The 576,716-nt window shown below is 36.7% G+C and overlaps 8 protein-coding genes and 1 non-coding gene across 9 annotated transcripts; 7 read left to right on the top strand and 2 right to left on the bottom strand.

Annotated features, from left to right (window-relative positions):
- Nucleotides 1–104,141: 104,141 nt before the first annotated feature.
- On the top strand, nucleotides 104,142–105,817 carry LOC145675479 (uncharacterized). Its single transcript, XM_081745916.1, has 2 exons — nucleotides 104,142–105,601; nucleotides 105,703–105,817. Exon 1 carries the CDS (start codon nucleotides 104,167–104,169, stop codon nucleotides 105,310–105,312), a length of 1,146 nt encoding a protein of 381 aa, XP_081602042.1. The 5' UTR covers nucleotides 104,142–104,166; the 3' UTR covers nucleotides 105,313–105,601; nucleotides 105,703–105,817.
- Nucleotides 105,818–125,364: 19,547 nt separating this feature from the next.
- Nucleotides 125,365–270,885, top strand: Rgk3 (Rad, Gem/Kir family member 3). Its single transcript, XM_081746750.1, has 5 exons — nucleotides 125,365–125,428; nucleotides 202,578–202,829; nucleotides 252,201–252,283; nucleotides 257,027–257,216; nucleotides 266,522–270,885. The coding sequence occupies exons 1-5, from the start codon at nucleotides 125,365–125,367 to the stop codon at nucleotides 266,788–266,790; spliced, it is 858 nt and encodes a 285-aa protein (XP_081602876.1). The 3' UTR covers nucleotides 266,791–270,885.
- A 14,809-nt stretch (nucleotides 270,886–285,694) lies between these two features.
- mRpL52 (mitochondrial ribosomal protein L52) lies at nucleotides 285,695–310,062 on the bottom strand. The gene is made up of 4 exons (XM_081747041.1): nucleotides 309,799–310,062; nucleotides 300,935–301,037; nucleotides 292,096–292,228; nucleotides 285,695–285,935 (listed from the first exon to the last, which is right to left on the bottom strand). Exons 1-4 carry the CDS (start codon nucleotides 309,848–309,850, stop codon nucleotides 285,777–285,779), a joined length of 447 nt encoding a protein of 148 aa, XP_081603167.1. The 5' UTR covers nucleotides 309,851–310,062; the 3' UTR covers nucleotides 285,695–285,776.
- Nucleotides 310,063–310,191: 129 nt separating this feature from the next.
- On the top strand, nucleotides 310,192–310,264 carry TRNAR-UCU (transfer RNA arginine (anticodon UCU)). Its single transcript has one exon. It is a non-coding gene; the product is annotated as a tRNA-Arg (tRNA).
- Nucleotides 310,265–323,062: 12,798 nt separating this feature from the next.
- LOC145675677 (GEL complex subunit OPTI) lies at nucleotides 323,063–380,371 on the bottom strand. The gene is made up of 4 exons (XM_081746266.1): nucleotides 380,239–380,371; nucleotides 364,195–364,298; nucleotides 357,758–357,887; nucleotides 323,063–337,743 (listed from the first exon to the last, which is right to left on the bottom strand). The coding sequence occupies exons 1-4, from the start codon at nucleotides 380,350–380,352 to the stop codon at nucleotides 337,702–337,704; spliced, it is 390 nt and encodes a 129-aa protein (XP_081602392.1). The 5' UTR covers nucleotides 380,353–380,371; the 3' UTR covers nucleotides 323,063–337,701.
- Nucleotides 380,372–380,464: 93 nt separating this feature from the next.
- On the top strand, nucleotides 380,465–415,966 carry LOC145675675 (uncharacterized). The gene is made up of 3 exons (XM_081746264.1): nucleotides 380,465–380,603; nucleotides 406,409–406,470; nucleotides 414,268–415,966. Exon 3 carries the CDS (start codon nucleotides 414,320–414,322, stop codon nucleotides 415,544–415,546), a length of 1,227 nt encoding a protein of 408 aa, XP_081602390.1. The 5' UTR covers nucleotides 380,465–380,603; nucleotides 406,409–406,470; nucleotides 414,268–414,319; the 3' UTR covers nucleotides 415,547–415,966.
- Taf12 (TATA-box binding protein associated factor 12) lies at nucleotides 380,782–382,395 on the top strand. Its single transcript, XM_081746265.1, has one exon. It carries the CDS (start codon nucleotides 381,176–381,178, stop codon nucleotides 382,001–382,003), a length of 828 nt encoding a protein of 275 aa, XP_081602391.1. The 5' UTR covers nucleotides 380,782–381,175; the 3' UTR covers nucleotides 382,004–382,395.
- Nucleotides 415,967–480,185: 64,219 nt separating the features above from the next.
- On the top strand, nucleotides 480,186–533,263 carry LOC145675847 (uncharacterized). Its single transcript, XM_081746585.1, has 9 exons — nucleotides 480,186–480,376; nucleotides 494,323–494,439; nucleotides 496,510–496,617; nucleotides 503,341–503,489; nucleotides 508,384–508,542; nucleotides 509,592–509,698; nucleotides 514,970–515,081; nucleotides 517,600–517,727; nucleotides 532,633–533,263. The coding sequence occupies exons 1-9, from the start codon at nucleotides 480,194–480,196 to the stop codon at nucleotides 532,866–532,868; spliced, it is 1,299 nt and encodes a 432-aa protein (XP_081602711.1). The 5' UTR covers nucleotides 480,186–480,193; the 3' UTR covers nucleotides 532,869–533,263.
- An 8,274-nt stretch (nucleotides 533,264–541,537) lies between these two features.
- Nucleotides 541,538–575,988, top strand: LOC145675929 (uncharacterized). Its single transcript, XM_081746734.1, has 9 exons — nucleotides 541,538–541,735; nucleotides 546,271–546,387; nucleotides 552,531–552,638; nucleotides 557,864–558,012; nucleotides 561,924–562,085; nucleotides 564,891–564,997; nucleotides 566,529–566,640; nucleotides 572,707–572,834; nucleotides 575,647–575,988. Exons 1-9 carry the CDS (start codon nucleotides 541,580–541,582, stop codon nucleotides 575,877–575,879), a joined length of 1,272 nt encoding a protein of 423 aa, XP_081602860.1. The 5' UTR covers nucleotides 541,538–541,579; the 3' UTR covers nucleotides 575,880–575,988.
- Nucleotides 575,989–576,716: the final 728 nt, after the last annotated feature.

Here is a 576,716-nt window from a genome sequence, read left to right as displayed (position 1 = left end):
AATTGCAACTCGAGCGATAAATTTGCAATCAGGAACAGGAGCTAGGCTACTAACCAACCTCGAAGGTCTTAGGTTTCCAGGGTAGCGGTGGCCTAGGCCAAGACTTAAGTGGCTAGAAATTGTTAGCATGTCAAAGACTTGATAGACACCGACCCAAGAAATATATTTTACTAGGCAGCAAATTAATGAGTCTATATTCGTTGCAGACTGACTGCGTTTATTGTCTGTAGAAGCAATATAGATTCTACGAGTCGGTTTACTGAAATGTGTGACTTATTCTTTAGTGTTTACAAGAAAATAGCAAATTCCTGAATGCAACAGCAGATATTCTATATTTCTATAGCACACTTATGTATTAAAATGTGAAAGAGGTCAGCGTGACTCAGTGGTAGAACGTTCACCTCTGGTGCGTGGGGTATCTGATTCGATCCCAGCTCGCACTAAATGCGTTCTGTGGTGAAGAAACACCGTGTGCGTTGGATTTCTCTGAGTTCTCTCATTTCCTCCCACTTTCTTTATTTCACCATTTTATTCATTTCTAATCATCACCGTCCCCTTTAGACTACACAGTATAACCGTGGGACGTAAAACTGACATATTTTACTTTATCTATTTAATGTGATCTCTAGTAACTGAGAGAACAAGAATCGGAACCAGATACTTACAAAAGGTACGATATTACCTGAAATCCTTTCATGGGTTATAATAAGTTACTGTTACCTTATACCATGCTTCAGGCCTTGATAGTATTATCTCGCACACTTTGTATTTTTATTGGGAACTAAATCCAACCGAAGTGCTATTACGTAGATCTGGTTTCAAGTGACTGGGACTTCTAGAACTTAAAGGAAGTAGGTACTATTTTGATACCCGTAGTTCGTGATTAAAAAAGAAAATTTTGTCATTTCTGTGAATCGATATTTATAAATACAGTTCATACACACAATATTAAGGTTATGATGTTGCTAGTCAAAGAAATAGCATGTAACGAAATCAGTGAAAGTAAATTTGTAAAATAGACGTAATTACGTAGATGTGCTGCCTCTGTTCTGAAAAAAAAAAGACTCATTTGTTAGAGGTAGTCATGGGTCGAAAATGATACAATCTTGACGTTTCATAGGATACCAATGATGTTCAGGCTCCGAGGGTTAAGAAAAAATTCTGGCGGCGTCAGCAAAATCCGATAACCAATCACTGGTGGATAATAGAGATTTTTCGAACGAATACAACCTTTTATTTGCTTATGTTTACAAATTCGAAAGCTCCATGACATTCGTAATATAATACGACATACTACAGAAATGAGTTCCTTTTTTTTTTTTACTATTGTTTATTTAAGTTGGATTGTAATTAGAATGCTGTGGTACACTCCCCAAACTCTCTCTCTCTCACTCTCACTCTCTATCTGTCTCTCGCTCGCTCGCTCGCTTTTGCTTTCATGTAAACATTCTTGACAGAGAGAGTAGAGAGCACATTGGCTTCGGTACAGTTTAATTTATACAGTCACTGAAATTACCTCTTCGCTAACATACCAACCAGCAGTGTATTTGATTTCTCGGTTGCCGTTATTTGAAACCGATTTCAATTGGATCTGGTCGAGTTTTTTTTTTTATTATTATTTCCTAAGTTGAAGTTGAGGGTAATCAATATTTGTCAAGGATCACGTTACATTTCTTTAATAACGTCATCAAAGTAATTCTTATGAAGTCATTTTGAGTATGTCGATTTTGAGTATGAATTACCACAAATTTTAAGTAAAAGTATGTGCATTTTTTCTCATTCTAACTGCTTATTCTAAGCCTTCAGCTCTCTGCACATTACAGATTAAAATCGTCTCTAATTAAAAGCTTAATTGTTTACTTCTAACAATTCTTTTGTGTATTTATTTATACAGGGTGTTCCGTCTAGGACACCCTAATTTGAAATGTCTGTAATACAACAAGTATTCGATACATACAGAAGATTTATACAGCAATGGATACACGAAGTTTTGAAGTTTTGTTTGAGCAATCACACTGTTTCTACATGAGCCCCACAAGTGACACGGAGGATGTGTAATTGATACCTGATTTCTTTGCAGATACCTTTTAGCATCTCCGGCGTAACTGTCTCAAGTGCAGCAGCTCTAATCCTCTCATAAATCTGTCCTAGACTTGTCGCTTTGCTAGAGTACACCCTGTCCTTAACACACTCCCACAGGAAGAAATCCAAGGGAGTAATGTCAGGCGACTGGTGTGGCCATGGAATTGAGACAGTTACGCCAGAGATGCTAAAAGGTACCTGGAAAGAAATCGGGTATCGATTAAACATCTTCCGTGACACTTATGAGACTCGTGTAGAAATAGTGTGATGGCACAAACGAAACTTCAAACCTTCGGGTATCCATTGCTGAATGAATCTTCTGTATGTATCGAATACATGTTGTATTACAGACATTTCAAATTAGGGTGTTTCATCTCGAGCACCCTGTATATTAGTTTGCTCACCAAGCACCCCGAACTTGACACTATATTTATGCAATTATACAAGGATTTGGTTATACTCAACAATAGTTAAACACTCGATAGTGCAGGTAGTGACATCTGTCAGTAATACTATTTATTACTAAAAATTAACGTTATGCACAAACTAACAGACTAAAACGCTTGGTTTTTGTTATTGGTATATACTTTTTACTTTAAAATGAACTTCTACACACATTCTAACTCAGCCCTCCAAGCTGGTCTAGTGACTAGTGCCTTTGTCTTTTGTGCACGTAGTCCTGGGTTCGATTTTTGGTGTGAGACTACAAAAATTAAATTTCAGAATCATTTGTTTTCATTAATTATCCATCTTTAGCATAAAGTACATAACGATAGGATGTTAAACTTCAAAAAATCATGTACAGTCCGTTGCAAAAAACCTGCAACATGAGCATGTAAGTTTATTGTGAAACGACGAAGTCTTTTGTTCCAAAATAAGTGTGCATGGAAGGACAGCGAAGTTTCTCCTGCTGTGATTCATGCCACTTAGACGTTATGTTGATTCCCTGCGCTGTTAGGCGTAGTTACACAATAAACTAACATGCTCATGTTGCAGGTTTTTTTTTTTTTTTTTTTGCTGCGAGCTGTACAAATGTTACTTTATCATTGGAATAAATATCACGTACTTATTTTTAAGACTAGTTTTTGCATTGAAACAGCGGGGGCTGTCATTGAAATTTTGACTGCGGAAGGTGGTGCGCACGGGAACATTCATCGCCGGCGACGAGTCATGGATACATCCAAAAACCCGTGGATACACCAAACGTAAGGATCACCTTAAGGACCAACGTTACAATTGTGAAGCGGAGGTGGAAACAGCAGTTGGGTAATGGTGTCGCCAGGAGCCACCACAATTATTCGCCGACGACATGAGAAGCGTTGTTTCAAGTTGGCACAAGTGTGTTGCCCGTAATGAGGACTGTGTTGAAAAATGATGCCACCATTTGTAGCTGACATTGCAAGCTTTCCACTGATACCTATATTGGTGCTACCTGTTACATACAAATAAAGGTATCACCTTAGAGGCATTACTTTTTGGTTCACCCTCGTATAGTATTATTGTAATGTATTTTGAAATTTGGTGTCTCTTTTATGACCATGTTATTGTAATGTATTTTGAAATTTGGTGTCTCTTTTATTACCATGTTATTGTAATGTATTTTGAAATTTTGTGTCTCTTTTATGACCATGTTATTGTAATATATTTTGAAATTTGGTGTCTCTTATATTACCATGTTATTGTAATGTATTTTGAAATTTGGTGTCTCTTTTATTACCATGTTATTGTAATGTATTTTGAAATTTGGTGTCTCTTTTATGACCATGTTATTGTATTTTGAAATTTTGTGTCTCTTTTTTACCATGTTATTGTAATGTATTTTGAAATTTTGTGTCTCTTTTTTTACCATGTTATTGTAATGTATTTTGAAATTTGGTGTCTCTTTTATGACCATGTTATTGTAATGTATTTTGAAATTTGGTGTCTCTTTTATTACCGCGGACATATGAAACGTGGAATCTAACTAAATATACTCCCACTGGGAATCGAACCCATATTCTCCACCGAAGGAAAGGACACTATCAATATATCTATTTTGACACACACATTCTCGTGTTCTTATTATTCACTCAACACTTATTTAATTGAAACCAATTGATGCTCGAAAAAAAATCTCTTGCAGTAATTAAAATAGCGGTAACCTTTTGCGAAAGTAGTAGCGCGAAGGTGTTTTCTTTCCCCACCACAAAGAATTTCGTTCCGTAGTAGATGGCATTTCCTGACGACGGGTCTTCAGCCAAGTTAAGAAAAGTTTAGCGACGCTGTAAATAACACTTATAGCAGATAGCGACATCTTGGGATCATTCCAAAATGCGTAAATAGTTATTTCTGTTTCTTTCGGCTGCTAGGGTGTAAACATCTTTTGCATCTCTCTTCCTTGATGTAAGATTGTTGTTAAAGATTCTTTTTGATTCATCATTATAACTGTAATATTTCATCTTATTTTGACAAACAAATCTCGAAATTTTTGCAATTTCCGTACCGTCTAACTTAAATCTCGGAAAAATTTGCGATGACAGTGATATGTACATTTTTTTTTTATTTACACTTCCAAATTATGCTGTGCATAAGGATATGATTCACCAAATGCCGACGTCGGTTCGGAACGGCTGTCCAAATGAAGCTGTGCATAAGGATATGATTCCCCTAATGCCCATGTTGGTTCAAAAGGGCTCTCGAAATCTTGCTGCAAATAAGGATATGTTTCGCCTAATATTCATGTCGGTTTGGAACGGCTGTCCAAATTGTGTTGTGCAAAAGGGTATGGTTCGCGTAATTCCCATGTCGATTTGGAACGGCTGTCCAAATTAAGTTGTGCATAAGGATATGATTCGCCTATTACCCATGATGGTTCGGAACGGTTGTTCGAATTAAAAAGTGCATAAGGATATGATTTGCCTAATGCTCATGTCGGTTTGGAAGGGCTGTCCAAATTGTGCTGTACATAAGGACATGGCTCACCTAATGCCCATATTGGTTCGGAACGGCCGTCCAAATTATCCTATACATAGGTATATAATTCGCTTAATTCCCATGTCGATTTGGAACGGCTGTCCAAATTATGCTGTGCATAGAGATATGCTTCACTTAATTCCTATGTCGGTTCGGAAATTAAATCTTTAAGTTTTACGCCCCATGGTTGTGCCGGCTAGGCTAAACGGGACGGTGATGATGAGAAATAAATGAAATGGTGGAATGAAGAAAGTGGGAGAAAACGGGAGCACTCCGAGGAAACCCACACACACGGTGTTTGTCCACCACAAAATTCCCTTGGCGAGAGCTGGGATCGAATCAAGGACCCCATACACCAGAGGTCAACGCTGTACCACTGAGTCACCGCGGCTATGTCAATTCGGGACTGCTGTCCAAATTACGTGGTTCATAAGGATATGGTTCGTCTAATCCCTATGACGGTTCGGAACGGCTGTCAAAATTATGCTATATGTAAGGTAATGATTTATCTAAGCCCAAATCAGTTTGGAACGGCTATCCAAATTGTGCTGTGCATAAGGATATGATTCGCCTAATGCCCATGTCGGTTCGGAACGGTTGTCCAGATTATACTGTGAATAAGAATATGATTCGCCTATTACCCATGACGGTTCGGAACGGCTGTCCGAATTACATTGTGCATAAGAACATGATTCTCCTAACGTTCATGTCGGTTTGGAAGGGCTGTCCAAATTATGCTGTGCATAAGAATATGATTTGCCTAACGCCCATGTCAGTTCTGAACGGCTGTGCACATTAAGCTGTACATAAGAATATGATTCGGCTAATGCTCATCGGTTCGGTACGGCTGTCCAAATTATGCTGTGCATAAGGATATGATTCACCTAATGTCCATGTCTGTACGGAACGCTTGTCCAAAGTATGATGTGCATAAGGAAATGGTTCGTCTAACGCCCATGTCGGTTCGAAACAGTTATCCAAATTATTCTGTTCAAAGGATATGGATCCCCTAATGTCCATGTCGGTTCGGAAGAGCTGGTTTGTCTGCCCGTCTTTTGACAGGTATCAGAACATAAACAGTTCAAGAGAGCCAGAAATGATTTTCTATATCGATACAGTGCCACAAGAATAGGTTCAATTTCCTCTCTTACTCTGTATTCAAACCGGAAAAGGTAGAAGCCAATCATTTCCGGTTTTGAGCATTGATTACTATATAACAAAACACGGTAATATACGGCAAGAATCGATTTCTGAAATTGGTTCAGCAACCTAAGACTAGGCTTCGCCTAAATCCTTATCCCTCTACCAAAACAGCAAGTGAGGGAAATCTGCTACCATTTCCAGTTTTAATTTTAATTTCCATAACAGAAGAAAGGTAAGCAATATCTAAAAATGGCTTTTTGATATGGATTAAGTGTCACAAGCACAGATTCATCCCTTCTCTAAACTCTCTATTCACACTGGAAGTGGTAATGAAATACCAATTCCGGTTTCAACATTGATCACAGTAGAAGAAAAGTGATAATAGATATGACTATATCTAGTGGCTATCTATATCCCATATCCCATTCATGTAAGTGGATATCTATATCCCATATCCCATCCATGTAAGTGACTGTCTATATCCCATATCCCATCCACGTAAGTGGCTATCTATATCCCATATCCCATCCATGTAAGTGGCTATCTATATGTCATATCCCATCCATGTAAGTGGCTATCTATATGCCATATCCCATTCATGTAAGTGGCTATCTATATGCCATATCCCATTCATGTAAGTGGTTATCTATATCCCATATCCCATCCATGTAAGTGACTGTCTGTATCCCATATCCCATCCATGTAAGTGGCTATCTATATCCCATATCCCATCCACGTAAGTGGCTATCTATATGTCATATCTCATCCATGTAAGTGGCTATCTATATCCCATATCCCATACATGTAAGTGGCTATCTATATCCCATATCCCATTCATATAAGTGTCTATCTCTATCCCATATCCCATTCATGTAAGTGGCTATCTATATCCCATCCATGTAAGTGGCTATCTATCAGTCTTGGGAAGTAACGTAACGCAAGTAACGCGTTACTTGTAACTTTTTAAGTAACGTTTCCTAGTAACGCGTTACATTTTTTCCAAAGTAACTGTAACGGTAACGCGTTACAAATTTTTAAGTAACGTACCTAGTTTGCGTTACTTTTTTTGCGTTACATTTCGGATGAGTAACTACAATATATGTATTTTTTTCGGAAACAAATGTTTATTTCCTGTAAGTGAATTTCTCAGAATGAAACAATCGAGCATGAACTACGTATGTCAGTGACCCACACTCACCAACACATAGAGAAACAGATAAGTTCATAGTGCCACTTGCTGTTTTTGGAAGATGAGGACAGCCTAAGAGAAATCACGTGTACTCATTCCAAGAACCTGGAGATTTTGTCCTAGATTTTAACAGTTTCAAATCAATACATTCAGTGAGTGAACTAGGAGTGCAATGATACCGGTAGTCTATTTTATTTTGATTGGTATTGTTTTTATAAAGATGGAAAACGAAAATATTTTGCCGTTCTAACATTTGCAAGAATACTTTCTTCTTAAGAGCTGAGGATGATGGTGGACAGAATTTAAAAGTAAAGTATCTGAAGTGCCCCGATGAAAAATATCAACAACTAGGGTGCCATAATTAACAATATACAGTAAGGGGTTAATGTGAATAAACTGTTCTGATGAGCAGGCCTACTTTATTACTAGAAAATAGTTTGCTAATGAGTTTGCTTATCCTAGAGTCCCATTGATTATAGAGTTTTAAAGTAGCTTTAAAAAGCATGTATCGATTTTAGAGTTACTGGCAAGTTTTGATTCACCCACAGTTCGTGTGTTCTCATATTGTAAATTAGTTTAGCAGAATAATAATAAGCAACAATTTTTTCTAACGCATAAGGTTGAGCACGAGTCAAGATAAAACTCGACAAGACTGGAATTCAAGTCGAGTTTCGAGTCAAGTCAAAGGTTTCCGAGTCGAGTTCCGAGCCGATTCAGTTTTTCGCGTCGAGTTTCGAGTCCAATCGAGTGTGATAAATGGCTCGTTCGTTTTAACTCGTCTTGAAATCATGGCCTGATTACACTGGAAAGCGAAAGTCATAAGAAATTTAAGCTAAGCAGTAATATGGGTTACTTTTAGTGTTGCTCACTAGAGTGGACACTGCTCGCATCTCGTCTAGTCTCGATAGCGAGACCACAAGAGATTTTTTATAACAAGCTCAGCTCCGCTCGGCTCAACTGAGAAGATGGCTCGAGCCGGCTCACTTGGGGTGTACCACCGACTCGAGCTGGCTTGGTTGGGATGAGCCATCTGTTCAGTACGGCTCAACTGAGCCGAGGGCTCTAGCCGAGTCGATGTCGAGCTGGCTTGGTTGGGATAAGCCATCTGCTCGGTACAGCTCAACTGAGCCGAGGGCTCTAGCCGAGTCGGTTGGGTGAGCTGTTGGCTCGGCTCACTTCTCGGTTCGGGTCGGTAGTGAATGAGCTGTGAGCCGAGCTGCTCGAGTCGTTGAAAATTTTAAACCCGGGCCGAGCAGTTTTGAAGATATTTGGCCAGTGTCCTATAACTTTTAACAGTGTTTGGCTCGATCCCGATTACTCAACTTAGACCCTCAGCCCAAATTCAAAATCTCGTGAACAATGTCCTTGACTCCTAGACTGCAGGACTACCGAAGTTGGCAATCAACTAGTTTTTTAGTATTCAAATACAAACCACCTATCTTTCATGTTTATAGTGTTATAATAATAATAATAATAATAATAATAATAATAATAATAATAATAATAATAATAATAATAATAATAATAATAATAATAATAATAAAATTTGTAGTAGTAGTAGTGTCACTGTTAATAATTATATTGTCTATGTAATATACTTGAAGAGAGTACTCGAAACTATACACCGGATTTGGCTCGACTCGACTCGAAACTCGACCCCAATTCGAATCCAGTTGAAGGAAATTTTTCGAGCCGAGTTCTCAGATCGAGTTCAAAGATGTATGTTTCTAGTCGAATCGTGTTTCAAAGAAAGCTCGCTCGAACTCGCTCGTGCCCATCCCTACGAGTAACGCAGTATGACATTTTATCAATGTTACATTATATGAAAATATTCATAAAGCGATTCAGAAGTGCAATAATAATAATAATAATAATAATAATAATAATAATAATAATAATAATAATAATAATAATAATAATAATAATATAATAGCGGTAGTAATAGTTGTACGGAAAATTGAAACAGTAATTTTTTCACATATTTAAAGTTTCGGACCTAAAAGTAACGCGTTAGTAACGCGTTACTTTCAAAGTAAAGTAACAGTTACTTTTTTGGGGCAAGTAACGCGTTACTAACGCGTTACATTTTAAGAGAAAGTAAAGTAACTTGTAACGCGTTACATTTTTAAAAGTAACTTACCCAACACTGCTATCTATATCCCATATCCCATCCATGTAAGTGGCTATCTATATGCCATATCCCATCCATGTAAGTGGCTATCTATATCCCATATTCCATTCATATAAGTGGCTATCTCTATCCCATATCCCATTCATGTAAGTGGCTATCTATATCCCATCCATGTAAGTGGCTATCTATATCCCATATTCCATCCATGTAAGTGGCTATCTATATGTCATATCCCATCCATGTAAGTGGCTATCTATATCCCATATTCCATCCATGTAAGTGGCTATCTATATGTCATATCCCATCCATGTAAGTGGCTATCTATATGCCACATCCCATTCATGTAAGTGGCTATCTATATCCCACTCATATAAGTGGCTATCTCTATCCCATATCCCATTCATGTAAGTTTCACGTTATCTCCTTTATTGTCTGTAACAGACTTTATTTCCCTAATGTACAAAAAACTTTACCTATGCTCACCAGAACATTTAAATTGAAATTGCCGTCGATTGGAGATCGTGTGGACACCTGTGTTTGCTGATATAAGCAGTAATTTTAATATATCGTGTGTGAACGTTAACTTGTATGTTGTTGATACTTTACATGCTAACACGTGATTGTGTTGTTACGAAAAGAGAAAACTAGTCACGTATCTTAAGCATCTTAATGACAGGAATTACAAAGAAAAAGAAAAGTTGAACAAGTATGTAGTTATCTTTCTCTAACAAGTAACACTTCACATCGTTGCTGCCGGTCTGACGCTAAACTATACATTTTCGGAAAGCACTAGTCCTAAATAGGATAACTACACAGTGCGACGGTCAGACGTTGCCGCGTTCAGGACTTATGGAGCGTCAAACATTAACATGGGGTTTATGAGAGTTACAGGAAACGAAGAAGAACACAAGGTTTGTGACGTTTGAATCGACGTTGTCTGATTGAGCACTTGTTTGCGTAAGTTAAAGGGTACAATCAATGTGCAAATCGTCGAACAGAGCATGAGAGATGCAAAGAGTGCGCTCACAGTGTGCACACTTGACGAACGGTAGTTCGCCGCACGTGAAGCACACGTCACCTTCGTCGAGGGAGTCAAAGCAGTACTCGTGCGGAGAGATCCACATTCCCGGCTCCTCGTCCAGATAGCCAGCCTTGTGGAAAGCGTACCGGATCAGGTTCTTGAATCGGGGTGCGCTGAACTGGTAGAGTGAAAACGACTGTAGTGCCAGGAATCGATCGCGATGCCAGATATCCATGACACTGTCCATGGCCAGTGTGTCGGTCACAAAGCGTACAAAGGACTTGTACTGACGGAAGAAATGCACATCTAAAGGCTGAATCTTTCCAGTGCAACCACCAGGAATCAGTCTCTTGTGCAACGCAACGTCGGCAGGCTTCAGTGCGTTCGATAGATTGTCGTCCTTGTTCAGAGTCCACGAGTCCAATAGCAAAACGATCTTCTTCCGATCATCAGGCATGCTTGGCCAGAACACTTGCTCGTAGAAGTCCTTAAGGTCGTCCCTGTTCATGTTGGACGTTTTGCCAGCAAATGATTTGATGTTCGGTGGATCTGCAGGCTTGTTTCCCGGAAACTTTCCACTTGGTTCCGACACCAGTACATACATCGGCCGCAGAATCTCTCCGGCCATGGTGATCACGGGCATGATCATGTAGCTGTGGGTTGTTGCGCTCATGGATCCCACAACCGCTCGCACGACTGTTGTTCCTTTGGTACGGAGAGTGCGAGTACTCTGCAACAACTTCTTGAAGCTACTCTGATCTGCATTGGCAACCTGCGTTGGTGGGATGCTTTCGCTTGCAATGAGCTCGCGAGTCGCTAATACGAAAGCATCAGCCTGCTGCTGCAAGTCCAACTCTTTCAGTTGCCAGGTCCTGCCGACCCTGTGGGTGATTGCACGGTCCACGATGTTGTTGCGCTTCTTGAATCTGTACACCCACGACGGTGATGCCTTGAACTTGAGACTCTTGTTAGGGTCCAGTTCATTAGCTGTTTGCCTAGCCCAAATTCGCAACGTTCGATCGTGAATGATAGCAGTGTGCTGTTTCTCCGCGAACATGCCCCGAACTGCCTCATTGATCTCTGCCATCAGCGTCTTCTTGTCATCTTTGCCTTGTGTTGCCCCAAAGTGACGTAGCACGCCAATGTTCCGAATATACCTGAACTGATTCTGCAGAGTCGAGTGGGTAGCACGACCGGTCTTTGTGTTCCAAGGCCTACCTGTTTTTGGATTTACCGTCCAGTAGGCATAGGCTTTTGCCTTGTACTCGCGCCACTGCTCTGGTGTCATTTTGGAGTCTTCTGGAGGCTGATCCTGGAACTTCGGCTTCTTCACAGGAGAGGGCAGGTATTCTGACGCTGATGAGCCAGATGCGGAAGACGTATGAGACTGCTGCGATGACGAAGGCATCTCTGCATCCTCCTGCTCTTGGTCTTCCTCGTCTCCAAAATCCATGTCTCCGTCCCCCTGGTCACCATCACTGTCACCGAAGCCGAGCGTACGAATCTCTTCAACGACTTCCATCCCGCTGGTCAAAAGAGACTTGATGTGTGCCACCATCCTTTGCTCTTCCAAATTTGGATTGCGCTCATTTGTCCCGATCTCGGCCACCAGAGCCCAAACGACCACTTTCGGATCCATCTTACAACGCATACCTAAAAAACACAAAAACAACACAAATGTTAGCACAGAGTACAAATGCAAGACGAATTAGCATGAAATAATACGACTGCTACAACACACATGTTAGCACAGAGTTCAAATGCAAGACGAATTAGCATGAAATAATACGACTGCTATGGTTACTCTCATAAACCCCATGTTAATGTTTGACGCTCCATAAGTCCTGAACGCGGCAACGTCTGACCGTCGCACTGTGTAGTTATCCTATTTAGGACTAGTGCTTTCCGAAAATGTATAGTTTAGCGTCAGACCGGCAGCAACGATGTGAAGTGTTACTTGTAAGAAAAAAAGGGGAAGCATAACCACCAATTATCACGTCAGGCAAAATTTAATTTATAGTTTTGCACGTAGTAATTTTGTCGGCCATTTTGTGCATGATAGAGCCGGTACAGTTAACGATGTAAAGATTGGTTGAGCTAAAATTTGGCTTCGTAACAGAAAGTATAGTATAGAATAAATAATAACATAATATTTTGTAATTCCTGTATTTTGTATTTCTGCTATATTATATCAAGTAATCCGCCATCATGATTTTCGTGTCATATTATAAAATATTTACATATACGAAAACAAGAACAAAGGTCAAATATATACAAATCAACAGACGTCAATTATGTGATTCATTACAAATTATCATGCGTAGTTTTCGAGAAAAACGATTTTTTCTTGTAAATTTAACAAGTAGTAGTGTTACGTGTACACCAGGTGGAGAAATTTGGTAACAAATATTGAAAGCAACTGAATGGTATGCAACGAACCGACGATTATGTAATTTGGATTGCATACTACCAAGGAACAAATGCGTCTATAATAAATTCTTTCTCTACAGTATTCATTCTACCAAATCTGGCGTACTAATTCTCTTGCATTTATCATCTTTTGTCCTTTTTATCTTGTTTCCGGTGTTAAGGACTGAATTTGAGAAAGTTGTTTGCAAGCTGAAGATTGGAAAAGCCACTGGCGTAAACAGTATATTAATGAGTTAAGCATATTAGGGAAAGGAAGTTATCCGAATTTGTAATGACAGTTATAGAACATAGGAGTGGCTATACTAGAGACAGTAATGGTTTCATTGGCTACGAACTCAACTGGAGAAAGATTTGATTGGTTCGTTGGAGTTTAGCGCCAATTTTCGTCGCCAAAACTATATAAAACGTTGTGCTACATTTTACGGTGGAATCCGAACCACTACACTACTAACATATATAAAAAAGATATATATATATATATATATATATATATATATATATATATATATATATATATATATATATATATATATATGTGTGTGTGTGTGTGTGTGTGTGTGTGTGTGTGTGTGTGTGTGTGTGTGTAAAATTAATTTATGTAACGGTGTAATAAGCAAAGTGTATTAGTATACCACAATAATGGAACGGGTAGTATAGTGGAATTAGAGTTATAGTGTATTGCTTGTATTGCTTGTTATATGGAGACTATTACCTAAATGATTTATGACATTTTATTTAGATGTGTCAGATAGTAGAATAAAAGAGATTTGAATAAAAATAATAAGAATGCATAATGTAATTAATTAATATTTAGAATAAAAGAAACAATTACATATAAGTTAAATACACAAATAAATTACGATATTAAAAGAAAGAAGCATATAATAACTATAAAAGCATGTAAATTGCTAATAGATAATTTTGACTTGTTATACTATCTTATACATTAGTTATACTTTTTTCTTAATGTTCTGACGACAGCTACTCAGAGACTTTATGTTGAAGCTTTGGTGGGAACGAAGTGAATCCGAAATGGTGGAAGCCGAATGAATGATCGTTGTGAAAGCCAAATAAATGATCGTTAAATCAATTCCAAAAAAATAAACTTGGTTTATAAAATTTGTTTTTTTATACTTGTAAATGTTTTTGTTTGTTACAACTAGTTGGCACCTATATTTTTAAATTTTAAAATGTTTAAATTATAGTTTTTTAATAAATATTATTGTAATGTATACAAATATAAAGTTTTTTTGTTTAGTTTTGGAAAATTCGTGTACTATTTGTCCACTAAAACATTACCAAATATTTTGTTTTAACTTTTTTTTTTTTTTTTTTTGCAAATAATAAAATTAAATTACAAATACACATATTGAGGTTAGCTAGATGTTATGTTATAGCTTGTTGTGGAAAAGTTAATTTTCCAGTTTACACAACCTTAACCTCAGGTTATTTTTATTTTTGAATGCTTTAACTATTTTTTCACCTTCCATGTACCAAATATTTGCACTAAAAAAAATATTATTTTAATTGTCCATTCTGTTCCATGTTAATAAAAAAACTTTATGCACTATTAATTAATAATTTACTTATTATATGATATAATACTACAATACATTTAAATCTTAATGTTCTTCCATTTGGAATCGAAACCAGGAAAATGGTAGGTTAAATCTCAGACTATAGAACCATTAGTTTCATGTCTGATGAAGCAAAAATTCTGTATCTAATATTAAAAGGTTATACACCCGAACGAATTAGCGAGTTGAGAAGAAACAATCTAAATGCTGAATTTACTCAAATATAAGGGTACCTATCTTTTTTTCTTTTTTCTTTTTTCTTTTTTCTTTTTCTTTTTCTTTTCTTTTTTTTTTTTTTGCAAAATTTGTGGCTTAAAAATTTTGAGGGCGCTTATAATCGCATAGTTGCTGTTTAATTATTTTCCTTTTTCTTAAAATTGCTTTATTTTTACGTTGCGTTTAGCTTTATTTTTACGATAAGTGTGGATAGTTTGTAATAAAAATAACTTTTCAACATGAGAAGTATACACAATAATTACGGATATGCAAGAACCACATACACTTATTGATACGAGGTATGATCGGAAAGTAAGGTTACAAAGCTTGCAGTGAAACGTGTATATATTATTTCATACAACCAATACAGCCAACAGACAGTACATATAGTAAATTATTTAAGTACGAGGAGTGATCAGAAAGTAAGGTTACAAAGCCTGCAGTGAAACGTGTATGTATTATTTCATACAACCAATACAGCCAACAGATAGTACATATAGTAAATTATTTAAGTACGAGGAGTAATCGGAAAGTAAGGTTACAAAGCCTGCAGTGAAACGTGTATATATTATTTCATACAACCAATACAGCCAACAGATAGTACATATAGTAAATTATTTAAGTACGAGGAGTGATCGGAAAGTAAGGTTACAAAGCCTGCAGTAAAACGTGTATATATTATTTCATACAACCAATATGGCCAACAGATACTACATACATTAGATTATTTTTCGACATAGTTTGCATATCGGTTGAGGCAGTTGTCACATCGTGGGATGAGTTTGAAGATTCTCTCCTGGTAAAAAATCTTGCCCTAACGTGTTCAGCTACGTTGCCACGAAATGATTCACTTCCTTATATGAAGCGTTGTGACGAACGCTTCCGAACGACATTTCCCAATCCTGTCATCAGATGCCGTAACGTGATCCTCCTGTTGTTGTAAATTAGCTCTTCCACGCGAGCTATGATCAAATCTGTTTGATTACGTGCTGGGTAAGCCGCTGTGCTCCTTGTCGTTGGCGTTTTCTGTACTAGGGATGGCCATATTTTCCGGAGAAACGGAAAAAGGAAATTTTTTTCTGGAAACCGGAAAATTGAAAACGGAAAATTTTCCGTTTTTCAGGAAAATCGGAAGACGAAAAATTTTCCGGAAAAACGGCAACGGAAAATTTTCCGGAAAATCAGAAGACGGAAAATTTTCCGGAAAAACGGAAGACGGAAAATTTTCCGAAAAAACGGAAAACGGAAAATGTGATTTCCGGAAACCGAAAAACTCTTTTTCCGAAAATGGCCATCCCTATTCTGTACCAGCCGCAAACTTTCGACACCATATTGCGTCACGCTCCGTAAACCTCTACTAGCTGCCAGTGAATTTCAGCCGCGGTTACCTGTTTCGCTTACAGAAATCGAATAACAGAACGGATATCTTCGCGAGACCACTTTTCGCCATTTGTGTTTACCTACATCTAGCGCCGTACGTGGCGGATACCTGAAACTCTGCATAGTTGCCAACTTTATGTATTAAAATTACCGACCAGTCTTCATTCCTCTATAACAGACGAAACTCCACAAATATCGGCGTTGTAAGAACCTTAGTTTCTGATCCTCCCTCGTACTTTTGTGGTATTCATTGACATGCTATAAACCGTATGCTGAACTATTATAAAAAAATAATCACTATATTCTAACCACCAACTACCAGTAATGTTTGAATTTAACCTGATGAATGAGATAGAGGTAATACCTAACTCTCTCTGAGGTCATGTAGGGGGTGCTTATATCCGTATATTAAATGGATTCTCAAAATAGACATTAAATTTTTAGGGGTGCGGTTATATTCTAGGGGTTCCTATATTCGAGTAAGTACGACATATCGCACACCTGGTGGAAGACTGTTACAAGTCAAAAATACACACTTGTGGGAACATGGCTTTTAAAGTTTGTTATTCCATTAAACTCACTCCCTAGAATACTGGTATTTCTGCCATCTAGGGGTTAATTTGTTTAGTTACGTTTCTGCTAAAATACCACCAGGTAGAGCTCGCTTCTCTCTCTATTCTATTTTGAGTGATGCTAACTCAAAATTTCCATTTTTTGAGTTGTTACATTCTTCCACCGGGTGTGTGATGATCCTGGAAACACTGAAAAGCAATTTATGTAGATATATTGACTTACGTTTGGTCTTTTTTTTTTTAAAAAAAAAAGGAGAAGAAAAGAAAGAAAGTGTCTCTAGTGTCGACATCTACACTTCGAAGACAGTCTGACGAATAACGCTTCGAGAAGACGAAAAAAAAATTCCATTTTATTTATAAACTGCCGGAAGTATAAGAACACTGCAAACAATCATGAAGTTGTGTTTATAGGAGAAAAAATGGGAAAAAGGAAAAAAAGAACTGGCGGTAGAAAGCAAACAAAGAAAGAACTGAATAGAAAGAGAGAGACAGAAAAATTTTGAAGAACATCAGAAGTGAATCTGGAGTCTCACTAAGCTTGGAGTGAACTAACTCGGTGAATGTGTATTAATATGGGCACACTGCCAGGCAAACTGGCTTTTCTTCAAACAAAAGGAAAAAAAAAGAGATTTCTTGTTTCACGGAATCGTATTCACTTTCAAGAATATCTTTATTTTTCCAATCTGTTTTTAGCTTCTTTTTTTTTTTAAATTTCAGGTTCACTGAAATCACTAATAAAGAAGGTGGTGGTAGAAGAACATTTGAATAAAACGTCTAAATGAGTTTCTCGAAAGTAGTCCTTCAAATGATTTTTCTTAAAGTCTATAGATATATAGCCAAAATTAATTTTCTTGATCGAAATTTGTTAGATTCACCTCATATCATGCAAATCATTGCTTGCCTAAATGAGCTTTTCTAGTCACCCTTCTACAGAGTGGTCACAAATTCCTGTTACTCCCCTATATATTATACGAGGTGTTAATGAATTGTTGTTTCTTATTGTCGCAGATGTTGATTGATTTACATCTAAATCATGGCTGATGAGTCCACGTACATCATTGAGAAACGGATCGTAATAAGCACGTGGATTCAGGAACGACCCCATACAGAAAAACAAAATTAATGAGAGATATTTAGCACAATTTCGCTGTAAGATTTCAAAAACCTTCCTCTTCAAGGCCAACAATTTTATTGTGGGAGAAAAAGCTCTTGGTAACTGTTTGCATAAAAGTTAATCCCCACTCAGGGCGACCACCAACACGACTGGAAACTAGGAATGTTCACAAAGTTCCGGTTCCGGAGGAACCGGTTCTCGAAGATCCGGTTTTCAGAACCGGTTTTGGAACGGGATCCGGACCGGGATCCGAAAACCCGGTTCCAGAACCGCATCTTAGGTTCCAGACCTGGATCCGAAGAACAGGTTCCAGACCTGGATCCGAAGAACCGGTTCCAGACCTGGATCCGAAAAAAACGGTTCCGGAACCGGATCTTCTAGAACCGGATCCGTTCAGACCCGAAAACCGGTTCCACCAGAAACCTGTTCTGGCCATCCCTACTGGAAACGTGTATGAAAGTTGCAGCGTCTGTCGAACGTTCGCAAAAAAAAAAAAAAAAAAAAAAAAATTCAATTCGTAAGCGGTCACAGGAATTGGGTGTTCCATACTCGACATTACAAAAAACATATGAAGAAGGTTGTGCAGTTAAAGGCATTTAAATCTTCGCTTGTAAATGAATTGAGTGATAGTCACATGCAAAAAAGTGAACAGGCTTGTGGACTTGGTGCCACACGTTACGAGACAGTTGACGAACTTGATGCTGTTCGACGCGCATTTACTGCCATCGCGCCAGCAAATGTTCAGGAGAATTTCACATCATACACGGATCATACTCTGTTATGGAAACGATGGTGTACACACAGACACTCTGGAATTAATAGTACAGAATAGTCACATTACCTCAAAGTTGCCCACTGCCATGATCCCATATTAATACAATGTGACTATTTATGAATATGTGGACACGCGATAAAGGGTAACATGACTTTGTGATTACTCTATAGAAAACAATTCCTCGTGGCCACGATCTAATATAGAACTAGAATAAGATTTAGTTTTACCTTAAGTGACTAATAGAAGTATAAGATATATCGTAGCAGCGTTGTTAGAAGAAATAACGAATCAAGAAAGAGTAGCAGACGATTTCATTGAAAACTAGACTTAATATCTACGGTTTTCTTGTATGGCATGCTTTTCAATTTTTTTAAAAAAAGCAAGAATCAATACTCTTGGGTAGCTCTATCTTTGGCAATCCCTTCGAGCGTTGTGGTGAAGTACTGTTGGTAGCATAAAACCTGATACATTGAAGGACCTCTCCTGTTTTCACTCAACCATTTCTCTTGAGAACATTATATGTAGAAGTGCAATACTGTGAAGAAAAAACACGGAAGAGGTCTGGCTGAGACCATAAATTCTAAATCTAGGTTTCGGTCGTGTTTTTCTCTTTCGTTAGGTCGAAAACACATGTGACTCCCTCACGAATAATCTAATTTTGGCTGCTATAACGCCCGTCACTTCAAAAAAAAAAGTTTCCTCTTTTAACTATGAACGAGACGTCGAAAACAAGAAGCAAAAATGTTTTTAATCGCTTTTCTTGCTTTCTTTTATTTATTTTTTCCTTTTTCTCTTTTTTATTATTTCGTTTCCTGCTCTTTAGAAAAAAACGAAATAATAAGACTAAGAAAGAAGCGTGTTGAGTGCTTGCAGATCTTGGTTATTTATTTCTTTAGCGTATTCTTCGTTTCTAACTTTATGGATCGTTTACCAACTTGATTTTATTGCACCATACACACATTACTCGGAGATTGACATAAGCACTGATTTTCGTCAGCTAATTAGGGAACCACAAATAAAATAAAATAAGAAATATCCATCCGCAACTACGAGCTTTCTGTGTACAGTTATACTACAACAAGGTTTCTGTTTCTGAACCGAAATAATCTTATCTTCTCAGAAACCATAAAAACCATGTTGAGTTAAAACTTGGGTGGTAGCAGTTTCTACAATTAACATAGAACAAGGAATGTCTAGTACAGTGGTTCTCAACCTAATTACTATCACGACTCCCATGTTATCACATCCTCTTGCCAGCGACCCTTTTTAGTTTCTGATTTGTAATAAGCTTGTGTGGGATTTTTAGTATACCTATTGCAGAGATCTCACGATATCCATCTATAACACCGCAGTAGCATCCATTTCTTGTGTATAGTGGATACAGTAACAGTAATACATTCCCTACGATAAAAGTGCTGGTACAAGATGGATACTAAACTCCTTCATTGAAGAGGCCATCAAAGTAGCTGATCTAAGCCCACAACTTCTTGACCAACTATAACAATAGAATTATCGTGCGACAAGTACTTACAACTGGTTTTCTGTAACGAAGACTCGGATAAGTCCTGACTGAAGAGGAGAGAAGACTATCCTGGTCTGGTATCTGCTGCTTTGAAAGTAATAATTCAATTTGCTATATCGTACCTGTGTGAAAGTTGTTTTTACATTAAAACAAAGACAAGAAATCGCTTATCAGTTGAAAATGACTTGATAATATGTGTCACGAAGATTGAACCGGACATTGCCGCACTAGTGAAATCACACCATGCTCAGGTATCTCATTAGCTTTCAATTTTAATTGTATTTCAGTATGCAGGTTTTGTTGCATTTGTAATTTTCTGGTATTTCAATATGCAGTTCTCATTAGTTTCATATCGTACCTCTTTCATTTAAATAGATTTTTTAACAGCTCTGCACCTGTTGAAAATGTTTAGTAGACCTATTTTTTGTTGTCCTTAACAGTATGTAGAAAAATAAAAATATGCCAATCAGAAAAAATTCAAAATAATATTTTAAAATATTTTCCATTATTAGATTTTCATTATTTATCTCTTCCGCTTATCTTCACGACCCCCATGAAACCTTCACGATCCCCAGGTTGAGAAGCTCTGGTCTAGTAAATGTGTATTGAGATATTTGTTCATGAGGTAAATACCTGAGAAATTTTATCAAAGAATTTTGCATAAACTCTTCTTCTGTCAAAATACAATAAATGGAATATTTACCAAATATTGTTGTTAACCTATTATCTGTTAAAATTACTCACAATGGGTTTTATTTATTTATTTAACAATCACCAGATATAGCTCAGAGACCCATTGGATATCTAACAACAACAATAACAATGGGAGTAGGTAGCATCCCGGCATTTACCTAGTAGGACTGAGGAAAATGCCAGTCAGGATGGTAGGCAGCGGGAGTCGAACCCATAACCTCCAGAATGCAAAGTCAACTCTCTACCACTTGAGATACTTTGCTCGGTAAATTGACTTATTGGCGCCGGATTTAGGGAGGGTGCACCGGAGCACATGCACCCCCGTTCATTGTAAATATACACTATCTAAAATGAAAACCTAGCAGTGAAAAAGCAACATTTTCCGAAACTTTCTGCTGCCATGTGTCCGTTTGAGGCTTAAAAGAAAGCTTAGTTTTGCAAAAGCAATAGTTTAAGTCGATTTTCTGAAGGTTGAAGGAAAAGGATTCCCTGAAAAAAGTAATATTCCTCATTCACACCACAGATGCCTAAAGGCATTTAAAAACTTAAAAATTTAAATCAAATGTAGTGGTAGTTATTGGTGTATCCCCCTTCAATAAATCCTGGATCCGGCCTTGATGAGTGCGATGACTCTACATTGAAACAGCAATTTTTAATATTTTCAGGGTTCTTTACAAAAACCCTTCCCATTTTTGGAACCTTGGCACACCCTGTTAAATAAGACACTATGTATATTATGTCAGTTGCAATCACATTATGCCAATGTCCCAAAAATAGGATGCTGGAGAGAAATATATTTAACAATTACCTAAGAAAAACATTACTGAAGATGTTATACTCCTGTAACGAGACTACACATATTGTGGTTCTTGGTTCGCTTCCAACGGACGAATTTCTTGGAATTTCATCATCTACAGCTATGATATGAAGATGCATTGGTCATGTAGTCTAAAACTTTCTGGAAACATTTATGTAAATCTTTCATTTATTAAAATTAGTGCAAAAGCAGATTCCATTTAACCACGACAATATTTCGTCAACCTTATGTGTTACTCTTTTTTCTTTTCCAACTTTCATTTTTTTTTTTTTTACTTGTGTCAGACAATGTTTCCTGGTTTCATGGTGTGGCCCCTGTAGCGTAGTCGCTAACGCTCTCGTCTTCGTTGCGAGTGGCCCCGAGTTTGATTCCCGGTGGGGTCAAAAATTGTAAAAAATTTTCAGCACAGTCACCTTGAATGAAGTTTTCGTGGGCTTTCCTCATTCATAACATTCAAATGCTGGGGTGGTACCTAACTAATAGGTCCCAGGCCGCTTCCTTCCCTTTTCCCGGATAGTATGCTCACCGAGGGACGTCATCCCTCAAACGTGACGTTCTAAATGACCGTAGATGCCTAAAGCCCAGAAATCTAAATCCTAAATTCTAAAAAAAAAAAAAAAAAAAAATCCTGGTTTCATGTTATCACTAAACTGATTTCAGGACATTGCACATATATTACGTAAGCTGTTTTGTAAAGCAATTTCCTGCTACCTTGAACTCCTCAAGTTTGGAACCGATATCATCTGATTTGTACGTTGTAGGTCTACGTCTCACATAGCCTCGCTGCTGAACTCGAATCAAATGAACGATATGAAATAATATTAACGTGAGTTCTTTTCTACAACCTCGGCTTGAATCTTTTGGAGTTGGTGGATGCACAGATCATCATGAAATATCGACCGTTCCCCACCACATTAAGTCGCCTAGGAGTACAACACCAATCCCACATTCTAGAACTAGAAACTGCGGAACATGATACAGAATTAAGGACTTCGTTTTATCTGAACTAGTTTTTTTTTTTTTTTTTTTTTTTTTTGTTCTCTCGACTTGGGGAAAACGAAAATGAAAAGAATAGAGGGGTCATTTAGGACATCGGACTCACAGAACAAGAAAACAAAATAAAAGTCAGAAGAGAAGAAGAGAACTCATCGTTATGAAGAGATGAATAAAGCATGGATTCTTCCCGCATTTTGCTTTTCTTCTTTTTATTCTAACACTCGTTATGATTCATGGCTTTCACTGTTACAGATAACAAAAAAAGCGTATGAGAAATGGTTGAAAGTACAGTCATTTGACGCTAGATGGACAAGATAAAAGCATTATTAATGTAATACAAAGACCAAGGGAAAAGTAGATTTTACCAGAAGCAAAAAAAAAAAAAAAAAAAAAGCATATCAACTTTTTTGCCATGCTGAATAAGACATCAGTATCTTTTGGAAACAAAAGTTTTTTTTTTCTGTTGGAAAAGCGGAAATAGTTATATAGAATCCAGCAAAAGAGTATAAAAGTACAAAATATATTAGCCTTTCTGATTAGCCTGTATAAGGGTCACTAGTAAATCATGCCGGAAATGTGCAATCAGTGATCCTTTCAAACATCTATTGATATGCATACATTGTTGGCGAAACAGAAGGCTTATTTGAGGGAACGAAATCCTTTATTAATAACAACCCTTTATTAATAATATCAAGTATATCCTCACAGCTTCCGTAACTTGACAAAAATGATTTCAATGTGTAAGCTTACGTACAGAAGAGCATTATATAAGTCAACAGTTGATTCAATTTCTTTGCAAAAAAGATATATAAAATGTGAGTGTTCATAATTAATGTTACTTGTTCACTTGAAGCCAATAGGCGCCTGCAACGAATGCAACCAACAACACTTCTGTGAGTTCGGGTTGTATAAACAACAGGCGCTAGGTGATTATTTCTTGGTAATTTACTTTATAGTAAAACTAGCTGAAATACAAATTCTTCGCATGGGGGCTGTATTTGGAAGTCAACGCCTGTGGGAGTATCTCCATTTATCTCAGTGACCGCGAAAGCTATGTTTTTGACACTAATATCCTTCATTTTGGATTATTTTTACATGTCTCGGTAACCTCCTCCGCAGGCGACCTCCGGCCTCCATACAATGGTAGCTAAATTTGCAAGTAATCACTAATATAAGTGTCACCATTGATCTCAGCGACCGCGAAAACTATTAATTCGACACTAATATCGATCATTTTCTACTACGTTTACATGTCCCGGTAAACGCCCCCTCCCCCTGAGACCTCCTGGTTCGAAATTAAAAAAAAAAAACGATTCGTCTTGGTCTGGGTCTTGGACCAAGGTACCCGTGACCCGAAATTGGTAACGCTCGGTCCACTCGTCTGGTATCCAGGCCGCACACAGACAAACAGACAAACAAACAAACTATTTTATTTTATTTATACTAGACGAGAAGTTGGAATAAACATTAATTGAAAATATTGTTTTGTCATCACGATTGCATACCTGTACAAAATTTCATAATTTAAGTTACAAGATTTGACTCTAACATATAGAAAAATATCATATACTCTTGTCGCTATATAAACCGTCCTCCAATTATGTAGCACTACCGTCTAAAGCAGAAGTCAAGGCGCTTGTCATTGGCTGTTGATGGCTTCATATTCTTGACAGGACTTCTCTGTTGCCAGGTCATGCCAATAATCAAAAACCATACCGTAACTGATTAGGGAAGATAAACGAGTGTACGCTAAATTGTAACACAGCGTCAACTGCCCGTGCTTCCAGATCAGCGAGGATTAAAAAAAAAAAAAAAAAAAAAAAAAAAAAAAAAAAAAAAAGTGGATTGGGCTAGGCCGGTAGTAACAGCAGCGAAAGTATAATTAAATTATTGATAAAAGAGAACGGGTGAGTCTATTGTAAAACCATGAATAGTCTTCCAAAGCTATTGCGGCTCAATATGGAGACCGGAAGTAATAGCTCCATTTCCGGTTTCAATAGAGGAATAGAAGCCGAGGTGAAATCTATTCTTATGATGAATCACACACAGAAAATCATTTCGCTGCATACTTCACAGTGTTTTTTTTTTTTTCTGTATGGAAATCTAATATTGAAAATACAAGTGATTACAACTACCACTTTTAGTTACAGAAGAAAGATACAAGCACAGATAAAATTGATTTCTGAGACATTTTGAATCGATATCAAAAAAAAAATTTCTTGGTATATGGTGCCGATTTAACAAAGGCTGACCAAAGCATGACGTCTATTAAAAGTAAAACTGAGATTAAGAAATATCCAGATCAACAGTTTAAGTATGATACAAGCAAAAAAGACAGGGCATACTATGGCTCATGAGCAGGAGTGCAATAACTTTGTAATATTTCTCGACTAAGGTGTCAAAATTAGGGATGGCCACATTTTCCGGAAAAACGGAAAACGGAAAATATTTTTTCCGGAAACCGGAAAATTGAAAACGGAAAACGGGAAATTTTCCGGAAAATCGGAAGACGGAAAATTTTCCGGAAAACGGAAGACGGAAAATTTTCCGGAAAAACGGAAAACGGAAAATTTTCCGGAAAAACGGGAAACGGAAAATGTGATTTCCGGAAACCGGAAAACTCTTTTTCCGGAAATGGCCATCCCTAGTCAAAATACCTAGACACCTTAGTCGAGTTACAGCGCCTCCTGATTAAATGATATTGATAACTTTTTGTTTAGGTAAAGGGCCTTTAATTAAACTAAAAATACCTTCTTGATCTAAATATAAGCTGATGTCATTTCGATTTTGATCAAGTTCGCGATGAAGCTTGCTAGAGGCTTTCTATTTGATCTGTGTCCCTTCTCGCGCTGCAGTCGATGTGTGCTTTCCAGTACCTCCCTCAGAAGAGGAGGCAGAAGTTGTAGCGGCCGAGATCTTTCAATTGTTAGATGCAGAAGCGTTGCCAAAATGAACTATTTTATGGACTTCGCTGTCCCTAATCTTGTTAGCTATTCTAAGTAGCCTACGATCTTCACTCGTCAAGACCAAACGACTGAATGACAAACTGGCAACACAGCGGAGGTCATTCACTTCTTTTCCCTAAGCAAAGGGAGAATTTTCTCCGTCAGAGGGTGGCGGGGGTGGGGCCAAAGTATAGTTCGCATACTATCCAAGGACATAAATGAAATAAACAGACTCTACCGTATATAGTAGCTAGCTTTGATGCTCTTACGTAGCTTGTTGTGATAATTGTTCGCCGTATTAATGTAGCAAACACAGCAAATTAAAAAAAAATCTCGATCCGCCGCCCACAAAATTTGCCATCCTAGGCGGCTGCCTAATTTCCCTGTATAGACAAGTCGGCCCTGTTAATGAGATATAATATCAAAAGTTAATTATTAACTCTTACTTTAATTTTAAATGTTTTTCAATCATTTTTATTTCAGAGTTTGGCGCATGTCTTATTAATAAATATCTTAGTGAACACCTAGCGATCAGAAACAAAAGGTGGTTTTCTACTGCTCTTTAACTTTAATTATATATAAATGTCATGCAGTATTTCAATTCTTTTTAAATACAAATTTCTCATGTATTTATTTTTCTTTATCTTTTAGGTAAGAAATGGTGCCCTGGCTTTAGTTGTAAGTACAGTGGATTTTTATTCTGTCACTTATTTAAACAATTTGTAATGATATGTAAGTCTACTTAACAACGAAACGTAATTAGTTCAAATCACCGACTGTGAAGTGGTCTGATACTCTACGATAACGATCACAAGATAGGTGCGTCGCGGGTTCTAGGCTAAAGGGAGACGGTGATGATGAAAAATGAATGAAATGGTGGAATGAAGAAAGTGGGAGGAAACGGGAGAACCCCGAGGAAACCCACGCACACAGTATTTTTCCAGCACAGTTCAGTTGGCGGGAGCAGGGTTTGAACCCGGGACCCCATGCACCAGAGGTGAAGGCACTGCCACTGAGCCACCGCGACCCCCTTGTCGTTTGTTCTAATCCTGCTCAGGACACAGGTGTTATGTATTGCCCTTACGTTCATCAGTCATTTTATTATCATCATTAATTTCTCATTAATTTTTTAGCCTAATCGGTAGATCCGTGGGAAGAAAAGTCATATACATATATACCGTATATATATATATATATATATATATATATATATATATATATATATATATATATATATATATATATATATATATATATATATATATATATATATATGTGTGTGTGTGTGTGTGTGTGTGTGTGTGTGTGTGTGTGTGTGCTCAAGCTAGAAACTTGAAACTTATATCTCACAGTCCATACAATTTGTAACATAAGGTACCTACCACTAAGAAAGAATTTTTGGAGATTCAACGAAGAAGGGGGGTGGCAATTTTATTATAGTAAAAATGTCCATATCTTTGAATTTCTGAAGGGTAGAGACGTGAAATTTGATATATGGATATCCCATTTTAAAATAATTAAAGACATATCCCATCGTTTCTTGATATTTCCTTTAGAAGGCAATAAAGAAAAACTGTGAGGCTACATTGGCTGTAACAGAATGATTATATATCAAAAATCCTTTAAGGTTAGAGACATGAAATTTGGAATTTAGACTTTTCATTTCAAATAATTAAAGATGTGTTTCAGCGATTTTCGATATTTCCCGCATAAGGGAAGAAAAAGATGTCATTGCAATTGTTAAAGTAAGATGACCTTATCTCAAAATCCCTTCATTCAAAATAATTAAAGGCATCTTGTAACGTTTTGTTTGATATTTCCTCTAGAAATGACGAAAAAAGATGCGAATAAAAAGGGGATTAGAATTACAATTGATATAATAAAATGGCTATATTTCGAAATCCCTTAGATACATGAAAATTTTTATTTTGACTTCTAATTAGTTTCCCTTAGAAGAAAAAAGGGATCAATTGTTTTAATTAAATAGCCATATCTCGAAATTCCTTAAGATTAGAGGCATGTACGGAATACGAAATTTGATATATAAACATATTTCAAATAAATAGAAATATGTTACAACGTTTCCGAAAGTTCCGCTTTCAATGACAGAATGGAGGGTCAATTTAATTTTTTTTTCTCAGTACATAAAATTGACTTCGAAGTGGTCAATCTCATCATCAGGGGAAATCCAGCGAACTATTTGAAATGACTTTTCTAACACAGCAATTAGGCCAACGTATGTTTTCATTATTTCACTTTGATGAAAATGCATATTCTAAGGGGAAAAGGAGATTTAATATTTTTTGTAAAGAATAATGCCATAAACGTTTTCTTGTTGCGTGAAATTAAGAGGAAACAATGTTTCACATAAATAGCAATCACGTAATTAAGAAATGTTTGATATTTATTATCATCCAAAAGTGAAACGCTTGAACTAATATTTCACATAAACAAGAATCAACATATTTCACACGAGTAGTATGAGGCGCGAAGCCGTAGGCCGAGTAAATGTAGTGGTCTAGAAGCGAAGTCTTCACCACCCGAAGATTGATAAATAAATAAATGAAACATTTTATCACCATCTAATTGGTATTTCACGAAACGTATTAGATTTTGAATTCATTTTTTTTTAATTAGTATTCGTGTTCGTCCTTGGCTTGTGTCATGTTTAGTATAAGAAAACAGCTTTCTGATTGGTAGGTAATATTTCAAGATTATCAATAACTAACACTGTTTTATATATGTATAGGAATAAATATTTTGTTTCATATGAAAATTCCTATTATGTATTTTTCTGTCATAGTTTGGCAACAATGATAAACGGAATTATGTTATTTTGAACAAAGCACTGCATTCGTTATGTCTTATTTTATTTACTAAAGAACAACTTCCTAATTTGTTTAGAAAAACATGTTTTTTTTAAGTTTAACGTTACAAGGTTGCATCTTTGGGGCTAAATAATAGACGAATAGACGAATAATTGATGAAAGTGAAGGATTATTAAATTGTTTGTGATCTTTCACAGGGAATCGAACCCGGGACCATATGCAATAAGAGCACATTCGCTTCTCAAACATAAATAAGATTGCATTTGAGAGAAATAAAAAAAAATACTTTGTTTCCGATGAACATTTCAATTCCGTATTTTTTTCCACTGTAGGTTAGCAACAATGACACTTCCCAGAAAGTATTTATTCCTTATGGACTCTTATCGAAACAATTAATGTCGTCGTAAATAAACAGGGGAAAAGATTTAGGATAATGGAAAAGTCTAAGGCGATAGCATATATTGTTTTGAGTAAACGATCTTTTTTTTTTTATCACATTTACTTGGCAAGAAACAGAAAACCTAATTCAAGAAAATTGGGATCATATGAGTTTTTAAAGAAGTGTTTGCTACTGGAAAGAAAGACTCGTTACACGTCACATCAAGTATGGTAAAGAAAAAAACTACCCGCTGTTTCGTCGCTATTCACTCTTCTGAACAAATGGTAAATCAGTTCTTCAAAATTGCGGGTATTTCATCCTAACATCTCTCGCACCGTGGTCTTTTGACATTTTATCTTCAATTTTAGGGTTTTTTCTTCCTCTTGGCTACTTTATTCTTTTCTCATAGGGAACAGGAGTTCAATAGAGTCATAATGTCCTATTGAAACACCAACACTGAATATCTCGCAATAAAATTGTTGAGATATCTTCTGAAGAATACGATGTAACGAAGATTTGTAGTTAACAATAATAAATTGCGATCAATGTCACTGTTAAAAGAACGGAATGAAATTTAGGACCTATATACAGTATATCCTTGCAATAAAGACTTTTGGAGGCAAAAATAAAGTCAAGGATACTCAATACTACACGCAATGTTTCATTTCTTACATAAATACCAATAACATAATTAGGAAACGTTTTTATTATCATCAAAATGGGAAAATTAGGAACTAATATTTCACAAAAACAAGAATCATACGAGTAGAGATGACCTTAATATTTAATAAAAATAGATATAAAAGAAACTAGTATTTCACATAAACAGACACCACATATATAGAAATCACATCAATATGAACTTGTATTTTAAACAAATTAATAGGAAACAATGTTTCACATAAATAACAATCACATAATATTAAGAAATGTTTTTATTATCATCCAAATGGGAAAATTAAGAACTAATATTTCACATGTACAAGAATCAATATATTTCACACGACTAGAAATGACCTAATATGAACCAGCATTTAATATTAGTATTTCACATAAACAGACATCGAATACATAGAAATCGCATTAATATGAACTTGTACTTTAAACAAATTAATAGCAAACAATGTTTCACATAAATAGCAATCACGTTATTATCCAAAATTATTATTTTGCGTAACAAGAATCTCAAAAATGAATTAAAACTTTATTTCACTTTGATTAGAATCATATAATACGAGGAGAGTCCAATAAGCTATCTACCTAGAAAGGAAATAATGCAGATAGGCTCACCTGGTCAATGCAGATAGGCTCACCTGGTCAATGCAGATAGGCTCACCTGGTGAATGCAGATAGGCTCACCTTGTCAATGCAGATAGGCCCCTCTGGTCAATGCAGATAGGCTCATCTGGTCAATGCAGATAGGCTCATCTGGTCAATGCAGATAGGCTCACCTGGTCAATGCAGATAGGCTCACCTGGTCAATGCAGATAGGCTCATCTGGTCAATGCAGATAGGCTCATCTGGTCAATGCAGATAGGCTCATCTGGTCATCACTGTTTTTCGATGTAGTCCCCATGAAGGTCTATGTACCGTAGTCACTTCGTGGGCAGTGAAGAAATCCCAGAGAAAAAATAATCTTTATCATGGCGTGCAAACCACTGGAAAACAGTCTGTTAGACCTCGTTGTCCGATAGGTTCGTCCCCTATCACCAGTTGAGCCAGGAATTTGTCCTGATCCTCCTCAGAGCAGTCCAACAAGCCTTACGACAGCTGTATCCAAGCAGTGCTCCAATGCCTGCAAATCTATTGTTCCTGGTGCACAGTTTTCGGAATGACAAGAAAATGCGGTGAAACTATTTGCGAGTGTATTGAAAGCGTGTTTTTGTCGATTTGGTATTTTCTTGAAGACACATCAGGCTATTTTCGATTGTTCTGCTGTAATGTGAATAATAATTTACCGTTAAGGTCAGTCTTGCGGGTTGCCTATGTAGGTGTCGAAAAAAGTCGACATTTTCAAACTCAGATTTACAAATACCATCTTGGGTCGTTATGAAAAAATAATAATTTAGAACTTGTGGTATGTTATTTTTATTAAAATTGCAGAGTAAAGATCTCCTTATAAACCAAGGAAACATGTTTTTGGACAGTAACGAAAAATTACATGTAAACATGAATAGCGAATTTAACCAAAAGTCAGTCCGTATAAGAAATAGTTACAGAAACGAAACTATCTCGCAACACGCATATTTGAAAACGAAACAGTGAGAGTTGTCCCATTAAGTACAATATAAATCACAAAATTCGATTGTGAAATTAATCACTTTCAAAAGCCTCTGGTGCCCATACCTAAGATTGGCGATAGTTAAAATTTGTAACATTTCGTTCGGCATATTGTTATGATTTGGGGCATACTGGGTCTGAACGATGAAATTATCGGGCTAGATGATGACAAAAAAAAAAAAAAATGTGTAGCAAGTTTAGGTCTAGAGTTTTTCCGGCACCATTTCTCGCGATACCTGCGGGAGTCTGTTTCGAAACTTCTGAGCTTCCTCACTTAACATCTCTATTGGAAGAGGAGCTACGGGTATACCAAATCCTCCAGCGATTTACCATGTGCGCGAAGACTTGTCTACGTGGCAAGATGACAGGACATAACGGGACTAGCAGTCAGTCTCTGTAAGTATTGAGAGTCCGCCCAGACTCATTGAAGCTCGTTTCGTTTGCCAGGCAGTAGGTAGTAGCAGCTAATTCTAACAAAAATCATTAATTGAAAGACCACAGAAAATATTAAAATGAAAATGAAACTTTGAACTTACTAGGAAAATTTTAAAAGTCTACAAATATATAGCAAAGCATTGATTTTGAATACAATATTGTAAAAATGCCGCCAGTGCGCATACGAAGTGCCTCAGAGGCCTGCTATTGACCTTAAAGGATTGCTATTGTTCTGATCAACAATACCAATATTTAGCATTTCATAATTATCAACATACTTAAGAACAACAGACCCGTTATACAATCACACACGAAAAGCATTTTTACAAGGACGGCCAATTATCCACTTTCGACAGGTATTTTCTCATGAACGAGTGACGCCAGAATGAAAAACCGATCTGTTCTATATAGAGTGGACATTCCCTTACTAAAAGACTATAGACGATCGTTCCAGTGATAGAGTTCATTTTTGGGGCTTTGCTCAAGTAATTTTTGCTATTTCGACCACTGTGCGGCGTCACACAAACATTCGGTTGCAGCGCAACACAAATACTCTGATCACGACCTCTGCGTTGCTCCGACTGACCTCAAATTGTGCGGCGGGGTTCCCTATAGTAGCCTTGGCATGCGTGGCAGGCGCCATATGCTCCACCCCTCCCTTTCTATGTATCTAGATAGATAACATATTGGACGCACCTCGTATACACTAACATTATTTCACAAGAACAGGACCTAGTGTCGTTAATGAAGAACTCATTAATTAAAAATGGATAAAGAAAAGCGTCTCATGACATAAGGCAAAGATAATTTATGAGTTTTAGTTTACGTTCTTATGCTATATGGCGTTTGTGAAACCTAGTACCTATTATTATGAATAGAATAGGAAAAACACTTCCCCGGTTTGTATGCGAGGTTTGTCTTCCAGCAGGATTTGAACCCGCAATTACGCGCAATGAAATCGAGTAGTTTTGTAGTCATGAGGCCAAGGGCGCCGATTTCTCTGTAAATTGGGGGGGGGGGGGCATTCAGATGAAGGAGGTATATATAAGAAGATTTTAAGACAAATTCACTCAAATTATGCCAAATATTGTATATTCACAAATACAATAGTGGGGTCCAAATGAGCTTTGGGGGGGCCCGGGCCCCCTCGGCTCCCCAGGATCGGCGCCCTTATATGGGGCTAGGATGATCCCAAAAAGAGTTTTGACTTTTATCTTTTTAGTGTGTACTTAATTGAAGAATTTTATTTTGTAGTAATAAAATATATATATACACGAAAGTATTTCCAAACGTTTCCGTCCTGACATTGAAATATCGCGCCACTGGTAATAAGTTGTTCAAGACATGCAGTGCCATCTGTGGAATAAATTATGTATCAGTTTCAACTGTCTTGCTGAGTCAGTTTGTTGGTGGCGGTCATTTGAATCAGTTGTTCTGCGTTGAGCACGCCTACTGCATGACAATGCTCCAATCCACACGATTGTTCTTCCCAAGGCTAGAGAGCTAAATCTGGGCTGTAGGGTGGATGCTGCTGAATCTCCTCGAAGACACAGCCTTTCAATGCAGTCTTGCTAACAACATCCGTATGGGCTGGAGCATTGTGATGCAATAAGTGAGTTCAACGCAGAACAACTGATTCAAATGACTGCCTCCAATGAAATTACGCAGCTATACAGTTCAAAGTGATACATTATTTTTTCCATAGATGGAACTATATACGAGAGACAGCTTGTTACCAATGGAGCGATATTTCAGTGTTAAGTTGGTAAGTTTTCGAAGTACCCTCGTATATATATATATTTTTTTCTTTACTACAAGAGGTCTGTGTTCAATTGGCCCTCACACCGTGAGTTGAATGCGAATGGAGATAAGGCGAAGCTCAGTTATTGGTATGGGTATTTCCAACAAACTGTCTGGTTGTGGCAGTTCAGTTACACCGTGAACTCGTGTAAGGACAAAGTGAACATGAAACCTCTACAAAGCGTCATAAGGGCGTGTATGCCTTACGAGTTCAAACTGGGGTCAAATATCGCTGCAACGGGACGGAAGACATGACAGACCTTTGGTGAAGATGTCCTGACTCTGCGGACAGTGCAGCGGTGGTTTAACAAGTTTAAGGACGGGGACGAAACAATAGAAGACGCACCGCGTGCCGGAAGACCAAGACATTGTACGAAATGAAGATCTTCAAGCAGCAATTGAGGTGAACAGTGGCCAGGCATGTGAGGAACTGGGACTACAATTCAGTGTGAGTGGAAAAACCATTCTGCATCATCTGCATCAACTTGGGATGCACTAGAAATTGGGTCGATGGGTCCGGCATGATTTGACTCCGGACCTGAAGGAAACGCGAGCAGATACCTATGTTTCTTTGCTGTCTCGTTTGACGAAGGACCCATTTCTGGACAGGGTGTTGACATGTGATGAGAAGTGGGTCCTGCACGAAACTTCACAGCGCCATAATCATTTGTTACTATCCCATGAACCGGTTCCAAAACAACCGAAACCAGCACTTCACCACATAACCTCCTGTGTATTTGGTTGACTGCTCGCGGCATTGTATATCGGGAACTGCTACCAGCTGGTCAGAGCATCAATGCAACTGTGTACTGTCAGCAGTTGAACTGTATTCAAGAAAAACTCGAAAGTCTGGAGCCAGCACTTCTGAATCGCAAAGGGGCCCTGTTACAGGACAACGCTAAACCTCACATGGCTATTATGACCCGGGACGCCATTGTACGCCTTGGATGGGAAACACTATTGCATCTGCTATACTTCCCGGACATTGCACCGTCGGATTATCACCTGTTCTATTCCTTGGACAATCTCCTTAGTGTACGCCAGTTCAAATCTCTAGTAGAGGTGCAAAATGCAATTGATACCTTCTTCGCTTCACTGCCCACCAAGTTCTACCGCGATGGAATCCATGGCCTTCCAGAACGTTGGCAGAAGGTCGTCGATGCTGATGGGGACTATTTTTAATCTTCCAGATACATCTTAGGTGACATATCGATGTAGATATCAGCTTTCACAATCTCCGTATAGTATCAGGACGTAAACAGTGGCGGATCTAATAGGTAAAAACTGGGGGCAGCCAGAATACACACTATGATAGGTATATCATGAGTTTACTATAAACTTTCAAAAATATATATGAAATACTTTAAATTGTTTTTGTCATTTAAAAAACTGGGGGCCTAGGGTCCCCGGCCCCGAGCTAGATCCACCACTGAACGTAAAATAAACTCATAAATCATCCTCGTAATTTAAATTAAGTTCTTAGTTGAACATCCCTTAGTTGTGCCCTGTAGGCCGCAGGGACTAAATTATGTTTATTACTGGTATCTTTCTCAATGCACGTTTGGAACAAATATTACTAACATGTACCATCACCTTGCATTTTTGTCCATAAGTTTTAAACAAGAATTTCCTGCCAATTTGAAGACTAGTATAGGAGACTGGCAACTGAATCTAATGAAATTATTTACACTTGAATGTTGATCGTTAAGAGTTCTCCCCGTCCCCCCTCCCTCAAGGTTCCCTTTAGATAACTTAATTTGTTACGCAGATGGGATGTCTTTGGCAATCGCTGTCGTATGACAAAATTGTTAAAAGAGTTTTTACCTCACTAATTAATTGCTTGTCGATGCTAGGCAAAGATAAAACTTTTCCTGCAATTTTCTTCTTCGTTGAAAACACGTCATATTCAGCAATCACTAGTAGTCAAGACAGCCAATTTTTGAACTTGTATGACACGAAGGTCCTTTTGAAAGGGTGGCCAGCTCTATTCGTTTTTTTCAATCATATCCGCCAAGCAATATTTTTGAATTGCCCGCCAGAGATGAACAGCAGTAAAGATTTCAATTGATTTTACCCTAATCTAATTGAGATTGAGGGAGCACGGTGGTTCAGTGGTAGACCGCTTAGCTCTGGAGCGTGGAGTCCTTGGTTCGATCCCCGACCTAGTAAGTTTTTGGTGGACAACATTATGTCCGTGGGTTTTCTCATGGGTATTCCTGTTTCCTCCCGCACTTTCATTCCACCAATTCTTCCATCATCATTCACTTGGCTTAACCGTTTGTCTCTCTTAGTCTAAAGAGCATAATCGTGGAACGTTAAACTAAAAAGTGTCATTTCATTTCATTTTCTATGGAGATTAATTGAAGCTGAAAGCAATGGTGGACTTCTACCCCTTTTGGTTTTCGTAGAGACTTAAGGGTGAAGTCGGAACTAATTCTTTGAGCGCTGAATAGATTAAAAGAACGGTTATCACTGTCTATGACCGTTTTTCCTCTATAAGTGATCAAGGCTGAAACCAAAAGTGATTTACAGGGTTTGTCCGGGAAGAAGTACGACTGATTTTTCCCGCCAAAACATGATGAAGGAGGGGCATGTTACTACACTGGTTAGATCAAGGATGTTATAAAATAGAGGATCTGCCCATAGAACAAAATCGTGAAGCCATACGTCACAGCTTCGCCACACCTACTCTGCCCACTCCGCGCCACTAAGATCGCAGTGTTTCGAGCCAACAATCATGGCGGAAACGAGAGTAGCCAATCAGATGTGCCGGCTTAGATGATGCTCGGTTGTTTTTTTGGCTTCATTGAGTTCATAGGATGAAGATACGTATGGGCAGATCCTCTATTTTATAACATCTTTGGGTTAGATTGCGGGGGGGGGGGTCTTAGCTACCAGCGCAACCATGCGCCAGTCGTCTCCAAGCCTTTACGGAGTGTAGATCGAGTTTAAGGTGAACCCCTTTCAAGGTACCTTATCATCTCCGCAATGAATCGTTTGTTAGACCAGCGTAGCGTCAAACTGATCAAAACTGCGAGTGAGACCCATGACATGATCAAGACTGCGTATGGGAGTGATCCCAAAAAAATTGAAAATGGAATTGATGTTGATAATCTTTTTTGGCTGCAAAGGAGTAGTTCACAGAGTGTTTGTACCGCCTGGTCAGACTTGGCTGCAAAGGAGTAGTTCACAGAGAGTTTGTACCGCCTGGTCAGACTTTGCTGCAAAGGAGTAGTTCACAGAGAGTTTGTACCGCCTGGTCAGACTTGGCTGCAAAGGAGTAGTTCACAGAGAGTTTGTACCGCCTGGTCAGATTTGGTTGCAAAGGAGTAGTTCACAGAGAGTTTGTACCGCCTGGTCAGATTTGGCTGCAAAGGAGTGGTTCACAGAGAGTTTGTACAGCCTGGTCAGATTTGGCTGCAAAGGAGTGGTTCACAAAGAGTTTGTACTTCTTGGTCAGACTGTGAATGGTACAGTCTACGTGGAAGTATCTGAAAGACTCAAAAAACGAGTCACCCGCGTCTATCGAACAATCGCTGGATCATGGAAGCTTCATCACGACAATGCGCAGAGCCGTGCCAGCTTTGCTGTCATGGACTTTCTGACCAAACATGGCATTACTCAGCTTCGTCAGCCACCTTACAGCCCAGATGTCGCTTCTGCAGACTTCTTCCTCTTCCCCGACTGAAAAGAGTCATGAAAAGATGGCACCATGGCCCGATCTAGGCAACTCAAGAAGGTGTAACGTGGGAGCTGAAGAGAATTCCAGTTTCTGCGTTCCAGAGAGCCTTCAGTGATCTGCAGAGTCGCTGGAAACGCTGTGTTGATGTAGAAGGGGCATATTTTGAAAACTATTCAGTCGATGTGTCAAAATTGTTAATAAGTTTTTAAAACCAATCCTACCATTTCCCGGACAAATCCTGTATTACTACCTGTATTCTATATTACTACCTGTATCATGTATTACTACCTGTATCCTGTAATCCTACTACTTTCCGGACAAATCCTGTATTACTACCTGTATCCTGTATTCCGGACAAATCCTGTATTACTACTTTCTTGACAAATCCTGTATTACTGGCGAATACCGGTAGCAATCCAATTTCAACAGGGAATTAAGACAGGAGATAGAAGATATTCTCTGGACACTAAACTTGTTCCAAAAAATCCGGTTCTCGCTATGTCTTATCGTTTTTGTTCTAATCAAGGTGTCCAGACGTCCCGTTTTAGCCGGGACAGTCCCTTTTTTCCAACCGTTGTCCCGTTTTTTTCTGATTCTCGAACGGGACGCCTAAATGTCCCGTTTTTAAGTAAAAATGACCTAGGTGTCCCGTAATTATTATTAAAAATATAAATCGTCAATGCAAATTCTACTCTCTTCCGTACCAACACTCGTTGCCAAGGTTCAGCAGTGTCTAGAACTTCTGAATTTTCAAATGGGAATTGAGTGTTCGTGGTTCAAGTGGGAATTGAGTGGGAATTCTGAGTGTTCAACTAGTTAAAAGAATTGTTGGGTAGAACTTGCAATCGGGAACCATTATTTGTTGTGGGTACACATAAAGTTAGAAACGGTGTGTTATCACTCTTACTTGCGTATTTTGTAAATTGAGAACACTGCTGAGTCCCAAAATGCAATCTGGAAGTCAGATATCCCCCCTTCCTCCGTAGCCGATTTGTATGCGTCCCGTTTTCGCAAGTGAAAATTCTGGTCACCTTGGTTCTAATGCCTATCAACAGTCAGACGGACGGACGGTCATAGCCGTTCAATAAGACTTCAGACACTTATTCATAATAGTTTGAATGTCTAAAGAAACGCATAAACTATCGCAGGCCAGGATGTTCTGACGCAAGCAGGAATTTAGCACCTTCTATGGTGCCACTCGTACTGTGGCACTGCGATAGAGTCCTCAAACCAGGACATGTAATCACCGTACTTTCGTAAAACAAAATTATCTACGTATTACCGTACATGTATTTTTAGATAACGAAGGAGGCGTTACTTTCTTGTACGATATATTTATTTCTAAAATAATTCGACTCAGTACTCTTTCTTTTACTTTTCACGTTATAACCTGACTCCAGAAAGAAACTTGGTTTACTTTTCTGTCTGCTTTTAAGAAATAAAGTAGGAAACGAAATATTCTGAGAACGAAATATTTATGAAAAGGAGGAAACCATATGCAATATGTCACTCAACTATGTTCGTTTATGCTTTCCTTCTTTCTTTTTTAAACTTTTTTGACACATTTTCTTCCTTTTACTACCCGTAAGTAGGAAGATAAGATTTATTCCTATGGCCTTGAATAATATAAATTCTATGAAGGCTGGTTTGCTTTGAAATGTAACGAAGAAAAGTAGAAATGTCTTCCTGAACTCGCTTCTAAGACAGAAATATAACCAGAAAATATTCTTTGAAATTTGATTTTGCGCTTACTCAAAAAACTATTCTTGTGAAGGTCAGTTTATATTTTAATAATTTGATAGCAGCTGGGGAACAGAATAATAATTGTATTTACTACTTGTTTAAAATTGTCTTTTGTAACACTTTGTTTCATACGAAGGCGTCAAGGGACTAATTTTGTGTTTACTTTGCAGCACGAATAATTCTTGACGTTGGGAGGATAAATACACACTTCTACCAAAAATTATAAAAACCTATATTACGTATATACAACGTATATTTTTTTCTGTACTGTGTCTCTCCTATGCAGGTACTATCTTCCATTTATTTCATATGGGAACCAGAGGAACGTTACTCCACTTTCGTAGGTTTACAGGAGAAAGGAATTTTTTGACAAATGTTTTAATAAGACGGTAAACACATTATTGCAGAGCAGACAAGTCATTGGCAAAGTCAACTTCAATAACACTCAAATAACACCAAGTGGGGCTTTGAGAATTATATTCATAATCCAAACAAACAAAAAATTCCATTCTTGGAGTTATGTTCCTTTGGTTCTCATACAAATACACCCTTTTACTCATTCCATATTATGCATACCTCCCTTTCTCCTCTTTTTTTCTATACAAATATACCCTTTCACCTATTCCACACTATACAAACTACCCTCTCTCCTCTTCTTTCTATACAAATACACTCTTTCATCTTTTCCACACTATACATAATTCCCTCTCTCTTCTTTCTATATAAATACACCTTTTCACCTTTTCCACACTATGCATATTTCCCTCCCTCTTCTTTCTATACAGGTACTCCCTTTCACCTATTCCACACTATGCATACTTCCCTCTCTTCTCTTATTTCTATACAGCTACTCCCTTTCACCTTTTCCATACTATACATACTTTCGTCTCTCCTCTTCTTTCTACAAATATATAAATACAACTTTTCACCTTTTCCACACTATGCATACTTCCCTCTCTTCTGTTCTTTCTATACAAATATATCCTTTCACCTTTTCAACACTACGCGAACTTACATGTCTCCTCTTCTTTCTATATAGGGTGTTTCAAAACAACAACAACAACGTTTGGGAGGTGATTCCTAACACCAAGATAAGACAAAAAGTATAGACCAACCTGCACAAATGCTTCCTTTCGGAGTTATAGGCTGCCGAAAACATGAAAAAATTAACTTTAAAAGTCCATAGCTCCAAAACTACGGGGCCTACCGTAGTCGGGTCAAGACTTCACTTAGGAATTAATATATGCCCTATCCAAAAATGCATATTTCAGAATCCCGAGATACTTCCACAACAATTTTTATAGAGGGAGTTTTTCTACGGGCATATAATTTCTACGGGCACCAACTACCTTTATAAAAATTGTAGCAGAAATACCGCAAGATTCTGAAACATGCATTTTTGGATAGGGCACACATTAGTTCCTAAGTGAAGTCTTGACCCGACTACGGTAGGTCCTGTAATTTTGAAGTTATGGACTTCTGAAGTTCATTTTTTCATGTTTTCGGCAGCCTATAACCCCGAAAGGAAGTATTTGTGCACCCAAGTTTGTCTATACTTTTTGTCTTATCTTGGTGTCAGGAATCACCTCCCAAACATTGTCGGTGTTGTTTTGAAATATACTGTATAAATACACCCTTTCAAGTATTCCACACTATACGTACTTCCCTCTCTCTTTTCCTTTCTATACAAGCATACCCTTTCACTTTTTTCACACTAAACATACTTCTCTCTCACCTCTTTTTTCTATGTAAATACACCCTTTCCCTTTTTCCACACTATGCATACTTTCCTCTCTTCTCTTCTTTCTGTATAAATACATTCTTTAACCTTTTCCAGATTATGTATTCTTCCCTCTCTCCTTTTCTTTCTACACAAGTACACCCTTTCCCCTTTTCCACACTATGCATACTTCCCTCTCTCCTCTTCTTTCTATTATATAAATACACCCTTTCACATTTTCCACACTATGTGTACTTCCCTATCTCCTTTTCTTTCTATCCAGGCACTCCCTTTCATCCATTCCATTGTATACATGCTTTCCTCTATCTATTCTTCCTACTGAGCTTCGTCGTCGCTATATGGTTAACGTATGCGTCTTTGGGGTCGCCGTGGCTCACTGTTTGAGCGTTCACCTCTGATGCATGGGGTTCTTAGTTCGATCCCAGTTGGTGTAAAGTGAGCTTAGTGGTGGACCGTGTGCGTGGGTTCTCTCGTTTCCTCCCACTTTCTTTATTTCAACATTTCACTAATTTTTCATCATCACTGTCTCCTTTAGCCCAGCCAGCGTAACCGTGGAACATAAAATTTAAAGATTTCATTTTTTCATACGCGTCTTTGGCGCGGTAGAGCTTGGATTGATTTCCAGTGGGAGCCCACGTGGTTCAGATTCCACGTTAAGTTAGTTCCAGGTCTCATATAGTCTCGCTGCTGAAAGGGATGCTAAACTCTAATGAACATACCAACTCTTTCACTTATTTCACATTACCAGTATGCATGATATGCATACTACTCTCTCTTTACACTTCCTTTTAGACAGGTACATCCTCAGAGCTATTCTATGGTATACGTAATTTTCTCTATCCTCTCTTCCTTCTATGGACATATACTCATGCATCTATTGCATACTATGCATACATACTCTTTCTTCTCTTCGTTCTTTACAAATACACCCGTTCGCTTATTCCATAATAGGCATACATCCCTCTCTCCTCTCTTCCTCCTCTACAGATACACGCTTTCATTTGTTTCGTTCTGTGCATAATTCTGTATCTTTATGCTTCCTTCAGTACAAATACACCCTTTTACCCATTCCATAATATACATACTTTCCTTTCTCTACTCGTTCTCTTATTCAAATACCATTGCATACTCCCTTCTATGAATAATATGAATATTCTCACTATCTATTCTCCTTCTCTACACATACACACTTTTACTTATTCCATGCTAGGTATACTTCTGTCTCTTGACTCATCCTTTTATACAAATACACCCTTTCACTTATTTCATAGTATGCATTCTTCCCTCTCTCTATTCTTTATTCTATACAGATACAACCTTACAGCTATTCCATGGCATATATAATTTCTTCTTTCTATTCTTCCCCCTTCCACTTTCCGCATTCTCCACATTCTTCCCCTTTCCGCTTTTTCTTCTATACAGATACAATGTTACTGCTAATCCATGGCATACATACTTTCTTCTCTCTAATCTTTCCTCTATCCGTATACTCACTTTCACTAATTGCATACTTTTCACTCTATATTCTTCCTTGTCTACAGATATAACTACATCCATCCCATACTTCACATTCTTCTCTCTTTTTACTCTTTCTTCTATACAGATATACCCTTTCACTATTTCATAGTATGCATTCTTCCCCCTCTCTATTCTTTCTTCTATACAGATACAACCTTATACCCATTCTATAGTATACATAATTCATTCTCTCTATATTTCTTTGTATCCAGGTAATCCCTTTCACAAATTACATACTTCTCACTGTCTATTATTCCTTCTCTACACATACAACTTTCCACCTATTCCATACTCTGCATACCTCCCTATCTTTACTCTTCCTTCTATACAATTGATAATGAAGAAAAGTTTACTGATCGATATATCAATATCTCGATAATTTTTGGTATTCGATATTTTCGATATGTGATATTTCATTTTTTAAAAATTTCGCAATATTCATTACTTTTCGACATTAGAATATATCGATCAAGTTTCGATATATTGTTGTTATCCATTTTCAATATGAAAATTCGAATTTTACTCACATGTTAGATCTGATTACATGTAACACCAACAGTTACAATAGAGTCTGTGTATCTCACAAGTTTTGAGAAGAAACAATATGTACATGGTGTCTCAAAAGTCCATTGACAAAAGGTAACGCTGTTATTATCAGAGTTGCAATAAAATGTAAGAGGGGAAACCGTCTCCAAAATGATGTTTTCAATCTAAAGTGAAGTTTTTTTTTTTAATCGGAAGAGCCGTTTGGGCTGTACACTCTTTATGCGCAAAATGTTAAATGAAAATGCAATTTTGCCATTTACCTGGACTCACAACCTAAGTGAATGACGTTACTGTTTAAAATGGGGGCTTGGCCGTCGACACGTTAGCGTAAAAGACAGTAACTTCATTTACTTATGTTGTGGGTCCATGTAAATGGCAAAGGTTGCATTTTCATTTAACATTGGGCGCATAAAGAGTGTACAGCCCAAACAGCTAATCCCTCTGTCAGGGGACTTTTGAAACACCCTGTATTTGTGGTTAGAGAGAGCAGAGGTTGATGAAATTTCACAAAGACTGCACTGTGAGTAGGACAGTATCCCTTTGAATAGAAAGTGGAAACATTCCCCGCGAGGTTACTATATAAAGTAGTTTCCCCTTCAGCGATTTAGCAAAGGACAACATTTGCTTCGATGAATTTTGTTCTCTTAAACACATTTCTTGAACTTTTTTACTTCTATGTATTTCTGCGTAAAGGAATTTCTAGTTTGGATACAGCGCAATGCCAAGCATAGCAATTATATATATATTTATATATATATATATATATATATATATATATATATATATATATATATATATATATATATATATATATATATATATATATATATATATATATATATATCGTGTTCTTCATATATAAAATTCCTTTGAAACCAAATCTCTTTCTACTAGTTTGCTGCGAAAAAAAATGTAAAAACAAGATTTGGCTCTTATTCAGAGAAATTTTAGTTTTCGTTAGTTCTTGAAATATGATTTGCTTTCCAATATTTTCTCTTTTTTCTTCTTTTTGTAACGAAAACGATTATAAAAACTAAGTGAAAAAAAACATGTTTGTGTGTTTGGCAAGTACGTAAAGAGAACTGTATACTAATATATATATATATATATATATAATCTGCTGGGGGTTGACCTTTAGTAGTTCGTTGCCCTTTTTATAGGGAATTAAATCGTCAGACACGCCCGGGGGATCTTTGAGACATTTTAGCAGCATAAAAATGTCTTCCAATTTTTTCCCCCAAAATTCCGTAATGTCAACTAATAATAACAAGGATATAAATACATAGTAGTAGTAATTATTGATTGGTTTATTTATTACAGTCTAACATTTCTTTTCAGCCCCAAGCTGATCGACTTGCGACCAACTATTGTTTAAAGTGATTGTAACTCGGGCTTGTACCTGAAGCAGTTATCATCGCGTGGAATAGAACTCGGGACCTCCTCACACACAGAAAGCACTGCTTGTGTTTGCTTCTTTGTTTTATTGAAGTTTAATGTCTTTTTTCAGCACCCAGGCTATATGAGACGTTGACCTACAGGAGAATCCGAACAATCGTAATGCGTTCAAATTTTCAATGCTCTCAGTAGTGATAACAGAATCCTGGATCACATGTAGTGTTGCCTACGAGGAGAGAAATTTCTCATCTCGTCTCAATTCTAATCTCGTCTCTTTTTAATGAGAGAATGAAAAGCTTCATGAAGTATACTTCAGTTAATAAGTGGCGTGTACTGAGAAAAGTCCGTTCTCCGGACAGCAGTATGCTTCATGTGCTTTCCTCTTGCTTAGTACCAGGGATAAAAGTGGATCTGAAAAGGTAGGAGTAGTGGCATGACACCGCGCCGTCCCACTGCCTGTCTTTGCTCATTGTAATTTTTTAGGAACTGGGGGACCACGTATATATTTTCTTGGGGTGGAAGGATCTCTAACAGCACAAGATTTACTAGACATGTGCCATTTAGGTGTCCCAGCTATTTTTTAGGTACCCGACACTTGGCACATATGATATTCATGTGCTAAGTATGTACTCAGCTACCTAGTTTTAGGTACTTGTTACACCTAATTGATATTTGCAACTATGTACCACAAATATAGCATTTACGTATATGTCTGGCTTAGTTTCGCACTTTTACAGTCATTTGTTTTTATGTTGTCACCTGGGACATATATCTGTCATGTTCTAGGTACTTCCTTTAGGTACATACTGTTTCAGATACCCTAACAGCACAAGATGTGCTAGGCGTGTGCCATTTAGGTGTTCTAAATTCATCTTTCATATTTGATGCATTTGTTGCTTCTTTTTCTAAGCGATCGTGTATAGAAGCAACAAACGCATCAACTTTATTAGATGGCAACTGTCGCCGATCATTTGAAAGTGAATATGGAAGAACCATGAAATAAAATAGACACTTGTCATTTTGTTATAAATTTACATGGCGGGTGCATTTTATCTGATCCCAAATGGTTATCGTCGAATATACGCGGTTAAAGGAGCACTCTGATTAGCCAAATTCAAAAGACCTCACAACAATTTATCCCTCTACAAGCGACGTTATCTTCATTACCTCCGTGGCCAAGTCGGAAGAGCACGTGGCTAGTAATCCAAAGGTTGGTGGTTTGCGCCCACCCTGAAATACGTTTTTTTTACTTGTTTAAAGTGTTTTTTACACTCGCTTTAATGTAAGCACATTACGCATATTAACGATTTAACATATTTTGGGGGAGTAATTTGTGGCTCATTGACGCTTACGGCATGGGGAACAAACCTAGAACATACTAGGCACGTTCCCCAGGTAAATGTCAGGCATGTGCCTAGGGGCGGACATAGACTGTGACTATCAGTTGTCATCCATGTGATTTCTCTCTCTCAGAGGTACATAAGGCACATACTGGACACATTCCCATGTACCTGAGGGAGCATGATAGGCATATGCCTGCTATGTGATTGTGCTGTTAGGGATGGCGCCCCCTCTCACTTTTACACCTGCTTAGTACAGAAATTAGTACGGTGCATAAGTTATCCATATGCTACATAGGAACAGCCCTTAGATGGTACATCATGCCGTTGCAGGATGTCTGATATCTAACAGTCTTCCTTGTATTACATACATATATGTATGTTACCATTTATTTGTATGTGAGATCCTGACCGCCTATATTGTTTCATACGGAAAGTACGTTCAGATGGAACAATTATACAGAAAGCACTATAATATAAAAGATGTGTTTTTAGTTATACGTCTGCTGAACGTTAAATCCGAAAACTACAGGAATTGCTCATGTAACATATCTTTTTAAGTACGACAGTTACATTTTTTTCCTCCGCGTGGTCACGGTATGCACCAATTGTTAAGGAATTTGACTTATCTAAACTCCTTTATGTTTATTTAGTCCGCCTGTGTATTCTTGCGTCCGTGAGTCCGGGAGAGAGACTTCAAGAACTACTTAATGGATCAGTAATAATTTTGGCAAAAAGAGTCAAAAGTTATTATTGAGTTCGCTGTTGGGGGAGGGATTTAAACCGGAATGGGTAGAAATCAACCATTTCCGGTATTTATGTTCATCACTACAGAGCGAAAACGTTAATAGATAACGAGAAACGGTTTCCTGTAGTCGACTAAGCGTCTCAAAAATACATTTTGTCTTCATCCTTAACTTTGTACTAAAGCTGGAGGTGGCGGAAATCATTCACTATCGCAATAGAGCAAAAATTGTAATAGAAAGCAAGAAGCGATTTTCTATAATTCATTAACCGCTCAAGCCGGTTCGACGTACACGTGTACGGTTCTCATAGTGCTTCCGGAGGCGGTTCGACGTACACGTATACGTCCCGTGTACTAGTGACGAAACGATACATATTCTGCGATCTCTTGTTTTCCCGCATGAACAAAAATACATGCCACTCAAGAATAGGTTGCAATGTGCTTACGAACTGTTGGTTTTCCTTCTATAACATTATGCGAAAATTTGCTGTTTTGCTGATTTTAAAATTATCGCCTCTCGCAGCAGCTGATGGGTATTTAACTCCCAGCTCGAGGGATAAACGTCCCAAAAATATATTCCCCATACTTCTGTACTAAAATTAGAAGTAGTAGGTATCTACTACGTACCATTTTGGATTTCAATATTAATTGAAAAAAAATATCCCGCCATACAGACCAAACTTCTTCACGTGGTTTACAAGTGATACTACTACTTGTTAGATTTACAAAAATTTTGTTTTTCTTCGTTTATCTCATAAACTACGCATGAAAATCCATTTCATTTTGTTTAGATTTATAGATAAATGTATGTCACATCTTTGGAATTTTGTTGTTGTTTTTGGACGCCAATAATATTGTGAAAACAAAATTGAAATGATTTTTTTTTCAGTTTAACGTCCCACGATTATATCCTTTAAGCTAAGGGAGATGAGTGATTAAGGCAAGTGAATGATGATGAAATAATTGGTGGAATGAGAATCTGGGAGGAAACGGAAGTACCTAGAGAAAACGCACAAAGATTATGTTGTCCAGCATAAACTTACTTGGCCGGGATGAAACCAGGGACCTCACCTACCAAAGGTTATCGCTCTGCTCCTAAGCCACTTTGGCCCCTAATAATATTGTGGTCATATGCATGAATACTCAGGGGTAAAAGTGCGGGGAAACGCGGAGATATGCCGTCCCCTCACACCAAAAAAATATGTACGACATCCCTCAGTTCCTAAAAAAAATACAATTTGCAAATATAGGCAGGGGCAAGGGCACCGATTTCTCTGTAAATTGGGGGGAGCATTCAGATGCAGAAGGTATATATATATGAGGGTTTTTTTTTTAAGATAAATTGCATTAAAATTATGCCAAATATTGTACATTCATAAATACAATAGGGGGACCCACATGAGCTTTGGAGGGGGGCAACCGCGGCCCCCCAGGATCGGCGCCCTTGGGCAGGGGGACTGCCTACCTACCGCTGCTACTTACCGCCCCCCATTTTTTCAGATCCACTTTTACCCCTGTGTATAGTAATACCCATCCTAGTCTATCTCTTTATGAAACAAAGCTCTGGAAGCTTATTACATACATTCTTGTCAGCCCTGATCCTTCACTCCTTACGTCAAAAAGTAGAATATTCCACACTTCCAGAACAGATGAGGACTCAAGAAAATTGGAACGGATTGTTAGCACTTTCCGCTTCTACTGTTCCCGACAGATCCTATTAGCACGTTGCGAACATCCTTTTGGCTGAAAGCTTCCAAATATTATGCTCGGCTTCCACGTCCGCGCCGCAGACTACTTATGTGGGTAAGAAGGATTTACGTAAATAGCTTCCAAACGCTTTCAGAAAATCTAGTTTTTCTCTCTTTCTAAGTGAAAGAATATTATTTCTTTTTAACTCTAAGAAATATGAGAAGTATTATTCAGGAATGTATTGTTGCTTTGTAGGAAAACTAAGGATGCTTTTAAGGCTAAAACAGACGGGATGATTAAAATACTTATTTAAAAAAAACTGGTGAAATGAGAAACAGGAAAACCTCGAAAAAACTCACGGATACGTATTTTCCGAATCTTTGTTCTATTATGCGTACCAGTATCCTTCTTGTTCTAAGCCAATTAGAATCTGATCTAAAAACATTTGAAAGTAACTACATAAAAATATCTTCTTTCCTAACAATTGGAGAATGGACTGCATAATGACAAAGTTAAAGAAAATATGTTTAAGTCAGGTGTGGCTTTAAAAGAAAAAAGAACAAATAACCCAGTTTTTTATTTCTATTCCGCTTGCTGGATAAAACATGCCTGCGGGCCTCCATTTGGCTATCATTAGTCTACGCAGTAAAGACATATTTTTGCTAACCTATGGTTTAGAGAATACATCTCCAGGTTAGATTTTGACACTTTATCTGACACAATAACTGTTAAAGAACTTATGAATATTTAATATTCAATATAGAATATAATTGGCCTTTATAATATGCACAAAAAAGCAAAACGAGTGATTGTCAATACCCTTTCGCATACATGGAAAATTTTGCAAACTTATTTCTCGCTAAGCCTTTTAAAGGAAGAAAAAAATGCCTTTTTCACATATATATATATGGTAATTTTGTAAAAGGTATATGGAAGGCTTTTGTGCTAAAGTAATAAAACTTTGTAACATAAGGGAGACATTAATATACATAGGTTTTCTGAGCAAATTCGATGCTTATGTGATCTTTCTTCCCGCGAAAGAAGTCAAAGGTATTCTGGCGGGTAGATGGTGCAATTCTTGTGGCTAGCGACGTAATGCGCCCCCTGTCGACCTCGTACGAAATTAACATCAGGAGGCGTACGTGGGAGGAACTAGACGTCCTGCGGAAAGCCATTTTTCTTGTATTTTTGCACGTGTTACGCAGCTCAAGAGCTTCGACAGGCGCCACGAAGAAAGTTTCTTTTTCGCTGATACAGAGAAAAGGAGTGAGAAAAAAAAAAGATGTTGCCAAATTGTCTATGAACTTAGAGCAGATTACCTACTTTCTTCGTGGTCTTAATGGGATTACAAAGATATTAATATGGATAAAGTTCATTATAAGACTTTTTGAATTTAGTTATAACAAAATTACTGCTGTAAATAAGAAAATAACAGTAATCATCATCATCTTCATCATCATTCTGCCATTATTAGCAGATCGCTTGCCACAAAGAGGCTTGCTTCTCAACCTCTCAACACTAAAGACAGAGAAAAAGTACCAAATGTGGAATACCATTTTCCTTTTTGGACTGTATCTTGTATATTATACACAAAGAAAGAACACAAAATGTTACTATAGACATTTGTGCATTATGAGAAACTAGGAAAGTTCACATTGAAGCAACCGTTTGTTAACAGGATTGATTTCTGTAAAAAACATGCAAAATTACGAGTCTCAAAAGTGTGTACCCAATGTGGGATAGTTTGAATATGTGTTTGATACATTAAATTTTTGAACTATTAATCACAAAAATCGCAAATGTTCACTCCTCTCCTTCTCGACACCTCAACTGTCAACGTGATTCCAACCGTTGTACAAAATACATTGTATCCATTGTTCTCCTAGAACATCTCCATGAAAAAGGCTACCACACAACAGAAACGAAGATCTTTGTCTTCACTTGGTTTCCTTTCGCACCCGGCCATAATTAAATTTTTCGTCCCTTTCACCATTAAACTAATATAATTGCAAAATTCGTAAAAATGAAAAGAAATCTTTCAGTTTTACGTCCCACAGTTATGCCGGTTAGGCTAAAGGAGATGGTGATGATGAGAAATAAATGAAATGAAGAAAGTGGGAGGAAACGGGAGAACCCAGAGAAAACCCACGAGCAAGGTGTTTGTCCAGCACAAAGTCCACACGGCGCGAGCTGGGATTGAACCAGGGACCCCTAGCACCGGAGGTCAACGCTCTACCACTGAGGCACCACTGGCATAAATATAGTCCACAGCATGTAACAATGTGTAGGTACACTGAGGGGAAAAATATGTGGCGTACGTACAATCGTATGATACATTTGTAAATCCTGTAGTTTTTGAACTTAACGTACAGCAAACGTATAACTGAAAACGTATGTTTTATAATACTTTCTGTATACGTGTTTCATCTATACGTAGTTTCTGTATGAAACAATATAGGCGGTGTGAATCTCACATACAAATGGGCGTATATAACATACAGCTGAGAAATGTAACATAAGTATATGCATGAGATATGCGTAAAACTGTTAGATGTCAGACATCCTGGAACGGTATGATGTAACATCTAAGGGCAATGCCTATGTATCATACGGATAACATATGCTCCGTACTAATTTCTGTAGTAAGCAAGAGGATTCCGTATATTTGTACAATATACCGCTGTCCAGAAAACGGATTTTTCTCAGTGTATATTTATTTGGTGTAGCCATTTCATACTTGGACTCCGTTAGAAGCGTCCATACTGTTAAGCAATATACTTTTCTGGGAAATTTCTCGAATTTTTCCAAGGGGACATGGTGGCCCAGTGGTTGAGCGCTTACCTCTGGTGTGTGGGGTCTGTGGTTCGATCCCCAGTCAAGTAAGTTTGTGGTGGACAACATCGTATCCGTGGGTTTTCTCATGGTACTCGCGTTTTCTCTCACTTTCTCATTCCACCAATTCTTCCATCATCATTCATTTGCTTTAATCATCGTCTCCCTTAGCCTAACGGACATAACCGTGGGACGTTAAATTGAAAGATTTCAATTCGTCGATTCTCTAACGTTTCCAGATTTCTCCAAATTTATGGATCGTAATCTATTATTGTGTGACATTCTTCAAAAGCACGTATTTCAAAGATAGTGATGTACTAACAATTAATGCAAAGTGAAAGTCTAAAATTTATTTTTTTTAAAAAATGTTATTTTCAGATTTTATTCTATGTATTACTGACATTATTTCTAAATTGGGGATGTAGAACCGAAACTAGGTTCAGATTTGTTTTCAGGGGGCTCAAAAATTATAAGAAAGACGTAGTTTTGTGCCAAAAAAATCGTTGGTGACCAGTATAGTTGCATAAAGAAACATAGTAGGCATATTTTCATAACTACTAAACTATATTTCACAATAAATTGGCAAATATATTACCTACAACATGTAGGATTTTTCAGAGTACCTTTCGTATCTTTTGTTTGGGCTGGTTGGTGATCTAACTCAAAATATAATAATAATAATAATAATAATAATAATAATAATAATAATAATAATAATAATAATAATAATAATAATAATAATAACGAAAGAAAAACTAAAAGCTTAAAATATCAACGAGAATTTTAGATCTTTTTCTCTCTTCCGAGAGATATTTTCCAAGAAAGCAAGAAAAGTGTTTTCTCGAAAGAAAAGGAAAATATAAAGTGTACCTCTGTGTCTCTTCCCAGAAAAAAAAGAAAGTCGAGGGATTTGCATGGAAATAGATTTTCCGCTGTCGTTGTCTTCTTGCTGGTGAGTTCAAAAAAAAAAAAAAAGGTTTGAGATATTGACACAGAGATTGCTTGAACAGATTCATGGAATAAGGACGGCTGTCGAAATAGAATCCATGTTACATTTACTTGTAACTTCACTCTACCTGTCTATTCCTTCACCTATCAGAATATAAAATGTCATAATAATAATAATAGTAGTTGTTGTGAAAATGGTGCCAAAACAATTTTAGTTTTCCCTTTATCAGCAGAAAGGTAAAATATTTTACTCTGAGAGACTTTTCAAATTGTTTTAAAGCTTCATAGGGAATTGTTAAAAAAAATCCATTATCATTCTTCTAGTAGAATATTCAGAAAACTAAAACTTCATACAATGCTTAGGACCAAGGGCGCCGATTTTTCTCTAAATTTGGGGGGCCCATTCAGATGCAGAAGGTGTGAAGATTTTAAGGCAAATTGCATTCAAATTATGTCAAAGATTGTATATTCACAAATACAATAGGAGGCCACATGAGCTTTGGGGGGCCCTGCCCTCCCCCCAGGATCGGCACCCTTGCTTAGGACTGCCTAATACTAGATAATCCTAGATAATCTTAGTCCGTTTTGGGTGATAAGCTACTTTTAATGACCAAATTTTCGGTTTTACTAATGCGATTGAAATAGTCCACATTCTCAGAAAATTTTCTTTCATATTTTTTATGAAGCGAAATGAAATGACATCTTTGAGCTTAACACAGGGGCGGATCCAGGGGGGCGATGGGGGATCGCTCCCCCCAGAAGAGGAAACTTTCTTATTTTACATATATAAATAAAACCCATCCCAAAGTTTGGAGCCCTTAAAAGTAGCAGTATGACAACCCACCGCCCCCCCCCCAGGAAGTCGGTCCTGGATCCGCCCCTGCTTTAACGTACCACGTTTATGCCCTTTACGCTAAGGGAGGTGAATGATTAAGGCAAGTGAATGATCATGGAAGAAGAATTGGTGGAATGAGAATGAGGAAGAATACGAGAGTACCCCGAGGAAACCCACGGAAATAATAACAAAATGTTGATTGTCAACCTAGGTACAATAAAAGAATGTGTATAAATGTGACCATTGTCGGATCCAGGATTTTCTGAGGGAGGGGTGCACCATGTAATTATCAAAATAACCAGTCTCATTGAAGCTCTTCAATGTGACATGTGACAATATTGTTTATATGTAACGATGCTGATACGTAGAACGGAGGAGGGAGGAGTATTTTAACTCTTATTCGGGCAAGCTATTTTTGTAACGTAGACGGTAACTGGGGCCCTACCAACTCTATTAACCTTACCAACTCGATATGTTCATGACTTTAACTTCGACTAAAGATAGAAGAATTCAGAATTTTATGGCATCGAAATATTTATCGTTATTAAGAAATTCGAAAAAAAAAAAAAGTTAAGCTATTGGGTCTGGGAGGCCCCGCTTGCCCGGATAAGGACTAAAGAGGTCGCAAGTGATATGCAGGAAAAATTGTTCTTCTCCCCTCCTGGCTTCTGTTTTACTTCCTACTTGACAAATATTATATTGCTTTGTTTGGTGAATCCTTTTCCTTGAACTTTCAGAAAATAGACTTAAACTATTGCAAAACTCGTTTCCGTTAAGCCTCAAACGAAAACATGACGGCTCAGAGTTTTGGAAAGGATTGCTATTTTAACTGCTAGCTCATTTTAGATAGTGCATATTTACAACGAAGGGGGTGCACGTGCACCGGTGCATCCCCCTAAATCCGGTCCTGAATATGACTATTCCTATCCGATACATTGAATCGCGTGATTAACTTTACTGTCTTGTTGGCAGAGTTCATTAAACGTTCTGTTTGTTTTTTGTTTTTAAATTGAGCAGTTCTATGTAATAAGGGCCCATAACGGGAACCCACGTTTTGAGAAAATTGCATTTAAACATTTCAAACATAGGTATATATTTTTTTATTTAACGTTTGTACAATCCGCAGCAAAAAACCTGCAACATTGTGAAACTACGTCTAACAGCGCAGGGAATCAACATAACGTCTAAGTGGCACGAATCATGCCAGGAGAAACCTCTGCGTCCTGCCCTGCACACTTATTTTGGAGCAAAAGACTGTCGTTTCACAATAAACTTACATGCTCATGTTACAGGTTTTTTGCTGCAGACTGTACATGTGCACCCTACAAGAAAATCATAGATTTATTCGTTTTCTTTTACAAAATACAAAGAAACTAACAGTTCGTTTCTCTATAACATAAATATGAATGTTTTTACCAAAGCTTACATAAGCCCATGTTAGGAAGAACGACTTTGTAGGATTCTCGTGTATATGTATTGCAGCAATCGTATGATACACTTTGTGAAAATGGATAAAGAAACGTAATTGCAAAGTAAGGAACACAGATAAAGGAAACAGAACAATATGTGTGTGTGTCAATAATGCATTAAAATAGTCCATGCATTATGTAGAAACTGGACATGTAACAGTCCTGAGCACTGCAGACAGTTTATGCATTATATACCGTTGGTAAAATCTACTTATGAAGATTATCCTCTGCTTCTCTAATGGATGGCTTGACAGAACGCTTTCTCGTACCAAGCAACAGCATTTGGATCCAGAAAACGGAACAAACTCGGTACGTGTCGTTCTTTAGCTGGATTCGGCTGCAGTGGTTGATTTCCTAACAAGGTATCTGCAAAATTCACGTCACAGTACTATCGAGTAAAGTACTTAATCGGCATGTACGCACCAGTATAAATGCATCAGCAGCTAGAATACCACCTGATGGTTTGAAACAGTCGTAGACAGGACTGAATCGTGAAAGGATATCGAGTTGCTGATGGTTTACTTTTCATTATAGCTGTGAATCCATTCTTCCATTGTTTGATGAAAGGTGCCTCATGTTTTACCATAAAAGAATCCGAGTGTTTTCGGCTTGCTTTCAGCACTTCCATGTACTTGTCAAGGGTATGTACATTTTTCCTCCTTGACCACTTTCAGGCGGCACAAACTAACATTCCTATCACAGGGGTTGAAAGAATGCTCTCTGACAAGAAATATATGTTTCACTGTAATACCAAATTTCATGGCAATCCAGGAGCAAAATGTTACCATGAGCATATTCGACTGTCTCTTCTGACTATAGCCAAACTTGTGTGAACTCGTGCTAGCACACTGCAACATGTTCGACGCTGTTCAAACAACTACATCACCAACATAACTGCAGCAGATACTCGCTTTCGTCTCACGACGACCTCTATTCCTTTACTGTAACAACATTAAGACAGGATATCAGAACGAAATTTTGCTGATATATATATATAATTAATACCAAAGGATTTAAAAATGCAATCTCCCTATAAAGGCCTATACCGGTATGGGTCCCTACTACATAGGACTCCTCAATTATGTTAGTTATAAATTAAGCAAACTTTTAAAAATAGTTTGGCCATCTTTTTAGCTATATTCTGTGGCTCATATTGACGACCCTGATATATATGAGCTGTCTTGAAACCAGACCGATCTAACTTTTCCTCGTGCTGTGGGAAATTGGCCCTTATGGAAACAGTGATTGTTTGACATGCACTTCTGTCCTTGGAGAATGGGCTTCACGTGACTGTAGGGTCAGTTCTTCCATTTAGTTTGTTGTGGTACAGTACAAAGACTCGCTGTGAAATTCGCGAAACGCAAATGGTTTCATGATCAAAGTCAGAAATTAGCGAAAATATAGTTAGTGAACTTTCGTTTCAGACAGCTTAGTTATAATAGCATCGATAACAGTAATTATTCTTATTATTATCTGTTTTCCCGTTTTCCGTGGATATGAAATAACAAAAGTAAACCATTTTTATACATAATACATATTTGTTTCTAACAGCAGTTCGTCAAGTTGCCACTGTTTCCATAAGGGTGAGTTTCCCTTAGCACGAAAATGTGGTTAGTTCGTCCTGGCTTAAAAACAGCTTATATAAACTCTATCAGGGGTAACAGTGAGGGGGGACGCGGGCGGACGTCGCGTCCCTCATTTCTATAAAATGTCTATGACGTCCCCCACTTCTCAAAAAATTTACAATGGGCAAAGATGGGCAAGGAGGAAGACGTGACGTCATACGTCCCGCTACCTTTTCAGATCCACTTTTAGCCCTGACCTCTATAGAAAATTGTATTAACAGTTTGTTACGAGAATTGAACTTAATCGTTGCATCAACTCAAAAATAAACTAGAATAACGTATGATTTAAAGGTAACACGAATAACATGCATCCATTTTCTTCTCGCATGCCATTTTGTGACGCCATGAGATCCAATCTTTAGTTGCGCATAGGTTTGTCTCTTTATGTATATGTAGCTTTTGGACGTCAACTTTGTCCCTGACATATTTTTCCTCCCTCTTTAGCAGAGATTAGTTAGATAAAAGACCGAGGTAACCACACGTCCCGTTTTAGCCGGGACAGTCCCTTTTTTTCAATCCCTGTCCCGTCTTTTTCTGATTCTCAAACGGGACGCCTAAATGTCCCGTTTTTAAGCCAAAATAACCCAGATGTACCGTAATTATTGTTCAAAATATAAATGGCCAATACAAATTCGACGCTCTTCCGTACCAACACTTGAAACCAGAAACATTGACTAAGTGGAACTCAAATAAAGTATCTCCTGACAAGTGCTGGGTAGAAGTATTTTCCCATTTCTGTTCTAATAAAGTACCGTATTCAAATCTTCTAAAAGTTGTGGAGTTCTTTCTCTGTTTAACCGGAACTAATGCTCCAACTGAATGTGTATTCTTGTACATGAGAAAACCCAACTGTCTATAGATATTTTGAAAGCTGTACTGATCAGTAAGATTAATTTTGATCAGTCTTATACCAATTTCTACAAACTGTTGAGTACAAACGAAGATCCATTAATCCCAAAAATACCAGTGACAGTTACGCTAGATGATATAGTAGAGAATAACGGAAATTCAATAATAACGAGATAAGTAGTTTATTAGTAGTTAAAAGTATTGGTGCGTAGTACTTAAGTTAGAAACGCTGTGTTATCGCTCATACTTGCGTATTTTGCAAATTGAAAACAGTGCCGAGTCCCAAAATGCAATCTGGAAGTCAGATATTTACACACACACGTCGCCGATTCGTATGCGTCCCGTTTTTGCAAGTACAAATTTTCTGGTTACCTTGTAAAAGACGTGAAGCAAAAACCGGAAGATAACAATTTATGACCCAATCCTTGGAAATGATAAGTTATATATATAAAAAGGAAGCATAACTTAAAAAAAAAACTAAAAAGATAAGAACCTATTTATTGTTTTAGAACCAATCATATTAAACTTGGTCCTTTCTCTCTTGCTCCTTTATCACTTTTTTTTTTTTTTTTATCTTGTTACAACATCAGTGAGTTGTCCCTTCCGGGCTGTAGCAAAAACAGTGTTAAAAAAGACGCTACTTGGCTTGTTAGACCCACTTAAAACGTAACCATATGGTTGTCTAAAAATAAAAACTACTTGGCGCTAGCTCTTGTAAACAGTTTACCAATCAGGTGGTCTGTATCTTCCAAGTTTGAAGCAAAAGCGAACAAAACATACGAGGTTTGTTCAAGAAATAGCTTCCGTGATTGTTTTTTATTTAGTAAGTTATGGTGTCACTGTTATTGCTTTCAGGTTTCACCCCAATTTTTTGTTAATACTATGAAAAAACAAGTCATTCTTTTTAGTATAACTTATTCGAAAATTACTAACTACAGTAGTATGGTATAATTTGAGTTACAACTCATCACTGCGTGGAAGTTAGTAGTCACATTTTCACGGACATTTTTTTATTTATAGTTTTGTATTTTATTCTATTATTATTATTATTATTATTATTATTATTATTATTATTATTATTATTATTATTATTATTATTATTATTATTATTATTTATTTATTTATTTATTTATTTATGAGGCCCATGTGCAATATAATCTGTATAAATTATTATTTAGTATCTATTGTTACATGAGATGCTTCATACTTTTAACTACGTACTACAGTATTATCTTGTTAGCCAGGGGCGGATTCAGGACGGACTTCTGGTGGGGGCGATGGGTTGTAATACTGCTACTTAGAGCTACTTTTAAGAGCTCCAAACTCTGGGATGGGTTTTATTCATATATAAAATAAGAAAGTTTCCTCTGCTGAGGGAAGGGGCGATTGCTCCGATCGCCCTTCCCCCTGGATTCGCCTCTGTTGCTAATCGGTTTTCCCGTTGACATTCCGAATAAAACTTTTCATGCTTTCGTAGCTGCGAGATTTTTCTTAAATATATCCTCAAAATCGAAAGCCGATTCTGTTTCATACTGAATGGAAACAACAGCCAGATGTGTCCGTCTTTCCTTGGTCATAGTGGAACGCAAGTACGAATTTATCAGCTTCATTTTACTGAAGAGCCGTTCACAAGATGCAACAGATACCGTATTTTTCCGATTATAAGACACACTTTAATTTTTAAGTAATTTTTACCAAAAAAAAAATTACCGTAATATTTTTTCAGTTCACAGAGTTTGCGGTCTGTATATTCCAGTCCCCGCAACTCATGTTCATCTCATCGGGGTGCGCTACTGCTGTCAGTTGAATCCAATGTTGCCAGATGGAGATGCTTCCCGCAGCATTGAATATATGGCCATTTTTAAGACTGGCGGGAACTTTAAATCAAACACTGGACATTTTTATATTAATTTCGAATATAAGACGTGCCTGAATTTTGAAGGCAATTTTTCGAAGAAAAAAGTGAGCCTTACAGTCCGTAAAATATGGTATAGGCAGTGTAATCAAAATTTGAAGCGCAGTTGCCAAACTCTTGTAGGCTTCAATCTCTAGGCTTCAATCTCTATTGAAGATACGTTGTGAGGAAAAGTTAATGTTTCTGCTAATTTTAGTGAACGAATGATGTCTTTATAATTCTGATAACATATACGTATAGTATAATTCCACACCGCCGAGGTCATTGATATACAATAATGCTAAATCAGAACAACTTGCTGTCAGCCTTTTTCATCTTCATTTGTTGAACAAAGTTGGCACCGCAACAGAGGAATTTAAATCTATCATTTAGGTTTCCCATCTGGGAAAAACGGTCAGACATTTGTTGTTTCATTTCAGCAAGAACTTCATTGATAGCAGTGGTGGATCCAGGGGGGGGGGCGATCGGGGCAATAGCCCCCCCTCCAGAAGAGGAAAGTTTTTTTTTAATTTTATATATAAATAAAATCCATACCAGAGTGTGGAGCTCTTAAAAGTAGCTCTAAGTAGCATTATTACAACCCCCCCCCCCAGAAGTCAGTCCTGGATCCGTCCCTGATTGATAGCGCTTGTGCAGCCCAATTTGTTTATTCTCGAGATATGCATATTTTCTTCTACAGCTTGCTTGCACTGTTACTTTCCATTTTCTGCACTTTTCTTCTCTTGTATGACTGCTCCGGCAGATGGAGTTTCCAAGCATCTGTTATACTCATTATGCATAACTCACTTAAGAGCGTGATGGGAAGTCATATCCATAGATCCTTAGATTGCAGACATTTTTGGATCCGATCAATATTGACATTGAATATTCTTCACTAAAAATTTTAAATGCAGATATCCCGCTGCATCCCCATCAATAATAATAATAATAATAATAATAATAATAATAATAATAATAATAATAATAATAATAATAATAATAATAATAATAATAATAATAATAACATAACGCCTCGCTCCAATTAAATCTTAATCTTATTCAGCATTCTATATTCATGAGAAAAGTCTATCAATCTTAAATTCTTACTTTCTATTTCTTCCGGGGCCGCGGTGGCTCAGTGGCAGAGCGTCCTGGAGCATGGGGTCTTTGGTTCGATTCTAGCACGCGCCAAGTGTGTTTTGTGCTGGACAAACACTATGTGCATGGGTTCTCTCGGGGTTCTCCCGTTTCCCCCCACTTTCTTCATTCCACATTTTCAGTCATTTCTTATAATCACAGTCTCCTTTAGCCAATACGGCATAAACTTGGGACGTAAAACTTAAAGATTTCACTTCATTTTTTCTTTCTTCCGTTTCTTAGGTTTTGTACTACTATTGCGATCACGTGAAGACATTTTATAAAGTCATAGACACACACAGCATAGACTTTCTAAATTTTCCAATAACAATGCAAAATTTTAACTAAAATTTTTGAAGTTAGGACTGCTTTACTCACGAACTGCAACACTAATTTTACTTTTACAAGTTATCTTTGGTGTGCACCGACTAACAATCTTCAGTGACACCGATTTCTGTAAAACTTTTACGTGTGTGGGTGGGGGGAGGTTTCTAGGTCTGTTTTGTTGTCTTTCTTTCTCTCTTTCGAAATAAAGTAATGAAGAATATACTTACATAACCTTTAAGGAGATTTCTACAGATATTACAAAATTTACACATATTTTTTACAACGTAAAATAAATTAATATAAATCAAAGACATGAAAGATAAATAACACTAGACTATACGTGAGTCGTTATTCAGCTTACCAAACGTGATTCTTCTTTTGTCCGAATTTTCAAAGTTTTCACAAGATCAACCCTTGTCCCAAATACGCCTTAAGAGTCTTCATCCCGGCGAAATTAAAATATCGCTAATACCTGTCGCACAATATCATGGTGTATCATTAAAAAATGTAAAACTATAATATAAACTCGGGTTTGTCTAATGGATTCTTTTAATTTGGTGATGGTTTTTCACACAATCTCTCCACTACTTCTTTGGCTGGCCTCGGGCTTGTTTCCCAAGTAGTTATATAGCATCCACTCAGTGAGATATCTATTCGAAGATCTTCTTACATACTCAAACCTCTAAGTGTAGCTACTTCCTTCCAGTTGTTCTACTAATGATCTCTGATCTCACCGTTACTGTTTCTCCAGTGACTTCAGTCTTAATTCTGTTTCTCTCTGTTCTTCGTCGTCCAACATTCCGCGCCGCATAATATAACATGTCTCTCACTACTTTTTTGACGACTTTTCCTTTAAGAGTCTTCATCCCAGCGAAATTAAAATACCGCTAATTTTACAGTAATTATGTGATATCTTCAAATAGATAAAAGATAATTGAAATATGGAACAAGAGCGCCCTAGACAATATTATTTTGCATGAGGTACCGTTATCATAAGTCACCTAGTGGCTTTCCGTTTTCAGCTGTTTAGAAACGCGAAAATAAATGCAGATTTTCAAAATGGCTCGAAATCGAAAGCAGATAAGTGAGTCGTGATAACGGTTTCTCATGTAAAATAATATTGTCTAGGGCGCTCTTGTTCCACATTTCGATTATCTTTTACCTATTTGAAGATATCACATAATTACTGTAAAATTAGCGGTATTTTAATTTCGCTGGGATGAAGACTCTTAAAGGAAAAGTCGTCAAAAAAGTAGTGAGAGACATGTTATATTATGCGGCGCGGAATGTTGGACGACGAAGAACAGAGAGAAACAGAATTAAGACTGAAGTCACTGGAGAAACAGTAACGGTGAGATCAGAGATCATTAGTAGAACAACTGGAAGGAAGTAGCTACACTTAGAGGTTTGAGTATGTAAGAAGATCTTCGAATAGATATCTCACTGAGTGGATGCTATATAACTACTTGGGAAACAAGCCCGAGGCCAGCCAAAGAAGTAGTGGAGAGATTGTGTGAAAAACCATCACCAAATTAAAAGAATCCATTAGACAAACCCGAGTTTATATTATAGTTTTACATTTTTTAATGATACACCATGATATTGTGCGACAGGTAAGGGGTGTAGATGCAAAAGTGTCAATCTCCACTCGTCCGAATTTTTCAGGACAAGCGATTAATTGATATCTCGTAAACCCCATAAGATTTTAACGTACAGATTTTTTGGCATAGTAGATCGTAGCAATATTAGAGGGTTGAACATAAATTTTCTCCAGAGAAAGTCCCTCATTTTTTGTAATTACTGTTTCAAAATTGGAGATTGCAAGTTTTGAAAATGAACGTGGACTAGTGAACTAGTACAGACTTGTTGACTCATTACAAACTAGTGAGGAAGTTTGGAACGATTCGAGGCAAGCGACACGGTCGCCATGGCAACGTCTGACGCCAGCGGGCCTCTGATTGGCTGAAGTGGAGATTGTCACTTTTGAACCGCACCAGGTAGTGGAGATTGCAAGTTTTGCAAAAATTGTGATATTCGCCTTCAGTTTTTACTGGGAAGATGTAGGTTTTAATCCAAACAGACTTTACCGCTCGGTCGGGGACACTTAAAACAATACAGTCCCACCTGTAACTCAATTTCTCAAAAAACTGGAGATTGCCACTTTTTGCATCTACACCCCTCAAGTAAACTATACTTAAATATTTTGTCTTCTTGAAATAGTCATAAACAGTATTTTTCTATCTTTTCACCATCATCTTCTGCTAATACAATAAAATGAAAGTAATTTTGGAAAAAAACTTAATTCACAATCTGTTACTGGACAAGATGAGTTTTTAACGTAGTAGTTCAATACGCGCGTTTCACATGTTCACACCCTCTGTTCTGTGTCGGTATAGTACGGAAGGTATAATGTCATTGCTTTCCCGCGAAAAGTTGTAGTGACGTTTATGGAGAATAGGGATGTCCACAAAGATCCGGTTCTCGAAGATCCGATTTTAAAAACCGGTTCTGAAAACGGTTCCGGACCTGGATCCGAAAACCCGGTTCCAGAACAGGATCTTAGGAATCGGTTCCAGATCTAGATCTGAAAACCCGGTTCCAGAATCGGATCTTAGGAATCGGTTCCAGATCTAGATCTGAAAACCCGGTTCCAGAACCGGATCTTAGGAATCGGTTCCAGATCTGGATCTGAAAACCCGGTTCCAGAACCGGATCTTAGGAACCGGTTCCAAACCTGGATCCGAAAGCCCCCAAAGACCCGTAAAGGAGGCAGAAAGTTCATCTTCAAAACACTGCAAAGAGGACCATGCGCTTGTGCCCTCCCCGCCCAGACCCGCTTGTGTGTCCAGAAAAAAAAAATTGGTCCAGCAGTGGGTGTTTAGCCAAATGATTTTTGCCTGTTTAGCCAATGAATTTGCCAGTTACCCAGTTTATTTAGCCAAATGAGACAAGCGGCCGCCGCCTGAGCGCCTGCCTGTCGCTTCCACCATTTCATCTAGCACACTGTTCACAGTCTGCCAGCAGCTCGGGTTTAGCGTAGGGATGGTCAGAAAGTTTCGGTTCCAGCGGAACCGGTTCTTGGAGATCCGGTTTTCGGAACCGGTTCCAGACCTGGATCCGAAAAACCGGTTCCGGAACCGGATCCGTTCAGGCCCGAAGACCGGTTCCACTAGGAACCGGTTCTGGCGATCCCTAATGGAGAATGGTCAGTTTGGTTACTGGTGGCTCGCTGAGTGCAGTAGACAGTTGGTGGTGATTGGCTACCCTCTTTACCACACCCCCCAGTGACGAGTAGGTTCAAGCGCGGGAAGCCAACGACGTTGTACCTTCTGGACTGTAAAACTAATCCAAAGAAAACAATAATTATCCAGAAGATGACTATACAATTGTTTATAATACCACAACATTGATCCACTAACTGTACTTGTCATTCTACATCGGTTATTGCCTTATTAAAACAATACCGCGTGTTTCTTTCTTGCTTTAATTATCCGTTTTGCAGACAGAATACGTAGTACTGTATTAAAAACTTAAAGCTGCAACAAGTAAGAAAATACTACATTGGTATGCAGGGCCGATTCGAAATGTATAGGACGTGTCTAACCTCACACGCGAACGTATTGCGGAAGGGCGAAAGAAAGGGAAAAGCCAAAAAGAAGAAGAAATAACGAAGTTAATTGTTTTAAATAATTTCGAAACTTAACCCACATATAAATATGTATATTAAATAGTATAAATGTTATAAATATTTTCGTATTCCTCAATCTATACCAGTTTGTAATACTGAAATTCATCCATGGCTACTAAAATCCGTAAATTAATTAAAATCCATATTAAAAGAATAATAAAATACAAGGTACGAACCACCTCACTTAGCTTTCTTGCTCCCATTCTAATAGGCACTAAGTTTTGGCATGTTTTAAAATTAGTGCGGGTATGGGTGGGGCCAGGTTCACAGACATTATGCTCCAGTTCTAACTACGACATTCGTTTATGAAATATGAGCAAAATTACAACAGTCGTGTACGGAAAACTTCGAAAAAAAAGTTTGGGTAGGCCCACTCCTTTGCTTATGGATACATACACGCATTTGATTGATTAATGACAGTAGGAAATTACTTTTACAGTAGTGGTTGATGTTATTTCTTAAATAATTATCTATCATTAATATCTATCGGTAGGAGGTAGAATGATTAGATGCATAAGATTTGCAGACGACATGGCGCTTCTTGCAGAATCTGAAAAGAAAATCAATAAAATGTTAGAAAAAATGAGAAAGGGCTTTGAAGAATACGGGATGAAAATAAATGTTAGAAAGACAAAAGCCATGGTGATTGGAACGAAGCGGTCTGTGTCAAATATAAAAGTAGGAGGGGAGAAAATAGAACAAGTGAATAGTTTTAGATACGTGGATAGTATTCTTAGTAATGACATGAAGTGCGAACGTGAAATAAAAGCAAGGATAGGAATGGCGAAAGAAGCCTTTAGTAGGAAGAAAAGTCTGTTTTGTGGGACCTTGAACAAAGAGTTGAGAAAAAGACTCATAAAATGCTTCGTGTGAAGTGTTGTACTGTATGGGGCGGAAAGGTGGACATTACGTAAAAGATATGAAAATCGTCTGGAAGCCTTCGAAATGTGGGTGTGGAGAAGAATGGAGAGAATTAGTTGATTCGAGCGGAAAACAAATGAAAGAGTGGTTAAAGAAACAACGGAGGAGAAAAAAACAATTTTATATATTATTAAAAAGATGAAAAGGAACTGGTTGGGACATTGCCTAAGAAGAGATTGTATCATGAGGGACGTCCTAGAAGGTACGGTGGCGGGAAAGAGAGTTAGGGGGCGAAGGAGACTACAATTAATGGATGATATAAAAGCAGGAAGATCATACGCGAAGACGAAGAAGCTAGCGGAGGACCGTGGAGCATGGAAGCTTCTCAGCTGCGGCAAGTGACATGCCAATAAAGGCAGAATACCTATGATGATGATGATCATTAATATAAATAGTGGAAAATATATTTACTCTTTGTTGTATCTTTTAGCGTTTATATACTTTTCGAAATTTTTGAAATTATATACATTTCAAAAAATATATTTTAGAAAATTGTCTTAAGAAACTCAACTCGGGAATAGACTAACCCCTTGTGAACTTTTTTCCTACAAAAATTAACTTAAGCCACATTATAAGGTTGTTTATGAAATATTTATTTATGAAATGAGAACAACATGGTCTGAGTTGTTTTTAATAAAACAGGCTGAAAAATCTGACTCCACTGTAAGAGTAGAGTGCCTCTTTTGGGATTTTCTGGAAGAAATAGTTCTAGGAGTATATTCTAGGGTTGTTCCTATTTGCTTTTATGAAATATGAACAAAATTGCCTGATAATTTTTTTGGAGAATTACTAAAAGTGTATAATAATGAAGTAATTTTCATTTTCGGTGAAATGTGATTCAAAATTCTGCCATTGAATCCTCACGCAGTGTTATTATCAGGCAGTTTTAGAACAGAGATCGCCTTAGCAAATCAGATATTCTCAGAGCATGATTTTAAACAGAATACTCTAAGCATATGTGTATCCAATTGTTCTTTCAGTATTTTTGCGTTTATTTTTAACAATACGTATATTTGTTGTAAACAGTGGCGTATTTACGATTTTGTTTCGGGGGGGGCGCTTTGCTAACTTTCAGGGGGAGGACTTTGCCTGAAAATGTGAAAACTCTGCAAGATATTTCATATACTTTACTATAGTAAGTAAGATTTCGGGAGTGGCTTAAGCCCGGAAGCCCCTCCCCTAAATACGCCACTGGTTATAAATATCATTACATTCTACATTTTAAATGTATATTATGTAACAATACTCTCCATAAAACAGGCAAAATAAATTGAATAAACTAAGAAAAAAATTACTAGAAGTATGTGCCACCATAAGCTTAGCTCATATACTACAGTACAATATAAAATAAACAATTTGATTAAACGAACTCTCAGACAATTGTTATACAACTATCAAGGATTTTATCGAGCCCCAGGGTTGCCAACCTCAGACAGCAAAATTATCGATTTTCATCTTTAGAATTATCGTATATTAAAAAAAAATATTGTATATTCGTTACTCACGTGATAATTGTAAAAATAAATATAATACTACTGTAGATATACCACATTGACTTGACACCTAGTCTTCCGTTCCAGGCGCTGCTATTGGCTGAAGGAATTGCACTCCCTTTCGCTAAGGTTCTCTCGCTTAGCAACAGCTGGACCCTTATTGGCTCAACGCGTGGGTGTGTCCAGGGTGTGAGCTTTAGTTCGCATTTTTGCCACGGCTCAAGACATTATAGCAGCACTATAATAGCAATAATATTAAGAAACTTATCTAGTAATCTACAGTTTCGAGCTCCAAATTGGCATCACTGTCCTAACCATTTAAAAAAAAACATTTCTAATACTACTCTGAACCAGGAGTAAAAGTGAGGGGGACCACGGGGAACGTCATCCACCCACTTCCAGAAAATATTCATGACGTCCCCTCTGTTTCCTACAAAATTACAATGAGCAAAGACAGGCAAGGGGCCGGTGTGACGTCATGCGTCCCCCTACCTTTTCATATCGATTTTTACCCCTGCTCTGAACAACAACATTTCCACCCCTTCGTAAACGTAATTGAATTCAAAAAATAAATGCAGGGTTGTCATTTGCCAATTCTGAAATTGTAATTGATTTTATTTTAGCGGGAATGACTATTAAACACTTCAGTGTGTGCGTGCGTTTTATAATTATTTAAACGCATATCAAAATTTATTTGCTGATTCAACAACCTGCAAAAATTATGCGTTCTAGAATTATCGTATATTATTCACCTATTATCGCAAGACCATTATAGCATTGACTTAAATTATCATATATCATGATAAATTCTTGTATAGTTGACAAGCCTGTCGTGTCCTTTCTTCTGTTAAGTACCAAATTAGATGACTTTGTACTAACAAAAAATATTTTTCTATCAAGGATCTTATAAAATAGAGGATCTGCCCTTACAACAAAAACTTGAAGCCATACGTCACAGTTTCACCACCCCTACTCTGTCCACTCCGTCCAATAAGATCGCAATGTTTTGAGCCAACAATCATGGCGGAGACGAAAGTAGCCAATCAGACGATGGCGAAAACGAGAGTAGCCAATCAGACTTGCCGATGCTCGTTTTTTTTTTTCATTAATTTAATACGATGAATATACCTATAGGCAGATCCTCTATTTTATAAGATCCTTGATCTCTATAGCGCGAGAACACCAAGAAAAAAAAAAAAACAGCTTGCATTTCTTATCTGTAACCAACTCTGTTTAGAATAATTATTTAACATTAACTGTGTAAAATTAAAAAAAAACTAACGAACAGTAGTGACTAAAATTATCAATTTTGTTCATTAAGTGTTATCTTTCTGTTTCAGCTACTCCCAGCGACATCTGTGTTTTACCTTAGTAATCAAGCAGTGGTTTTTCTGTCACCGAAATGGATTAAGCTCGAACCACAGACTTCCATCTTGTCTAACCACTTATAATCTATATATTTTTTTTTTTTACCTTACTGTAACGTTGGAGGTGATAGGGGAAAAATAACGTAGCGCTTGCCTTTTCTTCTCCCCTCCGTTCTGTCTCTAATCCTAAATCTTGGCAAAATGTCACGTTGTTGGTGTTTTCGCTCCGTTGTCGGGGAGTTTTAACGAGACGCGTTCCGCTAGTCCACAGCCTCGAAGACGCCATTCTGCCCACCTTTATCCTAAGGCTTCGTTATTTTTTTTTTTTATTTCGTTTAAATCTCTCCAACCCCCTTGACAGATAGCTCAGGCCTCAACGCAGTTTCTGTCGAGATATCAAATTCCTCTTAGGTCAGCTCGTGTGTTTTCCATTTATATTTTTTTTCAGAACCTCAAAATACCTGAAATAAGGATATAAAGTGTTATTATAGTGTCTCAACACTAGATCTATTTGAAATAACTAAAGCTGTCAGGCGCGTACACAGAAATTATTTTTGTTGGGAAAGATCCAACCTTTGGGCAGGGAATCCAATATTACAGATATTATTCTGCACCGAAGAGATGGTAAGTAATTGTAAAATACTTCCAGCTATATTTTTTTTTTAAAATGATAGGACTAGATTGTTATTATAAGAGAAAGAAAAATGAAATCCGTTTTACGTCTCACGGTTATGCCGGTTAGGCTAAAAGAGACAATGATGATGAGAAATGAATGAACTAGTGGAATGAAGAAAGGTGGAGAAAAAGGGAATAACCTCTAGAAAACCCACGCACACGGTGTTTGTCCACCACAAAGTTCACTTGGCGCGAGCTGGGATCCAACCAAGGACCCCATGCACTAGAGATGAACGCTCTACCACTGAGCCACCGCGGCCCCATGCATGAGACTAAACAATATGTGTTACCAGGAAGATTTTGTCAAAATAATCACAATGTTATGTACTAAGTAAAGGCTTTGTACTCAGGTACACCTTCCTGTGTTTCTTGAGTAATATCATTGGCAAAATTTCGTGCATTACTTTCTCAACTTTCACAATCGGCAATCTGCTTAGTTAAGTGTCTCAAACGCTGGCCGATGAAAGCAAGACAAAATCCAGTATGACTTCTGCGTGCTAGGTTTAGTTTGCTAGTTTAATTCATTAATTTCAGTTTAGCGTCCATTTCAGCAGCGAGGATATATGAGACGTAGGCCTAGAGTTAACGTGGGATCCGAACCACATGATCTACCACCGAAAATCAAATCCAGGTCTCCGTGCGGAAACGCATGCACGTTAACTTAATCACTAGGGAGCTCTATTTGCTAGGAATTGGTGTTTGTATGAAATGATCATCTACTATTGTCATAATCGTTTCTGATTTTACGATTTACCTTGCAAAACTGTTTCGTGGCTATATGGTCCACATTATGCTGTAGGTTTACGTCTAAAATAGTCTCGCTGCTGAGAGGGATGTAACACTTCAAACTAGTTAAGCAACCCATTTACCCTATAAACACGAAGTGTTAAGTATAGCAAAGAATTAACTAATCAAAATGATAGTAATTCCGAATAGACTAATTTTGTCAAATATTGGAAATTGTCAGCGATTTAAATCATATCATAATACAGTTAGACCACGATAATTCGGATTTTCTCACATTCTCCTGAACTTTCCATAACACCTCGGTAAGTCGAATGTTTAAAAATTACAACCGAGATAAGTCGAATTTTAAGGGTTTCATAATCATATTTAGAAAACCTCGGTATCTCGACCTCTGTCTATAAGTCGAAGTTTCCCTCTGTAAGTCGAACTTCTCCTGATATGACCTCGGTAGCTCGAAGCTATAGCTTTATGATTCCATGCAATTGTCATTGTTGCTGTTATACAGGGTGTAGCATAAATGCATGGCCAAAAGAGACGAGGTGATTGCGGACATCCAAATGTGTAAAAATGTTCCTATAAACATGGGTCCGATGCCGCTTCGTTTTCGAGATATAGGGTGTTTAAATGTGGAGTCCCCCCAATAGCTCACTATGAGAAATTGAATGGAAATGTTCAGTAGTACAGGAATAATACAATTAAGTGGAATTATGCCTGTGCAAATACATTTACACTAACATAGAAAATAAAACTAATCAACATTTGAGGTAATTGGGTTATCAGTGTTGCCAACCTGGTACAAAGTGCTATGGTTTCAAATAGCAATTGACGTCCACATGTTAGCATATGAGTGATGACAACAAAACATTCCTAAACAGGGGAATGTGTAACAGGGAAGTTATTCTCATGTGTACTCAGTTGTAACGACACAATAAAAGTATCATGCAAGAGTTGTGATCTATGAACTGTTGTTTCGTATTGTGCGCCATTAATTTACTTTACACTTCGACGCCTTGTCTTTTGAAAAAGAAGCGGAATCTACCTCATGTTTAGAACGTTTTGTTGTCAGTACTCATATGCTAACGTGTGAACGTCTGGTGCTATTTGAAAATATAACACTTTGTACCACGTTGGCAACACTGACAACCCAATAACCTCAAATGTTGGTTAGTTTCATTCTATATGTTAGTGTGAATGTATTTACACAGGCATAATTCCACTTTATTGTTTATTCCTGTAATATTAAACATTTCCATTCACTTTCCCATAGCGAGCCATTGAAGAAACTCGACATTTGAACACCTTGTATCTCGGAAACGAAGTGGCATCGGACCCATGTTTATAGGAATATTTTTTACTTATTTGGATGACCGCAATCACCTCGTCGCTTTTGGATATACATTTATGTTGCACCCTGTAAAGTCATTTTTAACGAGAACTGTGAAAGCTCGGTTTCTCGAACTTTTGTTGTGGCCACCTTGATTATTCGAAAACCCACTGTGTCATGAAAACAACTTAAATTTATCATATTGGACCATTGTCAGTTCACTACTAAAAGGAGACACTAGCGGACTCAGAAGTGTCGTTAAAAGAGGGGGCAGATTGCCTCCTGGGCGATTTATGTAAGCTTGAAATATGGAATTTTACATCAAATCAGACCAAAGTAGTACAATATTTTATATATAGGCCTATGAAAAGGTAACCTTTTGGGGAGGGGCAGTCGATATCAGGGGCGGGTCCGGGGGGGCGATCGGGGCGATCGCCCCCCCCAGAAGAGGAAACTTTCTTATTCTATATATATAAATAAAACTCATCCCAAAGTTGCCCTTAAAAATAGCAGTATGACAACCCACCATCCCCCCCAGAAGTCGGTCCTGGATCCGCCCCTAATTGATATCCCTGGATCCGCCAGTGGAGGGCTGTCTCTCGAACGCTTCTCCACAATCATGTATCTTTGACAATTCTTTTTCTACGTTACTCCAATGCTTATTGATTTCATCACACCACCTTGTATAAGGACGATTATTACTTCCCTCCTCGTCCCTTGATATCTAATCAAGAATTGTTTTTGTCCATCTAACATCATTTCTTCTTGCAATATGATCGACCCACTGTCATTGTAATGTCTTTTTATTTTCATGAGAATATCTGCCTCTCTCGTCATCTTTCTGATTCCTGCGATTATTTTCCTATTTTCGGCGCCCAGGGCACATCATCCCTTCAAGTTCCGTTCAGAAACTACAGATCGTGAACGTCTGATTTTGTTAGATTGTTGTTTCTTGCTTGTTTCTTGTAATTTAGCAGTGGTGCCCACCCCACCCCCTCAATTGTCTATCCGTAGGTGTTCTTCCATGAAAAAAACCTTTTCGATTAATTTTTACCCCCCCTCAAACATATTTATATAGATTTTTAACTCCCCCCAAATATTTCAATGACGCAGTTTGCGTCATAGTCCCCCCTTGTGGGCACCCCTGAATTTAGCATCTATTTTCAGCACCAAGGCTATATTTATTATTTATTTATTTATTTTCCAGAGTTCCAGATACAGCAAGGCAGCCATTTTACACTGAAACTATATAACATAAAATCTAAAATTAACAATAACAAGTATAAACAAAAAGCTATATAAAGGTCCATAAGTGTAGCAATAACAAATTGAAAGAAAACTAAGGTTCTATAAGTGTAGCAATAATTTCCCTTCGGAATACATTCTCAGATTTAAAAATATCCACGTCAGAAGCAATGGAGTTAAATTCAGAAGCCAGTCTATGGAACAAAGAACGCTGAATAATTCATAATCGAGGCGTGTTGCAATGAAGTAGTTCACTATTTCTAGTTCTTCTTGCAGGTACCCAAATATTAAATTTAGAGATTAGTTCTTCAGGTCTAAGTTTCCCATTTAGAATTCTATGAAGAAACATCATATCAAATAGCATGCGACGAGATGAAGGTGTACGGATGCCAAGAACAGTCAACAATTCAGGTTTACTTAAACAGCGTACAGAAGGTATTCTTTTCCTGATAATGGCAAGAAAGAAATTTAGAACTGAGTCAATGCGAGAGAGATTTCATACGCTAGCCATACTCCAAAAGGTGGAACAGTACTCTATTTTGGTTGAAATAAACGTTTTATAGAATATACTTAAGGCTGTAATATCCCTAATCTCTGTAAACCTGTACAGGAGACCTAATAATCGCATAGCACTCTTGGTCATGGCAGCAATATGATCAGTAAACAGAAGTCTTTCGTCGAACACAACCCCGAGATCCTTCTGAGATGAGACCTTAGCAATAGGATCATCTCCAATGAAGTAGATAGAAGAGATTTTATTTTTCTTTAATGAAAATGTAATAGTAGAAGATTTTGAGAGTGAACCTACAGTTTAAGGTTTAAAAAAAAATCCGAAAGATCGTAATACGAGGTGCATTCAAATTATAATGCCTCCAATTTCTTTCTCAGGACTGGTAACAGATATAAACGTGCTATTTGCTTTAAAATACGCGAGTACTCGTTGTCAATGTGTGACAGAATTGGCAACACCGTACGGCACACAGAACTCTAGCAACAGCGGTGGGAGTGATGATTGTATTTGATACTTACGATACTCGTAAAATGGCGACGTTTTCATTACAAGAACAGCGTGCAATCATTCGTTTTCTCCATTTGCGTGGTGTGACATCGCTTGACATTCATCACCAATTGAGTGAAACATATGATGATGGTTGGTGTCATGGATGTGTCTAATGTGCCTTCGTGAGTGCGATAGTTCAAATAATGCAGAACGTCGTGTCACAGCAAACCAAGACAGTCTCGGCCTAGCACAGATAGTGCGCACAGATCCCACGGGAATGCCATGTTTGGAGACTATGTGTTCCCCACTCATTTGGCGATCCTCCAAAACAACTTTCTCCAATCGTTTGGTCATGTCGTCACCACTATGGAGACAGGAGATGCCATTTAAAAGCTTAAGCTCATTTGGCATCTATCTAGGATGACGAGAGGCAATTTAAAAGGTTTCAGCTCATTTTTCACCAATCTAGGACGACGAGAGGCAATTTAAAAGGTTTCAGCTTATTTTTGCACCTATCTAAGACGACGAGAGGCAATTTAAAGGTTTTAGCTCATTTTTGCACCTATCTAGGACGACAAGAGGCAATTTAAAAGGTTCCAGCTCATTTTTCACCAATCTAGGACGACGAGAGGTAATTTAAAAGGTTTCAGCTCATTTTTGCACCTATCTAGGACGACAAAAGGCAATTTAAAAGGTTTCAGCTTATTTTTGCACCTATCTAGGACGACAAAAGGCAATTTAAAAGGTTTCAGCTCATTTTTGCACCTATCTACGACGACGAGAGGCAATTTAAAAGGTTTCAACTCATTTTCACCAATCTAGGACGACGAGAGGCAATTTAAAAGGTTTCAGCTCATTTTGCACCTATCTAGGACGACGAGAGGCAATTTAAAAGGTTTCAGTTCATTTTGCACCTATCTAGGACGACAAAAGGCAATTTAAAAGGTTTCAGCTCATTTTTGCACCTATCTAGGACGACGAGAGGCAATTTAAAAGATTTCAGCTCATTTTTGCACCTATCTAGGACGACAAGGGGCAATTTAAAAGCTTTAGCTCATTTTGCACCCATTTAAAAGGGTTTGTGCATGTGCCCTGTTGTTCCATTCAACTACGTACAAACAGAACAGTTACGGTAATCACTAAAAGTATCTTTTCTTCACCGCTATCTTCGTCGTTCCACCGACACTCGCAGCTTTGCTCAAATTGGTCGTTGTCCCATTGTTCTGGCGAATATTTCAACTTAGTACCTCACTGTAGGAAAAAAGAAACATGAATGATAATCACACATGGGTCACTACAGGTCATAGGCAAACTTTCCTTTCTTCTTCGTCTTTTTAACAATTTAAACTTTACATTTCATATTAAACACGTTCACCAGGTTTCATATATTCATTGATGTTGTGATTCAGATATTTTTCTTACACTATCTCGAATTACAGTTGACTTTTTTTCACACTACCTAGTAATCAATCATTTTCAACGGAGCAATAGTTGTTAATTTTAGCCCTGTCATAGCTCTCAAGTATATGGTGATTCCTACAGAGAGATAAAGATTAATTACAATTCTGAAGTGCTTCCTGCTGTAATTAAAAAGCCACTAATGATGTAATGCTTGACATTTTATCAATCTGTCATACTCTACAAGTGTGTGTTCAGCAAAAGTAAACATGTTTTACTGAAATAAGATAAATATATTGATACTACACGGAACTTATCAGCTAAAGCGGGGACCATAATCTCGTAGTTTGACACACTTTTCGATCTTTTTAGCTTTTCAAACAATATTTTGAGAAGTTGTGAAGAGTCTTATCACTAGTGGTCAAAATTTGTATAACTATCATCTTTGGTTCGCTTGTTTGGGGTGGACCGCGGTGGCTCAGTGGTAGAGCGTTCACCTCCGGTGCTTGGGGTTCCGGGTTCGATCCCAGACCCCGTCAAGTGGACTTTGTGGTGGACAAACACCGTGTGCGTGGGTTTCCTCGGGGTTCTCCCGTTTCCTCCCACTTTCTTCATTCCACCATTTCATTCATTACTCATCATCACCGTCTCCTTTAGCCTAACCGGCACAACCGTGGGACGTAAAACTCAAAGCTTGTTTGGGGCGTTATACACAATATGTGGGATGAAATTGACTTCAAACTCTTTCTTTATAGTTTGGGGACCCCCAGCACAACCATGTTCTAACTATGCCAGTTTACGAAAATAATTGTACAACCTTCTCTATAGAGTTAGAGACTGATACACATAAAACGAGTGTGGTCAACTCCAATGCATACAATATTTGGCATAATTTGTGTGCAATTTGTCTTAAAATTCTCATATATATATATATATATATATATATATATATATATATATATATATATATATATATATATATATATATATATATATATATATATATATATATATATACGGCATCTGAATGCCCCCCCCCCTCAAATTTACAGAGAAATCGGCGCCCTTGGCTCCATTTTAAACGTTTTTGTTCTTGTAGTATTATTACCAATGATCTAATGCTAGAATTTTTGGGAGGTATACGCTGGACCGTTTTGAAAATATAGCGTATTCCCACTCCGTATATACTCGTTCATTCGTATATTTGAGGTAAATGTATGCTGCACTATAAAAATATTAGGTGGGTAATGGGTATCAAGACTACAATGTAATTTAACACAGTAGCTGTGCTAATAACCGAATAGGTATAAGTTCGTAGTTTTCATTATGATCACTAGATGGCGAGTCAATCCTTTTTTCCAAGAAGTTCGTGAATTATTAAAACAAATGGCTGTGGTGATGATGTAGCTGAAAGAGGTATAGTCTCATCGAAAAGTATAATAAAGCTTTGACGAACAGAAGCAGTTCAGTCTTCGATTGGTTGAAATCCATCGTAAAAATGCTCCCGTTCCACTGAAGAAAGCGTTTTTATAACCTGAGAATAAAAAATACTGACATTTTGTTCTGAAAGGTTTGGGAACACTAAAAAAAAAAGTAATAAGAGCGACCTGTCAATATGACTTAATTGTACTGAAATTTCGTTAGTTATTTGTATACATCAGAATGAATAAAATAAGCCTTGTGGACCCCCGACCACTGATACTTTTCTTTTGTGGACCACTCATATATATATATATATATATTAATCACACGACCATCCTCGATCAAATTTTCAACATAGATGAGGTTCAGGCCTGGGATGGTTTTTATCATTTCAGTTTGACGGTGCAACCTAGGGGAGGGGAGGGTAGATATTTAAAAATGATCGAAAATGGCCCGTTATGTTAGTGTCGAACACTGACGCAAATCCCGGGGGGATTAGGGAGACATGTCCCTTCCAATCTTGGAACTGGGGGAACTGTCTCCCCCAATAATCAGATTTGAAATGTGTTTTTTGAAAAAAAAAAAATGTGATGATTTGTGTCCGATTGCCAAAAGGAAAGTGAAATGAAATTGATGCCCCCCAGAATAAGCACAAATCTGCCCACTTCATAACGTTGAAGACAACTCTGCTCCCTGATCCACCACAGGATTGTTTTCCAACTTCATAATCATTTTGAGCATCGCTTAACAAAAATAAAGAAAAAGAAAAAAGAAAGAAAAAGAAAAAAGAAAGAAAAAGAAAAAAGGAAATGGTCTACTTCTTCCCCCTTCCCAATGTTGAAGACAGATTTGCGGCGCTGGTATCGAATCCATAGTTTTCGAGATCGCTGAGATGAACCGATGCAGTTTAAATCCAAATTCATCCCCCGTTAGTAGTACTCCTAAGGGTGACTTATAAATATAACAGAAAATGATTTATATTAGTGTCGAATTCATAGTTTTTGGGGTCACAAAATTGATTCGTGACAGTTTTGGTGCTCTTTATGTCCAAAATGAAATGTATTCTCCTCGTACGAAAAATGGGTATTCTGCAAGTATATAATAAACTTTAGTATTCTTCAATTTCAAGCTCAAAATCAGTCTCACTGTCCGTGCCATTTTTTAAAATCCGTATTAAGACTACTCTGAACAACAATATTTCCATCCCTTGGTAAACGTAATTGAATTAAAAAATGGATGCAGGCAGGGCAGGATTTAGGGGGGTGCACCGGAGCACGTGCACCACCACCCCCTCCGTTGTGAATATACACGATCTAAAATGAGAAGCTAGGAGTGAAAATAGCAAAACTTTTCGAAAATGTCATATCATGTTTCCGTTTCGGGCTTAAACGAAAGTGGAGTTTTGCAAAAAAAAAAACTATAGTTTAAGTCAGTTTCCTGAAGGTTGAAGGGAAAGGATTTACCAACAACAGACACTTAGCATCTCCAGGAAAATTCCTCATACAAACCACTGACCATTTGAAAAAATTAAATTTAATTAAAATGTACTGACAGTTATTGGTGCACCCCCCCGTCAAAAAATGCTGGATCAGGCCCTGGATGTAGGATTGTCATTTGCCATTTCCCAAATCATTATAGATTTATTTTAGCGAGAATAACTGTTTCTTTTTTTTAAAAAAACTCTAGTGAGTGTGTTTGATAATTATTTAATGCACAGTTATAATTTATTTGCACATTTAAAATCCGCAAAACAAAACCGTATGGGTTCTAAATTTATCTTATATTCACCCATTATCGCAAGGGGGCATTATTCTGTATATAGCATTACGGATTAAATTATCGCATATTACTATAAATTATTGTATGGTTGGCAAGCCTGTTCTACAATAATTTCACAATATGAAAAACCAAACTCACTTGTTTCAAATGTTGTTTCATAATATTCGTATTAATAGGTATAGAGTATTTCGTCTAATTGTTTCTTTTTTCTTTCTCTTTTCAGGTAAGAAAATAAAGAAAGAAAGAAATATCTGGTTGGGATTGTAACATTTTAAAACATATTTCTTCACGGTAAGCTTGTTTCTGATTATACAGTTAGTCAACATTGACTTTTTATTTTATTTTTAGTATGTACAAATAGTCGAATTCTTCCCAAACATGACTCAGCATGTTGATATCAACAGTCGCAGAAAATGTTGTGTTAAGTGTTTGTAGGTTTCCTTAAGAAAAATTCCCTCAACTGACAAAACATTTTTCCTTATCAAATTTCCCCTTTTCTTATCAAATTTTCCCTTTTCTTATCAAATTTTTCCTTTTCTTATCAAATTTTCCCTCTTCTTATCAAATTTTCCCTTTTCTTATCAAATTTTTCCTTTTCTTATCAAATTTTCCATTTTCTTATCAATTTTTTCCTTTTCTTATCAAATTTATTCCTTTTCTTATCAAATTTATTCCTTTTCTTATCAAATTTTCCCTTTTCTTATCAAATTTTCCCTTTTCTTATCAAATTTTTACTTTTCTTATCAAATTTTTCCTTTTCTAATCAAATTTTTCCTTTTCTTACCAAATTCTCCCTAGTTTGTTGAGTATCTAATTCCTATGACAGAAGTTAAGTAATAAGATTAATTTAACTGTATTAAAGAAAGTGTCAACCATATTTGTTTTATTCTTTTTATTTTTGCTTCTATTTTGTTTTGTTTTTTCTTCAATTTTTTAAACAAAATATACAAATGCACTCATCCAACAATGGGTACAAATTATGCTACAGAAGAACCCCTCTAATCCGTCACCTTTGGGACTCGGGGTATAGTCGGAACGCAGAAAAGGTCGAATTATCAGAAAATAAAGTTTAAAAAAGGATTATACTAAAATAAACTATCTCTGAGCTCAAAAATGGCTATATTGTTCTCTACAGTAAAAACAAACAAACAGTAGGCACTAACAATTCCACAATACAGTACAGAAAACACGCACAACGTAAGCAGGACCGGACCCAGGATTTTCTGAGGGGGGTGCACCAATAACTATCAGTATATTTGAATCAAATTTATTTTTTTAAAAAAATGCCTTTAGGCATCTGTGATGTGTATGGGGAACTGACGTAAATTATTGTGTTTAGCAAAACCGCTTTCTTTTAAGCCCGAAACGGAAACATGACGTGAAATTTTAGGAAAGTATTGCTATTTCCACTGCCAGGTTCTCACTTTAGATAGTGTATATTCAGAACGGAGGGGGGTTGCACCGGAGCACGTGCAACCCCCGTAAATCCGGCCCTGCACGTAAGAAATGATACAAGAGATGACGAAGAACTAAAGCGAATATGCAGTAACAACAAGTAAACAACAATGCTACGTCGGCAGGAAACGACAATGAGCCTCGTGAATCACCGACGAGTTGAGACAAGTTCGGCTCGAGCACGGTCGGATCAAGCGGAGTGGCGGACCAGCCGAAGGCGGACGAGAGGGGGTTCTACTGTACTTTGAACAGACACATACAAACTATCGTTATTTATTGTTTTATTTCTGAAGAACAAAGGAAAATTTTAGCTTTTATGTTAATCAGTTAGTTAGCGCGAGAATTTCCCTGGATGTAAAACATCCTTTTTTCTCTTTTTGCTAAATTTATCCATGAAATTTCCCTAGATTAGGGAAATTTCCCTCAAACTACGAACATTGGTTGTATTGACCATGGTAGTATTCTCCACGAGATGAGAAGTTTGGTCAATGATGCCAATCCGTAGGAAAAATCCCATTTTGTGGGATTTTTGACATTAATGGGGCAGACTACTAAATATTTTTCAAAAGCTAACAATTTTTCTTTTGTCAGTTTTTCATAAATGAAAAGAGATAATGAAATGTAACTTACCTCAGTAATAGATAATGTTATTCTACACCCGAAAACACAAATCGGAAGAATTTTCAGTGTTGCCATCCATAGAAATTACAATGTGACCAGAATTTGAATTACTCAAAAATCTAGGTTAAGCTAGCGACTAGAAAAATGAACGCAACGGTAATTAATGTTGTCTTGGTTCCTTGTTAACTACTTTTTATATAATATTTGTATTTATTTTGTAATAAACAGAAACTGTAAATTTAATAACTTTCTTTTATTACAAAATAAATACAAATATTGTTTAAAAAGTGGTAAACAAGGAACCAAGACAACATGATAAGTCATCAATTACCGTTGAGTTCATTTTTCTAATTGCTGCTTTAACCTAGATTTTTAGGTAATTCAAATTTTGGTCACACTGTAATTTCTATGGATGGCAATAATAAAAATTCTTCCGATTTGTATTTTCGGGTGTAGAATAACATTATCTATCATTGTTGTAAGTTGCATTTCATTATCTCTTTTCACTTACGAAAAATGGTTAGCTTTTGAAAAATATTTAGTAGTCTGCCCCTTAATTATTCGAAATGAAAGAAAGGGAATTTTCGTCAAAATTATCAACATATACGTCTAACAGTATAATAGTCCATACGTAGTGTACATCGGTGACATGTTATCTCTCCCTTCATATAAGCAAATTTGATTGGAATAGGGTCAGATCCTTTGATGATGTTTGATCGCCAACAATTATCGGTTGATCGCCACGTGTGTTGACATACTTCGCTTTATTTTGTAGGGAGGGGGCAACAAGTTGACCAGTTAGCCCCCTTACAAAATTGTGCTATACGTCAATAAGCTTGGCTGTGAATCGAGGATTCTTGGTTTGATTAAATGCGATCAAACAACGATGAATCAATCTGACCCAATTCCGATCAAGTTTGCTTTCATGAGGGGGGGGGGTGACTAAGAGGTTAATCTTTTTCTCCCCTACAAAATTATTTGTAGTGAGTCAATACGAGTGACGATCAAGCGATAATTGTTGGCAATCAAACACAATCAAACGATGATCAAACCATCTGGCCCAACTCCAATAAAATTTGCTTACAAATGGAGCTAACAGGTCATCAGTTACTGTATTGTTTGTTGTCCTTGCCTTAGAAATGTATGATTTTGTTTTCTTCCGCTTACTGTAGATGATTGTGCCAATTCTTCAACAGGGAAATGTTTGATATTGAAGCTCCTTCTATTTGATTTAATGTCCTTTGTCCTTTTATAAGAATTCTCAAAAGACCAAGAAACATCTGAAAAATAAAAAATATTTTCTTTCACCACTTACTTTTTTTCTTACATTATTTTCCATAAAGAAACATTTTAGTTCTACGGTGGATCATTTGAGAAAACAAGAAAAAATTAGCATATTTTTTAAAATGAATTATTCATGAAAAATATATCTTTGGCAACAGACTCAACAATATAAAATTCGTGCTATATATGCATATATACGTATTACTTTGTTTTGTTAAAAATGTTTTCTTTCCTTCTGTTTGAAAAATTGTATTCAAAGTACCACTTTCATTTTCTAACAAGTCTCCTAGGAGCTGGATGAAATTGTCCAGAAAAATGTTACGAATTGCTGCTGAATAAAAAATTCATTTTGTTCTGTTCCTTATGAATGCAAGATGTTGAATCATAATATTGTTTCGTACGTGGTTTAGAAGTATATAAGTTCAGTGGAACAGCACTCATTTTTGGCTTGAAGTATCCCAGGATCAATCTCAGCCCATGTAAGCTTATGTTGGGCAATATGGTTTAGGATTAGTATTAGGATTTACATTTTTTGGGCTTTCGGCATCTAGGGCATGTTAGCCTGTCACTAGGATTAGGATTAGGTATTAGATTTCTGGGCTTCCGGCATCTATGGCCATGTTAGCCCGTCACTAGGATTAGGATTAGGAATTAGATTTCTGGGCTTTCGGCATCTAGGGTCATGTTAGCCTGTCACTAGGATTAGGATTAGGTATTAGATTTCTGGGCTTTTGGCATCTATGGTCATGTTACGCCGTCACTAGGATTAGAATTAGGTATTAGATTTCTGGGCTTTCGGCATCTATGGTCATGTTAGGCCATCACTAGGATTAGGATTAGGTATTAGATTTCTGGGCTTTCGGCATCTAGGGTCATGTTAGCCTGTCACTAGGATTAGGATTAGGTATTAGATTTCTAGGCTTTCGGCATCTATAGTCATGTTAGGCCGTCACTAGGATTAGGATTAGGTATTAGATTTCTGGGCTTTCGGCATCTATGGCCATGTTAGGCCATCACTAGGATTAGGATTAGGTATTAGATTTCTGGGCTTTCGGCATCTAGGGTCATGTTAGCCTGTCACTAGGATTAGGATTAGGTATTAGATTTCTGGGCTTTCGGCATGTATAGTCATGTTAGGCCATCACTAGGATTAGGATTAGGTATTAGATTTCTGGGCTCTCGGCATCTATGGTCATGTTAGGCCGTCACTAGGATTAGGATTAGATTTCTGAGCTTTCGGGCATCCATGGCCACGTTAACCCGTCACTAGGGTTAGGGTTAGGTATTAGATTTCTGGGCTCTCGGCATCTATGGTCGTGTTAGCCTGTCACACATATGAAGGATGACGTCCCTCGGTGATCAGGCTGCCTGGGGAATTAGAGAGAAGAAAGGAATTTGGAAGGAAGGAAGCGGACTGAGACTATTATATTAGATACCATCCCGACATTTGTACAGTCAGCGACAGTAGAAACTGGAGGTTGGATACATAAGAAATGATAGCTTTTTCCAGTAGCAGAATAGTTTCACTGTATGTCTGATAGTTGGACAACCAACATGACAGCAAATACATGCCTGAAAACATAACATGCCAGGATATTCCTCCATTTGGAGGAAAAAGTATTACTATCTGAGAGCATCACTTAGAGAAACAACCACGAGATAAATCTACAGAAATTCCATTTACTTTAAGATCAAAGAGATAGGAATTAATGCAAAGGAAACGAAAACAATAATACGCATCATGCAGAGAACGAAAAAGTATGGAAAACTAAACAAAATGAGAAAAGAAGGAAAGAGGGAAAGGAAAGAGCAAAAGACATGGGAATAAATTAAATTTTAACACTTAAGGATAAACAGTGTCCGTCTTTCCCCCTGACCCCATCGTGGGTTTTCTCCCTTCATAGGATAAATCTCTTTCAGTATCAAACGCGAACATCATTTATAGTGTTGAATAAAAATTAACTCAGTCTAGGCCGAGACTCGAACCCCACACCCTTAAAATGACAGTCTCACGCGGTATCCACTTACCTACACATGCTCTATCTATAAACCAGCTATTACCCGCGCTGTTATCAAACGTGTTGAATCAGCCATTGTCGGTGAGCCACCCCAGTTCCATTTGAAGTTTAAATTTTATTTACCTCACTTAGCCATCTATGGGTAGCAGTCCCCTTGCTTTCATAAAAAAACATTTGTTCTGTAGATTAAAATCAAGAATGAATTAATCTGTACTCTTGGGAGCTTACTGGTGCACCAACATATCTATCTATCTATATCTATATGTCTATCTATCTATCTATCTATCTATCTATCTATAGCTGCTCGAGGTCTATTTCGGTCCCAATAATAGATATTGCTTTTCTTTTCAGATATTCGACATTTAACTGTAATTTTGAGTCTATCATAAGATTATACTTATGATTAAAAGTAAAAATTAATAAAACAATATAATACTTTTCATATACGCTCTTTGTTAAAACATTTTGCTTCATGAAATATTTACAGAGTTTACGTATTTTCTGTAAAATGGCTCTTATTTCAAAGGGAGTGAGATTTGATTCCACCATTTTACATTAAAATAGTTATAAAAAGGTTTATCTACTATATTATCGATTCACAAATAAAGAATTTTGCGTTTTTTGAGCAATAAAGTCTCTTTGAATCAGTAAAACCCACCAAAGCTTCTTTCTGTGAAGTCAAAAAATCGAAGAACAAAAAAAGTTTTTGTTTTGGGTCAATTCCGGTTCAGAATAATAATATATTACAAGATGTATTATCATAGAGAATTTCGTTAATTTATTATTTAAAAATGTTATATCTATACCATATCTATCGTTTTGGAAGGTTTATTACGGTCCTCATTTCCAGATAATTTTCGAAAAATATTTAAGAATTGATAGGTTTTTGATCGAATTTAAGTAAAATTTTATCAATTTACGCTAACCGTTCATAGAAATGTTATTACAAAGTAACATAGTAAATAAACGAAAAATAAAGAATTAATACGCAATTAATTTTTTTGGTCATGAGGTCTAGTGTGAACTTTATCTAGTTATTTCATAGTATTACAACTCATTAAATTTCATACTTAAGAACTTAACCAAAGCAAATCGTACCACTACCATATGAAGGTTGTCTCCGCTTAAACATTTCTTAAATATTGTAGTTGGAACATTGAAGTTTGTCATGGCTACCAACATTATGGATAACATTTTGACATAAAGAGACAATAGACAAACCACACGCTTCTTGTTGTAATCTTTTCGTCGGATGAGCAGAGGAGAGGGGAGTATTTGTTGCCGTACGGAGAAGAGGGGGAGTATTAGTTTCTTTACGAACTGGCCAAACTGCCGCGTACCATTCATATCTCGGTTGAATGGTTGATTGACAGTTCAATACACAATGACAGAGAAAGTGGTTTAGTGCTGTGATGATGTGCGTGTATTAGTAAACAAAAGAACTGAGACTAGAATTTAAAACATCACCTCGTGGGCGGTACAACGAGGAGTTAACCTTATAAACGTATATTTTCTGCTACATTCTTTTTGTCGTAACTTCCTTAGTACCCAACCGAATTTCTTCAAATTTTCACCAAAGAAAGCTTACACTTTTTTTCTTTTTATTTGTTAGTACAAGTAAAGTCAGGAACATACATTAACATTATTTTTTAACCGAAAATATAATTTCACTTTTGGCACTTCGAGCAATTAAAATAAAAAAGAAAGGTAGAAAGAAATCTCTCGGGGAAAGTGTATCTGGTAAGAATTTTAGGAGTCGTTACAGCAGTTAGGTCTATATTAGCGTTTGTATATCCATGACACTCAAATTATATAAATATATTAAGCAAAATCCTTTTAAGATATTTAATAATCTCGTGAAAATCATATTGCTGTTATACCTACAGAGTAATCATTTCCTACTTGTCTATATACAATAGGAACAAGCTTTTACGATCAGAGCCAGGAGAGAGAGAATGAGAGCAAGTTTTTTTAAAAAAGTGAAATGAAATCTTTCAGTTTAATGTCCCACGATTATGCCCTTTAGGCTAAGGTAGACAATGACTAAGGCAAGTGAATGATGATGGAAGAATTGGTGAAATGAGATTTCGAAGGAAACGGGGGTATCCCGAGAAAACCCACAGACATGATGTTGTTCATCAAAATCTTACTTGGCCGGGGATCGAACCAAGGGCCCCTCGCACCAGAAGGAAGCGCTCTATTACTGGGCCACCATGTCCCCCTTAGAATAGGTTGAGAAGAGAAACGGAGGGAATGATGTGAATGAAATTGAATAGAAAAAAAACTGGCAGTATTCGATTAATCACCAATACACGAACAGTGCATCTGCAAAACTATCGACTTCGTCTTGTTTGACTGTATTTTATTAACAGTATGTTTGCTGCTTTCTTGCTTTCTACGTGTGATTTGCTGGGAACACGAGCAACAAACTGTGACGTCGCAGAGCATCCAGTTGAAAGTGATTGCTATAGAAGGATAAATTCTATCACAATCCGAAACTGTCTGTATGAAAAATTCTTAATTTATATTTGCATTGACACGAAATGCTCCACTCGGGACCATAGGAGTCAATACGTGGATGTTCCAGGACTCACCGCCCATTTGAGATTCTTAATGGGTACTTAGCACAAATTGGATTTCTGCGTTGAAATTAACATCGAATGTTTTTTTTATACCAATAAAATAATTAGGTAATATAAAATGAGCTTCAGCAGTGAGTATAATTCATCTAATTACAAGTTACAATTTTAAAAGTTAAGACAATGACCAATGCTGCTTACACATTTAATATGGGAAAATAAAATTTTAATGTTCAGTCCAAATTCAATAATAAAAAAAAAAAAAAAAAATAGGCAATGGTGGTATGAAAAAAAATTGACGACTTTGCAGTTTGAAACTAATTTCACAGTTCATTTGATTTCAGAGGCCAGTGTCCCTCCGTTGATAGTCTTTCATGCATCTCAAAGGGGAACCTTAGATTGATAACCACTAATCTATTGAATCTGTTGAAAAAATTAGAATGCAAAACGTTGTAACTTTTCTTCAAAAACCGCAGATGAGCACCCACTGAAAACAATATTGAGTGAGTTTCGTTTCATAATGCGAAAGTACGGTAGACTTCCAAACTCTAGGAATTCAGTACTCAAACTTGAAGTAGTACATCTCTAACTACCGGTCCTAATAGATTAATTAATACGATCACAGATAGAATATATTCCTTGGACACTGAATCCATATCAAAAAGTCATTACTCGTTGTACTTGGGGAATAGTTGAAACTGGAAATCGTTAATTTGAACCACTTTCGGATTGAGCAGCCGGTTATTGGAGAAGATAGAACATACTCTTAGGGAGCTGAATCTGTTGCAGAACTCTGCATCTAGATATATATCTCTTATCGTTTTTCCTCTACGGAAATCAGTATTGGAACGGGAAGTAGTAGTAAATTCCGGCTTTGGTAGAGTGTTGTGGGCTATGAAGATATGTTCTCTTGACGCCCTGAATCGTTTGCAGAAAACAGTTTGCCGCTACATAGACCTAGTACCACTTTTATTCTATGGCGATCAATGTTGAAACTAGAAGTGGTTAATTTGAATCACTTCCGGTTTGAATACATGGTTAATGATGGAGATAGGACCTATTCTTGGGATGATGAATCAATTGCAACAAAGAGCATCTTCATATCTCTTACAGTTTTTGTCCTATGAAAATCTGTACTCAAACCAGAAATAATAGTAAATTTGAACCACTTCCGGTTTTGGTAGTGTTGCGGGTTGCGAATATATGCTTTAGTGAGACACTGAATCTATTGCAGAGCACCATATACCGTTATCTATTACCACTTTTGTTGTATGACTAAATTTTAAAACCGGAAATGATGATTTGAACCACTTCCGATTTGAGTAGAGTTTTAATGAAGAAGGTGAGACCTATTCTTTGTACAATAAATCGATTCAGAAAACCACATCCCGATATCTTCTAACATTTTTTTCTCTATGGAAATCAGTATTGAAATCGAAGCAATAGTAACTTGGAACAACTTCTGGTTTGGGATAGTTATTGTATGTTGCCCGTTTTCGTTCTAAATAAACGTTGAAACATGGAATGCTTAATTTCAACCAGTTGAATAGATAGTTAATGGAGGAGATAGTACCTATTCTTGAGACACTGATTCGATTTCGAGAAAGCGCATCTCGATATTTCTTACTGTTCTTGACCTGATTCCTGTTGACAGAGGGTCAAACGGAGAAAGTCGTTCTATAAGTCTTCCGACACTTACGTTTAGCATAGTTTGGAAGTATAATAAAAATTGACGCTTATACTCAAGAAACAAACGTGATTATGAAAATCTTCACGTTAAATAAAAAAGTGTCAGTATCTCGAAATGTGTGGAAAAGAATTTTGAAATTAGAAGCACTTTTAACTTCCGAGGTTGGATTAAAGTTTAGCGTCTCATTTTAGCAACAAACGTGGATCCATAGCTTATTGTGGTATCCATACCACATGAGCTCTCACCATAAATCGAACCAGAACGTTCCGTGCCAAAAGCGTGTACGCTACCCATATGGCTAAAAAGGAAGAGCTCATGTGAAAGTAGTGTATTATTATTATTATTATTATTATTATTATTATTATTATTATTATTATTATTATTATTATCATTATTATTATTATTATTATTATTATTATTATTATTATTATTATTATTATTATTATTATTATTACCAGAATGTTATATTTGAACTAGAGAAAGTATAGAACGATATAGAGATTAACACTTGAGCCTTCTACATTTTTTATCCTAGATCAATCCAGGCGTGGCTGTTGCTACATTGTACTGACCACGAGAAGCGATTTGGGAGAGTCTTGAGACAAAGTGGTGTCCTTAAAATGTTTTTCGTCTCGAAAAATATACCTTTGTCTATTGGAAGACCTTTTTCTCGCCTAATATGCCATCAAGAACATCGTGTATCTCTCGTCTCATGGACAACACTACTCCTATATGTTAAATGATTGTGCAACCACTTATTTTTAACCATAAACATGCTTTGTGTAAATGATAAATATATGCTCTCGAGCACAAATTTGTTTCAAATATTAATATAAATAAAACTGAACAAGAAAGTACAGTTTACGTTTTTGGAAGATGAGTGCAGCAATTGCATGCTGTAATATTGAGTATACGGCAGAGAGTTTCAATTTCTTAACATGAATAAGCCCATTTATTTTTGTGGCTCTTCTACCTTCTCCCATTGTTTTCAAGTTGTTGCAGTCCACTTCACAATCCCAAGCAGTATACTTCCATAATACTGTAGTTACAAACAGTGAGGCGCATGCTTGCTCTTTATTTACATATTTCTATTTTTTCTAGGGGGGAGGGGTCAGTAAAACAAAGAAGTTTGGGGTATTAGTTACTTGTCTAAATACAAAAAAGGATATTGTATACTTCTAGACCTACATTACAAAACATATCTGGGAAATGAGCCGTAAAACAGGTGTAACAACGAGGGGCGTGGTGCACTCGCTCTTCTTAACCCCTTTGGTATTGTTAATGCTTACGAATATATCCATTTAAAAGTGTTTGACTCAAATATTTTTATCTCCGGCGAGTGACGGAAGAGTGAGAAGAAAGGGGAGAGTTACAAGCTGACAGAAACGTTTTACAAAAATACACAAGTATGAGCATGATGGTGGTGTATACAATAGTATTCGAGTTTTTTGCACGAGGACAAGGAGGATGCTGTTTAATATATGCGGAATTTGTTTCAATCAATACCATAAATTTATATCTTATTTTATTACTAGTATGCCAAGAGATTGTTCGACTGGTTTCCAGTCCTTAAATACGATGAAGCACACGTAACAATACATTTTATGCCTTGCAGTATATGATATATCTCATTCAACTTATGTATAATAAGGTCGAAGTAAAGCTTTTGTTTAGAAGCAACTTATGTTGAACAGTAATTCTTCAATATAATGCGTTCAGTGCACGAGGAAATCAAGTCTATTTCTAGTCATTTTGGACATACTTCGTATATGAGATATCTACTTGAAGCTACTTTCAGAGCTTAAAGGAATCTTTTCCAAATGTATATAGCTGTAATAATAATAATAATAATAATAATAATAATAATAATAATAATAATAATAATAATAATAATAATAATAATAATATTAATAATAATAATAATATTGACTTTTCCACGTACTTACATATAGGGCTGTAGGCGGTATACGCTATACACCTTCTGTTTAATCTTAGTCGTTAAAATATACCTTCTGCATCAAGGCGTATATAGCAGAACTTTTGTTTAGTTTAAACTTATTTATTTATTTACTTATTTAATTGAGTTGATTCCAGTAAAAAATGTCTCTTCACCTTCTTTTCTATCCTATTCTTAGTTGCTGTTGAAATATACGGATCAGGCAAGAATATCAGCACGAAATCTTCGCTTAACTTTGATATTCATATTTCCACTCTACAATTTCCTTAATTCTTTTTAGCACATTCGATTTTCTCTGTAAGATAAGTCTACCATGTGTTCAAAGCGCAAAATCGTTTCATGTTTCTGAAACTTAAACTTACCAACTGCATGATAGGAAATAAGGAAAGCATGTCAATTATTGGCAATTTAATTCAACATGAAACTTCAGTCACAATAACAAGACTTAAAATACAGTAGGCTGGACACACCGGTACGTCGTTCAAGCAAATTAGTGTCTTGTCGGATCTTCGGCCCTATGCAACACCTATCTCTTAGGAACATCTGGACGCTTCTTTAGTTTATTATTATTATTATTATTATTATTATTATTATTATTATTATTATTATTATTATTATTATTATTATTATTATTATTATTATTATTATTATTATTATTATTATATGTTTATATTTCAAACCGCTATTAATCTTCGACATTTACTCAGAAAACATACCGCTTAATCTACTGGGAAGAGCTTGTTTACACTTTTCATTCAACTCTGAGTAGGTTGGTTCATTTGCAGTTTAGCGTCCCGTCCAGCACCGAGGATATGTGGGACGTGGATATACAACGTGGGATCCCAAAAGGGTGTCTTCAACTTCCTATCTCCGACCGACTGTCTTATCAGTCCTTTCTTCGATCGAATTTCTTTACATTCAAATGGCACATCAACATAACTTATCTCTCTTTTCAAACCTGCCAGCTCGAAGTACAATTTCCAACCGAACAATATACTATGAAAAATTTACATGCCTCACTCTTTAACACTACACTCTTTAACAACAAAAGAAACATACAAACACATAGGATGTTAGTTCATTTTGCATCCCATATTGGGTTATTAGTATACAACTTCGACGTTTTTGTGAATTTTAGCTTAGTACTGAACTTTTAACAAAAGAAAAAAAGCAATATTTGGTTTGGTGGTACATTTTAAAAGGAAAATACTATTTTAAAGGTAAAACCACATAATTTGAATGTCACTGCAAAACTGAATAGTAAGTTGGGGAGATAAATATGCACATAAGTGTTGTTCGAAATTCATATGCAGTTATTTAAAAAAAAAAAAAAAAAAAAAAAAAAAAGCTAAAAAATATGTAAACATGTTGAAAATTCGCTGCAGTAACTTCATAATCACCACCTTAAAGTCAATCAAGAATAAGGGATTGAATTAATCCCCCTTCCGTTAGGGTCTATTGTTTAGAAAGAACTCCCGAGAAAGCTTCCGTAAATAATATTTGATTTTTACACAATACAGTATTTATGTACTTATTTTTTGATTGATCTCTAAATCAGTGAAAAAGAGATGAACTTATCGGTGTCTTCTTGTTATGCCTAAATCCTGTTCTGCCTATGACCCTCCAGCACTTTGTAAGGCATTTTTTATCTAATCTTTAGGTATAACAGGAGTTTCTGTTCTGCCTAACTAACGCAATAAGGGATATTTAGGTTTACGGGAAATTTAATACTAATTATTTTCCCTACAATTCCAGTTGCTTTCAGGACCTCTTGATTTTCTTATATCATTTCAGCTTCTCTGAAAGTAAATTAGCAATCATAGGCTACCATTATTTTACTACGAATATATCTACGTGATATCTTTTGTCCGCTAGGAGATCTTATCCTTCTGGTTGCGAGGATCGAAATGTGTTACATCGAAACGCCCTACACTGAAACAGCCGTGTCCCACTCCATATTATTGAGTATGATTGACATGATTACGTGATGGATGACATACTTTCTTCAGAGTATATTCCAGTATTAGAAATCTATTCAATGTTTATCTTGATAATCAGCCTTAGTGTATGGTTGAGTGTGATTTGCGCCCATGAAAAAAAAAAAAAAAAAAAACTGTTCAAGGGCTTCAGATGCGGCTATTGATAGTTGCGTCCAAAAGTTCTTTAGATAGACACGTTATTTGCGGCCGTGTGGAACTGTTAGGCTCGATTCGATTCCATTCGATTAATCCTGAGTTACACAAGTTGAATGTACTTTATTGTAATAAGGATGGTATTTTTGTGGAAGGTTATTTTTGAAGGAGTATTAAAATATCGAACTTGAAGAAATGCGTTTGTTTCGAAGAAAACCACTCGCTAAACTATTAGTTGTAACATTAGCTTCCAAGTAAAAGCAATCCTAAGGAGTCGTACACTATGATGCAATACTTATAATGGACTATACATATTTCCCTTACGTTACTAACACCAAGGACAGTAAATTATGTTTGAAATTCAGAGTAAATGGTGTACATGTCATAGTGGAAAGCCATTAGAGTTCTACGTAATTTATTGATCAGTTCTAATATAAAATGTGGAGGAATATCTGGCCTATTACATGCAAGAATTCGTTGACATTCAGTTTACTCGCCGGAGTAGCTCTAAACAGCAACAAATACTTGTTTCTGATTGGCCGAAACTAGATATCAACTCATCCTTGAAAGTAATTGGCCAATCATTTTTCCATATTGAAACCTACATTGTTTATTTGAAATAAGAGGCATTGTAGGCCTTAGTTTCAGTTGTACTAGCTGCCAAACGCTACAAAAATTGAATTATTTATATTATATGATTTAATCGGAGCTATTTTATAAATAATAGGCCATTACTTTTTAAATGGCTTTCCATAATAAAGTACATGCAAATTTAGTTGCATAGCAAATAGAATTTGCCTTTTTGTTGATAGTCATATATAAGAAAAAGGTTTGTTATGCTATAGTTTTCTACTTAATGGTCATAAAATGAATAAAATGAGAGACATAAGCCATGAGAAAAATCTTACTGAATATGAGTTGGCATACGACAATACAGTAGAATTTGAAATAAAGCAAAGTCTAGATTTATTATCTTACACTCATAGCACACTATAGGTACTGCACCATACTATACGACTCATTAAGATTGTTTTTACTGCAAAATTTATGTTCAATAAACAGTATTGAGGGTGTTCTTCCACGGGAGGTTTATGTTAAAGATAGAGCTTATGGGAAGTAAAGTTTCTGAACATGACTCCATCACTTGTTTTTTCGTAATGAATTACAGCATGTATATTCCCATTTCAGAAAATTTAATTTAAATTGTTCTGGAATGGCATTTGAAACTCCTTTAGGAGATCGAGCTGAATGTTAACTATGTTTACCATAATTGACCTAAAATTAGTATGGGTTCTTTCCGATCTTATTTCTCCTTAAAAAGAAAAGGTATTTGTTAATTTATATTTCTCTTGACTACTTCTGAATATTGACATAAAGAAGCAACTTACTTAGTGCAGGCTGAATTCTACATAAATTAGTTTTTAAAAATAAGTAAATTAAAATTTATAACAATATTATAAAAGACAACTAAGTGACTTCAGATCTATGCACACAGATCCAGATCTATGCAAACCAGAGATACATACCTAAAAGAGGGTTATGACGCAATTGAGTCAGAAATGAAGTGAAATCTTTCCGTTTAACGTAACACAATTATGACCTTTAGGCTAAGGGAGACTACGATTAAGGCAAGCGAATGACGATGAAAGAACTGGTAGAATGAAATTGTGTAAGGAAACGGGAGTACCTGCAGAAATACTACGGACACGATATTGTCCCCAGTGAATCTCGCTCACGAGATGTAAGCGTTCTACCACTGAGCCACCGTGCCCCCCCCCCCTGTGAGTCATTGGAATTTTATGCTAGAGGGAGGAGGAGAAAAATCATTGATACAAACTTTAAAAAAACAATATTAACCAACTTCAACAAAGCACTAAAAGAGATAATAATAATAATAATAATAATAATAATAATAATAATAATAATAATAATAATAATAATAATAATAATAATAATAATAATAATAAAGCACTTAACAGCAGAAAACAGTTATTTATCTTTATGTATTAAAAAATTAAGTCTGTTCTGTCCCAAAAAAAAGTAATACCTAATGAAAAATTTCCTATAATATAAATGCAAGAAGGATTAGAAAAAGAGATTAAACAAAGAAGACAAAAAGAAAAGAGAAACTTACGAAAGAAATTTTCAAGGAAAAAAGAAAACTCTCACATATATTAATTCATTACATCAACTACTTCTGAGTTGGTTAGACCGAAAATACTATATCTAAGGAAAAATGCCCCTGTTACATAAATTATTCATAGTAGCTTGTTTCGGTCCAAAATCGGACTTCGAACTGACACGTTTGAGAAGAGAGAGAGTTATCTTGAAGTGCCATCTGAAGTTCGAAAATTCGGTTGGTACTTACACTAATTTTCGGAAAGCATAAGTTCGCACCGGGAATCGAAACTGGGTCTCCTATGCCAAACTCGCATACTCAACTCTCAAAAGTAACCTATTGTTGTGGTAGGTATTCTTTGGATACAATATAATAAACTATGGTTTCCTTTTAATTTCCTTTAATTTTCTTTACCAGCAGCACAGAGTAGCCATCGTATTAAGGTATAACTGTTGGAATTAATATGCATATACTCGTCCCGGTTTCAGATTAAAAAGGCAGAAGTAGGATAAAAATAGAAGACTGTCACGACAAAATCGGGACATTTGGTAGCCTGAGGTTGGATTCTGGTATAAACTGCGTTATGTCAACGTCTTATGTGGCTTCAGTAGCGAAAACAGACGTTAGACCTGAGTATTGAAAAGTTCGGCAACTATGAGCAATCTCAAACCAAGAGATGTGACCGTATTATCAACCGGGCAGTAGGATTAACCAAGGATTATATCACATTACAAGTGCAAAACTCTAACGAAGTAAGCGAAAGATTATCTATTATTATTATTATTATTATTATTATTATTATTATTATTATTATTATTATTATTATTATTATTATTATTATTATTATTATTCACTTATAATCAGTTTGTGAACTGACGGAGGGATCTTAGGGACTTCCCCCTTCACAAAAATTTCATCCCCCTGGAGAATTAAATTTTAATCCTTGACAGGAATAACCTCCCCCTTTTCTAGATTTTTTTTTGAATGATCATAAATATAGAAACAGGGAACAACTTTTATTTTGTCTAGCCAAACTAAAAAAAAAAAAAAAAAAAAACACTTTTATTTTAGCAGTTTGTGAAACATCTCACTTCTCAACATTCTTGTAATCATTAGAATCATGCATTTTTATTTCTTGAAATATTTATCTCCTTATGAAGAAAATTCATTATTTTTACCATGAGCAAGCTAGAATGCCTCGAAGAAGATGGAAAGAAAAAAAAATAAATTGGAATATTTAAGTTTTACGTCCCACGATTATGATGAGTAACGAATGAAATGGTGGAATACCACAAAACTCACTTGACGCTAGCTGGAATCGAACCAAGGACCGCTTGCACCACAGGTGAACGCTCTATCACTGAGCCACCACATTCAGCAATTGTTTAAATATGCAAAATAATAATAATAATATGTAGACCCTATAGCTATTGTTTGTGTGTGTGATGGCTAGGTTTCTTTCTGGAGAGAATTATTACCTCATACACTGCTTATAATGGCTGACAACATGAAAATAAATTATCAAAAAAGGAAAAATGTTTAAATTAAGGAATGTAGGAAACGTTCTTACAGTCAACTATAAGAAAAGATTCGTAATTTTTAACCATAATAGATTTACGGATAATTAAAAAGGAATAGTAACATTCGCAACGAAGTGGCTTATATAATGCCCTCTAGCCAAGTGGTTAGCGTGCGTGCGCATGGTTCTGGATTCGATTCTTGATTATATCCTCAGATTTTTCGGTTCAACCCTAGCATCGTGAAACAATTGGATATGTCTATACAGGGTGTTTCAAAACAACACTAACAACGTTTGGGAGATGATTTCTGACCCCAAGATAAGCCAAAAAATAGACCAACCTGGGTGCACAAATGCTTCCTTTCGGAGTTATAGGCAGTCGAAAACATGAAAAATTGAACTTTAAAGGTTCAAAGCTCCAATACTATGGGACCTACCGTAGTCTAGTAAAGACTTCACTTAGGAACTAATATGTACCCTATCCAAATATCCATACTTCAGAATCCTGCGGAAGTTCCGCAACAAGTTTTATAGATGTAGTTGGTGAGTACTTCAACTCATACGCCCGTAACTAAACTCCCTCTGCAAAAATTGCTACGTGAGTACCTATGATTCTGAAACACGTATTTTTGGTTAGTGTACATATTAGTTCCTAAGTGAATGTCTGGACCCGACTACGGTAGGTCAAATAGTTTTGGAGCTATGAACCTTTAAAGTTCAATTTTTCATGTTTTCGGCAGCTTATAACTCCGACAAGAAGCATTTGTGCACCCAGTTTTGTCTATACTTTATGTCTTATCTTGGTGTCAGGAGTCATCTCTGGGGATGCGCACGAGACGAGTCGAGACAGAAATTTCCTGACAAAATTCGAGTCGAGACACAGCTCTTCCAATAGAGAAGAATACGTTTTTCGAGTCGAGACACTACTTTTACAGCACATTTTCGAGACGAGACAACCTCAAATCTTGTCTCGTGCGCATCCCTAGTCATCTCCCAAACGTTGTTGGTGTTGTTTTGAAACACCCTGTATATTGCTTCCACATATCTATGCCAATATGGATGTATATTTCATTTTCAACTGTTCATTGCTTTAGTAAATCATAGGTCGCGAAATTTCAATGCATTAATTGCTCCAATATTGTCATTCAAAAATACATTATTATTCACATTTCATTTTTGTTCAATTTTTCTTGTTTTACTTATTATTTACAGTCTTTCTTCAGAACTTGTTGCGTATACTAAAAATATTAATTGGGTGTATAGCAGAATACCTGCACAACGAAGCCTTAGGTACTGATTAACAGCATACGTGGTATCGCTTTTCTTAATCTAACCCTTTGGCTACGTGCTTATTCCCTCTTTGTGATTTTTTTTTTTTTTTTTTAAGAAGATTGTCGTCCTGGCATTCGCCCGAAGAGAAAAGGTTTTTCTCATTGATACAAAATCAACTATGAGTGAATGAAAATAGATATACTATCTAGCATGACATATCAGTCATTACTACACTACTGTTCCATATATAATGTACTGTAAATACAAGTCCCTACTTAGGCACTCCACAATTGTTTCAATAAAGAAGGATGAACAATAATATACAAAAATATCAATATTACCTCCTCGCTTGCCTAGTGGTTATCGCACTCGACTTTGATGAGCTTGGTTGTGGGTTCGATTTCCTGTGCCTGAACGTTGAAAGCATTACGGTGATTTGAATTTGACGGTAGAGCCATATTAAACTTTAGGTTCACATCATACGGTATCTGCACTGAAGAGGGACGCTTCTTTTTTCAATACTAAACTAAACTTTCTCTTAGTCTTTACTAAGACTTTAGGCAGTAAAGTTGCGCTCTCATTTCGTAACCTGGCAGAAGATAGTTTCATTTCATCCCCTGAATCTGTTTGAACACCTAGAGTATTTCATGCATTATCTTACCACTATCCGTCGCAGGCTATTAAATTCATTTTTAACCATGGTCACGCGTCATAGTGCACGTATTTATAATTAAATTGTAAATAGTTTTCTGGGGCTATATTTGATTTACTGTGAGCTTATAAGTCTACATGCATTGTGTTGTGTGCTTATCACGGTACGCTTTGATAAGTATTTTTTTTTTTTAAAAAAAGAAAATTGATTTATACTGTGTGCATAAATGATTCATATAAATCTACATCTATGAATTACCAGCTAATAGAAGGATGCAATTTACAATTAAATAATTTAGGCGATAGCTATTGGGACTGAATTCTAGGTTTCTGCCTCGATGGTAACTCGTAACTATGACTACAACAAACTTTTGAACATTGCAACAAACCCAATTATTTAAATAAAAATAGGCTTTATCGTATAAAAATAAATAAAAAATAAATAAATACGTATATACTTCTCCATACTATATGTTATACACTTAATATTAAACTATGCAATGTTATTTCATATCCTTTGTTTCTTTTTTGTCATTTTCATATAATAATTGACACTTCAACTTTGAAAGAAAAAAAAACTTTATACTATTTTATTATGTGAATAAAGATAGAGTTCAACTCAAAATATTGCTAGAAGCTAGATGAAAGTGCAAAGCTGAGTTAACTAATCCAGTTTAACATCCCCCTTAATTCTGAAGCTGTATGCAACACGAAAGCATAATTTAACATAGGATGCTAGCTATATATTATGTGTTTCGGATGAGAATGGAGTTAAGAAGAATCACTATCTTTTTCTTTTTAGTTTAACGTACCACGTGTATGCGCCGAAGGCAAAGGAGACGGTGATCATAAAATCAATAATGATGGAAATAGGAGGAAACAGGATACCTCGAGAAAACCCACTCGCATGGTATTTGTTCACTACAAGGCCCACTTAGCTGAGTGTAAGCTCGGATCAAAGCAGAGATCGCTCTACCAGTGAACCACCAGGGTCCTGAAAACCATTTCTGTTGGGGATTTACCTGAGTATAAGAAGAACCATAGTCTGATCACATTCTCATATATGAGCTCCCTCGTGGCTACATGGTAGTAGTAGTGGTCGACGTTCGCCCGAATGACTCATCCTCACTCTCTTTTATGACCAGGATTTTTGAAATTTGTTCCCTTTTACGGCTAAGATGAGTGCTTTGGTACCTCGATTCTGATTGGCTGAGAGAGGTCACGTGACGTTAGGCCCCGCCCACGCGTGAAACTCAAATTTCCAGGTCACGTGGTATGACGTCATGAGTCACCCTGTGGGGAAATCCCTCACTAATTTGTTCCCTTTTACGGGTAAGATGAGTGTTTATGATTGGTTGATAGCTGTCACGTGATTTTACACCCTACGATATTTGAAATTCGTTCCCTTTTACGGGTAAGATGAGTGTTTATGATTGGCTGACAGAGGTCACGTGATCTTAGACCCTGCGATATTTGAAATTCGTTCCCTTTTACGGGTAAGATGAATCCTTTTGGTACCCCAATGGTGATTGGTTGATAGAGGTCACGTGATCTTAAGCCCTGTGACTTTTGAAATTCGTTCCCTTTTTACGAGTAAGATGAGTGTTTTGGTACCTCGATTCTGATTGGCCGACAGAGGTCACATGATCTTAGACCCGCCACACACCCCATGAGTGAAATATAGAGCGATATGTCGGTGATCACCCTAGACCTGTATTTTAGAATTTTGTTCCCTTTTATGGTTATCCTTAAAGTTCCCATGGAGGGTTCAACTTCCTCCTTAAATAACCCTTTTTTGGTATCATGATATTGTACTGAAGTTTACATTAAATATTATCGTTCTCTTTGACAGATAAGATGATTACCAGCTTTCTTACCTTGATGGAGATCCTGTTCTTGAATTAGTAGCCTATGTCTCTGGAAGTAACAATGGTGAAAGAGGGGTGTCGCTTGTAGATTTCTTATAACACATTGTTGTGAGTTTAAGCGATTTATTGCTCAGTAAGCGCTTCATTAATGGAAACAGTGTTGCCAGATTTTTCTTACCTAAACTGCTCCGATTCTTTTCGAAACGGTTCCGCAGAGTACAAGAAATTTTAAACTAAAAATTTTTTCGAACTAAAAAAATTTCAAAACTAAAAAAAATTTTAAACAAAAATTTTCAAACAAAAAATTTTGAAACAAAAAAGTTTCAAACAAAAAATTTTCGAACCCCAAAAAAAATTTCGAACTAAAAAATTTTGAAACAAAAAAGTTTCAAACAAAAAATTTTCGAACCCAAAAAAATTTCGAACTAAAAAAAATTGAAACAAAATTTTGTCGAACTAAAACATTTTTAAAAACAAAAGTTTCGAACTAAAGATGTAAATCACATCTAAAAATTTTCAAATCAAACTTTTTATCGAACTAAACTTTTAAAATTTTCGAACTAGAAATTGAAACCAAGTTTTAGAAAAATCCTAAGAAATGTTTCTCCAGGAATCGAACTCAGGTCTTTCAAACCAAAGATGTGTATGCTAACCGCTTAAATGAATTCGGTTTTAATCGATCTTGGCGGGTTTCGAACCATGGTCCTTGAAAAGGATACACATATACTTTAAGAAAATAAATCTGACAGTGTAACACTTCTCAAATCAAACTTTTTATCGAACTAAACTTTTAAAATTTTCGAACTAGAAATTGAAACCAAGTTTTAGAAAAATCCTAAGAAATGTTTCTCCAGGAATCGAACTCAGGTCTTTCAAACCAAAGATGTGTATGCTAACCGCTTAAATGAATTCGGTTTTAATCGATCTTGGTGGGTTTCGAACCATGGTCCTTGAAAAGGATACACTTATACTTTAAGAAAATAAATCTGACAGTGTAACGCTTCCGTTCGTGGATTAAAATAAAATGCTGATAGACTTCTTTGTGTGACGACATAGAAGCACATATGATTGAAAAAATGCAAACGTCAGCGGATCGCATTACTTTAGTTTTACTACGAACGTGTCAGCATGATTCATGAAAAAAGCAAACATTGACATTCTCGTATGGAATATGAGGAAAATGAAATGTCGTCACAGTTACAACAAGTAGTGACATGATCCTGACAGAAAGCATTTGGGATCAGAACTGTGATACTAGATGTTGTAACTATTGAGAAACGTGAATGACGTCACGATCGATTGTTACACATCGTTTTGGTTCGTGATTCATGACAAAAGCAGCGAGCGTTTTGATTGGTTCGTTGTGATGTCATTTTATAAATTTCCTCGTTTCTGATTGGCTGACGGTGACATCGTTTTCACAACGACCTAAATAAAAATCTAAATTTCATTTTTCAAAGCCTACATCGCTCTCAACTGTGAAGTGAAGAAGATCTGCTTTTTAGAAGTGTCTTCATTTAAGCTTTACTGCACCGACTTTTTGTTCATTGAATTTGAGGTAAGTTCAGTGAGATTTTATTTGTCACCCAAGATTCGAAAATCATTTTTATTTTATATTTGTGGGGGTGGATCACTCATACACTGTTTTACTTTTAGTACGAAATATTTAGACTATGAAGAAATTAGTGGAATGGGAAAGTGGGAGTACGAATCAGGATCCCCACACATTAGAAGTAAGCACGATAAATGATATGTTTAGCGACCCTTCAGTGAACTCCCGTCGGGAATTGAACCATGGTCAAAGATGTGTGCGCTTAGTTTTGAAAAGAATACATTACAAAATTTCGAAAACTATGCCTGAGAATAATATGGTTCGATACCCTTTGAAACCATTAGCGTCCCTTCAGCTTAACGTGATATTCGAGCAACCGCCCGGGATTGAACCAAGGCCAGAGGTGTGTACGTCAATCATTTAGCTTAGTTTTGAAAAGAATGTATGATAATGCGTGAGAATATTAAATTTCAAAAAAAAAAAGGCTTGACAGCGATCCGATGTGGGAAAGCAAACCCCACCGAGGATTGAACCAGGACCTTCCACGTTAGAAGCATGTACGCTAACCGCTTAAATAAAAAAGAGTGCATGAATATTTGGTTAAAAGATTTACGCTATACAGATTTTGTTTCGACAATTACGTATGTGTAACGTTAATGGTTGGTGAATCTCTTCAACTTGCAAACGCATCATTTAAAGGTCGTTGTGAGTAGAAAAAAAAAATGCTTACGCGTACTTTGTCACATCTCAGTACTGTTGAAACATTCATTCATGCATTCTTTTTATCACTATAGAATGGTAGGTCAGTTACATGCTGATGTAATGGTTTCGAGTTTGACAGCAATAAAACACTCATTTCAGTAACATAATTATTTAAAAAAAAAACTTTGATTTCTAGTACATGTGCTTTCATAATGAGATTCTGAACGTCACCGCCAGGAATCAAACTCAGGACCTTTACATGAATTGCTTAGTTAATTATTTATCATGAATGTTATGATTTCCTGGGCTAAGCGGTTAGCATACGCGCCTTTGGCGTGGGAGACCAGGGTTTGATTCCCGGCGGGAGCTCATGTGGTTCGGATTCCACGTTAATCAGTAGGTCCACGTCTCATATAGCCTCGCTGCTGAAAGGGACGCTAAACTAAAAATCAAAAAATCAACTCAAATTCACGCTGCTCAATTCCTTTTTTTCCCATTACATATTTGTTTTACCGTACCTGTTTGTTGTTTTCATTTTTTAATCATGGTAGAATCGGGTTTTACTGTTCGCAATGAAATCACTCGTCATTATAGACGATTTATGTACGTTTATGTATTATGAGGTGTGCACGTCAACCATTTAGCTTAGTTTTGAAAAGAATGTATGATAACGTGTGAGAATATTAAATTACAGAAAAGGCTTGACATGCCCCCGACGTGGAAAAGCAAACTCACCGAGGATTGAACCAGGGCCTTCCACGTCCGAACCATGTACGCTAACCGCTTAGTCACAATAATAATAAAAAAAATACGCTATACAGATTTTGTTTCGACAATTACGTATGTGTATCGTTAATGTTTGATGAGTCTCTTCAACTTGCAAACGCATCATTTAAAGGTCGTTGTGAGTAGAAAAAATGCTTACGCGTGCTTTCTAACATCTCAGCACTGATGAAACATTCATTCATTTCATGCATTCTTTTTATCACTATAGAATGGTAGGTCAGTTACATGCTGATGTAATGCTCTCGAGTTTGACAGCAATAAAACACTCATTTCAGTAACATAATTATTTTAAAAAAAAAACTTTGATTTCTAGTACGTGTGCTTTCATAATGAGATTTTGAACGGCACCGCCAGGGAATCAAACTCAGGACCTTTACATGAATTGCTTAGTTAAGAATTTATCATGAATGTTATGATTTCCTGTTTATCAGGTGATTAAGATTTTTCTTTCTTCTTTTCTTTTGTAGTAAATTCACGCTGCTCAATTCCTTTTTTCCCCACATTACATATTTGTTTTACCGTACCTGTTTGTTTGTTTTCTCCTTTTATTAACATGGCCGAATCGGGTTTTACTGTTCGCAATGAAATCACTCGTCATTATAGACGATTTAACATTGAGGGCAGAATGCTCGAAGTTCAATTCAACGCACCGCCCGTAGGAACCGATATCATACAGTATGTACATAACAGTTTCCAAGCAATGCTGGACCATTTGTTAGTTAATGTCGACGATGAGGCGATGGTTGGTTTATCGGTAATATCACCACGCAACACGAATAAACCGTTTTGGGTGAGTTTTCGCCAAGCCCGAAACTTGACACTGGAAACGATGTGGGCCTCGTTCGAAAGAGTGTTACAAAGTAACAATGCATTTCTCCTGCACGAACCATTCACCGTTCATTTTCATCGTGTGGATATTCCACGTGGCTATGGCGGTTTGCGGCAAGGAGTACTGGAGAACGAAGAGTTATTACGTACCAAGCGAGGGATTGTACGTGTAAAAAATCAAGATTCAAGGTGCTTGGCGTACGCCCTTGTTATTGCTATTGGTCTGAAGGCATACAAGAATGTAGATGTGCAACGTTATAAGCAGTATCAACGCCAATCGAAATATGTTGTGGACCAAGAAGTCGATGCGCTATGTGCAAATGCAGGAGTCAATTTGGATCATGGTGCCAGTGTAAATGAAATTCGACAATTCCAGTCATACCTCAAAGAATATAAAATTACAGTGTATACCAGTTTCACAGGCCATGATATCATGTACGAGGGGCCCAACGACAAAAATCGCACTCCCATAAATTTGATTTGTTTGGCTGGCCATTTTGATATCATTCAATCTTTAACTGCTTGTTTTGCAACCAATTTCTACTGTGAAGCGTGCCATAAAAAATACAGTGAACGTAACAGACATGTGAAAAATTGTCCTGTAACGTGCTCCAAATGTTTACAGAGACCTCTATGCGACAAGAATCAAACGCTGGTGCTGTGCAACGACTGCAATCGTCAATTTTACGGCGAACAATGTTTTAACAATCATCGGAATGCAATATATCATCAAGGGGAACCTGTATGCAAAATGGTGCAGCAATGTACTAAATGCTACAGAGTATATTCTTTTGTGCATACAGGACAACGACTTCATGATTGTAATGAGATCTTTTGCAATGTTTGTAAGAAGATTGTTCCGGGATCGCATCAATGTTTTATGCTTCCTGATCGACAATGCTTGAAACCTGGTGTTCCTTCACTCATGCACGCAAAGAAAGCCTTGTTGATATTCTATGATATAGAATCTATGCAGGACACGAATATTGGCGATAATACGTATGTACACATTCCAAATTTATTGGTTGCACAACAAGTATGTTATGCATGTGTTGAAAACGCTAATATCGAACAGTCTTGCAACATGTGTGGTCAGCGCCAGCATATTTTCCAAGGAGAGGATCCAGTTTATGATTTTCTCCAGTACTTGCGGGAACGTCGTCCCAATATAAATAGGATTTTCTGTGTCGCGCACAACGCTAAGGGATACGATGGACATTTTATCCTAAAGACCATGGTAGAACAATGTCAATGGAGACCTGACGTCATATTAAATGGGACCAAGATACTGAGTTTAACGTTGAATAATCTGACGTTCATTGACTCGTTGAACTTCCTACCTATGGCATTAAGTAAATTGTCAAAAGCGTTCAATTTACCCGCAACCAAAGGCTACTTCCCGCATTTTTTCAACACCAAGGAGAATCAATCGTATATTGGACCACTTCCAGAAACAAAGTATTATGGTGCAGATGAAATGGCCGTCGAAGACAGAAACAAGTTCATGCAGTGGTACAACGATCATCGTAATGACACGTTTGATTTTCAGAAAGAAATTCTCAAGTATTGTATTCAAGATGTCAATGTACTGCGACAAGCATGCGTTTCGTTTATGACGTCATTTGAAACAGAAACCAAAGTGAATCCCTTCTTGGAGACGATCACGATTGCCAGTGCTTCCAATTTAGTATTCCGCCGGAATTTCCTTAAACCCAACACCATTGGAATTCTACCGGCACATGGCTATCGATGGAGAAGTACCCAATCGATCGCTGCAATGCAATGGCTGGCCTACATTGAAAAAACCGAAGAAAAACAAATCTTACATGCGGCCCGACAAAAGGAAGTGTTTATTGCGGGATTCCATGTTGATGGTTACTACCAAGATCCTGAGACGTTAGAGGAGCACGTCTACGAGCATGCCGGCTGCTTTTACCACGGGTGTAAAGTATGTTTTACTACAGGCCGTAATCAGCCCATCTACAGCAATCCAGAAGACACCATGGAATTCCGTTATGAACGAACGCAACGCAAAAATGCAAGACTGCGTGAATTGGGGTACATTGTACATGAAATGTGGGAGTGCGAATTTAATCAGTTCTTAAAACAAAATCCTGCAATGGCGACGTATCTGAAGAATCACCCGTACATGAACCGCAGACCATTAAATCCAAGAGATAGTTTTTTTGGAGGAAGGACCAATTGCGTGAAATTGTACCACCAAGTCGATGAAAAAGCGGGAGAAGTAATAAAATATTTCGATATTGTCTCGCTTTATCCTTACATCAATAAGTGTGCTAAATACCCTGTAGGCCATCCACGAATTTATCTACAGGGTGATGAAAATATACCACCAATAAATAAAGTCAATGGTCTAATCAAAATGTCGATATTACCAAGTCGCCATCTTTATCATGGTCTCCTGCCTTACCGATGTAACAAGATACTACTCTTTCCACTGTGTGCTGCGTGTGCCGAAGAAATGAACCCAGACCCTACAGCAACGTGTACACACAACGACCAGGAGCGGTGCCTCACTGGAACATGGGTATCATATGAAATCCAGAAAGCAGTAGAATTAGGATATCAACCAGTGGAAATTTTTGAAATTTGGGACTATGACATTGAACAATATGATCCCATCACGAAAACAGGTGGCTTGTTCACGGAATATATCAATACATTTTTAAAATCAAAAATGGAAGCGTCTGGCTGGCCCAGTTCCTGTGTCAGCGAAGAAGACAAATCAAAATTCATACAAACCGTCCTGGAGCGTGAAGGTATTGCATTGGATCCGTCCAAAATTGAAAATAATCCTGCACGAAGAAGTTTATCTAAGCTTTGTGTTAATGCTCTTTGGGGAAAACTTTCGCAAAGATCAAACTTTAGCCAGACCACAATTATTGATCGGCCGGAAGAATTTTATGAAAAACTCACTTCCCCCGACATTAAACTCCATCAAATTGTACCCATCAATGATACGATGTTGTATGCGTTCTGGGAGTACAATGAACATGTGCCTGTTCAAAACCGAAACACCAATGTCGTGTTAGGTGCATTTACAACATGTCAGGCACGTCTGGAACTGTACAAGTACCTGGAAATGTTGCAGGAACGTGTTTTATATTTCGACACGGATTCTGTAATATTTACGGAGAAGCCCGGGGAGCCAACCATTGAACCTTCAACGTACTTGGGATGCTTATCGAATGAGATGGTGTCTTACGGACCACGAGCATACATCAAGACATTTGTCAGTGGAGGACCAAAAAATTACAGCCTAGAAATATACAATCCGGATACCAACGTCACCAGTTACATATGCAAAATTAGAGGATTTACATTAAATTACAATGCAGGACAACAATTAAATTTCAATACGTTAAAAGAAATGATTACAAATCAATGCCGTGGACAAGTCACCATCACTATCCCCCATAAGATATGCAGGACCAAAGACCATACCATCGTCACACGCAAAGAAGAAAAAATGTACAGTATCCAGTACACAAAACGCCGATTTAAAGAATTCAATTCCTATGATACGGTTCCGTACGGGTATGTTAAAAAACAGAAGATGGAACTGGAAAAAGAAGATGAAGAAGAAAAAACTGTAAATACCCAATAAGGCCACCATTTCTTTTTTCCTCTTCCTTTTCTTCTTTCCCTTCCTTAATCACAAAGCAGCAACACCAAGAAGAAAATGAAGTACCCACAAGAGTTCATAAACCATCAACACAACCATCAGTGGAAGAAATGCAGTCATCTCGTATCCAAGGAGGAACCTTGACCATAAAGGAGCAACACCAAGAAAAATGCAGTACCCAGAAGAGTTCATAAACATCCATCGGTGAAAAAAATGCTGTGATCCTGTACCCGAGGAGGAAGATGAGCCTAAACAGATCCATCATTTTCGAGTAAGTTTTATTTCTCTCTTATCAATATTGACTCATTTTTATTGTTTCAGAAAAAAAAGAAATTCTTAAAGTAATCCGTCGTTTCTTCTTTTTCTTTACAGGATACGGCTACAAGATTCGAAGATGATGACGCGTCCAACATATTCATTAAACTAGATCCTGTATTTATTATGTTAATAAACTTGTATGAGAAGACCACATACTTTTCGTTAAAATACAACAAGTTGAAAAAAAATATGTTTTATTATTTCTTGAAACCCTGAACACTTGTTTTCAAATCACGGTAATCTTGAAAATTTAAGGTGGAAAATATATTCAAGATTTGGTTTACATGATTTTGTTCGAAAAAATAATTAAAGAATTTTTTTAGTGTCCAAAATTTGGTTTTTAATTTAGTTCGAAAAATTTTTAATTTGAAAATTTTCAAATGTGGTTTACATCTTTAGTTCGAAACTTGTTTTTAAAATTGGTTCGAATTTTTTTTAAAATTTTTAGTTCGAAAAATTTTGATTTGAAAATTTAGTTCGAAAGTTTTTAGTTTAAAATATTTTTCGAAAAATTTTTAATTTTTTTTTTAGTTCGAATTTTTTTTGGGTTCGAAAATTTTTTGTTCGAAAATTTTTTGATTTGAAAATTTAGTTCGAAAGTTTTTAGTTTAAATTTTTTAGTTCGATTTTTTTTTGAAATTTTTGTTTCAAATTTTTGTTCGAAAATTTTTTTCGTTTGAAAATTTTTGTTTAAAATTTTTTTTAGTTTTGAAATTTTTTTAGTTCGAAAAATTTTTTAGTTTAAAATTTCTTGTACTCTGCGGAACCGTTTCGAAAAGAATCGGAGCAGTTTAGGTAAAAAAAAAAATCTGGCAACACTGTTTCCATTAATGAAGCGCTTACTGAGCAATAAATCGCTTAAACTCACAACAATGTGTTATAAGAAATCTACAAGCGACACCCCTCTTTCACCATTGTTACTTCCAGAGACATAGGCTACTAATTCAAGAACAGGATCTCCATCAAGGTAAGAAAGCTGGTAATCATCTTATCTGTCAAAGAGAACGATAATATTTAATGTAAACTTCAGTACAATATCATGATACCAAAAAAGGGTTATTTAAGGAGGAAGTTGAACCCTCCATGGGAACTTTAAGGATAACCATAAAAGGGAACAAAATTCTAAAATACAGGTCTAGGGTGATCACCGACATATCGCTCTATATTTCACTCATGGGGTGTGTGGCGGGTCTAAGATCATGTGACCTCTGTCGGCCAATCAGAATCGAGGTACCAAAACACTCATCTTACTCGTAAAAAGGGAACGAATTTCAAAAGTCACAGGGCTTAAGATCACGTGACCTCTATCAACCAATCACCATTGGGGTACCAAAAGGATTCATCTTACCCGTAAAAGGGAACGAATTTCAAATATCGCAGGGTCTAAGATCACGTGACCTCTGTCAGCCAATCATAAACACTCATCTTACCCGTAAAAGGGAACGAATTTCAAATATCGTAGGGTGTAAAATCACGTGACAGCTATCAACCAATCATAAACACTCATCTTACCCGTAAAAGGGAACAAATTAGTGAGGGATTTCCCCACAGGGTGACTCATGACGTCATACCACGTGACCTGGAAATTTGAGTTTCACGCGTGGGCGGGGCCTAACGTCACGTGACCTCTCTCAGCCAATCAGAATCGAGGTACCAAAGCACTCATCTTAGCCGTAAAAGGGAACAAATTTCAAAAATCCTGGTCATAAAAGAGAGTGAGGATGAGTCATTCGGGCGAACGTCGACCACTACTACTATGGTAATTTAACGCAATGAAAAATTCCCCATGCATTTCTTATGGGAGTTTCGTAACTTATAATTGGCTATATCTACATTAATAGTGAAGCACTAACGAACTATTAGTATTTTCTAGAAGCACTAACGATGAGCTAACGAATGGCACTAATCTTTTCGTTAGCGCTCAAAGTGGGGGTCAAGTTCACGCTAGGCCCAAAGGGTTTTTTACTTGTAGTTCGTACACTAATGAAGCACTAACGTTAGTGTTGGTGCACTAAGAAGCACTAGCGATGCATTAACGATTGCACTAATAGAAATCATTAGTGCTTTTGAATTTGGCGGTAATTTGACGGAGTGAAAAATTCCCCATGTATTTCTTATGGAAGTTTCGTTACTTACAATTGGCTATATCTACTCTAATAGTGAAGCACTAACGAAACTATTAGTATTTTCTAGAAGCACTAACGATACACTAACGAACGACACTATTTCTTTCCTTATTGCTTGAAGTGGGAGAGGCAGCGTGTACCATTGTTTTGGCTCTAGAGCCTACACTAATGAAGCACTAACGTCAGGGGTTAGTGCACTAGGAAGCACTAACGATGCACTAATGAATGGCACTAGGTATTTCGTTAGTGCTTGAAGTGGGGGGCATCGTGAACTTGGCCTCCCAAAAGTTTTTACTTATAGCTCCTAGACTAATGAAGCACTAACATTAGGGATTGGTGCACTAAGAAGCACTAACGATGCACTAACGATTGACATTAATTTTATCGTTAGTGCGTCAAGTGGGGGGGGCAAGTTCACGCACCTAAATAACACACTAATTAGAATTTTATTGTGGTTAACTAAGAAGAAATCTTGTCTTCTGTGATAACTCATAAGATTCATATTTCACGTCAATATGTAGAACTCCGTATTATATAGTTTCCTACGGGATGTTAGGCTAGACCCTGGATGCAACTTCCCATTACATAACGATTGATAGCAAGATGGATACCAAAAGTTTATATTATAGCGCTGTGTTGTGTAAATACTGTTTTAATCTGAATAATTGAATTTGACAATTGTGATTTTACACAATCTGAAAAATGGAAACTATGAGAAAACCGTTTGTTAGATTTCTCTGATAAATTTATTTCTCCTTTCGTACGTTTATTGAGCATAGTATTCAACAGTCTCGCAAATACAGATGGTGATCAGAAAAATGGAAACACCTGTAGTTGGCAACACGTCAGATGTATGGATTGGCAGTGGTGTCGTGGCGCCCGCAGCGCCGGACCGCTGGTGGTGGTGTGTTAGGTCAGTCTCCATACTACGTCAGGCGCAGTGGAACAGTAGTGTTTAGTGGCTGCAGCAGACGGAGATAGTGTAAAATGGGAGACCTCTCAGATTTTCAAAGAGGGCAAGTTGTTGATGCGCGGTTATGTGGAGTGAGTGTGACGGCAGTGGCTACTGTGTTAGGTGTGTCGCGTGGGACAGTGTCGAAGGTGATGACGGCCTACACAACACACAGGAAAACCACATCGAGGAAGCGGAACAGTGGGCGGAAGAAAATTATGAGTGACAGGTCACGCCGGGTATTAAAGCGCATTGTCACGCAGAACCGTCGTGCCACTGCGGAGAAAGTGACGGAGGAACTCAATCAGCACCTCCCCCACCCTGTTTCGACAATCACAGTCCGCCGCGAATTACATGACATGAACTTACGGGATAATGTTGCACGGGCCAAACCGCTCATCAGGGACCATAACGCTTTCGCACGCCGCAAATGGTGCCACGACCATGCAACTTGGACAGTTGAGGACTGGAAACGTGTGATATGGTCAGATGAGTCATCCTCACTCTATTCCCAACCACGGGCCGTGTTTATGTGTGGATAACGCCCAAAGAAGCTTATGATCTGCAGTGTCTCCGCCCAACTGTGAAACATGGCGGCGGCTCGGTGATGCTGTGGGCCGCCATATCATGGTTTTCATTGGGTCCTATGGTCACACTTAGCGGACGAATCACTGCCAACGGTTATGTCGCAATTTTAGGAGACCACTTGCAACCTATGATCCGGATGTTGTTCCCGGACAATGACGCTATCTTCCTGGATGATAATGCACCCATTAACACAGCTGGCGTTGTTGCAGCGTGGTTTGAGGAACATCAGGATGAAGTTCAACACCTCCCCTGGCCCGCCCAATCCCCAGATCTCAACATAATTGAACATCTGTGGTCCGTCTTGGAAACACGACTCCGGCGACGATTTCCACCTCCATCCTCTCTCACAGAACTAGCCGATGCCCTGCACGAGGAATGGTGTAAAATTCGATTTGCTACCATTCACGACCTCTATGCCTCCATTCCACGTCGCATCAAGGCTGTTCTGAAGGCGAAAGGTGGCCCGACACCATATTAATCTGGTAAGTTGCAATTTCGTTCAGGTGTTTCCATTTTTCTGATCACCATCTGTATGTGTATAATTCTGAAGTTTCGGATGGGGATTCGGATGCACTGGCTCCCGTTTTTAGTGCTCGCCTCTGTTACGGAAGCACAAAATAGTGTCTTTCTTCAAAATTTTAAAATATTAATACCCCCCTTTTTTTTTAAAAAAAAAAAAGTTTCCAAAGGTAAAGTATCAATCGAAAAATCTAATGGAACTGGGCAAAATAGTATGCCTGAAGTAAAAAGCTCATATCTATTTTTTTTTTTTTTTGTAAAAGAAAGTTTGTAAACTTAAAAATTGATATAGGAGAAACATGATACTTATTGAGATGAATGTGATACTGAAATATACATTTATTAAACTCTTCATTACGACCTTAGCAAGATGACAGTATATAGTATGATTAATGAGATTTATATCCCAAAATTATTATTAACATGAACTTTAACATATATTTCTTTGTAATATTGTGTATTTCATATAAAATATATGAATCAATAGACTATATCGACCTAAATAAAATCACATGTCAAAGATAAGTTCTCATTCGTAGTTTTCAAGGTAAATGAAAAGAGGATTTACGACTCTAGAAATTGTGTCGTTTATTTCCAATAACAACTGATTTTTATTTTCTGACAGAAATTGTTATTGAATTACTTATTACATGAGTAGTAAAATGAACTCTTAACCCCTTCAGTGCGTAATTAGCTACTATAACTTGTCATTGTCGTATTTATGGTTATCATAATAATAATAATAATAATAATAATAATAATAATAATAATAATAATAATATGGTTAGGTTACACAAAATTTGGGAATGCCTCAACAGATCAAGCCCAATTTTTCTGTCTGGTCTCTTGGGGTTCCTAGGTGAGCGCAAACTCGCTAAATATTGTCGGGAATAACATTACTCATACTGTGCCCAAGTATATTCGCCATGCACAATACAAAATAGCCAAACCAAAATGAAAGCGTATATATACGCCATCCGCACAGCAGGTGCGTTTTGAAAACACGAGTTAACTCGCCACCCACACTGAAGGGGTTAATTAAGAAATTATAGATCTATTTATTAATGTTTGTCTTTTACAAACAGTAACACAGACACTCCTTTACGCATATATTACTTGCAACTCAACCTTACAATTCAACTGTGTCACATGTTCTTATTTTTTATTATAATTGTTCATTCTTCAGTATCCAGTTCCTGACAAGAATATTGTCTTTCCATAGTTTCTGATATTCTTCCGCGTTTGTTGATTTAAGCCAATCTGAGCCAATGGCAGCCATTTTTTAAATTTATTTCTGAGAAGGCCAAAGAACTGTCTTCTAATGCCAAGAGATAGCTGAATAACATCCTCAGTCAATAGGCGCGGTTGATCCGAGTTTGATTCCTGATGGTAATTCATGTAGTTCGGATATCACGTTAAGCTGTTGGTCCACGTCTCATATTGCCTTGCTGCTGAAAGGGTAGCTTAACTCAAATGAAATCAATAATTTACAAGGTTGTTCGAATAATCAGTATATTGAAAAGATTTACTACCCAAATAGGGACATTCGCAGCGAGTGGTTCCTGGAGTTCTGATTCCTCCGAAATCCCCACTTTTCGAAAATTTAGTCTAAATTTAGGAGTGACTTGATAACTTTTAATGTAATTTATAGTCATATTGAATTTGGACCCTTTCTGAAATAAGTTTATGCGTACATCCCTGTATTCAATGGTTTAAAATAAGTTCCCATTTATTTACTATATATAAAATTATAATATTCAAATATGTACTGTGCATTTCGTAATCCTACATGTTATTACAAACTGTGTATATATAACTGTGGATTTGGAAACCCTAGAATGCGTACTGTAAAGATAATTTCGGGATTTAGTAGACCATGATCAAGCGTAACCACTTTACGATGAATCATACAGTAAATATGTTAAACGTAAGGAGATGCAACGATTAGAAGTCGAAATTTGACGGGAAACGAAATGTAAAGATTCATTGTAAATGAGTTTGAAGACGACACTGATAATACATTCGGTTGGAAATCACACAGCTGATATATAATTCGTTCAAAATTGATGATCGTGCTAAAATCCAGATGTCTAGCAATCCTATAAAGAAGGGGATACACGTTTGTAAGCTAATTTTCAATTTTCTTCGACGTTAATTCTCTGTCATTATCAACATAAAGTAGAAATTGCTTATACGTAATAAATGAAAAGTCTATGTCCACTTGCGCCACACATACGTAGAACTCTCTCTCTCTCTCTCTCTCTCTCTCTTGTATCTCTGAATTATCTCGTAAGACAGGTAACTAAAGAGATATGATCATCATAAGTTTTATTTGGAGATCTATCTCTTATTTAATTTCTTTAGAAGACTGTTTACTTTGTAACGATACTACATACAAAGGGAGATTTTTCTTTTAAGAAAGAAAATAGAAACTATAGAAGAGTATTTCTCGAGTTAAATAAAAAGCAATGAATCTAGCATTTCATACATATGAAGCTTGAAACAAACTGCATAAGTTCTAACTATTTTCACAGCTACCTACACCAAAATAAAATTTTAAAAAAGAACTTAATTTAGTCTCACGTAATATGTAGTCTTAATTCTCTGATTGAAAAGGATCTATCAGTCACTGAAAACTGAATATGTAGAACTTGCCTATAAGTTCTTCTATAAATAAAGCCATTTACTAATGAAAGCATATTTTAAAGCCACTTTTATAATATGCATGTAATCTATATTGAAGTTTACGTCAATAAAACACTTACTTACTTGATCCATAGCAAATAATAATAATAATAACATTTGCTACTAATAATAGAATTGCGTCTTAATTTTTTTACAATCCGAATCCATGGAAAACTTTTTTATTTAATGTTTAGTGTAAGATATTTTGCAGATTGCATAAGTATTAAAATCAAATTATATTGTATTTTCAAATACTAAGTAAACAGTATTTCGGAAATCCATAATTCTACGAGGTCACTTCAATTATGACGCTCTTGCTCCTAATTTTATTTATTTATTTATTTATTTCGTATAAGGCTCTTGAACCTCTTAATCCATTTTTCTTCGTTTACTCAAAGGCAAGTTTTCACCAGATCTAATGAAAAACGATAGGACTATTTTCTAGATCAAATTTAAAAGGTAACACCAATCAATAATTGCTTGCTTTAGAGTATAGTACTGGGGATCCCAAGCTACGTATGTGTCACATCTTTCTCCGAGTAATCGTGTGTTTAAAAAAAAAAGAAAAGAAAAGAACTTCTCATATATGGTAAACTCCATTATGTAAAATTTGAATATTTCTTACATTTTTAGGAATACTTGAAAGGACTCCATGTGAGAATCGAACTGCATTTATCACGGATATATCTAACCAACTTTTTTTTTTTTTTTTTAGTATTATCCAGTTCTGTGTTATTTGTTCCTTTCTTATAATTTTATATTTATAGAAATCAGAAACGAGTAGTATTTTCTTTTTAAAATGAACCATTAAATCAAATACGTCATTTGTTTTCCTTTGCATACGTCTGCGTCGCATGGAGAAAGCAAGATGCGAAGGGTGACACTGTATTCCACATAACGGAATTTTCTCACATACAGTTATTAAAAATTGTACTATCTTTCACATTCAATATCTTACCTTGCAGGCCTGTGTACAGTACATAAAAACAAGTAGCACTGTCACGTGTACACAACGTGAAGGAATTTGGATATTATAGCGTGATTTTTTCAATTAATATTGAAACTCGAAGTGGTAGTAGATATGTACCACTTTCGGCTGAAACAGAGAAATTAAGAGTGGAAGTGAAATATATTATTAGGACGCTTAATTAAGGAAATTACTGGGAACTGCTTCTCGCCCTCTTTTACGTTTTTACTCCATAGCGATCAGCGTTAAAACCGGACGTGGTTGACTTCTGCCACTTCTTGTTAGAAAAGAGGGTTAAGACAGAAAACAGTACCTATTCTTAGAACACTAAATCTATTTCAGAAACCACTTCTCGCTATATCTTATCCGTTGCTCAATGTTTATCAATATTGAAACGGACATTGTCATATATGTATTTATATCATTTTTGGTTTTAGTAGAGACTTAAGGAGGGAGATAAAATGAATTCTTGAGACGCTTTATCGGTTGCAGGGAACTGTTTCTAGACATCTACTCCCTGTTTTTAGCCCTATAATGATCAATGTTAAAATCGAAACTGATTAATTTCTATCATTTTCGGTTTAAACATCACCTCAACGAACTCGATTGCTAATTTTAGAACCACTACATCCCGACCAAAGTTCCTGGTGATCCATCAAGTAGCAAATGAGTTTTTATTTTTTTTCTTATTTTTATTCATTCTTTTCGTCTTCCGTACGGATGAACGCACAAACGAACAGGGTAATATACGTATGAAGGAATGTTGGAAAACCAAATTTCTTAATAGAACAGTCTGTTCTAATTTTATAGACTCTTTTCATTAGAAAATATTGTGTTCACCAACTGCTCGGTAGTATGTATTCAACTTTGGATAATTCATTTGTTTCTTTCCTTGTTTGGTCTTCATTTGAATGAGAATACAGCCTATTAAAAAATAATATAGAGTATCTACGATATTGGAAAGTAAATACTATGAAGAACGTCTTTACTGAAGAGACAGTGTAACCGTCTCCAAAAGTTGAAGGGAAAATAAATGAAGAATCATCCAAAAAGTAGTTTTCATATGACGATTCATCAATTACGCAGAAGCAACAATGAAAAATAATAAATGTATGCGCTTTAAATAACATGGTAACTGGCGAGTAGTGCCAGGTCTATAATACTAATACCTGTATAATTATGATATCTAGCATTCTCAATCTCAATATTGCAAAATAAAGCCATAATAGCTATGTACTACCGAAATAAAGGGTTAGTTTGTGGAATCAAATATACTGCTATTTGAGTTGAGTTGAGTTGACTTTGAGTTAAACGTTCCTTTCAGCAGCGAAGCTATATGAGATGGGCCTTATGATTAACGTGGAATCCGAACCACATGGGCTACCGCAGGGAATCGAACCCGGGTCTTCCACGCCAAGGGCGCGTACGCTAACCGCTTAACCACGAAGGAGCTCTACTGCTGTTTGAGTCACTAATAATAATTCATTCTTGTATGTAGGGCCGCGGTGGCTCAGTGAAAGAGCCTTCACCTCTGGTGCTTGGGGTCCCGGGTTCGATCCCAGGCCCCGCCAAGTGGATTTTGTGGTGGACAAACACCGTTTGCGTGGGTTTCCTCGGGGTTGTCCCGTTTCCTCCCACTTTCTTCATTCCACCATTTCATTCATTACTCATTATCACCGTCTCCTTTAGCCTAACCGGCATAATCGTGGAACGTAAAACTCAAAGATTTCATTTCATTCTTGTATGTATGTGCACAATGTATCCTCGTCGCCAAAAGTGCCTTTACATCGCCGTGACGGGTATGTGACAGCGCAGTACTCCGAGGAAGGGATGGTTGCATAAGAAATTGTGATTAATTTTGAAGAGTTTTTATTTTGACTAGGGAAATAATGTAGGTATAAGGTGTAAGGGCATAGATTTAAAGCATCAGTGCACTGTCATCTCTGAAAAGATTTGTATTTTCTGTTTTTCAATTTATTGTCCTATATGTGAAGTTAATAACTGCTAACAACTGCTACTAGCGCTTTTCACTCTTCAGGAATTTACTGTGACATTTTCCCAGGACACTTTTCTAAGTCCTAAATGAGTTAGTGAATTACTTGATTCGCCTCACTGTTCTCATTAGAGAATGGAAACTGATTAAGTTGAACGTGAATATGTTTCGCTGTCGTCAAGCAAGGGCCGCAATAAATGTAAATAAGATTCTTATTATTAAATAAAACACAACAGTATTTATTCTATGTATAGCACAATATAATAAAGTAATTAAGCTACATGATAATCACTAACGCCTGCAGGATTTTTTCCAACGGGAAGGGGGAGGTAAAAGACCGATATAGAGTTTTTCGATTTATTGATCTATATATATTAAAAGTCATAAGATTTATCATTGATAGCGTATATCCTCTTACTTTTTAAAATCGCCACTGTAGCCTATTAGTCAGAACATTCATCTCCAGATATAATGTAGAGAGAAGGAAAGAGATATGAAAAGTGGCGTAAGTAATTTTACTGCGCCCTGGATCATCGATTTACTCTTACCCGCCCCTGTCCCACGCATTTAAGCTGCTGCGTTATATTATATATATATATATATATATATATATATATATATATATATATATATATATATATGATTCCATGCATTTCAGCTGTTCAATATTCTATGTCAGAAGAGCACGGACAAAAGAGCGAGGACCGAAATGCCCGAGTCAAAAGTGCCCCACGACAAAACTGCCCGAGTCAAAAACGGCCCCGCGTCTAAAGGGCTCGTGTCAAAAGGGCTCGGCGACCAAAGAACCTGAGTCAAAAGGGTCCAAATTAAAATGGTTCCTGGTCAAAAGAACCCGTACTCGGTGACAAGAAAGCCCACGTCAAAGAAGCCCTGGTCAAAAGGGCCAGAGTCAAAATGGGCGCGCGTCAATAGGGTTCGAGTCGAAAGTGCCCTACGTAAAATAGGTCCTAGTGAAAAAGTATCAGCGTCAAAAGGGACCAGACGAGTGGACCGAAACTTTTCAAAATTTGGTCACGGGTAGCTTGCTATGGGGCCCCAGATAAAGACGAAGAGTTTTTATTCTAATTTCGAACTAGGGGATCTCAGGGGGACGTTTAACGGGACCGGCCTGGGGACCAGAGAAGTTGACCGCCGAGAGTTACCAAATTTTGATCAGATACCTTGGTCCAGGTCCCACACCAAGGGAAATCGTTTTTGACAAAATTCGAACCAGGGGGTCTCAGGGGGCGTCTACCGGGACATGTAAAAGTACTAGAAAATGACCGATATCAGTGTCGATTTCATAGTTTTCGCGGTCGCTGAGATCAATGGTGAAACTCCGATCTCATTAACTTCGAAATTCTCCCTATTCAGCTGCGGGCCGTGGGTCAACGGGGGGGGGATACCGAAACGTACAAGTAATCCAAAATGACCGATATTAGTGTCAAATCCATAGTTTTCGCGGTTGCTGATATCAATGGTGACACTACCATTAGCGATGAGTCAAATTCATCCACCGTTGTATGCGGGCCTTGGGTCACCAGACGGGGGAATTCTGAGACATGTAAAATAATCGAAAATCACCGATATTAATGTCAAATCCATAGTTTTCTGGATCGCTGGGCTCAATGGTGAAACTTAAAACCGCGTTTACTTTCACATTTAGCCCCATCAGCTAAGGGACGGGGGCATTATAAAGGGGATCACGAGACAAGTAAAAATAATCCACAATGACAGATGTCAAATCCGTAGTTTTCGCGGTCGCTGAGATCAATGGTGATACTTTCATTAGCGATTTTTTTTTTCAAATTTAGCCACCATTGTATGCGGGCCGGGAGTCACCGGGGTGGGGATTGTGAGACGTAAAAATAATGGAAAATTACCGATATTAGTGTCAAATCCATAGTTTTCGCTGTCGCTGAGATGAATGGTGATACATTCACAGGCGTTGACTTCCAAATACAGCCCCCATCGGCTGCGGACCAGAGGCGTTGTTTTTTCAAAATTGGAACCAGATGATCATAGGGGCTTTTACCGGGATATGTAAAAGGTAGTAGAAAATGGCAGTTGTTAGTGTCACATTCATAGTTTTCGCGGTATTGGTTGGGGGCCAGAGGTTTTTTTCACAACTCGAACCAAGGGGGTCTGAGGGGGCGTTCACCGGGACATGTAAATGTAGCAGTAAATGACCAATATTTGTGTCGAATCCATATTTATCGGGGTTGCTCAGATGTATAGTGACACCGCCGATAGTGTTTACGTTCAAATTCAGCCCCCATCGGTCTTCCGAATGAAAACACATGTACGTTGTTGGATACACAAAATATGTCCAATTTTAGAATTGTTCTCCCGTTGTTCAGTTTGTTTACATTGATATTTTATCTGATCCGTACGAAGAACGGGCATAACAGCTAGTGCGAAATGGTAAAGTGTTTTTTATGAACCAAATTACAATGAATTCAATTATATAGATAATTATTATAATTATAATACATAATTATTTCCTTGTTGAATTATAGACACTTTTTAGTGGAAAAAAGAATAAAATTTGGAAGTCCCAAATCAACGTAAAGTAGACCAATGTAAAGGAAAAATGTATATTATTTTCCATATAATTAAGCTTACAAACTTAAAATTTCCATGTAATTAAGCTAAATTTCCATTTTTGTGTCGCTTTGTGCGCCTATTTCCTAGTTTTCTGCGTCACCGGAAATGGCTCAATGTTATCCTACAAATATGGCGGAACAAGTTAATGCTGTTCCGTCAGGAACGATTTCGAGGTCATTTCCTTCACATCGTCTTGTGCGTGTTTTCTACCGTTTTGTAAATCAATGGTAGTGTGTCAAAATGGGCATTCAATGTGAGAAGAAAAATGACCCACTCTCCCACCAAAATCGAATTTCGAGGTCGCTTTTTTCGCATTGTTTAGTGCATGTATTTACCGTTTCTGCGCATATTTTCACGTTTTGTGCGCCAACGAAAGTGAGTCAATGACGACCTACAAATATGGCAGGAAAAGACATTCATTCCACTTTCAAGGTCCATTTTGACCCACTTGCACTGATGCACAAAGCGACACAAATCATGCATAAAAATGTGAAGGAAACGACCTCGACATTCGATGGTGACAGAACAGCATTAAGTTATTCCGCTATACTTGTAGACCAATTTGACCCATTTTCGTTGTCTCACTAAAGTGGAAACAGGAGCACAAAACGGTACAAAGCAGGCACTATACGATGCGAAAGAAACGACCTCCAAATTCGATAGTGGCGGAACAATGGCTCTATTTCCTCACACCTTGATGGACCATTTTGACGCATTTCTGGTGATGCTCAAAACGTGGAAGTAGGCGAACAGGACGGTACAAAATAAACATTAAACGATGTGAAGGAAACGTCCTCCAAATTCGTTTGTAGCGGAACAACATTAACTTATTTCATTATATTCGTAGGTCCATTTTGACGTACTTCCGGCGACGCACAAAACGTACAAAAACAGGCACTAAAAGATGCGAAAGAACCAACCCCGAAATTCGATAGTGGCGGAACAATGAGCCATTTAACTCGCACTTTAAAGGCCCGTTTAACTCACTTCGGGTGATGCACAAGACGAGAAATAGGCGCAGAAAGCTTTCAAAAAAGGCACAAATGATGCGAAAGTAACGATCTAGAAATTCGATAGTGTCGGAACAGTGGGTCATTTTTGTCACACTTTGGAGGCCCATTTTGACACACTTCTGGTGACGCGCAAAACATGGAAATAAGGGCACAAAACGGCACGAAACATTCACTAGTCGATGTGAAAGGAAGGACCAGGAAATTCGGTAGTGGCGGAGCAGTGGGTCTTTTTATCCCACCTTCGAGGCCCATTTTGACCGTCTTCCAGTGACGCACAAAACGTCGAAATAGGCGCACAAAAGGGTACGCGATGTGAAATTAACGACCTCGAAATTCGACAATGGTGGAACTCTTTATCATTTTCGTCCCATCTTGGAAACCGATTTTGACCCACTTCCGGTGACGCACAAAACGTGGAAATAGGGGCACGAAAAGGCACGAAAATTCAGTAGTCGATGCGAAAGGAAGGACCTCGAAATTCGGTAGTGGCAGAGCAGTGGGTCATTTTCGTCCCACCTTTGAGGCAAATTTTGACCGTCTTTCAGTGACGTACAAAATGTCGAATTAGACGCATAAAAGGTTACGCGATGTAAAATTAACGACCTCGAATTTCAATAGTGGCGGAACTCTTAATCATTTTCGTCTCATCTTGGAAGCCCATTTTGACCCACTTCCGGTGACGCACAAAACGTGAAAATACGGGGACTCATTTTAACCCACTTCCCATGACGCACAAAACGGCACAAAACGATGTGAAAGAAACGAACTCGAAATTCGTTGGTGGAAGAACAGCAATAACTTGTTCCGCCATATTTATAGGCCCATTTTGACCCACTTCCGGTGATGCACAAAATGTGAGAATAAGCGCATAAAGCGACACAAAATTCGCACAAAAGATGCAAAACAAAGTACCTCGATATTCGTTGGTCGCGGAACAAGTTAATGACGCGGTGAGCACCAATATAGACCTAAGTATATACTGTAGTTCTTACTAGGGGGCGCGGTGGCTCAGCGTTCACCTCCGGTGCTTGAGATCCCTGGTTCGATCCCAGCTCGTGCCGTGTGGACTTTGTGGTGGACAAACACCGTGCTCGCGGGTTTTCTCGGGGTTCTCCCCTTTCCTACCACTTTCTTTATTATATTATTTCATTCATTTCCCATCATCACCGTCTCCTTTAGCCTAACTGGCATAACCGTGGGACGTAAAACTAAAGATTTCATTTAATTTTTTTGTAGTTCTTAGCATCAATGCTGAGAACTGAACGGTCCATTTTTTTTAGCCAAAGTAGAAGCCCAACCGGGATAGTGATGTCAACCGGCTCGGCTCGGTTCAACTGAGCGTACAGCTTGAGCTGGCTTGGTTGGGATGGCCCATCGACTGGGCTCAATTGAGCCAATGGCTTGAACCGGCTCGGTAGAAACGAGTCATCGACTCGGCTTGGTTGAAACGAGTCCATAGGCTGGGTTCGAGTCAGCTTAAATGAGCTGATGGTTCGAACCGGCTCGGTTGGGGTAAGCAATCAGCTCGGTTCGGTTCGGTTTGTGTGAGCCATCGGCTCGAGCTGGCTCGGTTGGATGATCTGTTGGCTCGGCTCACTTCTCGGTTCGGCTCGATAAGTGAATGAGCTGTGAGCGAGCCGCTTGAGTCGTTGACAACTCTAAACCCGGGTCGAGCAATTTTGAACATTCTTGACTGGAGTCCTATAACTTTTAACAATTTTAGGCTCAGTCCGAATAGTTGCTCATCCTGAACTCAAACCTAGAACCTCGTGACCGATGTCCTTGCCTCCTGAAGATTTCTTGACGACCGAGATCGACAGTCAACTAATTTTTAGTATTGAGATAAAAGCCGCCTATATTCCATGTTTATACAGGTACACGTTATTATAATAATGAGTTATAGTAGTACTAGTAGTATAATTGATAGTTATATTGTCTATGTAGGATACTTGAAGATAGTAGTACTTGGAACTACACAAAGGATTTAGCTCGAATTGGCTCGACTCGACTGGAAACTCGATCCGAATTCGAGTCGAGTTGGGGGAAATGTTTTTAGCCGAGTTCTCGAGTCAAGCTCAAAGATGTCTGCTTCGAGTCAAGTCGAGTTTTAAAGAAAACTCGCTCGAGCTCGCTCGTGCCCATTCCTATTGTATGCATGACGGGCATATAGAGTTCTTTCGAGGGGATAGAACCATAAACATAATATATTTTTAAAAAATCTTAGTTTCACGGCTTTCTTCCCAGGGGGCGAAGGGATGGTAGTTATCCAGCATTTCTTATAAGTACCTTATTTGAAATATGTAAAACAGGAACAAGTGGACAACACAATATACACACATCTTTCTTATCTTCAGTTTTAATTGCTGAGTTCAATTGCAATTAACAATTACAATTAACATAATAAGTTTCAATTACCAATTGCAATTAACAACTAAATGTTTCAATTGCACCCTTTGCAATTGACAATTAACAATTAAAACGTTTCAATCGCCTGGTGACCAATTAACAATTAACAATTGACGAAAATTTAATTGCAAATTTTATGATTGAATTCAATTGCAATTGAAAATAATTGTCAATTACAAATTGAAATCATTAGCAATTAAAATCAATTCAGAGCAATTACTTTAAATTGATTGATCAATTGCAATTGATTTCAATTGATTTTGCCCAACACTGGTCTGTGATTCCTTTCCCTGATTGGGGGCGCGGTGGCACAGTGGTAGAGCGTTCACCTCCGGTGCTTGGGATCCCTGGTTCGATCCCAGCTCGCGCCGTATGGACTTTGTGGTGGACAAACACCGTGCTCGTGGGTTTTCTCGGGGTTCTCCCGTTTCCTCCCACTTTCTTCACTCCACCACTTTCACTCATTATCACCGTCTCCATAACCGTGGGACGTAAAACTCAAAGATTTCATTTCATTTTTTAAAGATTTCATTTCCTTTTTTCCTTTTCCTGATCGCACCAAATATTAGGCGTCACTTGGCAACGTCGCATATAAGATACGTAGACTACAACTTTCGTGCCACAACATGTACTGTGGTTGTCCTTATTCATCCAAGTAAAGCCCGGCATGTAAGTCTTGCAGGCCGAGTATACCTTTTTAATGTTTTTATATACAGTCGTCTTTGGTTCCTTGCCAACGAAATATCTCAGTATCATACGGAAACACACAGTGCAATTGCTGTGGCATACTCACTCCCTAAGGGTGTCACGCGACAGTGTACTTATCAAAATGCGACGGTGGCCTTGGTCTTGAAAACATTCAACTTCAGAGCTGCTCGCTGTTCTACAGTACATAGCGTGTGCCAAACCAAGGCGCTTTAACTTATTAATTTAAAGCGCCCTGGCGAAACACTGCTCATAGTTGGAGTCCCTTTCCAGCACAGTAAAAGAGCGCAAGGACGAAAAAAATGAAGAGAAAAGAAAAAAGAAAGAAAGAATACGGAGAACTGTTCCTTATGCAAAGAGTGTTTGAAAACATTTCAAAAGGTACGCTATGACTATTATCAGTTAATTGTCAACAACCGATATCGAGGACAGATCCAGGAATTTTTGATGGGGAGGGGCGCAGGTCTGAAAAATAAATTTGAGACATTTTTCTATATGTGGTTCGCTAACCAAAAATGTGAGCTGGAGTGCTTTCTAATACGTATTTATCGCCCTTCTGGAGGCAGCATTGAGGAAAGCCATGTTGTTCAACACGAGAGAATCCAGGATTACCGTAAAAAAATAAAACTTTTTTATTACCATCTATTTATTATTGCATTATTTTATTTTATTATTATCATTATTTTTCTTAAATTAGATTATGTAGAGTAAACTATTTTTAATTTAATTTCCTATTAACATAATTCATATTAACTCTTCACTAATATCGTTATTTTTATACTGCATAAGTACTATCGTGGGGTTAGATTTAACCCCATTATTTGTTTTGAAATTAAACTATGTTAAAACGTATTACCATTAGCAGTTGATTGTGGACCTTTTACTAGTCCTATACTTTAATGGATTTAACTAGTTTTGGGGACAAAAATATTTTCAAAATATTTTTTGACTAATTGTCTTTTAGTAATAGATTATTACAAAGCGAAACAACATACTTAAATGAAATAAAGTTTTTTGTTATCCGAAAATAACAAAGTATGAAAATAAACCTATTTTCATATAAGGAAAGCATTCAATTATTAGTGCTGAAAAAATGTAACTTGTCATTTAAAAAACTGACAATTGATGCTTTTTTGTTTCATCAGTTGCTTGGCTATAGGCACGTACCCACATGGGGACTAGGGGGCCGGGCTCCTCTAAAGTTTTACTGTCCTCCTAAAATATTCACGGTAGGCTTGCAAATGAACTACTATAATATAGTGATGAACTATCATATGGTTGGATCACCCCCCTAACTTCTACCGCCCCCCTCATATTTTTGGGCTGGCTACGGTCCTGCTTGGCTACCTATCAATACACACAATGTTTAGTCTTAAGGGACCGTCCACATATTACATAACGCTATTTTTGACCAATTTTTACCCCCTCCCTTCCCCTTGTCACACTTCGTAACGCAAGGCTGAACCCCTCCCCCGTTCGTTACATAACACCTTTGTATTTTTGTTTTTCACCAATCTTGCTTATTTTGGGAGTTATTATAATAAAACACTATTTTTAATGGGAGAACTTTTATTACAAAATGCTTTTATTCTGAATATATTTGTAGTGTTTTTCGCCAATAAATCAAATACCGGTACGTATTAGAAAATGGTAGGATGGTAATCATATTTTAACCTCATAAGATTGCTTAATTAACAGTCCTAATTCTTCAAAACTGCATACTGTCGGTTTCCCAAGGAGATCACACCTATCCTTTTCGGTCAGATGATGACAATGAGGAAATACTGACAAGGAAGATGAAGGTGGAACAGGATCTAAAGAACTAACATTGACCTCTTTTTCAGGGATCCAGGATGCTTCGTGCATTTGAAGTTCGCCAGTGTCGACGATGCAAAGTTCTCTTCCTCGTCGACCACAGATTCGAAGTGGCTGTGAATGTGGAGGAAGAGGGACATCTCGTTTGTGAACAAGCTTTCGAGCATCTTTTTTGGACTTCGGACTTAAGTTTACCTCTTTTCATATTCTTCTTGTCCTAAATCAGTGCGAGAATGCGAATATACTCAATTTCTTCAGAAATATTCAAATTCAAAAATTAAAAAAAAAACTACGAATTAGGTTTTTAATATCTTATTTTGATCTACAAATCCTGGATCGTTCCATCGCGGAAAATATAATTTCACGAAAAAGAATTGCTTCGGTTTCCCATGCAAAATTCCTTAGAAGAATGAGTAATGATTCAAATCAAAGGTTTCAGATAACATTCTTAAAAATAGTAATACGAGTGGGAACATGAGGGCATTTTCAGGCGGTGGTTACGATCACTAACAACTAACTCCGAAAAAGCATGTTCCCTAAATCCAATGCTGCGATAGCCACAAAACGGAGTTTTATTGTATTGTAATACATGCAGGTTTCGCCACCATTTATGCTGGTGTCTAGTGCGTCTTCGAATCTCTTCTGTATGATTCCATGGTGTTTGGGGTCGCTGAGATGAACAGTAACACTTTCGATGCCGTTTAAATTAAAATTTAGCCATGCAACTTGGGGAACGGGAGATGTATATAAAAATGAGCGAAAATGACCGATATTTATGTCGAATCCATAGTTTGTGGAGTCCGTAAGTTGACGGTGGCAGTTTTGGTTCTACTCATATCCAAAATGAAACGTATTCTCCCCGTATGAAGACGAGTATTCTAGCTAATTTATAAAAAAAGAAAAGACTGAATAAAATTATTTGTTTAAAAGATTGCATATAAATCTGAGAATAAAAATAAAAATTACAGCAGAAAAAAGTGTAACGTAACAAAGACCTAAATCCCCTCCTCCCCCCTTGTCAGGCTTCGTAACGCAAGGCCGAACCCTCTCCCCCTTTGCCGCGTTACGTAATATGTGGACGACCCCTAAATGTGTCTTAATCACATATCCGTTAGATACAGAACAAATAAAGACATTTTAGTTGTTCTACTGACAGTCATTACATATAGTGTTTTTTCTTGAATGACCCTTGTGCACATTTCGGTTGCACACAGAACAAATCCAAGGACGTTTTTTTTTTTTGTCATCAATTAGAGGACAAATAGCACATCTCCTCCTTTTAGCTGGAGAATCTGTCTGCGGACGGTCTTCATTGATGTTCGCACCAGTTAGTCGTAACAATGACTGCCGAAGCCTACGAGAAAGTGTCTCGTATTCGCCCCTTAATTTTAGGTGATCTTGAATGTGAGTCATCCGAATACTCCTCATGAAGTCTCGCCTCTGAAGCCTTCTTGGTTCTTTGGAAAGATGGTAAAAAACAAGAATATTTAAGCATGCAACGTCCAATATTCTGTAGAAAATTGCAAGAAACCACCTTCTGCACGATCTGCTAGCTCGGAGTTCTGCACACACCTCCGTAACACTCCCCAAGAAAACCACAGAAAAAATGTAATGCAGAAAACAGATAGCGCAAGTACTATCCTGGAGAAAATTTCGACCCCAGAGGTCCGAAAACATCGAAACAACAAAGCGCATGGACACGAACACCTAGTCGCTACGAGATCTCAAGATCAACTGAAAATTGCCTCCGTTATGTTTTACGTCCCACGATTATGCCGGCTAGGATAAAGGAGACAGTGATTATGAGAAATAAATGAAATGGTGAAATGAAGAAAGTGGAAAGAAATGGGAGGACACCGAGTAATCCCAGGCACACGGTGCTTATCCAGGACAAGGTTCACTTTGCGTGGGCTCGGATCGAACCCAGGACCCCATGCACCAGAGGTGAACGCTCTACGACTGAGCCACCGCGGCCCCCTAGCAAGGTCAACTGAGAATAGACGACTGAAACCTCAGTGAAACAAAATATATATATTTTGTCCACAGCTAGAAATGTGCTAGGTCAAATTTGACCCCACGATAGTAGTTACGAGTTAAGTATGTAGTGATAACTTAGGAAAAAGATAAGTAAAAACTTAGATTTCTTAATAAAAATAACTTCGTATACTGTTTGTATATATATATATATATATATATATATATATATATATATATATATATATATATATAACGCAACAGCTGAATATAACGCAGTAGTATATATATCACGAGGGGACTGCGGTGGCTCAGTTAATAAAGTTTTCTCCTGTCGTCTCTTAAATTAAGTGTTGGATTCTCGTCTCGGTTTTATTCTCGAAGAATTATTTCTCTTCTCGTTTTATAAATTTATGCCTTGGCTTTCTTCTTAATTTTATCTAGAAATTAATTTTCCCCCGTTTCCTACCTTTCTTCATTCTAGCATTTCATTCATTTCTCATCATCATCGTCTCCTCTAGCCTAACCGGCATAAGCGTGGGACGTAAAACTGAAAGATTTCATTTTACTCTTCATTGTGTTCGTACAACCACTGTTATAAATTATGAACTTTTACTATGAATGATGTAATACTAAAACACTGGTGTCTAAGACTTCAGTGAATTTTTGCCCATGAGACTTGATAAATATCTTGTCTCAAAAATGAGACAAGAATTGTCGTTTCTCATCTCGTCTCTAACTTGGACATACACTTCTTGTCTTAACTCCTATATGAACATACACTTCTCGTCTCGTTTCCGAAACGACGCTAGAAATTTCTGTATCCTGCACATTACTTTTTTGCTTCTCCAAATACTAAATTTCTCAAATACCTTTCATGCCACTTGTTTGCATTTGCTTGATTCATCAAGTATTTAAAAGTTAAACTGAATTTAAATATTTCTCTTTGAAGTATAATCTCTTTCTAATCAGATATGTTTTATTTAAACGAAAAATTCTCTATGCGATCTAGCATGATGCAAAGATTTTACAAGAACCCGTAGTTATAAATCCTACTAACCTATTATTCTCTTGAAATTTTTGTCAGAAATATAATTTCTAAGAATTTGTTTTTTTATATAATACGTGTGTTTTGTATTACCATTATTCTGCGGACAATAACAATTTTAATGTGATAGGATTTAAGTTCTATATATATATATATATATATATATATATATATATATATATATATATATATATATATCTTCTTAGCACTTAGTGCGTATCATTCAAAATTACTATATATATGGTGTTTCAAAACAACACCGAGAACGTTCGGGAGCTGATTCCTGACACTAAGATAACACAAAAAGTATAGACCAACCTGTGTGCACAAATGCTTCCTTTGAGTTATAGACTGCCGAAAACGCGAAAAAATGAAATTTAAAGGTCCAAAACTATGGGACCTACCGTAATCGGGTCAAGACTTAAGTTAGGATCTAATATGTGCACTATCCAAATATCCATGTTTCAGAATCCTGCGGTACTTCCGCGACATTTTTTATAGAGGTTGTTGGTGAGTGTTTCAAATTATATGCCCGTAGCCAAATTCCTTCTATAAAATTTGTTGCGGAAGTACCGCACGATTCTGAAACATGTATTTTTGGATAGAGTACACGCTAGTTCCTAAGTGAAGTCTTGACCCGACTAGGTCCCATAGGTTTGGGGCTATGGACCATTAAAGTTCATTTTTTCATGTTTTCGACAGCCTATAACTCCGAAAGGAAGCATTTGTGCACCTAGGTTGGTCTATACTTTTTGTCTTATCTTGGTGTCAGGAATCACCTTCCAAACGTTGTTGGTGTTTTGAAACATCCTGTTTATATATCATGATTTACAAAAATGTCTGTAAAACGGCGTGTTTCTTTAAAAAAAAAAACTCTCGTGTCTCCACCCAGCACATTGTGCGCCTGCCTATCACTACTTTGTGTGACGTCACTCGCTACGGTGAAGGGTTTCTCTTGAGATTGTCTTGCCTTACCCCAATGAAAATCAAACAATATTTTCGCAAACAGCCACAGCTGGGGGACATAGAGTGGCACAGAGCGCACACAGCTCGCTGTATAGCTGCAAATACTTAGAACTATGAGACGTGAGACCCATGGACAACTATAGCTGCTCTCTTGTTACAAGGCGTTCAGTCAGGGAGACAACTTTGGTCTTGGTTGCCTCGCACCTACCAAGGTCAGTTTCTGCGACGGAAGGAAACAACAGCAACATAAAACTACTCCCTTCTGTTTACTTTTCACGAATATTTGTCACCTTCGTGGGTACGGGTCACGTACTGCGTAGATTTAAATTATATGTTTTTAAAGAATATATTCCCTATAAAGATATGAGTACTGAGAAGGAAAAAAAAACATGTAGCTATTTTTGTTCTCCGTTTTCTATTAGCCAGTGGAAGTGTGTATGGCTGTTTGAACACCCTTCTTGTAATTACTTAGAATTCACTTCGTCTTTTTAGTTAACCTTTGGGTATGAATAACACCGGGACAACTCGTGGTTATGATAGTGGCGTATTTTCGCGCCCGAAGGATTACGGAAATAATAAGTAATGTAGACTCCAATGCTTTTGAAACGGACAATGAAGGTAATTTGTAGGAAGATTCTAGCATCAATTTATGTGACACGCATCTACCTCTATCTATTTCGAAATACTGGGTGATATTAATAAAAATAAGTAACTACTCCTGAGAAGTCCTGCTCGTGAATCGGAGTAACTACAGCTGGAGTAATCTCCTCCCTCAATTTCGTATCAATAAAACCAGCCACTACTCAGGTCTAGACTGCTCCAGATTTATGAACGTTCACTTGCGTTTCTTCTACGCGTAGTAGTGAGTCGTATCAATAAAAGAAGTGATTACTCATTTCTTCCATCCGTCGCGCGGTAATTTCGTTGTTTTTAACCTATGGCGTAGTATCCTAAACGCCATGGAACGGGCAGGTAGCAAGAACAGTTTCAGTCAAAGTGCATTTGTATTATAAAAGAGTTTATAATGGTACTTTCAAAGTCACAGCTACCAGAAAGTAAACGAAGAAAAGCCGAAACTTTGAAGGTAATTACAGTGAAATGCAACGAAATACCAAATACATCTACAACTGAGATACAAATTCAAAAGAGAATCTTTAATATTCGAGCGAGAATAAAACAAAAATAAAAGAGAAGAAAAAACGGGATAGAAGAAAGTAACACTGAAACTACGGGAATGAACCTATTTGAGCTGATGGATGTTGATTCGAATCCAGCAATATCAAGATTAACACGACAAGCGCATATCACGTGTTGTCCAAGGTCTTTGTAGATTGTTTGGCTTTAAGAACGAAATCAGACACTTGACTCCTTTGTTTTCTTTTTAAAAAAGTCTAGCCACTCACGTCATAAAGCACGTCCATCTGATTGCGTTTTCCACACCATACCTGTCCCCTTTCGCCTTGACATAAACAAATACATTCTCATGTACACACCCTTTCTATCAACGTTGAGTTGAGTTGATTATTAGTTTAACGTCCTTTTCAGTAGCGTGCCTATATGAGACGGAACCCACTGATTAACGTGGAATCCGAACCACATGAGCTCCTGCCGGGAATCGAACGCGGGTCTCCTATGCCAAAGGCATGTACGCTAACCGCTTAGCCACGAAATAGCTCTTCCTATTAACGTATTACTCTCCAAAATACTAGGTTTCTTTAATGCTACTTGTGTATAGTCAAGTGCTCCGATAGCACCAGGAAATGTATATTGTTCTTGCCACTCTGCCTTTGCTGTTTGCATATTACGCACACTTCCGGAAACAATCCATTTTCAGGTAGTCATAGACACAGTACTTTGAGCCACACCAGAATCCCCTGACATTCCGACCTGGAATCCCGGATCACTCACGTAACGCAAGAAAACCAAGGGCACCGATTTCTCTGTAAATTTGGGGGGGGGGCATTCAGATGCAGAAGGTACATATATCAGGATTTTAAGACAAATTGCACTCTAATTATGCCAAATATTGTATATTCATAAATACAATAGGGGGCCCACATGAGCTTTGGGGGGCCCGGGCTCCCTGGCCCCCACAGGATCGGCGCCCTTGAAGAAAACCCGCATCTTTTCATCATTACGTAGTGCACCACCCCGAATTTCGGTTGATTCTCCTTAAAAAATGTGCTAACTACTCTACATTTTCTTTCATAAACTTATAATGGTTTTTGTAATCTCCATTTCTAACATTTCTATGCAGTTTATAAGTTTTTCTACGTAGTAAAACAATCATATTCTCTGCCATATTTCGCACGGAGTCACCTATTTAGCTTGCTCCACAAATTTGGAGAGGTTACTAGCATCACAGAGGAGTCTTGGATTTTTATTGATATCAAACGCGAAATAGTTACTCGGCTCGAGAATAGAGGTGTGTTTTCTTTAGAAGGGCGGGGCTTCTCCGAGGTCAGCCGAGACGAGTAGTGCTCAGTTCTCTTTTATTGATACCAATGCGAGTAACTACTACAAATTAGGGAATAACGAGTGACTTCTCCGTTTTATTGATATTACCCACTGTGTGGTATACAATATACGGAATTCAAGATGGCTGCCATGATGTACACTAAATCATTTAACGCTGTTTCTACACCAATGCCAAATTGTAACATTTTCGTTTACTCCGTTCATGCGTCTCTTTGTTACTGCCCTGTCACAATACATTTTTTCTATTAGATACATATGTCAAACATAGCATTCCCTGTCCCAAACAGATGATGTGTAAAAAATGAGTTCACATTCTCATTTGGGAGAATATTCAAGCCTAGGTTGAAGTGTAAAATCATAACCTTTCACATTTAAAACAATGTTGTGTGATATGCAATATGGCGGAATTCACGTACTGCGCAGATTTAAATGGTACGCTGTGTCAAGTATATATTCCCTATAAAGATATGAGTACTCAGAAGGAAACATCCACTCCAAATCAGTGCGTCTACGCATGTCGTTATTATTGTTCTGTCCCAATGACTTGTATACAGATCCACATATGTCTTCTCACAGCAACATTATACTAATCTTTTCCACAGAATATTTTTCATTCTATACTTTGATCCAGGGGTAGAAATGAAATTTTAGAACTAAGGGGAAAGTCAATAATAGATAGAGTTTGATTAGGCTATGTATCAAGAATACAAACTCAGAGAGTCGGAAGTGCAAACAAACTTTAATGGAGAACGACTTAAGCAATAGCGATTGTTGCAGAACAATCAACAGCCAAACAAAACTAATTTCACCATTCAAATTTCCTATTTGTTACTAATAACTACAGATATTTTTCCATCTTTTGCACAAACACTTCAACTTACTAAGGGGATACTTTCCCCTTGTGCATGCCTGATTTCCACTGTTGCTTTCATCTCAGGCTTTTTACACGTGGACCGTATTTACGGGCAATTTTGACGCTGGGCCCTTTTGACTCGTGTCTTTTTGTCGCGGGGTCCTTTCGCCCGGACCTTTTCCACGCGGGGCCGTTTTGACTCAGGCCCTTTTGACCCTGGCTCTTTTGACGCAGGGCCCTTTTAACTCGAGCCCTTTTGACCCGGGCAATTTTGACGCGGGGCCGTTTTTACTCAGGGCCTTTTGTCGCGAGGCCCTTTTACCCGAGCCCTTTTGACCTGCGCTCTTGTAACTCGGGGCCGTTTCTACTCGGGCCCGTTTGACGCAGGGCCCTTTTGACTCTTGTCTTTTTTCTCGCAGAACCCTATTCACCCGGGACCCTTTGACGCAGGGCCGGTTTGACTCGGACACTTTTGTTGCGGAGACTTTTGACCCGGACCTTTTGGCTAAGGCCTTCTTGTAGCGGGGCCCGTTTTGACATGGGCCATTTGACATAAGGCCCTTTTGAGTCGGGGTCCTTTTGACTCGGGATCTTTTGACGCAGGGCCCTTTTAACTAGAGTCGTTTTGACCCGGGCCCTTTTGATGGGGGCCGTTTAAACGGGGGCCCTTTTTTCGCGGAGACCCTTTCACCCGGGCCCTTTAGACTCGAGCCCTTTGGTCGTCGAGATCTTTTGACCCCGGGCCGTTTAGACTCAGGCACTTTTGTCGTGGAGTCCTTTTATCCGGGCCCTTTTGACCAGGGCTCTTTTCACGCAGAGCCGTTTTTACTCGGGCCCGTTTGACGCAGAGCCGTTTTGACTCGGGTCTTTTTGTCGCGGGACCTTCTGACCCGAGTCTTTTTGACTCGGGCCTTTTTGTAGCGTACCCCTTTTGGTACGGTCCATTTGACGTAGGGCCTTTTTGACTCTACCCCTCTTAACACGGGGTCCTTTTGAATCTGGTCATTTTGTCGCGGAGAACATTGGACCAAGGCCTTTTTCACGCTGGGCTGTTTTGAAACGGGACCTTTTGAGGCGGGGTCCATTTGACCCGGGCTCTTTTGACGCAGTGCCCTTTAAACTCGAGACCTTTTGAGCCGGATCATTTTGACCAGGGATTGTTTTGGCTCGTGCCTTTTGTCGCGGAAACATTTTGACCCAAGCCTTTTTGACGCGGAGCCGTTCTCACTCGGGCCCTTTTGAGCGGGCCCTCTTGACCGGGCCTCTTTTGACCCAGGGCCACTTTGTCGCGGGCCCTTTTGACCCGGCTCCCTTTGACGCGGGGCAGTTTGGACTCGGGCCCTTTTGGCACAGGGCCTTTTGTCGTGAAGATCTTATGACCCGGGGCTGTTTTTAGTCGGGGCCTTTTGTCGCGGGTGGCCATTTACCCGGGTTCTTTTGACAGGATACCTTTTGACCTGGGCTCTTTTCACGCGGGGCCGTTTTTACTCGAGAAAGTTTGACGCAGGACCCTTTTGACTCGGGTCTTTTTTGTCGCAGGACCCTTTTGAGCCGGATCCATTTGACGCGGGGCCGTTTTGACTCGTTCACTTTTGTTGAGGAGATCTTTCGACCAGGTCCCTTTTGACTCGGGCTCTTCTGTAGCGGGTCTCGTTTTGACACGGGTCTATTTGACGCAGGGCCCTTTTGACGTGGGCCCGTTTTGCCTTGAGCCCTTTCCTCGCCCTTTTGTCTGGCCCTTTTGACATAGAACCATATATATAACACAGCAGCTGAAATTCCTGGGGCAGGCGGCGGGTATGAGTAAATTGATTATTAATCGATCCCTGGCGCAGTAAAATTAGTTACGCTACTGGTCATATCTCTTTCTTTCTCTTCTCTCTACATCGTGTCTGGAGATGAATGTTCTGACTAATAGGCTACAGCGGCCATTTTTAAAAAGTAAGAAGATATATGCTACCAATTATAAATGTTATGAATTTAAACAATATATATAAGGCAATAAATCGAAAAACTCTATATGGGCCTTTTACCCCCCCCCCCTCCCGTTGGAAAAAATTCTGCTGGTGTTAGTGATTATCATGTTTCTTAGTTACTGTATTATATTGTGCTATACATACAATAAATACTTCTGTGTTTTATTTAATAATACGAACCTTATTTATGTTTATTACGGCCCTTGCTTGACGACAGCGAAACATATTCACGCTCAGTGTAATTAGATTCCATTCTCAAATAAGGTCAGTGAAGCGAATGAAATAATTCACGCACATATTTAGGACTTAGAAAAGTGTCTTGCGAACATGTCGTAGGAAATAAAGAGTAAAAAGCGCTAGTAGCAATTGTTAGCAGTTATTAATTTAACATATAAGACAATAAATTGAAAAACTGAGAATACGAATCTTTTCAGAGATGGCAGTGTACTGACGGTTCAAATCTGTGCCTTTACTCCCTATACCTACGTTATTTCCCTAGTCAAAATAAAAACTCTTCAAAATTAATCACAATTTCTTATGCAACCATCCCTTCCTTGGTGTACTGCGCCGTCACATACCCGTCACGGCGATGTAAAGGCACTTTTGGCGACGAGGATACATAGACGTAATATACGTAGTAATTTATATCTGATAAATAGAAAAGATCTGATAAAAAAGAAACTGAAATAAACAATTTTACTCCAACAACCTATTGTATAAATGAAGTTAAGTCTAATATCACTCAAACTTATAATATACTGCCTTCAAAGTTGAAGGTTACAAAATTGATTTTTAGGATATTTTTTTTGAAAATTGGGAAAAGTTATTTTTGCCTCCTTAGCACTCGAACATCTATCAAAACTGTTCCGTAATGTTTTTTTTTTTATTTCCTTTTTGAAATGGAACACAAATTTTATTTATTTCGTTTCCCACATGTTCGTAGATCCTGTCAATATCAGGACCTACCCAGAAAGATCCAAACGTCCATGTCCCTTCCTCAAAATATTATATAATTTAAAATTGTTTTATTCAATGTCCAAGAACACTCACTAACATAAATTAAAAACAAGTTTTAATTAACATAAATTAAGAGCAAGAAGTATGCCCTCGGCGTTGAGGAGTAAGTGATAATCTTTTCAGAGACAAACTCTCAGATGCGAGGGCACCATGATCATTTTTGATGTACATGAAGGTTTGCAGATGTTAGGCTTTACATTTGTCGCATTGCGGCCGCAGTGGCTTATTGGTAGAGCGCTCACCTTTGGTGCTTCTAGTCCGTGGTTTGATCCTAGCTCTTCCAAGTGGACTTTGTGGTATACAGACACCTCATGCGTGGTTCTTTAGGGTTTTCGTGTTTTTATTTACTTTCGTCATTCTATTATTTATTTATTTATTTATACATATTCCCCACATCACCGGTATCTAACGCCTTAAACCCATCACATGTGGGGATAACGTCCCTCGGCGATCACATTATCCGAAGAAATAAGGAAGGTAGGAAGGAAGAGGCCTGGGACTCGGAAGTTAGGTACTATCCCGGTTTGATGTGAATGAGGAAATACTTCACTCAGGACTCGTCTGAAAAAGCTCTTACACCTTTTCGATCGAGTGCACCCGCAAGGCATCGAACTCGGGACCTCTGGCGACAAAGCTGAGAGCGTTAGCAACTACGCTACGCGGGACAACTCCACCATTATTATCTATCTCATCATCACCGTCTCCCTTAGATTTGGTGCATAAAATTGTGACATTGAAAAAGAAAAATTGTATCCACATTTGCTCTAAAAACTTTATATCTTCTAATGAGGAAAATATATTCTAAAATTTGCTAACAACAGTATATTAATACGCTAGAGTAATTTCTATTTTCCATAAAACATTGAAAAGTCAGGAACAAAATGTCTATCCCGCTTTTGCCATATTCGCTCCTACTTACATTAGGTAAGTAAATTGAAGCCTGCATTTGGGTTTTTGGGTAGAATTTTCACGAAAGGCGAAATGTAGAATCTTAATAACTGTTGATAATCAAGCTCACTGTTAACAATTTGTACATTAATAGTAATAATATATGATAGATTCAGAAAAAATCTTATTTGTTATTATTTCGCTATATTTATCGGAATAGTTTATTTCATAAAATAACAATAGTAATAAACTTCAGTTAACATTTCTGCGATCATCTCTAAAAAAAAATTCGGACGATAATATTAATTATATTGGGATAGATATAAATTGTTTAGGTGAGTTTCGTTTCCCCCTTTCCTAACCTTGTTAGAAAAATATTGTCTACAAAAAAATTAAATTTAATTGCAAATCATCATTAGCGCAGAATATCATTTGACCAATCTTTATCATTTGACAAATTCACAAGTTGAAAAAAAAAGGAAAAAAAGAAAATAAATCCACGAAATGAAGAAAGAATCGAAGTCTTCCTTCCAGATAAAAAGTAGAGGCACAAAAAGAGGTACCGCTGATGAATAAAGCTCTGAAAACTATTAGAATTGGATGCGTGTAAACGGGTACACGTATTTCATCAGAAGCAACCTATCGGTCATAAGAAAATCGATGGTCTTGTAGGTACCGCCAAAGTGCATCAGAAGCTCAAACCTAAGAAGGAGGAGGAGAGAACGCGGTAGCTCAGTGGTAAAATGCTCACATCTGGTCCGAGAGGCCCTTCGATCCCAAATCGTATGAATTTCTGGTGGGCAACATCGTTTTCCCATGAGTTTTCTCAGAGCTTTCCCCGTTTCCTTCCAGCTTTCATAAAAATTCACTTTCAAATTATCGAATTTTAAACTGGAAATTTCATTTTATTCTATTTTTAAATATCTGTATTGTATCTATCTGTATAAAATTGATTGCTTTTAAAGTGTTAATTATTTTTATTACTATTGTGTACATAAAAATCTGAAAACTATGTAAAGCTAAACAAATTGAATTAGTGTAGAGACTGTAATTTTTGTAGTTACAGTACACTTATGTAAAATTAAGCCCAACTTACTTATTAGTGAGAAGCTAAAATAGAATAATTATAATTAAGTTGAAGGGTAAGGGGAAAAAACAAGGAATGTCCATGTATGTGCTTTTTCGGGTGCTTTGCCCTATCTGTTGGTGACTCTTGGTTCTATTTGACTGTATATGCCATGCATGCGTAGATGTAGAAATGTCCATATAAAATGGGCAAAAGATTTAACTAACCCTATTCTTCTTACGCGGTTTGCAATATTAAAACGCCGTTTTCTCGAAAATGCAATTTTGTGACATTCCTTCTTTTTCCCCCTTACCCTTCATTGTAATATTTTGTTGCCATGTTGAACCTGTATCCGCAAGATCTAGGATTCAAAACGATTATAGCAGGGTCACCTGTCTCTCTGTTAGGCCCATCATGCACCCCTGAATTCTCGTGTCATCCTACAAGAAAGAAAAAAAAACTAGCAATGACTTTCAATACCGATGAGATAGGAGGGAAACGAAGAGAATTTAGGGCTGTATCAAGAACCTAAGTGGGTGGTGAACGTGTCTACTCCAAATTATATTGAATACTGTAATAAGACTCATGAGTACATGTTCTACAAGCAAGAAAATATTACATCTCCTCTTCTTTCTAGGTAAGGCATAGCTTGAAATATTTGAAGGATCAGGGGGAAGAACGCTTTCAGTCCATTTAATGAAATTTTTCAGGAGAGGAAAAAAAGCAAGTTATTCATTAAATAACCATTGTAATTACATTGTTAGAAAAATAGTTTCAAGTTTATATCAAGGTAAATATTGTATATATGTAAAGAAAAACTTATTTTTACAGCAAATTAGAAAATTGGTGTTGGAGATATCGATTTTTTTTGGGACTGAAAGCGTTCTTCCCCCTGGCCCTTCATTTGACTTTTGTTTAATTTATGCATTTTTTAAATGTAAACTTCATCTATTCGTTTTTCTTAATCATCTATGTTTCAGTACTACCTCCTAACCTTTCATTGCGTCTAATCAAATTTCGACTGCTTATCGGTATTCAACCTCCGGGTTCCATAGGCAATAGAGTTAGTTAGTAGTTTTTTTTTTTTTTTTTTTTTTTTTTTAATCGTTGCGTCTCGTACCCTACGCACAATATATAGATGATTCATTTTGAAGTGGTTAAGCTTGCTCATGCTCCAGTGACTACAGAATTTCTCATCATAGTACCCTTTCTTAGAGTTGCCAATTATTCAAATTAACAGAATCATATTTAAAAAAAATACTTCGTAATAACATGTAAGTTTACGAAATGTATAGTGGTGCATATTTGAATATTATAATTTTATACATAGTACATAAAGGTAAAATCTAGGTTATTGAGTAATAAATCTTTAAAGATATGTTGATTATGCCTAACTTATTTACATAGTCTTATAAACTGTTGAAACCAAACTTCCGAAAACAAAGTGCTCCTACATGGTAACGTCTTTTCGGCTTTATTAAGAAAGTCACATAAGGATCCTTTTTCTTCCTGTTACTGTGTTTCTATAAAAATAAGAACCAACTAGAAAATAAGCCCTGGCATAACTTGTGAGATTGCTAGTAATATATGCCCTTCTCCAAGAATACGGCACACAGCAACGATAATATCGGTGGAAGCGCCGATAATGTCGGCGGTGAAATCGACTTCAATGTACTCAAATCGTAGGTTGCACACGCCACCGACATTATCGACCGATCCTCCGACACGTAGATGCTGTCGGCCAAGCCCCCGATTTTGTCGGGTGCAATGTTTTCTTATGATTGGATGCACATGCGGCCGATAATGTCGGCCGGCCACTGTGTTAGATGAAGAGAATGAGTGACAAGGCGCTGTGTATTCTTGTTTCGTTCTTATCTTTGGAATTTTGTTGTTTCCATTTTTTTCTATTACAATTGTATAATAATATTATTATTATCTTGTCCTATAAACAACTTCGGAACAGCTTTTTATATTTTACAGTCTCTGTTTTGGAGTAGCTAATTCCTTTTATTAAATAAGTATAAAATGTGGGAAGTCTGAAAAGTACTGGTTTCCCTCTAAATAGCTATTACCAAATAGAATATAGGAAATTTAGATAACCAATTTCTTGATTATTTTCCACTCTTTTTTTTCTCTCTCTCTCTCTCTCTTTCTCACACACACAACACTCTTTGATGGTATATTTTAAAATCTATTAATGCATTTAAATTTTAATACATTTTGGAAATTAATTTAAGCGTAATTTTCAAAGTTTGATACACTGTGAATCAGGCACGTAGCCAAGGGGGATCCGAAGGGTCCGGACCCCCCCCCCCTTCGAGACCGGAAATGAAAAAAATAAGGAAGGACGAAACAAAATGAAATGAGAAAAAGAAGGATCAGCGTTAAAAAAAACTACAGGAAGCTTTTGGTTACTCTTTCTTATTAGGAGATATGTATTACTTGCAATACATGGTGGCGAGGTAAGCGAGATATCCTGGAAGAGTCAGGGAATTTGAAATTTCAAGAAAAGTTACGGAATTCTCAGATTCTGCTACTAGTCAGGGAGATTTTAAGCTTCCAAAAGCATAGTGCCGTTGTGTAACAGTGTGGCCATTTTTTTAATCATAATTTTTCGTCATCGCATCCTTGCAGTATCAAACATGTTATTTCAAGAACAATTTTCTACTGCTCCTTTAATAACCTGTCATTTAGAACCGACAGTAGTTGACGGAATAATACAAACAAAAAATTATGTGGAAAGAAATCTCTGTTAGAATTTAATTCAACAGAGAAAGGAATGCAGCTATTGTAAAGTAGTTTATAAGACATTGTTGAATATGTACTTTTTATAATAGTTGAGGTCATAATGAAAGGAAAATTGTTATATTTGAATAAACAGAGGAAGGACGTATATATTGTAAAATCTTTTTCAGTACGTTTTTTATTATTATTTTACTCGAGATTTCTTCAGAGTTTTTTATTAAAATACTTACTAACATATCATCACTTTATTGTCCTAACAAACCAATACATGTTGATAATAAAGTAGTTTAGATTGATCAATCTCCTGGGCCTTCAGAATTTCATATCCTCCCCTCCCCTGTTACGAAATCCTGGCTAAAAGAACCAATATATGTTCCAGAAAATAGTTTAGAATGATCAAGCCCCTGGTGTGATGACCACAGTATTTCATGTCGCGGACCCCCCCCCCCTCTTCACGAAATCCTGGCTACGTGCCTGTGTGAACATAAGCATATGGAAAAAATCCTGATTATTATTACTTCCTTTTATTTTCATCAGAATTGTGTGCAAGATCACTTTTCCCGGTCCCACTCAATAAGCAATGATTGAATAGAATATTTGTTGACAAGTCAAAATAGGATTATTATTATTTTGTAACGAAACCAGCACAATCAAACACTCTTTGCAAAGCTTCAAGGACAAGTGACTCATTTGGCATTTTCTTGATTGCGATCTCAACAACAGGGATGTGACTTCATGCTTCACTTGTTGCAAATGTTTTTTCTCACTCCCAAAACTATCTCAAATTCCCCATTTTTAAAAAGAATTTGTGGAAGGGCAATTGAAAACAAAGACCAAAACTATGTATCCACTTCCCTTTGTACCGGGATCAACCCCCTCATAGAGTTCTGCAATTTAGCTACAGTGACTGGTAGAGATGGCAAGAATTTTTCCATTCCATATTTTAACCCACATTGAACTTGTGTAATGTAGACCTTGCATATGGGATAAGATAAGAGACTCTTTCAAGGACAGAATTGGAAAACAAAAACCATGGCGAGAAGTTTATGCAAGCCTTGCCCAGGATTTTGAGTTCATGGACAAAAAGAAACGAGGAACGACAGGTATGTATGCAACAGCGCAAATCTGTCTTCAACATTGGGGAGGGGGACGGGTAAGATCAGTCGAGAAACAATGCTGTGGAGGATCAGGGGAGCAGAGTTGTCTTTAACATTGGGAGGCGGGCACTTTCGAGGCTTATTCTGAGTGGACATTAATTTCATCTCACTTTCCTTTCTGGCGACCGGACACAAATAATCAAATTTCTCCCCCAAAAAACACATTTCAAATCGGATTATTGGGGGGGGGAAACCTCCCCAGTTCCAAGATTGGAGGGGACACGTTCCCTTCATCCCCCCGGGATTTGCGCCAGTGTATGTATGGAGCAATGTAAAACAAAATCACTAATTCGAATCTTATAATTTAATCTACTATGACATTAGTGTTAATTGCATGGAAAACAAAATAATATACATACATACAATATGTAACAGTGTTTCAACAAAAATTAAAAACGAATATAGTTTGCAATGTACCGCAGCATCAATTCTCATCGAAACAAAAATAGTATGTTTACGACTTATATTTAAAACGGCACTGTTAAATCTAAATATGTTTAGGCATAGGCCTATTTTTTCTAAGTTTTGTACCGTTCTCCACACCTCTTCAAAACAGTTTTTGTAATCCTTGTTTTAAAAAATAATTTTCCCGATTATTATTACTTTTATTTGTTTTCATATATGGAGAAGATTTATGGAAACAGTGCAGAATATATTGTGTGTGTCGCTTACTTCACTCATCACCGGCAACGATATTATCGGGGATTCCACCGATATTTTCGGCGACGTGTGCAAAGTACGCCGACACCGACACCGATATTATCGGGGCTTCCTCCTATTTTGTCGGTATCGTGTGCAATCACGCTAAGCCATACTCTGGCCCAGTAGTTGCAGACCTCAAAATTGGTGATATACTCATAATACATGTAGAAAGATGCTATATTTATATTTGTATAAATAGATAAAAACCCGAATTTATCTTTTGGATATATAAAAGCCTCGATATTTGTATAAATAGATAAAAACCGGAATGCGTCCTTTGGTTACCTAAAAATAGGTTCGATCTTATTTTAGAGGAAACGCGATACTGCTATTATCGATTTGGTTTGATTTGATTTGTGTTTAGCGTCTCTTTGAGTATCGAGGCTACATAAAACGTGAACTTATTGTGGGATCCAAACCACATGAACTTCCACCGGGGATCAAAAAGAATGAAATCTTTGAGTTTCACGTCCCACGGTTATGCCGGTTAGGCAAAAGGGGACGGTGATTGTGAGAAATGAATGAAATGGTGGAATGAAGAAAGTGGGAGGAAACGGGAGAACCCCGAGAAAACCCATGCACACGGTGTTTGTCCACCACAAAGTTCACTTAGCGGGAGCAGAATTTGAACCCGTGACCCCATGCACCAGAGGTGAACGCTCTACCACTGAGCCATCGCAGCCCCCCACCGAAGATCGAACTCGAATCTCCCACGCCTATTGATTAATTGGAGATGCCATTAATTTATTTTCTCTGTATGGGAGACAACTGTTTCGTCTTGTCTGGAATTTAAGAGATGCACGTCCTTGATTCAGATTGGCTAAAATCAACACATTAGAAAGAATATCAGAAACTAGTATCCCAGTATCGTTTTCGGGAACTGGATTATAATCTAAAGAATGAGTAAGTATAATAGAAAATAAAGGCATATGGCACACGGTAGTTGAATTGTAAGGTTAAGTTATAAGTAGTAATCCTATGTGTGTAAAGGAGCGTGTGTGTCACTTCGAAAAAGACAAAGATCTACAATTTGCTAGTTAACAGTGCATTAAACTACTCATACATTACGTAAGCCAATAACTATCTCTTTCAGTAAAATTAAACACTGTCTGTTATTATTGGTTAAAGAACCGCATAGTTTTCATTCCTTCAAAAGCATTTTTCTCGATTTTCTCGATACTACGCATAAGAATTTACCTTCAAATATGTGGTTTTGTTCAGCTCAATGCATTATATTTATTCATACATATAACTAGTTAGGTATATATCATTTTTGTACAATGGTATACTAAAACATGTTTTTAAATATTAATAATTATTTTGGTATATATTTTGGAAAGAGAGAAAGAGAGAGAGAGAGTAGAAGGGGGTATTGGGCGAAAAACTTTTTAAAAATTTATATAAATATTTTGCATTTCAGTATATTTCTATGGAATTTAATAACACACAAATTTTGGGTAGGTAGATGTTCATTAGAAAAAAAAAAAAACTTAGGTGAATTTTGAGAGGGTGTAATAATGACAAAAAACCAAAACCTGATTTGATTGAGAAATGACGTATTTGAAACCCAGTTTCAGGTGGTATGTGTTTTGGTTTGAGTTACAATAAATTGCTCATCTATTAATGTTTTGAGCCAGAATTTTTCATGCTGCTGAAAAACATCATAAGGATGGTGCCGTGAAGAGCAGCAATCTTGAATCCACACTGTGAGGCAGTTAAAATTTTGTTAAAATTTGTTCCTTCCAAATACCTCCACGGGGTAATTGGGCGCATGGTGCGGGGGTAAATGGGTGGAATGCCTTAAGTGAACATTTTTTTTTGCTTAGAATTCATTTAAATGCTGTGCTATCATTGTCTTTTATGGTGTACACTTTTGTTTCATAGTGCATTGTGTTTATTTGTTTATTAAGCTATTTTGTTCAACTTAAGTCCTCAGTGTCCTTATGCCAATAGTGTTGATGCTGTAAATAGGATCTGTTTATTTATCCAGAGTTCCAACACTTGTTCTATTGCAATAGTTTATAGTTATATAGTGTTAGTTTTATCACCTTCTCCTATGTTTGTTTGAATATCAGGGCCTGATCTCTTGGCTTTTCTACATATATTACATTTTCGGCTATTCGTATGTGATACACTTTGGATTAAATTCACAGGACAATCTGCTATGCTATAAACAATAACTGGAAGGCTTGAAAAGGCATTCAAATATCTTTGAGATTTAGAAATAAGTTACTTCTTATTTTGCGTAAACAAAGGTATATTTTTTTCTAAGCCACATAAAACTATTAGTTTTTAAGTGGAATACAAGTTATTTACACCAAAGGAAAGCTTTAGTTTTCTTTATTTACACCCAATCACTCCCATGGTATATATTTAGTGCTTACGGACCACCGTACTGAACTTTTTCGCTCTGATTTCTTAAACAAAAATATATTATACTACAGGTATTATTGAAACATTTGTGAAATATACATTTCTTTCTTTCCTTTTCTTTCTTTCTTTTTTTTATCGAAACTTTGTTCGAAGAAAACAGACTGAAATCAGACTACCGTATGTAGACTTTGTAATTACAAATGATTAGCAAATAGTAGAGTTATTTATGGAATTTTGTTAATGTAATGTCAGTAAAATCGCATGTGTCATATTTGACGATATAGTAAATATTAACAATAAATAGGAACCCTATTAAACATTTTCCTAACGAATGATTAGTACAACATTGTAGAGTTATAAATTACATATAAACAAAATCTTAGTCGTTTTACGATCACCATACTTTCTTTTCTCCTATCGACACTTGTAAGTAAAAATGGAGAAAAATCGAAGAAAAGGATAAGATCGCTCTCATATAGTTATGCGATAGTAAACTGTCTGCATCTAGTTAGGTAAAGGAGGGCAACAAAATTCATGAATAATCAGTATCAAAGACGTAGGCAGAGAGTTGGTTTGGCCCAAATCCACTCCCATTTAGTACAGTGATACTGAAATAGATTCTGCTTTCATGTAGTGTGTTTCATTTTTGACTCTTTTATTTAGAATTGTTAAGACTCTTTTATGCAGATAATTTGTCATGAGAAACAAGCTCTACATGAGATGTTTAAAGAAAAACTTACTTCTCATAAGCTATATTTTAAACCCTACATAAGATTTCAGTGTTATATATAACAGTCTTAATGTTTTAAAACAATGTTTCGTTACAATAGCCATCAAAATTTACCATCTGCAGATACGAGTAGATACCACTTAAAAAGAAGGTGGATGTTTATTTTTCTTTAAAAATAATATTATTATTTAGATCTAGTTTAACCTCATTGTTAGTGAACTAAGAGGTGGCGAACTGTGATCTAGAAAGGCACATATAATGGCGCCTGGGAACCGATGCACTGTCGCTCCTCATCCAGTTGAATGTGAGCCATGTAGCTAGTCATAGTCTTTCATGGCTGTAGCGTCAGGAAGATTAATTTATTATTTACCAAAGTTCATCAGTATTTCAATACTGTGTAACTACAGAAAACTGGAAACAATTTAACTTCTTTCTTATCTGTCTCACCTGAAGTTCGCCTCACCTCTATATGATGAAATACAATACTAAAATTCGTGTCACAAAAGCCCATGAAGCACTCTGGCTGACCATATGTCCCACATTTCAACCGAAAACGTCACATAATGTTTGTTGTATGTGTACGTGTACGTCTGTGTGTGTGTAAGCGTTTTTTTTCGTTACGCAATAATTAGTACTTTCTTTGGTATAGTATATTTATGGCTATGCCACTGATCAGTGTTGTACTAATTATTGAATTTAGGAAATTCATAATTGTTATGAGTTGACGTTGTTTAGATTTTTTTCTTCACATCAATATTATTAAATACAGTAGTATAAGTAATTCACTCATAAACCAAAGGAATACTTATAGGTAGAAACAAAATTTGGACAGGTGACTCCGCCACGAAAACAAGTCATAAGAAGGCATTTTTAAAATTATGTATATAAGGGGTTCAAATCTTTTTCAAAGAATGAAGTATCTGACATTAGGAAAACAAAACCTGGCATTTGAGCTCTCCATTAAAATTAACTGAAGTTGAATTTCCGTGCTTTCAGAAAATTCCGCTCTGAAATAGCGAAAGTAGGGTACGAACTTCGACTCTTTATTGTGAAACTGCTAAATGTGAGATAGAGGAGAGGGATTCGATATTTAAACTTTTAATCAAAAATAGGAGAATAGATGTTTTGAATGTTCAGGTTACATTGGGGAAAGGGAATAATTTCTATAATATTCAAACTTCAAATTTTTTACTAATAAAACTTTATGTGAGTGTTTGTTAAAGTTAGAGGTAAGAAGTCTGGTACATAAGCTTTTAATTGAAATTAATCAAAAACGTATTTCAGCCTTTCCAAAACTTCGGCAGTTTCTATAAGTGGGGCAGTGTCTATAACATTCAAATTTCCACTTTTATGTTCGTTTAAACCTTATTCTTCCCATGTGAAGAATGGGCACTTCTATTTGTTCTATTATAAGCATTCATTTGCTTTAATAAACATGTTGAAGTAAAGACCTAACAGTCGAACTTCATTTGGGGAACAGGAAGTAATGTGGGAAGTCGAGCCCCAATTTGTCTCCGTAGGTGTATCCCTGCCCTCAACTAAAGGTTTATGGGTAACCGAAAAATGTCAAATTTTAAGTCTCGTTCGTAAATAGATGTAGATAAATACCCATATGAGGTCTAGACGGGACGTTATAGGCCCGTTTAGACCTCTTTTCCAAGGCATTCAAATACCATAAGGTCTATAGGTGACTGGAGGTATTTTTTTACATTTATTATTTTTAAATAGCATAATTGGACTCAGCATCATGAAATTAAAAAAAATGAAATGAGTTTTACGTTCCACGGTTATGCCGGTTAGGTTAAAGGAGACGGTGATGATGAGCAATGAATTAAATGGTGGAATGAAGAAAGTGGGAGGAAACGGGAGAACCCCGAGAAAACCCACGCACACGGTGTTTGTCCACCACAAAGTTCACTGGGATCTAACCCGGGACCCCCTAGCACCAGAGGTGAACGCTCTACCACTGAGCCACCGCGGCCCCCATCATGAAATTAGTTTTAAAAAAAACATAATTAGAAAGTTTTCCAAACCTGGGTATTTTACACTATTGACATGATCGTTATTTCTTTAATGCCCACTTTCTGGGGTGAACCATATTTGTCAATTTTTAATTGAACGCTTTCGGTCCACATAATAAATGGATTGTTTTCCTACGTGTTTGAGAATGTACCTGCAGATATTACATTACCCTACTCGTAATACCATGAGTTCTACATATTTTTTGACTTCCTGGACCTGAAAGCGCTAGTTTGATACCAGATTGCGCAATTACGTATATGGTTACAGTATATGTTCGTAAACTTCCTTAAAAAAACTAACGTTTATTTACACTTTATAACTCACTTTTCTTTTCACTATCTTGTATAGCTTATAATTACTCGCATAACATCAGGAGGTAAAAGTTTCTCTCTCGCTTCATGTACACACACACACACACACACACACACACACACACACACACACATATATATATATATATATATATATATATATATATATATATATATATATATATATATATATATGAGAAAAAAAGTTCATATGGATCTATTGCGAAAAGTGCATTGTTTTAGATCTAGGGCTGTCCAAAATCTGGAAAAGCTAAATTCCAACAGGCCCTATTTCGAATTCCAAAAACTGTGGATAGTGATCCTTATCAGCGTAAAGGAAGTCACGCACACAGAATTCAAAAATACATATTACGTCAATTTTCAATGGGTTTGCAGGGTACTCTGTACAGGGTATAATTCTTAAATATGTTCTCAATAGAGTTTTCAGATATACTCTGATTTCAAGGAGGGTACAAAGTAGGCAGGAGATAAGCCTTGACAAGAATCGACATCCAGTACTTCGAAGGGAAGTCAAAAGTGTTAGGAACCGGCAGCTCCATGTTTTTTAGTGTCCGTAATAACGTGCAATGCGGTGCATTTCGTCACGGTACATTTCACGTCTTCTTCACTTATAAATATGAAAGAAAACATCACAGCGTGCTTTTTCTCGAGTACGAGAGTCCGTGTTGTTGACGATTCTTAACACTTCCGTATCGCGCCAAAGGATTTCGTGTTCACTGCTGTAAAGGCTGATCATTTGCCTACTTTGGACCAATCATAAATCAGATCATATTTGGTTGATATCATGTCTGGGAATTTCATCCTTTAGAGAATACTCTACACACCCATTGAACATTAATGAATTATGCATTTTGGATTGTGTATGCATGACTTCCTTTATGCTGATGAAGACCACCACTCCACGATTTCTCGAATTCGAAATAGGGCCTCTTCAAATTTGGCTTTTTCGCTATTCTGGACAGCTCTATCTCTGAAACTATGCGCTTTTCCCAGAGGTCCATAGGAACTTTTTGTCTTTTTTTTTTTTTTTTTTTTTAATCTGAGGAATCACCTCTTACAGTTTGTCGGTGTAGTTCATTAATACCCTGTATTCACATTGGGTGGTCCTTACTTTTCAACTTCCGAGGTTCTTTGAATCTCACCTCCTAAAATGGTTTAATATTATGTTATACCAAAGTAACCCATGAGGAAAATAAGCTCAATTGAATAATATTAAATGGTGCCCAAAATGACCGCAAGTTTTCAATGATTTACAATATACAATGCGAGGCAAAAGTACCTTGTAAGTTTCTAACGGTTAGAAGAAGTGATATCATATCTTGAATAAGGATAATTAAGGTAGAATCGCATTTATTACTGTATAGTACCATAATGGTTGCCATCCCGAAGTCCTTCATCTTAGGTTCAAGTGCAAAATTTTTAATTGAAAAGTGCCATATGATATGTTTTGGGGTGCGTTTAACTCTGATGTTATTTCCTTCTTATCTATAAACATTTAATACGTATTACTTTCATAATATGTGGTTGTTAACTTACATTAGTCTTTCCAAATTTATAAGGTAGGCTACTTTTGCCTCATATTGTGTGTTGTTAATACATTCGAAACTTGAGGTCGGTTTCAGAACCATGTAATATTATTTAACTGAACTAATTTTTCTCATGAGTTGTTTTGGTCTGATATGGAACCATCCGCGGTGAGATTTAAAAAAAAAAAAAAAAAAAAACAGAAGTCGAAAAATAAAGAGTACCCTAATACTTACAATCAGGGTGCAAATTACTGGAGAACGAGAGAGATATTCACCCTCAATCCCATTTGAATGATCTCCAAAGAAACTAACTGAAACATCCCTTGAGGGAATGTTTGCTTTCTTCCGGCCTCAAACCGTGTTTAGTGGTTTCAAGTTCGAAAATATTCCACTGGATTTGTTTGTTTTTTTTTTCATATAATTTTAATCTGATAGTTGTATTTCAGAACGGAATATGTAAACTTTTGACTTCTAATTTTAACTCAAAACTAACTACAATTTATTATATTTTCTATTTTTTTTTTAAAATCGTTGCCCACTTAAAGTATTGTATAGTCCCTATAGTTGTCACTTGTAACTGTGTTCTTAAATCCCTCAGTTTGTCATCCTAAGTGAATTTGTATGACGATGTTATATTAACTCTTTTAACGAAGTCGTTGATGGATTTGCAGATGTCTGACATTGTACATATCTTGTTAGACACATTCAATACTTTACTCGAACGTTCGGAAAGATTACTTGTAGGTATCTCACAAAATACGTCGTTAATTTAGTTGTTGTCAAAATTATTAATTTAAAAGTTTTATTTCCACGACTGTTACCACAGTGGGAGAGGTTAAGAAAACGATGTATCCTTTTGAATTATTGCATCTTTAGAAGTATGTGTCATGTTGATCGTTATTTTACTTACCCGCAATGTCGATAAACGAATTCAAGCATTGTATATAACCACGAACGAGCTTCCTTGTGGTATATAGTTAGCATACGAGTCTTTAGGACGGAAAAGCCCCGGCGGGAGCTCTTGAGGTTCAGAGTCTACGTTGAACGGTAGATCTCCGTCTTAAACAGGCTCGCTGTTGAATAGGATGTTCAACTTCAATCGCTGAGCAAAAATAGTGATGTTTCCTAAGTATAATTATGATATACGTCTTAAATTCCGCAGGATCTTTGAAGTTCTTTTCCTTCTTTCTGGCTTGAACGTCCCAGACGAGTCTAAAGGAGACAGTGGTGACGAGACTGAACAAACTTGTGAAATGAAGAAATTAGCAGAAAACGGAAGAACACCGAGAAAGCTCATACACAAAACTTTCCCTCCACAATTCCCACTTGGGTAAGAGCTAGGATCGAACTTGGAATCTCATATACCGAAAGTGAGCGATCTATCACCTACCATTGAGGGCCTCGTTACTAACTTTGGTTGAATATACAAAATTTTAGGTTTGTGCTGAAACACTCAATTATGTATGTGTTAACACCTTTTAACTTGTATCTTCATGCAACTAGGGTTACTCACGAGACGGGACGATACAGAGTATTCGTGACGTGATACGAGACGAGACAGCACTCCTCCAAATGGAAATATTACATTTTCCGAAACAAGACATCCTTTCCACAACACCTTCTAGAGACGAGACAGCTTTAACTCTTATCATGCAGTCAACTCTAAAATAAAAACAAGTTGCAGGGAAGGGTAAAAGGAAGATACATTATTTTTTAAAAAAAGAGACAAATGCACGACTGTACAAGAATAGATAATATATTCTCCAAGTGTTGATTTCATCTGTCTTTTCCTACATTTCATTTTGTTCTTGAAGCCTATGCTACATGAAAATACAAAAAAGTTTTTGCAGTTTGTATTAAATGTGTTTCTGACTTGTAACTTTTTTCTAACATCGATGTTTTGGAAAAACTGGATCGAATGCTGGTTTCAACCAATAATTGAAATGTTTATTTTTTTTACTTCGTAGAAAATGAAGTCGATGGAAAATTACGAATTGCCGTATCGTTTCATTAATGCGTTAAAACTATTAAATGAGGGGAATTCATGTTCAAAGTACAGTATCGTACGATATTATATCAAACATGTTTTATTTCTTAAAGCCGCTTTGGAAAATACTACGTTCAACCATATATTCTTTTTAATGGATATAAAGATCATAATGTAGTATAGAGCAATTTGATATCTGACATTGTTCCGGAGATGTGATAAACAATGGAGATAAGCTTGCAAAAATGCTAAAAATTATGTAATTCCGAAAATTTTCTGTAGTTCCTTTTCATCAATTCGTGTTAATAATAATAATAATAATAATAATAATAATAATAATAATAATAATAATAATAATAATAATAATAATAATAATAATAGTCGAAGCCTCATAGCCAAGTACACTTTATCACTAAGATTGTTATGATGTAATTGCTTATAATATAAGAGCAACATAAACTGTTAACAAAATTGCCTGGACATGGATCCGAATAGCTTGGTCTTAAGTTTAAAATAAGAAACCGTGGTAAATAAACGTTATCGATGACGCCAGATAAATTGAATTTTTTTTTTAAATAACATAAAGATCATACCAAAGTAAAAAAAAAAAATATCTAAAATTGAAATAGTTAGAAACTATAAAAATCTTTAAAAACTGTGAGTTTTTAAGCTCGTGTACTAATCTGGCGACCATCATCTTCTTCCTCAATTTGTTATAAATATAATTTTCAAAAACAATCGATATAATGTCATGGAAGCAAAGGAAACCAACAGTGTTTTAAAAGGTTCCTACAGATATTTCATTTTATGCACTACAACAATCTTTAACAACGTTTTTTCATATGTAAGTATGGATTGATTTATCAAATTGTTGTAAATGGCTTTATAATCTTTGTGTCTATTAAAAACTATTATGCGGTTTGTTGTTATAGTTAGTACCTTTTTCAAAATAAAGAATTTGATGTATCATTGTTTCCATTTCTTCGAAATAAGTCGTATTGTCATCGTAGTATTCGACACTAAGGTACTTCCAATATGCATTTTTCCTTGCAATTTACTTGCCATATTATTGTAGTAGAGACCTTTGAAATTTGAATGTTTTCGATACTGCAACGCCTTCGGTTTACATCATTAAACAATAAAGGCAGTAAGTTTTCGTTTAACATGCAAATTTGAAATATAGAAAAAAATTGCTTAGTGTTATTTGAAAAATCTTGTTATTGGGATGGCAACACTGTTAATTTTGTTGCACTAAATAATACATCAAAAAATATCTCCCTGTTAATATTTCCATGGTACGAAATTTCAGCGATTTTTGTTTGTTTAAAATGCAAAATAATTTAATATGTTGCATTTTACACAATATCTTTATTTTGATTCTTGAAGTTGTTTTAAAGTATGTTGGCAGCCCTGAAGTCACATTTAGACCTCAAAGGACCTACTTAGACCTCGCGAGGACCGGGTTAGACCTCACGAGGACCGAAATAGACCAGTGAAGTTCGGCATAGACCTCATAGGTATTTGAGTGCTTGGAAAAACCGGTCTTAGCAGGACTTTTTTGGCATGAATAAACCTCATGCATCTATCTATCTATCTATCTATCTATCTATCTATATATATATATATATATATATATATATATATATATATATATGTGTGTGTGTGTGTGTGTGTGTGTGAGAGTCTGTGTGTCTAATTGATTTTGGATTAAAAGAGCGACTTCGTAAATTTACGGAACGCGTGTTAACACGACAGTAAGGACATCTCGTAACATTGTTAGGTAACACACACGCAGTGTAATTAAAGTTTCAAAAGCAGAAGTCGGAAGATATGCCGTGGGTAAGTCGGTAAGACGTCTGCTTGCTGAGTGGAGAAATTCGGGTTCAAATCTTGGCTGTTACGTTTTTTTTTGTTCCGTTGAAAATACATTTCTATATTTTTGCGTTTGAAATTGCTTTCTTTCATTTTTTGTAGATTATCTTAAATTAGTGAAGGCCAAGTAAGGTCAGATTACATATATGTCTGCTTTATCTGTGTGTACACTCCAGAGATGGAGTGAGTCAATTGGGTCAAGATTTGTGAGTAGGTCAGTGGATCGTGGGTCAACAGGACGTGACTAACTGTGACACACCACCCCCCGTGACCTCTTTGACTCACACTGACCCTACGTTTTAAATTTTAAGGTCTCCCTCTTTATTCGGCCTCCCTCCTTATTATTAAATTCAATGTATAGATAATTATTGAGTTGAGTTGATTTTGAGTTTAGCGCCCTTTTCAGCAGCGAGACTATATGAGACGGGACCTACTGATTAACATAGAAACCGAAAAACATGAGCTCCCGTTGGGAATCAAACCAGGGTCTTCCACGCCACAGGTATATAATAGTGTCTTATATAGCAGTTAATATTCTTGCTATAAAGTATCAAATAACTAAACATTTGATGTAAATAAATGAGAAACCTAAAATATTGCAGATTACTGCAATTGCGATTTAATTCAATTTTAAGCATTATACATCCATATGATTGTTAAAGTTGCTTTATAAAGATGCAGATTATGAATTATAGTAATTTTTTCAATGAAATGAAATTAAATTAAGTTTGACGTCCCATGCTTATGTCGGCTAGGAGACGGTGATGATGAGAAATGAACGAAAATTGTGCAACGATGTAGGTAGGAGGAAACAGGAGAATCCTGAAGAAACGAACGCACAGGGTGTTTCTTTACCACAAATCTGACTTTGTGCAAGCTGGGATCGAACCAAGGACCCCATGCACCAGAGGTGAACGCTCTACCACTAAGCCACTTTGGCCCTATGAAAAATACAACCATATTTATTCTCTCTCTCTCTCTCTCCATTTTTATATAGGTATCAGAAGCATGAATAATTTTCATTTTGGGGGGTGCGGTGGCTCAGTGGTAGAGCGTTCACCTCCGGTGCTTCGGGTCCCTAATTCGATCCCAGCTCGCGCCGTTTGGACTTTGTGGTGGACAAACGCCGTGCTGGTGGGTTTTCTCGGGGTTCTCCCGTTTCCCCCCACTTTCTTCATTCCACCATTTCACTCCTTTCTCATTATCACCGTCTCCTTTAGCCTAACCGGCATAACCATGGGACGTTAAACATAAAGATTTCATTTTATTTCAATTTTTGTTTTGAACGTATGGTTTCAAGTTGGTATTAAACTCAGAACTCTGATCTTAATGAGTTGAGTTGATTTGGAGTTTAACGTCTCTTTCAACAGCAAGACCATATATGACGTGGATATATTGATTAACGTAAAACCCGAACCATGTAAACTCCCGCCGTGTGGTGGTGATTGTGATTTTGAGTTTAACTGCCCGGTCAGCAGCGTGGCTATAGGAGACGTGGACCTACTGATTAACATGGAATACGAAACACATGAGCTCCCACCGGGAATCGAACCCGGGTCTCCCACGATAAAGTCGTGCGTACGCTAACTCCCACCGGGAATTGAAATCTGTTCTCATTGTAAGAATGTTAACGTTCCTTATTTTACCGGTTTTTGTATAACTTCATGGACCAAATTTCACAGAAGTAAATCCCCACGGTAAGGAGGTTTGCATATCCAGACTCCTAAGTATGAAAACATTTACGCTCACTTCAACCTCAAACAATTCATGAATTGAAGAATAAAGGATAATATTCCCGATAAAGTATATGGTTTGAAAAAAATACCATATAGGAGAGGGACATATCAGTCCTTCCTGCTCATGGAGTTATTAAAACAGGATCATCGGGCAGTGGTCTTTACCATTGAAAGATATTGCTTCTTAAAATATTTCCAAGTAACTTCCAATTTTCTTGTTCTTGTTGTGGGGCTCAATGGTAAACCGCTTACTCTGGTGCGTGTGGTCTTTATTGTTTCGATCCCCGGCCAAGTAAGTTTGCGTTGGACAAGATCGTATCCGTAGGTTTTCTCAGGGTACTCCCGCTTTTTGCCACTTTTCATTCAACCAATTCTTCTATCATCATTCACTTGCTTTAAACATTGGAGATGCCTTGGTCCCTTGAGGATTGCGGTGATGTAAGAAATCAGATTCGATCCCAAGCATTTGGGTTGTGATGTAAACCTTTGCTGTGGTTCGGTCTCAGTATTTTATTACGCGAGGTAAAACCATCCATACAGCTATAAATGTTGTTCTATCTTACGCAACCAGGTATTGATATTGAGTCAATGCGGAACCTCATTTTTGGCGCTTTGAGGCCAGGAACTGACTTCGGACATTACGCTGTTTTCAAGCGACTAGGATCTTTCCAATGTTACCATCCGCGTCCAACAACCCCATGTTTAAAAGGGGAATAGAAAGAGCCCGTGTCTAAAACTTCCGGACCCAGTTTCTTGACGTTCAAGTTTAGGGATCGACTTCTGACATCACAATTGTGCTCAACGGATCAAAACCTTTCAAATGCCGCCAACGCCGTCCAACAACTTCATCTTTAATAGGTGAATAGAAGGGACCCGAATCCATAACGTCAGGACCCCATTCCTTGAGTTGCGTGGCCTGGGCCAGACTTCTGACATTACTACTGCACTCAGGGGACCCGGACCTTTCCAACGCTACCACTCGCGTCCAGCAACTCCATGTCTAACATGGTCGTCCTGACGTAGGAGAATCGACTCCATGCTTTTTTCATAATTATTCTCCAAATGGATTTGTATACAAGGTAATGTTAGTTTGGCAAGTTTAGCAGCAGGTCTAAAATAAGCCTCTTGAGAGTGGCTCTTATTTGTTAAAGAATACATAACGATCGCTTTTGGCTGTTGCAATGGTCTGTCTAAGCGGCTTGATAAAAAAGAAAAAACAGCGTAGCATAACAACAAAAAGGTGTTTCTCTTATATGTTAAAAATAAAAGCACAGAAAGAAAAAGTCAAAGTTTGGTAAGGTGAGTGTCGGGGGACGCCGAATTCTACTTCGCCCCGGGCAACGAAATTTCTAGCTACGGCTCTGAACTCCAACACTTATCGGTCATTCAGAGTCTCATCCCTTACCTACAACAGCGTAGTTTGATTAACCTGTTATACCAAAACGTTTGGAAAGAACCTTTGAGTGTGACTTATTGATAGCTGTGCAATATGTTGACAGAGTGCTAGTCTTCAGTTTAGCAACGAAGGTGCCCTTAGGCGAAATTTCACGTTGCTCTCTACTTTTGTCTGTGCCTTGTAAATCGTAACATTATGTTTAAAGGCAAGCAGAAACAACGTCAGTTGTTTAGTACTTCTTTGCAGAGCCACTGATAAGGCGTTTGTGTCTTTTACACAAATAATTTTTGCCTGATTGCTGTTTGAAGCCTTTTTGTATTATACACTATAAAACAACATATCCAGATTCAGAGAAATACACAGAAAGTTTAAAGAAGGGGGGTTAAAAATATCGTTATTATTCAGATGCTTTATTATTATTATTATTATTATTATTATTATTATTATTATTATTATTATTATTATTATTATTATTATTATTATTTTCTTGAGTACAGAGATACAAAGAACAAGAACTCCGTCACCATTAACATGGAAGCGAAAATGACTTCGAATTGGAAATAATAGATCAATGCATTTAATTTCGAGGAGAGGCTATAGGGCAGACACGGATCCAGGGAGCGATCGGGGCAATCGCCCCCCTCCCACGGAAGAGGAAGCTTTCTTATTTTATATATAAATAAAACCCTTCCCAAAATTTGGAGCTCTTAAAACTAGCTAAGTAGCAGTATTACAATCCACGCCCCCCCCCCAGAAGTCTGTTCTGGATCTGCCCCTGCTACAGGGGTACTTTAGAATTCACTGCTTTTCCTTGCAATCCACGCTCATTGCTGGATAAGTATTATATTTTATTATATTATTTGTCAAATTGAGCGAAATAGTTTTACCACAGCGGCAAATTCAACAATTAGGTTTAGGAAAAACAACTAATTGGTTCAAACACACACAGAAAGAGAGAGTCCATTTGTTTGGGATGTTTTTTGAGGTTCGCGGCGTCTCCCAAGAAGAAATCTTGCTAAAACATATGTTGTTTTTAACAAGGAACGTAAATGGGTATCAGGTATATCAGTACTTCAAATGGAAAGCAAAAAGAAAAGAGAGATAAAGATGAGTAATTTCCTATACTGTATTTTTGGCATTGAAGAATACCGTTACTGTTTTATTGATCTACTGTACGCACTTCTGCGTTTTACTAACCAACCCACAATCATGCTATATATACCATATATCGGCTAGGTCCAATCTGCTGCCAATGCGCCTTTTCTTCAAGGAACATTTTTTTTTTTTATTATTACACGCTCAGAAACAAGGATAATCACCCGAAACCTGAGAAGATCTGGAGAATGACCCAGTAACAATAAACTGACAAAGGGAAGGAAATACAAAAGTGGAAAACTATTGTAATCCAAAGTCGAGGCATTTTTTCTTGCAATAACCGACCCTTCAAGTCGGGGGAAGTTTCTTGAAATAATAGTAATATATTTTTAACTTGCTCCTTATTTTAGCTTATGTAGTAATTTAAGACACAAAGATGTATCGCAATTTGCAATACATTTTTCAATTTGCAGTGCAAACATGTAAATGCAATGTTGCATTTCCATGTTTGCGCTGCATTGCATTCCCATTTGCACTGCAAACTGCGATGCGATACTCCATTTAAAAAATGCAAGGAGATTCCTGACCAGTTGTTCTTTCAGAAAAAATGTTCAGGGTGAGGGGAGCACTGCTGGTACTATTCTATTTATTATTGTATTATAGACGTAATATTTTGGTCTCCTCCGGGGGGCACTCTCAGAGCTCCGGGAGGGGAGCAGTGCCCCAAAAACATATCTGGAAGAAATACTGTTCCTGACACCAAGATAAAACAAAAGGTAATAACAAACCTGGGCGCACAAATGCTTAATTTCGGAGTTATAGGCTGCCAAAAACATGAAGAAATGAACTTTAAAGGTCCATAGCTCCAAAACTAGGCGACCTACCGTAGTACGGTCAAGACCTTATTTAGGAACTAGTACGTGCGCTGTCCAAATATCCATGTTTCAGAATTCTAACATACTTCTGCAACAATTTTTATACAGGTATTTGGTGAGTACTTCAAATTATATGCACATAGCCAAAGTTCCTCTCTAAAAATTGTCGCATGTGTACTCTAGATTCTGAAACATTGTATTTTTGGATAGCGCACATATTAGTTTCTAAGTGAAGTCTTAACCCGACTACGATAGGTAGGGATGCGCACGAGACAAGATTTGAGGCTTTCTCGTCTCGAAAATGTGCTGTAAAAGTGATGTCTCGACTCGAAAAATGTATTCTTTTTTATTGCAAGAGCTGTGTCTCGACTCGAAATTTGTCAGGAAAATTCTGTCTCGACTCGTCTCGTGCGCATCCCTAACGATAGGTCCCATAGTTTTATAGCTATGAACCCTTAAAGCCCCGGATCCAGGATATGATCAAGGGAGCGACTAAATCACTGTTTGCCGCTTTATCCAGTGTAAAGCAGGATTGAAGCCTATTTTATCCAGTGTATACCTGAGTGTCAAGAGGGCTGTAGCTCCCCTTGGATCCGCACCTGTATAATATATATATATATATATATATATATATATATATATATATATATATATATATATATATATATATATAACTGTTTCTGAGTGATTAGTTTCTTAAAAACTATTTTTAAAAATATGTGAAGAGTTTTGAGACATTCGAGTCGAATCAAGATTTTTACGAGCAGTCTCGATTCGACTCGAATTTTACAAATTGTGTCTCGACTCGTGCACATCCGGTTCGGTTCTCGGTTCGGTTCGATATTGAATAAGCTGTGAGCCAAGCCGCACAAGTCGTTGACAACCGTAGACCCAGGCAGAACAGTTTTAAACATGTTTTCCTGGCACGCTATAACTTTTAACAAATTTTGGCCCAAGCACGAATACTTGATCCTCCGGAACACAAACCCAGAACCTCGTGAACGATGTCCTTGTGTCCTAGATTTCACGACTACCGAAATCGGCAGTTAACTAGTTTTTAGTATTCAGATGGAAACCGCCTATCTTTCAAGCTTAATTACAGAATTTAATAATAATAATAATAATAATAATAATAATAATAATAATAATAATAATAATAATAATAATAATAATAATAATAATAATAATAATAATAGTAATAATAATAATAATAATAATAATAATAATAATAATAATAATAATAATAATAATAATAATAATAATAAGCTGTAGTGGAAGTAGCAACATTGATAATAATTATATTGTTTATGCAGAATAAGTGAAAAGGGAACTTGAAACTACACCCAAGATTTGGCTCGATTTGGCTCGACACGACTCGAAACTCGATCCAAATTCGAGTCGAGTTTCGAGTCGAGTCAGAAGAAATTTTTCGAGTCGAGTTCCCGAGTCGAGCTAAAAGATGTCTGTTTCGAGTCGAATCAAGTTTAAAAAAAAAAACACTCGAACTCGCTCGTGCCCATCCCTAACCACTGCCCCTGAGTGCAGTAGTAATGTCAGAAATCAGGATCATACCACGAAGCTCAAGGAATGGGGTCCTAACGTTATGGGCTCAGGTCCCTTCTATTCACCTGTTAAAGATGAAGTTATTGGACGGCGTTGGCGACATTTCAAAGGTTTTGATCCGTTGAGCACAATGGTGATATCAGAAATCGATCCCTACTCTTGAACCTCAAGAAACTGGGTCCGGAAGTTTTAGACACGAGTCCTTTCTATTTCCCTTTTAAACATGGGGTTGTTGGACGCGGATGGTAACATTGAAAAGATCCTAGTAGTTTGAGGACAGCGTAATGTCCGAAATCGGTTTCTGGCCTCAAAGCGCCAAAAATGTGGTTCCGAATTGGCTCAAAATCAATATCTGCTTGCGCAAGATAGAACAACATTTATAGCTGTATGGATGGCTTTATCTCGCGTAATAAAATACTGACAAGTAAACCTTACGTTTGGGTGAATCGAGTTGCTGACTGAGACACACATGAAATAGTAGTACTAAATGTGATTAGTATTTCAGTGAAGTTTTAGGTGCGAAGCTCCAGGGGTTTAGGAGATACAGCTACCAGAACATCACATGGAAGTACAGAATAGTCTTCATACAGTTGGAGGTAAAAGCTCTGTAAGACCTCTTGTAACGACAAAAGGTGCATAACAAATATATGGGTACATATTAGGACTAGAGGGAAGTCATATAGTAAGGGTATACCTGACGGCGGCCATCTTGAAATCCGCCATTTTGAATTAAGGTTAAGTTTTTAAAATAGGCATAGGGTCATGTGATACATGATTTAAGACTCAAATTTAATCAGAAGAACAATGGTGACGTTAATTTTGATTTACGCGCAATTGATAAAAAGTTACAGGGAAATTAAATATTGTTGCAGCATATGTATTAGTCCTTTACCCCACCTTGTAAATTTTGTTTTAATGATAATAATTAAATAAAAAGCAGATGGATAAATATTAGGTCTATGGTAAGAGTTGCCTTGATGGCGGCCATGTTCAAATCCGCCATTTTGAATCAGACAAAAGTTTTAAGCAAAACGCATAACAGTGAGACCTTATTAATAGCAAATTTTACCATAACCATTTTTAAAAATTTTTGCTTTATTATTAACCAGCACAAAGTTAAATGGATCGCTTCTTACGACTACTGCTTTGACGGAATTGTTAACGACAAATGTGTCAAGTGTAACTCGATTGCCTGTGTCAGGTGTGCTCACTGTGAGCAGAGCATTTGTGCAAGTCATGCACTCTTTTCTGAACTACATATTGATTGTACTAATTGAGGACTTTTCTGGAAAACACCAAAGACCCAAGTTCAATTATGACTCAGTTCCACTTTGGTCATTTTTATTTAAATTAGCAACTTGTTTATGCGATAACAAATGCTGGTTAATGATAAAGCAAAAATGGTTATACCGTTGGATTTATGGTAAAATTTGCTATTAATAAGGTGTCACTGTTATGCGTTTTGTTTAAAACTTTTGTCTGATTCAAAATGGCGGATTTGAACATGGCCGCCATCAAGGCAACTCTTACCATAGACCTAATATTTATCCATCTGCTTTTTATTTAATTATTATCATTAAAACAAAATTTACAAGGTGGGGTAAAGGACTAATACATATGCTGCAACAATATTTAATTTCCCTGTAACTTTTTATCAATTGCGCGTAAATCAAAATTAACGTCACCATTGTTCTTCTGATTAAATTTGAGTCTTAAATCATGTATCACATGACCCTATGCCTATTTTAAAAACTTAACCTTAATTCAAAATGGCGGATTTCAAGATGGCCGCCGTCAGATATACCCTTACTATATGACTTCCCCCTAGTCCTAATATGTACCCATATATTTGTTATGCACCTTTTGTCGTTACAAGAGGTCTTACAGAGCTTTTACCTCCAACTGTATGAAGACTATTCTGTACTTCCATGTGATGTTCTGGTAGCTGTATCTCCTAAACCCCTGGAGCTTCGCACCTAAAACTTCACTGAAATACTGACCACATTTAGTACTACTTTCTCATATGTGTCTCAGTCAGCAACTCGATTCACCCAAACGTAAGGTTTACTTGTGAGACTGAACCACAGCAAAGGTTTACATCACAACCCAAATGCTTGGGATCGAATCTGATTTCTTACATCACCGCAATCCTCAAGGGACCAAGGCATCTCCAATGATTAAAGCAAGTCAATGATGATAGAAGAATTGGTTGAATGAAATGTGGGAGGAAGCGAGAGTACCTGGGAAGACCCACGAATACGACCTTGTCCACCACAAACTTACTAGGCCGGGAATCGAAACAATAAGGACCCCATGCACCAGAGATAGAACTCTACCACTGCGCTATCGCGCCCAACGATTAAAGCGTCAATGCTAATAGAGAATTTGGTGGAATGGAAAGTGTGAAGAAGCGGGAGTACCCTGAGAAAAACCACGAAGACGATCTTGTCAACAACAAACTTACTTGACTGGAGATCGAAACAATAAGGACCTCACGCACCAGAGGAAGCGCTCTACCACTGAGCCACCGCTCCCAATGATTAAAGCAAGTAAATGATAATACAGGAATTGGTGGAATGAAGAGTAGGAAGAATCGGGAGTACCCTGAGAAAATCCACGGATACGATCTCATCCACCTCAATGTTAATTGGTCCACCAGAGGAAGCGCTATACCACTGAGCCACCGCGCGCAATTATTAAAGCCAGTCAATAATAATAGAGGAATTTGTGGAATGAAAAGTGGGAAGAAGTAGGAGTACCCTGAGAAAAACCACGGATATGATATTGTCCACTACAAATTTCCTTGGGTGGTGATCAAAACAATTGGACCCCACGCAAAAGAGGAAGCGCTCTACCACTGAGCTGATGTGTCGAATGATTAAAGCAAGTCAATGATAATAGAAGAATTGATGGAGTGAAAAGTGGCAAGAAGCGGGAGTACCCTGAGAGAAGCTACGGATACGATCTTGTCCACCGCAAACTTATTTGGCCGGGGATCGAAACAATAAGGACCCCACGCGCCAAAGTAAGCGGTCTACCATTAGCCACCGCGCTCAACAAGAACAAGAAAATTGGAAGTTACTAGGTAACATTTTAAGAAGCAATATCTTTCAATGGTAAAGACCACTGCCCGATGATCGTCTTTTAATAACTCCATGAGGAGAAAGCATTGATAAGTCTCTCTCCTATATTGTCTTTTTCAAACCACATACTTTATCCGGATATTATCCTTTATTCGTCATCCGGATGTAATCAGTTATCCGAATGTTCTATTATCCAGATATTATCCGTTATCTTAATTTTATAAATTATCCGGATAAATCCATTATCCGGATATTATCCGACATCCGGATAACATCCGTTATTCGGATCTTATCCGTCATCCGTTATCCATCATGCGGATAGTATCCGTTACCTCTATATTATCCGTCATTCGCTATCCGGATATTATCAGTCATCCATTATCCTGATATTATCCGTTATCCGTCATCCGTTTTGTTGTCCGTCAACCGGATATTGCAAATCCGGATAAGTTTCTATCCGATATCAGTATAAAAATTATCCAGATGTTACAATCCTTAATCACCATCGCAGGAGCTAAATATCTTCAAAGTCTGCTACACAAGAGCGGTGGCGGATCCAGTGGGCGATCATGGCGATAGCCTCCCAGAAAGGGAATATTTGTGTTTTTATATAGAAATAAAACCCATTCCAGAGTTTGGAGCTCTTAAAAGTAGCTCTAAATAGGAGTATTACCAACCACCGAGCCCCCAGAAGTCCATCGTAGATCCACCTCTGGACAAGAGAATGGGAAACACTTATTATTCACATTCAGTTTGCGCATCTCAACAAATAAACAATATTTTCTTTCACTTCTGCATTCTACTACTGCATTCTAGTGAACTGTAATGCCTTTTATGTTTAAAAATAATTATTCATTTTTCAATAATTGTCAATGTTTATAAGTTCAGTAATTCACCATGAATAGAGTCAACTAGAAGTGTTTTTGTAACGAAGAAATAACAACATGAACTGTGAAATATCTTCTTACAAACTGTCGAGAGTTTAGAGTCGACAAACTTTGCTCTTTCGTTTACCGATTACCTCGAAACCGCGGTAGCCAGAATTAGCCCAGGATAGGGGACTTATATTAAGAAAATGAAAATCTTAGGAAAATGCAGAAGTCTTTTAGTCTGAGAGAAAAAAGGAATGAAATCTTTAAATTCTAGTTCTGTTAGTCTTGTAACTCTTAGTCCGTACCAAAGTACTGATAGAAATATGGCCAATGAATTATGACTATTTTGTAGAATATTCCACTTTAATATTACAGGAAATTCATCTTCCGGCTTGCTTGGTTGTGAAAAGTTATAGAGTGTATTGGTATTGGTATACTATGTAAAGTATGTGTACTGTCGCTGATTTGTGATAACAATCAGAAACAGAAGTAAAAGGTAAATTGCAGTAATAGTTTTCTGTTAATTTTTATATTCAAGGGGAGACGGAAAACCTACTTTTATCTTAACATTTGTTTTTCTTAAAATTTCTATTCGGGTTCACACTCTTCCCCCTCAACATTGAATACGGAAATGGAGAACTTATTTAGAATTTGATTGTTGATTCCAGTATATTTCAAGCATCACTTCTTGGACCTGGGCCTGTGATATGTCGATAAATCGCTATCGTCGATATATATATATATATATATATATATATATATATATATATATATATATATATATATATATATATATATATCAACATTCGATATCGCGAATATATGGACATGAATATATCATTCGAAATTTTCGATATCGATATTCGGGGGGCGGCGAGGTATAAGGGGCCCCTAAGACTGGCGATGGATGAAGAAATTAAACTTACTTATTACAATATTGTTTTCTAATCATAATATCTTTATTACCACAAATTGCAATGTAAATACATCCACTTGCAAATTTGCAATATTATATGGTATAATTTCTTAGGCGCCAGAACTTTTCTGTTCCCTGAAAAAAGAAACAAAAAATCACGTGCAAAAGCAAGTGCTTCGAACTTTGAACTAGAATTTACCAAAAAAACTTTTTTTATTTCTCTCTCTTGGAGATTGATTGATTGATTTTGAGTTTTACGTCCCGTTCAGCAGCGAGGCTATATGAGACGTGGACCTACTGATTAAGGTGGAATCCGAACCACATGAACTCCCTCCAGGAATCGAACCCGGGTCTCGTTACAAATCGGAGGATAATAATGGGAAAACATACTTTATATTTTGTTTTCAGCTATGAATTTTAGATTTGCAATTGATATATTGTTCCGTCTTAGCCGAATTTGAAACAAAAGAAGTTTCCAATGAGTTATTCAAAGAAATGTTTTCCGTCTCCAAATGAAAATAGGAAGACACTTAGAAAAACTTATTATCGGGTTTTAACACACAAACATATGATTGATAGAGTATCGACCTAAACCACTCGACCATTTTGCATGCTTTTGCAGGCTTTCTTTTAACCTTTGTGAAAGCAGTTTACTGTTCCATACTCGCTTTTGTTTATTGCGATACGACTATGAGTTCTCAGTGAATATTTAGACGTCACAGCTCTTGCAATGTCTAAAAGTGTTTGTAGAATAAATCACATTCAATTTTACGTCCTAATAACATATGTAAATCAGGTTGAATTCATGAAATGATTGAGGTTGGAGTGAGCGTAAATGTTTTCATACTTACTAGGAGTCTGGATATGTAAACCCGCTTAACGTAGGGATTTATTTCTGTGAAATTTGGGACATGGCGAATAAATACGAGTGAGCTTGGAAATGTGAAAGTTCATCTGAATTTGTTTTACAATCACTTCAAAATACAACTTTATATATACTTTTAAAAAGCCATCTCTATTTTGAAAAAAAAAAAAGCGCAGGTTTACACTTGGAATTTTAAATAGCCAGTTTCTGTCTTTTTCAGTAATTCCAACTGAAGATATTGACTGATTTCCCATATTGGAACTTTGCGTGAAGTGTGAATTGTATGCTCATTTCAAAAATGCACTATTTTCTGTTCTTTCAATTTTACGTATTTGTGAGTGTTCCTAAGACCTGTTGTGTGCAGCGATTTTCACACAGTTAAGCGTTTTACTAACCCCCGGAGGCATAATATGTTAAACGTAGGCAGCATTCTGTTGTTATCATAGTAGTCACTTGTAAAGGCACACCTAGTATTAGTTTTTCATTTTTGTTCTTGTGTTGACCTTGAAGGACCAACAAATGCCTTTCGTGAAGCTACAAGTTTTCTTTAACTTTATACTTTATAGCAAGAATATTAACTGCTATATAAAACACAATTATATACCTGTGGCGTGGGAGACCCTGGTTTGATTCCAACGGGAGCTCATGTGTTTCGGATTACATGTTAATCAGTAGGTCCCGTCTCATATAGCCTCGCTACTGAAAAGGGCGCTAAACTCAAAATCAACTCAACTTAATAATTATCTATACATTGAATTTAACAATAAGGAGGGAGACCTTGAAGGAGGGAGGCCGAATAAAGAGGGAGACCTTAAAATTTAAAACGTAGGGTCAGCGTGAGTCAGAGAGGTCACGGGGGGTGGTGTGTCACAGTGAGTCACGTCCTGTTGACCCACGATCCACTGACCTACTCACAAATCTTGACCCAATTGACTCACTCCATCTCTGGAGTGTACACACAGATAAAGCAGACATATATGTAATCTGACCTTACTTGGCCTTCACTAATTTAAGATAATCTACAAAAAATGAAAGAAAGCAATTTCAAACGCAAAAATATAGAAATGTATTTTCAACGGAACAAAAAAAAACGTAACAGCCAAGATTTGAACCCGAATTCCTCCACTCAGCAAGCAGACGTCTTACCGACTTACCCACGGCATATCTTCCGACTTCTGCTTTTGAAACTTTAATTACACTGCGTGTGTGTTACCTAACAACGTTACGAGATGTCCTTACTGTCGTGTTAACACGCGTTCCGTAAATTTACGAAGTCGCTCTTTTAATCCAAAATCAATTCGACACACACACACACACACACATATATATATATATATATATATATATATATATATATATATATATATATATATATATATATATATATATAGATAGATAGATAGATAGATAGATAGATAGATATGTTGGTGCACCAGTAAGCTCCCAAGAGTACAGATTAATTCATTCTTGATTTTAATCTACAGAACAAATGTTTTTTATGAAAGCAAAGGGGACTGCAACCCATAGATGGCTAAGTGAGGTAAATAAAATTTAAACTTCAAATGGAACTGGGGTGGCTCACCGACAATGTTTTTTATGAAAGCAAGGGGACTGCTACCCATAGATGGAAAATTGGAAGTTACTTGGAAATATTTTAGAAGCAATATCTTTCAATGGTAAAGACAACTGCCCGATGATCCTGTTTTAATAACTCCATGAGCAGAAAGGACTGATATGTCCCTCTCCTATAGGGTATTTTTCAAACCATATACTTTATCGGGAATATTATCCTTTATTCTTCAATTCATGAATTGTTTGAGGTTGAAGTGAGCGTAAATGTTTTCATACTTAGGAGTCTGGATATGCAAACCTCCTTACCGTGGGGATTTACTTCTGTGAAATTTGGTCCATGAAGTTATACAAAAACCGGTAAAATAAGGAACGTTAACATTCTTACAATGAGAACAGATTTCAATTCCCGGTGGGAGTTAGCGTACGCACGACTTTATCGTGGGAGACCCGGGTTCGATTCCCGGTGGGAGCTCATGTGTTTCATATTCCATGTTAATCAGTAGGTCCACGTCTCCTATAGCCACGCTGCTGACCGGGCAGTTAAACTCAAAATCACAATCACCACCACACGGCGGGAGTTTACATGGTTCGGGTTTTACGTTAATCAATATATCCACGTCATATATGGTCTTGCTGTTGAAAGAGACGTTAAACTCCAAATCAACTCAACTCATTAAGATCAGAGTTCTGAGTTTAATACCAACTTGAAACCATACGTTCAAAACAAAAATTGAAATAAAATGAAATCTTTATGTTTAACGTCCCATGGTTATGCCGGTTAGGCTAAAGGAGACGGTGATAATGAGAAAGGAGTGAAATGGTGGAATGAAGAAAGTGGGAGGAAACGGGAGAACCCCGAGAAAACCCACCAGCACGGCGTTTGTCCACCACAAAGTCCAAACGGCGCGAGCTGGGATCGAATTAGGGACCCGAAGCACCGGAGGTGAACGCTCTACCACTGAGCCACCGCACCCCCCAAAATGAAAATTATTCATGCTTCTGATACCTATATAAAAATGGAGAGAGAGAGAATAAATATGGTTGTATTTTTCATAGGGCCAAAGTGGCTTAGTGGTAGAGCGTTCACCTCTGGTGCATGGGGTCCTTGGTTCGATCCCAGCTTGCACAAAGTCAGATTTGTGGTGAAGAAACACCCTGTGCGTTCGTTTCTTCAGGATTCTCCTGTTTCCTCCTACCTACATCGTTGCACAATTTTCGTTCATTTCTCATCATCACCGTCTCCTTTACCTAGCCCACATAAGCATGGGACGTCAAACTTAATTTAATTTCATTTCATTGAAAAAATTACTATAATTCATAATCTGCCTCTTTATAAAGCAACTTTAACAATCATATGGATGTATAATGCTTAAAATTGAATTAAATCGCAATTGCAGTAATCTGCAATATTTTAGGTTTCTCATTTATTTACATCAAATGTTTAGTTATTTGATACTTTATAGCAAGAATATTAACTGCTATATAAGACACTATTATATACCTGTGGCGTGGAAGACCCTGGTTTGATTCCCAACGGGAGCTCATGTTTTTCGGTTTCTATGTTAATCAGTAGGTCCCGTCTCATATAGTCTCGCTGCTGAAAAGGGCGCTAAACTCAAAATCAACTCAACTCAATAATTATCTATACATTGAATTTAATAATAAGGAGGGAGGCCGAATAAAGAGGGAGACCTTAAAATTTAAAACGTAGGGTCAGTGTGAGTCAGAGAGGTCACGGGGGGTGGTGTGTCACAGTTAGTCACGTCCTGTTGACCCACGATCCACTGACCTACTCACAAATCTTGACCCAATTGACTCACTCCATCTCTGGAGTGTACACACAGATAAAGCAGACATATATGTAATCTGACCTTACTTGGCCTTCACTAATTTAAGATAATCTACAAAAAATGAAAGAAAGCAATTTCAAACGCAAAAATATAGAAATGTATTTTCAACGGAACAAAAAAAAAACGTAACAGCCAAGATTTGAACCCGAATTTCTCCACTGAGCAAGCAGACGTCTTACCGACTTACCCACGGCACATCTTCCGACTTCTGCTTTTGAAACTTTAATTACACTGCGTGTGTTACCTAACAACGTTACGAGATGTCCTTACTGTCGTGTTAACATGCGTTCCGTAAATTTACGAAGTCGCTCTTTTAATCCAAAATCAATTCGACACACACACACATACATACACACACACACACACACATATATATATATATATACATATATATATATATAGATATATATATATATATATATATATATATATAGATAGATAGATAGATAGATAGATAGATAGATAGATATAGATAGATAGATAGATAGATAGATAGATAGATAGATAGATAGATAGATAGATAGATAGATAGATAGATAGATAGATAGATACATACATACATACATACATAGATAGATAGATAGATAGATAGATATGTTGGTGCACCAGTAAGCTCCCAGGAGTACAGATTAATTCATTCTTAATGACTGCTACCCATAGATGGCTAAGTGAGGTAAATAAAATTTAAACTTCAAATGGAACAGGGGTGGCTCACCGACAATGGCTGATTTAACACGTTTGATAACAGCGCGGGTAATAGCTGGTTTATAGATAGAGCCTGTGTAGGTAAGTGGACACCGCGTGAGACTGTCATTCTAAGGGTGTGGGGTTCGAGTCTCGGCTTAGACTGAGTTAATTTTTATTCAACTCTATAAATGATGTTTGCGTTTGATACTGAAAGAGATTTATCCTATGAAGGGAGAAAACCCACGATGGGGTCAGGGGAAAAGACGGACACTGTTTATCCTTAAGTGTTAAAATTTAATTTATTCCCATGTCTTTTGCTCTTTCCTTTCCCTCTTTCCTTCTTTTCTCATTTTGTTTAGCTTTCCATACTTTTTCGTTCTCTGCATGATGCGTATTATTGTTTTCGTTTCCTTTGTATTAATTCCTATCTCTTTGATCTTAAAGTAAATGGATTTTCTGAAGATTTATCTCGTGGTTGTTTCTCTAAGTGATGCTCTGAGATAGTGATACTTTTTCCTCCAAATGGAGGAATATCCTGGCATGTTATGTTTTCGGGCACGTATTTGCTGTCATGTTGGTTGTCCAACTATCAGACATCGAGTGAAACTATTCTGCTACTGGAAAAAGCTATCATTTCTTATGTATCCAACCTCCAGTTTCTACTGTCGCTGACTGTACCAGATATACGAAATTCGTGATACGAATTGACAAATGTATTTTGCTAATAATATCCCTAACTATACTCGCAACTTGAAGCTATACGAACTTAAGAAGAATTATATTGATGTTATGTTATGCAACCCAACAATACACGTATGTATTGTTGGTTGCCTATCGAAAAAAAGTAATCCAAATTTCAACGCTTGCTTTCGATGTGGAAGACTCTTGTTCGACTCGCAGAAGGACCGTATGTGGTTCGATACCAACGTTAAGCTGTAGGTCTACGCCTCATATAGCCTCGCTGCCGAAAAGAACGCTAAATTCAAAATCCCCACAAAATTTGAATGCTAATCAAATGGGAGAACTTCTTAGGCATTATTCCTCAAGGACGTCAGTAATTAGCAATATCTATAGTCATAAATCTTAAGATAATGTCAGTATCGGTGTACAAAATGTTGACTTTGTCAATGGTATGATTCTCTAGTTAAAACTTGCTTCGCTTCGATTGGCTCTCATGTATTTTCTCCACATTTTCATACGAATGTATGCGAATATAAATTTTGACTGTCTCTTTACCTCTTTTATTTTCTGAGTATGAATAATGTTGTTCTGTGCAGTGAAATTTACGAAGATTTTTTTTTCCAAAAAAAAAGAGAGAAAGAGAGAGAGCGAAAGTAAAGTAAAGAAGAAAGATATGTAGAAACTCTAAGGTGGTTTATGTTTGGCGGACTCTGAGTGATTTGTACCAAATGGCAAGGAAGCCACCATTTGTTCTCTGTCCACGTCAGTGCGGAAGTAAAAGATAATAAATATATATCAAAAGTGATTAGACTGAAAGCATTTGGAATCAAGAACATTAAAGATAATTGAGGATTCTGTTCTCGCATATTTATTGATATCAGGTTGTTGAGGAAAATCAAACCAAGAATGAAGTATTCATGTGGTTCGGATCTCACGTTGAATTGTGGGTTTACGCCTCAGATAGGGACATTAAATTCTAATTAATCAATTATCATACTCTGAGACGTAACATAAAATCATTCTACAATATTTCCTTAACGAATAGAATAGTTCATTTGTTTCTTGTTATACATTTTGAACTCCAAATGTATGCTTGTGGAAATTAATGAAGATTAGGAATTAGATTTCTGGGCTTCCGGCATCTATGGCCATGTTAGGCCGTCACTAGGATTAGAATTAGGTATTAGATTTCTGGGCTTTCGGCATCTATGGCCATGTTAGCCCGTCACTAGGATTAGGATTATGAATTAGATTTCTGGGCTTTCAGCATCTATGACCATGTTAGCCCGTCACTAGGATTAGGATTAGGAATTAGATTTCTGGACTTTCGGCATCTATGGCCATGTTAGCCAGTCACTAGGATTAGGATTAGGAATTAAATTCCTGAGTTTTCAGCATATATGACCATGTTAGCCCGTCACTAGGATTAGGATTAGGAATTAGATTCCTGGGTTTTCAGCATATATGACCATGTTAGCCCGTCACTAGGATTAGGATTAGGAATTAGATTCCTGGGTTTTCAGCATCTATGGCCATGTTAGCCCGTCACTAGGATTAGGATTAGGAATTAGATTTCTGGACTTTCGGCATCTATGGCCATGTTAGCCCGTCACTAGAATTAGGATTAGGAATTAGATTTCTGGGCTTTCGGCATCTATTTCCATGTTAGCCCGTCACTAGGATTAGGAAATAGATTTCTGGCATCTATGGCCATATTAGGCCGTCACTAGAATTAGCATATAAAATTAGATTTCTGGGCTTTCGGCATCTATGGCCATGTTAGGCCATCACTAGGATTAGGATTAGGAATTAGATTTCTGGGTTTTCAGCATCTATGGCCATGTTAGCCCGTCACTAGGATTAGGATTAGGAATTAGATTTCTGGACTTTCGGCATCTATGGCCATGTTAGCCCGTCACTAGAATTAGGATTAGGAATTAGATTTCTGGGCTTTCGGCATCTATGGCCATGTTAGCCCGTCACTAGGATTAGAAAATAGATTTCTGGCATCTATGGCCATATTAGGCCGTCACTAGAATTAGCATATAAAATTAGATTTCTGGGCTTTCGGCATCTATGGCCATGTTAGGCCATCACTAGGATTAGGATTAGGAATTAGATTTCTGGGTTTTCAGTATCTATGGCCATGTTAGCCCGTCACTAGGATTAGGATTAGGAATTAGATTTCTGGACTTTCGGCATCTATGGCCATGTTAGTCCGTCACTAGGATTAGGATTAGGAATTAGATTCCTGAGTTTTCAGCATATATGACCATGTTAGCCAGTCGCTAGGATTAGGATTAGGAATTAGATTTCTGGGCTTTCGGCATCTATGGCCATGTTAGCCCGTCACGTTTGAAGGATGGCGTCCCTCAGCGACCACAATATCCGAGGAAAGAGAAGGAAGAAAGGATTGGGGAAGGAAGGAAGTGACCTGGGATCTGTGTTAAGTACCATCCCGGTATTTGCTTGGTGTGAATGAGGAAAACCCACGAAAACCTTACTCACGATGGCTGGCCTGAAAAGGCTTATACACTTTTTCGACCTAGTGTCCCCATCGGGAATCGAACCCGGGACCGCTCGTACCACAGACGGGAGCGTTGGCGACTACGCTACGCGGGGCTACGAAAATTAATGAAGAAACATTTACGTTTTTCTTATTATGTATAATTATCGCGTACAATACCGATTTTCTCGGGAGGAAGATTCTTAACTCGAATTAAAACTTAACTACTGTTTCGTATTCCACTTTAAAGTCCCGTCTTTTATTTAAAAAAATAGTGCTGGAAAGAGACATTAAATCTCAATTAATTTATTTATTTATCAACTTAATGAAATAACAAATACGGAACAGTACGTCGTAGAAATATAAGAGCAATATCGAATGTACGTAAGTTAGGTTTTACAAGTATAAGGTTTAAAATGTACTGAGCATTTGGAGATTAACATTCAGAATACCACAATGTCACAATCTCACAACCATCTGATAAGTTCGAACGGTCATATATCTTTCTTCAAATCTTACGAGTGAGCTCCTTCGTGGCTAAGCGGTTAGCATACGCGCCTTTGGCATGGAAGAACTGGGTTCGATTCCCTACGGGAGCTTATATGGTTCAGATTCCATGTTAATCAGTAGGTTCACGTCTCATACAGCCTCGCTGCTGAAAGGGACGCTAAACTAAAATCAACTGAACTCAAATCTCACGAGATTATTCCAGTGACTGATGACAATTTCTACGCGGTTCCAATTTTATTTGAATGTTCCCACACTTTTGGATCATCCTGATAACCTACTAATATAGTCAGTCACCTTATAATTTAGAAAATAGGATGATTCTGAAAGTGTAGAACTACTTGGAAAACTCGTAGAAAGCATATCGCCCATATATCTAAACCAATCTCCACATATCTAACATCATTCTCAACACAATTCTTCACATGTTCCATTGTTTCTGCTCATTTCTTTTATTGAAACTAAGACTAACAAGGGAATGTTTCAAACTGTAAAACAAATTTATTAAGTCTAAAACATGGACTTAGTAGGCCTATTGAAGGCATGACTTTTTCCAAAGTTGTAGCTGCTAACATGAGGATCTTACGAGTTGCGAAGGAGGTAAAGGCTAACCATCTTAGTTTCTCAAATAGTTCTTTATGTTTTGACTAGGATAGTGAAGAAAAAACTTACTTCTCAAAAGTTAACGAGAAAATTGATTTGAAAGTCTGACGCACTACCTAACAGGTGGAGACATCTAGGTAATCCAGTTAGTGTCACTGGTTTATTGTTAACTAATTAAGTATAATATGCGTCCAAAGTTTCATTACCGAGCGAAGTAGCTCAATTGGTAGAGCGTTCGCTTCGCATTCGGGAGGTCGTGGGTTCAGTTCCCGCTGCCGATCATCCTGACTGGTGTTTCCAGGGTTTTCCTCAGTTCTACCAGGCAAATGCCGGTATAGTACCTACTAAAACAGGCCCTGGCGGATACCTTCCCAAATCCTTTTCATTGTTATTACTGTTGTTGGATATCCAGTGTAAAATGGCCTCTGAGCTGTATCTGGTGATTGTTAAATAAATAAAATATTTTTTAAAAAAATACCACATCGCTCACTAATCTGAGAAAACGGAACTTCAAATTTAAACTTTCAATTACAAATGGTCGATTGCTTGCCTGTTTTTCATAAAATGCAGTAATGCTTCAGTAGCAACATATATTAGCTGCTAAATACAGCGCCATCTGATTTTTTTTTTTTTTTTAGTTCGGCTTGCTCAAGAATTATTGAGTGCTGTAGTAATGAATCTTTTGATGTGTGTTAGACTTATTTATTTAGTTAACCATAAAGCAGTGTTTCCAATTGGTCTGGATGCCTCCTTTCGTAAGATAGCATACCAGACTTTCAAATCAACTTACTCGTTGAACTTTGCTATGTTATGCAGGGCATAAATAGCTCTTTGGGAAACTAAGAAGCTAGGCCGTATCTCTTTTGGAATTCGTGAGATTCCCGAGTATATTAATACTATGGCGTAAGGAAGATTCGGTGTTTGTAAACCTAGACAACAATAAAGTGACAGAGAAATCAAAATATGTTCAAAACATTAAAAAAAGAAACTATAAGAAATTTTGGTAATAGAGTCAAACCGCACAGAACCTATTCTCTTTCCAGCCTTAGAAAAAATTAGATGTAAACAAACCCACCTGACTACAAGTGGGTCGATGCCCAGTGATTGGTTGTTGGTCTGAGTGCACTAGTATCCTGCCGCAATATAATCCCTACTGAAATAATAATTTCAAATAAAAAATATCTGAATTTATCTCACATTTTGTGATAATAAGCGCAATATATATAATATTTAACAACAGATGTGGCTTTATTTCACCCTCACCCGTATCTGAACATATAGTATTTACTGCGCATGCGTATGCGTTCACGGGCCTTCCTCACTCATTTAAAATTATTGTAGAATGCCAAGTTTCATGGCGACGATGTGTGGCAATAATCCATTTTCGTCTCGTGTTATAAAACACAAAAGAGGACAAGAGGAATAGAGGCAATCTCGTTTATATAAGGATTTAAGAAAATATATATCTCCAACATAGCAGTAGTCAGTGTCAGTCCGTTAATTATTTACCAACAAACTGTAGCCTTATAGTCTGGAAATTATGCGACCACAGTAAGTAAGCAGACGATCTTGCTGTTCACGTCTCTCGCTGCCGAAGCACGTGTGAGCCGCGGAGTAATACATTTCGCTTTGTTTACATCTACTTTGTTCTAAGGCTGGAAAGACTTTAGTTCTTGGTTCTGGAACCGGGTACCCTTTTTCTGTTCTGGATCCGAGTGCACGATTCGTAATTCTACAACCGGATACCCTTTTTGTGTTCTGGATCCGAGTACACGATTCGTAATTCTATAATCGGGTACCTGATTCTTGATCCGATAACCGATTCTCACTGGATCTGAAACCGGGCATTTTTGGAATCAGGTAGTGCGGATCCGAAATTTTCTGGCCATCTCTACTATACAGGCAATTCAAAAGTGTTATCAGTCACTAATGCCATAAGGAAGGCAGTGTTGTCAGCTTTATGGAAACTTGTTTATGTTTAAATGACATTGTGCTAAGTTAGTACACGTTTAGGATGCTTAAATGAGGTTAGTAGCGTTTCTAAGGTCACGCAGTGCCACTTGAATAAGGTAAATTTATACTGAGTTGGAAAACACTGCCTTACATTATGTACATGTAGAGAGTACATTGCAATATATAGGCTATATAATCGAAAATTTTTGTCATAATCGAATTTTTTTACGTGGTTTGTATTGGAAAATTGTATATTGCATGTACATGTGTAAACTTCCAATATGGAGTGGAGTTTACCCACCTTTATCCCTTTTACTTGATTAAATGCGACGCCAAACAAGAGTTACTTCTACAAGCGGAAGCAAATCAAATACCAAGTTTCATCAAAATCGGATAAGTATTACGATAGTTATCGTGAATCAGGGTAGACGAACAAATACATAAATAAAAATCGAGTCGAATAGTTAGAAGCTTCGCTGACTCTTGCTTCGATTAATTGTTTCATTGGACATTGTGCGTTTCATGAATGTCTAGCGGAATAACGTCATTTTGTTTAAAATGTGGAAATTATGTCACAACTAAATCCCCCTTCAATTAACAGCCGAAATAGGTTACTATAAAAGGTAACGAACTTAAAAAAACAGTCTGGGGACTACTGATTTCGTCTGAGGAATGATAAAAGTATTTTATGCTGCCAAGAATTGCTTAGATTCGCATGGGAACTAGAATTGAAAACTACCGAGACGAACAGAATGTTACAAAATATATATATATAGACACAAAAGAACTCATAAAACAAAATAATTGTTCTTTCTGACAACAACGGAAAGTACTAATTCTCATGGGGGAGCCGAGAAACAAAAGAAACGCAGTTCCGTGAATCAGAGTCTCTCATTAATCATTAGAAACGTAGTACGTTATTATTAGCTTAACCATAGGGAATTATTCATTATTCCTTTTGCATTTCTTTATGCAAAAAAGATTAATGGCTCTGTTTGCTGCCTTTGTTTCTAAAGAAAGAAAGTTGATTAAATTGAATCATGGCGCAAATTATTTGAAATTACACAGCATTATCATACGCTTCTAAATCTGAAGTGTTTCATGCTTCTTCTGAGTAGTCTGGTTCTCAAGAAAAGTTCTTGCATAGTCGCCAGCAAAAAATATACGATTTACTCTGGAATATATGACACACAAATATAAGGCGCACCACATATTATAGAAGAAAAATAAAACGAAATCTGCGAATAAAAGACACACACTACACTATAAAAGAAAATTTACAAATAACCCTTTTCGAAAATAAGGTACAGTCCAACTTTCAAAATACAGTAGAGCGTCGATTATCCGAAGTAAATGTGGGACATGGGTGTTCGGAAAACTGGTTTGTTCGGATAATCGAACTGTACATGTTTATTTGCCAAAAAGAAGTACTGTACAGTAAATTTATTCATAAAAACAGGCATCTCTTTAAGTATTACAAAGTAACGTACAAAGGCAACGCGTTATGAAGGACCCATTAGAAGCAATGTTCCGCCAGCGGTGGCTCAGTGCGGCGACTATTGTGGAAAATTTGGTTTGGGGGTGAGGGGGATGATGGACGGTAGGGTGGGAGAGTAACAGGTGCGAGCGAGTACACAGTTCGGTTAAGCGGTCGTTCGGTTGACCGACGTTCGGATAATCGACGCTCTACTGTAAAATGAAAAATAAGTCTTTGCTAATAAACTGCACACACCACATTTGAAAAGAAAATTTTAAAACAAACTATTGCAAATATAAGGTGAGTATGTTTGTGACGTAATAATTCTTGAACCACCCGACCGATCTCGTTTCAACGTCCAACATAGGTGAGGTTCGGGTCTGGGATGTTTTTTGTCATTTCATTTTGAAGGTGCAACTTAGGGAGGGGGAAGGGCTATATATGATTTAAAATGACCAATAATAGTGCCGAATCCATAGTTTTCGGAGTCGCTGAAATGAACAGTGACACTTCCGATGCCGTTTAAATCCAAATTGAGTCCCACAACTTGGGGCAGGGAAAGTGGAGAAATATATAGCCTATATATATTAGTCCAGGCTTGGTAATCGCATACCAAATTTATAAAACAAAAAATAAGCTATTGCGAATATGAGGTGGGTATCAAATTTAAAAGAACAAATTTTAAAACATATCTTTGTAAATATAAGGTGCACACAAGAATGAAAAATAAGCTTTTTCAAATGTAAGGTGCACCCCAAATTTATAAAACAATATCATAAGAGGCCGACGTTGTAATGTTTTGTTATCGTATCATATTTTACTACAAGGGATATAAATAGCGTCATTATATCTATGAACGGGGTAAATACTAAATTGATATTATTTTCGATGTCGTATGGGACCAACAATAGAAAAGACATATTTTACAGTTAGTTACAATTTGTGTTTATAAGTACCGGTAGTTGGAATTATGATTTAATTAGTGTAAGAATCAAGGGCGCCGATCCTGGAGGGACCGTGGGGCTCGGGATCCCAAAGCTCATGTGGGCCCCCTATTGTATTTATGAATATACAATATTAAACTTTCTGAAACACTTTAAAAACCTTGGGGTGTGGTATGGAAAATTGACCTATTAACCTTCTCCTCCTACAACATGGTAGTGAAACAGATATTTTCTCCGAAATCCGGTGTTGCCAAGAAATTCAAGCTAGCTGACAATTCTCGACCAGAGGAGTGCACATTCCTGTCTGTCACTTGAGAAAGGTTTTGGCGAAAAAGAAAAAAAGTAGCGTGGAAACTCCGATCCTTCTTCCTTTGGAGAGGAACAAAATTCGAACTGGACGGCAGCTCTCAGCAAAAATAGGGGGTGAGCAAAAGCTGATCTTCTCCGCCATATGAATATGGAATGGAATGTCTCAAATGTTTTGGCGAAGAAAAAAGTAGTCTGGAAACTCCGAGTGCTTGATGTTGCTTTGTTATTTGACACTTTCAATCTGCTTTCAACAGAATATTTCTTTTTCCATTGAGAAGGAATGATCTATATATGCAGGCAAATTGGTCAGTGTTTGTTTATTTCCCCCTTCTCTATATAGAAAGAAAGAACCCACATGTGTACGCCATTAATCACAGTGTAATGGGGACCAAAGCTATGGCAACGTCGTTGAACATAAGTTAAGTTACAATGTCACTAGTAAGAGGATATGATTGTTCGGACATTTCCGATTACCACCCACTAAGGTTTTCAAGATCCTGCTAGTTCTATAGGCATAATTTGAATGCAATTTGTCTTTAAATCCTCATATATATACCTTCTGCATCTGAATGCTCCCCCCCCCAAATTTACAGAGAAATCGGCGCCCTTGGTAAGAATAGGCGTGTTCCTGAAAAGAGCAAAAAATGATCTCTATTCAGATTCTTGCCGTGTTTTAAGTGACATTTCACGGGGGACTACAAAAGACATATGAAAGTAAGAGTATAATTCTTGCAGTGGCGTATTTACGATTTTGTTTCCGGAGGGGCTTTGCTAACTTTCGGGGGGGGCTTTGCCTGAAAATGTGAAAATTGTGCAAGATATTTCATATAATTTACTATAGTAAGTAAGATTTCGGAGGGGGGGCTTAAGCCCGGAGGCCCCCCCTAAATACGCCACTGAATTCTTGTAACAGTTAACTCAATCTTTCGTGTTCATGTGATAAGTTACTGTTTAATAATGTTGATGATATATAAAAGGTAACCAAGAAAGTTCTGTCGCTTTTTCACCCACCACTTTCGAACATCGATATGTCACCTCGACGTACCTGGAAGATCAAAAATAGTCTCCATCAGTATCGACGATCTTCTGCCAACGTTCTGGAGGGGCATGGATTCCATCGCGGTAGAAATTGGTGGGCCGTGAAACGAAGAAGGTATTAAGTGCATTTTGCACCTCTACTAGGGATTTGAACTGGCGTTCTCCAAGGTCATTGCCCAAGGAATGGAACAGGTGATAATCGGACGGTGTAATGTTGCGAGGGGACAATGGACCTTAGTTGCAAGGGGTCCATGCTTCGATCTCAGTCCATATCACTTTGTGGTGGACAACATTGTATCCTTGGATTTTCTCGAAGGTTCTCCTGTTTCCTTTCACATTTTCATTCCACAAATCATTCGTTTTCATCAATCGTTTGTCTCCTTTAGCCTACAGAACACAATCGTGGAACGTAAAACTAAAATATTTCGTTTCATTTAACATTTTTCGACAAAATAACTTGTAAATTTAGAAAATTTACAATCGCTTTCTATTTGTTTCTGAATTACTCGAGAGAAAGATTTTGTACTCTGATAATATATGGATTTGGAGTCAACGCTATCTTATTGACATATTGCTGAGATTAAGTGCTGCCGTGAGGGTAGACCTCAGAGATAGGAGACAAGATGGAAAAGAGAGCAATTTATAACAGAAGTCGATACGAAAAGAGGCAATCTTAACATTTATCATCCGTTTATCTTACGCGGAGATTAATTACAAGTGAACCGAAACAGAGCTTTCTCTTAGCTCAAACGGGGCCCTTGTATAGAACAGACACTTATTCTGTTCTATACATAGATGGTGGTGCCTTATGTCTTTTCTGTAAAACAAATAATGAAATTAGGAATTCAGTTGTGGATGCGTTAATTTCATATTGACGAAGTGTTAATTATTATTATTTTTTTTAGATTTACAGGGTGCGTCATGTAACTTGGAAAGGATAAGTATCCATGGTAAATATCGGTATCGGTATCTTATCTTACTGGTACTGCACGCAGGGTCATATTAAAAATTTTTGCTCCCACGGACTACTACTAAAATGTCTTTCGTTAATCTAATGTGGAAAATTGTGTTTCTCACTTAATAACTCTTGAACCACCCAACGAATCTCGATCAAATTTTCAACATAGATGAGGTTCGGCCCTGGGATTTTTTATTATTATTATTATTTCACTTTGACGATGCAACGCAAGGGAGGGGGTGGAGGAGATATTTTAAAATGATCGAAAATACCAATATTAGTGTCGAATCCATAGTTTTCGGTGTCGCTGAGGTGAAAGTGACACTTCTGATGTCGTTTAAATCCAAATTCATCCCCGCAACTTGGGGGAGGGTGATATATATATATATAGTGGCGGATCCAGGATATGATCAAGGGAGGGGCTAAACCATAGTTTGCAGCTTTATCCAGTGTAAAGCAGGATTGAAGCCCATTTTATCCAGTGTATACCTGAGCATCAAGGGGGGCTATAGCTCCTATAGCCCCTTTGATCCACGCCTACATATATATGGTGTCTAAAAAGTCCCCCTGTCCCCTGACACCCCTGACATAGGGTAACTCTGTTATTATCGGAGTTACAACAAAATGTAAGAGGAGAAACCGTCTCCAAATATGATGTTTTCTATCTAAAGTGGAGATTTTTTTTTGAATCGGACGAGCCGTTTGAGCTGTACATTCTTTGTACGCCCACTGTTAAATGAAAAGGTAACTTTGCCATTTACCTCGGCTCATAATATAAGTGAATGAAGTAACTGTTTGAAATGGGATTGGCCATCGACACGTTAACGTAGAAACGGTAGCTTCACTCACTTATGTTGTGGGTCCAGGTAAATGGCAACGTTGCATTTTCATTTAACATTGAGCTCATAAAGAGTGTACAGCCCAAACGGCTAGTCCGATTTTTTTTTTTAAATCCTTCACTTTAGATTAAAAATATCATATTTGGAGACGGTTTCCCCTCTTACATTTTGTTGTAACTTCAATAATAAGAGAATTACCCTGTCAAGGGGACTTTTGAGACGCCCTATATATATACAGAGAGAGAGAGAGATGTAAATGATCGAAAATGACTGATATTAGTGTCGAATTAACAGTTTTCGGGATCGCTGGGACGAACAGTGACACCTCCGATGCCGTTTAAATCTAAATTCAACCCTTTATGTCCAAAATGAAACGTATTCTTCCCATGCGAAGAATGAGTATTTTCTGCAAGTATATTCTATAAATAAAATAATATATAACTTTCAGTATCATCTTCCCGGGTTCGATTCCCGGCGGAAGCTCATGTGGTTCAGATTCCACGTTAATCAGTAGGTCCACGTCTCATATAGCCTCGTTGCTGAACGGGACGTTAAACTCAAAATCAACTCAACTCAACTTTCAGTTATCAGTTAATGAAATTGTGGTTGATGTGATTACAAATCCGTTAAACGGGTTTTGCTTCACGCTTTCTGTGAGGCGAAAGTGTCCATTACATCATTCTAATCTATGTTTTTTTTTCTTTCTAAATATGACTTTTGATACAAAGAAGATAAAGTTCTGTAAACTTTTCTGACATAGAAGAGAACAAAGGCATGTTTTGATTCATTGTAATGTTGAAAATGAACATTCTGCTAAACAGATACAATCGCAAGTTTTTATCTTCATACAGATATTAATTTTTTTCAAATCCTTCTGTTGAATCATGATAGTAACTTATTGAATATCTTTAGAAGGACAACCTGATAAACTCAGCAGTTGGCTGCGTAGATGAATATATTCTTGAACTAAATACAAATCAGAGGTAAGCGCTCTACCACTTGGCCACTGTGTCCCCCGACATAATTTCTATCCCAACAGTGCCCCCGGTTTCTGTTAGGATATAAAAAGTAAAATGTATTGTAATTCATTTATTTTAGTTTCTGTAATTTTACTTCATGTGTGTCCCTCGTATTATGGATTTGAACTCTTCTAACAACACGTTCAGGAAGAGGAATCAAAATCTTTTACTCCAGTCTCTGTGTAACACATTGTCTAGATCAGTACTATAGCACTCATAACTAAAATGTTAATTAGATCTTTCTAGCCAAACAGACTGTCCTTACTTGAATAATTACAAATGTAAACCAGTTAAGAATGCTCAAAGACAGCGTTTCCCAACCGGTGTGCCGCTAGTGTGCCGCGAGGAAATCGAAACAAAATTATTAATTCTATAGCAATCAAATTGCAAGACATAGGGAAAAATGTATATTTGTATTTAACATTAACATGAACCTCTACTATGAATCTACAATTTAGAGTTTCACACTGTTACTTTTCTGTACACTTTTAATGTTGAAAATAGTATTTGTTATCATTGTTATGGCCATTATTGCTTCTTTATTGTTGCAGACTATTTCGCAATTCCAAAATTTAAAATATCATTCAATCCTTTCGACAAATTACCTACATTTGTGTTTTAAAAGTAAAAGAGATTTGTTTGTTCATTCGTTATTTAGTGATCTTTCTTCTTAGTGAAAGGTTGGATACAGTTTTCAAGAAAAAGTGTATTTTTAAAAGCCTTGGTCCCATATCTCATTGCAGTCGTTTTCTATTTTTAAATTAGAATGAAAAAAATAAGCATAATGATTTACCACGGGGAGAAATCAGTGATCGAGCTTTCTTCTCTGTAAGGAGATCATTAATGAAAGAGAAAAGATACCACTATATTTTATATTTACAAATAATAATAATAATAATAATAATAATAATAATAATAATAATAATAATAATAATAATAATAATAATAATAATAATAATAATATGTATATGAGTGTGCGGCGAGAATTCAAGTTACACCTGTAGTGTGCCGCAAGTTGAAAAAGGTTGGGAAACGCTGCTCTAAGAAAATTGCCGGAACGAACTTAAAAGGATTATTTTTTTAATTAACTTCTGCAGTCTTTATACCAACTGTTCTATGTACTTTATTATTATGCTCATTACATAATTTTTGTAATGTATCTCTCCAGTTATAATTTCCTTGAGTACTAATTTTTTCACCACGTGTTTTGTTTGAGTTCTGTTAAAACGTTCTACGATATGCTGTTTTACGAAGATACATGCTCAAAATGGAGAGTTCAAAATTGAAAAATTCACAAAGTATTGTCTCTCTGTGACTTACAGTTTCAGAGATATGGCTCCTTAAATCTTCCAAAATCCGATTTTTTGGCCAATATTTGGGAAATGGTGGTCAGTTGGCCAGTGGACACCGGTTACTATTTCATACCAAAATGTTCACCATCCTCTTAGGTATTGATCAACATCAATATGATCTCTTTATGACTTAGAGTTCCCGAGATGTGGCTCCTTAAATCTTCGAAAATCGGAACTTTTTTGGGTCATATGTTGGGAACGGTATGAGTAACGCGAAAAATTCCACCACTTCTTTAGATAGTTTTTGATGCTCTATCGAATAGGGGGCTCAAAATTTTAAAAAAATCGCAAATAACATACACATACAGAGACAGACATAGAGAAATCAGTAACGATCTTCTTAAGTTCGTTGAAAATTTCGTGTCATATTCATATGCGCATGCAAAACAACTAGTCTTAGAAAATTTGCAGCCTCAGACTTTGGCTCATGTTGGTCTATGCGTGAGTATTATAGTAAAAGTGCACAATATCCATTAGTTGGTACCACTGCTGCTTTCTTTAAAAAAGAAAAAGAAGAAGAGTTGTGATAGTTTCCACGTGGAAATATGGTAGTCTGAAAACTTAGTTTCAGAAATATTTCAACTTCAAAAAAAGTAAAGAAGAAAGAAAGCTTGACATATAAGTTCATAAACTAGATATATAACTAGTTTCAACTTTGTGAAAGGGTGCATTATCTCAGCGTGCTAACATGCACCAAAGCCTCCTTGTTATTGGTTCAATATAAGAACGGTCCATCACTTCACACATCTCTCGTGTTGTTCTGCCATTCTCGTTTCATAGCCGCCTTGCCGTATATCTTCTTGTAGAAAACCCTTAATAAGATATTATCTCGATCGTTTGAACTGCTTGAGGCTGTTATTACCTTGGACCTTTAAGTAATTTCTTAGCACTGAGTTTCGTCGTTGACTAAACACAATAAAACTGTTCCTCATAAACCCATTCAAATTGTATATTTTACCGCTCTCCATTTGCTAATGACATTCCTTTTGTAAATACACGAAAACTTACAAGCGTCTAAAGAGACTTATTTCTTTCTCTTTAAATAAGTCATTACGCTTGATAATCTTCACTACCATCCCTATTTCTAAGCTCCCTCGCTTTTTCTTATTATGTTGTTGATAGCTAAATAGCCACAAACAAAATGACAGTTTAGAAAATTGAATCGTTTGATAAAAAAAAGAACTAAGATACTTGTACCGATTATGGCCCGGGTCTCTAATATGGCCCACCCACCATATCTCTGCAGATTTACGTTGGTGCTACTAGATGACAATATAAACTATGTCCTCTGAGTCGCGCAAATATGTATACGCTTTTCATGAGGACATAATTTATATTGCCATCTATTAGCACCAACGTAAATCTGCAGAGATATGGTGGGTGGGCCATATTAGGCAGCCGGGCCATAATCGGTACAAGTACCATACTAAATGTACTATATTTTATGTGTCAGCCGAATTGACGTTTGACCTTGACTCTTATGTCAACCAATCCGCGTACAGCAACCTTGCCAACGCTGTGATGTCAAAGCCCGATTTTATCGACATGCTACATGAGATTCTTAGTAAGACAAGATCCTTATCAGCGTGTCACAACATAGGAGGCGTGTACAAGAAGTAGGTGCCGATTTGAAAAAAGAGTTTTAAAACAGGTTTGTTCAAGCCAATTTTTTTAAAATATAAAAGAGCACGACTTAAGCTATTTTTCGATATATTTTCCACCAATATTCAAATAGCAGGTGATCAACTTGTCCAAACCTTCCTCAAAGAAATATCCCGCCAGTGAAGATAACCGTCCAGAGCGTCTTTTGCGTCGTTGTCACCTTCAAAGTGCTTACCGCCGAGTTCGCGCTTCAGGTGCAGGAGCAAGTGGTAGTCAGACGGCAACAAGTCGGGGCTATACGGAGGGTGGTCAAACTGCTCCCAGCCGGATTAACGTTTGGATGGCACCTGCATTATGGGGACGAGCATTGTCATGGAACAATACAACTCCTTTACTGAGCATTCCTCTTCTTTTATATTGGATTGCACGCCAAAGTGTTCTCAGAGTCTCACAGTATCGTTCCACGTATTTGTCGGACACTGGTGGGATGTTTCGTTGATGAAAGTTTGGACAAGTTGGTCACCGACTCTGACAAGTGTTTGAACATTGGTAGAAACTATGTCGAAAAATAGTTTAATGTATGCTCTTTCATGTAAAAATAAATTTAGCTTGAACAAAACGGTGCTTACTTACCGGACACGCTTCTTACAGGTCACCTACTGAATGCAATTTTCTCATCGCAAATTTGGCCAACAGCGTGTCGCAAGGTCACGCCAATTCCGCTGCCGAGTAGTTATCGTTTTTGTTTTCAAGATTTTTTGATAGTACAAAAACTTGAATTAGCAATAATTATGACGTTAGAGTTGTGCACTCTCAGTTTCTGACCATAAGAAAAAGAGTTGGAAACAGTCATTATGTTGACTTAGTAAGTATTTTATAGATAATTTATAGATATCTTCCTCACTCCCTGTTTCTTTTCCTTCTCTAATATCTTTATGTTATTCACTAAAATTGTAAAAGGTAGTGGTTTACGTAGAAAAGTTTCTTAACTTTCTTTAATCAGTTTAATTTCAGTAAAAGTAAAAATTGTGATCGGTTGACGAAATTAATCATTGATTGGATACCTAAAAATAAGAACAGACCTACGAAAGTTCTGATACTATGTTGTGCAACGAAATCAAGAAGCATTTCCGACTAACGTCGAAAAGAACTACCCATCATTTATATATATATCTAGTTGTATCCCCATCAGGATCCTGCCGCCTATAGTCGGACAATTTGTCCATGCCGACCAAATGCCGCGGTCGGATTGCTGGCGGAGGACACCGGCGTCTTTCCGCGCGATTTTCGACCGCGACGAATAGTTGCCCAGCCGAGCAGTCGGCAAACAGCCGGAAATGAGCATTAAATGCGCCGGCGCCGCTGCCGGAAAGTTGCCTTGCCGAGCAGTCGGCAAACAGCCGTAAAAGCGCAGTACAGTAAATGCGCCGGCGCAGCCGTCGAAATGAGGCCGGCATAAGGAGTCGGCAGAGGGTCGGAAAGAGACCTTTCCGACTGTTTTGCCGACTCTGACGGTCGGCAACAGTCGGCAAAGGGCATTTTATTTGATGATTTTCGACCGCAACTTTGAACAAGTAGATCGTCGTGCCGCCACGGACGGGTGCCGGCTGCCCCCGGCGGCCCACCACCTTCGACGGCGGCAATCCACCTTTCCGACCGCGACTTCCTGATGGGGATAGAAGAATTGGGGAGACCTTTATTTAATTCAACGCAGGTTTCTACAGATGGTTAAGATTTATCATACTGTAATGGTTTTCCATCATTTTTTGGATCAGTCCTAAAATTCTTGGCCAAGATCGCAATCTTTTGATCATTTCTAAAATTCTTGTTCCCCCCCCCCTTTCAACACAGACTTCCAGTGTGGATGAATAATAATTTTCTATTCAGCAAAAGTTTTCACAGATGAAAATTTGGGTGCCATAATATTTGTCGTTTCAGCAGAGGTTTCACCGAGGATGACAATTTATGGTTCCGTTAGATTTGTCCATTTAGCACATATCTCCAGTAAGGATGAAAATTTTGAAGCACTTTAATATCTTTCCGTTTAGCACAAGTTTCCATACAGAATGGAAATTTTTGGTAACATGTTATTTTTCCATTGGTCACTGGTTTATACTGAGGACAAAAATTTATGAATCATTACCTCGGAACATTTCCCCGTAAATTACATATTTCTATTTAGGGCAAGTTCCGTAACGGAGAAGTTCCACTGGTTGGGCAAAAAGGTAGTTTCTATCATTCTTGCTTCGTAATAGGGATGTTTCAGGTTCAAATCTTGCGATCAGTCATTCTATTGAAAGATTTCCTAAAGATATTCCTCAGTTCCATGAACAAATACTGGACCCTTTATCGTTTATGTTATTTCTTTATTACTTTATCGTAAAGTAGGCTTGTCAGCAGGACCGGCCCTACGCAATTTGTCGCCCCATGTAATGCCATCATTTGTCGCCTCCTTTCTCCAGAAAGAGTAAATCTTAAAAGCCACAATTTTAAATATGCTACCCAATCCAACAACGAAGGAGAGGGAAAGTGCACTCGCACTCAGAAAGGCCTAAACACTACAAATACAATCTCGTTGTGTCTTTTTTCTTTAAATAATAATCTATTATGTTAGTGAAAGATAAAGCAAACACACCTGCAGAGGAAATATGGTAATCCTTTTTATGGAATTCAATATCGAGCTTCAATCTCAATATATCAGTTTGCAATTCCAATGTAAGTAGCTCTTTTATCTTTATTTTTTTGATTTTCCTCCTACATACTTTATTTTTTAAAACTTATTTCCACCTCCAATGATAAAGAACTTGTTTGGGAGAAAGATAAGTCTAGTTTTCATATCAAAACTGTGATAACTAACTAAATGAAAGAGATGTCCGCTATTGTTGGGAGAATTGAAAGTGAAAATGAAATGAAATCTTTAAGTTTTACGTCCCACGATTATGCCGGTTAGGCTAAAGGAGACGGTGATGATGAGCGATGAATGAAATGGTGGAAGGATGAAAGGGAGAGGAAACGGGAGAACCCCGAGAAAACCCACGCACACGGTGTTTGTTCACCACAAAGTTCACTTGGCTGGGGCTGGGATCGAACCCGGGACCCCAAGCACCAGAGGTGAACGCTTTATCACTGAGCCGCCGCGGCCTCTGTTGGAGAATTGAGTTCTTATATCTGACAATAATAAGCAATTCATGCTGAGATTGGTTTGACCATGTGCTTTAGCACTGTCCATGTGACTTTAAACTAATGCAACCTAAGCATGATTTGCGAATGTAGTATTCAAATAGAAGCTCAACTTAGTAAATTTAACTACCATCACTATGAAGTATGTTTCCAACAAAAAAAAATATTTATTTTAAATAGTGTAGTTTTGACAGATTTCGACCCTGTTCGAAACTTGTCACCCCGTGCAAATGCACGTGTTGCACATATGGTAGAGCCGCCCCTGTTTGCAGGTTGTAACTGAAACTACGTTAAATAAATATAGAAAATCGCAGCGACTATTTATAACCAAAGTAATCATTAAAAAATTATCATTGTTACAAACTGTAATCTATTTACAATTTACCAGGTACCGAAATATCTACATTGTATTACTTGGTAGTTATAATAATGAACCGTTGACGTTATGACAGTCAAAATTTATTTATTGTATGTGTTTTTCTAGCTGCACGAAACAAAATGAACAGCTTAAATAACGTTAAGTTACGATCCGACTTTTAACAGCGAATTCTTGGCGACTGTCCAATGCATTAAATTAGCCCCCATTTACCTTAATAAAAAGGTATTGTGAACACGGAAGCAAAGAATGTGAAACATAAAAACACGAAAAGGGAAAGCAATAGAAACAAATTTGTTTTCGTTGTGATATAAAAGAAAGTTTGTGTGCTTGTATATAAAATTACTTTTTGTTTTCTCTCTCTCTCTCTCTCTCTCTCTCTCTCTCTTACGAGGAATTAGATTTTTCTCGTAAGTTGCTCTACTTTTTAACTTCTCTTTTGTGAAAATTGATACAAAATAAACCCATTTCAAAGTTATCTTGCGAGTTTCAATATTTGATTAGAATTAAAAGTAAATCACATAGCATGGATAGTTTTCCCAGCTCCATCTTCATTCCTCTAATTCGATTTCCGTAGACTAAAAGCGGTCATAAACAGGCCCGCAACTAGAGGGGGGCCACCCTTCAGACCTCAATACAAAATGCTATTATTAATACTAAAATCACAATTTAGATATTTGTAAGAGAATTTTTAATGACTTGAACCCCCCTATCTTATTCATGTCCCCCCAAAACTTCTGTGTCTAGTTGCGGGCCAGGTCATAGATGGCAAGAAATGGCTTTTGGTATACTCAAAGTCCCGAGAATCCGTTTCATCTCAGTTCTTATTCTTCTATTTTTTCGGACATTTTATAAGCACCAACCTAATATATGTCACATTTTTTAGAGTTCCAAGCTATGCAATGAGTAAGTACAGGGAAACTTATAGCACAGTTGTGTCTATTCGTTTCTCTGAGACAGCCCGAAGCGATTTTTAAAAAAAAAAAATCGATTCAGCATCCCAAGAATAGAATTAAATTTCATCTTTCTCCCTGCTAAAATCGGAAGTAGTATTAATTTACTACTGCTTATGGTTTCAACATTTATCTTTCTCTCTCTCTCTCCGGTTTTATACCTGTATTGCGGGGGCGCGGGGCTCAGTGGTAAAGCGTTCACCTCCGGTGCTTGGGGTCCCTGCTTCGGTCCCAGCTCGCGCCGTGTGGACTTTGTGGTGGGCAAACACTGTGCTCGCGGTTTTTTTGGGGTTCTCCCGTTTCCTCCCACTTTCTTCATTCCACTAATTCACTCATCTCTCATCATCACCGTCTCCTTTATCATCTCTCATCATCACCTAACCGGCATAAGTGAGGGACGTAAAACTTAAAGATTTTATTCCATTTTTCGTTTCTGTATTGCAATCAGGAATCCTGTACAAGTTTACTACCATTTTCAGTTTTAATATTGTTTCCTGCTCCTCACTCTATGGCCTATGAAACCCGGAGCTTCAATACCGCATTCACAAAACCTCTCCACTGACTTTTATCCTTAGCCAACTGGGTCCAGTTCCTACTTTGTATTCCTATTTCTGCGAGATCCATCTTAATATTGTCCTCCCACCTGCGTCTAGGTCTTCCTAATGGTCGTTTTCCGATTGGTCTTCTAGTTGAGACTTTGAAAGTGTTCCTCCTTTCTTCCATCCTGGCTATATGACCTGCCCACCTGAGCCTCCTGGATGTGATGACCCTAACAATGCTTGGTAAACGACATAAATAATGTAGTTTCTCGTTCTGAACTTTTCGCCATTCCCGTTCCTCTTAGGTTCAAATATTCGTCTCAGGATTTTATTCTTAAATACTTTCAGTCTGCGTTCTTCCTTCATAGTAAGCTATCATGTTTCGCAACCACACTACAATCGTTGTATATACTTTAAGCTTCAAATTTCTCGACAGAATTCACGACGACAAGAAAATTTGAACTGAATAATAACACGAATTTCCTGCTTTCAGTCGACATTTAATTTCTTCGTCGATATGGTTATAGTTTGTTAACATTGATCTTAGATTTTTGAAAATATTAAGTATTTTGACGCATCCATAATTTGCAGTATTGCACTCCCGACGAAGTTGCATGTATTTAGTTTTATGTGCATTTACTTCCAAACCCATGCCACTGCAAGCGTTTAATAAGACCTCTACATTGATCAATATTGTTCTCCTATCATCCGCTATTAGGCCTATATTTACATCATCAGCGTATGCCAAAACCTGGTGACTACCATTCATCTGTAGGTTCTGGTTGCTATCTTTGGTTTTTCTTATACCTAGGTAATGTACTCGAGATAGAAGTCAGCACGGGCCGGAATTTTTTAGCCCGAACCCGGCCCCGGCCCGTGAATTTACAATATGAGGCCCGACCCGAGTCCGAAATATGTTTTAGCATTTAGGCCCGAGCTCGGCCCGATCTTGTGTGATAAACAAATGAGCCCGAAACATGCCCGAATTACAGAAACTTAATAATTAACGCAAAATTGTATTTTTTATTTACAGCAATTTGAGGTTTAATTTTGCAGTTGTGCTTTAAAAGTTATCCAGAAAGAACAATCCAATATATACCGTTGTACAGTATATTTACAAAGTTAGGCCCGAAAAAGCCTGAGAAATATGGTATATTTAAAAATTTACGGCCCGAGCCCGAAGTTATATATGCTTTGTAGGCCCAAGCCCGTGCAGATCTCTAACTGGAGAATGAAGTTGAATGGTAATGGCGACAACCAGTGGCGTATTTACGATTTTGTTTCGCGGAGGGCTTTGCTAACTTTCGGGGGAGGTTTTGCTTGAAAATGTAAAAATTCTGCAAGATATTTCATATACTTTACTATAGTAAGTAAGATTTCGGGGGGGGGGGCTTAAGCCCGGAAGCCCCCCCCCCTAAATACGCCACTGGCGACAACTCATCTCCTTGTTTCAGGCCATTCTCGACGTGACTTGCCACTCGGATTTTACTTTGAGATTCATTTAAACACATCTTAACTAATCTAACTAGCAACTGATTCCTATATGGCAACAATTGTAAGAGATAGTAAGAAACTGTTTGTAATATAGATTCATGGTCCTAAAAACAGGTTCCGTCTCTTGTGAGTTTATCACGCTATTGCAACTGGAAGTTATAGATCTGCTCCTTCGAGTTTCAATGTTGAACTTTCATAGTCTGAGAGTATGAACGTACTCGTAGTTTCAAACGTGAAAATGAAAGTAATGTGTTGGAACAATGCTAACGATCGAAGTATAGCGGAAGTCTATGTATTTCACTGGCAAAAGTTGTTAAATATTCTTTACTTTTACTTCTATCACTAACTGTAGAAAGATCTCATTTACATTTCAAATGAACATCACAAATTCAACAAAAAACTTCTCTCTACTTCTCTTTATCCAAACTTACTGTAGACTTACTTTTTTTTTTTATTTCAAGTAGTAAAGTTCTGATTGCATTACATTGAATGTAGAACGTTATGCAAATAAATTCTCGAATTGGTCAATATGCACTTTCGCCTCAAACCTCACATGATATCATTCCGGCAAATTTTAAAAAGGTAATATCAATTGAGTCTATTATGAAACTTAGTTGTGTTCCCTTTTTGTCATGATTTTTTTTTAAATTCAATACAGTACAACTTTGATAGGTTCCCGCATTTAGCGAAAGATTAATTTGTTCCCGAAAAAGTCATATATGCATAATAAAAAGAAATCCGTATTTAAAGGAAAACCACACTAAATTTCATTCAACGAACCTTCTGATCCTGATGTAAACATTACAGAATGGTATTACTCCGCCAGTCATCAGATGATTGGCTATCGGTCAGCGCTTGTACCCTGTCGGCGTTTTACATATTCCTCGCACGCAGCCATACTGTAAACCGTGATTCGCGCGTAAGGTGGGTCAAAAGCCACTTTCTGCGCATGCGTATTCTCTTTTATTGCATTAATTCAATTTAGTTCTTAGACAGCGTGTTGTTTCTGTTATATAAACTGTAAGGAAATTGCATTTCTGGTAATGAGCCTTACAAGCAACAAAAACATTGAAAAACAGCTTATTTGACAAAGGACTATTTTCTTCTACCGCATGAATGTTCCAAGGCTCTTTAACCAATAAAGTGAAGCAATTACCACGTGTGTCTGTTTACATGAGGTACTGAACGTTCCTTGAATAAACTATAGTAAATTTCCCTCATTTATCGCAAAAAATGAGGAAGAAATATCATTAGTAATGTGCTGTACTACTAATTTGATGATTTGAATCTTGTAATATTCTGTCGGTAGAGTCAAATGACGTGCACAGGAATCATTTAACCCTTCGCCCTTTTATTATAAAATGTTTTATATAATTTTTGTACAAAGTTTTCATAAGTTTCTCTCTAAGTCTTTAATTACTCTAAAATGTTTTCAGGGTAAGTTATGAATCATTCCCATTTGGCATACGAAAAAAAAAAAAAGAAGTTTGTCAGCCCACAGATGCCTCAGACGAGATAGGTTACACTCCGTAGCTCATAGCAGCCTCCAGAGTAAATAGTAAAGGTTTACACTCCTTAGCCCACAGCAGCCTCGGGAGCAGCTATTAAAAATATATACTCCGAAACCCATGGTGGCCTTGGGAGTAAGTATTGAAAAATAAGTCTCTGTAGCCCATAGCAGCCTCGGGAGCAGCTATTAAAAATATATACTCCGTAACCCATGATGGCCTCCGGAGTAAGTATTGAAGGATAAGTCTCTGTAGCCCATAGCAGCCTCGGGAGCAGCTATTAAAGATATATACTCCGTAACCCATGGTGGCCTCGAGAGTAAGTATTGAAAAATAAGTCTCTGTAGCCCATAGCAGCCTCGGGAGCAGCTATTAAAAATATATACCCCGTAACCCATGGTGGCCTCGGGAGTAAGTATTAAAGGATAAGTATCTGTAGCCCATAGCAGCCTCGGGAGCAGCTATTAAAAATATATACTCCGTAACCCATGGTGGCTTCGGGAGTAAGTATTGAAGGATAAGTCTCTGTAGCCCATAGCAGCCTCGGGAGCAGCTATTAAAAATATATACTCCATAACCCATGGTGGCCTCGGGAGTAAGTATTAAAGGATAAGTCTCTGTAGCCCATAGCAGCCTCGGGAGCAGCTATTAAAGATTTATACTCCGCAGCCATGGTGGCCTCGGGAGTGGGTATTGTAGGTGAACGATCAACACTAGCACTGATATTGGTCCCGTCGTCCGCTTTTATGGGCGCCCTTTTGGAGGGATGACCTGTGGAGGGGTCGTCGGATTACTTCATGGTTCTCCGAGTCGTCTTCGTTTCTTCCTGAAAGAAGCAGCTTCCTTCTGTTATCTGTCACTATTTGTTTATAAGTCGTAAAAACACGTGTTTATAGTGAAAACATTATGCATATAGCACGTGTGGGTATACGGATCCTTGTAATATGTTCCTAGGATGAATTGTAATAATGTATTTAGTAAATAAGTTTTTCTCTACATGTAATAGCCTAGATGAGTTTGTCCTTATCTGTATTATTCTTCTGAGCTTAAAAATGTTAATGTTAGCATTTTTTCAGATTTCTTGGTAGTTTTTAGGGAGTTCGTTTCATTAAAGCTCCTCTATATATTTACCCCTGTCCGATAACTAACTCATTCATACTAGCTTTGCTGTATTGAATATCTTAACACTAAAAATACAAATCGCTGAGCAAAGTCACGTTTATTTATAAAACAATAAATATCTGTGTAATTGGCTTCATCAGACAAGGACAGTGTCTGATGAAGTCAGTATGTTCAGTTAGTTGGCGAAACTGTCACACATTTATTGTTTTACAAATAAATGTGCCTTTGCTCAGCGATTTGTATTTTTTAGTGTAAGTTACCCTGTCTAAATGTCCGTTCGTTGGTCTAATCTCATCTCAAGGATTAGATACTTGACGGATGTCCATCAATTTTGGTTAAGTTCATCGAGGTGATATTCAAGCCGGAAACGGTAGAAATCAACCCTTTTGTGGTTTTTACGTGATCACTATAGACAGGGGTAAAAGCGGATCTGAAAAGGTAGGGGTACGCATTGAGGTCACACCGTCTCCCATGCCTATCTTTGCCCATTGTATTTTTTTTTTTTTTTTTTTAAGGAAGCTGGATGACACCATATATATTTTTGGAAATGGGTGTACGACGTCATCTGTTCCTCCTCGCTTTTACCCCTGACTATAGAGGAAAATCAATAACAGATAGGAAGAAGCGGTTTCCTGGAATCGATTAAGCATCCCAATACAAATCATCTCCATCTCCTTAACTCTCTACTAAATCCACTATACGTTCCGGTCTCAATATTCATTTACATAGAGCAAAAAAACGGTAATAGATAGCGAAAAGCGTTTATGTGGAATCAATTAAAGCGTTCTAGGAATAGGTACTACCAAAATTCTATTTTAACTCCTTTATTCAAACCGGAAGTGGTAGAAACGAACTCCTTCCGGTTTTAATGTTGATTGCTATACAGTAAAAATCTTTCAATTTAACGTCCCACGATTATGCCCGTTAGGCTAAGGGAGATGATGATGATGATGATGATGGAAGAATTGGTGGGATAAGAAGGTGGGAGGAAACGGGAGAACCCCGAGAAAACTCACGGACACGATGTTGTCCACCACAAACTTACTTGGTCGGGGATCGAACCAGGGTTTTCCACACACCAGAGGTAAGCGCTCTACCACTGGGCCACTGTGTCCTCCGTCATAATTTATATCCAAACAGTGCCCTCGGCTTCTGTTAGGATATAAAATGTAAAAGGTATTGTAATTCATTTAATTTAGTTTCTGTAATTTTACTTCATGTGTGTCCCTCGTATTATGGATTTGAACTCTTCTAACAGCACGTTCAGGAAGAGGAATCAAAATCTTATACTCCAGCCTCTGTGTAACTCACTGGGGTGGTATGTTATGGTTCACGTGTTCCATAGAGAAGGTTCCGAAACGCTATAAAAAAAAAAAAAAAAAAAAAATCAGATGATATCTGACAGAAGAGTGCATGCAACTGCAAACAGTATCGACCTCTAGCGCCCATTCACCTACCTTTCAGGAAAAACAAACGAAAACTGGAAAGCGTTAAGGAGAAAAAACGAAGAGCAAAAAGAAAAATGAGAAATAAAGATCAGATGCGCGATTATCGACCTTACAGCCAAGACCTAAAGGCTAAAAAAGACAGACATCAGTGAGTGTGTGTGTAGTAATAGTAATAGCAAAACAAAGTAATAGTAGCAGTAAGTATTCTTATCACTTCCTGCGCCTACCTTCTGGCCCCCCCTTCCCTCCCAAGCGAGTACTAAAGTCAAACGCGAAAGATTGAATTTGGCACGTAACGTAGTGAAGGTATTTCCTGACCGTTCTTCGTCAACTGTACCAAAACTCAATGATACCAACCTGAAATATTCTTAAATCTCATCTCAAGAGAGAGAAAATCTTATCTTACTTTTGAATTTCCCACGTTATACCAATTACAATAATTATATTTTTTTTTTAATTGTAACTACTATATGATTTTTTCAATGTCTGAAAAAAATATCCGTAAATTACTATCTTCCACATTAATAAAATTGTTTTTCTTATTCGAAAACAAGTATATATCGTTGTCAGAAATGCAGTGTCTCCATCTCTTTTGTGCACTGAGAAAAATCCGTTATCCAGACAGTGGTATATTGTACAAATATACGGAATCCTTATGTTTAGTACTTAAATCAGTACAGAGCATACGTTACCCATATGCCACATACATACTGCCAGTTTTCACGCTTAGATATTACTTCATGCCACTGTAGGATGTATGACATCTAACAGTCTTCCTTATATTACATACGTCAGCTACATGTTTTGTACGTCCATCTATATGTGAGATTCTTATGGCCCCTGCACAGTTTTTTCTTTCATACGGAAAGTACTATAGATGGAATAATTATACGGAAATTACGTATAAAATATACTTTTTCAGTTATACGTTTCCTGTACGTTAAGTCCAAAAACTACAGGATTTACACATGTAACCTACATTTTTACGTACACCACATACATTTTTTTCAGTATGCTATCACCTCTTCTGAGTGTGAAAATACCAGTGGTTACGCATTGAGGGAGGTGTTATGGGAAAGTAAACATTTACTACTACGCGCATATAAAGATAAAATCACGCTTAACCTAAAAGGAAATTAAATTGAGTGCTTCAAGCCACCCCTGACAAAAATATGTGTACGCCACTGAAAAATATTGTAACTCTACAGCAATAACTTCATGCAGGTTATTCCGTGCCAGTTTTTGTAAAATTCTGTGTACATCAAGGCAACACAAAACATGTAAAATGTCATTAAAGCTACTATCCCAATCATGGAAAATTAAATCATTGACGCAAACTGTTACGGAATGTGTCCTTCTGTGCAAGGCGCTGAAATTAAGAAGTTATAAACTGTCATAACATTATTTTGACATCTATTGGCAATTATTGATTGAGAACAAAGCTTTTTCTTATATTGCTTTCCACATTTCACAATATGGTGGTTTGTTGTGACATATTTGGTTACAAGTACAAGTCATTCTTGTCGAGTTATATATTTTAAAAAATAATAATAATAATTTCCCATACATTTTGTGTGGAGCGCTCTGAAAGTTAATTGGTACTCGTTCATTTGTTTTATTTTCCTTTTCCTTGTCTTAACTATCGAAGCACAATTTATATTCCTTGGTTAAGCTCGAACAGAGGTGGATCTAAAAGGTAAAAACTGGGGGATCTGCCAGAACCCAATCTATGATAGGCATATCATGAGTTTACTATGAACTTCAAAAAAATACATAAATGATAGCTTAAATTACTTTGTCACTCATAAAACTGGCGGGCCTAGGCCCCTTCGGCCCTGGGGTAGATCCGCCACTGATCTTGAATTCTGAAAATAATACATGATTACACTCCACAGACTACTTCCGCACTAGCATGCACTTCCCCGATAACAAAGCAGATCATTAAGTTGGAGAGGCCAGAGGACGCTCAGCTAAGCCTAAGACTACCTTCAGCCTACCCTCAAGTTTTCAGTTATTTATCAGTATCCATATATGAAGGTAGGGTGAACTTGAGTTAGTGCCCCACCGAAAACAAAAAACAGAATTTTGTTTACGTTGATTATTAGCTATATTCTGTATATACACGAGTAAAAATCCATATATATTGCAAATATCGGAAAGAATTCTTTTATCCCTTTCCGTAAAATTAATTTCAAAGAAATCCATGAAATGAGTTTTTTCGCAGGAGTTGGCATCACTGACAGAACTTACTGACGGAATGAATAGAAATAAAAGAAAGCACGCGAAAGAAGTTTCTGGAGAGAAATGTTAAAAGTCTTTATCGAATATCTCGAAGAACAAGGGGGGGGGGAGAGTTTTTATTATGTGAGCATAGAACAAAAAAATCTCTGAAGAAATTATGAAAACAATAAAACAAATGCAACCAAGTCACATGAACGGAATGAAAAAGAAAATGTCCACCACAGACTATATAATTAACCCGTTTCGTCACCGTTAGATGGCTCTACTCTTTCCGTCAAATGTAAATGCTCTAGCAATGTCTCAACCACGTACTAGTCGTGGTAATAAAGGAAGTTTTAGCGACGTGTTCATTCTCAATAGACGGATGTCTAGACAAGGAAAAAAAATATTTAATAAAATCTTCGTAGAAGAAACTATTCTCTCATAAGAAGAAGAATATGCAATAAATGTTACGTAAAACGGAAGATAAAAGATTTTTCCTGGTACAAAATGAAATGAAATTAAATCTTTAGATTTAACGATACAGTGTTAAGCTTTTGAGGTTGAAGGAATGGTGATGGATGGAATCAAGGGCGCCGATCCTAGGGGGCCAGGGGGCCCGCCACCCCCACCCCAAAACTCAAGTGGGCTCCCTCACTGCATTTGTGAATCCACAATATTTTGCATAATTTGAATGCAGTTTGTCTTAAAATCCTCATATATATATGCCGTCTGCATCTGAATGCCCCCCCTTCATTTAGAGAAATCGGCGCCCTTGGATGGAATGAGGATGTTGGGTGCTAAAGAAAGCCTCAATAAAACTCACGGAAACGACATTGTCCTCTACAAACTTTACATGGGGGCCAGAATCGAAGCAAATAACTCTCCCACCAGAGTTAAGCATCTTGGTTGCCCGAAAGGGGGAGACCTGGACCCTCCTGGCTCACGGAAATGTATACGAATATAACAAAGCACGTGTATTAAATACCAGAAAATACCAGATACAATATAGTAACCATGGAGATGCCCTCCCCAGAAAATTTTCTTCGGGCGCCCCTGGTGAGCACTCTTCTCTCTTACTGAAGCACTATGCCTCCAACATCCTGGTATCAGCGAACGTTACCAAATTTTTAGAAAACAAAAAAAAAATCCCAAATGAAAACCATGACATTTCTCTGACAGAACAGAAAATAATGACTTTATTTCCTTGAAAGCACTCAACTGTTGCAACATCATGCTACTAAGCAACAGCCGTACAGCTAGGGAAGTTTAGAAGTATGCGATAAAATTGCAACACGTACTAATCCCAACGTCTACGGATACCTCCCTGACAGTTTAGTGACGATCAATTTCATGGAGAACCTCGTATTAATTAGTGGTGGGCACAAAACCGGTTTTTCGGTTTCCAGCTTTTAGGAAAACCGAAACCGGTTTTTGTATATTTTCAACAAAACTGTTTCCGCCGAAACCGGTTTCGATTTTCTCCTAAATCGGTTCGGTTTTTCACCAAATCCGTTTCGTGTTTCTTCAATAACGATCTCGGTTTTTTACTGAAACCTTTCGGTTTTCTTCAAAACCGATTCAGCTCATAAAAAGGAAGTGTAAACTGAAACCGATATGCTTAAAAGCCAATATGTTTAAAAACAAAACTGCCTCTGTTGTAAATGGATCTGGTTTCCGGAGAACTACGAAACTCTGCTAAAGCGAGAAACTAAAGTGAGAAACCGAACCGGGTTTTGGAGAGAACCGAACCGTTTTTTTAAAAAACAGAAACCCATTCCGGTGAAAACGGAACCCTTTTCGGAGAAAACCGAAATTGGTTCCGATGAATAACCGAACCAGTTTTTGGAGAAAACCAAAAAAAAATGGTTGAAAACCGAACTGGTTTTAGAGAAAACCGAAACCGGCTTCGGCGAAAAACCGAACCGGTTTTTGGAGAAAATCGAAACCGGTTTCAGTGAAAAACCGAACCGGTTTGGTAGAAAACCGAAGTGTCGGTTTTTCGGATTTCGGTTTTTCTAGAAATCGGTTTCCGGTTTTTATAAAAACCGGTTTGGCCCATCCCTAGTATTAACCTCACTTGCTGGTCTGTAACGGGTGGGTAATCGTTATGATTTCAGTCTGCTGATTCCTCCGAGCTTGAGTAAAACGCTTTAACTCATAATACAACCGTTGGATGCGGTAGCGCATCTTTGTGTATCCCTTCATGGCGTTTACATATGTTTTTATTGTGGAACAAGCGAGATTTTATACTAAAAGCCAGTTTAAAATTCATAATCATGCTCCAGACAACACTGGCTACTTAAAAAGTCACAGCACCACAACTACTTACTTTACTGACTGCTTTTAACACGGCACACGCAGACAATGGCTCTATTTAATGCTAATTTCCAGAAGACTTCTTTGAGCATGATCACGATTATACTCTTCTTCTGACAATTGAAATGAAATCTTTGTTTAACGTCCCACAATTATGCCCTGAATTCTAAGGGAGATGGATGATTACGGCAAGTGAATGATGATAGAATTGGTGGAATGAGAAAGGGGGAAGGAACGGGAGTACTATGAGAAAAAACACGGACACGGTGTTGTCTACCACAAACTTACTTGGCAGAAGATCGAACCAAAGACCCACGCACTAGAGGTAAGCACCCTACAACTTAGCTACCGTACCCTCTTATTCTTCGGACAATGTTGCCAGTAGAGATGTAAGGGTTGTTTCAAAAAAAAAAAAAAAAGCTTTTCTTTAAGTTTTTCCAAGGCTTTTTTGATTACAAAATTTTGGGTTTTTATTTTAAATATTTTATTTTAGTGGACAGATAACAGTACATTTCATCGTTGTTTTCCAATTATAACACCAACAAACATTTAATTACTGCATTGCCACGAGAAAATTCTGAAAAAAAGATCAAGAATCAAAGGACATATATTACTTAATAGGAAAGAGAAAAGTGCAAATTGATGGACGCAGTGAATTTTACAGTTTCAACGAATTGTTTATAGGGCTATTACACTAACACATAATGTTTCAGTAAAATGTTTAATAGTGTTATCAACAACTGTTCTGAAAGTGTAGTAGAATCCATGAAACAAAATTTATTGTTAAAATTTATGAAGAAACAAACTTTATTGTAATTATGCAACTATAAATAACATTTTTTGAAGCAACTAAAATTCGAGTGTGAGAAGCTTCAAACGCTATCCACATTTTTTTTTTAAATTTCGAAAACCTTGATACGACGTAACAGTAAAGAAGGAATTATGTAAACAATTATGTCAAACTAACATCATCCCCAAAATACCCATTTATGACTGGCTTTAAATTTGTAAACTGAAATCTCTGAAAGCTCATAAGGAAGGGACATGAACGTGTCATCCGGACATCCGAATCAAACCTAGTCCATTCGATAAACATAACAAAGATATGTTCATGCACAAAAAATTAGGTGCCGTGAACAACGGAGTAAGTTCTTCGGGCTCATTAACCCTGTTAGTATAAGAAAATCGTAGACTCACAGTGAAATAGTTATTGCGGAATAGATATGAGTGAAAAGCTTGTATACCAATACACACTTTCCCTTCAAATCTATTCTACCTAGCAATACAAAACATGTTACACGCATTTCTTATCCCCTATAGTATTTTTTGAGATACATGTGGATTGTTTGCTTTTACCCGGGGCACTCCAGAGGGGTCCAAAGTTGATGGGAGGGATATCTGGAGAAATTTTCATGACATTCTCTCACTTTTCTCTGTTCAAATATATCATGGGCTCCAATTCATAGCACCTCTAGAAAGCTTGTTTGATGCTGAAGAGAACGAACTATAAACCATGACTTTTCAATGAACAGTGTTGAAGCAATAGCTATTTCACTGCCAGTCTATAATTTTCTTTATATTAACAGGGTTAATGGGCCCCAAGAACTTACTCCGTTGTTCATGGCACCTAAGTTTTTGTGCATGAACATATCTTTTGTTATGTTTATCGAATGGATTAGGTTTTATTCGGAAGTCCGATTGACAGGTTTATGTCCGTTTCTTATCAGATGAAATGTTTCTCAAACGGGGGACAAGATATAAGCAACATTTGTTACCGAAACAAAAATGACGTTGTGTCTGTTTCTTGGTTTATGATACGTTTTTCTTGTCTTGCCAGATTGAATTTAGGCACTCAGTAAAACACATATATCAAGATGTATAACTTTCAGGTACTGGACAAAATGTTTAGGCAACCGAAACGATACTTGTGGTATGTGGATTATATAACTTATGCTTACAGGTAACAACTTCACTGCAAGTTTGAAAACCAATCAAGACAGTACCAATTCCGGATTGAACATAGAAACAAGTATATTGGATATTGTAAACGCACTTTCTTAATTTAGAATTATCTACAGGAAAATAAACATAGCGCTTGAACTAGAAAGTCAAGAAATAAAGAACGAAAATTTATGTTTTCTTCCTCCTAAAAAACGGCTTTTTATAAGAATAATCTCCATGCGAAAAGACTGACTCTTTTGTATTTTTAATTGTCACTGTTCTATCGTATAACTCACTTATAAACTCACATGTCTTGTCTCTTTTATAAGAATATTGTAGATGATAGCTTAGCGATATTTTTCTCATTTTATAAAGTAAAGATGAATTGAACCTTAATTATAATCTGTTACAGACCTAAAAACACTGAACATAATTTTCCCATACAAGAACTGCATTTTCCCCCCTTCTTCAATGGCTACAAATCTATCTGACACACTATTTATTAACTCTTGCGTTTCTGGGTATTAAGAGTCTTCATCCCGGCGAAATTAAAATACCGCTAATTTTACAGTAATTATGTGATATCTTCAAATAGATAAAAGATAATTGAAATATGGAACAAGAGCGCCCTAGACAATATTATTTTGCGTGAGGTACCATTATCACAAGTCACCTAGCGGCTTTCCGTTTTCAGCTGTTTAGAAACGCGAAAATAAATGCCGATTTTCAAAATGGCTCGAAATCGAAAGCAGATAAGTGAGTCGTGATAACGGTTTCTCATGTAAAATAATGTTGTCTAGGGCGCTCTTGTTCCATATTTCGATTATCTTTGATCTATTTGAAGATATCACATAATTACTGTAAAATTAGCGGTATTTTAATTTCGCCGGGATGAAGACTTTTAATTATATATCCAACTATGTTGGTAACCGCACGACTGGCGTAGCATCATTACATCAGTCACCAAGTCATGTATCTTCTCTTCTTACGTAACTGGGAACAGTCCTTGAGCTCACTGAGTTTTATTGTTTGTCATACCCAAGTGTAAAAGTGAATCTGAAAAGGTAGCGGGACGCATGACGTCTCGCCATTTCCTCTGCCTATCGTTGCCCATTGTAATTTTTTAGGAAGTGAAGGGACGCCATAGACATTTTTGGAAGTGGGAGAACGACGTACCTGGCGTTCCCCTTCACTTTTACCTTTGGTCATGCGCGAAGAATTGTGAATGATATGTTACACAGACACGTAACTGATGTGGGCTGATTTCCTACAAATATCTTTTTCAGCTGAATTCCAATGTGTTAATTGTTCTAAATAGTTAGGCCATGTTTTCCTCATTGACGAAGAGTATATAATTTAATTCACCTGTAAAACTATTATTTTACTTGTATAAAAAAAGCTAAAATCATAGGTATTAATTGTTTCTTCTTTGTTTTGTTCCAGGTGTCATCAACAGAGGTGACTCTTTCCGACGGAGACGTTCCCGGAGCAATAGTCTGGTTCCTCCACAACAGGAAGCAGAGGCGAAGAAAGCCATAACGCCCCCCGCCACGACGCCAGTTGCCCAAGAGCAGCCCTCTCCAGAAATCATTATGTACCGCGTAGCCATGATTGGAGCACAAGGTGTTGGGAAGACAGCGCTCATCAGTCAGTTCATGACTTCAGAATGCATAAACGCTTACGACAGACAAAGAGGTAAGGTATCTTAATGCTGCTCATTGTAACTTTGGAACTACGTATAATTTAAATTAATAATTATTATAAAACCTTTATCAAAAACAATCGAGGAGTTTCCGTTAAAAATCCCATAACGACGAAAATCACAATGTTGGAAAACTGAAAAGAAAATGCATCTCTTCATCCCATAAGTACCAAATTTTGTGATGTTGCGTCTAAATATTCTGTATCAGGAATTTATCGGAACGCATTGAATGATACCAAATGATATGTTCTGGTTGCGAGGATGGAAAGTACTTACAAGGAACGGATATGAACCTGTCATTCGGACATTCGAATCAAACCTAGTCCATTCGATTCACAAAAAAGATATATTCACGTAAAAATAAATAAATAAATAAATAATGTGCCATGAACAACGGAGTTTGTCCCTGGGGCCCATTAACCCTGTTACTGAAAAGACTCGCAATGAAATAGCTATTGCAGCAACACTGTTCATTGGAAAGTTATGGTTTATAGTTCCTTCTCTTCAGCATGAAACAAGCTTTTGAGGAGTGTCATGTATTTGGGCCAATAACGCACCTGAACAGGGAAAATTGGGAGAATGCCGGGAAAATTCCCTCCAAAAATCTCTCCCATCAATTTTGGACCTCTCTGGAGTGACCACGGGTAAAAGGAGACAATCCAAATATATCTGATAAAATACTATAGGGAATAAGAAATGTGTATACCAAACAAACTGAACAACTGAAAATGACGCCCCGGAGCGTGTATACCCGCCATTTTGAAATAGTTCCTTGGATCGTCACCAAACTATAAGGCAAATTTAGAATAGCTTGTGCTTCTTCCCACAAAATCCAAAGTATAGAAAATGGCTTCCTGTAGCTTAAATGCCCGTCACTGTGAAAAATGCCGCCATTTTGAAATATTCTGTCACATCGCTTTCAAAAAAGCTATACAGCTGTTGAGTGTCTCGTGCTTCTATTCTCAAAACACCCAGTTGAAAGAACGAAATTTCCGCCCTGTCGTATGGATGGCTGCCATTTTGAAATTTTACGTCGGATCGCCGCCAAATGCATACAACAAATTTAGAGTACCTTGTTTTTCCACTCCGAAAATTGGAAGTTAAAAGTTCGAAAATGCCATCCTGTTGCTTGAGTGTCCTCCACTTTGAAAACAAGTCGCCAACTTGTAATGTTTCTCGGATCGCCGTCAAAATTATACAGAAAAATTAGAGCATCTAGTGCTACTACCCTCAGAATTTCCAGTTCAAAGATTGAAAATTGCGCTCTATAGCGTGGATGACCGCCAGTTTGAAGCAGTTTGCCATTTAACATTGTATACCGAATTTCGGCCAAAAGCTATACAGCAAATTTTGAATGTCTTCTGCTTTCACCCTCAAAATTTCAAGTTAAAAGACTAACAATTGCGCTCTGTACAGACAGGCAGATAGAAAACAGAGAAACGAACAGAATGTAGATCGAGTCGTCCCAAAGAGCTTCGTGTTTAGCAGAGCGCTCTCGCGGCAGCTGTATGAAGCACCACTGACTAATGGTGTTCTTGCTAGAAACGTTCCAGACTTGTGGGGGTTTTGCCGAATCGCCGTATTTTTAGAAGCTTCTAGAGTACGGCCTTTGGTGTTTTTGATAAAATCGGTTATTTAATTCTGTGCGTAATGTTGCACACTACATGATGCCACCTCTAACTCTTTTTTAAATATATTTTTTTAAAGTTATGGGGTTTTTGCATGAAACCCCTCAATCTTAACTAAATTCAAACAAGCAACTCGTTTTTTTAAAATGTTGTTCCGAAACGTTGCAGTGCAACTCCTTTGCTCTTATGCAACCAGAAACACGCTAAAGATTGTATAGTTGCCTATAAGTATGTTACTTTCCCGTTATTAATCCAGCATCCATTGAGGTATATCATGGTCTAGGTCCAGACATTAGTAACAGATTCTAGAGAAATGTAACACCGGGAAGGTATACTGTTTCAAATAAACAATAATCAAAATTAGTGCCTGTGCCTATGTTGAAGTTACGTGTGAACATACCCAGAACATATACAGTATATACATGAGTTAAATCTACAAGTGCCTCTTTATTTTAAGTTGGTTAATAAAATCTGACCAAAACCAACCTTATTATTATTATTATTATTATTATTATTATTATTATTATTATTATTATTATTATTATTAATAATAATAATAATAATAATAATAATAATAATAATAATAATAATAATAATAATGTAAATTAGAATTTCAACAATATATCATTGTCTTCATCAGACACATTATATCTGTTTGATATATGTCTGTCTCTCTATAATGTGTCTGATGAACGCAAAGATATATTACCGAAACGCGCATACGCTGTCTGCATTTTCAGTGACGACTAGTAAGGGAAGTCAAATGAGTGAGGTAAAAATTAAACTTTTGTCGTTTCCAACTACGATAACAGTTTAATTCTTACCTATGAGACCCCTCAATAGCCACTATCGCTTTAAAAAAAAAAAAACCTCATTAAGTGTAACCTAAGAAAAGGTTATACTTTGTTTAAACTTATTAAGATCCAACCATTATACGGGTTAGGATGCGAGTTTCAGACTTATATTCGACTAGTATTTCAGAATAGTCAGAAATGTCTGTTTTAAGCAAAATAAATTTGATTTAAATCATAGATTTTGTAAAAAAAAAATCATTCGATTAAAATCGTTACTTAAATCACTTTGATTTCTATAAATCAACCCTGCTTCAAGAGTTATCTTGTGTAGTAACGGTCAGACGTTTTAACATTACAATCTTATAATGCCCACTAGCGTGATCCTAATAACATTACAATCTTATAATGCCCATTAGCGTGATCCTAATAACATTACAATCTTATAATGCCCACTAGCGTGATCCTAATAACATTACAATCTTATAATGCCCACTAGCGTGATCCTAATAACATTACAATCTTATAATGTCCACTAGCGTGATCCTAATAACATTACAATCTTATAATGCCCACTAGCGTGATCCTAATAACATTTCAATCTTATAATGCCCACTAGCGTGATTCTAATAACATTACAATCTTATAATGTCCACTAGCGTGATCCTAATAACATAACAATCTTATAATGCCCACTAGCGTGATCCTAATAACATTACAATCTTATAATGCCCACTAGCGTGATTCTAATAACATTACAATCTTATAATGTCCACTAGCGTGATCCTAATAACATTACAATCTTATAATGCCCACTAGCGTGATCCTAATAACATTACAATCTTATAATGTCCACTAGCGTGATTCTAATAACATTACAATCTTATAATGTCCACTAGCGTGATCCTAATAACATAACAATCTTATAATGCCCACTAGCGTGATTCTAATAACATTACAATCTTATAATGCCCACTAGCGTGATCCCAATAACATTACAATCTTATAGTGCCCACTAGCATGATCCTAATAACATTACAATCTTATAATGGTCACAAGCGTGATTCTAATAACATCACAATCTTATAATTCCACTAGGGCAACCCTAATAAGTAATCTATTCTAGTATAATGAAAAGAGTAATCTATTCCAGCAGTGCCATCAGACACTTGACATACTTTTTAACGCCAGAAAAATCGTGCTTTCTAGATTTTTCTCGAAAATTACGCATCAGAATTGCATGCCATTTTGTTCTGCTCAATAAAGCTCAATAAGGTCTATTGATTGATATGTGTCATATTTTTGGCATTTTTTTAAATCAAAAGATCCAATTTATTTTAATTTAAAAAAATCTTGTAAACCTTGTATCTGAAGAACTACATATAGTGTAGCCAAACCCAAACTATCACTTAACTCACGTCAGTATAATGTGCTTATTCCATAGAAAATACGAAAACTCTATTTAGGGGCTATCTCAAAAATTTTGTAGCCCCTGATCCAAGATCCAATATATTTCAATTAAAAATTTTCTTGTACCCCTTAAATCTGGAGTACTACTTATAGTGTAGCCGATCCCAAACTATCACTTAACTCAGTATGATGTGCTTATTGTTTATTCCATAGAAAATACGAAAACTCGATTTAGGGGTCATCCAAAAAAAAAAAATTGTGGCCCCTGATCCAAAAAAAAAATTATTGGCCAAGATCGCAATCTCTTTTGTTGGTTTTATCATTCCTAAAATACTTGTTCTTTTGTAAATGCGAATAATATAATTAGATTTGAATATGGACTCAGACAGCAAAATGAAGTTGATTACTGTTGCTTAAGAAGTCGTAAATTTGTTCTTCCCAGCTTTGCAAATTCTTTTTTTCTTTTTAAGGGTCTCTATCCTATAATCTAGTTTGGTCAGTTGAGTAATAGCATTCTCGATAAAGAGAACGTACCTACATGATTGAAGATAAAGAAGGTTTCTGGTCAGACACGCTCTTCAATCGTGTTTTCCACAAGAATAGCTCTCGAGGTCTTTGTCTTCCCTTCATGCACCCCGCATCTCTCGATTTTCTTCCCTTGGCGATTGATTTATGTTGTTGAAGCCCATTTCTTATCTCAAATTTAGAGGCTTTACCCAGTTCCTTTCTTTCAGAATCTCTCAAGGCATTCTCTTTTCGCAAAGCCTCTAAGCACACTTTATCCTTGAGCTTATTGCGCTCCACAAGCATGTCTTAGCATGTCTTACGCCTTCAGCTACTAGCCTAGCCTAAACCCCAGTCTTGGAATCCAAAATTTAAAAAATAAAGATGTAGAATAAAACAGAGGGAAGGGAAAAACGATATAAAATGTCTGAAGATACTCATACCGTGGTATCGATTCGTGTATAACAGTGTCTTTTTTCTCCACTTTACAAAGCATAGATATTTTGTCTTATCATTCGCTTGAATCTCTTACCTCTCCCCGAGTTCTGGTATAACTTGTTTCCCTTACCTTTTCCCTCTTCCAACTCAAATGCTTTCAGACTTTTTTTTCTTCTTTTTTGAAACGAACTTCATTCTTCCAGTGATATCCATCGAGACACATTTTCCCCGTGACGTCATCGATCGGTTCTGGTGACGTCGTTGAGTTGTATAGGTCAAGGGTCATCCGCATGTCGCCGTTTTTAGATTTCCTTCTTTTTTTATTGGTATTTTTAACATATTTTTTTATTGCTGTCGTCCTTTGCTTATTTTTATCACAGGTTTTGTAAGGACTAGTTCTTTGTTTCAAAATATTATATAGTGATTTTTTTTCGAAAGTTCTTTCCTTTTTGAAAAAAAGAAAAAACAAACAGGTTTTACTCGCTTTGCAATGTAATGAGAAATACTGATACCAATCTTCTATTTAGGTCAAACTTGAAAAGCTTGTTTTATTGGTGAAAAAAATTTAAAAAATAACGAACGTTGCAATAAATACAATATTCTAACTTCAGAAGTTCGTTATCACATTGAATATCTTCCTATATGAAAGAGACTATTCCGCCTGAGTTTAGAACGATTTGTATGGATAAAATTCATAAACGATTTTGTCTACTGAAATTCATGTACGCTGTTATAGTGGAACTACAAGCTAAACCAACTTTTCTTATCAGCAAAACTGCCAATATGACATTATCGGCTATGTGTGGGCTGCCCAATGAGTCTAATTTTGCTTCCATTACAAAGTTTTACCTGATTTTTAAATTATTATCAGAGAGACATGGGTCTCCACGTTTCCATTAAACCTCGACTTTCGAGAATAAAAAAGTTGGTTTTGTTTATGTGCACACTATTCACCCAGTCTAGCTAATGAATACTATCCAAAAATATCCATAAAATAATACTTTCCATTTCAGTGTAACAGATCCCCTATTACAAGTAGTAGGTGGATAAAGGAGTGTGTGTGTCACTGTTCGGAAAAAAAACAGACGCAATAGATACATTTATATATTTCACACAACTTTCCCGAAGATGTTTGTAATTTGACAAATACGACTTTTCATATTTCACTCTTTTTTATCTTATTAGAAGTGATATTTCAAAGGCATTTGACTGTCTTTTATCATCATTACGAGACCTATTCGAAAATCAACTTTCGCTAGGCTGGAACGGCCATGTTCTAGGACATATGATATCAGAGTAAATGGAAATTGTACGAGTAATGACAACACATTCTCCCCTCGAGAATGAATTGCCCAATGAAGAATGATGAAATAGACGATTAGCCAATCAATATGTCCGAAACAATTCCCAGAGACCCTCAAAATGGTTGCCATACTCGTAAAACTCCCATTTACACTGCATGAGATGGCTATTTTTGCAATGTGGACGCCACTCAAACTCGTGCGAGATTTGTCTCACGGTTCGCACTCACTAACCATTATCTCAATTGAATCAAGCAATTACAAGAAAGCGCTTTCCCATCTGAGGTGCCATTTTGAAAAAAATATAAATAGGGCGCTATATCGTGATCGTCAATAAAAACTAGACTGTTGCTGGTATATCCAGTCTTCCAAGTGAGTGCAAGAGAGTCAAAAACAGTGATGATTTCGGAAGATTTCCCACGGGTGGAATTTCATTATACGGGGGAAGAGTAAATCAACGAATAAGATTTCGGAAATAAAAAACCCTGAAATCTTTACTGGTCCTAAATATAGGTGGGAATTACATTGAAGATATGTAAACGTTTGTACTTTGCACAATGAAGGATTTGGAGTCTATGATTATGACGTCATTAATTTTCTTTCCAACCCTCGTAATATGTACTTTCTTCAACGTTGTTTTTAACTATATATTGAAAAAGAAATTTCCGAATGGCTTATAAATTTTAAATCCCTGAAACTTCTTATTCTTACTAAATGTTCCTAAAGATACTCTGTGGTGAACAAAGTATTTAGGTGTCATTAAAGTACTAACAGCGTAATGTAAAGCACTTAATGGAAGATTAAACAAAAGCCGCTCACCCCCCCCCCTAAAAAAGCATTTCATTGCTGGCAAATTCTAACCTAAAAAGAAAAAGAAGGTATATTCTGTAGTAGAAGCCAGCTTTAAAAATGCCATTTTATGTAAGTATGCATTCAGTTCTACAGAGCAAAGTTGACAAACGAGTGTCTCGAAGCGATTTTCATTTTTAATGTTTAAGGAAAGACGAACGTAAAAAATTCCATAATGACAACGAGTTATTGCGTTCTTGGAGCTCTTGGAAACAAAGGTTAATGGATGCTTTATTGACGTAAACAAAGAACTGCAACTTCGTGTTATTGTAAGGAGCGTCATAAAGTACTTGTATGAGTATTTATGTGTTGCAAGTCTTCGACTTCTTTTTTTTAAAAAAAAAAGTAATAAAAAACACATATACACTGCCGTGCATGGAAATTGCAGCACGGAGAAAGTGGAACTTCACTAAACTTTAATAATAATAAACATATAATATATATGTGTGTGTGTAATCAGATGTTTGCATCTGTCATCAAAAAAGAGTCACTTAGCCCAATCAAATTTTGTACACATATACACTTCACTAGGTCTAATCGTGTACGAAGCCATTTTTAAAGATGTTTTTGTCTCTGTTGGGATTGGCGGATTGACAAATGTATGCCATAGTGGTGTTCCAATCGATTTTTCGAAAAACTGAATATCAATTTTTGAAAATTGACATTTCAAAAAAATTGATTTTCGATTTCCAGTTTTCAAAGCCGGTTTTCGATTTCTCTTTTCAAAACTGACCGTCAGTTTTAGTTTTTAAAATCGATTTTCGGTTTCGGCTTTGGTTCTCAAAATCGATTTTCAAATTTGCTTTTCGGATTTCGGTTTTCAAAACCGATTATCGTTTTCGGTTTTCAAAACTGATTATTGGTTTCGGGTTTCAAAACCAAAATTTGATTTTTGATTTTCTTTCTTCACTGTCTTCTCTCTTTAAGGCGAATGTGAACGGAAACAACGAAACAAAATAGTAATAATAAATAGAAATAATATATTTACATATCTGAACTTGTTTAGTTTATGCTTCAAAGTAGGCATTAATGTTGTACAACACACGAAGAAGTTACATACGCATGCATAGTATGCACATTCCTTGCGTGAAAGGTGGCAATGAAGCTCACTAGAGCACGGTGACTGCAGATGCCAAACAGTATCTACACCACGATATGTGAAGTTGTACTTACATGAAAACACACTGTCAGATTGCCTAGTTGAAGTCATGTACTTACTCCTACTCCATAGCTAGAAAAGTCAGATACTTATTTTGGCATTTACCGTACACTGTTTCCATATTTTCACAGGTATCTACTTCCGAAAGAACGTCACAAAGGTTCATATGATATTTTTATTTTCTTTTTACCTCTAGCATCACCCCCGTTGAGCACTGGCGTGTTTTTTTTTTTTTTTTTTTTTTTTTTTTTAACGATGTAGATCTGCCTAGGTTAATAATGGAACTCCGTCACTTTATCTGGTAACCCAATGTTAAGTTAATGATGTATCAACTAAACCACGGCCGCTGAATATATAACTAGTGTGTGTGTGTGTTATTTTTCTTTATTTGGCAAAGCGTTTTAAACATGAACGACAACTTAAAATTTTAAAGCCTCTCTTATTGCCTTCTAAAAACAATCCTAGCTACACTAGTGCTTGTAAGATTGTTCTGTTCTATATGGAAAATATGGAAAAATTAATTTTTAAAAATGTCAGTTCGGATTATCCTATTTCATGTGTTTTCAACTTGGACTAGGTTACACGAGTATAAAAGAAATTAGAAGCAAGGTTCTAGAAAATATCTATGTAGTTATACACTCACGGATATACGTACGGATATTGTCACACAAAATTACAATTCGGTAAATTCGGTATTTTCGGAACACAATTGAACGGTTTTTCACATGTTATGCATAAACTTATTGGCACTATCTAAAACGCACACCACAGTCGAACTCCTCACAAGTGTGGTGGCTTGCGCGATCGTACCTTTGGTGTACACGGACATGCGTTCGATTCCCTGTGGCGATAATGTGCTTTGAGAAGAATAAGAAACTTACTCATTTTATATTGTCATTCCTTCTTTCTGTTATTCATTCTGAATATATCCGGAAGTTAATACTAACCCGTAGTAGGAATAAATATGTTCAGAGCTGTAATATTCGGTGGCGCAAGCGGTACAAGGCACTAAGACCCCCAGACGAAGGGGTCCTGGTTCACCCCACAACCACAGTTTGAAGCTCATATTACATACAACTGAATATCTAAATTACTCTGTTATTCATTTTGTGTAAGAATTGTACGTTTTAAAGTTTCATATTAGTAGCAAATTTGATTTAATTCTCTCCCTTATTGTAAACATAAAAGTAATGTTTTAAAAGTAAAAGCATTATAAATATTAAAATAATTAACACAGCTCCCATTATACAACACACAATATCTTGCAGGTAACTAGCTTTAACGTAGGCCTTGAATGCAGAATAGTAAAGGTGTCATTGAAACAACGTATATAGGATATATAATTAAAAAATAATAATTATTAGATGTGTAATACGTTCTTATTGGAATCAAAAGATCTATTAAGCCGATTTGTTTTGTTTCAATGGTCTCACCGATTTGTAGTTCTCAAATGGAGAGAGATAGGGGCCCTGAGGAAAGAAAGCCCGCAGAAGCAATCGGAGAACCACATATATAAATCAATTCAAAGGGGACCGTTGTCATGGCTTCTAAGAAGGATCAACTGTTCTTCTTCAAAACAACTCTATAATGGCTCAGTACAAATACTTTCCTCCATTGTGACCAACTCGCTAATTGGGGGAGCCCTGTGCCGGAACCCCAAAATAGATTTATTAAGGCTCTGAATATGTGACTTGCCAATTCTGGCAGAATACCTATGATGATGATGACTGTATATGTTATGCAATGCTCGAAATGGGTCAAATACTCCGTTATGATATATATAACACTTCTTCTTCCCATTTAATTTTCATATCGCTACCTTTCATAGTGATATTGTACGTGTAAGGTTTTTAATTCGACAGTACACTTGAACATTCATATGCAAAATATATGGGCTACCAGTGCTAGCATTTGACATTTCTCGTTTTGAGCATAGGTTATATAGAGAATGTTTCGAAACTTGGGGAATTGTGATCTTAAAGAAATGGAAAGAAAGGGCATACCTTTCCTCCTAATCAGGAGTAAAAATGGATCTGAAAAGGTGGGGGGACGGTAGTTAGATGCATGACGCCACGCCGTTCCGCTACCTATCTTTGCCCATTGTAATTTTTTTAGGAACTGGGGAGACGCCGTACATATTTTTCGAGGTTGGGGACGGCGTCCCCCTGCGTTCCTCCTCACTTTTACCCCCTGCTCTTAAATCGAGCACCCTTATTTGAGTAAAAGTACTTTTGTAATGAAGAAACGACGAAAATCGTCAGTGGTTGTTGTGTTTTGAAATCATTTTATAATTTCAAAACCGAAATTCAATTTCGGTTTTTATAACAGATGTTTCATTTCAAATACAGGAAATTCTGTTTCGGTTTATTAACAGATGTTTCATTTCAAATACAGGAAACTCTGTTTCGGTTTATTAACAGATGTTTCATTTCATATACAGGAAACTTTGTTTCGGTTTATTAACAGATGTTTCATTTCAAATACAGGAAACTTTGTTTCGGTTTATTAACAGATGTTTTATTACAAATACAGGAAACTCTGTTTCGGTTTATTAACAGATGTTTCATTTCATATACAGGAAACTCTGTTTCGGTTTATTAACAGATGTTTCATTTCATATACAGGAAACTTTGTTTCGGTTTATTAACAGATGTTTCATTTCAAATACAGGAAACTTTGTTTCGGTTTATTAACAGATGTTTTATTACAAATACAGGAAACTCTGTTTCGGTTTATTAACAGATGTTTCATTACAAATACAGGAAACTCTGTTTCGGTTTATTAACAGATGTTTCATTTCAAATACAGGAAACTCTGTTCCGGTTTATTAACAGATGTATAGGCACAACATTTGCAGACCAAAGGCTATATTCACGTATTGATCAAAGGCATGAAATTTGTGTTATTATGCATCTAGATAAAACAAATCTCTTGTCTTCGAAAATTTTGTCGAAGAATTTGAAGCTTAAAATATATAAAATGATAATTGAATCTGTTGTATTGTACGGTTATGAAACATGGTCGCATACTTTAAGTGAAGAATGCAAATTGAAAATATTTGAAAATAAAATCCTAAGGCAAATATTCGGATCCAAGACGAACGTGAGTGGAGAATTGCGGAAACTTCATAACGAGGAACTGCATAATTTATGCAGTTTATCTTCCTAATTGTTAGGGTAATTAAGTCTAGATGGCTCAGGTGAGCAGATCATGTAGCCAGAATGAAAGAAAGTGGAAATGCTTTCAAAATTTTAACTGGAAATCGAATCGGGAAAAGGCCATTAGGAAGACCTAGGCGCAGATGGGAAGACAATATTAAGATGGATCTCACAGAAACAGGAATACAAAGTAGAAACTGGATTCAGCTGGCAAAGGGTAGAAGAAAATGGAAAGCTTTTGCGAATGCGGTATTGAACCTTCGGGTTCCATATGCGAAAGAAATAGTTCTATCAGTTCAATTATTAGAAGTTTTATATATATATACAGGGTGTCCCAGGAGGAAGGGGCAATATTTTGGGAAATGGTAGTACGGGTGATTCTAAGCAAAAAAGTTCATATGAACATAGGTCCTAAACTCAACGGTTTGAGAGCTACAGGTTGTGAACCATTTTTTACATTATATTGCATATTGCTCACCCTGTAGTTATTCTACAGAGGTGCCACATAGCGAATTTGAAAGGTGATGGAATGACCTTTCCAACGATATGCAATATATGGCAGTGATGTCTTTGGAAGAGAAGTTATTGAGGGATATTTGGAATCAGTGTTGCCATCCAATTTCTTTAAATAACCTTAACTTTCTCAAATTTCCCTCAATAGCTTCCCCTCCAAAGACAATACTGCCATATATTGTATATCGTCGGAAAGGTTATTCCATCACCTTTCAAATCCGCTTTGTCTTACCTCTGTAAAAAACTTACAGGGTGAACAATACGCAACAAAGTCAAAAGTGGTTCACAACCTGTAGCTCTCAAACCGTTGAGATTTGGACCTATGCTCATATGAACTTTTTTACTTAGAATCACTCATACTACCATTTCCTAAAATATTGCCCCTTCCTCCTGCGACACCCTGTATATTATTGGAACTAAAGCTATTGGAAGTTTTATCAGTTTAATTAAAGGGGAATATTGAAAAACATTAGAAAGATAATGGAAAGTGGTGTCATAGATACACTTACCTGAAATCATCTCTACAGTCTTTCATGAAGCTAAAATCAAACTCATTGTGACGGAACTAACAAGACATGATGAAAATGTCAAATGATCTTGCCAATTGTCTAACAAAATTCTAGTAAAATCATTTAGAAAGGCGATAGAATTCTAGATGTTTGTATTTTCAATTATACAAAAATATGGTCAACCATTACATTGAAAATAAAAATGTAAATCTGAGATAACTATTGAAAGAGCCTAAGAGAGATAAAGGTGTTGGACACAAAATCCGGTCTGAAAACAAACTTTACCCTGCTTATCTTCGTGTGAAATGGGATTTTGGAAAGTGAGAGGGGGAGGGTTAGTGTTGGATTTTACGCGCGAAATCTTCCCTGAAGCTAAGCCGTTGCATTGCGGCGTGTTACTTGTGGTGTTTTAATAGGATCGAGAAGGATTTGAAGTTAATATTGTCCTCCTTCTCATCGTCGTCTTCTTCTTCTTCTTTATTGATGCAGTGCCGCTATGTTACACGCTTTACGCTGGGAAATGGGTTCCTGTCTCGTTTCGTTTTTTTTTTTTTTCTTTTTCTCCCACTATGTCAAGTTGTGGCTTTTGCTTGCTTTGCCAATGTAGCCAGAAACAGTGATGGTGTATTTTAAAGGGAAATTTCTACAATAAAGGGAATTTTAGTATAAAGGCTAATTATTAACCATCTGAGCCTTCGGCCTGCTATACGCTATAGACAGGGGTAAAAGTGAGGAGGAACGCGGGGGACGCCGTCCTCCCACCTCCAAAAATATGTACGGCGTCCCTCCTAGTTCCTAAAAAATATATATAATGGGCAAATTTAGGCAAAGGGGACGGCGTGATGGCGTGCCACTACCTACCGTTCCCTTACTTTTTCAGATCCACTTTGACCCTTGGCTTTAGGTTAAAACTGTGTAATTAAAAGCTCTAATCAATTACATTAAGATGTTTTTTAAAAAGTTTTTCCACAAACTAATACAGTGCTTACACAAATCTAAGTACGGTCATCGTCGTTGTCCAATTTTGAAATGATTAAACCGAAACTTTAAAAGACATTTTTAGTTGCAATTAAATCATCACAAAAGTGTTAAATCATCAACATTGAATCCGCGGGTTTTCTCGGAGTTTTTCCATTTGTTTGCACATTCCCATTCCACCAATTTATTTCATAACCATTCACTTTTGTCGATCATTTTTCTTCTTTAGTCTACCGGGCATAAGTGTGGGCCATAAAACTGAAAGATTTATTTGGTCTAGGAATTAATTCGTGCGGGTGGACAAGAGATGGCGCAACGAACGGAGCGTCCCACAGTTCCGTGTATCCACACATGTGTTGCAAACCCCTGTCATCGCGTATCGTTCGTAGTATAGGGCAGTGGATTAAAGCGTCAACAACACCAGTTTGTAGTTAAGTGAACATGGCGCAATTTGTGCCTGATAAAGTGTTTTTGCGGGGTGTCCTGCTGCATTACTTTAACATGCAGAAAACTGCGACTGAAAGTCATCGTATTTTGGTGGAAGTGTATGGTGACCATGCTTTAGCTGAGCGAACGTGTCAGAAGTGGTTTGCACGGTTTAGAAGTGGTCCAGACCAAGAGCGAGCTGGACAGCCAAAAAATTTCAAGACGAAGAATTGACAGCATTGCTCGAGCAGGATTCGTGTCAAACGCAGGAACAACTTGCAGCAGCATTAGGCGTTGATCAAACAACAGTCTCCAAACGCTTGAAAGCCATGGGAATGATTCAAAAGATGTCACATTGGGTTCCACATGAATTGAAAGACAGAGACGTTGAAAGACGAAAAACCATTTGCGAATTGCTGCTTCAACGACAGAGCAGAAAGGGGTTTCTGCATCGAATTATTACGGGTGATGAGAAGTGGATCCATTACGAGAACCCTAAACGAAAAAAGGCCTGGGTGAAACCAGGTGAACCAGGTCCATCACAACCAAAACGAGATATTCACTGTGCAAAGGTTATGCTGTGCATATGGTGGGGTATGAAAGGTGTGGTGTACTATGAGCTGCTGCAACCGGGTGAAACTATGAATAGAGAACGTTATCGACGACAATTAATGCGTTTGAAGCAAGCTCTGGCCAGAACACGACCAGAATGGGAGAACAGACATGATAAACTTATTGTTCAACATGATAACGCTCGCCCACATGTCGCAAAACCGTTCAAAACCTATTTAGAAAATGTCGGATGGGAAGTTTTACCCCACCCGCCGTATTCACCAGACGTTGCTCCTTCGGACTACTACTTGTTCGATTGCATGAACAACGATTTGATTGGACAGCGGTTTACTTCTTCAGAAGATATCGAAACATGGGTCTCTGACTGGATCGCTTCCAAGGATGAGGACTTCTTTCGCCACGGAATCCGTACATTGCCTGACAGATAGGCGAAAGTGGTGGCTAGCGATGGACAATATTTTTCTTAAGGTATTTATGTATTTTGTGTTTGTACTACAGCTTCAATGTGTGCGTACCAACCGCACGAATTAATTCCTAGACCAAATATTTTTAAAAAATTGCAATTGAAGAAATATAAAATTGTTGTCAAAAGTCTGAGGACACTATTAATTTTTCAGAATTTTTCAAATAAAATACACTGTACCCATACAAACCTCTGTTTGTTGGACTCGTTCTTCAAAATAAGCATTACTGTTCACACAAGGAGTCAAAAATGCACTGCCGTGTTTCCATTGAGACCAATTTATTGAGTATGTTTGCGTTTATCGAAATGCCCATCCTAAGACTTTAGAAGTTCTTTAGAAATCCCAAACTCTTGCTTGATCAATTTATCCAACTTTTGCGAAAACTGTACGACCCCAACAGCTGTGAGGGCTGTCCAGAGATTGTCAGTATTTGCTGTCATGTATTGTCAAGTGAAGTTCATCCCACAAGAGCTCGATGGGTGACAAATCTGCTGACTCTAACGGCTATTTCATTTTTGTGATAATGTGAATTTCCTCTTTGGTTTGCAGATAAAAACTGCATACCTTGGCACAATATTTGGGGTCGTTATGCTGTTGTAGTTCACAGTTCCGGCTCAAAATCCGCCTTCCTAATTGAATTGCATGCCTCACTTAAATGCTATCATACACGTTTTTGTCCGTTATTCTGTTGAAGTAAATCACCAATCTGCCTGACTGTAGAACATTCCCACACATTAACACTTTCTTTTACTTATTTGACTATAGGCATTAAACAGTTGGGATAAAAGCGCTTTACGGAAAAAGCGACGCACAAAGGTCTGTCGCTGGGAACTGAAAAGTTGAAACTAAGATTCGTCAGTCTAAAGTTTCTTCTTCCAATGTTTATCAGTCCAGTCTTCATGTTTTTGTCCAGGTGTTCCTTTCTGGAATGTTTTCTGCTCTAAGGAGTAGTTTCCTTACTGCAACCATACCCTCAAAACCATATAATTTGCAGGCTCCGGACCACAATCTTATCTGATACTGATTGAGAACTGCTCTTCAGGACCCCTGTTGCTACTACCGGAGCAGTTAAATGTCTATTCCGTTTGCTTGTAGTTAATGAACTTATCGTTACAAGAAGTTGTTGTTTCTGGACAATCAGATTGCTTCCGTAGAATATTTACACTAGTTTGTGACTGTCTTTCAAAAGTCGAAGTACCGACTGTTATCTGCAACCATTGGCAGATTTTTTTTCTAGCAGAAAATAATTCTTTTCTCTCAAAATAACCACTCGAGCACGTGATGCGACACTTATTTTACATTTTTTCTCTTCCCCATTTTATGGTATTTGCACGTCCTCCACACTATTCAATTGGTTCATGTGAATGAAAAACCGTAATGATGGCATGCCACAGATTCGTCCCCAATTTTAATAGCAACCTGTAACTGTCCTGAGTCGTACACAGCCAACTGCTGAAAGGGGTTCGTACAAACACCACTAGATGTCGTTGAAACGAAACATCTCCACACAAAGCGTTACATTTAGTTGTTTATCCGTTAGTTATCTGTTTACAGCAAAGCAGTTTTCCCACAATAAATGTGTCTCAATGTAAACAGGTTTTCGTATCTTTATATGAACAACGATGTTTATTTTATAAAACACGTCCAATAAACAGAGTTTTGTATAGAAATAATGCTCTTTGTTTGGTAAATTCTGAAAAATACAGTAGGGTGCTCAAACTCTTGACAATGACTGTATATATGACTTCATTTAGTTTATGAAAACAAATAGAATTTTTATATTTTAAAATGTGATTATTATCCTAATTTTAGTATTACAAACAAATTCAATTTGAACCAATGTAAATAGATCTTGAGCAATGTAGCTCTGCATAGCGCGGACCTTTCTTGGAACGAATTAACAGTGCTATGTAAGGTATTCTTTTAGTTATTTCTATTATTCATTGTATTTCTTCCCTAATTCTAATTTTCGATTTATTTTGCCACTCAAGTTATATAATTATTACCCGACTGCAAAAAAAAAGAAAGAAAAGAAAAGAAAAAAGAAAAAAAAGGAAGATGATCTCAATTCAGTCCTTTCATAGATGTTCCAGGTGTTTATAGATTACGCATAACTACGCCATGTGTGCACAATTTTAATGACTATTTTGTTTTTGTTTGTTTGTTTTTAAAAAGTATACCTTCCCGGGAGGTCCCGTATAAACTTCTTTATGATCTAATGATCTCATCTTTGGAGCCACACTGTGAGACACATGTTGGCTTAATTACGGCCGAAGTAACATTCTTATAGGCAACCATATAACCTTTAGGGGGGCGCGGTGGCTCAGTGGTAGAGCGTTCACCTCTGGTGCTTGGGGTCCCGGGTTCGATCCCAGCCCCCGCCAAGTGAACTTTGTGGTGGACAAACACCGTGCTCGTGGGTTTTCTCGGGGTTCTCCCGTTTCCTCCCACTTTATTCATTCCACCATTTCACTCATCTCTCATTATCACCGTCTCCTTTAGCCTAACCGGCATAAGCGTGGGACGTAAAACTTATAGATTTCATTTCATATAACCTTTAGCGTGAATGTGGTTGCATAATAGCATAGGGGTTGCACTGCAACGTTTCGGAACACTGTGACATTTTCAAAAATAAGTGTGTTAACATGTGTGTAAAGACGGTTTTCTTTTTCTTTCTTTTTTTTTTTTTTACAAAAAGTTTTATAATTATTTATGTATGCTATTGAATCCATAGGAGAAAGGAATTGGTCACTCTTCTCCAGCTGTTTTTTTTTATAATAGTTCCTGTAACTACTTTAAATAACGGAGCTAAGAACCTACCTTCTGGATCTGTAACAACATTCAATACAAGGGAGATATTCTAAAAATGGATACAGCAGAATAAAGAAAGTATCTTCATGCAGCAGGGAAATTTTACTCCTTCGGGAGGGAAATTTTATTGAAGACATCACTCTGGCCAAGAATATTTGGGCTTCCTGCCGAGAACACTCTTAGCGTCTGTTCTTTTTTTTTTCGCCAGAAGCTTTGACGGGGAAACAGAAAGTGTGCTCACTCTCTCTTTCTCTCTCTCTCTCACTCACTCACACACACTAACAATTTTGATGGCAGGAAGATGGAGGTGAAGAGCCCTCTCTGTATGACGTCAGAAGGACTCTTTGTGTCCCAGATGCATCAACACCATTCGGACTCCGTGATAGGGTAACACTGAGCAAACTTCCTCTAATGAGAGAGACTCTCTCTTGTGTTATCACAAACTTTAATTAATGTCATAAATGGTGAATTGAATGTTCTGTACGAGGCAGAAGCAGACCCTTCAGCTTTCAACGTTCATAGGGAAATGAGAAGACTCTAAGACAAGTGTACAACATTGTTAACACGGCCAAATTATCATGTATTCTATTAACAAGAAATAATCTTTTAATTTAACACTAATAATCTTTTAATTGTGTACCCACAACACTTCTTTTCTCCTTTAAAGACATTATAGCATCAATTCCAACAAAATTGATACACGATTTACCTATTTTATATATAAGCTACACGCTTTAGACTTCCAAACATAGCTATCAAATGTCTTATAAAGCGACTATGTCCGTCTGCCGACAAGTATCACAGAAAAAGATAGAAGTGATTATGTCAAAAAGAGTTTTTTTAGAATCCCAGCTCCCGCCAAGTGAACTTTGTGGTGGACAAACACCATGTGCGTGGGTTTTCTCAGGATTCTCTCGTTTCCTCCCACTTTCTTCATTTCATACATTTCTCATCATCACCGTCTCTTTTAGCCTAGCCGGCATAACCGTGGGACATAAAACTGAAAGATTTCACTTTTTTCCTTTCCGCAAAAGCGGAATTTTCTAAAAAAAAAAAAAAAAAAATACGTCGAAACACGTGTTCAATTATTTTTAATGGACAGTTTACGTACCAAGCTTCATCTTTCTAACTTGATAGACTCGTGAAATATCCTATTTTTGCCTTATATTTTCATCCCTTTCCCATAGATAGTTTAGTAAAACTGTATGATAAAAACACTCAGCTAGATCCAAGTGCTAATTATATTTCGAAATTCATTTCAAACGGTTTATAGGCGTTTTTCCCGTGATAGTGAGACGGAGAATGTCGATGTTAATTTAATATATATCACGAAAGAAATATAGAAGTTGTCCCTTCTCTCTTCGGAAGTTGAACTTTATAAGACTCTAGCATATGTGTCCACTTATTGTCAATGACGAGTTTATGTACTGAGTTGTATTTTCCTAATTTGAGTTATCATGCTAGCTATACTTTATTTTTGATAAATTTTTAAGCACCTTCTCCTTCTTTGAACATACATCCTCACCCCATCTTTATCATTTTAAATGAATAAATTTACGAAGCTAACATAAGCTAATAGTTATTGAGCTCCTTCGTGGATAAGCGGTTAGCGTACGCGCCTTTGGCGTGGAAGATCCGGGTTCGATTTCCGGCGGGAGCTCAAGTGGTTCGGATTCCACGTTAATCAGTAGGTCTACGTCTCATATAGCCTCGCTGCTGAACGGGACGTTAAGCTCAAAATCAATTCAACTCAACTAATAGTTATCATATTTGCTTCGCAATCTGGAGTCCGAGTTCGAATCCGGTAGCTGATCATTCTGAGGATTTTTACAATGATTCCTTAGTTCTATCACAACCACCACTCAAGTTGGCATAATAGCCCCTTTTGTGGGACTGAGCCGCTATAACGCCACCTGTTAGCGATCGGCTGAACTACGTTCACTAGCGATGAACACGTCGTCAGCGTACTACGTCGTCCTATCTCTGACAGGCGTAGCATTACCTTTCTAGACGTAGTGACCGTCACGTCTTTTATTCAGGCGATTCCCCAATTTGCCTCACGACGCTGGGAGGACGCCGAGAACTGGGAAGTACCAGCCAGGAATCGAACCCAGGACCAGAATCGATCCCGTGGATCAGGTTGACATTACGCGGACATGAGTCCATGATGAAATAGACTATGGTATCCCTTTAGTTCTATCCCATGAATATTGAAATGGTACCTTTAGAAAGAGACCTTGGACGGTTATGTTCCTTTTTATTGTTATTGTCATCGACTGTCAAAAATTCTAGAATAAATTGTCAAAATTTGATAAGCAATAATAATTTAAAAAAAAAACGTTTTATAGCATGAAACCTTCTTCGAAGTAGTTGCATACAATATTTCCGTATAAATCATATCAAACATTCTTTTCGTCTATCCAAAAAAAAAAAAAAAAAAAAAAACGTGCGTATCGATTATATAAGTATTCGTGGGTTGTAATTACCAGGGAGTTTTTACTTTTGTGCAGGCATGCAAGATCCTTATTATTCATTTACAAGAGGCTTAAAACTGCATACTGGCGAAATAAAGCTTTATGTGTCGTGATTCGCTTTTTCTTTTAATATTGCTATGAATTATTCACTACTCATCTCCATTTTGATGCTTCATTCTTTTTCGTAGTAAATTTTTTCTCGCCATATTTGAATGAAATGAAGAACGAGAGTGTCCGAATCTTTATTAACTTGTTAATTAAAGGAAATTCTACCGTTTGACAGAAAGGAAATGTCAAAAGGTGAGACACCATAATCAATAAATCTAATTAACCTAAACAAAACGATATGGATGAGTATAAGTCCTCATGCGTAATTTTTGAGAAAATCGAACACAACGATTTTTTTTTCTTGTAAATCTAAAAGTTGGTGCTATATGGATGTAATGTGCCGCTATTATAGACCTGTACTATAGCGCATTAGGTATTAATTTGGATAAGGGCGTAACTAGCAATTCTTCAATTTTTCAGGAGAGCAAAAAAAAAAAAACAAACGCCATTAATCCAATTAATCAACGTATTCACACAATAATTTTGGAGACAGGCGTTCGCTACGGAGCAGAGATATTACCTTAACACCACCTAGACACATACGGACATGCTCAAACTTGCAGAAAATATGTATATCTCATTTTACTGGAAATAGGTCGATACGCCCTTATCCAAATGTAATGTGGATTTTGATCCGCATCGCAAGATCTAAATTTTAAAATATGCAAACTTTTTCGAATCGAAATCAATAAACAAAATATATATATTAGAAAGTCAAAATGGAATGTTAACCCAAGGATCTTATAAAATAGAGGATCTGCCCTTACAACAAAATCTTGAAGCCATACGTCACAGTTTCACCACCCCTACTCTGCCCACTCCACCCAATAAGATAACAATATTTTGAGCCAACAATCATAGGGGGGCGGAAACGAAAGTATCCAATCAGACTATGGCAGAAACGAGAGTAGCCAATCAGACGTGTCGATGCTCGGTTGTTTTTTGGCTTCATCGATTTAATAGGATGAAGATCAAGGATGTTATAAAATAGAGGATCTGCCCTTACAACAAAATCTTGAAGCCATACGTCACAGTTTCACCACCCCTACTCTGCCCACTCCACCCAATAAGATAGCAATGTTTTGAGCTAACAATCATGGCGGAAACGAAAGTAGCCAATCAGACGATGGCAGAAACGAGAGTAGCCAATAAGACGTGCCGATGCTTGGTTGTTTTTTGGCTTCACCGATTTAATAGGAGGAAGATACATATAGGCAGATCCTCTATTTAGAACATCCTTGGTCAAAATGGAATGTTAACCACATATAATAAAGATAATGTTGTGATTTAATTTGGTAAAGTATAAATATATAATATAAATCTGTAAAATATATAAACCCCGGATCTAAAATCAGAACTAAACCAGTTGTATTAGTATTTATATGTTGTTTCGTGATCTAAATATAAAGAACCAGTAACCAGATGAAGCAATGTGCAATTTTATGGAAACATATTTGTATATACAGGGTGGCCCAAAAGTAGGTATACAGTCCCGTACTTATTGGCACATGACATTTTATATCATTTAATTATCATTCACACAGGTATTAACTTAGTTTCTTCATTGTTTGTTCTTAATGTCTTTTCATTTTTACTTGAAGCTTTGAACAGACCGAAGTAAATAAATGCATTATCTTCATAAATTAAAATGTCATAATACTTGATCGATGCTGGTCTGTATATCTACTTTTGGGCCACTGTATATTTAGAAGTTAATTTGGAGTTTAATGTAACAGCCTCGACGATTTGTTCATTATAATGATAATATTGATATAAATAAATAGTATAATTGAAGATAAATTATTACTTCAGGAACTATCTTTACGTGTCCCTTCCCGCATCACCCGGAATACCCACCTATTCCATCTTGCCCGTCCTAGGTTGGCTATTATACAGGGGTCTCTTTTTTTAATAGAATACCAAACTGTTATAATCAAGTAACAACTGATGTAGACATTTTTTCGAGCTACCCAGTGTTTGAAAGAGCAATTAAACGAGCTTTGACGGTATAGTTTTACTCTTACACTCTTTTTTTTATATGTTGTTGTTATTGTTCTCTTGTTTTTTTCTTTCTTTTGTTAGCATGTCCCTGTGTAAAATGACAAAGTTATGCTGTATCTGGGAATTTGTTCAATAAATAAAATAAATAAAAATAAATGTAAATAAATACGATGATGGTATGTGCTGGATATGTGATAGTTATATAAATGGAAACAAAAGGGCTTTTAAGAAGATATTAAACATTTCTAAATTAAAGTATTATATAGATGTGCATGTGTTGTTTCTCGAATACTTGCATCACGCCGTCGGTACTGATTAAGTTTATGTACATCTGATGGAAGGCAAAAGATAATGTTTTAACTGTAGGAGTGTCTATGTTAGTACCCGAACCTGAAAACAATCAATTTAGAACATAGGAAACACCCTTTTACTTCAACCAGAAGGATGGTGAGAGTGGTACATTTGATGGAAAGCACGTAACATATTAAGGGTAAACTTTACAGTACACGCTCCAACTGGGCATCGATAAGTAGGGCCGCTTTAAAAGGGTATAGTAGAGTAGGGTAAGGAAGAATAGAGTAAGATAAAGATAAGTATGATAGGAGTACGAACGGGTTAGCTTATGGTTAGGGACGTTTTGATCCATTTTCATAAAATTAATAGTGTGTAGTTTCTCGTTTCTGAGTAAGTATACCACCTGGAGCGGGCATTGTAAAGTTTACCCCATATTAAGACAAAACTGATAGCTGAAGTACGTATATCGTCATGAAAATTTTCATTGTGACATTCAGAAAATCCCGCTATCCGGGCAGCGGTATATTGTACAAATGTATGGAATCCATAAGTTTACAACGGAAATCTGTACAAAACATACATTACCCATATGCTAAATGCGCACTACTTTTTCCCGTTTGGGTGTTACATCACACCGCTGCAGGATGTCTGACACCTAACAGTCTACCGTATATAATATAAATAAAATAAAGAGTTTGTTTTTGTGTTTGTCTCTCTGTCTGTGTGCATCCTGGGGACCAGACAAATGGACCGAGAGTTACCAAATTTTGGTCAGGGGTACCTTGGCCCAGGCCCCAGATCGAGACGAAGCCCTGTTTTCAAATTTCGAACCAGCCGGCTTGGGAACTAGACAAACTGACCGTTACCAAATTTTATTCACGAATACCTTGGTCCAGGCTCCAGACCAGAGTTAAACGTTTTTGTCAAAATTCGAACCAGGGGGATCTCAGGGGGCGTTTTCCGGGACATGTAAAAGTAGTAGAAAATGACCGATATTAGTGTCGAATTCATAGTTTTCGCGGTCGCTGAAATCAATGGTGAAACTCCGATCGCATTAACTTCCAAATGCACGCTATTCGGCTCCGGGTCGGGGGTCACTGGGGGGAGGGGGAGGTGAGGTATTGAGACATATAAATTGTAGTATTTCTTTTCGTAAATATCTAATTAAATCATCGTTTTTCCGATTGGCGACTTTTTTGGTGATATTTAAATGACGATTTACTACTTACAAATTTAGCGACTTTTTGCTGCAAACAACCTGTTAATCTCTAGAGAAGCATTATTAGATCAAAACAGTTTTTATGTTCTTTTCTTTCTTTTTGTTTGTTTTAATCAGCGCAAGTGATGAAGAGTTTGGTAATACAGCGTACCCACTTCCCACAATCCTGTATTGTTATCTGTTACCCTTGCCCTCTAACTGACAACAATTATAAACTTGATGTTCTTTTAGTTCGCAAAGCTTTCGTTGAGAGACACAAGTAATACAGCATTACCGATAGCAACGAGATTAGCTATAGATGCGTGCATAAAAGTGAAGTGGGTGTTTGTTGTATTTGTCTTTTGGGATCTTTTAATTATTCTGCACTTTTTTTTTTTTAACAAAATGCATAACGTAAGTACTGTAGTGTTAATTGTTTCGGAACTATTATGACTCCAAAATATGAACAAAAGTACCCGAAACAGAGTGAAATGATCCCTGAATTCAAGAATTGGTTGCGCCTTGTTGACAAAGATGTGAGTAGAACATATTGTTTATTTTACATCTACAACTTTAAAACAATGTTTATAGACAACGTGTTGGTAGGAAATGTTGTAGAATCTACATGCGGTGTTGCGTAAGGTTAGTTAGTCTGTGATTGTCAAGTGATATCAGTTGTTGTTAAAATAAACAAGACGAAACGAAGATACAATATATGTCGTAAGGACGAAGAATAGAAAGTTATATAAAGATTATATGAATTAGTAAGATTCAAAAGAGATTGTTGTCAAAGGATTTAAGAACAAGAATACGATTAAATGGAAGAATAAAGAATTCAGGTTCCTATAAGGGTGAACATATGATTTTGATTTGTGGTGCATTACGATTACGGATAGTTTAAGATAAGTATAATTTCAAGCTAACTAGTCCTATTAAATCCCTTAGAAAGTAGCAGCTTACATTTTATAAAGTAACATAACGGATTTCACGAATAACTTTTTTAAGTGACTTTTCACCCAAAATTGGGGTTATTTCACCTCTCGTTTAGCGACTTTTTTGTGTCAACATTTTGGCAACACTGTAACACACCCTCAGTGACGAGCAGATTCAAGCGCGGGAAGCCAACGATGTTATACTTTCTGGGCCCTAGATTACTGTACATAGTTAATAAATAAATAAACTAAAATTACACTGACATTGCCTTCTGTGATACTTAAATCTAGTAGTATACGGACTTCTCAGACATCCTGTGCTTAAATTCTTGAGAAAAGAATTCTTATTTCACAGGATCGTTAACTCTATCTTTTCTGTACACTTTTTCTGTTATGATTCTTGGTCACTGTAAAAGAAAGCATTCACAACGAATTAGACAATAATTATGTGTGTTTTGAGACAACAATTTACCATCGAAAACTCTCGTGGTAAAATAAAAGATAATACGCGTACGTACCACCTAACAAATGAAGAAAACAGAGACAAAACACAAGATTATTATAAAGCACTGGAGGACTTGATAAAGTGGCGCCATTGACAAGATTTAGTAGCTTGCTTTTGTTTTTTAATTCCCTTGCCACTAGATGTCAGTCTAGATTATTAAACTCAAGTGACAAAAGACGACAAGATTAAGCTTACCTTTCAAACATGCAGTTTCAGCGACAAAAAAATAAGGAGAAAAAACTTGTTATATCTTGCTTATCATCGGTTTCTTTTTCTTTCTTCCTCCTTGAAAGTAGCTCCTTCTGATAATAGATTCCTTTCAGAATGGAAGTGATAGCAGGTGGCAGTGTTGCCAGGTGATATAAATTCTCATTCATATAGAAAAATATTTTATGCTACTTACGGAATACGAAGAATCTTGTATAGGAACCGTGACGGATCTAGCCTGAAGGGGTGCCTAGTCTCGTCAGTTTTTTGTGCAACGAAAATAATTGAAGTATTATTTATATATTTTTGAAAGTTTAAAGTAAGCGTTGCCGTTTATTCTTTGTTGGAAATTTTTGAAACATTAGACATACTGTAGTTTCAGTTGCAATGCAATGTTGTAAAACAATAATTGACGTCCACAGTGTCAAAGGTCAACCTAGCAATAATATCCATCGGCAGAGAGCTTAGTTGAAAACTCCTGTAGGACCCATGAAAAATAGTTAATTCATATCTATCATAGTCTGGGTTCTGGGTGCCCCCTACCTCCAGTTTTTACCTTCTAGTCCCGTCACTGTATAGGAATTTTACGTAATAGACCAACGGCAAGCTCGTAGCTAGAGTGGGTCCGAGTTTCAGCCCCCATTTCTTCAACGTCCTTCAGCCACCTTGAAGCTTTCAGTTTATTGTTATATATGTGTGAATGTTAGGTGAGTTCAAGCAATCCTCCCTTCCATCTAAATAAATGTCTCAGACTACTCGTAGTCTCTGTGTGCTGGCCACAGGTTGACCAACAAGATATTACATAATGTTTCAGTTTTTTTTAACAGACAGAGAGAGTGTGTGTCTGTATGTGTGTGTGTGTGTGTGTGAGAGAGAGAGAGAGAGAGAGAGAGAGAGAGAGAGAGAGAGAGAGAATTGAATATTCAGAATTTATTAACAATGTTTTTAATTTAAAACTATATTTTGCATTCAAATTTGACATTCAGAGGTACAATTTGTTAATTTCAATTTTTCATACTTTCTGATAACAGTGTTTAATATGCATCTATTACTTTAAACTTTTTTGTTTGTTTGCCTTACCTTACTTCATCATTCCAGATTAAAAGATCGTTTCCAAAGTGGTGGTAGGCTGAACTATTTTTGGCTATATATGTAATTAGCTTACGCGCCTTTTAGGCAGGGAACCTGGTTCGATTGCTGATGGCTCACCATGTTTTTTTTTAGGATCCCGCGTTTAGCTGCAGGTACACGTCTCATATAGTCTTGCTGCTGAAAGGGACGCTATACTCCAATCTCAGCGTTAGGTTTCTGTTATGCAACCCGTTTCACTTTTGTGTATTGTTGTTTGCATAAGCAAATGCGTTGCGTTTATGAGCCCCGTCCGCACTTTTGATTCTCTAGATTTCCAAACTATGACACGCGTAACTATAAGGGATCATAGAACCCCCTCCCTCTGCCTGGGAGAAATATTCCGAAATCACCAATGATTTCAATAACGCTTGCATTTCACTAAGCTATACTGTAGTTTTTACATATAAATCTTTTTTAATCGCGTTATATACTTGATTTTAAAAAAGACAAGCTAGGGCAGGTATGTGCAAGTTGAAACAGAGCGCGTGCCTATCACAAAAGACTTATTGGTGTTGAGGGCTGTACGAGACAATGTATAATATTTTTCACAAGAATTGAATTGCCAATTGAATGGGAAAAAAATGTTCATCATACAGTAACATACAGGAACAGAAAATACTGCTGCAGCAGTAACCAAAATATTTACTTTACTAAAGAAAGGCAGAAAAATCTATTTACTTACTATTTTAGTGAGAAACTTGGTCCTTCAGTTGGCCGACTTCATTTCTTATTGTTTTTAAATCGTTATTATTACTAATTACCAGCAGTGACGGTTTTGCGAAGCTTAGGGGGACGGTCTTTCGGACTGAAACCTGTTCCCCAAAATTACGGAATGTCTAAAATAAACGAAATATCTATTAGTCATGCCTTTACTCATAAACTTTAAGCTTTCGTCAAATAAAAATTACGAATGTTCAGAAAAACTAAACATTAGTAAGAAAAAAACTCCCAAAATACTTTTCTAAATCCGCCACTGATTCTCAGTATAAAATGATCTTCAAGGTTGTATCCGGAAAATTATCTCTAAATATGTAAACGAAACGAAATACAGTATTAGTTATGCCTGTACTCATAAACTTTAAGCTCCTCCTAAATAAAATTAGGACATTTTAGAAAACGAAACAATCAGAGAAAACCGTCCCAAAGTACGTTTCTAAATCCGCTACTAATTATTTGTATAAATTAGTATTCAAGGTTGTATCCGGAAACTTATTGTTAAATCGTTGCACAGCTACAGTATAACAGACATGTGGAAGTACGGTTAGACGGATATATTGAAAAACGTACGCTTTGACGGATATATAGAAAAACGTAAGTTTAACTTTTGCGCTAGAAGCTAGAAATAAAACACTAAGCTCTTAGAAATGAAACACGGATGACAAACTAAAATGATCTAGAGGAGAAAAAAATGTCGATAACTCAAAAGTTAAAATAAAGTTAAATAGCCTCTAAAATTGCCCTCAAATACTACATTCTTCATGTTAGCTTTAATTCGTAAAACATGTGCTCCATCCATTTTGATGGTGAATTTTAGAGTGAAATATGGCATTTAGGTCATGGAATTCTTATATAACTATAGAATATACTATAAGAAAGCTATTTAGATAGAAAAATCATGAAAATGAAAAAAGCCAAAATTTCCAAAATTCTCGTTTTTTTTTTCAAAAAAGCAGGCTTTTTATGTAAAAAAAAAATCGATTCAAAAAAGCCGGGTTTTTTTTGCATCTCTACTTTAAATATATATAAATGTGCGGATGGGGCTCATAAACGCAACGCATTGCGCTTATGCAACCAACAATACACTAAAGTGAAATGGGTTGCATAATAGAAGCCTAACAGATTGTGGTTTAGTGTCCCTTTCAGCAGCAAGACTTTATGAGACGTGTACCTACAGCCAGGGACGTACGCAGGAATTTATTTCGGGAGGGGTCCAAAGCTTTTCGGGGGGTCAAAACATAATTTCAGGCTAAATTATATTAAAAATTGTAAAATTGTCCCTAAAATTAGACTAAATTTACAAAAAAAAAGTCCGGATTTCGGAGAGGGGTCCGGACCCCCAGGACCCACCCCATGCGTACGTCCCTGAATGGATTTGGTGGACCGGATGAAAGGGTTCAATGGGCTGCAACCGGTCCGAGGACCGGCTGTTCCATATGGCTGGGCTAGGGCAAGATCTCCGGGCCTTGGATTGAAATTCCCTTTTGTAAGATTTGTAAGATTGTGCTGTGAGATTAAAGTATTTTATTAAATCAACATTAAAGTGACAAATATTTGACTTGACTTGACTTGACTTGAGTTTAACGTCCCGTTCAGCAGCGAGGCTATATGAGACGTGGACCTACTGATTAACGTGGAATCCGAACCACATGAGCTCCCGCCGTAGTACATTTATTTGATCAGCAGGATTTTTACTTTGTATTTGTTGAATTTTTAAGGTGAGGGAGTAAAGTTATAAAAAATATCTCTTTATTCATCATTTTAAATCATAAAATTTATTGGGAAGGAACTTTTACTCCCAGCTATTAGAGGGTTACGCCCTCTCTTTGGCACTTATTGAAAGATTGGTTGTCATTATAAATATTTGAGTACATGTTTCATATGCAGGATTGAAGCTTTGTATTCGTTGAAGAACTGGATATTTTCGTGGAAATCGTGGGCTGTACGGATAGCAAGTAAACAACATTATTAAAATAATCACTAATGTCTATGAATCTAATTTGGAAGGAAATGCATTTCACATTTCATTCTTAAATCTGAATTTTGGGAGATTAAAACATTCACCGGAACGAAATGTTATAGCAAAATGCCAAAAATAAAAGCTGAATCTATTTTTCTCCGCAATAACAACAACAAAAAAGCATAAAAGTAAAAAAGAAAAAAGTACAAATGTTAAGAGTCAGCCATGCTTCCGTTTCCATGACCCACTGACCATGCCGCTTTGGTTTTGAACTCTTGCCAAGTGGATCACCGTACGTGCGTGATAGTAAATTTATCATTTTTGCTGTAGAGAGCGAGAAAAAAATAAAAGTATATGTATTACTGTACACTTTCTTCCATACAAATCGTTTTTTGCTTTCATTAGCAATTGCACAACTTTATTGTAATATTAGCATGGTTTAATTAAGGGTAACCACAAAACCATAGAAATTTTCGGAGATCGAGAGACCTATTGAATGAAACACATAAATGAATTTAAAATGCGTATTGAAACAAGAGTAACTTATACAAGAAAAAATGAAGTGTTTCACTTTAACGTCCTACGATTATGCCCTTTAAGTTAAGGGAGGCGATGATCAGGGCTGTAACTTGTGGGGGTCAAGGAGGGAAAACTGTCCACCCAGCGAAGCTCTCTGCCGTTTGAGGGGGCCCACTTTAAAGACAAAATTTTCTTACCCCGTGTACGATACGAACGTGAAATTATAAATGAAAGATCAAACAGGTTCATACGTTACATAAACAAAACAGCACACAAAAGGTAAATAAAACAAAAATGAGTCATGGTCCCAATTTCAGTAAAAAAAAAAAAAAGTCTACTATTAGGAGCCCTAAAAATAATATTTATTCGTATGGCTTTGAGATTTGTCAATATTGTCCTCCTTAATTAATTTGTCATGTATGGAACGGGTTCAAGGGCGTAACTAACGGCCCCACAGATCTTACCCCGGGTCCCGCAGGCTCCGGGGGACCCATAAAGAATAAGAAAAAGATGGAAATAGGGGCCTAAGAATTAGAAAAACAATTTTTTCTGAGGCCCCCCCGGAACTAATGCTTGCCCCTCCCCCAGAAAAGAATCTAAGTTACAGAGCTAGCGATGATTAAGGCAAGTGAATGCTGATGGAAGGATTGGTGGAATGAGAAAGTGGGAGGAAACGGGAGTTTCCCGAAAAAATCCACGGACATGATGTCCACCACAAGCTTACTAGGCTAGGTATCGAACCAGGGACCCTGCACATCAGAGGTAAGCGCTCTACCAGTGAGCCCCCGTGCCCCCGTAACTTATACAAGAGAAGCATATACTGTACAATGATTAACAAGACAGTGCCAGTAAGAGGATTGTTATAGATCAGAAACACAAGCAATATCATCATCATCATAACAGATATTTTGCCATTAAGTTAACTTTGATGAATGCATCCTCAGTCAGCAGTTTAAATCTTAAAATTCACAAAGGAGTTTTCTACCTTAATACCGTTCGTGAACTTAGTTTCTTTCGCCACCTCCATTTTTTCCTGCCACCGTGTTCTCTAGCGCCCCCCTCATGATACAGTCCTTTCTCAGCCAATGTCACAACCAGTGGCGCAAATCTGTCTTAGACATTGAGGGGGAACGGGTAAGACCGTTCCCATAATCTTTTTCTTAAACAATGTTCAAAATATTTATGAAGTTGAAAAACAATCTTCTGAAAGATCAGGGGAGCAAAGTTGTCTTCAATATTGAGAGGCGGGCAGATTTGAGGCTTATTCTGGAGAGAACATCAATTTCATGTCACTTTCTTTTGTGGCAATCGGATACAAATCATCACAACCCCCCCAAAAAAACACATTTCAAAGTATTGGGGGAGACAGTCCCCCAGTTCCAAGACTGAAGGTCCCCCAGTCCCCCAGTTCCAAGACTGAAGGTCCCCCAGTCCCCCAGCTCCTCTACTGCTTCTAAGATTTCGTCACTAGTTTCTTGTTCGACCCGGCTGATTCTCAGTATTCTCCACACTCACATTTCAAAACACTTCACTCTTTCGTTTTGTTCGTCGCTTTTGAGTAATGTCCATGTTTCTGTCCCATAGAATACCATATACCACACACGAGGCATTTCATTAGTCATTTTCTCAACTCTTTATTCAAAGATCCACACTTTTCTTCTTCCTGAATGTTTTTTCTTCAACATTCCTATCCACGCTTTTATTTCATGTTCGTAATTTATATCCTTACTAATAGTACCATCCAGATATCTAAAACTAGTCATCTGTGCTACTTTCTTTTCTCCTACGTCTATATTTATGTATTAGAATAATGGGGTACATTTAAAAGTAGGTTGTAATTAGGTACTGATATATAACGGGCGAATTCAGAGACGTGCCTCTTAGAGCAGTAAGACTAGCACCCTGTTTTATTTTGTTATTTACTGCAAGAGCAGAGGTGTCTTCTATGCGAAAAATATAGACTCTCACGAACCCTCTCAAGCTAGAAATATGAATTTTGTTGTACAAATTATTCATAGAAAAGAAACGGGCACGTATCTCGACGCTTTTGGAAATTTTTGTTTTAAGGGAGTAAAGGGAATATTGTATAACTATATATTATATATATAGTATATCATCATCATCATCATAGGTATTCTGCCTTTATTGGCAGGTCACTTGCAGCAGCTGAGAAGCTTCCATACTCCACGGTACTCCGCTAACATCTTCGTCTTCACGTATGATCTTTCTGTTTTAATATCATCCATTAATTGTAGTCTCCTTCGCCCCCTCCCTCTCTTTCCCGCCACCATATCTTCTAGGACGTCCCTCATAATACAATCTCTTCTTAGGCAATGACCCAACCAGTTTCTCTTCCTCTTCCTAATATCTAAAAGTGTTCTTTTCTCACCCACCATTTCTAACACTCTCTCATTCGTTTTCCGCTCAACCCAACTAATTCTTTCCATTCTTCTCCACACCCACATTTCGAAGGCTTCCAGTCGATTTTCATCACTTTTACGTAATGTCCACGTTTCCGCCCCATACAGTACAAGACTCCACACGAAGCATTTTATGAGTCTTTTTCTCAACTCATATATAGTATAAGTGTATGTATATTCCAACATCACTTAGGAACGCCTAGAGCAATTTCCCAAACTTGGTACACATATACTTATAATCTGGAAATAAATAATGTGAGTGTAAGATACCTTTCGTACCCCCTAGAGGGGACAAAGGGGGTGACATGTAAAAATAATCAAAACTGACCAATATTGGTTGTCGAATTCATACCGTTTCGTGGTTGTTTGAGATGAACAGTGATACTTCCGATACCGTACTATGGGAGTAATATACCTATATTATCCTTAGGGAGTGAGAGGAGGCTGACAAGCGAAAATTGTCAAAGACGGCCGATTTTAATGTCGAATTCATAATTTCCGGAGTCTCTGAGATGAATAGTGAAACTCCAGATAACGTTTAAACCCAAATTCATCCCCCATCGGCGTAAGGTGAAGAGTACGGAGTGGAAAGTGATGGACACGTAAATATGATCGAAATTACCAATATTAGTGTCCAATCTATAGTTATCCGGATCTCTGAGATGAATAGTGAAATTCCAGATTTTGTTTTTTAAGTCCAATTCATCCCTCATCAACATATGAGTGAGATAAGAGAATAAAGGTATAAAGGAATGACATTACGGAATGTTATCATTACGTTTTCATTGAAATGGGTATCATAAGGAAGGAAGAGTATTGTAATGCTTTTCAAAAATTTATTTTCCCCGTGAGAAGAAGGGCATTACAGTTAAGATAGTAGAATGCTACGGACAGACAACAATGTACGGACAGAAATGGTTCAATTTGTTGTTTCGCGACAGGTTGTCGTCCTATCTTTTTCTCCTCGCGCTTTCTTTATGGCCTGCAGCTAAAATCGTGGAGAGTTACAATGACAAATTGCCCTATCAGCGTTATCATTAACGAAGAGAAAAGAAAACCACTTCTAATCTGCAGTCAGGCTTTTAGCTTCGTGACAAGAAAAGTTTATTTGGTGTCCTAAAACTTTCCTATTTCTTGCCTTTTCTTGTTCTGCTTTTGATACAACTTTTATTTATTTTTTCATTCAAACCTATTTCCTTTTTGTGTAAGAATGGGTAGATACAACGGAGGGTTAAAAAAAAAAAAGAAAGTAACAAACTAACGTGTAAGAAATCGCGAAGAAGTCGTCCTGCCATTAAAATTCAAGAGATAAAATGTATCTCATTAGTGTGGAACGAAATTTTTAAGACTAAGCACAGACAGAAAGACAAATGCAGCAATTACTGTAGCCGAATTGTTTTCCTCTTGTTAGTTTATTCCTGTTTCAAATGGAAATCTATAGCCTTTTTCTGTTAACATCTTGGACACACACACACACACACACACACACAAATCTTTTCTACACAGAAATGCTTCCCCTAAAAATAAATAAGTAAATAAGTAAAAAAAAAGTGAAAGAAGTGCATAGACCAAAAATACAAATAAAGATTAAATAAATTAAAGTTTTAGTGTTTCATTCATGTTCTACTTATTTATTTACGAGGGAGGATCAGAATCTAAGGTTACGAAGTCGGAGTTGGCAACAGTGCTGCAGAGTTTCAGCCATCCGCCACCTACGGCGCTAGTTGTAGGTAAATACAAATGGCGACTGGTTTGGAAAACTGGTCTCGCGAAGAAGTCCGCTTAGTTATTTGATTTTTGTGAGCGAAACATATAACCACGGCTGAAATTCAACGGCAGCTGGTAGAGGTTTACAGAAATTCTGTAATCTCTCGTCAGCAGTCACCGACGAGGAACGCAGTGGCTGACCCAGTACAGCATCAAGAAATTTGAACATCATCGACCACTCTCCCTATAGCCTGGACTTTGCTCCAAACGATTTTTAACTGTTCCCCCACATGAAGGAGCACCTAAGAGGCAGTCGCTTCGCTTCAGACGATAAGGTGAAACATTTCATGACAACGTGGCTGAACACGCAAGGACTAGGGATGGTCACAAAGTTCTGGTTCCGGCGGAACCGGTTCCGCGAGAAACCGGCTCTCGGAGATCCGGTTTTCAGAACCGGTTCTGGAACCTGTTCCGGACCTGGATCCGAAAACTCGGTTCCAGATCCGGATCTTAGGAACCGGTTCTAGACCTGGATCCGAAAACCCGAATCCAGAATCGGATCTTAGGAACCGGTTCCAGAATCGGATCTTAGGAACCAGTTCCAGACCTGGATCCGAAAAACCGATTCCGGAACCGGATCCGTTCAGACCCGAAAACCGGTTCCACCAGGAACTGGTTCTGGCCATCCCTAGCAAGGACAGAATGTTTACCAGGAGGGAACCTTCAAACTCATCCCACGATGCAACAAGTGCCTCCAATGATATGGAGACTATGTCGAAAAATAACCTAATGTACGTACTCTATGTTGGCTGTATTCGTTGTATGAAATAAGCTATGCACCTTTCACTGCAGGTTTTGTAACCTTACTTTTCGATCACCCCCTCGTATTTATTTAACTGGCATTTCAATTAGAGAGATACTACCTGAAATACTGCTTCTTGTTCGCATGAGAAGAATTAGTTCATGAAAAGATGGAAATGATTTGAAGCCTTTCCTCCTCCTTTAGGATACATATTTCAATGAAAGTGGGTAATGATAAAAATTCTGTAATATCGCTCTTTCCCGCCATCACCCTTCAACCCTTCTCACCAGGCCCGCAACCAGCCTCAGAGGTTTCGGGGGGACATGAACATGTTAGGGGCCCAGGTCATTTAAAATTCTCCTACAAATTGTTTTTTTTTTTTTTTGTATTAATAATGGCATTTTGTATTGAGGTCTGAAGGTACCATAAAAAGTTTAGGGGGGCCAGGCCCCCCTAGCCCCTCTGTGGTTGCGGGCCTGCTTCTCACTCTCCATAATGCCGATGGGAGCTAAATCTGGACTTGTGAGTACCATTACTCATATCAAGGACTCCGAAAACGATAGATTGGACACTAATATCGATCTTTTATTATTATTATTATTATTATTATTATTATTATTATTATTATTATTATTATTATTATTATTATTTGTGAAGAGTGTCCCATAAAGGAGGTAACTTTTGAAACGGAGTTTGGCTGCGGGCATATAATTTGAAATACTCACAACTACCTCTATAAAAATTGTTGTGGAAGTATCAAAGGGTTCTGAAACATGGATGTTTGGATTGGACACATACTAGTTTCTAAGTGAAGCCTTGACCCGACTACGGTATGTCCCATAGTTTTGGAGCTATCGAGCTTTAAATTTATTTTTTTCATGTTTCCGGCAGCCTATAACTTCGAAAGGAAGCATTTATGCATCCAAGTTGGTCCATACTTTTTGTCTTATCTTGGTGTCAGGAATCATCTCCCAAATGTTGTCGGTGTTGTTTTGAAACACCCGGTATATCTATCATCCTGCAGCAAATATATATTGAAAACGTTTATTTTATAATACTTTCAGTATAAATGTTCCATGTATACGTACTTTCCGTATGAAAGAGAACTGTATATATGTGGTAAAGATCTTACATATATATGGACGTATATAACATACAGCATACGTATGCAACTTACGTACACGTACGTAATATACGGAAAATGGTTATGTGTCAGCCATCCTGCAGTGGCACGATGTAAACTCTAAACGAAAAAAGGAAGTGCATATGTAGAATATGGATAGCACATGCTCCGTACAGATTTCCGTAGTAACCATATAGATCCCGTATATTTGTGCAATATACCTCTGTCCTGGTAACGGATTTTTTTTTACTGTGCTCTGCTACTGAGCCACCGCGGCCCGAGAAAGTTGAAGTATGGTAGCCCGTAAATTTCATTACTTTTTTTTCACGAATAGAAAAAACTTCTTTTATCCTTAATGTTACTTGAGACAAAGAAATAAAGAAATAGAAAATCACATACACAACTACGTAAATATACACAAACTACAGAAAGAAAAATGAATCCACTTCAAGCACTACTTAGTTTCTAGCTGTTTAAAGTAAGTTAATTATTTCTTTTGAATGACGTGTTAATTCAAAGCTAATCGAATCCCTTTTCCCCTTTTAACACAAATAACAATTTAGTACAATTTTTGAACTATTATACATAATTAAAATTCATAATAATTATTTTCATTTTTTCTTTTTTTTAACATAAAATAATTTATTCCTAATTTCGATTTTTTAAGAAAAGAAAAAAGAAGAAAAAGCTTTTGTATCAAAAGAGAAAGAAAAAAAGAAATGGTGTACTCATTACGTCAGGAAAAGTAATCTTATTTCTCTTAATTATAGCACCTAGAATAATTAATAAAGAAATAACTAGTAATTAACTAATTTCCTTATTCGCTTTTTTTCTCAATTAGAATGAAACAAAATTAGCGAATGTCATTAAAAATACATAATTCGTTTCTGTTTCTGTAACTTTTTCTATAGTTTTATTTTAATAATTTGAGTCTGTAAGCAGATTCGTGGACAGGAAAGTAAGACAGGGAGATCAGGGATAATTTTAAGAGAAGCTAACTTAGGGTTATTTTACTTTCATATTTAGATACCAACAAATAACCGAAAATTTCAGAGGAGGCTATAGATGATCACAGGGCCCCCCTTTCTGCCTACCTTCTAGATTCGAGCCTGTCTTAAGGACTCTTTGTAAAACTTCTCAATTGCCTCACGATGTTGAGCCAATTCTGAAATTCCTGAGCCCGTTCCTACCAGAAATCAAACTAGGAAGGACTTGCCTGTTAATTTGATTTATATGTCTCTTTACGGAAGTATATATATGCATAAACAGATATATTTAAGATAATACAAGTGGTTATCGAAATAATGGAGCATCTAAAGATAATATAACTTTCATTGTTGTTACGTTGTGAGTCCATTTTTAGTAAGCCTGTCATATTTTTTTCATAAAAATACGGAACACCTTCGATCTCCTCCTCCAAACTTTCCAACACAATCCAATTAATTTTTCTCTCTTTGTTCCCTGCAATTAATTGTACGGAGTGAATATATGTGATTCCACCTACAAAAGAATCGCCTTAAACTCAATATGACGTCTTATAATAATACCTTACCAGAAAATAACATGAAAATAATCTCTTTATATTTAAATCAGTGATACAATCTATTTACAATACGCTTTGCGTGTCTAGCAATATTTATTTACATGGTTGTATTTGCCAAAATTACGTTTGTCAGTTGAATCTGACGAAAAATTTTGCTGATATTTCTTCTTGTGCCGTGTGTAATTGTTAAGACTGGATTTACATATTTCTAAGTCCTAGACCAAAGTACAATTCTGTGATCCTAGCCTCTCAAAAATATTATTTATAATTCTTTTTAACTTATCTAATGTCTTGCTGGAGAAAAAAGTCATTCATCTTCCCTGTGGTTGTGGATGTAGAAGCACTCGAAGCCATTTTATGTTTGCTATTTTTTGGTGTTGGAGAGTATCGGAGTTTCCACCAGGTGCAATGGTAAAAGTAACATTGGAAATTTTGCAGTCAACCTCATAGTTCAACTTTGTTGCTTTGACAATCGAGTACTTCTTCAAATTGTAAGAATACGTACACTTCAGTTTAGGTATCCTTGTTGATGCAAAAGTGGAACACTTCACTCGTAATGTATTATCAACAACGGCAAAGCTCGTGCACTTTATGAAAGATTGCAGATCTCTTTTACTGCTAACGGACAACTGCAGTTCTGCGCTGCGAGTCTACGAGTCTCGTATTGGCTCGCTCGCTATCAAATCGGAGAGGTTGGTGTGATAATTTTGCTCGAAACTATTACATGTTACAGCTTATTGTTCATTCATTAATTACAGGATTCCCAGCCAGTCACATTTTTTGATTTTTCATTTTTCAAATAAACTGATATGGATAGCAGAAATGGAACGGTATTCAAATACGGGACATTTGCCTGTCCTGACTACATTTACGCGGACGCGGGACACTCGGGACCAAAATCGGGACTGTCCCGTTTTTACGGGACGTATGGGAGGCTTAATTTTAAGCCTATAATATCGCTCTCATTCGTCGTAAAATGGAGCCATATACCAGTCAAGAATAGTTGCCAGAGGAATATTCTACAAGAGTATTTCCAGAAGTTCCGGGCCTGACAATGAAATATGGCGCCACTGGTAATAAACCGTTCAAAGTATATAGTGCCATCTATGAAAGAAATAATGTATCAGTTTCAACTGTCTAGCTGCGTCAATTCGTTGGAGGAAGAAATTTAAATATCGCGCCACTCGTAATCAGCTGTTCATGGCATACAAGTGCAATCTATGGAAAAAGTAGTTTACCAAATGTTGTCCACCACAAACTTGCTTGGCGGAGGATCCAACCAGGCACCCCAAGTATCAGAAATAAGCACTCTATCATTGAGACCACGGTGTTGCAATAGGAAAAGCTAAGCTGGCTTGTTTTATTTTAATGGTAATGCCCGTTCATGACCTTCCAGAAGGAGAGGGCCAGCCACTGGTGGAGCAAAGAACCCCGAAGAAAGAAGCTCCCGCAGAACTAACCGGGAAACCATATATATATATATATATATATATATATATATATATATATATATATATATATATATATATATATATATATATATATATATCAGTTCAAGGGGCCCGTTATTATGGCTTCCGTAACAAAGAAGTGAGATTTCAACTGCAGTGTCCCCGATTGGGGACCCGAATAAATTTGTTAGGCACTATATTGGACCAACCTTTAACATGTACAGATTGTGTTTGCAGCAGAATTTAGGTATTTAACTCGTGAATCGTTTCTAAGAGAATAGTGGATCATTCTTCGCCCACTGGATCACTCAGTTGCACCAGCGACGATGAAGAAAGAAATTTGCTGCCAATTTGCTACTCTAAAACTGGCGAATACATGCTTAATAATGTTCAAGTTTCGGGACTGAGCCGGCTAGAGGATATGTTTAAATTTCATCCTGATGTTTCTAAACGTTCCCTAAGCAGGTCTGGCTGTGTGTTTTGGACTGTAGCGTTCCCATCCGCTATCAGGACAAGAGCCGATGTTAAAAAGGACAACATTCATGGATACCAAAGCTCATGCAATGTTGACCAATCAACACTACCCAAGTCCGACCTCAGAGGGATCTACGAAGAAGAACGCAATTCCGAGTCAGACGGCAGGTACAGATGGATAATTCAGCATAATCAACAATAAGTAAATGTAAATACCAATTACCAGTCATAAATATATGTAAATATATATATAAATAAATAATAACAACAACAACAATTCAAGTGTATATAATTTATTATAATAATATACAATATTATTTCGGGTAAAAAATATGTTGAGCAACAAACAATTCTTTATTCCCTCGACGTCTGTTCGTAATATAGATTCAACGATAATATTCAGTCATTGATCATATTATAGTTCAACTCTTATCGGAATAATAAGCCTATCCAGGAACAATAACAATTTAATCTCAATATGAATTTCGTAAATAATATTTATAATTCCTTTTTCTTTTTATCAATTTCAATTTACTTGACCAGAGTAGAGAGAATAAATTCCTTAAATCGAATTTCAGAATCTTAAATCAAAGTTCTCAGGAGAAAAAAAACAATCTAGAAAAACGATCAAGAAAAATCCTTTTTGGGGGGGGGGAAATCTCCAATATCGAGAGATCCGTTAGGTTTATGTTGAAAACAACAATAATAATTAAATTAACAAGTATGTCAAAATCTTTCAGCAAATTTGGAGTGCCGTGCCTCACCGCACCATTCGCCTACAATAGCAAGCAACAGGATAAATCTCAAAAATTGTTCAAAAATTATTTGGCTCAATTTCAATACTAATCGCATTAATATATGCTGAAAATAAAGCAGATTATAAACAATTACTATATGCATCGGGTTTTTGCCCGCTTACCAAAAATACAATGCTGAATTATCAATCGAAATTCACGTAATTATTAACGCGGTCCAAAGAAATAATCTATTAATCGACTATTTTGGAATCAAAAATGACGACCCACAAACATAGAACACAAACAAAGGACAATCAACTATAATATATATTAATGAACACTCACCTCTTATATTCTTCTTTTTTTTTTACCTTTCTTTGGTATTTACTACCTCGCTCTCAGTCTGCTTGTCGTCTGTTCTTTATCAAATTACAAGAATAAACGTGCTTAGGCAGTGATCGAAAAAGTAACTCAAAGACCAATGCTTAGGTCTGAAAACCGAAAACGTCCGAATGTAACTAGTTCTATCACTGATTCAGTCGGCTCTCTCTCGGACCACAAAACTTCGCGAGTCACTAAAGTAATCAGTGATACTACGAGACAAACCCAGGATAAGGTATAGTGTCTCTTACCAAACGACATTCACCACTACTCTCACCTCAATCTTCAACATTCTCATTCCCCCATTCAGCCAAACTAATTTCCATTCAAAGATCGAAAGTCACGCTCTGTTTCCAGATTCGCTAAAACCACTATGACCAAACCTAGGTCTGGTTTCAACAAATTGAAATGCTCTCCCTCGTTTTCCACATTATCATTCCACCAATCCGTCAGACAATTGAACCCAGAGAGTGGTCGTTGCTACGATTGCAGGGAATATTATTATATTGCAAGACTATGCGTTCCAACGTGCAATGGGGAGCAAACCTCTGTTCTCACTCGAAATATCCCACTTTATCATTCCACCAACAAAGAAAAACCACCTCAGATTCTGGATATTACGAGTATTAATGCATGCATAACATGCTATTTTTAAGGCAACAGCCAAGAACAGATTTATTTTACTCACTAGCACATCTAATCTTCCTGCCGAAAGGAACCCACATAGAAATACACCATTTAACACTCTCGATAAAATACGATAGATTTTGGCGAGGAAAGAAATAGCGACTTATTGACCAAGACTTAGGTCAACTATACAGATTTCTACGTTACTAATTGAATTCATCAAATGCCCCTGCACACCTGAACACGAAACAAACTTGTCTGACTTAAAAGTATGGAAATATGAACAAATACAAATTTCACTCAATACTTCGAGCACCATTTAGACACTGGATAATCACAGAGCATAATCTAACCTCTTCAATTTTACTCAGACAGCACCAATGCACATGGTCAAACACCAACCTTCCGTTTGCAACTTTTCGTATCACTATTTTTCTTCCTTTCTTTTCAAGAAGAAAGAAAATCACGAAACACAACACAACTTGCACTTTTATTCTTGTATATTGAATCAACTCCTTCCAGATATAACTAATGCAAAAAATAGCAGACACTACAAACTAAGTCAAACGAACAAGACACGCGTCCCATATTCTAACATCGACGATAAATTATCCGCCTGCTAGGAGACTGCAGGAAAACGTCCTCCTTCCTTCCAAATTAATACGTCAGTTCGCAGCCGGAAAGGCTGCGAGCTCCCACGAAGGACAGCGGCGCTACGATCGCGATAAGGCACGTCACCTACCGCGCAAGCGACCTTGAATTGACCAAACAGAAAAAGGAATGTATTTCTCTCTCTCTCACTCACCACAATCGTAGATTCACATCATTTTTTTTTGCATTTTTTTTTTTTTAAAAGCAAACGAGGAAAGGTTACTAATTCTAGTTAGTTTTTACAAATCAGAGAAAAGTTAATCATCGATATTACATAATTATAAACATTTTCTTTCTTCTTTTTTTACATAGTTTTTCCATTATTTCTTCGCCTCCAACTCATAGTAACGGGATCGTTACAGGCTGGCCTTCGTCGAAAAAAGAAAAATTCTCCATCAAGAAATTTTTCGTCTACAGCACTGGATAGCTACGGAATATATAAATATCATAAGTAACGTTCATAACAATATAGACAACAACAAATGCAAAATAAATGATAATAGCAAATGCTAAAACAACAATAAATACTCAATTATTTACATTTTTTGTTCATTATGGCCATAATGAATAAATAAGTATATAACAAACAACAATATTAACAAATGCTCGACAAATATCACAGTTAATTCAGTCAAAATTTTCTTATATCATAACTACATGTACAAACAAATCAACACTATTTTTCAAGACCAGGACAACTAAGTTCTGACAATATTAATCTTAATCTCTCCTACTCCTATAGACCTTCAATTCTGAGACATGCGAACGGCGATATGAGTCTGGCGTGTCATTCTCATCAGAAACTAAGACGGTATTCGGTGTCAAAAATTTCCTAATCACAAATGGACCATACCACTTGTCGCTTAAAGATTTCGCTACCTTATCTCTTAATGATGATTTAACGTGTGCCTTTAAGAGGACACTTTGTCCTATGTCTAAATTAACGGGATTTCTTCTTCTTAACATCAACTTACGCCTTGTTGCCCAACTTTTCTCCATATTCTGAATAGCTTCTTTCCATATCTGAGCAGATGATTTTCCACCAAAATCAGAATCATTGATGCTCCATCGGTTTCCTAACGGTGTATTATATGGACGTCCAAAATATACTTCGATGGGCGACATCTTTAATCCTGAGTGCTCGCTTATATTTAAGGTGAATTGGAGCTCCGGCACAAGAGTTGACCACAGATGTTGCTTCGTCGAGATGTAAGCTCTAAGGGATGCCTTCAGGGTTTTTATAAATCTTTCAGCCGCATTACCACCAGGGTGATAGGGGCTCAGCCGTATGTGCTTGATACCCAAACTAAACAGGAATTTCTTGAAGTGTTCGGAAACAAAAATTGAAGCATTGTCAGTGGACAGGGCCTCCGGAAAACCTAGTCGACTGACGTATTAACCATTTTGTAGCGTTCCCATCCGCTATCAGGACAAGAGCCGATGTTAAAAAGGACAACATTCATGGATACCAAAGCTCATGCAATGTTGACCAATCAACACTACCCAAGTCCGACCTCAGAGGGATCTACGAAGAAGAACGCAATTCCGAGTCAGACGGCAGGTACAGATGGATAATTCAGCATAATCAACAATAAGTAAATGTAAATACCAATTACCAGTCATAAATATATGTAAATATATATATAAATAAATAATAACAACAACAACAATTCAAGTGTATATAATTTATTATAATAATATACAATATTATTTCGGGTAAAAAATATGTTGAGCAACAAACAATTCTTTATTCCCTCGACGTCTGTTCGTAATATAGATTCAACGATAATATTCAGTCATTGATCATATTATAGTTCAACTCTTATCGGAATAATAAGCCTATCCAGGAACAATAACAATTTAATCTCAATATGAATTTCGTAAATAATATTTATAATTCCTTTTTCTTTTTATCAATTTCAATTTACTTGACCAGAGTAGAGAGAATAAATTCCTTAAATCGAATTTCAGAATCTTAAATCAAAGTTCTCAGGAGAAAAAAAACAATCTAGAAAAACGATCAAGAAAAATCCTTTTGGGGGGGGGGGGAAATCTCCAATATCGAGAGATCCGTTAGGTTTATGTTGAAAACAACAATAATAATTAAATTAACAAGTATGTCAAAATCTTTCAGCAAATTTGGAGTGCCGTGCCTCACCGCACCATTCGCCTACAATAGCAAGCAACAGGATAAATCTCAAAAATTGTTCAAAAATTATTTGGCTCAATTTCAATACTAATCGCATTAATATATGCTGAAAATAAAGCAGATTATAAACAATTACTATATGCATCGGGTTTTTGCCCGCTTACCAAAAATACAATGCTGAATTATCAATCGAAATTCACGTAATTATTAACGCGGTCCAAAGAAATAATCTATTAATCGACTATTTTGGAATCAAAAATGACGACCCACAAACATAGAACACAAACAAAGGACAATCAACTATAATATATATTAATGAACACTCACCTCTTATATTCTTCTTTTTTTTTTACCTTTCTTTGGTATTTACTACCTCGCTCTCAGTCTGCTTGTCGTCTGTTCTTTATCAAATTACAAGAATAAACGTGCTTAGGCAGTGATCGAAAAAGTAACTCAAAGACCAATGCTTAGGTCTGAAAACCGAAAACGTCCGAATGTAACTAGTTCTATCACTGATTCAGTCGGCTCTCTCTCGGACCACAAAACTTCGCGAGTCACTAAAGTAATCAGTGATACTACGAGACAAACCCAGGATAAGGTATAGTGTCTCTTACCAAACGACATTCACCACTACTCTCACCTCAATCTTCAACATTCTCATTCCCCCATTCAGCCAAACTAATTTCCATTCAAAGATCGAAAGTCACGCTCTGTTTCCAGATTCGCTAAAACCACTATGACCAAACCTAGGTCTGGTTTCAACAAATTGAAATGCTCTCCCTCGTTTTCCACATTATCATTCCACCAATCCGTCAGACAATTGAACCCAGAGAGTGGTCGTTGCTACGATTGCAGGGAATATTATTATATTGCAAGACTATGCGTTCCAACGTGCAATGGGGAGCAAACCTCTGTTCTCACTCGAAATATCCCACTTTATCATTCCACCAACAAAGAAAAACCACCTCAGATTCTGGATATTACGAGTATTAATGCATGCATAACATGCTATTTTTAAGGCAACAGCCAAGAACAGATTTATTTTACTCACTAGCACATCTAATCTTCCTGCCGAAAGGAACCCACATAGAAATACACCATTTAACACTCTCGATAAAATACGATAGATTTTGGCGAGGAAAGAAATAGCGACTTATTGACCAAGACTTAGGTCAACTATACAGATTTCTACGTTACTAATTGAATTCATCAAATGCCCCTGCACACCTGAACACGAAACAAACTTGTCTGACTTAAAAGTATGGAAATATGAACAAATACAAATTTCACTCAATACTTCGAGCACCATTTAGACACTGGATAATCACAGAGCATAATCTAACCTCTTCAATTTTACTCAGACAGCACCAATGCACATGGTCAAACACCAACCTTCCGTTTGCAACTTTTCGTATCACTATTTTTCTTCCTTTCTTTTCAAGAAGAAAGAAAATCACGAAACACAACACAACTTGCACTTTTATTCTTGTATATTGAATCAACTCCTTCCAGATATAACTAATGCAAAAAATAGCAGACACTACAAACTAAGTCAAACGAACAAGACACGCGTCCCATATTCTAACATCGACGATAAATTATCCGCCTGCTAGGAGACTGCAGGAAAACGTCCTCCTTCCTTCCAAATTAATACGTCAGTTCGCAGCCGGAAAGGCTGCGAGCTCCCACGAAGGACAGCGGCGCTACGATCGCGATAAGGCACGTCACCTACCGCGCAAGCGACCTTGAATTGACCAAACAGAAAAAGGAATGTATTTCTCTCTCTCTCACTCACCACAATCGTAGATTCACATCATTTTTTTTTGCATTTTTTTTTTTTTTTAAAAGCAAACGAGGAAAGGTTACTAATTCTAGTTAGTTTTTACAAATCAGAGAAAAGTTAATCATCGATATTACATAATTATAAACATTTTCTTTCTTCTTTTTTTACATAGTTTTTCCATTATTTCTTCGCCTCCAACTCATAGTAACGGGATCGTTACAGGACTCAGGAGACTATGTCGTTATTCAAGAACATCTGTGCCATAGAATGCACCTGTCACCTATGATGTCCTCACATTCACCTGCAATAATTCCTCTTTTGAGAGTTGAGTTGATTTTAGTTTAGCGTCCCGTTCAGCAGCGAGGCTATATGAGACGTGGACCTACTGATTAACGTGGAATCCGAACCACATGAGCTCCCGCCGGGAATCATGTGGTTCGGATTCCACGTTAATCAGTAGGTCCACGTCTCATATAGCCTCGCTGCTGAACGGGACGTAAAACTCAAAATCAACTCAACTCCTCTTTTGAGAATAACTAGTTCTTGTGCCCGGGCTTTTGGGCCGCTGTACATCATCATCATCATCATCATCATAGGTATTCTGCCATTACTGGCACGTCACTTGCCACAATTGAGGAGTTTTCATGATCTTCAGCTAACCTCTTTGTCTTCACGTACGATTTTTCTGTTTTGATACTGTCCATCAACTATTAACGTCCTTCGTTTCCTGCCTCTTTTTCCTTCCACCATACTTTCTAGCACGCCCATCATGATACAGTTTCTTCTCAGCTAATGCAACCACCAATTTCTCTTTTCAATTATACTTATAATTGTTCTTTTCCCTTCCCCTGCCCTGTCTGACATATTCTCATTTATCCGCTCGACCCAGCTAATTTTCTCTGTTCTTCTCCACGTCCATATTTTTCTTTGAGTTTGCCACAGATCACCCGAAACTGCGTACCATACTTTTTGTCCTATTTGTAGTGTTACTCACGAGACGAGACAAGTCTCATCTCGCCTCGATTCTCGAAAGTCTCTTCTCGCTTCATCCTGAAAATTTCTCGAATCGTTCTGTAAATTTATGTTCAAACTTTACAGGGTTTGTATGATAAGTAATGAGACCAGGTCTGGAAACATTGTTTTATTGATCTGATCTGTACAGGGACTTAAAAGCTTTCGAAGTACTCTCCTCTTGCGTCGATGCACTTCTGCAATCGATGTTTCCACGCTGCAAACGCCCCCTGGAAGTCAGCAGCCGGCATGTCCTTTAGAAATGTGGTCACGGCTGCTTGGATGGCTGTGACGTCTGCAAAACGGGTTCCTTTCAAGCGTGGCTTCAGCTTCGGGAAGAGGAAGAAGTCGGCCGGGCTCACATCTGGGCTGTAGGGTGGTTGTGGAAGGGCTTCCACCCCAATCCGGGTCAAAAAGGAGGTCACTAAGAAGGCGGTGTGGGCAGGGGCATTGTCGTGATGCAACTTCCACCGGCTAGCGATCGCCGGTCTTTTCCGCTTGACGCTCCTGTGCAGTCTCTCAAGGACTTGTTTGTAGAAGGCGGCGTTGACGGCTTGTCCTTGGGGTACAAACTCCTTGTGGACCACCCCCACATTGTCAAAAAAAACAATCAACATTGTTTTCACCTTTGACTTCGACATTCTGGCCTTCTTGGGGCGCGGGGACGCAGGAGTGTGCCACTCCGCGCTTTGACGTTTCGTTTCAGGGTCGTACTGGAACACCCACGACTCGTCACCTGTTATGACATCATCTTCAAAGTTAGGGTCACTGTTCATGAGGTTCAACAGTTCCTGACAACAATCAACACGTCGTTGCTTTTGTTCGTCAGTCAACACTCGCGGCACCAGTTTCGCACAGATTTTTCTCATTCCCAATTGTTCCGTCACAATCTTGTGCACTGTTGTGTGGTTCATATCGAGTTCATCAGCAATCAATCTCAACGATAATCGACGGTCTGAGTTCAGGAGATCCCTCACTTTTGCCACAGTTTCGTCCGTAGTCACTGTTGTCGGGCGTCCAGCCCTCTCCAGATCCTCAACGCTTTCCCGGCCGTTCCGGAACGCACTGTGCCAACGAAACACCTGGGCTTTGGATAGGGCTTCCTCTTTGTAGGCCTCCGTGATGAGAGAAAGCGTCTGAGTAGCCGTTTTCCCCAGGCGAACGCAAAATTTGATCGCATAACGCTGTTCGATGGAACCCTCCATGTTTGTTGATTTTCCGCCGTGACAAGAATGTTCACAAGGGCTTTGTCCAAGGCTTGTCCGCGCTCCACTAAGGCTCGGAGCCAACTGACGCGCGGTGCGTTGCTTTGCTCGGACCCCCCCCCTACATCCTCCATCACCGACAAACCCGCTCCAGCGACACGCGCGCCGCGGCGCGGCGAGTCTCATTACTTATCATACAGACCTTGTATGCACAGATGTTTTTCTCAATTTCATTTAGGAGTTATCAAAATCCTTTTGCGACACGATAGCTTCACAAAGGGTGTTATATAACAACCTTTAAATAATATTTATTTATTGGAGTACTTTGTGTAATAACTTACATATCTTTAAACGTTGATAAATACTATTCATTGTGTTTGTGCAATCACTTTATCAACTTTTAGTTTTTATACTATGAATCATGTACACTAGCGAATGCAGAAGGGTCGTTTGTAGGGCGTGAATCGATTTGAAATGGGAAGTTCTACATAATAATAAATTCCGATAAAAAATGAAGTCTTTGAGAGGTTGCCCTCCCCGTGGATTTGTCAGGTGATCGTGTAACACTAAAACAATGTTTGAGATATAAGACGTCAGTGAAATAGTGCTGCCCACGACTTGTAAAATGTCTCGTCTCGTCTCGTGGAATTCAAAGATATACTTCTCTTCTCGAACCTCATCTTGTGGGCTACACGAATCCCCTCCCTCTCCTTACTGCTTGGTTTCATTTGATCATTGCTCTTCTCTGATGACCCCCTTGTCACCAGGGAGTAAATGTGAGGGAGAACGTAAGAGGATGACGTTCCTCCACTTCCAAAAAAACTTCTACGGCGTACCTCCACTTCTTAACCTCTTCAGCCTTGCATTTGTAAGTATAATTTTTGTATATTTTTTTTTCATCTATAGCCTTGGCGCACATGCACATGGTGGGAAGAAACGGGTTACAGTGTGGCCAGTGTCGAGGGTCTATGTCTCCTGTAGGCGACATTGGGACTCAGTGAATTACAAATGTCTTATACTATGGTTATGTCTCTTACAGGCGACGCGGGAATTGAAAGAGGCTAAAAATTACAATGGGCAAAAATAGGCATAGGGGGACGCCGTAGCGTCATGCGTTCCCCTGTCTTTTTAGATCCACTTTTCCCTGCTTGTCACAAATTATATATGGCGTAATCACTGATTTTGTAAATACACCTAAGATTCGTCATCTTGAATGCACTTGGTTCAACTATCCTCGCAGCCACAATTTGCCTAACAATTTGCCCCATTAATGTGTAGTCTAATGCGCACTGGAGAAAGAATGGGGGCTGTGGTGGCTCAATGTATAGAGCTCTCGCCTCTGACTTTCTAGTTCGATCCCAGCGTGCGCCGAGTGAACTTTGGGGCAGAAAAACATTGGAGTGTCGGTTTCCTCACACTTCCTTCATTGCTTCATTTCATTCATTTACATCGCCGTCTTCTTTAACCCCGGTGCATAATAGTGGAACATTAAAATTTAAGAAAAAATGGGGGAGAGAATGCTAAAATTGGGGATCACGCCTAAGTCCTTGGAGGGAAGATGGCCACCCCTGAGTAGAATATATTAATAGACACTTAGACACGGAAAGATCGATTATATTATAATTAGCCATAAAAATAATTACCAAAGTCATACAAAAATAATAATGGTTTTGTTTCTTTATTTTGCAATTATCGGCTACTCTTAGTGAACATTTATCACAATTGTTTTCTTTGTATTTCAGATGAACCACGAGAGCAATCAGTCTGCATAATGTTAAATGGTGAAGAGTCGGAGTTGTTGTTTATCAACGTTGACAACTCTAAGGTAAATATACAACACACATTTACAATGGCGTACACAGAATTTTATCAAAGGGGAGAGAGTTCAACCAATCTAAATTGATATCAGTAATATTTTAAATAATGATGATTTGTATTCGGAATATTTTTTGCAACGCTTACGGAAATTAGAGCACAAATCCTTTTTGATCAGGACACGCATGGTATTTCCATTCATATATACTAGTAAAAAAACTACGAAGGTATTTCCAAAATTTTCTTGCCTGACCCTGAAATATCGCGCCACTGTTAATAAGGCATCATTACATATAGTGCCATCTATGGGAGAAATAATGTATCAGTTTCAACTATCTAGTTGCTTAGTTCATTGCAGACAGTCATTTGAATTAGTTTGCCTACTGCATGACAATGCTCCAGATCACACGGCTGTTCTCCAAAGATGCAGTGCTAAATTTGGGCTGTAGGGTGGGTGTTAAATCTCCTCGAAGCCACAGCCTTTCTCTGCAGCGTTGGCAATAATAGCCGCGTAGACTGCAGCATTATCATGCACTATGGAAACTTAATGCACAGGAGCTGATGCCATGAATGTTTATTGCCAGTGGCATGATATTTCAGTGTTAGATCAGAAAGTTATGAAAATACCCTCGTATATTCAAATTGTGTTATATTAAAAACGTTGTAATCATTGAATTTCGTAGACTTTCATAAAGATACATTATAGCAGCAAACCTGGTAAGCCCTACGTCAGCTAATGGTTGGGCACTGGTTGTACAATACGTTGCCCTCACGTAAGCTAAAGGTCGGCATGGTTGAGTAACGGTTGAACAATACACTGGGTCTACGTAAGCTACAGTAGGGATGGTTGGGAACTAGTTGAACAATACGTTGGCTCCACGTAAACTAATGGTCAACACGGTTAGGAATTAATTAAGGAATGCGTTGTCCCTACGTAAGCTAATCGTTGGGCACTGGTTGAACAACGCGTTGGCTCTACGTAAGCTAATAGTCGGCATAGTTGAATAACACGTTGCTCCTATGTAAGCTAATGGTCGGCACGGTTGGGAACTAGTTGAACAATACGTTGGCCTTACGTAAGCCAATGATCGGCATAGTTGGGAACTAGTTGAACAATACGTTAGCCCTAAGTAAACTATGTCCGCACGATTGGGAACTAGTTAAACAATACGATGGCCCTACGTAAGATGATGGTTGGGCACTGGTTAAACAATCGTTGGCTCTATATAAGCTAATGGTCGGTGTGGTTGAACAATACGTTGATTCTATGTAAACTAATGGTCGGCACGGTTGGGAACTAGTTGAACAATACTTTGTCCTAATGATCGACATAATTCGACACTGATTGAACAATACGTTGGCCTCACGTAAGCTAATGGTCGGTACGTTTGGGAATTGCAAAGAACTAAAGTTGAAAAATACGTTGGTGCAACTTTGTTTTAAAGTTTATGTTGAGCAACCAACATTTAGCCGACATTTATTCAACAGCCTCGACCTCGCACATCCCCAATTGCAAATTTTACTTCTTTTGTAGAGCTTTGTTCACTGTTACTTAAATTGGTTGGCAAATGCTCGGCAAAACAGGAAATTACAACGTAGGATATCTTTAGCAGTTGACTAGCCTACTGTTTCCACTATCTGCATTTCTAGACAAGTAAAATGTAGAATTATCATGGTGTAATAGACAATTGCAGTGATTTTGTACATAACTATTGTGCATAAATAAAATGTAACAATTAAAATCATTGAAGTATGTTTTCACAAAACTCAATATGAACAAAAACTGCAATTTTGCAATGTTAGATTTATGGAGGATAAAAAAAAACTATTATTATGAGCCATTTTTGCGAATTTCACAAGAGGGAATATTATCGATTGCTATTGTCAGGTTATTCTTCTAATACCACTGTTGCCAATCTCACTGATTTTTCAGTAGATACTTAGAATTTTCAACTTATGTACTGATTTACTTGACGAATTAAAAATCAATTAATAAAACTCCTGATATTTACACTAGCACCTGTATTAGATAATCTTTCGGCTGCAAAAGTGATGTTTCAGAGATTGAAAGGCACTTATAACATGTTCTACATACAATTTCTTAATTTTGTGTTGGTTACATTCACTAATTTAAACAGACATATACAGAGTAAAGATTCTCAGATTTTCAAGTTACGCATAAGTATTACTGCTTCTTTGAGAGGCATTCTTGAACATAGAGTAATAATATAGTATCAGAGGTATCAGGTGCTCTTCGCGCTGAAACTATGGAGACTGTGGCGCCGTCACTCAAGGAAGTTGGGTACTACGAAGTACTAAAAGCAAGAACGAATTAAATCATTCAGAACACGTGAGTCTGATAGAATTAGCCAATGATACACTTAGCTATTGCCAGTAGCAGACGATGCAGTTAGTTACAACTCTAGCCGGTAGTGTCGCAGAGTCACTTTTGTTGCATTGTGGGAATGATTTGGATTTCCATTAGGAATATAGGGAGTTGTTCATCAGGGTAATCAGTGTACTTGAATCAGTGATGCCAACCTGTGGGGAAAATCCCATATCGTGGGAGTTTTTGAACTTATTTTCTCCGAAAGGGATAATAAGCAGCATATATGGGATTTTTCAAGAAGATCCAAGTATACGGCTTATTCATTTAGATATTGTAAAAAGTGACTAACACACAGAAATTTAATTTTTAATATTATAGCATACTTTTAATTAGTATAACGTGGGAAATTCACAAGTAAAATGGGATTTTTTGCCTCTTGACATGGGATTTCATATTGTTTCAGGTTAGCATCACTGACTTGAATGCTGCATAAAGCTTGAACATTTGCAGAGTGTAGGGGTCAAAACGGTGCGCTGTCGAAACACTAGGGTTTTCGAAAAAAACTAGAGGAAATCTATTTCGGTGCAAAGGTAGAATCTGTATAATAGATAAACCTAACAAAACAAGCGAAAAGTATTTACAAAACAATAAATTTTGACTTAATCGTTGAAAAAAACTTAATTGCTCACTGGCAAAAGAGAATCAAGAGTGGGTACTATCCTATATTAGGGTATCCCTGAAAAGAACCTAATTACATACTCACTGACAAAAGAGAGCGAACTTAATTACTCACTATTGTAGGAGAGCACACTTACATTCATGAAATATTAACTTCTCGTAGCTCGAAAAGCACTTTTAAAAGAGTTTTTTAAGGAAAGAGTTTTATTACTGGCTGCAGATTGGCTTTAGGAAGGCTGAATATCTAGCTATAAAACACGAACCAACTTTAAAATGCCAATCAACTTGTGCTAGGTGGTCACTAATAAGTATGAATGTCTAACCAAGTCAGAGCAGGAACATACAAGGGAAGTATACGCATAAACGACGATAGTGGAAAAACAATTCATATGGCGTAAAAATACATATCTTGCATGTGACACAACTTTGTGACACGTCTTTGATCAGTTTGTATACTCCCTTCACGCAACACTTAACTTTATCATGTCTTCTTCATAGAATATGTGGTAAAAGAAATTACTTTGCATTTCATGTTTCTACCAAATTATACATGTGAAAGGTAAGATACCGATACACTTTCATTATTTATACAATCCTATTGTGAAATCAAGTATCATATTTCTTCCGTATATTTTACAAATGTATGTCCCCCTAAAATAGGATAGCGCCGAAGAGTGTAGGTGTATGGTATTTAGTTCAGAATAAAATTTATAAATACACAAGAATAAAATTAGCTTTGATTGTAAAACAAGAGTCAAGATTTACGTGGCTGTAGAGGGGAAACACGGTGGCTTAGTGGTAGAGTGCTTACCTCTGGTGTCCCTAGTTCGATCCTCGGCTGTCGCTGAACAACATCGTGTCCATGGGTTTCTCGAGGTATTCCTGTTTCTTCCCACATTTCCGTTCCATCAATTCTTCCATTGTCATTCACACGGCCCAACCATAGTCTCCTTTAGCCTAAAGGGCATAATTATGAGACGTTGAACGCAAAGATTTCATTTCACTTAGCTGTAGAACTAGACCAGGGTCGTAATTTGTGGGGGGCAGGGGGCAACTGCCCCCAGGGAAGCTCCCCGCAGTTCGAGGGGGCCATTCTAAGACATTTTTTATCGCATATGCGATACGAACATGAAATTATAAATGAAGCATCAAACAGATTCACTATATTACATAAAAGAAAACAGCACACAAAGGATAAATAAAACAAAAATGAGTCGTGGGCCCATTTCAGCAAAAAATGTCTAATATTAGGGGCCCCAAAAATAATATTTATTCGTATGGCTTTGAGATTTGTTAATATTGTCCCCTTAATTAATTTGTCACGTATGGAACGGGCCCAGGGACATAACTAACAGCTCCGCAGACCTTGCCATGCGGAAGGGTCCATAGACTCCGGGGTTCCCATAAAGACTAAGAGAAAGATGAAAAGAGGGGACCCAAGAATTAGAAAAACATTTTTTTCTAGGAGGCCCAAATACGTGTATTAGGCCCTAATGCTTCCCCCGCCCCCCGAAAAAATCTAAGTTACGGCGCTGAACTAGACCCAAGTTCACCTTGACTTTAAAGAAAAAAGTTTAATTTATTTTGACTTTAAAACAATTGGCTCGATTTGAACTGTGTTGTACTTTCTGAAGACGAGAAACAATGTTTATATCGTTTGTATTATTTAAGAAAAGTAAAATTGTGGCATGGAAAGTAATTATATTGTTTTCACACTTACAATGTTAACACATGCTTTTCTTGCAGCTGGAAATCAACCGATCAGATCCACCTGATGCCTTTGTGGTAATGTATTCGGTGATTGACAAAGCAAGCTTCCAACGAGCAGAAGATGAATTAGCTCGATTACAAGACTGGGACCTCCTCCGCTCAAGACCTGCTATTCTAGTAGGCAATAAGGTAGATCTGGCCAGGAGCAGGGCCATTTCACCACAAGGTGAGTTCAAACCTTCTCTTAACCCGTGAACGCCCAGCGACATCTACAGGTGACACTATTTTAAAGGTGTCTTCTTCCTTGTACAATAGGTCGACTTCGAAACTTTTTTTTTGTGTGGTGATGCAACATACATAGCTAAGTAGCTGGTGCTACTGTGGTTCACTAGGACCCTCTGGTGGATGAATAGTGAACAAAAATACGCCTTTAAAGTAGTCACCCAGGCCCGAAACCAGTCACATACGTTTGGCGGGGCATAAATATGTTAGGGGGGGAAATCATTAAAAAGTCTCTCACAAATATCTAAATCATGATTTTTGCATTAATAGTAGCGTTTTGTACTGAGGTTTGGGGGGGGGCACGGAAAGTTTGGGGGGCCAGGCTTCCCTAGCCCTCCTCTGGTTGCGGGCTTGGTGTCACCTGTAGGTGACACTGGGCGTTGGCGGGTTAAAAAACCATCTTATATATTAAAAATTTCTAATACTGTTGTACCTATATTTTACAAAATATTAAACAATTTAAGAGTAACATTCATACCATTAAAACGGTTTTCTAAATACATTTATTCCAAGTTACTTACTTCAGAGATAATTCAAACTTTGAAGTCTACAATATTCCGTAGACGACTCAACACCTGTCATTATTTCATAAGAAGAATTTTATTTAGTTGCGTATCTAGAAAACATATAGACCTACATAGTTTTCAGAACTCTATTAAAACTTTTTTTGTCCTTTATAAAGAGTAAGAAACAATCACATGCAACATATCTATATATTAAAATGCTAGATTTATATGTTTCTGACCAATTCTTTTGAGAATGATATGTCGGAAACCAGAAGCTCTAGCCCTTTCAACACGGGGAAACAATTTCGTTCAACGATTTGCAGTTGTTTTGGTTTGTGATAGGCCATTTTTAGCGCGTACAAGAAGAAAGAAAAGTAGCGTTCTCAACGAAGCCATGATTGTCTCCGTGCTGAAAGGGCTAGAAAGGTGCCCTTTTCACTGGTCGATAGCAAACTTTGTGTGTATTGTATTGTTCAGTTCTATTTAAAAAAATGGCCGTTATTTTTTTTATTATATTTTATAGAACTACACTGGAAGTATTGAAATTTGAAAAAGTAAAGCTTCATGTCCTACGAGTTATAAATTCGAACATCACACATTTGTATACGGGGTTAGTATATCTCTCCGGCGTTTGTTTCGTGACCAAATGATAATGAAAAACGAAGGATAGCCATTTCTCCAATCTAAGATGAATCTTTATTGTTTGGAGTGTTCTGCCCAATGAACACCATATATCACTGACATTATAATTAATTGTGTGTGTAATGCATTTGCTTATTACATACTGCATGCAAGAACAAAGAAAACACTAGTCATACGTGAATTAGAAACTCCAATCGGAAGTAGGCTCAAATCTTGCAAGAGATATTGAAAAAGCAATCGATCCCTTTATGATATCCCTTGTCGATTTTTATCAAGACGTCCTTCACTTGTGTTTGTAAAGGGATATGTAGAGATGTTGAGATGAATGACAAGGAGATTCATGTTCATATGTGAATGATGCGCTGTGTAGAGAGCGGAGGTTCAGCTAATGACCAAATAAAATATGGTTCTATTATTCTTAGTACGTGCAATAACAAGTTAACAGCTAATACGTTTGCTATTACTCTGGGAGTGATTACATCTTCTACTCCTTTAAATCATGGATATAATATGTCTGCAACAAAGTTTCTGCAATGTGTTAATATTAAAATCTCATACTTCAAGAATGTGTAGAATCAATAAGAAAATCGAGAGCATCTGAATCCAGTGGACCTAGTGGGATTCTCACTTACAGGTTTAAAAGTTGTACGAATATTCTTCAATATCCATTAACTTTCATTTATAACCTCGTATTAACTACTTGCATTTACCCTGATCTCTGGAAACATAGTAAATTTACTCCAATTCTTATGAAAGGTAACCCGAATCAAATTAAAAGATATAGACCTATTGCTTAAATTTAAACATTTTCTAAAATCTTTGAACAAATTCTTTACTCCATCTCAGCAGATTTTTTTAATTCCAAATAATCCACCTTAAACAATCTTCATACATTTACTCAGTTCCTATCAGAACCATTACATGCTAATCGAGTGATTGATGTGGTATATACTGCTTTTCCTAAGGCATTTGATAAGTTAGACCATTAGCTAAGTTAGGTCCTTTAACTTATCTGATAACTTGTTAAAATTACTATGTTCATATATACTCAATCGAAAATACACAGTTGTTTTTATTCATATACCATTTTCCCATTTTATTGCACTATTCGGCGTCCCACAAGGACCTGATTAAGGCCCATTATATTCTACTTTTTATTAACGACTTACCATCTACTGTCAAATACTCACAGTCATTACTTTATACTGGTGATCTAAAAATTTATAAAGAGATTAATTTAATTATTGATTCTAACAAACTACAACAGGACCTCGATTCATGTTATCAGTGGAGCATAATTGACAATTTATCATTTAATGCTAACTAACTAAAACACCCTTTCTTCGCATGGATGTGTATCTTTGTTCTCCTTATGATACGTATAAGAGATGAATTTACGCTGAAATGGAAATGCGAATGTCACTATCCATCTCACGAATTGAACTCTAGTATTAATCGATTGCGATTTTTTTTTTTTTTTTTTTTTACATATTACTTCCACACACCTTTTCCTCCTTTTGCCGAAAATGTACTAGCAACTAAGTTAGGGCAAGGTACACTTATATACCATAAAATAATAATAACGGCGCAGTTAAAATCGTTATTGAGCTGAGCGAAGCGAAGCTCTTATACTCGGGTTAGCCGTTTGGTTGTCCGCGAACTCCTCCTAGACCGTTTGGGCGATCTCAACCAAACTTAGCACGCTGATAGAGTATGTCGTGCTGAGTGAGAACATAGGTCGAAATCAAAAATCCGATGTACCATCGAGGAATAATCACCGAAAAACGCTTCCTCCTAGACCGTTTGGCCGATCTCAACCAAACTTAGCACGCTGATAGAGTATGTCGTGCTGAGTGACAACATAGGTTGAAATCAAAAATCCGATGTACCATCGAGGAATAATCACCGAAAAACGTTTCCTCCTAGACCGTTTGGCCGATCTCAACCAAACTTAGCACGCTGATAGAGTATGTTGTGCTGAGTGAGAACATAGGTCGAAATCAAAAATCCGATGTACCATCGAGGAATAATCACCGAAAAACGCTTCCTCCTAGACCGTTTGGCCGATCTCAACCAAACTTAGCACGCTGATAGAGTATGTCGTGCTGGGTGACAACATAGGTCGAAATCAAAAATCCGATGTACCATCGAGGAATAATCACCGAAAAACGCTTCCTGATTACGTAGTTTAAGCTCGCTCAGCTCATTTCATTGCAATCGGGTATGTACATTGCATTCCTAGTATATATACATCCAGAGTAGTCCGGAAGTGGGTGTACCCCCTTTAGTTTCAACAGTATAGTTAGGGTTGTCATACGTCCTATTATGTACAGACTGTTTGTATTTTTTGGTCTGTGTCCGTGTCCATATCGGACAAAGCATAAAATAGGAAAATGTCCATATTTGACAGTTTTTGGAGCCCGAAAACTTCCGAATCGGGAATCGCTAAAATCTCGGGCGAAAATAATTGTGTTTTCATCATAGGGTATATAACTTACGTATATTTCAGTTACTATTAGTAAAGTAGTTTATGTTTTTAAAAAATGTCTCATTTTTCCATTCCAGAGTTCTTTTGGTTAGATTTAATATACGTAATTTAATGGCATGATTTATTATGTTTGTGTTAGTGAAAAAAATATAAAGCATGTTAGTTTCCAATAGTGTTTTAAGTATTACAGTAAACAATTGTATGATAACCTAAAAAGGTAATTTTTAGGTAAGAAATTTCAAAATATTTGTTTTGTGTTTGCGCACCGTATCTTTGATATGTCGTCATTTTAAGGCTTGTCCGTATTTTGGATCAAAAAAATTATGGCAATCCTAAGTATAGTGTTAGTTATTGCAGAGTGTCTGTACACAGTTACCTTGAAATCTTAAGAATCATAAACATCGGCATGATCACCATCCATGTCGTAACACAGCTGAATTATGCGCCAAGTTCTCGCAGATGTTTTGCCGAGATACTCCGGAGTCACGAGGGTGAAGGCGTGTTTCACAACTGCTTGTAATTCCTGCGTTGTGTGATATCGAGTGTTTCGTACTTGTTAATACGAAAGCGGTCTGTAAATTTCGCTTTAACACTTTCCATGGTGAGCCATTCCAGGTCAAATCAACACAATTTGAGAACAAAATTTACCTTACCATCTCAGATTGTCATGACACTTTGCACAGGGGTACTATTCATACAGACTAAGAAAAATACCAAATTTCAACTTTATATATCGACCGGTATTGAAGATAGGGCTATGTAAATTTGGAAGAAATGCCCAAAATAGCATGATCAATGTATTTTGAAATTTTAATTACAGCTCTCCTAATTAAGCTAGCGAGCTGGTTGAACTGTCATTTTACAGTATTTTTCATGCTCTTTCCTGTGGTATACAACAGCATATATGCTACTAGAAATTTTTATTTTCAAAATCAAAATCAAAATTTTACTTCAAAATTTTTCAAAAAGTACATACTTTAAAATTTTGAAATTAACCCCATGAATAGATAGTATTGTTGTAAAGCACCCGGCAAAATATGAATTTGGGATTGTAATGGGTTCATTGTTTAAAAAAATTAAAACTAACACTATCTGTCACCTGTGTAACGCTTTTCCTGAAGCCAAACCGCAACCGCTAATCTTTGTTCAATGCTATATGGACTTTGATCACACATTGTTGATTACTTACATTCATTGCAAATATCTGTTACCAAGCAGGACACAGCAGAAAAAAATGAACATGGATAGCAATGTTGCCAGACAATGCTAAGCAATGTTCCCAAACAAATGTGGGTAAAACCGTCAGAAAACACCAATTAGGGGTACGCCCATGAATCTCCTTGTTATTCCTCACATCTGTACATGTTCCTTTATAGACACAAGTGAAAGACGTCTTGTTAAAAATTGGCAACAGATACCATAAAGAAGAGATTTTGTCAATTACTTTTTCAACATATTGCACCGTTTGCAAGATGTAAGCCTATTTCCAGTTGGAGTTTTTAATTCATGTATGATCAGTGTTTTCTTTCTTCTAGCATGCAATATGTAATAAGCAAATACATTACACACACAATTTAATTATAATGTCAGTGATATTTGGTGTTCATTGGGCAAAACACTCCAAACAATAAAGATTCAACTTACTGTTAGAGTGGAGAAATGGTTATCCTTCGTTTTTCATAATTTGGCCATGAGACAAACGCCTGAGTGATATGCAACCCATGCATACAATTATGTGGTGTTGGAATATATAATATGTAGGATATAATGCTTTAGTTTTTTTCTCTTTTAATTTCAACACTTCCAGTGTACCCGTAAAAATGTAATAATGAAATAATGGTCATGTTTTTTAAATATTCAATTAGAACTGGACAATCTACATAAAATTTGCAATCGATCAGTGTAAACGTCATCTTTCTAGAGACTGTAGTTTCCGAGATCTCATTGTCGAAAGGATTAGCCACAAACATATAAACGCCCACAAACGTATAGTTTAAAAGAACTCCAAAGATGGCAGCACAATTCATTTGCATTGATTTTGGAAAAGCCTTATTAAAATACAAAGGCTTTGAACAATAATTTTAGAAACATAAATTTTATATGAAAAAGGTCTACTTAAATAGTTTATTTAAAGTACACATAGTTTAAAATATTTGTTTCTCTTAAACGTGAAATCACAAATAACCGTAAATCAAAGGTTTGAAATCAGAGGTTATAGGTTGGAGCTCAGGCGCTTATGTTGCTGTTGTAGCATTTTAATAGACAGATAGATGGTTGAGTGAACAGTTTAAGCTCGAACAGTCAATTCAGTGTTAGTTTAATTGGATGCTTGGATATTCTTGCAATGCAAAGGAAGCGTTTCTATACGTAGAAAAAGAACTCAAAAACTGAAATGTGGGGGAAAATTTTATTTGAGTTTTAGGAAATGTGTAGTAATAAAAAAGAAAAACGGAGGCCCATTAAAGATGTCAAATGATAGCACTCGGATGATGTAAGAGAAGCAAAGAATAAGCACAAAAAAAAGTGACTATTTTGTTGTTGTTAGACTTCAGCAAAGCATTTCAAACAATTGATCATGATATCTTGTTACAAAAATTAAAATGCTACTGTCACTTTTCAGAAGCACCAATTCAGTGGATGAAGATATACTTATTAGGAAGAACACAGTGTATTGTCACTTCTAACAAGCGATCTGATTGGGTAGGAATAACAAGTGGTGTACCGCAAGGAAGCGTTTCGGGACACCTTTTCTTTCCTCATATATTAATGACGTTACAATAAAAGTTGCAAAGTACCACTTATATGCTGACGATTTATTATCTAGTACCACTTATACTATTTTGCATCTTCGCCGGCGCAATTGCATGAATCAATAAAAATATTAAATGACGACCTAAATAATATAATATTCTACTGTGGTGCAGAGAAAATAAATCCAAAATAAGACTTCGAAATCTATTATCAGACGAAGTCTATTATTATTGATTCGAGATCAAAACTAACAAGTACGTAAGTAGCATTGGCGAAGTGTTATTATCAACTTTAGTTCTAGGTGGTATCATAATTCCATTCTATGAGACGGTTCGCAATTTGAGAATGGTTTTTAACAACAAAAAAAAAAAAAAAAAAAGAAAGAAAAAGAAAAATATGTAGTAGAGGTTATTTACCCGTACTTTCGTTACAGAAACTTAAAAATCTGCTTTCACAAGGCATAAAAATTACACTAGTCCATTCACTAGTATTATTGCTGACTTGTACTATTACAGTGCTGTGTATGAAGATTTAACTGAAGAACTTTCTTCTCGGTTACAAAGAATACAAAATAACTGCATACGATCAATATTTAACCTGAAGCCATGTGAGTATGTGACTTCTTAGAGGAATCAATTGTAGTGGCTTAATCTGCGAACTTCTCGTTCATATCAATCTGAGTACTTGTATCGTCAATTTTAATTCTTAGGAACATCTCGTTCCATTAGACGCGCTCCACTGAGTCTTTAAAAAATTCACCACCTAAAACACATTTTTTACTCGAAATCTTTCACAGTAAGCACTATACGTCCATGGAATTCAAGCCCTGATATAATGTAAAACTCACAACTACTTCTCTATTTGAACCCGTTACTGCAGAAAGCAAACACGTTCACAATTCGTAATGTTTGCAGGAGATGCAAAAATTTGAAGAAAACTATCTTTCCGATATTTCCACTTTAACATGAAAATTGAAGGCGTCACGATGCCCATTGTTATTGAGAGGACAAGTGTCATTTTGGTGCTAAACGATGCATTGACCTATTACAAACCATCATTATCACAAAAAAAGGATACGTGTGAATGTTATACATGTTTGGTTTCTACAATAAGTGGTTCATTTAGAAGGAAATTAAAATATTTTCTTGAGGCAGACTACCAGTAATCAGCATCATCAAAGTTACGCCCTTGTGTATTTTCTTCTCTATTTTTAAGATATCTCTCTTTTTATTTTAATTTATTTTTTAGATATATTGTTCTTTTATTACTGTGTATATGTTGGTATACTTCCTACTCTATAATTATTGTATTAAATGGTTAAGTGTAAAACAAGATAAAGTGCCTTAACTTCGCTTTTCAAAGTCAGAGTTAATAAATAAATAAATAAAGTAAGAATAATACTCAAAGTACGTTAAAAACTTTATTTCTTTTATTATACTTGTTTAAACTTTTTAAAGTATAGATTTATACTGTAGCAAAATAATAGAAAATGAAGGGTTTCTTAAAAGAAATCTTAAATACAGGCTTTCCAACTGTTCTATTTTCCTATTTTTTCCTATATTTTGAAAATTTGTGTATATTTGTCCTATATGGTAGTCTTGTCCTTTATTTCCTGTTTTTCCAGTCATTGAATTAATAAAAATACAAGCCAAGGGCAGTTCCAGTGATGATTTAAATTGCTACATATCAGCAATATGCTAAATGTGTCTTAGCATTTTTTTTTTCTGAGGACTAGTCACTAATTCTCACTATTATTTTTTTTATTTGCTTTTTCCTATCCTCCCATATCCACTCTTTTTTTTCTTTGTCTCATACGTGCTTGTTCTTCCCCAGCGAAGCTTAACTGAGGAATCTTGCCATACTCCAGTTTCTTATAACACAAGCTGTATCAGCGTTTTCTTTCAGCAGTGTTTGCAGCAATATTAGCTGGCCATTGAAGTGTGTTGGTAATCACCAACTTTCCCAGCGCCTTCCAATATTGCTGTACATAATACACAGGGTTCTCACACGTCCTGGAAAACCTGGAAATAAAAGTGTGTTGTGAAAACGCCCGGAAAAGTCATGGAAAGCAGAAAAAGGGTGAAAATCCTGGAATTTTTTTTATGAATTGGAAAAAGCCTGAAATTTATGTTGTATAACAGTTGTTAGAAGTTAATATATAATTTGCAGAGCTATGATGAATGAAATTCTTTTACATTGTTTATTTGAGAGGGAAATACGTTGATCATTTTTCTTTAATCAGTAAATCAAGTGATTTATTTGAGTTAGTTTCTTTTTTCCAAAACAATACAACAGGTCTACTAAGTTTAAAAAGCAAAAGGTTATATACACTCTTATTCTGTATTAATCTAAATCTCGTTCGCAGTTGCCTATTGGAGTGAAGGATAGCCTTTTCTTACAATACATTTTTTTATTATTTTATTTATTTATTTATTTGTGCTTCAGAGCATAATATTCTATTGTATAAACCGAACTGTTCTATATTTTTTTTCAATGTCCTACTGGGAGGCCTGTAAATACTAAATTGTTTTAATTCTTGACAGTATTTGGAGAATCTTCCGTATATATAATCAAGTCCTAGCTATTGTTTGTAACTGAGAATAAACAATGAATCAAAATAAATTAATAAGTGTGTAATAGATAGAATAAAAGAAGTGCAGTATCTCTTCATTAACATTTAGGAGGGTAAAATGTTCTTCTGTACTTCTTTCTCGGTTTGTAACCCTACTTTAACGTTGATGAAGAAGTACTGCACCAACTTGATCCTGACTATTAGCGCAAATTTACCTAAAAGGCTATTAAGTTTTTTTTTTTTTTTTTAAATAATAATAATATCTAATTCTTTTTCTTTCTTTCTTCTAGATGGTAGGTGTCTGGCTTGCACATACCGTGCAAAATTTATCGAAATATCTGTCGGTATCAACCATAACGTAGACGAACTTCTTGTGGGTATTCTTAATCAAATCCGATTGAAGTTGGCGAATGCACATCTGGACAAAGAATCTAGTTCACACTGGTACAAAAGCAGAGGCGTCGTAAGGGCCAGCATGAAGGCGCGCCAAGTATTTACTTGGCTCTTCGGTAAAGAGGACTCCAAATTTAAGAACTGTGAAAATCTCCATGTTCTATAACACCTAGAAAAAAAGAAAAGTTTTTTTTTTTTATGTATCTAGTGGTTGTGTGGAGAGAACATTGAGTGATGTACGAATGAAGAAGAGCCGCGCGGCGGGGGCTTATAATATTTAAAAATGCGGTGTTTTTGAAAAAGATACATATATATATCATATCTTAAATATATATATATATATATGTATAAAAACTGCAAGGCATTTTTTTGTATAACAATAACTTCCAATGCGAATTCATGCAACAATAATTCTACTACAATAAAATAAACAAAAAATGCAACAACAATGAGACTTTGTTCTATCAATAATAATAATAATAATATCGTAGTTCTGTTATTTCCTTTTCCCCCTTTTCTCTCCCGGTCCCCTCTTCCTTGTAATGTGTTGAAATATATATATATAAATATACTTGCCTTCTTCCGAAAAATGCTTTATTATTATGTAAATATATAAATATGTTATATATATATACATTATTGTGACAATGTTCTGTATTGTCTCAATATTTATACAAGGTCTATGTATCTTTGTATTGTCTTAAAAAAAATAAGCTGAATAGAACAAATTTATAATTAACTAAGGACGTATTAAGTATCAATAATAATTTATCTGTTGTGACATAAAAGTATGAAAGGCTTTATGAAAACTAATTATGGTACGGATTAATTGTGTGTGAATTTGACAATTAAATTCAATGACTATGAGTTTTGAAAGAGAAAGAAACAAAGTTCCAACTGAAATTTTGTATTCAAATACTACGTAATATCTGTTAACTTAAGATTTTAATTCTATTCTGATAAACTATGATTGAAGTTAGTTTATATTTCGTAAGAAAAAAAATGCTGTAGCAAGTGTCAGTACTGGAGATGTTTATATAGTAGCATATTGGTTATACTATTATCGTATTTTAATTTTAAGGGATCGAAGGCTCTGCTACTTTAGTCAACAATTCAATGATTAACTTCGGAAAATACAGTTGAAAGAAGTAATATCGTGCGTGTCAAATAATCATATCGAAAATTGAGTGCATCCAAGTAGCAATCCGAATGCAAACGTTTCAGCGACAAGTTTTTGCCATCCTCAGTGCGTATTTGAGAACCGGTTACGAAGAAAAAAATAGGGTTATAAACAAGTAACTGTATGTGTACACCATGTGAGGGAGTTTAATTTGTATGACGTGGTATTTTCTCAATTAATATTGAAAGCGGAAGTGGTAGTTGATTCCTACTACTTCCTGTTTTAGTAGAAAAAATAGAGTGCAGAGTGAATATATTCTTAAGACGCTTAATTCATTGCAGAAAACTGCTTATTGCTATCTATTACCGTTTATATTCTTAGCGATCAACATTCAAACCGGAAGTGGTTGATTTCTGCCACTTCCGGTTTGAATAGAGAATAAAGAGAGAAGATAGTACCTGTTGTTAGAATGCTAAATCGTTTTTTTTAAAAAAAAAAAACGTTCCTCACTTATTCTTACCGTTTTGGTTTATGTAGATGAATATTAAAACCGGAAGTTCTAGTGGTTTTCTATCACTTCCGGTTTTAGTATAGAGTTAAGAATGGAAATAAAATGCATTCTTGGGACGCTTAACCAATTACAGGAGAATTCCTTCGTAGCTAAGCGGTTAGCATATGCCCCTTTGGCATGGGAGACCCGGGTTCGATTTCCGGCGGGAGCTCGTGTGGTTCGGATCCCACTTTAATGAATAGGTCCCCCGTCTCATATAGCCTCGCTGCTGAAAGGGAAGTTAAAATCAACTCAAAAATTGCAGGATACTATTTCCCGCTATCAAGTGGTTGTTTTTTTTTACCACTTCCGGTTTGAATATCAAGGGAATCGATTCCTAACTTCTAACACTCTACATCTTGGTCATGATTCATCAACAAACCCTTAATGAACACATCCTGGACGAATGGACACATCGAACAGACAGGGTAAATATATAAAGGATTTTTTTTTTTTTTTTGGTAAACCAAACTACTTAGAAACCAGGAAAATTTAAAACAATGTTTTAATAAATCAATAATAAGTGTTTCTACAGAATAGAAGTTTATTCTCTTCGAATCTGGAGGAAAATTTACAGCAAATACTTCGAGAACCTTATGTATTATTCCTACAGTAAAGGAAATAGATTAAGAGAAAAAGTTTTCCAAGTAGCGTAAATTGTTTAAGGTCACTGATGATGATGAAAAATTCTCCCTGAAACGTTTACGTTTGCATTGCAAGTTGGGTGCTAAAATAAGTACTGAATTTTCGTTATGATTATAGGAAAACATTTGTCGAACCGAAACATTTGGCTTGAATGTTACTATAGAACACTAACCATTTTTTCGTAACTCTTCTCAATATTCATTTCAGATATATCCCTGGCTTTGTTATTACTAAATCCGCAGAAGTAATTTTGAAAATTAGCTAAAAAAAAAAAAAAAAAAAGTAATTCACTTAGCGGACTTTTAAAAAAATTACTATTGATATTTGTTCTTTGTTTCATATTTATACTAATTCGAATGAATGATATGGAACATTAATTCTCGAGCTTTTCATGTAGTCTAGCCCCATGGGCGGAGCTATGGGGGTCATTGCCCCCCAACTTTTTGACAACAAATAAAAATGTCATTTATAAGATCCTAAAATTCTCATTTGTATTAACCGTGCCCCCCCCAGCAGAAAAAAGGTCTCCCCCCAGCAACCAATTCCTAACTACGCCCATGTAGCCCTCTTCAATCATCATTAACGCTACAGAGTACTTCCCATTCTTTCTTTTTCAATATAAGCAGAAGATCTGTTATACTCGTGCATTTAGCGATCATAGTTTTTCTAAATTCAGACTTGTTTTTACAACATAATTACCTGTAAGAAATATTCTAAATGATATTAAATTTCTAGTTTTACCTTACGACGCTTATGCTCTTAAGAGCCTGACATGCTAAAAATAATACAAAATTTACCATGTTTCTTTTGCTTCTGTATTCATAAGTGAAAGGAGATAATGAAATGCAACTTACCACAATCATAGATAATGTTATTCTACAACAGAAAATATGAACATGAACAATTTTCATTGTTGCCATTCATAGAAATTACAGTGTTGTCAGAATAAGAATTCCCCCAAAATGTAAGATAAGGCAACGACTAGAAGAACGAACTCAACTGGATTTTGATTACGTATCATGTTTTGGTATCCTGTGAACTACTTTTTAAATAATAGTTGTATTTAGTTTGTAATAAACAAAATAGTTTTAACATACTGTTATTAAAATTAAATAATAATGTCATTTTAAAAGTAGTTCACAGGATACCAAAACATGATATGTAATCAAATGCAGTTGAGTTCGTTCATCTAGTCGGTGCCTTAACTTAGATTTTGGGGGAATTGTTATACTTCCAACACTGTAATTTCTATGGATGGCAACACTAAAAATTCTTCATGTTCATGTTTTCTGTTGTAGAATAACATTATGTATGATTGTGGTAAGTTGCATTTCATTATTTCCTTTCACTTACGAAAAACAAGCAAAAGAAAAATGGTAAATTTTGTATACGTTTTATATTGAACTTTTTTTTTTTTTTTTTTAGATATGAAAAAACAAAAGCGTTAGAACCAATTAACAATTCTCGATTTTTATCAGTAAACTAACTTTATTGTAAGAAGTAAAGCAAGAAACCAAAAACTAGAGAAGTTCCCTAAGATCATTAGTTTCGATTAGTGAACAATGTGTCCGCTAAGATTTCATTCACTACTACATACAGACAGTCGGATGGACACCTATACTACAGCCTAATAGTGGCAGGGATATGTCAGAAGAATATAGAGGAAAAGTTAGCAAAAATTGTTAAACCATAAAAAAATAGAACAATACAATCATATTTTACACAGCTAAACGTAAATAAAAAACTAACCATTATAGCAATAATGACGAATATGTTTAAGATACACACCAGCAATCGTAGTCATAGAATTTAATTGTCAATGCCCGTTAAAAAAAAAAAAAAAGAAATAAAAAAGAAAAAAAATATATAATTGGACCATCATACTAAAACTTAGAACATGTATCGAACCCAGTAGTTTTCCTTCATTTAATTGCTAGTAATTTACATTTTAAAAAAAATAAAACATTGTAAGATATGAAAATCGTATATATTGCTGCATCTCTCAGCAATTTCATAACTGACAGTGCCTTTACGTATTTTTATCATTTTGTAATAAGTATTTTAGTAAAAACATGTTTACATGCATGAAGTAGCAGTAGTAATTTTTAGCATTTTTCTTCAAACTTTTTTTTTTTTTTTTTTTTTGTTAAGCATAATGTTTGTTTTATGAAGAACAGGGTTTTTCCTGCAATAGTTTGAACAAGAAAAAAAGGTACTTTTTTTAATTTTTACCTAAAAAGAAATTAAAGAAAAAAGTCATTCTACATGTAAAAAAAAAAAATAGATCTGAAAAATATATGTGTAAAAAAAAATTACTGAACACTTGTCCAGTAATGATGTTTATGTGTAATATATCATAGCGAGTCCTATAATTATGTTGTTTAGTGTTAAACCCAATTGCCACTGACTAAAATAATTCACAAACAAGAAAATATCTTATATAGAAAAAGCGATATATATATATATTAGTTGAAAACTGTATTTCTTTCTTTTCTCTGAAATTCTGTAATTATAAGTTGACTTTAATTTGAAAAAAAATTATTAGAGCTTATTCTTATAAAAAAAAGAATTAATTAGAATAAGATGGCTATATATCTACTGGTCAAAGCTTTTATTCTTTATTAAAAAAAAGACTTGAGTAATTTACGGAAAGAGATAGTGTTTTCTTCAATAAAAAAAAATCAAGTTTCAATCATGGAATGAAATTCCATACATTAAGAACATTGTACAATTGTGTCTACAAAAGAAGTCAGGTGTTTTCACATGTCCTGGACCAATTTATCAATAAAAAGAAATAATAGTGTATTTTTTAAAATTTATTTATTTTGTATTATGCCTTGTCATTCTACCTTTATACCGGTTGTATCAAAAACGACTTTAAAACTTTGAAAATTCATATTGATTTATTTAGCTTACAAACATGGTTTTGGTGTCATTCTGTAGCAAAATATATAGTTTTTTTTAACCTTATACCTAGTGGCGTATTTAGGGGGGCTTCCGGGCTTAAGCCCCCCCCCCCGAAATCTTACTTACTATAGTAAAGTATATGAAATATCTTGCAGAATTTTCACATTTTCAGGCAAAGCCCCCCCCGAAAGTTAGCAAAGCCCCTCCCGAAGCAAAATCGTAGATACGCCACTGCTTATACCTAAAGGGGTTCAGTGAGACTTCCATTGGTGATGTGATACACATTTCATCTGAAGTCTCACTTAATCTAGAGACGGGGACGACCTGAAGATTTGTTGTCTCTTACCGAACATCCAGTTTCAATAAAACACTTAAGCCACTGATAAATAGTAGGCCTATTGGGAGAATCTTTACTGTACTTTGTACGAAAATTACATTGTACAGTTGTCGCAGACTTGGATTCTTGAAACCAAAATAACACAGCTAGCACGCTCGGGACCAGTAAAAGCAGCCATCTTTGCTGAAACTACCACTAGCGCTTCCGGTGACTTGTTTCTGAAATAGTGTACTACGTGAGTCAAAAACGTGCTGTATTTTGCTACAAAATGACACCAAAATCATGTCTGTATAATAAATGAATAAATTAATTCAAGTTTGCAAAGTTGTAAGGTTTTTTTTGATACACTCTGTAAAGTGAAACATATTTAAATTGAATACTATTCGTCCTACAGGAATTGATCAACTTACAATACAAGTGGTCAAATTTAAGAATAGTAATATGACTTTATCTACATGCTGATATGCGGTCAAATTAACATGTTTTGCCGTTTTTAAAGCTCAAATAATACAAAGAAAAAAATCTAAACTGGCCATCGACTTTTAAAAATAGTCAACTTAAGGAAAATTAATATGATTATACTTGCTTGTTTCGACAGATTCGCGACTAAATTAAAAATGTGGTAGATTTAACAAGCCTTATTTAAAATCATTTTTAGTGTCATATTAACAGTTTGACTAACGCACCGTATTAACAGTTTGATTACAATATCCGTATTGAGAAACACATTAGAGATGTTAGCCTGATTACAATTTCCTTATTGAGAAACACATTAATGATGTTAGCCTAATTACAATATCCTTATTGAGATACATATTAGTCATGTTAGCATAATTACAATTTCCCTATTGAGAAAAACATTATTGATGTTAGCCTGATTACAATTTCCTTACGACTTATGTCGATAGAGATCAGTCAGATATTTCTACAGGGTTGTCCAAACACGGTAAACAAGATAAGAGAGAATTTTAAGCAAATATAACGCTAGAAATTAGTATTTCAGTGGAAATCAAGCAAAGCACGAGTCTTAAACCATAAGATATAAGTATGTAGAGTGTAATAACATCTATTATTTCATACTGAAAATTTGATCTGAACTGCAATCTAAACTACTTTATATTCGTAATTATGTTTATCAAGAAATTATTATTATCAAGAAATTTCCTTGCACGTCATTTAATGGTAATCTATCTAGGTACACTCAAGTCGAAAATTATTGTCTCATGCCTATGAATATGTTGTTGTAAGAATATAATTTGATAACGAATTCGCCCGGTATTTATTGTAATGTTAGTATATGTATAATCGGCAAAGACATGTATGTAACAAATTTCTTGTCAAAAGAGCAGTAAATAAGAACAATAAAACGAAAATAAAACTTTCTTGTCTATTTAGCAACATTTTGTTTTACTCACTTTAATTTTCGTATTTATAATTCTTTTTCTATGAAATTTAACACAAATATATATTTCCCGACTATACACATAGTATCGGTATTAAAAGTACCCTGCAAAATCATTATCAAATTATATTCTTACAAGAAGACAGTCATAGATATGCGACGATCATTTTGGACATAACTGTACATATAATTTCTTTCTTTCATGTGATAGAGTAAACGAATCTCAAATAGCACGCCACTTCGTTAGAAGCAGAAGTTGCGCCCACAACACCTTCAATTTTGGAAAACATCTACCGAAATTCCACCTGTTATTGATGTCGTTTTTACTTCTAATGCAAAAGGGTGTCTCATTCTATAAGAGAAAAATATAGAGAACAATGTCTCAAATTTAGGAGGATATAAAGCACCATCAATGATTTGCAGGGAAAGTTCTTGAATAATAATGTTGTAAAAATGATTTCGAATATGAAGTAGTTTCGATTGTAGTTCAGATAATGTTTTAAGTATTAAATAACTGTATTATACTGTACATTGTAATTAATAATGGTTGGTTCATAAGAACAACTTCTTGTATACTATTTATTAATGCTTAATTAACGTGTCAAATATACATACATGGTCAGTGTTGCCAACAATCTCTGAAGAAATAAGCATTTTTACGCAAAAATGGCTAGATTTTGAAATGCTAACCTATAACCCACATTGTAGATTTTAAACCTCTTTTTTGCGTGTAGGATTATAAGTAAGTTATAGTAAAATTTGAAATGTTGAATTTTATTCGCTGAAGATTAACAAGCAACAATGACTTTAAATTACAATAAAATCCATTAACAACTCATTCGATTTGTGAAAGTCAACAGCCATGTTGTCAGTTGATTTGAAATAAATCATCATCAATGACGTCGCAGGTAGCCGAGGCGCTGGAACAGGATGCACCATCGTTGAATTGTGGATTGGTTATGTAGATTGCCATTGTCCCAATTTTCAGTAGTACTTCTTTCGGCAGGTCATAGTCGTTACGACAAATTTCTCCGTACACCCACACGAATCGTCATTATTGATTGTTTTCAACTGTCATTCTTGCAATGAAATGCGAAAATTAAAGTAATTAAAAAGTATGAAACAGGACCGTTACGGGAGTGACATTAAAATTCTTTCTTGAGTAGACAAATATTGTTAAGTACCTATAAATCTGTGGATGGGGAGAGAGAAGAAGAAGAAACAATGATTTGATGCGTAATAAAACACCCTCAGCCAAGAGAAATCAATTAATACAATGCCAAATATATAATGGCAAATTGGCTTATTTTTTTTCTTAAAAAATTACATTTGATTTTCAAAGAAAAAAATAATTTTAGAATTTATTTAACGGCTAATAAAAGAGGCCAAAAATGGCAGAAGAGTTTCATAAAATAAGCTATATTTAAGGCTATAAGCATTTCGTAGATCTGTATGGCTAAATGACTCTCCAAATAGGCTAGATTTAGACAAAAGTAGGCTAAATTGGCATCACTGTACATGGTATGCTATCTCAAACCTGTCATCCTGCTACGCAGTGTTGCTAGATACATCCATTACAATACAAAGACTATTAGTGTTGCCAGTCACACACACACACACACACTACAATAACAATTTCTTATTAGACAGTACGTACTTGTATTTTCTCATGTAAGACTATTGCTTTGCTTGGATGTAACGGAAATGTTAATTTCAAGCGCGTTATGTTTGTTTAATGTTCTCTCTTTCTCCTAATGTGTTTGTTGTAGATGGCTCTTTTTGGTATAAATCGTGGATAACATAATGCAACTTATATCTGAATACGCAAGTTAGAATCATGCGTTAATAAAACTTTTAGTACGACACTGATAACGTGGTAACGTCTTTGAATACGGCTGAACATGTTTTACTGTAACATATGCTTTCAAAGCTAGAATAATACAAGAAAAATATATTATTCATTGCAGCTTTGAAAAATTTAAGATTACTAATAAAACTCCAACTGACCAAAATCAGTATATTTATATTTTAACAGTATATACCTGTGTTACATAGTCGAAACTGTAACACAGATATATATACTCTTAAAATATACAGGATATTTCAAAACAACACCGACATTTCGAAGGTCATTCCTGACACCGAGATGAGACCAACCTGGATGCACAAATGCTTCCTTTCGGAGTTACAGACTGCCGAATACGTGAAAAAAATGAACTTTAAAGATCCATTGCGCCAAAACTATGGGACCTATCGTAGTCGGATCAAGATTTCACTAACGAACTACTATGTGCACTAGCCTATTCAAAAATACATGTTTTAGAATCCTGCGATACTTCCGCAAAAATTTTTATAGAGGTAGTTGATGAGTGCTTCAAATTAAATGCTCGTAGCCAAACTCCCTTTATAAAAATTTTTGCGTGAGAACCTTAGGATTCTGAAATATGTATTTTTGGATGAAGCACATATGAGTTTCCCAGTGAAGTCTTGACCCGATTACAATAGGTCCCATAGTTTTAGAGCTATGTCCCTTTAAATTTCGTTTTTTTTTTTTTTTTTTTTAATGTTTTCGGCAGCCTATAACTCCGAAAGAAAACATTTGTGCACCTAAGTTGATCTATACTTTTGTCTTATCTTGGTGTCAGGAATCACCTCCCAAACGTTGTCGGTGTTGTTTTGAAACATCCTGTATATACTGCTTTGGTCAGTTGGAGTTTTATTAACAAAAGTTAGTTGGTCACTACATACAAGTGGCCAACTTAAGGAAGAACAGGGTGATTCTATTTAAATATTTCATCAGATATGTGATCAGATTACAAATGAAGCCAATTTAACATAAGCTCTAGAGAATAACCGAGTTATAAAAGTGGCCAACTTAAGAAGGAAAACCATGATTCTAATTACAAGATTCAATATATATGCAGCAAAATTTAAAGGGGTTGGCAACTTAACAGGTTTAAGTGTATCATGAATGTTAAAGTTACTTGTATACTTTGACCACTTATATAAATTGGTTATTTTATGGCAGTCAACTTAAGGAGGAAAACATAATTCTATTGAAAGGTTTCAACATTTATGTAGCCAAATGAAGAAGGTTGACGACATAACATGTATTACTGTATCATGGATTTCAAAGCTACTTGCTCCGTAGCTCGAGAGCTATGAGACCTATCGTAATCGGGTCAAGGAATTACACAGGAACTGGCACGTGCTCTATCTAAATATCCATGTTTCAGAATCCTACGGTAAAGGCGAATCGAATTTTATAGAGGAATTTGGAGTATGGGGAGATACTTTTAAGTACAGCTCACAGATGACGAGAAGAACCCTAGCAGAAGTAGTGTGACGTAGGTATGGGCTCGCCCACTTTTCGCACGGGGGTTTCAAATGACACCACGGAATATCACACAGATAACTACCCGGAGTAGCAGACGACATCTAAGTATAGACCACACCTCAAAAACCGAAAATGGACTTGACCGTGTCGCTGACCTTTCCCCGCTTCCCCTATTTTAGGGTTTTTCTCGTCATCTGTGAGCTGTACTAATTAAGCACAAATTGCAATTGATGTGAAGGAAGGGACATTGAAACAGATAAACCTATTAAGAAAGCCATAATTTGTATTTAGTAAGGTGTTTGGGCACCTTTTGGCGGCCAGTACAGCAGTAATACAACTTGGGAAGGATTGATAAAGGTCCCGCTGTGTCCAGGATTGTCGTTAACAATATTGGTCGTCTTTCTTTGAAGGCACGACACCACTTCCCTACATGTTGCTTTGAAAGTTAGCCCTCATCATGTACTCTACAATCTGCCTATGAATGTTAGCAAGTGCAGTGTTCTTGGTTCACAGGAAGCACACCACTCACCTCACTTCTACTGTTGACCAAATTTCTAGTAGGGATGGCCACAAAGTTCCGGTTCCGGCGGAACCGGTTCTTAGATCCGGTTTTCAGAACCGGTTCCGGACCTGGATCCGAAAACCCGGTTCCAGAACCGGATCTTAGGAACCGGTTCCATACCTGGATCCGAAAACCCTGTTCCAGAACCGGATCTTAGGAACCGGTTCCAGATCTGGATCTGAAAACCCGGTTCCAGAACCGGATCTTACGAACCGGTTCCAGACCTGGATCCGAAAGCCCCCAAAGACTCGGAAATGAGGCATAAAGATCACCTTCAAAAATAATGCAAAGAGCCGGATCCGAAGAACCGGTTCTAGACCTGGATCCGAAGAACCGGTTCTAGACCTGGATCCGAAGAACCGGTTCCAGACCTGGATCCGAAAAACCGGTTCCAGACCTGGATCCGAAAAACCGGATCCGTTCAGACCCGAAAACCGGTTCCACTAGGAACCGGTTCTGGCCATCCCTAATTTCTAGACGAGTCATCATTTTTAATGTCTGCTTCTCAGATATTCATGATCAGAAATCCAATGTCTTCAAACCTGTACCAAGACAGACATGTTATTAATCTACAAATATTTTAATATTTTTTGTTAAGTTATAGTGAATAAATAAAAGCTTTATGCTTTGTAACCTTTTTTCGATCATCCCTCATACTTTGGACATAAATTTCTTCTTAGTTGCATGCCTTTATGAGGAAATGAAAACCACTAAAATTTAATTTTTTTTTTTTCCACTTGAGTGTTTGTAGTTACAAAAAAAAACTGGTGGAATAACTATTTCTAGATGTTGAAATGGAGAGGAACTTCGATCTTCCATTTTCTTATCCTTTCTTTAAAACTTCGAAGATTTTTAATTTAAAATTTCTACAAAAGTTGGTTGATCCGATAAAATACCGTAATTATTAGAATTTTTTTTTTTGATTGAAAAATCTGTTGTTCATTGAAAAAAAAAACACTGACACGTGGAAGAAAGGACTTCGATTCATCCACTCCAGCCATTAGATTTTCTTGTATTTTAACACATTCTTTATGTGTACTATACTGTGTGAAACAAGATAATTTAGTATACAAATAGTTATTAGTATAATATCAGGGTGTCTATCGGTCACGAAAGTCACGAATGTCACGAAATCAGAAAACGGTCATGAAAGTCACGAAAAAGTCACTAAATTTAACTTTTGGGTCACGATTTTTTTAAATTGTGCAAATGTAAGTACAGATTGGAAGATTTTGTTCTATAAAATGTCAAAATTCAACATCAAAAATGTCTATGGCCGGCTTTAGACGCTACCAAATCGCAAGCAAAGTACGTTTCTATAGCTGGATGAAAATTCGGCCTAATTCGCACCCAAATTCGCTCTTGAAAATGTTAGGAAATTTTATGATTTGGTAAAGAAAAGGTCACGAAAAAGTCACGAAATTTCATTTTGGAATTTTAGTGGACACCCTGTATAATCTTAATCTAGCTAAATAACATAAAATGAATTTAACATAAAATGTCCAGTTCATTTCATGAGATTCCTAAAAACCCTTAATGAGCTTGATTTTCAGAAACTAGACATCGCTGAGGAATAGCTTTGACTTAATAATAAATTAGCTAAATATTGAAACATAGGTGGTGACAGAGTGTGAAGATAGAATCATAAGTTGGAAGAAATGTGTCAATAAACTATCCGTAACGCAAGAAAAATTGTTTATGGAAGTCATTTTGGTTGATAATGCATGTATTTGGGTATAATAGTATATTTAAAAAAAAAACAGATAAAATTATATCAAATTCATGCTCTTTTATGTCCATCGTAAAATAGTAAATTCGCAACTATGTGCATCTAGATTGGTGTCTGAGTAACACAGCGGATAATTAATCAGTATGTAACTACTTATTACTTGGAACGTTCAGAGTGTGCTTTTTTATCGCAGGTTATTCAAAATACAATATAGTTGCAATTTTCTTGATTTTCGAGTATTTATTTTCCAAATAGTTATCTGAAGAAATATTTTGCAATATTTCATTTCAAATGTAAGTACAATTTAGCTTGCCTTCCGCCAATGTAACAGAACATCTGTGTGGTACGAGCACGCGTGTTAATGTTGAAAATGTGTCACCAACAATTAGACTTGTGCTACCAAACAAGATAGAGTATATGGCTTATTGAGACGGTTTATATATATATATAATCTTCTATTATTAGGTTGGTACAAATGAAACGTCCGTTTTTGACGTCTGGTGGGAAACTCACTTCAGCAACACAGCACAGTGATGGACTAATGTCACCTTGTCAAACGTTACAAACTTAGTACTTCCCATACAGTCAGGAAGCAATGCGTTGGTGGACAAAGTCGTATGAAACTCCACTCTCAAGAACATACGACTGCGAATAACTTTGACACTTAAGACATTCTATAATTGAAACTTAAGACATTCTATACAGGAAGCTGCAAAAAACATTACAAATTGCATATGGGCCAGGGACGACGAATGACGATTCATTAAAAAAAAATCGTTGCAGGGACATCGCATTGGAAAATTATCCCGTGGCTACCAATCAACGCTAAATTCAGATGAATTCCTCAGGAGCACCGTGGAAGCATACTTGGAAAAGTATTCATACCATTGCAGAAGAGTTAGGCATACACCACAACACTGTCGATTGATTGCTCCGTGCAATTGGTAAGAAAAAAAAAAGTTAGACTTATGGGTGCCTCAAGATCTCACATCGGACACCATGAATTGCCGCCCGGAAGTGTGTAATTCTCTGCGTACAAAGAACAACCGGGAATGTTTCCTGCATCGAATTGTCGCTTGAGACTTACTTTTTTTTTTTTTTTTTTTTTTTTTTTTTTTTTTTTTAAAGACGGATTTGCAATGATAGTCGTAAATAATTGTCAGAACAATGGTTAGATAGTGAGGACGCTTTTCCTAAGATACCTCAATACCTATAGAATGTTTGGTTGCTATGGTGGAAGTGATCCATTAGGTCTTCCTCAGGAGATGTGAAACCATTATTGCAGACCGTTACAGTGCTGAACTTCATGAAATGCACGGCAAACTTATCCGCAAGCATCCAGCAATAGTCAACAGACATACCCATATACTATTTTATGGGTTTCGTAAGTATTATACTATTTTATAAGCAAATAAAAAAAGAAGGGGTGGAATTCAATTCTGGATCAAAATGGTTTATTTTTTTACTATGCCATTACTCTACTCATTCAACCCACGGAAATTCCGGTGAAGTAACTTTTTATTTTTTCTCTTTCTTTCTTTCTTTCTTCATATATTTAGAATTCCTAGCCGTAGTGTCTCTCAATAGAAGGATTTTACTACTGGATAGTCTGTATCCACAGTTTTATTAACTGTCTTTTTAATTTACTGACTCGGTGTATATTTTGTGTAATTCATTCTTTCATTTTCTTAATTTTTATAATTTCATTTACCACGGGCAAAGATTTAACAAAGAGAGGGGTTTAGCGTTTCCTGAAAATGATTCAACGTTCCTTGCCTATATTTCAGGGCCGGTAAACAGTTATAATAAGATGAATCGTTTGAGAGTTTTCTAATATAAAACCTTGTATATACTTTAAATAGAGAATACATGTTCTGTAGAACATAATGGAATTATGACAAAACAATGAGAAAGTGTATCTAATAATTAAATAATTTGTCTTTTATCATATAAAATGAATTGGGTTGAATAAAGAAAATCATAACTTCGGATAAATAAGATAGATAATTTGATTTAAAGAATAGGAAATTTTAAAAAAAATGACGCACCAAATTTTAAAATTACTTTTTTCGTAAGATTTTTTAGAAGAGTTTTTCGAATTTTCTTCCTTCCTACTCCATAAAATAATAGTAGTTTACTGAAGGGTGAATATATATATCTTCAAAATGGCTCTAATTATTTTGTTTATATTTCATATATGAATATTTCATTGACAGCTACATACTATGGCATTAAGCCATTTTTCTGGAGGGGAAATTACGAGGGATGGTTTATTTTTGGAAGTAAGTCCTTTTCGGATGATTTTTGTCAAAAATGACTCATGTAACTATTTCATATTTCGTAAGTAAACATGTCATTAACAACCTGACAACATGGCGTAACTCATTTGTCTTCAGAAAATTCACAACGGATGGTTAATTCTTGGAGGGAAGATAGGATTTTCGAACAATTTTCTCAAAAATGACACCCATTAATAACACTACAATTAAGATAAGTTCTCATGAAACAATCAACAAGAGGTAGTTTACTCTTGGGAATGGGTTATTTCGGATTATTTTCAAAAAAAAAAAAAAAAAAAAAAAAAAAAAACGTGATTTTGTTCGTATTTTACAAATAAACATTCTATTAATAACTCTACAATACTGAGTCAATTACTTCTTAAGAAAACATACCCAAGGGGTTGTTTACTTTTGGGGATGAGTTTTTCTTTTCAGACCAAATTACCAAAAACAACTCAAGAAAGACGATTTCATTATTAATCCCATAATGTTGTCTAAATCACTTCTATGAAAATATTCACAAGGTGTAGGTTAGGCTCTTGGGGCATTTTTAAAAAAAAATATTTTTGACTTTTTTTTTCAAATACGATTCTTGCTATTCTATTGATATTTCATAAACAAATCTTCCATTAATAACACCACAATATAAGATAAGTCATTTCTCAAGATAAAATCTACAAAGGGTAGTTTACTTTTGGTGATAAGTTTTCTTCGGATAAAGTTTTCCGAATACACTTTATAAGAAACTGTTTCAGTAATAACTGGAGCGTAACATGATTTAGTTTACGGAGCAAGAAAATTGAGTGCGCTGGCTTGTACCTTTTATTGAACTTTACTTTGCAGGTGGTTGGAAAAAAAGTCAATAGATCTATAAAAATAGATTGGAGCCCGAATGAAAACACGAAAACATAACAACAACAACAATTGCAGGCTCGTTTAATATAATATATATAAGCTGGCCATAATATAACAAACGATATTCAGACGCTCAAAAAAGCCTGGACTCAAAAAAAAAAAAAAAAAAAAAAAAAAAATCTACAGTCCTATTCAATGATTCATTAAGGTTAACATAAATAGCAGAAGATCTAAATCTGGAGGCCCAAACACTGTCTGAATTTTTATAAGCCATTTCGAAATCCTGTGCGGAACCAAAAGATCATGCCGAAAGACAATTTTTGATCTTGATTTGATTTGAGTTCAGCAGCAAGGCTATATGAGACGTGAACCTATAGCTTAATATTGGATGATCCAAACCACATGAGCTCCCACCGGAAATTGAACTCGCAAAGGAGTCGAAAATATCCCGAGAACAATGTAATACCTTATTCACGATTATTTTTGAATACGTGCCTACCCTAACAGCACAATTACATAGCAGGCATATGCCTATCATGTTCCCTCACGTACATGCGAATGTGTCCAGTATGTGCCTTATATACTTCTAAGAAAGACATCACATGGATGGCAAGTGATAGTCACAGGCTATGTCCGCCTCTAGGCACATGCCTGACATGTACCTGGGAAACGTGCCTAGTATGTTCTAGGTATGTGTCCCCATGCGGTAAGCGCCAATTACTCTCCCAAAGTATGTTAAATCGCCTATATGCGTAATGTGTTTACATTAAGGTGAGTCTAAACAACACTTTAAACAAGTAAAAAAAAAAAAAAAAAAAAAAAAAAAAAAAAAAAATGTAGGGCTACCCTAGGATGGACGCGAACCACCAACCTTTGGATTACTAGCCGCGTGCCCTTCGACTTGCCCACAGAGGCGATGAAGAGAACGTCGCTTGTAGAGGGATAAATTATTGATGTCTTTTGAATTCGCCTCATCAGATTGCTCCTTTAACCGTGTATATTTGACAATAACCGTTTGGGATCAGTTGAGTTGAGTTGATTTTAGTTTAGTGTCCCGTTCAGCAGCGAGGCTATATGAGACGTGGACCTACTGATTAACGTGGAATCCGAACCACATGAGCTCCCGCCGGGAATCGAACCCGCGTCTCCCACGCCCGTTTGGGATCAGATAAAATCTGTTCGCCATGTAATTTTATAACAAAATGACGAGTGTGTATTTAGCCCTATTTTCTTCCATATTCACTTTCAAATGATCGGCGACAGTTCCCATCTAATAAAGTTGATGCGTTTGTTGTTTCTACATAGTACACAATCGCTTAGTAAAAGAAGCAACAAATGCATCAAATGTGGGAGATGAATATTAATTAGAATACCTAGCACATCTTGTGTTGTTAGGGTATCTGAAACAATATGTACCTAAAAGAGTACCTAGAACATGACAGATATATGTCCCAAGTGACGACACAAAACAAATGACTGTTAGAGTGCGAAACTGAGCCAGGTGTAGCATAGTCCTCTCAACTGTCTGAATTGCAGCACTGATGCATTCTTAGAGCTCGTCTAAGGATTGCGGTACGTAAACAAGGTCCTTAACATTTCCCCACAGGTAGGGATAAAAGTGGATCTGAAAAAGTAAGGGGACGCATGACGTCAAGCCGTCCCCCGTGCCTATCATTGACCATTGTACTTTTTAGAAAGCTGGGGGATCGCTACAGATATTTTCTGCAAGTGAGGGGACGACATCCCCCCTCACTTTACCCCTGCCCACAGGATGAAATCGCAGAGCATTGTATCAGGAGATCTGGAAGGCCAGGTACTTCTCCCTTTACACAAGCACCCAGTGTCCTTTAATTGCCGATACCACCGCAAAATGCTTTGTTTACATTGCGGTTCTTTTCTATACTCTCTTCTGAAAGTGCGTTGCACAGCTATAACAGATGAACATCTGGCATATTCCAGCACATAAAAACTTTTTCTCTTGCTTTCTCTTCATTTTCGACAGGTACTAACCTCGTACTGCCACACTGCACACTCGATCAGAAAGATAATGCACTCGTGCCGCCACATAGTACAAACTTCGCGAATTTGTAGCTTTTTTTTTTCGTATATCTTTCATGTGTGTACGTGTAGCAGCTTTTTCAAAACGAACGAATCATTTATGCTAACCGTGTTTGTTGTACTTATGAATATTTTAAGAGTCACTTCAGAAGGACAAACAGATACACAACTGCACAAGCGAAATCACTGTACAGAGTATATATACATTATTAAAATAAACGACAATTTTAAAAAAAAAAATACAGAGTACAGATGATCTTCATTCAGTCAGAAATACAGCGACTTAATTCAATTTGCATATCAATGCACGATGTGAATAACGATACGAATCGAGTTTACTCTGGCTCTGAATCATTCAAACATACACATATGCACAGCGGCGCAAATCTGTCTTCAACATTGGAAAGGACAAAACAGTTTTTTTTTTTTTTTTTTTTTTAAATTAAGCGATGCTCAAAATATTTATGAAGTTGAAAAACAATGCTGTAGAAGATCAGGGAAGCAGAGTTGTCTTCAACACTGGGAGACGGGCAGATTTGAGACATTCTGTGGGAACATCAATTTCATCTCACTTTCCTTTGTGGCAATCGGACACAAATCATCACATTTTTTCCTAAAAAAACACATTTGAAATCGGATTATTGGGGGGACAGTCCCCTACCAGTTCCAAGATTGGAGGGGACATGTCCCCCTCATCCCTCCGAAATTTGCGCCAGCGCATATGCAGAAGGTACTTTTCATTTCGATAATATATCACTTACATCCAGGTTTTTTAGGTTTGTACTGTATAAGAAAAGATCTTCTAGATGGTCTGAGATATGTGGAAACGTCACCACGAATTTCACACTATTTGTGGCATTTTTACTTTTAAATTGTGATAATTATTGGTTTAAACCAATTTTCCTTTGAAACACCTCATTTGTGTAATTCAGATTAAGACATCGTCTATTAATCATGATTCTTCAATTGTATGACTTTACAGATGACTTCTGGAACTGAATTTGATTTAATCTTAATGTAGTCCGAGAAAATTATCTAGAATATACAAAATGTATACAACTCTTGCTTTGGAAAAATTTACAATACTATTAAAACAATTACAAAAAGTATTGTTGAAAATTACCAGTTTCATGATTTTTCCAGTACGTGGATCAAAATTCCAGTATATTTTCAGTATTTCCAGTATCAAAATTAAATTCCAGTATAATTCAAGTATTTCCAGTATCAGTAGACACCCTGTATTTCTTTTTTTTTTAAGAATCAAATACAGCAATGTATTTTTTTTTAAATATAAAACAACGATTTTATTAAACAGAATTAATGCACATATAATACTAACAATACAAATATACACACTAATCACGATATTCTTTAAGTCCCTTTTTCTTCACTTTTCTTGAGCAGAAGATGACCTTTAGGCTTCAATTTACTGTCCAAGATCCTCTGTTTCTCCTCTTCTTTTTCCTGTTGCAGTCGCTTATGTCGTTCAACAGCGAAATCTATTTCTTTTGATAGCTGGATGATTGTCTCCTAGAAGAAAAAAACGGAAAGAGGATCATTGCTCGAGGCCGACTATGTAGGCACAAAAAATCATGGCAAATAGGCACGATTTCGAAAAATGGCTGTAACAATAGGTACTTAGAATCTAACACAAAATACTGATATTGAACACTCGTTTCCAAATGAATGACCTGTGACGTGACAATTTGGTATTCCCTTCTGAGAAAGTTACACGCAGAGGGAAGGAGCTGGAAAGTAACCTAACGCTGATAAAATATAGTGGAGACAAGCAAACAAAAACATCTACAGCGTAGTCGAGGGGATATTATTTAGTTTCTCCGCCAAATCACTTCGTAGTAACTCTGGCTCACTTGATAGTGATTACCGTTCGTTATTTGTAATTGTGATTAGTATAAATACAGTATGGACACATGACATGCATAAAACATGAACCAACTTGTGCTAGGAGGCAGTAAAAAAGCGTGAATGTTATCTAACCGAGTCAGGGCAGGAGTGCAGCAGGAGCACGAGTAGTACAGAGCAGGCGCGTCAGCGATGGTGCGTATACACATAAACGAGGTAATTTACAACGGCTCACTATAAGTAACAGTACTGGCTCCGGAGCCGTCGATGGATTTGAGGGAGATATTAAATGCCATCTGTCATAGTTCTGCAACTATACTACTCGTAGACTCCACGACGACGCGTACACTGCCAAAACTTGTTCTCCTACGCGATTCCCTTCCTTCCTCTCCTTACTGTGTTTCTTTCTGTCCTTCTCAGATTGTAAAACTACGCTCCTATCTTATATATCCGCCAGATGGAAAAAAAATGAAATAGAGCCTTTGAAATTTAACTTCCCATGATTAAGGCCTCTAGGCTATGGGCAGGGGCGCACGAAGAAAATTTTCTAGGAGGAGGCCCATCTCCATGGTTGCTATATTACATGTATTTCTGGTATTTAATATACCTGGTTTGCTACATTACGTATACATTTTCGTATGCTAGAGGGGGCCTGAGCCCCACCTTGCCCTCCCATTCAGGTGTCCATGGCTATGGGAGACAGATGATTAAGGCAATGAGTGATGATGAAAGAATTGGTGGAATGAGAATACGGGAGGAAACAAGAAGTACCCCGAGGTATCCATCAAACCAGGAATCCCACGCAACCAGAGGTACGAGCTCTACCTTTGAGCTACAGCGCCGCCATCTGCCAGATGGAAGCAACTGACGTAAAAAAAAATACAATAACGCAAAATAATATAGGAACATCCTGAACATTGAGCGGAACATTTTTTTATATAGAAAGAGGGTTTCTATGCAATCTAATAAATAAATTATTTACAACATATTACAGGGTGTCTACTGAGTTTCATTTTCAAAATTCCAGTATATTTCCACTATATTCTGTATAACTGTCAGCAAAATTCCAATACCTATTACAATGATTTTTTTTTTTTTTTTTTTTTTTTTTTTTTTTAAGGAATAATAACACACTTAATGATTTCAGGTTTGTAATTGTTTTCTTATCAAAAGAATATTTTAATTTTAATAAATTTAGTTAACCTTGATTTTTTAAAATACAAATGATTTTTTTAAACATTTTTTAAAGGGCCTCCAAACTTCCCTCACAGCCCTCCATTCAGCCCATTGTTTTAAAAGTCTAATTACAAAATGAATACAACTCTTGCTTTGGGAAAATTTACAATCTCAATGAATACAAAATTGTTTCTAAGACTATTAAAACAATCACAAAATAGAACTGTTGACAAACTATCAGTATTATGATTTTTCCAGTATGTGGATCAAAATTCCAGTATAATTAAAGTATTTCCAGTATCAGTAGACACCCTGTATTATCACTATACACAGGATTACAATACTCCGGAGGAAAAGATAATAATAACTTTCGAATGAACAAATAAATAATTAAATAAGCGTGTTCAAAACATTACGCAAACTTACGGGAAATCTCATGAATTGCTTTTGTTTCGTTGCAAGTGCTAAATAATTAAGCCACGGCTATACGTTGCAATAATGTATATTTAATTATAACAGAGTGCATCCGCACTAGCAGTTACGCTTTAACTCACAGAACCTAACAGAGGAGTACAGAAGAGATGCTCTAAACAAATCCTACATCAAGCGGCTGTAGAACTTCCAGGAAACAGGCAGCGTAGTAGACGCACTGAGAAGGTTGATCGATGTACACTCACATCCAAAATTATTGTCGCATGTCTATAAATATGTTGCTGTAGAAATATAGTTTGATAAATTCGCTCGGTATTTCTTATAATGTTAGTATGTGTATAATCGGCAAAGACATGTATGTGGCAAATTTCATGTCAAAAGAGCAGTAAATAAGAACAATAAAACGAAAACAAAACTTTCTTGCCCATTTAGCAACATTTTGTTTTACTGATTCTAATTTTTGCATTTATAATTCTTTTCCTATGAAATTTACCACAAATATACATTTCCCGATTATACGCATAGTATCAGTATTAAGAGTACCCTACAAAATCATTATCAAATTATATTCTTACAAGAAGACAGTTATAGATATGCGACAATCATTTTGGACATGAGTGTACAAGTTGCATATGTTGTGAGTTGAAAAACCACTGCGACGAGTTTCGAGTAAGTCCAGGCTCTCCACTGGTAGTGCATACACGACCTTCCGTAAGTGTTTGAAATTATATCCTATAAAGTTAAAAGAGTCCAGCAACTGCTACCTGATAACGTGGATACCCGGAAAGACTATTGTCGCTAGACCATGGAATCGGTAACGCTAGAAGGGATGGAACTCGATGATTGATACCGGACTCATGAGGAATGGTTCTATCTGGACGGACACATTAATGACCAAAATTCACGGGTATGGGTCAGTGACAGCCCACATATAAACAAAAATTTACATATCACGTAATCGCATGTTAATTCCATTTTTTTAACAGTTAGTGACATCTAGATGGTATGTCAATGATTACAGAATTTGTTACGATGCTGTCAACTGAGAAGTTGGAATGCACATGGTTTCAACAAGACAATGCCACAGCCCACACAGCTGCGAACACAATACGTTACTTCGGAGAGAGTTTTTTCAGGAAGACTGATCTCAAAAAGGTTACTGGTAACATCTGACAGATAATGTTGAAAAGAGATTTCAACAACAAGCTTCGTTGTCGTCAAAAGAGAGAAAACCATTTTTTTTTTCTTTTTTTAAACGAACACTCAAGTACAATGATCATAACACCTATTAAGATGAAGATGATAGAGTGAAGTCAGGTAGAAAAAAATATTTTTTTTTAATTTTAATTTTCTTTTTATTTTTTATTTAAATCAAATCTTTCTCCTCGTATAATACAAGTCATGAACTGAAGAACAAACATTAGGGATTAGTGTTAAATGTTAATTGTGGCATTTAACTGAAAGTATCGGGAATGAATTTTGATTTAATCCTCACTCGTTCATCTATTTCAATCCAAAACAATGTTTCATAAGTATTAAGGAAAAAGTACAACAATGTTTATGAACATAGCACTTTTTTTCACAAAAGTTATTGGTATTTGGCAGGGTCATATTAAAACAAAAAAAGGAGGGGTCATCTTGCGGCACGAAATACATATAAAATACGTAAATGTCGCCCCTAAAGTTATGTAAAATGTACAAAATTTTTAAGTTTCGGAGGGGAGATCGAACACCCTAGCCTACACGGAACAGGAAAAGCGCATAAATTGACTCCGCCATATTTTAGTTCGTATCAACCTCATCTGGAGATCGCTGACGCCCTTGACAACGTGTTTTCACACAGCTTTTCTCTTGTTAAGTCCATTCCTCTTTATTCCTTGATGTTTCTAATCTTTTTCTTCCTGTTTTTAACACCCGTGACCAAGACTCTAGGGGAGACTCGAAAGCTTGGAACTCTAAAAATTCAGGAATTACAGAAATCGGTAAGTAGAAGATCATTTAATTAAGGTTGTGGCACAGATGTCTACATTTATTGTTGGATTACATTGGTATCTTTTGATTCCTAGTGTTTTGATGACACTGGCACCAGTCCTTGGTTAACGTTTAATAGGACAAATGATATTTGTGTTGGACCCTGCAAATGCTAGCATTTCTAAATACGTAAAATTTTAAATTACAAACCAACGTTTTATATTGCAGTGAAGTAATTTCATTAAAGTTGGAGCACAAATGTACTTCTTGTCGGCTCATAGTGTTATATACAAAAACAATGCAGAATAAGAAGAATTTTTATCAAGTGACTAAAGGCGTCTTGGCTTATTTTCGGAGCAAAGGTAAAAAGACTAAGGAGTGGATTTTGACAATATATTTTATGCGTAGTGATTCATAAGTACATTGGTATTTTTTCTATAATAGAGAAAACTGACTTAAAAAATGTAGCCTCATTCTACAAACAGACAATTTCTTAATAAAAATCACTCATGAAAAAGACGACAATTGATTGTTGAAATGTAGAGCAGAATATATAATATATATTGACGTTTTACTATACAGTTTACTATACTTTACGTAGTACAGTTTTAACTTAATAGTTATATATCCAACAATAATAACGATACTGACCATCCATATCAGAATCTTCAACACAACCTCCCAGGTTCAGCCGCAACCTGTTTTCCAGTATGTTAAGGAAAATACATAAGAGTAATAGATGAAAACTATTTGAGACTAGATATGCTTTTACCTATTTATTCTTATCCCCCACATATTATTCTTTAGCTTTAGCACACCAGAAAACGGGTTTCGCTTGAACTGAACAGTGATATTGGAATTTTTGAATATACGATGGTGAGCAATGCTTCTTGTTCGTGAATGAAATAACTAACAGACTTTAAAGTAGCTAGTAATCTATTACAAATAAAAATCAAAATGATATTATTTGCAATTGCATCATGGGTAAACGATGGAACCGTTTGAAATAAGTTTTTGGTACTTATCTCGCTACCTCCAGCTAAGTTTATATCATGTTACTGTCACTAAAATGTAGGGGAAGGAAGAAGTTTAATGCTAGAAATAAGAGTATCTCACGAATCCTCAAATTGGGTATACGAAACTTGATATATAAAATCACTACTAAAAATAAGTGGTATGTCACAATCTTTTGGAAAATTTCGCTTCTAACGGAGATTGGGAGGAGGGAGATTTTTATATCATTTTAATTTCCCAATTTCTATTCAGAAAATGGTGAAAGTGAGAAAAAGGATGAACCTTTTAAAATGTCTTTCTTAACGTAACTATCACCTATATTCACTTGTGCTTTTATAAATACACTTCGAATGAAATGCTTATCCTAAGCGAGTACAGTGATTATTGGACACATATCAACTTATTTTTAATAAGGAAATCAAAAAATCAAATCTTTAAGTTTTACGTCCCACGTGTATGCCGGTTAGCCTAAATGAGACGGTGATAATGAGAAATGAGGGAAATGGTGGAATGAAGAAAGTGGGAGGAAACGGAAGAACCCCGAGAAAACCCACGAGCACGGTGTTTGTCCACCACAAAGTCCACACGACGCGAGCAAGGATCGAACCAGGGACCCCAAGCACCGGAGGTGAACGCTCTACCACTGAGCCACCGCGCCCCCTTTTTAATAAGGAAGATAGACCAAGTTTCATTTGTGTGACTTGAGATACTCGACTTCTGGCATCCGGCATAAATTTTGATACAATCCTCTCCTTAGGATAATTTTAATGAATGTGAACGATAAAAAGCTGGTTCGAGTCAAGTGTCAATTATGTTCCGTTTCAAACGGTTCAGTCACTTTCCCGCAGTGATGAGACATTACATATTGAGAAAAAATAATTATAGAAATTGTCCTCCCTCCCTTAGAAATTGAATTTTTGAAAACAATATTTTTAAACAAAATTAAAAAGAAATACACAACTCAAATATGAATGTGAAATATAGTGTATTATAAATTAAAAAAAAAAAATCTAAAATAATACTGTTTAACGTATTTGTAAACCGAAGTATCTAATCAGGAAAACACAAGACTACTGAATAGGCTGGAGCGGTCGTAGCTCATGGCCAGATTATGGAATCTACTGTATTATTCTAATATGCAGAAAAGCATTCTTGTGTTAAAATACCGTTTGCGAACATTTTATTTTTATTGATAGCGAACATGTTAACAAATAATTCCTTTAAGACAACTTACTGCATACTCCTTCTGTTTCAAAAGCCGCTTCTTCCTGCGAAGACCCACAGGAGTAGGTCGGCCATCAAGAAAGGAGTAGTCCGGTAAATCTGTCAACCTACCGTAAGCATTTGGATTTACTGGTAATCCACGCCTGAAAAATAAAAACAAACAATTATTTACTTAATATTCATGACTTTTCACTTCAAAATCTCTTCTTGTCGCGAATTCTGTCAAAGAATTTGAAACTTACAATATATAAAACAAATTCTGTATGGTTGCGAAATATGGTCGTTTACTCTGAGCAAAGAACGTAGACTGAAAGTATTTGAGAACAAGATCTTGAGACGAATATTCGGACCCAAGAGGAACGGGAATGGTGGAAATTTCATAACGAGGAATTGCATATTTATACAGTTTACCAAACACTATTAGAGTCATAAAGAGGAGGCTTAGGTAGAAAATAGGAACCCTTTCAAAGTCTTAACTGGAAGTCCAATCGGAAAATGACCATTAGGAAGACCTAAGCGCAGATGGGAGGATAAAAAGTAGAAACTGGATCCAATTGGTTAAGGATAGAAGTCAATGGAGAGCTTTTGTAAACGCGGTATTGAACCTTCGGGTTCCAGAGGCCATAGAGAGAGACAGAGAGATTTGTGTATTTTACCCACGTCTAAAGAATACTGGAAATGCTGAAGTTCCTGTTTTAGAAGATTTCACTGGAAAAGATCCCTAAACACATAAATTAACAGGTTTTTAGAAGTTAAGTTAGTGCACTAACGTTAAATCTTATCACCGACTCAAAACTCATTTTTTTAATTAAAAAAAACATTTTTTTTAAAAAAACTTAATTTCAAACTTTATTAACCAACCCTCGTATATAAAAGAAACAATCTCGAAGCTTTCTTCATCAGTTTGGTATTTCGTGCATTTATATTGGTAAACCTCACTTCAATTTTGCGGCCATATATGGTCAAAAAACAAGAACTGTTTACGTAATAGTTACATGCTTAGTAAACGTCCGTTTGAGTCTAATTTTCGAAACAACCACTTTCCACCTACGCACTTTTATAACCAAAACTTATTGGACAATACTTCTGGTCCCGACGTTAGGAGCGAAAATCGGGATTTTCCCGGTTGACCATATACAAGCTTTGGTTTAATAAATAAAACTCTCAATGTGTGTTTGGTACGCGCGCATGCCTGTCACTTTAAAGAGCACCCATAAAGGCGAGTGGGGTGCATTATTTTTTTTTTTTTAAAGTAACATATAAGCGCTCCCCTTGGAAGGGTTGAGCTTCGTACGCTAAATTGTTATTTGCATATATAAAAGTTATTTTTTTTATATATATATAGTTTATCGCCAGTGATATTTGATGCATCCGCATAAAATAATTATTTCAGCAGCGTATAGAAATCTCACGTGAAGTGATTCGTATATACATGTTAACACTTTCAGGTCTCTTTGTGGTCTCAATTTTATGTAATGGACTTCAAACCATTAAATAGCAGAAAATAATAGCACCAGCTAAAACAATTGCTTGTCCCTATCAGTGAAAAATTAAATTAAAACCTCAAAATTAATTAACGCAGCTCCAAGCTTATTCTGGCTCCAGTACAATTTTTTTTTGTACATCTTTTGTCCAGTGGATTCAACGCCAGGACCCGAGTGGTATCAGCGGTGAATCAAATAACCGGTTGAAAATTAACTATAAGTAAGTAAAACATTAATTTGTTAACAAATTTAAATAGCCACCCCTTCGTTGAAAGAAATTAAATAAAATTAAAAATGAAAGGTTGAAACAAACAAAGAATGCCAAACAAAAATTATTCGTTTGCTTGTAATCTTTTAATGTCATTTTAATTGTGTGTTTCATATTCAGCAATATTATATTTTTTGCACAGTTCAACTAGGTTTTATGATGTATATCGTAGGGTGATTGTTATTTGTTAATATTTGTGCTGAAATAAAAAATTTACACACATTTCTATTTCACGGTATTTATGTTTTGTTGACCCATGTACCCGCTTCGGTTTCAACAAAATATAAGTACAAATGTAATTGTAATTTGCCGTAGTAAAGCTGGGATGAACTAAATTACATGACAGAGAGAGAGCTGTGCTTTGGTTTATAGAATCTTCACGGTATTTATGTTTTGTTGACCCATGTACCCAACTTCGGTTTCAACAAAACATAAGTACAAATGTAATTGTAATTTGCCGTAGTAAAGCTGGAATAAACTAAATTAATTACATAACAAAGAGAGAGCTGTGCTTAGGTTTATAAAATCTTAACAACGCCAAAAACCACGATTCCAATCTACATATGTTAATTGTTACATAACTATTGAAGTGAAATTGAAGCAAAATTCATATTTTTCAAAAATTTCTTCCCGGCCCATTTATCATCCAAAAAATCGGAAAAATTAATTTAGCATAATTTCATTGGTATTAATGTATGAAAAAATTTGGAGAGAATCTGAGACATTGAAGCACAGTCATGTTTTAATATTAGGTGATTTGACATGGAATGACCCCATAGAGTAAAAATGGCAATAAATAGCAAGAAGTGACTTTCTGCAACCAATTAAACGTCCCATGAACCTAATGTCTCTACTATTAAAACTGGAAGTGGCACAAATCAACTACTTGTATTTTAAGCGTTGACCGCCATAAAGTGAAAACGGAAAAGATAGCGAGAAGCTGTTATCAGCAATCAACTAAGAGTCTCAAGAATATATTGCATCTTCACTCTAATGTGTCTACTAAAACTGGAAGTGGCAGGTTTCAATACTGAGAAAATATAACGTCATACAAACCAAACTCATTCACGAGGTGTACACGTGACACTGATACTTAATTATAGTTGCATCGACGGAATACTCGAGTCAGCTGTGTGTCCTGCAAACAGAGCCCTGCAAACCCAGGCCCGGCTGGAACTGTATTCTGTGCCCAGCCAGATTATCGAGCAGGGCGAAGAACGGGCCGTCACAAACGAGCCAAACTGCAAACGGGCCGGGCAGAGACCGGGAAGGGCGTAATAGCAGGGGTGCCCACAAGGGGGGGCTATGACGCAAACTGCGTCATTCAAATATTTGGGGGGGTTAAAATCTATATAAATATGTTTGATGAGGGGGGGGTAAAATTAATCGAAAAGAAGATTTTTTCATGGAAGAACACCTACAGATAGACAATTGGAGGGGTGCGTCATAGACATGCGAAAACTTTAATACCGTGTGTAATACCAATACTACAACTACAACTGCTAATATTACTATTACTATTACGACTACGAATACTAGTGCTAATTCTACTATTACTGCCACTGTTACTACTATTACTACTACTCATATTACTATACTAATACGACAGCGAATACTACTACTGCTATTACTAGTAATACTAAAGGAAATGAAATGAAATCTTTTTAAGTTTTACGTTCCACGATTATGCCGGTTAGACTAAAGGAGGCAGTGATGATGAGAAATGAATCAAAATGGTGGAATGAAGGGTGCGAGGAAACGGGAGAACCTACGCACACGGTGTGTGTACACCACAAAGCTCACTTGGCACGAGCTGTGATCGAACCAATGACTCCATGCACCACTGCGGCCCTAATACTAAAACAGTACAACTACTACTACTACGAAGCACCGGTTCAAATTCTACGTACACCGACCATAATAATTAGCATTTCTACGATTTTTTTTCTGTAATTAGAAGGTAAATTCTGTTCCAGATATTTCAACCCTCACGCAAAGTCGTAGCAAGTGTCGTCGTCGTCGTCGTCGTCGTCGTAGTAGTAGTAGTAGTAGTAGTAGTAGTAGTAATAGTGATAGTGGTAGTAGTAGTAGTAGTAGTAGTAATAGTGATAGTGGTAGTAGTAGTAGTAGTAGTAGTAGTAGTAATAGTAATAGTAGTAGTAGTAGTAATAGTAGTAGTAGTAGTAGTAATAGTGATAGTGGTAGTAGTAGTAATAGTAGTAGTAGTAGTAGTAGTAATAGTAGTAGTAGTAGTAATAGTGATAGTGGTAGTAGTAGTAATAGTAGTAGTAGTAGTAATAGTAGTAGTAGTACTAGTAGTAGTAGTAGTAATAGTAGTAGTAGTAGTAGTAGTAATAATAGTGATAGTGGTAGTAGTAGTAGTAGTAATAGTAGTAGTAGTAGTAGTAGTAGTAATAGTGATAGTGGTAGTAGTAGTAATAGTAGTAGTAGTAGTAGTAGTGATAGTGGTAGTAGTAGTAATAGTACTAGTAGTAGTAATAGTAGTAGTAGTAGTAGTAGTACTAGTAGTAGTAGTAGTAGTAGTAATAGTAGTAGTAGTAGTAGTAGTAGTAATAATAGTGATAGTGGTAGTAGTAGTAATAGTAGTAGTAGTAGTAGTAGTAATAGTAGTAGTAGTAGTAGTAGTAATAGTAGTAGTAGTAGTAGTAGTAGTAGTAATAGTAATAGTGGTAGTAGTAGTAATAGTAGTAGTAGTAGTAATAGTAGTAGTAGTAGTAATAGTAGTAGTAGTAGTAATAGTAGTAGTAGTAGTAGTAGTAGTAGTAGTAGTAGTAGTAGTAATAATAATAGTGACAGTGGTAGTAGTAGTAATAGTAGTAGTAGTAGTAGTAGTAATAATAATAATAGTGACAGTGGTAGTAGTAGTAATAGTAGTAGTAGTAATATTAGTAGTAGTAGTAGTAGTAGTAGTAGTAGTAATAGTAGTAGTAGTAGTAATAGTAGTAGTAGTAGTAATAGTAGTAGTAGTAGTAGTAATAATAGTGATAGTGGTAGTAGTAGTAATATCTTGTATAAAGAGTCAGTTTTCCAAACAAATTACGATTAACGTAGGTCGACGGTATAGCGCCCGATTCGTCTTTTGCAGTGTCCGACCCGATCCGCCCCGGCCCGGAAATACATGTGCCCGGTTTGGCCTTATAGCATTTGTGTACGACCCGGCATGTGCCCGGCCCAGCCCCAAATACTTAAAACTGGCCGGGCACATTCCAAGGCCCGTGCAGGGCTCTGATTTGTAAGGAATTTCTTTCTACAATATCTGTTTTCCAATCAAACTAACCAAATGTAATCAAGAATTTTCATTATGCCCGCCAATACACTTCCTTTACTTTTGTAAATAGGGGCATCTAATATTATTGTTAATGTGAGCAGCTTAAAGAACAGTCTTATCAAACTTAAAAATTTTCACTAGAAATATTTTATCTATTATCTTAACGAACTTCACACCGTAACTCACTTGTTTTTTTGAAAGGTTCGTGTTTCGAAGCTTTGTAGAACAATCCTTATGCTCTTATGCAATCATAATCACACTGAAGAATGTACAGTTGCCTATGCAGGGTGTCTGCTAAAATTCCAAAATAAAACTTCACAACTTTTTCGTGCCCCTTTTCTTTAGAAAACCATAAAATTTGTAACATTCTTAAGAGCAAATTTGGATGCGAATTAGGCCAAATTTTTATGCATGCGATAAAAGTGTGCTTTGCTAGGGTCTAAAGCCAACCATAGACATTTTTGGAGGTGAATTTTTTACGTTTTATGGAACAAAATTTTCTGGTCTGTACTTATATTTATACAAATAATAAAAAAAAAATCGTGACCCAAAAGCTAAATTTCATTACTTTTTCTTGACTTTCATGACCGTTTTCTGATTTCGTGATATTTTTTGTGACTGATAGACACCCTGCATGGCATGTTACTTTGACATACTTAACCCAGTATACGTTGAGGTGTCAAGTCTAGTTCCAAAGATTACCATCAGGTCCTAAAAAAATTATATGAGGCTTCCGGTCAGATATTCTCTTTCAAATAAACAAAAGAATAATAAAAATTAGTGCACCCTATGTCCAAGTTATGTGAAAACACCCACTATATATATATATGCTAGGGTATGGAAAGGTCGGCGGCTGGGTAACCTCTGCGATTATATTCAGTTAGGTGCATGCAACTGATCCTTTGGCAACGTGAACTTCCCTTTTATTGTACCTTAACTCTTTGTATACATTTCTAGCAGTTTTCTCCATGTTTTTCGAGGGCAGACATTTCAGGGCTCATAGTGGTCTGGTCTCTTGTAAATAGTTGAAAAGTGACCAAAAGCACACGAAAAAGTTACCAAATCTCATCATGTCGCTTTTTTCCTTTGTTAATTTCATCATCACCTCTCTCTTTGTTTGTTGTTCTGTTTCATCTTTTCTTCTTTGTGAGCTTTCTCCTTTCTTAGGTTTTCTAAGTATGCTTTATAGTTACGGTAAGCAGACTTAGCAGATGTCAGAAGGTCCTGAGTAAGTGGAACCAGTTCTAGCCTATTTCCGAATTTCTTCATCCCAGACATTATATTTAACTTCGCATTGAGAGTTCTCAAAGCCATGAAATATTCAAATTCATCACTTACTCTTAAGAAGAACATACAAGAAGAATAACACAAGACGAACATGATGAACCACACAAACACACAACGTTGAGCGGAGCGTTAACTATTACGAGAGAAAAGACTATTATGATAGAAGAAAGAATAGACACAGAAGGGTTCTTAACTCCACCATGAGATCTTAAACATCCACCAACCGTCCACTGTGCTTTAGAAAGAATAAAAGCTGAAGTGAGAATAAAGCTGACTGTTTCACATGTGGCAGCAAGTACTGAAGCTTTCAAAAGACTAATAAGTAGCAAGTTTCTGCCTTTTTCCATTTATTTTTATAATATTTTTCTTTAAAAAAACTGCCAGTGCAAAACATAAATCACACGAAAAAGTCACTTTACCTCCCCAAAAAAAGTAACTTTTGGTGACAAATTTGAAAAAAAGTAACTTACAGTGACCAACTTGAAGTAACTTTTACTTAAAAAAGTGACTCGTTATGAACCCTGATATTTGTAAATAATAGTCTACTATATTTCAAGGAAAACTCGTTTCCCTTCATCAGGTAGCGACGACTGAGTAAGGATTTTCAACTAGTTGAAACTTATGCATAGTCATCCTTTATTTCAGTTTTATTCCACACATCACTGAGGAACCAAAATTCCGCACACTATATTTCACAAGCTTGCATACCAGATCAAGGTCTACAACTACGCCAAGTTTGACCCAGATCGAATGAATCGAAGAATATATAGTATTCTTGTGATTGATTTTTCAGGGAGAATTCAAATAAGGGCAGGTACCTATGTCAGGAAGACAGAAACATAGTAAAGAAGGGGAAGAAATGTCAAATCTGAATCTCGTAATCAAATCAGAGAGTTTGATTGCCATTTACATTCCACCTACAAAACAAAGGCCAAATGCCTATTGCCAAACTAAAATATTTAGTTACAAATAACGACCTATGAACCGGAAATTTTGCGCCTATATAAAAGTTTATTAGTTTTGCTCATGTGTAATAAGAAGAAATGCTTAGAAGAATTAACAAAGAAACTACGTGAATATAAAATAGAACCATGTAACATGCTATCGATGAAGAAGAGCGAGTTGAAATACTACTGATGATTATTTACAAATATCTGCTCTCACGATACATGGAGGTGAGTGTTAAAAATATAAATAAGTTTTCCTTACGTTTTTAAAAGTAATTTTGTATAAACTCCAATTTTTTCATTAACGTTAGATACGAAGTTAACCGGGATTACGTTCTCATTTCTAGTAAGAAAAACGGAAAATCCTTTTTATTATCCACTAGACCACTGCTAGGGAAATGTTTTTAGGAAGACAAAAGAGAGAGAGAGAGAAAAAAAAAGAATCAAATTTTAGGCGGGCCAATATAATATATTAAAAACAACAATGGTATATTGGAAAAATCTAAGCCCCATTAATAACTGAAGTTTCTCAAAATATGGTTTAAACTAGGAAATACTTAAACTCATTTTTTTTTTCCAACAAACTCATTCATAAAAATTTGTTTTGAAATTTGAAATCCTATCATTAACTTTTATATCTACTCGTGCAGTAATATCACAATTGTGAAACCAACGGGTGTTGGTGGAAGCCTGGTAGATCAGCAGTTACAGGTTAAGTTGAATTTGTCCCTTGGGCTTTTGTTTCAGAGGTACAATTTTTTGTTGTTGTTGTATCTCATTTTTTTTTTATATGGAGGGTACTTATGAGACGCATGCTGGAATCCAAGTTTGAAAAAAGCTGTATTTTGTAGTTTAGGTAATCTTGTTTCTTAGTAACTTTTAAACTTGTAGACCTACATCATTTTGTTGAAAATAGCCTAGGCTGCATATCAATGTACTAACTTAAAGAAACAGAAGTAGCCTAAGTTGTTTTCTAGTAAACAGCCTAGAACTTAGTCTCAATTCGGTTCATAAACCTGTTTTGTAATTATTATAGTCAGCTCACAAAAATGTTAGAATAACATCAGTAACTACTTCCACTTTCTTTCTTAGTTATTTTCTTGTAGCTCAGAAAAAATATTTGTATATCTTTATGTAATAAACACAAAATAACGAAGACTTCTTTGTCTCACAACTGGATTCCTTCATAACTCAATATCACATACAGAAAGCTGGGGACAATAGGTGTCTTATAACTACGCTTTTGGAGGGAAATTAGGAGACAGCACAAATCTGACATTTACTCATCAACTTATAAGACGACAGGAAATTTCTTGACAGCAAATTGATACTCTATTTGCACCATAAACTGTTTTCAAAACTAATGTAAGCTAAGTAACGTGGAAAAGTTGTGAAATCTGTCTCATAATTACCCTCAATGACTACTAAATTCTACGGATAACTATTACATTACGATAATAATTAAAAAAAAAAAAAAAAAAAAACTGGTATAGTTGACCATTTAGTAAGTTTTATTGTACAGTTGTAATAACTTATTTTAAACAAGCAATTTAAACAGACTAATTTGTACTAACTCTTTTCTCCATTTCTGGTCCAAGTTGGCCGTTGAAGTTGTACTAAATGAAACTGTTTGTGCCGTGCATCTTGAAACTATACTGGTAACAGAAGAGCAAACACCTAAAAAAGAGAGAACATGCAATAGATTACGCATTTATTTAACTGTAAATAATTTGCATATACTCTGTAAATGCTTGTAGTGACCTTATATTATTAAGTACCACAATAAGCAGCTAACTACCGAGTAAGTTTGCAAGCAATTCCACAAAGCCATTGTTCTTATTCTAGCTTTATTTCAAAAGCCAATTGAACCTAACAACAGCACTGAGATTACACGGTGTCTACTGAGTTTCATTTTTAAAATTCCAGTATTATTCATTTTAACTATCAGCAAAATTCGTACCTAATACAATGATTTTTTAAAGTTTTTAAAGGAATAATCACACTCTTGATGATTTCAGGTTTGTAATTGTTTTACCATCGAAAGAATATTTTATTTTTAACAAATTTAGTTAATCTTGATTTTTTTAACCTTGACTTTTTAATATTTTTAGAGGGCCTCCCAACTCCCCTCACAGCCCTCCACTCCACCCATTGCTTTAAATGTCTAATTACACAATCTCAATGAATACAAAATTGTTTCTAACACTATTAATACAATTACAGAAAAGTATTGTTGAGAAATTACCAGTTTCATGATTTTTTCCAGTATGTGGATCAAAATTCCAGTATTTCCAGTATCAATAGACACCCTGGATTATACAATCTCTTAGACCACATCAATTATACAGATTTCATAATGCCTTCAGTCTCCAATATAATCCTCTTGCTTAGCATCATATTTACTCCAGTGGTACTAAAGAGTGCTAATCTAAGAGACAAAAAAATCTTTAAGTTGTAACCACAAGAACTCCTCTACGGCTGTAATGACATCAGAATCACTTGCAAAACATTGAGAGCTACAGCTTTTCTTAGATTCGAAAAAAATGAAATGAAATCTTTGAGTTTAACGTCTCACAATTATATATCCTTTAGGCTAAGGAAAACGGATGATTAAAGCAAATGAATGATAATGGAAGAATTGGTGGAATGAGAAAGTGGGAGAAAACGGGAATATCCCGAAAAAACCCACGGGCGCCTATGCTGCCCACCACAAACTTACTTAGTCGGAGATCGAACCAGGGACCCCACGCACCAGAGTACCGTGCTCTATCACTGAGCCACCGTGCCTTCCTTTCTAAGATTCGAGAACAAATGGAAATTTGAGAAACCAAATATGGTGAACAGAGTGCACGAGTTCAAATCTGCATTCATGAATAATCGTCACGGCAACTGCTGAGGTGTGACGTGGAGCATTATCTTCTCTGGACTTCTCTGGTCAGAATTTCTCTTTCTTTTCTTTTTCTTCTTCACGAAGTCAGTATAATATTGTCCTGTGTGTTGTGACCCCTTTGAAGATAATTAATCAACACCACAACTTGGGAATAAGTAAACAATAATAATAACAATAAACTTGTCCCAACATCTTGCCAGCAGAAGGATTAACCTTTCCTTAGGACTGATAATGATAAAACTAACATTCGTCCATTGTTATGAATCGCGACATAAAATCTCCACATCACGATCAAGTTTCAAATTATTCAATGACGTGGTGTACCTAGTGCGCTTTTGTTTAAGAGTCAGATGACACGGGAAGAACGGAGCTGAAATCTTTAATAACCCAAGTTTATTTTTCAGAATGTGATCTTCTCGCTCCAGACTGCCTATTATTTAACGGGTTGACTAATCGCCGATCTTCCATGATCATATCAAGTGCGAGAAGCAATGTTTTCCTTTGTGGTAGCACTTGATGGTCTTCGTGACCTTGGTTCATTTTCAACATTCACCATGCCATGCTTGAAATCTTGTACTCATCCTTTGATGGTGGTATATGAAGGGGCAGATTCACCGAAAGCATTGACCATTTTCTGGTGGATATTGGACGCTGATATTCCTTTCAACAGCGGACTTTTAATGACTACCCTGTACTCTATTTATTATTATTATTATTATTATTATTATTATTATTATTATTATTATTATTCCAACTTTTGATATCTGACTCACTTCAAAGTCCTGTCAAAATATTAAAGGAATTCTTTCAAACTATGAAACTGGTACTCGCTACTAACGAAGATTGCATAATTTATCTATTCTACAGGTGTTAGGCTGAGAATTTTTCATTCATCCCGCCTATATGCTTTTAATTAAATTCTAATTAAGACAGCAAATCAACCAGTACCGAATTGATTCGAATACAAACTAATATGCCTGTATGCTTCCGTGAATTCTGCTATTAATTCAACATATTTTTCTCGAAGTTTTAACCTTTAGGACACGAAGTAACTATATTTAGTTACCTAGAAATAAGGCTCGGGATACGAAGTAACTATTTATAGATACCTTGCAGTTTGTCCACTAAACCTAATTGTTTTTTTAACTTTCTGGGTATCACATATATGCACTTGCATGTGTTTTATTCAGGAGACATACTAGGCAACTGCAGAAATTGGCGCCGTATCCCAGGCTTTATTTTTTAAAAAGGCTCCGTAATTAAAAGGTTAATGCGAAACATTTAAGCTTGAAAACTTATATTCGTCCTTGAGAGCATGAAAAAGACGAATATATATGAATATTTTGTTTAAGAAAATAAGCTGTCTTTCGTTACACGCATAGAAGATTCAAAAACAATACAAGACGAATATATATGAATATTTTGTTTAAGAAAATAAGCTGTCTTTCGTTACACGCATAGAAGATTCAAAAACAATACAAGACGAATATATATGAATATTTTGTTTAAGAAAATAAGCTGTCTTTCGTTACACGCATAGAAGATTCAAAAACAATACAAGACGAATATATATGAATATTTTGTTTAAGAAAATAAGCTGTCTTTCGTTACACGCATAGAAGATTCAAAAACAATACAAGACGAATATATATGAATATTTTGTTTAAGAAAATAAGCTGTCTTTCATTACACGCATAGAAGATTCAAAAACAATACAAGACGAATATATATGAATATTTTGTTTAAGAAAATAAGCTGTCTTTCGTTACACGCATAGAAGATTCAAAAACAATACAAGACGAATATATATGAATATTTTGTCTAAGAAAATAAGCTGTCTTTCGTTACACGCATAGAAGATTCAAAAATAATACAAGAGTTCACTCCCAGCTTACTACATCCATATAGGTAAGTCCATTTGTTCTTAAATTTCGGCTGAAAAGTATCAATCTTCATCATGAAGATACGATGAATTGTTTTGAAGAATCTAGCGACAGAAATGGGTAATGATTATAAAACTGTATTATAGAAACTGTTATAGATTTCCCACGATAAATATAGTCGACTTTGAACCTCTTACCTGTAGATACTAAATGCCACTTATCCACCACCGATAACGGCCACGGACCCGCCGGAAGCGTAGTAGTTTCACTGTAGCAAACTCCTGGGTAAAATACGAAACGGAATATCTCGCTGTACCGCTTCATAGCAACTTTCCGAAGACCCTGAGAGGAGTTTAAACTCATAGTAGTCCATTGATGAGACGTCCGGCGATTTCATAGGGACGGACGAAAATGGGATCACTCGAATTTCCGGCTCTATTGCCTTCCTTGCGTAGAACGTCTGAGATGATCGAGCGGAAGGGTCAGGTACCTTGTCCATGTGAATCCATACATTTGTGATCTCGCCACGATACAGGAGGAGGGGGGATGTGTGTGTGTGTGTGTTATACACAGAGTCCACGACATTCTCCTGGACGTAAGCTGCGTTCATTTTGGTGTTGGAGGGCACTTCAATGAGTGGTCGCGTTCCCCGACTGCAATATCTCGCCACCACAGAAATCCCTTGGAAAGTTTCTCCTTGCACTGCAGCACAAAATCAAAACACCTATTCTGATCTGTATGAAGTAGAAAGTAGACTCAACTCTGTTGGGCTGATCTAGACAAAGCCATCCATTATCCAGGGTACACATCCATTTCCATCTAGTTCCATGTGAGGGGATGTTTCATACAATTTTCTAGCATTTGTGAACCTCTCCTAGATGTGGTGCTTTGTGAGGCTGTGACCTCTCAAACGATTAAACCCTCATTTTTCCACCATCATTATTCATGTGTCGCTATAATGGGCGGTAGAAAGTTCAAAAATGAAACCCTTCCAAAAAGCTGTTACGGATCGTATTCAACTGATATTGTTAACAAGTTCAATCCCCAGTGTAGCCATACTTCCACCACTGTTGCTCGCAGCGTGCCCCAACCCGCTTGTTTCCTCTCGCTGACCTGGAAACACGTATATTTAATGTTGTGTTGCAATTCAGCGCACACCTCTGAACTTCTATAATGAATCACAGCTGTATGACTTGCATATTGGCGTGACGTGGCGTGAACCGAGAGCTTTCAAGAACATAAAGTAATCAGCGGCTACCGACAAGCGCGCGATTTCCTGCTTTAGATGGCACTACTACATGATTGAAGGACAATTCACGTAGCGATACGACTATGGCAATGTATTGGAACATAACTGCGGTTTAGTGCGTCTTTCAAGAGGTTCAGTGAAAATCGAATCACATGAATTATAATTGTTGCACATTTGTGCCGAACTGTAAAAATCAGAGATGACAACTTATTTTCATACTGTAACCTGTTACGGGCCATTATGTTATTATGTCCGTACCAGCTTTTTCCTTGTGAATGTCAGCTTTAACGTAGGAAAAACATGCCAACTCTTGAGAATATGGCGTGCTGCTGAATAATGTTTTATGCTTATTTCGAATCAATTTCCAAATTCATAGTTAAATATTTTGAATGTGTTGGGTTGTTTTGTTACTGTTTTATGTCTAAAGGGGATGAAAGGAGGCTTTAATTTTCTGCCAAGCGCTCAAAATTTTAAGAATGTTTGAAGTTAAGAGCTGAAACTCGGGTACAGACTCTTAATACGAAAATACAGATTTCAGAGTTTTCACAAATTCCGCTTCTAAAGGAAAAGGGGATCACTTTAATAATATTCAATTTTTTTTCTTTCCTTATTCAGAAGGCGTCGAAAGTGGGAATTCGTGGAATGTTTAGCATACAGGTGTGAAATTCGGTTCACAATCTCTTCATTAAAATTGCCCATTCATGCTTATCAGTGTTTCTGAAACAGAAACATGTTGCAATATTCAAATTTCAGTATATATATTACTTATATTTATTACATTTCATTGTTCCCGTGTGACTCTGCTAATATCATATAATTTCCTCCCAAAATTAATCTGCACCAAGGAATCTAACGTCATACCCGCATATAAAACTCGATATTTGAAGGTTTTAAGACTGGATTTTCAAAACGGCAGGGTATACGTAATGAATTTTTAGTGAAATCCATATACGTTTGCAGAGATATTACCTATGCCACGTAAGCTTACAGGCATACTCTAGTTCTGGTAGTAAACTGTTACGACAATAGTGTGTAGAAGGAATTAGAGACAATTAATGACAGAAATTTAATTTTTGAGAAACTAATTCAAGTGACGCCCCACAACTGTGCCTATTTGAAGTGAGCATGCGCTACAACAAACAAGCAAACAAAAAGTGTATAGAAGAAAAATGAAAATTTACAAATTTAATCAATTTAACCATGTAGTCTTAATCTGTGCAAAATCAGCTGGCCACAGGCAAAGTACAACTGAATGTGATTTAGTTAATAGATAACATTTACTTGTTAAACTAAAATATGCTATACCTACATTCCACTGCAATAAAAAAATGGATGGCATTAATATCTCTACCAAATCCATTGACGGCCCCGAAGCCTTTGTAAACAACCTCGTTTAAGAGTATATCCAACATCGTAAACGCGCCTGCTCTCTACGGACGCATATTCTCCCTGCCACTCGGGACCACCTGCTGCTCTACTGCCCTGACAAGATTAGGTAGCATTTGTGCCCTTTAGTGCCCACCTAACACAAGTTGGTTCGTGTTTTATGCACTGTAGTTTTATTGCTACATTTCCATACTGTATTTATATTCATCACAATTATAAATAACGAACGTAATCACTACCAAGTGATTTAGGGGACAAACAAAACAATACTCAAAAATAGCGTTCAAGTTAACACAGAAAACATGCGAGTGTTATATATATATATATATATATATATATATATATAAAGAAGGAAAGAAAGAAAGAAAAAAAAACAGCAAGTTTAGGCCCGTCACATTTTGCAAAATTTGCAGGTAAAAATTCCATATTCTGAATTGAAAGACATGTTTATAAGGAACAAATTTCTGCAGGCGGTAGAATTAAATAGAAAGTAATACAGTTGTATTTTATACCTACTAGTGCCAAATTATTACGTACGCTACACAACGCTTAAAATAAATAAATGCAAATGAAAAGGACTGTAATACGCGGCGTAGTATGTCTGCACAGTATTCAAAAAATGTATTTTATGATACAAGTGTACCGTTACTAATACGAAACGGTTACAATTGGTGGAGGAACTTGTATCACTGCGAAAATCCATGTTTTATACTACCTTCGCTGACGCGCATACCCATCGTCGCTGTTGCGCCTGTTCCTATCAAACGCACTCCTGCACGTACTACAGAATTTTATAAGGGCACAATTTTGTAAAATTTACGGAAAAAATATTATTTCTGAATTTGAAAGAGGACACTATAACAATTCGGAATACATGTGGATCTTACCTGTAACATGCGTAAAATGCGACAATTAGTAATACAAAATCTGCATTAGTAAGCACATAAGAACATAGCCTAGCGTTAAACACTGAAACCATACCAAAATGTTATAAATCGTGTTTCCTAATAGTGGAAATACTTAAAGGTGTCCCAAAATGTCCGATTAGTTCCAATGGACGATCTCAAGCAACGTACTGGTAACGACGATATTGTCCGAAAGCAGTGTAAGGGAATGCCGGAAGTGAGTGATGTGTTATTCAAACATTAGAGAAAATTGAAGCAAAAGTTTGAATTAACGGACATTGGAAAGCATAAAACTTTAGAAGTTCAGCTAATCTCTCACATATATAATAAGCTAGAAATACGAATTGCAAAGTCTATTCTGTAAGCAAGTTATGATGAAGTGAAGCGATGCTATGTGGACGTGTGTACAAAGTGAACATAGTAGTGTCGCATGCACGAAGACATTTGATTTTATGCCCCTTCAAGTGTTCTTCCACTATCCTCGCTGACATGCGTGTTTCCTACGAACACACACCCTCGGTGCTTTGCCTCAGTTTGTAGCATTCGTGCTTTTTAGTGGCATTTGTACTGTATCGCCGGACTGTATATATATATATATATATAGCCTACTACTACTTAGACCTAACATAACGTAACCAAATCTAACCTAGTATGAACAGAAATAAGCGAAATTCTATCATTTTTTGGGGAAATTATGCTGGACCCCTACACTAACATAATCCAACATAAGCGAAAACAACCCAAACTCACCTAAACTAACCTAATGTGAACAGAAATTACCGAAATTTTTACATCTTTTAGAAACAATTGCTGGACCACTTCTGCTGGACCCTAGATTATATTATATTACATTACATTACGCTGAGTTACAACTCAGTTACCTTCGAAATAGAGCCGTGTAAACTGTAACAATTTGGAATAAAAAATCACTATTTGCGTGTAAATACGACGTCCGGATGTGTGGCATAAAAACTACAGTGCAAAAAGCACAAAACCAACCTGTGTCAGCTACCCACAAAAAAGTACGAATGCTGCCTAACCGAGTCCGTGCAGGGCGAAGCGGGTGGGTCCGCGCGTAAGCGAGGATAGTGAAAACAGGTTGATTTTGGCAATGATATGAGTTGCCATAGCACTTGTCATATTTTCATACTAGTAACGCTCTACTTTTAAACAAAATACAGCTTTTGTACACGTGCAAAAACACACCACCGTGATGGCCACCCAGCAGGTTAGGTTATAATTCGATACAACTCAAGCACGATATTTCACAACCTTGACATATACGCACGACTGTCACACTGCCTTTCCCGCCACTAAATAACAAATGTACCCTCCGCCAAATAATCACTTCCAGAAACCAAGCCGCTTACATCAAAATCAACCAACACCTTCAACCATTACCCTCACCCAACTTCAACCATTACCCTCACCTAACTTCCACTCATTCTTTATCAGAAACAATATAAAAGAAATCGCCAATTCAACCGGTAAATTTCCTAAAATTGGTCCAGCGATACAGCAGTTAACCCTTTTTTAGTAGCGGTGGTTCAGTGGTAGAGCGTTCACCTCCGGTGCTTGGGGTCCCTGGTTCGATCCCAGCTCGCGCCATGTGGACTTTGTGGTGGACAAACACCGTGCTCGTGGGTTTTCTCGGGGTTCTCCCGTTTCCTCCCACTTTCTTCATTTCACTCATTTCTCATTATCACCGTCTCCTTTAGCCTAACCGGCATAATCGTGGGACGTTAAACTTAAAGATTTCATTTTTTTAGTAGCCACCTAGCACAAGCTCATTTGTGTTTTAAACAATTCGTATCTTATACACTGGAGTTTTACATAAGTGCACACGTTATCTTTGCATTTAGCCCTTCTAAAATCAATCTGGGCTCATTAATGCAACTCCTCCACAGTGCATTGCTGCTAAGAGAAGTTGTATAGCTGGACTCTATACACAAATCGTGAAAGAATCGTTATTTTTGAACTATTACTTCTGGTGGTCCCCTTGAATTTCATCTGTTACGAGGAGTATTGTCATGTCGCACGCACAGAAATAAAATAGCTACACACTTTCAGTATTCTACAACGAAATAACAATATTAAACATAGCACTTAACATTATTAACCCTACCAATAGTCCGAAACTGTGGTTTCACTAGGCATATGAGTGCCATATTCAACATTAAATCACTTAGTTTATATAATCTTTTACTTCTATCATGAAGTAGGCTTCGGCTTTAACTTTGTAGGAAAATAATCGGTTCTGCTTCGCGGCTGCACGAGTTCATTTGTCTGTCCTACATTACCGCCATCTTGTTGCGAAAGCGCAAACTATTTGGCTAAGTCGATAATATTGCAAGAAAGGAGTAAGGACGTGGTCTTCTAGGAAAAAATACAGTTCATTGCAAGTTATGTAACAATTGTACATACTCTAGAATAATTCCACACCCTGATATTCTTTTAGTTTTTGTTTCACGAACCTTCTTAGAGTTACCCCAAGATGGCAGGGTGTTTCACCATGGTTGTCCCTGTGGCGCAGTGGATAGCGCGTTGGACTTCTAATCCAAAGGTCCCGGGTTCGAATCCCGGCAGGGATGGCATTTTCTTTTTTTAATGGAGTAGTAACTGATTTTATAAGACTGACAGTAAAGTTCTATCAATGGTAACGCAAATTTAACAGGAAACAATTGGTTTCATGACGTGATTGTATAGGGTGGTCGATATCTTTTGTCATTCCTCTCACCGAGAAAACAGGAAATATTTGACATCGGCCTTGATATTTCAGATCCGCTGTTTCTTGCTCTTAAATCTAATATTTATCGTATTTTATCAATTATTTATCAAATACAACAGTAATATGCTCATTTAAATGCTCTAGATTAAAAGAAAAATCTGTCAAAATAATGAAAGATAAACTCCAATGGGCTGAGATTCAGTAAATGCACTGCCTATTCAGTGGTGCCTCGTTTGCCAATTGATTCACTAAAATTGTAAGTTAATTTAATTACAAAGCTTGCAACATAAGTGTAACTTGTAGCACATTTTCGAAAAGGAGGGGAGAATGAGTAACATGTAAAAAAAAAAAAAAAAATCGAAAATGACACATATTAATGTCGAATTCATATCATAGTTTATGGCGTCACTGAGGTGAATAGTGACACGGGGATGAGGATGGATAGGGGTGACATGCAAAACTAATCGATAACGACCAGTGACCAGTATTACTGTAGAATGGATAGTTTTCGGATACGCTAAGATGAACAGTTGAAGTACAAATTCATGCTCCATCGATATAGGAGTAAAGGTTAGGGTACGAAGGGATAGTATGTAAAATTAATCGAAGACAACCGATATTAGTGTCTAATCCGTAGTCTTCGGGGTGGCTGAGATTAATAGTAACTCACCCATTGCCGTTTAAATCCACATTAATCCAGCATGGTGGAACGAGATCTAAAAATAATCGTAAATGACCGATATAAGTATCCAATCCATAGTTTTGGTGGTCACTGAGAGAATTAGTGACATACCTGTCGATGTTTAAGTCAAAATTCATTCTCCATTCGTATCCTAAGAGGAAAAAGGGTTCAAATATCTTCCATAAACCTACTTTTCTCATGTGAAGAACACACATTTTAGCTAATCTTTTATATAATACGGTATATATCTATACTATAAAATTGAACGTGACTATGTTTGTGACTCTTAATCTCTTGAATCGCCCGACCTATCTCGATCAAATTTTTGATGTAGAAGCGGTTTTGGTCTGGGAGTGTTTTTAGCTATTCATTTTGACGGTAGAACTTAGGGAAGGGAGGATGAGGGGAAATTATATATATATATATATAATAGTAACTCTTAAACCAAACGACAGATCTCGATCAAACTTTCAACATGGATAAGGTTCAAGCCTGGGACGTTTTTTATCATTTCACTTTGACGGTGCAACGTAGAGGAGGGGGAGGCGGAGGAAATATACTAAAATCAATATAAATATATCTAAATAAAAGTGACTATGTTCGTGAGTTAATAACTCTTGAATCACCCAATCGATTTCAATCAGATGATGATCGAACCTGTTATAATTTCGCTTTCACGGTACATCTTAGGGGAGGGGGATAGTAGATATATAAAAATGAATAAAACTTAATAACTCTTGTAACACCGGACCGATCTCGATCAAATTTACAAAGTAGATGAAGTTTAGACCTGAGATGATTTTTGTCATATCATTTTGACGGTGTAACTTTGAGGGTGGGAGAGGGGAGAGACATTCCACCATTTTTTTCACTCATTAATCATTCCGCCCCTTCAACTACATCGGCATGGGTGACCCGGATTCGATTCCCGACGGAAGCGCACGTGGTTCGGATCCCACGTTAAGCTGTAGGTCTACGTCTCATGTAGTCTCGGTGCTGAAAGGGACATAAAACTCTAATTTAACCCACCAACCTTACCCGGTATCACATAATCGTGGTATATAAAACTAGAAACTTTATTCCATTTCAGAACAAATTTCATTTCTACGTTTAACTACCTCATCTCCCGCGAAAATAGTAATTCTAGGTTCGTTTATGATTTGGTTCAGTTCAGTGGCGTAGCAGCTGCCCCCGCAACCCCCGCAGTGCGGGGGGGCCCAACGTATAGAGGGCCCCGAAGTCTTGCGTTGATTAAAGATTTAAAGAATTAGAACTTCAATCTTACTTCTATCGGCTTTACAACTAGGGCCCCTTCTCTATACTTTGCGGGGGGGCCCGCAAAGGGGGGCTACGCCACTGGTTCAGTTACAATGTTAGATGCTAATTTCATTCTGTCGTTATTAAACATTACCTGGAATTGCTACTGGCTTATCTATAGGCTTATAGAACACCAGCAAAATCGTGCCACGGTTTAATTTAAATCGCAAACAAAAAAAAAATCTTTATCTTTCATTTACTTTAGTTTGTATCTCTCATCATAACTAACTAGAGTCTACAAAAATAGTCATGAATATCCCCCATGTTTTACGTTTTGTTAAGCAGCGAACGCCGTAAGATGCTTGACGGTATCAGTTATTCAGTTCTCAGTTGACTAAAGTAGCAATAGCGAAGTAACATAACACATTATGGTGTGATTTGTGAGTAATATGTTAAAGTAACAAGATTTTTTTAAAAAATATAATCCGGAGACGTCTAGTTCAGGCTCGGACCAGAGCAGGAGGGCAGGCATTCCTGCAGGGACCCTCACTAATATATATATATATATATATATATATATATATATATATATATATATAGGGTGTCCCATAAGTCCGGTTATATAGGCCAACTCGGTAACTATTGAAGACACGAAGAAATGATAAGAGATCAATGTTATTGGAAAGTGTTCTCAATCTAAAATGTTGGAATTTTCCGAATTGGACCAACCATCTGGGCTCTACACTGGTATAGCGCCCAATGGTAAAGAAAAATGCAACGTTGCCATATCTTTGTTGGGCAACAATGAAGGAAAGAGAGTGGAAAGAGGAGGAAAGAGAGAGAAAGAATCGAACCGAATACCCATCGCAACAGAGGTGAACGCTCTACCACGGACCAACCATGCCACCCAGCTAGAGGTGAAACAAAAATTCCGAGATGGTATCTTTAGATTTTTCAACCAAAATAATTACCTTATTATATGTATTTTAAACTATTTCTTACTGTTAGTCTTGTGGGAAACTTAAGCCTCCTTAACCGCTCATACGTGCACCAGTGGAAATTTATGAGGAGATTTGGGGATATGCATGTATCCTACAGTTATTTGCACAATAATATATATGGTGTTCTAAAAGGAAGCCAGCAACTCTACACACACACGAGGACGAGTTCCTCGCGTCAAAAAAAAAAAAAAAAAAAAAAAGACTATCTTGAACTCTATAGATGTAACGTATATTTACGGAGCAATAAGTGCCCGAAAGTTGTGTTGGCCGAATGCATGAAATCGAAAACAAGCTGGGAGGAAACTAACAATAACATGCATGCCCCTTACATCAAAGAAATTTGAATTTGTATGACTACAATAATCATACCAAGGAAGTCACGTCACTATACTCTTCATCTAAGAACTTCCAATTTACACTGCATTCAATACTCATTCTCGTTATGATCATACAAATAGATCCAGTCCCATAGTAGAACACACACTAAGTGTTGCATTCCACCATTTCATTCATTTCTCATCATCGCCGTCTCGTTTAGCCTAGCCGGCATAACCGCGGACGTAAAACTTAAAAAGATTTCATTTTTCCTTAAACACCCTTGTGTCTTTTAAAGTATGTAATATATAAAAATCGCTGGAATTTTGTACGATGCAAACACAGATACGGGAAAATCGTTTGATATGCTCTGCAATATCACCCGATTAGCAGAGCCAACTCAACGATTTCTTTTAAATGGTATTATGTCATATTACATATTTTGAATCTACATGCTAAACGAAAACTTATAATATCACATTTATTATTCAGTGTTATAAACTACAGTACCTCAAACATCCAAATTTTGGAGGTCATTACAACAGTATTAACACAAATGAGATGGACGGGGCAATGCACATCCAATGACATTAATGCCAAATACTATGAACATGATATGACGTAATCCGAAAATTGGGAGGGGGAATTACAAGGTATAGAAATTTTGACCTTTTTAAAAAAGGCTTTATGTCGAAAATGTGCTTAGATAAGTAAAATTTGACTTTTTCAAAGGGTTTTATTTCGAATAAGTGATTTCATAAATATCGTATCCAATTACGTAGTTTTTAATTGGTTAAAGATTATAATGCCGTATACAGAAATTTTATATAAAACAGTTCCGAAGATGAGACAAATATTGGTCAAGTTTGAAGAGATAAAACCCTCTATAGCCCAGTAGCGGAACTAAAAAGAGATGCGCGCCTCCTCAAGCGAAAATCTCTCTCTTTCTGTGTTATTTCCACAGACAGAAGTATTTTTTGCGAATATATTAAACTAATTATCTACCCTCGAACTACTATTATTAGAAACAAGCTTCTTCTCTTTCTTGTTCACCTCAACCAAAGGTTAATGAGCAACATGGAAATTTTAGAACTTTTCTCTTCCTTGGAAGAGCTGTTTTATACTTTGATAACGTGTCTTCTTCGTAACTGCATCTAGATATTTTATCTTTGGTCTTCCTCTTTCTGGTTTTCCTTCTACCCTTTCCTCTGTCATCACAGTGATCCAATCGGAGTGCCAAATAAGATGGCGAAAATACTGTTCTTCCTATTATCTTCATAATCTGTCGTTCTTCATTAACTTCCTTTAATACGTCTTCTTTCCTATTCCTTTCGGTCCATGATATGAGCAGCACTCTATATTAATATCTCATTTCAAATGCTTACAGCTTGAATATTTCAGCTTCTTTCAATGTCCACGTCTCTGATCCGTACAGCGCCACGCTCCATACTCAGTGTCTTAATAAATCGTTTACAAACGTTCTTGTTAGTATTCTTCTTTTCCTACTGAATGCTTGTTTAGCCTGCGCTATTCTGGAACTTACGTCCTTTTCACTTCTTCCGTCTGAGGATATTAGACTTCCTAACGTCTTAACGTCTTCGATTTTCTTTCCATCTAGCCACACGTTTGTCCTTTCCTGTCCTGTTCTTGTGCACTTTATCACTTTGGTTTTCTTCTTATTTATCTTCATTTTGCATGTTTTTTTCAGTTAGTCGTTCAAGTTTGAAAGTGCTTCCTGCAAGTCCCTTTCATTCTCCGCTATCAGTACTTACATCATCAGCAAACCACATTGTGCTGAAAACCTGACCATTTACTTTTACGCCTTTGTCGTTCTTGATCAAAAAATTCTTTCATAGCCTCTTCTATACACGTTGAACAGGAGAGGTGAAAGTCCACATCCTTGCCTTACTCTAGGAACAAACTAATATTCCCAAATGCAGCAGCGGGTAATATTTTGCATCCCTTCCGAATCTTTCATCCTTCTCCGCATCAGTGACAGGTTCAGAAGGGGATGGTATTCCCCTCAAGGGAAAATGTCTTCTTGTGTTATTTCAACGAGGTAAGATTACACCAATAATATGCTTTTAGTCTATTAGTTCAAACTAGCTTATATCCCCTAATGTTACAGCTGATAATATTTTATGATCCCCCTCCCCGAACCTTCCAACTTTTCAGCATGAATGAACAGGGGTGGCTTTAGGATTTTAATTTTGGGTAGGTCCGCTTCCTCGCTTATTAATATATATAGGGTGTTTCAAAACAATATCAAAGTTTGGGAAGTGATTCTCCACAACAAGATAACACAAAAAGTATAGACCAACCTGAGTGCACAAATGCTTCTTTTCGGAGTTATAGGCTGACGAATAACTCCGAGTGACTGATAAAGCCGTCACTGTGAATGAAGAGATATAAACCTTCCTGACACAGTGGGGAATCGAGAACGGGCGCACTGCCCTCAGGAAAGAAAATATAGCCCTTCTTGTGTTATTTCTAGGTTAGGTTAGGATTTAGATTTATGGGCTTTCAGCATCTAAGGCTATTTAGCCCTTCACGTTTGAGAGAGGACGTCCCTCGGCGAGCACACAATCCGGGGAAAGGGAAGGAAGAAAGGAAGCGGCCTGGGACCTATAAGTTAAGTACCACCCCGGCATTTACCTGGTGTGAATGAGGAAAACCCAGGAAAACCTCATTCAAGGTGGCTGGCCTGAAAAACTGTTTTACACTTTTTCGACCGAGTGCCCCCACAGGGAATCGAACCCGGGACCGCTCGTACCGAAGGCACGTGTTATTTCTAGACGACAAAAGATCTTCTATCAATGTATTTACTAATGATGTGCTATCAATCTGTTGTTAGTACAAAATAGCTAATATCTCTAAATATTACGACGGATATTTTTCTAAATTACTAAAAAAAAAAAAAAAAAATCGGTACGGTTTTTGTGATTACACGCCCCGTCATCCTTAGCTCCAAAATGAATGTATTTACAAAATAAAGGCCATGACATTAAAATGGAATTATATACAGTTTATAAAGAATCTGCTGAATGGAAGTAATAAATCAGTACGTTATGAAAAAGGCATTTAATACCAGTTACCTCCTTTCAAAATTTCTGACGCCGCGCCGCTCTTTCTTTTCGCAGGAACATGTATACAGTAACTAAAAATACACCTTTCAATATTCGGAGACTGCACTGAGACACTAGTTGCTAAAGAATGTATCATGCACAAGAGATATCGCAGTTTAATGTACGAGGGTAAATCAATAAGTAGCTGTAATATTATTCTATTCCATTTCAGGTTGGCTCTATGGCTTATGTGCTTACCAGACTCTAGGTGTCACCGTTAGTTTCGACTGTGGTAGATTGAAGCTTTATCACATCAGTTCGCTTTGCGCTGTTGCGAAGTAAAGATGGCTGCACCACTCTGTGCGCACCAAAGAAACCAGCGTTCCTTTTGTGTGTGTGTGTGTGTGTGTGTGTGTGTGTGCGCCTGAAGGTGTATCCGGAGCAGAAATTCATAGATTTTCAGCACTATACAGGGACAATGTGTTGCCACAGCGAAGTGTTTATCAGTAGATTGAACAGTTCAAAAGTGGTCGAATGAGCGTGAAGGACGAGAAGAGAGCAGGGCATCTAGCTACAGCAATAACTGATGACATCATTGAACGAATCTGTGTCTTGATTGTGAATAACAAGTGACTGTGAGTGACTGTTGAAGTGGCAACCCATACGCAGACTAGTCATTATTCCGAATATGGCATCATGCATAACAGGCTCAACTTTTAACGAAAGTCTGTGCAAGATGCGCTCCGAAAACTCGATGAAGACCATAAGCGAAACCGTGTGATAATCTGTCACCATCTACTGGACCGTTATGCTAACGAAGGTGAAGCGTTTCTCAGACAAATCCCTAGAGATGTAACGTGGATTCATTACTTTGAACCAGAGAGGAAATGCCAGAGCATCGAATGGAAGCAACTTGAATCTCCCGTGAAAAAGAAATTCAAGATTCAACCTTCTGCAGGGCAAGCGATACTTCACAGTGTTTTGAGATTCACAAGGGCCAATCCTGGAACACTACCTGCAAAAGGGCTCAACAATAAACAGTAAACGGTACAGTGATATGATGGTAAGCAAGTTGAAATCTGGAATTCTTAATAAACGCAGAGGTCGATTGTCGGAAGGCGTTTTTGTGTTGCATGATAATGCGCGTCCACATACCGGTGTTCACACTGTTCAAACTCTTCAGACGCTGCGTTTCGATGTGTTGGAGCATCCTGCATACGGTCCCGATCTCGTCCTGTCGGATTACCATCTGTTTGGTCCACTTAAAGATACTTTTAGAGGCCGTCCATTCAGCTCCGATCAACAGGCGAAGGAAGCAGTGCATTCGTGGCTTGATGCGCAAGCAAAAATTTTATTTATTTATTTATTTATTTTTTGTAGTAGGTATCGAAAAGTTTGTGCAACGGTGAATCAGGTGCATTGAAAACCAGGGTAATTATGTTGAAAAAATGGTATAATAAATAATAACTTGTAGTAATAAAAATTAATTGCAGATACTTATTGACTTATCCGCATGTATATCGGGACGACCATCAGGGTGTCTACTAAAATTCCAAAATGAAATTTCGTAACTTTTTCGTGACCTTTTTTTTTTACCAAATCATAAAATTTCCTAACATTTTCAAAAGCGAATTTGGGTGCGAATTAGGTCGAATTTTCATCCATGCGATAGAAACGTACTTTGCTTGCGATTTGGTAGCGTCTAAAGCCAACCAGACACACATTTGATGGTGAATTTTGACGTTTCATAGAACAAAATTTTCCAATCTGTACTTACATTTGTAGTTTTAAAAAATCGTGACCCAAAAGCTAAATTTCGTGACTTTCATGACTGTTTTCTGATTTCGTGACTTTCGTGACCGATAGACACCCTGACCATTTACCTTGACAAGACCATGTAATTGTTAAAGCACTGAACAAAGAATGCTAAAATTTTGTACGATGTAATATCGGCAGAGGGAGACACTGTTCGTCATACTGTCATTCCACCAGGTTAACAGTGTTGCCAACCCAATATAGTTATTTTCTTAAATGGCATTACATCAGATTATTACTTTTTTCAAACATACTTTAAACGAGAACTTATAGTGTTACATTTATTATACAGTGTTACAAAGTAAGGACGGTATATTATCACATACATCGAAAAAATATGGAGGAATTTAAAACAGTAATAACATATTACAATTGAGACGGACGAGGTAAAGCACATCCAAAGAGCCTTTGTGTCAAATATTACGATTATTATAATACGAATTTCGAACAAATAGAAACCAAGTTAAAAGAAATTTTTTAAAAAAACTTTTTTTCAAAGGTATTCCGAAAAAGTATTTAGACAAGTACCACATCGAATTACGTACATAGTTTTCAATAACCATAAAGATCATAATCCCGTTTACAGCAATCTGATATATCAAACCATTCGCGATATGAACAAAAAAATGGGTAAAATTTGATATATTACCTAAAATGAAGTATTCGTGGGAACTTTTACAATCAATTTTTGATTTCTTTTGCTTCTGTGACTTTACAATTTTAAGTTCTTGGAATTACATAACTTTAAGCAGTGTTGTAAAGTTTTAACAGTTGTTATCGTATCTCTAGAATGGTTCGAGATATTAAATTGCTGTAAACGGCATTATCATCTTCACAACTATTCAAAATCATCTCTGTAATTGGATGAAATGCGTATCTAAGCAGTTTTTCGAAATAAAGGCTTTTTGAAAACAAGTCAAAATTTCAATCCTTTGCATCTTTCTATGTATTCATTCGAAATCTGTCATATCATGACCATAGTGTTACACAATAAAGTATTTTGGATGTGCATTGCACTGTCTGTTTCATTTGTGTTATTACTGATGTAGAAGCTACCAACTTTTGTAAATCATTTTTATCTCATACTTTTGGGAGAGTCTAATCAGTTATAGAACATATGATTCTCGCTTTTTAAATGGATGTTCATCATCAAATCGAGACAAATTTCGAGATAAGATTGCTTAAAATTGTCGAAATTGAGGGAAAAGCGTCGCTATAATTTAACATGTCTTTTCATTCAGTAATTATTTCTAACTAAAGTTGGTAGCAAGATTTCGCGCCGCTCTGTATTATGGAATTTATTGTCTTTTCAGATCATTAGATACACTGGGAGCTATTTTTCATTAAAAATACGCAACAGTACATCATTCGCTTACGAATACTATGGAATACATATTGAATACAATGTCTTTCTCTAGTATCTCCAAACATTTACTTTCGTTATATAATAGTCGCTATTTTCTTCAGTTACATCTTGCTAGACTGGATTCATTGCAAGATATAGCTCTTGTTGATCTATCGTAGTAAAATAGATGAAACACTGATATCGGAAAAAAATCTAGTTTTGTTGAAGACAATCCACATAACCATCTTCCAGAAAAAACTATATCATTTCTATACACGTCTAACCTATCATTACTTTAGAAAAGTTAGAAGTATCATTTAATATTAATAGTGAAAACGTCAAACTTCATGTGAAGAAAAGTATAAAAATCCAGAAAACTGTTTTTGTAAATAACAATACGGTGTTTGTGTACCGGTAGAAATTTTCTGGAAGGGACTCCACTATCTTCAACAAAACTAGATTTCCGAGATCAATGTTTCACCAGTTCTACTATGATGATTCAACACGAGCTATTTCCTGCAATAAATCCAGTCTAGCGAGATGTTACTGATGAAAATAGCAGCGATTATTGAAATTACACACAGTGGGAAAAAAAAAGTTAGTGGGACCGAAACCACATGATCATACATATCACAAAATGTCTTCTGTAAATCTGGATGAAATCGGGCTAGGATCTACTCTTTGTATCGCCTAGCAGTTACTGTTGTTGTGTTGTCACACTCGCTCTCGACAAAATAAGTCTGATGACAGAATGACTTGAAAATGAAATTAAATGAAATCTTTAGTGTTACGTCCCACGCTTATGCCGGTTAGACTAAAGGAGACGGTGCTGATGAGAAATGAATGAAATGGTGGAATGAAGAAAATTGGAGGAAACGGAAGAACCCCGAGAAAATCCACGAGCACGGTATTTGTCCACCACAAAGACCACACGGCGCGAGCTGGAATCGAACCAGGAACCCCAAGCACCGGAAATGAACGCTCTACCACTGAGCTCCCCCCCCCCCCCCGACAGAATGACTTGAAATCGCCACCTGCACGCTTACTTTTGTCTAATGCAGTGGTCTTTATGCACAGTCATCGGGCTTCTCCAAGCCTTTATATATATATATCCATGTAAAATATGTAAACCACCAACGATCCATGTAAAATGGATCCTCATACAACTACTGCTAAAACAAGTACACAATACTGCAAGCGAACACGCTTTAAGGCATTCGAATTCGTTAAGAAGCACCATTCTAAAAATTAACATAAGAATTTCACGTTAAGGATTATAGAAAATAATAAATACATCATTCATATCATTTTATGGTTTCGCTTTCAGTTGCCTTCTTTCAGCCCCATCTTATATAAAAAAGCAAATATCAGGAGATACAAAGTAAGTATTTTATAAATAACAGTAGAATTTATATCTCAAAATCTGCGACTTATTTCATCGCTTGTAATTACTTATAACTTTCCTTCTACCTGGAATATGTCGTCTTCGACAACAACCACAATATATTTACTATCTGGAATAACCAATGAAAAATATCATAATCTTAGGATATACTTTATACAGCATAGTAAGTTAAGGTACGCATTGTGCGTAAACTTTACTGGATGAAATTTATAAATTACTTACACAATTGCGCAAGTGAATTTTCAGTCAATCTTTCGGCTGTTCTCTGCCGGCGTATGTACAGACTTTTGTTGAAACAAACAGCTCCTTCACATCCTGACAATACTTCTTTCCTTAAACATATTAGTGCAGCCTAACACCGTTAAGTTTATTTATGAAGCACTGAATAAAAAACTGAATCATTTAAGTTAAATTTTACAAATACCTGAAAATGTAACTTATTTATGCAACTAATTCATCAATATGTTGTCGTCATCTTTATTCACGCAAACAACAGGGCCGTACTGCAACCTAGCGACCCACCGGGAGGTACTTGCCAGGGGGACATGCACATGTACGTACTGCGTTTTGGCAGTACGCACAACTCAAAGCAAATGTATAGTATATTGTACTTATTTCGAACAAGCCAAGACCATGGACCTACAAAGGACTTATTTCACACTGAACCACATCTAGGAAAACCCTACGTAGGTAAATCCTTTTAACGTAAGGTACGAATGAATGAATTTTATTTATTTCCTTTAATCGTTTTTGGCGGAATGCAAAGAAAACTGACTTAAATTTGCATCTGCACAAGGCCTCTTATGATGCCCTTAACACGCGTTTTAAAGTACATAATTTAAAAACCTACTTATCTGCAACATAGTGATTGCTTGTGATTTTTCCTCTAAAGATATAAATATTTTCCTCTTTTTTTTTTAATTTTATTTTTAGAAAAAGAGAAAATGAGTTGAGTTTACATTTTTGCTCCAGGACTCCGTGACCAAGAGGGCCCCTAAAATTTTAAAAATCACTGGAAACACTTTCACCATAAAAGTTAAAAAAACGACATGAATTTCCCCTATACAATTCATGGGTCCCTTTGAACATGTTGAGAGAGGGACCATCATAAAAATTTTTGATGGGTCGCAGTGTATTTCTTCGCTCCAGGGCCCCAATGGTCTTAATTTGACCCTGTATATTTTCTAGACAGAAAACAACGATGCTGTAAAATGTAAATTATTATTTAGTTTGAAGTTATGGCATCATTTGAGATTTCAATTTAGCTGAATACTTCAATATTAGCAAAATTATAAAGCAGAGTGAGAAACCAAGAACCTTACAAGGGTTAATTTACGAAAAATGCAAACGGCTATTTTCGCAACACCATGGGCTAGCAATGCTAGTCTGGGATTAGCTGACTGTATTGCCGGTACTCGACGTGTTATCGTCCTCCGTTCCGTTACTCCCGTATGCGAGGAGTGCGTAACGTGTGCTACATATAGGTCTACCGCTACTTACGATACAAGACGGAGAGCCCACTAAAAAAAATTCACAGTCCAGGGCCCCTCAGGAAATTTCTCGGTTTTTTGCCTAGCCAATACAGTTTTGGCAACCAATATTGTCATGAAAGTGTTTGTATATAGATCGACGAAAGGATACTGGAGGGCAGCCGAAGTACTGTCTGAAAAAATCTTAAGCACGTTCAGTAAGCAATTTCTAATTTTCACTTATACAATAACAACGTAAGAAACAAGAAAGAAAACAAGGACAAAATTCAAAACAAAATAATAATAATAATGTTGATTATTATATTTTTAATATACATCTTTAAAAAATAACATCAAAAACATACAAAGGGGAAAATATTGTTCATATATTCAACCAAAATATAACTATTGTAAACTACTTTATATCCAAATATTTGTTTAAAAAATTGATAACTGTGTGCTGTACAATTAATTTTCCCATTTTTTTTATACTTTCGTCTTTGTGCACAAAATACAATGAACATACGAATAATGAAGAACAAACTCCATGGAAGACCCATGGCTAAAGCTATATATAGTATCTACTAACCTACCTCCCTTACTTATTACAAATCAACTAACAACATAATAACACAACGTACCACACTCAAATTATTGTTAAATAAAACAGAATAAATATCAATTAGGAATAATTTCTATACGGTTTGCTTGCAGCATGATTTAAGTTTGCTTCAAAGAAAAAAAAAATACATTTCTCACTTGCCTTAATAGATTGTGTATTCATGTCCAAAGAAAACTACTTTTTAAGTTATGAGTGTAGCTAGGAAAGTGCATTCAGATTGGGGCAAACTGACAGATAGGACAAAAAAAAACTATTGGAGTAAAATCAAAACAAATACACGAAAACTACACTGCGAGTATACCAGGAAAAAATCAATTTTGGGGGGATACTTAGCCTTTTGTAACATCATTCCTGGTGCAATTAAATCAATTAAACGCATTTTCTTTACCTTCTAAAAATTAAAATACCATACCTACAGTTATGACCGAAAGGACAACAAATAAATATTACTTATTATGTGTGGTTCTAAAAAAAATAGCTGAATTTGATTACAATACACTGACTCAGAGATTCAGTTGTAGATCCTGAAAATATTGCCCATAGTCTGAAATTTTGAGTATGGATCTCGTGAAAATGCAACAGTAGACAATGCTCTAAAATTAACACAATAATGAATGTGATTTGTATAATAATTACTTGTACTAGCATCACATAACCATATGAATAAACTGGAACATACTTTATAGAAGACACCTCTTGGGGAAAAATGTACAATCAAATAGTAATGTTAATTTATAAATATATCTATTTGTATTTAAAATCAAAAACAACATTGGGAAACACTTTTCACAAATTCATCCTAAATACAACTATTATAAATTATTTGGTATCCAAACAATTGCTTGAAATATATAATACAACATTGAACACATTTCAGCTGAAGTAGACTAAGCAGACACTTGGTTGACATTACAAACCACCATTGAAATAAAATTATCAATTATATTTCCTCGGTATACAACAAGAACGGAACACGTAGCTCAGACTATCTACTTCCCTGCTGTTCCCCTGCTTTAACGTCCAGATAAGCTTTTTATAGATAAGTGACCACAAAGTGTTATAACGTTAACTTTTTTGTGCTTTTGAGTGTAAGATATAATACTAAAATTACGATTTATTTTCGATTCAAGTGGCCTTAACAATTAAAAAGAATAAAATCAGGCTGCAAGCAAATTTTATGCATACAGGTTGTTTCAGTGGTTATGCTCCAATTTTTAAATAGCTGTAAACTCTGGGTCCAAATTAGCATGTAAAATGTGTACACATTGAAATGATGCAGGAAAATCAGAGGTTTCTATTTCGATTACCAACTATTGCCTGCACACAAAGAGCTTACTGACATGACTGTAGTGTTTGTGATGGTTTTGATCGAAAGACAATTCTAAGGTTAATGGAAAAGTCGGAAACAATATTGTTATTGACATGTTATCGTGTATCTGACAACATGGTGAAACGCGCAAAATTGTTTGGAAGAAAATGGAGGAAGCTTCCAGCATATCTTGTAACAGTAAATTATTTCTCTAAAGATCCCTTTCTCTTATTTTAAGAACGAACTTCTTAATTCAAGCCATACACATAACTACGACATAGGTGAACCAGTTTTGATACTTTTGCTTGTTTGTTTGAAAGAGTATACCTACCCGGTAATTTCATATAAATTTCTTTAGAAATGAAATAAAATCTTAACGGAGTTTTACGTCCCGCGGTTATGCAGGTTAGGCTAAGGAGACGATGAAGATGAGAAATGAATGAAATGGTGGAATGAAGAAAGTGGGAGAACCCCGAGAAAACCCATGAACACGGTGTTTGTCCACCACAAAGTTCACACGGCGCGAGCTGGGATCGAACCAGGGACCCCAAGCACCGGAGGTGAACGCTCTACCACTGAGCCACCGCGCCCCTAAATTTCTTTAGAATTTGATGGTAATGTTATGCTCCATCAATACCGAATTTGATGGTAATGAGATGGACTATAAAATAACTCAACGAATACTAGTTAATTACAGCAATGTAACATGCTTATAGGCAACCATATATTCTTTAGCGTGATTATGGTTGCATAACAGCATAGGAGCTGCAGTGCAAAGTTTCGGAACACTGTAACAGCACAGGAGTTGTACTGCAAACTTTCGGAACAAAACATTTTGAAAAACGAAGTGGGTTATGTGTATGGATTTTTTTTTAAATCATTTTCATTTGGTCATGTTAATACATTGCTATTCATTCCAACAATATATCTATTTAAAAAGTAGAGAACTCCATTGAAACACCCTGTACAATCATAGCTGACAACTAACGGAAGAAAAATATACAACAAAAATATAAATGTACAGTGACAACAATCCTCTAAAACTAGATACGCTCAATTTTTAAATCTTTGTTATTGTCAAATTAATTATATAATTAATATTATAACTTAGTCAATACACAATAGTGCTCCTGTTTTCGTCTTTATTAAGAATATGTATTGATCTGTTAAAAATGCATGTGGAGTACAGAAGCTAAGTGCTAAAAAGGTAACTGGAATTCTTTATTCTAACTTTTTCATGTTAAAAACCTAACGGAAAACTACTGATGGAATGGTATTTGAAACAAAGGTTTGCTAAAACAGAAAAACTCAAGTCTTTACATTACGTAATAACTGGTTAAAAATAAATACATACGTACATTTCTTTTATCAATATTAGGTTGTGTAAGTGAAAATTAGGAAACTATCATATATTTCAACATTTATGTGCAAATAGTTGATACATTTATCATCTGTATTATTCTTATTCTAAAATCGCCATATGCAATTCGTGATGAGTCTTAATCGTGAATCCTGTAGTTCTTTCTCATTTCACTGTCAAAAAAATAAGTTTCCTTGCCTCTATTGCCATATTAATTACGAAGAACTGAGTCAACAACAGTATAGGCCGTCTAACTAGGAATGATTCCAAAGTTGAACCTTGAATCTGGGGATAACTATATGTTTCCTGAAAGGGTTTGTCAAGCAAGATAAAAAAACAATTTCAGTTTCTTGTCCGGAAATGACTCCACCCCTTCAGAATTGGAAATATATAGAACAACTTGACCTATATGTCCTATATATCGAAGTAATCTGCATGACTAGTAGATTAAGAATATAATATGTACTACTCAATTATGTCTTATATTAATGAATAAAAACATGATTATCTCACTATAAATATTCCATATTAGTGGATCTATAAAGTTGAGAAAAGCATATGCACAATATCCAGTCAACAGCAAGTCGCTTGGTATTACAACTAATGTGACTCATTGTTATGGCTAGATGTAACACATTTGGTGTACGGATTTCAATTCCCTTTTTTCCCCTCCATTTCACCTACATACGTTGTCAGATCAGTACGTTCATTATACATTCGTCAACTGCTTATATAGACTAGTTTTTTTTCGGTAAGTCACACGGTACAAAAGCGTTCAACAGACTTTAAGTTACTAATTAGGGAAAACTAGTCGTAGTGGTGATTTGTACTCATTTACTCAATCCGAACAGCTCTCTCTCCGTAGCTATTTAAAACCGGTGGTCACCCTTCAAAGTTTAAGCCCTTTAGTCAGGACAAGGCCCGGGTAATGAGAGGGAACAAAGCTTCGGCTGGATGTTGTTTGCCGGAGCTTGGCTTTTGTTTCTGGCTATGTGTGAAAGCCATATAACTCATATGTCACGGTCCTGACAAGATGGTTCAGCCAGGACTTGGCCTTTGTTTATAAAGTATAGCTTGATATAGGTTATAATTGGGTAGTGCATATTATATTCTTAATCTACTAGTCATACGGAGTACTTTGATATGATATATAGGTCAAGTTGTTCTATATATTTCCAGCACTGAAGGGCTGAAGTCACTTCCGGGGAAGGAATTGAAATCTGTTTTGGAACCTGTCCGACAAATCCTTTCAGGAAATATATAGGTTATCCCCAGAATCAAGGTTCAACTTTGGACTCATTCCTAGTAAGTGAAAAAAAATATATATATAACGTAAATACAAGTAGATCATGTTAAAACTTACAAACTTATAGCAACCTTTAAAAAAAAGTCTCCAAAAATGCAAGTAAATTTTATATATATCCTAATCTAAATTAGTATAATCACAAAGTCGTTTCTAAACATTAATATTCTTTACACTTTACAAAAATTTTTTTGCTTTAAAAAAAAAGTAGATACAAAAAACCGTTTAAGTATTGTACTCGATACATATTTCGTACTATACTTCGTATTTTATAGTGTTACTTTGTATATACATATTACCGCATCTATGGAAGATAAAAAAGACAAAATTCATGAATTTTCTTAACACTGTACAGACAAAACATGTAGCTCTCATTTTTCCACATCACATACACATTAAGAAAAGTTTGCTTAGTACCTTAGTTTACAAATTTTCATGACTTACTGCTTTTTCACGCGGATCATTTACACTTCAAAAGTAGAAACATAAATCAATATATCGTTATTACACTAGAACTTTTTAAAGGATCACCTTTTTCGTAATTATTTGGATATTAACATAGCAAGTACAAAATAATTTTTATAAGTTCTATTCTTTCTTAACACCATTATTGTTCACTTAGTTGTAATACCATATTTACCCGTGCATCTCCCCCCCCCCCCAAGTTAACTACCATCTTATTCTAAATTTATTTATTTTTTTTTAAATTTAATATTCGTATAATTATCCTTTTCGTCATTGAGTTCAGACGAAATCATTTAAATATCTGCATCATTCGAAATTACTTTTGTCCTCACACGGATGCAGTGTTCGCTGACTCTTTTATCAATCATATTTAAAGTTGCTAAACTGAAAGCATATGTTAAGATTTCTTCTTTATTGTGGAACCCTTGTGATAGAAAAATAGTTAACCTCATCTCAAAATTTCTCCAAATTTGCTTGTTGGAAAACATGACTTACACAGTTTATAGGATTCCATTTTTATTTACAGAAAGGACACAGATTAAAAAAAAAAAAAAAAAAAAAAAAAGACCTATAAACTATGCCACCAAACAAACCACAGTTTCCCAAGAAGCAAACTTTGTTATAGTTTTGAGTAATGAGCATTTTTTTCAGAATGGTTCCGCAGGAAGGCAAAAAGCTTTATGCTTTCTTTTTAGCGACTTTCTGATGTCATCAAACACTGAAACAATCTGATTGAAGTACAGAATTTCGTTATACAAGGTAAGACTGTTTATATTTGAGTTACGTACCCCTCCTGATTCAAGTACAAAAATTTGTAATACAGGGTAAGACTGTTCATATTTGAGTTATGTATCGTTCTGATTAAAATACAAAAAATCGTGATACAAGGTAAGACTGTTCATATTTGAGTTATGTATCATTTTGATTAAAATATAAAAAATCGTGATAAGACTATTTATATTTGACTTCTGTATCCTGTAGTATCTATCAGCAATGGTACACGTAAGCTTTCTTTTAAATATGATGACATGATTTGCTAGACTCTTCTAACGCCTTTGTTCTCAGAAAGAATCCCCACGTAGTTTTCTTCTCGATTTTTTGTATGGTGAAAAGAAAAGAGGGATACGCAAGAACATACGGTAATAATTTGTAGGCAGCACCCAAATACGTTTTAGCCATTTTACAAATAAAAAAAAAAAAAAAAATCAACGAACAATTTTGACGGATACAGTGTGTCTAGTTCCATTATCATAACCGTTAATGCTAGTCCAGAAATGGTAATCTTTAGTAAATGTGATAACGGGTTTAATTTCCAGTGAATACGTCCCCATTAGCTTCAGACACATTTCACATAAACAAAAAAATAAACCTAAATATAATTTGTGTTATACAGCAAACCCTTAAATGTTTTGATAACATTTCTGAATCTCTATTAAATTCGAACTAAACAACTTAAATATGCTATGAAGAAAATTACTGGTAAAATGAAATTTAAATTCATTTGATACCAAGCTGTATTAAGCTTACAAAATTATTTTAGCATTTAGATACTTAAGTCATATTTTACACTGATACAAGGGATTTTCTCTATTACATCATAAAATAACCAGGAAATTTCGTACTTTAACATGGATTCATTCCCTCTAAGAAAGCTTTATTTCATAAATAAACATCATTTACTAAATTTGTGTATTTCCCTACTTGACGGAAGAAAATCCATATAAATATTCCACTTTCTCCATAATTCGCCTGTAATATATTTACTTCTCCTCTCGATGCCATGTTTATATGTGATTCAAGATAAAGGTTACATTTAAAAGGTTTTATATCTCCTTTAATAAATACTATAATAGATATTACCATCTTGTGCTTACTTTATAAATGTATTATAACATGAATCGAACGCACTGACGCAAATAACAGAGAATCTAGTAGATAAAGACCTAACGTTATTTTACAATATGTATTTGCTGTCCAATTCTTGAGACTGAACTGCATTGAATAGTATACAACATGGTAAAAATATGCCATATATCAACGCAGTTCCGATAGAGTGCACCATACCAAAAAACGCCATCTAAAGTTCGAAGAGACAATCTAAACATGACAGCCGCCAGTTACAACAGCCACAGTTTAACTGTTTGATTCATTATTGCTTACGCTGGTTGAAAGGGGACAACCAACTTATCTCCCTCTCCAACTCTGTACATTTCTACATTTACGTTCGTCTGACAGCCTAATGCAGTGAAATTAGTAAAATATTATTTCACGCTTTGTTCCCACATACTTATCTGAGGAGCAATTATCTTACTAAATTGTAAGCAGAAAATTTATGGACTCAACACGATTACTAGTTGTGCATGTCTTTCAAAATTAATATAAGTTTAAAGAAAAGGATGTAGAAATATTAATTCAAACGTAGTTGTTTCATCCAGATACAAATAAGAACTCTTTCGTGGGTATATGGTTAGCGTTCGCATTTTCTGTACGGGAGACCCTGTTCGGTTCCCGGTGAAAGGCCATGTGGTCCGGATCCCATGTTAAGTTGTATGGCCACTTTCACAACTTCAGTGCCGAAAGGGACGTTAAACTCCAAATCAATCACCCAGATGCAAATAACGAATTGTTTAATTTTTTATACACTAATTATTTCATTGTTATTTAGGTTTCAGCAAGTCAGACTGATCCTACACGTGGTCGTTAGTTTAATATGAGGAGAAAGATTTTTCAGTCTAACTTTCCAATGAAATGCTGAAGTCTGCATCTTAACGCATTAATTCATATTCAATATCAAAAGAAATGTTACCTATGAGTGTTGATAAGTTGAAATACTCTCTGATATTAAATTATCGGGTTCTTAAAAACACTATCAAGCAGATTTTGCTGAACTGCTACTATTTTACCACAAGGAGGATAACTTAATTTCTGATTGACAATTTTATCAAAAATCCGACAACAGAAGATCACAAAACACTTAAATTTACCAACTCATTTCTCACAGTAACATTTGTATACCAAAACTTCTGATTTTAGAGGATTTTCTCCTATTTCTTGAATTTTATGGACTGAGGAACATCACGGCTGTGTGGTTTTATTTTTAATAGATTTTCACAATGGACTTTGCACAAAATATCGATTTCCTACAGCGATAAATACTCATTGTATAATCTCAGAAATTGTCTAATGATTTATATAAATCAGAGGCGGCTTATGGGGGAATTACACTGGTAAATACATATTTATATATACATATAAATATATAGTCGCTTGAAGCTAAGGATACAAAGGTTAGTTAATGTATTAATTGTTGTATACAACAATTAGTACATTGAGGAAGTTTTCTTCTTTTAGTACCACGCAAAATAACTAATTTTTACCATCTTCCCTCATGAGCCGCCTCAGATATCAATCATACATTGTTAGGAAAATTATTTTGTCAAGGTCATTAAAACACTTGTAGAGGAAAAAATAAAAGACTTTTAAACAAAACAAAAATAAACAACAAGAAATACATCCACAAATCACAACTCCAGGAATTGTCTCAATCTTTGAATGAACAAAGACATGCCAATCTTACTATATTGAAAGATTCTTGATATGCTTTAGTTTGGTAGAAATCACTCAAGGAACAATATGTAAGAACAATTTTAATGCTTAATAGTACCGGTCACTTTTTCTGTAATCAAATGTTGCGCAAGTAATTGATGAAATCGGAGCTATATAAATTTCAGACTTGGCTCAATTACACTAAAATTTAATGGAAGTTATAGGAGCAATTTTAGTCTTTAAAAGTACAACTGTGTTCTAAGCATATTATAAATATAAGAAAAACTACAAGTATCAGTTCTTTAAATCAAATAGTCCGAGTACACATTAAAGCAGTGGTTTTCAACCGCCGGTCCGTGAGACTACTTTGCCGGTCCTCATTAGAAAAACATATAGATTTTAATCAGACTACCCTGACATAAGTAAATAAATACATAAAAAAATAACCGCTAGTCATTATCACATATGAGTGTAGAGAAGAAACCATTCGTGATTCTGAAGTTAGTAATTGGTTAAGCCACTTTTGTCAGCACGTAAAGCATACATTTTATCCAATGTGTCATAACATCCTCTGATAGGCGTTACTGTAATAGCTCGTCACACAGTATCTCAAGTGTTTGTTTGTTTCCGGGTATATATGTGGCTGTTTGTGAAATTTTAGTTGTAGGAGATACCAAACATTTTTAAACAGGATTCATATTCGTGGGCTGCTCCGGCCACGACGGATTTTGAACCGTATTTTCACTACTTCTTGCAGCTGGTTAGCTTTGCCCTACAAGACGGTGTCCCCGTCATCCTTGAAATGAGTTACATTCCGTGACAACCAGTTTCAAAAAAGGGTAGTGATCTATTTTACAATACCTTGATGTACTTTGCTAAATTAATGTGCTCACCGAAAAAAAAAAAAAGGTTACTACGGCTGTTTTTTCAAATTGCTCCCACGCCATGATACTTATGTAGCTTTACCCACATTTACACAACGGTGAAATTGTGGTGAATAGTGATATGTCGAGTATTTCCTCATCCGCAGTTGACCGCTCTCCGAGAACTGACAAATCGGTTTTCATTGGAGAAGGCAAAGTGGATCCAAATGTGTCACGGTTTGTTGCATATAGTGGTAGCCCAATAGCAGTTCCGTATTATTTCTAATTTTATAAGCAGACATTTTTTCTTCACGCAACCGTACATTCCCCCACAATGTACACAGCATCGGACTATTCGTGCTGTTCTGTCAACTTTGGCTTCGACTTTGCAGATTTGGGTAGTTGGGTCACTGTACTCTGGAACTGGGTGGCGTAGATCCTGGTCAACCCGAATTTGTGTCTGTGTATGTCTTTCCATCCCTTTAACAGTACTATATCTTGTTAACAGTTGTTAATGATACATTAATTGAGCACTGATAGTGAGCTGACTTGTAACACACTGTCAACAGAAAAGGATGCGAAGTCAGGTTGTCACAGCCAAATCTGAGCGCCATGGTCTCATTTACACTGAATGCTTATACCGTCAGCTACGTTACACAATTGGCCGTTTGCACACGTTCACTGTTTCTATAATAACATCTTCTAATGTAACTCTCAAATCCAAATTCAAAAACACACCTCTAAACTACTTTTTGTTATCCCAATCTGAACAGAAACCTTTGAAATTCAGTTAGTAACTTTTCGATTGTGAATGATTTATGTGAATCAACGTTTTCTGCGGTTTGTTCAATTAAGAAAACAAGAAATGACTGAACACTGGTGGTACTCTACGACTTACAGTTTCAACATTGGATCTACAAAGGAAACAAGATTTTAACCCACTCACCCCCAGAAAAAAAATAAATTTTCTGAGAAAATGAATTAAATAGTTTTGTGACTAAAATTTCAAACCCAAAATTAAAATGCAATTGCGACTAAAACTTGTCATTTTTATATTCATTATTTTTACAATAAATAATCTTAGTCCACGAGTATCGAAGGTTGAAAACCACTGCATTACAGCACTGTAACTTTTCTGTGGCACAAAATTTTATCGTTCACTACATGAATTTATAAAATTATATAGATATTCTCAACATACATTACATATATACTAAAAGTTACAAATGTATACGTTTAATTTGTACTGGACGTGAGAAGGAATTTTCGGAGGGAAGTCAAGGATTGAAGCTGAAAATACGAAATTAGAAGACGTTAATATAAGTACTTCTATCTGGAACAGAATGCATTCATGGATGGAAACATTAAAGAAGAAATTGACACATGCATTAACTAGGTTGGAATCCATTCGAAAAGAGCAGCTTCATACTGAAAAGTATGTCAATGTGTTTATAGCGTGAAATTTTCTATGCATGTACACTGTTTATTTTGACATATGGATCGGAAACGTGGACACTAACACCATCTGCAGACTACACAACGAATCATGGGGAGACGTACGTGAGGACTCAATCGTATGATAGGAAAATAATCACATGGATCAGAAGGATGACAGAAATGACGGGTATCATCATGAAAATAAAAACACTGAGGTGACAGTGGGGTGGACATATTTCAAGAAGAAAAGATGATCGATGAACAGAAATAATTCTTGACTGGACACCAGAGAAACGAAACGATCTCGGAAATGTATCTATACAAGGTGGTGTGATGAAATCAAGAAGCACTGCCGAAAAATGAAATGAAATCTGAGTTTTACGTCCCACGGTTATTCCTATTAGGCTAAAGGAGACGGTGATGATGAGAAATGAATGAAATGGTGGAATGAAGAAAGTGGGAGGAAATGAGAGAACCTCGAGGAAACCCATGCACACGGGGTTTGCTCACCACAAAGTTCATTTGGCGCAAGCTGGGACCGAACCAGGACCCCATGTACCAGAGGTAAATGCTCTACCACTGTCACCACGGCCCCCAGAAGAAGCACCGCCAAGTAGCCCGGAAAAGAATCGCCCAAGGTAGATGGTTGTGGAGAAGAGTTGGTAAACCTTCATCCAGCAGTGGACTAACAATAATTAGCTATTATAATTATATATATTTAGATACGTTTCGCCTAACACAACTGAGAAAAATCCTTTCACTTAAATCTGTAAGGTTCAAATTCCGGATTCTCCCAATTACGAAGAGAGAATGTTAACTGCCCACATAGTGCTTTTTCTTTCAGTTTACCGTTGAAGCTTTACGTGATTTCGTCCTGAGTGTCTATATATCTTATATTGCAAGACGCTGACTAGCGTAGTTGAGCGCATCCGTAAAGTTTAGGTTATATCTCGGTACTTCAACATACGTGCAATCCAGGATATTCTGTTAAGATTAACTGACGTTCACCTATATTATGTGCCCTGGAAACCCAAATCGGATTATGATATTGCTGGTACGCTTTCGACAACCAATCCTACTAGCTGACTTCGGCCTCACCCACAGAATTACTGATAAATATAGACAAGTATTATTTGGGTTATAACATTAACATATAAGACACGCAAAAGTTCGGAATTCCGTAGTTATAACTTATAGGAAGACAAGGCTATTAAGAAATCGTCAATATTTAGACTCGAACTTTTATGACGTGTCATATTATTGCCTGACATTTTTTTATTACATATCTAATTTATCATTACTACATTTTCTGAACAATATTGTAGTTTAGATCGTAATTTAGGACCGAGGTGATATATTTTTGGTCCTATCGTAGGCGAGTTTCACTTATTGTTCGAAATGATATTAGCCAATAGTGGCACTCAGATTATTTGAAACTTCCTTTCTTAGAAAATATTTGGCCTTGTGCACCGGGATTTGCACGAATACTGTACGGGTAGGGAGCATCTCTCACGTAAAAATTATGAGAGGTTCCCCCCTCCCCACGGCCTTTGGTTTGACAGGGCATAAAATTTCAAAACCAGAAAATTAGATTCAGGATAATCAATTTTCAATTGGACGATTCATATATGTTAAAAAATATCTTACCTTAAGACTCTGTTAAGAGTTTGTGTAACACTCTCTCTCTGCACTGAGGTACCAGTTGTCGATTGAAGTTTTCGGATCAAAGTCCTTAAGTAAAGGGCCATTGATGGAAATTGTCAGCAAATTCGATTGAGGATGGGAAAGGAGGGGCGAATTACAATGTTGTTAAAGACTTCACATTCCGTATTTTCTCTCACTCGTGACAATTACTTCCGTGCGAAACAGAAATTGTGCTGCCCTGTAAGGTCTGGCAGAAACCGTTCCTACTGAACTTTGGTCGCCAGCTCTAAATTTCTAGTCGCCAATGGCGACCGGAAATTTTGCGACCTATATTTATATATATATATAGCTATTATCATACATTACTTTTCACGCTAAAATAAATACTACTTGCGTTTATGTTTTCTCTTTACAGGGTCGCTACTGAGCTTGATTTACGCTTCACGATTTAACACAGTTATTCAGAAAAAAAATAACTTAGTAAACTTTCTAATAAAAAATGTCACCCAACGCCGCTTGATGAGGGGGGGGGGTTAGCAATGTGCGGTGATCAGTGCTTCAGAATTTTAAAAAATATTTATTCAGGACAAAATATCTTAATAAATTACTACTCTTACGTTAAATATTTATTTATTTATTTTGTGTGCATCATTCAGTGATATTTTACTACTTTGAAGACATAAACGTGTTAATTTTTTTCGAAGTTTATAGGTAATTGAAATCTGAATCCCAGTCTCCAGCAGTAGAAATAAATATGTAGGAGAAACACGCAACGTTAAATTTGAGATTTAGCTATAAAAAAAAGCAAACCTTATAATTGCATTGTAACCATTTTCCAGATTTGAGCATAGGCAGTTTTGTGTAAGATGGTACAATTTGACTATGGGTTCTATGATGTGAAAATTTAACATCTTAGATTGTTTATATATATGAGATAATTTATATATAGATTGTTTATATATATATGAGATTGTTTATATATATGTGAGTTAGTGTGTATGTATCGTGACCATCAACATTTCAAAATCTTATTGTTGATTTTAATATTTTCTGGGGGAAAAGAAGACTAAAGTTAGTAAAATTTAAGATGATCTGCGAAGCCCAGGTTTTCGTTAGTGTCTGTCTATCAAAGGCAACAGAATTGGTTGCCGAAATCCATGCTTGTAATTAATTTGTTGAAAGAAATTAAGGATTAAATTAATCAGTTAAAATTTTGTTAATTTTTAATTTAATTAATCACATTTTTAACGAATTAATTTTAAGTTGGTAATCATTTAAAAAAAAAATCATAACGATTAAAAAATTAATAGTTGATTATTTTTTCTCGAAAACCATGTGAAATGAATATTTCAGCTGAATTTTATGATATTTTAATTTTACTATTTGTCAATTACTACTTTTGTTTGAGAAGATTACATTTTCGTAATAGTAGTCTACTTTTCCCCATGCCCTTAATTTTATCCATTAAACTTTACATTAATTTTCACAGTTCACGACAATTCTCAATGCACAGTAGTGAAAACTGTTAATTTTAAATATTAATCAATTAATTCTGAAATTGGATTTTCAGGACACATATGATAGGTGAATGTTAGTTGTGTCTTTGTATTTCCTTTAAAAATATCTTATGGAGCTTCATAGCATGGTCACCGCAAAGTGCGTATGCTACACATCTTATGAGACAATTGATTATCGTATAATAAAAACAAAAAAGTTAAGAAACATTTCACCTCGTACTCCGAAAAATATAAATTTATCATCATCTACCTGACTCACTTTACATTAGTTATGATACTTATTGAAAATATGTTACAATGAGTTTAATACAAATTACATTTATTCCTTTTTATGCAAACGAAAAAAAAAAATCATATTGTCCCATGTTTATTTGCTAAAGAACACACGCACACAAGCATTCGTAACATATGTATACAAGACAAGTATACACACACACACACACATAAAACCACTTAATTATACATTATTTCCACCTCAAATTACGTATACATATATATATTTATGTCTGTATATATACAAACACGCACCACACAATTCCAACACCTTAGTGATATCATTTACTCGAGCACAATTTACAATGCACGTATCCCACATTTGCTGTAATAAATATTTATACATCTGTCGCATCTTGTTGTGAAGTATTTTTAAAAAAAATACTTGTATAACCATATGGAAAATATTACAAATTCACAGTTTTTTATCTTTAGTTAAATAATCTCACACGTCGATCACAACTTTTTTCCATTTTTTTTTTAAAGTTGAACAATGAAGGTAGTCAGAATCTCAATCACTATACCGAAAAAAAAAAGTAACACCTTAAACAATCCCATTAAACTAGATGTCTTAGTCGGTTTGATGAAAACCTTTCTAGGGTTGTGGTCAGTCAAAATGCAAACCTGAATATATTATGATCCACGTTACCTGGAAAAGAAAAAGAAAGACAGGTAAAAATCAAATTTGTTTAAATATAATAATAATAATAATCAAAACAATAAATGTTTTGTATTAAGGTGGATCACCACCTGGAAGTCAGTACATATTTTAGCTTATTTCCTTAACTACTGCGCAATGAAACGTTACATATTATAAATATTGTACTATAAGATAAAGTTATGTTTCAGGTACAATACAAGACACTGATTCATTTGGTTGTGTCTTCTGATATCAAAAAAGGTAACAAATAAAAGAAAATATTTGATTCGTTTTACAATGAGCACACAAGATGGCACTTGTTGTTAGATCTTGCTAGAAGTGGTCAGTTTTATGAAATGTATATTTGTATGTGTAAAGTGTTTTAAAGTAACGATCTTATTACAAAATAGACATATTGTTTGACCGTTTTTCGTGTTATGTTTCACATTTTATTTAAATATTAATTTGCATTTAAGGAAATAGATTTTGAGAAGAAACTTGCACAGAACGCCCTAATGCGTTGTTGCCAAATTTGTAGGTTTAGTTCCTGGATTCTAGCATTGCAATTCGAGAAGCAGAACTTAGCTGAGAATTTCGGTAAGGGTCGAAAAGTAATTTCTCCAGTTAGTATCCAAGCAGAATTCCATGATTACTTCCTTTATTATCTGGCACCAGTAAACACTCGACACTACCTGGCAACATCGCAGTATTCAAGCAGCGTTTAGCATACCACCGAGAACACCTAGTGATCCACCTTAATACTGAAGCAAGATACTTACTTCACGTTATTCGCACGCAGACGATTAGCACTGTTTGCAGTCTCAAGGTAACAACCGTGTTATTATATTTGCACAATTCTGGGAAGTTCTGAGTAATATATATATAAGTTTAAGAGTGGTTTTAAGTTCAAATTTTTAAAAGTGTGCAATTTTTGTTATTGATATTATCAAGGTATTTGTATATATTTTTATAAGCAGAAGGATCATTTCTGGTTCGATACTTGTATGCCACAACGCTGGATGCTCTGTTGTAATGTGATGAATTTGATGCTTGATAAGAAAAAACGCCGCGCTCAAGACAATGGAATTCTCATTGGAAATTTCGAAAATTACCAAATAACAGTTGTATACGAAGATCAGTTCATGATAACTGAGTTGTCTTTTACATAATGAAAGACAAGTAAAATCAAATTTGTTGAAATAGAATGAACAAAATAAAAAGGAAATATTAATACCGAAGTAAGGTACTTAGGAATTAATAGATTACTGGAGTTTTCTTTCGGTGTATAGCCGTACACTCACGTTGTAATAAGGGGAGATATTGCTCGCATGCATAATACGTTTTAGCATGATTATGAAATACGATAATCTAGAAATAAGCTCTCTTTTTCCTTCTTTACACTGGTAATATTCTTAATGTTATCATATAATAGATATAACTTTTAAAAAATCCGGCGTAGTGGTTTCAGGAAATAGCATGCACGACTATACTGCCACATATTGTTGCTACAATCCTAAACAGGGACGAAGTTCGGACAATGGTGCCATATGAATAGAAACATGAAACATGTCAAGACATAGACGACTAGGATATTTATGATTCTCAAATCACGTTAGTGCAAATGATAAGGCAGGGTACAGGTATTTTGCAGGTGGACGTAACGTGCCATTAATGAGAACCGATCAGGACGGCTATCGACACCCAGCAATAAATGAACTTACTCAAGTGAACAGGAGGTTGACTGTCGATACAACTGTCACGGATTCATGTTGTTTCCGCAATACTGTAGACAAAATACTAATATATCATATAATTACTAAACAAAGAACTTAAGTCCTTGAACACTTATTTATTTAGATGTAATACATTGCAGACTCTCTATTCTTGACTTTCATATATTCAACAGAAACACTTACAAAGTGCATATATATATATATATATATATATATATATATATATGTGTGTGTGATTTTCTTTTGCTAAAGATTTGATGCTACAACGAAACATTAAGCTTTACTGCCCAAAAACTTCCCCCTGTTTAGTGATGAACGAATGACTGAGTACGGGTGGGGTTAATGGGGACGTCAGCATCGAGGCTATATGTCCCTGTCACAATTAACGCGGTTGCTCAGGACTGCAAGAGTAAAAGAGGAACAGACTACGACGAATGTAGTTCAAAAGGAACAAAAGCGTTGCTAAATGAAAAGAAAGAAATGCAAAGATGATGATAAAAGAAGAAATAAGATAAAATATATAACAATAAAAAAATATATAGAAAAAAACAATAAAAGATCAGAGAAAATATAAAAATTTAGCATCTATAAAACAGTAACAACAAACTAAAAGTGCTCAGAGAATGTGAGCAACCATAGAGGCACGAATGAACCGATGTACCCGCCATCAATATCCGTAGCATCCCCCAAGGCACGTTAGTAGAGAAGGCAGTCCATAACGTTCTCTGCGATCTGAGTGTTCAGGATATTCAACAAGAATGTGCTGAATACTCAGGGGAACAATACACTCCTCACAATACAGTCGGTCATACCACGCAACAAATACCTATGCGTCAGATGAGAGTGTCTGATACGCAGACGCGCCAGGAGCACCTCATCTCGACGACTAGAGCAAGAGGATGTATGTCACGTTCTTAGGAGCAGCTTAACTGCATGAAGTTTCCCAATCCGCATGCCAGTGAGAGCGCATCAAGGTATAGAAATAGGTATGACGATCGAAGCAAGGAAGGCTATGCTCCAATGCAACCCCGGCCAAGGCGGCGTTCTTGGCAGCTGTGTCAGCACGTTCGTTTCCCCGAAAGCCGACGTGACCCGGCACTCAGCAGACAACAACAACACAATCCTGTTGCTGTAGGTGATGGCATTAAACGAGAATGTCTTGAATGACGGTGTGCTTGCTGAAGACATTCTGTAGGCTCAGAACCACGCTCTGAGAATCGGTGCAAACCAGCATACGACGTAAAGAAAGCCTAAGAGCATGGTCCAAGGCAAGCTTAATTGCAGTTAATTCAGCAGTGAATACGGAACACAGGCGATGCAATTGGAACTCGGAGCTGCCTTCATCGGTGACAAAGGCACACCGTAGAGAATTCCCATCCTTAGAACCGTCCGTATAAAACACATTAAAATTGGAGTACTGTTCTAACAGGGCAGCAAACTCCTGCTGGTATACCTGGGAACTAGTGACCAGTTTCGAACGCAAAGACAAACTTAAATCATGGCTGAGTGGACGAAGCAGCGGTGGTGGTATAACAGAAAAGTGAAGCAACAAAAGAGAGGGCCACACGAAATCGTCAGAAAGAAAACTCTCACACGCACGGATATACCAGGGGCGTGTATCGCGAGGACGGGCAGCATAGCGCTCGTAAATCGAACCACGAGACGAAGTCTACAAGGGTGGCTAAGAATACAACGCAGACGCTCACAGTAATTCAGGAGATAGGAGACGATAGGCTAGTGATGGTTCGTTGGCTTCAACATACAGGCTGGCAACGGGGCTAGTACGATACACGCCAGTAGCAATCCGAAGACCTAGGTGATGCACTATGTCAAGTTGTGGCAGCAGAGAATAACGAGCTGACCCACAGCCAAAGTCTAACTTGGACCGAGTTAGACTATGGTACAAGCGAAGCAGAACAGTACGATCAGCACCCCATGTGTGGTGGGAAAGGACACGAAGGAGATTCAGAGCTCGGAGACAACAGTACTTAAGATTGCGAATATGCGTGCCCATGACAAACCAGACTCAAGAAACGGACTGTATCAACGAAGGACAAGCGGGTGCCACCGAGGTACAAATCCGGGTCAACAATGCAAGTGCACTGCCGGCAGAAGTGAACACACTGGGATTTCTCGGTGGAAAAGCGAAGTCCCGTCTCATCCGACCAGCGAATCAGACGATTGAGAGTCAGTTGAAGCTGTCGATTAATGTCGCGAACTTGGCGGGAGCGACAGAAGATGACAAGGTCGCCAACATAAAACAGACCAGGCACAGGAGCCTGGATCTGCGAAAGAACACTGTTGACGACGACAGCAAACAACGTGACACTAAGGACACTCCCTTATGGAACACCATTTCTTGCAGAAAGCGCTCGGAAAGACGAGATCGCACACGCACTCTAAAATGTCGCTCGTAGAGAGAATTCTTAATAAATTGTGCAATATGTCCACGAAGACCCAAATCATATAATTGTTTCAAAATACCGTAACGCCATGTCGTGTCATACGCCTTCTCTAGATAAAAAAGATAGCAACAAGATGTTCGCCGTTGAGAAAGGTGTCCTGAATTTGACCCTCGAGATAAGCAAGAGTGTCAGTAGTCGAACGGAAGCGACAAAACCATTTTGATACTTGTTTAAGAGAGAATTCGATTTCGAATTCCACACTAGGCGCTTGTTGACCATTCGCTCTAGCAGCTTACAGACACAGCTCGTGAAAACAATAGATGTGTAGTTCATGGGGCTAGTTGCAACTTTTCCTAGCTTCAAGAACCCTGTTTAGTGATGAAAAATCACTCTTTCATAAGTCATAACCTCAACGTTGAGGAGACCGGCAAACTCTTGTTGATCTACGAACAACAACGGTGTCTGAAGACAGTTTTCTTCTTTCGTGATCCGGTAGGTGCTGACTATGTCGTCTTTCACAACTCCCTTGACATCTAATAAGTAGTGATAGTGACCAATTCTTCTTATGAAATGACCCTAAACTTAGGAATAGTTTCTTTCATTTTTTTAACCCAAATCTCGTGACTTTGGATTAAAGGACATTCATTTGGACTAAGCATTTATTCACCATTCGATTTCTGCATAGGCGTATGGAACCACGACCTTGGTCGAAAACTGGGAATTTTTACACAAAAGAATTTTTGTCTTTATTAGACGGAGTATGTAACAGAATAATTACGCTCCAACAGCCATTGCTGTACTGTGCTTTATTTTCACTGTCTGTACAGGTCTTTCTGCTGCCCCGTTATTTTGTGAATAATACAGATGTGCTAAAAAAATGATTAACAAACCTCTCTACACAACATTTGTTAAAAAAAAAAAAAAAAAAACTTTTAAAAGGTACCCATTATTAGAGACTAACGTTATCGGGAAACCTATAGTTTGAAAGGAGTCCTTTAAGGAAATAATTGCTTCTCGGGTATCCGTACTCTCCACTAGTCAAGTCTGTCCAAATGTGAAAAGGTATCCACTAACACTAAAATAGAACACCAAAGATATAACAATGATCTACATGTCTCGTTGTAAAGGAATTTTGTTGTTTCCCAATTCTCAGACAACTTTTTCGACCGTATATTGGCTACTGTATTACATATATCACATTTATGAATCAACTGATTCATATCATCTATCATATGCGGCCACCAAACTTCAGAAGTTATTTCAATTGACTTATGTAAATTTAAGTGCTCACAATGCAACTTTTCCATATAAGTTTTTGCTAATTTTCTAAGAAGTACCAGACATTTTTTGAACAAGCATGACATTAAAAACATTTCATTACAAATAAGCGGACGACGTAAACCAGTAGTTCCCAGATCCCGGTTTTATGGGAGGTGGAAGTTGCAATTTCTATATTTTTTCCCACATTGGTATAGATGTTGCCTGTTGTTTGTGATTGCATCATGGTAAATGGCTTACCCCTTTGAAATGGACCTTGAAGAATCCATTTTCTTTATAAAAATACTGTTTTTACGAGTTCAGCTTAAAAGAAAGAAAAAAAAGAAAAAGAAAAAAAACTTGTCTTATGCGCAGCAAACTTCACTCAGGTTTTGGTTTATTTTTTGGTAGTTTGTAATACTGACATTGAAAGCAAATGTAATTTTACTTTATTTCCTGAAATACAGTTCCCTCTCAACTTCCTACGATGAATCGCAGAAGGAAGGATGAATCATATGTTATACCAGAAAACTGCAGAATGTTTTCAAATATTCTTGTTTTTACCCTATTCACTTCAATTGCTTTTTCATAAATTACTCCCGTTTTGGCTTCAAGGAAGGTAACTGGACAAAGCTATGTTTTTGGGAACAGTCGAATTGACAGTAAAATAATTAGCTAATCGCGTAAAGCAGATAATTAAACGTTGTAGTTTGTTTGTAGTTAACATTTTTCCAACTTCCATCACTTATTTAATCGTTCTAGATTAAACCAGTTGAGAATGCTCCAAGCGCATTGCCACAACGAACTTAAAAAGAATGGAGGGATGGAGCGGGAAGGATAACTGAAATTTTTACTTTAAAAATAAAAAAATATAATAATAATAATGATGATGAATTTGTTGTGTTTTCTTGTATGATGTTCCCTTTCCTTGAGATTACATGCTATGTTGAATGTATCACCGACTAGTGACACCGAACCTACTGGGCCCGTATGGGCTCGTCATCAGCAGTCACTGATACACTCACCAAGCCAATCATCTACGGAAAATAGAACTCAAATTTGGCCCGAAATATAAAGCTTCCAAACTCTCTTCCATCTCAACTCACAGTCCGATATCCAGGCCTGCAGTTCGTCATCCACATCCCATCCGGAAATAGGTTGTGAACCACGACTACAGACACAGGACACCGACCTACAAGTGGAGCTGGCACTGAGCACAAAGAAGATCTTGATGTTGTCTGTGAAAGCCCTGTCTGAATCTAAAAAAAAAAAAAAATCTTTTGAAACAGAATTTTGTAAATTTAAAAAAAAGAAAATCCAAACTAAGATTTTGATCGCAATCGATGAAATGAGAAATTTCTACAGATTCGGTTGTTTTCAACTCGGTCACACTAAGGAAAGTCTCTTCCCTGAATTTCACAGCTATCTCATTTCCCCAGTAAACTTATTCTGCACACTGCTCTTCGCTTCTATCATGCTTAGCATGCATACCAAAAACATCGACTACATGTTTCTACGACTTCTTAAAATTACAAGCTAGTTAGATTTCGTATTCAAAAAGAAAGATGCATTCACGGCTAGTAAGTTTTATTTTCTTTCAAAATATTCATGAATGTAGCACAAAATATTCGTTAACAGGAAAATATTTACATTGAACTGACATACCCATCTGAATAAAATTTAATAAAATCGATTTCTATACTTTCAAAGCCAAAAACATTATTTACTTTTGTTTATATTCTCGAAATATTCATATTCTTTGATATTCATTGAATATTCTTGCCTTCTAGAGCATTTCCATGGTATCGACACGCAAAACAAACAAAAGAGTACAATAGAAAATACAAAATACTACTGAAAATAATAAATTCACTGCCTACAGATTGTGGTTAGCTTCATTTGCCTTCGTTTACATATATTCCTTGGTGCTTACATTCTTTTGTGCATCGATTTCGTGGCCGGCGTAGAGGATTTACGCTCTTCGCGACCTCTTTTCAGCTCGGACGCACATGACAATCTAGCACAGGCAAGACATGCATACAATATACTCACACAACTTAAACCTAAAGCCCTAATCTAACTAAACTAACTTAACCTAAACAAGTATATATATTTATATTAAAAAAAAAAAAATCACACATACATTTCCTAAAGCACCATACTTAACTCGCATTTATATTTTATTTTCGCTACCACATTTCTACCGAAGACGCAGTGGTTAGTTTTGCATTAGTGTCGTTCTGAATTAATTTCTTAAAAGAAGAAAAATATTTACTAGACATTATCAACATTGCATTTTGTAACTTGATGGGTATCAGTTTTCTAAAATAGTACGTAGGTTTAACCTATTGATGAACGTTTTCGATTATCGGTACGCAAGATGCATGTACCCTTGCACTAGACAAATAGCCGTGATACTGACACTTGTTTACATATTCAACATTCATAATCATTCTACGTCAAACCAAAGAAAACATGCCAAAATGAACAAAGGTTGAATTTTGAGCAGAATTACCGAAAATGAATAATTTCTAGATTTTGGGGAATCTAAAACATCTTTCATCACTGGGGAAAATGTGTGTGTGGTACACACATTTTCTTTGAGATTACGACAATCGCTCTGTGCTGAGATTCTAGCTTCTTTCCCCCCCCATCGAATGAAAACACGATGTCACATTGCCTAAATCTACATGCGTGCGGCGTTGAGGGAAACTTTACGAATTTAGTGCTTCATATTACGAGAATTACACGAACACCAGAAAATATATTCACTCATGATAGTTTGCCAGAACAAGGAAAATTTTGAAGCCAAATACCTGAGTTTCACTTTCACTGTTCCTTACTTACTTGACATCCTCTTCTTACACCAAGATTAAACGGATATGTTAAACAACAAAAAAGTCCTGATAACTTCCACCCGAGGATCCTGGGAAACTCGTGATACGTGGTCTCAAAAAATTTTTGGAAACTCCTTCAGCACCTTTCCAGAAAAGCCATCGAGCGTGGCTTGACTTCTTCTTCCTCGTGTCTGCACCACTACTCAATATTCTTTCTCTCTCTTCCACCGTCTCCTCTTTCTTCTCTTAGGTTCTCTGGTGGACCGAGAACGCAAAATTTGCTAAGGAGCTCATTCCATACCACTGGATAGCTACAGGCTAGTATCCGTTATGTTATGCGAAATTACTTCACAATTGTCTTATTTCCGGATTAACAATTTGTTGAAACACCAAACGTCGTGCAGTTATCTCTTCCAATATTCGCCAAAACGAAGAATTTGACACAATTTTCACGTGATTACAAATTATTCCACCTTTTCGCAGACGCTAAACACTGCACGTCTGACTCTTGAAATGGCTGACGCCGTAAGACAAAGAGTTACGCGAAGATGATCCCCAATTGGAAGATAATGATGACGTAATCATAGGATGATAGGCTTCTGAGTGAAGATCAAAGAGAACCGAAATCTCAGCCGCAGCTGTGATTGTGGATTAGCCAATCAGATAATTTTACTTCGAAACAAAGAGATGCACCAAGAAGAAATTATGGCTGACTTTATTAATTTGGAATTTTGATGAAGATTTTACGAAATAAAATTTTTAGCTTTCTTGTGAAGATTCCCTATGCCGAAATATGAATAGAAATGAACTGAAAACCATTGAAAAAGCCGAAATACACACTTATTTGTCTAAAATAATAATATATTCATGGATAAATGCGTAAAATATATAAAATATAATTAATAATCATGTAATCTTCATCTAACCTCTATTGAAATGATCTGTTTTACTAAAGTTGCGCAAAATTCTCAACCTACGGTTTGCTCTACTATAAAACAAAAGTTTCTATTAACATTCTAAATAAATTTTAAAATTTTCTACCAACATACAAGGTGCTCAAAAGCATCGGGCCATGTTACATTATGCTGGGCATAAGGTAACATCCTCCGGGAGCTTCGGAGAAAAAAAAAAAATCTGAACTTAAGAGTTCTTCTTAAGTTTTTTTTTTTTTTTTTTTTTTTGTTACTACTAAATTACTAGAGACTATACAAGATAAAACATTTTTTTTTTTTTTTTTCAATTCTAATTACAACTATACACTCTAATCAAACCTAACCTAACCTTAATCTATAAACTAAGTTTTCTTTTTTTTTTTTTTTTTTTTTTTTTTTTTTTTTTTTTTTTTTCGTTACTACTAAATTACTAGAGACTATACAAGATAAAACATCTTTTTTTTTTTTTCTCTCAATTCTAATTACAACTATACATTCTAATCAAGCTTAACCTAATCTTAACCTATAAACTAAGTTTTCTTTTTTTTTTTTTTTTTTTTTTTTTTTTTTTCATCCTTCTAATAATTCCTTTCTCTTCTCTTCTGAACAGCGAAACAGTTTCAGATTGTCAAAACTCTGAACTCCTATATTTTCTCCCTGCAGAGTCTGCAATCTCGCTGAATTTCGAGATAGAGATACCACTTGGTAAGGTCCGACGTATGTGTGCATAAATTTAGCAAACACCTTTTTGGGTATTGATGATATATGGTGAGTTTTCACCATCACCAAAGAACCTTCTGTAACGATGTCTTGCTGTTTCCGCAGCTTTTTCTCCTTCTTCGGTTCTGCTGCCGGAACAGAAACTACAAATTTCTTGTCTTCATTTACTTGCACCGTCTCTTTGGGCCAAATGAAGTTTTCCTTGAAGCTCTTGGATGCTGAATACGTTAAGAAACGCTCCGCTGGAGTACATCCGAGAGCATCACACCAAGAGTGATTACACAAATCTTGGGCTGCTTTTAGAAAATTACTCCATTTGGACTGGTTGTCACTGCAATATAGGCGGAGAATGCGATGAAGGTCACGATGTCTGCGTTCGATAATGCCATGGGAAGCTGGATGGTATGGCGTGGTAAGTATATGTTTTATCCGGTGTTTTTGACAAAACTCTTTCCAGAAGCGCGACAAGAACTGCGGACCTTGGTCACTCACCAAATACTTCGGGTATGGTAGCTGATAATAATATCTCTTTTCAAGGACCGCCACAATCTCTATTGTGTGTGCCGTCCGAAGAGGGAAGAAACACACAAAACGACTGTAGACGTCCAGGATGGACAAGATATATTTATATCCCTGGCTCTTAGGAAGAGGCCCGACCAGGTCGAGGCATTGTTTCTCAAAGGAAGAAGACGCCTCAACATGACAGGGCTCCTTTCTAATCACCCTGTAGGAGTATTTGGTTCGTGCACAAAGAAGGCACTCTTGAATATACTTTGTAAAAGTCTCGCGCATACCTCTCCAATGAAACATGGCCTTAGCGAACGACAAACATCGCTTCACTCCAAAATGGCCTTTGTTGTGAATTGCCGAAACAATATTTTTCACTGAGCTGGAAGGAATGACCAGCAACCAAACAGAATTTTGAGAATTTCTGACATAAACTAAATTATTCTCCACACGTACCCTAGTATTGTTTTGACAACCCTTCCAAATGGTATGTAGTTTTCTACAATCCCCGAATTTCGGAATCTGCCAAAACATTTAATTTTGAATTTAGAAGGTTAGTATCAAAATCGAACGAGGTTGTTACCAAATTGGAATTTTGACTACTCGCTAACCGATCTTGTTCTTTCTGGGGAGTCGAGGAATCCACATCGCAGTCCACACTCTCCCCTAATGAGGGCTGCGATATGCATTTCCCAAACTATTCCCGTTCGTTTCCGGTGGCTGAGCCATCGTCGGTACGAATGACGTGTATTGCGGAGGCCATCCAGTGGACATCGCCATGTTCACTCCTGGGGAAGAAGTGGACGTGGGAGGCGCCACTCCCCCTCCAGGAAGTAAATTCGGCGCGTATCCCGGATAGGCTTGCGCTCCTGCTGAGGTCATCGCGTTTGGCGCGCATGTCTGAGATGTACCCCGAGGATACCCATAACTCATCGCTGCTGGATAGTAGCGTTGGTTGTACCCATACGGAGCATTCCGATTTCCATTACTCTCTCTTACCCAATTCGGTCTTCCTTGATTGGGCCATGGTCTTCGAGACTGGAAGTTCCTTCTTCGACCCCGGTTTCCGGAAAATCGGTCATCTCCTTTGCCATTGGAATTTCCTTCCTTCCTCTTGCTTTCGTCTTCCTCCGTCTGAGACGAAGTATCTTTGGTGGTTTGTTTCCCTAACTTTTCTGTCTTTTTGACGACTTTCGCCTGACGTACCTGAAAGCGTCTAAACTTCTTGTCCGTGACCGGTTCACTAGGCTCTGGATGTCCCTCTATTTCAGCTATTTTCACCATAAGGTGTTGAATGTTCTTTGGCTCAACAGCTCTCAACAACTTGGCGTCACCAGCTGGTAAGCAATCCAAGACTATCTCTATCAGTTCACTTTCATCCGGGTGTTGTGCCACCGCATAATATTCTGCCACTATTTTCCACGCAAAGTCCGTTAATCGGCTGTACTTTGCTCGATCGTATTTCATTCCCTGAATGAACTTCTTTTGCAACCTTTCCATTCTCGCTGAAAAATAGTGTTCTCGGAACAGACGCACAAAATCCGCGTAACTATTTATGTCTTGACATACAGTCTGGAACCATGTCTTGGCCCCAGCTGTTAAGCAACAAGGTACCAAGGTTAGCCGTTCGTGCTCGGATGCCGAAATTACCTTAAAGGTTTGTTCCAAATTTTCTAGAAATGTTCTAGCCAAACCGTATTCACCAGAAAATGTAGGTAAGTGATTTAATTCAGAGAGTCTTAAATTTAGAGTTCGCTTACCAATGCCTTCCTCGCTTCTACTGGGGTTCACGGGAGAATTGTGGCCAACCACGGGGCTCTTTGCACCCAATTGATTTTGACCGAAAATGGAATAGTGTTGGTAATTTTGTCCAGAAATTAAATTGTCTGGCATTGATACCACCGCGTGACCACATATTCCCTCCTGAACTCCAGCACACGAAGGAGTCATGTCTGCTACACTACTAGAGGACACCACATGGTTCAACCGACAACTAGGATTGGAAAATCCTGACACCTGAGGCGAAACTAACAATGGATTCGACCTCCTGGACAACGCCTGACTACCTATTGTCTCAACACCGGACATATGTGACTGGTTTACATTCAATGTACGTGAAGATAATTCAAAGGGAAGGACATTTGTGCCGTGTATGTTGGTCGGCTGACAGACAGAGACAGTCACCGTGGGAATAGTACGAGTCTCCCCAACTGAAGAGACCGGTACATCCACTTGGATGTCTGACTCGGTCCCGTCAGACTCGATTCCATCACCGACAACAAAGTCTCGCGCTCGCTTACGACCACACCGTTTATCTTTTCTTTGGTTTGTTTTTCCCTCTAACGTCTTAATCCTGGCTTCAAGTGCCTGACACGACCTTTGGGTACTGAGTTCGAGATGTGAGAACTCCTTTGTCAAGTCGTCACATCGTCGATTCTGCGCTTCAACCGATAACCGGAGACCTTCCTCAACGGCATCTACCCGCGCGTCTATTTTATTCTGATAATTCCCAACAGAGGTATATAAGTCGCGAACTTCCGACCTAACCGCCTCTACGTCTTCGTTCACATGGGCTACTTTTTCATTTATCGTTTGTAACAATTCAAATTTTACATTGTCCAATTTCTGATTCACTGCCTGAAAGTTATTATGAATGTCCTGAAATTTACTGTCAACCCGATTGCTCATCGCTTGAAAGTTACTGTTAACATCCTGAAATTTACTATCGACCTTTTCGAACTTTTCATTCAGCGTTAATGTTAAAGTTTGACTGAAGCGTTCCATCATGGCCGCGAAGTCCGTTAGTTGCACATTTGGACCGGAAGCTACGTTTCCTCGACTTCCTTCCTCCTTATCAGAATTGTTCGGACTACCCCGCGTTCCACGTTCGCCTTCATCACTTTCAGTTTCCGAAGATTTCGGCAGTGGCAACACTGTCGCCTGTTTCGCCAGGCAGGGCTTACATAGCCACGGCTCACTACTTTTGTCTAACTCCTGTACTTGTTCCTCGGATAAACCATAACATTGGGCATGTACCCATCTAAAACAGCTGTCACAATAAACACTAAACCCAGCAATTTCGTCTGAACAGCATATATATTCACTCGGATGCCGAGATTCGTTACTTGATCTGCTACCCACAGACATTTCCACTTTCATTGAAGATTGTTTCCCACAACATCACGCACATATAGATTCAGAAGTGACCATGTCTCATTCAATGTAGCGATTGTCGTAATTATCCCCATTACAAATACTCTGCTGTGATTGTTTGTTTTCCTTAGCGCTCGCGTAGGATTGAAACAACAGAAATCCTGGCTAGGGGTCGCCATTTTTACTTTAAAAATAAAAAAATATAATAATAATAATGATGATGAATTTGTTGTGTTTTCTTGTATGATGTTCCCTTTCCTTGAGATTACATGCTATGTTGAATGTATCACCGACTAGTGACACCGAACCTACTGGGCCCGTATGGGCTCGTCATCAGCAGTCACTGATACACTCACCAAGCCAATCATCTACGGAAAATAGAACTCAAATTTGGCCCGAAATATAAAGCTTCCAAACTCTCTTCCATCTCAACTCACAGTCCGATATCCAGGCCTGCAGTTCGTCATCCACATCCCATCCGGAAATAGGTTGTGAACCACGACTACAGACACAGGACACCGACCTACAAGTGGAGCTGGCACTGAGCACAAAGAAGATCTTGATGTTGTCTGTGAAAGCCCTGTCTGAATCTAAAAAAAAAAAAAAATCTTTTGAAACAGAATTTTGTAAATTTAAAAAAAAGAAAATCCAAACTAAGATTTTGATCGCAATCGATGAAATGAGAAATTTCTACAGATTCGGTTGTTTTCAACTCGGTCACACTAAGGAAAGTCTCTTCCCTGAATTTCACAGCTATCTCATTTCCCCAGTAAACTTATTCTGCACACTGCTCTTCGCTTCTATCATGCTTAGCATGCATACCAAAAACATCGACTACATGTTTCTACGACTTCTTAAAATTACAAGCTAGTTAGATTTCGTATTCAAAAAGAAAGATGCATTCACGGCTAGTAAGTTTTATTTTCTTTCAAAATATTCATGAATGTAGCACAAAATATTCGTTAACAGGAAAATATTTACATTGAACTGACATACCCATCTGAATAAAATTTAATAAAATCGATTTCTATACTTTCAAAGCCAAAAACATTATTTACTTTTGTTTATATTCTCGAAATATTCATATTCTTTGATATTCATTGAATATTCTTGCCTTCTAGAGCATTTCCATGGTATCGACACGCAAAACAAACAAAAGAGTACAATAGAAAATACAAAATACTACTGAAAATAATAAATTCACTGCCTACAGATTGTGGTTAGCTTCATTTGCCTTCGTTTACATATATTCCTTGGTGCTTACATTCTTTTGTGCATCGATTTCGTGGCCGGCGTAGAGGATTTACGCTCTTCGCGACCTCTTTTCAGCTCGGACGCACATGACAATCTAGCACAGGCAAGACATGCATACAATATACTCACACAACTTAAACCTAAAGCCCTAATCTAACTAAACTAACTTAACCTAAACAAGTATATATATTTATATTAAAAAAAAAAAAATCACACATACATTTCCTAAAGCACCATACTTAACTCGCATTTATATTTTATTTTCGCTACCACATTTCTACCGAAGACGCAGTGGTTAGTTTTGCATTAGTGTCGTTCTGAATTAATTTCTTAAAAGAAGAAAAATATTTACTAGACATTATCAACATTGCATTTTGTAACTTGATGGGTATCAGTTTTCTAAAATAGTACGTAGGTTTAACCTATTGATGAACGTTTTCGATTATCGGTACGCAAGATGCATGTACCCTTGCACTAGACAAATAGCCGTGATACTGACACTTGTTTACATATTCAACATTCATAATCATTCTACGTCAAACCAAAGAAAACATGCCAAAATGAACAAAGGTTGAATTTTGAGCAGAATTACCGAAAATGAATAATTTCTAGATTTTGGGGAATCTAAAACATCTTTCATCACTGGGGAAAATGTGTGTGTGGTACACACATTTTCTTTGAGATTACGACAATCGCTCTGTGCTGAGATTCTAGCTTCTTTCCCCCCCCATCGAATGAAAACACGATGTCACATTGCCTAAATCTACATGCGTGCGGCGTTGAGGGAAACTTTACGAATTTAGTGCTTCATATTACGAGAATTACACGAACACCAGAAAATATATTCACTCATGATAGTTTGCCAGAACAAGGAAAATTTTGAAGCCAAATACCTGAGTTTCACTTTCACTGTTCCTTACTTACTTGACATCCTCTTCTTACACCAAGATTAAACGGATATGTTAAACAACAAAAAAGTCCTGATAACTTCCACCCGAGGATCCTGGGAAACTCGTGATACGTGGTCTCAAAAAATTTTTGGAAACTCCTTCAGCACCTTTCCAGAAAAGCCATCGAGCGTGGCTTGACTTCTTCTTCCTCGTGTCTGCACCACTACTCAATATTCTTTCTCTCTCTTCCACCGTCTCCTCTTTCTTCTCTTAGGTTCTCTGGTGGACCGAGAACGCAAAATTTGCTAAGGAGCTCATTCCATACCACTGGATAGCTACAGGCTAGTATCCGTTATGTTATGCGAAATTACTTCACAATTGTCTTATTTCCGGATTAACAATTTGTTGAAACACCAAACGTCGTGCAGTTATCTCTTCCAATATTCGCCAAAACGAAGAATTTGACACAATTTTCACGTGATTACAAATTATTCCACCTTTTCGCAGACGCTAAACACTGCACGTCTGACTCTTGAAATGGCTGACGCCGTAAGACAAAGAGTTACGCGAAGATGATCCCCAATTGGAAGATAATGATGACGTAATCATAGGATGATAGGCTTCTGAGTGAAGATCAAAGAGAACCGAAATCTCAGCCGCAGCTGTGATTGTGGATTAGCCAATCAGATAATTTTACTTCGAAACAAAGAGATGCACCAAGAAGAAATTATGGCTGACTTTATTAATTTGGAATTTTGATGAAGATTTTACGAAATAAAATTTTTAGCTTTCTTGTGAAGATTCCCTATGCCGAAATATGAATAGAAATGAACTGAAAACCATTGAAAAAGCCGAAATACACACTTATTTGTCTAAAATAATAATATATTCATGGATAAATGCGTAAAATATATAAAATATAATTAATAATCATGTAATCTTCATCTAACCTCTATTGAAATGATCTGTTTTACTAAAGTTGCGCAAAATTCTCAACCTACGGTTTGCTCTACTATAAAACAAAAGTTTCTATTAACATTCTAAATAAATTTTAAAATTTTCTACCAACATACAAGGTGCTCAAAAGCATCGGGCCATGTTACATTATGCTGGGCATAAGGTAACAAAATTTTTCCTACATGTAAAAACAAATCTTTTAATCCGCATCTTCTTCAGTTTCTCGCAAAAATTCGCAAAGTATCATCTCTCTATAAATTACGGTTCCCGAGACATGGCTCCTTAAATCTTCCGAAATTCGAACTTTTCTGGCCAATATCCGGGGAACTGTGGTCAGTTGTCCAGTGGCTACCGGTTACTATTTTGTACCAAAATGTTCACCATCCTCTTAGGTATTGATCAACACCAATGTCCTCTTTCTATGACTTCTGGTTCCAGAGATATGGCTCCTTAAATCCCCGGAAACCGACTATATTTTGGCCAATATCTCGGGAACGGTAAGAGTGACCCGAAAAATTCATTTACTATCTCAGATAGTTTTTGATGATGTATCGAATGGAGGACTCAAGATAGAAAAAAATCGCAAATAACAGACAGACAGACACACAGAATGAGAATTCAGTAACAAACTTTTTAAGTTCGTTGAATATAGATAATGTACCACACTTACGACTTATAATTATTGTACTTTTCTGCATTTCAGCTCTTTTGTTTGTCTACAACGAAATTATCATATGTATATGGCAATATTACCGTTCAATTTGCACCACTGACTGTGGCAAAAGTGCAGGGAAAAAGAGCCAGACCTAAAGGGAATTCGTAAGGATCTAGGGTCATTTTTTCGGATTTCGTCTCTGGAAGGCAGTCCCACTTTTTGTTGTGACCAGAACTGTACCAGAGATGAACATTTTACAACTGAGACAACTTAAGCTACAGTACAGAAAATTATGATAAGTCGCAAATGTGACACATTATTTATATTTTTAATCTAAAACGATTAAATAAGTGATGGAAGTTGAGAAAATATCATAACTACAAACAGTTTACAATGATCAGTCATTCCCTTCACGCGACTTGCTAATTGCTTCACTGTCAATTCGAGTGTCCTAAAAAACATACTTTTGTCCATTTATCTTTTTCTTCGAGTCAAAACTAGAAGTAATTTATGAGAAACTCATTGAAATCAACAGGGTAAAAACGAGAATATTTGAAAACATTTTGCTGTTTTCTGGCATAACTTGTGATTCATCCTTTGCATAAGAGTTTCAGAAGGAAAGAAAGTAAAATCACATTTACTTGCAATGTTATTATTACAAACTAGCAGAAAATAAACCAAAACCGGAAGTTTTCTTGCTGTAAATATATTGAATGTACCTGGAAACTCTATTCCAACTCCTCTATTTTCTCCGAAGATATTAATAAAGAAAAATTACGAATAGAGAAAGCACTTCTGGTTACAGTATATACTGAAACATTTAAGTTGGACATTTTCAGTTCTTTAGAAAACCGTTCGAATTCGAAAGGCATTCAAGATAGAAAATCTGGGCGTACATATTAATATAGGCATAAGGTTTCTTCTGTTCCAGAAAAAGGTCTTCAAATGAGATGTATAGACAGAGGTCTGCAAGATCCGCATCAATTTAGCTTATTGCAGATATATTTTTACTTTCTTTGGGGATGGCGGAAAAATCGTTGGTATTTGCGTAAAAATTTTCTTTGAAACATTATCTACTGCTTGCATTAAAGTGTACCATAGTTGCATTGAATTCAAGATCACTCATGGTTCGAAGCCCACGTTAATAATACGTCATGTCCTTCAAAAACTCGACGGTGAGTAAGGACGAATTATACAGAAACTCAATTCTGGGATACATCACATAAAGAAAGTGCAGAAAGTAAGTTCTGTTTGCGACTTATGCTGCACCTGTGAGCGAGTGAGCGAGCGAGCGAGAGAGAGAGAGAGAGAGAGAGAGAGAGAGAGAGAGAGAGAGAGAGAGAGAGAGAGAGAGAGAGAGAGAGAGAGAACTGGCGTAAAGTTTCACGTCATACGCTATATTTTCTTTTATCACCCTAATGGGACAGCAAGAATAGGACCTCACAAGAAGAAATCCTTATTGACACATTTCGGCAGGTACAGTGTGTCCATAAAGTCTAGGTATATTCTAATAATTTGTTTTTGTTTTTACACATAGAACGATGGCTCTGTCTAAAGAAAAATGAGTCGAGTTGGTATTCTTTAACTGGACGAAAAGGATGGTCGTATCGCAAAATTGTGGAAGAATTTAACCTTCGACACCCTCATTGTCAACCTATTTGTTTTACTGCCGTCGGGAAATTAATCACCAAGTCTAAAGAAACAGGCAGTGTGTTGAACAAACTCGTTCCGGACGACCAAAAACATCCGACGAATCGAAATAGGCTGTCTTGGCTAAGGTTTATGCTAACCTAAAGAAATTGCTTCATCGGACATTCACAGAGTTGGGTGTTCCAAGGTCAACCATCCACAAAATTCTGACAGAGGAGAAGTTTTATCCGTACAAGTTATAGATATTACATCACTTAAATGAAGATAACCCCGATAGACGCATGCAGATGTGTGAATGGTTTGCGGATAAGTTGGATGAAAATATCAATTTTACTAAAGACTGTGTGTTGTTCAGTGATGAAGCTGTGTTTTATGTCTGGTGAAGTGAAAGACAAAATCTTCGATACTGGTCTCAAGGCAATCCATATTGGATGAGTCCATCCAAACAACAGTACTACTAAATAGTGATAGTGCGATGTTGTTTATGGAAGGCTCATGGGCCTTTCTTCTTTGATGAACATGTAATGAGTGAGACTTATCTGAACATACTGAGAGACAAAATGATGCCTCAAATTGAGCGTTTGGGTGAGAGACTTCCAGAGTGGTTTCAGCAGGACGGGGAACCTGCCCATTTTGCTGCAGCTGTTACAGAGATTGGTTGAATGACAATTTTCCTCACTGGATTGGGAGAAGAGGTCGTGTGGAGTGGTCCCCTCGTTCGTCAGACCTTTCTCTCCTTGATTTCTTTTGCTGGGGTATTCTGAAAGTTTACTCGATGAAAATTAGGAATTTAAACCACCTGACAGAACTCATTACCAGTCAGTGTTCTGAAATCGACGACAATTCAAACCTATTCCATCGAGTTCACCTTAATCTTGCAAAGTGCATGAAATTATGCATTGAACAGCACGGAAATCATATTGAAAATATTATTCATTAACATTAAATTCAGAACAGTGTGCTTTTTCCCCCCCATGTACTCAAACTTTATGGACTCCCTGTACAATCAGCTCTGAAACATTTTACACATTGACACTATTCACAAACATAAGAATATAATGAAATAAACTCACCAAAAACCCTGCAAATGATGTCATAAAACCTTCTTTAGTCAATTCCCATGCACCGCCATACTCCTCTTCATCAATACTTTGAAAACTTGTAAAGTATACATATATTAATCCTGCGTTGACTAGGACAAACCTATAAACAAAATAAGAAGTATTAAAAGACAGTTTTATCAGTGTGTATCTTTACACAAAATTATTCATTATTGCATCCACTATTCAAATACACCCTTAAAAGTATAAGACTTGGAGGATTTTTAGACAAAGTCATATTTGCTGTTGCATAGATAGCCAGGTTCTGATAACATGTAATCTACAGTGTTTCAATTTCACAAAAGTGTCTAGTATTTTGCTATTATATGCAAGAACGCGAATGGAAGATGTAATACTTACAGTTGTGAAGGAGAGAGAGCGATCTTATCCAAAGTTTTCACCAAATATAAGTGGCTGCTACCTTTCAAGATAAAAAGAAGTAAGGTCGGTTCAGAGAGAAGCGAGTAAGAATTAAACTTAGAAATAGTAAGATGAAATTTTACACCAACACTGAACATAGAAAGAATAACAATCATGTGAAAAGGGGTCTGAAAAAATATGGTGAGAAGGAAAATTATACAAGATTATTACGATCCTGCACGCTGGCGATGCGTGCTTTTTCACTGTGTGTATTAACAATGACTCAGCTTCAAACAACAGACGCGTCAAAGTTTCAATTCATTTTCGATAAGAAATTGTTGATACTTATTTTCATCTTGTTTCTCCTGTAAAGAGTTCATTCAAGAAACCGTTAATCATTGGATGGGTTTTCATTACAGGTAATACTACGTATACTAATGAATCACTTGTAAATATAGACATTTTGACGCTTCCAGGACGAGTTCTCATAGTATACAAACTTTAAACCATTGTGTTTCTTTAGTATTGGGTTGGTGCAACTGGAATGTCCGCTGCACCCGCTGTTGAGTTGGTGCTGGAAAGGAACGTTAACCTCAAATCAAAGTCGAAACAGCAATATAAAGCAAAGCATACTTATGTGTATTTGTTAACCTGTACAGAGAAGCAACTTAGACCAGATTATATCTTACACTCATCAAAATAACCATATTCTAAGATTCGAACAAAGTATAGGATCAGGGTTGGCAAAAACTATGGTTTTTATTGAAAAAGCCACACAAAAGTTTTTTTTTTTTTTTTTTTTTTTTTTTTTTTTTTTTTAATAACAGTAATTTGCTCTATGTATTCTTATCATATATGGACAGAAATAAATTTGTTTCGCCTTGGTGTTATTATGCAACAACCGGGTTATACTGGAAGGGATCACATAAACTTAAAGCGGAACCCAAACCGCTTCTCGACTTACATCCGAGAGAAACTGTCCTCCATTTGAACTCGGAACCAGGACTAATTGGCCACAAATGCGATATGTCTGCCGACTCACTCACGAACGACTACTGATAAAAATACGTTGTACTGATCTTTATGTAGACCTACTTGTTAATATAATTGTCAAGAGTCATTTCAGAAGAACAAAAAGATAAACAGTTGCAGAAGTGAAACCATTATACAAAATTACATGGACAATTTCGAAGTACTACTGAGTACAGAAGAACTAATTTAGTCCAAGTTAGTTAACAACGACTTCTATTAGCCCAAGTTAAAATAATACGACGACTTAATTTGCATATCAATAAGAAAAGTGAATAAAGATACGAATTATTTGAGTCCACTTTGGCTCAGACACATTTATACATAAATAGATACCAAAGATATTTCTCATTCCACTAAATGTCTCTCGTGGGGTCTGTATGACTCTTCCCTCCTACACACACAAAAGTACGGCATTTCGATGTATTTTATCAATAGTAAACATTATTGAAACGAAACAATATTGTAAGGATCCCCACGTCGCCGTACCATGCATAGCCATGCGTACTACACGTGTTGATTATAAACACAAACAAACAGACGACGGTCCCGAAGAGGAGTCGATCACCATCGCCAACAGTCGGATGGACGAGAATCAACGAAGGAAGCCGACAAGACAGGATAAAAAGGACCTGCACACCTCGACCAACATCAATCTTCCCGGATTGATCTAAACACCTAAAACCCCTCTCACGACGCTTGGTCACCGAGAGGTACCCATCCTTATACCCACGACGCTTGGTCACCGGGTTCCTTTCCTCTTTCTCACGACGCACGGTCACCGAGAGAGATATACCTAATCCACACCCCTCTCACGACGCTTGGTCACCGAGAGTACCTCACCTCAAAGCCAACGACGCTTGGTCACCGGGCTCCTATCTAATCTTACCTAAATATTAGAGGAATTACTAATTATAATTTGTGTACATAAAGACTTTTATAATAAAAAGGTGAAGGGAAAGTCCAAATCCCGTGTACATTTCATTGCTCTACCCAAGAAATTTTACATTTGGAATTTTTTTTGATTGCAATTACATAACAATAATAATAAACTATAAAAGAATCACAAAACAAACATTCATAAACTTATTAAAAAAAAAAGTTGCTTTTATAGTATAATCTTTTTGAGTAATGAATGGGGAATATAGGTCGAAATATAATACGAATATACGGGAGTGAAACGTGATAACCCACAAATGTGTGCTCATCAAGATTTTACAAACACTTACACGTTTACGAACATTTTTCGTTTTTTGGTTTAAACCACTTGGTTTTTTTGAGAAAAAAAAAGCTAGCTTAAACCACTTTGGTTTAAACCAGCCAACCCTGTATATGATGGGACAAAAGTTATAGGACACTGGAATAAAATAAAACAATACGCAACAGATAAGAATAAAATGTCACTACACGTCACAAGCAAGGAGGAAAATGTCACAGACCATATCGCGTTTCCGGCTGCCATCTTGCATTCAACTTCAACATTTCAAATGTGAAGGGGTTGTGTGACACATAACCTAACACTGGAATTTGTTCAGGAATTCAAATGTTTCTTTTTTCTCTCTCTAGCTCTAACAGCTTTTAAAAACTTCTATTTTTTTTTCGTTATTTTTCTAGACAGACTTGAAACGGCTACAGGCGATGCAACAACAGCACTGTTGGCATTTCACAAAAACCCTCAAAAGAGCACATGCTGTGTGTCCACTGAAATTGGCGTGAGTCTTATCTCCATAAACAGAATCTTAAAAACGAACAAGTACCCGTACAAGTTGCAATTACTGCTGCATCTGACTAAATATGATGACTCTTTTCTGAACGGACGTTAACATTGCTATGTTGTTGCTTCGTCTATAGCCGTGTTAGGTCTACACGTCTGGGCCCTGTCTTCAACAGCTCTGTACCCCTGGAATTTTGATAGGAGGATAGCAACTGTGTTCGATGAGATAGATTGCTTTCAAAATGGCGATGACTCTCGCAAAACGTTTACTCAACATCAAAACAATATCGATGCGTTAGCTTTCGTGAGAACCATTTTCAATTAGTGAACCTGAAACGAAAATTAACGGAAAAAACTTAGTCTCGAAAACTGTAAGATATATATATATAAAGCAAATTTTGGTGCTAGATGTGTCACACAATCCCATTCCCATTTGAAATTTGAAGTTGAATACAAGATAGTTGATGGCAGTATGGTCTGCGATATTTTCCGTTTCGCCTGTAAAATCTATAGTGACATTTATTACTATCTGTCGCGTTTTTTTAAATATAATAATAATAATAATAATAATAATAATAATAATAATAATAATAATAATAATAATAATAATAATTATTATTATTATTATTATTATTATTATTATTATTATTATTATTATCCGACTGTCCTAAGACTTTTGGCCACCCTGTAAATTCTGAACTGAATTACCTTTAGGCTGTGGATATGGCGGGAACTTTCACGCTATTGGGATTAACGTAAGGTCTCAGTTCCATCAAATACTTTTTAGTTATGTCACGTATACTTCCCTTAATTATTATTATTTTTTAATGCTCCAAGTTTAAGGGAGACATTTATTACCATAATGAATCAAATGGTGAAATGAAGAACATGGAAGAAAACGGGAAAACCCCAAGTAAACCCCACACACGGTGTTTGTCTCCACAAAGCTCACTACGTGCGAACAGACGACCACGAACTGAGTCACCGTGGCCTCGCTTATCTTTCACTGGAACTGAGCTCCAGACACTGAAATCATGCTCTCCAGCTGGTCGTATTCAGCTTTTCTTCATGTTCATTTGACCAGATCTGCTGGTTGAATATCTACACTCAACCCAATGTCACAAATTCTTGATGCAATAATAATAATACTAAATCTCGTAACACTATTTATACCATAGCCTTATTTCTGGTTTTCTGCACGGGAATCCGCTACCTCTTACTTTAACTACCTGCTCAGCTAAATCACAATCCTAGGTTAATACAGCAAATTGTGTACTTACAATTTGCCGGGAAGTTCATGTCGGGCCATGATCAATAAAGCAGGTAGCACTACGGCTGCTAGACAGAAATTGAAAGCAAGCCTGAAGAGCAATGACATTTGTGTAAATTGAAAAAACAAATTTGAAATTGGCTGGCGATTTCTCTTTTCTTTCTTTCTTTCTTCTTCTTCTTACGTTATTACTACCGTTACTTTTAACATTTATAACCACTGTTACTAACTACTAGCAATACAAAAAATGAAATGAAATTTTTGAGCTTTACGTCCCACGTTTATGCCGGTTAGGCTAAAGGAGACGGTGATTATGAGAAATGAATGAAATGGTGGAATGAAGAAAGTGGGAGGAAACGGGAGAACCCCGAGGAAACCCACGCACACGGTGTTTGTCCACCACAAAGTTCACTTGGCGGGGGCTGGGATCGAACCCGGGACCCCAAGCACCAGAGGTGAACGCTCTACCACTGAGCCACCGCGGCCCACCATACTAGCAATACAATTACTAGTAACCAAATGAATACTGTACCAAACTAAATGAAAATGAAAATTAACACAAAACATTAGTAGACGCCCACTTTGTAATTCATATTTTCGGACCGCCAAGTGAACTTTGTGGTGGACAAACACCGTGTGCGTGGGTTTTTCTCGGGGTTCTCCAGTTTCCTCCCACTTTCTTCATTCCACCATTTCATTCATTACTCATCATCACCGTCTTCTTTAGCCTAACCGGCATAACCGTGGGATGTAAAACTTAAAGATTTCATTTTCATTTTTTCATATTTTTGTAGCCACTCTCTATCAAAAAAGAGCCTATTTTCCAGAACCGTTTGGTGGACAAATCGACAGGTCATTTTAAGGTTCATCTGAACACCAAGTTCTACTGCCATTATATCATGGACTGGTATAGCGAGAACATATTGCATTTTAAAATAAGTTCGGTACAACTACTTTCCTGAAAAACACTCTTCTTATTATCCTCGCTATCAATTGCTGATATTACAGATTTAAAAATAAGAGAAATTATTGAACAGTTAAATCACTACCGATATTCATGTTAGGTCTCATTCTCGCCTTTGTTAAATTATTAACCGAAAACAGGCACAACAATGAATGACATGCGATAATGCAGGCTCAACAATAAAAATAAATTTAAACCTAACCTTTTGTTACGATAAAAATACAGTTCTTGTAATTATTAACACCTAAGTACAATATACGTATGATATATTATGAGTTAATGGCATAGATAATTAATTATAGATACGAGGCACGTCCAAAAAGTAAGTTCCCTTTGGTAATAAAATTGTGTACAGATACAGAAAAATTATTTATTGCACAAAATTCTATAACTGCCGAAATTCTGCAGGCATTTGTCATAGCGTGGCACAAGGTTTTGTATACCTTCTTCATAGAAGTTTGCCGCCTATGTCTTCAACCAGTTGGAAACAGTTTCTTTCAGCTCGTCGTCATTGTTGAAGTGTTGACTGCCAAGGAAAGACTTGAGATGTAAGAACAGATGAAAGTCGCTAGGAGCGAGGTCAGGCATTCAGCGCATTCAGAAGACGAATCACCTCTCTCATTTCACAAGCGGCGGGATTTTCAATCAACACCGACATTGTAAACAAGCACAACAAAGCGTACGTGACTGACAGCGATCTCCAAATGGCGCACGTTTCTTCTCCTTGATACAGAGCGTATACTGCGCATGTGCGGAACTGCGATCGCAGCGCTGCAGCGGAGATAAATTGAAACGGAACTTACTTTCTGGACGTGCTATGTAATTTAAGTATTAATGGCATAGATAATTAAAGCCCTTAGTTCGTTAATCCATAGACGCTTAAACCCGGGCACTCGGGAGATTTGGCAACCCTCGATAGCACCTTGCATAACACATCGGAACTATCGTTAGTTTCTAAAACAAAACAATACGCTGCAAATAATAAAAATAAAGTGCTTTTACAATTGTCATCTTTATGTTTTTCAGTTATATACGACGAAGCAAATTAATGTATATAAATTTTCTCTACTTACAATAATAAACCAACGAATCCTTTCAAGGGTATCAGACCCCACATTACACCAATTATTATTCCTAATGCTTGTCTGGCCCAATAGATCACGTCCAGGAATTCCTCCTAGAACCATAAAACATAATACATAAATAAATAAATAATAATAAAAATTTACAACTTTTATGTAAATATATAAAGTACATAAAATTTATACAAACCTCAACGAAACAACGATTTATATTGTAGAGAGTGCTAAGCTTAGTTATAGGAGTTTAATGCATATTACTACAGACCCAGATGTTTAGGCACTGAAAACATGGAAAACAAACATATAGGCACTTATAATTCAAAAAATAGGCAGTAAAATAGTTACTAAAATCGAATATGAAATATTAAAGATAAAAATTCAATGAAATTAAGCCATGAGTAGTGTTCAAATAACCTAGGAATGTACACAGTGTCTCTACTAAATTTCAAGACTGTCAACCCTGTAAGATAACCGCTGGAGCCACCAAGTAGTTATTGTATGTAGCTTTTAGTACCGAATGTGTTGTGCATTGTGTGAAGAATTCACGAATTTATGTTCCGAATTTCGTGAGTTATGATGATTTCAGTGAACTGTGTTTTCTCCGTTCGTCATGGATAGTAAAGTGGAACAAAGAGTAGCCATCAAGTTTTGTGTAATCTTGGCAAAACAACCACGGAGACCGTGGACATGATTCAAACAGGTCACAACAATGAGGCTCTTCCTCGACCGAACATTTTTGTGTGGCATCGTTGTTTTCGTGAACGTCGGGAGGCGGTCACAGACGATCTTAGACCTGGAGGTCCGGCAACCTTTCGAACTCACGAAAAGGTTGAAAAAGTACGGGAGAAGAGGCTGAAAATCGTTATCAGTCCCTCAGGATGATTGCGGAGGACTTGAACATTGGTATGGATACTGTTCGGAAGATCGTGGAACAAGATCTACAAAAGAGGAAGATTTGTGCACCACAGTCTAATAGCAGATAAAAAAAAGAAGAACACCGGATGTTGAGAAGTGAGTCTAACCGGCCGAAAATGACCCAGAATGATTTAAGAAAATCATAGCTGGTGATTAATCACTCTTTCACGTTGAAAGCAAGACATTTTGACTCTATTTCAGACAATCAAATGGCTGCGATGAAGGAACTCAAAACTGTCGAACAAGAGGACTTCCAGAAAGGAATCCAGAAAATATATAGCCAAGCAGGCTTTGCCCAAGTGGGCCAGAAAAAAAAGTTTTTTTTTTTCGGGTTGCATTCATCTGAAAAAAACCCACCTGAGTTTTTGAGCTTTTTGTTAGTACAAAGAGCACTAGAAAAGTTTTGCAATACAACAGAACGGATCATCAGAGAAGTTTGCAAATTAGCGCGTGTTTAGACATGTTCAAACCTGCGCTGTAGAAGCTACAGTCATTGTCTTAGTGTCAGATGATTTTCAGCTACGTTAGTGAAAAGAGGCGAAGGTGTCGTCGTGGTCAAAAACTGAATACCGGTCGATTCTGCGCTACAATCTTGCACGTGATTTAAGTGTTGATCAGTGTTTGGAGGAAATGACTCCTGTGCAAGGGGAGGATTGTCCTCATCGTACAACGATATTTAGGTGGTACAGAGAGTTTCTAAAAGGAAATTTCAGCCTTGACGACACTCCAAGGTCAGGTCGGCCATCTTCATCTGTGACTGGAGAAAACACTGCTGCAGTAAGGAAAATGCTTGAGACAGGTGGACGGGTTACATACCATCAAATAGAAGTATGCTTGGGCATTAATGCACCAGCAGTTCGTGTTTTTCTCCGCGATCATTTTCGAGTTAGAAAGCTTTGTACCATTTGGGTATTACATTACATGAATCGACCGATAGGCAGATGGCACGCCGTGGCAGATGGTGGCACATGGTGCTGTGAAATGTTGAAATAAAATTAAAATGGAAAATCTTCGTCTGTGAACCGTATTGTTGCAGTTGAGAAAACTTGTCTCTCTATTAGTATGACGTCCCAATTAAGACTCAAAACAAAGTGTGGGTGTTAGAAGATGAGGAGACCCCCGTGGCTGTTCGAAAGTGCACATCAGTGAAGAAGTGAATGCTGATGTTATTTTCTAGTGTTGCGAGGAATTGTTGAACGAGTTGTCATAGAAACACAGAAGACAGTCACAGGGAAGTGGTATACCGAGGAATGTCTGTCAAAAGGTTATGGACACATGGTTTCTCCACAACGATTTTTCAATTCTCTTTAGGCTTACTTCATACAAATTCAGGCAGGCAAAAAAAAAAGTTACCTTGACAGCGTCAGATGTTATTGAATTTAAGAGACGTTAAAATTAAGAATAATGTAAGAAATTTTTTTTTGTTTTGTCAAAAAAAAAATAAAAAATAAAAAGCCTAGCCAAACATACAGGCCGACAAAGATGGCGCTTGGAACGCCATTTCTCAGGTGCGAATTTCTGCAAAATATGAAAACGCTCCATCTCTGGAGCAGTTCAAATTGTTTTGTTGCTTACCTTAAAAGATTACAATTTACTGACTCGAATGATATCCTCCGTTTGAAAATGTGCGTCCCAGTTCTTGTGCTGTAGGCTTCTGAAATTTTCTTTTGAAAAATCAAAAATAATATTTGTTTGAACAACTTTTTTTTCCTCCTTTCCTTGTTGATCTGTACTACGTAGTACTACAAAGGAGAACTTCTTTCTTTGAGTTTATAAGAGAATTTATAAACAACTCAGAAGTTTTCCACACATTAAACCTATTTCTGTTACCACATTCTCACACATTGGTCTCACGAAATCAAAATCTAGTCTTACTTGACATTGCACTTCAATTCTGCGTAACGATAAATAACAGATACAGCTTTCAAATATATTAAAGCTTCCAAATGTGCAAAAATGAAATGAAATGAAATCTTTAGTTTTACGTCCCAGGAGTATGCCGGTGAGGCTAAAGGAGACAGTGATTATGAGAAATGAATGAAACGGTGGAATGAAGAAAGTGGGAGGAAACGGGAGAACCCCGAGAAAACCCACGAGCACGGTGTTTGTTCACCACAAAGTCCACACGACGCGAGCTGGGATCGAACCAGGGACCAAATATGCAAATTCAAAACATTACAGGTTCCAAAGCATACCACTTTTGTGCATCCTACTAAGAACTGAAATCAGCAATTTAATAAAGTAAAAATGTATCCAACTTCATCAGAATCTTCTTTTCACATTGAGTGATGCCTTCCTGTTTGAACCTACAGGAACTGAGGCATTCACAATCTTTAAAGCATCGCGAACTAGCAGTAAGCACTGGTGGTGGTGCTTCTGGCTTGCAGATGGAAATCCATATCCAACAGTCGGTCCATGTGATAGCACAAAGTTTATAACGATTTTACTAAACTCGCAACTGATATCTATAACCTCTGCAAGTCACCAGTCAGTCATACAAATAGATCATATCCCTCTTTGTAGATTTTGAAGCTGAATATTCTCCTGCTGGGTCTGGACAAATTAAATTTCTTATTTCTTGCTCTTTGATGTTCGTGTAATATAATTTTACCCATAAATACGACTCCAGACATGAAACTTCTGAATTTTTTTCACAGGAGTAGTTTGGTTGGACCATTCTATTTTCTGTGTATAACTTCATCAATCTTGTAAAATCCTCAGCATTGTAAATTGTACCTGCACTTGGGCTGGGAAGATTGTTTTATAGCGGGGTACTTCAGCAAAGTTCCCTACACCATCGCAAGGCCTTTCCCCATGACCAGTAACACTGTATACCCACTCTACTGGCACAAACGATTTCGTTAACTCAAACAATAGGTAACGAAATTTGAAGTGGGTAGGAGTACCATTAGACAGGATATTTTCTGTTGTGATTGCAATTGTTGAAGAATTTTACGTATTGTCAACAATGCATGTGTTGAGTCATGTCCCCTGTCATCCCGTATAACTGACATACCTGTGTTCTTATTTTAAAAATATACAACTTCTGAAAAAACTGAAACTTGGTCATTACTCCAGTGATACTTTTGTATTTCTTGTGGTAGAATCATACAGATCAGTTTTTAGCAAAATCACAGTGAAACACTAAACATAGCTTTTCAACCTCCACATATCCCTTCACTTACGCAATGTTTTGTTGTTATAATTTCTTCATATGTTGGTGTGTGTGTGTGAGTGTGTGTGTATTGATGCTTCCTGCATTTCCCAAGTTCGTCAAAAAAGATATCAAGGGCAACAGTTTTCTTAATGAGTTCACTTTCCTCTCACGTCCGATATGTAACATCAGAAAACTCACCTGCTATATTTTGCAAATCAAGTTTCTGTAAGGCGATACCTCCTTTTCCAGGGCATACGTCATTTTCCTGAAGCGATCAGGTCTCCCCTGTATGATACAGACCACTAACGACTTCACACGTCCAACCGAGGTACTCCATACTTATTACATATCCACCGTCACCGACGCGCCTGCTTCTTACGAACGCACCCCCTCGCTGCCGCTCGGCTGACCCTGCTGCGTTCATGCCTTGATTCGGTTAGATAGCATTTGTGCTTTTTTTAGTGGCACAAGTTGGTTCGTGTTTTATTCTGTAGCTTTTATCCCGTACGTCCACTGTACGTTCTTTTTTTTTTTTTTTTTTCGATTTTCGTGTTGTGTGGCGATACAGCACTAATGCCCAAGATTATTATAAAGCAAGTATTTTAGACATTGAACGAACTGGCCCTCCTAACCCACAATACAACTTAAATAACATTATTACTATAATAAATATTTACCTATGCTTAATAATTTAAAAATGACAACGTAACACACAAACGGCACCAAATTATATTTGTAACAATACGTCACGACTACCAATTAACGAATTAGACCCAAAATTTATTTCTCTGAAACAAGAGAGAATTTTCTACGTAATGGGGCCTACTTCGACGCCTTTACTTTCCGCGCTATTCACCTCCCTTTGCTTGTTTAAGCTCTCTCGTTTCCCGGTATCGATCCCAGCCCCCGCCAAGTGAACTTTGTGGTGGACAAACACCACGTGCGTGGGTTTTCTCGGGGTTCTCCCGTTTCCTCCCACTTTCTTCATTCCACCATTTCATTCATTACTCATCATCACCGTCTCCTTTAGCCTAACCGGCATAACCGTGGGACGTAAAACTCAAAGATTTCATTTCATTTTTTTCGTTTCCCGATAGGCGACGAAACAAATCCTCTCAACACGATCATCTGGTAAAGATGTAAAAGCCACAATACAACAAATGTGTTCCAAGCATCACACATAACTTTTATCCATAACAATTCAACACAGTGACTTAACCTTATAATCTCAGATTTTAATGAAATTTGGTACCAGGGTGGATTGATTTAAATCAGTCTGATTTAAATCACTTGATTTTTTTAAATAAAAATCGTTGATTTAAATCAAATTCCGAAATAATTTAAAATGAAAATAAGTAAAGTCACATTTCTGTTCTGTTATTTCGATTATGGAAGATGATAATCATAATACAATGAGACTCAAATGTACAGTATGTATGTACACCATAGTATGAAAACAAGTGTCATGCAGAGGATGATTAGGGAAAATCCCGTTTTGAACGGGTAACAGGGCAATACAGTTTTCTTCTCTTCGTTGGCAATACAGTTTTTATAACTTTAGGCAAAATTGATGTATTTCGTGCCGTAAGCTAGTTACAATTTTCTTAAAAATATGCCCCTGCCAAATATCAGTAACTTCTGTGGAAAAAAAGTGTCACATTGATAAGCGTTGCTGTACTTTTTCCTTAACGCTTAACCTTTTAAATTATATCACCTATTTTTAGGTGATAGGATAAAATCTTCATTATTCTATTTTAAAAAGTACCAATAAAACTTTTTGCTTCGTTTTATCAGGACTGAAGGCATTGTAGAGCATTTTACATATGCTTTCACGCCTCTCTGCGTCGAGACATAGGATGCAAATTTTTTTTGTTGTGCCTATTTTTATTACTTTTTGGCGGGCCTAGATTTTGCATTCAGAAGACTGAAATTCTGCACACTCGTCCAGTGAACCCTTAATATTTTTCAGATGATTTCAGATCTCTGCGTGAAAACAGGGGGTCCAGAGGAACAAAAATGTAAAAAATTAAACAAAAGTAGCTTTCTTCGCGATTTTCCCGCCTACGATGGAGACATATGAATGGTACCATCTGAATGGCGGTTCTATTCTGAAGAGAATGATATGCGAACCATGATCTGGGGATATTATTTTTCGCGGGCTTACTTTTGCATCTAGAAGTTTGAAATTTTGGACACTTATTCACTTCATCCCTTAGTATTTTTCAGATTTGTTTCAGATCTTTGCCTTTAAACAGAGGCGGTACAGAGAGGTAAAAAGTTAAAAAAAATGCGATATTTCTTAACAGAAAATCACTTTTTTCGTGATTTTCAAGCCCCCAGACAGCCTACACGATGGAGACATTTGAATGGTACCGTTTGAAACTCTGTTTTATTCTGAAGATAATAATGTACAAATCATGATTCCAGGATAAATAGGGATGTCTGAGGAAATTTTTATATTACATCCGGGTCATCTGGGGTATTGTTGGGATGTTCTTAGCTTATTGTTAAATATTTTTCCCGCCCTTACTATTCAAGATAGAAGCTTGAAATTTTGTACACACATTTAGTACACTCTTAGTATTTCCGTTGATTTTGAGATCCGTGCGTTAACACAGGGGAGTCCAGAGGGGATCAAAATTTGAAAAAAAAAAAATCAGAAAAATTCCGACTTTTCTCAAAATTTTCCGCTTCAGGGATATGATAGGGAAAATGTGAATGTTACCGTTTTAAAGACTGTTCTATTCTGAAGAGAATGAGGTATGAACCATGATCCTCGGATAAATAATGATGATGCTTGACTGAAAGTCTATAATTTACCAAAAAAAAAAGCAATAATTTAAAATTGATCAGAAACATTGTTTGGGATTGATATAGGTTAACGATTGGAGATTAATTCAAAATTCAACCCCAATACTTTCACTTAAATGGCACAATTGGCATTTAATACTAATTCGTAATGCTTTTTCTGCAGTTCGCGACTTGTAGCATACGAAGAGAAAAGATTTAATTTAAATCAAAAAAATCGATTTAAATAAAAAAAAATCATTAAAAATGATTTTTTTAAAAAAATAATGATTTTTTCCACCCTGTTTGGTACATAGATGCCCTCTCGATAGACTAAGAAAAATACCAAATTTCAACCTTATATATTGACCAGTACTGAAGATAGGGCTATGTAAAGTTTGGAAAAAATGCCCAAAATAGCAGGTTCAATGTATTTTGAAATTGAAATTGCAGCTCTAATATAGCTAGCGAGTTGGTTGGTTCATGCCTTTTCCTGTGGTATACAACATCATATAGACTAATACAAATTTTTATTTTCAAAATCAAAATTTTACTTCAAAATATTTCAAAAAGGACATATTTTAAAATTTGAAATTAATTCCTTGAATAGATAATATTGTTGTAAAGCACCTGAAATATGAATTTGAGATGATATATGAATTTGAATATATCAAATTCAAAATATGAATTTGGGATGATAATGGGTTCATTGTTTAAAAAATTCAAAACTAATATTTATTTTACAAGAATACTCTGTACTAGCGATGGGTAGTTCCGGAATGATTCATTCCGAAAGAACGAATCCTTCAGAGGAATGAAAGGAACAAATCTCTGAAAGGAATCAGATTTATTTGGGCGGATTCACTTACGCGATGGATTCACTCAGGAAGTTTACGTATTGAATCAGCGAATTCGGTTGGTGGAACCAAACAACACGCGAGTGCATTGACATGAATGGAGTCGGATTGATATGGATGGGACAAAAACAGTAGTAAAGAATAAACCGACACTGCACAACAAAGAAGCAAATAATGCACGTACTGCGCATGTCTGGAAACAAGCAATCTTTCTTACGCGCCCTCGTGTCACTTTTCCGCAATATTCTAACCACCGAAATTGCTCTTCCAACTGGAGGAGAGGGGGAGATCGGCTGCTAGTCTTATCACTATTTTTTTTCTTTCTTTCTTCTAGTTTTTCACTTTTTCATAGGTGTTCAGCGTTACCAGTCTATAGATTTTTGTTGCAAGACGGATAATAAAACCATTTGCTGTAACACACAAGCTTTTATTCAAAATATTCTGATGTAATGCCCATATAACCCTACACCAGTGGCAGATCCAGGAGGGGGGGGGGGCGGAAGAGAAAACTTTTTTATTCCATATATATAAATAAAACCCATCCCAGGGTTTGAAGCTCTTAAAAGTAGCTCTAAGTGGCAGTATGACAACCCCCCCCCCCCCCTAGAAGCCGATCCTGGATCCGCCCCTGCCCTATATTAATATACAATTCGCAATTGGTTGTTTGATTAGGTTTTAATGCTTATTTCAACACCAAGATCATATGAAATAGGATTTAATGGACAAGATGGGACTTCTATTCAAGGGAAATACCCTCACCGGGATCAAACCCGGGACCACTTACACAGAGTAGGTGCATTAACAACCAGGGTTTGCCCAAGTGGGCCCAGCCCGAAAAACCCCAGTGTTTTTTTCGGGTTGGGCCCACCTGAAAAAAACCATTTTAAAACCCACCTGGGTTTTTCACCTACTTGTTAGTATATTATTCATACAATTAAGGTGATCACATTGTAAGTGATTTTTATCAGATTTTAGACTTTTCTTGGGAGAATTAGATGCTTTCACGTTAAAGTATACAACAACATTCAACATAAGACCTTTATAAAGTTCTGAATGCACTAAATGAAATTTAAAAAAAAAAAAAAAAAAAAAAAAAAAACTTAGCTCGAGATAGTTATAGAACAAATTAATGTATGGATTATGCTTATAGCCTATTTGAAGTAAAATAATCAATTTTGTACTTTAGAAAATATTTTCCGTGAATAGTACGCTCGTCGACTTGGCGACACCGAGGGACATTATCACTCATACGTTTGACGGGTTTAAGGTCATAGATGCCGGTACTAATAGTACCTATGTAAATACACACAAGGTTCTTCAACTAAAATTTAGTTTTTCAACAATAACAGTTTAATTCAGTCATTTGCTGCTATTCTCCAAATAAGCATTCTGTAGAATCAACACCAGCAATAGCGTAAAAATTCGTTTCAAATTTAAGAAGCTTAATGCTCGGGGTTCCGAAGACTATGTAACGCTTACTATTTCAAGTGCTGAGTACTAGTGGAAGTTTTGATGTACACGCCGTGAAAGAAGTACTCGGGAAATTCCCGAATTAAACGCAGAAGGATTGGAAATGAATACTTCAATAATAAAACTATTTATTTTACGCTTAAGCCTGCCATACGTCCCGTAAAAAACAGGATTGTCCCGTCTTTGGGCCCAAGTGTCCCGCGTCCCCGTAAATTTAGTAGGGACAGGGAAATGTCCCATATTTTAACTCCGTTCCATTTCTGCTATCAATATCAGCTTATTCGAAAAGTGAAAAACAAAAAAATCTGACATTGGCTGGGAATCCTGTAATTAGTGAATGAACAGTACGCTGTTGCATGTAACAGTTTCGAGGAAGTTATAACACCACCCTGTTCGACTTGATAGCGAGCGAAATTTGCAATGCTACTTTTTCCATTGCACTTGATGGAAACTCGGATACTCTCCGGAACATTTAAAAAAAGATGGCTTTGAGTGTTTCTACATTTACAAACACAGGGAAGATGACTAACCTTTTCTTCAGCAACACATTAGATAAGTTAACATGAATTATAATCTTTTTCAGAGGCTAGGGGCACAGAATTGTGCTTTGGTCTTAGAAAAATATAAATCTGGTCCTGACAATTACACACGACACAAGGAGAAAAATCAGCTTTTCATCAGATTAAACTGACGAACGTAATTTTGGCAGATACAGCCATGCAAATAAATATTGCTAAACGCGCGAAAAATATTGAAATTAGATTGTACCACTGATTTAAATAATTTGAATATTGTTTTCCTGAAAAGCATTTTTATAGCACATCTTAAGTTTTTAGGCATCTTCAGTCTATACAATTAATTGCAGGGTACGAAGAGAGGAAAACAGCTGCTGCTTAGTGAACTTTCGCCTATTACTGAAAAAAAAAAAATTAAATGAAATCTTTTAGTTTTAGCCTCACGGTTATGCCTGCTATGCTCAAGGTGATAGTGATGATGAGAAATGAATGAAATGACAGAATGAAGAAAGTGGGAGAAACGTGAGAATCTCGAGAAAACCCACGAACAAGATATTTGTCCACCACAAAGCTCACTTGGCGCGGGCTAGGATCGAACTAGGAACCCCATGCACTAGAGGTGAACGCTCTATCACTGAGCCACCGTGGCCTATTATACTTTTGTTCATAACCAGACTACAGTTCATTGCATCGTGTTGGAAAGTTGAGGAAGGGGGAATCTGAGGTGTCCCGTATTCTCATGGAGAAAATATGGCAGGTTTATTTACGCTGGAAGATGTTAATTTCATATAAGACATTTTAAAACATTTATTTATTTCATACAACATGAATTTTACCTTTGTTTTAAATTAATAGACCCCTTTTGGTATTCATATTTGGCGAACGTCAGGCAGGCTCCTGGATGACTTCATGTACATTTGTTCGTTTGTCTGCCGAGCTCCTTCATGGCTATGCGGTTAGTGTACGCGTCTTCGGCGTGGGACCCGGGTTTGCTTCTCGGAGGGAGCTCATGTGGTTCGGATTCCACGTTAATCAGTAGGTCCCGTCTCATATAGCCTCGCTGCTGAAAGGGACGTTAAACATAAAATCAACTCAACTCAACTCATTTGTCTGCCTCTACCACACACACTACAGGGTACAATTTTCGGCCTTTTAAGTTAAAATTTTCAGAATACAAGCACGAGATACTCTAAATTTCCTGTATAGATTTTGGCGGCATACCAACGTAAAATATCAAAATGGCAGCCATTCTTTCAAAACAGTGACTATCCACGCTACGAAGCACAATTTTCAGTCTTTTAAGCTGAAATTTTGACGGTGGAAGCACGAGATATGCTAAATTTGCTGTATCGATTTTCTCGGTGATCGAATGTAAAATTTCAAAATGGCGGCCATCTTTTTTTCAAAACAGCAGTAAGCAGAAAATTGTTGCAAGTTGTGACAATGACAATCTTGAAATATAAATCACATTTTAACATTTTTACCCCAAAGACATTGAAATATTTCCAAAAAACACGATGAAACTCGAAAAAAACCGTATGGGCCCAGGTGTGTTGGGCTTTTTCAAACCCTGTTAACAACTCGCGACCACGAAGAAGAAAAGTACAAGCAAGTCGAAATTTGATACAATGAATTTTGAAATGAAATGAAATCTTTAAGTTTTACGTCCAACGTTTATGTCGGTTAGGCTAAAGGAGGCGGTGATGAGATGAGTGAAATGGTGGAATGAAGAAAGTGGGAGGAAACGGGAGAACCCCGAGAAAACCCACGCACACGGTGTTTGTCCACCACAAAGTTCACTTGGCTGGGGCTGGGATTGAACAGGTGAACGCTCTACCACTGCGCCACCGCGGCCCCATTCCAGTAAAGGAACCAAACTGCCCATTACTACTCTGTACGTAGGGTAATAACACAAGAATACTTCTGTGAAAGTAAAAATGAAGAAAGAAAGAGTACAGATGATTTCATAGTAAAACTTTTCAGTAAGTAAATAGGATATGTTTATCACTTGAAATCTGAAAAAAAGCCAGCCACATTTGTTCATTTTCAAGGAGAACATAACTTGTTCCATCGGGATTTACAGGATTCACTTTTGTCAGAACGTCCACTACAGACATCCACAGAAATCAGCGTTTCTTGGATACGAGAATGTTGGAGATGGCCAGGTGGAAGAAGAAAAGTTATTTTCACTTCAAGTTCTTCTCTTTTCTGCAAAACATACCCGAACCACCAATTTCCTTCATAGGCAGCGGTGACATAGCCTGATATGTCTTCTAATTGAAGTTTATTTGGAGATTGTGACACTTCCTTTTCCCAATCCTGCAAACCATCTGAGAAGTGTTTCATCAATAATGTTGATGTAGTTTTCGGAATGAACGCATGATATTAACGTTTTCCTTTGATAGTCAATGCTTGAATGAAGCGACTTTCCAGGAACATTTCAGCTTCAGTATATTCCTCTTGGGTTAAGTAGGCAAAATTTACTTTCGTAATGTTTTCTATTGCCCACTCATAAAGTTGTCTTGGGGTTTGAGTTGAGTTGATTTTGAGTTTAACGTTCCTTTCAGCAGCGAGGCTATATGAGACGTGGCCCTACTGATTAACGTGGAATCCGAACCACGAAGCTCCCGCCGGGAATCGAACCCGGGCCTCCCACGCCAAAGGTATGTACGCTAACCACTTAGCCACGGAGGAGCTCTGTCTTGGGGTTTGAATTTGATTGTCATAGGCTCTTTACTGACCCGCCTACTCCATCGCAAGGTCCTTCTCCATGTGCTATAGCCGAGAAGTACCACCCTCGTGTCACTTTAAAAGCTGCTTCATGAAAGCAGAGGTTCAAAAAGTTTTTATTTTTGCATTGCGCGGTAGACCTGTCGGAAAAATAAAAAACCTGGTTGGGAATTTTTGAAATTTGGATGTCAGAAATGATATGTCTTTTTTTGAAAGGTGTAAACAGGAACTGTATTGTGCTCTAGGCAATCGGAAACAACTACATATTTAACATCTTCAACTTTGTTTTCCTGTTTGAAATATAAAACAAAAGGATGGGTTGTGACCTGTTAGCTTGTCCAGTGGTACCTCTATGTTTCATCTTGTAGCGCTGTGTTATAATTTTCAGAAAAATCGATAACAGCAAATTCTGATTCTTTGAGGTTTTGTTTTGTGTAGTTAAGGAAGGCTCCTCGTTGCTTGGCAATGACCTCATGCCTACCCACTGAAGCTGCTTCAATTCGTTTGGCCTGTTTAAGCTTAACGTCCTTATGTAACAGCGAGGTTATGAAGGACTGTACATATTACTTGAAGTGGCATCTGAACCACTACTCGGTTTCCACCTGGGAGAAATTTTGTGGGCTCATCGGGCTCCTTAATTACAAGGCGAAAATTAGATTCAACTAACACAGATGATTCGACATATGTGAAACAGTCACTATGAAATTCACGTGGTATTTGTAATTACGATTTGTGTCATTTTTAGTTTTTTTTTACACCAATTGTATTTTTTAATAAAAAAAAAACACCTATTTTAAACCAGCCAACCTTGCTGTTGTACCAGTGCAATATGTATTATTTTTACAAACCACGTTTATTTACAGTAACATATTTAATTGTAAAACCTGTATTAATATTATTTTAAAGTTCAAAAATACCAGCACTTTAACTTGCTTTAAGTTGGTTTTTAAAGTGCGAGGTAATAAGTACAGCCAGCAGATAACAAGTCGGTATGATATGTTTTAGACCTATTCCTGTATTCTTCATGTTAGTGTTCAGATTTATTCCCACAAGTTAAAAATAAAAAAATAAATAAATGCATTCGTGTATTTTTCAGCTAGGTACAGGGTATTAATGAAAACTATAGTGTTAGTTTTAAGTTTGTTTTTTTTTTTTTTTTTTTTTTTTTTTTTTAACAATGAGTTCATTATCATTGCAAATTCATATTTTGCCAGATGTTTTACAACAATACTATCTATTCATGGAATTAATTTCAAAATTTTAAAATATGTATTTTTCAAAAATTTTGATTTTGATTTTGAAAATAAATATTTGTATTAGCCTATATGATGATGTATACCACAGGAAAAGGCATGAAAAATGCTGTAAAATGACACCTCAACCAAGTCACTAGCTAAATTAAGAGAGCTGCAATTCCAATTTCAAAATACATTGAACATGCTATTTTGAGCATTTTTTCCCAAACTTTACATAGCCCTATCTTCAATACCGATCGATATATAAAGCTGAAATTTGATATTTTTCTTAGTGTATATGAATATTACCCCTGTGCAAAATTTCATGTCAATCTGAGGTGGTAAGATAAATTCTGTTCTCGAATTGTGTTGATTTGACCTGGAATGGCTCACCAAGCTTGTTAATTTTGAAATCTTCACCAGAAATATGCTCTGGGGTAACATTTTATTCAAACCGGAAGCTACGTTTTCTATAAAATGTGTATTATTATTATTCGTTTTAAAAAACTGCATGGAGCTCGCATTGAATCACGAATACCTCTCACATTGGGTATCAGTACTGTGTCGCCGACATACACGGTGATTATTTAGGTTCTCCCCAAAATACTTGCGATCCTGGCTCACTTGGTAGTGATTATTGTTCGAAATACAGTGTGAACGTATGCCATAAAAACTAGTGCATAAAATACGAACCAACTTGTGCTAGGTGGCCACTAAAAAGCACGAATGCTATCCAATCGAGTCAGAACAGGAGCGGAACAGGGGGCCCGAGCGGTAGCATGGTGGTGCGTCCGTAGGGAGCAGGTGCGTTAGCCGCGGCGCGTATACGCATAAACGAGTATAGCGGAAAAACAATTTATGTCAAAATGCACGGCTTATGTGTTGCACAGCTTAGGAGAGATACTACATGCCATCCAAAATGTACTAAATTAGGTTAGATGTTCCTCTTCATTTCTGTAGTTCTAATTCCTTTCTACACTTCCGCCAAACTGTTCGACTGCTTACTAGACTATGCCTTTCACACAATCTCAACAACTGACACACACACGATACTGTCATTGGGTTAAGTTTAGAGTTACCCCTCCGCTTTTTATAAAAATCAGGAAACTTTACAAGAGAAATGAGGTAAGAAATGATAATTTAAACTTTTTATTTGATGTTTAGGAATGTAAGTTTTGCAGGAGAGTTATGTTTAATACGAGAAAAGATATGTGGAAGTTAGTACTATTTGCCGGATGCGGAAGCATTCGCGGAAGGTTTCAGCAGCATGGTAGTTGTCAAATATGGCACATATGGCGAACAGGTGTAACGGATGCGCAAAATTAATGAAGAAAACCTTTTAAATTTTTGTGAAGCCCACGGAGTATTGAAGTTAAGTGAAATGTAACAATTTTTAATACTTTAAGCACTGTTTTTTGTATGTTGCAAAGTCCAAGGGCAACTTCAGACTGGAGGGGCAACTCTAAACTTAAGCCCTGTCATTTACGCACCATTTTCATACTGCCTCCTCGATTAATCATAACAAGTGTACCTCTCTGCCAAACAATCCCTTCCGGCTCCACTTATAGTACCGCTTACATTAAAAACAACTAACAACAAATACTTTCTTAACTTCAACTATTCCCCTCACCTGACTTTCACTCACTCTTCCTCACAAACCAAAATAAATTCCGGTAAATTTTCTAAAATTGGTCCGGTGATAAGAGCAGTTAATCCCTCACATCAAACGTAAACACTCTATTAATGAGTCTGTGGCCTGCTTCTAACTTTAAAAAGCACATTTCCATTAATCCTTGTGAGTTTCTCAACAACGACAATAATTACTTATGAATCGGTTAGTTTAGGTTTGGTTTGGTTTTCCCCACTTAGTATATAAGTTTGGCCCGGAGCGGCTTATCGGAACATAATCTCCTTACTATATCTAGTTATTATAAACTTTTAAAATTACAACAACTCTTTTTCTTAATGATAACAGTAATTTTAAGCGTTTAGCAAATCTTACGCAATAGTTTAGTTTAAGAGTTTCAGCGACCCTGACTTGTCACATGACAAATCACACGTTAAAATTATTTGTACATTAAGTATAAATTGGAACGTTCAATAGTATTGTCCTAAACCGTAATTGTACCAAGTGAGGTAAAATAATGCATCAAGTTGACAAAATTAAATACACAAGTTATTGTTGAGTGCACAAGGAAAAACAACCATATCGCAATATATATGGCCTTGTACACTGAGCCATATCACATGTGCAAATATTTTTCGTCTCAGTGAATTGTCTTGCTTGTTTGGTAGTGTTTACGAACGAGTGTTGTACATTACTTTTGATATATCCTTCTGCATCTGCACGTATTTTACATTGAACTAACCTTATCAGGCCACTCAGCGTTGCAGGTAAATGCCCTGGACCAAACCGATGGAAGTGGTTGTTGCTGGGTTTTAGAAACTCCATTTTTCTCTGCAGGTTTACGTTTCACAGACATGATGATTTAAATATTGTCCATTGACACTAGTAACACAGGTTTGTGACAATTGTTTCAACATATATTAAAGAATAACTCGTTTTTCAATCACGTTGCTTCATTACCACACTCACAAACATATTTGCACGACCATGCTGTTTGGTTTTACTCCTGTCTTCAAGGTGGCAGTGTCATGCAGAAAAGAAATATATGTGTGACAAAAGACAAACGAAAAGTGAGTGATATTCATTTGTTCTCTATGTGAATACGTGGTAAGTTGTTAAAAATATTGTATATTTTGGTATTCTTTTATTGTTCATGATAGAGTAATTGACGATAATTAGTTGTATGTAGTGATAATTTCTTTCTTATTTCAAAACACATGTTTATATTTGTGTTCATTCCCATAATTGTTAATCAAATCCCTGAAAATATCCGATACGTCGTATGAAAGTAGGTCAAATTAAAGCTTGCAATAAACCAAAAAGAAATATTATTGAAAGGTATTTGGGAACATTATTAGCTGTGTTGAGTTTTCATATTATTTGACAAAATTTACTTATATATAAATTAAATATTAACTTTCTTTTAAAAAATTGCAACGCGTAAACTAAGATTTATATTTGACTAGAAACAAATATGGAAGCTAGAGGTGGATGTTTGTGTTGAAGTGCACACAAAGGCCGAAAGATTTTGTGCCTTTTTGAATGAAGTTTGAAATTGCTGTTGTGTTAACATATAATACTGAGAACTTCTGCTCTAGAAATAGAAAATACAAGTGAATCATTACTAGTGGTGCTTTGTAGTGGAGTGAATTAGTACTTGCATCAGAACTATTTTGACTATGGCTTCAAATCTTACAACAAACTTAACACAATCTCAAATTGTAACTACAATTGGACATAATTCTCCTGCTACAATTGTGACAGTGTCTGGACAACCTCAGTCAGTTTCCGTAAATGCTGTTCCAAATTTAACTACAGCCTTAACCGCCAATACAGTCCAACCCACTCTAGTTACTCAGCAGGCAATCCCACCATTAACTTCAACTGTGAATGCAACTTCATCGATAGGTGTTGGTATTGATACAACATCGAGTGGTGGAATAGTTTCGTCAGGAACAGCGTCTGTCTCTGCAGCTACTTCTGCCACAGTAATACCGAATATTTCCACCCCGATTTCGGCGTCAGGTGTATCTTCTGTTGTCACGAACTTACAGAATGCAAGCAATATATCATCATCACAAACCACTACAATGCCATCGACTCTTGTGTCTCAGCTAAAATCATCAAGTACCGGTACATCGTCATCATCATCATCATCTGCTGCAGCCTCCGCTAATGAATCCCACATTTTAACACGCCCACGTTTGCAGGACTTGGTCCATGAGGTCGATCCTACAGAGCAGTTGGATGAAGAAGTAGAGGAATTGTTACTGAATTTGGCGGATGATTTCGTGGAGACTACAGTAAATGCTGCCTGTCTTCTGGCAAAGCATCGTAAAGCTTCGACTGTTGAAGTGAGAGATGTGCAACTGTACCTTGAGCGAAACTGGAATATGTGGATACCTGGATTTGGAACTGATGAACTGCGTCCGTATAAGAGAGCCCCAGTCACTGAGGCACATAAACAACGAATGGCGCTGATAAGAAAGGCCTTGAAGAAATATTGAAGATGTTGGATATGTTGCTTTTCAAATTGATGTGTAATACTGTTTTTGAACATTCTGATTTCATAAAAGTGAATAATATATTACATATGGGACGTTCAATATTGTCGGAAAATTATACAAGCCTGTATGTAATGTCATATAAGTAACTTATGATCAGTGAGTACATTGTACGTTCTTCCAAAGCTATTTTATGCAAAATATTCAACACCAAATAGAACTTATTCCTTCATATATATTTGTTAAAAAGAAACCACTATATATTGATTAACATGCAAAACAAATCGACCATGGTTCTTGTCAATTGTAGTACAAGAGAGAGCACGTAGCTATTATTTGTAAACTGTATGTAATTGTTAAAACGTTATTTCCACAATATATGTATACTTTTTCCACATTACTGTTTTCAGCTTTCAAGATCGCTTATTTCCATTCTGAATTTTGACTTCTTTTGGTTGTAGAAGTCTTAATCGCAGTGAAATTGACAAGTCTGCTTCCGTAGTTGGCATAGTTTTGGCGGAAACGTTGGGAATTAATTTTATGATTATACTAATGTTATTGTCGTTTATATTTTTGGAGGGTGTTAGTGACATGTGCCGCTTAATTGTCTAAACTAATGGATTTGTGTCCACAGAATAGGTCCAAAATGTTAAAATTTTGTCATTTCTTATTAAGATATTCACTGTTGCTACCTTGGAAATAGTTTATGAACAGTGGAATTGACTTTCTTGGTGCAGAGGTTCACTTTAGGAGTCTTTTGCCGTTTTGCGTATGGATACAGCGTCCAGCGATGTCATAAAAACTAGCGCAAAAAAAAACTGTGCTAAGTGCCCATTAAAATCACGAGTTCTGTCTAACCTACTCAGGGCAGGGCGAAGCTCGTGAACCTGCGCGGGAGTGCGTCCGTAGGGATCAAGCGTGTCAGCAACGGTGCTTATGCACGTAAAAGAGAATGTCGTAAAAATAAAGTAAAAAAAAACTGGGTTTAATTTATTTGCTTTCAGGCCTTACATTTACCATACTGTCTGCTTTATTTCAAAAATGGATATAATTCCTTTTATACCAGCATACGTTATATGAAAGTGGTAATAGAAATATCACATGCAACTGCCATCTTTAAATACGTGGAATTAATTGCCTTGTTACACCCTGGTATCTGACATGAGCATCCGTCCTCTGAAAATAATATCAATAAGATGGAACTTTGAATATTTACGAATACCATATTAAACTTCTTTGCTTTATTTCCGAATTACCCCAAAAAAAAAAAAAAAAAAATCTCCGATCCGTCATTTCTTTCCTGTGAATTTTTGATATTTTTCATATTTCTCTAGACCTACTCTTGGACATTCAACGCAAACTAATTTATGGTTTCTACTGTAGATTACACTCTTAAGGATTTATTCCAGTCTCATAGTATTACCCCGGACATTCAAATATTTCCCGTCTCAGAAAAATCCGTTTTTCGATAATTAGATACAGATTGTCATTAGAAATCTGCAGCAGCATACTGCATCAGTAGCATCTGATGTTTTTGCTAAAAAAAAAAAAAAAAAAAAAAAAAAAAAAAAAAAAAAAAGCCGTAGAAATACGCATATTTTATGGCACCCTCTCTCAAAAAAAAAAAATATCTTAAGGAGTTAAGTATCCTTATGTTCTGATTTAGTAGTCTGGCTTTCGTGCACTGCCGCACTTTATCGTTTAAAACCTTGATTGCCACCATATCTGTTGACCGTTATTACCTGTGCGCCATTGCCAATAATTCATTACTAATATTAGGTCTTCGGCGTTGTTTTAGGCGCATAACTGCACTATTTCCTCTGTGTATGGTTTTGCCTTCACACGGCGTGATCACTAAATTTTGACTTTTACACCATGTGTATATAACTACATACACAACTATAAAAAGGGGGACAGAATTGATATATATTGTTTGGGTATAAGGAATCATACTTAACAGAAATCTACCTGTTAAGTATTTGGAAATTATGGTTGTTCCTCTTGTTATCACTTTGAGTAGTGTTCCTTTTAACTGTAGTACTTCTGCATGTCCCTGAAAATAAAAATAACGACTTCGATAGGTAAAGTATGTGAGAGTGCACTTTGCATATTATCAGAACTTTAGAGGGAGTCAATTGTTTGGATTATCTTCTACGTAGAAAGAGAAATTCTTCAACCTAAAAATACGTTAATTCGTATACAAGTGTGGTCAAGTCTTTTCTTTAGGCAATTCATTCATTCTTTCGGTTCAGTGACTTCGTTCAGTTCGTTCCTGTTTTTTGAACGATTCTCTTCCATTCACTACGTCAGATTAATTTTGTAGCAGGTCATCTGTTTTTAACGTCAGCTCGTACCTTGCAGTAATCGTTGGTCAGGCGATGTGTGATGAGAGATACATGTTGCGCGCAGTTAATTGGCGTGTTTGAGATTCGAAGAGTACTTTTAATCGCGAATGTTGTATTCGATTATATTTGATTTTGTTTTAGTGTAGGAATACTTGTAATCGTTGGCCGGGTGGTGTGTGTGGAGAGTGAAATTTGACGCGCAGTTGAATGCCGTGTTTGAAATATATATATTAATGGATTATACTATATTCGGTGATCTATTTTCTAAGGAATATCTCTTTAATTTAAGTTAGACACATGGTTCGGAAAGCATGGTTTTGCAGTTTGCTTCTTATGTATGGAAAAAAAAATTGTAGTGATGCCAGTGTTAGTGAGAAGTATGTAATATTTATGAGATGCAGCTAGATTCTCTTCATCTAGGCCTATATAATTTTTTAGGTTATATTTTAATTTTTACATAGAGTAGTAGTTAGTGTTGGGGTTTAAGGGCTTGTCTCCCCTCAAGTGAATAAACTCTCATATATTCACTTGGTTCTGCTACAAGAATTCCGATATAATGGTTAGTAATAAGTTTTTGTAAATTTTGTTCTAGAACTTGATGAAGTTGTTTTACCTTGTTGTTCCTGATGTAGTATTTCCATTTATTATTTTAAACATTGAATGTTTGAAATATTTATTAACTTGGGACTACTCTAAGACTGGAAATTAGAATAGTAATGCGTTTTTTGTTAATTAAAAAAAACGGTGTTTAAAATAATTAGTGGAAGATTGATAGCAGGAACCACCATGATTCCTAATTCAATTATGTTTCGGAGGAACTGTTCGTCGGAACATTAAAGGAACTGTTGCGAGGAATCAGTTCCTTTGGAATCGGAATTGGAATGATAGAACGAACCAAAAATGAATGAATTGCCTAAAAGAGAAATTTGCCCAAGGAAAGTTTGAAATGTCCACTGATACGAAATCAAGGATTATATGAAGATCTCAATTTACTACACGGGGGCGCGGTGGCTCAGTGGTAGAACATTCACCTCCGGTGCTTGGGGTCCCTGGTTCGATCCCAGCTTGCTCCGTGTGGACTTTGAGGTGGATAAACACTGTGCTCGTGAGTTTTCTCGGGGTTCTCCCACTTTCTTCATTTCACTCATCTCTTATCCGTCTCCTTTAGCCTAACCGGCATAACCGTGGGACGTAAAACTTAAAAGATTTCATTTTTTTTTCAATTTACAACACGTATTAAGCCTCATTAATTCTCGTTAAAGGTTTGTGTATAACCGAATTATTGGGAAATTTATTCTGCATTAAGTAATACAAATAGGTGAATAGTTATATTGAAGCATGTATTCCGTGCATTTCATCAGTCAATAATGTTTGTTTATTGTGTTGGAAATGATATTCCCTAGTTCTGCGTCTCACTCATATACCGTTCAGGTCAAAAAAGACGAATGAATAATTGTGAATGGTACATTAATAGAACGTATGACATATGTTTACAAGATAAAATTTGTACTAAAGTTTTTGTGTTCCTAGTAGGCTGGAATAATTTCCAGTATTTCTAATACTTAACCAATTATCCATTTTCATAGACACAATTGGTTAAATGATGTGTGCAGTAAGATCTTCACGTTTTCTAGCTTCAACATCTATGCATTTTTTTTAATTAAATACATGTGCACTCAAGCCCAAAATTATTGTTGCCTGTCTATAAATATGTTGTAGAAATATAATTCGATAACGAATTCGCCCGGCATTTCTTATATGTTAGTATATGTATAATCATTAAAGACATGTATGTGGCAAATTTCATGCCAAAAGAGCAGTAAATAAGAACAATAAAACGAAAATAAAACTTTCTTGTTCATTTAGCAACATTTTGCTTCACTCATTCTAATTTTCGTATTTATAATTCTTTACCTATGAAATTTACCACAATATACATTTTCCCATTATACGCATAGTATCAGTATTAAAAGTGTCATGCAACATCATTATCAAATTATATTCTTACAAGAAGACAGTTATACATGGCACTTTTATACTGATACTATGTGTATAATGGGGAAATGTATATTTGTGGTAAATTTCATAGGAAAAGAATTATAAATACGAAAATTAGAATGACTGAAGCAAAATGTTGCTAAATGGACAAGAAAGTTTTATTTTCGTTTTATTGTTCTTATTTACTGCTCTTTTGACATGAAATTTGCCACATACATGTCTTTAATGATTATACACATACTAACATTATAAGAAATGCCGGGCGAATTCGTTATCAAATTATATTCCTAGAAGAACATATTTATAGACATGCGACAATAATTTTGGACCGGGACAGGACGTTTGGGCGCCGCCATTTGGGCGCGGACGTTTTGGCGCTGCCGTTTGGGCGCCGGACGTTTGGGCGCAAAGCCGTTTAGGCGCCAGACGTTTGGGCGCGAGGTACATAGTAAAAATCACAATTTACGACATATAAAGTAAGCTAGGCACTGAAAACTAAGCGCCAATCAAGATATATACATTTCCTACACTTCTATCTTTATCTCACCTCATTTATCTGTATATTTTCTATCTCTATCTTATTTATTCATCTAAATTAAATAGTTTAATGCGTTTGTGGCATTTGTTGCCTAACCTCGTCATGGATTGATTTTTCGCTTGTTCACGATTCTTGTACTTCTGATCTAATTTTTGTATTATATAAGAAAGCTAGGAAATAAAGGAATCAGACGAGCTGTTAATTTTCTTAATGTTAATTAAAACATATTGATTTAATTTTTGTATTTTTTTAAAGAAAGTTAATAATTACATATTTATGAATATTAAAATTTGTTTTCTTTCGTATTACGTTTGCCAAACTCTTCTCTTCCTTAAGTCCAATAAAGAACTACCAATAAAAGATTGCAGCGTAGTCGCTAACACTCGCCTTCGGTGCGATCGGTTCCGGGTTCGGTTCCCGGTGGGGGCACTCGGTCGAAAAATTGTAACACGCTCTTTCAGGCCAGCCACCCTGAATGAGGTTTTCCTGGGTTTTCTTCATTCACACCAGGCAAATGCCGGGGTGGTACCTAATTTATAGGTCCAGGCAGCTTCCTTCCTTCCCCAATCCTTTCTTCCTTCCCTTTCCCCGGATAGTGTGTTCCCTCAAACGTGACGGGCTAAATGGCCTTAGATGCCGAGAGCCCAGAAATCTAAAAATCCTATATTCTAATCGAGTTGAGGGAAAGATATTTTGCATACATGGTGTCTAAGACATATTTTGCATACAGGATGTCTAACACATTGAGTTTAGGAACTGTAGTATGCCGTATTTCTGGTATCACTTTTTTTTTATTAACATTCCAATATAAAAATCAAAACTTAACACACATTTTTTTCGTCCCATTGTAAGCATTTAATCTGCATTAAAGAAAGTGGCGAAAGAAAAAAAAAACAACGATTTCAAAGTGAAAAATAATAGTTAAGTGTACATATATTGGTCATTTAGCCACTAGAAATGTGTTTGACATTCACACTTATTTCGTAACTACAGCAGAAGGCCTGCTTTAAGTTTTTTAATGGAATAGGCTCACTATGTATGTAATGCAGTCAATCATATGTAGTCTGGTCGACTTACATTTGGCTTGAAAAGTTATCAAATAAAAAGCACACAACTTTCGTTGAAACTTAAATTTACAAAATTTAATTGTTAATTCAGTTTTTATAATTTTGAAATTCCAGTATTTCTAGTATGTAAAACAAAATCCAGTATAATTCAAGGACTTCCACTACAGTAGACACCTTGTGATATCTTGATTCGAACTTAGTACTCAGCGCCTAACATAACGACTTTTTAACTCGCGCCCAAACGTCTGGCGCCCAAATGGCTTCGCGCCCAAACGTCCAGTGCCCAAACGGCGGGGCCCAAACGTCCGCGCCCAAACGGCGGCGCCCAAACGTCACGTACCGATTTTGGACATGAGTGTACATAGTGGCGTACTTTTATGAAATAACGTATTGGAAACAAAAACTAATTGAGGGCATCACGCTTCCATACGTTTCCCCAGATTTTTTTTTTTCTGTAACTATGATAGTTGCTCTTAACATATTTATTTTTCTCTTACAGTGTACGAGAGAATATCTGCTTGACATTCTTGGGGAGGGTGTAGGAATTTTTTTATTTTATTTTATTTTTTTTTAAATACGTTACTACAGTGTATAAATTTAGGAATTTCCACTGATGTTCAAACAAATAGTATGTTAAAATATTATTGCATATGTAATTTAAGCCACTGATGTCCTTGAAAATGGATAGTCAGTGAAGTGTTGGAAATATATATAAACATATATATATATAAAAACAATTACTCTTGTGAACACTTAAATATGTTTTATATGGGAATACCCTGAGAAAACCCACGGACACGATGTTCTTCACCACAAACTTATTTGGCTGGAGGTCGATCCAAGGACCCCACACACTCTGTCACCGACATACCGTGGCTATGTGGATACCATAAGCGCGTTTGACGCGGGAGACCCCGGGTTAGTACCGGCCTCGATTACCAGCGGTAGTTCTTTTGGTTCGGATCCCACGTTAAGCAGTAGGTCCACGTCTCATATAGCTTCGCTGCTGAAAGGGATGCTAAACTCAATCAAATCGTCTTGTAGAATGAATTCCTGAGAAACAACTATCGCCTTAGAAAATATTCAGTACTTCACTTTTAGCCATGGATATTTATAATTTTGTGTTAATTATCTAAACATATTAATTGCCATTAGTGTTGTTTGTAGTATTTATAGTAGCAGTAGTATTACTTACACTGAGGGAAGAACATAGACTGAAAGTATTTGAGAACACAATCCTGAGAAGAATATTCGAACCCAAGAGGAACGGGAATGGTGAATGGCGGAAACTTCATAACGAGGAGCTACATAATTTATACGGTTTACCCAACATTGTTAGGGTCGTCAAGTCTAGGAGGCTTAGGTAGGCAGGTCTTGTAGCTAGAATGGAAAAAAGTAGAAACGCTTTCAAAGTCTTAACTGGAAGACCAATCGGAAAACGACCATTAGGAAGACCTAGGCGCAGATAGGAGGACAATATTAAGATGGATCTCGCAGAGATAGGAATACAAAGTAGATACTGGATGCAGTTAGCTAAGGATGGAAGTCAGTGGGGAGCTTTTGTGAACGCGGCGTTGAACCTCCAGGTTCCATAGGCCATAGAGTTAGTTAGTTAATTAGTAGTATTACTTATACTCGTGCTATACCAAACACGTTAAAACTCTTGTAATTACTATAGTAGCAAATATACATGGAACACAGATGCATAAATGAAAGTAGTTCATTGGTTTGTAATAGGAGCTATAACAATGGCTACTTACATACACACATGAAACACAAATCAATAAATGAACTTAGTCCAGAAACAAAAGAATGCAAAACTTGTCTATCTTTTCAGAAATCAACAAGCATGTTGATATTCCACCTTCCCTGATATATTTTCTCCATGAGTTGAATTGTCTGGTGGAACCTCTCCCTCACATTTCTCACTGAACTGTTCCAAGTTACTTCACACTCATGTTACATCCCCGAATCGTCGGAAGTGTAGTAACATATCACTGAACAACTCTTCGTAGTTCTCAGCCTTGTTATTATCCAAGAAGTTATTGACTACATTTTTAAAACTTGTCCACGCAATCAGTTCAACTTCGCCCATCGTATTCTCAAAACTTGGATCCATCATCAACTTCCGTATCTGTGGCCCTGTAAATACTCCTTCCTTCAGTTTCTCCTTTGTTAGTTTAGGAAACTTGTCGCTAATGTATTTGAAGCATGTATTTGAGCCATTTTTGTCCAAAGCCTTCACGAGTTGTTTCATAACCTCAACTTTATATCTGAAGGCGGAAGTAGAGCACTAGAAAGTTCCACTAACGGTACATGGAAAACATTTTTCTCATCTGGAATTATGGTAGTGCTGGATGGCTAATGCTGTTGCTCCCAGTAAAGAGATATTGTCTTGCTGTCCCATTCACATGGGAAGCAAGGCATTTTTGTGTAATCAATCTGTTCCTCAAGCAATAGGCCAATAACCTTGAAATCACCACACAAAAGCCATTTGTGTTCACCATACTTCACGTTCTCCAACAAACACTCCATACTTTCATAATTTTCCTTTATTACTACCGAATATGCCACAGGGATAGATGGAAATGTGCTTCCATTGTGAAGAAGAACTCCTTTTAGACTTGTTTTATTTGAATCTATAAACAATCTCCTATCGGTAGCAATGTATTTGTATTCCAAGGTGATGCATTAAACCATTTACGTTTGAACAGTACGCTATACAGTCAGACTCTGAAAAGAAGGGCAGGAGAACTTGATCAGATGCCTGTGCCATGCAAAATTTGTTCTCGGCGCAAGTAAGCTCTTTGACTTCAGAGTAGAGCCAAGAAACTGCGCCTTTCCTTTCGTTCAATTAAGGTTTCTGACTAGCTTGTTGAGTTCACTCTGTGCTAACTAATGACTGTTTTCAGTGGTCCCTACCGGTATATAAACATCGGATGATTGATCTTGATCTTCCGTGTTAGAGCTACTGTCACATTTGTCATATGGAACAGGGATGCGCAGGGTGGATTGATTTAAATCAGTCTGATTTAAATCACGATTTTAATCAAGATTTAAATCACTTGATTTTTTTAATAAAAATCGTTGATTTAAATCAAATTCCGAAATGAATTAATTTAAAGTGAAAGTAAGTAAAATCCCGTTTCTCTTCTGTTATTCCGATTATGGAAAATAATAATCATAATACAGTGAGGCTCAAATGTATGTAAGCACAGCATGAAATGAGTATCATGTGGAAACTATCAGGAAAAATCCCGTTTGAACGGGTTACGGGTGAACCCTGCTTTCTTTTCTTTGTAACACAGGGTTTTAAAATTTCTGTTCCAACGGGGAAATTACCATGGACATTTAAGATGAAAGCTCTTTTGTGTTCATGTCTATTTGTTTGTTTCCAGATAATAGGGGCGTATTTAGAGGGTTCGATCCCCTCTCCGAAACAAAACAACAAAAAAAAAAATTAGATTTTAAAATTTTGGGCGAAATTTATGTACTAAATACATAGAAGTTCCTCGGGATCGTAATTCGACAAATTTTGGATGCATTAAAATATCGAATAATACTTTTGATAAAGTGGATACTTGACCCCATTGCAGAACATGCCGCGATCTGCGATGTGATCGCAGAAAATTTGCCGCGCCTGTGCAGGAAAAATTGTAAGAGGAAATAAAATAGCCAACAGAAAAGTATAAAAACGTCCCTGCTATGTATAGATGTCTTAAATGCACGGACAACTCGCATTTGAACTATTTTTCACGTCACATAAAGCATATTTTTAACAATCGCAAGTGTTTCTTCTTCTGGAACTGATCATCTTGATTTTTTTATTTTGGAATTCCTGCAGGGAATTCGTGTTATTATTCAGTTCAAAATCTCTTATCATCGCGAATTGTGTCGAGGAATTTGAAGCTTTAAAATATATAAAACGATAATTATGCCTGTTGTGCTGTATGGTTGTGAAACATGGTCGCTTACGCTGAGGGAAGAACGCAGACTGAAAGTATTTGAGAATAAAATCCTGAAACGAATATTCGGAACCAAAAGGAGCGGAAATGAGAAATGGCGAAAACTTCATGATGAGAAACTGCATAATTTATACCATTCACCAAACGTTGTTAGGGTCATCAAATCTTGGAGGTTCAGGTGGGCAGGACTGTAGCGAGAATGGAAGAAAGTAGGAACGCTTTCAAAGTTTTAACTGGAAGTCCAATCGGAAAACGACCATTAGGAAGACCTAGTCGCACATGGGAGGGCAATATTAAGATGGATCTCGCAGAAATAAGAATACAAAATAGAAACTGGATTCAGTTGACTAAGGATAGAAGTCAGGAGAACTTTTGTGAACATGGCATTGAACCTCCGGGTTCCATAGGTCATAGAGTGAGTTAGTTAATTTTAGGCGAAATTTATGTACTTTATATGTATTTCTGCCGCTAGCTAGTTCCAATTGTTTAAAAATATGCCCCTGCCAAATGTCAGTAACTTTCGTGAAAAGAAAAGTGTCATGTTGATATACATTGCTGTACTTTTTCCTTAATGCTTAAGAAACATTATTTGGGATTGAAATAGGTTAACGATTGGGGTTTAATTCAAAATTAAAACCCAATACTTTCACTTAAATGACATAATTAACATTTAATACTAATTCCTAATGTTTTTTCTTCAGTTCGCGACTTGTATCATACGAAGAAAAAGATTTGATTTAAATTTAAAAAAATCAACAAAAATGATTTTTTTGAAAAAAAAAGTCATTATTTTTTTCCACCCTGGGGATGCGTAAATGTTCGTCATGTGGAACAGGTCTAATTGCTGACGGATGTTTGAGATACACAATGTTCATTCTAGTTTTGTACTGTGTCTTTTAATTTTCACAAGAAAAAAGTAGCAGTCAGTGCTATCCTCTGATGTCTCCAACCCATAGGTGTGGCGAATGACATAAGATTTCGTAATACCTTTCATCCTCAACCCAAGACCGACACGACCAATGTGAGGCGCGAAACTCTTGTCTTGATTACCGATATCCATACCAAAGTACGCCCGGTATGCTAACCTCACAAACTTACTTATCTTCTGTCGCTGTTTTTCAAGACCTGCCACAAATATAACAAAATGAATCTAGGTAATTTACGAAACCTCGATTGGCCATGATAACGTGGTTTTTTTCGACAAATGCAAAGCAAAAACCTAAACCGCTGCAGAACAAACACTTCACACTCGACTTAAAACTGTCTGGTACATTGTTTTCACCTGACGGCTCGGCGTTGCCACATTTTGCGCGGTTGTCAAATGTATGTTTCATATGCACCAACCACTTTATTATTATTATTATTATTTACTCAAACATGTTTCTTCCCAAAATATGCGGAAAAACCTGATGTACTGTGGAAAAACGGATTACGTATTTGAATTAGAAGGAAAAATGGCGTCCGAAACAGTTTTTACATATGAGACAAATTTCATGCATATTAGTGTTATTTATGTACTATATATGTAGCAAATTACACTTCTAACATTGTATCTATTGGCGTTTGACTTTTATTAAAAGTGACACACGCATATTCTTTTACACAAGTACTAGTAAACAAAACACACAACTTTGAGAAAGAAAAAGATTAAATTACAGGGTATCTATTGGTAATTGAAATGCTGGAAACTTGTATTGATACTGGAAATACTGAAAATACACTGAAGATTATTGTGTAATAGTAGAGAAATGTAAAAATTCTCGTTAAGACCCTTCAAGATATGAGGCTCGTATCATTTGGGCGTAAGTGGCAACAACGGTAACTGGCCACCAAAGAAAGAAAAAACTAGCTAGTTCGAGAGAAAAAAAAATGGATAGTATTTATAAGACCTGTGTATAATATAGCAATGTCTTATCGAAAACTTGCACGAAGTCAGTTTGGTTTCCCAGTGGGTTATGTATAATGCTGTTTCTGCCGATGGAGGCATTCCATAAGCAAATATTTCCGGAAGGATGGTTCAGGCTGTGAGAAACTCATTAGGAAGAAGAACTGGTCTTCAATAAAGAAATGAGTAGACAGTAAAGAGACGCCAGGATAAAAGTATGACACGTCATAGAAATCCGACTAACGTTAGAAAGTAAAACGCTAATATTCGCCGCAAGAAACAAACCATATCACTAGGAAGTACTTTCGAAGAATATCGTCTTCATCTTGAGCCTAGGCACACTTCGAAAAGGATTTAAACCATAGGAAAGGAATTATGGATAGGTAAAGCCTATAAACAATTTTAAAAATATGCGAAGCAAAAATCTTCTTGTCAATAGAAATAGACTTCGAAGTGTGCCTAGGCTGTCGAAAGTACTTTTTAGTGATGTGGTTTCTTTCTTGCGATGACTATTAGCCTTTTACTTACATTATTTCTAATTATTATCACCGCTCGCAATAACAGTGATAATTACTAATGTTCTTTATTTGTCGTGGAAATCGTAATGGGATGAATACGTTCCTGGAATTATTTCGGCAACCATCCTTGTTGCCTTTGAGTGCCGTACATTAATTGAAGAACGTAGAATTGACGAAAATTATTACATGTTACTTAACATAATCCTATTCGAAGGTAATCCGAATATCAATAATTCACATTTTAATTCTTGGTCATCACGTACACATACTAACTAAAAATATTCAGGTAACAGTTATATTTAAAATAAAACTGTCCTAGACGAAACTAGTTCAATGTTCACACTGACCGTAAAAGTCAGGAAAAAGTCATAGAAATACTTCAAAACGTGCCAAAAGTCAGAAAAATCTAATTTAACAGAAGATTTTTTTAAAAAAAAAAAAAAAAAAAAAAACTGTACCCATAGAACATACAAAGAACGCTTCAGAAAATCAAGAGAGATTTCAAAAAGACGATAAGAGGCAGGAAAAAGAAAATTATCTTTAGAAATAAAGAAGTTTGAGGAGCACCGAAAACTTCGAAGGAAAGGAACCAATTTAATCAAAAATTCAACTGCTAGAGAAGAAAAAAAAAGTTAGGTTTGCTTGGTTGAAGATAAATCAAAAAATAGACCAAAGTGTGGTATAGGTTTACTTGTTTATGTTTACGATTGTGTTAAAACTGCTGAGATATTAAAGATACCATAAGTGTGTAATTTTTATTTGTCGTTAGTGATTTTGTATTCTAAGTACAGGAAGTTTGATAAGTATTTAAAGTAAGCTTATGATATAATGTATTTGAAATACAAAATAAGAACAACGTTGGACGGCTATAGGTAGAATGGAGACTAATTCAAAGTAAATATATATATATATATATTTTCAACGAACTTACAAAGATCGTTAATGAATTCTTTGTGTGTGTGTGTGTCTGACGTTTGCGAATTTTTCAATTTAGAGCCCACCGTTCGATAGAACATAAAAAACCATCTGAAAAAAAGCGATGGAATGTTTCGCGTCACTCATACCGTTCCCGAGATATTGGCCAAAAAAGTTCCGATTTCTGGAGATTTAAGGAGCCATATATCTCGGGAACCGTAAATCATAAAGAGATATTTTGCGTTTTTTTTTTTTTTTTTTAATAATAATAATAATAATTTTGAACACGGGTCTTCGTAAAACAACGTCTCGTAGAACGTTTTAACAGAACTGGTAAACAAAACATGTGGAAAAAATTTAGTATCCAAGGAAGTTATAAATGGCTAGATATGTTGCAAGAATTGTTTAATGAGTATAATAATAAAGTACATAGAATAATTGGTATAAAGTCTGTAGAAGTTAATAAGAAAAAATAATTCCTTTTAAGTTCGTTCTGGCAATGCTCTTGGAACATTCTCAACTGCTTTTTTTTCTAAACCTAAAAATAATTAATAGTGTTCGCGGTGTCACGAATAAGGGAAAAGGAGGTGAGTCAAGATCGACTTTTTTCTGCCTATGATAAGTCATAAAAAGTAAAAGTGTTCATAAAAGCTTACATATCATATGACTGTAAATTTCAAGCATTAAACGTTACATTTCTGAAAGATGCATGTGAATCATGTTGTAGCAAGTCACATAAGGAAATCCGGAAACAAAGCATGTTTGTTGGTATTCTATCAGTTTACATTTTTTTTCTCTCCAATTTGCGACTATAATTTTAGTATGAAGCTCGTCACGAGCCACGCTACTCAAATGTATGTTCATAAGCTTATTACGAAAACAAGAAGCATAAAGGTTCGTGTAGCACCTCATACTAAAACTGTTAGAAATTTGAAGAAAACTTCGTAAACTTACACATCAACAAGCATGTTTTGTTTCCTAGATTTCTTGTGATTTGTTACAGTATTTTTCATATGCATCTTACGTAGATGTAGCATTTAGTGCGTGATCTTCATGAACGCTTTTACCTTTTATGACTATCGTAGATGAAAAAAGCCTGGTTTTTACCTACCTCCTTTACTTAGTCATGGAAAGTCAGTAATTTGAATACTAGAATTCCGGTGTGAACTCTGTGTTTGTACACGGGTCTCGGGTTTAAACCCTGCTTCCGCCAAGTGAACTTTGTGGTGGACAAACACCGTGTGCCTGGGTTTCCTCCTATTTTCTTCATTCCACCACTTCATTCATTTCTCATCTTCACCGTCTCCTTTAGCCTAACCGGCATACCCGTGGGACGTAAAACTCAAAAATTTCATTTCATTTCTGTATTTGTACACGCTGTTTACAAGATTGTTTTCTTTACGTGTAAATGTTTCCTCGAAGTTTTGAACTAAAGTTTAAAAAAAGGTATATAGTGGTGTTTTCTTTAAAATAGGAGTAAGTTCTCTGACATGTAATAATTATAATCTTTGTGAACCTACGTTCCTCAATTACAAGTCTGGCAGTCGATTTCAGCAGAGTGGGTTGCCAAAATCATTCCAGGAAAGTACACCCGATAAGAATTCCCAGGACACACAAAAGAAGAAGTTAGTGATTGTTAGTTTTAACTAAATAGTAATTTTGTCGTTCGAAACAAGCGGGCACAGCTAGTATTTTATAGTACGTATAGAGTGTGATGGAATCTTTTTTTGTGTATATTTGGAATGAAGTGGCTATCTTAAGAAGAGAAATAACCGAACGAATATAAACTTACTACATAACTATGAATCATTCGATCTTCACAGATGTTTATATATTGTGTAATACTTCGTATTATTGATTATCAAAGAAATTCGAGTCATCTAAACTATATTCTCTCCCATGGAAGTATGGGGCACTATGTCCACCTTTGTCAAAATTGAGTTTTTTTATACGCCTATGTCAATAAAATATATAACAAATGCAAATCAACTAAACTCTGGTTCATAAAGAACGTAGTGGTAACGTTTTGTTCAACAAATAGTAGCAGAAAATAAATAAAATCAACAATCGGTCTGTAAACGCAGACAATGGTGATATAGTGTCCTATATCTCCGACAGGAAGTATTAAATATCCCCAGATTTATCATTCGATTTAATCTGCTCTGTCGTTGTATACACTAGAACCTTTTACGAGTTATGTAATCTCGTACTTCACATGATATCACAAGTTTAATTGACTGATCTTTCTGTGCCAATATATATATATATCAGCGAAATCGTTTCGAAAGCCGTTTCTGCTTTCATTCTCTATAGCTCCAAGTACGAAAAATCTGTGAATATACTGAACTAACGTATTTATTGGGCCATAGCTAACATTAAGTAAAAACCTACATCATGACATGCAAATCTTTTTAAAGTACATGTGAGTTACAGATTATCACAGGGGTTGTTAAACTGTGCGATGCACCTTCCTGGGGAGGCGCGAGGACTTTCGTAAAAAGGTCCTACAAAGGAACATATATATATATAATGTAACACTCATACTTAAGTCTGCACCTTTCTTTAGTAATGCATAGTGGACTAAGCCTTTGTATCACCCCCTTTCCACGGGATGACCCTTTCACCTTTAGCTTAAACGTGTATAATGCTTGTTAGATGGCCAGTAACGATCTTTTACTTTATCTCTGTAGAATAGTATGTCTTCTTAAATGTCTTTGGAATTTAGCGCGACGCCATGTTAGCTGAGTTTTTTTCTTTCTCTTAATTTTCTGTTATTATATTTGGGACAATTCTTGAGTGTTAATTTTTTCTAAAGTGCTACCGCCATTCATAAATAGTCTTATTTGTTTTATTTTCATTGATGGAAGCCGTCTTGCGTCTTGCCATTTCAAAATATTTGCAGAGATTTAGTAAATTGTGCCTCAAAACAAGCTCATACATCCCATTGATTTTGCTCAACATTTAAATGTGTCACTTTTTATTCTTTAAATTTCCTCTCTGCTCCTATTTTTCAATTTTAACACCGGCTAATAACATTAAAAGATGTAGTCAGTGCGTACAATGTAGATTACTAAGTTAATGAAATATTTCCATTAGTGCTTAATAAATGAAACATAGTTTATCATAGTGATAGTTTTTCTTGTATGGACATATGTATTTACGTTGGTGACACATTTCATTTTCGACAGAGGAGGCGCGTTCAGATTTTGGTGGTTGAGGGGAGCCTCAACTACAAAAAGTTTGAAATCCCCTGGATTATCACAAAAAACCTAAATCTTTATTGTAGGAAAAAAATCCTATGTAAGCCCATATACCAATTGGTAGAACTTGTTTAGTTGAACAAAATTATATATACGTAAGTGGAGAAGCACATGCGTATTTTTCGAGGAAATACTATTAATTTGTAAATATAAAAATTGATGCTGAACGAGAATGGTGCCACGTACTGAGGTGAAACTGATATTAAAATGAACCTTCATATTATGCCACTAGCGAAGATGACGACACTTATTATAGTTAATGAGATATTGTCTAAAAGTATAAGTGAACTATTAAATTTAATTTCTGAGGAAGCGGTTTCCCTCATTCACACCAGGCAAATGCCAGTATAGTACCTAACATATATGTCGCAAACCGCTTCCTTCCTTCATGTTGTCCAAAGATGAGATACATGATAGTCGATAGACCATACCGAACTGAACAAAATGGCATACTTGTGGGTATATTCACATGCGTAGTTTTTGAGAAAATCGAAAGAAAAAAGCGAACTTTTGAGTAGCTATTAAATATGTTGTTCCTTGCCAATAATAATTCAGTTCGATATTCTATTCGAATAAATTATTATTTATGTTCGTGGCTGTACAATATATGTAGGAAATTATACTACTAACATAATAGATTTGTCTATTATCGCTTCTATTTTCCGAACCGTGTGTAACAAAATACTTTGGTTTGAGTAATATTTACCTGTACCTTGGGCAGAAAGTACTCATACATGTGCACTATACTTAGTAGAATGTTCATTTCATATTAACAAAAGAAGAATGTTTTTAATATATGTAAGTGATTATTATGGGATAGTTGTTGCTATGGACATGTTTTATGGTTACCTAGTCAGTGAGTTTGTGTGCTTGAAAAGTTAAGAAAATGATATTATAAGTTATATCAAAAAATAAATAAGTTTAGCACCGTTCATAGACTTTGTCATTCTTGTTAAAAAGGTGAGATTAATGGTATTTAAATATCGAAGCTAATATTTTCATGCCAAAGAAATACTACCACTTCAGATTTTTATCTCAGCAAACGAACCAGGTTTACGACTATCTTTTTGATAAGTCGTTGTACGTGACAGACATAGTCTTTTATACAAGCACTACTTGTAAACGAAACACAAAACTTTGAGGAAAAAAATGTTGCGAGCGGTCCCGGGTTTGATTCCCGGTTGAGACTTGGTCGAAAATATTTAAAAGTTTTTTCAGGCCAGTTATCCTAGGTGTGTTTTTTTTTTAGATTTCCCTCATTCACACTAGGCCAATGCCGATATAGTACCTAACATATATGTCCCAGGCCGCTTTCTTCCTTCCCTTTCCTTGGATAGTGGAATCGCCGTGGGACGTCATCCTTCATACGTGACGGGCTAACATAGCTCTAGATGGCGAAAGCCCAGATATCTAATTCCTAATCCTAGTGACGGCCTAACATGGCCATTTTTGCCGAAAGCTCAGAATTCTAATTCATAATCCTAATCTTCGAGAAAGAAAGAAAAAAAAATCAAATTACAAGGTGTCTGCTGATATTTGAAATATTGGAAATTTATATCGATATTGGAAATACTGGAAATTATTATGTAGGTGAAACTAGACAAATGTCATAATTCTCATTGAGGTCCTTCAAGATGGCAATCCCATCGTCTGGGTGTATGTTTCAATAGGGCTAACTGGCCAACCACCATAAGAAAAAAAGAATATCTAGTTCGAGGAAGACTTTCAGTTCTACGTCCCACGGTTATGCCGGTTAGGCTAAAGGAGACGGTGATGATGAGAAATGAATGAATAAAGTGTGAGAAAACGAGAGAACCCAGAAAACCCACGCACCTAGTGTTTGTTCCCCACAAACTCCACTTGGCGCGAGCTGAGATTGAACCAGGGACCCCATGCACCAGAGGTGAAAAGAAAATGGATAGTGTTTATAATATAAGACCTGTTTATAACAGTGACTTGTCGAAAACTTTCCAGAAAGACAGTATAGTTTTCCAACAGATTATGTATGATGCTGTTTTCAGCCATGGAGGCAATCCATATGTAAACATTTCCAGAAACGGGATCGCGGTGACTCAGTGGTAGAGCATTCACCTGCCAAGTGAACTTTGTGGTGGACAAACACCGTGTGTGTGAGTTTTCTCGGGGTTCTCCCATTTCCTCCCACTTTCTCCATTCCATCAGTTCATTCATTTTTCATCATCACTGTCTCCTTTAGCTTACCCGGCATAACCGTGGGATGTAAAACTCAAAGATTTCATTTAATTTCCAGAGGGATGATTCAGGCTTTGAGAAACTCTTCAGGAAGAAGAACTGGTCTTCTATTTAACAATGTTTTCTGTACCAAATGTAATACGAATGTAACGAAAGAAAAAAGTGTAAATTTATGTAATACAATAAACTAGGTGAGGAAAAAGTTGGCTGTGAAGGGTGTGTGGGAAAAAAAAAAAAAGTGAAAACTACGACAGGCATTGTAGAAGAAATAGCGTCTACAAAATTCTTACTTTTCTTCTTTTTTTTATCTCACTAGTTTCTGTACATTATTTCTATTAGAATATTAAAGAAGAACTGGTTTTTTTAACGTATTTTACAGACTATTAAATACCACAGCATATAGTCGTATGTGTCACATTTTTTTTGAGTTGACCCTAGTATACTGAACATTTTTTTAACAGAACACTGGAATTATCTAAGTCAACTTCAGTATACACACCAAATTAAATTTTTAATTTAACGTCCTTCGTTTTCTACGATTTGGTTATCATCCCCTGCATCTGTGTTGAACACTCTACTAATGAGCTACCGTACCTTCCACAATACTTTTGTCAACTGTCAAAACGTCACTTCTTCAGTACATGTAAGTGATAGGATTGTTGGAATGGTGAGGAATTATAATTAAATAATATTATTAGTTCTAATATCTGGATCACTTGGTTTTCTTGAATGCAGATACAGTATGTCTCTAACTCTCGCAGAAATTACATATATAGAAACTATTTCCTGTAGCATTTAGGGTAAATGCATGCCGAAGATACCTCGCGATCGAGGTCTAGGTTTAAGTTGCGGTCGCTACCTCGATGTCTAGGTCGCGATGGATGAAGGGCGCACATAGCAAGGAGGTCGCACCCTTGCTGTTAAGTTCTCAGTTTAAGGAGAAACATTGCTGTGACGCATGTGAAATTATTCTGTCAGTGCATAAAAATCCCTGCTAAACCACATTTTGAAATTGAAAGGACCAAACAGTTTATAAATAGGGATTGACGCGAGACGAGATATGAGAAATGCCAAAGTCCCGTCTCTTGTTTCGCAAAAATATTTGAGTCTCATCTCTTGTTCATCTCTATCAATATTTATTTATTTATTTTTGCGTTCAAGAGACAACAGTATTGTACATTTGTACAGTACATGCGGTATAGAACATGTCAAATGTATTATTGTCTATATAATAAGCTACTACTATAGTTACATCACATTAGTCTTACAACATGATACATATATATATATATACATAGAAATGCCACACCGTATGTATTCATTACCTGGTTTTATTCATAGTGCGATAATCTGTAGTTTTTTTCTTTACATTATGCTATCTTCACTTAGTATTTAGGAAACGCGTATTGAAGACATTTGATTATAATAATATCTAAATAAGTATGACTACTCATGTAATAATAAAATAAATACCTTCCTATTGATTCATACAACTACAAGTTTCTAGCTTGAGCATGTTCATAAAATTCCCTGAGAGTATAAAAGCAGTGCTCTTGTAGGTACTGTGTTAGTCTTTGTTTAAAAAGGTGATCAGATTTTGAGTTTCTTATGTTGATGGGTAAGCTGTTATAAATTTGTATTCCTGTATATTTTAGACCTTTTTGGTAAAGTGCTGTATTATGAATGGGAATTGCAAAATCGCTTTTGTTTCTGGTTTTGTATGTATGAATGTCACTGTTGTATTTAAGAGACAGTTTCAGGTATTTTCTTATAAAGATTGCCGTTCGTAATATATGAAGGTAAGGCAGTGGGAGAATTTTAAGCTCACGGAATATTCTTTTGCATGATACTCTTGATTTTGTACCTTTCATTGTTCTCAGTACCATTTTTTGAATCTTAAAAATTGTCTTACTTTCTGCTGCGTTTCCCCAGTGGACTACTCTCTACTCCCGTAAGTAGACTCTCAAACTGACTATGATAAGTTACTTTTAATGCTGATATGTTGAATGATGTTTTCACACTTTTTAAGGCATAGTACACTTTACAAAGTTTCTATTCGAGTACAGATACGTGCCTATCCCACATTAGTGTATCACTTACCCAGAGTCCTAGAAATTTCGTTGCTTTAACGTTATCTATAAATTTAGTTTTAATAGATATGATTGGATTATTTACATTTTTATTTCGAGAGTGCTGAAAGTTTATTACTGTAGTTTTATCGATATTTAATGTTAATTTATTATTTTTAAGCCATGAGTTTAATTCTTCTTTGTTTGTTCGATACTAACTTTCATTTTACTGTCAGTGTATTCAGTAATGGCTAGACTTGTATCGTCAGCAAACATGGTTGGTTTGGCTGTTTTTATGTAAGCTGGAAGATCATTGATGAAAATTATAAAGAGAATAGGGCCTAAAATCGAGCCTTTTGGCACCCCGCATTTTATCTGTTTGATGTCAAAGGTATATTTGAAACTTGTACCCCGCTGATCCACTTTTTACCTTTTATTCAATTTTCTGTGAAGAAATACCCTCTTTCAGCACTCAGGCGAGAAATCGTTACCCAGTAAAATTTAGTAAATAAATCAGGTATGTCTTCAGGTTTCGAGGTAGAGGGGACATTAACTGCAGCAAATGAAGTCTCGGCACTGCAATTCCATTATTCGACGTTTCCTCCCTATGGATACCTAACTGTCTTTACAAGTATTTATTTACCTTATATCAATAACGAATTTAGAAGAAACCCTTTTTATTAATCTCGGAATTGGGGGGGGGGGCGTGGAGTTTCTAAGCATAGATATGATTAACAGTAGCTTCTTTTTTTCTTTAAAAATTCTACAATTTACGGACTTCAGCCCAAAAGCCCCCTCCCTGTGACCGCCACTGTCTTATATAATAATAAGCTACAATATAATTCTCAAATAAATAACTTATCTGACATTCCCATTTCAGCTGCTATTTTCTTCCATTCTCTATTTAAAACGTGCCTATTATGATGTTGCTTGTGTTTCTTATTCCATATTGCTGGAACATTCCCTATTAGTTCTGTTAATATGTGATTCATAATCAAATATAATAGTGCAGCAAAACCTCTCGAGCATAGACACACACAATCCTCTGCAGACGAAATTCTAAACAAATGAAGACTTTATTCCGTGCCGCGCTTCAGGGAGAGCCAATGAGAACACGAGCCACAGCGATGCTTCCGCTAAACATCGATGTAAAAACAAACTCAGTTGTTCATCATCGCGACCACTAATTTACCCTCGCGGTCGACCTCTAGGTCGCCATGTAGCGTGCATCTTCAGCATGCGCTTACTCATTTGAATACATGGGTTTATGCCAGTATCGAGGGTGCGGCCGCGACTTAAACCTCGACCTCGATCGCAAGGTCTTTTCGGCATTACTCTTACTAAATGAAGGTGTGCTGTCTCTTGCTTCATACGATTCGATAATATGATGAGTTACCAAACATTCCGTCAACATCCATGATTAGGGCAATCACTGATCTATAAGATATTTGGACAAGAACGAACAAGAAAATCAGAACTAACCCATTATACACTAGATCACCACGTAATCAAGTATCAGAAAACAATAGAAGAATAGACATGCACAAGAAGAAAATCATGTATACGAAACAGTTCATTGTATAGTGTGTTTCAAAACAACACCGACAATGTCTGGGAGGTGATTCCTGCCACGGGACAGGACGTTTGGGCGCCACCATTTGGGCGCGGACGTTTCGGCGCTGCCGTTTGGGCGCAAAGCCGTTTAGGCGCCAGACGTTTGGGCGCGAGGTACATAGTAAAAATCACAATTTACGACATATAAAGTAAGCTAGGCACTGAAAACTAAGCGCGAATCAAAATATATACATTTCCTATACTTCTGTTTTTATCTCACCTCATTTATCTGTATATTTTCTAAATTAAATAGTTTAATTCGTTTGTGGTATTTGTTGCCTAACCTCGTCATGGACTGATTTTTCTCTTGTTCACTATTCTTGTACTTCTGATCTAATGATCTGATTTTTGTATTATATAAGAAAGCTAGAAAATGAAGGAATCAGACGAACTGTTAATAATGCCGGGTGGTATCTAATTTACAGGTCCAGGCCGCTTCCTTCCTTCCCTTTCCCCGGATAGTGTGCTCCCTCAAACGTCACGGGTTAAATGGCCTTAGATGCCGAGAGCCCAGAAATCTAAATATCCTAAATCCTAATCGAGTAGAGGGAAAGATATTTCGCATACAGGGTGTCTAAGGCATTGAGTTTAGGAACTACAGTATGCTGTATTTCTGGTATCACTTTTTTATATTAACATTCCAATATAAAAATCAAAACTTAACACACTTTTTTTTCGTCCCATTGTAAGCATTTAATCTGCATTAAAGAAAGTGGAGAAAGGGAAAAAAGAACGATTTCAAAGTGGAAAATATTGTTAAGTGTACATATATTGGTCATTTAGCCACTAGAAATGTGTTTGACATTCACACTTATTGCATAACCACAGTAGAAGGCCTGTTTAAATTTTTAAATGGAATAGGCTCACTATGTATGTAATGCAGTCAATCATATCTAGTCTGGTCTACTTATCTTTGGCTTGAAAAGTTATCAAATAAAAAGCACACTTAACTTTGGTTAAAACTTAAATTTACAAAATTTAATTGTTAATTTAGTTTTTAGAATTTTGAAATCCCAGTATTTCTAGTATGTAAAACAAAATCCAGTATAATTCAAGGACTTCCACTACAGTAGACACCTTGTGATATCTTGATTGGAACTTAGTACTCAGCGCCTAACATAATGACTTTTTAATTTAACTCGCGCCCAAACGTCTGGCGCCCAAACGTCCAGTGCCCAAACGGCGGCGCCCAAACGTCACGTACCGTTCCTGCCACCAAGATAAAATAAAAAAAGTATAGACCAACCTGGGTGCACAAATGCTTCCTTTGTGGAGACTGCTGAAAACATGAAAGTAAATAAATAAATTAATTCAAAGGTCCACAGCTCCAAAACTATGGGAACTATCTTAGTCGGAAGACTTCACTTCGGAACTAATATGTGTGCTATCCAAAAATACATGAATTAGAATCCAAAGATAATACGCAACAATTTTTACTAAGATAATACGCAAGTGAGAGTTCGGCTGCGGGCATATAATTTGAAGTAGTTACCAACTACCTCTATAAAAATTGTTGCGGAAGTATTGCAGGTCTCTAAAACTTGGATACTTGGATAGGGCAAATACTGGTTTCTAAGTGAAATCCTAACTCAACTACAGTAGGTCCCATAGTTTTGGAACTATAAACATTTATAGTTTTTTTTTTTTCTCAAGTTTTGGCAGCCTGTAACTCCGGAAGGAACCATTTGTGCAAGTTGGTCTATATTTTTTGTCTTATCTTGGTGTCAGGAATCACCTCCCAAACGTTGTCGGTGTTGTTTTGAAACATCCTATATTTAAAAAAAAAAAAAAAAAACGGAACAGTGTGATAAACAATAATGTAAAAAATAACTTAGGAACGGACATGCACCTTAAGGGAGAAAAAAGTGAAATCGAAGGAAGAAATAGTAATATTAGTTGAGCTGTTTAACACTGAAATATAGCTGGGAACGTTGTACAGTAAAGAGATTTGTGTAGAACTGGTTGTAACATTGATGTAGTTACAGTAAAACTTTCAAAATAAATGTTTGTTGTTTTCTTACAGTCTTCCTGCAGGAACGAGATAAGAAGAGCTTCATGCCTTTAATATTCAAGGCAGTGAAATAAGTAAGTATACTGTAGGTATATAGTTCAGAACAACTTTTTTTTTTTCCTTGAAGGTCACTCAGAAAGTTAAAACTTCTTTGTGGCTCTCCTGATGACAATGTCAGGTGGCTAACCCTTCCCTAACTATGGCAAATTTGACTTATTGATAGTCTGCACGTGACTCTCATGTCCTTTTAACAGTTTTACTGCTGATAAAATAAGTTGGTTGAGTTTGTTATTCTACAATATGTGAGTTTCCTAGTGGTTGAAGAATCGGCAAGAGCTCGTTCGTGGCTAAGCGGTTAGCGTACGCGCCTTTGGCGTGGGAGACCCGAGTTCGATTCCCGGTGGGAGCTCATGTGGTTCGGATTCCACGTTAATCAGTAGGTCCACGTCTCATATAGCCTCGCTGCTAAAAGGGACGCTAAACTAAAAATCAACATCAACAAGAATCGGCAGGCTTGAACCTGTTATTTAAAAGGAAAATGTATTAACATATCCGACTTAAGAGAATAGAAGTAGCATTGAAATCTTATGTAGTTCCTTTTATAACTATTAGTTTAATTCTCAAAATCGACTATGAAAAAGAAAAAAAGTTTGCTCAACTGTACACTTGAAAATTGTTTACATGTGCAGTGACATACTTCCGAGGTAATTATGTCGCTACCGGAAATGTTCCTGGAGCTTATCTACTGATAGCTGCACAATATAATTTATTTTTCGGCAACAGTCAAAAGTCACATGATGCTAAGTCAGAGGAATAAAGTGATTGGTTATGATTCGAAATGAGTTTCTAGATCACTGATGAGCTCCTCCGTGGCTAAGCAGTTAGCGTACGCCCCTTTGGCGTGGGAGACCCGGGTTCGATTCCCGGCGGGAGCTCATGTGGTTCGGATTCCACGTTAATCAGTAGGTCCACGTCTCATATAGCCTCGCTGCTGAAAGGGACGCTAAACTAAAAATCAATCAATCAATCAATCTAGATCACTGATACGTGAACACCCACATATTTATTCCCCAGCTTATTAATTTGGGGCAGGGAAGCGGTTGGTAGATTACTTGTAATTATCGCACATTATTATTATTATTATTATTTAATGGAATTTGCCTTATAATGTTATTACCTATTTTAAAGTACGTAAAATAAGCAGTGGGTTTGCTCATAATTTTGCAATATCATCATCATTTACACACCTTCTTCCTGCCACTTACCTTCAAGCCCAACCGCCGAATACAAGATACGATGTACTAAAAACTAATGGTAAGCAGTGATGTAATGCTAATTTTTTAGGTGGGTATACGCTCCATCCCCTGCCACACACACACACATATATATTATATATATATAGGATGTTTCATAATTCCTGTTACAGCATTTGCGGGTTGGAACTAGACATGAAAACAATGAAAAACAGTTTTTTTACAGGCGTTCTTTCCGAATTATGAGCGCAAGAAAGTGCAGAAAATTGAACTTTGAGCATTAATAGTGCAAGGACTAATGCCGTTAGAAGAAGCGGTATGGTGAATTTAAGAGGAAACTGTGTTGTATTTTCGAAAAATGCCACTTCAAGATTACACAAGCTTTTACTAAACCTTGCCCCATTATCTATGAGATCTGCACTTAATTTGAGAAATTCTGTATCTATTTTCCCCATACTCTTCAACTTAGTATTTCCTGGTAATACAGGTGTGGTTTCCTCTTAAATTCACTACACTGCATCCTCTAACTGTATTAGTCTTTGTGCTATTAAGATTCAAGTTCAATTTTCTGCATTTTCTCGCGCTCATAACTCGGAAAGGACGCAGGTTTAACTTCGGTGTAATAAACTTGTTCGCATGTTTTCGTATCTACTTTCAACCTCCATGCGCTGTAATAGGAATTATGAAACACCCTGTATACGTGTGTAGGTATATTTGTATGCATGTGTGTGTGTGATGTCATTCAATATTCATTTGGAAATACATCACATTATCTTACTACTACTTCTCGTCTTTGGTACGAGAAATTACGGCTTTGAAGCTCTGATCTGGTGATGAAGATTCATATGTTTATTGATTACCAACTTCAGATACGGCTCTTAGCCATTTTTCACTGAATAAGAAATACAAAGGTAAGGGCTTGGAAAGTCATCGGCTAGGGCCAGTATACAAGGGACCATCCCTGCATTTGCCTGTAAAGACTAAGGAATCTCTATCAGGATGGTTGGCGGCCGGAATCGAATTCTTAACCTCTCGAATAAGAAGCCAACGCTTTATCAAAACTGAGTAAAGTCACTGTGAGCAAAACAACAAAACATCTTTAAAAATAAAAGATCAAGGAAACAAGAAAGAACTATTGTACTTACCACTGTACGTACATCAAGGTATAGGGTACAAGAAAGTTTTAGGCCGCTAACATCATTAATATTTTGGCACTAATACTAACAGCGCTCTTTTCTGTGAATCTGATACGCTCTTCAGTACACAAACACACACAATTTATATTCTACTGTATATGCATATACACTAATTATTACTTCCTGTATTTCTCTTTCTGTATTTTTACGAATGCACTTATGTTCATCCAGCAGATTTTTTTCAATATAAGCACTAATATATAATCAGTCACTAATATACAATCACGCACACTAATAATATATACACTGTTTCTGCTCGGACAAAAAAGATTCTACAATATTTTCCAAAGAGAGGCTTTTCCATTGTCTTCTTCAGATACTGGCACCTTTTTTTTTTTTTTTTTTTTTTTTGGATTGGTTGTCCTCAGCACTCCTGTGATTACACATCCAAGTTTTTACATATGATTCTGGATTCCACTTGTTTAAAGGCGGTCCATTGATATTAATAAACATTGCATTGGAAATGCTGCTCACTAGCAGGTTTGATCTAAGATCAGTAGCCACAAGATTCATTATACTGAAACCCCTTTCGCACTCTGCTGTACTGCAAGGAAATGTGGAAATGCAATTTTGAAGAGGCTTCAATGCATTAGGAATTGACGACGAATTGTCAATGTAATCCCGCATACCCATCTGAGCATCCTGAACGTCCAGATTAACCTTTCGGTAGTCGCGTTTGTCTATGTAACACGGGCAGTCGCGCGTTGTACTTTTTACAACACTTGACAGTAAAGATGTTATTGACTTATATTCACATTGTGATCCCATTGCCACATTCAAAATAGTAAAAATAAATAAAAATACAAACGACACATGCAATAAATTCGGTCAGTTACAATTCAGTCAGTTCAGTCAGTTAGTGACTTACAACAAAAACAACAACACTGTTGTACTTTTTACAACAGCGCGACCGCGCGCACAATCTTCTTACTTCTTTCTCTCCATAACGCACATCCATTTCAGTCGGCCACTAGTCAGCATCAAGAATTTTCATATCAGACAGAGATTAGGTACCAACCATGAGTGTAATATTCTGTTATGATTTTTAAGCATTATTGTTGTCCTACTAATCAGTGTTTCTTCATTGAATACTGATGAAAAATTGGTCCTTATAGTTATCAGATAGTTATATCTTCGGAAAGTTATGAAATATTCTTGCTTATAGGCAATTCACACTGGCTCACTGGCTCACACTGGATGTCGTAAGTTCAAATCTAGTACTTTATCGCGACCTCCAGACACGAAGATTTCTTTTGCTCTAGACGCCAATTTCAACACAAATTTAGACCGAATTAAGCATATGACCTGCGGTGGCACGATGATCAAATATTTTTCGTGTCTGCAACTTTAGTCCGTTAAGTTTTTTTAAATTTTTTTTTTTTTTTTTTTTTTTTTTTTTAATCAGAAGCGATTCAAAATAGCCGCTTCGACCAAACAACAAATAGGCACCTTGGAGAAAATTTTCCAGGCCAATTTATGACTGAATTAAGCCTTGATGCCAACGCGGAAGTTAGAGTCGGGTAGTATCGGTATACCCATCTAAAACTTTAGTCCAATAATTTCTTTCGATTTGAGACTTAGGTTTCCCGCCAGGAGCGATTCGAAAAGAAAAAAATCACTATCGATAATTTTACCGAGTCTGGGCTTTGGATTTGGGAGGCCGTGGGTTCGATTCCCGCTGCCGACCATCCTGACGGGTTTACCGGGTTTCCCTCAGTCCTACCAGGCAAATCTTGGGATGGTACCTTCTAAACAGGTCTGTCCGATACCTTCCCAAATCCTTTCCATTGTTATTGTTTGTTGGATATTCAGTATAAAATGGACTCTGAGTTGTATCTGGTGATTGTTAAATAAAATAAAATAAATAAAAATAAAATATGCACCCTGAAAAAAAACAAGGAAAACTAAACAAAGGCAAAAAATGATCCTCCTAAAAGTATTTCCTTAAAGAAATAAAAGTATTAAACTAAAGAATGGGAGTTTTCCACTTTTTAAATTCAAATTTGAATTTTTAACTTTTATTATTATTATTATTATTATTATTATTATTATTATTATTATTATTATTATTATTATTATTATTATTATTATTATTATTATTATTGTTGTTGTTGTTAAAACCGAGGAGGTAAATAAGAAAACCCGCAAGTCTAGCTCTTCTAGGTAGATTACAATTTCCGTAATCAAATATTTTCTCTGTGTTGCATCACTGCTTATTAAATTATTAAACCTTGAGCTCTCTGTCAGAAAAAATGATTTCAAAAGGACACTGCCTGGACTTATAAGCTGATGTACTATTCCAGCATTCACTTAGTCTGTCAAAGAAAAGCTTGGAAAGACCAGTGAGGATGGTTGTCTGATTTTTTTTTTTTTTTTTTTAAATAGAATTACTCTACAGCTGTTTTGAGCGAAATTTAAACCTGGGGTCGTTTACATAGACGTAAATTGCAATAATAATAATAATAAATCAGTCAAGAGCGTGTGAAAAAGCCTTTGCAGATCAGCTATCCTAAGAGAAGTTTTTCTTCACTCGCACCAGGCAAATATCAGAATAGTATTTAACTTATAGGCCTCAAATTGTCTCCTTTCCAATGCCTTTAACAAGGAACCTTATCCCTCTGACATCTTCGTCATCAAGCCGAGATGCCATAACAATCTTATAATGTGAAATAAATAAATAAATAAATAAGTAAATAAATATACTTACTTCTTTCTGTGAAGTAGTATCTGGCAAATTAACATGTTCTTTGGATTTTTCTTCGCTGTTTCTCGATGTCTTTGCTTTTACATTTTCATCAACGGAACTTTCACAGCTATTGTCTCTTCTTTTTAACCAATTTTCTAACAGCTTCTTGGACAAATTGCAACGCACCTCTTAATTCGTCAACCCACAAAGAAAGTTTAAACACTACTAAGCATTAGGCTGTATCGAAGTGACCAAATATTGCTGTGACATGCTTATACGCTACAAATCATTCCTGACTTTTGTTTTCTACCCCCTCCTGTTAACAAATTTTCTTCAAATATTTTTTATTTTATCTGAACGAAAACGAAACAGAAAAATGTTTATTTTTACCACCTCCCCTTATTTGCCCGATAGGTTGTTGAAAAACTACTAGTAATACTAGCTTTTTTGGTCAATTGCGGCTACAAATGAGCACTTGGGAACGATGGTGAAAGCTTGAAACTAGACCATTTTTGTGGAGGTCAACGATTTCTTGGCGTAAATATTTCTTTTTAGCTCTTGACCCTAAAGACCATATTTTCTTGGAACCTCCTTCCGCAATTATAAAACAACTGCTTCTACCCCGTATTGTAGCCAATCGGCAGACTTCGAATTTGGATCAAAGAGGGCGTGAAAACTGTGGTCATTGACATGTGAAAACTACCGTCCGCTCCATTCTCCCCGGGAGATAGAGAGCGAGAAGAGAGTGAGTGACTCCAGAGGGCACTGGTCAAAACAGAACAACTTCAATGTCACCATATAAATATATGTCCTACCCCTCACTCTCCCTCTTCGCAACTCTATCTCCCAGTGATCTTTAGAAACAAAAGAGTTTCTAAGAAAAACATTTGGAAACAGTTTGGCTTTATTTTATTATAGCACCAGAGGTCAGCTTTCGGAAGGAGGGGCAGCACATGTGACATTTGAAGTAAACCACTTCAGGTTCAGAGTGTTTTTTCCATTATAGAAGGGATTCTCGGAAAACTTGATTCACACACTCCGAAAACATAAACAGTTTAAAAGAATTTAGACATCACTGCCGGCAACAGCCTGACGACTAGTGAGATTTTCTTTTTGTTTAGATGAAAAGCAGTTGTTCGTTTCAATGAAGTGAGTATACTATGCATCGAATGTAGCGTATACCCGCGTACTTTCTAAATTTTAGGTGGCTATACGATAGTTCTCAAAAATTAGAGGTGGGTATACGCCGTATACCCGCGTATACCCTCCATTACATCCCTGATGGTAAGGAAACAAAATCTATGACATACACAAATAAAACACAATATTGTGTTACAAGGCCTGCTTCAGTGATGTACAAGAAAAGAAATTAAACATTATTAAAGATCTAGGTATTACAGTTGACAGTCAGTTAAAGTTTTGTTACAACACAAATTCCATAGTACAAGGTGGCAGAAGGATTGTAGGTTTCATTCTTAAACTGTGACTTGTATTTCAAACAGATAAAACAAATGTATATTTATATAAATTACATGTAAGACCAAAACTAGAATTTAGATCTGTAATATAAAACAGCGTTTCTAAAACTTTGACAATGAAAATAGAATCTATGCAGAAATGTTTTATGCGACCTCTATATTTTAAAAAATGAAAATGAGCTACTGTTCACATAGGTATGATTGTTGGGATTTGGAGAGTTTTACGAATAGAAGAAAAGATTTTGACCAATTATGCAAGGAAAAAGTACTAGATAATGCATATATCAGTAAATACTGTTTACGAAACATAAGTTTTAAAGTACCGAGTCATAGCATGAGGAATAGCACGATTTGAGTTCCTCTGTACTGGAAATGAGAAATTTTAAAATGATTGACAAATTCTTTAAGTATGTAAATTTAGACTTAACAGTATCAAGCAAAAAAGAGAAAAAAAAAAATAACTAATAACTTTAGCAACATTAAGCTAAAATATAATTTTGAGACTACTGTTCTTAGCTTTTGTTTGCTTGTTTTAGAAAGATAGAAAGAGAAAGAGATTGACAATTTTTACAGTGTTGACAAAGAATTACGGTACTTGCCTTCTAACAATGCTTAATTCAATTTTATCTACATTATGTTTTATATTAGTTTTTCTCTTTACCGTTTTCTTACTTCTTCTTTTCTTCTTCTTATTATAATTATTATTATTAATGTTATTGTAGTAGTATGTGTTTTACTATTTCTCGTGACATGTAATAAGAAATAAACCTTTTTTATTGTATCAGAAACAAGTATATTGATAGAAAGCAAAGTACAGGAAAAGTAATGACATATATATTCAAACAAAAAAATAAAATGTCAAAGGTGTCAGTTTAAGGCAAATCTCTGCTTGTATGCTATGTAGTCCGTAGTGGATTGGACTGTATTATTAAGAACCTAAAAGGCACGTAAAGGAAAGTGTTGGTGTTCGAATTGACATTTATCACTGAAATTTTTAACTATATATATACCTAGGTATATCTGTATATATAATATTTGTAATAAAATATCTTATTCAGTAATAAATTATGATCACAGATGCATGTATTACATTTTTAGGGTACATTTTTGTTGTTTGCATCACATTTCTATGATTTTGTGGAAACTGCAATGTGATACTTCTTGAAAAAAAATCACTGATACATCAAATATATATCTGCATATTTAAAATTAGCAGAATTATATAGCTCATGTTTGTTTTCCTTTATTTGATTTTCAGGTAGAGTTATGACAGAACGTTCTTGCTCACTGGACCAGTGATACCTATCACTATGTTAGGTATGTTTCAACGACATAAAACATCTTCCGGAAATAAGCCATTTGCTTTCAGTGGTGTGCGTCCAGAACAAACCAACAACTGTGCTGTACAGGTATCCGTACCTAAACATAACCAAGTCACAATCCGTCAATGGAAATTGAAAGAACAGGAGAATAAGTTCGACTTCGAGCTACTTCCGAATGAGTCACAATGTAAGAATTTCGAGGTTAAGTTGCCGTGCTTTTCGCCATATGACTCGGATAGGATAGTTGGCTCACCAGTGTGTATTGGTGCAAACGATCGTTATGCCGTCCTGCAGTTTATCACTAAAAAAGACAGCTTTGTAAGGTTTATGCTTTACGATTTGCTACACGATAAAGTAAGTATTTTTGAGGATCCAGTGAAGTATTTTAATCGTGATATTACCAGTATAGCTCACATTGAGTGTATTATACCTCCTTACCGAGATCGCAGTGACTATTGTATTCAGTGGATTTTGAGGCTTCCGTCACTTGTCCTGAGTGCTAGGAAATGGTCGAAAATGTTCATCTTGAATTATACTGGAGGTTTAACTTTCAAAACGCTCCGAGATCGAAAATTTCAGGCGGTTGCTTATAATAATTCAGGCACTCGTATCATTGTGTATGGAGTAAATGAATTAGCAATCAAAGGACATCTGTCCATTATTAATGCTCGCACTCTGAAAGAAGAAGGAGCTTTGACGTTCAAATTAAATGATATTCATGTTCTTGATAACGGTATCTATCAAGGTGATGATGATGATGATGAAGATGATGCGTCCCACGATATGTATATAATGTGCCAAAATTTGGTTTCGTACAACCAAACTGAGGACAGAATCATGTGTGTGATGCTAATGAATTTTTATTTGGGATATATTGTCAAAATAGCTATTATTGATGCGTCTAATGTCGATTCTTTAGGTGTGATAGCTTTTACTAATCATGTTTTGGGGCTTATACCATGTCTGGTATATGATGCTTCTCGCCTTAACGGTACTTGCCTTCTAACATTAGGCGCATCAGATCATAAACTCTCTGTTTGGTGGTGGACCAAAGGCGAATCGTGTTCCAAATTGTTATGCGGTGCTGTACTGCATCGGGAGGTAAGTCTTATGGATCTCTGCAGGCAAAGAATTCGTCGGTTGGTTAATGTGCCTGATGTAGCGAAGCTTCCTTTACCGCCGAAAATGAAACGCTATCTGAAATTTGAAACGTGAATGTTTGGCTTGTATTGTGACTGACAAACAATACAGTGGTTTGTAAGTTCAAAATGAGATAATGAAATCCTTATTGTTAATAGCGAATCACGTTTCAGATTGGTTGCTACTATATGTTTATGATGTACGACATATTGATAAATGTTGAATATTGATGTGGAGCTTCCAGTAATGAAAATACAAATTAATCTACGCTTTTAAGCTCTAAATTTGTACAACGAAATAATTAATATATTTTACTAACGCAGAAGGCACGTATTTCAAAAAATAGCATTATAATATTTTTTTAAAAAATAATAATTTTTGTGCTATTTTCAAAGCAGAAGTAAAAATATATTTGTATGTCTAAAAACATATAGACTGTGTGCAATCGTATATATTTAATCATATATATATATATATATATATATATATATATATATATATATATATATATATATAATATTACCAAGTGATGTTAAATAATAATTAATATGGTACTTTGTAACGACCCACCGTAATTAACCAAAAGATATATATATTTTTTTTTAAAGTTTCATAAAACAAATTGCAGTTGATTATTCAACTTCATATTTTACTTGAATTACAGAAATCTAAGATAATATTATGTTTAACAAGAAAAGTTTTTCGTCTTAACTAGTGAATCCTAGTTAAATTTTACGAAAACAATTTGTGTGTACATCGAATACACAAACATAATTTTTATTGTTATTTTTGTTTTAAATACCTATTACGTGACTGATACATGATTGTAACCCTATTGTTAACATATAAATATGAACTTTCTAGAAAATAATTAGTGTGTGTAATACATTTAAGTTTTTTTGTTTTTATCGCTAATATGAAAGTTGATCGTTTTATTTTATTTTTATTTGTTCAAATGAAAGTTAATGAACACATCTATGATATTTTAACCTCCGCACTACGTAGGTATTTTTTGTAACGTGGACTACCAAGGGCGGTCATTTTGTACCTACTTGTTAAGAGCCTGCCTTACTAAAAATGATACAAAATTTACCATTTTTCTTTTGCTTGTTTATTCATCAGTGAAAGGAGATAATGAAATGCAAGTCACCTCAATCATAGATAATGCTATTCTACAACAGAAAATATGAACCTGAAGAATGTTCAGTGTTGCCATCCATAGAAATTACAATGTTGCCAGAAAAACAATTTCCCTAAAATCTAAGTTAAGGCAGCGAGTAGAGGAACAAACTCAACTGCATTTGGTTACATATCATATTGTTTTGGTTTCCTGTGGACTACTTTTTAAATAATAGTTGTCTTTAGTTTGTAATAAACAAAATAGTTTTAACATACAATTACTAAAACTACATAATAATGTTAATTAAAAAGTAGTTCACAAGAAACCAAAACAACATGATACGTAATCAAATGCAGTTGAGTTCATTCCCCTACTCTGTCTGTAAACAAAATGTATACTACAGCATCATGTTAACAATAGAAACTTATATTTCTTACAATTAAAGAAAATTTTCAGGTAAAAACAATCAGTAATTAGTTGTAACTTCACGTTTTGGTAGTTGTAAGAGTTAATATTTCGGCTTCCTTTCAATAAAATGCTGTTTTTAAAACATATTCTCAAAGAATATTATGCTTACAAATGTTGGCAACACAGCTGTCATATTGTCTATGAAAAAGTCAACAAAACGATTGCAAGGCCTAAACTTGAGAAACATGTCTTACGTGGAGGATTTCAAGCGATTTTCTCACTTATTCAGCTTCAAAAGTTGTTTGTTTTATATGTCTGTAATAAATGAACTATTTTATCAGGTTTCTCGGTAAGTTCTGAGCGTTTTTATCTTAAAACAGAAAACAAATATTATAATATTGTGGAAAAGAAATCTTCATTTTCGCAATGTTGTTTCCAACATTCTGACAATTTCAAAATACTATCAGCGTAGAATTGAGCTGGAAAATTATCGAAATTTTGACACACAATGATTTTCTGTAAATAATAGAACTAAGAGGAAGGGGATGGCGCAATGTCCGATGAATACGGTGTGTTAGGACTCAGTCTAACTTGTTCGATTTTCTACGAGTGTCCAATAATATGCAATCTGTCATTATCATAGTGGAAAACAACGAGTTTCCTGTTCACTTGCTGTGGTCTCTTCACTAAATGTATAGATGCAGTTTTTCGTGGAGGATACATTGTATGTCGGATGTTTGATTTGTGGAAGTCAATCATACTACAGAATAGCCTTAAAATCGCACCAAAGAGAAAACATGATCTTTCAATGAATGTTAATTTGATGGTCTGCCAACTTGACTCCATTTTTTAAAAATAAATAATAAAAAAAAAAACTATTTCGTTTCACAAACATTTCGAAGTTGAAATAATGTTAGTTTTTCTCTGATAGTTGGTGTGACACCCAAATATCGTAGCAAGATGTGTAACTGAGTTACACCAAGTATTCGTAAACTGTGCTTTTTAAGTAAATTCATCACTTCTACTATTTCTGTTGTCGAAGATATTTTATTATACACAATATGCGCCTTAATTTTGACGTCACCCACTGTTGACAGTCACCCAGAACGCATCTCTTCTTCCAGGCTCAAACTCTATGGTTTAAATTTGACCACCCATCTTCGAACAGTGGATTCGCCTATAGCATCATCCCCAGATACATAAAAAAGTATGCTTACACATCTTATTTGCATTTTCATCCATTCTTATAGAGGAATAGTGAAATTTGTCAAAAATTTCAACTTGTGATCATTCATATTTAAGACACGATTTACTAACTCGGTTCGATCGAACTTCACTACCGATGTTTTTAAATATCTGCCTTTAAGTGTCACCAATTATTATTTATCTGTTTTCCAAACGTGTGGTTTTATAGATGACCTTGTCGAAAACGCTCAGAACTTTTCAGATAGCGTTAATTGTCTCTTTTTGGTAATATATTGTCATATATAGGAAAGAAAAAAGGTGTCTAGAGGTATTAATATGTTTTCATATTTCTTTTTCTTGCATTATCTGTATAGTCAATAGGAAAAGAATATACTTACATCAAATCTTTTTACTGACCACCGGAACGCGTAGATGTTCACTTAAAAGTTGTTGATTTTTTAAAATATAAAAAGTTGTTTTGTTTCCAAGAACTGTATTGTTCTAAATGCAATCCTTCTGGATAAGTTTGATAAAAGTTTAAATCTTATGTGTCTCTTAGAACAAAATGCAATCCTCCTGGATAAGTTTGATAAAAGTTTAAATCTTATGTGTGTCTTAGAAGAAAATGCAATCCTCCTGGATAAGTTTGATAAAAGTTTAAATCTTATGTGTTTTTTAGAAGAAAATGCAATCCTCCTGGATAAGTTTGATAAAAGTTTAACTGTTACGTGTCTCTTAGAAGAAAATGACAAAACATCGGTATTGCAAAGTTTATTATACATGTTTTATTAGAGAGCTCAAAGAAAAAAAAAGCTCACTAGTTGTAAGCATTATGTGAGTATTATCTCTTGATTTTCTAAATATGTAATTGCTTAATTTTAGAGAATATAAAATTTGTGTTTGTTTAATATGAACGGAAATATCCGTTTAATAGAAACGAAACACTGCGCTTTGAAATGTGTTCCGTCCAGTAAAATGTGCTTTTGTTTTGAACAAAGGACACGACCAGAAGGCAGAGTCCAAACTCAGAAACCCAGGCCGCGTTTCTTTTCTTTTTATAAAAAAAAAAAAAAAAAAAGTATACAAAAACATATGGAGGTCTTGTATCATTGTACACTTCAAAGTACAGCTCGTGTATTACTGCGAAATAGCAAAGTTGGTTTTCATTTTATTTAGAAATATGTGAATCACATCTCACCATGTCCAGTTGTAAACGGTGGTATATCGCAGAAAATAATTTCTATCATGAAACTGAATTGTTTGTTCGTCTTTGTTATATGGATTGTATTATAGCATGGTTAATGTCCATATAATATCCTATTGAAAAGTTGGAGCGTGTTTATTCTTTGAGTTAGTATTTGTGTAGACAATAGGTAGGTCCAGTGACGTAATTAGGGGGACAAACGGGGCTTGCGCCCCGGGTGCCGGATTGGGAGAGCGCAAAATTGGGCAAATAATTGGGGGAGCGTTTTGGTTTGGTTGGTCAGGGAGGCGCTAAGACGAATTTTTGCTCCGGGCGACAACTAGTGTATTTGCGTCGCTGGATAGGTCAGTGTGGGGATCGAAATTATACCAGGAAAATTTATATACGAGAATTTCATACAAATAGACAAATTGTATTTTAAAAAGTTTAGCGTCCGAAAATGTATGTAACATATGTTTCCATATGACTGCTTTAAAAAGAAAGAAATGTCTTATAACTGTAAAATTAGGAACAAAATTTTTGACTACGATGTCTGAAAAAATAATTAGCTAAATGCTATTGAACTGACAATGAATCTCTAAAACATTCAAATGAAATTGCTCAGTATAAAAAGAAAATTGTTTTTACTACCAACTGAAAACTGGCTTAGGCATAGGTGCTACAGTATTTCGTGTGGATTTTAATAATATTTTATTTTTTTAAAAAATAGAAATTTTATTAGTAGTATTTAAAGTTGAATGAGACTACTGTACATACAGTTTGTATTACACTTTTATTAATAGTAATAATGCTATTAGTATAATTGCTTGGTTATACAGAAATATTCACCATATACTTACTACCTATCGATACCGCTTGTTTATATATAAAAATTATGTTTATATTTAAGTTTATCCTGTTCAATGGTTGGCTATATAATAATCAAGATATTTTTGACTGTATGAGGGTCTCTTGACAAAAGTAATATCTAATTTTGAGGTTTAAATTTTTCCAAAATACACTGAAACCTCTGAATAGCGGACACCGATTGGAACATGATTATTTGTCTGTAAAGAGAAACGTCCGTTACAGAGAGGTAAAAATAAGGGTTCTGTCGAGTAATAATACAAAGTTATATTTTTTTATTGAAGGAAAAGATCTGTCCGTATTATGAAGGATCCGTTATTGAGAGGTGTTCGTTAGGGGAAGTTTTGCTGTGTTACCTAAACTCTGTATCACCTATGCAAAGATACATCAAACTCAATTGTATATTTAATTGGATGGGACCAATAAGTATTCTTTGTTTTAATGTAATGTTAAGCCACTATATAGGGGTACACTGTAGTGTAATGATTAGAGCGTTGGAATCACGTCCACATAGTCCCGGGTTCGATTCTTCGCCGATAGTTTCCAATTTTCGGCGTCCACCCAGAACCGTGAGGCAAACTCGAGAGTCACGTGAATGAAAGACGACACGGCCACTAGGTGTAGAAAAAGCACCTGATAACACTGGTTACTATCGAGTTACTGAAAGGTGGCCTTTGACAGCTAACTGCATATGTTGTAAACAAAACGAAAGGGAGGATTGTTAGTCAATCACAGCAGTATTCTTTCACGCAGTTTCTAGGCAATGAAGGTCACTGACCGCGCTGTTGCCGGTAATTGAGACGACTTGCTAAACGTCTTAAGTTTGTCGCCAGAGCTACTGTCTCTGTTGCGGAGCTTATGGCAACAGCGCCTCCAATACTCCAGGTGCTCTACCTAACTGTCAGAAGCCACCTTTCCTCGCGCACACAGTAGTGACAGGGCAAAGTAGCGCGCTGACCACTGCTCATCTCTGGATTGGACGTAGTTCAACCGGTTGCTAACAGATGGCGTTGCGCACACAGTAGTGACGGCAAAGCAGCGCGCTGACCACGTGCTCATCTGGGCTGGACGTAGTTCAACCGATTGCTAACAGATGGCGTTGGAGCGCCTCAGGCCCTTAAGATGGGTTGTTACGCTATGTGTTCTTTTTTTGTGTGTCACTATATTTTAGAAAATATATTTATATACTTTTTATGCGGCTTTGTCAAATTCACTAAAAACTATATCTAACTAACTAACTCTATGGCCTATGGAACCCGGAGGTTCAATGCCACGTTCACAAAAGCTCTCCACTGACTTCTATCCTTAGCTAACTGCATCCAGTTTCTAATTTGTATTCCAATATCAGTGTTCAGAAATATTCACAAAAGCCTAAAAACTATATCGGGAATAATAAAATTAAAACATCAGTTGAAGTCATGTCAAAATATTTTTGAAAATAATGATTTCGGTGGTACTGTTAAATTCTGTTTGTCATACCATCATCAGCCTTTGCAGATATATATATATATATATATATATATATATATATATATATATGACGTTTATGTGTACAAACATCTATATGATTCATACTTGATGGTTTTTATCTGTTTACAAAAATGTGATTCCTACGTAACTTGCCTAGAATTGTTTCAAGAAAGCTGAAAATCGAAAAATTTTAAGAAAAAGACCTTGAAAAGTAATTAATCATCGAATGTTGTATAGTTCCTAATATTGACTTAATTCTTCCATCTTTATTGTAATACTTCAAAATTTTGTGTAAAATGCGAACAAAAGATATGGAAACTTAAATACTGGTATCATGATATATATATATATAATATATATTGTGAATATTTTATGATCTTTGAAATGTTATAACTCATTCATATTGGCTGTACTTTTAGCGGTTGCGTAACGATTTAAGTTACATGAACTTATTTTATATTCTGTAAATAGTAACTCGTATTATGCATATAAAGTGCATAAATAAGAAAGAATTATGTATATAATTTAGTGTATTTAAAGCTCAGAAATGAAATATTCATTTTTATGTATATGAAGTATGTCTCATAGTTTATAATCTAAAAAGTGGGTAGGAAAAAAAGTATATATTTTGCAAAAGAGAAACCAGTGTAAAAGTTCATTGTATGAGGAAAAAACAGTGCAAAAACCATAAATTCATGTAGATATCAAAAGATGAATGTAAGTGATTTCTTTCTTATGTACTAGTAACAGATACTCAAAATATTTCACATACAGTTTTGAAACGGAAAGCTATTGCTTAGACAGCGTTGTCCCAAGTGCCCAGTGCACAGAGTATTCTGTTTCAGTTTCTTTCTGAAGCACTGCCAATCTTCTGCTAGGTTTCAGGGGATATTAAATCTTGGGAAGATATAAGGATCTCTTCATACTATCCATTGCTCTCGTAAATTCTCATCGAGGTTAGCTTTCAAGTTATGGTGGTTTGGAAAAGAAATTGCTCATTCCTTAAGAGTGCCCGATGTTAAACAACGAAATCTTTTTTGTCATTTGCTTCGACAATATTTTCGAACTTGAAACACAACTTTATAAAATGGTCTTATACGCTTCCGATGTCTCCTCTTTTGTTTTTCTGTCTTTTAAATCGCATTGCTAGCATTCAGAGCAAACAACGTCATGTTATGAAGGTTATGCACATAACAACAAAATAATTTGATTCAACTTCGAGGGAAGGAAAAGCATAACATCTAAAGTCTTTCCAGCCTTAGAATAAAGTATACGTAAACAAAGCGAAGTGTATTACTCCGCGGCTCACACGTGCTTCGGCAGCGAGAGACGTGAACAGTAAGATCGTCTGCTAGCTTACTATCATCGCATAATTTACAAAGCGTAAGGCTATATTGGTTGGTAAATAATTAACGCACTGACACTAACAACTGCTATGCTGGAAATATGTATTTTCTCAAATCGTTATATAAACGTTATATTGTCTCTGTTCCTGTTGTCCTCTTTTGTGTTTTATAACACGAAACTCATCGTCGCCATGGAACTCTGCATTCTACAATTTCAAATGAGCAGGGTCGGCGCGGGAACACATACGCATGCGCAGTAAATACTATATGTCCAAGTATAGGTATGGCTGAAATAAATCTATATCTGTTGTTAAATATTATATATATTGAGTTTCTCATCACAAAATGCAGGATAAATTCAAACATATTTATTATAAATTATTATTTTAGTAGGGATTATATTGAGGTAGGATACTAGTGCAGTGAGATCAACAACCAATCACTTGTTGTCGACCGACTGGTAGTCACGTGGGTTTGATTACATCTACTTTTTTCTAAGGCTGGAAAGATAATATTATAATGGGTATACAGTACTTATTCTTGTCCCTCTTCTGTTTATCTTTCGGTTTTATTTATGAGTAATTGTAGATACGATCATTTAGGTCATGGTAATATTCCAATTTTGTGCTAAATTTGGAAACATAAGTAATGTCTTATTAAATGGTATTTGTAGGTTTACATTATTTGTTGTACCACAATTACCCAAAATGAACAAGTTGTTTGCACAGCGATGTGCAGACTTCAAGTGTTTACTAGAATTGTCGCCCAGATAGCGTTAGGGTAAAAACAAAGAAATAATTGCTATTAATTGGTGCTGTGATTTATTTATATATACGTATGTATGTTCTTGTAATCTTAAGCGTGTTTACAAAATGTAAAGTTGTAATAGTTTCTTAGAATAATGCTATTTGAGAAGTATAGTTAGTTAGTTCGACACTGGTGCCATCTGTACGAGAATTCTATGAAACACTTGAAATTGAACACTACTGTCCAAATAGCCATTTGCATCTGGGTTGTACTCTTTACTGCGTAAATATGCTTAAAAACTACTTTTACATAACATATTATGACTGAATAATTACCAGATACTTATGTTTCATTGATTTTCTTTTTAAAAAAATGTGTTTAAGCTAGTCTTCGTTTATTTTTCCTTTGTAAGAAGTAAAATAAATTCGAAATTCTTACGTTAACTTTATAATTTTAAATTAATGATATTACGTATTATTTTACGTAATTAATACAAGTATATAAATGAATCTTTACCAAACAATACCAAAGATAATATAATATTGTATCTGTCTAATATTAAATAGAATATCACACATATTTATGTTATTCCGTCTACGATTTTATCATTATGTTATCTTGATTATGGATATTTATTTAGTAGATGTCAACATTTTGTTTATTTGTCCTAATGTATTTTCATAATTTATTTTAATTTATAATATGTGTATTTTATGTGTATGGCACAGACTGTACGCTCATACATAATTTATTAATTTTGAATGCTTTTGCCGAGCAAACTGTGCGTTATTTTAAATTTGGTTAACTGATTGTTGATTTCGGAATGATTTTTATATATATACAGAAATAAAGTTAGTTTGCTCCATATTAATGTATTTTTTTGTATTTTGTCTATTTTATCTATCCTCAAATAACGTCAACATAATTCCGAATTCGAGTAATAACCAGTGGTGGCTAGGCATGATTAAAATGGAGCTCAACTTAGAATAGAATCAAGATTTTGAAAACTATATTCGAATAGTTTATTAACGTGTACGTATTAACTGATTTGTGTGTGTTGTGTGAAACTTCAATGAAAGATACAATATTCATTACTCTATTAGTTGACTCAACCGTGTATCTTGGAACTTGATCATTAGCAAGGCTTGAAAAATCTTGCTTGTAAGTACTAGCCAGCCAAAAACATCTACTAGTCAGACCATTCTGCAGTCACAGTGTTTATACAAATAAGCAAAAATCACTTTGCGACATAGTAAGCATAGCAATACAGCTTTTATTTTGTTTTTGACGTCTCTTGCAAATAAGAAAAAAAAAAAGTGACATCTGCTATTTACTCTTGAACCTCCTGTGGATATGTCCAGCTATATGATGATCACTGCTTTTGAAATACCAGTGATCGATAGACTGCTTTGGTTCAGATAATACAAGGTGAGATCCATTTAGATTTATCAGGGGTGCCCACAAAGAAAGACTATGACGCAAACTGCGTCATTGAAATATTTGGTGGGGGTTAAAAACCTATATAAATATGTTTGAGGGGGTGTAAAATGAATCGAAAAGATATTTTTTTATGGAAGAATACCTACGGATAGACAATTGAGGGGGGTGGACACCACTGGACTTATGAGCATCAGGAAATCCAAATTAGAACTTTCTAGTGATGAACGTAGTTTCGTACTCATGTTGCTGAAACCTCTTTCGTACTCATGTGCTGTACCAGAATCGCTTAGCACATTCACACGTCCAAATCTCGTAGCATACAACAGTTATCTGGATTGGCATCACATCTCAAAAGAAAATAACCACAACATTGTTAATTCATGTTTGATCGAAAAAGCAAAAACAGCAACTGAACGGCAAATTAAAGAAGCTTATTACATTCATAAGGAGAAACCGGCACTCAACTCAGATAAAGGTGACATAAATGCCATTTGGAGCAATGTTTTTGCTACTCATTTTCACTGTCTGGAAGATAATGAAGAAACAGTAAACAACAGTGAACAGTGACAAGTGAATTACTAATAACATATGTCTAATTCTAGTGATAAGATTTTCACTTAGCACATTTTAAAAATTCTTTTTATGGTTTAAATCCTTTTTGAAGTGTGCCTAGGCTGACGATGATCTTCGAAAGTACTTCCTAGTGATTACGTTTGTTATTTGCGGTGACTATTAGCCTTATACTTACATTATTTCTGATCATTATCACCGCTCGCAATGTAATGATATCATCCTTAATTATTTCACCCTTCTACAGTTTTTATTCGTTGTGTGGAATAAAACACGTTTTTGATTGATGGGACTTTACTGTCCACTGGCGAGCAGTCGAGTGAATTTTTCAAGCCCTGATAATTAGAGTAACTTTATTTGTATTATTTGAATGATAACTTTACCTCGGTAAATTGATTGTCTAAAATAAACATTCGGCTGTGTCTTGATTCTTGCATATTTCCTGTTTGCTGGAAGATTTTAATTTCCAGTACATTTTTCAGTAGTTTATTTCCGAAAGATCAATATAACCTTAGTTTATATGTCGGAAAATTTTGAAGAAGCCATGTGCAAGAGCTAAAATAGTATAGCAGTTGCTTAGTTAATTGTCTTCACTACAACGAAAATTAGACTACCGCTAATTTTTTTTTCTGTATTATCTTCAAAACAAATAAAAAAATATTCGAAAAGCAGAAATGTAGTGAACTAGACAATACGATTTTGCATGTGATACCGTTATCACAACTCATCTATCTGCTTTCGATTTGCAAATGTAGAGAGATTTAGCATTTTTAGTGGGTTCTGTAAATAGCGGCATACCAAAAGCAGATAGGTGAATTGTGGTAAAGATATTACATGCAAAATCGTATTGTCTAGTTCACTACGTTTCTTCTTTTCGAATATTTTTATTTATTGTGAAGATATTATAGAAATACTCTAAAATTAGTGATAATTTAACTTTGCTGTAGTGAAGACCCTTAAATATTAATCTTGTAATACTAATATACTAATGTAGAATTGATCAAAAGTTTTACTATTGTATATATCATAAAATTATAATACAGTTAACACCACTAATATTTGCAAATACAACAAACTCTTGATTTATTCGTGCTAATCACCGGACAAAAATGGCACGAATGTTCGGAAATGTTTATTTGATTTGGCACAGTAATCGTTGGAGGATAAGAAAATCGTTAGCATACAGAGTGGGTGAAAAGTAACTACATATTAAAAGATTGTTATAAATTGTATGGTAATGGTTCTTATATGTTAGAAAAACATCTACGTGTCCTTCGTTACATAGGAAAACAAAAGAATGTGTTAAATCTCAACACAGATACTTGTGTTGTTAACCAGCTTCCTGAAACAGACATGCAATTGATAGCTTTCTGAAGGAAGTTAATTGAAATGTTGGCAATAACCAGTGATGCTCTTCAGCCGATTCGCACCGGTTGTTAAAATATTTTCAGTTTGCTGTACCCAGACATAACAATAAATTTTATCCAGTTATAGCCAGGAACGGTGAATTTTAGTTTAACTATCTTTGTTTTCAGAAATTCTTACAACTACAGGGTTCAACATATGATCTCTTAGAACAACGTATAAGCGTTTATTTCTTAATTTCAAATGCTTAGATATTAAGAATGGGAACTGGGATCGCAAGAGTATAGTGGTAAGGGGTGTTTATATTTGAAACACATATACATCATTATTAACAGTTATTGATCCATTGCTGGCTTAAAGTCTTTCCAATACTTTTTTGACAACCACCTATCTTGGATAATTCGTTTCCAAGATATTCATAGTGCTACCTAATTTTGTGACACTACCTCGTATTAGGATGCTGTGTAGATCTCTACTTGCCACTTATGTGCAGAAAAAAAAATGTCTACCTTGTATGGTTTGTTTCCTAAGAGAGTTATGTCTATCTACCTACGTATACATATATATATTCAGAACCGGTTGTTAAAAAAATTAGAATAACACCATTGGCAATACCCTCTTGAATTCGTGCCGCCAATTCCTCTACAGTGCGGAGTTTAGATTTGTTCACTTCCTCCTTAGTGTAGCTCCACAAGAAAAAAAAAATCACACGGAGTGAGATATGGGCTTCTTGCTGACTATTTGTGAGGTCCAAGCGAACGTCCAGGAAACTTCTTTCTCCACCATTCGAGAACAATTATTACAAAGTGGGGTAGTACACCATCTTACATGAAAATGAGATCATGAGTGCTTTCCCATTGCGTTACTATAGGCAACACGTAATCCTGAAGCAACTGAAGGCAGCGGTCACCATTCATGGTATCACGCAGAAGATATGGGCCAACGAGTTTTGTTGGCGTCATTCCATATCACACAGTCACTTTGGGACGAATTTGCATCCTCTCACTTGCATCCTAAGCAGTCATTTGGAAATTATTGCCACATGATGCCCAGTAATTGCAGTTATGGTGATTGACAAAACCCTCAACATGGAATACAGTGTCGTCATTCCGCAAGATGTTTTCAAACAGCTGTGGCCAATCTTCGTGCCAAACGAGCATTAATTCCCCGAATCCAATCCTTTAGTCATAGTCCTCGAATTTCAACTCCCCAAATAAAGAATTTTGGCTTGCAAGTTACAAGAGAGAAGGAGAATATTTCCAACCTCGTTTACGTGAGTTAACTCCATCGAAAGACCTACTGCTTTCGTGTGAGGTCTGCATACAAACGGCTATCCGATGCACACTCGGTGTTTGCTATAAAAGCAACCTTCGTTTCGATACTAAGCTTAGTGCTTTCAGATAGATAGGAAGAACACTTCTTAAATTTGTTTTTGACGGAATCAGGAAAACAAGGAAAGTAATTCATACGTAATTGTTTACAATTGAATCGGGCATTACAGAAAGGGCACATGTTCTATATTAATAATACAGAACATGTGCCCTTTCTGCAATGACCGATTCAATTGTCTTATTACTTGTAACAATAAATTTGCATATGATAACTTTATGTTCTATCCTAGTAGCATCCATTTCTCCCAAATGTTTAGACGCAATTTCCCTAAATTTACCATCCTCTCCCGAAAAAAATAAAGAAAAAGAGACTAGTTTACATGGTAACCTGTACCTTCTTTTAAAACAAAATTAGTCATGTCCGCTTGCGTCTCCATCACAATTTTGTACTTTCGATAAAAAAAAAAAAAAAAAAGTATCTCACGATCATGCACCGAGGCTAAGAGAGACGGAAAGTATAGTAATGAACGAAATGGTAGAATGAAGAAAGTAGGAGGAAACCGGAAATAACCGAGAAAACCCGTGCATATGGTGTTTGCCGACCATGAACTCCAATTGGCGTGAGCTGGAAGGTTAGTATTCTTTCACTGAACCATCGCGGTCACAATAGAGAATTCCTTCTTTGCTATGACAATTAACTATTAGGCTAGTTTTAGGCGGAAGCATTTCTCGTAGCAGATGTGTTGCCAACAATATTGTATAATATTCATGGCATCAAAAGTATATGGTGCTTTTAAACGGTAGCATTTTGATAAGCATCTTGTGACGTAGCAAACAAATCACTGGAGAAGAGCGAAATTATGGGTCCGAAACTAAAGCGTGAAGTAGCTAAAGCTATAGTGGTTGTAACAACAGTTCTCGCCGGTTATATTAAAAACGAAAACCACAAAGAAGTATGTGGGCAAAGAATTAGTTGTTGCAGGGGGGTGATATTTCAGCTCTTTCTATGGTAGAGAAAGAACTGACTTATTGCATTCAAGAACTTCCTGCGTACGGATAATTCGAAAAGTTCTTTGTACAAACAATGATGGTCCTCATATTTTTCAATCAGCATAATAATAGCATCCCTACTCCAACTTATTTTTCTTTAACACAATTCAATTTCCCACACAAGTGCATGGATGTTTGGCACAAAATCTTTCGCTTCCTTTTAACACACCATGGCGCTGCAATCGAGCCAGAAATTACTACTGAGGAAAATACTACGAAATAGAGCAGGATTTATTGACAAGGAATGCGATACGATATGCCATGGTATGTGAAATGCTATAGCATTTGCTACTTTATACGGTAGGATATCGATGATTGCTACGATAAATGCTTCCGTTTAAAACTACCCTTAGGCTTCCAAACTATTCTATGCATAAATGACAGAAGGTCTATAGAACGGCTATGTCCATCCGTCGACAAGTATCAAAGCTAATGCGGTGAGAGATAAAGAAATACCACCTTTTTTTCTTTTTCTTTTTCTTTTTTTTAAAAATCGATTCAGTGCCTCAAGAATAAGTTTCATCTCCATTAATCTTCTTTTCAAATCGAAAGCGCTAGAAATCAACCTTTTCTGATTTCAACGTTGATTGACATGGAACAAAATGGATAGTAGATAGTGGGAAACGGTTTCCTGGAATCTATTCACCATCTCAAGGAATGTACCATTTCTACTTAAACCGGAAGTAATAGAAACATACTACTATTTCCGGTTTCAGTATTGATTTCTATAGAGCGAAAACAGTAATAGGAGGCGACAAACGGTGTTTTATATAACTTCAGAATTCAAAATATAGATTTGATACAAACTTTAGGCCTATTGTTCTACTGCAACTGAAAACAGTAAGAAATAGTGGATCATTATTAATTCCATGAGAAAAAAAAATAGGTCATCGTTATGTGATACAATTATTTTATTTGAAAGGTCTAAACCCAACCGGTATCAAAGCTGAGCTAAATTCTACTCTTAAGGAGTCTGTTTCTTCGTTTACAACACTAAAATATTGGGCGTCAGATTTTAAACGAGGCCATACGACCTGCAAAAGACAAACATCAAAGTGGTCGGCCAATTGACTTGACCACGCCAAATATGGTGAACAAATTCCACAAAATGGTATTGGGTGATCGTTGACAAAGTGCACGAGCTAGCTGACATGGTAGATATTAAAAAAAAAAAAAAAAAAAAGTGCTGTACATCGCATATTGACTGAAAATTTGGACCTGAGAAAGCTGTGTGCGAGATGGTTGCCACGTTTGCTCACAATGGAATAAAAAGAGTGTTGTGAAGGTGTTTTAATCCAGTATTTGTCGTAAGCCGTTTTTGTGTCGATTCATAACCATGGATGAAACATGGGTCCATCATTTCACACGTGAAACGAAGGTACAGTCAAAACAATGGACTGAACGGGGAGGATCTACTCCAAAGAAATCAAAGACAGTTTCATCTGCTGGCATGGTCATGGCATCAGTTTTTTGGGATGCGCGAGTAATAAATTCAATTCGTCTTCGAAAAGGAAGCACAATTAACGGCGAGTATTACGCAAACTTATTGTAGCGTTTGAGTGATGAAATCAAGAAAAAACGGCCACATTTAGCGCAAAATAAAGTATTGTGCCATGAAGACAATGTATCAGTTCACACATCCGTTATCGCGATGACCAAAATCAATAAGTCAAAGTTTGAAATGTGTCCTCAAGCATCCTATTAGCCAAAGTTAGCTCCTTTCGATTGTTTTCTCCTTCCAAACATCAAAAAATTGACTCGGTGGTAAAAAAAAAAAAAAAATGCCAATAATGAAGAGGCAGAATCTGTGGTTGATGGCAATTTTGAGGAGCTCAACGCTCATACTGTAAATAGGGTATCGAAGTTATTGAACATCATTAGATAAGTTTATCGAGCTAAAAAGAGATTATATTGAGAAATCAAGATAGCTTTTCCCTTTTTGTTGATGTTAGGTCAGGTACTTTTGGGACGACCTTGTATCCAGAAACTGTTTTTAGAGCGTTCACCTCCGGTGCTTGGGGTCCCTGGTTCGATCCCAGCTCGCGCCGTGTGGACTTTGTGGTGGACAAACACCGTGCTCGTGGGTTTTCTCGGGGTTCTCCCCTTTCCTCCCACTTTCTTCATTCCACCATTTCATTCATTTCTCATAATCACCGTCTCCTTTAGCCTAACCGGCATAATCGTGGGACGTAAAACTTAAAGATTTTATTTCAGAAACTGTTTTTGGTATGAATTCAATATCAGATCACTGATAGTAACATGGTATCCTCGTCGCCAAAAGTGCCTTTACATCGCCGTGACGGGTATGTGACCGCGCAGTACTCCAAGGAAGGGATGGTTGCATAAGAAATTGTGAATAATTTTGAAGAGTTTTTATTTTGACTAGGGAAATAACGTATGTATAAGGAGTAAAGGAACAGATTTAAAGCATCAGTACACTGTCATCTCTGAAAAGATTCGTATTTTCAGTTTTTCAGTTTATTATCTTCTATGTTCAGTTAATAACTGCTAACAATTGCTACTAGCGCATGTCACTCTTCAGGAATTTACTACGACATGTTCGCAGGACACTTTTCTAAGTCCTAAATGTATGCGTCAATAATTTCTTTCGTCTCACTGTCCTTATTTCAGAATGGAAACTGATTACGCTGAACGTGAATATGTTTCGCTGTCGTCAAGCAAGGTCCGTAACAAATGTAAATAAGGTTCTTCTTATTAAAAAAACACAGATGTATTTATTGTTTGTATAGCACAATATAATACAGTAACTAAGCAACATGATAATCCTTAACACCAGCAAGATTTTTCCAACAGGAGGGGGGAGCAAAAGGCCGATATAGAATTTTTCGATTTATTGCGCTATATATATTAAGTTAAAATTCATAACATTTGTAATTGATAGCATATATCGTCTTACTTTTTAAAATCGCCACTGTAGCCTATTAGTCAGAACATTAATCTCCAGACATGATGTAGAGAGAAGAGAAAGAGATATGATCAGTAGCGTAACTAATTTTCCTGCGCCAGGAATCGATTAATAATCGATTTACTGATACCCGCCGCCTGCCCCACGCATTTCAGCTGCTGCGTTATATATATGGTTGTATGTCAGAAGGGCCAGACGAAAGGGCGAGGACAGAATGGCTGGAGTCAAAACAGGAACGATCAAAAGGACCCGCGACATATGAGCTCAAGGCAAAACGGGCCCGCATCAAATGGGCCCGGGTCAAAATGGCTCTGAGTTAAAAGAGCCCGAGTTAAAAGGGCCCTGGTAACTGTCTCCGCGACAAAACGCCCCGAGTAAAACCGGCCCCGGGTCATAAGCTCTCTGCGACAAAGGGGCCCTGTGCCAAAAGGGCCCGAGTCAATACAGCTACGCATCAAAGGAGCCGGGTCAAAAGGGCACGGGTCGAAACAACGCGTAACAAAAGGGCCCGAGTCAAAACGGACCCGAGTCTAAAGGGACTGGGTCAAAAGGTCTCCGCGACAAAAGGCGGGAGTCGAATCTACCCCACATCAGAAGTGTCCGGTTCAAAAGTGCCCTGCGTCAAAAGAACCCGGGTCAAAAGGACCCCGACTCAAAAGGTCCTGGGTCAAAAGGAATTCGTGACAAAAACACTCTAGTCAAAAGGTTCCTGCGTCAAACGTGCCAGAGTAAAAACGCCCCCGCATTAAAAGAGCGTAGGTTAAGATGTCTGCGAGTCAACAGGGCTCGGGTAAAAGAGCCCCGAGTAAAAACAGCCTGAGCCAAAAGATATCCGTGACAAAACGGCCCTGCGTCAAACGGGCCCGAGTCAAAACGGCCCCGCGTCAAAGGGTCCCGCAACAAAAGGGCCCTAGTTCAAAAAGGCCGGGTCAAAAGGCCCCTCTCAAAAGGGCACCGATCTAAACAGAACCGCTACAAAAGAGCCCGAGTGAAAAAGGTCCCGCGTCAAAAAGGCCTGGGTCAAAACTCTCCGCGACAAAAGGGCCAGAGTCAAAACGACCCCGCGTCAAAAGGTTCTTAGTCCAAAGGGCTCGAGTAAAAAGGGCCCTGTGTCAAAAGAGTACGGGTCAAAACGACCCCGCCTCAAAAGGGCCCAGGTCAAAACAGTCCGGCGTGAAAAAGGCCAGAGACAAAATTATCCCGCGTCAAGAGAGCCAGGAATAAAACGACCCATCGTGAAAAAGGTCTGGGTTAAATGGGTCCTGCGAAAAAAGACGCTAGTCAAAAGGGCCCTGCATCAAACGGGTCCAAGAAAAGGCAGCCCCACGTCAAGAGAGCCCAGGTCATAATGTCTCAGTGTCAAAAGGGCCCGGGTAAATGACCACCGCGACAAAAGGCCCCAAGTTAAAACGTCCCCGGGTCATGAGATCTCAGCGACAAAAGGGAACTGAGCCAAAAGGGCCCTAGTCAATACGGGCCCTGGTCAAAAGGCCCACGACAAATTGGCCCTGTGTCAGAAAAGGCCGGGTCATAGGAGCGGCCTCTAAAGGGCACAAGTCTAAAGGACCCCGCAACAAAAGGGCCCGAGTCAAAAGGACCGGTTTCTAAAGGGCAAGGGTCAAAAGAGCGAAGCAACGAAAAGGCCTGAGTCAAAACGGCCCAGCGTCAAAATTGTATGGGTCAAAAGGGATAAAGTTAAAAGGCCCTGTGTCAAAAGAGCCTGTGTCGAAAGGAACCCTCCTGAAAAGGACCCGAATCAAAACGGCCCAGCATGAAAAAGGTATGGGTACAAGGGTATCCGCGACAAAAGGGAACGACTCAAAACGACCCCGCGTCAAAAGGGCTCGAGTTAAAAGGGGTCTGCGTAAAAAGAGCCCCGGTCAAAAGTATCCCGCCTCAAAAGGGCCCGGGTCAAATCGGAACAGCGTGAAAAAGTTCAGGTCAAAATCGTCCTGCGACAAAGAGACCGGAGTAAAAAGAACCTTGCGTTAAGAGAGCTCGAGTCAAAAGGGCTCTATGCCAAACGGACTGTGCCAAAAGGGGCCCCGCTACAAATATGCCCAAGTCGAAAAGGCCCGGATCTAAAGCTCTTTGCAATAAACGTTCCCGGATCAAAACGGCCCCGCGTCAAAAGAGCTCGTGTCAAAAGTGTGCTGCGACAAAAAGACCCGAGTTAAAATGGACCTGCGTCAAACAGGCCCAAGTAAAAAGGGCTTCGCGTGAAAAGAGCCCAGGTCAATAGGGCACGGATAAAAGAACCTCGCGACAAAAGGCCCGGGTTCAAAATATCTCTGCAACAAAAGGACCCGAGTCAAAAGGACCTGTGTGAAAGGGTCTCCGCGACAGAAGGACCCGAGTCAAAATGGCCCCACGTCTAAAGGGCCCAGGTTAAATGGGCTTGAGTTAAAAGGGCCCTGCGTCAAAAGAGCCCGGGTCAAAAGGATCCTGCGAGAAAAAACTCGAGTCAAAAGGTTACTACGTCAAACGGACCCGAGAAGAAACTGCCCCGCGTTAAAAGAGCGCAAGTCAAAAAGTCTGCAGGTCAAAAGGGCCTAGCGACAAAAGGCCCCGAGTAGAAACGGCCCCGCGTGAAAAGGAGCCGAGTCAAAAGACCCTGCGACAAATGGTCCCTAGTTGGAAAGAGGCCGGGTCAAAAGGATGCAACTCAAAAGGGCACGGTTCAAACCACCCCTGCTAGAAAAGAGCCCGCGTCAAAAAGGCCTGCGTCAAAAGATCTCCGCGACAAAAGTGCCCGAGTCAAAACGATCCCGCGTCAAAAGGGCCCGGGTCAAAACAGCCCAGAGTGAAATGTCCAGGTCAAAAGTCTCTGCGAAAAAAGAGTCCAAGTCAAAATGACCACGCGTCAAAATGGCGCGGGTTGAAAAGGCTTGAGTTAAAAGTTTCCGGGATAAAACGACCGAGCGTGAAAAAGACCTGGGTCAAAATGGTCCCGCGACAAAAAGAACTGAGTCAAAAGGGCCCTGTGTCAAACGAGCCCGAGTATAAACAGCCCCGCGTCAAGAGAGCCTAGAAAAAATAAAGAAACATTCGCAATAATGTTACCTCGCAGGTTTTGAATGCTTAAGGCACCGGCTGAGAGTTACGCGGCTGAGCGAATGTAAAAAAAGAGCCCAGATCAAAAGGTCTCCGGGTCAAAAGGCCCCGCGAGAAAAGTCTCCGAGTCAAAAGATCTCCGCAACAAAAGGGCCAGAGTCACAACGGCCCCGCTACTTTGAATACGAGTCAAAACAGCCCGCGCCAAAAGGGCTTGGTGAAAGGGCCCCGCGACAAACGGGTCCTACATTAAAAGAGCCCGGGTCAAAAGGACCCGCCTCTAAAGAACACGGGTGAAAATAGCCCCGCTACTAAAAGGCCAGAGTCAAAACGGCCCCGCTTCAAAATTGCCCGGGACAAAAGGAATCGAGTTAAAAGTGTCCTGCGTCAAAGCAGACTGGGTCGAAAGAACCCTGCCTCAAAAGGGCCCGAGTCTTACGGCCCAGCATGAAAAAGGCCTGGGCGTAAGTGCTCCGCGACAAAAATGCACGAGTCAAAATGGCCCCGCGTCAAAAGGAATTGAGTTAAAAAAGTCCTGCGTCAAAGCAGACTGGGTCGAAAGAACCCTGCCTCAAAAGGGCCCGAGTCTTACGGCCCAGCATGAAAAAGGTCTGGGCGTAAGTGCTCCGCGACAAACATGCACGAGTCAAAATGGCCCCGCGTCAAAGTTACCCGGTAAATACGGTTTCACGTGCAAAAAGCCTGAGATCAAAGCAAGGGGGATAATATCCCCTTCGTAAGTTGAAGTGTTTGTGCAAAAGAAGGAGAAACATCTGTAGTTATTATTAACAAATAGTAAATTTGAATGGTGATATTAATTTTTTTTGTTAATTGTTCTGCAACAATCTTTATCGCTTAAGTCGTTCTCCATCAAAGTTCGCTTGCACTTCCGACTTTCTGAATCAAACCTTATCTATTATTGACTTTCCCCTTAGGTCTAAAATTCCATTTCCACCCCTGGATCAAAGTATAGAATGAAAAATATTCTGTGGAAAAGATTAGTTTAATGTTGCTCTGAGAAGACATCTGTGGATCTGTATACAGGGCATTGGGACAGAACATAATATAGAGTTTTTCGATTTATTGCCCTATATATAATAAAAGTCATAGTTTATCATTGATAGCGTATATCATCTTACTTTTTAAAATGTCACAGTAGCCTATTAGTCACAACACACATCTCCAGATATAATGTAAAGAGAAGAGAAGGAAGGAGATATGCCCAGTGGCCTAACTTGTTTTACTGTGCCCTGGATCGATTCATTTCATTGGTGATCGATTTGCTCATACCCTCCTGCCCCACGCATTTCAGCTGCTGCGTTATATATATATATATATATATATATATATATATATATATATATATATACAGGGTTTGTCCGGAAAGTAATAGGACTGAGTCTATTTGAAAAAAAAATTATTGAGCCAATCGTTACAACTCTTTGAAAACTTTCAAAATAGGCTCCTTCTGCGTCGATGCAGCGCTGCCAGCGCGATTTCCAAGCATTGAAGGCGTCACGGAAGTCATTCTCCGGAATAGCCTTGATAGCCGCGGTGCAAGCTGCTTGGATCCTCTCTGTCGTCTCAAAATGCTTGCTTTCATCGGGCGTTTCAGGCGAGGAAACAAAAAGAAGTCCGGGGGGCCACATCTGGGCTGTAGGGCGCCTGCGGAAGCGTTGGGTTGCCGGCCTTGGTCAGGTAGCTGTTCACAAGAAAGGCGGTGTGAGCCGGGGCGTTGTCGGGGTGCAGCTTCCAGACAGCTCCGATGTCTGGTCGGACCCGATTGACCCTTTGTTTGAGTCTCTTGAGCACTTCCACGTAAAACTTGGCGTTGACGGTTTGTCCAGGAGGGACAAATTCATATGCCTGGATGTCCAGGAGGGATAAAATAGGCCTCTTAGATTATACTTACTGCGACTGCGGAGAAGACCAAACGCCAGACCATTTAGTGTTTGACTGTCCGAATATTCACCTCCAACAAGAAGATTTGGAATTAAGACAAAGACTACGCCAGGCCAAGAATCAGCATGGCATGATAAATATTTTGTGTAACGATGATAAAATTAGCAACTTTAATAGATTATGTACGAAAATACTAGAAATAAATAAGGTACAGATTAGTATAGACTTAAGTAGAAGAAGAAGAAATAACTAGGATTTTCCACCCGATATCATGATAATTCATTTTAAAACTATAACTAATATTATATAACAATTTTATAAAAGACTTTTAAAGCACCTTAAATGTAGTTAATCTCGTGTTGTGTTGTGTATCGTGTTGTACGTGTTGTTTGTGTTGTGATATTAAAAGGATATGGGTCAAATAATCGAGTCTGGTGGAGGCCCGCAGACTCAATATTCTCAAGAATTTTAAAATACGACGTATTGGTAGTTTTAATTTTGTAAGAGTATAGATAATATTAATCTGTGTCGGAGGACCGCACAATCACACTGGTGGAAACCAAAAACAGGTGAAAACCAAGCTAAAAATAATTATAAAAATAAACAAATAAAAAAAAGGAAAGAATGAAAACTAGGTGAGAAACCAGCACTTTACTGCACAGGTGAAAATCCATGAAATGTTGGTTAAAATTAAGTGAAGAATTTCGTGGTTATACAGGGGAAAACCATATCGAAACTATTTTAGGTTTAAACGAAAAAAAAATGTTTTATATTTGCAGACTCTTAAGAAATTTTAAGTAGTAAGGAGTTGTTACTGTATGTTTGTGTGTGCTTTGTGTTTTGTATAATTTTGTTGTGTAAATGTAATATTCAGTTTTTTTATTTCATTTTAGATTTGAAAATAAAGAAGAAAAAAACAGAAGCAAAACAGGGCCTGATATAATAATCAGGAATCAGGCTAATAAATAAGCCCCACCGCTTGCTTTGGGTAATAAGAACGAAAAGAGAGAAAGAGATAATAAATTAAAGAGAGAGATTAAAAAGAGTCAGGGGCAGATGCGTCTGCCAATAAGACCATAAGAATTGGCATAGGCAGGGGTAGTGGAGGAATTGAAAAAAAAATTCATATGGGACGAAGCCTTTGATGTCAAAAAAGACAATGAGCATCGTTTTCACTTTGGATTTGCTCATTCTTTCCTTTTTGGGCGAGGAGACGCCGGAGTGTGCCACTCGGAAGATTGCCTCTTTGTCTCGGGACCATACTCAAAGATCCATGATTCGTCACCTGTAATTACGTTATTCAAAAATTGGGGGTCACTTTCACATATGTTCAAATTTTCTTGGCACAATTCCACTCGTCGCAATTTCTGGTCGTCAGTGAGCACTTTTGGGTCAATCTTCGCGCACACCTTGCGCATGTTCAAATGCTCCGTCACAATTTCATGAACCACAGTTTTTGGTAAATTTAACATCTGGGCAATTAAACGAATACTTAGTCGACGGTCTGAGTTCAAAACTTTGCGCACACGAGTCACATTGTCGGTGTTTGTCGAAGTCGAAGGTTTTCCAGCACGGTCTTCATCGGCGACCTCTTCCCGGCCCTCCGAAAAGGCCTTGTGCCACCGAAACACACCACTTCTTGCTAAAGCATCATCTGGGTAAGCCTGCTTGATCATACCAAACGTCTCTGTCGCAGATTTGCCGAGTTTAACACAGAATTTAATCGCGTACCTCTGCTCTAACGAACGCTGCATTTTCGGCTTGCACCACTCACAGAAATACGTCGCGCGAAAAAGCCTGTCCTGACTCTCCGTGTGCTCGGAGACAACTGACCAGCCGATCGTTCGTTAGCTAGGAACGCCCTCTACTGGATTCAGTCCGTGCGCGCACGCTCCGAAGTACAGTCATGGCGGAATAAAATCAGTCCTTTTACTTCCCGGACAAACCCTATATATATATATATATATATATATATATATATATATATATATATATATATATATATATATATATATATATATATACTAACAGTATACAAAGTTACTTTTATTAAGAAATCTAAGTTTTTACTTATCTTTTTCCTAAATTATCACTACATACTTAACTCGTAACTACTATCGTGGGGGATCAAATTTGACCTCCGCAAACACATTTCTAGCTGTGGACAATATATATATATATATATATATATATATATATATATATATATATATATATATATATATATATTGTTTCACTGAGGCTTCAGTCGTCTATTCTCAGTTGACCTTGCTAGGGGGCCGCGGTGGCTCAGTGATAGAGTATTCACCTCTGGTGCATGGGGTCCTGGGTTTGATTCCAGCCCGCGCAAAGTGAACCTTGTGCTGGATAAACACTGTGTGCGTGGGTTTTCTCGGGGTTCTCCAGTTTCGTCCCACTTTCTTCATTCCACCATTTCATTCATTTCTCATTATCGCCGCCTCCTTTAGCCTAGCCGGCATAATCGTGGGTCGTAAAACTTAACGGTTGCATTTTTTCAGTTGATCTTGAGATTTCGTAGCGACTTGTTGTTCGTGTCCATGCACTTTGTTGTTTCGATAGTTTCGGACCTCTGGGGTCGAAATTTTCCCCAGGATAATACTTGCGCTATACGTTTCCTGCATTACATTTTTTCTGTGGTTTTCTTGGGGAGTGTTACAGAGATGTGTGCGGAACTCGTAACTGGCAGATTTTGCAGAAGGTGGTTTCTTGCAATTTTCTATAGAATACTGGACGTTGCATGCTTAAATAGCCTTGTTTTTTTACCATCTTTCCAACGAACCAAGAAGACTTCAGAGACAAGACTTCATGAGGAGTATTATGATGATTCTCGCTCAAGATCACCTAAAAGTAAGGGGAGAATGCGGGACACTTTCTCGTAGGCTTCGGCAGTCATTGTTACGACTAACTGATAGGAACATCAATGAAGACTATCCGCAAACAGATTCTCCAGCTAAAAGGAGGAGATGTGCTATTTGTCCTCGAATTGATGACATAAAACGTTCTTGGATTTGTTCTATGTGCAACCGAAATGTGCATAAGGGTCAATCAAGAAAAATCACTATATGTACTGACTGTCAGTAGAAGAACTAAAGTGTCTATATTTGTTCTGTGTCTAATGGATATGTGATTAAGACACATTTAAGGATCGTCCACATATTACGTAACGCGGCAAGGAGGGAAGGGGGTTCGGCCTTGCGTTATGAAGAGTGATAAGGGGCAGGAGGGGCTTTAGGTCTTCGTTACGTAATAGTTTTTTCTGCTGTATTTTTTATTTTTATTCTCAGATTTATATGCAATCTTTTAAACAAATAATTTTATTGTTTTTTTCTTTTTTATAAATTAGCTAGAATACCCGTTTTTCATACGGGGAGAATACGTTTCGTTTTGGATACAACGGGTACCATGGATTGGACACAAATATCGGTCATATTCGATCACTTTTATATATCTCCCCTTCCCCAAGTTGCATGGCCAAATTTTAATTTAAACGGCATCGAAAGTGTTACTGTTCATCTCAGCGACCCCTAACACCATGGTCTCGACTCTAATATCAGTCATTTTCGAACATTTTGTATATGTCATCCTCCACTTTACCCAAGTAGCGGGGTGAATTTGGATTTAAACTGCATCGAAAGAGTCACTGTTTATCTCAGCGACCCCGAAATCTATGCATTTGACACTAACATCGTTCATTTTCAATCATTTTTTATATATTCACCCTCCCCCAAGTTGCACCTTCAAAGTAAAATGATAAAAAACATCCCAGGTCAGAACTTCATCTATGTTGAAAATTTGAACGAGATCGGTCGGGTGGTTAAGAGTTATTAAGTTGCAAACATAGTCACTTTCATTTATATATATATATATATATATATATATATATATATATATATATATATATATATATATATATATATATATATATATACGAGGGTTGGAACTTAAATAGTGGCAACACTGCTGTGGTGCAATAAAATGTACTAGTAGCGCTGATAGCGCACGTTGTTGACATATCTACCTAACCTCCGAGCAAATAGACTCGTCCGTCCCACGTCACTGGCAGGCGCACAAGCGAGGGAATCACAAATCACTTGTGAGTAAGCGGTCTAACGTAAAGGTGTCAAATTCGCTAGTGGACAGTGGACAGTGATCCACACCTGACGATTAGTGAGCTCGCCCACGAAACCGGATTAGCGCGTAAGACTGTGCTTCGCATTCTGAAGGAACGCCTGGGCATGCGCAAAACTGCATCACAATGGGTTCCGCATGAGTTGATGGAAATGCAAAAATGGATGCGTTACGACGCTGCTCAGACGCACTTGGAGCGGTATGAGCGCGAAGGCGAGGCTTTCTTACGCCGTATCGTAACACTGGATGAGACATGAGCCAGATCTTACGAGCCAACACGGAAACGCGAATCCAACGAATGGCGTCATTATGGGTCGCCGCGAAAGTCGAAAGTGCGTCAGAGCCCTAATCCGGTTTCGTGGGCGAGCTCACGAATCGTCAGGCGTCGATCACTGTCCACTAACGCGGCTACAGCTTGCACTTCTTCTTCAGAGACGCTAGGACGACCTGCCCGATGCATGTCCGCCACAGTTTGCCGATCTTCGTTAAAGGTTTTTACCCACCGTGCCACTGTTCTGTACGGCAATGCCGATTCCCCACACGCCTCTTGAAGCCCTTGATGACACTGTCGTGCTGTACGACCTCTGGCACATTCAATCTTGATCCAACTCCGTTGTTCCTGTTTCGAAAACATAGTGACACCTTTACGTTAGACCGCTCGCTCACAAGTGACTGTGCTTCCCTCGCTTGTGAGCCTGCCGGTGACGTGGGACGGGTGAGTCTATTTGCTCAGAGGTTAGGTAGCTATGTTAACAACGTGCGCTATCAGCGCCACTAGTACATTTCATTGCATAGTGTCTCCACAGCAGTGTTGCCACTATTTAAGTTCCAACCCTCGTATATATATATATATATATATATATATATATATATATATATATATATATATATATATATATATATATATATATATATATATATATATATATATATATATATATATATATCGATATAGATAAATAAATATTCCTATTGTTTTGGAAAGTTGCGAACTATAGCCTATATAAATTGAATCATACAGAAAAGATTCGAAGACGCACTAGACACCAGCGTAAATGGTGGCGAATCCTGCATGTATTACAATACAATAAAACTCCGTTTTGTAGCTATCGCAGCATTGGATTTAGGGAACACGCTTTTCCGGAGTTAGTTGTTAGTGATCGTAACCACCGCCTGAAAATGCCCTCATGTTCCCACTAGTATTGCTATTTCTGAGAATGTTATCTGAAACCTTTGATTTGAATCATTACTCACTCTATTCTTCTAAGGGGTTTTGCATGGGAAACAGAAGAAATTCTTTTTCGTGAAATTATATTTTCCGCGATGGAACGATCCAGGATTTGTAGATCAAAATAAGATATTAAAAAAAATAATTCGTCGGATATTATCTCGTACTAAATTTTTGATTTTTGAATCTGAATATTTCTGAAGAAATTGAGTTTATTCGCATTCTCGCACTGATTTAGGACAAGAAGAATATGAAAAGAGGTAAACTGAAGTCCGAAGTCCAAAAAAGATGCTCGAGAGCTTCTTCACAAACGAGATGTCCCTGCTTCTTCACATGCGCAGCCACTTTGAATCTGTGGTCGATGAGGAAGCAACTTTGCATCGTCGAAACTGGCGAATTTCAAATGCACGAAGCATCCTGGATCCCTGAAAAAGATATCGATGTTAGTTCTTCAGATCCTGTTCCACCTTCATCTTCCTTGTCAGTACGAGGGTCACTACGAAAGTTTTCAGATGTGAAATAACTTACTTAAAATCAATTTAACACTTACATTTCTCTCACTTACACAATACTTCTCAAAGTATTCACCATTACAATGTATACACTTTTGCATCCTCGAAAGCCACTTTTGGAAGCAGTGTTGCCAGCCTTTTTCTTCAAGTGTTGAAAGTTCGTTCTCGTATGCCACTACAGCTTCTTCAGGGCTGCAAAATCTCTTCCCACGCATGCGATCTTTGATCCTGGGGAACAGAAAAAAATCACTCGGGGCCAGGTCAGGGCTATACGGCGAATGAGACATAAGTTTGACCTCCCTAGATTCTAAAAACTGAATTGTGATATTGACCGTGTGTGCGGACGCGTTGTCATAATGAAGCAGGATCCCACGCAATCCTGTTCTTGGACGCCGTTCCCGAAGCTTCTGGAACACTTTTGTTAGGCAGACAGTAGTGTACCATTGAGCAGTAACAGTCCTTTGTTCTTCAAGTGGAACAGTTGCAACATGGCCAGATTTGGAGAAGAAAGTTGCGACCATATTCTTCCCCACACTTCGCGGTCGTTTCACTTTCGTGGGTGGATTTCCGTCTGGAAAGATCCAAACTGTAGACTGGTGTTTATTTTCAGAGTCAAATTGATAGATCCAAGTCTCATCACCAGTAACAATGTCAGAGACGCGTCGAGAATTGCCTCCATCAAATCTTGCAAGCATTTCTTCACACCATTACACACGCATGCGCTTCTGCTGTTCATCAAAGTGTGAGGCACCCAACGAGATGAAACCTTCATGAACCGAAGATGAACATGAAGAATTTTTGTTACTGCTGGCGATCCAATGTTTACTGTAGATTTAATGTCCTTGAAAGTTGTTCGAGGATATTCTCGAATCATTTGTTCCACAGCGGCAATCTTTTCATCTGACACAGCTTTTGCAGGACGTCCAGCTCTCTCTCCATCTTTAAGCGATGTCCGGCCTCTTCTGAATTCACCAAACCACCGAAAAATTGTAGCACGGGAATTAGCAAGGTCTCCAAATGCCCCCTGCAAACGGTCAAGGCTTTGTGTCTCGTTCAAACCACTTTTGAAATCGTAAAGGATCATTGCCCGAAAAGGTTCCCTTTCGAGATCCATTCTAGACAGCCGAATATTGCTCACATCAACAAACAAGTGAAGGCGATACGCCGTTGAAACCTGCTTCGCTTCTTTGCTCTGGATACCACTGCCGAACGCAATTGTTGGAATTCATATAGTGTGCCACAACAATGCGTATCTCAAAACTTTCGTAGTGACCCTCGTTGTCATCATCTGACCGAAAAGGATAGGAGTGATCTCCTTGGGAAACGACAGTATGCAGTTTTGAAGAATTAGGACTGTTAATTAAGCAATCTTATGGGGTTAAAATATTATTACCATCCTACCATTTTCTAATACGTACCGGTACTTTGATTTATTAGCGAAAAATACTTCAGAAAAAGAGCATTTTGTAATAAAATTTCTGCTATTAAAAATAGTTTTTATTATAATAACTCCCAAAATAAGGAAAATTGGTGAGAAAACAAAAATCCAAAAGTGTTACGTAACGAACGGGGGAGGGGTTCAGCATTGCATTACGAAGTGTGACAAGGGGGAGGGAGAGGATAAAAATTGGTCAAAAATAGCGTTACGTAATATGTGGACGGCCCCCTTAAGACTAATCATTGTGTGTATTGGTAGGTAGCCAAGCAGGTAGCCGTAGCCAGCTCAAAAATATGAGGGGGCGGTAGAAGTTAGGGGGCCGATCTAACCATATTATAGTTCATCATTATAGTATAGCAGTTCATTTGCAAGCCTACCGTGAATATTTTAGAGGGCATACGCAGGGGTGGGTCCTGGGGGTCCGCCTACGAAATCCCGACTTTTAAAAAATGTAATCTACTTTTAGGGGCAATTTTAGAAATTTTCATATAATTTAGCCTCAAATTGTATTTGGACCCCTCCAAAACGCTTTACGCCCCTCCCGAAATAAATTTCTGGGTACGTCCCTGTTAGGGAGAACATTAAAACTTTAGGGGGGCAGGGCACCCTAGTTCCCCTGTGGATACGGGCCTGTAGCCAAGCAACTAATCAAACCCAAAAGCATCAATTTTCAGCTTTTTGAATGACAAGTTACATTTTCTCAGCACTAATAATTGAATGCTTTTTTTTTTTTTTTTACATAAAAATAAGTTTATTTTCATACTTTATTTTCGGATAACAAAAAACTTTATTTCATTTAAGTATGTTCTTTCGCTTCGTAATAATCTATTACCAAAAGACCATTAGTCAAAAACTATTTTGAAAATATCTTTTATCCCCAAAACTAGTTAGGTCCATTAAAGTATAGCACTAGTAAACGGTCCACAATCAACTGCCAATGGTAACACGTATTAACACATTTTAATTTCAAAACAAATAATGGTGTTAAATCTGACCCCACGATGCAGTATAAAAATAAGGATATTAGTAAAAAGTTAATATGAATTATGTTAATAGGAAATTAAATTAAAAATAGTTTACTCTACATCAGCGTTTCCCAACCTTTTTCAACTTGCGGCACACTACTAGTGTTACTTGGATTCTCGCGGCACACTTATAGATATTATTATTTGTAAATATTAAATACAGTGGTATTTTTCTGTGATTATTGATTTCCTTCTCACAGAGGAGAAAGCTCTATCACTGTTTTTTTCCCGTGGTAAATCATTATGCTTATTTTTCATCCTAATTTAAAAATAGAAAATAATTGCAATGAAAAATTGGACGAGGTTTTTAAAAATACGCTTTCTTTTTAAAAATTGTATCCAACCTTTTACTAAGAAGGAAGATCACTAAATAACGAACGAACAAATCTCTTTTACTTTTAAAACACAAATGTAGGTAATTTTGTCGAAAGGATTGAATGATATTTTAAATTTTCAAGTTACGAAATAGTCTTGCACAATAAAGAAGCAATTATGGTCATAACAATGATAACCATTTTTATCAACATTAGAAATTTACAGAACCGTAACCCGGTATGAAACTTAAAATTGTAGATTCACAGTAGTGGTTCATAGTAACGTGAAATACAAAAATATACATTTTCCCCTAGGTTTTGCAATTTGATTGCTATAAAATAAATAATTTTGTTTCGATTCCTCGCGGCACACCAGCGGCCCATTCACGGCACACCAGTGTGCCGCGGCACACCAGTTGGGAAACGCTGCTCTACATAATCTAATTTAAGAAAAATAATGATAATAATAAAATAAAATAATGCAATAATAAAAAGATGGTAATAAAAAGTTTTTTATTGTAATCCTGGATTCTCTCGTGTTGAATAACATGGCTTTCCTCAATGCTCCCTCCAGTAGGGCGATAAATACGTATTATGAAGCACTCCAGTTCACATTTTTGGTTAGCCAACCACATATCAAGAAATGTCTCAAATTTATTTTTCAGACCTGCCCCCCCCCCTCAAAACTTCCTGGAAAAAATGAAATGAAATCTTTAAGTTTTACGTCCCACGGTTATGCCGGTTAGGCTAAAGGAGACTGTGATGATGAGAGATGAGTGAAAAGGTGGAATGAAGAAAGTGGGAGGAAACGGGAGAACCCCGAGAAAACCCACGAGCACTATGTTTGTCCACCACAAAGTTCACCTGGCGGGGGCTGGGATCGAACCCGGGACCCCAAACACCAGAGGTGAACGCTCTACCACTGAGCCACCGCGCCCTTTCAAAACTTCCTGGATCTGTCCGTGATATCGGTTGTTTGCCAATTAACTGATAATAGTCATAGCGTACCTTTTGAAATGTTTTCAAACGCTCTTTGCATAAGGAACAGTTTTCCGTATTCTTTATTTTTTCCTTTCCTTTCTTTTCTTTTTTTTCGCCCTTTTACTGTGCTGGAAAGGGACTCCATGAGCAGTGTTTGGCACACGACCCACTCGGGAGAGTAATGCTCCCAGAAGTACGTTTTTTCGCGCGCTACTCTAGCCAGCTGTTCTAAACGCTATCCTAGCCAGTTGTTTTAAGTTGGTCACAAAATTTATATCATGGAGTACAAGGGGAACAAAACGAGCCCTGCGGGGTTTCTAACCCGTTCCTACTACTACTACTACTACTACTTATCTGCACAAAAGTAAGTAAATCACTTTTTTGAATATTATTTTCATATTATTTTAATTTAAAAAGTGTTATAAAAATATTTAAAAAATGTAAAAAAATCCTCGAGCCGGGTTTGAACTCACGCCAAAAGGGATTTTCATTAGTAGCATATAGCGCTAGTCCACTCGGCCACGAAGACGGACAACAACAATTATTTCATTTCTGCTATTTAAAAGCAACGTGGCAAGAAATTGATAACACCAACCAATCAGAACTGTGTTTCTCGTTCCTACTTCCGAGAGCATTACTCTCCTGAGCTAGTCCTTTTGGCACAAGCTATGTGCGAGCAGCTCTGAAGTTGAATGTTTTCAAGGCCAAGGCCGCCAACACATTTTGATAAGTACACTGTCGCGTGATTCACCCTTAGGGAGTGAGTATGCCACAGTAGTTGCATTGTGTGTTTCCATATGATACTGAGATATTTCTTTGGCAGGAAAATAGTTTTGTAAGGAACCAAAGTGTTGGAAATAGAAATGGGCTGTAAGTGCTTACAAATATGAGTATATCCTATATGTAGTAAAAAGACCCAGTCTGTGCAAATAAGAAACAGAATTATGATGTATGTTTAAGTTGATGTTTGTGATATGAATTATTGTGAAGATATTGTTTATATTAAGTATGTAATAGCTGTGGACAGGATAAGGATGAATTGTGATAAATAAAGAGTGCAATGGGCACAGATTAATAATAAAAGTGTATTGAAGAACGCAAGTATTTATAGTATATACAAAAAGATAGGACATAGTAGCTAAGAAAATTGGACTTGGATCAGTTATAACATTTGGAGTAGTGAATACATCTGTTTGTTTTTTTTAAGTGCTAACAAATTGGCGCAGTCGATTTTGAACAACGCTTCCATATATAAATATTATGGCAACTTTTCCAGGTTTGAAGCAAGATCAAAGTGATAAGGTAGTCATGAGTAACTCAGACATGAAGTGCAGCAAATGGGCATATCGTTTCAAATTTCATTCGATGAAGCAACAAAACCAGCAAAGTGTTGTACAGTTTATTACAGATCTTCAGAACGCTGTTTCAACTTGTGCATTCGAACAATTTGAAGAACTTGCTTTATGTAACCAATTAATTTTTGGATTATCTAGCAATCAAATACGAAATGCTTTACTGTCTACAGATAATTTGTCGTTTCCGCAAGCAGTACAGCTAGCTTGTGATATGGAGAGTGCGAACGTTCAGGTTTATGCCTACCAAACACAAAATAGCCAGCATAAGTTACCAGCTGTTTGTAACCGGTGTTCATATCGGTCTAAATATAAAAAATATAAGTTTCCTTGCGGAAGGTGTAAGAAATATCATGAGTTTAAGAACTGTCCGGCATATAGAAAGCAATGTTTTTCTTGCAATGGAATGAATCATTTCGCCTACGCATGCAGACATAAAAAGGTTTCAAATAATGTTCAGCCTATAGAACAACCGCAAACAAAATTAGTGCAAGGTAATGATAATGGTAGTGATCAAACAAGTAGTACGGTCATCAAGTCTATCAGTCCGTTGCCAAATGCAAATGTAAATTGTAACAGTTCGTTGATCTCAAACGAGAATGATGTAGATGCACAACCAACGACAGACCAGTCTATACAAGATTTGGGTGTAATTGACGCAGCAGTACAGAATAAGAATAAAAGCTTCGAACAGAGCAGTACAGTGGTAAATCTCAATCAAGACAAGCAGGAAATAAACAATAATCCAAAAGTAATTGCTGAGTGTGAGTCTAAGGAAGATACTGAAGTGCACAACAACGATGGGCATATGATAACATATGGTAATAAAATCAAAAGGAAAGGGAAAAAGAGTAAGAAAGTTCTAGAAGACAAAAACACAAGTACTTTTGCAGATAGCAAGTCAAGTTCATCGGAAGTTATTACAAGCAAGAATACGGTAGAAGAAATAGTGAAAGAAACCGGCGAAAAAGTTGAAGAGGATTTGAAAGAAGAAAAAGAACCCAAAATTTTGGAACAGAGCAGTGCTACGGGTAAAGTCGAATGGCTGCACGATTTGACAGAAGAATTAAAAAAGAGGGATAATGATCTAGATCAACTTAAAAAACGTTATGATATATTGGAGAAGTTAGTCTTGGAGAATTGAAAAAACGTGAGGAAGTATTAAAACACGTGCACGTTGATATAGGAAAAATAAAGAAAAACTTGGATATAAATACATTGAAGATTGAGAATTTAGATAATAAGGTAGCAACCTGGTATATGCATTTGGATAATAGATTGAAAGAGGCTTCCAGGTCATAAGAGTTTCTGATTCATTGTTAAATAGACTGTGGAGAAGGTTCGATAAAAATATTGACTCATTAGTTTGTTAGGTTAGGTTGATTACCGGTACTATTGATTCTGTAATTGGAATGAGGTGCAGATTGAGTTTATGCTGTTTGTCTCATTTTTTGTATGATGTTGGTTTATTTTGGTACGTTCTAATTTTGTACAGGGGGGAGAATTGTTGGAAATAGAAATGGGCTGTAAGTGCTTACAAATATGAGTATATCCTATATGTAGTAAAAAGACCCAGTCTGTGCAAATAAGAAACAGAATTATGATGTATGTTTAAGTTGATGTTTGTGATATGAATTATTGTGAAGATATTGTTTATATTAAGTATGTAATAGCTGTGGACAGGATAAGGATGAATTGTGATAAATAAAGAGTGCAATGGGCACAGATTAATAATAAAAGTGTATTGAAGAACGCAAGTATTTATAGTATATACAAAAAGATAGGACATAGTAGCTAAGAAAATTGGACTTGGATCAGTTATAACATTTGGAGTAGTGAATACATCTGTTTGTTTTTTTTAAGTGCTAACACAAAGACGACTGAATATAAAAACATTTAAAAGGTATACTCGGCCTGCAAGACTTACATGGCGGGCTTTACTTTGATGAATAAGGACAACCACTAAGACAGTGCATGTTGTGGCACGAAAGTTGTAGTCTACGTGTCTGCCATGAGTTGGTCAGCTGTGTTTGCACACATCAGGCTTAACTTTCGTTTGTTGAGTACAGCACCTGAAATCCATTCATAATTCGATATGAAGGTTTCAACAAGTGACAGTTCTTGTGGATTGTTAATATGTTTTAGCTACTAAAGTAGTGGCTTCATTATTCGATTTAAAAACAACAAATAAAGCTTTTTACTTTGGGTTTTCTGTTTTCCAAGCCAAGAGGCATTGTAGAACACGTTATGTATGGTTTCACGCCTTTCTGCGTCGAGACATAGGAGGTGATGACGTCAAAACTTTAAAAAATATTTTGTTATTAGGCCGATATTTATTTTTTTAAATTTTTTTTGGCGGATTTACTTTTGCAACTAGAAGATTGAAATTTTGCACAAACATGCAGTCCACCGAACAAAATTTATCAGATTTCTTCAGATGATCTCTGCGTTAACACTGGGGGTCCTTAGGGGCAAAAAGGTAAAAAAAAAAATATTTTTAACCAAAAAAATCTCTTTTTTCGCGATTTTCACGCCTTATATACACGATGGAGACATGTGAATGGTATCGTTTGAAAGCCAGTTCTGAAGAGAATTATGTACGACCCACGATTCTAGGATAAATAGGGATGTCTCAAGGAAACTTCTACGGAAGATCCTGTTTTATACGGGAATCTGGGGTATTATATATATATATATATATATATATATATATATATATATATATATATATATATATATATATATATATATATATATATGGCAGGCTTAGTTTTGCACTTAGAAGATTGAAATTTGGACAAATATTCACTCCACCGAATAGTATTTATCAGATTTCTTTCAGATCTCTGCGTTAAAACAGAGAGTTCCAGAGGGGCAAAATTTTAAAAGGATATTTTGATGAAAAATCTCTTTCTTCGCGATTTTCCCGCCTTAGATACATGATAGAGACATGTGAATAATACCGTTTGAAAGGTAGTTCTATTCTCAATAGAATTATGGCAAACCATGATCCTAGAATAAACATGGATGCCTCAGGAAATTTTTTACCTGCCATCAGGGTCTTTTGCGGTAGTCTGGGGCACTGTGGGGATTACTGATAAATGAAATACTTTTCCTGCCCTTACTATTCAAGATAGAAAATTGAAATTTTGTACACACATATAGTATTTTTCAGTGGATTTTAAGATGCCTACGTTTACACGGGGGTCCAAAGGGACTAAAAAAATTTAGAAATCAGAAAAAATTCTGATTTCTCTCAAAATTTCTCACTTCAGGGACACAATAGGGAAGTGTAAATGGTACACTCCGATTCAAAAAAATTGCGACAGCTAACGCCGTGCAGTTAGGCCACCAAATATACATCTTCTTATCACATAGTCGTGTCAGGTAAAGAGACCCCTCTCTCACCTCCTTTCTTCTCTCCCATACTAAAATTAGCTAACAACATGAGCGCAATTCTTATTTCAAACTATACATGTATTAGTATAGATAAAAATAAACAACAAAACCGAGACGAAACAAGATACACAGGTTGATGTAGGGAGAAACTGAAACACCCACAATGAAAAATTGAAACCAATGAATGTCTATTACCCAGAGATTCAGAAATGAGCAGAGAGAGAGAGAGAAGAGGAAAGGAGAGGAGAAGAAGAAAAAGTAACGGGAGAACAGATAAAACTGTGGAATTCAAACGTAGTAAGAAAATAACCTAACATTATAAAGTTCCGTTTCCAGAAATCCAACAGTAATATAGAAATAACGTTTATTTTTACATATTTTTTCAGAACTATTCGAATATATAGACGATCCTTTAAATTTATATGTTACTTTCATAATGGATAGCATACTCAATTTCAAGTAGAACTGTAGATATCCGAGACACACCTATGATAATGTCAAAGGTTTAACACACATGCTTTGTTTCCGCGTGGTTCGATTGCAAATTCGGTAGTGTTCGATGGACGTAATGATCCAAAATACATTCTAATATACCCAGTAGATAGCGTTGGTCATATCTTCCATTTCAGACCACTAATGCAAACTGAACGAAAAAAACGAAACGAAAAGAAAAGAGAAAGAAAGAAAAAAGAGAAAATTGAAGAGTGCTATTTTATTGCTAAATATCTATCAGATATAACCTATATTAAAAGTCCAAACTGTATCGTAATGGAAAGCTGCAAATGTTGGAAAGGAAAAGTTCATGTTTCTCATAGATGTAGCATCTTTCAAATTTCAACGTGAATAAAACACATTGAAGTATAGGACGGGAACAAATATTGTGTCGAACTAGTAAAATAAAGTTTTGTTTTCAAATAACCAGAGAGGTACCATTTTCTAGTCTTTTCCGAAGAGTTATCTGTTCCGAACATCCAGCATTGATTTCATCTCTTCCGAATATAACGTAATTTGCACAGAGAAAGAACACGCTAAGAGCTCATACGCATCATCGTGTCAGTCGTATGATGTTGGTTAGGTTATAAACCACCACTGGATCGAGGAATTTAAATCCGTAGTGAACCGGTAATTCGACTGAGATTCGGTAACCCAGAGGATAAAAAATAGATTTTACTTATTTCCTTGCGTTTAAACAGTATTTCTGTCAGAGATGACTAGGACCGTTGATGTTATCCCCAGAGCACGAAAAACACGACGCCGAAGTTAACAGTTAATTAGATTCCCCGGACCAGGCTTCTGCTCCGTTTTAACTTTGGAATATGAACTGCATGTATGTGTGAGAGGGAGAGAGCTAGAGAAGTGAAAAATGCAAAGACAGATAGGGAAACGTCAAGAAAGAAAGAGAGAGGGACGGGACGAATATAAATATGAAGCATACTTACTATTGCAGTGTATGATATAGAACGCACACACTATTTACTCGAAGTATCGCTAGTGATGCCTTGTAAGTTCTCCATCAGAAGATGAATCTCTGTTTGCAGCCATTATTTTATGCGAAAAAATCATACTACCTGTTGAGGAATCGAACCAAGATTTTCTTATTGGAAGTCTGACACGTTACCACTACACCACCGATTGCTTTAGACAAACTTTGTTTAACAAATGGTGTAGTGTTTCTTTCTGAGAACGACAACACGAAAAGTTCATACTGCAGATCAATGATGTCTTTGGAATGTCCTGGTAATTCCCTTGCCCTTTCCCAACCAACATTCGTAAATCGTCTCTATCATGATACAGGTATTTGCTTTCATATTCTTACGTAATGCTTGTCCAGTATGATAAGTCGATTCTTCACAATCACATTGTAAAAATATTAACTTTGGCGTGAATAAGATTTGAACCTATGTTAGATAGCTGTATTATGCATAAAGCCACTGCGTTACCCGAACACTTTCATGCCACCTGAACTTAGAAGCCAAATATTACTTACTTTAGGTGTGATCTTTGGAACGAATCAAAGTGCACAACGAAATTGATTTGTTTGACGGCCTAGAGAGAAATTAGTTCCCACTAATAAATGAAGGAAATGCATACAATCCAGGAAAAATTACAGAAATAAAACATATTTTCAGTAATTTTGTCGTGCAAGTTCAAAAGTACGTGAATAACAACAATAATAATAATAATAATAATAAATGTGTACATTCACACTATAGTAGACTATTATTATTATTATTATTATTATTATTATTATTATTATTATTATTATTATTATTATTATTATTATTATTATTAGCATCAATTACCCGCTTCATTGGGTTAAATTGAGAAAAAATGTTAATATGGTCCGTTACTCAGTCACTGTTTCGTATTACTAAAGCCCTCTTTGATATCGGTCATTTTCGTTGTGTTTTTTATATCCTCTCCCATCCCTATGTTGTGGGGCACGGCATCTGCAGTGTCATTGTTGATCTCAGCGAGCCGGAAAACTGTGAATTCGACACTGATATTGGTCATTTCGATCATTTTTATATGTCTCTCCCTCCTCCCACTAGAGAGACTGAATTTGGATTTAAACAGCATCAGATGTGTCACTATTAATCTCAGCGAATCCAAAAATTACAGATACACCACTTATACCAGTAATTTTTCTTTCTTTGTTAAATGTCGCTCCTCCTCTTCATCTCTTTAGTTCCAACGTCCAAGTGATATGACAGAAACCATCTCAGGTTCGAATTTCATCTAGGTTCAAAATTTGATCGTGATGGATCATTTGTTTCGCGAGTTATCAACTTTTATTTATACTTTTTAACTTCTCCCTCTCCTCAACCCTAAGCTATATCGTCAAAGTAAATAGATAAATGCTATCTTAGGCCCGAACCTGATCTGTGTTGAAAATTTAATTGAGATTGGTCGGGTGGTTCAAGAGTGATGAAGTCACAAACACAGACACTTTCATTTTCAGTTTTTTTTTACATGTACTCCCATGCGCAAAAAAAAATTGCGCGTATACTGTAACTCACGATTTTCCGTATTTATTCCTTTTTCCTTACGTTTATGGGTAAAATTGAGTTATTAGTATGTGGAGATAATAGAGAGCAATCCATCTAAGGAGATATTTCCAAAAAATATAATAAAATAATAAAAATATAAACAAAAAACAAAATTATGCTCGGTTTTGTGTATACTGGCAACGATGATTTCTAGGGATTTTTTCAGTAGTACAGCACGATTGCGGAGGGAATTCAGTAGGGAAGTCGAGGAGATGGATGAAGGAACTGGATACTGAACTAAAATGTTGCATTTATTGGTTAAAACCTAGTGTGTAGATTGCCTGCCAAATATAAATTAGCTTCTGTAACTACGATGTCGTACGAAAATATAGAATTAAACAGAAAAACTCTTATGTTAAGGTTCGAAGCGATACGCACCATGGTTAAGAAGATTATTTCTTAAGAAAAAAGAACAAACACAACGTAGCCTCTGTGGTTAGGGGGATAGAGTAGCGGACTCGTAGTTATTTTATTACTTTGACACCACATCGAATCCCATCCTATCCTTTTTTTTTTTTTAGAAAACATTATAATTTTTATGTTAATAAGAACCGAAGCAATATACTAAGGACAACTTATTGATATCCAAGATTACAGTATTATTGGTAATAGCTATTGTTTTCAGTTCATGTTGTTGTATAGCTTCTCTCACCCTGTTTTCTTGGGAAAATAACAATTTTGTCTCCAACAAAATGTAAAGGATATATACGGACAGAAAAAGACATCTTAGTAACAAACGTGATTTATCGTGATGAAATGGACTAGTTTGCCATCATTAAAAAAAAAAAAAAAAACTAAAGTAAATTACTGAAGTTGACTTCCCTTTAGCTTTTAGCTAAAAAAATATTTTTTTCTTTATAAGACTATACTTTATGAGGCAATGTGTGTGATCATACCCACAAATTTAGCTAGGGAGTGAAAGATAATCGTTTATACAAACATTTTACAGGTTTAGGTGCGTGAAACACCAATACACCATGGTCTCGCTTATCCGACCATCCTTTGTTACACATACCGTATGATCCGATATATCATTACAGAAAGCACCAATCGGCAAGAAGAACTGCAAGTTGTGGTCTTAATCTATTTTTCATGCTCTGGAGTATATCGCCTAGCGCGCCCGTCTACACGTTGACTCATACATCTATCATTCAGTGCAGACACGTATCCAGGTTTTCTATTCGGAGGGGGCCCAACACGAATCCTTGTAAGCACGTAATTCTAATGTTTTAAAAATATCAATATCAATAATAATAATAATAATAATAATAATAATAATAATAATAATAATAATAATAATAATAATAATAATAATAATAATAATGCAACAGTTCTGTATTTCTCTTAAACTTTTTCCTACTTTTCATTTATAAACCGGTTTACTTTGGAAACTGCATTATAGCACAAACAAAATGAAACATATTTTCGAGAGAAATGTAACTAAAGAAAACTGTCTGCTACGTATATCACATAACAAAAATAGCAAGAAGACATTGAGTGTATCGTTCTAATATATTAAAGTTAAAAACAGAACGGAAACAAAATGTTAATCCTATTTAATTCCTGTTCTTTAATTCCAAATGGTATAATGGCATTATGGTATGTTCTTAGAATTATAACAAGACAACAGCACATTGCCCAAAGTTTGGACACTGACTATTAGTAAACTGATATAAAAGAATCTCAAAAGGGTAAAAGCATGTTTATTAAAAAGTGCTTGAGTTTCGGAGGGGGACAGCCCTCAGGCTCTCACGCTGGATACGTCCCTGATTCAGTGCAGTGCAGTTATTTGTTATAAAACATTATTATTAGATGTGTAATATGTAAAATTATATCATAAGTTTTACTTTTAACAGGTCTTTTCTTAACACATCCATATTATCCAGCGTTCTGCCTGCCTGTTTATGTCGGATAAGCGAAATTCTACTGTATTTCCAAAGCTAGCATATACATGAACTAGAATTGTATTGTCCTAGAACAGACAATAGTGTGAAATGCTTATATTAAAAGGCTGGAATAAAAAAAATAAATACTGTTTTGGTAGCGTGAGAACAAATTAAAAACAATTCAATATATTTCCTAGGTATTAGATTATCATCTTATTGTGTCGATATGTATTCTTTTCTTAAACATAGTTTTAAAAGTCATACCATTCTCAATATTCCTAAGGAAATCGAAAGAAAAACTCCTATGGGCCTCTTGTGGCAAAGCGGCTTAAGTGCGTGGTCTGAAACGTTAAGGTATAGATAGAGTACCCGTACTTCAAAAATGCAAATCCAATCCGGGACACTACTAAATTACGAGAATCTTTGAAATGCTTAAAATTGAAAGAAGTTTTGAATACTAATTTACTTTTCTCCATTAGATAGAGTTGTTCAAGCATTACGTTATCACATTTTTATTCCTTTCACTAGACCTTCTTCCAAGGGCGCCGATTTCTCTGTATTTTTTTTTCTGGGAGGGCATTCAAATGCAGACGATATATATTAGGATTTTAAGGCAAATTGCATTCAAATTATGCCAAATATTGTATATTCATAAATACAAAGGGGGCCTACATGAGCTTTGGGGGGCCCGGCCTTCTAGGATCGGCGCCCTTGCCTTCTTCCTAGTTAAGCAAACGTAAGCAGATGATTTACTCCCTTCCCCTGGTAAGCAAAATTGTTTTTGTTTCTCAAGATTTGTTGTGTTTCGTGAAATAACAGCAGGAATTTCCAGATTACTTAACCATCTAAATGAATGTTTTCACTTAGAGCCATCCCGTCGATTCGCTTTGCCTAGTACTAAAACAAATTAAGGGTCAATAATGAAAGAGACATGTGGATCGAAGATCTTTCTTTGTTCGAACTTTGATTTTTTCAAATCCATGATGGGAAATTATATTATGTATACAGTTTTCGAAATTAATAGTATACAATCGTAAAAATATCTTACAAAACGATGGTTTATTGCAAAATACTTTGACTCAAAGAATAAATTACAAGTAATAAACTTGTTACTTTTCCTGAAGAGTCTAAGTCTTGAATGAGACAGAGGCTCTTCAGCGTAGTGCTTGGAAAGATTGCCTCACTTGTTCTACCTTCCCGTGACTCAGCCTTGATTCGACTTGATCCTAAACGGATTATTCAGAAGTCGAAGTCGGAAGATGTTTCCCATTTTTCCCAAACACTCTTGGTCGATTACAATCTGCCTCACTTGTGAGGGGACAACCCCATGCCGTAAGCGTCGGTGGACTACCGATAGGCAACTAGCGACATGTCCCAAAAATTGGTGGTCCCGCAGCCAAAAATTGGTCCCACTTCCGCTTTGAAAATTATACCACCACTGGCAGAGAAGCGACGGAACGCCAACGAACCACAAAATTGATCCCCTAAAATACGTTAAATCGCCTTTGCATTAAGGTGAGTCTACAAACATTTTAAAAAAAAGTAAAAATAAAGTGCCCTCAGCTGGGCGTGAATCACCAACCTTAGGGTTATTAGTTGCGTGTTCTTCCGAATTCGCCACGGAGGCGATTGTGAAGACACAGCTTGTAGAGTGATAAATCGTTGAAGTATTTTTAATATTTCTAATCAGAGTGCTCCATTAACCGTGTATATTTAACGATAACTGTTTGGAATCAGATCAAATGCACTCGTCATGTAATTTTATAACAAAATGGCAAGCGTCTATTTACTTTTTTCATAGTTCTCCCATATTCACTTGCTAGTGATCGGCGACAGTTGCCAACTAAATTTATACAATTATACGCACCCATCTCAAGATTTTTCACTTCATGATGTAAAGGCAGGAGTTACTCTTGACCCCCGGAGCTCAAGAATTGTCCTTATAATAACAATTCGTCAGGGAAAAGTAATATATAATAATAACCGCATGCACATGACTGGCGATAGTTCGTGTTGGTCCCTTTGCGATTCTCCGTGACAAATCAAACGAGCGGGGATCAAAATGAAGTCCTCGCTGTTACGTGGTGGTAACTTCAATAAACTTATAAAAATGTTTTCCCAGATTCTAGATATCTGCTTCGACTCGACGAATCCCTGCCACTAGTGGCACACTAGCGGCAATCCTTCGACGCGTTGCTATATTGACGATCGCCATTTACCAGCAAGTGGGCCACTAGGTGTTGGCGACGTTTACGGCATGGAGAAGCTAATAAACAAACAAACCAATAAATAAATCTAAAACCTTATAAAAATGTTTTCCCAAAATTTACATCTAGCAAAATCATTTGTTGGTATTCCAGAACTGCAAATTCAACTGTATTCATAATTTACTTCTATCGTAGTTTTGAAATGAGAATGATGTGTCTGAAACTGTAATACAGGTCATTAAGACTTTTTTTTTTTTTTTTTTTTTGCTTTAGTCAGATTTAGCAGTTTTACTTAGCAGTTAGTCAATTTGGATCTGTGATTTTAGAGCTTTAGAGATTTCCTTAAATTTTTCATTTCTACAACAGTTGGCAACTAACACCATTAACGTATCTCTTTCGATATTTCCATAGGCAATGGCTTGGTCACTCCCAGTATATTTCATACAATGAACTACGGTGTCTTACTCCATTAATCCGAACTACATTTAATATCCAACAACTCTGTACATTTTCTCTTAAATCTGCAAACTTTCTACTAGGTTAAAACTGAGTATTTTCTATTTTCTTCCTTTCTTGCTAAAACGAAAGTGTTCTTTAGACAACCTGAAATGATGACTCTATATTACATTATGTTGCATAGGGCATTTTATGTAGCATATCATTTGACAGTTGGACACTTTCTGCGTATATTGAAAGCAACAGGGATTAAGTCCTTCTACACTTACATGAGAAGTAAACAAACTCTTTTTAATTCGTGGAATTGTGCCAATGCACTAGGTCCAGAGAGTTTTTAATTTTTTATTATTATTATTATTATTATTATTATTATTATTATTATTATTATTATTATTATTATTATTATTTTATTGACTTAGGTTTTCCTGAATATTAAGCAATATTTCACAAAAAGCTGGTATTTTTAAACAAATGTGTTCGATATCAAGTTTTCATAAAGTAGTCACTCTCTCCTATAAATAATTTCAGAGGGGCCGCGGTGGCTCAGTGATAAAGCGTTTACCTTTGGTGCATGGGATCCTTGGTTCGACCCCAGCTCGCACCAAGTGAATTTTGTGGTGGACAAACACCATGTGCATGGGTTTTCTCGGGGTTCTCCCGTTTTCTCCCACTTTCTTCATTCCACCATTTCATTCATTTCTCATCATCACCGTGTCCTTTAGCCTAGTCGGTATAACCATGGGTCGTAAAACTTAAAGATTTGATCTCAAATAATTCCAACCCAAACAGTTGCAGGAAGTATGTCATTTCGAATAAAAGAAACTACTCTATAAAATTCTGAGTATTATTATTTTTTAAATATACAATTCTAGCGGACCTTATTTCTATATCGAAGGGTAAGAAGACTAAATTCACTCTTATTATTATAGATTAATTTCAATTGAAGCAGTTAAAATAGTTGGGGAAAAATTAGAAAGCCATACCCTATATTCCAGTGTGCCACAACCGGATAACAGGCACACTGGCGTGCCCAGCAAATTACAAGAATATTTGTCGAGTTTATTTTATTTATTATTATCAACGATTCTCCCATGGATCAGCTGTCTGTATACAGTTAAACAAACAAGTATCACGTTGAGGGAATGAGTGTAATTATTTACTTTAATAGTAATAGAAAGGTATATTTTCTTGTATTTTCTACCGGGAATAACTGCATCCGGTCTAGAAAGCTGGGGCTAACAACGAAGGAACCCGATGTGCTAAACACACACCACTCTATAGTCATGAGTGCCATAAGTCCTTTTCTACGTCTTGGCACCCTAAAGGTTGTTGCCTTCAAAGAGAGAGAGAGAGAAATAACTTATGTCTATTGCACTTCCATGCTTAAATAAATACATTATGTAAATAACTGTTTCGTTTTCTGTTTTTATTATTATTATTATTATTATAAATTTCTTAGGAAGTTGACTGCCATATGTATGCACACTGCTCTCCCGTGCAGCGCCTCGTGTATGATTTTCCATACATAAACTATATATTCCAAGTTTGTTGTGTTCGTTCTATAGGTGTGTTTGTAATTAGATGCATATGGCGTAGAAGTCAAAATTTAATGTCCACGCTACGTATTTGCAAAACCATAGACAAAGAAATTTATGAACAAAGACATTTAAGGCGCTAAAACAAAGGGCAAAAATAAAGAATTACTGGCGGATTGTTGCCCGTTGTGCACAGGTATTAACGGTTAACAGTGTTAAATTTAAACACATATTTTTAATTAAGCACGAATTTAACTTATAGAGTACAGTGCGGAAAGGCTGAGGAGTTTGCTAGGATCGTTACAATATCGAACCCCGTAAAATGTACTGCAAACCTGTCCGCAAGCCCCCCGTAATGTTCAACAAATGTTGTGTATTAATGCTCATTTCAATGCAAACCTATATAGACCTACGCACTTCAATACTCAACGAAGGTGCAGAGACTATTCATGAGTTCCAGTATTAAACTCTCTCACCCAATGTATTCTCCTAACATGTCTCCCAGCGATTACAATATTTTTTGGTATCTCAATCACTTCCTAGTAGGATAGCTTTAACTAGAGACCACTGATTAACCTGGTATTGGATGTTTCACTTTCTTACCTTTGGAGTTGACAGTCATGGGTTGGACTTTTACACGCAAATATCTAATATTAACAACGTTTCTTCTAGAATTTCGTAATATTGTATTATTTCTTTGTATTATTCATTAGCTTGGTTAGACTTGTTTAAACACTTTTCTCTTTGCACCTATTCCTTAACGTTGGATAAAAATACACTAACTCTCACCGGGAATCAAATCCAGAACCAATGCACTTGAACCATTTGGCCACAGCAAGGCACATTTAAAAAGAAGTTTCGATTTTCTTAGGAAAATTGTGATTGGGTGTAACATTTAAAAATATATTTAAGAATGGGTACGGATGAAACGCACTGAATTTTCTCGCTCGAATTTCTTAAGCTGACTCGTGTTAGGCTGCAGCTATTACTGAAACATTTATTTGGGAAATGCGAATAAATTAATGTGTTTTAGAAAACTTTGTTCGAAGCAACTTACGTCCAAAAGTAAAGTACCCATTCGTCATATTTCTGTTAGAAATAACTTATGCCATACATTAGAATTATTAAGCAGATAATTGTATGTGAACTATGAGCAGAAGCGTCTGAGTACTTTCTGAGAAAATCGTTAAAAAAGTCATCCCCAAGAATAAAATATCCCTTGTATATCTTTTCAGGACAAACGAGTTATGCTATTTATGAAATACGAACAAAATTGCCAGAGTAATTATCGACAAAATCGTAGGGTAAAACTTGCTCCGAAAAGTAATATACCACTTCTAGCTTTTTAGGATGATGACCATATCGTTAGGTTATTTATGTAACATTTATTTATGAAATATGAACAAAATTGGGTCAGGCGTTAATGGGAAAATCGTCGAAGAGTAGGCTAAACTACCTCTTCTGAATGTTTACAGGACGAACGAGTTGTGTCATATTGTCAGGTTATTAATGATACATTTATTTATAAAATGTGATTGAGAAAATTGTTCAAAAAAATGCATCCCATACAGTAAATTACACCTTACGTATTTTTTCAGAGCAATGATTCATACTATATTTGTAAAAATACAAACAAAATCTTTACAGCCGTTTTTGAGACAATTTAATGATTTTAAATTTTCATCCTTCAGTAAACTACCCTTATTTTTAGGTGTCGGAGGATATAGAATTCGAAACGATAGTGTTATGAACACAAATCTCCGGTGTAGATGAAATTCCGGCTGAGTTAATTTTAGCTGGGGGCGAAAAATTGTGGAACAAGATACACAAACTCATTCTCCTTATATGGAACAAGGAAGAATTGCCACAAGAGTGGAAAGAATCAATCATTGTTCCAATTTACTAGAAAGGCGACAAAACTGTAATAATTATCGAGGCATTTCTCTTCTATCAACATCCTATAAAATCCTTTCAAATATTCTGCTAGCAAGACTGACCCCATACGCAGATGAAATTATTGGAGATTATCAGTGCGGATTTAGACGAAATCGATCAACTATCGACAAAATATTTACCATTCGCCAAATACTCGAAAAAAAGTGGGAATACAATACCCCGGTACATCAATTATTTATTGATTTTAGAAAGGCGTACAACTCGGTTAGGAGAGAAACATTATACAACGTTCTTACAGAACTTCGAATACCGAGAAAGCTAATTAGATTAATTAAGATATGTTTAAATGAATCCCAAAGTAAAGTCCGGGTAGGAAAATTTTTGTCCACGAGCTTTCACGTCGAAAATGGCCTGAAACAAGGAGATGCGTTGTCGCCATTATTATTTAACTTCGTTCTGGAATACGCTATAAGCAAAATCAAAGATAGCAACCAGGGCCTACAGTTGAACGGTATTGACCAGGTTATGGCATATGCTGATGATGTAAATTTAATAGGGGATGATAGGAGAACAATAGAAAGAAATGCAGAGATCTTATTAAACTCTTGCAGGGACATGGGTTTAGAAGTAAATGCAGAGAAAACTAAACACATGGAAGTGCGTCGGGACCGTAATACGGCAAATTATGGATGCGTTAAAATATTAAATAATACTTTTGGTAAAGTGGATAGTTTCAAATATCTAGAATCAATATTAAGAGAGGGAAATCATATTCACGAAGAAATTAAATGTCGACTCAAAGCAGGGAAATCGTGTTACTATTCGGTTCAAAATCTCTTGTTGTCGCGAAGTCTGTCGAGGAATTTGAAGCTTAAAATATACAAAACGATTATTATGCCTGTTGTTCTGTATGGCTGCGAAACATGGTCACTTACTCTGAGGGAAGAACATAGATTGAAAGTATTTGAGAACAAGATCCTGAGACGAATATTCGGACCCAAGAGGAACGGGAATGGGGAATGGCGGAAACTTCATAACGAGGAACTACACAATTTATATGATCTACCCAACATTGTTAGGGTCGTCAAGTCTAGGAGGCTTAGGTGGGCGGGTCATGTAGCTAGAATGGAAGAAAGTAGAAATGCTTTCAAAGTCTTGACTGGAAGACCAATCGGAAAACGACCATTAGGAAGACCTAGGCGCAGATGGGAGGACAATATTAAGATGGATCTCGCACAGATTGGAATACAAAGTAGAAACTGGATGCAGTTAGCTAAGAATAGAAGTCAGTGGAGAACTTTTGTGAACGCGGCATTGAACCTCCTGGTTCCATAGGCCATATAGTTAGTTAGTTTTTTAAAAGTGTTATAAAAACTTCATGTCTAGAATTCGGTCCAGATACGTCGAACAGTATGGCCGCTATTTGAATACATGAAAAAGCGTGACGAACCGACAGACGAACAGATGGACAGACATCAAAATTACTTTTTCGATATGTGGGGGCGTGAAACTTGAATTCATTGAAATCTCGAATTCGATTTTTATCACTATTACTACAATTTCTTCTTTCGTCGCTCGAACGTGAAAACGAATAGGAATACAACGACACGTAAGGTGATAATTTGTAATTCCCAAAATTTAATGAGTTAAGTTTAATGTGTTGTCGTGCTAGAAAAAAAGCTTATGCCTGTTTGTTATATCATTTTAATATCAGTTTTTCACGCTATTATATAATGTAGAAATATGGTATGATTATCGTTCATATTCATGCTATCTTTTGGAAATATTCGTGTTCCGCATACATAGATCTGTATAATTTAGCTTCGTTCAACGAAAATATTCCTTACACAGACTTATGATTGCATTTTGAAATCGTGTTTTTGTCGTCGTTAGAATTTAGTAAATATAAGCATAACACTCAAATTAGTTTTTGACTTTTACGGAAAACCAAATTTCTGTAAAAAAAAAAAAAAAAAAAAAAAAAAAAAAAGCCCAAAAGAAAAAAAACTGCGGCTGACTTAATCCCCACCCTCCTTGTGCAGTGCATAATAAAACGCAAGTGTTATATAAATTCTCCCCTACTCTCATTCGTTGCCGCTAGCGCAAATTATAAATAACATTTTTTTAAAAATCCTTCCTATAAATCAAAAAGGCCATCTAATCAAAGTAAATAATTTTAAAAAAATTAAAATTAAAAATAAAGTAATTGTTTTTAAGTACTCAGGTTGTTAAATATATAATTTGCTTGTAGTTTACTTATTGGGTGATATCAATAAAAATAAGTAACTACTCCTGAGAAGTCCTGCTCGAGAATCGGAGTAACTACACCTGGAGTAATCTCCTCCCTCAATTTCGTATCAATAAAACAAGCCACTACTCAGGTCTAGTCTGCTCCAGATTTATGAACGTTTACTCGCGCTTCCTCTGCACGTAGCACTGAGTCGTATCAATAAAAGAAGTGATTACTCATTTCTCCCATTCATCGCGCAGTCATTTCGTTGTTTTTAACCTATGGCGTGTATCTTAAAAGCCATGAAACGGACAAGTAGCAACGACAGTTTCAATTAAAGTGCATTTGTGGATATTATAAAAGTTCCAGTGGTACTTTCAAAGTCACAGCTACCAGAAAGTAAACGAAGGAAAGCCGAAACTTTGAAGGTAATTACAGTGAAATGCAACGAAATATCAAATACATCTACGACTGAGACACAAATTCAAAAGAGAATCTTTAATATTCGAGCGAGAATAAAACAAAAATAAAAAAGAAGAAAAATAAAAAAAACGGGAAAGAAGAAAGTAATATTGAAACCATGGGAATGAACCTATTTGAGCTGACGGATGTTGATTGGAATCCAGCAATTTCAAGATTAACACGACAAGCGCATATCACGTGTTGTCCAAGGTCTTTGTAGATTGTTTGGCTTTAAGAACGAAATCAGACACTTGGTTCCTTTGTTTTCTTTTTAAAAAAGTCCAGCCACCCACGTCATAATTCACGTCCATCTGATTGCGTTTTCCACACCATACGTGTCCCCTTTCGCCTTGACATAAAAAAAAATACATTCTCATGTATACACCCTTTCTATCAACGTTGAGTTGAGTTGATTATTAGTTTAACGTCCTTTTCAGTAGCGTGCCTATATGAGACAGAACCCACTGATTAACGTGGAATCCAAACCACATGAGCTCCTGCCGGGAATCGAACGCGGGTCTCCTATGCCAAAGGCATGTACGCTAACCACTTAGCCACGAAATAGCTCTTCCTATTAACGTATTACTCTCCAAAATACTAGGTTTCTTTAATGCCACTTGTGTATAGTCAAGTGCTCCGATAGCACCCGGAAATGTATATTGTTCTTGCCACTCTGCCTTTGCTGTTTGTATATTACACTTCCGGAAACAATCCATTTTCAGGTAGTCATAGACAGTACTTTGAGCCACACCAGAATCCCCTGACATTCCGACCTTGAATCCCGGATCACTCACGTAACGCAAGAAAACCAAGGGCACCGATTTCTCTGTAAATTGGAGGGGGGAGGGCATTCAGATGCAGACGGTATATATATCAGGATTTTAAGACAAATTGCACTCTAATTATGCCAAATATTGTATATTCATAAATACAATAGGGGACCCACATGAGCTTTGGGGGGTCCGGGGCCCCTGGCCCCCACAGGATCGGCGCCCTTGAAGAAAACCCGCATCTTTTCATCATTACGTAGTCCACCACCCCGAATTTCCGTTGATTCTCCTTTAAAAATGTTGTGCTAATTACTACATTTTCTTTCATAAACTTATAATGCTTTCTGTAATCTCCATTTCCGACATTTCTATGCAGTTTATAAGTTTTTCTACGTAGTAAAACAATCATATACTCTGCCATATTTCGCACGGAGTCACCTATTTAGCTTGCTTCACAAATTTGGAGAAGTTACTAGCATCACAGAGGAGTCTTTGATTTTTATTGATATCAAACGCGTAGTAGTTACTCGGCTCGAGAACAGAGGTGTGGTTACTTCAAAAGGGCGGGGCTTCTCCGAGGTCAGCCGAGACGACTAGTGCTCAGTTCTCTTTTTATTGATACCAATGCGAGTACCTACTTCAAAATTGGGCGTAATGAGTAACTTCTCCGTTTTATTGATATCACCCATTGTATATTATTTGTTTAATCATAATACATAATACTCGTCATTTTAATCTCACGTTAAATTCTTAGCCGTAATCACTCGTAACTTTACAGTGTATTATGAAGATTTATAAATTATTTGTTTTAATTTGTTTTTTTTTATTCATTATCTTTACGGCAAGCACTTTTCTCTTCCCCAATATCTTTTCAGCGGCCGGTGAAAACGGGAACTGCTTATATAGTTTATAATGACCTTTCGTGGGTGCTAAGAGCCACAAGGCCAAAGTTTAAAGCAAATGGTTAAAAAAATGTCGTCTGTTAGCAATCCAAAATAAATCGTCCTATTCCCAATAAACCCACAAAGGTCGGTCATAATTTCTTGCAATTGTGGATATGAAAAAAAGAGAGAGAGGGAGAAAGTCAATACTCTAAAAAGAAAAAAAACCACAAGCACACACACACACAGACAAACGATAATTTGACATCAGCTTTTTCCTTTCTTCCTTTTTTTCACGACAACAAGCATCATTCGATGTAACGTCATGTCGATATAACAAGGGGTAAACTTGGGAAGACTGTCAAGGTCGCGTATGTTATTTTTCCTGTTCTTGACTGACACACAAATCCGAAGTGAGTTGTCTGCTGTTCAAGAACGGGCAGGTAACATACAAGACCATAAACTGAAAACAATAACTGTTTTCAATAGTACACGTATTCTAATACTGAATAAATACGTCGATTAAAGGATACTATCAATAAGTTATTTCCTTATTATACTGTTTCGGTTCTTATTAATATCAAAGTTATACACTTCCAATAATGTTTTGTTAAAAAAAATGGGATGGGATAGGATGGGATTCGATGTGGTGTCAGAATAATAAAATACCCACGAGTCCGCCATTCTATCCACCTAACCACAGAGGCTACGTTGTGTTTGTTCTTTTTTCTTAAGAAATAATCTTCATAACCATGGTGCGTATCGCTTCGAACCTTAACATAAGAGTTTTTCTGTTTAATTCTATATTTTCGTACGACATCGTAGTTACAGAAGCTAATTTATATTTGGCAGGCAATCTACACACTAGGTTTTAACCAATAAATGCAACATTTTAGTTCAGTATCCAGTTCCTTCATCCATCTCCTCGACTTCCCTACTGAATTCCCTCCGCAATCGTGCTGTACTACTGAAAAAATCCCTAGAAATCATCGTTGCCAGTATACACAAAACCGAGCATAATTTTGTTTTTTGTTTATATTTTTATTATTTTATTATATTTTTTGGAAATATCTCCTTAGATGGATTGCTCTCTATTATCTCCACATACTAATAACTCAATTCTACCCATAAACGTAAGGAAAAAGGAATAAATACGGAAAATCGTGAGTTACAGTATACGCGCAATTTTTTTTGCGCATGGGAGTACCTCCCTCTCACCGGCCCCTACGTTGCACCGTCAAACTGAAATGACAAAAGTAGTCCCAGATCCGAACCTTATCTATGTTGAAAGCTTTATAGAGATCAGTTGGGTGGTTCAAGAGATTAGGAGCCACACACATAGTTACTTTCAATTTTATAATATAGGTTATTATTATTATTATTATTATTATTATTATTATTATTATTATTATTATTATTATTATTATTATTATTATTATTATTATGCTTACTTTTGAACTTGCACGGAGAAATTACTGCAAAATATGTTTTAATTTCACATTCTTTCCTCTATTGTAATTTTTTTTTTTATCAGTGGGCACTTATTTCTCTCTAGGCCGTCGAACAAATCAATTTTGTTGTGCACTTTGTTGCAAATAACGTTACAGGAAGAGGCCGATTCGTTCCAAAGATCAGGGCTAAAGAAAGTAATATTCGGCTTGAAATTTTAGATGGCATGATAGTGTAGGGGTAACGCAATGGCTTTATGATACGAGAGCCATCCAGAAAGTGATACCCGTTTGCGCCGCTTGAAGCGCTGACGACTCGGAAAGCCGCTGGGCAAGGTCATAACGTGTCAGTGGCTTGTCTGCCTGCTCTGTGCGAGGTTGCGTGATGCTAGCAGTGACTGTTGTGTCTGTGCTCATTTATAATGATTAAACTAATTGAGAACCCCGCCAGTTGTAAAGTGAAGGCCGTGATTAAATTTCTTAATGAACGAAACGTTCGACCTTGTGAAATTCATCCCCAATTAAAGGAGGTGTATGGAGACAATGCGATGGACGAGTCGTCTGTTCGGCGCTGGTGTCGCAACTTCAACCTGGGGAGGGGGCGTACACACGACGAGGAGCGTTCAGGGAGACCATCTGTCATTACAGACGAACTGCTGAGGTCAGTAGACGAATGAGTGAGGAACGATCGGCGCGTCACAATTGATGAACTCTGTGAACATTTTCCTAATGTGTCTCGACTTTCTGGCGGGAAAAAGATTTGACAGTGATGACAAACTTAAACGAGGCGTGACTACGTATCTCAATACGCTGGTGGCGGAGGACTATGACGCTGGAATACAAAAACTCGTCACACGGTATGACAAATGCCTAAATTTGCTTGGTGATTATGTGGAGAAGTAGTGTAAAGTATGCTCTTTCCAATAAAAATGTGTATATTTGTTAATATGTACTGCTGTGTCTTTATTGCACAAACGGGTACCAATTTCCGGATGACCCTCGTAGCATAGTGATTGTGAAGAATCGACTTATCATACTGGACAAGCAATACATAACAATGTGAAAGAAAACACCCTGTATCATGATAGAGACGATTTACGAATGTTGGATGGGAAAGAGGACAGGAATTACCAGGACATTCCAAAGACACCATTGATCTGCAGTATGAACTTTTCGTGTTATCGTTCTCAGAAAGAAACACTACACCATTTGTTAAACAAAGTTTGTCTAAAGCAATCGGTGGTGTAGTGGTAACGTGTCAGACTTCCAATAAGAAAATCTTGGTTCGATTCCTCAACAGGTAGTATGATTTTTTCGCATAAAATAATGGCTGCAAACAGAGATTCATCTTCTGATGGAGAACTTACAAGGCATCACTAGCGATACTTCGAGTAAATAGTGTGTGCGTTCTATATCATACACTGCAATAGTAAGTATGCTTCATATTTATATTCGTCCCGTCCCTCTCTCTTTCTTTCTTGACGTTTCCCTATCTGTCTTTGCATTTTTCACTTCTCTAGCTCTCTCCCTCTCACACATACATGCAGTTCATATTCCAAAGTTAAAACGGAGCAGAAGCCTGGTCCGGGGAATCTAATTAACTGTTAACTTCGGCGTCGTGTTTTTCGTGCTCTGGGGATAACATCAACGGTCCTAGTCATCTCTGACAGAAATACTGTTTAAACGCAAGGAAATAAGTAAAATCTATTTTTTATCCTCTGAGTTACCGAATCTCAGTCGAATTACCGGTTCACTACGGATTTAAATTCCTCGATCCAGTGGTGGTTTATAACCTAACCAACATCGTACGACAGACACGATGATGCGTATGAGCTCTTAGCGTGTTCTTTCTCTGTGCAAATTACGTTATATTCGGAAGAGATGAAATCAATGCTGGATGTTCGGAACAGATAACTCTTCGGAAAAGACTAGAAAATGGTACCTCTCTGGTTATTTGAAAACAAAACTTTATTTTACTAGTTCGACACAATATTTGTTCCCGTCCTATACTTCAATGTGTTTTATTCACGTTGAAATTTGAAAGATGCTACATCTATGAGAAACATGAACTTTTCCTTTCCAACATTTGCAGCTTTCCATTACGATACAGTTTGGACTTTTAATATAGGTTATATCTGATAGATATTTAGCAATAAAATAGCACTCTTCAATTTTCTCTTTTTTCTTTCTTTCTCTTTTCTTTTCGTTTCGTTTTTTTCGTTCAGTTTGCATTAGTGGTCTGAAATGGAAGATATGACCAACGCTGTCTACTGGGTATATTAGAATGTATTTTGGATCATTACGTCCAACGAACACTACCGAATTTGCAATCGAACCACGCGGAAACAAAGCATGTGTGTTAAACCTTTGACATTATCATAGGTGTGTCTCGGATATCTACAGTTCTACTTGAAATTGAGTATGCTATCCATTATGAAAGTAACATAATAAATATTTAAAGGATCGTCTATATATTCGAATAGTTCTGAAAAAATATGTAAAAATAAACGTTATTTCTATATTACTGTTGGATTTCTGGAAACGGAACTTTATAATGTTAGGTTATTTTCTTACTACGTTTGAATTCCACAGTTTTATCTGTTCTCCCGTTACTTTTTCTTCTTCTCCTCTCCTTTCCTCTTCTCTCTCTCTCTCTGCTCATTTCTGAATCTCTGGGTAATAGACATTCATTGGTTTCAATTTTTCATTGTGGGTGTTTTAGTTTCTTTCTACATCAACCTATGAATCTTGTTTCGTCTCTTTTTTTGTTATTTATTTTTATCTATACTAATACATGTATAGTTTGAAATAAGAATTGCGCTCATGTTGTTAGCTAATTTTAGTATGGAAGAGAAGAAAGGAGGTGAGAGAGGGGTCTCTTTACCTGACACGACTATGTGATAAGAAGATGTATATTTGGTGGCCTAACTGCACGGCGTTAGCTGTCGCAATTTTTTGATGCGGAGTTTACCATTTAAAAGGCTGCTGTATTGTGATAAAACGAGACCTGAAGTATGATCATACGATAAATGGGGATGATGCTGATGTCGCTTTACTGAATGTCTGTAATTTACTTTTAAACATCGGACACCCTGTAAAACAGAGCATACTCTGTCTCAAACAGATAATGTGTCACAAACGAGTTCACATTCTCATTTGTGGGAATATTAAGGTATAAGTTAGTATAAAAACATAACCTTTTATATTTAATAATATTGTGTGATATGCAATATGGCGGAATTCAAGATCGGGTCGAAGGTGACCCCACTTCAAGTCAATGCAATAATGCCAATTGTAACATTTTTTGCGTCCATCCACGCACGTCGTTATTATTGTTCTGTCCCAATACTTTTGACTAACCCTGTATACAGCTCCACATGTGTCTTCTCACTGCAAAATTAAACTAATCGCTTTCACAGAATATTTTTCATACTATACTTTGATCCAGGGCTAGAAATCAAATTTTAGAACTAAGGGGAAAATGAATAATATATAAAGTAACGAGAATAGAAACTTCGAAAGACGGGAGTGTAACCTTACTTTAATGGAGAATGACTTAAGTAATAGCATTTGTTGCAGAACAATCAACAACCAAACAAAACTTATATCACCATTCAAATTTCCTATTTGCTACTAATAACTACAGATATTTTTCCTTCTTTTGCACAAAACCATCAACTTACCAAAGGGACAATATACACTTATGCATGTTCGATTTCCACTCGTGCTTTGATCTCAGGCTTTTTAGCCGTGGAACCGGGCCCTTTTGACGCGGGGCCTTTTTCACTCGGGACTATTTTACGCGTGGAACTTTCGACTCGAACGGTATTGGTGCGGGGCCGTTTTGACTCCGGACCTTTTGACCAGGGCACTTTTGAAACAGCGCCCTTTTGACGCGGGCTCATTTGACGCCGACTCCTTACCCGGGCTCTTTCTACCCGGGGCCGTTTTGACTTGGACCCTTTTGACTCGGCCCCTTTGGTCGCCGAGCCCTTTAGACGCGGGACCGTTTTTGACTAGGGCAGTTTTGTCATGGGGCCCTTGCGCCCGGGGCTCTTTTGACTCGGGCATTTCGGTCCTCGCCCTTCTGGCATAGAATATATATTCACTAGCTGAAATGCGTTGGGCAGGGGGAAGTTATGAGTAAATAGATGATCAACGATCCAGGTCACAGTAAAAATACTTACGTAAGTGGTCATATATCTTTCTTTCTCCTGATTTCCACTCTTTATCTCAGGCTTTTTAGCCGTGGAATTGTATTTACCGGGGCTTTTATCCCGGGGCCTTTTTGACGCGGGACTTCTTTGACACGGCCTCTTTTAATGCGGGGCCTCTTTTGACTCGGAGCATTTTGTAGCGTGGCCCTTTCGACTCGGGAACTTTTCACATCGGACAGTCTTCACCCGTGCCCTTTTGATGCGGTGTCCTTTTTCACCGGACATTTTTAGATAAGACCCTTTTGTCGCTACGACCTTTTGACTTGTGCACTTTTGACAGAGGGGCCCTTTTGACTTGGACCCTTTTGTCGCCGGTCCCTTTTGACCGGGGTTCAGTTTACTTGGGCATTTCTGTCTTCGCCTTTTTGCCCGTGTCCTTCTGACAGAACTATATATATATATATATATATATATATATATATATATATATATATATATATATATATATATATATATATATATACATCAACTCTGCGTGGGGCAGGGCAGGGGCAGGTATGATTAAATACATGATCAATGACCAGGGCGCAGTAAAATTTGTTACACCACTGATCATATCTCTTTCTTTCTCCTGATTTCCAGTCCTGATCTCAGGCTTTTTCGCCGTGAAATTATATTTGCCGGGCCCTTTTGGCGCGGAGCCTTTTGAGTCGGTCCTTTTTGACGCAGGGGTCTTTTGACTCGTCCCATTTTAACGGAGGCCTTTTTGACTCGGGCTTCCTTTCGCGGTGCCCTTTCGCCTGTAACCCTTTTGACCCGGGACCGTTTTGACCCGTGTCCTTTTTGAGGTGAAGTCCCTTTTGACTCGGACATTTTTGATAGGGGCTTTTTGTCGCGACGTCCTTTGATTCCGGCCCTTTTGACAGCGGAGCTGTTTTCATTCGGATCCTTTTGTCGCAGGGCCCTTTCGACCCTTTTTATTCGGGCATTTCTATTCTTGTCCTTTGTCCGTGCCCTTCTGACATAGAAATATATATATATATATATATATATATATATATATATATATATATATATATATATATATATATATATATATATATATATATATATACCAGCTGAAATGCGGGCGGCAGGGGGAAGGTATGAGTTGGATGAACGATGAGGGCACAATAAAATTAGTTACGCCACTGGTCATATGTATCTTTCTCCTGATCTCAGGTTTTTTAGCCGTAGAATTGTATTTTCCGACCCCTTTGACGCGGGGCTCTTTTGACTTGGCTCCTTTTGACGCGGGGCCTTTTTGACTCGGGGCCTTTTGCCGCGGGGTCATTTTGACTCGGGTTATTTTGACGCGGGACCGTCTTGACCTGTGCCCTTTTGAAACGGGGTCCTTTTTGACCCGGCTTTTTTGACATAAGGCCCTTTTGACTCGGCCTCTTTACTCGCAAGGATCTTTTGACCCGTGTCCTTTTGAGGCGGTGTCCACTTTGTCCGGTTTTTTTTTTACATAAGACCCTTTTGTCTCGGACTCTCTTCCCGCGATGATCTTTGACCCGGGTCCCTTTGACGAGGGGAACATTTTCACGCTGTGCATTTTCGACTCGGGCACTTTTGTCGCGTGGCCACTTTTGAACTTGCTCTTTTGACGCGGGGCCTTTTAAAACCGAGCCCCGTTTTGACTCGGGCCTTTCTATCCTAGCCGTTTTTCGGGCCCTTCTGACATGGAACCATATATATATAACGCAGCAGTAGAAATGCGTGGGACAGGGGCGGGTATGAGTAATGGATTATTCAGGGTGCAGTAAAATTACTTACGCCACTTTTCATATCTCTTTCCTTCTTTTCCCTCTACATTATATCTGGAGATGTATGTTCTGGCTAATAGGTTACACTGGCGATTTTAAAAAGTAAGAGGATATACGCTATCAATGATAAACTATGACTTTTAATATATATACGGCAATAAATCGAAAAACTCTATATCGGTCTTTTGCCCCCCCCCCCCCCGATTTGAAAAAATCCTGCGGGCGTTAGTGATTATCATGTTGGTTAATTACTGTATTATATTGTGCTATACATGGAATAGACACTTCTGTGTTTTATTTAATAATAAGAACCTTATTTACATTTATTACAACCGTTGCTTGACGACAGCGAAACATACTCACGTTCAGCATATTCAGTTTCCATTCTGAAATAAGGACAGTGAGACGAATGAATTAATTCACGCATACATTTAGGACTTAGGAAAGTGTCCTGCGAACATGTCGTGTTAAATTCCTGAAGAGTGAAAAGCACTAGTAGCAGTTGTCAGCAGTTATTAACTTAACATATAAGAGAATAAAATGAAAAACAGAATACGAATCTTTTCAGAGATGATAGTGTACTGATGCTTCAAATCTATGCCTTTACTCCCTATATCTACGTTATTTCCGTAGTCAAAATAAAAACTGTTCAAAATTAATCTCAATTTCTTATGCAACCATCCCTTTCTTGGAGTACTGCGCGGTCACATACCTGTCACGGCGATGTAAAGGCACTTTTGGCGACGAGGATACAAAGAGCTTTTAATCGTCAGCAAAGCTAGTGCGGGTCTTATCATCCGATGATGTGTTCAAAGGTCCCTGTGGTACGCGGTCGGCCAGAAATTATGAGACACAGGCCCAGCCCGGTCGAACTTCTAATAACAGTGTGCGCCATTAGGAGAGTGAACACAGAACAATCTCCCAATGTAGAGAAGTTTGGCCATACGAGACGGTATTTCAAAATGCATAGTTTCCAATATCATCTGGAAGAACCTCACATTGGAAGCGGATCACAAATCATCATGCAGACACCGCCTCACAGAGCGCCACTACCATGAAAGGTTCGGAAACACCAGAAAACAGTTTGAAATACACTGTACCTTGCTGAGGACAAGGGGAAATATGTCGGTTCCATGGATGAGTGGTGTTTCTACTTCGAAGAGGTCAACAGTATTCGATCCATTTTCTACCGTCAAACACCACAAGAGCTGTTCTAATTTTCCAGTGTAAAAAAAATGTTTTCCAAGGCAATTCTCTTCCAACTCCGAAGTCAACTCAGCCTACTTCCAAGAGAACGACATGGATCCTTTGTATAACACAAATTCCCTACATGTACAGTGACAAGGCTACAAATGTATGGATCCACGTTGACAAGGTCTCCAGCCATACCAGTAGATCATCCTAGGCGTTCTATGTAAGGATGAAAAAGCGACGGAAATGCAAGTGATCCCATTTCCATATATCTCTGTGAAATTCCCGGAATGCCTTATCAATGGACTACTTTCAAACCAGAACTTGCTTTACGCCGTCCTCGTACCTTGTAAGGTCTTCAGAAAGTTACGAAAGTGGTATGGCAGGATATACCCTTTTCCATTTTACACAGAAGTTTGGTACAATGAAAACTACGCTGCCGGACGATCGTTCTGAGCCGTGGCCATTACATTGAGCACAATGGCGATGTTGAAAGGGAATATACTGAGTAGGTAAATGGTACAAAGTCGAATATTTTTTTTTACCGTGGGCAACATTCTATATTTATGAAACGTGTTTAAAACCGTTTGAGTCCTTTTGGTAATAGCAATTTTTCTATTGCTTTCCAGTAAACTATCCTTTTCCTTGAGTGTAAACAGAAAATACAAAAATAAAATTTCTAGCTTGACATCTCACGATTGTGATCTTTAGGCAGTTGCATATTTACGATTTTATTTCGGGAGGGGCTTTGCTAACTTTCGGGGGGGGCTTTGCCTGGAAATGTGAAAATTCTGCAAGATATTTCATTTACTTTACTATACTAAGTAAGATTTCGGGGGGCTTAAGCCCGGAAGCCAACCCCTAAATACGCCAATGGCTAAAGGAGATCAAGGTAATTGATGAAATCAAGCGATTATGAAATAGTTCGTAGAATGAATATGGAACGAAATGAAAGATTCTCAAGAAACCCCGTGGACAAGATGTTGTCCACCACGAACTTGCGTGATTTGAGATCAAACCAGCGTCTTCTCGCACCAGTAATGAGCATTCACCTATTGAACCCACCGTGCACTCTATAGAAAATACGAAAAACTCGGCTAAGGAATCTCCTATAAGACTTATGTTTAAATTTTGATCCTAATACTTTAAACGGTGTGGTCTCTAAGCATCTGCAATGCACATACGGAGAGTCGAACTAATGATCGATCAAATGAACGAAACAGACGGACAAATATATGTAAAAAAAAATGTTTTGGCATGTAATAGCCATGAAGCTTGTAAATCTGTTCAAATCTATTATTATTATTATTATTATTATTATTATTATTATTATTATTATTATTATTATTATTATTATTAATATTATTATTATTATTATTATTATTATTATTATTATTATTATTATTATTATTATTATTATTATTATTATTATTATTATAATGACTAAGGTCACTGGGGTAAATACCCAATTTTGTTTGGAATTTCTGTTATTATCTCCAGTACAAGATGACATGCACGAAACAAGATACATCAATTGAAATTTACATCTTTCAATGTTATTGCCTGAAAGTTACAGAATTGCATGTGTTCTAACATATTACAGAAGCAATTGAAACTGAACAAATTAGCCCAGAATGTGTGTGTGTGTGTGGGGGGGGGAGTCCACACCATGGACGTTAAATGCTAACTACAATATACAGAGATACAAAGCTTTATAAAAGCATAATTAAGAACTGCTTAAATGCTCACAGATACTTTGAAGCTAACATTGTAGCTATTGTCATAAAGCTATGTTAATAACAAAATGTTTCTTCACATTCTATTGTTTGAAATTTTTTTCTTGATCTGGTAAGCAACACTAGTTCACCCAAATTTTAGATCTGAAACACAGTTTTCAGTATTACGTGATTCATAGTATAAATACTATGAATTGAGGAAGTGATTGTACGAACATAATGAAGAGCATTATATCAACGTTTAAAGATACCCAAGTCATTACACAATATACAGGGTGTTCACATGAAACCTCTCTGATTACAAATATCAATTGCATGGAAACTATTAGTGCCAGAGAATAACGGTTTGCGGCATCTTGAATAGCAACACAAACAGTTGCAGGTGTTCATGAACAAGGATGACAACAGCACAAAAGAGAGTGCAGTGTGTGGTGTAGTTCGCTGAGATTAAATCACCAATTGTCGTGCAAAGGAACTTCAGACGAAAGTACCAACGGGACCCACCATATGTCAAGACCATTAAAACAGTTTAAGAAGTTTTTAGCCACGGGGAGTGTCAACCGACAGCCTGGCTTGGGCAAAGCACGAACATCTGAGGAAACTGTGAATGAGGTCAGGAAGGCCTTCACTAGAAGCCCAACAAAGTCCTCAGAACGTCACGCGAGCTGAACATCCCACGTTCAACGGTCCATAAGGTGCCCCATAAAAGGCTGCGTTTGCATGCACATAAGGTTCATACTACTGGTATTTAGAGTTCGTGTTTTGACCGAACGTTTCCACAGCGACGGTTTGGAAGCGATGAACTCACTATTTGGCCACCGCGATCTCCCGACATAACCCCTACGAATTTCTTCCTTTGGGGCTACGTCAAAGTTAGAGTCTACGCCATGTCTGTACATTATATTCCTGCTCTTCGTCACAAAATTGAAGAAGCCATCAACTCGATCACACTGGACATGCTACACAACACATGGCGGGAGATTGAATATTCGACTGGACGTTCTGAGAGCAACTAATGGAGCCCATATAGAAGTGCATATACAGACCAAAAAAAAAAAAAAACTGAGTTGCTCTTCAAAATGCCGCAATCCATTATTTTCTGGCACTAATAGCTCCCATGCAATTAATATTTGTAACAGGGAGGTTTCGTATGGACACCCTGTACTATGTTCCAATAATAAGTATGAATTAAATATTCTATCATACTCTTCGTGGATTACTCGTGATGAGGAAGAATTTTGATAATTTATAGTGAAGTTAAGCAAAAATCAGGTCGTAAATTTTGTACGTAAACTTATAAAACGAGACGAAACGAGAAAAGCTTCCGAGAATCGAGACGACACGAGACTTTGACAGAATTTACAAGGATGAGAAAATAAAACCATATTTCTCGTCTCGTCTCGTTCCGTGGCAACATTACTTTTAGGTCGATAAACACCGTAAACCCTCTACTACATCCCTTCATACAGAATCGGCTCTACCATATGTGCAACACGTGCATTTGAACGAGGCGCCCCGTGTCGAAGGGTGGGAGAATTTCCCATAACTTTATTATTTAAAATAAATATTTTTTGTTCGAAATAGACTTCATGACTAGTTAAATTTACTAAGCTGCAGAAGCGGATCCAGGACGGACTTCTGGGGGGGGGGGGAGTTGTAATATTGCTATTTAGAGCTACTTTTAAGAGCTCGAAACTCTGGGATGGGTTTTATTTATATATCAAATAAGAAAGTTTCCCCTTCTGGGGAGCGATTCCCCCGATCGCCCCCATGGATCTGCCCCTGCTAAGCTGGCATTTTATTTGAATACTACATTCGTAAATGATGTTTAGGTCGCATTAGTTTAAGGTCACATAGAGAGTGCTAAACAAATAGTCAAAGGAATCTCAGCATGAATTGCTTGATTGTTATCAAATACAAGAAATCAATTGTTGAACAGTAGCGAAGACCTGTTCCCTTTTCTTCGTTATCACAGGTTTGATATGAAAACTAGTCTTGTCTTTGTCACAAAAAATTCCTTATCATTGAAGATGGAAACACTTTTTTTTAAAAATTATCAGATGTAGAAGGAAAATCAAGAAATAAAGATAAAAGAGCTAGCTGCATTGAAATTGCAAACTGATATATTCAGATTGAAGCTCGATATTCAATTCTGTAGAAAGGATTATCCTTTCATCTGCAGGTGTGTTTGTTTTATCTTTCACTAACATAGTAGATTATTGTTTAAAGAAAGACAGACACAATAAGATTGCATTTGTAGTATTTAGGCCTTTTTGAGTGGGAGCGTTTTTTTCTTCCCTTCATTCTTCATGATGGGGTAACATTCTTAAGGTTGTGGTTTTTAAGATTTGTTCTTTGTGGAGAAAGAGGGGGCCCCATACAACAAAAAACCAATTAGCTTATGATAAGTTTTGTTCTTGTTGTCTGTAATACCAGGAAATTTATTATTATTATTTTTCTTTATGACCTAGAAAACTTCGAATGATTGCGTTTGGGAGAAAGAAGAAGATGAAGAAGACATCAGTTGAGCTAGCTTGTTTTTATTTCTATGCTTATCTTGCCTAGAGTTCAAGGGAGAGAGAGAAAGAAAAAAAACAGCATCACAGACGTCTGACTGACTGACTTATCTAATCATACAAATTTGACAATGCTGCTAGTAGTATGTAGTAGCAATATGTTGTTGACGGCGTTAATAGTAGTATTTTCCACATTTCTGTATTACTTTTTTACAAAAGAAGATCCAAAAGCAATTTTAGGAATATATAGACAACCAGGAAAATGGTATCCGTTAAAATTCGTAATCTTTTATTCGTTATATGTTTTTCGACAGGTAAGTACATTTTAATGTTCTACTAATTAATTATATAGCATTAAAAGAAAACTAAATTTATTGCTGCAAGGATAAATGTTTCACATTGAATCTTATCATGTGCTAGTCTTATTCAATTCGGACATATTTTTTTTTAACTCTTAACTTGTGGAGTTTATTTAAGGAGTATTATGTGGCCGCGGTGGCTCATTGCTGCCCTTCCTGCTGGTACAGTGGCTAGCACGTGCGTATTTTGTTGTACGGGGTGCCGGGTTCGATTCCCGATGGGAGATCCTTTGGAATTTTAACTGTCCTCGATGTTTCTGTGTTCGTGTCCCTGCCGTTCTAGGTTACACGAAATGCAAGTTAAACGAGTAAAAAGCGAGTAAAATAAGTAGAAACTACTGGCGTCTCTGGCATGTAAAATGATACTATCTAGCCCAACCTGTTTATTATCTTCGATTCAATTTGTTACCTTTCTTCTTACCTTCACGAACCCCCTAAGACATATCAAGAACTATGTTATAATCGTTTTACAGCCTGAATATTATAGTCCAAATAAATAAAATTATTATTATTTGTATGTTTTTTCTGTTGTTAATAAATAAATTAAAATAAAATAAAATATTGAATATTTTGTACTTCAAAATATTGGGGGACGCGTCCTCTCGTCTCCCCCAGAGATGCCCGTGGTAGAAACCAAGTAATAACTTTTTTTTAAAAAAAAAAAGTAGTAGAGCGGTCATCTCTGGTGCATGAGGTGCTTGGTTCGATCCCAGCTTGCGCCAAGGAGGGTCATCATTTAGGGAGGGCAGAAGGAGGCAATTGCTCCCCAAGAGTTTGAGGAATACATATACTTTAGTCAATTTCTACTAATTTACTAGTAGAAAACGTGAAAGTCTTATGTCGATGGTGCTCTTGTCCCCCCCCCCCCGCAAAGTCTGAAATGACGCTCCTGGCGCCAAGTGAACTTTTGTGGTCGACAAACACCGCGTGCGTGGGTTTTCTCAAGGTTCTCCCGTTTCCTTGCACTTTTTTTCACTCCTCCATTTCATTCATTTCTTATCATCACCGTCTCTTTTAACCTAGCCGGCATGTGCGTCGGACGTAAAATTAAAAAAAAAAAAAAATTAATATAAGGAGTATTATATCAGTGATGAGTTTAGATTATTTCCCCCGAGGGGAAATTTCAAAACACACGAGGTTAAAGTAGTACTACAAAAATGCTGGTAATCCTTATTGAGAACGATGGGAGATTTGCTCCGGGGGAAGTTTCGTAATTCCGAGAGGGTGCGAATTCCCCTTGGATCATCCCCTGAAATCGTCACTGACATGTTGTATTGATGGGAGATATGGACTCTAAATTATTATTATTATTATTATTATTATTATTATTATTATTATTATTATTATTATTATTATTATTAATAATAATAATAATAATAATAATAAAAGTAGGAAACAGAAAGCCTTCGAAATGTCACGCTATACAAGGATATTGAAAATTAGATATGTTAGATAAGGTATCAAATGAAACAGTGTTGCCAATATTAGGAGAAAAAAGGAGTATACTCACAAATATTTTAAAAAGAAGTGGTAGAATGATTAGGCATAACTTATTATGAGACATGTAGGAATCACGCTGTGGGAATGCAGATAGGGATGCGCACAAAATAAGACATGTTTCGAAATTCATCTTGTACCAAAAAAAAAAAAAAACTGTTTAATTTTAAATGTTTTTTCCAAAGAAGTGTTCGCTGTGAAAGACTTATAGCCTTTGTCTTTGAACCATGATGTGAAACACCCTTCTCACCATGTAGACGCAGGCTGAAAGGTGTAAATAGCATTGTTATTTTGTCCTGATATACTGTTTGGACAACAAAAGGTCTTTAAATTAAAACTTTATCCAGATTGCGAGTTCGGAAACACGACGGTGTGGCCCTCGGAAGAAGGTGAATATAATCGGATGTAGTCGATAAATCGGTTGTATACTGTACACAAGTTAAGTTATAGATAACAATATTTAAAGTAAGTATACTAAGTAAGTGGCAGACTGTTATACCTATGTTGCATGAACGGACCATCCAACGACCATAATATCAATGTGAGCATATCATCTCAGTTGCAATTCATATAATCTTAATCCTTTCGACTTAACCTCAAATTTACTCTAATACAATTGCTTCTGTTCATCGTTGCAATACTATAGCAATATGCCACTAAATAAAAATACGCACACTTAATTAACATATTCAATCTTCTTTTAAGAAACATTTATATTAGTGAACGGAGAAATCTGAATTACAACATAAATGAATAAGTACATTGGTGATAAAACATCGGATGGTCAAGTTAACGTGTCTCCAGAAATCATGTCGTGAACTAAATATGATGACTTTAACAACTTACTTGTATTGATTAAATTAGAAGTACATCCGATATATTTCTGTACAGCAAATGTTATCTTTTGGATTCCGGAAGGATATTATTTTACAGACACATCATTTTCACGGATCTTTAATGCCAAATCAAACAAAATTAATTTCAAAGTAATTTGTCGTTACCTTTTCTTTTACGACGACTACACAATGTATCAAGGTATATTTTTTTATCATTCTTGGTTACAAAACTTTCAAAGGTAATTTATATCTGCTAGAAAGTCCATTGTGCAGTATCCTAGGTGCAGATAAAGATAATCATATCCTATTACCAGAGACATTACTAAAAATGGAATATGAATTTCACTGCACATAATATAAGTTAATTAACAAATAATAAATGAAAATAAACAAGTACAGATTGAGATAATGTCGGCAAATAACAAATAATAAAATAAACATAAATCAGTCGACATTTGAAAGTTGAAATAAAAATGCACATTACAAAATTATTCTGAAACATTATTCTGTAAACGGATCGGTTGAAACGGTTCGTTACAACCAATATAAGCATTAAGCATTGATACTTTAAAAGAATGCCTAAACTTAAAAATTAACTTTTCACAATCAAGTTTAATTGATTATTATGTAAAAATAGTGACGTGTGCAAGCACGTAACCAAGGAGGGGTCCAGGGGATCCGGACCCCAACTTCGAAACCAGAGATGCAAAAATTAAGGAAGGATGAAATAAAATAAAACTAGAAAAAGAAGAATCAGCATTAAACATAAAAAGCTACAGCAAGCCAATGAGACGCAAAGTTGAGCACAGTGTTGTCGGCATGTGTCCTTCTCATTGTTTCCCCTCCTGTACTGCCTTGCAAGGAACAAGTTAACCGAATTGCTTGCAATACATGGTGGCGAATGAGCGGAATATCCTGGAAAAGTGAGGAAATTTGAAATTTCTAGAGAAGTTACGGAATTCTAAGAATTCCTGTTACTAATCAGGGAAATTTCAAGCTTTCGAATACATAGTGTCGTTCTGTAATAGTGTGGATATTAATCATAATATTACAAACACCGTGCTCGTGGGTTTTCTCGGGATTTTCCCGTTTCCTCCCACTTTCTTCATTCCACCATTTCACTCATTTCTCATTATCACGGTCTCCTTTAGCCTAACCGTCATAATCGTGGGACGTTAAACTTAAAGATTTCATTTCATTTTTATAATCATAATATTTCGTCATCGCTTCTCTGCAGTATCAAACATATGATTTCGGAAACAATTTTCTACTCCTCCTTTACCTCGTCATTTGGGACAGACACTACCGGTAGTTAACAGAATAATAAAAACAAAAAGTTATGTGGAAAGAAGGCTCAGTTAACATTTGATTCAACGGAGAATGTAAAATATTTTACAAGACATTATTGAATATGTACTTTTAATAATGGTGGATAATAGTTGATGTCATAATGAAAGGAAAATTATTTGAATGAACTGAGGAAGAAATGTTGATATTTAAAATCTTTTTTTCAATACTCTTCTTATATTCTTTTACTCAAGATTTCTTCATAGTTTGTTATTAAAATACTTACAACATACTCTTATTTTATTGTCCTAACAAACCAATATATGTTGCCAGTAAAATAGTTTAGATAAATCGAACTCCTTGTGTGATAACCAAGTATTCCATGTCACGGATCCCTCTCCCTTGCGAAATCCTGGCTACGTGCCTAAACATGTGGATTATTTTAATATTGTCAAAATGAACACACCCTCAGTGAAATTATGTGTACGCCACTGGCATACTCTGTAATATACGTAAAGACATTGCAATTTCGTTTACTCGGGATATTCAGGTGACGAGATCGATTAATTGGTTGGTTTGAAGTTTAACGTTCTTCTTAGCACCGACGCTATGGGGCGTGGGCCTACTACTTAACATGGAATTCGAACCAGGTGAGCTTGGTTGGTTGGATGAGGATTTGGCTTCTCTTTCACCACTGAGGCTATATGATACGTGGACCTACAGTTTAACGTGGTATGCGAATCACATTAGCTCTTTCCAAGAATTGAACCCCAGGTCTTTCCTGCCGAAGACTCGTATCCTAACTATATAGTTACGAGGGAACTCCTACATTAGCTAATTCCGGGAATCGAAGCCGGGTCGTATACTAACCATATAGCCACGAGGTAGCGTCGTGTCGACATCGACTATATATATATATGCAATACACCAATTGTATTTGTTGCATATGGTGGTGCAATAGCCTGCGCGACACTTGTGCCTTTATTGAGATACAATTGTAAAATGTAGTGCCGTTTGGGGGAAATGTCACTAATCTTCACGGCGCAATAACTTGGGTCCTAGCCAAGGATATTATAAAATAGAGGATTTGCCCATACGACAAAATCGTGAAGCCATACGTCACAGCTTCGCCACACCTACTCTGCCCACTCCGCACCACTAAGATGGCAATGTTTCGAGCCAACAATCATGGCTGAAACGAGAGTAGCCAATCAGACGATGCTCGGTTGTTTTTTTGGCTTCATTGAGTTCATATGATGAAGATACGTATGGGCAGATTCTCTATTTTATAACATTCTTGGTCCTAGCTGTCAAATAACGTTAGGCCAGGGGGAGGGGACTCTCGATTCAGCCTTACTGTTCTCATTTTTCCCAGGATACTTTGCGATCGGTGACGTCACGTGGAGGCATCGCCGAGGATGTTCAAAGTAGAGGATCTGACCATACCACAAAATCATGAAGCCATATGTCACAGCCATGCGTATCCTATGATTGGTGATTTTCTTACCTGTGGAAGGTTATTCCTTGTAATTTCTTCTCACTCCTATTTGTACACCCATATGTGCAGCATGTAATCATTGAATAATGTAAACGATTTAAATAAAAATAAACGGCAGACGTACTACCTGTCTACATATCGTCGCGTAAAAACCAGAGGAACGTAACTCCATTTTCGTATGTTTACAGGCATGAGGACAAAAATATTATTTTCTTAGAAAGGTGTGTTTTTAATAAGATGGTAATTGAGCTACTACTACATTATAACGGATGATCGACAAGGAGAACAGATGGCGTTACGTTCCATTTACACCAAGTGGGGCTTTCAAACTTATGTCCAAACACGAAGAAAACAAAAACCGCATTTTTGGAGGTACGTTCCTCTGGTTCTCATGAGACGATAGCTGGCTATTTTCATAATGAAAAGCATGCTCTGGGCATATTTCAGTGTCAATTTAATTTTAATACGTGACGTAGTTATCGTACATAATTAATTCGATTTTCTCGAGAATTACGCATGAGGATTTACATTTACCTACACCATTATGTTCAGCTCAATGAGTTCTGTTAATTGATATATGTCTTATCTCTCAATATTTTGTTTCTCGTTATAAACTAAAGCTTGTGACAAACATCTTAGCATTTCAGCTAAACGAATAAAACGCAAGCTCTTACGCGATGTTGCCGAGTGCTAAGGAGTATGGCTATGGCTAAGCAGACAAACTACAGTGCGATCAGATGACAGGGGATAGACGTGGATGTGTGCAAAATAAACGTGGCAATACCTCTGGCCTCTCATTTGCTACCAATATTTAAAGGGAACTTGGAGCGCCGCCTTCAAATGCCAAGATGTTTGTCACGCCGTTTAATAATATTTTAGAATTTTAAAGTGTAAGAGCATTTATTGGAATTTAGAATAGTTTGGAAACAGGGCCGTGCCGTGGAAAATCAGCGCCCGGGGCGAGAGTATACGACGGCGCCCCCATACATATATTCCAAGCATTTTTCTATCTTTTTCCTTTTTTCTCCCGAATTTTTCGCCCCCTTACTTCGGCGCCCGGAGCCGTCGCCCCGCTCGTACCCCCCATTGCACGGCCCTGTTCGAAAACAATCTATGGCGAAGTTTCCTTTCGCTGGCAAACACACTGAGAAAAATCCGTTATCCGTACATCGGTTTGTTGTACAAATATATGGAATCCTTATGTTTACTATGGAAATCTGTACGGAGCATACATTATCCATATGCTATATACGTACTGTTTCTTTTTTCGCTTAGATGTTACATCATGCTACTCTAGGATGTCTGACATCTAACAGTCTTCCATATTTTACATACGTATATGTCTGTTATATGTTATATACGTCAATCTGTATAGCAGAATCTTATCGCCTATATACAGTTATCCCTTTCATACGGGAAGTACGTATACTATAGATGGAACACTTATACGAAAAGTATTATAGAGCATACGTTTTCAGTTATAGGTTTGTTGCAGAATGCTGCACATAGCCGAACGTTAAATCCAAAATCTACAGGATTTACGCATGTAACCTACGTTTTTACGTACACCACATAAAGTTTTTTTTTTCCTGTGCAGATGCATTTTAGCATAGATGTAGCCAGGAATTTTGATATGACTGTGCACAAAGGTAATTAACAGAACTTCTCATATTTGTGTGCACAAAGATAATTAAAACAGAACTTTTCACAGTGGTGTGCACAAAGACAATTAAAACAGAACGTTTGATATGAGTGTGCACAAAGGTAATTAATTTCCCTTATCTTCTCACTATGTTCTCGTGTGCACATTTTATTAGGTTTAATGTATTTCAAGTAAGATAAAATGTTATTTCAATGAATTAAGAAATTACACATAACAAAATAAATACAGATAACTTGATAAATAAATAATGAATTAAAACCAGAATCAAAACCAGCTTATTAAAGTGTGCACAGCATACCCGGCACACCCGGTAGCTATACCTATACGACTCAATATGTTCCAAGAGAGGAAGGAGCCAATTGAGAAACTGTGATTGGAAGTCAGAGGGATAGATCTGGTAAAAGAATGACTTTTAATAAATATCTGAGTTAGAACTAAAGGTAGTCGATTTTTCTCAATTACGTTATTAGGCCTATGCCTAGAGAAATTTGAACAATTAAGACGGAATTTTAAGCTGGATCACTAAGTATTCTCGGTGCTATGCTGAACGCTGCTTGAATAGTCCAGCGTTGCCAGATACTCTCGAGTGTTTATTGATGCCAGATAATATAGGAAGTAATCATGGAATTCTGTTTAGATAGGCCTACTTACTGGAGAAATTAGTTTTCGACTCTTACCGCAATTCCCAGCTAAGTTCCTCTTCTCTAACTGCAACGCTAGAATCTAGGAATTTTCTTATTGTACTACCACAGTAAACGTACAAATTTGGCAACAACGCATTATGGCGTTTTGCGCAAGTTCCTTTTCAAAATCTATTTCCTTAAATATAGATTAATATTCAAATAAAACGTGAAACATAACACGAAAAATGGTCAAACAATATATCTATTTCATAATGAGAACATTATTTTAAAATACTTTACACATTAAATAAACATTTCATAAAACTGGGCACTTTTACTTAGATCTAACAGCAATTGCCATCTTGTGTGCTCGTTGTAAAACGAATCAAATATTTTCTTTTATTGGTCACCTTTTTCGATATCAGAAGACACAAGCAAATGAATCAGTGTCTTACTGGTATGTTGTAGCTGAAACATAACTATATCTTATAGTACAATATTTATAATATGTAACGTTTCATTGTTCAGTACAGGGCCGCCCACAGGGGGGATGTATGGCGCAAGCTGCGCCATTGAGAAAAATTTTGGGGGGGATTTTACTCTACCGGTACTTTCGAACTAGCAATTTTACTGTCGGAATAGCATTAAAACACGATTTTGAGAAGCTAATTTTCAAAAATTTTCCGGGGTGAACCCCCGTACCCCCCTGCTTCAATATTCGATGAATGAAGTACCGCGCAACGAACCAACCTTTCCTTTCATACGGCTACTTGCGCCGCGCATGTAGCCGTATGAAAGGAAAGGTTGGTTCGTTTTAAGAGAGAAGGGCCGCCCACAGGAGGGATGAATGACGCAAGTTGTGCCATCGAGAAAAAAATTGGGGGGAATAAAAAAATTGGGGAAGAATTTTACTCTAATGTCGAATAAGTAATTTTGCTGTCGTGAGAATAACATTGGAATACGATGTGATTTTTTTTAAATCTCGAGAATGAATCCCCCTACCCCCTGCTTAGAAACTCTATGAATGAAGTACCGCGCAAGTTGCTATATGAAAGGATGGCGCCAAGTTCTGGTGAACAACAGTTACAAACACTCAAGGAATCACTTTCAAATTTAGATTTGAAACTTGCCCATGTTGTCTGTTGAAAATTATAAAGTAGTTTGACATAATTGTGAGCTAGTGGTAACCATACAGACAACAGCCAAGTTTCAAATCTAAATTTGAAGTGAGCCAGTGAGTGTTTGTAAGTGTTGTCCACCAGAACTTGGCGCCTATTTTTGTGATTTCAATTCTTTTTAAGGCCACTCGTACTTGGCTCTTTTACAGGAATGTTTTTTGTAGGATATGACTTCTTTTTGTAGGCTAATTTCGAGGATAACATTTTCTTTTGGTATCAAACTCAATAACTTGTAACTTGCGTCTTACTTTTCATGTACAAGGGAATTATATCAATATTTTGTAAAGAAAAAAAATACTACTAATTGTAAAAAAAAAAAAATACCTGTGCCATACACAGTGTAGAAGTTTTTATACCCTTCAATATCCTTATAGAACATATTTAGTATTGTACACTACCAAGACTACTAATAAAAGTAATGCCATTTTTTATAATACTGCCCCTACTACTACTACTACAAGCATTCTATAATACTACTACAGGAAATAAAAACAACAACAAAAATATCAGTTACTAGTACCATAAAAACTACTGCTACACTGGGCAATTGTTTTTAGAGGACTTCAGTTTTGAGGAGGGAAGAGATTATTAGTTTTGGGGGGGAGTGCGCCATCAGCTTTGGGGGGGATGGGCACCCCTGGTTCAGTAATTAAGGGAATGAGGTAAAATATGACTTCCGGGTGGCGATTCAACTTAACGAAACTTAGTTTTAAATATCACAATAACGTTGAATGAATTTGTTCTAAAATTTTATCATTGATTTAACGTACTTTATCTTGTTTCCTAATGACAAACATTTCTTTAAGTTTATGAATACTATAATGCGTAACAGATTATATGTTCTTAGAAGCTTATCTATCCTCTACAGATAATTTCAGTTTAATTATGTGTGATTGTCAAACAGTGTTTCCAACAGTGTTACTAAAATTTCCCACCAGATCAGGGCTCGAAAGCGACCAAAATCTCAGAGGATAAAAATTAAAACCTACCATATTACTTACGAGACCCTTTTATGTTTTATGCTATTAGTTTTATTACTTAAAATAAAATAAATTATGTTAATTAAATTTATCATATAATTAGTATCTGTATAAAGGAGTATATATATCACCATTGCGAAAAAAAGAGACATCAGTAAATGCAACCTGCTAGGTGAGAGTTTAATTAGCTACATATACAGTACTTAACTCTTTCGCTGCCACCTTGATTTCAGTACCCGAATCCGATGTCCCACCTGGGGCCGCGGTGGCTCAGTGGTAGAGCGTTCACCTCTGGTGCTTGGGGTCCCGGGTTCGATCCCAGCCCCCGCCAAGTGAACTTTGTGGTGGACAAACACCGTGTGCGTGGGTTTTCTCGGGGTTCTTCCGTTTCCTCCCTCTTTCTTTATTTCACCATTTCATTCATTACTCATCATCACCGTCGTGGGACGTAAAACTCAAAGATTTTCAATGTGCCACCTATACTTTTGTCACATTTAGCCGTTTGCAACAAACTAGCTACATCTAGCGGAAACCAAGCACACTACAGAAATTGACCAGGCCAACAATGTGTACCACCAGAGTATAAAAGCTCTATACCTGCTTGCCACTTTACAAAGAATGTCTACAATGAGAACTACCTCTTGACGCCAAATGGCGTCAATGGCACACAGCAATAGGTATGAATGACGCTATATGACGTCAAGTGGCAACGAACGAGTTAAACACTTTCAAACCTGAACAATCAACTAAAAAACATACAAAATGAAGATACATAAAGAAAAAACTAAAGTGATAAAGTGCACAAGAGCAGGACAGGGTGGGGCAAATGTGTAGCTAGAGGGAGAGAAAATCGAAGACGTTAAGACGTTCCTCTATTTAGGAAGTTTATTATCCTCGGACGGAAGAAGTTAAAAAGACGCATAGGCTAAACAAGCATTCAATAGGAAAAGAGAACTACTAACATCAAGAAATGTGTCGCTGGACATTCGTAAACGATTTATTAAGACATTGGTATGGAGCGTGTCGCTGTATGGATCAGAGACGTGGGCATTGAGAAAAGCTGAAATATCCAAGCTGGAAGCATTTGAAATGTGGTGTTGGCGCAGAATGCTGCGCATATCATGGACCGAAAGGAAAAAAGGAACGAAGAAGTATTAAAGGAAGCTAATGAAGGACGACAGATCATGAAGATAATAGGAAAAAGAAGAAACAGCATGCTTGGCCATCTTATTCGGTACTTCGATTGCATCACCGTATTGATAAAGGAAAAGGCAGAAGGAACACCAGGAAGAGGAAGACCAAGGATAGAATATCTAGATACAGGAACGAAGAAGAGAATTTATTAAAATGTAAAACAGCTCTTCCAAGGGAGAGAAAAGTTTTAAAATTTCCATGTTGCCCAACAACCTATGGTAGAGATGAACAAGAAGAAGAGAGTACTTAAACAAATAAATAAATGACAAATCACTTTTAGCTTAATAAAAACTAGAAATTACTATTGGCAACGAACAAGATATTTTTGTCGCCACAAAAAAAAATGATTTTTTTCTACAACAAGCATGCAATTTTGTTCAGCTCGATGTGGTCTATGAACTCAAAATTGTATGCGTTATATTTTTGAAAATATTTTACTTAAATTGAAATTATAATTTAAGAGTTAATAAATAAACTTAGGCTATATCTTATTAACCATGTAATGTATTGTCATGTGGCTAATAAGATAATATAAAGGTGAATGAGAGCATATATCAGTTATCAGATACTACCGTATTAGCCAGGGGCGGATCCAGGACCGACTTCGGGGGGGGGGCGGTGGGTTGTCATACTTTTACATTTAAGGGCTCCAAACTTTGGGATGGGTTTTATTTATATATATATAAAATAAGAAAGTTTCCTCTTCTGGGGGGGGGCAATCGCCCCGATCTCCCCCCGCTGGATCTGTCCCTGCTATTAGCTTCACCCAGGGGTAAAAGTGAGGGGGAAAGCAGTAGGACGCCGTTCCACCACTTCCAGAAAATATCTATAGTGTCCTTCCACTTTCTAAAAGATTACAATGAGCAAAGATAGTTACGGGGAACGGCGTGACGTTTTGCGTCTCCCTACCTTTTGAGATCCACTTTTACCCCTGGTTTCACGACAATAAGAGACACATTTTTCGTGCATCATGAATTTGTAAGCTTATCAAGAAAATTAGGTTCTTTTCTCCACTTTCTCGAAAAGTGCGCATGGTAATATATTCACGTATATCACTGTTCAGCACAATAACACCTATATGTTTGTGTAAGTCTCATCTTTGGAACATTTTTTTTTTCTTCTTTTAAACGCAAATGTCATTGTAGAATTTATACTCATTAGCAGGGCCCGGATCTTGTTGACAAGTCAACTTTCTTCTGTTACGCATAGGAGAAGGCAAGTTCAAGTAAAAACGTTATCCATCAACTCTAGGTTCTAAAAATATAGTTTTTTAGGATCAACTTTTGGTCTCTTTTTGCTGTTTTGAAATTTCAGGTCATTTTTTAATATTTTAAGGTAACTTTTAGGTCACTTCTGGTCTTTTTATTCTTTTTTCTACATAAGGAAATCTTTAAATGAACACGGTTTACGGATGTGGAAAAGACGAAGTTGAATAATCTCTTTTCTTACTTCCTGACTATTGGAGTGGAAAAACTGCATTCTTAACAAGCTAATGAAAACTAAACTGTAGCTGGTTAACGAAAGGTGGGGGTTGGTAGGTGGCCAAACAGATAGTTTTGGGTTATTGACCACAAAGAATGTGATCACGTGAATAACTAAAAGTTCATTAGAAGGCGTACAAGGGCTTTAAACGCGTTTTATCTATTATTTTCATGTAGTCTGAACTTTCTAAGTTTTATTGTTTAAGAGTGCTTCCTAGTTTCAACTCGGGAGTGAACTGACGCTTTCAATACTTACAATGCCGTACAATGGACTGATCAATAGAAATAAATGATCAATGGACTGCAACTAACTGAAACAAAACTTTTTGAATATGAATGAGAAATGTTAATTAAAAATCCAATGAATATTAAAAAGTGTCAATGTTTAACGAAATAAAAGTTTGAGAAAACGTAAGTTTTAAGGTCAATTTTTGTGACTTTTAGGGTCATTTTACAGGAATTTTAGTGTCATTTTATAGGTCACTTTTTAAAATTTTTTAGGCCAACAAGATCCGGGCCCTGCTCATTAGATTAATTACTGTTTTAGTAAACTTCATTTATTGTAGTAATTTTTGGGTGTGACTCAGTGGTACAATTTCCCGTAGATTTCTCGTAGATTTCCGGTCTCTGTTTCGACTCCAGGACACTAGTTTTTGGTGGAGCGTAATTTCAAATTTTGCTTAGAGGAGGGGGCAAACCGCAATGGAAGTAGGTTTTCCACGCTATTCATTGGTATAGTATTACGCTATTGATTAAAATGTACTCAGGGGGAAAGTTGGCTTCCCACTGGAGCCCCAAATGACGCCCCTGGAACAAATTTTGTCAGAGGATTCTTCTGTTTTCCCACACATTCCCATTCAACCTTCAATTGCATCCAGAATAATTTATGCTCAATTACCACTCGTCTTCTTTAATCTACAACACATCATTTCAATGAAAATAAAAACACCAGATGTGGTGGGAAAACTACTAAATTGGTAACACTGTTCTAAAAGCACGAGATCCAAGAGTTTGACCTTGATTTTCTATTAAATATAGGCTAAATAACTACATAGGTCACAGAGCAGAGCAATTACAGCAAACAAATTTTAATTTAGGAATATACCACTATAACAGTGAACTCTCTCGTGACTGTTCAGATAGCTTACGCGCATTTAGAGTGGGAGGCCCGGGTTCGATTCGCGGCGGGAGCTCTTGTGGTTCGAATGCCACGTTAAAGTGAAGATTCCATGTCCTATATAGCCTCGCTCCTGAACGAGACACAAAACTCAAAACCATTCCAAGTCTACGACAGTGATAGTATTCTACCCGAAGGAAGGATGATGAGAAATGAATGAAAATAGTGGGAGCAAACGGGAGAACCCCCAGAAAACCCAAGCACACGGTGTTTGTTCACCACAAATTTCACTCGGCGGAAGCTGGGATCGAACCCAGGACCCCAAGTACCAGAGGTGAACGCTTTACCACTGAGCCACCGCTCTACCACTGAATTAATAAACATGCTGCAAAATTAAACCTTGTAACAAATAAAGTGAGTAAAACTAAACATTTTACAACTAATAATTTAGTCTTGTCATTTGGAGAATTTCTATAGAATGCTTTCTAGTCTTTCCTTATTCTTACAATTCTCTGCAGAAAAAAAAAATATATTTTATTATTTTTAGTGGCGAGGCAGCAGAACAGTGGTAAAATCGGATGAAGAACTACCAGGCTATGGAATAAGGACAAGAAAAAGTGTTGAAGAAATGGATGTACCTCAACCACTGTCCAGACATCCAATGGTACGTTGACATCAATTCTTAAATTAGCAATATGTATAAAAAAAAAAAAAAAACTATGGTCCATACTTTGAAATGAATGATGTTTCATAGTGCTGAATAATTTGTAACGTAATTTTTTGAAAATCATATTTATATTGACCTTCGTGTCGATATTATGTCATAGAGGTGTTTCTGAAAGTTTGATTTAAGAAATACACTGAACAAATTACACAATAAAGTTTAAGTTGTCATGTAAATATGTGCATAAGATAAATGCTAATATAAGCCCGTAACTAGCATACTAAGGCAGACAGAGAGGGGCAGGGGACGGGAGATAATTCTTGCAGAAGCTAACTTGAGATCACATTACATTCATAGCTTCTTCGTACAAAATAGTACGAAGTTTTCGATACCTGGGTAGTATTATTAGTAATGATACGAAGTGTGAATATCAAATAAAAGCAAGGATAGGAATGACGAAAGAAGCCTTTAGGAGGAAGAAAATACTATTTTGTAAGACCATGAATAAAGAGTTGAGAAAAAGATTTATAATATGCTTCGTGTAGAGTATTGTGCTGTACGGGTTAGAGACATGGACATTACCAAAAACTTGACGAAAAATTGACTGGAATCTTTCGAAATGTGGGTGTGGAGAAGAATGGAAGAATAGCTGGATCGAGTGAAAAACGAGTGAGAAGATTTAAAAAAAAATAGTTGGGAGAAAAGAACAATTTTAGTTATTATTAATAAGAGGAAAAGAAACTGGTTGGAACATTGGGTAAGAAGAAATTGTATCATGAGGGACGTGCTAGAGGGTATGGTGGCAGGAAAGAGAGGGAGAGGGCGAAGGAGATTACAATTAATAGACGATATCAAAATGAAGAACTCGTACGTGAAAACGAAGAGGTTAGCGGAAGGACGCGGAACATGGAAACTTGCCAGTTGCAGTAAGTGACTTGCCAATAATGGCAGAATACCTATGATGATGACGAGTATTTAACAGCTCCTGAAAGTTGTCAAATTAATATTTAATTTTCTCAAATGAATACAGAACATACTTGGCTGCAGAAGGCGAAACTATCTAGAACAGTCATTTCCAACGAAATGTCCTGTAACGTCAAGGTGACCAGAATTCTTACTTGCAAAAACGGGACGCATACGAATCAGCGACGGGTGGGGGGTAAATATCTGATTTCCAGATTGCATTTTTTGACTCAGCAGTGTTTTTAATTTTACAAAATACACAAGTAAGAGTGATAACACAGCGTTTCTAACTTAAGTACTACCCAACAATACTTTTAACTACTAATAAACTACTTATCTCATTATTGAATATCTGTTATTCTCTACTATATCATTACTTTCACTACATCATCTATAGCGTAATTTTCAGTGGCATTTTTTGGGATGAATGGATCTTCTTTAAAAGTTCTTTGTTTGTTTACACTTAACAATTTGTAGAAATTGGTACAAGACTGATCAAAATTAATCTTACTGGTCAGCACAGCTTCCAAAGTATCTGTAAACAGTTGGGTTTTTATCACTTGTCCACAAGGCATTCATGTGCGAGAATACACGTTCAGTTGGAGCATTAGTCCCGGGTAAACAGAGAAGGAACTTCACAAGTTTTAGAAGATTTGACTTTGTCAGGAGATACTTTATTTGAGTTTCACTTAAATGAACCTTTCCAATGAGTGTTGGTACGGTAGAGTTTGTATTGACCATTTATATTTTTGAATAATAATTACGGGACAACTGGGTCATTTTTGCTTAAAAACGGGACATTTAGGCGTCCCGTTTGAGAATCAGAAAAAAAACGGCACAATGATTGAAAGAAGGGACTGTCCCGGCTAAAACGGGACGTCTGGTCACCTTGTGTAACGTCACAGTTTTCTGCTGGCTTTCTCATTTAGAGGGGAAGGAACATTTTAGGTAACCTGACATAGATAGAAGACAAGAGATATACAGTGAAACCTGTCTATGTTGATCCATATTTCTTAAAATACAGTGCCATAGTATTTTAGTAAATACTCATATTATACTGTATATAAAATGCACAATGACTTTTATTTCTTTCGTGCCAATTTTCAGGCCTTTGACGCTGTGTTTTTTGCTGGAGCTAATAAAGATGGTTATTATTTTGTTATGGGGTCAGAAAGGAGATCGCACAACGTTTGCAATGGATTATTTTATCTTATGGTGAGTCAGCAGTTACCAAAACTATTTTGAATTTAATTATAGAAACTGCATTTTAGAGAAGAAATTTAAGTCAATTTATTGATAAATACCGTACTTTGTAGACGAACAGTCTCAATTAACATTCGTCGTAGGTTAAAAAGAGGTGTTAAAAATTTACAACTCTAATTTCTTTATCTACGGAATTCAGCATTCATATTCTGTTTTGCTGCATTATCTCTCTCTCCTCCCTTCCCTTGTTTACGACACTAAATTTGAAGACACAAACACACCAAACGCTACATAGAACGAATCATAAGCAAGCACACTGTTACATACAAAAGGTCATTGAACTAGAAAATACATGTACAGAGTGTCCACATGAAACCTCCCTGATTACAAATATTAATTGCATGGAAAATATTAGTGCCAGAGAATAACGGTTTGCGGCATCTTCAAGAGCAACACAAAGTTTTTTTTTATTGTTGATTGTTAATTGTTGTTAATTGTTGCAGGTGTTCAATAACAAAGTTTATATGAATTTTTGCAGGTGTTCATAAACAAAGCTGACAACAACACAAGAGAAAGCGTAGTTAGTGTGTGGTGTTGGCTGAGACTAAATCACCAATTACCGTGCAGAGAACTTCAGATGAAAGTACGAACGAGGACTAGCTCGGGAGAGTAATGTGCTCCCGGAAGTAGAAACGAAATACTCGGTTCTGATTGGTTGGCGTTATCTGTTTCTTGCCACGTAGAATTCATATAGCAGAAATCAAACTCTTGGAGCTGTCGGCCCGTGTGGCTGGGCGTGCTAGCACTAGGGGCTAGTAAGAGAAATCGCTTTTGGTGTGGGTTCAAACCTGGTCCAAGGAAAGTTTTTAATTTTAAAAAAAATCCATAACTTTTTCATTAAAATAAGATGAAAATAATACTCAAAAAAGTTATTTACTTACTTTTGTGCATACAAGTAGTAGTAGTAGTACTAATAGTAGTAGTAGTAGGAACAGGGGAGGATCCAGGACTGAATCTGGGGATCGGTGGGTTGTCATACTGCTACTTTTAAGGACTCCAAACTTTGGGATGGGTTTTATTTATATATATAAAATAAGAAAGTTTCCTCTTCTGGGGGGCGATCGCCCCCCTGGATCCGCCCCTGAGTAAGAACGGGTTAGAAGTCCCGCAGGCTCGTTTTGTTCCTCCTTGACCTCATGATATAAATGTTGTGGTTAACTTAAAACAGCAGCTGGTTAGGGTAGCACGAAAAAAAAAAACACTTCCGGCAGTATTACTCTCCCGAGCGGGTCGTTACCAACGAGACCCATCAGACGTCAAGACCACTAAAACATTGTTTGAGAAGTTTTTAGCCATGGAGAGTGTCAACCGACAGCCTGGCTTGGGCAAAGCACGAACGTCTGAGGAAACTGTGGATGTGGTCAGGGAGGCCTTTACTAGATTTCTTCCTATGCGACTATGTCAAAGATAGAGTGTACGCCACTACATGATATTCCTGCTCTTCGTCACAAAACTGAAGAAGACATCAACTCGATCACACTGAACGTGTTAGACAACACATGGCGGGAGATTGAATATCGACTGGACATTCTGAGAACTATAAACGGGGTCCACATAGAAGTGCATATATATTTGAGTTGCTCTTGAAAAGGCTGCAAACCTTTATTCTCTGGCACTAATAGTTTTCATACAATTAATATTTGTAATCAGGGAGGTTTCATGTGGAGACCCTGTATTTTCATTGCTAAATTAGCAATTATTACAATCGATGTCTTAATTTATAGTTGAAAATGAAATGAAATCTTTAAGTTTAACGTCCCACAGTTATGCCGGTTAGGCTAAAGGAGACGGTGATAATGAGAAATGAGTGAAATGGTGGAATGAAGAAAGTGGGAGGAAACGGGAGAACCCCGAGAAAACCCACGAGCACGGTGTTTGTCCACCACAAAGTCCACACGGCGCGAGCTGGGATCGAACCAGGGACCCCAAGCACCGGATGTGAACGCTCTACCACTGACAAGTAGACCTCACCACTTCGCCGTTGCGTTAGCAAAAGAAAACAACTACTGTCCTAGAGTAGGGTTGAATATAAGATATTGACAAAAATTTTAGCTGGTAATGAGCACTAGAAATATGGGAAAACGAAATAGAAACACGAGAGGAACGAGAATGGGGAATGGCGGAAGCTTCATAACGAGGAACTACATAGTTTATACGGTTTACCCAACATTGTTAGGGTCGTCAAGTCTAGGAGGCTTAGGTGGGCAGGTCATGTAGCTAGAATGGAAGAAAGTAGAAACGCTTTCAAAGTCTTGACTGGTAGACCCATAGGAAAACGACCATTAGGAAGACCTAGGCGCAGATGGGAGGATAATATTAAGATGGATCTCGCAGAGATAGGAATACAAAGTAGAAACTGGATCCAATTAGCTAAGGATAGAAGTCAGTGGAGAGCTTTTGTGAACGCGGCATTGAACCTCCGGGTTCCATAGGCCATAGAGTTAGTTAGTTAGTTAGTTAATGTGGGAAAGCCAAGTACAATATAATTTAATAGTTGCAATACCGATATTTTTTCGAAATAGATGGAGAAACAATAGTTATGACTTTAAGTATGTAAATCGAGTTAGGAGGGATGTTTTTATGGCATTCCAGATGGCCGCCATCTTGAAATTCGCCATATTGGATCGACGTCAATTTTTTCAAATGGAAAAAGGGTCATGTGAGATATCAAACAACGATGATTTTTTCCACCCAATCTCATACAATAATTAGTTTGTCCATATCTGGAACGGTTTACAACTTACAGTTCTTTCAATGTGGAAAAATTCGTTGTTTGTAGTAGATAACAGATAACTATAGTGACAATGAATATAGCTCCAGAGATAGCATTCTTACTGGACAAAATTACGGCAATGCAAGAAATGACAGTCCTCAGCATTCATAAAATGGTCAACACAGAATTTTGCAGAGTACCATGAGCACCTAATGAAAAATGAAGCATCAGAAATATCACAAAAGTTAATGCCGGGAATATTGAAAGCGTGCTTATTCGGCACTTCGAACCATTCGGTCGGCTCATCAATACATATTGACTTACAAAATGCTTATTGAATCATTCCTGTGAAGCGAGGAGACTGAAATTGATTGTACACAAGGGAATGCAGAGTGACAATAGTATCTCTGTCATGCAGTTTTGAATGGAAATGTTCGTCCTTTATTGCATAATCACATATAGTACGCCAATGTTTTGTATTGTCTAAAAAAAAATACATTGAAAGGTTGAAATATGCCGGTGGTACCTTTTGGAATTTGTCGCACTTTCACTGATTTCCCAGGTGGAGCTATTGTACTTCGCACCTCTTCATTATTAAGTAATTCTCAGGTATCCAGCATAAGTGAATTCCTGCTCCCTGTATTCGACCAATAGCAATTCACATATCATTCCGCTTCCACACTAGCTTCTTGATTCTTTATCTCATGATGTGCCTCCTCTAAAATATCCAGAGTGTATTCCATTTCGAATTCCAATTCTTCATCCGCTAGGAATCTAATTATGTCATCTGCGATTACTCTTTCCTATTCTGATATATTTGTTTCATTGTGCTTGAACCGTAATGTCTGTAACTGCTGCAGGAGGTATATAGCAATGTTTTCCTTATTTAACGCCATGGTGTGTCGTTTTTTAGTCTATAATTGTTGCCTGCACACACTCTCTCTAACACACACACACACGCACGCACCTCACAGAATTACAGGCTTAATGCAATAAACGAAATAACTATTTCTCAAGCACTTCCAAGTTCACGGGTAGAACTCACAGTGAGAATAATATATTTCCTGCACTTGTCTCCTTACAAAGAGTTTGTCGCTGTAGAATGGTACACGATGCACGTAAGCTTCTACATTATACCGTAGCTGCTACGACCAGGAATGTCATTGGCAACCAATATTGCTATTCACTTCATCGTGCTGCCCCAACTGCTTATAGTTTCAGTTTGAATCTACAAACGCACACACGAAGTGGCGAGATCAGAACCACTTTATGAATGCTGAGGACTTTCATTTCTTGCATTGCCGTAATTTTGTTCTGTAAGAATGCTGTCTCTGGAGCTATGTTCATTGCCACTGTAGTTATCTGTTATCTACTACAAACAACAACGCATTTTTCAACATTGAAAGAACTGTAAATTGTAAACCGTTCTAGATATGGACAAACTAATTAGTGTATGAGATTGGGTGGAAGACATCATTGTTGTTTGATACCTCACATGGACCTCTTTCCACTTGAAAAAGTTTATGTCGATCCAATATGGCGGATTTCAAGATGGCGGCCATGATCTGGAATGCCATAAAAACATCCCTCCTAACTCGATTTACATAGTTGAAGTCATAACTATTGTTCCTCCATCTATTTCGAAAAAATATCGGTCTTGAAACTATCAAATTATATTGAACTTGGCTTTCCCACATTCGTGTTTCTATTTCGTTTTCCCATATTTCTAGTGCTCATTAGCAACTAAAATTTTTGTCAATATCTTATATTCAACTCTACTCTAGGACAGTAGTTGTTTCCTTATGCTAACGCAACGGCGAAGTGGTGAGGTCTATTTGTGAGTCACCGCGCCCCCTAATTTATAGTTGAATATTAGTTTCTGCTTTCCTAAAGTTAAGAGCATCTACAGTTTAGAAAAGTGTAGAACGAGGAATATTTTTCAGAATTAACTAAATTGCTATGGTTTTAGATTCACGAAATAGTGTATCAGAAATTATTCGAAAAAAACATACGAACCTATTACGTATATATGACACCACATTGAAAAAGTTATATTTTCCTTTACATTATCAATAGTGAAACATGATTTAATATACACTGGATTGTTTCCATGGGCGGATCCAGGGCGCGATTGCCCCTCCCCCCAGAAGAGGAAACTTTCTTATTTTATGTACAAATAAAACCCATCCAAGAGTTTGGAGCTCTTAAAAGAAGACCTAAGTACAGTATTACAACACATCGTCGCCCCCCCCCCCCAGTAGTAGGTCCTGGATTCGCCACTGGAACGAAAATGCGTAAAATAACAGTTTTTAGATTTCCAAACTATCCTACGAATAAGTATCGAAAATCTTTTAGAATGACTATTTCTGTCCATCTGTCTGTCGACATGTATCGGAGTAAGAAATATCGAAACGGGATTTTGCAATCGACTTAGGTTTCAAATATGGCTCCATCTCATCCGCGTATTCTTTACTCATACCGGAAATGGTATAAATTAGCCGTTTCCGGATTCAGCGTTGATCGTCACCGAACAAAAACGGTAATACGTATAGCGACAAGCAGTTTATTAGAATCGACTCCGTGTCTCAAGGAAATACACTATCTCCACCGGTATCAGTCTACTAAGACCGGAAGTGGCAGAATTGGTATACCGGAAAAAGGACGGCGAAACTAACTTAGTGGACGCAGGAAATTGCTTCGATGAATGGCCTGATTCATATTTACATTCTTTGTCAGCAGGGGCTATAGAGTACCAAACTTACTCTTTAAAGTGGAATATGAACAACTGGTGTGTTTGCTGTTCTACCACTAAGATTTAAATCCGGAGCCTCGTGCTGACCACTAAACCAGTGAATAGGGCTACAAAAAGTAACGGTCGATGAAAAAATAGCTTTGGCTATGTTCTACATTTGGGGAACCATAAAAACTCTGAACACAATAGGAGCACCATGAACCCCCCCCCCTTTTTTTTTTAAATTTTCCACTCTAGCAATTATTTCACAATTATGATTTTACCTCCCTTGAATTCCCATGGAATGGATTTTCCATATCCTTAGCATTCCTCTGTCCTCTCGACTCCAGATGCCTACATCCCAGCGGGAGCTCCATGTGGTTCGGATTACTCGCCAATCAGTAGGTCCGCGTCTCATATAGCCTCGATGCTGAACGGATCATTAAACTCAAAATCAACTCAACTCCAGATGCTTACATATAGGAACGCTGAAGGAAGCAATTTTCTGAACAGATAATTACCCTACCACTATACAGGAATTAAGAGAGAAGATTCGGTCATTTGCTTTGTAGTTTCAGCAACCCATGTTCATGAACATGCTTATCAACCTACAGAACGGCTATGAAGAATGTCATGCGGTCGTAATGGTCAACATTTTGAACACATGTTGTATAGAAGGCGCGCTCAGACGATAGCCAGACGGGAGACTTTGAATTTAGCACAAAGAATGCGTCATAAAGTTTGTGGTTTCTTCGGAAGAAGAAAGAAACTAAACGTTGCCATGCATCGTGCCTTCCTTTCCCTCACCCCCTTTTCCTCTCTCCCTCTCTTTCTCTTCCATCCATGTGTCTATCAGTGTGTGTGGGCGGGGTGTCAAAGAAAAAGGATCATTGAGAAAGATTTGGCAGCAGTTTGCGTTCAATTTATTGCCTGTCAGTTACTTTTCAAGGGAGAGAAAAACCGGACAAGACAGTATGAAAAAAAAAACTTACACGGGGGCGGCATCCCTTTGTGAACAACTGGCTGTCTTTAGACTGAGGCTACTATACAGGCGTGAGTCTTCTTAAATTTGTAATATGTGTTGAGTAACATTTAGTTGACATCCATTTGACAACACTTCTTATGTTTTACTATGTTGTATAACAAATAAATAAATAAACGTCAACGATGTGATTTTAGTACTGTTTGTTTTGCTGTGTACTGTACTTGTTTCAATTTGTTTTGTTGATAGATTCCTGACGTCGGACTCCTTTGTAGTACTAAGCTCCCAGATACTATTTTGTTTGGAGCAGACGACAATTCCTTCGGAGCTGAAGGCATTTCACTTGTCCCAGTGACTGCGATGAAAAAGTGGAATCTACGTTTCAATGGTAAAATGAGGTTAGGGTAATATTTCCGTGTATATAGTGTTCGTCTTTAATAAGTAATATAATGTATTCAATGTGTATTTCTACGTATTCTTATTACATAAGAGAACCATAAGGGTTTCCGATATTCCACTTTCTGTAGAAGTATTTTTTAAAGAAGTATTTTATCTTTATGAGAAATGTAAAGTTATTTAGTACACTTAAATTTTTTTCCCAAAAGCTTTCCTGAAGAAGATGTTCTCTCCAAACTTAGTGGAAAAAACTAATTTGGAAACACTTTTTCAACTATGAAAATTGAGAATGCTTGTAGTTGTGTAGCAATTCGCGGAGAAATTTCCTGTGGTGGAGCGACATTTCACTTATAGAATTAGTATATAAAGCGAGAAAGAAAATGTTCACTGAATATTTTCAATCCTAATACATTAGTCTATCTTAGTTCGAAACGAATGAAATGTCTGCTTTGGTATCTGGAAACTCATCTAAGAAAGAAACACAACATACAAATGGACTAAGGTCACACATCTAACGCCACAAACTTAGTACATGTCCAGCAAATGGGCTCAGTGCAGAGACAATCAGGAGGCAGGATCATATGAAATTGCTCCACGGAAAACAAGCAATCGTGAGTGATTTTTTTCATACGAACCCTAACTGGAAGATTCCACACAGCAAGACGCAAACAAATATTTAATCACGTGGACCAAGAAAGTCGAATGGAGTATTCATTTCTGGTTTGTCAAATAACGTTTCGGAAACATAGCATTGTAAAATGTGCTCCGTGACCACTGACCATCATCGTGTTCGGATGAGCTTCACATGAACACAGTGAAAGTGGGACCTCAGAGAATTGTTCGTGCCATTGTATATGAGTTAGGCATTCACTATATTACTGTCGTTCGGCGGCTGTATACAATCGATAAGGTGGAAAAGTTGGACTCGGATGCCATATGAGTTGACACCAGCGAACGAGGATCGTCGTCTGTGCTGTTCTCTGACTGCGCAAATAATGGCCGGGAAGTTTCCTGCATTGGAGTGTCACCTCAGATGAAAATGAATCTGCTACAGCAATCCTAAATGGTCAGAACAATGGTTGGATCGGAATCAACGTTCAGCTGAATGTTTTGTTGCTGGTATGATGGTTTATGGTAGGAATGATTCATCAGGTCTTTCTCAGGCGAGGTGAAACCATGAATGCAGAGCATTACAATCGCGAACTTATCCGCAAGCACCCAGTAATGGTCAGCGGACGTTGTGCACAAATGTGATGTATTACCATGGGAAATGCTGACTGGCCTCATCCGCAGTATGGTAACACGATGTGCAATCTATATAATAGTCCGAGTGTGCGAACCCAATGTTGAATATTTATGACGATGTCAAACAGGACTAATGTGAAGTTGACAGTATGCACCGACACAAAGTAGGTGCCTTACAGTTGCCATTTGCTAGGTATCTGTGTCATATAACCTTAACCATTTGCCACACGTTCGATTACGTAGACCAGCATCGGTCCCCTGTCATAAGTCGTGTATCAGTTTCCCATGATGTTCCTTAACTTCTGGACAGTAGTCTACTAAATATCTATCTCTAGGTCACCGAGCCGTCTTATAATTTATTTAACTATTTTATTAAATTAGCATCTTAAAGAATTTTAATTTTTGATGGTTTGTCAAATGAAAGTGACATTTAATTAGAAGATAAAAAGATTAATGATCATTTTATCTATAAGATTAAAAATTATTTAATTAAAAGATCAAATTGCGGATAAAAAGATTGGTTGGTAAGAAACCTCATATAGTGGCTTAATAAGGACTTCTCAGTTGTTGTGCCAACTATGAGTTATGTTCAGAAAGAAGTTAAAATTCGAAATATCGCAAATTTAAGAAATTTATCGAAAGCCGTTGTTTCCCAAATAAAAAGTGTGGATTCTTTCCGGAACTAGAAACTTTAAATAGTAAACAGATGAGATATAAAAATATTAAGGAAATTTGTTCCATGAAAATAAATCTAAATTATGATGGGGCGTTCTAGTTAATTTGGGACTTTGTAAAAAAAAAAAAATAAATAAATAATAATAATAATAAAAAAAGTAAAAAAAGAAAAAAGAAAAAAGAACAAATTGCAAGGAATGGAAATTGCATTTATTTCTTCACATAGTTTCTGCCACACTTATACACCTATCCTACACAGTGATTCTTTCAGGCATGACATTTTTTGGGGGGACACTGCCCCCGGAGCTCTGAGAGTGCCCCTCCGGAAGAGACCAAAATAATACGTCTGTAATATAATAATAAAGAGAATAGTACCAGCAGTGACCCCCGGAATACTAAGTGTGCCCTCCGGAACATATTTTCTCTGAAAGAACGACTAATCCTAGAGTTAATCTAATGCCTGAAAGGCTATGGGGTACAAAGATTTGTCACTACGTCTGAACAATTCTAGAACACTCTGGTTACTTTGTTATCACTATGAAAATGTAAATGTTCGAGGAATTCATTTAAGGGTTTCAAACAGGTGGAAGTCATTTGGAGTTAAGTCAATTTAGTGCAGACTTCAACAGTTCTGTGCCGGTCAAAAGCGGAAAGCTGTTTTGGAACTCAGTGTTCACAATTTTCGGAATAGCAAATCGTCATGCATTATTATGTTAACTGTTCCTAACGAAAGATCACGCACTTTTGCAATTTCACGACAGGCTATGCGACGATCAGTGATGATGAGCCGTTCAACGCGCTGAATATTCTCAGGAATGACTGTTGTGGGCGGGGACCCACCACGACTAGGATCGTCAGTGATAGATGTACGGTCATCTCTGAAGCGCTTACACCATTCAAATATGTTACTGCGGTTGATTGTCTCATCACCATGATATGGCTGAAGTCTTCTGTCAATACAAACTGGTTTCATGCCCTGCTTTGGTAAAACTTCATCACCACATGCTGTTCCGTATACATGTTCGCACTGTTGTCCGCCACGGCCTCCGGACTGGCGCATGAAATGAGTGTTGCCTACCAGTAAAAGGATGCAGTTCCCATTTCCTGTTGCATAAATTAGTTCCATCCTGGGATTTGGCTTTAAACCTGCAATAGAAAAGTCCTGGATTAACTTAACTGCCTCTCATATACGTATACCGTTCTATAACTGTACCTACCACTGTTTGCTACTGTTTGAATTTTAAACAAAAATTTTAGGAATGATAAAAAAAATGTATAAGATTGTGATCTTGGCCAAGAATTTTAGGAATGACCGAAAAAAATGCATCAAAAGATTTCCATTTTGGTCAATAATTAGTTTTTAGATCAGGGGCTACAAAATTTTTGAACCTCTAAATCGAGTTTTTTTTTTTTTTCTTTTCTTTTTAACGGAATAAACACATCATACTGAGTTAGCCGGTAGTTTGGGTTTGGCTACACTATATGTAGTTCTCCAGATATAAGACCTGCAAGAAAACTTTTCATTGAAATATATTGGATCTTTTGATGCATTTTTGGATCAGGGTGCACAAAATTTTTGAACGGACTTTTTTTTTTTTTTAACGGAATAAGCACATCATACTGAACTAAATGATAGTTTGGGTTTGGCTACAGCGTATGTAGTTTTCCATATATAAGGCCTATAAGAAAATTTTTGCCTGAAATATGTTGTATCTTTAGATCCAAACATGTAGCTTTTAGTGCCTTGTACTTTTGGTTTTCACCACAAATGAGAAAAGTGCTTGAGTTACCCATTGATAAAAACACTCGAAAAGCTCCATGTGCTTTCCTTCGTCACGAGTTTGTAGCTTTGATATCTATGAATGTACCAAGTAATTTAATCATTTCCGGTAACACTGCACATGGAAGGAACTAAAAGTTACATTTTTGACTCCTAACAGTATGATTGCTAGATATATAAAACATAGACCGGTATATTTAGATATAATTCACTTTTTTTGTGCAATTATGCTTTGATTACCTTCTAATTTTCGAGCTTATTAAATTTTCTTCTATGGGAAAAAAAGAAAATTACAATTCTTTTTTTTTAATTGTAATATTTTTTGGATCAAAGATCAAATATATTTCAGTCAAAAATTTTTTTGTAGGCCTTATATCTGGAGAATTACATATAGTGTAGCCAAACCCAAGGGCGCCGATTTCTCTGTAAATTTGGGGGGGGGAGGTGCATTCAGATGCAGAAGGTGTATATATAAGAGGATTTTAAGACAAATTGCATTCAAATTATGCCACATATTGTATATTCATAAATGTAATAGGGGGCCCACATAAGCTTTGGGAGGGCCCGGGCCCCCAGGATCGGCGCCCTTGGCCAAACAAAAACTATCACTTAACTCAGCATAATGTCCATATCCCGTAAAAGAAAAATTACAAAAACTCGATTTAGGGGCTGTTCATAAAATATTGAGGCTCTTGATCTAAAACTAATTAATGGCCAAGATCACAATCTTTTGATACATTGTTTTGGATCATTACAAAAATTCTTGGCCAAAGTCGTAATCTTTAGGTTCTTTTTTTTTTTAATCATTCCTAAAATTCTTGTTAATAAGTATAAAACTTCAGCATTGGAAGCTCCATACTAAGCACATATCTTTGAAACCCACGAAACAAGTGGCACCGCAAGAATTGGCGGAAATACATCGTACTTGACCCATTTATTACTTGCTTTGAGAGCACTAGTGGAGGGGGGGAGGAAGTTCAATTAGTGAGTCTTTGAATAAATTTACATATGATTACATAGTATTTTTTGTAATATATACTGGGAAATACTGGGATGTAATGGAAAATTTAAATTCGTTTTTTTTTTTTTTTTTTTTTTTTTTTTGCTGTAAATAAATCTAATAAATCCCGTAACGATAACTTAATTGCATACATAATACATAAATATTTCATTTATACAATTTTATAACTTTCCAGATTAAAGGACAACTCCAAGTTATTTGATGTGAAGTTTGAGGGCGAGTGGTATTCCACAGTGCCTTATTTTGACTTCAATACCAGCATACATCCTGTAGCACAAGCAAGATGTTTCGCAAAGGAGATATGGACACGACAGTTTTTCAAAGATTTGAAAGAGTAAATAAAATATACTTACTAAATATTTTTTTAAAAAATGCATTATCTTAGATCTCTGAAATTTTGTTATTACTTTATATTTACTATTTCGAGTAGGATTTTAGTATTTATTTATTGATTTAAAATTTAATTTAATATATTTAATAATTGGAGTCTGTTTTTAAATTATGCCAAATGCATGGTAATTGAGTAAACAAACTCTTTAGGTTATTTAAATATCAATCGAAGTAGTAAGAATGTCGCAATTGACTCCGATGGAAACGAATGTTTTACAGCTGTGTCGACAATTTTAACACCCTATATATACCTACAACATACGTATATAACATTTTTCCCAAACAAGGGCCATTAAGTAGACTCGAAGGAGAAAACAGAAAAATGGCTTCGTTAAAATACCGATTCATTTCAGAGAAAATGGAAAAATACTCCCCTATATTAATGGGCTGAAATACAAAGATGTTACAGGTTCTCAACAGTGTTAATTTACCGTCTCAGAAGTATGGCTTGTGGGCTAAAAGAGACGCGTGATTAATTTAAGTGAAGGATTATAGAATAATTTGGTGCAATGAAATGAAGATGTGGGAGGAAACAAGAGAAGCATGACAAATTGCGAACGCGATGCTATCCACCAGAAACTCGTATGACCTGGGCAGTGGCGTATTTAGGGGGGCTTCCGGGCTTAAGTCCCCCGAAATCTTACTTACTATAGTAAAATATATTAAATATCTTGCAGAATTTTCACATTTTCAGGCAAAGCCCCCTCCGAAACAAAATCGTAAATACGCCACTGGACCTGGGATAGAACTAGAGACTCCTCACACTAAACGTCAGCGAATTAGCACTGAGCCAATTGTGTCCTCTACTTAGACTCAATGAGCCTTATGCAGGGTCGTTCTGACACGTGATTAGTACCATACTAAAGAGTTTGACTAACATGTTTCCTGCAATAGTCAGGCCTTTAGTTTGACGCTAATCATACGTCAAAACTACTCTGAATGAGGCCCAATAAATTTATTTAGTTCATTATTATTCTTTTTTCCTTTTGATAGTGCTCATCAAAGCCATTACGAACAAATGGGAGATCTAAGCGGAACTGCAAATGTAGATGGAAGAATTTATAACATTGAAGTATCATCGTTTCGTGATCACAGCTATGGTAAGGTTATGTTTTGCTTATCTCATATATATATATATATATATATATATATATATATATATATATATATATATATATATATATATATATATATATATATATAGTTATATCATAAATACTGAAATACTGTCACAAGTTTGAATGTGAATAACACAGAGAGTATTAACACCAAGGCAATTTATTTTGGTCATGTTTTACATTGATATGTTGTACACCTGACGCACGAATCATTTTCCGAACTGTCCACCAGTTGGCCTTAATGCAGGCACGAAGTCTGTCCGGCCACTGGTCAATGGCATTACGCACCACGTCCATGGGAAAATTGTTCACTGCTCGGGTCAACGATTGTTTCAGACTGTGGACAAATGGGTGCCGTTTATGGCAGACCTTTGCTTGAAGGACTGCCCAAAGTTTGTAGTCCAACGGGTTAAGGTCCGGGCTGCTAGAAGGCCAATCAGCTGTAGAAATGAAGTCGGGGACATTCCGTGCCAGCCAGTCATGGGTTGTTTTCGCTTTGTGGCCTGGAGCGGAATCCTGCTGGAAGGTCCACCTTTCTCCAGGGAACATGGTAGCTGACAGTGGTTTTACTATAGGTGTTAGCACTGTGTCCTAGTACACCTTGGCAGATGTTTCAACACCTTTTTCGCAAAAATGCAGCTGAGTTGTGCCTGGGTAGCTCACTCCCTACCAAACCATCACTGAGGCAGGATGATGTGCCCTCTGAATCCTTGGAGCTGCCTCAGCAGCTGCAGTAGATGACGTGGCATACACACGTTCATTTTTGGCGTTGTAGGCCTGCTCAATTGTTAACATCTTTTCGTCAGTGAACAGAATCTTTCTGTGCAGATTGTTGGCGTAACGCCGCAACAGTCTCTTTGATTTAAGGACCCCCTGCGACATTAATGTTTGGGTCAGAAAGTAGCCAGTCCGTCTCTTATAATCCCGAGATGTAGGTCACTCCTGAGCACACGAGACATGGAATTTCTGCTGATATTCATCAGCAGCCATCACACTTTGTGTTCGAACAGGATTTCTTCGAATTCTTGCTGCGACTACTTTCTGGACCTGCGGGGTTCGTACCGTTCGTGGTCTGCCACTCCTTGCGCGGTCAGCTGCCGTTCTAGTCTCGGTGTATCGCTGTATGGCGCGATACACATATCTCTTGCTCATTTGTAGGGGTTTCAGGAGGTTGAAAATCTCACCTGCTGTCTTCCCGACCTTGTGTAGTGTAATTACTGCTACACGATTTTCGTAATCGCCCTATTCCATCAGAAGTCAAGAAAAATCGAGAAAAATAACGTTAATAAAAAAGGAATGACTCATTTACGATGGTTTATGAACGTTAAGTGACCTTTAGAAGTTCAAAAAGTATAATTTGTTTTCAACAATTCACTTAAATTTTCATTTTATAAATGATATTTTATTTTTCCAATAAATCATTTCACAGTCACTAAAAAAGTGGTATTGTTTCTGTATATGTAAATATTGTTACTTGTAGGCTTACATGTATGAATATTATATTAAAATATAGCTTACATCTGTTTGATTTATTAACTTGCACGCAGTTTCCAAGCTTATATTTTGATTGTTTTTTCCCTTTCTACCATAGAGAACTCGAATAAACTGGAAGCGGAAGTTCAATATTTCCATGCAATGCAATGCAATGATACATACCGAACTAACTTCCCCTGCTATCTATAGGCAAATTTTGGAAATTAAACTACCTAAGTTACATACTGTTCTGTGATCCGATCACAACCTATCCCACCAAATAACACCAATATATATAAATCCTGTATACCTTGGCGCAAGTTGAATGTGAATGTGGGGCCTCCCAAATTTGTTCCTAGTTGGGTCCTGCACCTCCAGTCTTGTCGAGAGGTCATTTAGCTCAACGCCACGGCTACCCTAGCAGCCATGGGCGCCCGAAGGGGAGAGCAGGGTGGGTGCTTATATAAATATTCATTCTTTCTTGTTAAGTTAAACAACAACAAAATAACTACTATGTATACATGCACATAAAAACTGTAAACAGTGTTGGGGGCGCAGTGTCTCAGTGACCCAAGCCCCCCCCCCCCCGGCTCACGAAATGGTAGAGTTTTCACCTCCGGTGCTCGGGGTCCCTCGTTCGATCCCAGCTCGCGCCGTGTGGGCTTTGTGGTGGACAAATACCGTGCTCATGGGTTTTCTCGGGGTTCTCCCGTTTCCTCAAAGTTTCTTCATTTCACCCATTCTCATTATCACCGTCTCCTTCAGCCTAACCGGCATAACCGTGGGACCTTAAACTTAAAGATTTCATTTAATTTTTTTAAACAGTGTTAGAAATACAGCTAAGAAAGTTCTTTAAAATAAATAGATTTGGTAGTTTTCTTTAACTCAATAAGGAAAATAGAATTCTGACTATAATTTTAAACATTTTATGATACATTAAATGTTATTTGTGTTATTAGATTATCGGGCCTACCCTACTTGTAAGATCACCCTTCGCCACTGATGCTATTGATTTTGAATTTCCCTGTACATACAGATGTAAATAACTACTACTTGCTAGGAGAACTCGTTGATACGTGTTCAAATTCATTGGAGTCCAATATTTCTTCTTCTACACAGACCAGCTAGATGCAAAACCTCTCTTTGGATAGTGGTGTGTTCAGAGTTCAAGCATTTGATGGAAGTGTTACACAGATGGCATTAGTGTGGAACTAACTACAAAGTCTGTCTGACAAGTATTCAACAATGATGCCGGGAAACAATACGCTAACTCAGTGTTTCTGTCGTTCTAACCGTCTTCAAACTATTTTCCCTTCTGACTCCACACACATAGAGTTCAGGGTCATTATACTGCTCGAAACAGACCTGAGACCCTTCCTCAGAAAGTGCTGATAGCATGGGCGCCCGAAGAAAATTTTCTAGGGGGCTCAAATCCCAGGTTGCTATATTACGTATGATATTTTGTTCTTGGATTAAGAAAATCTTAAGAGATTTTAATACATTTTCGTGAGCCGAGGGGGGGACCTTGGGTCACTGAGACACTGCGCCCCCAACACTGTTTACAGTTTTTATGTGCATGTATACATAGTAGTTATTTTGCTGTTGTTTAATTTAACAAGAAAGAATGAATATTTATATAAGCAAAAGTAGATGGAAAATAATCTATAATAATAATAATAATAATAATAATAATAATAATAATAATAATAATAATAATAATAATAATAATAATAATAATAATAATAATAATAATAATAATAATTATTATTATTATTATTATTATTATTATTATTATTATTATTATTATTATTATTATTATTATTATTATTATTATTCAATAAATATTTACTTGAGGAAAACACGCCATATGTATTAACAGAATATTCTAGGGATGCACACGAGACAAGGTTTGTCGCTGTCTCGTCCCGTAAAATGTGCTGTAAAAGTGATGTCTCGACTCGAAAAATATGTATTTCTCTATTGGAAGAGCCGTGTCTCGACTCGAATTTTATCAGGAAAATCCTGTCTCGACTCGTCTCGTGCGCATCCCTAGAATATTCCCATTTAGCTCCACTACAAATATTTTGAAGTGCAATTTATATTTTCTTCTGTCTGGGATTTGCAAGGGGGATGAGGGTAATTTCCTCCTCACTTGTTGTTTTCATTTCCTGCATATTTGAAAATGGAGGGAGAGGAAAAAGAAAGTACGTTCTTACAGTTAGCTTTCACATTTTTTTTGGATAAGCGTTTGTTACTTGCATTTCCCACGTTAAAGTAAGTGCAATAGTGCATTTAATTAATGCATCACGTGATAATGACTTCACTAGAAATGTTAATGCTCAGAAGGAACTTCATTTAAATCAACACAAGATATTTAATATTGTATTCTATGCAGTGGCATATTTAAAGGAGTGGTTTCCGGGCTTAAGCACTCACCGAAATTTTATCCCAACTTTTTATTGTTTTATATATATTGCAGAATTTTCACATTTTCAAGAATAAAGTTACCCATTGATTCTATAAAATGGAAAACTCAACTAAAATTACAGACAACTATTATTCTGTACAGTAGCGTTTGGTAATATATATATATATATATATATATATATATATATATATATATATATATATATATATATATATATATATATATATATATATATATATATATATATATATGTTTAATGTATCAGGCATACGCGTATTCTACAATCTATTATGGACCAGGCCCCATGTAGGGAAGAAAACAGCTACTCTGAATAACTCCTGAGAGTATATATCAAAATTAAACAAGTTAGCACTATTATAATAGAAATACATAGCTCTACACAGAAACTTCTTACTTTTGTTAAGGAAATCATTTTATAACATATTAGCTTTAAAAGATGCATTTAACGTTAAAATTAAACTCCCAGAGGCGAGCCTTCGCACCTTGCCAACAATGTGAGCAATTTCCAGCGATAATAGCTTCACTCTCTGAGCAGCATAGCCCGTAAGCCTGCCTAGCGAGCTGATGAGACTCAGACGGAAGGGCCTCCGAGTGTTTCCAACCTACTATTTTGTTACCGAAAAAAACGATATATTGAGATATTGATTTTATTTTATAGAAACCAAAGATAAAGAAAATATACGGTAGAAAACAGTGTAGGCCCGGCCTCAGAGCCCCATAGTACGCTTCGCCACTGAATAGCATAGAAACAGAAAATTACCTGTGACTGCTATAATGAATTTAACTTATTATGGGAATGCCGATATAACACAAAAGGTAAACCTTTTTTCACAAACAATCACACTCAACCACAAATATTCACAGATACTTGTTGTGAGCTTCTTTCCTGACGTAGCAGGTGTCTGAACGATAATCAAATTCATTGCTGATCGATGACTATCCAATGTTTTTTTTTTTTTTTTAACCTTGCACAAGTAGGCCATATTCAAGCACACTGAAAGGTTTCCCTGCTACTGATATTGTCATTTCGCATACCAGCATGGCTAATGCAAAATTTCGGAAATGTCGATTTCTTCAGTATTGTCAAATGAAACTTAGAGTCCTGTTACATCGGAATTTCCACAATAAGACCGTTACAGCACTCAAGATGTAACTTTCATTTTTATACAATTTATTTTGGATTCTCTTACATTTGAAAAGTATTCCGTTAACCTTATCAATTACCTGAAGAGTAACGTATAGCGAGTAAAGAACATTCATTTTTTATTGCCAATATCTGCCAATGAACGGACAGTTCAGCAATTTTTAAATAACATGAATTATTTTTGCAGGACCTAAGAGGAATTGGGGTTTGATGCATCGATATGCCCTGCATTATATTTTTCTCGAAAATGGAACAAAAATAGCCGTTGGTGTTCTATGTCAGCCATGCATTTTTTCCTTGTAAGTATGTGCTTGATATTTTAAAAAAGAACGTTAGGTTTGAATTGTAAAGAAAAATCTAGTCTTATCCACTATTTGTACTAAATAGCATCACATACTCTTTAACATATAGGGCTATGATATTTGATTGGTGCGATTGAAATATCCAGCTGACGTGTGTTTCTTTCAAAGGATAAAAAAGAGAGCTAACATTACGATACTACTTGGTTTATGAAAGTAGTCTTCAGTTGCAGCCATACACTTCTGTGATCGCTCAACCATCCATTGGACTTCATAGTGGAATAGTCTTAAAATCTTTTAGTTTAACGTCCCACGTTTATGCCCTTGAAGCTAAGACGATGATTACAGGGCCGTGCCGTGGAAAATCAGCGCCCGGGACGAGAGTATACGACGGCGCCCCCATACATATATTCCAAGTAATTATTCCTATCTTTTTTTCCTTTTTTCTCCCGAATTTTTCGCCCCCCTTACTTCGGCGCCCGGGGCCGTAGCCCTGCTCGTCCTCCCCCACGGCACGGCCTGGATGATTAGAGCAAGTGAATGATAATGGTAGAATGAGAAAGTGGGAGGAAACGGGAGTACCCCGAGAAAGCCCACGGGTACGATGTTGCCCACCACAAAATTACTTGTCCAAGGATCAAACCAGGGACCCTACGCACCTGAGATAAGCGCTCTACCACTGAGCCACCGTTGACTCCTCCTCCGACTGAAATAGTCTAAAGTCTGAGATGCGAAGAAGTTCTCAAATACACGTTGCAATTCGCGATCGTTATGGAAGTTCTTTCCTGCCAAGAGGTGATTAGTCGGTGGGAAAGACGTCAGAAGAATATGATGAGTGATGAAGGGCTTTATACTGTAACTCATGGAAAAGTTTGCGCTGTCCTTCGGGTGTCCATTATGGAATAACAGGAGGACATGATTGATGTCTGTTGATAATTTCAGGATGAGATTATGGATAATGCATTCATCGCTGCAACGATCTGCAATGATATTCTCGCCTCAACAGAGAATGATATGACAAGTTATCCCATACACACCAGCAACAACAGTTTCTACGGTTGAAAGGATTGGACTTTGATTATGATCCAACCAGTCCTGGCCATTTAGCTGATCTAGCAGATTCATTTTTCAACAGAGGTGACAGTCCGATGCCGGAAACCTTCCCGCTTATTCCGTTCACTCAGAGGATTGCATATTTCCTACATGGCCTCTATCAACTCATGCGGCACCCATGATCTTACTGATTAGGCAGAACCGCTGAACGACAGCCACAGCAATATGGTGTCTGTATGCCTAACTCGTCTGTAATTGCATGAACACTTTTGTGGGGGTCCACTTACACGGTGTTCCTGAGAAACTTGTCATAATATACTGTTGAGCGCTGGCAGTCTGTCTAATTTTTGTTTCACGTTCACCGACATGACACTTTGCAAACCAATGGCATGTGGTGCGTTCATACACCAGTCGTAGCCCAAATGTACTGTTTTTAGTGGGCAAAATGTCCCAAGTTGACTCGTAAAGGAATATCCATGTCAATTCTCCATGGTACACTTACATATAATCCTATCAATGATGTACTTCCTCCAGACTGACTGCACACTCAGTCTGTTCTGTCAATATACAGGGTGTTTCAAAACAACACCGACAACGTTTTGGAGGTGGTTCCTGACTCCAAAATAAGATAAAAAGTATAGACCAACTTAGGTGCACAAATGCTTCCTTTCGGAGTTTTAGGCTGCCGAAAACATGAAAAAATTAAATTTAAGGTCCTTAGCTCCAAAACTATGGTATCTACCGTAGTCGGGTCAAGACTTCACTTAGGAACTATGTGCGCTATCCAAAAATACATGTTTCAGAATCCTAAGGTATTCACGCAATAATTTTTTATAGAGGTAGTTGCTGAGTGCTTCAAATTATATGCCCGTAGCCAAGCTCCCTGTATAAAAATTGTTGCGTGAGTACCTTAGGATTCTGACCCATGTATTTTTTGATAGTGCATATATTAGTTCCTAAGTGAAGTTTTGACCCGACTACGGTAGGTCCCATAGTTTTGGAGTTATGGATTTTTAAAGTTCATTTTTTCATGTTTTCGGCAGCCTATAACTCCGAAATGACGAATTTCTGTACCCAGGTTGGTTTATACTCTTTGTCTTATCTTGGTGTCAGGAATCACCTCTTTAAACGTTGTCGGTGTTGTTTTGAAACACACTGTGGTTTGTGGCGTCGTACGTATGACCTTGGTGTGTCCATTAGTCATACGTTACAGATGGCGGTTTCCCACTGAACATAAAAATTGTACATTTTATTCGTACCAACCTAATATTATGCTAGTGTCGCTTGTGTAACAATTGCATGAAGTGCTTAAACCCTGGCTGATTTAGTACAAAGAGTCAAACCTGAAGTAGAGATCTAAAATAATTTTTTTTAGGAAAGTTTTGAATTTTCAGAAAAAGAACGAATGAAAACTGAACTTTGGTTCCTTATTGTGTGTAAGTTATTTTTCACATCTTAATTCTAGCCTTGAACTTGGATTCGTCCAAACGAAAGATGGAAGAAATTTCTCTATAGAATGGTGTGATCTGAAACTTTACCAACATGGTGAAGGGGGACAACCACCAATGGATTACGGTTTCCAGTTTATGGCTGGTACGTAACATCTCACCTTCTGATGACTTCATATATAGGGTGGACCATTTATCTTGAAATGGTCTTGTAATTTTGCAATACCAACATGATAACGGTGTTGCCAACCATCATAAAGTTATATATTTTTAAAAAATGGTACTACGTTAGATTATTAAATATTTCAAATTTGCAAGTTAAATGCAAATTTACAATACTACACTTATTATTCAGTGTTGCAAACTAAGGACGGTGTTGCAAAATTTGTATTCAGTGTTGCAAAATATGTATTACAAACATATTTTCGGTACGGTACAGTATTACAAACAGTAATAATGCAAGTGAGATGGGTGAAGCAACAATGCGTATTCTTTGTACACTCATGTCCAAAATGATTGTCGCATATCTATAACTATTTTCTTGTAAGAATATAATTTGATAACGATTTTGCAGGATACTTTTAATACTGATACTATGTGTATAATCGGGAAATGTATATTTATGGTAAATTTCATGGGAAAAGAATTAAAAATACGAAAATTAGAATGAGTAAAACAAAATGTTGCTAAATGGACAAGAAAGTTTTATTTTCGTTTTATTGTTCTTATTTACTGCTCTTTTGACATGAAATTTGCCACATACATATCTTTGCCGATTATGCACATAGTAACATTATAAGAAATACCGGGCGAATTCGTTATCGAATTATATTCCTACAATAACATATTTATAGACATGCGACTATAATTTTGGACATGAGTGTACATCCTTATCGAATATGATCATGAGTGATGTGTTTCGAATAAATGTGAACAACGTAATGAAAATTTAAGTTCTTTCAAGATGCTTTATTACGAAAAGATATTTAGATAAGTATCACATTCATTCACGAAGACAGTTTTCCATATATGTAAAGATCATAATGCGGTTTCCAGTAATTTGATATCTCAAAGCGTTCCAGGGACATGATAGATATTAATGAAGTTTACAACACTGCTTAAAGCTATGCAATTCCGAGAATTTATGATTACAACTACCAAAAGATGTTATTGTAAAGGTTCAGAAGCACAGAAAAGCAACAATCATTTTTAAAAATCCTACATACACACCATTTTAAGCAGTATTGGAATCTCTACCCATATCGTCCCTTTGTTTGCAAAGTGTCATACCTAAAAAAAAAAAAAAAAAAAAAAAAAAAAAAAAAAATTGAATTAAGACCAGCCCCGAATTCCCCTTTAGGAGCTCTATAATTCTCTTTAATAGCCGTATCTAAATTCCCAAATACAACTATAGAATAAGCAGTTTGATATTCGTCGTACCTCAGTTGTAGAAAATGAAATTTCTCTCGAACTGCCGTAACTCAAGATACGACACTTTGCAAACGAAGGGACGATATTTTTATATCTCCAAAACGGTTTGAGATATCATATTGCTGTAAATAGCACTCTGATCTTTACGTCTTTTGAAAAGGATCCACGTGGTATTGTATGCTTTTGTTTAACATATATTTGAATTATAATTGACATACTGAGATTTTAGAAAACAATACAACTTTATGTTGAAAAATGAAATGGAGTCTTCCAGTTTAACGTCCCACGATTATGTCCTTTAGGCCAGGGCCGTGCCGTGGAAAATCAGCGCCCGGAGCGAGAGTATATGACGGCGCCCCCATACATATATTCCAAGTAATTTTTGGGGCCGCAGTGGTTCAGTTGTAATGGAACATTACAATTTAATGTAATGATATTTTTGATGGGAGGGTCCCAGAAATTTTTGCACCGACTGTACTTCCTATTTAGCAAAAATTTCTTTCGATCCATATAAGTTATTAAATTGTTCGTTATTTTATTCCAAGTTAACATGGAGGACGGTAAAAATTGTTTAGGAATCATATTTTGGGGGATTCATATCTTTATTTATATATTAATTAATTATAAATCTTATATATGCATATTTTAAATGGACGATTACAAATCTCACGGTGTCAGTGCTATTCGGAAATATAGTCCCACCATTGGATGGAAGTTTAGAATAATTAACCAATCTAAATTTTGGCACAATATTTTGGACTCTCTTCACCCCTCTTTTGGTACCAATGTTCATCTAAAGATCCGGTTCAATCCAGATTTTACCATTTTTTATTCGTTTTAAATACTCCACCGCCAAAAAAAGCTTTACTTTGATTGGTGCAGTTACCCACGCTACATATTAAGGCACGATCATCTTCACTCTACATCGTCGATCGAAAAAGAAAGCTGTGTGTTTGATCGGCTAGCGGATATGAAGGAATTTTAACAGTAAAACCGAGTCAGACAGGTAAATTGTATATCCAGGTCAAAACTACTCTACCAGGAAGCACAGGAGCTAAAATTTAGACAATCTTAATAGTTAAAACAGACTAAAATCTCAGTGAAAAGTAGCCGGATACATAGGACGCCATGCCGGATGTAAATATTTAGTGTGGACAGGTTCGACGTTACGTGCATTTAATTTGGTGTGCTAAACTTTTCATTTGCTTCGATTCAGAAATTTCAGAACAGTGATTATCCTTTTCACCCCTCCCAATATCTTATACAGCTAAGACCTGTCCGAGTAGTAATTTATTAATATAGATAGTAAGTGATTTTCTTACTAATCCACATGGCGGTATTCTGAGTTTCGTAATCTTTATAACATGAGAATGATCGCTTAGGTTAACTTTAAGGGCTCCTGTTTTCATCCCGAATTGGGATAGCTTCCAGTAGGGATGGGTTAACTATTTAATTATCTAGGTTCCCTTCCCTTTTAGGGAGGGGAACCTCAAAATTAATAGCTTTGGTATGTTCCCCTTGAACACGTTATGACTAGTATCTGATAAAATATCATGAATTAATCAGGACTAATTGGTTCAGTTTTCACTGTCCATTTCCTTCCCCTACATCAGCTAGAGCCGATTTGAACAAAAAATGGTAAACTCTGATGAGTTCTATGTGTGTTAAATGGATAATAAGATTAATGGTAGTGATGATTGGTGTGTATTGGCATGATGTGTCTTGTAGTTTAGGTAGTATGTGTATATTTGTAATGTAGTAAACATTTTCTAGTAGTAGTAATTGTGGTAGTTAAGTGATGAAAGAGTGCGTGAGATAATTAAATATGGACAGTGTAGTATTTACTATGCGATATTTTTTTTATTCCGTCATTAAATGAACTTATAAACAATATTTGATAGTGAACGTAATATAGTACAATAATCCTGAGTACAAGGTCACATTTCGTGGTTTACAGTTCGAATAAATAGTTACTAGCGCCCTTGTGTCGAAATTCCGTACTATCAGTCGTGCATATTTTACCATCAAACCCAGTTAGTGATTTAGGTTTTACAAAATTGACCTTTATTTTCGATTTAAAACCGAGTAAACACGATTTCCGGCCCATATGAACAGATAGTTGGATAATGTGATTTGACACTTTAATATTCTGAAAACTACAACATTCTGTGTAATCCAGTAATGAAAATATTTAAGTAAATAAACTATGCATAGATTCTTAACCGAAGTCAGCCAATGTGATGCTATTTCCGTTCTGAAATTGAGATATTGAATTCCAATTCTTTTCAGGTAGTTGCAGAATAATTTTCATTGTTGCTGTCAGAATGCTATCACATTCAGCAATATTATCGCACATATTTTATTTTTTGTGAATATTTCTATATAGAGATTTGTTTTAAAACAGCTGCGAAGTAAGATATAGGATGGTTTGTGTGGCAAAGAAGTCTTGGGTTCGAGTGATGTTTCTTGCGTGTTGGTCGGGACGCGATTTGTAGATTTTTTTTAAAAGTATTATGATGAAATGTGTATGTAGGCTGGGCATAGATAGAGGAGACAGGGTGTTTTTAAAATATAACGTCGTAGTAAATGGAAAAAGATGATGATATGAATATATGAATATTTATTTGAATATGAATATGAATATTGTAGTAAAAGTGAATAGATGATAGGACACCCGTATAGTGTATACATGGGCCCGGTATATTTTAGCCATATGATGATATATACAGGGTGGGCCATTTTAATTAATCCACGGAAATATCTGAAAAATGATAAAACATAGAAGAAATTTTTGAAGTACACGTTATATAGTGCTAAGGGGGAAAACCAATTCCGCCAAAAGTATCCCTCCCCGCCTCCCCTAAATGGGGGTAACGGGGGGTAACTTTCAAATGTCAAATGGGAAAATGGGTCGAGTAATACCTTGTTCGAAAGATCTTGGAAAACTAAGTAACGCTGTACCAAAAGATGTTTCATATTATGCACCAGTTTCAAAATGGCCGCCATAATATGGTTCGGAAACTCCAGTACCCGTAGTATGAAAACCATGGAAAGTAAATGAATGGAACAAAATTGAAATACGTAAATATCGTAGGGCATATAATTTTAATAGGAATCGATGTAATCCCTGTGATCCCAGTGGCCTCCCTGAAGGGGTCTTGTGGGCTAACTTCAAAATTTCAATGTCCGACCGGACAACGGTTCGGGCGTACGCTTGACCTACCCAATGCTGTTTGGAAGGCAGACTTCATGCATAGAGAATTGGTGCACTAAGTTAATGCGGATGGCCACAGTTACATTTTGATTAACTATTAGCATTCATGTCATATTGTGAGCTTGAGGGACGAAACGGTGTGTACGTATATCCCCGAAATGCTTTCTGAATAACCAGCACGCATTGCATAAAAGTTTCTCTTTTTTTAGTCACTACAGCGTCATACTTACAAACAAATGTTTCAACCACACCATACCTATTTGTAAGGTTAGCCTTAATTTACGAATTAAAGTAGAGTTCTCGTTTGAACTTTCACTTTACTTTCCACCCCACTCACATACAGAGTGCAGGGAGAGATTATTTTGCAGAACTTAGATTTCTCTCTATACATTATGGCAATTTTACTCTAATATTTTTATCTCTGTTGTATTATTCTCGAGCCTTGGAACGCCTCCGTGGTTTTCCTATTTAATTTTCGTTATTTTCATTTATATCTAACCGTATTCATACTATGGGCACTAGACGTTTTCTTAGACACAGTCACCATGTATTTGCGATCATTTTGAAAACGGTGTCTCATGTCGAAAATTTTCTTACAGAAGCTGTTTGATATTAATTTGTCTATGTAACGTGATGTTACTCGCTTCAAGCTGCTATTTGAAATTTTCAAGTTGGCCCCGGATGCCTTTCAGTTGGCCCTTGGAGTCACCCCGACAACACCTCTCGATGTGCCTTACGTCAGTTAGCTACTCAAGTTTTTCTTTTGTTGATTTATCTCCAATCGCTTTCATCCTACGGGTACTAAACCTTTTCTCTGACACGGATACTATGTTTCGGCGGCCTTTTGAGAACACTACCATTTCACATCAATCGTTTTCTCCTGCAATATGTTAGATTTTGCAAGATTTATCGAACGAGGTACCACTCGACTCATGTTACTATTTGAAATTTTGAAGGTAGCCCCCAAGACCCCTTTAGGGAGGCCACTGGGATCACAGGGACCACACCGTTCGATATGCCCTATGATATTTACGTATTTCAATTTTGTTCCATTCATTTACCTTCCATGGTTTTCACACTACGGGTACTGGAGTTTCCGAACCATATTATGGCGGCCATTTTGAAACCGGTGCACAATATGGAACATCTTTTGGTACAGTGTTACTTAGTTTTCCAAGACCTTTCGAACGAGGTATTACTCGACCCATGTTCCCATTTGACATTTCAAAGTTACCCCCCGTTACTCCCATTTAGGGGAGGCGGGGAGGGGTACTTTTGGCGGAATTGGTTTTCCCCCTTAGCAATATATAACGTGTACTTGAAATATTTCTTCTATGTTTTATCATTTTTCAGATATTCCCGTGGATTAATTAAAATGGCCCACCCTGTATATATATATATGAAACGTAAATGTGTGGTGAGAATCGTTTCGAGTTCTGAGCTCCACGCCGAGACATCACTCGACAAGGTAGGCGAGTTATATATCAGCATGTATTATTACTTCGCAGTTGAGTATGCCATAACAGTAGCATTTATTTATTTCAATCTCGTCTGACAGCAGGGTAGGGATAGCATCATGTAATGGCTAACTAAATGTAATTGTTCATCGATCACGATACCAAATAGTTGGCGTTTTGGGCTGTTGTGAATTATGTTTACAGTCGGTTATGAAAGAGAAGATCCTATGACTCTGAGATTTTTTTTCCATATTACGCTACCATACAGTGTTTGTAGACTGAATAGGACAGACAGGTTTATAGAATCAAAACAATTAGTTATTGAAATTTATTTTACCGTACCCGGGCATCGACCCCATCCCCCCTTGAATATTTTCGTTTTCTTTTCTCAGTTTCCAAACTAGATAGTGATGGAAATTAATCGATGCCTCAGAATTTAGCGCATTCTGCGAAGGGGAGCTATCGGTGAAGTTTGGCAATAGAAATCACCGATCCAAAATCCAGTTTATTTATTTTTTTTTATTTTGGCAAATTCTCATTAGGGATATCTTATCTATTACTCTAATTTCATTACTATTCTGGATTCTTTTACTTTCCGAGGGGTCGGATGATTTTTTTCTTTTGAAATTCTAAATTAGCGCCGTCTCTAACCTTCCAGAGGATTCCGGGATCTGCAAGGGTGTTGACCGGATACGGTGAGTGGTGGGATTTCCCTAAAGCCTTCGTCTTTCCGAAAATCCCATCGGGGACACAGACTTGTCTCATCTTTGCAGACGTCTTTTTTCGGCTATTTATTTGGTAAGCCGAACCCTTTTTGGCATAAAAGAGAATATTTGGTTATAGTATGTTGTATACGCAAATTCGACCACTTATCTTTCGTAGTTGTAGTGTTCTGTCTCCTCTCTCTTTACCTATACTTCTTCTACTTCTTCTCTAGAGTTTTTTTTTTTTAATTTTCAACCTCCCCCCCGATTTTGAAAGTATAATATATCAATGAATTAATGTATAATTTTTTTTTTAACCGAAATGACCAGCTGAGACATCTCAAGACACGATTCATTTGATGAAATAGTTAGGGACTGGGTTTACATTCTATTTGACCCATCGACGGGGTGAGTAACGATTCGGTACACCGTAATTTTCCACATTCATTCCTTCACCATTGTCCGTCTGGGATTTCTTTTTTTTTTTTTATCCAGTGGTCACTTTCCATTTAGTTTATTTCCGTGAATGTTGTTGTAATATTGGGCCCAAAGTTAAGATAAAAATTGTTTTGTTCATGTATTTAAGAATGTTCTGTGTTACGTGCCTGCCTCACAAGTTTTTTTTCTCTTTGATCTACTCTCCAATTGAATATGTGAAAATTTAAAATTAACAGACGCGCGGTATAAATGAAAATAATATTTTATGATGATATGTCGGAAGTTTTGTTCTTTGGTGTAATGTTGCAATCTTCTTGGACAAATTAGTGTTGGGGTTATTAATTTAAATGTGTGCGCATTTATTATATATATATATATATATATATATATATATATATATATATATATATAAAGAAATGAATACGTCGAAATGTACATGTACTTAGTATGTGAATATGATGTTAAAATAAAAGTATGATATTAAATGTATAATATGGATATATGTAAGAGCACCGCATCTGCCCCATACGTTTATTGGTTGCCATGGGTTTTAAGTAATGTTTTCCGACGAATGGAATGATGTAGTCTAATTTTCTTTTTAAGGAATACCGCCGCGAACTCAAATATTTTTTTTTGTTCTGCATAAATGTAATTAGTAATCAGTAATGTAAACAGTTTCAATGGCATGCATTTCAAAATAACGGCAGGTCTAAAACGTAATCCAATCCCTCGACAAATATTATCCTTTAGTGATCAACCAGAAAGTTTTTTTTTTTTTTTTTTTGGAAAGTGTACCTAGAATCCCCCCTGTTTTCCAATGTGTATCCTATGACTTAACCAGTGTTTTACCACGATATAAATTATAATCCTCCCAACTAGTGAAGATCTTCTCAAATATAAATACTATGAATAAAAGTTATAAGTAATTCACAAATAAAGTGTTATGATGCGTACAAGTGATGAATGACTAACTAGTGACCTGGAGTTACTAAATAATGAATCCAAAAATGGACTGAACTGAGAGGAGAATTCTCCTCTGACCAAATATCGTCGTTGAAATCCCTAGATGGGTAGAACTTTCAATATGCAAATACAGCTACAAACTGGTAGTTCGTATATACTGGACAAATGGTTGTTATAAAGCAAAATATATGTGTATAAACATAAACTGAATTTAAATCGAGCGAAATGTGTTGGACACTACCTTTAGTGCATTAATAGTGATCTCGAATGCTCGAGTTTGATATACGCTACAGGACGTACAAAGAATACTTTTTTTTAATGTCTCGACGTGAGGTAGAGACTCATAAGTTCTAATACACCTAAAAGTTTTTTTCTTTTCTTTCCTCTTTGTCCATTTTTTTTAAAGTGATATAAGTGTCTTCTTCGCGTATGTCGCAAATCATAATTTGCTTTAGCATGCCTAAGATATAATATATGTAATTATTTTTTTTATTTGTCAAGATGATTGAATATATAAAAATTTACTAAAATATAATTCTATGCATTCTATTAATATATAACCAATAACTTGTGCTTTTAAGATTTTCTTTGTAATTATTTTTTTCTTTTCACTACGAATGTAATAAACTATTTGTACCCTTGTAGCTAGTTGGTTTCCTTTAAACATACATACGCTGTCCTGAGTGAGTGAGCGAGTGAATGCATGATAGATTTAAATTAAGTAATTTTAGTAATATCATTTGTCATTCTTAACATCTATAATATATGTGTCATGTTTTAATATATGTGTTAAGGTAAATAACCTAGGTCATGAAAGACCGCTACTAACAAATTTAAAGTCGGCTCTAGGAGTGAGACGAAAATAACGGGATGAGCCTAAATACGACATCTTTCTTCCAGGAAGTTGAAACTCTTATTGAGACGATACATAAATTTTATATTGAGTTTATAAGTTTATTTTTTTTCCTTTTTCTTTTCTTGGCTAATTCATATGTGTGGTCGATCTCAGATCATGGAGTTCAGATATTGGATAGTTATCAATTATGGTTTGAGATTAAATTACAAAGAATTAAATTTCACTTTTCTCATTTCCAGGTCTAGGTCTGGGCAACCCCACGAACGTGGTGCCTGGAGCTAGGTCTGGGTGGTATGAGGAAACGTGTCTATTCCACATCACTTCAAAATTGATTCTCCACTAATAGTATTTGTAACGATTTACCGGATAATAACCATTCGAATTCATTATTATATCTCCTAAATCATCCAGTAACCCATTCTCCTTTAAAATCCTCAATCTTTCCTTTTCCCTCTCCTTTTCTTTTTCTTTTCTTATCTCTTTCTACTTCTCTCCCCTCCTTTCTCTTCTCACTCTTTCTTTTCTTATTTCTAACAAAACTGAAAAACTAATTAGGTCGTGACTGGGAGTAGTCGCTATCAGCACGGTCAATAAATTCGATTCGATAAGTTTCTTCGGAAGTCCGATTTGGGATAATTACCTCTAAAATGAACATATACAGAAACTAAGAATAATAATATAATTTATTCAAAATTTACCTTACTAGAAAATATTTATAGTTTCGATTAGTAGTAGATATTTCATTATCACTCTTTTGCTAAATTCAGGCGACTCCTCCTTCAACCACGATGTTAGTTGTCACACGCCCTAAAATAAATTTACGTTTTCAGAAGTGGCGAACCGTGACAACAAGTCTAGAAAACGACCTAATTGTTATTTTTCGTTTTTCACAGTGGTAGAGCGTTCACCTGTGGTGTTTGGGGTCCCGGGTTCGAGTGAACTTTGTGGTGGACAAACACCGTGTGCGTGGGTTTTCTCAGGGTTCTCCCTTTCCTCCCACTCTTCATTCCACCATTTCATTCATTACTCATCATCACCGTCTCCTTTAGCCTAACCGGCATAACCGTGGGACGTAAAACCCAAAGATTTCCTTTCATTTTTCCAAGTAATTGTTCCTTTCTTTTGCCCCTTTTTCTCCCGATTTTTTCGCCCCTCCTTACTTCGGCGCCCGGGGCCGTCGCCCCCCCAACGGCACGGCCCTGCTTTAGGCTAAGGGAGACGAATGATTAAGGTAAGTGAAGAATGATGGAAGAATCGGTGGAATTACGTAGAATGTGGGAGAAATGGGAGTACCTAGAGAAAACCCACAGACTCAATGTTGCCCATCACAAACTTACTTGGCCTGGGATCGAACCAGGGATTCCACACACCAAAGGTAAGTACTCTACCACTGAGCGACTACCATACCACCAACTTTAATTTGACTTGAGAATACCATTAATTTGATGGTATTTGCAAAGTACGTCAAACAATGTTCTCCTGTTCATACTTGCATCGTGTAAAGTTTCAGTGCTTTTTATATAACTACACTGAGAAAAATCCGTTCTCCGAACAGCGGTATATTGTACAAATATAGAGAATCCTCTTGCTTACTACAGAAATCAGTACGAAGCATACGTTATCCGTGTGCTACATAGGCACTGCCCTTATGTGTTACATCATTCCGTTGCAGCATGTCTGATATCTAAGAGTCTTCCTTATATTACTTACATATATGTATGTTACCTCCGTTCGCTATATGATATATACCTCCAATTGTATGTGAGATCCTGTCTGCCTATACGGTATTGTTTCATACGGAAAGAACGTACAGATGGAACACATATGCAGAAAGTACTATAAAACATGCATTTTCAGTTACACGTTTGCTGTACGTTAAGTCCAAAAACTACAGGATTTACAAATGTAACACGATTTTACGTACGCCACATATATATTATTTTTCTCAGTGTATTAGTTTAAAAGCTACACGAGTCTTTCAAGTTAATGGTCCGCCATATATGTATATTTGTCTGTCTGTGTGTGTGTGTGTGTGTGTGTGTAGAGGAAGGTGGGGGAATGGTGAAATGCACCGCCCTGTTCATCTTAATTGTTTTATTACCGTACTGTTGTTGAGCTCCGAAATTTGAATATTTTTTATAAGGTAGCATCCTTATTTGGCAGCATTGAATAAAAAGTGGAGTATTTTAGTGTTTCATTTTACATATAGGCCTAAATTTCAAATATGTAATATTTTGCCGTAGTAGGGGAAAGTGGGGGAATACCACGCAACGAGGGAATACCACGCACCCTATTTTCTCAGTTCTAATGCTTCGAAACTGATTCAGATTAGTGCTAATATCTAACTTAGACTATGAAAGACATATTGCATGAGCGAGGCGCCATTTGCTGCTAGGTGTGGTTTATGGCATGGCGAAATGTTGTTTTGTTGTAATTTCTCCTAATTTACTTCGTTTGCAGATTTAGAGATATGTATTGAAATACTTAGTTGATTTTTATAATGTGTATACAATATTTTAGCGTAGTGTGTTAGTATTAAGTTCATGCTAAATCTGTTTATATGAAACGACGTGAAACTTCTGAAGGTTCAATTTTTCTTTCTCGGCTTGGAATGGGGTAATTGCACGCATGTCGTCCATTGTGCGTGGTATTGCCCCTTCACGAAGCAGTTATCAAAAAAGTTTATGCTGCGTTTCTTTTCCTTTTTTTATGTATATTGCAGATGCCATGACACTATATTAGGCATACAGAGAAGTGCAAATGGACATTAAAACAACTACCAAACGCCATAGGAGCAATAAATGGCGGAAGAAAAATTAGAGAGGTAGTAAATGATTTTGGGATACATGAGGCTACATTAAGAACAAAAGTGAAAGCTGGGACTGTCTGTTCTAAGAAAATGGGAAGAAAAGCTGTATTGAGCTCTACACAAAAAGCGGAACTTTCTGGTCACGCTTTACATTTAGCCAAGTTGTTTTACGGAATGTCTTTAATTCAACTACGCAGAAAAGCTTATGAATACGCAGAAGCTAATAATATCAAACACAATTTGAATAAAAAAGGTCGACTTGCTGGGAATGATTGGTTGGAATTGCTTTTAAAGAAAAATTCCACGATAAGGTTAAGGAAATCTGAAGCAATTAGTATTAACAGGGTCGACGAATTCAATGAAGAAGAGGTGAAAGAGTATTTTAAGAACCTGACAGAGTTATCGAAAATATCATTTCTGCGAAGATTAGATCTTTAACGTTGACGAAACAGGTATATTCATAGTATAGACAAACTAGCAGTTGACCTAAACGTACAGTCAACAAACGACCTAAGTTTATGGAAAGATATTCTGATGCTTCACGTTAAGGAATTAGTGCGTGCCAATACCCGATGTAATGCGTGTCATTACCCGATGTGGTGGGGAATACCACGCGTTTCTCGTTTTCCACAAACTTTATTTTTACAGAATCTATGAAAATCAAGGAGCACTACCGACGACCGAATATGAAACTAGAATGATTAAGTTACAACATACATTTTCCTCATGTTAATTTGTTTGATTTGTAGCGAGATATTGGAAAATGTACCTTAAGTGCGTGGTATTCCCCCACTTTCCCCTACCATTTGAAAAATTAAACTTCATATTGAGATGGCAACACTGTTAATATGCTTATTTGTTAAGTTTGTCAAACATTTCCTCTTTCTGATACTTGAAAATTTTAGCTATTTCTGTCAGTTAATTCAGAAGTGAAAGTGAGGGGTCACTTTAACCCTTTAACGCACCATTTTTCCGATCAGACTGATTTTTTTTTTTTTTTTGAATGGAGTGATTTCGATATAGGAAACATGCGAATTAAAAAAAAACATTAATGCAAATAATATGGGGTCTATGGGATATTTTATGGTTTTTGGATATAGGGTCTATGCAAAGTTTCGCGTTGATATATGCAAAGTCCACTAAAACCAGATAGGACCAACAAAACGCGACGAATGTCAGCGTGCTTGCACTTTTGCAGTCATTACACTTCTGTATAACACAGGAAACGTCAAGAGTTCAAAGCTGTCTACCTAAACGAGGAAAAAAAAAAGAAAAAAAGGCTCAAAAATGAGAATATGGGATAATTCCGCGTGCTACAAGTAAGACAAAGAGTCCAACGCTAGCTTACTATGACATCTAGCGGGAAATTCTGATCTTCATTACTGAAAGAGCATCTTAACTGATACACAAAGTTGCTTTTCTTTGTCCGAACTAGAGACTACATGGTGGAATACAATTTCAAAGTAAACTTTGCATATATGCAAAGCTGCGCGCTAAAGGATTAAATGATTCACCTTATATACGAGGGGGGACCAAAAATACCGAACTTTTTTTTTTTTTTTTTTTTACAAAATACTATCAGTCTTCTTCAAAGTCATCTCCATTAGATGCGATGCAATTTTCCAGTCTTCTTTCTCACTGTTTGAAGCATCTCTGGAACTCTTTAACTTTGATATCGTCCAGTGCCCTCTGCTAAGCTCTTTTTACACTCTCCACATCATCAAAACGCCTCCCTTTTAGATTTTTTTAATTCTCGGGAATAGAAAAAAAAAGTCTTACGGAGTTAGGCCTGTCAAATACGGAAGGCAGGGAACGATAGTCTACTCGTGAGAACCCAAATATCCTGATCCTGTGTGAGCAGGCGAGGAACAAACTTAGCGATAACTCATCTCTTGCAAATCCTCATTGAAAATCCATTGGCAAGAGCTCCAACTCACTTTTGTTTGTTCTGAAATTTCGTCGATCATGAAACAACGATTCTTGTTGATTTTTTTTTTCTGGCGGATTCTTCAATGTTTTCGTCGTTTTAAGATGATGAAGAGCGGCCAGAACAAGCATGATCTTCAACATTGATCTTATCATGTTTAAATCGCTCAAACTACTCGAAAATTTGCGTGCGCTCATAGCATCCTTCTTGAAAGCCTGTTAAAGCATTTGGTAAACTTCCGTTGCAAGGAAGAAGCAAAAGTGTTGTTCCTTTAAGTCTCCCACAACGATTTCACAGACGGTAAACAAGAACAGTTGAGAAAAACCACACTATAATCAAACATCAACCTCCTACACAGACGCCGCTTGGGCAACTGATTTGAAGAGGTCTCTACTAGACCTACCTAGCGGAAATACTCTCTAATACGCCTAGAAACGGCCGAGCGCTTTCAGTCCGGTTTTATGGGTCCCCGCTATATATAGACCTAGGCCCGTATTTAGGTAAGTGCTATTCTGTGCTCGAGCACAGGGCGGCAGAATTTAGGGGGCGGCAAAATTTGAGATTTTTTTTAAAGATTCACAATAAAGTAATATTTAAAACTAGCAATCCGTAGTGTCCCTTGCAAGCGCAAGAAAATATGTTATTGTGTTTAATTTACTCTACTAATAAGCTAGCTTAACTGATTAATTTTAAAAAGTGATTCTCTACCACTCCCACCCAACGGATGAGGATGAACTTGAACATCATGAAAACTGATACCGTTAAACTCATCGACCTCGAAAACTATGAATTCAACACTATCTGTCGTTTGCGATTACTTTTAAAATTTCGCCTCCTTCCTGTTGGACCTTAAACTTGAATTGGATTAAAAGTGTCATTATTCATTGTAGCTATCCCAGAAACTATGAATTCAATTCTAATATTGGTCGTTTTCGATTATTTTTAAAATACTCGATGTTATTCTTTACCTGGTATGTTTGCAAAATCACGGCTTGTTTCCTTGTTTGAGACATAAGTTTGTGCTGGAGGAGGCGGCAAATTATTTAGAGCACAGGGACATAAAATACGGACCTGGCTATATATAATTTCTAATAGGCATCAATATGGTTGAATCTAAGGAAGGCGATTTTTGTTGGACTCAACCATATTGACGCACATTAAGGAGTTTTTTCTTTAGTTTTATAAATATTTAAGCGAATATAAATATATCTGTTTATGTGTAACTTTATTTTATTTATATTATCTTTACAGGAGGTAAGGCATATACAGTACAGGCACAAGTGAAGGAATCTATTGCTCATTCCGTCGGTTGGAGGTGGGAAGCAAAGATGATCGAAAGGTTCATGGAGTTCACGGTAGATGGGGTGAAAGGCTATGGAATTTCGGAATGGCACTATCATAATAAAAATGGAAGACCTGACAAATTTTCTTCATCTGATCCTGAGTGGTTTAGTAGTGTGGTGGAAGAATATAGTCGCAGTAGTTAGAACTGATTGTGAATATTAGTGTTTTTGTGACAGTAGACATTTGTTGAAAATAATTGCTGTGTCACTTAAAACTGTTACCATGCATGATATAATGTATAAAATTTATTATCGAACAACATTAAAAAATAACATTCAGTGAAAAATGGCTTGTACAGTCTTTGGAAACTCCTCGTGTAATGCAGGGGTAAAAGTGGATCTGAAAAGGTGGGTGAGACAGTAGGTAGCGGCATGACGTCACGCCGTCCCCCTGCCAATCTTTGCCCATTGTAATTTTTTAGGAGGTGGGGGAACGCCGTACATGTATTTTGGAGGTGGGAGAATGGCGTTCTCCCGCGTTCCACCTCACTTTTATCCCTGTGTAATGTTTATTTAAATAAAGAAAATACTGAACCTTATCCAGTGGCACCATCAGGATTTTTTTTTTTTTGAAAGGGCTTAGGCCCAAGCTAACAAGTTTGAAATCTAAAGCAGTAGATAAATGTAATTTATTGAAAAACGAAATTCGTGCCATTTACCCATATCTGCTACAGCACCGTTTGTAAATTTTCCGAGACGATTTCCCTCTTTTTAAGTTAAATTTTCCCTAGTTTCGTAGTCTATAAATGGCGGTCTTTCTGCCCCATATCAGTAATTTGCTTGACTGTTTCTTGATAGGAATAGAGGATTGAATTTCAGCAAGAGAATAGCTTTATCCTTTAAGTAAAATCTATGATTTATCCCCGCCCTCGATACTGTCATCGTTCAGTCCAGTCCAAAAGTGCTGGTTTCCTTGAATACTTCGATATGACATATGCTAGAAATAGAAACTCCCTGATTGATAGCTAATGGTGAAGTTATCCTAAACCGTGTTCGGTTTAGGAAGGTAATAAATTTCTTCTTGTTTCAGTAGTGAGGAACGAAATACGATATTTTGTACGTGAATCCAATGTACTAGGGTTCAATTCCTGACATAGGCTCTTTAAGATACTACTGATAACAGTTTGTTCTTTCAGAACATCTCTGTGGATATTTTTTCACGCCTTACCCAAGCCAATTGTTTTAAGTTGATCAAAGGAAGCGAATGAGGGTAGATTTACATCGAAGTTCCACCACCCGAGTGTGACGTAATGTCACGTGATATTATTATGGGGTCAAGGTAGAACAAAACGATCCCTGTGTGGATTCATTCGTTGACGTTTGTTCAACTATATCGTAAGTAAATCACTTTTTATGCATTATGGATTGCGTACAAGGGTAGATGAGTACTATGTGGCAGTACCAATCTTAGATTTTATTTTCAAGTTAAATCTGATTCTCATTTTTAGTTCATGAAATAAGAAAATACGAAAATAAGTTCATTTGTAAACAATTGTATCTGAAGAATTAGATTACGATGTAACTGTTATACAATCATGTCTGTGAATTTGTCTTATGTGCTTATGACAGCTTTACTTACATAATTGAACTCATTACGAAAAGCTAGCACTGACATACTCCTTTCTACCTAAATTCCGAAATTTGTTCCCGGCGGGAGCTCATGTGTTTCGGATTCCACGTTAATCAGTAGGTGCACGTCTCATATAGTCTCGCTGCTGAACGAGACGTTAAACTCAAAATCAACTCAACTCCGAAATTTGTTCTGGAACTTCTGGAACCCGGACTCAGAAAACTTTATTACTGCACGTGGCTTTACGTCACGTCCACGAGCTATTAGATTATTATCAACCCCAGCAAAGATCCTGATATAAAAGATTAGGTAATTTCAAGAAAAGGGGAGTTCCGACAGATCCGGGAGTTTAGGTAGTTCATGGAGTTGGATCAGTATCTCTATCTATCGTCACCATGGACATAACGACTCCTATCAAGTTTAACACCGCCGAAACAATGGCATAACCACTATATGACTAGTAAAGGGCTACTAGTCATCAGTACTCTGTCTCCGAGGTAATAATTCGCCAGCAACTAGAACCACATCAGGGTCAGAGCTGAGCAGCAATCAATAGCATGGAAATGGAAGCTTCATCCTTATCAGAACTTACCGGGTATGTGTCAGAAAAATCTGTTTGTGCTAGGCTTACCAAGTGCATAAGGTAATTCATTGACAGACACATAAATTCACATTAAAAATTAACTCTATTAAAGCTTTTTTTTAAAAAGTTTGATATATGAGATTTAATTATTGTACCTCTCGCTATACAACCCCAAATTAGAACCTAGAATTAGAACAATCTCATATAACAACAATTATTGTTATCTTATTGTAATGATAAACGTGTTATTAAAAAAGATAAACTTTCGTCGGGCCGGGTTTGAACCCAAGCCAAAAGCGATTTTCTTTATTAGCTCGTACACTGGCATGCTCGGCCACGAGGACTGACAGCAGTTGATGTTTGATTTATGATATATGTATGCTACGTGACGATAACTTCAACCAATCAGAACCGTGTATTTAGCTCCTATGGCTAAAGTCGAGCGTGATTAAAATATATGCATCTCCTATATAAGGGAGAGCAGTGCGATCTTACATCACCGATCGGATCTATATAAGGACCCTTCGCTATTTAAGGCTAAACCTTTTACCTGACCTACCTATCCTATTAAAATCTTATAAGTGCTTCTCCTATGTAAGGGAGACACGGAATAGTATTAGGTCAGGATTTTCATTTTAAAAGAATGAGTCGAAATCCTTCAGATAATTAAGGATAATACAGGACGCTTTTAATGAGAGCTAACCCTTGTGTGTTCCACAGGCCCTACTTTAGAGAAACTTAGTATTTGAATATCAAAGCTTAGAGAATCTTTAGGGAAATTAGAGACGAGATTACCCAATCGTTATCTTTCATAAAAATTTGTATAAAAGAATAGGGGCATTGGATGATTCGATTTTTCTAGATAAAATCAGTCCAAGAGGTAAAACCGTTGTTATTATTTTTATATACAGGGTGTTTTAAAACACCACCGACAATGTTTTGGAGGTGATTCCTGACGAAAAGTATAGACCATCCTGGGCGCAAAACTGCCTCCTTTCGGAGTTATAGGCTGCCGAAAACACGAAAAAAATGAATAAAGGTCCATAGTTCCAAAACTAAATGACCTACCGTAGTCGGCGCAAAACTTCACTTAGGAACCAATATGTGCGCTATCCAAAAATACATGTTTCGGAATCCTAAAGTACTCACGCAACCATTTTTGTAGAAGCTGTTTGGCTACGGCCATATAATTTGAAGTACTCATCAACTACCTCTATAAAAATTGTTTCGGAAAATAACGCAGGATTCTGAAACATGGACATTTGGATAGAGCACATACTCCGACTACGATAGGTCCCATAGTATTTAAGCTATGGAACTCTAAACTTCATTTTTTCTCATGTTTTCGGCAGCCTATGACTCCGAAAGGAAGCATTGGTGCAGCCAACTTAGTCTATACTTTTCGTGTTATCTTCGTACCAGGAATCACCTCCCAAACGTTGTCGGTGTTGTTTTGCAACACCTTGAATATAGAAATGAACCTGACGCTGTACAAAAACCTGAAGATATAGGTATTTGTATGTTGTGTTAAGACTATAAGTAATTTCCCTTAGGCGATTATTTTTACTTAGATGATAAATCATTAACGAGCTTGAATATATAATTTTATATATTATATTTTTTTTAAGTGTTAATTGAATCCTTTCTCATAGCGTGAAGGATTAGCCTGAACGCATAGACTGAGATTTTCCTCATTACGATAAGTAAAGTAAAATCATGTTAATTATAGATATGAAACATTTATATCAACTTAATTTACATTTTGCGACTAACACAGCCTGCTGGTTTCTTCCTTCAGATCTACCTTAAGGTTATAGAAATAACGACGCCAGTTTTAATTTCTCTCTCTCTCCACCCTTCTGGCTTCGCCCCTGGTTTAAAATTCTACATACATAACATTTCAATAATTGAGGATTTGAAACAAATGATCAGCGAGAAATTCATCAACAACCAAATTAAATTGTACGTCAGTGTATCTAAGCATGTCAGATATCGACTCCAAGCATGCCTTGACCTTGAGAGCAGAATATACAGGGTGTCCACAATATCCTGGAACCATTAGAATGAAACAGCTCGTAAACTATAGCAGATAAAGATATGCGGCTTTTCATTCAACTATCACAACTTAATAACACTTGGAGAGTTGTAGAACACGTTGCAAAAAAAAAAAAAAAAAAACGCGTGTTTTTATCTGCTATAGTTTACGAGCTATGCTTCATTAAATGGTTCCAGAACTTTATGAACACCCTGTATAATTGTTATGTTGAAAACATGTAGGTAAATTTATATTGTCATTACTGTGTAGTACATGTACTTTAAATATATATATATATATATATATATATATATATATATATATATATATATATATATATATATATATATATATATATATATATATATACGAGGGTCACCACGAAAGTTTTGAGATACACATTGTTGTGGCACAGCACTTGAATTCCAACAATTGCGTTCGGTAGTGGTATCCAGTGCGAAGAAGCGAAGCAAGTTTCAACTCGCCTCGCTTATCGGCGTGGCCGTATCGCCTTCACCTGTTTGTTGATTTGAGCAGTATTTGGCTGTCTAGAATGGAGCTCGAAAGGGAACATTTTCAGGCAATGATCCTTTACGATTTCAAAAGTGGTTTGAACGAGACACAAAGCCTTGACCGTTTGCAGGGGACATTTGCGGACCTTGCTCCTTCCAGTGCTACAATTTTTCGGTAGTTTGGTGAATTCAGAAGAGGCCGGACATCGCTTAAAGATGAAGAGAGAGCTGGAAGTCCGGCAACAGCTGTGTCAGATGAAAACATTACCGCTGTGAATGACATTGAATCTACAATGAACGTTGGATCGCCAGCAGTAACAAAAATTCTTCATGATTATCTTCGGCTCAGGAAGGTTTCATCTCGTTCGGTGCCTCACACTTTGACTGAACAAAGCGCATGCGTGTGGAATGGTGTGAAGAAATGCTTGCAAGATTTGATAGAGGCAATTATCGACGCGTCTCTGACATTGTTGCTGGTTATGAGACTTGGATCTATCAATTTGTCCCTGAAAATAAACGCCAGTCTACAGTTTGGATCTTTCCAGACGAAAATCCACCCACGAAAGTGAAGCGACCGCGAAGTGTGGGGAAGAAGATAGTCGCAACTTTGTTCTCCAAATCTGGCCATGTTGTGACTGTTCCACTTGAAGAACAAACGACTGTTACTGCTCAGTGGTACACCACTGTTTGCCTAACAAAAGTGTTCCAGAAGCTTCGGGAACGGCGTCCAAGAACTGGATTGCGTGGGATCCTGTTTCATCATGACAACGCGTCCGCACACACGGCCAAAATCACAATTCAGATTTTAGAATCTACGGAGGTCAAACTTATGACTCATCCGCCGTATAGCCCTGACCTGGCCCCGTGTGATTTTTTTTCTGTTCCCCACATGATCGCATGCGTGGGAAGAGATTTTGCAGCCCTGAAGAAGCTGTAGTGGCTTACGAGAATGAACTTTCAACACTTGAAGAAAAAGACTGGCAACACTGCTTCCAAAAGTGGTTTTCGAATATGCAAAAGTGTGTACAGTGTAATGGTGAATACTTTGACAAAATGTAAGTGTTAAATTGATTTTAAGCATGTAAGTTATTTCACATCTCAAAACTTTCCTAGTGACCCTCGTATATAATTAGTTATGTTAGATGAAAAATGATTGAATTGGATCATATTTGAAAAAAAATCAGACGGAGAATTTTCTTTTGATTACAACAAATTAAAATTACGAGTAAAATTATTTATTGATAGAATCAATCTGCGTTCAATGTTGAGTAGAAACTACAATATCAATCTACTAGTGGGCTGTAATCAAATTTAGTTTTCACGAGATTAACGCCAGCAAATTGCGTGGACTTGGTTGGTAGGCCTAAATAAAATTAAGATAACGCTTATTCCAAGTATTTCACGTTTTTTTTTTTTTTTTTTCATAACGAAAGCTTTTTCTGACCATATCTATTGAAAGATCACATTTACCCTTTTAAAAAGTTTCCAAATACATCTAATGTACTCACCTACCCGGGTATCCTTGATACTAATATTGTCTGCCCACGGCCGTATTTAATATTTTTTGACACACCGGCTCATTATAAAAATGAAGGCCTCCCTTCCCCCAAAACCAATGAATACCAGTGTAGAAAATTTGAGACACTTTCTGATCATGACACGAAGCTAAATTCTGTGAAGCACATGAATAGTTATACAGGATGTTTTAAAACAACATCGACAACCTTTGGGATGTGATTCCTGACACCAAGATAAGACAAAAAGTATAGATCAACCTGAGTGCACAAATGCTTCCTTTCGGAGTTATAGGCTGCCGAAAACATGAAAAAATGAACTTTGAATGTCCCTAGCTCCAAAACTATGGGACCTACCGTAGTCGGGTCAAGAGTTCATTTAGGAACTAGTATGTGCACTATCCAACAATACATGTTTCACAATTCTAAGGAACTCACGCAACAATTTTTGTATAGGGAGTTTGTATACGGGAATATCATCTGAAGTACTCACCTACTACCTCTATAAAAATTGTTGTAGAAGTACCACAGGATTTTGAAACATGGAGATTTGGACAGGACACATACTAGTTCCTAAGTGAAGTTTTGACCCGAATACGGTAGGTCCCATAGTTTTGGAGCTATGGACCTTTAAAGTTCAATTTTTCATGTTTTCGGCAGCCTATAACTCTGAAAGGAAGCATTTGTGCACCCAGGTTGGTCTATACTTTTTGTCTTATCTTCGTGTCAGGAATCACTTTCTAAACGATGTCGGTGTTGTTTTGAAACATCCTGTATACGTTTATCACGACAACGAAACAATCATAAATTGCTTGCGCTGGCAGTTGGGTGATAAGCATCGAAAACTGTAGATAATTCTGGATGTTAATCAACAATGGAAAGGTTTCGAAATTGCAATCAAAGAATACAATGTCAACAATAAAAAAAATATTAATTTGTAACTAAAATTTTAATTAATTCTTTATAGGGGAACAGGTTCTTGTTACTTGGATATTTACAAATGTTAAGAGGCCCGGGTCATATTCACATGGGCATGGATAATAAATTTCTGAAAATTCCTGAACCAGATTATGAAAAAGAAACTGATGCGAGAAAATTTGCTGCCCCCTAAACTTGCCGCCCCGAACCATTGCTCATGTTGGTTCACGCGTCTAGGGGACCACGGTGGCTCAGTGGTAGAGCGGTTACCTTTGGTACGTAGGGTCCCTAGTTTGATCCCTGCCCAAGTAAGGTTGTGATCGAAACATTGTGTCCGTGAGTGTTCTCGTGGTACTTCCATTTCCTCTTAGCATCTCATTCCATCAGCACTCACTTGCTTTAATCATAGTCTCCCTTAGTCTAACAAATATAATCGTGGGTCATTAATCTGATAAATTTCGGGTCTACGTCTCCCACCAAGCCAACTGATTCACTCCAAGCATCGATTACGTGATATGGCGACCTCGATTTGTTTTTAATTGAAAAATTGAAATCTTTGAGTTTTACGTCCCACGATTATGCCGGCTAGGCTAAAGGAGACGGCGAAGATGAGAAATGACTGAAATGGTCGAATGAAGAAAGTGGGAAGAAACAGGAGAACCCCGAGAAAACCCACGCACACGGTGTTTGTCCACCCACAAAGTTTGCTTGGCGGGAGCAGGGTTTGAGCCCGGGACCCCATGAACCAGAGGTGAACGCTCTACCACGGAGACATCGCGGCCTCCTTGTTTTTAATTGGGTTGCCTACTATTACAATCTATGAATTTCGCTTCAAAGATTCAGTAACTTGATATACAGGGTTATTATAAATGATGGACCCATTTTTAAAGATGTGTATTTATTAAAGTACAAATCCAAAGTGTACAATCTTTATACCAATAGAAAGTGGGTTTCAAAGTTTTTTTTTTTTTTTTTTCAATACATTATAAGTGTTCAATGTGTCCACCGTCTACTGCACGGCAAACATCTATGCGGTAGCTGAACTCGTTCCAAACACGAGCAAGTGTATTTACTGTTACTGAGTGCACGGCAGCTATGATACGGTTCCGCAGATCCTCCAGAGTTACTGGTAGAGATGGGACGTAAGCAGCTTCCTTAACATAACCCCATAAGTAGTCATATGGGGTAAGATCAGGAGATCTCGGTGGCCAGAAGTGTAGATCAAGGTCTTCATTTCCCCTGTGACCTAGCCATCTCACTCAACTGAGAGGAAAACGAATAGCGGCCTATTGCCGCGCGAACTCTACCGGCCCGCTTCGAGAACCATCGTTGCCCACCGAAACTTTCAACCTTCCTCTTTCCATTAGTATAAAGATTGTTCATTTTGGATTTGTACTTTAATTACTACGAATTTTGAAAAATGGGTCCATCATTTATAATAACCCTGTATATTGTAGATTGTCCACACAAACATGACCAGACTGAATTCCAACATTGTTGATAAGAAATTATACAATGAAAGTTAACTTATACAAGAAGCATATTTATTGTGGAGATTCTGCTCAATCTTATCTATCGAAAGAAAATAAACTTGATTTCTTCTTTTTATCTAAAGATATTATACAGAGCAGGTGTTCTTTTATTATCTAATCTATCAGTATATCCTTGAATATTTGTTTTCTTCAGTGTGTCGCCAAAAACCTACAGTGAATGAGTTGCCAACATGTTGTTATATCTCGTTTTAGCAATTCTGCCTTTGGTATTATACTTCATTTCTGTTAGAAAAGATCCTAAGCCTGTATTTGGAATATATTCACAACCGGGAAAATGGTACTTTTTAAAATACACAGTTTTTCTCTGCATGTATTTGCTACGCCAGGTAAATATTACAATAATCTAAATTGAGTTTTAAATAATATTGAATTTAGAAATATCTGAAAATGTTTCTAGAAAAAGAAAATCTAAATCATTCCATTTAGCATAGATTTTTGCCTACTCATTGTAGATATATAACAGTTTGGTTTAGAATAAGGAGTAAAGATACCATATACGTACATAACAAATGAGTAATTAACGACTTTATTACATAGTCAGTAGCATTTTTAAGGGTGGCTTCCGAGCTTAAGGCCTCCCGAAATCTTACTTACTATAGTAAAGTAAATGAAATATCTTCCAGAATTTTCACATTTCCAGGCAAATCCCCCCCCCCACGAAAGTTAGCGAACCCCCTCCCGAAACAAAATCGTAAATACACCACTGTACATACTTATTTAATTTTACACGTCAACTGAATGCAGAGCCGGCTCTAAATGTGCAATACATGCATTTGCACGGGGCGACAAAATCTGTCATAACTATGTATATTATTTAAAGTAAATGTTTCTTGTTAGAAACAGACTTCATCATGATGGTAGTTAAATTTACTAAGCTGACCTATTTGAAGACTACAGTCATAAATCATGTTTAGGTCGTATTAGTTTAAGGTCACATGGACAAAATGGTCAAACAAAACCCAGCATGAATTGCTTAATTATTATCAAATACAATAACTCAATTCTCGAACACTACTAGCACCTGTTTCATTTAGTTAGTTATCACAGTTTTAATATGAAAACCAGGCTTGTCTTTGTCACAAACAAGTACCTTATCATTAAAGGTAGAAACATTAAAAAAAAAAAAAAAAAAAACTTTTAAAAGATGTGGAAGGGATTTTTTTTTAAAAAAAGTAAAGATAAAAGAAATAGTTGCACTGGAATTACAAACTGATATATTGAGATTGAAGCTTGATATTGAATTCTATAAAAGAGTTACCGTACGATCTTTCCTCTGCAGGTGTATTTGCTTCATCTTTCACTAACATAATAGATTATTATTTAAAAAAAAAAGATACAAAGAGAATGTATTTGCATTGTTTAGGCCTTTCTGAGTGCAAGTGCTCTTTTCGTCCTCTTCCTTGTTCATGATGAGGTAGCATACTTAAAATCTTGATTTTGAATATTTGTTCTTGCTGGAGTAGGTGGACGTCAAATGATGCAATTGCACGGGGCAACAAATTGCTTAGGGCCGGCCCTGACTGAATAGGTGAAAACCATGTATGTAGCATTTTGGTCATAATTGAAGGTCATAAATGATAAAAGAAAGGTTATGTGTTAAAAAGAAATCAAGTAGAATGTTACTTGCCAGAGACATACCAGTTATTTACAATTTTCCTACGAAAATTGCGGAATCAAGCAACTTTAAACTTGTTTTTCTAAGATGTTAAAATTTATTCACTTACCCTACGCTGGTTTTCAGCCACAATTAAATTTCCTCCAATATGGGGCTACCAACTCAGAAAAATAAAATTACTGGCACCAGCTCAAAATCATCAAAACAGATGAAGAATGAATTGTATTTTAAACGTTTAAATATAGTAAAACTTAACAAAAATACTAGTCAGTTGGTAACCCTACTCTGATGTAATAGCACTATTAGTTTCTTATGGTGCCACATGAAGAAATAATAAAAGTAATGATAATTATAACGAAGGATATTAAGAAATAAGATGAGTTTGGTTCTACTAACGTCAAAGTGTAGTATTACAATTTGCATATATTATACTCCATCTTTGGGTGTCCAGTGGCTAAAAATCTTTTTAAAGCATCATTCTATTAAAAATAGAAGGATTGCATTTTGAAGTCTCTCTCTGGGACAAAACAAACTGGTATGGTGACTTTTCATTTGTATATTATTATCTTTTCATATGTTTTAACGATAAAATAATTTTTGCAAAAGGCAAGACGTTATTTTGTAATGTTTATCACTATATCGCTATTTTTTTGGAATCCATCTCTGTAGGCCTATACATTTCACTGAACGATAGTTTATAATTAACTAGTGTGTGAACTCTCACTTGGGTAATATGTAATCCGAGAAGGATCAAAGATATCTTTGAGATATTACCTTTTACCCTTAACCCCATGTTATTTAATACTGTCTAAGAGTTATACTGTCAGAATACATATTGTGATTGTCTGTTCTAGTACTTTCTTGTGTATGTTTTTTTATTAATAACTATTGTAGCTAATTGCCAATACCAGGGTTGTATGTGAGGATCCTCTTATATAGAGCCTAATTCTAGCAATTAATAGTACCGGGTCCCATTGAGCACCAGTTATCGTCACACATTGTTTTCATAAAAGTTCCGTATTAGGTTGTCATCCGTTTATTATAAAGAATTTCCATATACTACTGACAATTGGAACAATGGCAGTCAAGGGCGCCCATATTGTGGTTTCCAAGGGGGGAGGGGGGCAAGTATACGCGACATTTCAAATATAGGTTCCAATTTTGCTGTAACTAATGTAAAAATTCTATTGGGTTTTCGATATTCCGAAGTACAATTTCCTCTAGGGAGGCGATCGCCCTACCTTGGCCCCCTGAAGGGCGCCCTTGATGTCAGTCTACACAAACACAACCAATCCACAATCCAACGATGATGCATCCAGTTCCAGCGCCTCGGCTAGTTGCGACGTCATCGATGATGATTTATTTCAATTCAATTGTTAATATCGCTGTTGACTTTCACAATTCAGACGAATTGTTGATGGATTTTATTGTAATTTAAAGTTATGTATGTTGCTTGTTAATCTTAAGCGAATAAAATTCAACATTTCAAATTTTACTATAACTCACTTATAATCCTACACACGAAAAGGGTTTGAAATCTACAATGTGGGTTATAGGTTAGCAGCTCAAAATCTAGCCCTTTTTTGTGTGAAAAAGCTTATTTCTGAAGGCCATCTAGCCTATTTTCTTGCGAGATTGTTGGCAACACTGTTGCGGAGCTTTGCTCTCATTTTTTATTCAATTTTTACTATTTACACTTCAATACTTTGAACAATTTTATTGTTTGTTACAATCTTAATATACTATTTTTCATTTTCAATTTGTTCATTCGCTGCTTATCCTTCCTGATTACATTAACAATGTGATAAACAATTATATTTAAAACAGGCAAATTCGGCCATTTTGGCACGTGCCATCTTAGTACATATTCTTATTTCAAACAATTTATATTTAAAACAAATTTAGTGAAGCAGTCCACAGGGCTCTAAGGCCAGGACTTCCTTTATAAATCTCCGTAATGGGGCGTTTACACTTAGTCGATTTGCGTTCGATTCAGTTGAATTGACGTCACTTTCAACTTAATCGACCGTGTAAACGGGACTTCAACTTAATCGCTTGTTGATCGAAGGCGACTAATCGACTGGCAACTGAATTGAAAGACGTTCTATTTTCTGTGGTTGAAATAATTGAACATATCCATCGATCTGATTCGGCCTAGTTGCTTCGATTTAGTGGCAAATACAGCGAGTCGATTTAGTCGTGCGACTAAATCGATTTAGTCGTGCGACTAAATCGACCAAGTGTAAACGCCCCATAAGGGAGATAAATGGAACAGATGAAATACTGTACCAAGTTGTTTTACATCTTGTAGAGCTAGTTTATTTTCTTTGTAAATGGAAGTCCAATGTTCTCATTTACATTTATTTTATTTCAAAGATAGAGAATATATATGTTCAAGGTTTCAAAGCATAAATAAAGTGTATTGTGTTCGTTCAATTAAAAGCAAAGATAGCTTAGAATTCTCGGGTTAAAAACTCATTTTAATCATTGGTGTGTGCCGATTATTCTGAATAAAAAGATTATATATGCATTGAATTGTTTCAGGGAAGGTTCTCCTTCAGTTGCTCTCCAGGCTGATGTTCCTCTTTCAAACTTGTAGAACCCTTTGTGAACAGGAATAATTTATACTTATCGTTTCCCATGACATACAATTGTTTTCTCGGGCCGCGGTGGCTCAGTGGGTATTCTCGGGGTTCGCCTCTGGTGCTTGGGGTCCCGGGTTCGATCCCAGCCCCCGCCAAGTGAACTTGTAGTGGGCAAACGCCGTGTGCGTGGGTTTTCTCGGGGTTCTCCCGTTTCTTCCCACTTCATTCCACCATTCCGTTCATTACTCATCATCACCGTCTCCTTTAGCTTAACCGGCATATGCGTAAGACATAAAACTCGAAGATTTAATTTCATTTTACAATTGTTTTCTCCATATTGTGGACACATCCGATATTTCCTTTTACTTTTTTTTTTTAACTAGGCAGAGACAACTTCCTGCTCAACTATACTTCCATTTTGACAGTTAACGGTATTGGCAATGTTGCCAACTTTATACAGAAACTTGGAGAATGTATATTCAGTTAATAATGATAAAGTACCGGTAATGCTATGATCACGTAAATTTGTTCAGTAGTTCGTACACATGCAAAATTATTTGATTTTTTGACTTTTCCTTACTAATAATAATAATAATAATAATAATAATAATAATAATAATAATAATAATAATAATAATAATAATAATAATAATCTTAATAGTGGCAAAGCAAACAAGCTTCAACAAAAACAGAAGGAAAACAAGCTGGATACGGCATGAAATCAAGAAACAGTGTCGAAGAAATGGAAGTCGCACAGCCATTGGCTAAACATCCAAAGGTAAGAGATTTTCTTTTTTCTTTTCTTTAACTTACCGAACTATTGGTTTATATTCTATTTTCTACTCATTTATTTTCTGAGAATTTGTGATTCTTATTTGGTCAAATTGAAAATAGTGTAATTAATTAGTTTACCATTATTTACATGTCGATGATACGCCATTTTCCTTTCTCAACAGAGTATATGTATGTAAATGAAATTATTCATGTGTGAAAAATACATGTGAGTTATCTTTGAGAAACAAGACTTTTTGTTTTCTACAGAATTGGGTTGTTGTTTTATTTCGAACTTTTCTTTTTAACATTATTTTAAAAAGTACACTGAAAGCTAAAGGCAATCAATTCAGTGTATATTTCGGCATATGTTGGCTTCTGGGGGTCTAACATTTTTTTGGTAAAAATTATTACTATTTTCTTAAATATTGTCCTATTTTCGTGAGGTTACGTTAGTTTTGTTTAGCTTAGGATAATTAGTTTAGATTTGGTAATTCACGGTAACTTAAATTTATACTTACCTTCACGGTTTGTATAGATCGGCCACGGCCTTGGAAAACTTGTATAGACCCTATTATACTTTCCGCCTTCAGTGAACATCTGAATAGATATTCGGCCAAATATACTTCCATGTGCTCTTTCCTCTTCCCAAATACAGGTACAGAGTATTTTGCCCAACGCCACTTACTCTCAATTGTTTGCGTGTTGCCTGACAGTTTGGCCCCGTAAAAGCCGACATAACCTTAAATTTCGAAAAATTTTGTTAACTACTAAATTTATTCCTTATTACATACTAAACGAACAATGGTTTAATAAGGTTGGCACAACTGATATCTAAAAAAAAAAAAAAAAAAATGTTGAAAATAATCTTGTTTGTGATTGGATTACGGGAAAACAACTGATCCGTATGCAACTGACTTTTTGAATATAATTAGTATCTACCTCTAACAGGAATTTTGTCGTGTCACTTTGATTAAAATGCGTATCCTAAGGGGAAGATACGGAGTTTAAAATTTATGCCAAAGATTGAGTATCTTAGGACTCCCTCAAGCAAGGGAGATGAAACTCAGAATATAAACTCTTTATTAAAAATAAGTTGAAACAAGTCCAAATGCCTTAAAAGTTCCGTTTCTAAGGATTGAAGAAAGGAAATTTCTATATTTTCATTTCCCATTTTGTATTTATAAAACGGCTAAAGCGAGGAAACGGTTGAACTATTTAAAATGAATTTTTGAACATTATTAGCACTTGATTTGACCTGGGTTGTTATCTTCACACTTTGAAATGAAACAAGGGAGTTTAAATATATCATTAAGATATTTTTCGTAAACCATACTCTTTCCGCCAAGGCCATAAATATGGAGAAGGCAATCCCGACAAATGTTAGAGGGCATTAAAAAATATAATTTTTTTAAGTTTCTCCATTCATTTCTGAAGTTTCAAGTTTGTCCCGACAGTGACAGAATAATAGTAACTTCTTTAAAGATTACATTTAAGAAAATATGGAATTAATTAATTTCCAAACACCCTTTTGTAATAAGAATAAAGTTTAATCCATTCGATAATACAGGAATTTGGCAACTTTTGAATTGCTACTTGATTGTTTTCATAAGACAGCCTACAAAACAGTACACATGAAACAGTAGGGACCTACAAAATTTGTTTGAGGGCTCATAAATTTTACGGACGGCGAAGAACAGGGTTTTCAGCTAGTTTCATTTTAAAACTAATGACAGTTTCTCTCAGTGCATAACGTTGCTAAAAAAAAAAAAAAAAAAAAAAAAAAAAAAAAAAAAAAAAAAGTTTCTGAGAAAACGATTTTATACTTATAAGGGTCTTCATTAGGGGAGACCGGGGCTGGTTCAAACAAGTCTTGGTTGAAACAGTAGCGAAAAATTATGAAGAAAGGGGTCTAGCAACTTTGTCTTCCCAGTGCAGATACATTAGTAAACTGTATTCATTGTGTACGAATTTCATGGAGGTTAGAGTCACCGTTCATAATACATCTTGAAAAATTCGTTTTTGAAGGTGGTGAATAACTTCCAAAAATTTTTGTTTTTTCTTTTATTATTTCAGAATAACAAAGTTATGGAAATAAAAGTAGTATCCATCAAGTGATTTAAAGTATCGTGTACAATTGGCACTGGTTGCATTTTGATTTGACCAATTGTGGGTGTTAGTGTTTGCATTCTTATCATGGCAGACACCAAGGGGTTGGTTGAAACATGAATTTTCTTTCGTTTCCACGTAGTCACTGGTTATACAGTGAAACCTCTGAATAACGGACACTAATGGGACATGAATTTTTGTCCGCTATTGAGAGGTGTCCGTTACAGAGAGGTTACAGAAATGTAATTTTTCACAATGCTAATTGTATGCAGTAATATACAGTAACTGCATTATGTATGAGCGTAGATACGTAAAATTCAATATGAAAATATTTAGTACGCATGTAAATTACTGGGAGGGATGAAGGAGAAATTCATTTCTGTTAAATAATATTATTACTATGGAATGTGTTAATATGTTCGTTCATTGGATGAAAAGGCAAGTTATTGGAAGTGCATATGTTTATTGACCCAGTCCCAATCACAAAGAATATCCTCTTAGTGAAAGTGAAAAGAAAGCCGGGAAAACCCCAAACCCAGACTTGTTCCAGTGTCATAAGTAAAAGAAAAATGTTACTTTTCCAAAAAAGTAAGAGAGGAAACATTGCTCGTTGAAAATGTTATTGTAAAACAAACATTATTTTGTTATTTAAGAAATTGTCGAGAAAGATGCAAGGCCCAGATGAAAAACGGCTAAATTTGTTAGGGAATAGAAGATCTTTCGCGTAGAATTCTTGGCCTTACGACTGACCTGCATGAGTGTTATTACTTATTGAAGGTTTTCTAGGATTTCCATCAGAAAGCAGTTTATTGCGGGCATAAACAAAGAAGAATTTCAAGTTCAGCTTGAAGTTGTTCTGTTTGATGGTTCACCAGGTCTAGACTCATGATAGATACACTTGTAGGGAAAAGACTTTTCTGTCTACTGTAATATATCACGGAACCGAGAATAATTCCTGTCCGTTATGAAGAGGTTATTGAAAGTCTGGGGGAAAAAAGGACTGTCCGCGTCCGTATCTGAGAGTGTCCGTTAAAGGGAGGGTTTTGTTCCATAAGAGAACATATAAATTTGCCGGGACGAAAAACTCTGTCCGTATTATAGAGGTGTCCGTTATTGAGAGGTGTCCGTTAAGGGAGGTTTCACTGTATAAACAATTAATTGATTGTTTTTTTTTTTTAAATATAGATAGCTATACTTCGAAAGAAAAAAGTGATTCGTAGAAGAAAGAGTGTTGTATTAATAGATACATCTAGAAGAAACGAATTGGCAAACACAGAGAAGCACAAACTTAGTAGGACTACCAACAAAAATATTCACTAAATCAAAGAAACTACGTCCAAATAAGAAACTGAAGAAAGAGAAAAAATGATCCCAGTTCCAGTTCAGGAGATGAATTTTTTTTTTTTTTTTTTTTTGTGATACATATTCTAACAGCAAACCTTGGGAAAAGTTGGTTAAATGTATATAATGTTACTTTTGGGCTCACGAAATGTACACTGATGGAACAGTTTCTTTTGTATGCCAAAACTGCAATATTACAAAAATTATGTGGGCAAATGTAAAAAATATTTCAACCGGTCCCGGTCTTTCCTATTAGGGATGCTAGCGAGGTCTCATCTCAAAATTTCGAGACGAGATCGAGACGGACGTTTATACATCGAGAGATATTCGACACGAAGCCAAGCTTTGTCTCGAAAGACTCGGTCTTGTCTCAAATCTTAACAGAAATTATTACTGAAATTATTATTATTATTATTATTATTATTTTTACTCAAAATTCGTTGCATGTTATGTTATATATGAGACTGGAACGATTCTTATAACAGACGATTTAAATTTGGCACTATGCCGACATCTTTCTAGGTGACGCAGTGAAACACACATCGCTGAGTAAATCAGTATAAAGCCATATCATACAATAATAATCTGAAAGAGCATAGAACTTTTGCTGTGGAAGCGTTTAAAAACAACGATTTCGCTATTATACCACAGCGAGCTTTTCGGCGACATTTTGGCATTGACAGGCATAGATAGATTCTGACGCGCCAATCAATATTGAATTCAGACAGACAATTGAAGTCTAGTGAATCCGTTATCAACAAGAATCCCCTTTGTCGCCTTCGAGCTATGCAAACACCGGAAAATATACGCAAAGTGTCACAAAGTTTTCTACATAGTCATCTTCTTTCTACTCGTCGTCATTCAATCACTTTACACTTAATCCTTAGAATAGTTCAATGAGAATTTAAAGTTCCATGTCTTAAAAATTCGAATAGTTCAACAACTCTTTCCCTGTGACTTGAATGAGAGGTGTGATTTTGCAGGAAATTGTAGCTAATGATTATAAAAACCTCAGTGATTTCTGGATCATCTGATAATGACCTGTAAAGAACGGTGAACACTGTGCTGAAAATCTTGTGCTACTCTGTTTACACTTTCCGATGTTTGTACAGTTCGAGAGCTACCAGAAGCTTCATGTTGACAATAGATACACTAGAAATGAAATATTTTAAAGTTTTACGTCCCACGGTTATGCTAAAGGAGACGGTGATGATGAGAAAGGATGAAATGGTGGAATTAAGAAAGTGGGAGGAAACGGGAGAACTCAGAGAAAACCCACGAACACGGTGTTTGTCCACCACAAAGTCCACACGGCGTGAGGTGGGATCGAACCAGAGATAACAAGCATCGGAGGTGAACGCTCTACCACTGAGCCACTGCGCCCCCATAGATACACTAGATCAGTGATGGGCAAACTACGGGCAGTGAGCCAGATGCGGTCCCCTTAAAGGTTGTGTCCGGCCCGCGACATGATTCCTAATCCGTTGAGTGAAAAGAAGTAAAGAGTTACAATGAAAGAGTTGTATTAGAAAAATCGACAAACAGGTTTTTTTTAAACTTAACTTCTGAGAATAAAATGCATCCCAGTTCGAAGTAGATATGAGAAGCTTCAACCATTAATGGGACTTAGTATTACAAGAATTTTGTAAAATATACCAGTGTTGTTTTTTAATAAACCATTTTGACCCACGTAAGTTTTTTCGTCTTTCTTTGCCTTTCCTTAAAAAAAAAAAAAAAAAAAAGTTTCCCCATCACTTCACTGGACCTTAATTGTGTGAGATAATTGAATATTATATTGTAGTATGTCAGAAACTTTCCATTCATTGCAGTGTCAAAATGTCGAAAAACTCGCTGCATTACATTAGCTAATACGTTGATTTTGACCTCTTCCACAGTGTATATTAGGGATGGCCACATTTTCCGGAAAACGGAAAACGGAAAATATTTTTTCCGGAAACCGGAAAATTGAAAACGGAAGACAGAAAATTTTCCGAAAAAACGGAAAACGGAATATTTTCCGGAAAAGCGGAAGACGGAAAATTTTCCGGAAAACGGAAGACGGAAATTTTCCCGGAAAACGGAAGATAGAAAATTTTCCGAAAAAACGGAAAACGGAATATTTTCCGGAAAAGCGGAAGACGGAAAATTTTCCGGAAAACGGAAGACGGAAATTTTCCCGGAAAACGGAAGACGGAAAATTTTCCGAAAAAAACGGAAAACGGAATATTTTCCGGAAAAGCGGAAGACGGAAAATTTTCCGGAAAACGGAAGACAGAAAATTTTCCGGAAAACGGAAGACGGAAATTTTCCGGAAAACGGAAGACAGAAAATTTTCCGGAAAACGGAAGACGGAAATTTTCCGGAAAACGGAAGACGGAAAATTTTCCGGAAAAACGGAAAACGGAAAATGTGATTTCCGGAAACCGGAAAACTCTTTTTCCGGAAATGGCCATCCCTAGTGTATATAATATTTTCTGAGGAATAGCATTTTGTGGAAGGATTAGTGAAGTTGTTGTTAATGGCAGCACTAAAACGTCCAATTCATGTATACAATGAAAAGAGTAAGTGATGTCATACTGTGAAAATTTTCCATTGCAAATTATTTGCTAGTAATAGCTTCATACTCACGATGATGATAATTCTTAGTATATGCTACTTTATCTTTTCTTTCATACATGCATATTTATGCTTTGTTTCTAGGCCTTTGATGCTGTGTTTTTCTGTGGAGCTAACAAGGAAGGATATTACTTCATTATTGCTTCAGAAAGACGGCCTTATAACGTTTGCAATGGATTATGTTACATTATAGTAAGTGTTAATATTTTCTATGTATAAGCTTTTTCACTGAATATACAGAGTGAGTGAAAAGTAACTGCTAAAAATTATTATATTCAACTGATCATACGTATTAGAAAAACATATACATATCCATCCTTAGGTAAGAAAATATGAGCGTCTCTGGCGGGGGGACGGGGGGACTCGTCCCCCAATATTTTGAAGTACAAAATGTTCAATATTCTATTTAATTTAATTTATTTAATAACGACAGAATAACATATAAACAATAATTATTATATTTATTTGGAATATAATATTCAGGCTATGAAACAATTATAACAAAATTCTTAATAGGTCTCAAGAGAGTCCGTGAAGGTAAGCAAAAAGGTTACAAATGGAATCACAGATAAATAAACAAGTTGGGCTAGGTACTACTATTTAAATCCCTTTCTTTGATGTCGCCCCAAAGTTTACATGCCAGAGACGCCAGTGTAAGAAAACATAATAATATGTTAAATTTCAATATAGGCACCTGTGTTGTTAACTCTTTGAAGCACGATGGTACTTATATTATACCACCTTTTAGATAACGTTTTAGAAACATCGTGGCCAAAAAGAGTAATAATCAGGTTCCTCAAACCGTCAAAGGTACAATTGAGTCTTTCAGTTCCAAAATGGCTCCTGTCCATTTACAGAAAACCCCAGAAAATGTAAAATAAATGTACGATCTGCATGTTTTGTAGAACTGGGAATACCTCAGTGTGTTCATGTGAAAAACCTGAACATTCTTACATAATTATTTCCAGTTCTACAAAACGCAACCGATCCTACAGTTTTTCTCGGTTTTCTGAGATTTTCTGTAAATGAACAAGAGTGGTCGAAGTGAGATGGTATGCAGTGGTATGCCATACCGCCTTTGGTTTTTCAGCGATCAAGACATACCGTCACTAGAGAGTAGATGCTAAGTATCTTTAATAAATCTATTTTTATACAGACTAATTGACAAATAGCTTTGCACGTAAAAAGATATTGTTTCTTATGTAGAAATAATTTGTAAGTTGACAAAAGCGAAATTTTTGTTATATTTTCCTTACTTTTTGTTTTTAAAATGAGGTGTCTTCAGAGAAATTCATCTAGTTTATACCATGATGTGTCATATTGAATTGTTTCTTTCGTATGTATGTGTGTGTCTTCTTGTGTTAATGTATATAAATGTCGTGTTTTAAACATGGACGGATTTAGGGATTGTCTGCTGTGGTGGCGGTTCGGGAGTTTCCCCACAGGAAATTGTTGATACAAAAACTCGGTTTTTGAGCATTTTTGTGTATAATTCTCTATAATACAACATAAGGGAATATTTTAAATTTTTTTCGGAAACTTGTTGGCAGGGGATCAAAGTCTCTCCATGTCTCCACATAACTACAGAGAAGCTCTCCAATGGTTTTAAGTCATTATATAAATAGAAATGTAATATTTTAGGCAACATACCCTCACTGTATTTCAACATTTAGGTAACTGGTATGTCGAGTCAAAATCGTGATAATACATACCGGCTCTGCTTTCTTTCCACTTCGAACACTGGACAAGAGCCGTTTTGGATCTAGACTAGGGATGGCCAGAACCGGTTCCTGGTGGAACCGGTTTTCGGGTCTGAACGGATCCGGTTCTAGAAGATCCGGTTCCGGAACCGGTTTTTCGGATCCATGTCTGGAACCGGTTCTGAAAACAGAACCGGTTCCGCGAGGTAAATAAACTGGGTAACTGGCAAACTCATTGGCTAAACAGCCAACTGGCCAACTCATTTGGCTAAACACCCACTGGTGGACCAAAATTATTTTCTGGGGGCACAAGCGGGTTTGGGCGGGGAAGGCACAAGCGCATGGTCCTCTTTGCATTATTTTTGAAGGTGAACTTTCTGCCTCCTTTACGGGTCTTTGGGGGCTTTCGGATCCAGGTCTGGAACCGGTTCCTAAGATCCGGTTCTGGAACCGGCTTTTCAAATCCAGATCTGGAACCGGTTCCTAAGATCCGGTTCTGGAACCGGGTTTTCAGATCCAGATCTGGAACCGGTTCTTAAGATTCGGTTCTGGAACCGGGTTTTCGGATCCAGGTCTGGAACCGGTTCCTAAGATCCGGTTCTGGAACCGGGTTTTCGGATCCAGGTCTGGAACCGGTTCCAGAACCGGTTCTGAAAACCGGATCTCCGAGAACCTGTTCCTCACGGAACCGGTTTCGCCGGAACCGGAACTTTGTGGCCATCCCTAATCTGGACGACTCGATTGACACTTTTCTGAAAGAAGTCAATTGGAATGTTGGCAATAACCTCTAATTCGTGCCTCTAATTCCTCTACCATGTGAAGTTAGGACTTGTACACCTTCTCAATGTTGCCCCACAAGTCAAAAAAAAAAAAAAAAAATCTGGATTTCTTGCTGGCTATTCGTGATGTCCAGGCTATCGATCTGAGCTCGCGGATAAGCGGTCCGCCATATTTGTTTATGTTGCACATGCTGTTTCTAGCGGTCAACGATTGAACCAAGTGAAACAGACAATGTGAAATCTTTTAATAAATACTTTATATTATGGCACTGTTTTCAACCTAAAATCAGTAATATAATTTTTATAGAGTATTAAAAGTACTTTTGCCCACCTGGCCCCGGGGCATGGATGGAGTGGCACATAAAAGAATACATATAAATTATAAATTGGAGGCCCTGAATTTCGTATTTGCTCTGCGTGGTACAAACCCTAGTTATGGACCTGCCACCCGGTATATACTTATACATTTATGATACGAGTGCTGGTTAAGTTTAAGAACACCACACTTTGAAAAATTTACGGAGAAAATTGAACACCCTGTATATAAAGAAATATTTCAAAGGAGCAAATTTCTGCAGGCGACTGGCTTAAATAATAAATAATACAGGTGTATCTTATGTTTACAAGTGTGGGGTTATTAGTCTAAAACCATTCCAAGTGCCCATTAGCGTGATACTAATAACATATTAATATTATAAGACCAAATGGCGTGATCCTTCTTATAATGCCCACTGGCGTGATCCTAATAACATTACAGTCTTGTAAGGCCCACTAGCGTGATCCTAATAACATTGCAATCTTATAAGGCCCACTAGCGTGATTCTAATAACATTACAATCTTATAAGGCCCACTAGCGTGATCGTTATAACATTGCAATCTTATAAGGCCCACTAGCATGATCCTAATAACATTACAGTCTTGTAAGGCCCACTAGCGTGATTCTAATAATATTGCAATCTTATAAGGCCCACTAGCGTGATCCTAATAACATTACAGTCTTGTAAGGCCCACTAGCGTGATTCTAATAACATTACAATCTTAAAAGGCCCACTAGCATGATCCTAATAACATTACAGTCTTGTAAGGCCCACTAGCATGATCCTAATAACATTACAGTCTTGTAAGGCCCACTAGCGTGATCCTAATAACATTACAATCTTATCAGGTCCACTAGCTAAATTCGGTTGGGGGAAGAAAAAAGGGCCCGCGAGATTTTACCTGATTCTTTTAGTACTCGACGGGAGAAATCTATTAGTGAAGGTTTTTTTTTAAATCGCCGCTAGCAAACATGGAGAAAATCGCATTTTCATGATCCGGTTCAAAATGGGGAAGAAAAAGGGGCCCACGAGATTTTAACTGATTCTTGTAGTACTCGATGAGAGAAAACGATTAGTGCAGGAATTTTCAAAATCGGTGCAGGCAAACATGGAGAAAATCGCATTTTGAACCGGTACATTAAAATGGTTTTTTCTTCATGTTTGCCTGCGCCGATTTTGAAACTTCCTTCACTAATCGATTTCTCTCGCCGAGTACTACAAGAATCAGTTAAAAACTCGCGGATCCTTTTTTCTTCTCCATTTGCAACCGGTACATGAAAATGCGATTTTCTCCATATTTGCCTGCACCGATTTTGAAAATTCCTTCACTAATCGATTTCTCTCGTCGAGTACTACAAGAATCAGTTAAAATCTCGCGGATCCTTTTTTCTTCCCCGTTTTGAACCGGATCATGAAAATACGATTTTCTCCATGTTTGCCTGCACCGATTTTTAAAATTCCTTCACTAATCGATTTCTCTCGTCGAGTACTACAAGAATCAGTGAAAATCTCGCGGGCCCTTTTTTCTTTCCCATTTTGAACCGGTACATGAAAATGCAATTTTCTTCATATTTGCCTGCGCCGATTTTGAAAATTCCTTTACTAATCGATTTCTCTCGTCGAATACTTCAAGAATGAGTTAAAATCTCGCGGGCCCTTTTTTGTTCCCCATTTTGAACCGGTACATGAAAATGCTATTTTCTCCATGTTTGCCTGCGCCGATTTTGAAAATTCCTTCACCAATCGATTTCTCTCGTCGAATACTTCAAGAATGAGTTAAAATCTCGCGGGCCCTTTTTTCTTTCCCATTTTGAACCGGTACATGAAAATGCTACTTTCTCCATGTTTGCCTGCGCCGATTTTGAAAATTCTTTCACTAATCGATTTTTCTCGTCGAGTACTACAAGAATCAGTTAAAATCTCGCGTGCCCTTTTTTCTTCCCCATTTTGAACCGGAACGTGAAAATGCTATTTTCCCCATGTTTGCCTGCGCCGATTTTAAAAATTCTTTCACTAATCGATTTCTCTCGTCAAGTACTACAAGAATCAGTTAAAAACTCGCGGGCCCTTTTTTCTTCTCTATTTTGAACCGGTACATGAAAATGCTATTTTCTCCATGTTTGCCTGCGCCGATTTTGAAAATTCTTTCACTAATCGATTTCTCTCGTCAAGTACTACAAGAATCAGTTAAAAACTCGCGGGCCCTTTTTTCTTCTCTATTTTGAACCGGTACATGAAAATGCTATTTTCTCCATGTTTGCCTGCGCCGATTTTGAAAATTCTTTCACTAATCGATTTCTTACGTCGAGTACTACAAGAATCAGTTAAAATCTCGCGGGCCCTTTTTTCTTCCCCCCAACCCTAAATTCTAATAACATTACAATCTTAAAAGGCCTACTAGCATCATGCTAATAAAGAATTGTCTTCAAATTGAATTGAATTATTACTTAAAATGTATGCAGATGATATATACTATTTGAAGAGACTATACTATTTGCGTACCTAGGTAATACTATCGCCTACATTGTATGCTAATAAGGAGTGAACATGCTATTTTTTTAAAATAATAGTGCATTAACACTTATAATTCACATTCATACTCTTTAATAAACTATTTCAGGTGCCTGGAATTGGGTTACTTTGTAGCCCTAAACTTCCAGATACAATTTTATTTGGTGGAGAAGATGGAAAATTCGGAGCAGAAGGTATTTCCCTTCAGCCTGTAACAGCAATGCGGATTTGGAATATTAAATACAGTGGGAAAATGAGGTAATCATATTGTTTATCATTTATATACGGTAAATTAAGAGCGGAAAAAAGTACCTTTTTTAAAAAAAGAAAAAAAAAGGACAAAGAAAGAAAATAGCAAAACTCAAGTTTGTTGGGATATATTTGTTGAATTGATTGCAGTTGAAGTCTCTTATCAGCTTCTAGTTATGACTGAACCTACAGCTTTAAATAGAATCGGGATCACAAATTGGCTTTGTACACGAGGCAAGTACTAAGAATCGAATCCTGGACAACTGCGACAAAAGGATGCACTTTATAATCACTTGGCAACCAACGGGCACTAGTGTTAGCTATGCTGTCGAAATATCTTAAGATGTAAGAAAATACTTTTCTCTTAGAAAACTAAAGGAATACAACTTAATATTCCTTTTCGGACATTTTATTTTCTAAAGACATCTATTTTACATTGGATATTACGTTATTTACATCCATAAACAAATCTCTCTTAATAAAATATTGAACACTATACATTGTTTTATTCCATTTTCTTTCTCTCCCCCTATTTGTGTCAACTAGTTTTTAATTAAAATTTACGTGCCTAATACAGAGTCATAACTGAAACAAGCAATTTTTATACGTTCATTTCGGAAGAAAATTCTCGCTGATTTTCTGTTTGAATTCCTTGATGAGGTACTCTATAGAAAGAAAATTAATGTTAATTTATACTATAAGTTAAGACTCAGAATTGACCAAAAATAGCCAGTTCGTCTCTTAGAAGAACACTATTATCATAAGAATATTAACTTGAAATAATAAATAAATAGATAAATAAAGCATTTTTAATATGGTTTTATCCACCAAAACATAATGATTTGAAATATCTAATAGTCTACGTGCGTCGGGACCGTAATACAGCAAATTATAGGTGCGTTAAAATATTAAATAATACTTTTGATAAAGTGGATAGTTTCAAATATCTAGGATCAATATTAACAGGGGAAAATCATATCCACGAAGAAATTAAATGTCGACTAAAAGCAGGGAATTCGTGTTACTATTCGGTTCAAAATCTCTCGTCGTCGCGAATTCTGTCGAGGAATTTGAAGCTTAAAATATACAAAACGATAATCATGCCTGTTGTTTTGTATGGCTGCGAAACATGGTCACTTACTCTGAGGGAAGAACATAGACTGAAAGTATTTGAGAACAAAATCCTGAGACGAATATTCGGACCCAAGAGGAACGGGAATGGGGAATGACGGAAACTTCATAACGAGGAACTACATAATTTATATGGTTTACCCAACATTGTTAGGGTCGTCAAGTCTAGGAGGCTTAGGTGGGCGGGTCATGTAGCTAGTATGGAAGAAAGTAGAAACGCTTTCAAAGTCTTGACTGGAAGACCAATCGGAAAACGACCATTAGGAAGACCTAGCCGCAGATGGGAGGACAATATTAAGATGGATCTCGCAGAGATTGGAACAAAGTAGAAACTGGATGCAGTTAGCTAAGGATAGAAGTCAATGGAGAGCTTTTGTGAACGCGGCATTGAACTTCCGGGTTCCATAGGTCATAGAATTAGTTAGTTAGTTAATAGTCTGACGTAGTGCCATTTGAAAAATATTACTTTATATTCGGTTGGCAACACTGTTTATTGTGTATTTCTGTTTAATACATGCAAAATACACCCCCCTCCTTATAGTTGCTTCGTGCAAAGTTTCGCTTTTTTCCCTCCCTTTTGCTCTCTCCGTTATAGCGGATAATCAACATAAATTGTCCACCCTGTATATAATACAAGTCATTATATTTTAAACTAGCATTAATTACCCGATTCGCTGGATTAAATTAATAAAAAATAGTAATATGTTTCGTTACTCAGTCACTTTTTACTATTACTAAAGCCCTCTTTGATATCGGTCATTTTCGATGACTTTCAAAACCCTCTCCCTCCCCCACGGTACCAGAAATGTCATTGTTCATCTCAGCTACACCGAAAACTATGAATTCGACACTGATATTGGTCATTTCGATCATTTATATATATATATATTCCCCCTCCCCCCAAGTTGCGGGCCGGAATTTGGATTTAAACAACATTGGAAGTGTCATTGTTCATCTCAGCGACCATGAAAACTATGAATTCGAAACTAATATTTGTTATTTTCGATAAGTTTTACATGTCCCTTCCCTCCCCCCTACCTTTAAGTCCAACGTCAAAATGATATGACAAAAAACATCTCAGGTTTAAACTTATATATCCCTCTCCCCTAAGTTCTACCGTCAAAGTGAGATTATAAAAAACACCTCAGGCCTGAACATCACCTATGTTAAAAATTTGATGGAGATTGATCGTTTGGTTCAAGAGTGATGAAGTCACAAATACAGTCTGTTTCTATTTTATTTTTACACACACACACACACACACACATACATATATATATATATATATATATATATATATATATATATATATATATATATATATATATATATATATATATATATATATATATATATATATATATATATATTACTTCCTCTACGTTTCACCGTCAAAGTTAAATGACAAAAAAATTATCCCACGTCCGAACGTCATCTATGTTGAAAATTTGATCGAGATCGGTTGGGTGGTTCAAGGGTTAAGTTTTATTTATTTTTATATATAAATATCCCCTCTCCTCCCCTCCCTTCCATAAGTTCTACCGTCAAAGTATATATATATGTCTAAGTTCTACAGTCACTTTTATTTTTGGGGGGCGCGGTGGCTCAGTGGTAGAGCGTCCACCTCTGGTGCTTGGGGTCCCGGGTTCGATCCCAGCCCCCGCCAAGAAAACTTTGTGGTGGACAAACACCGTGCTCGTGGGTTTTCTCGGGGTTCTCCCGTTTGCTCCCACTTTCTTCATTCCACCATTTCACTCATCTCTCATCATCACCGTCTCCTTTAGCCTAACCGGCATAACCGTGGGACGTAAAACTTAAAGATTTCATTTCATTTTTTTTCACTTTTATTTTTACGTCTTTTTTTACATAAATCTTCCCCCTCCCCCTCCCCTTCGTTGCACCGTAAAAGTGAAATGAAGAAAACATCGCAGGCCCGAATCTTATCTATGTTGAAAGTTTGATCGACATCAGTCGGATGGTTCAAGAGTTATTTATTAAGTTTTATTCATTTTCATATATTTTCCCTCCTCCCCTCATTCTCCCCTAAGATCTACCGTCATTGTGAAATAATTTAAAAAAACTTTCCAGGTTCGGACCTCATCTGTGTTGAAAATTTGATTGAGATTGGTCGTTTGGTTCAAGAGTTATTAAGTTTTATTTATTTATTTATTTATTTATTATCATTCCTCTCCTCCCCCTCCCCTAAGTTCTACCGTCTGAGTGAGAAGCTAAAAAAACCACTCCCAGGCTAGAACCGCTTCTATGTAAAAAATTTGATCGAGATCGGTTTGGCGGTTCAAGAGATTAAGAGTCACAAACAATCATTTTATAATTTGTAAACTTCTAAAAAGAAGTCACAAACCAGTATATACAATTAGGGCTGAACACAAACTAAATACAACTTTCTTACAAGGCTGTCTATAAAGTTTATTATAAATTAATTAGAAACGTTACAGTTTCGGAAGTATGAGTTGGATTAGTAGTCTGAAGAAGGAAGTGATATACTTCCGAAACTGTAACATTTCTAGTTAATTTATAATAAAGATTATAGACAGCCTTGTAAGAAAGTTGTATTTAGTTTGTGTTTAAGATGGACACAAGGCCTTTTTATCATAATATCCAAATTAGGGTTGTTAGATCTGCGCTGAAACACAGCAAATTGAATCTTCCAAAAACAACAGGAAAGGTGACTTGCTAATAATTCAGTATTCGAAACACGGTGACTTATGATATTTCAGTAATACCTGTTCTTTTTTATTTATTTATTTATTTATTTTTAATATTTAAAGGTCTCATTCAGATCCTACACGTACTTTTGATGTAAAATTTGAAGCAGAATGGACTTCAAACCTTCCATACTTTGATTATGATACAGATATGCATCCGTTCGCCGTATCCAGAGCTTTCTCTAAAGAGAAATGGACAAGGGAATATTTCCAAAATTTGAAAGAGTAAGTTAATTTTACTTTATGCTTTTTAAAACTCGTGTTATTATTAGTAGTATATTATTGTTAGGATTATCTGTACTACTATTAGGAATATTGCGTCACTGTTAGGATTATCTGTATTACTATTAGGAATATTGCTTCACTGTTAGGATTATCTGTATTACTATTAGGAATATTGCGTCACTGTTAGGAGTATGTGTATTACTATTAGGAATATTGTGTCACTGTTAGGATTATCTGTATTACTATCAGAAATATTGCATCACTCTTAGGATTATCTGTATCACTATTAGGAATATTGCGTCACTGTTAGGATTATTTGTATTACTATTAGGAATATTGCGTCACTGTTAGGAGTATGTGTATTACAATTAGGAATATTGTGTCACTGTTAGGATTATCTGTATTACTATCAGAAATATTGCATCACTCTTAGGATTATCTGTATCACTATTAGGAATATTGCTTCACTGTTAGGATTATCTGTATTACTATTAGGAATATTGCGTCACTGTTAGGAGTATGTGTATTACTATTAGGAATATTGTGTCACTGTTAGGATTATCTGTATTACTATCAGAAATATTGCATCACTCTTAGGATTATCTGTATCACTATTAGGAATATTGCGTCACTGTTAGGAGTATGTGTATTACTATTAAGAATATTGCGTCACTGTTAGGAGTATGTGTATTACTATTACGAATATTGCGTCACTGTTAGGATTATCTCTATTACTATCAGAAATATTGCGTCACTTTTAGGATTATCTGTATTACTATTAGGAATATTGCGTCACTGTTAGGAGTATGTGTATTACTATTAAGAATATTGCGTCACTGTTAGGAGTATGTGTATTACTATTACGAATATTGCGTCACTGTTAGGATTATCTGTATTACTATCAGAAATATTGCGTCACTCTTAGGATTATCTGTATCACTATTAGGAATATTGCGTCACTGTTAGGAGTATGTGTATTACTATTAGGAATATTGTGTCACTGTTAGGATTATCTGTACTACTATTAGGAATATTGCGTCACTGTTAGGAGTATGTGTATTACTATTAGGAAATTGCTTCACTGTTAGGATTATCTGTACTACTATTAGGAATATTGCGTCACTGTTAGGAGTATGTGTATTACTATCAGAAATATTGCGTCACTCTTAGGATAATATGTATTACTGTTAAGAATATTGCGTCGTTGTTAAAAGTATGTGTATTACTATTAGGAATATTACGTCACTGTTAGCAGCATGTGTATTACTATTAGGAATATTGCGTCACTGTTAAAAATATGTATATTACTAAAAGAGTATTTATGTCATGTAGAAGACAAACTACAATAGAGGGGGGCGCGGTGGCTCAGTGGTAGAGAGTTCACCTCTGGTGCTTGCGGTCCCGGGTTCGATCCCAGCCCCCGCCAAGTGAACTTTGTGGTGGACGAACACCGTGCTCGTGGGTTTTCTCGGGGTTCTCCCGTTTCCTCCCACTTTCTTCATTCCACCATTTCATTCATTTCTCATTATCACCGTCTCCTTTAGCCTAGCCGGCATAACCGTGGGACGTAAAACTCAAAGATTTCATTTCATTTCAAACTACAATAGATACGATCTGCCGCTTTATATATATTAAATATAAATTAATAAACAATCTCTTCGAGCAAACTCCAAACTACCAATTTTTATTGGCCATGAATGACATATTTTTATTACCATAGCTATTCTATTTTTCTTAGGAATTAGATATGAGACTTTGCTTTCAAGTATCTCATTTTGATCGGCTCGATTTGATTTATTTATTGATTGATATATCTTATCTTTGTGCAATACAGGTATTTATAGTGCAACAGATTTAATGCTAATTTTGCGCACTATGTCTTATTAGCAATGCTGTATTCAGTTACTTTGCTAGTGCCATAATGTCAAGAACTTCGATTAGGTATTCTTCAGAATCAGTGTAGAAAGAGTTTTACTTTTCCGTTCATAATAATTTGTTATACGTTTGGACGTCGCATCGAAAACCTACTGCAGAACTTTCTCGCCCTTGAAACAATGAGTCATGATAAGCAGAAAGAAAAAAAAAAACACCCTCTCTTCGTTCCTTCCATTCAACGCGCGATCAACACAGAGCTTACAGGTTGGCTTCACTCAATTTCATCCTTTCCCGGTCCCGCACGGATATAGGAAACAAAAGTAATTATATTGCACGCAAGACCAAGCGTCCAACCAGAACTCATGATCAGAGGTTAACATCAAGCATTGTGACTTACACTATATTGCCATACCTCTCATGAACATAGGCTTCATTTTAAAATAACTAAAATTTGTGTTGTGTCGTTCCTCATTCGTAAACATTAATAAATTCCATTTTTTAAAAAATCAGATTAATTGTGAAGGGACGTAACCTTGTTACTAAATTACAGAGCCGTGATTTAAGAAGTTTTGGAAATTGCATGCCTCTAGAACATGAATGGTACGAAACTCTGATCTCAAAAGTCATACTTTTGTCACACTTTAAGTATGTACCATGTATGATGAACGAAGAATTATTTTGTAGATGATTGGACACAGGGGTAAAAGTGGATCTGAAAAGGTAAGGGGACGCTTGACCTTACATCGTTCCCGGTGCCTACCTTTACCGGTACCCATTGTAATTTTTTTGGAAAGTGTGGGACGCCATAGATATTTTAAGAAGTGGATGAACGACGTCCACCTGCGTTCCCCCTCACTTTTACCCCTGACTGAACAACAATAACATGAAATTAATGTTAACTTTATGTTTTATTTTCTTTTAACATCACAGAGCTCACCAGACTCATTATGAACAAATGGGTCAATTGAAAGGTACGATTATAGTTGATGGCAACGTTTATCACATACAGACGCAGTCATTTCGTGATCACAGTTACGGTAAGCATTTCACTTATTTATTCCATGTTATAAGTATGTCTAAAGGAATCAAGGATGTTATAAATAGAGGATCTGCACATATGTATCTTTATCCTATTAAATCAATGAAGCCAAAAAACAATCGAGCATCTGCACATCTGATTGGCTACTCTCGTTTCCGCCATCGTCTGATTGGCTACTATCGTTTCCGACATGATTGTTGGCTCAAAACATTGCGATCCTATTGGGCGGAGTGGGCAGAGTAGGGGCGGTGAAACTGTGACGTATGGCTTCAAGATTTTGTTGTAAGGGCAGATCCTATATTTTATAAGATCCTAGAAAGGAATAAACTAATAATAAACTTTTGTTCAAAATTTGGAATCAATGATTGTATACTAATAACATTCACTAAATAATAAGATTAAGACATTACCAATTTACTAGCTGGTTATATAGAGTCACTACTATCATTGCAATAAGAAACAAATTTAGTTTATATTCAAAACTGAATTCTTGTTTTTGGTATTTAACCTAGAAGAAACTGTGTACAAAACTTGTAAAAATAAACATGTATTTCTTCGTTGCTAATTTACAATTTTCCCTAACCACTTCTTCCTAGAGAAACCAGTAGAGCAAACTTGTAAAAATAAACACAAAATTTGTTTTTTCCCTTTTATTATTTCCAATTTTCTTTAATCACTTCTTCCAAGAAGAACCTGTGTACAAAACTTGTAAAAATAAACATGTATTTCTTCGTTGCTAATTTACAATTTTCCCTAACCACTTCTTCCTAGAGAAACCAGTAGAGCAAACTTGTAAAAATAAACACAAAATTTGTTTTTTCCCTTTTATTATTTCCAATTTTCTTTAATCACTTCTTCCAAGAAGAACCTGTGTACAAAACTTGAAAACAAAATGAAACACTAATTTCTTCTTTGCTAGCTCCAATTTTTTAAAAGTTACTTTTACCTAGAAGAATCTCTGTATTAACTTTTATAAAAAAAATAACAAAAATATTTCTTCTTTGCTTATCTCCGATTTTCTTAAATGACTTTTACCCAGAAGAAACTGTGAATAAACTTTGTAAAAAAAAAAAAAAAAAAAAAAAAGATTTCTTCTTATCTCCAATTTTCTTGAATTACTTTGACATAGAAAAATCTGTGAACAAAATTTGTACAAATTAACAAAGATATCTTCTTTGCTCATCTCCAATTTCCTTAAATTACCTTTACCTAGAAGCACCTGTGCACAAGATCTATTAAAGTAGTATGTTATTTTATTATTACACCAACGATTGATTGTATGAAGCATAATATATTATAATTTTCAAAGAACTTTAAGATAACTATTCTATCAGGCCTTGTTTCCGTATTGTAAAACTAAACACAAGTTTGATGAAGACACAGTTATAATCTTGAAATCGTTACGTGATTGTGGTTTTTACATATACCAGTATCACATAAACTTGCTCATTGTTTTGTTATGTTAAGTTTAAGATGACTCTATAGGACTTTGTAATACTGATTTTTTAAAATTTTATTTTATTGTATAGGCAAGATAAGGAATTGGGACTTGATGCACCGGTATTGTTTCCACCATTTATTTCTTGAGAATGGAATTAAAATAACTGTAGGTGTCGTATGTCAGCCTTGTACCTGTACAATGTAAGACATTTTTATATACATTTTTCTTTTACTCCAATTTCTCAATCTAAATACTTAAATAGCCAATATAATATTGAAACGTTAAAAACCTATAAAATACAGTTTTACAAAGGTTTCTTCTATTCATTTTAGTAAAGTTTTATTATTTACAATATTATAAAAGCTGTATATGTATTCAATAGTTATTTTTTAACGTAAGGATGGTTATTTACTAGCTGTCATATTATAATATAATGTTCCATGTTTTAAATTGACTAACATCTTCTAGATATGAGAGACCCGGGTTCAATTCCCAGCGGGAGCTCATGTGGTTCGGATTCCACGTTAATCAGTAGGTCCACGTCTCATATAGCCTGGATGCTCAAAGGGACATTAAACTCAAACTCAACTCAACTCATCTTCTAGATATGAGTTTCACCTATAGTTTTGTTGTTTTTTTTGGGGGGGGGGGGGTTGTTTTCCTGAGTATCAGATTAGATTTTCTTACGTTTTGAAGAGTTTTGATGACATGACTTAAATTCATTTGAAAAGAAATACTTTACTTTTTTCTTAATTAGCCTATTTAAATTTTGGTGTGTCCTTTTAAATTTTAATCACAATACTGATGGAAATGATGGTGAAAATACTAGAGGCATGCCGAAAGTTTTTAAATACTAAAATTCAAATAGCGTTGCCGTAGTAAAACGTATCACGTTCAAAAGAGACAGATGAACTTCGCTCTAGTAGCCTATACAAAAATTCACCTTTAGTTCGGAACAAAGCGGAAGTGAGGAGAAACGAAGTGCAGCGTTGCCGCTGCTTAACGCGGGAGAATGGTGTCGTCTGCTTCAGACCACGGAGTTCCAATGTCACGCACTGAACAGGTAGTTAAAAAAGGAAGGGAAGAAATTAGTTACACTGTTTTGTTTTCAGAGACTAAATTAAATATATATAAGATCATATATATATATATAAGGTCAAGTAATATTAATTATGTTCACACTGTAACATTAGTTTCATAGTAAGTTATCTAACGTGAACTATGAATTTCATAATTTAATTGCATTCTGTGAGAAAGTAAAGCAAATTTATGGAAATGAAATGAGATAAATAAATTCGTCGAAAAACTTACCATGTAAGGTCAGTCTTGTAGAATACTAACTCCGAGGTCCTCTTCGTCTTCCATTCCTTCGTCTTCCACTGCATTATCAATTGCTCCCTCCCAAATTTCACAATCATCCTCCTCTTCAGAACTAGTTGACGTGTCACTCTCGAGATTTATTAATATCTTGTCGTGTATTATTTCGATAAGACCGTCTGCTTCCCACATTTCCTTTTCAACATTTTTTACGTGTTTTACGTAATTTCTGCAGTCTTCAGCTGTAACCTTTTCCATGCCCTCCCTAAGTAATGTCTCTATAACACTTAAACTAGTACGATTTTGATTTTCCCCTGCTACGTATCCTTTAATTTTGCTCCAAACCATCTCTATGGCGGAAAGTTCGCAATGATAAGGGGGCAGCCGTAGCACTTCGTGACCAGCTTCCTTTGCTAAAATGTCAATTTTATACGGTACCTCTATGTTTTGCAATGTCTTATTCAATTCTTCAATTACTTCAAATTTGTTCCAGGTCGGATCACACGCAATTCCTTTACTTTCTAACCACTGGACGATTACTTTTTTTGAACATGATTTTGTAGGAACTTTTTCAACTTTCACGGAATGCGTTGGTGCATTATCCATTACAATAACTGAATTGGGGGGCAAATTAGGCAATAAGGTTTCTTTGAAGTACTTTTCGTACGCAGCAGCATCCAATTCGCCGTGATAGTCACCTGATTTTTTACCGTGGAACAATTTGGCAGCGCCAGAAATTAGGCCATTTTCGGACATTGCATGCATTATGATAACCCTTCCTCCCTTCCCCGACGGCGGTTTGAGACCTGGAGTTAGCCCCTCCTTCCACGCTTGTTCTGCCGTTTTAATTGATGTGTCTTTCCAAGCTTTTGATTTGGTTATTCCGGCATTCGCCCACGATTCATCTGTATAAACAATAGTTCTGCCGTCAGCTCTATAATTTCTTATTTGTCTGAGATACCTATGCCTCCATGCTATTATGTCTTCTCTATCAATCAACAACGATTTGCGGCCACGTTTTATAAATTTAAACCCCATATCAATGATGAATCTTCGAAGAGTAGAAATAGAAAACTTCGGTAGGTCACTATCTTCATTTATAACGCGCTGAATTTTCGCTAAAGTAGGGAGTTCGTTTTTTCTATACATGTTATGAATTTTGCGCCGTATTGCTGCTTGTGTAAAGGTATCATATTTCTGTAGCCGAGTCACTTTCCTATCATTCGGTCTCTTCTTCCTAGGAGTGGACACTTGACCATTATTACTCAAAAATTCCCGCTTCACGTTCATAATAGTGGAGGGAGAAATGAGAGTTGCTTCAGATGTTTTTCTCAAAGTCTCTCTAACAGTTTCCATGCCCCCCTTTTCCCCCTGATTACGAAAGTATGTATACACATTTAACAATATTCTTTTCTCTCCTGCAGTGAGAGGTTTACCTTGTTTCCGTTGCTGTTTGTAACACTGAGGAGAATTTGAAGCCATTGCGATTTATTCGCAAATTGAAAATCAGGAATAAAAATTAAACACAACACAACACAACAAAACAAAATGTTAAACACCACCGCAAATATACAAATAGAAAAAACACTTGGCACACCACCGCTCGCCTACAAAGACACCAAAATGTCAAAGTGAATTGACAACCCGTGGCAACGTCTCCGGTCATTGTTGTCGGATTTCCGCAAAGACTGCGTGAATCCATGTTCAAAAGCCATATATCACACACAACAACACGGGAAATCCGACAACACTGACACCCACCCCTACAAGGGCCTACCCCTCGGTCAATGAACGGTTGCCAGTGCATGACCATTCTTCTTAGAATTTGGCTAAAAGGGTGTGCTGGGATTCATCAGAGATTGCCTTACTAGGACAGTGGGATATTTACGGTTTTGTTTCAGGGGGTTTTGCTAACTTTATTCCTTAAAATGTGAAAATTGTAAACTTCATATTCATGCACTAATATTTTTCGAGAACTTGTACTTAGCGTTGTCTAGTACTGGGGGAGGAGGCTGCTTTCTCTTTCGTTTGTGAAATATATACCAGAAAAAATACATATGTATTTGTATGTTATTTAAGAGCTAAATCACTAAACATTTCTTTTTTATTCCACATATTTCTGAAAATGAAATGCAAATGTAGAAGACAATCCTGCTCCTCTGATCCTCCACTACATCGTTTTTCAACTTTATAAATATCTTAACCACTTTTTTTTTTTTTTTTTTTTTTTAAAGTAGATTATGCGAACGCCTTTGCCCGTCTCACCAATGTTGAAAACATATCTGCGTCCATAGTGCCATATGAAGTCCATTTACAGCGGAAACGTTCCCATATTATTTACTATACATTTGTCAGAAGTATTTGTGTAGCATGATCTTAATTGCCCAGCAACCAATGCTATAGAAGCTCTAGGATATTAATAAAATAATAACAACCAAATCCATAAAGTTGAAACTCTCACTTTTTTTTTTTTTTTTTCAGTTCACACTTCAGGTTGATATATTTGGGAAGAAGGAAACTTTTCTTGATCTGCTATCTCATGGCTAAGGAATTCGGTTGTAATTCAAACCGATTCCATTTAAATGAAATGAAATGTTTGAGTTTTACGTCCACTCTTATGTCGGTTAGGCTAAAGGAGACGGTGATTATAAGAAATGAGTGAAATGGTGGAATGAAGAAAGTGGGAGGAAACGGGAGAACCCCGAGAAAACTCACGAGCACAGTGTTTGTCCATCACAAAGTCCACACGCGCGAGCTGGGATCGAACCAGGGACCCCAAGCACCGGAGGTGAGCGCTCTACCACTGAGCCCCCCCCCCCCCGATTCCATTTAATCTGGGACAAAATGAAAGGTCGAGTGCAAATCACATCACCAGTCCTTCTGTGTGATAGTTATTTTTCAGTTACCCCTTGAAGAATCCCTTTCAACGTAATAACTCGTACATTGTCTAAGAATTGAATGTGAAAGTAGTGCAGAGATTATCTCTGTTTCTATAGTAGATGTATGTGAATCAAGTTCTTCCGGAGTCGCACGGCATTTTGGCAAATGTCATGACATAGAGTTGAGAAAACTGCAGATCCGCTTCTACATAAATTAAATATAAGGAATAATCGTAAATAAGTTGTACATATGTCAACAAAGCATAATCCCAGATATAAAATAATGTTTATTTCTTGTAATCACTGATATCGTTCAAAGCTTAAAGTGACACAGCTTCATTAATACTTGGTACAAAGAAAACTACCGTTGCACTTGTTTTGTTTATTCTTCTTTCAAATATTTACGCATAATTTGACACATCTAAAGATCATTGTGACGAAATTGAAAAAGAAAACCTAAATGGATGTTCTGTGGAACTAATGTAAAATCATACTACTGTACAGAAATATATACGCTCACACACTAGAATAAACAACATTTTCTACGTGACGTACTGGCAACCCTGCTAACTGTCGTCACTTCCGTTCTGATCCTAACCTGAACTTTTGTATAGTACCGAAGTTACTGATGCAAATGTTGCAGAAATAAGAAATCTTGAGGCAGAGGATCGTCATATCACATACGAGGAAATTCAGTCAACCTTGAATATTGGATCAACTGTAGCCCAGTCCATAATAAAAGAATATCTTGGCCTTTCCAAGTGTTGTGGTCGCTGACTTAACACCTGATGAAAAATATGAGCGCGTAGAGTGGTGCCACTATGCTTCAAAGATTTTCGCAAGGGCAAAGTAAAGACGTTTATAACATCGTCACAGGTGGCGAAACATGAGTTTACAACTATGATACCGAAACAAAACAGCAGTCAATAGTATGGTGTTTTCAAAATGAAACTCCACCTTGGAAAATTAAACAATCATAGAGCGTGAGTAAAATTATGATGACATCCTTTTTCTCTAAGACCGGCCATGTACCAACTATACAATTAAATGTTCGACATACAGTGACAGCAGAATGGTATGTTACTTATTGTCTTCCGAATATCTTTGAAGGTTGGAGATCTGACCAGTGAAATTCTCCACTGTTTCTCTTTTTTCTTCATCACGATAATACACGGCCACACACAGCAGCAAAAACTTTAGTTTCTACAGGAAAGTGGAGTCCGTACTATACCGCACCCGACTTATTCTCCAGACTTAGCTCCGTGTGACTTTGCCTTCTTCCTAAAAAGCCAAGAAAAAGCTTTAAGGATGTCTTTTTCAAACAAGTTAAGAGGCTATCGCAGCGCATAATAACATTTCTGATATTCCAAAAAACGATTTTTTTTAAAAAAAATATTTGACTCGTGGTTGTTAAGAATGCAAGTGTATTGATGCTTGTAGGGACTATTTTGAGAAATTGTAGAAAGCTTATGTAAATAAATGGATTTTCATATAGTATCTACAAAAATTTCGGCATGCTTCTTATACTATACAGTGGATATACGAATTACGAACTTCTCTGCTCGCGAAAAAGTAGGTTTGAGAGCAAGTTTTGTCAACAAATTTTCCGTCGGCTTACGAACAATATTTCGGGGTACAACTGCACATACACGCGTACACTCACAATTTCACGCACCCAGTCAGTGGTGCGTTCGTCATAAATATTTCTGTCAATGTGATCAAAAATATTTTTTGTTATATTTTGCACTTTTTTGTGTTTTTTAAACCTCATACTGTTCTGTTTAATTTAGTGTTACTTGTATTTATAAGAAATAATGTTATTACTATTCTATGTTCTTCATAACACAAAACATTTACAAATCTAAAGAATACCTAGAAACAATACCATGTTTCTATGGCTAAAACGAATTAATTGTACAACATTAATTTCAAGGTAAAAGAATACTTTCGATTTACGAACATTTCGGTTCACGAACAATGTTACGGAACGGATGAAGTTCGTAATTCGTGGGTCTACTGTATAAGATAGAAAAACAAGATAAATAATTAAGTGTTTCTTGGGTATTTTAGGCTTGAAGTTGGTTACGTGTACACAGAATATGGAGAATTATATCCCGTCGAATGGTGTGACCTAAAACTCTATCATCATGGCGAATCTGGACGACCCCCAAAGGACTATAGTTTTCAGTTTAAAGCAGGTAGAAAATAAAATAAAATACAATTAAAATTCCATAAGGGTGAATTATTCATGTAAGAAAGAAATACTCTACATTGATATATTGTCGAACTGATAATTCAAGCAACATTTTATCAGTGGCAGATGCAGAAGGTAAAAATAAATAAATAAAATAAAATAAAATAAAATAAAATAAAAAATAAAAATAACTGGGGGGCAGCTAGAACACAGATTATGGTAGGTATATCATGATTTTACTACAAACTTTCAAAAATATATACATTTTAAATTATTTTTGTCACTCGAAAACAGGTGTGGCTAGGGCCCTCCGGCTCCGAACTAGATCAACCATTGCATTTTATCAAAGATTTAATCAAATCTTAAACAACGTTCCTTCAGCTAGTTAAGCGATTCAACGTTCTTCTAGCAACGTGTGTGATAAATCATGCATCCCTAATATTTCTGCAGTTTCATAACGAGAATGCGTGCCGCGGTTGCTCTGTAGTAGTGCGTTCATCTCTAGCACGTGCAGTTTTTAGTTCGACCTCAGGTGACGTAATGTAGGCTTTGCGGTGGACAAATACCGTGTGTGGGTTTTTTTTCGGGATTCTCCCGTTTTCTCCTACTTTTTTCATTCCACCATTTCATTCATTCTCATTATCATCGTCTCCTTTATTCCTACATGGCATAACTGTGGAACATACAGATTTCGTTTCATTTCGTCACATGAATGGTTATGTAGAATAAGTGGCGGCTCTTTGAGGGAAGTTAAACCAGTAAAAATTAAAATTTTATTGCTACAAGGTAACTAATTCTTACACAAGTCAAATTCTGAACAATGGAAAAAAATAATGAGTATTAATGCTTAACAAAAATTTTTAATACTTTCTAGCCAAGCAGGTTCTTGTTATTTGGATATATACAAATCTTAAAATCCCGCGTCGCGCATGTACACATTTTCTGAACAAGAACATAAAAAAGTGGTCCAGAAAATTTGCCACCCCCAAAATTTTCCGTCCTGGGCCATGACCTGTGTTTTTCATACTTAAATACGACCCTGATTAGAGCTATATAAGTCAGTCAGTCAGTATAGTCCATTTTTCGTTTTGTTTTATTTATACGACTCTTTAAAAGATTGTTGTGATTTGAATAAAAAGAATGAAAAACGCCAGAAAGTTTGCCATACGAAGTAATTCGGTCCGATACTAGAAATACTTTACAGTGGGCCAAAAGCAGCCTTGCACTTAGTAGATATGCATTGTACACATACCTACTAATTTATTCGTATTCATATACTAATTTATTAACGAATCTATTCGTTATAATCATATTTTTTCAATGCTGCTTATGAGCATTCATTAACCACTTCACTTACATTTTTTTGAACACAGTTCAATTGCATCAACTTCAATAAATGCTTTTGAGATGTAATCTTTTAATGCATCCATTATGTGGGAAGTTCTCTTATAAACATAGTTCTTTACTATACTCTCACCCCCAAAAGAAATCCATTGATTTTAGGTCAGGTGAACGTGGTGGCCATTTGATGCTGTCCTGTTCCAATCAATGCTGCTCGAAGGTTTGGTTAAGTACCCTACTGCCAAAGCAAAATGAGGAGGTATTTCATCTTACTGAAAGAACAGTTTAGGAAAGTTAACTCTGTCAAGTGCTGATAACAGTTGTGACACTACCACGTCAAGATTCAATTTCTAGACTTTTGCTCCATCCACAGTTCTATCAAAGAAAGTTGGTCCCACAACACCTTCGCTGAATAATATACTTCACACTGTGAAGCCAGGTTGGTTTAGTCGAGAAATTATAGTAACATAAGGGTTGTCATCATAGGCGGAGCTATGGAGGGGCATAGGGGGTCATTGCCCCCCCAAATTTTTGACAAAAAATAAAAAATACCGCCTATAAGATTCCTCAATTCTCATTTGTATTCACCCTGTCCCCCAGCAGACAAAAGGTCTGTCCCCCCAGGAGACAATTCCTAACTCCGCCCATGGTTGTCATCAGTTCAGTATACGCAGTCATGAAGTTGCGTGATCATTTAAAATAAGCCTCATCTCACCAAATAATCTACTTCAGGTCTGGCTCCAAACCGATTTCATTACATATCAGTTCACAGAACTGCAATGAGCGATTTGGGTCGTGGACGGTATAATCTTAATTTCAGCTTACGCATTATATACAATACTGGTTTGGGATTATTGTTTTAAAAAAATAGATCTTAAACAGCTTAAACAACAAAAAATAGATCTGAAACCAATTGTAAAACAACTGTAAAGCTACTTCTGGCTCATTCAGGATAAAGTACTGAAATTCGATAGAGGACAAAAATGTTGGTGGATACCTAGACGTATTAATGTTGATGGTTTTTCAAAATCATTCTTTAAAACTTAGATTTAAAAAAAATCAGGACAATTAATTTAGAAGCTGTGTCAACGCATTAATATTTCTTACCATATTAAAGAGTTGTACATATTTAACACTTTTTGTGTTCTTGAAAAAAAAAAAAACTTATTCACATGTAAGAAATTCATATAAAAGCAGAGCCTCTGCCAACATTGCCATATATGTACGTCGCTCGTAAGCAATGGAATTAGTTCGCAACCTTGCCGCCTCCCGCCTGCACAAATATAACAGACGCGTAATACATGGTTCTAATACATGGTTCCTAAATGGTAAAACATTGACAACTTAAATTTAAATTTTTATAATGTAAATATAACAACATTTTGGTCAATTTGACTCGAACAAAAGTACGTATTGATTGAAATCCGCCATGCTGTTTTTTCAGGCTTATACTAATATTTTGATTTTGTTCGTAGGCGAAGTATACACAGTTCAGATCCTGGTGAAAGAAGCTCCAATCCATTACGTAGGCTGGAAATGGGAAGCTAAGATGGTCGAGGAATTCATTGAGTGTGTTGTAAATGGAATCAAAGGGAAAGGGACTTCTGAATGGAATTACCACCACACAGGAGGAAGACCAGAAACTGTTGCTGCATCAGATCCAGAATGGTTTCAAGGAGCCCTCGATGACTATATTAAAGCTTCTTAATTCCTTGAAAATTTGTCTCAAAGACTGTAAACTTACTCAAAACTCAGTAAATACCTGTTTGATATTGTAATTATTAAGAACAGCTTGTTACAATAAAAACATAATTAAAACTGCACATCCTTATTCCTTAACCAAGAGACAAATCCGACAGTTTAACTCAAGAACCGTGAACATCGGATTAAAATTATCCAAACATTCAGAAATTCAATTATTTTTCCTAATTTTTAGGTTACATTTTTCCTCTTATGCAGTAGATCGTTGCTTTAAAGATCGCCTAAGTCAAACATGCCAATCTCGAGGCCCGCATGCGGCCTTTGACTAATTTTTCTGGAGCTCTCTGTTCACCCTGAGAAGATAACAGAACATATCTAATTTACATTGTGATCGCTTTTGCCATTTATATATATACGAGGGTAGGTTGATGAGTTCTCAGCCTACTCAGGCTCAAACAAAGCTAGATATAAAAGTTATATACGTTTATGAGGCTTATAATTTGTTAAGCTACTGTGCAAAATTTGGTTCGACTAAACCGATTTTAAATTTGTTTTTTTCAGGTCCAAAGTGATTATGTCAGCCCACGTCCCAGAAATTAGTAAATTTGAACATCGTGCATTCATCACGTACCTCTTCCTAAAGAGACTCTTGCCGAAGGAGATCCACAACGATCTTGTCACGACATTGACGAACAAGGCACTATCGTATGCCACTGTGACGAAATGGGCAGCGAACTTCAAACATGGGCAGTTTGGTCTGAACGATGTTCCAAGGTGTGGCAGACAAATTTCAGTTACCTCTCCCGAGATGATTGATGCCATTCACCGGATGATTCTCGACAAT

The sequence above is a fragment of the Thermobia domestica genome, chromosome 18 (genome assembly GCF_964235325.1).
Source record: "Thermobia domestica chromosome 18, izTheDome1.hap1.1, whole genome shotgun sequence".
Taxonomy (NCBI): domain Eukaryota; kingdom Metazoa; phylum Arthropoda; class Insecta; order Zygentoma; family Lepismatidae; genus Thermobia; species Thermobia domestica.
The sequence above is the reverse complement of the archived record's forward strand: the minus strand, read 5'-3'. Positions and strand labels throughout refer to the sequence as shown.

What these genes read in the sequence shown, in the direction of transcription:
- LOC145675479 (XM_081745916.1), top strand. Translation starts at nt 104,167, where the DNA reads ATGAACCCAGACCCTACAGCAACGTGTACACACAACGACCAGGAGCGG.
- Rgk3 (XM_081746750.1), top strand. Translation starts at nt 125,365, where the DNA reads ATGACTGCCGAAGCCTACGAGAAAGTGTCTCGTATTCGCCCCTTAATT. An exon ending in CGCTTACGACAGACAAAGAG is followed by an intron (nt 202,830 to 252,200) that starts GTAAGGTATCTT and finishes TTTGTATTTCAG; the next exon opens with ATGAACCACGAGAGCAATCA. An exon ending in TCAACGTTGACAACTCTAAG is followed by an intron (nt 252,284 to 257,026) that starts GTAAATATACAA and finishes CTTTTCTTGCAG; the next exon opens with CTGGAAATCAACCGATCAGA.
- mRpL52 (XM_081747041.1), bottom strand. Translation starts at nt 309,850, where the DNA reads ATGTTGAATATGGCACTCATATGCCTAGTGAAACCACAGTTTCGGACT. An exon ending in ACCACAGTTTCGGACTATTG is followed by an intron (nt 301,038 to 309,798) that starts GTAGGGTTAATA and finishes TCTCTTTTTTAG; the next exon opens with GTGTTTGCTCTTCTGTTACC. An exon ending in TGAAACAGAAGGAGTATGCA is followed by an intron (nt 285,936 to 292,095) that starts GTAAGTTGTCTT and finishes TTTTTCTTCTAG; the next exon opens with GAGACAATCATCCAGCTATC.
- LOC145675677 (XM_081746266.1), bottom strand. Translation starts at nt 380,352, where the DNA reads ATGTCTGTGAAACGTAAACCTGCAGAGAAAAATGGAGTTTCTAAAACC. An exon ending in ACGCTGAGTGGCCTGATAAG is followed by an intron (nt 364,299 to 380,238) that starts GTTAGTTCAATG and finishes TTATGGTTCTAG; the next exon opens with GAGGAATTCCTGGACGTGAT. An exon ending in GGATTCGTTGGTTTATTATT is followed by an intron (nt 357,888 to 364,194) that starts GTAAGTAGAGAA and finishes TTTTGTTTATAG; the next exon opens with GTTTGTCCTAGTCAACGCAG.
- Taf12 (XM_081746265.1), top strand. Translation starts at nt 381,176, where the DNA reads ATGGCTTCAAATCTTACAACAAACTTAACACAATCTCAAATTGTAACT.
- LOC145675675 (XM_081746264.1), top strand. Translation starts at nt 414,320, where the DNA reads ATGTTAGGTATGTTTCAACGACATAAAACATCTTCCGGAAATAAGCCA.
- LOC145675847 (XM_081746585.1), top strand. Translation starts at nt 480,194, where the DNA reads ATGCTGCTAGTAGTATGTAGTAGCAATATGTTGTTGACGGCGTTAATA. An exon ending in CACTGTCCAGACATCCAATG is followed by an intron (nt 494,440 to 496,509) that starts GTACGTTGACAT and finishes GCCAATTTTCAG; the next exon opens with GCCTTTGACGCTGTGTTTTT. An exon ending in CGGTTTCCAGTTTATGGCTG is followed by an intron (nt 517,728 to 532,632) that starts GTACGTAACATC and finishes TTATCTTTACAG; the next exon opens with GAGGTAAGGCATATACAGTA.
- LOC145675929 (XM_081746734.1), top strand. Translation starts at nt 541,580, where the DNA reads ATGTTGTTATATCTCGTTTTAGCAATTCTGCCTTTGGTATTATACTTC. An exon ending in ATTTCGTGATCACAGTTACG is followed by an intron (nt 564,998 to 566,528) that starts GTAAGCATTTCA and finishes TTTATTGTATAG; the next exon opens with GCAAGATAAGGAATTGGGAC. An exon ending in TAGTTTTCAGTTTAAAGCAG is followed by an intron (nt 572,835 to 575,646) that starts GTAGAAAATAAA and finishes TTTTGTTCGTAG; the next exon opens with GCGAAGTATACACAGTTCAG.